General features: G+C 37.1%; 2 protein-coding genes and 3 pseudogenes across 18 annotated transcripts; 3 read left to right on the forward strand and 2 right to left on the reverse strand.

Moving 5' to 3' along the window:
• Window positions 1-14,747: 14,747 nt before the first annotated feature.
• On the reverse strand, window positions 14,748-272,860 carry Pdlim5 (PDZ and LIM domain 5). Of its 17 annotated transcripts, XM_087215829.1 has the most exons (16): window positions 272,703-272,859; window positions 269,273-269,410; window positions 195,334-195,485; window positions 119,432-119,474; window positions 114,448-114,464; window positions 110,954-110,968; window positions 108,811-108,828; window positions 108,372-108,544; window positions 107,997-108,033; window positions 87,458-87,601; window positions 74,163-74,350; window positions 45,871-46,045; window positions 23,442-23,622; window positions 21,575-21,695; window positions 18,841-18,956; window positions 14,748-17,379 (listed from the first exon to the last, which is right to left on the reverse strand). In XM_087215829.1, the coding sequence occupies exons 2-16, from the start codon at window positions 269,366-269,368 to the stop codon at window positions 17,290-17,292; spliced, it is 1,566 nt and encodes a 521-aa protein (XP_087071955.1). In that variant the 5' UTR covers window positions 269,369-269,410; window positions 272,703-272,859; the 3' UTR covers window positions 14,748-17,289. The 17 variants fall into 17 exon arrangements, with proteins under 17 accessions (XP_087071955.1, XP_087071953.1, XP_087071951.1 ...); XM_087215827.1 differs by lacking the exons at window positions 110,954-110,968; window positions 114,448-114,464 and adding an exon at window positions 117,352-117,443; XM_087215825.1 differs by lacking the exons at window positions 110,954-110,968; window positions 114,448-114,464 and adding an exon at window positions 117,352-117,770 and having other exon boundaries at window positions 87,458-87,523.
• A 23,852-nt stretch (window positions 272,861-296,712) lies between these two features.
• LOC101707465 (microtubule-associated protein RP/EB family member 1 pseudogene) lies at window positions 296,713-297,904 on the reverse strand (annotated as a pseudogene).
• Window positions 297,905-299,288: 1,384 nt separating this feature from the next.
• Window positions 299,289-406,951, forward strand: LOC101706361 (DNA endonuclease RBBP8-like; annotated as a pseudogene).
• Window positions 406,952-437,941: 30,990 nt separating this feature from the next.
• Window positions 437,942-482,970, forward strand: Hpgds (hematopoietic prostaglandin D synthase). Its single transcript, XM_004848085.4, has 6 exons — window positions 437,942-438,020; window positions 457,902-458,043; window positions 467,712-467,804; window positions 469,797-469,906; window positions 476,527-476,625; window positions 482,616-482,970. The coding sequence occupies exons 2-6, from the start codon at window positions 457,911-457,913 to the stop codon at window positions 482,778-482,780; spliced, it is 600 nt and encodes a 199-aa protein (XP_004848142.1). The 5' UTR covers window positions 437,942-438,020; window positions 457,902-457,910; the 3' UTR covers window positions 482,781-482,970.
• LOC101707099 (protein CDV3 pseudogene) lies at window positions 443,390-447,062 on the forward strand (annotated as a pseudogene).
• Window positions 482,971-492,732: the final 9,762 nt, after the last annotated feature.

Here is a 492,732-nt window from a genome sequence, read left to right on the forward strand (position 1 = left end):
AAGGTTTTGGGACTGAACTCAGAAATGGCAGAGATTAGACTATAAATAGCAAAACTCAATTTCTGCTATCAGAGAAATCTGCTGTAAGAATGGCTTTTGTAGCCTCTTGCAGATTTGGTGAAATTTGGCAGATGGTTTGATGTGAAAACAAAGCAATAATCAACATTCAATCATAGCGACAATAAAAATATTCCAGTTTGTATGGGGGGGCTGTTTAGATCAAATGTTCTCAAATGCTAGGCTGTGTTAAGATGTCAAATCAGCAACAAATCAGTAACACTTACGTATGTAAAACCAAATGTTTATATGCCACGCTATATAGCCAAAAGTCTTTCCACAAAAAAGTTCAGTTATTCTGCAATTATATCCCTTCAATTGCATCGATGTTCTTTTTTATGTAATGATTTCTATAGTAGTCATAAAATGATTTGACAGTTGTCAGTTTGTACAAAGGTTAAAAATTGTCAACTTCTGAAATTTTTCCTGAAAATGTTAATCCCACATGATATCTAAAAACCTCAGGACCAAAAGTTGACTGTAGGTCCCATTTTCCAAGCTCTGATTTGCCCCCATCTACCAGTCTGACAAGAGAAGGACAGGGCATGGGTGGGGAGGCAGGACCCTGGACATGTTCTCAGACACATTCTCCATGCAAACACACAGGTTTTCATGGAGAGCTATAAGCCACCACATCAAAGCTCACTGAGAAGTGTTACACAATTATTTTCCACTGAAGAGTCATGAAAAAGAGAAAGAAAACAAAAGAATAAAGAATTAGGCCTGTTGTGCAATATTCAGCTTCATTAGGACATTCACTCAAAACCTTCCTGGTACCATGCATTATTTGTTGTCATCACAATGCTGCTTTCAACACGTACTCAACACAACAGCGAACACTTCTGAGGCCATGCACACTTGGATAAAATTGCTTTTCCTAGATGGGTTTTCTGTTTTCAGCTGTAAAACAAGTGTTGGACTTATTCACCAAAGAACCTCCCAACACTAACATTACACACTTATTGGCTGCATAGCTTACAAGCAATAGTCTGTTCCCTAGAATAGCTTGCTAAGTGGGAAGATTTGAATGGAAGTCAGTGAACATTAAGGATTGCTAGCAATCGCATAAAGTGCCATTTGCATTGCATTTAAGATCTATTTGCATATATTGCATTGCCCTTTTTCTTCTTAACATTCTTCTTTCATACTGTTCTTTACCTACTGAAAGTGCCCCTGTCCACAGCTTTTTGGAACTGAATGGGGCCTCACACCTCTGGCCAGGTAAACTGACTTGCTCCTGCCAAGAAAGGGCACAGTGCACCCAGCCTGACCCCAAGGGGCTAGCCACTCTCTCCTCTGTGACAAGCTAAAAATCTGACCGTTTGGATGTGTAATCTTTATAATTTTAGTAGTTGGCACATGTGTTTAACATTTTTTCATGTAGTGGCCACATACAGATTACAATGTGCCATGAGTGATGAGGCAAGCCTATAATTCCAGCATGCTGGGAGACTGAGGCAGGATGGTCACAAACTCAAACCCAGCTCAGGAAACTTTATAGCTTAGCAAGACCCTGTCTCAAAATAAAAAAATAAAAACAGGGGTTGGGGATGTAGCTCAGTGTGAAGACCCTGGGTACTATACATGTACACAACACACAGAGATTACAATAGGCTAGCATGTGCCTGTAATTCCAGCACCTGGGAGGTGGAGGCAGGAAGACTGTGAGCTCAAGGCCGGTCTGGATTATATAGTGAGAACTTGTATAAAAAAAATCACAATGTGTAGGTGGACTAGCTGCTTGTTTGCAGTTTCTGAAAAAAGCCTTTAAATTTCTGAGAATCAAGGTTCTATCATATAGCTCTGACTTATTTGGGGTCACAAAATACAGATTCTTTTCATTGCCTCCTTGGGACCAGAAACTAAGTTGAACACTCTCAATTTCCAAAGACAGACCAGATCTCGACATAGGTTCCAATTCTGCCAGTTGCTAACTCTGGAAGATATCTAACTATTTTGAACTTTTATTTCCCCAGCTTTAAAATAAAGTGAATAGTTCTTGCTCACTGTGTTGGGAGATGGTTCTCTCTTCTTTTCCCAGGCTTTTTTCCATGCTGGAAGGACCTTTGGGTCCATATTTGTTCTCCACCTTCCGGCCACTCACATCCCATCCAGGCATGGCCCATTCAACCAGCCCAGTCAGGAATGACCTCTCTGCCCTATCTGCCAGTAGCATTTGTTTTTGCCACCACCAAAAGTCTTTCTTTTGGAATGTCATTCCTTTGCGTTGTTCTGGATTTCAAAGAACACATTGAAAATGATCACTCCCCATTGTCAAAAAATCTGACCTGAGTTAGGAGTGAAATTAGTTGAAAAGAGTGCACACTCAGATGTTGTCTAGGTTTCAAATTTGTATTGGTCCAAGCATCATTCCATATATAAAAGCATACACCCTCCCTGCAGTGATATATAAATTCCCTGTAGGATAATTCAGAGGCTCGAGAAAGTATGTTTTCATGGGCTCATTTCAATACCAATAGGGCCAATTTCAGTATATCTGCAACCAGGAATCTCTTCCGTTCTGATGAAACATTAGCAGCAGCAGTATCAATAATGAAGAATAACTAGCATGTAATATCATAACTGCTTCCTCTCACCCCACACTGCGGTCCCAGTCCTAAGCTGCTAATAAGATCTGCTCTCATTTTGCTCTGGGCTATGTCCAGACTGAAGGGAGAAATGCTTTGGACTCACTAAGGTACACAGAAGCCCCAGGAGTGTTTCTTGTCAAACCTTGGTTCAGTGATAAACCCTGCACTCTGAAGAGATAATAACGCTGTCCCACAGCCATCCATTTCAATATCTGTCCAGCGTGGGTTTCTTTGGAGATTTATTTGCACTAAGTTCCCATGATGTCACCTAAAGGTGGTGATCTGGAAGCAGAATTGGGCGGAAGTGTTCGGGGGAATTATCCTGATAAATGATGGTCCGGGAGAGTAGACAATGTGGACAGAACACTGTGCAGCTGTCCTACCTGGGCTACATGATCAACCACCAATTGTTAGAACCTTTCAGAGCTCATAAAATACAGCCATACAAAGGGGCAGATGTACACTATGTACCTGGAGTCCAAAAGGAACAAATATTATCTTAAGTATAAAACAGGCTATGTATGCTTGGAGGGAACTGTCTGTGAAGCTTTGAAAACTTTGTTATGTGCCCAGAAAGTAGTTTGAAGAACAACATGAATGTTTTCTGTCTAGAAGACATCGCTAGAAGACAAGGGAAGGACAGCATGGGGAGGGAAGCCAGGGAGCCACTTCGTCAGTGCTGTCAAACAAGGTCTGAAGGTCATGGGTGTGTCATCAGTTCACACTCATCTTCGCAGTCTTCACTATCTCCACTCTATTCTGTAAACACATTCTTAGTGTGTCTAGGGGAGGCTCTGTAACCTTTAAACTGTTCTGACCATTGTTATTTTTCCAGGGTAAAAATGGTGTGGGTAGAATTACAATGTGCAGATCTCTGGAACAGGTGAGAATTGCTTTACAATGAACAACCAAACAAACAGTACACAAGAGTTTCAAATCCTTAACTTCAAGTCCCATGACACCTTTCTTGGGGGGCAGCGCGTGGAGGAAGGGACACTCCCTCCCCTGGCCCATGGTGCCAGCCCATCTGCCGCACCTCCTGTCCTCTCCTCCAGGGCTGAGGTCTTTCCCAACCTGTCCTTGCCCCTTTCTGCAGCCCAGCAGTGGATCTGATTGCAGACAGCTGAAGACCCATCTCATGGCACTGCCCACCTGGGAGAAGAAGCTCCCTCTGGACACAGAAACAACAAAAACAAGAAAAGGAAAATTGAAGACTACCAAATCTTGTATAATGGAAATCACAGGGCGTTGGGACTTGTGAAATTTCATCAAGATGAGAACTACATAATTTTTCTTACAAGCCAAAAATAGAGTGTTCAGGAAGCCCTGCCCTGTGAGCAAGTCACAGGAAAAGTCAAAGATGGTTAGTAATGGCACAGACACATGCAGGCCTTCATTCATTCAGACACTGGAATGTGGTCTCCAGTTGCCAAAGATCTGCCCCTGAAATAAGGAGACAGACAGAGAGACAGAGAAGGAATTACACACACCAACCTAAAGGACTCAGTAACTATTCACCATTACAGTCAAAGCTAAAGTCCTTAATGGCCCACCCACCAGGACCTAGCTGCTGAGGAGCCCCTCTCGCCCCAGTCTGCTTCAGCCACTCCAGGTCTTTGCTGTTCTTTAACAAGCCAAGCTTTTCATTGCCTGGGGCAGACTTCTTCCAGAGGTCCATGCAGCTCCCTCATATTCTGTTCCTCACCTTTATTTATTGGGTGCTTCATTTACCCCCAGTAGTCTTTACATTCAGTTGTCAATTTTGGTTTTTGTGTCTCTAACTAAAATGAAAGCTTTAGGAGGGTAGAGACTCCTGCTTTGTTGACTGCTAGATCCCTAGTAACTAAAATTGTATGTGGTAAAGTTAGGCACTTGGAGCCATCTTGGTTTGATAAATGGACACAGGCAAGGGTAGATAAGGCACCAACATGTGTGGATCTTATTCTTCCCATCCCCTTATGGAAATCATCTTGGGATGGAGTTAATACTTTGCACTTAGGAGGAACTGATGGCTTTATACAAACAAACGTCTTTCCTACCCAAGCCAAATTTGAAAGTATGGGACGTTTTGTTACCGAACAGCTCTTGTGTAAGTTTGGACCTAATACATTCCTTCAAGAATCCAGGGCCTGGAGATTTCCCTAGAGTAAAGCTTATTTGCATTTCTTTAAACTGACCCTGCAGAACACATAACGCTTTTCTCTTGGCCACCAGGAAAATAATACCTCTGTAGTCACTAAGTCATGGAAAGTGTGTGTGTGTGTGTGTGTGTGTGTGTGTGCACGAGTGGAGTACAAACACAGGAAGCAGTTCTGATTAATGGTACCAGTGCCCTTGCACTTGCTAGTTATACATTATGCTGGTGCTGCAGTGTACATGTATCCTCTACCTCTTTAACACGTTGGACAGAATTAGAACTAATACATTTTACTGTCTCCTAGGAGACCTCCTACTCCTTAAAATTGCTTCAAACTCCTCAGAGGTGGAGGAAACTAAAAATAGGATCAGATATCATTGTATTCGAAAAAAGCAAATGGAGAGTCATCTCCCAGGGCCTGGGCAGAAAGAGGAGAGGTGGGAAATTAAAAGAGAAGAATGACCATGGAAGAGAAGAAATACTGCACTCAAAACCAACTGCACGGCATCCTGGAATCTCCATTACTCGGTTGAGTGCAGCATTCACATTGGCCTCCGTCCAAGCAGGTTTAGTGGGAAAAGTATTAACGCCTGCAAGGTGGTCCCATAGCAAGGTCCCCGAGGACAGAGTTTCCAGTATAGCTGGGGAAAGTAGGAGGAACAGACCAACTTCAGCCCCTTGGAGCCTGCTGCTAAGTGACAAGGCACTATATCATATAACGAGCTGCAGCTTTAGCATGGGAGATGCTGGAGGGATGACCGAAACCCATAGGTCCCCCAGATGGATGTGGAATGAGCGCGCAGGGCTGTTCTCAGAGAACATGATCCACACACCAGAACAGGCATGGGTTTGTTTAGGTCTAAGTCATGGCAACAGATTTGAGCTTTGCAGCTCTCAGAACAGCTGTGCTGCAGGGGCCTTGGGCAAGGTGGGCCTTGGGCAAGGTGGGCCTTAGGGTTCCTGTACTCCCTACTCCAGGCTCTGTCTTATTAGACTTTCAAACAGCATTGAAGTGTTAAACCTTCAGTTCATTTGCACAGAGAAGCTAAGAAAACAAAGCAACAGACCTTCTGAGTGGCTGTGGACAACCTTTTTTCTTACCTCCTCTTCTCAGACTGCAACAGTTTTCAGTAGTTTGTAAAAAATATTTTTTAAAAAATCAGCTTTTTAATTAAGGGGAAGGCACCAAAGAAACAAAACAAAGCAGAAAATAACTATTCTTCAGGAGAAGCCAGAGTCCCTGGGGGAACTTGAATGGACGTGTATTGAACAGTGCAGGTCCACCATCCTCCGGCGGTTTCATGTTAGACTGGAAGGAATTCTAGCTAAGTGAATTACAGATATTGTTCCTGAGTTCCTCCGGGTTTTTGTGCATTAAATGTACTTTCTGCTGAAAAACAAAGTTAGAGTACCCAATGTGTACCTCCAGCCTGTCTCAAGTGTTGGGGTCCAAAGTGGATGTTTTTAAAGGAGAGTAACTACTGCAACTTGTGAAAACCACTGACCTAGTTAATTTTTTTATGGAGAAGGACGCTTTGGTCAGAATTGATTAACTGCCCATTCCAGTTTCAGAGAAATAATTAGTGGTCCAAAGAATCCATTACTCCTGGTTCAGCTCTTCTCGTTAGAAATGTAAATATATTTTGGGCCACAATGTTTATCGTTAAAGGTTAGGGAAATCAACACTCCTAATCTGGATTGATGAAAATAATTTGCTGTTTGAGATTTAACCTAACTCCAGACTCAACTGCAAAATTCCAAGTGGCCACTGGCATTTAGTACTCTGGCTCGATCACCAGCTGGTGCAGGGTCTGGTGGGTCTGCTCTGCTCTCTACTGGTGCTGTAAAAGTCCTGAAAGAAGACATGGTGGAAAAGTCTTACAAAATCCCCAGAGTAGATCAGATGTTCTGTGAGTCTAACTTCCAGAAATCTAAGTGTTGATATTAAACAAGAGGGAGAGAAAACATCAGTCTCTACCTGCAAGCTCAGAAGTTCCCTTGCTGTTTTATTTCATGACATCTCTGCCAGACAATCTGCCCTGAGCTGTGAATCCAGCACATCAGCATCACCTGCCAGCTTGTTAGAACTGCACACACACCATTCTGGGTCAGTCAGTCTCTGGAGGTGGGGCCTGAGCCCCTTAGGAGCAAAGGCATTTGTTTGCATAACAAGGTAAGGAGCACTGGTCTAGATAGAGCCAAAGTGTTTCCCAAGACTGGGTCTAGGATCAGCTGGGCACCATCAACTCCTGGGAATCTGTCAAAGACACAGATTTGCGTCTTGCCCGGGCCTGCTACATCAGAACCTGGGGTGGGGCCCGGCACGATTTAGTGTCAAGCAATCTAGTGTTAAGAAGCCCTCCAGAATATTCTGATGCCCTGTAGAGTTTGAGAAGCATTGATCTAAAATGTGAAGACTGGCATGACTCAGGACATTCACCCCCAACCAAAAGAGAGAAAGGATAGCATGTGTTCCCAAATTTTATCATGCAGAATAGATGTGATTTCAGTAAAGCGGTTCAGGGTTGAATATATTTGGGAAGTACTATTTTTATTTTTCACAGCAAGACTTCTCATCTTAAATGTGCATTATGAATCTGAGATAGTTGATCATTCTCAAATTTATGTTGGCTCTCTTAAGATTTAAGCTACAGAAATCCATCCACATATTCTATATCTCATTTCCTGAATAGGGGATTAGCCATCTGAATTTGTTTTATGAGAATTTTGTCTTCTAGAAGAGAGGGCTGGGAAGGTTGTTTGGTGCACTGATAGGTACACTATCTCATTTAGGTGTCATCACAATTCTCCAAGATATTGGTGATCTGTCCTTGAAGAGGGCCAAAGAGCACACTTGTGAAGAAACGCAGGCTCAACCAAGTTCCATAGCTTTTACAAGGTCAGCAGTTTTCTAAATGGGGAACTCTCATTAAGGAAGCTGACCTATTGGGCAATTACCCAGGGCAGCAGTCCATGGGCAGCTCTACCACATCACTGCAAACGCTAGCGGGTGAAAATAATTACACTACAGTGATTCTTGGGGAAGGAACTCCATAGGGTTGGAGGAAGACTTTGATAAACACTTTAGAGTCAGAGATGGAGACTCCTGAGGGAGACTGGGTAAACCAGGCAACTCCTGGGTGAGGGCCACTCTGCTGAGGGGGAAAGTAAAGGGATCAAGGCATCTCAAGAGGCCTGTTTCTGCTTCCAGTTTTCTGCCACCTCTTTCTTCCTTTCCCAAAAGTGCTCAGTCTTCCTGCACATGGATGTTGAGTAATAATTTTTGAAAGCAACACCCTTGATTTGGAGGTGATTCCAATTGTAAGCCAGCCTGTGGCACTCCTATGTGTAAAGTTCAAGCCGGGTGTAACGAGGGTTTGTACTCATGGTGCCTCTCCAATGCCAGTGGTTATGTTCTTCCTAAATACTAAAGTCTTCCTTTAAGGCCCTCGCCTCATCTATTTACATGAACTGCTTTCCTCAGCTACTTCTGGTTAATGATTCTACTCTGACAATAGCTTAAGTTAGTCTTGAGAGAAACAGAACTGTAGTTCTGGATCATATTCCACTGGCCCCTCATCATATTGATGTGAGAATAAGTTTATTACTATGAGGATACATTTTATAACAATACTTTCAGAGATTCTTCAGTGATGTCTTTTTTCATTTTAAAAGTTTTGGGTAACAAAACATTTTCAGAACTCTTTGAAACAGCTTAGGAGTGAAGTAAGCACCCTGAAACCAAGTCACAGATCTCAAATGAGAGTTGCACATGTTTCTGAAGTATAATAGATGTAATAGAGGTCTAAAACACTCAATCCCATCAGTGTTATTTTAGTTTAAACCAGTTGAAAGCCTAAACACTTAAGATTTAAGTCATAGCAGCCTATTCACATATTTTATAATATTTCTCATTTTCTGAACAAAGGATTAACAACTTGAATGTAAGAAGCAGGTGTGAGCACTCTGCATAGGTCAAATCCTTAACACCACCCAGACAAGTCTATAATTTCTGGGCAGAGTACATGGCATGCGTGAATTTTGTTTCAATATGTTTTCCATAGAGATAGCTTAGAAGGTCACACAGCCATATCCTACCCAGACTTCCATTCCTGGTGGCAGAAGTACTTGCTGATGACTGAAAGGTCATGCAGAACAGATGTCAGGGCAGCTCGGTTTTCTAGCTTTGCTTCAGTTAACTTAGCAGTGGTGCCTGCCATTACCAAATAGTGGCGAGGTTTTAATTCTATTAAATGAAACCAAGCATCTTATGCAACTTTGATAGTATAATTGCACATACACTGTGGTTCCTCAGTCCTCTCAATGAGATTTCACCTTTCCCATCTCTCATTCTTCAGACTCATGGCTGGGAACTAAATTCATCATCCTGAAAAGGCAACATTACTAGGTGTCAACCATTCTGACATGTTTTCCAACATCTTATAAATAGACATTATGGGCCTCTGAGTGTAGAAGTGATTTTAACTGCATTTTCTAGTTTTTTAATTAGTTTAATAATTACTGTCTTAGTTACTTTTCTCATTGCTGAGATAAAAATACCCAACGCACACAAGTTAAGGGAGGAAAGGTTTATTAGCTCAGTTTGAAGAGGTTTCAGTCCATAATTTGCTGGCTTCAAGGCAGGGTGGCACGGCAGACAGGCATCACAGAGGAGAAAGAGTTCATGGTAGGCAGAAGGTAGTAAAGCAAGCAAGGGACATGACAAGCCTCTTTCTGTCCCTTACATTGTATCCAGGCTGCCAGGATTAGGGAAGCACCAAATCAAACAGTGGACTGCTTTAGTAATCACACACCTTTAATCCTAGCACCCTTAATCCTAGGATTGCACCATGAATCAATTTCAGCATCACACACTCTAGATTCGACCACCTCTGAAAAAGCACCCCATGACTGCATGAAGCTTTAGGGGGACATCTAGACAGAAGTCATAACCCTGACATTTGGTGTTACCTACTTCAAACCATTTTTTTTCATTAGTCCTGTGGGTTTTTTGTTCTATTCCCACAGTGCTTGGACTGTGAAGTGTTGTAAAAACATAAAGAACAGCAAATGGCACATTGCAGAGAGGACCATCACATTACAAATACCCTTGAAGAACAGATGGTCCAACTGCAAACCCCCAAAGACTGACATCTGTGTGGCAGGCAACTGCACAAGTCAGATAGCAGCAGCTTTGCAGTTTTCCATATTCTATCAAAAGGAAGTAATTCCTAACACTGTCCTTTGCTAGCTGAATACTGTATATGGGAGTTGGCCCCGACCACTAGAGGGACTCAAAGGGAATGTGGATAAAATACATTTTCCCCTAGTCCATTAGAAAGTTTCAAGTCTAAAATTTGCCAGGTAATAGCCAGATGTTTTAAGAAAATAGTTTTTATCTTCTCACCTCTAAAATGTGGATTAAAAATACTTCATTATCAGCTTCTCTCCAATCATTAGAATTTTACCAGTGTACTGGTGTACCCTAGGGTAACAGATAATACCACATAAATTACAAAGGCTATCCAATAAATGCAAGTTATTATCAAAGATCCAGTGGGCTTGATCCTTTCCTATTTTCTGCAAAGAAGATATTGTTTATCTCCTTGCTTTCTACTACTGAATATGAAAATAATTGATTAATTTTCCTATAGGGTTGAGGTTTATACACAATAACTGCTATATACTGAAATCCCAATTAACTAACATAAGCCTTCAATTAAGAATGTTTTATTCAACTGTAGGAAAAGCATTATAGTAGAAGAAAATAAATTCCTTTAAAAAAGTTCCTTTAGGTATATCCCTGTACAGATCAAACTAAATCTCTTTAAATCTTCAGAGCTATTCAGTTATACTGGACATTTAAAGGGCAAACCTTGAAAAACATAGTTACTGTTAACATTATATATTAAAAGACATTAATTTATCAAAGGATTTTTGACAGTAAAGAACACAGCATTTGTTTGACTAATTCACTAGGAAATATTCTTCATAATGGAGATTTCAATTCGGTTGAAGTTTTTATGTTGTATCCAAGGGTGTCCATTTCTTACTGCTTTTCATTTCCAACCTGCCCCTTCCCCCTCAGTACCTCTCTGTGGTATGAGACCAGACTTTAGGTGGTTCTCCTTGCTTGTGATTATGGTTGTTAAACTTTGCAGAAGGAACGTTTTGGGTTGCCATTGTCTGCTTTTCGGTGTGGTCCATCATGCACGTGTTGAGACAAGTGCCATTGCCTTCCCCACGTGCTTATCGGAAGCGCTCATCCCTCAGAGATGCCATGTCCCCCACCTGGGTGTGGCCACCACCTTGCTGTGGCCACCACCTTGCTGCGGCCCTTGCTATGGGCCACAGACACTATGTATTCCAGGCCTGTGCCAAGCAACACCCAACTCCTTTTGTGTGCCACCCACCCAGAGAACTGTTTCCTTGTGCTTGGCAGCTGCAGGTAGCTCTGCCCTGGGCCACCCTGAGTATGCCTCTGCCCACTCAAGCTGAAACCACCTTCTCTCGCAGCTCGGAGCCTAAGCCATGGAGGGCTTTCTGCCTAAGCTTGTCTTTCATGGGTCCTGTCAGCTTTTGCTTACCCTTTGGAGTTCTCTTTCATTTTCATCATTAACTTTGCTATCTTCTGACTGGTTAAGAAATCTTTATACAGAAATTTTCCTAAGTCCCTGTGTGATTTCTGTCCTGAATGGACCAAGACTGATAAAATAAACCATATTTTTCTATTCCTAATTTATATCATCTATTATAATCTGTTCACATTGCTAAAGAGCACTTCAAACCTTTCTATGTAGGCATGAACTATTAACAGATTCACAAGGATTTATATCTTTTCTCAGGGCAGAAGTACAGTATTGAGTTCTCTTCAGTGCCACTCAGCTTACTTGTTAATTCATTTTTAGTCAGTGTTCATAATGGTACCAGAAAAACTATGCAGCATATTAATTTAGTCGAGCACAATGAATGTTAAGTTTTAGGTGAAGTCAAAGTTTAACTCACATTTCATACTTGACAAAGTTTAACTCAAAGTTCATACTTGACAAGCTCCATGGATTCTTCTGCTGTTTTATTCAGAGAGACCTAAATAATGCCAGGTTTCTCAAGCATCAGGGACAGAGAAAGCTTCAGGGTCAGATGACATCAACATAGGGTTACACCTAAGCAGACTTTTATTTATGCAAAAGCTAACATTGGTATGATGTTACTGGAGTCCACTTACTTTTACACCTACCAAGAGGAGAAGTGGGTCCAGTAGTGTTAGACCAGGGTCAAAAAAGAGAGAAAAAGATACACCTGGAGATAATTACAATCTACTAAAATGAGTTAAAGAATCCACGAGATTTTAAAGTTCAAATAGCACCAGCTGTGTGAGCTTTACAAGCAGAACAAAAAAGGAAAAAGAAAAAAGTTAGATTTGCACTAGGGAGCAAATGTGATAGTTTAGAATATAAAAAACTAATTTTGAAACCAATTAGGAAAGCTTGGACAGAAATACAGAAACTTTGTCCTTTGAAACATGGATGCGCAACAGACAGTGTCAATCAACTCATGGACTGGCACAGAACTGGTTTTCCTCGGGAACTATATTTGCCATAATTGAGATATTGAAAAATTATACTCCCTGAATTTTAAATTGTTTTTTCTCCCTGAGGTCAGTGTTCAGTGGTTTTCTGACATGGAAATGTTCTAATGTCCTAAACAATCGCTCCAGCTTTATTGTGTATGATTACATGTAGTTACAGACAGGGAAAAATTGCTTTCTCAGCAAGATTTCATTCGGCAGATTTCTTCCATTGCTCAGGCATTTGGGCCAATTAGCAAACACCTTGGTTTTCTCCAGCTCCATGTCCAAGAAGCAGAAGGCACACCCTTCTAATTCATTAATTCAGGGAATCTTGCTATCTACTCACAGTAGCTTATAAATCATGGGACCAAGTCATGTCCCATAAACCAAATGGTTTATTCTAAATTCTTTTTATAATGTGAAGTTTGAGAACCAGACACATGCCACATTAAAAACAGTATGCATAGCTCCTTAGTGTGACAAACATATAGGCTTTTGGGCTTGGTGCTGAATTAAATCTTCTCCCTCAAGTAGCCTAAAACATGATCGGCCTGAGATTTGTTAGGTAGCCATGTGTCCAGCCCCTTTCCTCTGTTAAATTTTAAATACTGCACAGGAACCATTTTCCCAATGAGGTTCCCACACTTGGGATGAAACCTTCTCCGTGGAATTTTGGCACCCTATTAATTAGTGGTTATGAGTGGGAGCTGCTCTCGCTCAGCAACTCCTATTCTGCCATCAGTCAAGTGTGATTCTGTAATAAACTTCCGCGAGGCAAACTATTTCTGGTAATTCTCCCTAATTAACACCAGGCCTGCTAATAATACATCAGTACCTATGTGTTTCTGATATAACCAAGATTTTGTCTTAGAGTACTCAAAAAAGGAAACCTCCAACCTAAATTAAGCTTTTGCTGGCAAAAGGATTTTATATGTCGTTCTGTAAGAAAGCCTTTGATAATCTTATATTGGGGATATTTTGACCAGAAAACACTGAACGACAGGGAGGCCTGCTCTGGTTTGAGTACTGAATGGGGATTTATTGTGAGCGCACAGTTGAGACTTAAGCCTATAAATCTTGTACCGGATTACTGTTTCTTAACGAAGGAATGACAGATCTCTTATTTTGTCGGTGCATTTTAATGTGCAATGACGTGATTGATAGAAACCAAACAGCATCTATTAAAATGTCAGATGCAGACTTGATGCCCTTAAAAGGCTGGCTTCTGGAGTTTAATATACTGTGAGCAAATAGACTTGAATTTCTCTCTTATTCCCAATATACCGCCTGCAACAGAAACATTCTTCTTACCAGCTGGAAAAAAATCTTACTCGAGTCAATAAACAAACAAGAGTGTGCCTACCTAGTTATGAAGAGTCAGCTAATGAGACTGGGATGAGTTACGCATGAAGTAATGTACCCTGGCTAATGCAAAATGTGAAAATGTAGATGATAATTTATGTTGTTTATGATCTATGAGATAGTACAATGTTTGATATGACAAGCTATTCCAATAATAATTTCAGCAACACTTTTTAAAAGACAGAATGTATCTATTAATTCACAAACACTGAGTACATTCTATTCACAGAGAAGAACAATGTATAAAAGCAGAATAAATGTAATACTATTTTCAAATGTTCTGTTTCTGGGAATTCTGATGGGCCAATAGATTCTTCAAGGAATTATTACATCTTATCCTATCCTGTGAATATGACACCCCCCCCACAATTTAATGGAAACTACTTTCTGCCCCAAAAGAAAAACAGGAGAGCTTATCTACACCACTGCAGTCATTTATTTATTGAATATGTGCACATTAAAGTATCATTCTACTGATTATATTTCTCATGTGATTTTTCATTAGAAAAGATAACCAAAAGCAAAAGAGCAGACATATACAAACTTAAAACTTAAACAGAAGACAGATTAACAGATGAAGCAAATTATACATTAAGAATCCAATTCAAACACTGGGGACGAGGAGGACAAACCGAAGCCAGGTTAGAATAGCGTGAAACCCTTCCGTGTGTTTCTGGATAATTAATGCCAAATGCCGCAAAAATTCAAGGGCTGGATTCGCACTTGAATAGGAGGAAAGAAAGGAATTATTTTCTATAAAATGCTAATACAGTATTCCTTGAAAACTGCACATTTTTATTGTGGATAATTTTAAACATAAGGCTATACTAACATTTTGAAGATTTTAACTGTTATTTCTATGTTTTATGTAACCAAATGATTAGGTTTCAGTTTTAAACTCTAATCAATTAATCAACAGAAAACATGTATGTTACTATAAATGAGCAGAAGGGATAATTTTTAATTTGCTACCTCAGTGGGCAACACGTAAGTCTAGACCACAGAAATAATGCACATCTGAAGCCATCACTAAAGTTTCTGAAAATGATAAATCCAAGTAGGGGAGATTTTATTCATGTACTGTAGTGTTTATCTCTGTCTTACCAAGTACAGCATCCCAAAATATACATCCAGAGAGACTAAAACTCAGTGCTCTACAGTGAAAAATAATAAAAATGCTACTGACAGGATATTTATTATCAGAAAAATAAATACTCAGGAAGCCCACCAGAAGAATAAAGTGCTCTGCCAGTTATTAAAAGATTAATGCTGGTGAATTAAATATGGCACTCCCTACTGGTAAATACAGAGACTCTTCTGGAATAAGGTCGATATTTATTTCACAGGATTAACTGTGTTAGGAACAGATATAAAGCCTTGCCCCAGAAGAAATGGACAAAGCACAAAGAAAAGTGATAAATTAGGAAGCAACCCTTTTAGGGATTAAAATGTGTAGAAATGCTCCATGAATAACATGTAGGATAAAAGGTCTAATAAAAATGATATCCTTATAGAAAGATTACTTTACAGAAATCAGATCAAATAAAATTCTTGCAAGAAAATAGTCAAATGCCATTAACTTATCAAATATTATCATGGCACAACTAAACAACAAAAAGCTATCATATCAAAACAAAACCACCAATATTTTGTATTGTATAAAGTAAAAGACTGACATTAAAGTATGTAAAGATGCACATAAGCCAGCAAGTCATCTATAGGTGGTTTCAGCAGCAGTGAGATTTAATGCACAATTCAGTTCCAGCACTTTATTTTAAAAGAAATTTCCTGCCTCCCCACATAATGCAGGGTGAGGAGGTACTCAGGGTTGCTACTGGAGAAGCATTCAGTTTGCTACTTTGTGTCACCCCTTCCTATTCCTTTATCCCCAGTTAATTATTATCTGCATATAAAATAAACCTGTTAGACCCTAAATTAACAGCTTTCAGGACAGATGTCTTGTAAGTTCTCAGGGAGGTTAAACAAATATTGTAGCCTAAAGCCTCCTCTATAGCAAACATGCACACAATGGAAGTAAAGTTCTTGGTGAGCGATGGGGCAGGAAGGACTGACTTGGGGACTCTGTCTTGACTTTAAAAACACCTTGCCCCAAACAAGATTTAACTATAACTCAGTGGGATCATAGGCTTTCATCCATTCTAGAAAACAAAGAGGAAAACTACCAAATGCTGTACACAACCTGTTCTCTAACTGGGCAAATATCAACAGTACCCACAGTTTTAGTAGAGCTGTTTCTATGTCCATGTGGTATTTATACAATTCTTTGCACAAAAGAGGAAAACAAATTAGAGGCCAGTCTGAGTAATCAATCACATTTCCGTCCTATATGACCAAACCTCTGTGAATAAAAGGTTTCCAGACTTCATGATCAAATTTGGAAGTGGTTCACTCATCATTGAGAGAACTACCAAAAAAAAGTCTAGATTTAATCATAAACTCTCAGCCAATTCTAATGTAGAATGAGGGAAAAAAAGATTCTGCAGAATAAGCTCTCTGATCTTTGGTCAGTGGTCCAAATCTAAAAATGATCTGATTTATAATCTGGAAAGGAGGAAATGTATTTTTTGTTTGTACTTTTAAGGTACAATCCTCTCATTTACCATAATTTATAACCATGTTCTTTTTTATTTATTCATTTTAAAAAGAGAAAACTGTTAAGAGTCCAAAATATTTCATTAGCTCTGTTTCACTATGGGGAAAGGGAAAAACTGAAGTTTGACTAATACAGGTGATAAAGCCTACACCATGATTAAAGTAGTCCCATTTTAATAAAGGCAAACATTTGGGATTGATAAACTATACAGCAACTACCGAGAGGGGGTAAGATGAAGGAGAGTGTAACATCTCTTCCAGACATGACACGTTCTGACCAAAAATCTCCCTGGCATTTCTTACTGAAATGATCAACGATAATACAAAAAAAGAAAAAAAGTATACCCATTTGTTTAAAATCTGACACTTCCTACTGATAAAATTCTGTTTAAACTCCTACTTGCTATTTTAAAGATAACCAGCTTTTTAAAAAAAACAATGATTCTCTTATTTATAAAGTTTAAGGCATTTTCATTGCCCTTTGCAGATTTACTCCTAACAAGGAAAGAAAATGTAATTACTTCAGCATAGAGGCTGGGATATTTTTCCTAAAATTTAATTCTTTGCTAATTTATTCTATGATGAATTTAATAGTCAACCAGGAAAATGATTTTTATAAAGGTTATTTTATAGGCAGAAAATATAGGAAAAAGTAATAAAAAATGCCAAACTGTCTCTTTCCTTTACAAAGCCAAATATTTCATCACAGACTTGGTTTTTTGTTTGTTTGTTTTTGGTACCGGGGATTGAACTCCCATCCTTGCTCTTGCGGGGCAGGCAGCGGAACCACTGAGCTAAATCCCAGGCCCTAGACTTGGTTTTTAATGTTGGAATTTATTCCTTCAGGGCCACTATTATTTTCAAAACTCTATATAAATATTATATCTAAAAATTAATTGGTAATTTAAATTTTCCTCTTTTTTTCTTCAAATTTATTCTCTTTCCCTAACTGTTGACTTTCAAAAATTCACAGAATGAGCATGCTTCTTGCACAGTGGTTTGTCTTTCTTGGAGAAGAATGTCTGTCCTTCCAAACTTTCACAACATACCTGAAAAAGAAGTGTTAAGAGAACGTTATTATTTGAATCAAGTATACTAGCAAAGGGGGAAGTGACTTTTTCCCCTCAATGGATACTATGACAAAAGCACTCTAGATGGTTGTGTTTATACCTTGACATTTCAAGATTATATCTTTTAAAAGCAATGAAGAACAACTTTTTTTCTGGAATGTATTCTAATTTATTTAAATCACAGATTAATCAATTACTTTTTTTTATTGGGAGGGAATACAATGAAAAAAATAATACATAAAGAATTCACATTAAATGTACTTTCTCTCTCCAAATTCTAATCAGTGCTTTAAATCTGTTTCCTATTGTAGAAAACTAAGGCATTCAAAAGGGAAACAATTGCTTTGACAAACATTCTCAGCCCCATTTTAGCCTGCTCCCAAACAGGCAAGCACAGAATACTTGAGATTTATTTTTAATTCATTTGTTTAATTTCTTTAATGAAATTATTAATTCATAAAAAATATTAATGAATTTCTTTAATTCACTTGTTTCTTACAATGAAAAACCTGGTCAGTGTCGGGCTGTGGGGACATGTCCTCGATTATCCACACTTACACTTTATTTTTCCTACTTCCTTTGTCATCAATGCTCATGAGGAGCTCTACAAATTTTAGCAGATTTGCTAAAAGTCATTGCTTTTTATAGATTTTTATGAAGTTTAGAAGACAGATGAGGTAAACAGGACAGGGTTTAAAGGTATTGTTTAGAGAAATCATTTAACTTTAATTAACATTACTTTTCCCCCTTCATACAATGGGCATTGAACACCGTTAGATATATTAAATCTAAATGAAAAATGAAGTATTTCCACAGAGCATCTTTACTGGATATTAAAAAACTGCAAAATAGCCAGGGATTTAGCTCAGTGGTTTCGCCGCCTGCTGCACAAGGACAAGGACCCAAGTTCGATCCCCGGTACCAAAAAACAAACAAAACCCAAAATATTAAAATATCAAATTAAAATAGGTATTTTATTACATGTTTATTATAGTCTCACAAAAGAAAAGAATACCCATAGGCTACTGATATGGAAATAAATCAACATATAATTTATTTCTAGTGTTAGTTCAATAATCGTGTTTTACAACTGTTTATTTGTATTTTAAGATGTATCTAATGTTTTCAAAAACTACTAAAATATATCCAATGGAGTTTGAGAGAAAAAAAAAAGAGACTCTTACTATTCTAAGAAATATATAACTTCTCTTTATAGAGAAAAATGTATTAAAAATGCTATTTTCTCTTAGGGGTAAAGATTTTATTATGTGCCACATGATTTCAAAAGGTGCCAACACTTTTATAAACAACTTTTAAATTATTTTTTTCTCTTTTGGATTGAAGGCCCTAAGACTCTACTGCTGTTATTTTCATTCAGTATTTAGGTTAGAACTGGCCATACTGCACTACTTTAGCTAGGGAATTTCAGAGTTTACTTACTGAGCACACAAAGCACGTGTCATGCCAGGTGTAGCCTAGAGCTTCCAGAAACATGTCTCCAGCTTCTATGGGGAATTCACATCCACGGCAGATAGTGCCAAAAAGGGCATAATAATCTGTATTGGGAGAGCGAGGAGAGATGTAATTTAAATGTGATGAAACCTTAGAATGACACTTTATAGAAAATAGAAACAAAGCTGGGATTAAATGAGATGCTGAAGACAATAGTATAAATCAGAAAAAGTTTCAAGAAATAGCATAAAATTTGGCTTGTTTAGGATGTTTCAGGTTTCTCCTGGTAAACAGTATTTACACAATTCAACGTTCTTTATTACATTTTTTCATTTTATACTTCTTCTCTCCAATTATCTTATGGACGGATAAAGAATATTATTCCAATAAAAATATTTAATAATTAACAATGATAAAATTAACTAAATGAGAACAAATATCTGACATTAGCAAATTTCACAGGGTGTCTGACCTGGTAAGGAAGACAAACCTAGGAAACTTTCATGAATAAGCATCATGGCTGAGTTTCTAAGCCAGACCATATCACCACAATATTCGCCACGGTTTCTTTTAGTTTATTTTCCTTTTAATTATTACTAAATTAGAAATGTTATCAGCATTTTTATTTTCTTTTATACAGCTACTCTCACTACTGCGGTGACTCAAGGTTGACCTGGGCTGAGGGCAAGCAGGCTGTAAACTACTCGATGCACCCTTCTCAGCAGTCTTCAATAACCTGAGTACCATGTGTTCAAGATATGCTGGGTCCTGTTTGCCAGGCATCAGTCTAGGAATTCAGAGGTACAGTGGTGGAGAAGACAACCGGATGCTTTCCTCATGGGGCTTATATTCTCACTGGGAAGGATGTCATCATTTATTGAATATTAAAGATAAGTGGAAAGAAGCAATTACAGATTGTGATAAGTACCATGAAGGAAATAAAATTGTATTATGATACAGAATAATTTGGGCATGTGTGTGCATACTTTGTAGGAAGGTTAGGATAGGATGGGCTTTTCTGGGGAGATAACAGGTATCATGGGGGTAACGGGCTGAGCTGGAGTGTGATCTTCCTACCTCAGTTTCCCAGAGTGCTGGGATTACAGGCATGCACCACCACAATCTGATTCACATTTTAAAAAACATTACTATAGTGTCTCTGTAGCTGCTTTTTAGGAGATGAGGAATATATAGTTTAACTGATGATTACAATGCCCAGGCAAAGGATAAGAGCAATTTGGATTTCGTGACAGTTGAGATGGAGGAAAATAAATAAATCCTCATTATGTTGGGGGTAGAGCTGCCAGGATTTACTTTTTAGGTTGGGACATGAGAAGAACAAGGGAAAGGGCAGAATCCAAAGTGCTCTCTAGGTTTTTGGATAACAAACAGTAGGGAAGGCTCAGTTAAGAACTGGTATGAGAGGTTAAAGAAAAAGAAAACAAAAATAGACCACGCTGGTTAGAAGCAACATTTACAGCAATCTTAAAATATTTTTCCAATTCTGTAAGAAATTCTTTGTGTATTTAAAATGTGATTTCTTAGAACACATTAAATATGATATGAAGGCTAGATAACTTTCCATGTTTTGGCTAGAGAGGGATTATTTGCCAGTTAGTCAAAATGTCCTGAAAAGCTTCTAAAACAAGCAAACCAACCATCTAACCAAACAACCACCATCATGAAAAACATGTCCTTTTTCAGAAAGATTAAGTGGAATTATAAAATGTGAAATATTCTGGTTGAATAGGGCAGGCAACTTGTAGTCAAGTCTATAGCAACATGGCCCAAGGAGTATTTTACTGCCATTTCTGGGGCTTTCTAGTGGACAAGCCAGAGTATATCCAAGCTATTCTCATTTAAGGAGCCCAGGGAAGGTGAAAAGAAGAGTCTACTGAGTGGGTGAAGAAAGGTCAAGTCGCACGGACCCAGGTTCAGAATAGAAACCGACCACTTCTGGAACCTGATAGCTCTGGAATACTCCCTTCTTCTAGCACCACACTTTTGAATTTAAGGTAAAGTAAAAGTAAAACTCAATAGTAGGAAGATAATAGTAGTAAGTGGAGATATGATAGAGGAAAGAATTTCATATTTTAAAATATGTATTATGCTAGTAATATCTAAGTAAAAGAATTATTAATAAATAAGTGTTATAATAGGTTCATTTACAGATGTTAGAAAGGAAAAGGAAATGTTCAGAGTTCAGGTAATAAGACAAATGGAGTTGGTATATCCTTAGAATTTAATTTATTAAAAAGTTTTACCAAGGGAGCAATCCAAGCTAGGACTGCCCTCCCATTCACAGCAAAAGTAAGAAGAGATTTTCAAAGCAGTTGTGTTAAACAGCAAACCAGTAATATATTCCAGAGTTGAACATTTCTCATGTTTGTAACAACTCAAAATCCACTATTAGACCATAAGAGGTACTTTTAAGTATATGATTTGGCAGGATTTACATCCATAAACTTTTGGATATTTATACAAACTGTTTTTCCTACTAAGCAATACTTACAGTTCTTAATTCTCACAATGAAATTGAGAATATCTGTTTTGATGAAGTCAACAAAAAGTTTTTTGTCATATATTTAGAGTAATATTTAAATACTTTCAAAACAATTAGGAAATCTACTTGGCCTAACATTTGTTTCAAGTTTACAGCAATATACGGGTTAATGTTTGGCCTTTATTCAAAACTCAAATAACTAATGGCTCATGATCTTACCAGTCTCACAGTAGGGTTCACCATCCTCCAAGTGGAAAACATTATTACGAATGGGTTTTCCACAGGCCACACACACAAAACAGGAAACATGCCAAGTTTGCTTCAAAGCATTGATGACTTCCTGTTACAAAAAGGTAATTGGATTTAAAGATGACAATAAATACACACATGCTTATTCTAACAGCTGTACCATACAACCCAGTAGAGATAACACAAACTAGGCACACATGGTTCACCTTTGCCGTGAGCTTTTCGTCACAGTAACAGGAGATATTTAAGGACAGACATACATCATCAAAATCTGCACTGTTAAGTGTTTTTCACAAACATAAATCAATAAACTTATTTAAAGAATGGTTACTGCTATTTAAATCTTATACATAATGGTGAATAAAGGAAGTATTTCTTAAGAGCTTGCACAAAAACATTTTGCTTTCTTACAGAGGATGCCAGGAAACATTAACTGATAAAAGTTTCATAGCACATATTATCTCAAAACTATCATGGAGGAGGGAAGCATCTAAAAACTAAAATCTATTCTTTGAAGCATTATAGAAGCAATAATGTAATCAGTATGATCCAATCAGTTTAGCTTGTGTTTAGGCTTTTGGAAATCAGCTGTGGCTGCACTATGCCCTTACACAAATGAGTGTCAAAAATTTGAACCATAAAGTATAGATTCTAGTCTGTTATGGCCCGATAGCCAAATGTACCAAGAATCAAAGACTTGGGCCAGAGTTTAATTAGTAAAAGAGGTTTGGGGGAATTAGTTTTGCAAGGATTATTTTTTTGATTGTGAAAAAGAGACAGGGGTATTAAAAGCTTATTTGCTTCTAACAGTTTTACTTGACTTTAGTAATTAATCTTGAATCCATGAAACACATTTTATACAGTAAAATAGTATTAATGCATATCTTACTAATTATTTGTCATCATTTAGGAAGGTACAGGATGAACTGTTCTCCTTTGTTCCCAACATGTATGTATTGATACAGAAATATCTCTGGTGGCATATTTATAAAGTGTTCTCAAAGTTTTAGACCCACTTAAAGATACACTCAAAACCTCATACTAACTTTGCACACTGAGAATATCAGTTAGGGCTCAGCAAAGCCACTTCCAACTTTTATATGAGGTTAGGAGCCTTTGCTCCTTCTAAAACCAAATTCCAGCCTCTAGTCACCCATAAGAAATGCCTGACCCTTACTCTAATTGGAATGTAGATTTTGAGGACAGGACTTTGATTTATTCATAATTATTTATTATGGATCTGATTCTTAAAGTACTTTTTGCAAAAAAACCCATGTGGTTTGAAATTATTTTTCTATCACAGGTATACACTCATAAAATTGAAGTTACGTTTTTAAATGCTATATGCATTTGAGAAAAATATATCAATTATAAGCCTCACATTTTATATATTTTTTTGAGGTCAGTGTCCTGTGCTTGAACTCTGATAAGTGGGGGAATGCTGCTCTTATAAAAGCTATGGAATTTAATTTAAAACAGTGAAGGTGTCAGTTCTGAGAACTCTGATGTGTGTGGTCCAGTGTGACCTCTTCATTCCTGAGCAAACAGAGTCCTGTTGAGGTAGCACACCCACAGTAAATTATTTTTCCCCTGCAGTGGCTAGACTTTCACCAGACAAGCCAACACTCAGTAAGACAAAACCAAAGACAACCTAACCCCATGAGTCCGATATACTCCTACAGAGGCCTATTTAGTTTGCTTTACAATAATAAATAGTGCTGAAAGGTGAGAGTGTGGATAAAGCAAGAAGAAAATAAAAAGATGGAAGAGTTTCACAACAAAAAATATTTTGTTTTAAAACTCACTAAGAATAGAAAAAGCAATTTCAAATACTTACTCCAAGGATCTTCCTTTGGCATCGACCACATTCAGGAGCGAAGAATTTCTCATAGCACAGCTCACAATACAGTGCCCCCTTTTCCTCTACAAATCCAATGTAGGCCATTGTATTTTTGCAGTGAGCACAGTTAAATTCTTCTGGGTGCCACGATTTCCCCAGTGCCACTAGAAATGGTCCCCTGGCAGATGAAAACATCAATTTGGTTTAAGAATTAAAAGTATCTACAGTCTGGATGGGACTCATGCAAAGTCCAATCAAACACAGTACTTGCTTAACTTTCCTTCTCACGGACTGCACATACAGTCTGCATTTATGTGAAGAGAAGAGGAGAGAGGTGTAAGAGCCCTCCACGGTTAAGAAAGGTCATCCCCCACTTTCTGTCTAGGGGACTTGGTGGTACGTTTTACTGAGCATCAATGTGTCAATCTGTGTACAGCATCATTACGGTTGAGAATGAGGATGTTAACTGGGACAAAAGTCTAAGAGCCCCAAACAACAATATAAGCTTTAAGCAGAGATGAGAGTCTGACATTTCTAGGAAATAAATAAAAGCAAAATCTTGGTTTGACAATGTCAGAGTCTTAAAATAGTAATAGAAAATATTTTACTAAATTTCTCTTCCCCATACACTGTGTCATATGCTCATTTCTTAACTTTATTAAACACATCAAATGTCTATCCTCCAAAATGACTACAGAAACTATAAACTACATGTAAACTCAAGCTATTTGGAAAAGCTTTAATTCAAATAGTTGACTGATTTTTAAATTTTCCATTCTATTGTGGTAAGAACATTTAACATGAGACCCACTCAGCAGATCTGTAAAAGTATGCAAGACAGTACTGTCACCCACTGGCCCAACATCACACAGCAGATCTCAGCACTTCTCATCTTACACAACTCAGATTTCATACCCATTGCGTAACAACTCTCCTTGCCTCTTCTGTAAACACCACTGGCTTTTGTATCAAGGTAACATGTTCCTAGGGGGCTTTTTTCTTCACTGAGTTCTATACAGTGATGAACTGATGAAAGGGGCTTGGTTCATTTGCGAGGAATCCATTATGAAGCCTTCTCTAGTCTTGAAACCACTGAGATGAGCCATTCTAGCCACTGCAGCATGCATTTCAGTAGCTACCTCACACTGATTTTATGCATAGTGGCTTTACCTTTATCTAATTTTTCATGCAACATTCCTGTGAGATAGACCAAGGCAGTTATTACAAACTCAGCTTAACAGATGGGATATAGAGATGTGATATAGAATGTTCAAAAGATATGACAAATACTAGAAAATCACTGACTAAGCCAAGGACAGAAGCCAAATTTCCAGATTTCTATCATACCACTCTAGTCAACTAACATTTGGCCTTCAATCTCACTACCATCAACCACAATAATGAAACGACTATAAGGTAACTGTTAGCATCAGATACAGGACTTCTGGACAGATTATAAACAGAAAAAGTCATAGCAACGAGCACCACACAGAGCATTTAAAAACATCTAACAATAACATAAACATTGCTATTCTCTATCGATCTCCAATTGATTAATTCTTTGCAAACAGATTAATGTTTACTCAGAACTGGCACTCAATTCTGCAAGTCAGGAAAGTAGAAAGTTTCTTGATGGATGAATGAAATTTTTTTCAAGTGGGACATAACCATATTTTTAGCCCTACTTCTTGTTAACTTTTTTTTTTTTTACTTTTTATTTTTGGTTTTTCTTAAGAAGGGGTCTCGCTCTGTAATTCAGGCTGGCCTTGAACTTACTATGTAGCCTAGGCTGGCCTCAAACTCTGGGTGATCTTCCTACTTCAGCCTCCCAAGTGCTGGAATTATAGGCGTGCACCATCATGCGCTGGTTGCTAACTTGTTTCTTATTAACATGCCTCGCAAAGGCAGGTCCTGAGTTCAATCCCCAGTACAAACAAACAAACAAAACCCAAAAGCCAAACCAATGTTATTTTGTCTCTCTTACATTTAACATAGTTCATTATTATTATTTTTCAAACTTTAGGATTCTATAGCTTTGTTATGACTACTAAGAAATGCCCCAGTTAACTAATTTCTGCCAGAGAAGGAAAGGCTACAGATTACCTACTACTTTCTGTGGATTCTCTCTGCATTTCTAAATGGCTTACGGTCTTAACATTTCCTCTACTTAGTCTTCTCGGTGTAGATTTGGCAAGTAGTTTACCTTCAAAGATAAATCAGGAAGTCACTCTACTCAAAGCTGGACAAAGTTTTACAAGTATTCTGAGCTTTTCCACCAGGTAGCTATCTGGTTATATACACTATACACATAGGCTAAATTTATGTGACCATAAACAGAGTATGACAGAAGTTTGGGGTTTTATATTATAATTTGTATGGATATTAAAAGAGATTCAAAATAATTTATAGGACTGGGCTGAACTTTTTATTAAGGCACATCTTCAACTCACCTGCAAGGCCCGGTTCCCTTTGAGGCCAGTAAGCTGATCAGACTTCCCAGCTGTCAAAGGGAATCAGTCCAGCCTCACACTCTGCCTTCTACTAAAGTATAAGTGCTGCCACATACCTGCAACAGAAATACTGTAAAACTGTTCCTGAAGCATGTCTATCAGAGCTATCAGATACTATCTGATGAAGTTGATGTAAGAAAAACAGATAACACTTATTTATGAATAACTGCCTAATGAACTCTATTTTCTAGATACTCTGAAATATGTGTTGAGACCACATCAGACAGAGAGAACTGGGTTCTATGAATCACATGATTAGGGCATGGGCCACACCACAGGATTATTTCTTTTATGAACAGTACTTGGGAAACAGCTCTATGAAATTCACTTCTGCTCTTCCTCCAGGCTGCTGTTGAAGAGTGTCCTCAGATCACACACATGGACTCCTTGGAAAAATTCCTACCAGATTTTTGCAATAGGAACAGTTTTGCTTCTCTTGAGCAACTATTTTATTTTATTGTGCAGCAGACTGCAAAATGACCTTTCTTTTTCAGTTGATCCCTAGAAGGCTTAAAGCCAAAGTTGCAGCCTAACCATGGGGAACTGGGTAGGTCGGTTGTTGTTGAAGGTACTGTCCAGTCTTCACACTAGCAGCATTTTTAATAGCCTCACTCACGCTCTTCATTTGTTTGATCCTTTTTTAATTTGGAGGGTTATTTATATTTCATATTCTTAAAAGTCTCTACAAGACATTATGGCATAAATTTTACTATTAATAAATACTGTAAAAGTATATTCAGTTAAATGAATAAGGAATTTCATTTCCTCTGTACCTTTAAAACATGAGTTGAAAATGATCCTTATTTGAGCCAGATATCCCACTTCACACAAGCATGCTCAGGGCAAACACAGGCCTAACATGCTACTACTTCTTTTGGCACTGAAAGAGCATTGTTCCTACCAATGCCCTTGGTGTTCTGTATAAACAATAAAAGCTCTTGCATATAACAAAATGCTCTCTTCTCTGTGCCCACAAAGACTAATTTAACAAATTCATTAACATGGGATTAACACTAAATGGGTGCTTCTTGTTCCAGGTAGGATTGGGTTTCCATTTGTGAACTGGAACAACAGGCTTAGATATTGCAAGGTGGAATTAAATATTCAGCTACCCTTTACCGTACTCCACACCCTGAGCCCTTAATAAATACATGTTGACTGAAAAAGGAAAGGATGGGAGAGAGTTAAACCATTTGATTGGTTGAAAGAGAAGAGCTATGGCATGAAATATTTTACCCTGCTTGATCTTCTGTGTCTTGAGCTGAAAAAGGAAAAATAGAAGGGGTGGGGGAGGCAGGAAGAAGGATGCCAAGGAAGAGTTCAAAGAGAAAGAAAAGCTTACAAACAGGAAGGTGAAAGAAACTGCAAATTTCAACAGGCACAATCTAGTAGGAACTGAGCTTCTAACTCAAATGCTTATTTCTTGCTTCATTATTTAATTCTCACAACAGTCCCAGTGATAGAAATGAATTCCATCATATAGATGAAGAAAACATCAGAGAAGTTAGCAAATTTTCCTAAGATCATATGCATGATGAACTATAAAGCTAGACTCTTCCAAAGCCTGGTCATGGAAATTAAAATTTTTGTTTGATCAAAGTTGTTGCATGGAATGAAATAAAAACAAAAGTCCACAAAGGTCACATTAAGAAACAAAAAACCTTAAAGTGCTAAGAATCAAAATGGAATGTGATATTCCACCTAATAAAATATATAAATATATATTTATATTTATAAATAATACAAATACATAAACTAGCTTTAAATATATATATACATAATAGAAATGCACAAATAATACTGAACTAGTTTAAAATTTTTATATTGTCCAAACTTTAGGAAGGGCCTAGCATGAGCAAAGACACAAGAATAACATGATCAGAGGAATAGACTGAAAATAGGAAAGATAACTGGGAGAAACTGTATAAACACACACCAGTAATACACAAAGACATACCTAGGAAGACAGTGAAAGAGAATCAAATACACAGTAACTACTATCTTTTAAGTCTTATAATACTTAAAATTAGAAATAATAACAATTTTCCCCAAATTTTGGAAAGTGTGTATTTGACACTTTTTTTATTGTTATTGTTTTTGTGGTACTAGGGATGAACCCAGGGATAGTCTACCACTGAGCTACATCCCCGGCCCTCCCTTGTCCTTTGAATTTATTCTGAGACAAGGTCTAGTCAAGTAGCCCAGGCTGGCACTGAACTCACCATCTTCCTGCCTACCTCAGCAGTAGGTGATTACAGATGTGCTCCACCACACTGGTTTGTCACTCAGTTTTTCATTTCCAGGGGGCTGTGTCTGAACTTTCCAGTTTAAAATATTACAAAAATACAGTTTTATTTTCATTGAAGGTCATCTTTAATTTGCAGCCTTTTAAAATACTGCATAAAGCTGTGCACGGTGGTATACACCTTAATCCCAGCATTTAGGATGCTGAGGCAGCCAGATTACAAATTCAAGCTCAGCCTGGGCAATTTAGCAAGTCTTTATCTCAAAATAAAAAATAAAAAGGTTTACGGATACAGCTCAGTGCAAAAGTCCTAGGTTCAATCCCCAGTATTATAAAAACAACAATAACAACAAAAGAAAAATCAAAATCAAACATACAAAACACCAAAACCAACCAACCAAACAAAAATCTTGCACTTAAAATGCTGTGACCAGCTACAGTTTGTATTCTAAAGGCACAGACAACTAGCTCCTCTAGAATGAATGCATGGATAAACAAGAGAACAAATTGTAAAGAAGGTAATATTTTTGATTTTGTTTTATGGTTTTTGGTGACAGGGTCTCTCTATGTAGTTCAGGCGGGCCTCAAACTCCCTACGTAGCCCAGCGTGGCTTCAAATTTACCATCCTCTTGCCTCAGTCTCTGGAGTACTAAGATTATAGACATGTACCACAATGCCTAGGCTATTGACAATTTTTGGAAAGTATTTTGGAGATAATTATAGTCAATTCTTTATGTTGAGATTATTATAAAATCAGAAAAGCACGAGCAATGTGACTTTCTAAGTGGGATAAAATTTCAGTTTAACATAAACATATATCCTACCAATTTTCTAAAAAAGGTCATTCATCAACTGAACAAAACTTAGAAATGCAATATGCACTAGGCTTTGTTTTAGGAACTGAGAGAATGGTAGGGAGCAGGTTGGAGAAAGCCCTGCTTACATGAAACGTACCTCCATTCTAATGTGGGAGAGGCAGTAAATGAAGTAAGTGAAATATTTGGCTTTATTTAATGATTTAAGAAGTGTAGCCTTAAAAAAAAAAAGTATGGCCTTTAAATATGATAATATATGGCCCCTACCATTAGATCACTTTTTATGAGAAAAAGGGTTATGCACATATAATTTCATTCCCTAATCAGTTGATATGACTCAATCAAAAGATACACTATCCTTGACAGGCAAAACCTACTCCAGTGAGCTCTTTAAAGAAGTAAAAAGCAGGCAGGCATACTGGTGTACTCTTGTAATCTCAGCTACTCAGGAGGCTAAGGCAGAAAAATTACAAATTCAAGGTCAATCAGGGTAACTCCTGAGAAAATGTCATTCTTTCATAAACAAACAAAGCTAGGGATGCGGCTCAGTGGTAGTGAGGAAGGAAATGAGGAAATGGCATGGCAGGCTGGCTGGGAAAGTGAGTGTGTCCTGTTAATTGCAAAGTTCCAGGACCCATGCACAGAACAGCTCCCAAAGCACTGTATGTGAACTTCTTACGAGAACTTGAGCAGTTTTGGATAGGATGGCCTAGACCTGACTGAAGCCTGAGGATTGGGAGATAGAAAGACAGTCACCATTGAGCTTGGGACTACTGTTTGTTTGTTTTTAACAGTAGTCTGCTCTCATGCTGAGGAGTGTACTTCTTTTTTCTACTTTTACTTGGTCCAAACTTGCTATTGCAGAGCACGTTTCTTTTCCTAGCTTTAATAAATGAAAAAACCTTGGTACCTTTTGCACCTGTCTTGAAAACTTCTTTGCTCTGTACACAAAGAACCTAAAAACCACCTCTAAAAGAAGACTCCAGTACCCTCAAACCCAGTAACATACTTGGAGTGCTAGCCAGGACCTAAGGCCCCTTTGGGAATGCTTTTTAGTTTCTCTAAAATCCACAGCTGAGAAAGTTTTTTATTTCTTTTTCTCCCCCCCACCTTAGGCTGGGGACTCAGGAAGCTTTCTTATGGTGGTAGGAACAGTTTCCTAGTATGCCCTACCATGTGTGTGTGGGGGTGGGGTGGGGGCGCGTGGCCTCTGTGTTTTATCCAGCCAGTAAGATGCCCACAGGTCCTTCTTAAGTTTATTTCCCCTTTTCCTCTTCTCTTTCCCATTTTCAGTCACTCATTGCAGGTATGAGTCAATTAAAAGCTGCCAGAGTAACTGTCATTAACGTAGTCGCAGAACAGACTGTTCAGGTTCCCTGTGTACAACCTACAGTTTAGTATGCCTTTTTGTCCTCATGTTTGTTTTCCACAATAGTTCAGCTTCCTTGCTCTTTTGGGAAGAACAGCTATTGGTACGTTAGTCTCCTGCTTGAGTAGCCACATACCCCAGTTTATTCCTTTTTTGCACTCCAAGTCTTATCTGTGCTTTTCCCCAGATGGTCTTTATCTCTGGGTATCCTTAGAGAGTCATTTTCTCAGGGTCTTGTTTCATCCCAGTCCACTTTTCCACCATGTTTGTTTTAGTTCACCGTGTGGGTTGGCCCATAGATTTGGCCATGTCTGTTGGCCATTTTATTGGTCTTGTGATTTGGTAACATGGTTCTACCATGATTGTTTGCAATTTTCTTTTTTCAACTAGCCTCATGGTCACTAGGAAATCTCATCCTTGTAGACAGCAGTTAATCCTTTGATTTTGGGGAAGGTATGGCCCTCCTTTCCTCTTTTCTTTTTGAATCAGTTTACATCCTCTCCTAACAGAAATTCAGGTAATCTAGAAATATGCCGACGGCTTAAGTAGAACAAAGGAATAGCCTGTATAGCTCAATTCAAAAGGCTCTGAGTATGCAAAAGTAGAGCCATCCTTGTTAGAACTCTTTAAAGTTTTGAGTGGATGGCAGTTTAAATTACAATATTATTTTTCACTTAGATCACTTCTACAGAAGGCAAGGAAGATGGTGTGCAATCCCTTATGGTCAGAGTTTTATGGCTCTTTATCTCTGGAAAGGCTCTAAAAAAAAGTGGCCTGGGAAGAAGAAGGGAGGGACATCTTTGATGATCCTGTCCTTGGATAGTCACCTGTCTCTCCCCTGAGAGATATGGGATATGGGTCTCTCCCATCTATTTAATGAGGACAACCACCCTGGGCAGTCTCCTCAACTTGCTCTTTATAATCTGCAGGCCATTAATTAAGTCCCAACCCCTTCAAATGACTCAGAAACTCCACCAGAGCCAAGTGCCCCACAGGAACCCAGTATTCCTCAGCCCCCTCATCATGTTCCTTAGACAGCTGTAAAGCCCAAAGGATACACCTGGAGTAGCATTTCTTACTATTTTAATTCACAACTTGTCTTGCCCCTGAGAGAGGTCCCAGGTTCAGGTGAACTACTCGAGTCCAGGTCCCTTTTTCAGTTTCAGATGCCCAACAATGTAAAGAATGGCTAGGCCAACTTTCAGAGGATCCTAGTAGGTTTGTAAATGTGTTTCAAAATTTGACCCTTGCTTTTGACCTATTGTGATGAGATGTCCAATTCATCTTGACCACCAGGTGAAAAACAAAGAATCTTGGAAGAGGCTAGGGAATACGAAGAGAAACAATAAGCTTTAAGAAGTGAAGGAAACCACTTTGGAGAGGTTGTTATCCTCTGAGAGAATCCAACTGGAACCATAATATTAGCAATGGGCTAAAAATGACATCTGACATGATAGCTGCCCTTTATCATGGTAATGAAAAGGTGCATTAAGAAATCTGTTAATTATGATAAGGTGAGTGGGGTCTTATAGGGCAAAGAGGAAAATCCAGCTGTCCTCTATAGCCAATTACAAAGCTCTTGTAAATATACAAATCTAGGTCTATCTTCCAGGGAGGGATAGGCACTGGTCGGACATGATTTCATTTGTCAGTCAGCCCCAGATATTCGGCATAAATTACAAAAACTTCAGAAAGGTCTCTAGATGCCTATGATCCAGTTGCTGAACACAGCCTTTTCTGCGTTCAACAGTCAGGATTCAGATGAGGGTGAAAAGGGCTAGAATTATAGCTGTCACAATTGGCAATGCCTTAAGCCCATTCAAGTTGTCCAAGAGAAAACCCAGGGCCAATCAAGGCCTGCAAGAAGACTGGGCACTAGGACTGTATCAAGGCACAGAGGACTGTATCAAGCCACTGCCCAGTCCCTGCTCTGAGTGTCAGGCAGCTGATGTGTCTGACTCATGGCACTAGAGGAGTGTCCTCACTCCCAGAGAGGGGCTAAGGCAACCAAAACCCTCACCTCTTGCTAAGACTGAAGGGGCCTGGGGCAATCTGCAATGCTCTGTCAAAAGATATCTCCATCTCCTCCAAGAGACCTTGGATGTCATGGGTAAGCAAATTCAATTCCTTATAGATCTATATTAACTTCCTTCTCTACAAAACCCTTCTGTAGATCTACAGCCATAACTGGGGTCGAGGAGAGCCCCAGTCAGAGATTCATTACTCCTGCTCTGACATATCACTTTGAAGGTCAAATGTTCAACCATGAGTTTTTAATTGTCCCACAGTGTCTTACTCCCTTACTAGTAAGAGATTTACTAGTAAAATTGAGGGCAATTCTCCAGTTCTGGAAAAGGTCAAAGTGGATTTTACCCACTGGGACCATGCCAGGCCATGATTCTTAAGACACCCCTACGGTTACCACAAAGACGTGTACTACACTTAATCTTGCCTCTTTGATGCCTACAGGCTCAGAGGTTGGCCACTCTTGTGAACAGGTGATTTCCTGGACCTATGCAAGCTGATAGAACATCAGGGACCTGCCCCTCCAAGACCCTGAGGAAGTGTGGTTTACTGACTGGAAGCAGCTTTGTCCTAGGACATCAAAAGGCAGGTTATGCAGTTGTGACTTCACAACAGGTCACTGAAACCTCAGGGAGCTTTGCTCAAAAGTCAGAGCTCATAGCCCTTTCCCAGGTATTGATATGCCTTTCTGGTGCTACATGCCCATGCAGCAATCTGGAAAAAAAAAAAGCTGGCTAACTAATAAGCAATCATCTAAAAAACCTCCTATCTTCCTAACCAAATTGCTGTCATTCATTGCAAGGGACCCCAAAGAGACATATCTACAGTCTCCTTGGGAAGTCAAAAGGCTGGTAGAGAGGCAACAAGGGCAGCCTTAGAATCCCTCAAGACCCTAGCCTTATTCCTTCTTTCTGAGGAACCATTCAAACTGGTCCTTCAAGTAATGCAGTGAAAGCTGTAAAATCTTACAAGGGAAATGGTCACATTCCTAGAATTTTCACAGGACTAGGAAGAAAGCTATTCCTGTGAACTTCTGGAAGACCTAAGGCTCCTCTTCAAAAAATAAGACTCTAATACTGTTCTAGGTGCAGACAAGTAGAGACACTAATGGCCCTAATTCATGACAGTTTAAATGGGCTGTATTGAAGCTCTTGTTCTTAATTAAATCTATAATGTATATAATTTCACTAAGGATGTAGCTCTCAGGCTCTTGATAATTTATCTAACATCTCTCTTTGCCATACTTCCTCCTCCACAGGAAATGTGCTCCTTCTCATATTGGGGCTCTACATCCCCAACCTAATAGTAAAATTACCCTCCTGACATCACCAAGCTTTCTCCCATCAAACAGGCAGTTCAACAGTCATCAACTCTTTTCTCATTGTCTTCTGACTGTATTTTTTTCCTTCAACCCAGTTGGTGAGCAACAGCACCCCAAGGTAGGTGGAGAGCACATAATCCCCAATAGGTAGAGCCTATAGTCCCTTTCAGCAGGAAGTAGCTATGTGAAGATGATGACCTCCACTCCCTTAGCACCTCATAAAGGATTATGGGGATATGAGTTTCTCAGGGGGAAATTAGCGAGCAGATTAGGGATGGCAGGTTGGCTGGGAAAGTGGGCATGACCTGTTAATTGCAAAGTTCTGGGACCAGCAGAACCTTTCCAAAAGTCCTATATGTGGACTTCTGAGAACTCCAGCAGTTTTGGATAGGATGGCCTAGACCTGATGTCAGCCTGAGGAGTGGGAGACACAAAAAGACAGGTGCTACTCAGTTCAGGACACTGTTCTTTCACAGTAGTCTGCTCTCACGCTATACAGAGTACTTCCTTTCTTACTTTTACTTGGCCCAAACTCACTCCATAGAGCACATTTCTTTTCCTACCCTTAATATAAAACCTTGTTGCCTTCTGTGCTTGTCTTGACTAATTTTTTGTTCAGGTCAGAAAGAACCAAGAAGCTACCTCTAGAAGGAGATTCCAGCACCCCAAATCCCAATCATAGTAGTGCTTGTCTGGCATGCTCAAGACCCTGTGTTCAATCCCCAGCACATAATCTTTCTCCAAGGAAAGGAAAAGGAAAAGAAAAAGGAAAAGGAAAAGGAAAAGGAAAAGGAAAAGGGCAAAGCAATGCTGTCCTGGCCCCAAGGGAGAAAGCACATTGTAATGTTGTGAACTGCCTAAGTAGGGAGTGGTCTCTAGTAGCTGAGGAAATCAACCTTAGAGGTACAAGAAACTAAAGTTTGCTATCAACCCAATTCCACAGGAGCTTGAGGAAGATCCTGCTCTCCAGATGGTAACTGTAGCTCTGCTGAGATGTTGATCTCTGCATGGTAGGACTTTGAACAGAGGACTCAAGTTAACCCATGCCCTCACTCATGAGTCACAGAAAGTGTGAGGACACATGTGGGCTATTTCTGGTACTCTTAACTTCTTGTTTCTCACTATTTTAACCAAGATTTGTTAATTCTGCTGATTTTTTTTTCAAAAAATCAAATTTGCTTTCATTGCTTTTCTCCATTTGTTTTAATTCTCTATTTCATTTCTGCTGCAATCTGTTATTTGTATCCTTTTGCTTGCTTTGAGTTTAGTCTGCTCTTCTTTGTCTAATGCCTTAGGTTAGAAGGTGATGTTAACTGATTTGAGAACTTTTAAAACAGAGACATTTGAGGGTATATATTTCCATCCAAGTACTGCTTTAGTGGCGCTCATTAAGTTTTGGTATATTATCCTTTCATTTTCATTGATTTCAAATTATTTCCTAATTTCTCTTGTGATTTCTTCTCTTAACCACTAGTTGTTTAGAAGTATGCTTTTATTTCAATATATTTATGACTTAAGGAGAAGCTGAGCAGGTCCCAGCACCCAGAAGGAAGCTCCCCCACGGCCACCCCATGCTCCTAGGGCAAAGAAGTTGAGCCGGTCTCAGCACCTGGAAGGAAGCTCCCCCACCACCATCCCAAGTTCCCAGGGCAGAGAAGGTGAGCTGGTCCCAGCACACAGAAGGAAGCTCCCCCACCACCATCCCAAGCTCCTAGGGCAGAGAAGGTGAGCCTCTCGGGCACCAGAAGCACCCCGCCCCCCACCCCGTGGAAATGAGAAGACACATAAACAAGCCTCAAAAACAGACTTCTGGAGCAACTGCAGCAACCTCAAAGGGAAACAAGATGGAACAATCTGATACTCAACCACCTGCACTCTCTGAACTGGCAACAAAAGAGGATCTGGGAAAAATGAAATCAGAAATAATTACTTAGATAACAGCAAAGATTGTGCTCATGGTGCAAGACATGATTAATAAATCTAGAGAGGACACAGATAAAAAAATAGAGGATCTGAGGAACATGATGGAATCTCAACATAGGAAACAAATGGAATCCATAAAACAGATGCAAACAGATTTCCAAGAGATTAAAAACTCCATCGAAAGTCTGCACAGCAGAATGAACCAATGTGAAGATAGAATTTCAGATGTAGAAGAAAAGATTGCAATTACTGACCAGGAAAAGAAAAATTGCTTTAAAATTGTAAAGGAACATGAGAAATCAATCCAGCAGCTGCTAGACAATGCAAAGAAGGATAACATAAGACTGACTGGAGTCAATGAAGAAACAGGAGAGAGTGTAGATGACATAAAAAAACTGTTCACAGAAGTGATGGCAGAAAACTTCCCAAGGAGGGGAAAGAACCTGACATACAGATAAGTGAGGCATAAAGGACTCCAGCTAGCCTTAATCAAAAAAAAATCTACACATAGGCATATAATAGTTAGGATTCCAGAAATCCAACAGAAGAACAAAATTCTATAAGCAGTTAGAGCAAAGAAACAAATCATATGCAAAGGAAGGCCCATCAGAATCACAGCAGACTTCTCAACACAAGCCCTCAAGGCAAGAAGAGCTTAGAGTGATGTATTTCATGCCCTAAAGGAAAACAGCCTCCAACCCAGATTGATGTACTCTGCAAAACTATCTTTCAAAATTGATGGAGAAATAAGATACTTTCATGATAAAGAGCACCTCAGGAACTTCATGAATATCAAACCGGCACTCTGCAAAATTTTAGACAATACCTTAGGAAAAGACAATGGGGATCACAACCCCAGAAAACCCAGCAGAATGAATCCATTGGGCATGACAAATTAAACACAAAGGGGGAGAATCCAACAAAAAGAAAAAGTCATGACAAGGCTTTTAAAACTTTTAACTTCATCTTCCTAATGAGTGTATAATTCAATCTTATTATTTTACTGATTAGTATTTTTCTGATTCTAGAGTTGCACACCTTTCCTTGTGCTGTACTGCTTATCATCTTATGTCTACTTTTTAATTGGTGGTCTATTAATGAGCTCTAAGAATTCTTTATATATTCTGCTCATAGGTTATATGCATTGTAAATATGGTCTGTTTAAGGACTACTTTTCATTTTAACAATGTCATTTAAAGTTCTAAATTTTGATGGAATCTCATTTATCAATTTTTTTCTTTCATACATCATGTCTTTTGTATCCTAGGTAGTTCTTGCCTACTCTGAATTCATAAACATTTTCCCTTATAATTTCTTCTTAAAGTTTTATACTTTTAGGCTTTCATATTTAGGTTCATAGATCCCTTCCAGTTATTTTCATGTATGGAAATAAAGGGTTGAGTTCATTTTTTATATATGGATACCAGGTGTCCTAGTGCCATTTGCTGAAAACACTATCTCTTCCTCGGCTCTTGAACTGAGTTTATATTCTATAAAATGCTAATGTTAAATAATCTTTCAAAACTCAGTGGACCATATATGTGTGGTTCTATTTGTAGATTCTCTGTTTTATTCCAATGATCTATATGTCTTTCCTTACACCAACACTGCCTTGATTACTGTAGCTTTAGAAGAAGTCTTAAAATTAGGTACTAAACGTCTTCCAACACTGTTTTTGCTTTTTTTTTTTTACTTTTCTAGGTCCTTTGTACTCCTACATAACTTTTAAATTTCAATATCCAGTTCTTCATTTATAGCAAGTATACACAGACCTGAATTTTTATATATAACTTGTGTTTTCTAATCCTGCTAAATTCAAGTACAAGTTCTAGGGGCTCCTAGAGATTTCTTAGTATTTTCTCTGTAGATGATCATTTCATCTACGTATAAAGATTTTGCTTCTACCTTGCCAATCCTATCCTAATTGTGTCATTTTATATTGCCAGACTATTTTGGTGGGGCCTAGGTTTCAAAGTTTAATGGACAGATAAAGAGTAAGCATATCGAGTCGGGGATTTAGCTCAGTGGTTCCGCCACCTGCTGCGCAAACGCAAGGGCCTGAGTTCAATCCCCGGTGCCAAAACAAAACAAAACAAAAAAAGAGTAAGCATATCTGCCCTTGTTCCCTACCTCAAGGAGAAAGCATTGTATCTTCTCCATTCATATAAGGCATTCTTGCTGGAAGTATGGAGTACATGTCTTTAATCTGTTGAGAAGATTCTGTTCTACTTCTAGTCTCCTGATAGCTTTTACCATGAACAGCTGTAGAATTTAGTCCAATACTTTTTCTCCAACTACTGACAGGATCATATGGCTTTTTCCTTTCCTCTGTTAAAATGATGACTTTTAGGGGTGGATCTTTCAATGCAGAACCAACACTGCCATCCCTATAATAAAACCACTTCCTACATACTGCCAGATCTGACTTCTAAGAGTTTGTTTTGTTAAACAAATTTCTATGTTCATACTTTTTCCTTCTATTATCTTTATCCAATTTTAGGATTGGCACAATGTTGAGTTCCTAAAATGAGGTGAGAAGTGTTCCTTCTTTTTTCTGCTTTAATTGTTTGATATAATTTATCAGTTAAAATGTATATGAGCCTGCTGTTGTCATATAGGTAGGTTTTCAAGCTAGGCATATACTTTCTTTAATAGGTGCTATTCAAATTTTATATTTCCTCCAGAGTTAGTTTCATTAATTTGTCTTCCAAGGTACTTCTTAGAAGTTGTCAAATGTATTTCAAAAAAGATTTTTGTAATATGCTTTCTATATCCTTTTAAATTCTGTAAAATCTATGGTAATGTCTCCTAGATCTTGATATTGTAATTCAAAAAATGTATAATTGATATTGTGTAACAGGAAGAAAAGGTCTAAAGGAGCAGGAGAAGTGGGAGGGGTAGGGGAAAGGAAAAAAGAGAAAAGAAAAAATGGGAAAAGGAAAAAAATGAAAACAAAGTCTTTGCAAATAGGGAAGGGTGGAGGGCGTGAAAGGAGGGCAAGGGAAGGGGAAATAAAATAAGAACCAAGATACTCATGTAATGGTACAAGATCCCAATGATGAATGTAACTGTATTTTATACCTAAAATGTACCAATAAACTTAATCAGAAAAAAAATATATTTATGACTTTAAAAAATTCTGTTATTGATGTGTTCTTTCATTCCATTCTCATCAGGCAATATACTTTGTATGCTTTCAATTGTTTAAGATTTATTAGTATCTGTTTTATGTCTTAACATATGGTCTATCCTGGAGAATGTTACATCTGCACTTGAGATGAAAATACATTCTGCTGATTCTGCTATTGTTGGAGAGAATGTTCTATAGGTATCTGCTACAATCTACTTGTATAATGCTTTTCAAGTTTTCTAATTCTTGTTGATCTTCTGAACATTACTGAAAGTGGGGTATTGAAGTTTCCAATATTATTATTATTGACATGTCTATGCTCCTTCTCCTGTCTGTATTTCTATTTTGCTTCAGTTATTTCAAGATTTTGTTGTTAGGTGAATATGCTATCCTTTATTGACTAAACTTTTTAAAATTACAAAACATACTTCTTTGTTTCTAGTAACAATTTTTGTTTTAATGCCTATCTTATATGGTATTAGTAGAGTCAGTCCACCTCACTTTTGGTTACTGTTTGCATGATATATCTTTTTCTACACTTACTTATAACCTGTTTGTGTCTTTAAACTGTCTTTTGCAGACAGCATCTATTTAGAGTGTGATTTTCACCTACCCTGACACATTCTATATTTTAATTAGTGTTCAATCTATTTACATTTGTGAAGTTACTGATAAAGAAGCATTTATGAGTGGCACTCTGTTATTTGTTTTCTCCATGTTGAATGTCTTTTTGTTCCTTTTTCTACGTAAGACAGTGAAAGATGAATCAAGGTCATCAGCTAACAAGGATGGGAAGGGAGATAGTTGAAGTTGGTTAGTGAGATCTCTTAAAGTACAGGATGCCAAAGAACTGAGAGACCAGGAAATTAGAAGAATCACATGTAATACGGAAATCACCAAAATGGTTTCCCACAAAGAATATATTTTCTCTCAGGTAAGATTAATTTTTCAACTTCACAACTATGACAATTAAAAACCACATAGATATCTCATGACCTTCACTAAATACCATGATTCAGAATCTATTATGGTGAGGAGGGGGAGGGGAAGAGAGAGAGAACAAGAACTATCTGTCTGGAACTACTGTAAGGGTACTATGTACCTTTCATGACATTTACATTATTACATTATTATCATTTGTGCCAGACTCTTAGCTTCTCTATTGGATGATGAAATACATGAGGACAGGGTTGCCTCTTTATATACTATGGTACAACCTGCACAAAAACTTACCAATGGACATTTTTTTATACAAAAGTATTGATTTGGTAAGTAGTCTATTGGTTGTTATTGCTTGACATTCTTTTCACACAGAAGAAATTGGTTTGTTGAAACTAGGTAATCCTTACTTCTCTTCACACATATACAATCTTAGATGTATCTCTACTAGACCTAACACATTCATCTGGTTGTTGATTTGCTTGTACTTTTAATAGGTGTAACTCTGTTCAGTAGGGCTGTTGTAACAAAGTACTGTACACTGAGTGGCTTAAATAACAAGAATTTATTTTCTAGTGATTATGGAGGCTAGAAATCCAAGATCAAGAGATTGGCCGGGTTGGTTCCTTCTAAGATCTCTGTCCTTGGTGTGCAGATGACCTCTTCTATGTGTCTTCACATGGTCATCGCTACGAGTCAGTGCCTTAACCACTTCTTACAATGAAGCTAGTCATACTGGACTACCTTAATGATGTAATTTTGCCTCTTTATAGACCAAATGCCCTGCCAAATATAGTCAGATTCTGAGGTGCTGAGAATTAGGAATTCAACATGAATTTGAGGAGACACAATTTAGTTCATAAAAATAATCCTCTGCAGGGAAGGGAGTATGTCTTCCATTTCTGTATCAGTGTAACATAAAGGGGAGCACTGCTTATAGAATGGTATAATCGTTTATTAGGTGAGAAACTGGAAAAGTGAGTCTTGGTGACCACTATGAGGCTAAGAAGCCTTTGTAAGTGACAGAAAATAGAGGAGAGGCAAGAATGCTTAATTCTTCAACACATTATTATCTATTCCTTCTCATAACATTACGAACAAAGTAAACACTCAAGTTATGGCAACTTTGTTGAAAACTGTTTTTACCTGAGTCAATACAGCAACATATGATTCTATGTGTGTAACACTTATAACACACACATGTAGAAATTCAGAAAGTTCAGAAAGTGAAAAGAAAATAGACATATCAAATCAACTTATGTAGAGATTACAACCATTAATTTTGGAGTATAGTTCCTTTTTTTTTTTTCCAGTACTAGGAATCAAACTCAAGACCTTGTGTTTGCTAGGCAGGCGCAGTGCCACTGAGCTACATCCCCAGCTCCAGCTTTTTAACTTTTTCTAAAGCAAAGTGGCTGTATGTGATGTTTATTACAATACTCTTGGGATAAAACTGCTCCTGGTACCTATTATGACTCTAAATAAATATTAATGAGTTATGCCGCCTGTCTGGCAAGCACAAGGTCCCAAGTTTGATCCTGGGTACCAAAAAAATATATATTAATGAGTTAATTACTGTCTTTTAGAATAAAAAAATATGTGGGTTCTGGTCCTGGCTCCACCACTTAGTCAACTTTGTGACTTTGGACAGATTAACCTAAGCTCTAGTTTTTCTATCTAAAGAATGCTCCTAAGAATAATATGAACCTCATGGAATTATTGTGAGGATCAAGTAGAATAACACAAATCAAGTTCTTGGCATGATACCAATATTATTCAATAAATAATAGCTTTATTATCATGCTTGATACGTATTTTCTTTACACAAAATTGGAATCATACCATTTCTTTTTGCCATCTTAATGCAATACTATAAAAAATTTCCTATGTAGTGATAGTTAAAAAGGAATAAAAGTTAGATCTAGATTCGAGTTCAAGTACTGACTATGCAACTTCTGACAAATATGTAACTTCTCTGTGCCTTAAATTTCTTTTCTTTTTTTTTTTTTGGTACCAGGGATCGAACTCAGGATCTTGAGCTTGTGAGGCAGGCGCCGGAACCACTGAGCTAAATCCCTGGCCCTGTGCCTTAAATTTCTTATCAGTGAAATGGAGTAAAAGCAAGAACTGTCTTTAGGATTGTTATGAATATTTAGGTAAATTTTTTAGCATATTTGAAATACGCTAAGAACACATCAAACATTGATTATTATCCAAAAACAGGCTCTTTTTTCTTTCTTTTTTTTTTTTTACTTTATAAAGTAATTCTCTATACACTGATGAGTTCTGTGAGTGGTATGTTTCATTTATAGCCATAAAATTTTAGGAGTCAGTTGACTGATGAAGTCTGCAAAATCAGATTGTTGAGAAGACAATTTAAAATGCATACATTTCATGTATCTCAAAGCAAAAACAGGATCTTAATGGCACCACAGTATCACATCATATAGGTGTTAAATATTTATGTTCTTATCAGTTGTTCACTATAGTAAATTTTTGGTCAATGTCTTTAGTTGTTTCCTTAAATTCTGGGGCTAAACTCATTAAGCTAGGGAACACTTTTTTTTCAAATAATATCTTTTTTTTTTTTTTTTTTTGGTACCGGGGATTGAACTCAGGACTTTGCGCTTGCGAGGCAGGCGGCAGCACCACTGAGCTAAATCCCCCGCCCTTCAAATAATATCTTAACCAGAAGGAACAATAAATAAGACCTATAAATAAGAGGGTGCTCAGAGACTGAACTGGGTGGAGAAAGAGGTAAGAAGCTACGCTAGCTTCTCCTTGGGTAAGTGACATGGCTCTCCTTACAGGAAAAACTGGACAATCACTGAGCAAAAAAACATCAATATTTTACTGGAATAAACAATGTGAGCGTGAATCTCTTTTCACAAAGATACTCAGAAGCTAAACATAAACAGTTCAGTTAGCTCAGTGTAATACAGATGACCAACAGATTTTAACGTCATAGCTGTAGTACTCAAGAAATAAGCCAGAATGTACATGAGCCCATTCCACAGGAAATGAAAACTTAGCTGTCATTATGTTTGCTTGATTTTCTATGCTTCCTTATTATACCAGCACTCCAAAAGTTAATCTATTCACAAGTGTAAGAGTTGAAGAAATGGCACTTCTATCGTAATTGGATTGGAAATGTTCCACACCAAATTTAAAGCTTCAGCAAAAGTTCCCAAAATGTAACCTCCATCCATGTGTAACTAGTTAAAGTAATGCCTCCATAATATCATTTATGTGAAATATCCACGAACTTTTCAATATTCAAATAAACCACAAAATCTTTAAACATTAGAGCTAAATAAAATTATGAATTTTTTTATTGAATATGTTCTATAACCAGATAGATAACCAGTTCAATAATAACATTCAGATTTGTAATGTTTTCTAAAAACAATCAAGTCTGCTAAACCCAAAACCTCAATAAAACAAAAAATTTGCCTTAGTTTTTGCCTTTCTAAAAATGTTTTTTGAAATTTTGAAGTATTTAAAACATATGAATTACAAACATAAATAATATGGTAGAAAAATAACGATGTAAAGTATAAAATATATCCTACACTTCTCAGACTCTATCAGGGTATAATATTCTGTGTTGAAAGTATTAAGTTTGCAACTGCAGCTCACTTCTAAACAGGTGTCCAGGAGAATGTCACTTGATCTAATGCCTCTTTGCTTTGGTGAGCAAGACTGACACCGAAGCTAGGACCTGGAATTATACTGTGACTAGGGCTCCGCACTGACCACAATTTATTCAAGCTGCCTAAATATTTGAAGCACCAGGCAAATACGTTGTGTTAATTATTGTTACATAATCTTGACATGAACTAATCCTCATTTCTATTAACTTCCTTAGTAAATGAATCTTTAATGTGCAAACAACAGTGTTGGATATTACAGATCAATATAAAATTTAACAGATGAAGGAGCAGTAACAGACAGTCACTTGTAAATATATAGAGCATAATATACACTTATTTCATAAGGCAAGATGTCTGTGCATTAAAATTTCATCCTGGACTAGCATTGAAATTAGAACCAAGTCATGCAGAAGTGGTGAATAATCTTCATATTTTCTCCATACTTTCAGAAGTGCTGGTAGTGCTGATTGTAATATGTCACAGAATTTGATAATCAGCATCAATCAGCAGGTGATAAAGTGTGACATTTTGTTAAATCATCCAGTAATTATTTGCTTACAAAAACACACAAATAAAAGCAGTGACTTCTCTTTCCAGGAAAAGTGTTTTGATTCAGAATATAATATCTGTAAACACCAGTGTAGGTAGCCAAAGCACTATAACTTATAGAAACCATCTAAAAGTCAGAGTTTATTGGGATAAGGCAGCACCATACTACGTTTCGTATCAGTTTATTTCTGTAAGATAGGAACCACAGAGGTTCACTTAGAAAAGTGATGAACTAAACTGCCTGAGCTATGACTAGGCTTTGAGACATAGTCTGTTTGGTTAGACATTTATATTGAGCGTTCTGTGCTGGATAGTATGCTAGACTTTGGAAAGACTTTGTCCCTTCTCATGACCACTGTTGTGACTACCATTGCTACTGGCTTATTCTTATTAAGCAGGTATTCACTCTGAAAAATACAATTTCAAAATTGTATAAGGGTGAAAAATAAATTTGTAAGATATCATAATTCCATTTATGTAAAATAATATCCATCCTGTTTATGTATATGTTTCAAAAGTCTGAACTAAAACACTAATAATGGTTATTCTGGGAGGTGAGATTATGCATAATTTTTTTTTGCTTTTTGTTTTTCTCTATTATTAAAATGTTACAGTGAACACCACCTTAATGCTAAGAACTATTCTGTTTTTAATCTTGTACTGTATGGTATCTTCTTGATATGTTGTTTATTAGGTTAGGAAGGGGAATATTAGTTATATTCTTAAAGCATGAGGCTTCATGGATTCTGTTTTAAAGTACTACAGAGAAATATTATGCTAAGCAATATTTACATAATAGAGGAAAAAAAATGTACATCTTAACCTTATTCAACTTTAAAGAAGCCATTGCTTCAACTGTTTCAAAATAGGATAAAGTGAAAACAGTACAGCATGTCAGCAATCATTTCAAACATTTATTGTTACTACCAACAAGGCAACTCATGAAGAGGCAACAAGGTCCTTCTGTAGCAATACCTGCAGTTAGCATTCATACTACACCTCATAACATTTTAAAAGTCAATTACCAAAAATGTTTGGAGATTTAATAGGTTTCAGCATAGTAAACTCAAGATCTATCTGTATTTTTTTTCCTTCTTGGGAGTTTAAGATACAATAAATAGATCTGGACAAAAATATTTTAAAGAAGCAGATTATGACCTAATTTTCTTTCTCTGTCTCTCTATCTCTGTCTCTCAGTCTGGGTTTTGGGAGCTGAACCCGGCCGGGGCCTTTGTACTGAGCTGTAGCCCCAGTCTTTTTAATTTTTTGATACAGGGTCTTGGCTAAATCACCAGGGTGGGCTTGAACTTGCAATTCTTCTGCTTCAGCCTTCTACAGTCTAATCTAAAATTTTAAGTATTTATGAATAGATCTGAAGGTAATTAATAGTTTTCAATGATTAGGTATTTGAAAAACCAACTTTCTTTTCTTGGGAGCTCAAAGCTCTTTATCTTATATTGCTATTTTTATTTTTTATTTTTACTTATTTATTTATTTTTCGTACTGGGGATCGAACTCGGGTCCTTGCGCTTGTGCAGCAGGTGGCGAAACCATTGAGCTAAATCCCCAGCCCTATATTGCTATTTTTAAAAAATCTAAATGTAAGTTCTCATTTTTATAATTTGTAAAATAATGAAGTGGACAGGAATAATCTTTAGGGTCCCTTTAAGTCTTAAGATTGTACTATTCTCTGAAGGGCCACATTAATCACTATTTTTCTTTAGTTCTAAAAGGAATTAATAATGCCTGTAATGGCTGTTTTTAGTTTTATTTTCATAGAGCCCATAATTACTTTTCATTAAAACAGATTCTAAATATATTTATCCACTGCAGTACAATTCCATAGAATTATGATAAGAATATTTTCCCAATAAAGTTGCAAATGTTATAGAATATTTAAAAAACCTAACATCGGTATTAAGTATTTCAAAAAATAAATAACTGACCTGATGACCTGGTTACAGTGGGCACACATTGGAGTTCGTTTTCCTGCTGGGATGTGCTCCGCTCTTTGCACCAAACTATCCTGGTCACTTGGCTGGGGCTGGCCTACAACCGAGCTCACTGGTGCCCCTGCTCCCGAGGAAGTTGCACTGTTTGACATTTGCCCAGTAGAAGGTGCTGGAATTTAAACCCAGAAAAAGCACAGGGAGAATAAGTCAAGTAGATGATTTAAAAATAACCTATCTATTTACTCATTTGTTCATGTGTATGGTAAAGTTATGACCCAAACAATAAACTGTCATTACACAGAAGAACAGAAGAGAATATCAAAGACTACAATACAGTGCAAGAGTTATGACAGGTATATGCATTGGATGCTTCCTCCACTTCCAAGAAAAAACAAGGTTAATGAATACCAATGGTGATGCTTTTTAGTTATCTAGACATCTCTGCCAACTATTTATTAGATTTAATTCCAAATACATCAGAGACACATTAAAAATCTCAATGTGTGGGAGATAAAAACAAATTCCTTATATTCTATCTTTCAATTTGTATTCTCTAAAATTGTGCAGACTGCTATCCAGGCATATAAAGTACCAATCTAGAATCATCCTTGTTCCTTCCCCTCTCTTATCTTTGATAATAACACACTGTGCTGACTTCAGATCATGGATGGTTCTTGATTTTGTCCCTCTCCTCCATTCCCACAATACTGTCCCAGTTTATGTGTCCTGTGCCTTCCACCAGGACTAGCTGCCAAAATGTCTTATTTTCTTTAAATTCATCCTTCCAACTGCCACCTAAGGCTGATGTCTCACCCAACCACAACTCTGAGTGAAGTCTTTCAAGGGACTCCGTGTCCTGTGATTAGCCAGTGCTGTTCATGCCTCCAAGGGACTGCACACCAGCCCATCCAGAGGTCCCTTCCTGCTCCCCAGCCTCATCTTTCAGCACTCTGCCTTTCACTTGATGTTACAGTAACATCCAAGTGTCACACGTTTTCTTGAGAATGGGTCCATCTTTGTACAGGCTGCCTTTGCTCTCAGTTATCTAATTTTTCCACCCTTCTACCTCTTTACACAGTATTCACTATTTAAGGTTTAGCTCAGAAGTCAACAGTTTCAAAATCTCTCCTATAGCTACCTCTACCCATGGCCCTTCCACATAATCCAGATCATATGTCTCTAACCCATGTCTCCATAGGAGAGTGTTAATCCTGACATGTCCATGTCGCTGGTGTAAGAAATGCTCAGCAGATTAGTGAAGCATGTTCCTGGGTGTGTCTGGGTGGGTCATGGGAGCATGGCCTTGGGTGCTATACACATGGCCCTTGCCTATTCCTCCCTGGCACTGTCCCCTGCTCTGCTTTCCAGCCACCAGGAACTAAGCAGTTCTGCTCCACCATATCCTTCCACCCGGAGGTCTCTGCTTTGGAGCCTGTTGATCATTACTGACTCCTAAGTTATGGGTGCTGGCACTGTGCCTCAGTGATGGGAAAGCTGGCTAATATATCACACTTTTGGAATGTCTTTATTACTGATTCTATTACACACTTTTGTCTTTTCCTCCCCAGCTAGTGAGTATGCTCCCAAGAATTATGTCTTATTCATCACCCTCACAATTAATACAGTGTCTGAAAAGAATGAATGGGCTAAAAGCAACAAATAACTGAGCACAAAAACCACAAGACTGGAACCAACAAAAGACCTTCTTACCCACAGGAAATTAAAATCTAATTGAAGAGAAAAAGCACACATTAAAATGGTCTAAAAGGAACAACTTATGAAAATCAAATAATAACAGTGTGTACATATAAGTCGCAACTCTACATACAAACATATGTTGACAGTATCTATATTAAAGGCATGGATAGAACTGGATAAAATTAATTAAGACAACCTTAATGACAATTCTTTACCATAAGAATAAAGCCTGTCTGCATGATGTGAACTGTGGATCCAGAACCCTGCATTTAGAGACACTTAGCACATCTCTTACTATGCTATGTCTGGCACTTGATCTGTGAAATGGCCTTTGCTGGTCAGGGAGCTCTACTACTGCCCATGTTTCAAGTTGAATCCTCCAGACTAGGAACATGTTTCCCTTCTCTTAGATTCACACTTTCTCTTACAGAAATGGAAAGAAAATTACTGTAGATTTCAGTTTGCACAGCTTCTTCCGTATTATTTTGTTCACTCTTACAGTACCACCTTCCTCTCTGCTTCTGCATCTCCTGGCCCCAGCTTGTATCTCTTAGAGCACCAGACAAGCATTTTCAAGAACATTTTCAACACCAAATCCAGTTATCATTTTTACACACAAGACAAGTGAAGTGGATTTCTCCTTGTGGTGCACACTGCCAGCTCTTCTGAAGAACTCCCATTACTTTGAATCCTTTACCTCAGGCAGGCATGGCATTCTGCTTCTTGTGTCCCTGTGTGCCCGATGCTCCACACCAGACCCTAGCAACATTTTCACAGTGAATACTTTCAAACTGGTCCTTCCTAGTACAAACCCACATTCTATCATTTGAGTTCTGATCCTGGGTTCCTCAGGTCTGGACTCCTACAAATTCCTAGCTACTCTCTCTGGTGCCAGGGTCTTTTCCACCTACAATTCTACAGATTACTTTTTCAAAATCATGACTGTGATAGGATGCTCCTGCTTACAAAGCTTCTGTAACTCCTCAGCGCATGCTGTAAGCGTCCTGACCATCCAGCCCAGCAGAGGCTGCTCCAATGCTTCCCTACATATCTGCACCATCATCATGCTCACTTTGCTTATTTGCTATTTAACTTATACAATCACTATTTGAAGGCACTATTCTCAAATTCCTACAACAGCACTATAACTTTGGTATGATTAAGAGCACTTTTTTACTTTGTGAGAAATTGGGGTTAAGAAAGATTAAGAAACCTGCCAAGGTCACAAAGCAAGAAAAAGGCAGTCCTGAACCTGGGTAGTCTGGCTTCTGAGTCTGTGTTTTAGATACCACCCTGTATTTTACTCATTGTCTCTTGAGTGTGCCAGGCCAGACCCTGCTTCTATGACCTCAGCAAAGGAAATGTTCCTTTCTCCACCGCCAGCCACCAATTTCCAGTTCTGCAAGGCTCACAGAAGTTCCATTTTCATCTCCAAACCCTTCTCTGATCATCAGAGTCAGAAGTGTTTTCTTGCTCCCTTCACCTCTATTAACGTCCTATGCCAGCTAGCTATGCCTACTTGTGACCAAGAGCTGGTAAGGACCCCCTGGGCATGCCCACCAGCTGCCTGAGGAGCCGCGCTGGCGCCTACAACAACAGAGCCCCACACCCGCCCACTGCCGCCTTCAGCCTCTTGGCTGTTCAGCTACCTGGTTGTACACTACAGAGGCACAGGGGGTCATGAAGGCCATTGTCCTGAGCTACAGACGTGAACAACACAGAGAGGGCCTCTCTCAGGCTCCCTGATGATAACTGAAGACCACTGGAAAAGTGAAGAGAATCTCTGCAATAAAGGCACACCAGACCACCATACTTGGTAAGTTAGAGGGATCATCACCTCCCATCGGAACCTGGACTATCTTCAGGGGAAAGGCAGCTGGAAGCTGCAATAGAAACTTGCACAGTTCAACCATGCAGGAGGACAGGGAGCTCAACTTGGGTCTTGCAGCCAGAAATCTGCCTGAATCTCACAGGTCTGTGACTGGCTTACTGAGACTCATTGACTTATACCTGAACACTGCTGCCCACATTGTCTATTTTGACAGAAGAGACATATACCCTGAAGGAATCCCTTCAATTTTATCTTTTATTTGTTATTTTTAAAATTACCATTATTTTTTTTTGCTCTTATTTTTAATTTTTTTCCTTCTTTTTCTACTCTTTTAAAATTTTTTTCTCTTTTTTCTTTCTTTATTCTTTTCTTTCTCTCTCTCTCCCTTGCTGTCCAACATTGTTCTTCATATCCCTTTGTGTTCCTGTTCTGGCCCTAATTCGGATTTCTTCTTTACTTTTCTTTTCTTCTCTTTCCTTCTCTCATCTGTACCCTCTGGCCTCACTGTTAACCTTCCCCTATCTTTCTACCTACCTATCCCTCCCTTCCCAACTCCTTCTAACTCCCCATCCCAAAGGGTAAAGTTGCTATATTGAAGAGTTTATTCACTATAAACATATGTTGGGGTTGGTCCTTGATATTGATTTAATTCACACAGTTAAAGGTGACAGATTAACAACTACCACAAACTGTCATTTTCTAAGAGGTATTTGATGCTATTGTGTTGCTAACTGTATCACTTGGGCTAAGGTGTTGTGATCGATCTAATCAGTTCTTCTTCCTGGTATAATGAAAATGAGATAGCCACAGAGCCATTAGAGACTCAAAACCTAAGGAACAGCTACATCTGGAAAACACCTCTGAGAAGCAATCATTCCATAAGGGTTCTAAATACATCAACAAAGATACTTACAATAAACAACTTCAAAGTATCAACCCAGGAACTAAACCGAGGACAGGGCCAAAAACAAAAGTGAGAAGACATTTAAGCAAGGCACAAACTCAGACTTCCACACCACAAAAGGCAAATTCTGGGGAAAATGAGGTGCAAAAGTCTGATAATCAACCACCAAGACACCCTGAACTGATAGCACAGGAAGTAACAAAACAGATGAATGAGGTTCTAGAAAAATTCAAAGCAAAAATAATCTCCCAGATAACTATAGAGATGGTGAGCAGAGTGAAAGACATGATTACAGGCTCTAGAACAGAAACTGATAAAAAAAAATAGATGAGATCAGAAACATGCTGGAAGCCATGAATGCCCAACATAAGAAAGAAATGGAAACCATGATCGCCCAACATAAAAAAGAAATGGAATCCATGAAACAGATTCAAACAGATATTCAGGAGATTAAAAACTCCACTGAAAGCATGCAGAGCAGATTAAGGGAATCTGAAGACAGAATATCAGATATAGAAGACAGGATTGTGGTGAAGGACCATGAAAACAGAGATTTCTTAAAAATAGTAAGGGACCATGAGAAATCAATCCAGCAGCTGCTGGATGATGCAAAGAAGAACATAAGACTGATAGGAGTCCATGAAAAAACAGGAGAAAGTACAAATGACATAAAAAAACTATTCACAGAAGCAATAGTAGAAAACTTCCCAGACAGAGGTGGAGAATTGGACATACAGACAAGTGAGGGATATAGAACTCCAACGAGCCACGGTCAAAAAAAAAATCTGCACCTAGACATATGATAGTCAAGATCCCAGAAACCCAACAGAAGGACAAAATCCTACAGGCAGTTAGAGAAAAGAAACAAATCACCTACAAAGGAAAGCCCATCAGAATCACAGCAGACTTCTCAACACAAACCCTCAAATCAAGGAGAGCCTGAAGTGAAGCATTTCAAGCCCTAAAAGAAAATAACTTCCAACCTAGACTGTTGTATCCTGCAAAAATATCTTTCAAAATCGATGGGGAAATTAGATACTTCCACAACAAAGAACACCTGAGAAATTTCATGAACAACAAAGCAGCACCCCCCAAAATTCTAAGCAATATCCTAGAAAAAGACAATGAAGGTCACAACTCCATGAAGCCCAACAGAGGGAAGCCACTAGGCAAGATAAGACACTAAAGGCAAAGGGGGAAAAAAATAAGAAATAAAAGAGCCAACACCAGCAAAACATCATGACAAGGATGAGTCAGTATCTATCAATTATAACTATTAATGTTAATGGCCTTAATTCACCAATCAAAAGAAATAGACTGACAGAATGGATTAAGCAAAATCCAGCAATATGCTGTATACAAGAAACACTCCTAATGCAAAAGGAAATTCATAGACTGAAAATAAAAGGATGGAAAACAGTACTCCACGTGACAGGAACCCGGATAACAGCACTGGTAGCAATCTTATTTGCAGACAAAGTAGATTTCAAACCAAAACTAATTAAGAGAGACAAAGATGGTCACTACATACTTGTGAAGAGAACAATTCAAGACGAAGAGATGACAATCCTAAATATATATGCACCAAATACAAATGCCTCCAACTATACAAAACAAATATTAATGGACATGAAAACCCAAATAAGCACTAATACAATTGTAGTGGGGGACCTCAATACCCCACTGTCACAAATACACAGATCATCTAGACAAAAAATTAACAAAGAAATTCTAGAACTGAACCAAGCTACTGAACAAATGGACTTAATAGATGTTTACAGAGTGTTCCACCCCACAAAATCAGAATATACATTCTTCTCGGCTGCATATGGGTCATTCTCCAAAAGAGACCACATGCTAGCTCATAAGACATGTCCAAGTAAATGTAAAAACACTGAAGTTATCCCCTGTATATTATCAGACCATAGTGCAATAAAATTGGAGGTCAATAACATAAGAAACCGCAAAACTCTCACAAACACATGGAAATTGAATAACAGCCTCCTGAACAACCAATGGGCCACAGAGGAAATTAAAGAAGAAATGAGACAGTTTCTACAAGTAAATAATAATGCCAGTACAACATACAGGAATCTATGGGACACAATGAAAGCAGTTCTACACGGGAAATTCCTAGCACTGAATGCCCATATTAGGAAAATGGAGAGAACTCAGTTAAATAACCTAATGCTGAACCTCAAGCTCCTAGAAAAAGAAGAGCACAACAAACCCAAAGCTCATACAAGAAAGGAAATTATAAAGATCAGAGCAGAAATCAAAGCAAGGGAGACTAAGAGAATGATAAAAAAATTAATGAATCAAAGAGTTGTTTTTTTGAAAGAATAAATAAAATCAATAAACCTTTAGCCAACCTTATCAAAAAAAGGGAAAAGGCTAAAATCCATGCAACTAAGAACAAAAAAGGTGAAGTCACAACAGACCCAGCAGAAATCCAGAGGATCATCAATGCCTACACTTTGAGAACCTGCACTCTAATAAAATGGAAAACACAGAAGAAATGGACAGATTCCTAGATATATATAAATTCCTAAAGTTAAAGGAAGAAGATATAGAAATTCTAAACACCCCCATTATGATGAGTGAAACTGAAAATGTAATAAAAATTTACCAACAAAGAAAAGCCCAGGTCCTGATGGCTTCACTGCCAAATTCTATAAGACATTTAGAGAAGAACTACCACCATTACTCTTTAAACTCATCAAGGAAGTTGAAAGGGAAGAAAGGCTTCCAAATTCGTTCCTGGAAGCAAGCGTTACTTTGATTCCCAAACCAGGGAAAGACCCAACCCAAAAAGAGAACTACAGGCCAATCTCCCTAGTGAACATAGATGCAAAAATCCTCAACAAGATACTGGCAAACAGAATACAGAGGGTCATCAAGATGATCATACACGCCGACAAAGTCAGATTTATCCCAGGGATGCAAGAATGGTTCAACATTCATAAATCAATAAATGTAATACACTATGTTAACTGAGTCAAGGACAAAAGCCATATGATCATCTCAATAGATGCAGAAAAGGCATTTGACAAAATCCAACACCCATTCATGATAAAAACCCTACAGAAAATTGGAATAGAAGGTCTTTATCTCAACCTGATTAAGGCTATCTATGAAAAATCAACAGACAACATCATACTAAATGGTCAAAAACTGAAAACTTTCACACTAAAATCAGGAACAAGACAAGAATGCCCACTATCACCACTCCTGTTCAATATAGTTCTGGAAACATTAGCTACAGCAATTAGAAAAGAGAAAGAAATAAAAGGAATAAAGATAGGAAAGAAAGAAGTGAAACTGTCATTATTTCCTGATGATATGATACTTTACACAGAAGACCCAAAAAACTTGCCCAAAAGACTTCTAGACCTAATTGACAGATTCAGTAGAGTAGCTGGATATAAGGTCAATGCTCAAAAAACAATAGCCTTCTTATACACAAATAGACTCACTGAGAGAGAAATTCGGGAAACAATTCCTTTTACAATAGCATCCAAAAAAATGAAGTATCTAGGAATCAACCTAACAAAGGAAGCAAAAGACCTCTACACTGAAAACTACAGCACTTTGAAAAAGGAGATCGAGGAGGATATAAGAAAATGGAAAGACATCCCTTGCTCCTGGGTAGGAAGAACCAATATAGTGAAAATGGCCATACCTCCAAAACTACGATATAGATTTAATGCAATGCCAATTGAAATTCCAACAATATACTTCAAAGAACCAGAGAAAACAATCCAAAAATTCATTTGGAACAAGAAGAGACCTAGAATAGCAAAAGCAATTCTAGGGAAAAGAGACATGGCTGGGGGTATCACAATCTCCAACTTGAAACTATACTACAAAGCTATTCTGATAAAAACAGCATGGTACTGGCCAAGAAACAGACTAGAGGACTAGTGGAACAGATTAGAAGATGTAGAAACAACTCCAGACACACTCAGCCACCTTATCTTTGATAAAGGAGCCAACCACCCTCATTGGAGGAAAGATAGCCTATTTAATAAATGGTGTTGGAAAAACTGGATTTCAACCTGACAAAAATTAAAACTAGTCCCGTACTTATCACCATGCACTAAACTAAGATCTAAGTGGATTAAAGATCTAAATATTAAAACAGAAACACTAAACTTGCTGGAAGATAAGTTAGGCAGAACTCTTGAAGACACTGGCATAGGAAAAGAATTTATGAACAAAACCTCAGTAGCACATGAACTAGCACAAAGAATCAACAACTGGGACCTCATCTTATTAAGCTTCTGCTCTATAAGAGAAACCACCAACAGAGCTAAGAGACAACCTACAATGCGGGGAAAAATTTTTAACAGCTGTACCTGACAAAAGTCTACTATCTAGCATATATAAGAATTGAAAAAAATCAAAACCCCCCAAATTCAAAGACTCAGTTCAACAATGGGGATCTGAAATGAACAGACATTTCTCAGACGAATTAAAAGTAGCAAATAAATATATGAAAAAATGTTCAACATCACTGGTCATTCGAGAGATGCAGATGAAAACAACACTGAGATTTCACCTCACCCCAGAAAGAATGGCTGCTATCATGAAATCAACAAATAACAAATGGTGGCAGGGGTATGGAGAGAAAGGAACCCTTCTCTACTGTTGGTGGGAGTGGAGACTGGTGCAACCACTGTGGAAATCAGTAGGGAGATATCTCAAAGAACTAGGGCTAGTGTTCCCATTTGACCCAGCTATTCCCCTGCTGGGTATCTTCTCCAAAGAATTAAAAGAATCATACCACAGCGATATATGTGCACCCATGTTTATAGCAGCACAGTTTGTAACAGCTAAAGCTTGGAAACAGCCCAAGTGCCCATCAACTGGAAACTGGATAAAGAAGATGTGGGTTTAATAAAATGGAGTACTACTTAGCCATAAAGAATGAGAAATTAGAGACATTTATAGCTACATGGATGCATATTGAGGCCATACTCTTAAGTGAAATAAATAGGACACATGTGTAAATACCGAATAATTTCTCTAGTGTGAGAAACTGAAGGTGTAAATAAGGATTAAAATTATTAAAACGAATAACTGATAATTTAAAATAGGAAAAGGCCCAAAGGTGTAGGGGTGGTGGGAGGGGAAGGGGAAAGCGAAGAAGGGAAAGGAAAAATTATGAGAAAAAAAAATGGAAATGAAATCTATGTAAATAGGGAAGGGTGGAGGGGGTGAAGGGCGCACAGGTAACGGGGAAAAAATAAGAACCAAGATACATCATGTACAGGTAGAAGCACCCAATGATAAATGTAAATGTATTGTATACCTAAAATGTACCAATAAAAGAATTTAAAGAAAAACATCCTATTTGTATAATTCATCTATTTATCAATATGATATTAATATCTTTTCTTCTCTAAGTCAATTATTAACTCTTAAAAATGGGTACAAACTGTATAATTGTATTTACTACCAGAAAACTACCTTACAAATAGGTGAAAAATTAATATTTAATTGAATGGGAAAGATAAGATTCTTTTTTTTCCTTTTTCTTTTCCTTTTAAAAGAAGATCACAGAAGCCAAGCAGGATGGTGCACACCCATAATCTCAGCACCTTGGGAGGCTGAGGCAGGAGGACCGCAAATTTGAGTTCAGCGAGGCAACTTAGCAAGAACTTGCCTCAAAATAAAAAATAATAAGGGCTGGTAATCTCAGTGCAAAGGCCCTGGTTCAATCCTCAGTACCAAAACCCAGAAACAAAAACAGAACACAAAACTATAGAGATAGCTATCTTAATAAATGTGAATTAGGTTCAGGATTTTAAATTATCAGAATGCTCCATTTAGAAAATATGAAAAATTGGACCACAAAGAAAAGTCAAATACTTTCATCTACCATATGCCTTTATTTCATCACATTATCTATGCATAAGCCCTGAAGTACTGAGTCACTGGGATATTTTTAGCAATAAAGGAGTATAGTAATTCTTCTTCAGTCAAGTAAAATGGAACATAATCCATCTGGCCATGTGTCAAGAAGATGTATGGGGAACTAACTGATTTAACACGAGAAGCCATTCTTGAGCATGAAACATGTCCTAAGCACATGTAGAAGGCTCTAAGCTCCACTGCTGTTCCTTTCTTGGGAAGAAGAACCTTGCTTTCTGTATGACTCCATTTTAGCCACTTTGGTTAAGAGGGAAACTCTCACACCTCCGTTTGTTGCTGTGTTGCTAGCACACTGGCCCACACACAGAGCTACACCAGCCCTGTTAATTACTGAGTCCTGAACATGTCCAAAGCACAGTTATTTCTCATATAAATAAAGTATGTTTTGTTTCTTCAGACTGAATTTCTCACTTTTCCTGTACAGGAATGGGCAACCTTTGAGCCCTGGCCTTGGCTCACTTGGTTTCCTGGGGAAAGTGAGGTGTAAAAAGGGGAGGTCCTAGGAGAGGGGAACACCACAAAATGAGCCTGGCTTCTGTTGTAATTGTGTGGACCACTATATTACACAAAGAAAACCAGTCTTCTGGAAGCACAGCAACCAAAATGCTTCAAATCTATGGAACCCACTGTGAAAATCTACTTTATACAGAAAAGTCTGTTTAGAGATAGCTTAGAGATGACAATCTCATTTGTAATAAAAGGTACATATTTCTTTTAAGCTCTAGTAAGACTACTGAATTAGTTCCACTTCACAATTTAGGAACTGAAGTCTCAGAAAAGTGTGACTGAGCCAGACTGAATGAGTCAGTGAAGTGTCACAATGAGGACACTGGCAGGAAGTGGATTTTTGACTCTTGATTTCTTTTTCAACCTTAACTTTGAGCAACTTTCATTAAATTTGGCTTCTTTTGTGGGTAATTGTTACCTCACAGGGACCTAGTTTAAAATTTTTTTTCTTTTGAACTATATACATTTCAGCATCACAAAACGCATCTAGAAATTCAAAAAGACCTGCTACTCTCCAATCCAATAGTGTTGGTGATACTCTCTCTTCATTAACTTAAAAATTGTTATTTATGCATCTTCCAAAGGAAGAGAACTAGGCTTTCAGAATTATGACCTCGTAAGTAATCATACCTCCTGTAGATCCCACTCATTCCTCTGCCATCTCTGAACTGTTTTGAAGCAAATTCAAGATACATAATTTAATCCGTAATATTCACTCTGACCTCTAAGATATTTAATCATTCACCAAGTGTATACTGAAAGTTTATAATGTATCAGGCAGTATACTATGCATGAATACACAGTAGAGAATGGAGCATGCACAGTCTTTTCCTTCATCTAGTAGAGCTCTTTTTCTATTCAGAAGTGCCTGGGACTCATCTCAGTACAATCTATTGGATATGTGGGCTCAGGAGAAATATCTGAACTAGAGAACTGATTGAAGAGTCATCAGCATATTGTTGACATTTGAGTTGTGTCAGTGAATGAGATTGTTCAGAGGAAATATACCATGGAAATAGAAGAGCTCCTGAGGCAGAAAGCAAATAATATGAACACTTAACGAACAATCAGAGAAGTAAGAGAAAAACTAAGAGAGTATATCAGGGAAGAAATGAAAGAAGAGAGTAGAGAATTTGGGACCCCATGTCTATCCTACACCAAAGCCAATCTCTATGCAATCATTCATGAAAAAAAATTTTATTATGTACCAACGGTGTGCCAAGCTGTGCCAGTGACTGTCTTGATAGATTATAACATGAAGTTGGGTCCTTGCAAATGGGACCTAAACCTGGAAGTACTAAACAATTCAAGGCAGGGCTTGTGATAACTGAGATTAGTTTCTACTATTTTAATTTCTTTACTGGGGCTACTAGGATAAAGTTAGTAATAACTTATAACTATAGCATTTTTAAACTTTTTCCTTTTAAAATTTTGCCTTTTTTTGGATGTCATGTCTTTATTTCTACCCTAAAGCATTGTGATTAAGAAATTTCAGGATCTTGGCCTCACTGCATATTTTCTATGCTTTAGTACCTTTTAAAATTAATTTTATTCATACATTTCAGACATACACAATAGCATTCATTATAGGGAATTTGTACCTGTACATGACATATCTTGATTTTTCATTTTTCCCCATCCCCTCCCCTCCCTTCAACCCCTCTTCCCCTTATTTACAAAAACTTTGTTTCTACTGTCTTTTTTTCTTTTCCCTTCTTTCCTTTCTCCCTCCCCCCTCTCTTGTTCCCTTTCCCATTTGAACATTTTCTTCCCATTTCCCAAAATCTCTTATACATTTTGGTCCTTATTTGCCCTTTCAATTTCTCAAGCCAGAGAAACAATGTGCTATTTAAACATGTAAATTTTCTTTCATGGCATTCCTAACAGCTTATACTACCACCTTTAAGCCCTTCATGTATTCTGTAAAAGATTAGTTTTTTACAGAGATAGTTCTTTCCATAAACTTAGTTGCCTATACTTTTAAGCAATTATAATAACAGGATACAAAGTACCTGAAAACATATGGATATAAAGCTGAATACTTCATGTTACATAAGAGAAACATAATTTTAGCTCTAATGTTTTACAAAAGCCAAACAGGCTTAAAGCACTAAATCTGTTTTGTTGAACAAATTCCACTGGCTATAAATAATTCAACCACTACATTTGGTTTAAGATAAAACAATATAAAAAATTAAGTGAGTAAATCTAGAGGTAACAATAAAATAGTTTTAAAATCATATGATATTTCATCCTCATTGTCAGAATTTGTAAGGTTGATATTGAAAATGAGTGAATCTGGTGTTGCAGCATACACCTCGCTCAGCACTCTGTGTAGCTAGGGCAGGAAGATTCAAAGTTTGAAGCCGGCCAGTGTATCTTAGTGACTTAGCAAGATCCTATCTCAAAATAAAAAATAGAAAATTGGCTGGGGATGTAGCACACTGTGAAGACCCTGAGTATAATCCCCAGTAACGGGAGAAAATTAATGAATAGGAATGTCTTCCCCTTTCCCAATAAAATACAAATATTTACAGCTCCAAAAAGCACAAGTCATTTGTGAGTTTATGGCGTGAATAACAACTGGCTCAGCTGCAAGGGGTATTCCTGTTAAAAACACTACTGCTAACACTGTATTTGTATAAATAACTGGGCTACATCAAAGTGACATTCTGGCACTCCTGGGGTGACAAAGTATTGTAATTCAACATCTCAGAATATATTCTCAAAGGTATGGCAGAAATGTTACACATACTAAATAGGGCAGCAGTGAGGTTAACACTCTTGCATATTATTGTGTGTGGAGCAAGTGCTTTCTTCTCTGCCCTTTCCCAAACATCTCAAACAGATGGTGGCCAACAGAAGCACGAGATCTGTGTATTTTGCCTGTCAAACTCCTTATGCTGAAAGCATAAACAACAGTCTACTTTTTATAATCCAGGCATGAAATCATATCCAACAGAAATGGAAGAAGTTAAGCCAAGATCTAAGATCAGAGAACATTCTGAAGAGGTTTGTGCAATTTTTATTAAATGGAATAAAGGATTTTTAACTCAATGATTAAAAGCAAAATTGGACAGATTAAGTTATTATCATTTCTCTAAGTAGCAGAGAATGCTGGTATGTATGCCATAAAGAATTGGAACAGGTGCATCCAAGGCTATTAAGTGTTTCCGCAACTTCAAGAGGTTAGTTTCTTCCATTAGCAATCGGCCTTTTAACTTTAAGAACTCAGATTAAACTGGATCTACAATGCCTTAATTAAAGTGACTATGGGGATTTGGATTAGGGTCAGCTCTCTTTTTAATTTCATACAGCACACATCATCAAAATTTGGTACCTGTGGACTTGTTTTTTTCTTCTTACTAACAGAACACATGTAGAGAACTTCCACTTGGTTAGAGTTACAAGTAAAAGAAACAGGATATACCCTGCAGATAAAGATATGAAATGATAACACATCTGGTTTTGCCACTGTTCAATGAAAGGCAACAGATGACTTTACTTAAAATAATACATACAGGATTTTCTGAATAATCTCAATATCACTGTTCAATTTGTAATTTTTTAACTGAACAACAACTCCACACATTAAACGTTGGAGGCCAATGTGATACAAGTTTTTTAAAAAAGGACTCATAAAATATTTTTAAAAAGGAGGAGCAGAGCCCCCGCAGCACTGAGGAGGTAGCCGCTTGGGTGTCAGCAGCACTCAATGCAATGGAGACTAAGAGAATGATACAAAAAACCAATGAAGCCAAAAGTTGGTTCTTCGAAAGAATAAACAAAATTGACAAACCCTTAGCCAACCTTATCAAAAAGAGGAAAGAAAAGGCCCAAATCCATGCAATCAGGAATGAAAAGGGTAAAATTACAACAGACCCAGCAGAAATCCTGAGGATCATCAATACCTACTTTGAGAACCTATATGCCAATAAGATGGAAAACACAGAAGAAATGGACAGACTCCTAAACACGTATGAATTACCAAAGTTGAACGAAGAAGACCTAAAAATTCAAAACAACCCAGTATCAATCAATGAAAGTGAAAACGTAATTAAAAACATACCTACTAAGAAAAGCCTGGGTTCTGATGGCTTCGCTGCCGAATTCTACAAGAAAGACAGAGAGGAACTACTGCCCCTACTGCCCCTACTGTTTAAACTCTTCAATGAAATTGAAAGGGAAGCAATACTCCTGAACTCATTCCTAGAAGCAAGCATCACCTTGCTCCCCAAAGTAGAGAAAGAACCAACCAAAATAGAGAACTATACACCAATATCACTAATGAACATAGATGCAAAAATCCTTAATAAGGTACTTGCAAAATAGAATGCAGAAGATCATCAAGATTATACACCCTGCCCAAGTGGGATTTATCCCAGTGATGTAGTGATGGTTCAACATATGCTAATCAATAAATGTAATACAGTATATTAATAGAGCCAAAAGGACAAAAACCATATGATCATCTCAATAGATGCAGAAAAAGGATTTGGCAAAATCCAACACATAATGATAAAAACCCTACAAAAAATTGGCATAGATGGTCTCTACCTAAATCTGATAAAAGCCATCTATGAAAAACCAACAGCCAATATCATATTAAATGGTCAAAAACTGAAATCCTTCACACTAAAATCAGGAACAAGATAAGGACGTCCACTATAACCACACCTGTTTAATATAGTTTTGGAAACATTAGCCACAGCAATTAGACAAGAGAAAGAAATAAAAGGAATAAAGATGGGAAATGAAAAAGTCAAACTGTCATTATCTGCAGATGACATGATACTCTATATGGAAGAACCCAAGAACTACACCAGAAGTCTTCTAGACTTAATAGCCAAATTCAGTAAAGTAGCTGGATACAAGGTCAACACACAAAAATCAGTAGCTTTCCTGTACATGAACAACAGACTCACTGAGAGAGAAATGGGAAAAAATGCCTTTCACAAGAGCATCCATAAAAGGAAATACCTAGGAATCAACCTAACAAAAGAAATCAAAGACTTCTTCTCTGAAAACTATAGCATGCTGAAAAGAGAGATTGAAGGGGATATCAGAAAATGGAGAGACATCCCCTGCTCCTGGGTAGGAAGAATCAACATAGTGAAAATGGTCACACTTCCAAAACTCCTATATAGATTCAATGCAATCCCAATTGAAATTCCAACAGCATACTTCACAAACCTTGAGAAAACAGTCCAAAAATTTATTTGGAACATGAAGAGACCTAGAATAGCAAAAGCAATTCTAGGCAACAGAGACATGGCAGAGGGTATCACAACCCCCAACTTGAAACTATACTACAAAGCTACTGTGAAAAAACAGCATGGTACTGGCAAAGAAACAGACTAGAGGACCAGTGGAACAGATTAGAAGATGCAGAAACAACTCCAGACACACTCAGCCACCTCATCTTCAACAGAGGAGCCAAAACCCTCATTGGAGGAAAGATAGCCTCTTTAATAAATGGTGCTGGAAAAACTGAGTTTCAACTTGCCAAAGATTAAAACTATTATTAGAACTATATCTCTCATCAAGTGCTAAATTAAAATCAAAATGGATTAAAGATCTAAATATTAAAACAGAAATGCTGAACCGGCTGGAACAGAGGTTAGGTAGAACTCTTGAAGACACTGGTGTAGGAAATGATTTTATGAACAAAACCTCAGTTGCCCGTGAACTAGCACAAATAATCAACAGATGAGATCTCTTCTTATTAAAAAGCTTCTGCACAGCAAGAGAAACCACCAACAGTGTGAAGAGACAAACCACAATGTGGGAAAAAATTTTCAACCACTGTTCCTCAGACAAAGGTCTACTATCTAGAATCTATAAAGAACTTAAAAAAAAATCAGACCTCTCAAATTTAAAGACCCAATACAAAAATGGGCATCTGAAATGAACAGACATTTCTCAGACAAAGAAGCAGAAATAGCAAATAAACATGAAAAAATGTTCAACATCACTGGTCATTCAAGAGATGCAAATTGCTGCAATTTCACCTCACCCCAGGAAGAACTGGCTGCTATCATGAAATCAACGAATAACAAATGCTGGTGGGGCTGTGGGGAAAGAGCAACCCTGCTCCACTGCTGGTGGGAGTTTATACCGGTGCAACCACTGTGGAAATCAGTATGGAGATACATCAAACAGCTAGGACTGGAAATCCCATCTGACCCCACTATTCCTCTGCTGGGTGTCTTCCCCAAAGAATTAAAAGAATCATACCACAGTGATATATGTGCACCCATGTTCATAGCAGCACAGTTTGTAATAGCTAAAACTTGGAAGCAGCCCAACTGCCCATCAATTTCAGACTGGATAAAGAAAATGTGGTCTTTTTACAAAATGGAGTACTACTCAGCCATAAAAAATGAGAAATTAGAGACATTTATAGCTAAATAGATTCACATTGAGGCGATACTCTTTAGTGAAATAAATAGGACACAAGTGTAAATACTGAGTAGTTTCTCTAGTGTGAGAAACTGAAAGCGTAAATAAGGACTAAAAGGTATAATAGATAACGTAAAATAGGAAGAAAAGGGGCAAAGGGGAAGGGGAAGTGGGAGGGGTAGGGGAAAGAAAAGAAAGGAATGGATTTAATATGAGAAAATGAAAATACTGGAAACAAAGTCTTCGTAAATAAGGAGGGATGGAGGGGTTGAAGAGAGGGCAGAGGAATGGGGAAAAAATAAGAACCAAGAAAGATTATGTAAAGGTGCAAATTTTCAATGATGAATGTCATTATATGTATACCTAAAATGTACCAATAAAATGAATTTAAAAAACATTTTAAAAAAACAAAACTGAAGCATAATTCATAACTGCAGGAATGAATTGTACAAATTCTATAAGGTAAGAATTTAAACTATTAAATTTGTAGAATTTTGATCATATTTGGATAAGAATACTTATATAAACATACATTAAAAGTATTTCATATTCACATTAGCATGCTCCCTGGAAGTTTGTATCACTAGTGGTAGAAGTTGTGCAGTCATGCATGGGACAGTCACTTATGTTCCATCAGTGGTTCAAGCTGCCCAGCAGTGAGACATATGAATTACAGCCCCATCATGAATGTGATAAATCTAGAGTCTTGACATGTTATTTCTTAAGTAGCAGGAAACCAAAATGGGTTTGGCTTTTACCACTTTCCCATTAATTTTCATCTACTTATATAAATCAAAGAGAAGTTTTATTTCAGAGATAAAGGAAGAAGGCATCTATGGTTTGAATTATTTAGATAAGTAGAATCCCCATCACATATGCAAAAAATTGAAGCAGAAAGGAAAGAAAATTTAAGATTTTCCCATGTCACAAACAATAGCCACAAGTCTCCAATGATGAATATAAGTTTCTGTAAGAAATTTTAAATTAGTATCCTCCTTACATTTCTATCTTTCTTTTTCTTTTGTTGTTGTTGTTAAAAAGACAATAGCTTGCTATGTTGTCTAGGCTAGCTTCAAACTCATGATCTTCCTGCCTCAGCCTCCTGAGTAGCTGGGATTACAAGCAGGTTCTATTGTGCCCAGCTCTTACATTTCTATCACTCCCACTAACTTTTTAAAATATCTTTCATATTGAAGTCATTAGATCTTTGAAATAAAACCTTATTACCATTATCAAAGTTATGTCTATTTCATATCTTTTAAAAGCATAGATCACTGCTCAGCTGTTTAATGTTGCAGGAAGCAATATATGCAGCATGACATAATGTTAAACACTTGGGATTGTAGTTCTATTTTTAAGCTGTGACATTGGAAATGTCATTATTCTGGGTCTTTGTCTTCTCATCTATAAAACAGCAACACCTACCTCAAAATTTAAAGAGATAAAATGAGGCAGTAAACATTTACAGTTTCTTGAATGTATAAATGATTCATAAATGCCAGTTATTATTACACCTTGACAGAAGACCTTACATGGTTAACATTAATAAAACACCCACTCATTTAACAACTACTCAGAGAACACATACAATGTTCAATTCTACGAATTCTGGTATAAAAGATACATCCAAGAAAAAGATACTTGCTTCCAAACAGTCTGTCTTTTGGAGGGTGACACAGATAAGCAGAAGGGAAATCAGTATGTCAGGGTTAGTGACTCACAGTGTCTACTCTGCACAATAACTAAGCAGTAAAATATTTTCATATTCTTATGGTTCAAACTTAAGAGTTAAACTGTTTTGTTTTTTAGTACTGGGGATTGAACCCAGGGCCTTCTTGCTGAACTACATTCTCAGCCCCTTTTTACTTTGAGACAGAACCCTGCTAAGTCACTACACTGCCCTGGCTGGCCTAGGATGTGCAATCCTATTGCCTCTGCCTCCCAGAATGTTGGGTTTATAACTTTTAGACTCTTTTCCAACTATGCACCTCTACCATGGAAGCACAGAAGTAAGCATAAACCATAGGTGAAGCAATGAGCATGGTTGTGCTTCAATAAAGCTTTATTTGCAAAAATAGGTGGTGGGCCAGATATAACCAAGGATCATATTTTTGCCAATACCTGATTTAAACTACGCTCATTAATTAGTAAAATGCAATAATCCTTGATGAAAAGCATTTATGAACAAATATATATATTTTCATTATAAAAGGGTTAGTATGTTAAATGTCAGGATGGAAGGGACTGGGGAGAAAGAAGAGCTTTGAAAGATTTGCACTTGTATCAACACCAAAGAGCTCCAAAATAGAAATAAATTAAAATAAAAGAATATTTAAAAAAGAAAGCAGGCTGTTAATGACTGTTACTTTTGTTTCTTTCCTATCTGGGAATCATGATTTTAAACAAAAATCTCCTTACTGTGTAGGGAGATAGAGCACGTTTATTTATGTGCTTCACACCCCAGTTTTGACGATGGGCAGCTCCACTCAGGACCTTATGGCAAGTGGACTGTTTAGTTTAATAATGTCAAAATGCAGGGAGCAGATGGCAATAAAACATTATTAGAAGAGATGACATACATGCAACTGGTAGCAGTTTACTTATTCATATAAAAATTTAAAAATGGGACCAATAAATCTATCCATCTCAGCTCAGCAAATCTAGTTATCTCAGTTTATTAGTGTAGCACAAAGCCTACAATGAAATTTGGGATGGTTGTAGAAACAGTAATCTCCTTTCTCACCCCTATCTCCTTTAGGCTTCAAATAAAAGATAGAATTTATATCCACTTACAACTGAGATGCACATCATTCAGTCTTTTATCTAATCAAATCTTGCAAATATATCTAAGTCTTCCTCAAGGGAAAAAAAAAAGGAAAAGGGAAAAAGAAAAAAACAAAAAACATATCAGATCTCTCTAAAAGCTCTGTCCATAATGAAATAAACAAGCTTTTCTTTATTGTTAAAATGTAGCACACACCAGAGGATCTAATTAACTAGAATCTTAACTAAGTCATTTGAATTTAAAAAATAAAGTTTAGATGCAACAGATCTTTGCAGCTGCCAGGTACTTAGTTTACCCTTTCCAAGGCAAACACCCTTTCTATCCCATCCCTATGATATTTAGTTACCCTTAAATATATTCCCTGATGTTACCCTTGTGGCACATGAAAACATCCACGATTTGGAGTCAAAATAACTGGATTCATCTCATTATAGGACTCTGGACAAGTCCTTTCCCTTCTAAGATTCTGTTACCTCACTGGTAAGATGAGGCCCATTTAATTACAATAACACTACTTAATGTGAACTCTGAAGAAAGGTAATTTTTAAAATTGAAAATGCTATAAAAACAATTATGACCACCAGCCAATGGTACCCTCCAGTTTACTGTTTCATGAGGTGATCTGTTTCCTTCTAGGCTGCCAGCCACACTCAGGAGTTCCAATTTCCCAAATGGGGATAGGGAGTACTTTCCAATACAGGATGCAAAAGGAGCTTAAAGACAACTACATATTTTGAAAAGCAAGTTTGTTGTACTGGGGGCTAAGCCCCGGGTGTCTTCACTGAACCACATCCCAGTCTCCCCACTTTGCAGACAGGCTCTTATTAAGTTGCTCAGGCTGGGCCTGAAATTTAATACTTCTGGCCTCAGCCTCCCAGAGAGATGGGATTACAGATGTGCACCACCATGCCTGGCTCCTCTTTTTTATTTTATCAAAAGAAATTTAGAAATTTATTCTCTAAAAGACCTCTAATTGATTGCAGTTTTGTTCATGCTTTTTCAAAACAACTTATATTTCTTTAAAAAGCACCAATCTTTACATTTTTACACTGTCAATTAAGAAGCCTTGCCTTTATTACATATCATATCTTTTTTGTCCATAAAGAAAACAATTTCACCAATAAAGAGCTTATGAACAAATCACCTGATTCATATGAAGAGAACGATGTCTTGAGAATTTAGAAAAATTGATATTTGTTCAGTACAGTCAGAGGTCAAGAATTTTGAATATTAAATGATATAATGCTATGGTATATAGACTATGTCACCATAATGTCAACTACACGCCTTTAGAATGCCTGCCTTCATGGACACATTTAATATTAAATGGAAAGAAATCAATTTTTTGCCAACATCAGGAGATATGTGACCTTACAAGGCTTAACGGGAAATGGCTGTCTGTATAAGCAGTGAAAAGCATGGGGTGGCATTCCAACATGCTGTGAGGACTGCTAATGAAAACAGCAAACAAAACTTTCAGCACAGCCAGACAATACTTCTGTGCAAGAACACATAGAGCATTTTATTTTAAATAGCTCCATGAAACATAGTAATGCTGTTTTCTACAGAAAATGGCAATTTGAAGTTAGCTAATATATAGTTTAATGATTTTCTGGGCAAGAAATCATGTTATTGATTGAAGATATATCATAGTGGGCTGGGGATTTAGCTCAGTGGTTCCAGCATCTGCCTCGCAAGTGCAAGGTCCCATGTTCGATCCCCGGTACCAAAAAAAAAAAAAATATATATATATATATATATATATCATAGTGTTAATGTATTTATTACCAATACAGATCCTCTCAAATAGTTTCAGAGAAAGAAGAAAATACTTAAGATAAAATAAGTGCAAATACATGAGGAAAAGCTGCAAAAAGAACATAGTTATGTTATAAAAGTAAACAACTTATTTCTCAATTGCAGTACAAAATGAAATCAATACAGATTTATATGTTGCAATTTGACATGGTCCTTAAAAAGAAAAAAGCTAGTATATATTTCACTAATTTCTTTGCCATGGACTGGAGTGCTCAGAATCCAGTACAGTCACCCTTGGCACTCATGAGTGATGGGAGCCCTGTGTATAAAATCTGCTGATGCTCGAGACCTTATAGAAAAAGGCACTGGATTTGCACATAACCTGAACACATCCTCCTGTGCATTTTAAATCCTCTCTAGATACTTTAATGAATACAGTCTAAATGCTATGCAAGTAGTTGCTATAAAAAAGCCTGTTTGTATTCAGTATAGATGCAATTTCTCCCCAGTATTTTCCTATGAGGCTGACTGAATCCTTGGAAGCAGATCCCTGAACATGGGGGCTAGCTGTATGGTTTCTCTGAGCTAAATGCAGTCCTCTACCAGTGTAAAGAGGAGAGTGATTTCCACAAGAAATCAAGCTCCTTGGGAAAGCAGTGGTTAAAACTTGCTTTGCAGTCAGGTTATAAGGTAAGTACCCTGCAGTTCTCTTCACCATAGAACTCTACCCATTCCCACTGCCACGGCCCAGGGTAATTAACACCGTCTCTATTCTGGATTAGCTCAACAACTTCTTATATGATATCCAGGACTCCAGCCTTAATCTCCATAGTGAAATCAAAATGATCTCTTAAACACATTAGAACTATACTGATCTTTTAATTATGCAAATCTGATTTTGCCACTACCTAGCTTACAAAACTCTTAATCCACTCTCATGTTCAAAACCTTTCCTGACCTGGCCTTCCCATTAACCTGTCTAACATTCTCTTGCTACTAGACCATCCTGCATTATACATCTTTCCTTCAAGAAGCCAGACTCTCAAGAGCTGTGTACATATTGCTCTGTCTCCAACTTGGCTTCTTCCTAAGAATGTTCAGGTGACTAACTACATGTGATTTTGTCTTAGGCACAGGCATTAAAATCTTATTCCTCAATAAGACTTCAGTACACACAAATACATATTCTACCTCAAAACTGTATCCTTGGAACTTTATCCTCTTTTCATTAATCAGACCTCCATGCCTCTGACGTGGGCCTTGTAAACTTATTTAATATTGCTTTACATATTTATTTATTTATTTATTTTACTGATTTCTACATTATACACTGATGCTTTACATCTAAACTAATTTGTCCACAATGATAAAACAAGTGAGCCTGTATTTCCAACATTCCCTCTGCATGCCTGGTTCCTTAAATGCCATATTTTTTGAGGAAAAAAATATTACCAAAAGGCATTCAGTTATTAATCTTTTAAATTAGTGAATATAAATAATATAGTACTAACTATAATGCTGCATATGTTCAGAGCCTTAGCTGTTATGGTGCTCAATGCTGCATGAGACAGTCCCCTTACCCTTTGCAATTTGTTATTTTAATAGCTGCCTTTGCCAACAGTGCTTCCACTGGCTGTTGGAATTTCAACTCTGAGAGGAGGACAGAATATCTTGGCAATTGAGTGTTGTGGCCCCCAAATCACAGGAAGTTTCCAAAATAAAAGAAACTGATCTACCTACCCTCTCAGCTACTCACTGACATTTACAATGATAAAAGACACACACATAAATAATTAAAATGAACACGATGAATGCTGTGATAAAGCTATCACCAAAGGTTTGTAGGACAGGATGGTAGCAATACATGTATCAATGCTACCAGGAAAGGAATAAAAGGTAGAAACTTAATGTTTCTTGAGTATTCTCTATGCACCAGGCACTTTCATAGGTTATATCACTTCGTCTTCACAATGATGCTAGCGTGGACTCTTTTCAGATCCTTACTTAGATGAGAAAACCACATACTCAAAAATGCTAGCCTTCTAAAATCCATACCCCACAGGGCACACATTCCTACTCTTCAGGGCCACACTAATCAAAAAATGAGTAGATCTGGCAAAGCACTACTCTCCAGTAAATTAATCATTTTCATTTTGAGTATGATTCAACTAAAATCAGGAAATAAAAAATGCCAAAATATAGTGGCTGTTTGTGATGTTAAGCCTGGGTTTGTGAAAAATATCTGACTGTGTTTGGTGTTGAGAAAAATACTTGACTATATTTGGTAAGAGAAAAATGCTTTATACATATATTTTCATCTAATGAGCTAAATTTACCTAATCAGCTATCCATAACTTACAAAAAATCTAGGAAACACGTAACACAGCAAATAGGTCACTTAGATAAACATGGGGATATATTTTTAAACTTATACCAATAAACAAAGGTTTCAAAATACTTATCTAACCACTTAATTATATGTAATACAAAGGTTTCTGGCATAAAATTTTAATAAAAACCAAATACAGTAAATTCAAATATAAGTTGAAAGAAATACAACTCTTTGATTCTGAAAAGTAACAAGAAAAATCTCACCTTTTATATATTTTTCTAGATTCAAGTCAATATTTCTAAAGCAACTATACACCTTATTCATAGAAGTAGTGTTACAAAAGACAGAGGACAAGTAGATAGTAGTATTGCTAGTTTGCAGAAAACTAAAGCTTGGACTTTTACTTCTTTCGTACCTTAATAGTTCTGTTGAGACTATGAACTTCTGACTATTTGCATCCTAAAATATTTCCCTTTTTGAGAGTGGCTCCAAGCTTGTGTGTGTTGAGTATGTTAAACTATAGGCCTGAGAAAAAGATGATGATGCAATCTCAGCTTTAATGCCATTATGTATACACCTACTCTATTTATCAACTGGTGTAGCATTACTGTGTTCTTGAAAGATTTCTGGGTAACACAGGATATGTAACACCACAAGTGAAATGATCTGAGATTTAAAGTCAGAACTCCAATGGATGCAATAGGAACCCGAAACAGGCTCAAAATACACTAGTATGTCTTAAAATTTCAATCAACTCTTTCAATGCAGTCTTCCTTCCACCCATTATTTCAAAAACACTTTAGTTACCACTTGATAAACAGAAGTATGAATAAAATTTTTTTGAATCAGTGATTCTCAGACTATTTTTAAACTGTATAATAGTAAGAAATGTTTTACCCTAAACATATCTGCATGTGCTTGCATATGTTACAGAAGTCTACTAAAATTCATAAAATTTTCATAAAATGATACCTATTCAATATTGTATGTCAAAATACTATATTTTCTATTCCATTCCATAAAAAATTTTTTTGACTACACAAGAGCATAAAATTCTTAATGTATAAAAATAACGTTTGAAGAGACGGAAGTGCTTATTACCTTGATTTAACCATTACACATGATATACATGCACTGCATTAACCCAATGTACCCAGAATGATACACAAATATTATATCTCAAAAATAAAAATTAAATGCTGCCTAAAATCCATCAAAATGACTTCAGAATCAACTAAGTGGATCCCTGACTTCAACTTAGTGATTTTGATCCCCTCCCTCCCACCCAACTATAGAAATTATCTTAAAACAATTTACTGCTCATTGTGACTTTCTGGAGATCTGTCAGTGAAGGGACAGTGGGAGAAGTCAAATCTAATTTCTTTCCCCCTTCCCCAGTGACACTAGAGCTCATATGAATTTTCAAGAAAAAGCTGGAAGCTCTCACTGTGACAGAAGCAACTTCACGTGCTGTGATGCTTTAACTGAGCCCACCTGAGCCTGATCACTCAGCTGTTTAGCTTTTAGACAGTGCTGGCAATGTCATTTTCCCAAGTGAATTGTGAAGTCCACCAGAACTCGCAAGAAGACAGTTGTCACCTCCAAAAGAACCTGTAAGTTTGTAGTAGAAAGCCCTTAAGTTTATCAGAAACGAAGAGTAAATTCTGAATTTTTAAAAAAATGATATATCTTGGGGTAGGGAAGAAAAGAATTTAAGAGGCTGGGAATTTTGTGTTTATTTTTAAATTTTACAAAAAAATGCAAAGTAAGTAAATTTCATAATATAACTTTCTAAATGCCTATTTCCAGCATCTAGAACAAAATAAACAGCAGGAGCTCAGGAAATATTTTCTGATTTCAGTTAAGGATTCTGATGTAATTCAACTATGACTTCACATGGGAAACGTACTTTCTTTTTATAGTATTGTTTTATAATGTAATATATAATGTTTTAAATTGTTATACTTTTGTCTTATTAAATTGACATACATTCTGAAAAAAATGTTTTAAATATTAACCATGTAAATCATGATTATTATAGTTGCTGTGATTTGTCTTTTATTTCAATGACTCAGAGAAGAAAGGATTCTGTTGCCCTCTTGTGGTAATTTTATTCTGCTGAATTCTCCAGGAATTCAGTACCAACCTGAATTCTTTCTATTTCAAGGGTCAGAGCAGTTACTTTAATCATAAATTTCTGAACTTTCAAAAGCAGGACATACACTTTTGTCCCCTGCTGCATATATTTTCTGCCTTCCTTTCAGTTTATAACTCAGACATTTAGTTCTTCCTATTTTACAAAACATTTTGTTAGTTTCCAATTGCCATACTAAAGGAATTTTTCTGAAAGTTATTTTCTGTATTACACAGATATAGCAAATAAGTACAGGGAATCTCCATCATCATATATAGGCGTTGGTAGGTGGAAATAACTCAAAATGGCTGAGCATTGTCAGCAATTTCCCTCAAGAGAACAGAAGTCAATAGTCTAGACATTCCTGAGGTCAATGACACTAGTCTGAATATTTTAACTTTTTAAAAGTAATGAAACAGTCTTTCCTTTAAAACAGTCTAGATCATATGCAATAGCTTATACTTTTTCTCCTACAGCACAAATAGTCCGGCCTCTGTATCTGCAGTTTCCATATTGGGGGATGCAACCAACGGCAAATTGAAAATATCAGGGAAAAAAATAACTGTGTCCGTAGTGAACATGTATTGATATATTCTTGTCAATATTCCCTAAACAATACAGTGTAATGACTATTTACATATCATTTACACTGTATCAGGTATTACAAATAATCTAGAGATGATTTAAAGTACATAGGTGGCTGCGTGTAGGATATATACAAATACTAAATATTTTTAAATAAAGAACTTGAGATTTGTAGATTCTGCTATCTTTAGGGAGTCCTGGCAGCAATCTTTTGTGGATACCAAGGGATAACTTGGATACTGAAATATCCACTATTTTACTTTGTAAAATGAGCAACATATAACATGCCACCATGAAATAAACTGTGTAGATAATACTACCATGAGGGATTGAATTCAGGCAATGGCTCTGATGACAGAGGAGAGAAGAAATTTGAGAATGTGCTATTAGTTATTGCTAGAATGTAAACTTTAGACCCCATCATCTAGATGGGGCCTACATTTAGACCCCAACATTTAGCAGCTGAGTGGGTGTGCCATCCAGAGGTAGGAAATGATATTTTCAAACACAATGCATTTGTGGTGCCTCCAGGAGACAGCAAATAGTTCAATGGGTTTGAGGATGTGGAGCTCAGCAGAGAGAGGATTATAAATTATTGACGGCTAGGCAGCAAAATGAACCTGGATGAGAATCATCCAGATGGCATTCAAAGCATGAAAAAACATCAAAGTAAGCTCAGGCCTGGCATCATTTAAGTTCACCCCCACCCCCACCCCACCCCTTAATAGAGGAACTCTGTATGCTTATAAACTTTGTTCATGTTGGGAGAAACTGAAAATGAGTTTAAATTCTATTTTGTGGACCAGAAAACTGAGGGTCAAAGAGGTTAAGTGACTTTATTTAACTGTGCAGAGTTGTTCCATCCTATCATTCAAGTATTCTTTTTCTCTTTCTAATACTATTATCTTTCTAACACTACTTCTGCATTGTAATTCTTCAGAGAACAGGAAGCAAAAGATTTTTCAACAACTGTTCGGTGGCAATAGATGTTTTTGTACATATTATAAAAACCAACATGTTCTATTTCCAGGAATAATCTTCCAAATATATAGTTTGTTATGAAATAAGACTCCAAATTTACAATTCAAAACATGGTTCTTGTGGCCAACTCTATAATTATAAATAGCAAGTGACAATTGCATCAAACATGAGAATGTTTATGACTTCAAACAGCAAAATGGCTATAGTTATAGTTTTTTCTAAATCTTCAATGGTTGAGAATGGGTTTCACTAGAGAATTCTACCATATATTCCATAACACTTTTTTTTTTTTTTTGGTACTGGGGATCGAACTCAGTCCTTACACTTGCGAGGCAGGTGGCAGAACCACTGAGCTAAATCCCCGGCCCCCATAACACATTTTTGTAACTGCCCAGTGAAGACAAGCATCAGTAAGAGGCTTCTCTGCCCTACCTGCTTGGTCTGGCCGCTGCCAGCCTGGAGACTTGATTGCGCTGGTGGAGCTCACGGGCTTGAATGCTGCAGCCGCCGTGAGGCTGGTTGCCCCTGGTCTGCTGGGGCCTGCGCTCTCTGAGCTCTCAGGCCCGCTCCGAGTTAGAGCTGCAGGTGGAGCCAACTGTTGAGAAGCCTCCTGAATATTACTGTAAAGGAAATAAAGAAAACAAAATTTAAATAGAAAAAAAAATAAAGGCAATGAAAAGAGGCAACACTTGTTCTATACCTTGGGAATTCTATTTAAAAGGTGTGCCATGAGAAAGTGGGCTGCTGAAAAATTTAAATAAGCAATCCCTTTAAGCAATAAACTAATTTCTTTTCCCCATCCTATCTTAATACTTCAGAAGAGCCAAATGGATTAAAACAATAAATTATTGGTGAATCCCTGAAAATCTCTGAAATGGGACTGATGCTTTCTTCTTTTGCCATTTTTCATTTTATAAACTAAGTTTCTCTGGCACCCCATCAGATATATTTTTTTCACTTGCACACTCAACTCAGTAAATATGTAAACACCTACTAGAGGCCAGATATTGTGCCACATGGTGATAAAGAAGAGACAAGGTCCCCTGCTTAAAAGAATGTCTAGAGACTAGACTACCATGATCTTCTTTCAACCAGTTATCAGCTTAATGGGAGGCCTCACCTGCACCAGTTTAGTTTAAAAATCATATGGCCTATATTACCAAGTCACTTGTTATTTACAATTATAGGGATAACAGAAAGCAACAATTTGAGGTGGCTCAAATGATATGATATAATACACGCTTTGGAAAGCTACAATAAGGAAGTTATTTTTTCAAAAGTGAATAGTAATAATTTCCCAAGTGCCTCTTGAATCTCACGTAACACCTAACACAGGAGGTATGTGATCGTCTATCCTTAACAAAGGTCAGCTTGCAGGCTGACCCTCGAATGGCATGTAGGAATTTGACTGATAAACTGTCCCCTGAAGTGACATAAAACTTTCTCTGAGTGTTAAGAGTTGCTCATGGTGCCCAAACTGTATAGACAGCATAGTTTATAATGAATACTACTTTCCTTCTGACAGTCTGGAATTTGGGTACAAACAGGGCACAGGGTGTCCATGTAACAAGTCCCCCCCAAAACTTGGGTCCTCGGTCTCCAATGAACTTCTCTCATAAACAGCACTTTGCATACTTTACCACAACTCCTTGCTGGAGGAATTGAGCATGCCCATGTGACTCCTGAGAGAGGACTCTTAGAAACTTGAGCGTCACTTTTTCTAGGCTTGGCCCTATGCACCTTTTTACTTTGTTGATCCTACTTTGTATTCTTAGCTGTAATAAACTGTAATCACGAGTATTACTATTTGCTGAGTCGTATAGATTAGTCTAGTGAAACACAAAACTTGAGGATAGACCTGGGGCACTTTGGCACTGAACAATTTTGAGAAATGAACTATAAATGCTTTAACTTTCATGAAATACTGCTTCTTATTCTTGTCCTTTCAAGTTCAAGTGAAACAGAGCCATCTTTTATTATTTCTGATCAGTTTTGTGAGAAACAAAACCTTGCTTGATGTTGAAAAATACAATGAAATGTGTAACACTTCAAAAACGTTTATCACAAACATAATTGCTTACTTAATGGGAATACTGAAAACAACTGTCACTAAAAGCAACACAAAAAAAAGCATTAATAGAAAAAGAGTTCAAACACTATTAGATAGTGGCTAGATGAGCACTTTAATATCTCTGTATGAAAATTATTTTCCTTCTCCAAGTCTCAGCCACCTAAATTTTAGATGAAGATAATAGTTCACTGGTAAGATTTCCATGATTAAATAGGATGATTATGTATAAAGTACTTAGCCTACTCTAAGGCACAGAATATAAGCTTAACATATGAAAAGGATAATTAATGTATTTGAATAATAAAACTTATTTCCAATAGTTTTGTTCATCAGAAATAATTCTGAAATACTTATATACAAGTGATTTTTGTTCTAAGATTAAATTCCTAATGACAATTTGTTAAAAATAACCAATAATCTACATAGTCATTTTTCTAAGGAGAACACTATAACCAAGCAATATTATAAGTTATAAATGAAACAAAAATATAATTTAGAAGTAACAAATAACCTATCATCATTTAATGTTTAGTAATCTAAAGGAATTAAAACTTAATTCCAGGGGAGTTGCCAAACAAACTTACTTAGGAGAGTAATTCAATAGGAGCCCAATGAAGTCTGGATGTGGGAACTGGTAATATTAGGCCAGGCCAGGGTATGAAAACACCCAAGGGAAGCACAGATCAACCCTCACACATCTGACATAGGGATTCCCTCCAGGAGGCTACTCTGGGTCTAATGCCAGTGAAACAAATCTTCAGATCTGGTGCAGGAAAAGGAGGCACTTCCTAACAGGAAAACGTGTCCAAAGGAAAAACTTGGTTCCTTGTAATGCTTTTCATGAAAGCTTTGGCACCAGAAGGTACTTAACTCTATACAAAGGATGGAAAAGCTACAGAATGGATGGAACCATTAAGAGGTGAAGGGAGAAGGTACAGTCTAGCGTGGCATTCAAAGCCTTCTAAGATAAACGTACAACCTACCTGCCTGACCATATCATCTCTCACTATGTCACAGGAACTCCATTCTGGCCATTCCTCAAAATTACATGTCTTTCAGGCTTTACACACTACATACCCCTCCCTCTCTCTGCAACTATCGAAATTCTACTCACAATTAACAGAAATGACAATATCCATCTCGCACTGTGTTCCATGCTAAGCAAGTAACAAATATTACTTCATTTAACTACTCAAGTTTCGAGACGTAGAGACACTCCTTTTAACTCATGGTACTTATTAATAGAATTAAATATACTTTTACACTGACTTGTAAAATACATCTTTAAATTATTAACAGAAACTTTCTTATGTATCTCATTTCCTCTAATACATTATAAACTACCTAAAGTTGGGGACTTTACTGTGACTTTGGGTATATAACATAAAACAGGTAAGTATCCTCATTTGTAAAATGGTGTAAAAATGTTGCCTTTATACCAAGGTTATTTTAAGAATGAAATTAAGCTCTATAGAGTACCTAGCACCCTGGCCTGACCAGCACACAGTAGAGGTGAAAGCAGTGAGAAGGACTGTATTCTTGTTTCTAAATCCCACAATATCTAGCTCAGTTGATAAGTACTTTTACTCAATAAACACTCACGACAATTATGCTACTAAATGTAGTTTGTGGGTAGTTTTGAGTCTAGGATTTTTCTAAAAATTAATTTTACTGGTACATTTTAGGTATACAATATGACATTGATCATTGGAAATTTGCACCTTTACATAATCTCTCTTGGTTCTTATTTTAACCCTCTTCCTCTACCCTCCCTTCAACCCCTCCATCCTTCCCTATTTACAAAGACTGTTTCCATTTTTGCATTTTCTTATATTAACTCCATTCCCTTCTTTCTTTTCCCCTACCCCTCCCACTTCCCCTTCCCCTTTGCCCCTTTATTTCCTATTTCACATTATCCTATTATACCTTTTAGTGCTTATTTACACTTTCAGTTTCTCACACTAGAGAAACTATTCAGTATTTACACTTGTGTCATATTTATTCACTTAAGAGTATCACCTCAATGTGCATCCATTTAGCTGTAAAGGTCTCTAATTTCTTATTTTTTATGGTTGAGTAATATTCTATTTTATAAAAAGACCACAATTTCTTTATCCAGTCTGAAGTTGATGGGCAATTGGGCTGGTTCCAAGTTTTAGCTATTACAAACTGTGCTATTGTGAACATGGGTGCACATGTATCACTGTGATATGATTCTTTTAATTCTTTGGGGAAGATACTCAGTAGGGGAATGGCTGGGTCAAATGGGATTTCCAGTCCTAGTTGTTCGATGTATCTCCATACCGATTTCCACAGTGGTCACACCACTCTACACTCCCACCAGGAGGGGAGCAGTGTTCCTCTTTCCCCATAGCCACACCAGCATTTCTTATTCATTGATTTCATGATAGCAGCCATTCTTTCTGGGGTGAGGTGGAATCTCAGCTTTGTTTTTATTTGCATCTCTTGAATGACCAGTGATGTTGAACATTTTTTCATATGTTTATTTGCTATTTCTACTTCTTTGTCTCAGAAATGTCTGTTCATGTCAGATGTCCATTTTTGGATTGGGTCTTTAAATTTGGGAGGTCTGATTTTTTTAAGTTCTTTATAGATTCTAGATAGTAGACCTTTGTCTAAGGAACAGTGGTTGAAAATTTTTTCCCACATTGTGGTTTGTTTCTTCACACTGTTGGTGGTTTCTCTTGCTGGGCATAAGCTTTTTAATAGGAAGAGATCCCATCTGTTGATTACTTGTGCTACTTCACGGGCAACTGAGGTTTTGTTCATACTTTTCCTACACCAATGTCTTCAAGAATTCTACCTAACCTCTGTTTCAGCCAGTTCAGTGTTTCTGTTTTAATATTTAGATCTTTAATCCATTTTGATTTTAGTTTAGCACTTGATGAGAGATACAGCTCTAGTTTTAATCTTTGGCAAGTTAAAACCCAGTATTTCCAGCACCATTTATTAGAGGCTAGCTTTCCTCCAGTGAGGGTGCATGGCTCCTTTGTTGAAGATGAGGTGGCTGAGTGTGTCTGGAGTTGTTTCTGCATCTTCTAATCTTTTCCACTGGCCCTCAGGTCTGTTTCTTTGCCAGTATCATGCAGTTTTTACCACAGTAGCTTTGTAGTATAGTTTCAAGTTGGGGGTTGTGACACCCTCTGCCATGTCTCTGTTGCCTAGAATTGCTTTTGCTATTCTAGGTCTCTTCATGTTCCAAATGAACTTTTGGATTGTTTTCTTGAGGTCCATGAGGTATGCTCCTCACATTTCAATTGGAATTGCACTGAATTTATATAGCAGTTTTGGAAGTATGGCCGTTTTCACTATGTTGATTCTTCCTATCCAGGAGCAAGGGATGTCTTTCCATTTTCTGATATCCTCTTCAATCTCTCTTTTCAGAGTGCTATAGTTTTCAGAGAAGAGGACTTTGATTTCTTTTGTTAGGTTGATTCCTAGGTATTTCCTTTTATGGATGCTATTGTGACAGGCATTTTTTTCCCATTTCTCTCTCAGTGAGTCTGTTGTTTGTGTACAGGAAAGCTACTGATTTTTGTGTGTTGACCTTGTATCCAGCTACTTTACTGAATTTGGTTATTAAGGCTAGAAGACTTCTGGTGGAGTTCTTAGGGGTCTTCTATAAAGAGTATCATGTCATCTGCAGATAATGACTTCTTCATTTCCTATATTTATTTCTTTTATAACTTTCTCTTGTCTAATTTTTCTGGCTAACGTTTCCAAAACTATATTGAACAGGTGTGGTGATAGTGGACATCCTTCCTTATCTTGTTCCTGATTTTAGTGTGAAGGATTTCAGTTTTCGACCATTTAGTATGATATTGACTGTTGGTTTTTCATAGATGGCTTTTGTCAGATTAAAGTAGAGAAAAGACCGTCTATTCCAATTTTTTGTAGGGTTTTTATCATGAATGCGTGTTGGATTTTGTCAAATGCTTTTTCTACCTCTATTGAGATGATCATATGGTTTTTGTCCTTTTGGCTCTATTGATATAGTGTATTACATTTACTGATTTGTGTATGTTGAACCATCCCTGCATCCCTGGGATGAATCCCACTTGATCTGGGTGTATGATCTTCTTGATGATCTTCTGCATTCTATTTGCAAGTATCCTACTAAGGATTTTTGCATCTATTTTCATTAGTGAGATTGGCGTATAGTTCTCTTTTTCGGTTGGGTCTTTCTCTGCTTTGGGGATCAAGGTGATGCTTGCTTCCAGGCATGAATTCAGGAGTATTATTTCCCTTTCAATTTCACTGAAGAGTTTAAACAGTAGTGGCAGTAGTTCCTCTCTAAATGTCTTGTAGAATTCAGCAGTGAAGCCATCAGGACCCAGGCTTTTCTAAGTTGGTAAGTTTTTTATTACATTTTCAATTTTATTGATTGATATTGCATTGTTTAGAATTTTCAGGTCTTCTTTGTTCAACTTTGGTAATTCATATGTATGTATTGACGAATCTGTCCATTTCTTCTGTGTTTTCCATCTTATTGGTGTATAGGTTCTCAAAGTAGGTATTGATGATCATCTGGATTTCTGCTGGGTCCATGGTAATTTCGCCATTTTCAGTCCTAATTGCATGGATTTGGGCTTTTCTTTCCTTTTTTTGATAAGGTTGGCTAAGGGTTTGTCAATTTTATTTATTCTTTCGAAGAACCAACTCTTGACTTCCTTGACTTTTTGGATCGTTCTTAGTCTCCATTCCATTAATTTGTGCTCTGATCTTTATAATTTCCTCCCTTGTGTGAGCTTTGGGTTTGTCCAGCTCTTCTTTTTCTAGAAGCTTGAGGTTCAGCATCAGGTTGTTTAATTGGGCTCATTCTGTTTTCCTAATATGAGTATTCATTCTATGAATTTCCCTCGTAAGACTGCTTTCATTGTGTCCCATAGATTGTGATATGTTGTATTGTCATTGTCATTTAATTGTAGGAACTGTCTGATTTCTTAATTTCTTCTGTGACCCATTGGTTATTAAGAAGTGTGTTGTTCACTCTTTTTTTTTTTGGTACCAGGGATCGAACTCGGGTCCTTGCGCTTGCACAGCAGGTGGTGAAACCACTGAGTGTGTGTTGTTTAATTTACATGTGTTTCTGAAATTCTTGAGGTTTCTTTTGCTATTGATCTCCAATTTCATCGAACTATGGTCTGATAATATACAGGGGATAGGTTCAATTCCTTTGCTCTTACTTAAACATGTTCTATGAACAAGTATGTTGTCTATTTTAGAGAAGGAACCGTGTGCAGCTGAAAAGAAAGCATATTCTGATTTGTGGGGTGGAACACTCTGTAAACATCTATTGAGTTCATTTGTTCAAGAGTTTGATTGAGTTCTAGTATTTCATTGCTTATTTTTTGTCTAATTCATCTATGTATTTGTGACAGTGGGGTATTGAGGTCCCCCACTACTACTGTATTAGTGCTTATCTGATTTTTCATGTCCATTAGTATTTATTTTATATAGTTGGGCATACCAGTGTTTGGTGCATATATGTTTATGATTATCATCTCTTCTCTTTGGATTGTTCTCTTTATAAGGATGTAGTATCCTTGTTTGTCTCTCTTATTCAGTGTTGGTTTGAAATCCATTTGATCTGCAAAGAAGATACCTACTCCTACTTTTTTTTCAGGTTCCTGTCACATGGAGTATTGTTTTCTACCCTTTAACTTTCAGTCTATGAGTTTCTTTCTAAATTGTGTTTCTTGTATGCAGCATATTGTTGGATCTTCCTTCTTGACCCATTCTGCCAGTCTCTTTCTTTTGATTAGTGAATTGAAACCATTAACATTGATGGTTATAACTGATACATATTGACTTACCATTGTCATGACTTTTTCTTTCTGTTGGATTCTACCCCTTCGCGTTTAACTTATTGTCATGCCCAATGGATTCATTCTGCTGGGCTTGCTGGGGTTGTGGTCATTGTTGTCTTTTCCTAGGATATTGTCTAAAACATTTTGGAGTGCTGGCTTGGTATTCATCAAGTTGCTAAGATAATCTTTGTCATGAAAGTATCTGATTTCTCCATCAATTTTGAAAGATAGTTTTGCAGGATACACCAATCTGGGTTGGAGGCTGTTTTCCTTTAGGGTTTGAAATACGTCAATCCAAGCTCTTCTTGCCTTGATGGTTTGTCTTGAGAAGTCTGCTGTGATTCTGATGGGCTTTCCTTTCTATGTGATTTGTTTCTTTTCTCTCACTCCTTGTAGAATTTTGTTCTTCTGTTGGGTTTCTAGAATCCTAACTATTATATGCCTATGTGTAGATTTTTTTTGATCAAGGCTAGTTGGAGTCCTATATGCCTCACTTATCTGTATGTCAAGTTCTTTTCCCCTCCTTGGGAAGTTTTCTGCCATCACTTCTGTGAACAGTTTTTTTGTCATCTGCACTCTCTCCTCTTTCCTCATTGACTCTTATCAGTCTTATGTCATTCTTCTTTGCATCATCTAGCAGCTGCGGATTGATTTCTCATGGTCCCTTACAATTTTAAAGCAATTTTTCTTTTCCTGGCCACTAGTTGCAATCTTGTCTTCTATATCTGAAACTCTGTCCTCACATGCACTCATTCTGCTGTGTAAACTTTCAATGGAGTTTTTAATCTACTGGAAATGTTTGCATCTGTTTTATGGATTCCATTTGTTTCCTATGTTGGGATTCCTTCATGTTACTCAGCTCCTCTATTTTTTTATCTGTGTCCTCTCTAGAGTTATTAATCATGTCTTGCACTATGGGCACCATCTCTGCTGTTATTTGGGAAATTATTTCTGAATTCATTTTTTCGAGATCCTCTTTTGTTGCCAATTCAGGGAGTCCAGGTGGTCGAGTATGAGATTGTTTCATCTTGTTTCCCTTTGCGGTTGCTTTAGGTGATCTGAAAGTCTGGTTTTGAGACTTGTTTACATTTCTTCTCATTTCAATGGGGGCAGGGGGGAATCTGTGCTGCTGGTGCCTGGGCGGCTCACCTACTTGGCCCTGGGGGTGGTGCTACAACATCCCAGAAAGTTCACCTCCTCTGTGCTGGGGGCAGTTCTGGTCCTCAGCGATGGGGTTGGTGTTATGGCAGCCTGGAAGGTTCACCTCCTGTGCGCTGGGAGTGGTGGTAAGGCAGCCCAGAAGGTTCACCTCCCCTGTGCTGGGGGTAGTTCTGTGGGGCAGTGGTCTTGAGTCTAGGATCTTAATGCCAGATATAATCTTGCTTCTCAACTCAATTTTAAATCACATAATTTTTCTTAGATTCCCATGCAATGAGCATCATACATGCTTAAAAAATTTAGGTGTCTTAGTTACTTTTCCATCACTGAGATAAAATACCCAGCACCCACAACTTAGGCTCACAGAAGTATTCTGTGGTTGATAATCTTAGGCAAAAACAGGATGGCAGAGGGGCACTGTGGAGGAGGTGCTCAGCCCAGGGCAGCCTAAAAGCAGAGTAAAGGGAAGAGCAGGAAGGGAGAAATCCCTTCTAGGCCAGGCCCCCAGTGGCCCACTTATCCAGACTAGGCCCCACCTCCTAGACTCACTTTCAGCTCTGAACTGATGAGTGCAATATCCCCAGGATCCAAAAGCCCTACCTCTGAACACACAAGCCTTTTGGGAGGCACTATAGACCAGTGATGGTGAACATTTTAGAGCTTTCAGTGATACAAACAGCCCACTGTAGCACACATGTCATAGGTTCATCACCACTGTTTTAGATCTAAGCCACAACAACTAGCTTGTACGCATTCTCTCCACTAAAGCAAGATGCTTAAATCTTTTTTAGATATAAAATGCCTGAAGCAGATTATAAAATATTATAAAACTAAGTTACAAGCAAGAAAATTGTTCCATTTTTATGCTTAAATTCAGGATTGATCATCAGTTCAATTTTCTCTGAGGAAATAAGAATCTCATTTATTTAAAACATTTAATGTAGTAATGAGTGAATATTAATCTAGATAAACATATCTAAATATATGATATCCAGGTTTCTAAAAATCTTAGCATGTCTTTTTTCTAATTATTAACTGTTGACTACTATTTAAAGAAAACATATAAATATTAGGTACAATGTACTAAAGGCAAAAGGATTACTAAGGACATTAGCCACAGTATTTTACATTTGGAAATACAATGTTATCGGTAATCACTAGCAGCAAAATATTCTAAAATTAGCAACTAATTTGTTAGTATAGTAGCATGGTTACTTCTTAGACTGCTATGTTATTTCTGAACTCATTATTCAAATATATTTTTCAAAATGTGCTTAACGTATACCAAACTTCTAAACAAAATTAAAGTTCTTTCTAAAGGATTCTAATAAGGATATCAATATATATCTACAAAGACCTACTGCTAATACCACAGATACTGAAAATAAAATATGGTCATTTTCAGAAGACTGCCAAATAAACACTGAAATAAAATAATAAATTAATATTACTTGGAACTAAAACACACATCACAGTTTTTGTTTCATGTTTCAAAACCTGAAAACGGAGAAAATATACTAGAAGAGTACAGAGTTCTTTTCAAAATTAAGCTAATATGGAAAAAAGACAAAAGGAACAAAAGTTAACTTTCAGTGTCAGTAACCTGGTTATCTTGAGTTGGCATTCTTTTCCCATATTTGTTTAACTATTACAACAAATAAAGTTCAGCTACAGATTGGGAACACCTGGGAATTTTAATCATATTATCAAAGGGAAAACTGCTTAAAAAGTAATCTTGAGAGTAACTTTTATTCCAATTACATGTTTAAATAAGAAAAAATCTATCAGTATATCAACAGGTTTAACTATCAATGCCTAAGCTAAATAGTTTTTAGCTAAAGTCTCACCAAAAATATATTACTATTCAGGTGCTGAAATGGCAGGCAAGTAACATTTTTGGGAGGGCACTAACTACAAGAAACATTGTATTTTACAGAATTCTTCCCTGAGAACTCTACAAAAGGACCTGGATGTATAGGGGTTCATGAGTGTCCTTCCTTTCCAGGAATCTGTGTTTATAAGAAAATTTTTATATTTTACTAAGCATAATTCCTGACAGTTTTTACACCAAGGCTCACAATACTAAATATACTGTAATGCAAAGAAACAGGTTTGGTGTTATACTGTAATTACAATTTTAAAGGTGGTTGTCAAAAAAAAAGCAAAACTCAAGAGATAAAACATCTCTGACACTATGTAATCTCCCCTTTTGGGAAACCCTTTAGGTTAATAAGGGTTTTTTAGGAACCCACATTCTTGCTTCCCAGAATGCCAACTAGCTTACCTTGTCAAGAACCATTTCCTTTCTCAACATCAAATATATTTTTTCTGTACTCTATTGCTATTAATAAAAAGCAAAGACAATGGCTACTAACCCTTGCTTTAGAAATAGGTCACCAGTCCTTAACCGCATACATAGCTCTAGCTCTATGTACTGGCACCCTTCTGGAGAGAAGATCTATGTATGAGCATAGGCACTTTTCTGGAGAGAAGATCTATAGCAGTGGTGGCAAACCAACGGCTCACATGAGACAACAGGCTGTCTGTATCACTGAAAGTTCTAAAAGGTTTGCCATCACATTCCATCAGGTTCTCAAAGTGTGGAAATGTGGTCAGTAACCTAGCTCTCTACAACCTTAGCCCTGACAAGGGAAGACTGCTAGTCATTTAACTCTCACAATTCTGCAACATAAAATAATTATGGGTATTTTTTTCTTAAAGGATGATTATTTCTCTTCCTGTTTAAACACCTTTAAAAGTAATCCTAAAGTTAAAATCAAACACCTTTAAAACCTCTATAACACTGGGAAGAACACAAGCATGTAACAAGACAGCCTAGTTACATCAAGTTATTACTGTTGACAGTCATAGTTATACACTCTGCCACTGATTTTCTGTTGTCAAAAATGATTTTATATAAATTTTTGAAAAATAAATAATTTTATACAGTCGAGGTGACACACTTAGAGAATACTTGGGGTGTTTCTATTTTTTACATTATGAGTAATAATTCTGGCCTAATCACTAGGTCAAGAGAAACACTAACTGTCGTGTTTTACACGGCTGTGATTTGGCTCTGGAGTATCCCCTAAGGATCCTGTGGTAGGCTTGATGCCCAACCCGGGGCATGACTGGGAAGCAGTGGGACTAGCACAAGGAGAGGTGCACTGCAGAAAGTTAGGTCATGGGGTGGGCGCACCCTTGGAGGGGTACTGGGCCCCACCCCCCTCTCCCTTGGTGCTCCTTGTCCCTTGTAACTCACCACACACTCACCACGATGATGGTCTGTCTTGCCATAAGTCCAAAAGCAGCACAGACATCTGACTACAGACTGAAACCCCTGAGACAAAACAAACTTTTCCTTCTTATACATTGCTTACTTCAGGTGTTCTGTCACAACGATGGAAATCTTACCAACACAAATATTTCCTAGAAATGGTAAAAAGCAAGTTGATTTTTCAAGCAAAACCCTCATGTTTAAGAACTGTTATGATAGTAGCCAAAGAAAATCAATTATTAGTATTTTTCATTTTTTAAAAAGATATGTCTTACTAAGATACGTCCATGCAATATAAGGCAGAATGCTACTACAATTTAAATACTGGCACAGCTACTCATAACAAGCATCAAGTGTGTTAATGAAAAAAATCACAAAGAATTAAAAGGTGAGCTAATAGTTTTTAAAACTCACAAAATAATGGGCCTGTGGATGAAGACTGCATTGAAATTATAGTTAACTAGAAACCAGGTAACAATCAGCTCTAGGATTGCTCATTGGCCTGTTACTATGGCGATGAGTGTTAAGAGTAGGCAGCATCCTTACAGCAGGCCACCACCTACCATGTCCACTTCCCTCAGTACCTTGCTTTCTTAATAGGCACAGAGCCAGTTGATTTCAGGGGGGACTGGAAATAAAGGAAAGCTACAAGCTTGGACATAGGGCGGATGCACAGAGCACCCAGGAGGAAGCAATACGGTTCAGGACTGGAGAGCCTGGTGAGCATTTAGAAGGAGTTTTAAATTAAAAAGAAAAAAACACATACTACCAGTAGTAGAAAGTAGTCTGAAGTCTATGATTTGAAACACTTCCTTTGAGAGTGAGAGGGAGGGAAGTGCGAGGCAGTGAGGGCATGAGAAAAGAAGGACTGTGAGTTTATTATTCTACTCATATACAAAATGGACTAGATTTTCACCAAAAGTGGGCAAGGTAATCTTTTAGAAAGCATTTAAACAGAAATTATATAAATACAAAACAAACCCCTACCAAACAATTTCTCTTTTTTTAGTGGGAGAAAGGGGTGTTTCAGTACTTAGGCTGTAGGAGAAGATATCAACGGAAACTTAATTTCTACTTGATTCTGTTTCAAATATAAAAACTGAAAATTATAACACTCCTAAAAAGTCAGTAACTGTATGACATGTAATAATCCACACAAGTAAGAAATGCACATAAATGATATCAATGGGAAGAGGTCAAAGGATGATTTTTTAAAACAATAGCAACAAATACTGTGGGGTCTACCCATGGTTTATAGAATGGAGCTACTACACACTGAAGAGGTCACGGTGGAGCATTGAGTCTTTCAAACATTTTATTTGAAGTGACTGTCAGACGTTGAGAATTCTGGGGACACATCAGACAGACACTGCACATGTACTCAGTTCACCTGGTTCTTGCAGCAATGACAGCAGACACTGTAGCAGCTGCACTGCTCAGAACTGCAGCACTGTATCTAGCAGGAGGAGAGAAGGTAGAAAAGTTTCGAAAACCATCCAAAGAACCTTCTACATTTCTCGTGGAGCTGCTTAAACTGATAAGTAGGAAAAGAAAGGAAAGGAATATAAAAGTAAGAAAAAGTAGCATAATAAATACAAGATAGCAATCTTTCTATACTAATATTTAGATATTATAAAGGTGTACAATATCTGAGATGTAATAGGAGTTCAATTATTTAATGCTGGTGTGATTTTTGTAAGAAATTAAAATTCGATGTACAATTCTATATAAAACTAATTTTTACATATAAACATTCTTAAATGTTCAAGTTCTCTAGTTCTATTTAAAATTAAGTGAAAAATCATATAACATGCATTTGAAGACTGATTTGCCAACAATTAAGTAAGAAATAAATCTACATATAAAGCTGAATTTCTACAACCACAGAAAGAAAGGTTAAGTGGATTTTTCCAAAAGATCCCTACATCAATGTTACCACAGAGATGATATATACCAATAATGTGACATTTTAATGAGACCTATATTTCCAGGAGAAAGACGTACAACTGCCTGCTTGTTCAGAAGCAGCAGTATGTATTAATATGAACAAGAAATAACTGTTTAAAATGTTGAGAGCAGAGCTCTTTGGAAAGAGCAGGCACTTTTGCAAAAAATAAACAGTATTTTATAGTGCATGCGACCAAAACATTGCCTTCTTTGCAGAGTTCCGTATTTCTATTTTAACTTAGCTCTGCAAGGATTCTGAAATGCTGAGATTAAATTTCATCTTCAGAACTCTTATTACTTAATAATAATTATTTTCCCTTGGTCTTTTAGAAAAGGTTAAATACCTAGTATTAGGACTGCAATAGTATTAAAATTGGTTATCAAACTGCAATTAAGAATTAATCTTTAGCTGGGGATTTAGCTCAGTGGCACCAGCGTCTGCCTTCCAAGTGCAAGGTCCTGAGTTCAGTACCCAGTACTGAAAAAAGAAAATTAATCTTTATTAAGTAAAACAGTCTCAAATACATTGTGTGAAATTTGTCTCTCTTCTTTATTTATAGGTGTAAGTTATTGATCAAGCCCATCACTATGGTCTAACCACTGTTTTCAGAAGTTTGTAGCAATGACTACCTTCTACACAAAGTAATTATTTGCCAAACTTAACAATGGTGAGAGCTCAGATGTCTAAAACTGTTGAGAGTGAGCATAAATCCTCTCTCTCTGTCAAAAGAATCTGATATGTTATTAAACCCAGTTTTATATTATATAGCTATACAAACCACTGGAAGGAATTAAAGAAACAGTAGTCAATTTCAAAAAACTATAAAGCATTGTTAACGCTGTATAATTTTGTGCACATCTATCCAGTAAATTGAACTGTACTGTTATGTTTTAACAACAGTTGTGAATGATTACTAAAGGAAAAAAGAAAGGGAGCTGGAGAGAGAAAAGAAAGATGTTACCGATGGCAGAGCAAGGTGCTAAGTGTTAAGGTAAAGAATGACATTACCAAGTAATTGACTTTTGAGTTTCTTAAAAATTGCATCTCTGAGGAAACAGTTACTATTTAGGAGGAAATAATGACAAATAATAAGAACTAGAAATTTAAGTTATAAAAACATCAGTTAAAAAATCAGCTAAATTATCTTTCCCAGTAAGAAAAGGAAACTAATGATTTTCTCCTATCATATTATATCACAAATAATAATATAAGAGGACTTACATCAGCAGAGTTGCAATTTTATATAAGTGGCCTTATTTATCTGAATGCACTTAGAATATGTATAGGCACTGGGGAGCATATTACAACCTTTTCTCTCTTTTAAGAGTTAAAAGCTCTTAATTCAGAAGACCAGACTTATGAGAAACTCAGAAAGGTGACTTTGCAAATCACAGAGTGAAAATAAGACATGGATTTCCTAATTCTATATTAGGGTTAAAAACCCAACCCCAGCATACACAGAATACAAAAGCAGTGTGAAGCGGTGCTCTGCCGCCAGCCAGTGCCAAGCACTTCTGCCTACATGTTAGTATGTCAGTTCTGTAACTGATGGTCACTTTTTCTTTTTTAATCAAACAGTTTTAGTATTTAGGTTCACTACCAGCATTGAAATTGAGACACATGGATAAGGAAAAACTCCACCTAGAATAAGTAGTTGCTACTTTAGAAAGTGTGGCTACTTGGCTACCAATATTTAACACTTAAGGAACTGCAGGGAGGTGAGGTCCACTCTTAAGTAGGTCTTCCAGAGAACTGTCAAACCTAAGTTTTCAGAAGTAAAATAAACAAGACAGAGGAGATAATAATTAAAAGTACAAAAGGCATTTAATCATTCATACCACCTTTTAAAATGCACATTAATTCAATTCTGGGAATATTGCCAGGTGGTTGTTTAAAACAAGAGGTTAAAACCAGAACCAACACCCTTAAACACCACAAAATATAAGCTGTTCTTCCCCCACATCCTTTAACATGGCTACTTCCATGTGACAAAGGGTTATGCATACAGGGGGAAAGATGGATAGGAATTCTCAGTCACTGAACATGTACTGTGAATGCGCTAAGAAAATTTTGACTCTGAGAAATAAGGTGTTCAATACCATAGATGTAAAGGTATAAAGGTCAGATGGAATTTGGGCCAGGTCTACCTGTACTATTCCCATTACATAATGCTCTCCAGCACTTCTTGGTGCAGTTGCTCAAATAATAAATGACAAGAAAGCAACCAGAAATTCCCTTTCAAGTCAGAATGCTGCATCTGTGGATATGAAATTGTGTGGATGTTGCTTAACTTTATGTAAACCAAGTACTGTATCAAGTTACATGGTATGCAGTTACATGCAACTGTGGTGCTGAGTGTATTTCACTTGGCTTTTCTGATAACTATACCCTTTTTCCCCCCTCTTCAGAATAACAATTAATTTTAGAACTATTATCAAGTAAAGAAAAAAGGAAAAATGTTGGTTTCAAAGAAGAAAGCAACAAATACAACACTTGGGGAGAAATTAAACAGGAAAAATATAAATTTACCTATTATTTTCTTTAAAAGCCTCTGGATTAAAAAAAAAAAAAAAAAAAAGAAGGGAAGCCGGGGATTTGGCTCAGTGGTCTGTTGTTTGGCTTGCAAGCGCAAGGTCCCAAGTTCGATTGCCAGTACCAAAACAAACAAACAAAAAAAAATAGAAGGACAATTCATGTTACATTGATTTTTAAACGGAAAATATCATACTATGATGAAGAAACAGAAAAGGAGAGCCTACTATATTCCCATTTTTCATTTAGAAATTATCACTTTAAATGTACAGAGTTTAAGAGAAGTATCATGGTAGAACTATACTATCACTTAAGAAGTAGAGAAAAAGAGTTAAAATAAGAAATATTCTGCAACATGAGTCAGCAAATCATGGACCAAAGACCGAATATGACCTGCTATCTGTCTTTGTACATCCTAAGAGCTAAGAATGGTTTTCATATTTTAAATTTTTTTAATTAAAAGAATTATTTCATGTAACTTCACATGTAAAAAAACACAGGAAATTCTAATTTCAGCATTCATAACTGAAGTTACATCTGAACAGCTCTAAAGTCATTCACTTACATATCTATGACTACTTTCACAATCTACAGAGAGGTGAGTAATTATGACACAATATACAGCCCACAAAATTTGAGGTATTTTAATACCTGGACCTTTGGAGAAAAAAAGCTGCTGAACCTTGTCCTTTAGAAAAACCTCCCCAAACAGCTCAGAGTAAACTGTCAAATGTCCAGGTCTTCTGACTGTTGTTAGAACTGCTCACACTGCTCTGAGGCAGCTGTGGTCTCAGGCTATCTGTCCTTCAGTTGTCTCCCAAAGCTTTTCTCTCTATCATACTCGCTCCAGTGCACCCGGCCTTCCACCTCTTCTTGGAACAGATTCTGCTGCTTCCCACCACAAGACTCCAGAAAGCCTCCTACCTCTAGTTTTCTAAACTCCTGTCCTTCCACACCTCCACTGGGCTGACTCCTCAGCAGCCCTCTGAGCTCAGTTTAAATGTCACCTCCTCCTGAGGCTTTCAGTTCCCCAGGGCACCGGGGTTATTACACACTTTCACATACTTCATCTTTTTTGGTTAGAAGCAGCTCTGATTAATAATATGTCAACAGCAGCCTAAACTGGTTCTTTGTTGCTTAAATGAGTTTTTGTTTCTCACCAGAGAGAGATATAAAGACTTTCTCCTTCCCAGACATGTTTGCAGAATTGGGCCTGCAGCATGTTAACCCATGTTTCCTAAAAATGAACAAAGAGCTATTGTGTCTTTCTCTGCACCGTGTCTACACTTTCAAGATGGATCCACGTTAACAATCTGTCCAGGCAAATCAGGCATGATGTTGTCTTAATAACTTACCATTTCCACCATCCTCTGGGACCATGTGAGAGGAATTTTTTTCCATCCCCTAATCCTGACCATTGCAAATAATATTCTTATGCTATGTACTCTATCTCCTCCCTTTTCTTGAAGGGTGTCAATTGACTTATCCCTCTTTCTTACACTGGATAGTCTGTATCCTCATTTGAAAATGCTATAGATTCTCTTATAAAAAAACTATATTTACCTGTTATTTTCCTGTTCCCCTTAAGAGCCAAACTCTGAACTAACAGTGTATCACCAACCTGTCATACTTCAATCATCCCAACTGTGCTCCACACTCCAACACTCCATAAAGTCATATTCAAGGTCACTAATGACCTCTTTGTCGATAAATCTGACTGAAAATGGGTATTCATCATTTTTATTGTGGTAAAAAACCCCCACATATCAAAGAATTTACTATCTTAATCATTTTAAGTGTACTGTCCAGTTAAGTGTACCTACATATTCATGTTATTGTGAACTAGAACTCCAAAACCATTTCATCTTGCACTCTTCTCATTAAATAACTCCCTTTTCCCCTTCCCTCAGCCTCTGGTAACCACCTGTCTATTTTCTGTTCATATAAACTCGGCTAATTTAGATATCTCATATACTGTAATCATCCAGCATTTGTCTTTCTGTGAACATTCCTCATTTCCCTGAGTCTCATCGGAACCAAATGACCACTCTTCCTCTTGTCTTCTGCACCATGACCCCATACACTTGTCTTTCTGCCCTGGACCCTATTTGTTAGTATTCTACTATCATTAGTAGAGCGACATACTGCTCCTTCATAGCTTTAAATATCTTCTGCATATTAAGTGTCCCAGATTTATAATTTGCACTCAGCTCTCTCCTATGAGCAGCAGCCAGTATTCTGAATGATCTTTGAATATTTTAATAGCTGTATCACAGCATAAGTGAATTAACTTTTCTCAAATGAACTCTTAAGACCTTTCCCAAAATATGTTCTTCTAATTGACGCACTTCCTCTTACCTGTTTAAAAAACAAAAAACAGGGGCCAGAGGTTTAGCTCAGTGGTTCTGCCTCCTGCCTCGCAAGCCAAGGACCCGAGTTTGATCCCCAGCACCAAGAAAACAAAAACAAAACAAAAAAACCTTTTATTTCTCCCTCACCACCTCCAGTCATCCATCACCATACCCCAATTAACCTACCTGAAATCCAATCTTGAATCTACCCTGCTATTCTCTATGGCCACCTCCCTTTCTCATCCAGACTGTTATAAACACTACCTTATACCAGTGGTTTAGGAATTATCTAACTGTTCTCTCGTCCCCTCAATCCTGCCACATATAAGCCCCTGCATTGTCTGCCATGACCTAGTGTAGTCCAAAGTGCCTTAAGAAAAACAAAATGGAACAAAACATTTCACCGTAATCATTTAACCTTACAATGGATTCCCACAGCAGTTAGTGTAATATCCAAAATCCTCAACATGTTCTACACATTCCTGAATGGCCTGTCATTGGCCTGGCATGATGTACCTCTCAAGTATCTTCCCACACCAATTTTCCCTTTATTCATGTACCTCCATTCACAACAGATTATTTTTCCAATAGCTTGAACAAAATCCTTCCATAATTCAGGCCATTATTAATTATAATGTAATACTGATTTTAGTTTAATATTTAACTTACATGTTATATTTTGATAATTAAAGTGTTTTCTCATTAAGAAAGCATCTAAAATCTTTCTAATAAATTTACAATGTATTAAAATTATCCTCAGCAATCTGCTAACGTGACTAACTTACTATATGGTAGAGCCACTATACTACCAACTAGTTGAATGGAGAGAACAAACACGGGGCTGCAGGGTGTTAAAGTTCTCTTATCAGTAATAATATTTCTATATGTTAATTTGCCTCATTCAGATTCTGATGGAATTTAATGCAAATTAAGAAGGATTGAACTCTCAACAAATGTAAAGTTTTAAACATCTGAGAAATCTGGGCATGGTGGCACACGCCTGTAATTCCAGCACTCGGAAGGCTGAGGCAGGAGGATTGCTCCAAGTTTGAGGCCAGCCTGGGTTGTTACATAGTGAGTTCAAGGCTAGCCTGAACTATAAAGTGAGACCCTGTCTTAAAAAACAAAACAAAACAAAAAACATCTGAGAAAGAATGCAGAAACTTCCTTCAGCAGCAAAAAAACTTTCAAGCCCACCATGGTAACACACATCTATAATCCCAGCATTCTGGGAGGCTGAAATAGGAGGATCATAAGTTTGAGCACAGCCTGAGCAACTTAGAGAGATCCTGTCTCAAAACTAAAAAGTTAATAAAGGGTAGGAATGTAGCTTAGTGGAAAGGCCCTGAGTTTAATCCCCAGTATGAAAAAATGAAACAAAACAAACCTTGTAGTCTCCAATTAAAAGCCACTATTTTCCATATAAATATGATAAAAATATTAGAATGACATATCTCTACTTGAGAAATTTTCAATACAAGAAAAAGCTCACAGATGTTAAAATACATATTTTATAGCATATAAAGGTAGAAAATAAATTGTCCTTGGTATTTTCACTCTTTCATAAAGCAAACTTTCATGCAATAAAATTGCTAAAGCAGAAACTGGAAATGTATCAGGGTTATAGCTGGATTCTGCCTTTTAGGGGTCCAATGACATAGCAAAGCTATTTATTTTAGCCAAGGAAACTGCTAGTCATCTGGAAAAATGAGTATCTTTTCCTGGCTTCCTCACAATAAATATGGTGTGGTCACTTATAATTGTGATCTCCCTTCTGGAAAATTAAATCAACTAAAACTCAGGTGTAAAGTTCTGGTACTCTGAATCACAGCTAAATTTATTAACTGATTTCAGTCATCTTTGTGCTCTACATGTGGCAGGGGGAGGATTATGTGTTAGAGACTAAACAAAGGTTATGAAGTAAATTAGCAAATATAAAATACCATCCAAAACCACATACTTTTTAAGAGCAAAAAAAGACCCAAAGAATTCTCTCCCTCTCTCCCTGTGCTGAGGATGGAGCCCAGCCCCATGCATGGTAGGTAAGCACTCTACCACTGAACTACATCCCCCGTCCAAAGAATTACTTTTCTAGGAGTTTCACACTTACTGAACCAAGGAAAAGGTAGGAAAGCAAAAAGGGATATTGCTGAAGGAACTGGAACTATTTGCTGCTATATACTAAACTTGTTTCCCACCCTGAGGTTCATGTGTTGAAATCCTGAAGCCCCATGTGATGATATTAGGAAGTGGGTGACTAGGTCATCAGGTCAGAGTCCTCACGAATGGGAATGGAATTAGTGCTTTTTGTTGATGTTGTTATTTGGGGTTTTTTTTAGTACTGGGGATTGAATCTAAGACCTTGAGCATACTACATACGTGCTCCACCACCTAATTCCCCAGACCAGATTAGGACTCATAAAGGACACCTCAGAGAACTGCTTCTTTTGCCATGTAAGGACACAGGAAGACAGCATTTTGTGAACCAGTAAGTAGATCCAACAAGACACTGAATTTACTAGAGCCTTGACCTTAGACTTCTTAGCCTCCAAAACCATGAAAAATAAATGTGTGATATTTAAGCCACTCGCTTTGGTAACTTTTTTGGATAACTTTTGATATAGCAGACTGAATTAAGACTGCTATAAGGTGGGGAAGACTTTTCTCTTGGTTGACATACTCCACTTTCTCTTCCCTTAAAGACACTGTTTTACTTCCTTTCTTTGTCTGTTGTCTTTCCCTAAAGTAGTTTGTCATTATTAAGTGTCCAGTCTTAATATTTTATGAACTCTTAGAAGTATCTTGATTATTCCTTGATCTCTATAGAGAAAAAGTTCTATGCAGTCTAAAGACAAAACTGGTAAAGATGAATATATATTATATGTATAAAATATAATGTGCAGATTTCAACATATAATAGCAACTTAAAAACCATTTGCAACAGTACCCTGATAAAGGCCCAACTCTTCCTTAGCTGCGAGGCACTTAAATTCACCTTGGCCCCTCTGCATCATCAGTTTCTTCTCTGATCATTTCTAGCAATGATTTCAGAGACTTATTAGTCAGAAACAGCTTTGCCCTGTGGGCAAAAATGTCCTGTTTTTTTGTATTAAAATAGTATTATAAAAATTTATATATGACTCAGGATAAACAATATATTTGGTGGTGTTGAGTCAATCTGTCATCTATCTGAAAATGTGAGTGAATTTGTCTGAATGCCTCACATTGAGATGTCCTCAGAGAGACCAAGGCAGCATCATAGGCTCCAGTGAATGTCCTGCCAGCATTAGAGAACAACAGCCATGTGGCCACACTCTCTAGCTCTAGCTAGACAAAACAAACAATAATTAACAACAACAACAAAAAAATCAACAACATTCAACAATAAAAGATAATTACCTGGATTCCTACTTCTGTGTCAGGTACCTTCACATAATTCTGAGCCCACTTTAATTCCCTCCCCTTATGGAGCTTACATTCTAGTGCCCAATTTCTTCTAACAGACCCTGAAGATCAACTCCATCTTCTTGTCATCTCTGTTCACCTACTACCTCTTGAGGTGCAAATTCCTTCAGTCATCCCTTATATCCTGGACTCTCGGATCTTTACTGCTCTGTGCATTTCCTCATCTAATCAGTTCCTGTCCCTCTTGGCTCTTACAAACTCTCATTCTATCTCCTTTTACCATTCTATGCCTTCTGTGCCATCTCCTCAAACAGGAGCAGTCTTTTCTTCATGCACCATTCTGACAATGAGCAGCACTGTCCTCATCACTGTTTCCAATGCCCTCAAGTCATCACCATCCTCACAAGCCTCACTGCTGAGGCTCATGTCTGTTCACACCATCACTACCAGCCCGCCTCACTGTCTTGTCTCTGCTTCATTCACCATTTGCTCTAGGCCCTGGTTCACTGCCTTTCTCCTTACCTCATTTCTATAATCTCCCTTACTGACTTCAATGCCATCATGTTGAATCACTGAATAATCAACTTGAAGAGTAAATTCTTTGATTACTTTTCTTTAGTGATGTATTTTCTGAAGGCTAACTGTTACACCAGCAACACTTCAGCCATACACTCCAAAATTACCTTTACCTTTTCCTCCAACAAGTAAAATAAATCTATAACCTGGACGTTAAGCACCTGTTTTTCTCATTCCTCTCTCCCTCTCTTGACTCTATTACTTTTATTCAACTGAACTGACCCTTACCGACTGAACTAATTTCTACCAAATTCAATGACATCAATTTTCCAATCTCCAATATTTTCTACAATCCTGCCAGCTCTTCCTCTAAAATACAAATCCATTCAATTCTCTTCATTTCCACTGGCTTAAGACACTGTCATCTCTTGCCTAAACTATGGGAATACTTATTCAGAACAGTCTCCTACTTCCATTATTTCCTCCTTATAATTTTCCATAATATTCAGACTGATATTTTAGAAACATACATCAGATGTTACTGCTATGATTATAATCCTGTAGTGCACTTCTCATTTAATTGGGAAAAAAAATCTAAATTCCATAACACAACCTTCAAGGCAATAAAGGATCTGGTCCCTAGCTACTTCTCTCTCTCTCTCTCTCTCTCTCTCTCATTTACTAGGCTCCATTCATAATCCCCTTAAGTTCCTTAAACACCCCAAGCTGATGCCTATCTCAGATGTCAAGCTATTCCCTGGGCCTAGCTAGAGAGCATCTCTCCACATCTGCATGACTGACTTGTTCAGATCATTCATGTTTTAGCACAAATATCTTTTTCCCTAATTAGTATCTAATGATCTTACTTTTCCCATCCCCTCAATATAATCATTATATCACTCTATTTCTTTATAAAATATATCAGAATCTAAAACTGTATTTCCCTTTTTATTGTACATCTGGCCCTCCAGACTAAATCCATGACAGCACTCTGACTCACCTATAAACTAGCACTCAGGCTGGTGCGGTAGCACACGCCTTATCCTCCCTAATCCAGGTGTTGCAGAGGAGCAAAATGTTTTCATTCAAATTACACATAATGATACTGTATTAAATTTCATTTTTCTTTTTTACTAGATTTGGTCCAGTTTCCTAAATTCCCAATAGATTTTTGAAGGATGATCTGGTAAGAGAATATGTATGCTATGTCTTCCTGCTTCATATTTCCTGTAAATACAGGCAGCAGGTTATAAAGGTCTTCTGTCACCAGTTGATTCTTTAAACAGAATCTTTTGGTTAAATTCCTTCAACCTGTTTTGAATCCAAACACTTGACGATCGTTGACCTCATTTCATCATTCAATTCAAAAAGATCTCAGGAGCTTTTCTTTGATGACCTGTCAAAATTATTATTTCCCTCAATCACCCAAAATCTGTTAAATTTTTTGGTACCGGGGATCGAACTCAGGACCTTGAACTTGTGAGGTGGGAGGAGGAGGAACCACTGAGCTAAATCCCCGGCCCCTAAAATATTTTTTAAGAGAGGGGAAGTGGTAGATGTATACTTTCTGAACCTCAAGTGATGCTGATCCAACATCCCTGCTAAGTGTGTCACTTATTTTAACAAAAAAATATTTGATTCCACTGATATAATCTGAGGGTGAATTTTATTCCACCAAGTTTGTTTAAAACTTGTTGTTGTTGCTTCTCTGTATTAAAACCTCAAATTCACCAATTGTCTGACCAATGATATCTAACTACATGAAGCCATTAAAATCTTTCAGAAATTCTCAATTTTTTCTTATGAATTACTAGAATATGAAAATAAAGTATGTGAGAAAAGTAAGTGTGTAGCACCAACTCCACACATTTTATCCTAAATTTTTACCACATTCTTTTTTCAAAAATGTGAATTTAGACTCTTTAGGAGTAATTAGGTGCATCTGCAAGATGAACACCTATTATAAAGTCAGACATAGAAGTAGCACTCAAGAAATACCTTTTAATAAATACAAAAAATAGAGAAATGGGAAAGAGAATACATACATGGAACAATTGAGACTGATTTTAAGATAAATGTGACCCAAATACATAGTTCTTTAACTAAGAAAAGGAAAATTAATGTTCATATCTGTACTGGCCAATTGCTTTACATTATATCATGTAATACATTAGTTCAATTTTTTATAAAACATTATATAATAAGCAAACCTTCAGATGAAAAAAAATAAAACTTGGTCTTCTGAAACGTCAATGTGACTAAGGTATATAAAAGATAGAAAATTAAAATTTCCATCATGGTGAAGACTGGTTATTACCAATGCACCTAATTAATTTTTCAAGTTGTGATTTCTTTAGAAATCAGGAGATGAAACTGCAGGCATTTTCTTTCATACTGAGTTTTAGTACACATAAAGTCCTTTTATTTTCTTGTTTAATTCAATAAAACAATTTTATTGTATAATTTCATTCTCTAAAGATGAAAATGGAAAAAACCCAACAGCATCATGAAAAAAGTTATTAGTGTGATAAAATTCTGCTTCTAAAGGACTTGGTGCATATTCTGGATTATGAAAATCAGTTTTACAAACACTAGTTTGTGTAAATACAAGGTCTCTGTAAGTGGCAACAATCCAATTCTAATTTGGTAAAAGCATACAAGAAATTCAAGAATTAAAAGAAAGTTATAAAATGTGAGTGTGAAAACAAAGAATAGTTAGGAATTTATGTCCTTACCTCATAATTTTCACGTATTAGTCTAGCAAGCAACTGAAGTGTTGTAATCGCTTATGTTCAGTAGGTGGCGATGTTTACACTATAGTTACAAACCAGTATTTGAATAAGTCAGAAAGATCCAGTAGCAGAAAATGAAATCAGATCAAGTAGAAATATTCTGTATTTTACAATGGACAGAAATGACATCCTATACCCAATTTTTGGACCTGTGATCTTTTTCCCAGTTGGAAATTTTTGTGGAAATATACATGATGTCAGCTAAAAGATTCTCTGATGTTTTAACGAAAATAATTTTAAAAAATTAAGACTATGCTGAGGAGGTTATTGGTGTTCTGTCTTTTGGGGAAAGTATGACTTTTAATTATTGTCTCATAAAAATATATGAATGTCAGACGAGGGTAAAATCACCACTTTCTCAGTAGTTTATGAGGAATAGTTCTGGGCATATGTCTTAATAAAGTTATTTAATGAAGGACTAGTATGTCTGTAGTACACAATAATAATCAAGAAATGGGATCATTCAGCAAACTGTTTCTTCATTAGTCTCTTATAGGGTCATGGAGTCTGTGAACAATCTAAAATTTTAAAAAACTTATGGAAGTGTTTATCTTGGAAATATTTATGTAGATTCTCCTTTTTAAGTTGTCAGTACAAAAGAAAAAAAGCTTCTGTGCCTGTAGTAACTTAAGATCTATTCTTTCAGTCCCAAAGGCCCACTCTGACAACATAAGCTAGAAGTCATGTGGACATTAGTGCTTTAGGGTAGCCTACAAGAGGGTATTTTCCCCATAACCACTTTTGTTTCATGAAATATAATTGGTGACCTAAGTTTGAATTGTTTTGCTACTCAAGAGTCATTCTTCGCTTGGTAAGTACAATACTGTTTTTATACTTTGAAAACTGGGAAGGCATAATCATATATATATGAGAAATACATATGATATAATATATATCAATAATATGGGATATATGATATGAGAAAAATCAAAATACATCATTCCTTAAGCAAAGGAGATGAAAGACTGATAAAAGTATTTTTTGACACTACTAATTTTAGAGAAATTTTTGCAGAAACTAAAATGCTATTTTATTCTTATATAAACCATACAAATATTTTTAAAATTTAGCTGGGCATGATGGTGCATGCCTGTAACCCCAGCAGTCTGAGAGGCTGAGGGAAGAGAACTACAAGCTCATGGCCAGCCTGGGCCAACTTAGCAAGACCCTGTCTGGGAGGGAGGGTATAGAGAAGTAAACAGAATTAAGATGTGTTATGTACATGTACCAACTCTCCATGATAAAGGCAATTTTTATGTGCTCCAAACATATACTAATAACAAACAACAACAACAAAAAGGAATGGGGATGTAGCTCCATACAAAGGCCCTGGATTCAATCCCAGTACTACAAGCAAATAAATAAATTGTACTGTTTGGCAAATTAATATATTTTAGGTATACATTTATTAAGACAATTACTTTTAAATGAAATTTCCTATGGCCTCCCATAATTTCTTATGCCAGTAGGCCACATATTATTATTTCTACTAATAAATGTTACTAGTAACATAGCTTGCTTGCTTTATTTACTTAATTTGTATTTACGGTGCTGGGGATCAAACACAGGGCCTTGCGCATGCTATACACATACCCTACCACTGAGCTACATCTCCAGCCTTACTGCTTTTCTAAAATCAATACTGTATATTCTTAAACTTCAAACATTTCCTTAGTAATGACTAATTACTTTTGTTGGTTTTTCCAAGTAGAGCACTAAGCATTTTATATACCTGTTTCTAAGATTAGCTCTTTTCTCTTCCCAGGATTCACCTTGCTATTCATGCTAAAGCACTCCGAAAACCCAAAGGAAGAAGTGTTAGGAAACAAATGGTCATTTAATGAAAAAACTCTTCCCCAACTATTTAACAGATAGTAACAGGGAAAAGTGTTAACTTTTGGTAACTAGATTAATCAAGGTATAATTATTCTCCTTTCAAGCAACTGAGGGATGGTTCCACTTTACTTTCACTATCAGTCTTAATGTCCTATATTTGTATGAAAGTTTGACCTTATGTTGAACCTATAATTGGAATATTGTATACCATACTATAGCCAATTTTCCTAAAACTCAACATTTAGAGAACTGAAGAAAACAGCAACTATATACAGTTAATAACTCATGCCAAATATGGCAGGACATACTAAAATGCTTTCATAGGACACAGAGACCAACATCCGGAGCAGAAAAAGAAGCACCACAATATTGTTACAAGAGGAAAACACTAGTGCTTCCAGTTGGTTCCAATGCAGAATAACTTTCTCAAATGCTAATCTGTCAGACGAGTGCAAGTACAGAGGCAACTGGTGCACGTTATGGACTGAACTGTGTCACCACCCACCCTAAAATTCATACTCTGAAGTCCTAGTCCTCAGTGTACTGAATACAGGTTCTCTGAAGTGGTAATAAGTGTTAAAAGAGGTCATAACAGTAGGACCCCAATTCAGCATGACTAAGTGTCCTTACGAGAGGAGGAGAAAAGGAAAATGAAGATTAAGATGGCAAGAATACCCTTTGCAGTGGCCTGTATTACACCACCCTTTCCCTAAGAGCTTACACAGTGAGTGGTGGCCATCTGCAAGCAGGAACAGACTTGGTGGGAAACCAACTTCAGTGGTGGCACCCTGACCTAGGACTCGCAGCGTTCAGAACTAGGAGGAAAAACCATTGTCTATTGTTTAAGCTACCCAGTCTGTGTATCCTGTGACAGAGCTGCCTAGTACAGTATTTTCCTAGTTTAAGAAGTAGATTAACAGAGCTGAGTTGTGCAATCGTAACACTCACCTTCAAGATGAGTCATTTCATTTCACACATAAGCCTTTACTTACACAGCTACAGCTGCATCCAGGAAAAATACAGTACTGAGCCAATTATATAGCCTTTTCTTTCTTCACAGAGTTCATACTACTAACATGTAGACAAATACCGATAATACAAATTACAAAAGGAGACATAACAAGAGAGGTAAAAACTGTGTAGTAGTCTGTTAGTTCCAAACTGAGAAGACCATGAATGGTTGGTGGTGGTGGTGGAGAGGGTGCACTGCTGGTAAGAAATGTGTGGTTGGAGTTATGAGAAGGAATAAAAACCCTTGCAAGAAGGGTGTGTGACTCAGCCCAGTCACTTTCAGTGGCATACCACAGGCACTGTGGATGGGATGAGTCTTCCTTCTGTGGGATTAACTGAGTGCATTCTCAGATATTCGGTATCCTCAGCCCCTCATCAGCACCCTCCTGACATATAAAGCTACATTATCACCTAACACATTTCCCAAGGCTACTCAGCAGCAGCATCTCTTCCAGCAGAGAATTTTTTTTTTTTTTTAGTACTGGGGACTGAACTCAGGGCTTTCACAGAGCTTTGTCCCCAGTCACCTCCCAATCTTGTTTTTACTGTGAGACAGGGCCTCACTGAGTTACCAGGTGCTCAGGCTGGACTTGTGATCCTCCTGCCTCAGCCTCCCAGAGTTCTGGGATTACAAGTGTGTGCTACCATGCTCAGTTCAGAAGGAAAACTTTTAAGAATGTAAAGAAAACAGCAGATAGGTTAAAAGAAAATTTATTAAGTGGCAGATTAAACAGCTAAGACATATTGAAATGCTGCAAATGGAAAATTATAACATGTAAATTATATTTTGCATGCTGAGATTAAGTGTTCATTACTACATTTCCTCAGTCCTCATTCTCCCTTTGTAGATTCTCATTTCATTGCTTCATTGATACAGCTTTCACTATATTTGATTTCTACATCAAATATACCTACCTATACCTTTACCTACTCATTTCTCCTCAGTGGCCTCAGATGTGATCAACAAAGAAACATTCTTCACTCAAGGCTAAGAAAAGCAAATGCATCTTTGTTTGATTTTCCTGTACCCTTAGCTGATCTTTTGCTTTAGACTTCCCTAAATAGTGTGGTTATAGTTTGGGTTAAAGATTTAAGGAGAAGGGATAGAAAACAACAGAGAAAAAAAAATGATGAGATGAATAAAAGGACCACAGAGATCCTGTGTAACTGTGGTCCAAATTAGTATCTAAAATATGATGATCCTATTGCAGGTCAGATTCTCCAGAAGACAGACCCAGTAGTTTCACATGGAGGCTGCTTATCAAGAAGTACTTCCAGGACCAAGAGACTCAAAACAGACTGTGTGGGTGGTAGGAGTGGGTGGACATTGAGTTGCCTACCATTCAGGACTTAGGACAGCCTCAGCTGAGCCACTGCAGCTCAGGAGCTAGAACAGGCCTTCCCCAGGGTGCCTCATTGGGCTGCAATGGCCCGGCTTTACAGCCCACCCTGACCTTCCCCAGCACCAGTTCAGCAGCTCACTGATAGGGCAGCAGAGGTGATCTGCGAAGGCAGTCCGCCCCACACTTCTGGCAGTAGTGCATCATGCCCTCGCTGCGATGGCTGGGTGGATAGCAGTGTCTACCACAGAGCTCACCGCACATTTTAAAGAAGGAGAAACACAGGAAAGAATGATCAAGGAAAAATTTAATTTACTTGGTTAAAAAAATTTCGTGAATGGTATAAATTTCATCACAGTGCATTATATAGGAAAATTTCAGACACCCAAGTTTTGTTTTTGCATGACATTATATGTACTCTATAGTGTTTGTGCTTTTGTTTTATATATATATATATATATATATATATATATATATATAGCATTTTTATGCCTCCCTTTTCTGGGTCTTCTTGAATCTCAATAGGAGAAACACTGAATTGATAGTAATCAGGGCCAGCATTAATAGGTATGCACTTTATTTAGAAAGCTGGCAAACCTCTCCCATTCTTAGTTTTCTAATTTTCCTTGAGAGTGGTTAGATATGATAATTTCCCACTATGAATGTTGTGGAAGTTCTTTTCCTACATCTTATGAATCACGTTTCTACACTGTGCTTCCCCTCCTACACACTTCAGGGACACTGCTGAGCCGTGTACTAGCCACACTCCTCACACCTGCTTCCTCTGCTTGAACACTGCCCGCCTCATCACACAGCTGACTTCTTTTCATCTCCCAAGTGCTGGCGTTAAGGTCATCGCCTCCCAAGCCCACATAATCTAAACTAATCCTGCTTGATAAGCCACATTCCTCTCACATCAACCTATTTTATTACCTTGGTAACAAAATTACCTCAGATCATCTTGTTTATATATTTATCTGTTATTCACTACTGGATCCTTAGACATTTAAGTATTCAGTAATTACTCACTCTGAAGAATTAATATAGATAAAGAATGGATATTTATGATTCATATGACATTGAATAAATGTCAGAAAAACAATAATTTAAAAATTATTTATATAGGTAAAACCATTTTATTCTTTATTTATTTTTTGGATAATTCTGAATAACAGAAGGGGCCGCAAGTCTGTATCCTAATATAACATATTAAATAAGCTCTAAGATGACTATCTGAGCCTTCATAAACAGCATAATGATATACAAAATAAGTATGTTGTTTCCTCAAGTAATGTGTTTTTTGAGGTAGGAAAAATACATTTGACTGTGTATGAAACACACTCTATCTTTTGACTGGTAAAACATTACAAAAAATGTTAACATTTCTTAAGGGTAACTTTCCGATTTCATGTAATAAGCCTATGATAAAGTCTGTATAAGAGAGATAAAAACAAGTCATAAATTAAGTCACTAGACTTAATAATATTTGTGCATGAAGCTCTTACAATTTTTGGCTAGCTTTTTAGAAAGAATAAGAATATAAGATAGCTCAAAAGATTCACTGAGCTCAGGGATTCAACTTCTGGCAGGGTCAATGGAATGTCCTTTGTGATCCTGGCTGAATAGTTACCCTTACGCTAAACATGGTTCACTTCAAGTCCACACTTTCCACAACACATTAAATACTTTAATTATGAAAAGTATGAAATTCTTATTTTCAAATGGATCTATTTCAAGTTACAAAGTTCTATACATGTTCTCTTATCTATATTAAGGAAAATGCTTTTATTTACCTAAGGCTCTAGTTCTTTCAGCTCTGTAGTAATTTTAGACACTTTGTTCTTGGTGGAAAATACCATGTTTACCACATCATCTATTTTTGTGAGGCTTTAATTTGATTTTCTTTCAGACATTATCTTTTAAGATCAAGAAAGAAATATTAGGCCTAGGAAATCCTGGTCTAATTTTCTGACAGAGGCCAGAGACACAGTAATAACTGGGATGGATGTCAGGATCCTAAAAGCACAGGTAGGCAAGACCTCTTAGCATCTGAAGATCTGGTGCAATAAAGAAAGACATATATCATGAAGTATAGTACATTTTAGATAAATTTTAGAATTATTTTAAAATATATATGGCAGGCCAATGTTTAAATAGCAATGAATCACCAAGTGAAATTAATATTAGTTTCTCCAAGTTATGAGACAGTTCTTGTCTATGGTGACATTAAAGTAGAACGCCTGGAAAAATCAAAATGAATCCTTGAATACCAGCAAGAAACTTCACACGAAGAAGTTTCATGGCACACCACAGTCTAACTGGTCCTTATTTATACGCTAATCTCATAGGATGTTATCTTAAATAATGTAACAATTCAGGAGAAGAAAAAAACAATTATGGACCTTTGCCATGTTTTATACACATATTTCAGTAATCAAATCAAATTTAAAATGTTGTCCAAGTGAAATGTCAGGATAATTATTTTTCCTAAGTGATACACCATAACGAGTCTTGAATGGTACAGTTACTAGCCTCAAGGAAACAGAACAAATATAAAGCTAAGGTAAAGGCAACTTTATTACAATACTTTTCCAAACTTCAAAATGCATTTATTACTAAATTTAGGTCTAATATATAGTACATTATATTATACGTCAGAAAGCATTTCTGGTCAGATATTTAGCTTCCATGGACTGCCCAAAAAACAGCTTCCTAGGAATAGCAGCAACACACAGTATTTTATAACACTAAGTAAAATTTTTTTCTGGTATCTCAAAATCATTCATAATATAATTTATTTTATGTTATTTTCCTCTGACATAAAAACCAAGCATAGCTATCTTTCCGTATCTAACTAATTAACACCTGAAAATTTACTATACCATAAAAACATTCAACAGCTTAGGTATAGCTCCTTTAGTAGAAAACAGGATTTTGAATCTAACCAAACCAAAAGAATACTGTTATATTCTCATTGCAAACAGCAGAGTTCTCTTTTTTCCTTTAGGAGCTATATCTTGGCCTCCTGCTCTTCTTCACATAGTCATCCTGAACAGAACCTGCTTTAAAAGATACCTAAATCTACAATGAATTTTACTAAGAAAAATCTCTTTAGCCTTATCTCCTTGTATTTCCTTTCATAAAATAATTTACAATAAATTCAAAACAATCCATAATAATGAACTTAAAAATGATCTTGGGAAATGTAATAACGTAAAGGACATATTTTTCAAATTAGACAAGGATATTATTTGTTCATATACCTTTGCTTCAACCAACCAAAAAAATCCAACTTACAAAAATTTTTTCCAAGGTTACTACCACAATAACAATGGAAATGTGTACATTCACTGAATAGATCTAGTCCCTTCATTTCCTTTCTATGGTTTCATATTTCTGAGCTACCAGCTAGAACAAAACATGTTTATTTTCCTCAGTTTCACAACAATAGGACATTGTTAGAAAAGTATAGACTAGAAAAGGCTCTATTTTTCCACAAGGCAAATTAATACAGATTTCTCTATGAAGCTGAAAAAGAAAAAGTGAATGAAAAGATGTGTGCTGGCTGCTTGGGGGGCAAGGCTCATAAATCACTGTACATTAAGAGCACGAGCTGAAACTTCATGGTGCCAGTCACGTAATTTTGTGTATTTGGGACTAAAGACGTGAAGGGGTATCTTTTCCCTGTGGAAATAAAAAAAAAGAGTGACAGAAGAGTCATAAGAAAGAGAAAGAGAGAAAGACCATACACCAACTCCACCATGCAGAAAACATGCCTTATAAAAGCTTAATTGTACGTAGCTGTTTTGTTAAATAGCAAAGATTTTAAAGGTAGAACAGTTTTAGAAATTCAGAAATTAATCTAAAGAGCCCTTCTGGAAACATCCAAATAAAGTGACTGCAAGACAACACAGCTCATTCACAGAGAGATTTACAGTTAGCAAAGCACCCTCCAGGCCCTCTGCCCATTTCTTATTTCAATATGAAGGAGGATAAAACAGACACTAAATCTAAACAATATTTACTAACTTGGAAATCTATAAATTGTACATTTAGGTCATAGTAATGGCACTATGGTTAAATGTTTAGCTTCTATTTGTAAAGACAAACGCCAAACCATTACACTTGAAAATTTGACAAACCAAACTGAGACCATTCATGAAAGGAAAGTACTCAATTTACAAAAAAGAGAACTTACTTTGCCTTTTTTGTATTATCAGTTTCAGATTCTTTCACTGAAATACAATAATATCCAGGATTAGGTTATTTTAACTTCAAAATCATTTTAACAATTATATACATCAATCATTATCAAATGTTCAAGGTTCAGAGAGTGACTAAGAAAAATTTCATGCCATGTGGTTTTGGCTGTACACCATAGTCAGGATTCTTCCCCTGCCGAACGTAATTCTCCTGGACTGATGATACCTTATTTACAGTACCCATGTTATGCACAGCCTAATTTAAAAGTGCACTGTCCTAGGTTTGTTTTGCAAGAACTGCCCGTATGTCTCAATGCTACTCTCTGGGCCACAGAATATTCATCCATGAGGATCCCCAGAAGCTCACTTACAATGTTCAGTCCCAGTGATCTGGGCGAGGATGCGGAAAGAGCGGGACTGAGTTGTTCCAGTCCTTGGACGCCAGTCTTCAGTGTCCTCCATCAGCCTCTTCTTGCTGGCATCACTGTGAGTGGGTATGTGGTAAAACTCCGTATTGCGCTCCACAATGTGTTTCCTTGGTGGGCTAGGGATAAGAAGAAAAAAAAAAAAAAGGAATTAAAAAATCTTAAATTTTATTAAAAGGATAAAATATCCTTTGGTAAATTATTTATATTTTATACATTTAAGCCTCAAACATCAAAATTTAAATTGCTTGCATATGCATATCCAGCCTCATTTTTGTTTGAAAAACACCTTTCTAAATAGGTTGTTGTTTTTATTTAGTAAAAAATAAATTTACAATGTTAATATAAACTACCATTATAAGGATGCATTCAATAGGAAGATTACCGTTTAGGTGGGAATTTCCTTTTAATTGAGAGAAGAAGGCAGCAGAAGAAAGATTTCCAACATGAAGAAAAGGAAAGGAAAAGAGTAAGAAAAAAGAAAACTAGAAAATGAAAAATCTACAGTAGTCAAAATCAATTTAAAATTACTTGTATCACTCTTATTCCACATAAAACAAAGATATGGAGTATGATTTAACCACAATTAAGTATTATATCAATACGCTACTACAAAAGTAGTGTTCACAAAAGTAAATAAATAACTGCATTGTTCACTAGCCTCAGGGACCAAGAATGGTCAGGTTATAGGCTAAACTAGTGATTCTAAGCACAATTTTGAAAAGGGTCAGAATTCTTGTTTTCTACAGTTTTCTCACTCATGCGTAAAGATATGCTTGTCCTAAATAGAGCTGTTACACAGAATCAGCCCTTGAAGGCCGGTGGAATATTAGAAAATACTGATACATTTATCAGAAGACTAGGACTGAAATCTTGGCTCTATCACTTTTTTGATGTGTGATTTCAGACAAGTCAATTACACTAAGCCTCAGTTTTTTTCATTTATAAAGCAAGAATATCACATAAAAAGTGTGTTCTTCTGAGGATTAAATGCCATATTATATGTCAAAGAAATGTGTATACTACAGAGTTCAAGAACTTTGACTTTGCTAAAAACATTTAATAAAAACATTTCTATTAATAAAGCATAAACATTAAGTAATTTACAACATACATTATTTTAATACCTCAAGATCTACTGAACATAATCAACATTCCTCTCAAAATAGCACAAATGCAAACTGGTGGAGAATGGCCATGAGTTTAATTTCAGAAGAGAAAAAGGAAAGCAACTAGCAGACTACTGGCATGAGATGTGAGTAGAGAAACTGCTATAAATATAAATGTAATGTAAATGTAAATTAGATGTGATTGTCAGGAACTCCTAACACTTCCTCACTGTCTCTAAACCACCGGTAACACATGCATCACAGTCTCATTGGGCAGCTTGTACCACCTGATGGGACAGTGGGGCATGTACCACTGGTGGTGCAGAGCCACCCAGGAGTGAGACAAATTACAGCCCCATCATGAACATGTTAGCTTGCACCTTAAAAAAAATCAGTGCTACCAGCATGCCACATGACTGTTGTCATTTTAATAATTACTGCATGAAAATTGCCTCAGTACCCTAAAGATTTTTCCCAATGAAGAACATGATAGAATTAAAGTTAGTAACAGTTTCAAACACTGCATCTTCCACTCAATGTGTATTTAATATAAGTTACTTTTCCAAGTCTCAGTTTTCCCATCTGAGCAATGGAACTGCATCTTAAAGGTTGTTCTCAGGGATAAATATGATAATGTATGTGAAATGCTTTCCACAGTTTCCAACCTATAATTTCTTTTACGATGACTAGAAAAAAACCTGCAACACCATCTTATAAAGCTATAGCTTATCAGCATATACAAAAACAGAATCAGTTATGACTGCACAAAATAGTAAGACATAATAATTTACAGTAATATTTCATTATTCCTGAAGTGAATTATTTAAATGGCCTTTACTAATACTAAAATCTAGTCCTTTTAAAAATAGACAAAATTTTTAAAAACTAGAAAACAGGCTGAGATTATTTCATAAACATGTCTTTGACACAAGAGAAACAGCTCTTTACCACCTATAAGTACTTGAAAAAACTTATATTCAGGTATGGACCATATTATAGTTTTCAATTTTTCTGCAATTAGTGAGTGCAATTTACTAGTATGTAAAAATATAAAACAACAGTGGAAAAATAAAGACAATAAGGACACTAATTTTTTTAAAAATGATTTTTAAAAAAGGAGCCCCAAACTATGTCTTTAACTCCAATGTGCAAAATCCATAATTTTTGCCTATTCCTCTGAAGTTGGCTTACTAAATTTTTCCACTGCAGAAGTGTGGGTATTCCAAACGTACCCACTGACTCATATGAAGTTCTGTAGCATGAAAAACATGTTTCTCATGATCCTTAACATTTCTGAGAATTCCTGTAATGAGACAATACTAATGACATTTGCTGGTGGTTGTAAGTTAAAAGCAAGATGAAAACTTACAGAGAATCAAAGATGAAAATTACAAAACAAACCATTAGTTAAGTACTTACACAGTGCCAGGGTTACTGAAGAAGGAATAATATACACAAGAAAGATGTGAGAGAGAAGACATTAACGTTCCCCAGGATGATGGAAAATAAGAGATGAAAAAAAAAAAAAGAAAATAATGAAATAGCAAAATTCAAAGCAATGAACTTAAGTGAAGATGTTACACAAACACCATGCTTCAAAATAATCATATAAATAAACACAGACAAATAAAAACGAACAAATGTTAGTCAAAGTTCTGTTACATTATTAGGACAATAGTTTTACCTGTTTATTATCTTGAAAATTATTTTATGCATTAATGCTAGTTCAAGTCTCAAGTTACTGAATACCAAGAGAAGATCTACCAGTTTTTTACAAATTGTAAGTTTTTATAAAATTCATTTTATGAGTCCAAATTTTTATTATATTCCTAACAAAAGGTAGAGTAATGTATTTTGATGTAATACATAGAAATGGATCAGTTTAGAATCATTTTGAAAATAAAAACAAAACATTTCTAGTCTCACATGATAAAAATATATTAACAGGACATGTAATCTCTGTAACATAAATTATCCTGATCATATAAGGGAATGTTATATAAAATTATTTTTTCTTAAAATGTAGTATGCTGTAGTATGATGAAAATGTAAAAGGCACAGAGGATCATTATAATGGGCTACCTCCCAATTTTCATACCTCTCCATGTCTCTCACTACTATCATTCATAAACTATTCCCAGTGACTTTAGAACCAGGATGCAGGACTCCATAGTTCTGTTTTGCAGATGACATAATTATTGGCCAGAAAGGTGTACCTGATTTGATATGGGAAAGGAACTTCAAAACAAAATGCCTTCACATAGCCTAATAAGGGTAGAATTATGCAAAACAAATGCATTTCTTTTCCATTATGTATAGAAAAAAGTACAGTTTGCCAAAGAATATGTGTAGGGCTCTCCAATTCTACAAATAACTTTATTCAGAGTAAATAACAATTCATTATAAACACAGTAAGAAAACTGCTTTCTGATTTAATGTAAGGACTGGTGAGTATTGCTGTATTTGCATATATCAAAGTTAGTTTCATAAACTCAACAGAGGGCAGAGTTTCACAGAACGAGAGTGAGACCTGCTCTCAATAGTCCCTGTGTTATTCTTCTCTATTCACAATGGAAAGCACTCTCCCTATGCCTTGCTATTTTAAGTAGCAGGAAAATAATTGTGCAAAATAATCTTTCCTGATCAGTTAAACATTTTGAAGCTGAGGGAAAATGTTTTATGTTAATATGAATTTGGGGCAAAAATACAGTGTGGTGAAAGGCATTAAGTGGATTGGTTTCAACATAAAGATGCCATAAAGATTTGAATGTCAAACATGAGAAAATGAAAAAATGGAAACAAAGTCTTTGTAAATAGAGAGGGGTGGTGGGGTTGAAGGGAGGGCAGGGGAAAAAATAAGAATCAAGCTATATTATGTAATGGTACAAATCTCCAATGATGAATGTCATTGTATTGTATACCTAAAATGTACCAATAAAATCAATTTTAAAAAAGATTTGAATGTCAAATGGGGTGCTCAAATGGAACACCCCATCATGCATATTAGCAGCAAATACACCAATGTGATAGCCAGATGTCTGGGTCCCGGTTATGCGGCCCACTGCCCTGTGCCCTGCACAAGCTGCAATCTGTATAAGCCTCATTTTCCGCAAAGGTGAAATGGACTGAAATTTTTCTGCTTCCGACTTTTGTTTGTTTTGATATTTGGGTTGTTTTTGGGGGTTTTTTTTGCTTCAGACTTCTTTCTATAAGGGCTTATGTTGAATACATTTGAGGGGACTTTGAAAATTATACAAATATTGTTTTGTTGTGGAGACAGAACCCCCAACTACTCAAAAAAAAAGTGCTTTCTATGGCAACTGTAGCTTATGCAGATCAATTCAGTCATATAGTTTCTGTTAAATTCTAGTCATTAAAAACAAAGACTAGAGCCAGGGATTTAGCTCAGTGGTTCTGCTGCCTGCCTTGCAAGCACAAGGTCCTGAGTTTGATCCCCGGTACCAAAAAACCCCAAAAAACAAAAAACAAAGACTAAGTCAAAGTAATAGAAATATGCAGGTGATAGGAGAATGCACACCAAAAATTGATTTCAAAAGGCCTAGGTTCAAATCTTAGCTCTATACTTAGAAGATGCATGACTTGAGAAAATTACATAATCTTTCAGCATTCAGATTAAATGAGCATTAGACCAAATAATGTACTAATAAACATAGCACAATGCAAAGCAATAGCTAATACCAACATAACACATCCTATTACCTAATACATTAATGAATCTGATTCTTGAGCTTAAAAATATTTAATATAAATGCTTAAATTTATTTCTTCAAATCCCACTTCGTCTTTTTTTCAAATCAGATTGATTATTGCACTGGAATCTAGTAACCGGTCAAAGTTTTTATGTATAAGAAGTTAACTTTAGGGCCGGGGATTTAGCTCAGTGGTTCTGGCGCCTGCCTCACAAGCACAAGGTCCCAAGTTCCACCCTGGTACCAAAAAAAAAAAAAAAAAAAGGAAGAAAACTTTAAACAGATAATAAATCAAAGTTTGAGGATGTTTTTACTAATACATGGGTGTGCAGTACATATATATATTATATATATATGTATATTATAAACTATACAATCAATGAGACCATTGCCAATCAGAAAAAGATTACTAATTCAACAGTCAATTCTTTTGGATGTATCCCAAGATAGATATTCCATATTTCCAATTCTACTTTATATTGTGATGGTAAACATACTTCAGAACATGTTCAAAATAATCACAACTTTACAAGATTATTTTAAGTTCTCATGTAATGTGATTTTTATCTAGTTTTAAAGCTAGCAGTCACTAGTCAGTTTAATACCAATTTGAACAGAATACAAAAATTAAGGTTAGAAAGTTACACCACAGTGATTTTCAATGCCTACACCAACTGTTAATAAGTTGGTGATTATTTCACTTAACTAATTTCAAAGTGCAAGGACTTTCTATCACATACATACACAACTATACATACAGAAGTGTAAACCTGCCAGCACTGGAAAATTAAAACTCTCCAGAAAAATTAAAAAGGTCCTTAGAGAACTTTACGAAACACTGGTTTCTGATTAATTTATAATTTTATAAATTTTAAAATTTTATCAATGCAAATGTTAATGCTTGCCTTGTATCTGTAACTTTATTTTATAATAGTCATGATTGACATAAATTACATTCCCCAAGCACTGTTTCTTTTCAACCATTACACAGCAAACCCCACACATATTTTATGACAAAACTTAAATATTACTATTACTATAAAGCAAATCACCACAACACAGCAATGCAAACCAAACTTATTGTGTTCATTCTAAAGTATAACTCATTTGCAAAATTAATTTAATTTTGCGAAAAGTGGGCATTCATGCTGTTTACTCATATATAAATCACCATATTTCCTCTCCAGTAATGTGGATACTAACTTTGTCACGGGTGTTTTCTGTAAAGAAAAAAGCATTTTAAAATATTACTGCTACACCATTCATTTTTTCGTCTTCCACAACCAGGTTTTTCAACACAGGAACTATCAGAAGAACTGCAGTCCAAAACAACTGAAATACAGAACACTAAAAAGACTTACCTCTTGAAAGCAGTGGCACATTACAATGCAAAGACATAAGGAAAGGAAAAAAAGATAATAAGCTAAACTACTTGATGTAAAACAGCTTCCCTTCCAGCCTGGAATATAAAGTTCCCTCTGCTCTTCACGGAGTAAGGAGAGTACAGAAAACAGCATGCCAAAATCACTAATTTGTACATGTAGAAGAAAGATTTAAATTTCTTAAAGTGCCTTATTCATTATTATTTATCAGGAATAAGACAGTTTACACAGTATTAAATATCCTGAAACTATCAATATAACTTCTACATTTCATACTATTAGATGAGATGAATAGCTAATTATTTCTTAGTAATGATGTTCAGTAAGTTCTTGTGTCTTATGTTTATTAATTCTATACAAATTTAGGTGAGATAACTATCAAATTGGCAGCTAGCCACTTAAAATCTATTAAAAACTAAGTCTTCTGGGTACTTTGAGGAAAAAGACAACTCACGCATTCAACTTACTCTTGTTCTGAACAAGATTATTTTTAAAATAAAAAGTAACTAATGAAAAGCAACAATTCTCAACTTTCAAGAGCTTTGCTTTTGGCAACCTTATAAAACCCAGGGAAATAGAATGGTAAAAAGTCTGACAGAAAAGCAGTTTGATAACTGATGCAAAAAAAGCACTCATCAATACCAGAAAATGCCTACTCTTCCAGGTGACAAATCTCCCAATGAGTTAGGTGTAGGATTTATTCTGATTTTTATAATCTAAAGGTAGTGAGAGAGCATTTCAAATTTGTCTTTGAATTTCTCTACACTGTTTTCGGAGTAGTAAAGTTTTCATTGTCCTAACATCTGGAAAACATCTGAAATCAAGCTATTTTTAAAGACTTCTTTCCAAATGCAAAGCAGTAACTTGCTTTTTAATGATGCAAAACATGTAATAATCCCTTTTCTCCTAAATTTTGCACAGTGCCGAACATCAGGCATGTGCTTAATAGACACTTGCTGATTAAGAAGCTACATAAAGGACCTGCAACTACAGCAGTACCTAGTTTCAGCTTGAAAATAATAAACTTTAAATCACTTGAAGTTTAATCACCAAAGTTGTACTTATAAAACACAAAGCTGAAGCTCATTTAAAAACTACTACTTTTCCATAACCTCAACCTGTTTTTACCTGTACAGTTTTCCATTGAGAAAATGTGTCTTACAAAATTTTAAGAGGTATTAGGAGAAAAGATTTAAGTTAAACATTGACTACCTTCAGTGGATTTTTTTCCTACTGAGCCTGAAATTTAATAAATATAGTAAACTTATTTTTCAGCTTTAGGTGGGGCTAGTGTTTGACAGGCAGGCTCTTTCTTTTCAAGTTACCTATTTTGATTATTCTAAAATCTATTATCTTAAAATAGAAACACGGGATACAATTACAACCAAACACACCTCAACACTACATACTGCTTCTCTTCCTCACATGGAAGAAGTAATACTCTTTGAATTACACTAGTTTTCCTTCACATACACATCTAAACTTTAAAAAGCCACCCACACCCATGAAGCCATATATATATATAGCCCAGTAGCTGTTCTTCCAGAGCTACTTGCACTCCCAGCCGCAGCCTGGAACCCTGCCACCTTCTCTTTCAAAGCCTCAAAGTTGCCATGACAGCACTGCTACAAAGAGCACAGCCTCTTCATTACGTGAATTAGTATTCAGAAGGGATTATGTCTCATAGAAAGAACCTATCCACACAATTATTTTAATTACCTTTTCCTGGGAACTGGCATTGAAGAAAACCATCACATGTGCAGATTATTTCCTTTTATTTTTCTTTTAAGGTACAATTCGTCTCAAAGCTAATCAAAACAATGTTATGTAAATGACTTTGCTTGTTAAAGTACCTTCACTGAATTTCAAAAACAATAAAATGAGCATCTATAAATGAAGGTTGCTGAAAATTAATATACAATAATTGCAGGGTTCAACACGTTTTTAAATGTATCCCCCAAAAGGGAAAATAAGTGAATTTTCAAAAATTTCTACTAAGATTTTATGTCGAATGTCCACTCATTTTAGAAAAATCTCTATAGTGCTTCTGGTGCTATAAACATCTGTTGTTTTCATTACTACCATGTGCTTTTGTTTTTTTGGTTTTTTTTGGTACCGGGGATTGAACTGGGGTCCTTGTGCTTGGGCAGCAGGTTGCAAAACCACTGAGCTAAATCCCTGGCCCCCTACCGTGTGCTTAAAAAAAAAAAATCCTAGCCTAAATTTATCTGAAAAGAATGTTATCTGCTTTAAGCTAACGCTTTGCCCAGACATGAGTCAAAAACTGATTTGTTTTCTAGACTACTTCCCAGAGGAAAAAACCTTACAAATTCTTACTTTCCTTTCTCCTTAGGTTGACATATGTAAGCTAAGAAACATGTATCACACTATTTAAACTTCTGGTGGCCAATAGAAGAATGGGAATTTTGAGGAAGAAAAATCTAAGATTTGCTTTGCATTGTAAGTGCCAGCTGCTCAATACTGCCAAGAGCTGAAAGAGAAGAGTTACAGAGTGTGCTACTGGTTCATAATACATAAAAATGTATAATTAGGTTCTGACTGCTTTGGAGAAAGCATTGTGTGTATATAATATAAAGATCACATGTTAATGAAGCAAATATAACTTCTTCCTGCAAGGAACAAATGATTAGAGGGGATGTACTTTTCTGGAAATAATCTGAAAGAAAAGTTCTGAGAAGAGCAGAAAGCACCCTTGGCCACCTACCCATTTTGCTGTTTACTGTCACCCTGGGATCCTCTTCTCTGTCCCTCTGCTAGCTCCTGAGCAGTCTCGGAACACACGCTGGTGACTGTGGGCTGCCGTGGGACATTAACTGCAGCTTTACCAGCGCTCAGTGCAGGTGAACACCGGTCAGCACTAAGACTGGCACTAACATGCAGTCCAGACGCAGAGGATGGGGGAGGAGTGACAGCAGCCACAGGTGGAGGGGAAGCATGTGATGAGGTGGTTGCATGGGCTGGGGTGAAGGCGGACGATGGTGATGGGATGGATGTGATTTTTGGTGAAGACACAGAACCAAAGGGCCGTGGTGCTTTATTGTAGGCCATGTTGGTGGTGAAAGTGACTTTGGACACAGCAGGAGATGTAATGGGCACAGGTTTAACTACTTCTTTAGGTTCTCCCTATGTGAAATAAAAATAAACATACACAAAAACACACCAAATACATGCAAAATATATCCACTGAAAAGAGCACACAGCTGACTTTTAAAAAGACAAACATAATCATGTTAGCAGCTCAAATGTCACATGTTTAGAGTAATACAGGGTAACATGCATGCTAACTGGTCCCGACATGCATAACACAGTACATATAATCATATTTTTATTTATAAAAATGAAGAGTTTCAAAATATTTGGGAAACAGCAGGAAAACCATCAAACAGCCTACAGGCCATCGTAAGTATTAATTCAGATATATTGCTCAAAGTTGAAGTTCTAAAATACTCCACAATAAAATAAAACATTGCTAAATAAAATGTTTTTATTTTAAACTATCCATGGCCTCAATTATAATTCCATTTTTCAAACATGTTTAATTTCCCTACACAGTGCAATTATATGATTCATGCAGAAGTACTAGCACATTTTAAACTCTTCAATTGAAAAAAAAAAACATGGGGAATAAGATAATTTTCATCTAACTCAAAAATGTGTACATTCTGATTATCTAGAGTCAAGAATCTGAAAAGAAAAAATTTACAGAAACCAAACAAAAATCAATCCTTTCTTTTACCTATAACCCATTCCTGTTTCTCTCTGAATGTTTTAAGATACGATTGACAGAATAAAATTCTTTCCCTTTTCAAAAATAAATATTTAGGGCTGGGGATTTAACTCAATGGCACCGCACCTGCCTTGTAAGTGCAAGGCACTGAGTTCGATCCCTGGTACCACAAAAATAAACAAACAAACAAACAAATAACAGTTTCATGAGAGAAAAAATGCTCTTAGTTCCATATTGCCAGAAACAGAAGAAAATTTAACTAGTATGATTACTTCCTCTTTAAATTACTAGAATTGTGGTAAATTGTTTTTGTAAATCCTTTTCAGGAAAAAAAAATTAGAGTAAGCCTTTATGATATTCAAAATAAGACCCTATTCATTCTATCATCCCAGAAGAAAAATAGTCAACTTTTAAAGAAAACTTACATGAGTAACTCAATGTTTAATTTTTTAAAAAAGTAATACACATTAATGTTTTAGAAATAAGAAACTGAGGAAAAATAAGTAACTTAAAATGTTAAATACATCAATATAATAAATAACTCAATAAAAAATGAAAGACAAGATATATATATGAGAAAAAAAGGACAACGGCCAATAACCTAAATCCAAGAATACCATGAAATGTAATTTCTAGATGTTGTTAAAGACTTACTGTGTATTCATGTTAGTAACCTAAATCCAAGAATACCATGAAATGTAATTCCAAGATGTTGTTAAAGACTTACTGTGTATTCATTTTAGGTAAGCACTTAAATATATTTTTAATACATGAATAAAGACAGAAAATAGAGACAAATATAAAGGAAGAAAACTGGGCATAAATTACTGATAATCTATGGCTGTAGAAATGTTTTATAACAGGTATAACTACAATGGTAATTCTGTATGTGTTGATTTCTATTCTCCTCTTCATCTTTTATGGAAAAGAACTATGAGAAAAACTGCACTGAGACTTTAAATAAGTACTCCTATGGCCTGAGAGAGAAACAGAAACTACAGGTGGCTCAGGAAAGACCGTCAAATGGTAACTTGGTGATGCTACATTAGAAACTCACCTTTTGAACAGAAATTGGCTCAGGCTTGGATGTGGCAGATGCTCTAGGAGGAAAAAAGAAGAAAAAAAATCATGAATTTCTGGAAACTGACAGGCTTAATAGAATTTTTATGTTATACCTCAATATGCTAAATCAGAATTTGTTTGATAATTCATACTTTGAAATGTTCGCAATCATCACAATCTTCTAATTAACTCAATTTAAACCAAATGCTGCAAAACCCAACATGTTTATACACTAAATATTTACTACCAGTCTCTGGTTCCCCAAACTCAAGTAAAGAAAGACAAACACCAATCCTATTTGCTAAAATATTCACTTTAATCTTTAAGGCTGTTCTCTACCTTAAAGAGCAAAGTATAATAAACATTGTTTTCTGATCCCTGAGAGTGTCCTCAATTATACAACCCAGTTCTCAATCTCTGCTAACCTTTGCCTTTTCTCCTAATATCTATGATCACATCCATGGTACTAGGTTTCTTTGTGAAGAAAGTACATACAAGTATATCTTATATAAACACTTGCTTATTCTGGTTGAACTGAGTCCTTGAGAGTATTTTGTATTTATATTCTTAAGTGTGTACGCACATTAATGTATTTGGTATGCAAAAAATTAAATTAAGTTCTTCCAGTAGGCCAGTGATGCTAAACCTGTTAGAGCTTTCAATGATAACAAATAGCTGAGGTAAGCGTGCCATAGGTTCGACACCTCTACCCTTAGGCTACACTTTCAGTAAAGGTAATGATTACTGTCCTATTAGTATCTTTATCTTAGCAAAGTTCCTGACATTTAAGAGGTCATATGTAATGAACATGAAAGGGAGAGAAAGAGGAAGGATAGACAAAAATCCATGCATACAATTTGACTATTTACAATTTCAAATGAATTTTAATACATGCATTTTGTTTTGCACTCTGTGCCTTTTGATTAACATTGACTAAACTGTAACAGTAATTGGTTTGGAGGATTTAGCCCATATAATCATGATAATAATAAAAGTAAAAAGTTCAAATGAGGATCTTCAAAGTTCAAGTAAATTGCTTAGGATGGAGCTGAGGCCTCCTGTTGTTACATATGATAAGATACTAACAAAATAATAGGGAAAGCCTAGGATGCTTTAAACACTACTTGCTCAATAATATTGTGCATGTTATTTTCAATATGCCAGATGCAGTGTGACTCCTTTAGTATCACTCCAGCCCGAGGATTGGACATCAAGTGCAGAATCCAAGACATAAGCATAGCAGGTAGATAGTGAGTAATACTAATTTTATTCTACAAACCATGAGATTGTTTTATTTATAAAGATAACCACACACAAATAGAAGACATTGACATAGGATTTTGGGTCTCCAGGAGCATAACCTAATAATGAAATCTGATCAACATTTTAGCAGCAACTGAATTTTCCAGTAACAGCTAATTTGGTTAGCAATGGCAGGCAATGACAAAAAAACTGGCTGGCATAATGAAAGGCCACAATGGATGCTAATATTTGGCTATTGCGATACAGGTTAAACCCTGTAGAGTTGCAAAACTTTCCATGTGTATTTTCAAACAGACAATTTCTTTTAGCTTACAATATTATTAAACAAGCAAAGGAAACAAGTTCAGTGGAAACAAGAACAGTGAAATCTTCCTTTTATTGAAATTTTACAGTAAGATGTAATCACTAAGGATCTATTTATTAAAACCACCCAAGACATTATTTAAAGTTTGCCAAAATAGAGAAGCCAATTTTCTTTTGCACCTGGATACTTTAAGGTACATGCAACAATTATAGTTAACAGGAAAATAAGTCATAAAAAAGGACATGGTATTTGACAGTCATTGGGTTTTCAAACTTAAGATAAAATGTATATATTCTATGTCTATGAGAACAAGTCCTTCCGTTTTTTATAGCTGTTGGTTCTAATATGAAGTGTTAGCAGCAACAACAAAGCCATATAGAATGGTTAGTTTTTCCAAGAATAACACCTAGAATAAATAACAATGAACCTCAACAAACTTTATTAAACGTTCTATAAAAAATGTTTGAAATTTTTAATTCCCACAAAAAATTTAAATGTGAAATTTGAATATGTTTATCTTCTAATAAAAGCTCTAAACTGCAATGACATGAATTAAGTAATCAGGGAAAAGAGAGGCAACATGGCCTCAAAATTCCAGGATTGAATCCATTATACAAACAGCCTTGGGGGTGGGGGGGGGAATCGACTGGTTTATAGTTAAATGTCAAATAATATGGTTAAGACTCGATGCAATAAAATTAGTTCTCTTACTTTAAATGCTAACCACCTAATGAGTCACAGAATCATTAAACCTTGAAAAAAAGGTTCCTTACTTTATTATATGCCAATTGGGTTGTCTGGCTTCTGCTTGAGTATTAATATAAATTCATAATTTTAGCAAAAATTTGAACTCTTGTTAAATGGTCATTTTAGTGCTTTACTTTGTTATTTGGAGTAAACAAATCTAGCCATTCACATTAAAATATTTTGAAAAACATTTTAATATACAGTAGATTACATAAAATCTATAACATCTATTGGTTACATTTTAAATCAGATTACCAAAATCCAATAATAAATGAAATTATATATGTATTCTTTGGTAGCACTGGAGATTAAACTCAGAACCTCTGCACTGAGCTACATCTCCAGCACTTTTATTTTTTATTGTTAGACAAAGTCTCACTAAGTTCCCCATGCTAGGTTAGAACTTGCAATCCTCCTTCAGCCTCCCAGAGTTCTGGGATTACAGGTGTGTTCCACCAAGCTACCAATTACACAGTCTTACAATACTAAAACTATTCTGGTTCAGGAAACTTAGAATACATAACAAGTGAAATCTACAAAACAGATGAATAAAAAAAGTACTGATTTTTAAAGCAGTGACTGTTGCCAGGCATGGTGGCGCTCGCCTGTAATTCCAGCACTCAGGAGGCTGACACAGGATTGTCATGAGTTCAAGGTCAGCCTGGGCTACACAGGAAGTTCAAGGCCAACCTGAACCAGATCGTGAGACTGTCTCAAAAAAACAAAACTTAAAATATAAATAAATAAAAAGCAAATGTTACTAATTATGAAAGAGCAGAATGAAAATATATACCAGTTTTTCTGTAATTATACAAAGATTTTTTTAAGGGTCAGGGATTTAGCTCAGTGGTTTCGCCCGCCACCTGCTGCACAAGCACAAGGACCCGAGTTCAATCCCCGGTACCAAAAAAACCCCTAACAAACAAAGATTTTTTTTTTTGGTTAAATTCTTTTATTGGTACATTTTAGGTATACAACACAATGACATTTCTCATTGGGAATTGTACCTTTATATAATGCATCTTGGTTCTTATTTTTTCCCCATTCCTAGCCCTCCCTTCACCCCCTCCACCCTTCCCTATTTACAAAGACTTTATTTCCATTTTTTCCATTTCTCAGCATTTTTCCTTTCCCTTCTTTCCTTTCCCCTGTGCCTCCCACTACCCCTACCCCTTTGGAGCTTTTCTTCCTATTTTGCATTATTGATTATTCATTCTAATCATTAATACATTTTAGGTATACAATATAATGACATTCATCATTGGAAATTTGCACCTTTACATAGTCTCTCTTGGTTCTAATGTTTCACCCTTGCCCAGCCCTCCCTTCAACTGCTCCATTCCTCCCTATTTACAAAGATTTTGTTCCTATTTTTCGATTTTCTCATATTAATCCCATTCCCTTCTATCCTTTCCCCTAGCCTTCCCACTTCCTTCCCTTTTGCCCCTTTTCTTCCTATTTCACATTACCTATTATACATTTTAGTCCTTATTTACACTTTCAGTTTCTCACACCAGAGAAACTATTTGGTATTTATACATGTGTGTCCTATGTATTTCACTTAAGAGTATCACCTCAATGTGCATCCACTTAGCTAAAAATGCTTTGCCAGGGATTTACCTCAGTGATTCTGCTGCCTGCCTGACAAGCACAAGGTCCCGAGTTCGATCCCCAGTACAAAAAATAGCAATAATAATAATGCTTTTTAAAAATGCTAAGTTGTGTTGCCAGGAGATCTATGTATTAGTACAGTTCTTCTGGAAACACTAAGTATTAAAAGCCTTAAAGAAAGCTCATGTTCTCTGACATACTCAACTTTTGAGAATCTATCATAAGGAAATAAAGTATGAAATAAGTATGCATAAAAAATAAGTATGTGCTAGTGCAAAACTGGAAATAATCTAATATGCAATGAGCAAATGGTTAATTGTAATATAACCACAAGACAAAACACTGTGCAACAATTAAAATCATTCTTAGAATTCTGCATTGCATGATAAAATGCTTCCTGTATGATACCAAGCATACAGAGCATGACCAGTCTATGGAAAAAAAAGTGGATGGAAACACATCAACATTTTAGGGGAGGTTCGCTCTAAATGCCATTTTTCTCTTTTGTGTGTTTTCCACACTTTATACAATGTATTACTACTTTTTAGAATAAAGAAAACTATTTCTTGGGCCAGCGATTTAGCTCAGTGGTGCGGCCACCTGCCTTGCAAGCGCAAGGTCCTGAGTTCAATGCCTGGTACTAGAAAAAAAAAAAAGAAAACTATTTCTCAAAGCCTATTTCATGGAAAACTACTTTTCAAAAAACAAAACACAAAAAAAATCCTCTGTTATCAAAGATATCCAAAAAATATGGAGTTAAGAGTTATACAGTATCAGTTTCAGGACTTCTTAGAGGCTTTAAATGCATAAAGCAGAAAATACTATGGGGATTGTTACCCTTACACATTTGAAGGAGAACTCACTATTTAGGAAACATTTCTCAAGTTTGGTGTTGAGGAAAGAGGGGTAAGCCTGGGAAATAATATTTTAGTTTAGGAGGTTTTTTTTTGTTTGGTTGGTTTTTTTTTGGTACCGGGGATCAAACTCGGGTTCTTGTGCTTGCAGGGAAAGCGACGGAACCACTGAGCTAAATCCCCAGCTCTGGGAAATAATATTTTAAAAAAATAAAGAAAAAGAAAATCTTTCTTAAGTCTGAAATCTTTACTTAAATCTCCCACAAGTAGCTAAAATTATGAGACTGTAACATTTTGGTGCTTAAAATTCTCAAAACCTTTTGTTATATAAATTATCTTTCTTATCAAACTAGTATTTTTAAAAAAAATTTATGTCTTATAAGATACTCAAAAACTGTGAATATAATTTAACCAATGTTTAAAGTAGAAAATTCCATTTCCTTCATCACATTGGAATAAGTCTATTCTCAATATTTTCCAAGAGAAAAAAAACTCTAACATATGAATAAGGAAACACAAAATTAAACCCGGTATAATTATCATTCTTTTATTTAAACCAATATTATATTGAGCATTGCATGAAAAAGAATAAATTTTAAAAGATCAGTAAGTGAATAAAAACTGAGGTACAGTTTAAAAAAACCTATTCCTACATTTTTCTCTTCAAATCACAATAGGATAATCTACTTCCCTTGGAACTACAGCAATCATTACACATCACTTGTGCAGTGTGTGAGCTGCAAACTAGACAAGATCCTGGCAATGGCTTGGTGCCATGGGCTCGACAATTCGCTTATTGTTCTCTCTCTCTTCATGTGAAGCCACTATACAGGAGGAAGCCATGCTGGTGAGATACTGGTGCCTAGGCTCAGGACCATCCACAGCTTGTGGGACTTAAAGACAAAGCAATCAATGTGGCTGAAACAGTGTATTTGAAAGCTGACTAGTTTTTATAAAAGTAGTAATGAAATCAAAGATCCCTGATGCATTGCCACCAATTTCAGAACTTCTAACTAAACAACTGAAAGTAGTTCTAACAAAGTTATGAAAAACTAGAACTGTGATATCCTAGTCAGAATAAATAGAAAAAGGCCTTACTTAAATTAGTAACAGTTCTAACATAAATTAAACTACAAGGAATCAAGCAAAACTGGTTTTTTGAACATCCAATGAATGGGTGTTAACTATCATTAAATTATGCTTTTAACTAATTGATGCATTTTTCTAACACTAACAAAGTAACTTTATTTTTTGGTCAATAAAGTAGCCAACAAATTACATGTTAATGTTTAAGAATGAGAAATTAGGAAACAGAATGAGGCTCATAAATATACTGTAATTCACATTACTCATTCTGTCTCAGTGACTCCTTCAACCACATCTAACACATTTAACAACCATGCAGAAAAGAGAAAGGTTTTTGGTTCAACTTCTATGATAACAATTCTGTGTAAGTTTCTCACAACCTGGCCATCTTTGGGCCCACTGACCCTAGGACCCATAAACACTAGGGCACATCATTAGTCACTTTAATTGCAAAGTTGTCAATCTGCAAAAACAAACAACTCCAGGGGAATAAGAGTGAGCACTCAAGACTGCAGAGGATTATCTCTTTAAACTGTTTCCGCATGTTTCACTGTACTTTCAGTAGTGCCCCCAACTCCAACATTTAGATTACTTATGACAACCTCCACAGTTTTTAATAAATGATTTGAGAACACGTAAGTATTTTATTTACTCTGTACTTGTTTTGGCTTTAAATCTACTTTGTCTTGTGTATATTGAGCGTACACAGTGACCAACTGGTAATTGCTTCTTTATGACAGGGTGAGTGCTTTTGTTGTCATAATCCTTTTTAGGTGGCCACAGTTACTGAATGAGGTATAAAAAGAACTACTCATTAATCAGTCATAATTAAGCTACAGAGCTGATGGATGGATAAAAGGAAGGGAGGGAGGGAGGAGAAATTAGTTCTACTAGGTTCCCTGACCCAAATGGTTACACCATTTTCAAGGGGGAAGAGTGGAGCATTAGGCTAAATTTTAAAGTTTAAATAAGTATTTGCCACTATTATAAATAACAAGAACATCAAATCAGCATTATACCCACCATTTATTGGGGTCTTAGGTTTCAGAAAAAAAGCCTGAGAGTGTTAAAATAACTTGGACTGCTAATAAGTTTAATACCAATGTCCATATTCTCTCTTCTTTAATAAAATCTCAAGCCAAACACGTGCTAGTTCCTTAATATTTCTTTATTTTATAGTATACTGCTTTATTTTCTATGACTGAAATTCAATTCAATGCTATGTTTGGAAATGCAACCTACATATTGATCAGCTTAAATAACTAGCTTTGGTGACAGTTTTATATATCCTTTAACATCCCTCATTTGATATCACCTTTTTATCAATCTATTTATCAAATAATTATTGAGCTTCAGGTACTGTTCCATGGTTTGAAAATACTGTACAGTGGTAAACAAGTCAAAGGAGGTCCTTGCCTCACATCTACATTCTAATAAAGGAATCAGATAGTCGACAAGTCAATAAATAAGACAGTTGAACACAGTATATGCACTATGAAAACAATGATAGTACTATGAGAGTGTGAGTGATATCACCCCAATTTGTTACTTTAATCAGTTAATATCTAAACATCTAAAAATCTCTAAGAAAGAAAATAGTTTTCAAAGTAGCAAATCAAACAAATTTAAATAGTGTAAGAGGAACTACAGATTAAAAATGAGCTACCTTAAATTTATTATAACAATTTGATTCATTACAATCCCATGATATAAGATAATGCTTTCATTTTACAGATGAGAAACTGGAACCCAGATGGGCAAAATGGCTTTCCCAAGTCATCCATCTGGTTAGGAGTGGGAGACGAGTTACCATCCAGACATCTCCACAAAGATTTTGCTCTTCAGCACAAAACAAATTGCTTCCATTTCTAAAATCAGAATCAACCCAAGCAAAAAGACTTTCCAGAAATATTCTCTCTTCTAATCCCTCACTGTGGGTGTGGTTATTTTGTAGGAGAAGCACATCATGGATATGGGTAGAGACCATCTCCAAAGGTAATCAATACCCCCAAAATAGGAAATAGTGTCAAGGAAGAAGAATGAACTTAAATGCCATTATACTCAAAGGGAGGGGGGTTTAAAACAAAATTAGCTGGGGCACGCCCCGAATCAATTTGGTGCTATTTCATGTACACTGGTGAAAGCTGAACTCTCCAGAGTATTCTAACAAAGGTGCAATACTTTGTTGTCCTTAAGTACATTTATATAAGAAAACTACTATATATCATTTTAAGAATTGTAAGTGTTTTTCTATATTCTGTAATTTCTGTACACCTTTCTCAACAAAAGTATTTTCAAATATGTATGAAATTTCACAAGATTATGCTTGATTTCAGAGGGAGGATATTTATTTTTTTACTCTACATTTATTTCAAAATAATATTTCATGAGGGGAAAAAATCTATCCTTTATGTCACATATCCACACTCAAAAAAACTTTAGAATAAGTTAAGGGGGGAAAAACTGCATTTTTCTAACTAGTAGTATTCATGAAGTTGTTACATCAAAGAAGATTGAAAAGACTGTGTATTATCTTAGATGTACTCAAGTTCAAAATAATTCAGTTTTACTGTGAATAAAATTTCATTATAGCAAAAATATCATTTCAATAAAGGATTTATAGCATATGTGCTGCCGAAGTGAGCACAAAAAAGGAATTATATAAAGAATATAATAAGCTCTAGTAAATATTTTAGGCTTTGTGGCCATGTGGCTCTTTCATACTTGGCTGTGGCCCTACAGGAAGAAAGAAGACATAGACAAAGCCTAAATGAGTAGGACGGTTGTGTTTCACAAAAACTTTATTCATAAAAACAGGTGGTGGGCTGGATTTGACCTGTAAGCCATAGTTTGCCAACCTCTGGTTTAGATCATTTTTTGGGGTTTTTTTTTTTGGTACCGGGGATTGAACTCAGTTTAGATCATTTTTATAGTTTGATTACAACAAACTTTCTAGGAAGTAATCCTAGATGACCATAGCTATTTTGATCTCCAAGCCTCAGAATCTACTACGTTTATGTCTGACTCTGGGTGCACAGTAAGTAATAATTTGATTGAGAAATGCACAGGATATTAGGAAAGCATGCTCCTTTTAAGTCTGTTAAGCTTCTTCTAGAGATACTGGCATGTGGAACAGCAAACTGAGGCAAGAGACCCACTCTAAATGTAAGTAGCATAATCCAATAGGGTGGGGACCTAAATGGAACAAAAACAGGAGCAGGAAGTGGGACATCACAGGCTCTTTCTCTCCCTGCTTCCTAGCTGCCAAGTGAGCAGCTTTCCTTTACCATGTCCTTCTGTTGTGATGTTTTGGCCACACCACAGGCCTAAAAAACAACTGAGATAGTTGACCATGTACTGAAACCATGAACCAAAACATACCTTTTCTGTTTTAATTTGTTATTATCTGGTATTTTATCACAGCAATGGAAAGCTGACTAACTTCCACTTAATATATCTTTTGGTTTTAATCAGGTAGAGAAAAAAAATTTAATCCACAAAATACTTCATTACCATTTGAAAATAAAAGGACTTGTAAACCAAATATTCTGCCTATGGAAAGAGTCCTATTTATATTTCTCCTAACTGGTTCAATTGTGATGCAACAATGTCTTTAAAATAGTATGGTTCATAGGTAGAGAGTAAGCATCAATAACAAAACCATATTCATAATTACATTTTCAAGCAATGTATACTGTAAAAAATTAACTGCTTCAAGAAAACCATGATAAGAATCCAGTACTAAGGTACGGGATACGCAGAATAAAAATGGTATAGATAGGAACAATTCATAATCTGAAGTCTACTTATTTTTTTCCCTTCTTTTAGGAAAAATATAAAGCCCTAAGGAGGTGGAGATACCTCACTTTTCATATCCAGGCCATGTTACTGAGCTCTTCATTGATTAACTCTTTGAGAAACAGGGCAAATAGTGAAGCGAAGGTTGTAAGTCTAAGTTACTAACAAAAGAAGTTGGACAATCTACAGTATCTTTGTTGGCATAATGAGGCTAATACTACCTCTCCTTCAGAACTGTTGTGAGGATAGAATGAGGTCATATATTCAATACAACTAGCAGAATGCATGGCACAAAGTAAGCAGGGGCAGATGTTTCTTTTTCCCTAAGACTGGTCCTTGGAGTACTGGAAATTATTCTGTATCTGATTATATACTGCTACAATCAAATTATCTATTAGCATAAATTTCAAGAGAAATAACATGAAAAACAGAGATGAGCAAGAAAATATCATTTGTTAGTACTACCAAATGCCAATTTCAATTAGCTCATTATATAAATTGTCTTATTTTCTTCCCGAGGAAGTAGTACTGTTCTCACTACAGAGAGCAGAAGCTCAAATTAGCTAAGCAACTGATCACAACTTAGAATCTGAAAGTAACAAAACCAGAATTTGAACCCAAGTCCTCTAGTTGTCTTTATACAACTCAATATTCTGCCTTCTAGGAATAATACCACACAGAGTGAAAGTCACAAAAGTAACTTAGGTAAAGAACTTCACAGAGTAATGATTTCAAATAATGAATACCTACTAACTTTTTATTAACTAACAACTATTCATTTTCAATCACATGCCATTTAGAGAATGCCATCTTTGCTTTAATTTATATAAACTCAGAAGGTACTCACTGTATGTGACACATACATATATGTCTATATGCAGTTAATATAGAGAGACATATCTCTCCAGTGCACACTTTACAAACTGCATTGGATCTGAGAGGATATAAAAGTCAGCGGCCACTGACTGCCGCTACTGCAATCTTGCTGTCTTGCTGTCCTCCTGTTTCGGTAGGGACCTGTCCTGCTTGTGGACCATCTCTTTTGTTCTCTTTTCTTCACGTTTTCCTTTAGTTTCTTTCATCCTTTCCTTTTCTTCTTTTACTTTGAAAAAGGCTGTGTTCACCTAATTCTCCAGGCAGGACAAAGCCTGAAGAGCTGTAATCTTCCAGCTCAAAAGAGCCTGGAATCCCTAAACACTGCCCAGACGTCCGACAGCCGGGGGTGCATAATGAGCATGTAAGATCACAGAAATAACCATGGTGGCTCCTTCACAATTTGATTTTGACTAAATATGTATATAATAAATATATATATAATTATTTAGCAATCATATATACATATATATTTTATAGTGTGCAATTCTATCTCAACCTGTACTTTTATTAACACCCTCATGTTATGGTCAGAATCTAGCTATTACGATTAGTATGGCTTTCTATATTTCCATACTTATTCAAACCATTCCCAACTGATATTTATTTTACCTTGGGTCATTTCAAGTTGAAAGGGAACATAACACCAGTGCAGTGTTATGTCTTTTCTTAAAATTAATTTCACTAACTTATTAATTCATTCTACAAATATTTATTGAACCTCTCTAGAGTACTCTATTATAGGAGACGGGGAACAGTAGTAACGAAAACAGACTAAATCACATCTTGAAAGTCCTTATATCTACTTGGGAGAGGGACACTTAAGAACAAGTTAAATATGTCACACTGTGGGCTAGAGATGTAGCACAGTGGTAAAGAGCTTACCTAGCATGCACAAGGCCCTGCACTGAATCTATAGCACCACAAAAAAAGAAGAGAAAAAGAAAAAAGTGTCATGCAGCAATGAGTGCTACAAAGCATGTTATGGGTGTGGATTTTAAATGTCCCCCAGGTTCATTTTCATTCCCCACCTGATGGTGCTACTAGGAGGTGGTATAACCTGCAGGTGAGGCCTAGAGGAAGGATGTGAGGTCATGGAGTGTGCATTTGAAGGGGGCACTGGGACTGTCTTTTCTGGTTACTGAGAAACTATTCTTGACACTCACAACTTAAAAGAGGAAAGGTTTATTTAGCTCATGGCTACAGTCCCTGGTTAGCTGACTCCAAGTCAAGAATGGCATGGTGGAAGCATCTGGTGGAGGAAAGGAGCTTATGTCATGGTGAACAAAGAGCCAGGGAGGAAAACACACTCTTCCAGGTCATACTCTGTGACCTGCCCTTTCTGGCCAGGCCCTGCCTCCTGACATCATATTTGGCTGTAGAGTCCTCATGATCCAATCATTTCCCAAAAGCCCTGCCTCTGAGCACATGAGAGTTTGGGGATCATAACTGATCTAAACCATAACAGGTATCGTGGCCCTTCTTCTTTCTCTTTTGGCTTCCTGGCCATCATAAGGTAACCCACTCCCTGGCATAATCTTTGTCTCCCCACAGACCCAAAAGCAATAGAGCCAGATGACCGCTGACTTGAAAGGTCTGAAACCATAATCCAAAATAAAGTTTTCCTCCTTCTAAGTTGTTTATCTCAGGCATTGTGTTACAGCAACAGAAGACTAAAACACAGTATCACAAAAGACAGAGGAAGGGATGCTTTGTTTTATATAAAGAAGTCAGAGGAGGCCTTTATAATGAGGTGGAAATCTGAAAAGAAACCTGAAGTAGAGAATTCAAGGCAGATCAAATGGCAAATGTAAAGTCCCTGAGGCAGGAACATACCAGTGGAGCTGCAAAGGTTCCACGAACAGCTGGAGACAATTAGAGCTTAGAAAACTCAAGGTGCACAGGCCACACAAGGACCCACCTGTCTTTCACTCTGAGTAATATTAAGAAAGTTCTCTAGGGACAGTACTTTACCATAAGAAAGTTAAATCTAAATCTTGGTGTTGAGCAACAAATTAACCTGTACACGTGTTTGCACTATATAAGCCTACTTATTAACTACAGGAAGGAAGAAGCATTAGAAATGGCCCCAAATCTTAAGTATATCATGATGAACAAAATACAAATAGAAAACATCAAAATATCTAATCTGCTCTCCATCCTTCCAAAGTAGGAGACATGCTCTTGGAGGTTCACATTTACTTGCACCTTGCCCTGTGCTAATACTGGAGGCAATTTTACCACTAACTTCTTTTGGGCATGTCTCTTTTTTCTAGGCATATCTCTTTTTTCTATTCTTGCTTATGCTAACCACATTAAATTGAGAGCTAGGGGAGGATAAAGAGGGTATCTTTAAGTATTTCAATAAAATGTGAAAGGATAAACATTCCAATATCCAACACAGCCTTATTAGGAATACAAAATCAGTATATTATCTTTTGTGAAGAACATATGAAATTAATACTTTTCATTCCTTATAATCTTAACTTAGTTTTCCTATTTATTTAGCATTTTAAAAATAATTTTGTGTCAGTTTGGTGTTTCTTTTTTTAATTCTAAAGGCAGTTACTGGGGACAACAAACTGAAAGATGAATGACAAGAGTGGCTATTTTAACCACTTTTTAAAGATAGACAGGCTATCTTTGTTTAATAACTTTAAGATGAACCCTTAATTTCACATTCATAAGAAGTAGTATCTGGTTCAACACTCTCATTATAGAATCTTAAATCAGTTCAATGTATTCAAAGTGATTATATTTCAATCTAGTAAAAGAAAATTTAAAGTCAGCAAAATTTTCAAACACTTATTTTTAAAGTTTTTATATTACATAATTCACATTCACATCATCACAGAAAAAAGAAATGAAACTTATTCAACTGTTTGTTTATAAAGAAACTTATTTACAGAAACTGGATAAAAGAAGACAGCACTGCTTATATTTCACTGACAATTTAATGGATTTTGTTATAAAATTTAGAATAATATAAGATTCCAAAGCTTTTCAGTATTAACAAAGTAGCAATATCTTTTCTTTTTTAATCAAGAAACCATATAAAGCATATATTACATTGACCATTCTAATATCTTTTCCATATTACAGATAAAAAATTTGAAACTATAGCCAATTAACAACACATGATGCCTAACTCAACAAATGTTGGATTATCCTAGAGAACTAATGTACCTTCTCCTCACCAGTGTTTGAGTCTAATGTATTAGAAAGTGAGCTAAAATAGTGCTTACCAGTAAACCACTCACAACATGTGTGACTCACCATGGAATCTCAAAACCCAAACTGGTCTACACCTGTTCAATGGACAAATCCTCTGATCAAAAGCTGGAAAGCTGTGGCCATGTCAAACTGCAGCAAAAGTTTCTAAATGCTTATTCTTAACTTTAGAATTAACCAAGACCTGACTAAGAACAAATAGATCACACTGGCACCAGAGCAGGCCCACACACTGAGTAGCACCACCCTAGACAACTATTTTCAAACTTGTAAAAATCACATATACAGTCAGAAATACACCTTATATCATGATCTACCTAAACAAGTATGAACCAATATATAGTATTGTGTGCAGACCACTAAAATGTATTCTGCTCTTGTCCATTTCATTTAAAGACAAGCAAGTGGGTAGGAACGCTGAAAATACTAATGTGGACCAAAAGGCAAAAAACTCCAAAACTGGAGATTTGATAGGTAGATCACTTAATCAACAGGGAGATGGCTAACAGTGATCAGTGAATGCTCACTGAATTATACTCATACAGGCCACTTATAAAACAACTGTAAATTAGCTTTAACTGTTGAAAAGTACTACATGCAATAATATCCTCAAAGGCACACACACAAAAAAAACAGGTGTAATGACAACAATTAACAGAACTCTGGCTAGGACATGTTTGTAAAGCTCACCAAATTTGCTTTTGACATAATTATAATAAAAAAGAACAGAAATGCTGACTACAGATTACTACATGTGTTGCTTCAACAATGACAATCTCTTCCAAGTACTTATAAAATTGAACTGGACAATGGAGATTCCCTGTTGTCCATGTGTGAAAAGGTACAGAAGCCAACAATTAATGGCAACTCTTAAAAATCAGTCATCCAAAATATATTCGATTCATCCATAGGAGAAAAACACACCTTCTAATCTGACATTTTCCTAACATGGATGGGCTCTAGTGATCCCCTACAAGATCTCAAAGAGGTCTGGAATAGGAGATTCCTGTCAAAATAATTTCCTTTCTTTATGAAATTGATGGAAGGACCTGGGACCTCACAAAGGATAACCAGTGCACAGAAAAAACACAATATGGCCTAGTGCTTTAAATTTTTAAAAACCATATACAACAAATGAATGTGTTTATGTAACCTGTGTCATCAAAAATTCTTACTCCATGGGCCGGGGACTTAGCTCAGTGGTTTCGCCGCCTGCTGTGCAAGTGCAAGGACCCGAGTTTGATCCCCGGTACAAAAAAAAAAAACAATTCTTACTCCTCTCAAGATAATGATTCTTTCCAGACTGTTTGGATTTTTAACTCTTTGAGCTGATTTTCTAAACTAGTCTTACTGAATACAACAGTGAGCTTTTAATTCAAAGAACTTTATATCAGTTAAATGGAATGTCTGTCTAGGGGCCACACCTGCAGGAGCTGCATCTCTAGAGTTTCAAGATTCTCGCATAGGAGAAGAAGAAGACTAGATTAATTGCCTCACAAAATCTCCTCAAGCTAATATGAACTTGAGTTCCTCAAGCTCACAGGAACATGAGTACCTCTACCACACACACTGCATCGTTCACTATCCTTTTTTCATTCTGAAAATCTGTTTATATTAGCTAATTATATTCATGACAAAGTGGGAAGATCCAGAACAGACCAGGAAATAATCCTGACACTAACACTGGCTTCAAAGACAAGCACCTAAGTTTTACTCTGGTTGATTTGGCAAGCAGTTAACATAGTCCCTAAAATGTCCAGCATTCCCCTACTAGGATAAGAGCAGGTTAGCCAATGTTTGCAATGTAAACACTATCAAGAGTGTCAGCTATGAAATTTGTCACCTTCCATGATTTGAAAAAAGTGAACATAAAAGGCAGTTTAATTTTCTTTTGTGATCTAAGCTTTTTACCAGGGAAGAGTCTAACACTAAACACAATGTAGTTTTGTAAAAGCTACCTCTCTAGTCTTTTTTTTTTTCTCACAAAATACTGTATCAGTCCTTGGCTGTCATAAAAATGAGGGAAGTATAGGAGTAATGGGAAATGGGATAACTCAGTCTCACATCACCTGTAATAAATAGAATCGCCCTTTAACCTCCAGAGAGAAACTGAAGCTCACAAGTCCTCTAAAGTGTTTTAATCTAGCAACAACCTAGGGCTTGGCGGTGGCTACACTGATTTCTTAAAGTTAAGATGAAGAAGAAAGCAGTTACATGTCAAATCACCACAATCAATTCAGTGACTCTTCTTTTCTGCATTCCCCTCAGAACCTTCCCTGGACCCCAGGTATGAGTACACCAGGCTCACCATGCAATTAGGTGCACTGGCCCTCACAGGTCAGAGGACAGTGGAGGCCTAGGCTACCTTTGAAACCAAGACGACAGAGTTCACACAGATAAGAAACAATCTCACACTGGACAGAAAACAAACTATCCTCCCCATTCCCATGAAGACATTTACCACATAAAAGTTTTCTCCAAAAGTGTTTTCAACTTTTAAAGTTCTGTTAACAAAAAGTTAGGATAATACAAAGACCAAAACCAAAAACGTTTATGTTGCTGTGTATCCAATATGTCCTCTTTCATTTGCATCAGCACTTATAACCTTGAAGCCCAGTCATATGTGGCAATAAAATTTAGTAATCAGAGATCAAAGTAGCAGCTGTGTTCATGGACCACACCCAAGGCTATGGGTGAGCTGTATACCTCAATTAATGATGGTATTAATGTTTAAAAAAATTGAATTTGGATTATAATCTTTGTTCCCATTTTGACATGCACTACATCTAAAAGTTTAGCTGCTTTCATCCATGGCTGCCTTTTCAGCTGTTTGTCACATAAAATTGCAATTTAGCAACTCACTGAGATCTCCTGTTTTCTAGGGAAAACTATTCTAAGGCAAACACTGGCATCTGCTCATGCTTTGGTGTTTCTATGAAAACAAGATGCAGCATTTGAGTCACTGCTGCTGTTGAATTGTGTGCCTTATGTGAGCTCTGATGAAAGAAAGCAGCAGTTAAATGTGGTAGGATATCGGTAAGTATGGCCAGAAGGAACATCTGAGCCAGGAGTGGTGGCGAGTTCCTGTAATCCCAGCACTCTGGAGGCTGAGGTAGGAGGATGGCCTTGAGCTTGAGGTCAGCCTGGGGTACACAGTGAGTTCAAGGCCAGCCTGAACTACATAGTGAGACCTTGTTTCAAACAAAACGAAATGGAGGGGCAGGGGAAAGGAAAGAAGGGAAAAGAAAAATGATGAGAAATGGAAATAAAGTCTTTGTAAATAGGGAAGGGTGGAGGGGATGAAGGGAGGGCTAGGAATGGGGAAAAAATAAGAATCAAGATGCATCATGTAAAGGTACAAGCTCCCAATGAGAAATGTAAATGTGTTGTATACCTAAAATGTACCAATAAAAAAATTAAGTAAAAAAAAGAAAGAAACAAAAGAAAACAAAACAAAGAACATTTGTAGGGGCAGGGGATTTAGCTCAGTAGTTCCAGCGCCTGCCTTGCAAGTGCATGGTCCAAAGTTCGATCCCTAGTACTCAAAAAAAACCCAAAAAACATTTGTAGAAGAACAGCAACATGGTCTGCTTTAGTCTATGTTTGATAAAGTTAGGTACTAAGAAAACCAGGCCAGTTTCTGAAATTTGGCAAAATCTTCACTAATGGTTTTACAAATAAAGACCCATGTACACCTTGACAGGTCATCTGGAATAACTTTACACTGTCTCAAAATCAAAGTAATAATAAATCTTTTTTAGCTTTTTAGGTTTCACACTAGAAAACAGTAAGTTGGTCTGTATCAAAATTTTCCTATTAATCATAATTTTCCTATTAATCTAAAATCCTCATCCTATAATATAAATTAAATTTCTTTGGTTTACCAAAAATAATAAGCAGGAAAATTTGTACAGAAAGAAACTTCAAAAAAAAAAAAAACTGCATCGTAAGCAGTTGCAAAGATGATACAATACATAGATTTATTGATACCCAAGACCATCATTCACCTGCAAAACTAATTAAATTTTTACTGCCCCAAATGACAGCTCATGAGGAGATCCAGCATATTAAATACAGTACAGAACTGATTTAGGGTCTCATCTAGAATAAAGATAAAGCAGAAAAGCAAATCTAAAGTCCAAATTTTTATTCCCCAGTTAGGTTAGTATTATCATTCTTGGTTATACTTGAAATATTTTAAGGTCTAACAAATAAAATAAGTAAAAGCACAGCTTATTGGGTTGATGTAGAAGGATAGACAGAAATTCAGAATGTACTTCACTGGCTTCCTGGTACACCACCTAAGCATATTTCAGGACACAGTCTGATATAATTGAATCCCATTATACACAGACAGGAAAACTGAAATCATAAAGAATAGTCTGAGTGCTATTTTACTGCCATTTCCACAACACTTGAATGCTAGACTTTTCTGTGCCCTTATTTCTCATTTGAGAAATGAGTATAATTTCTACTCATCTACCCTTATCATACAAAGAAACTGATGTCAAGAAAGTAGAATTATTAATTTTATGTGGAGCTAAGCAAGACATAGGTCTGAATATTATCTTCACACCAGTAAATTAATCCATGTTAATTCCTGAATTTCCTCATCTATAAGAGGTTAATACCACCTACTTTACCAGATTATTTGAGGATTAAATGATATAATACACATAAATTATCTTAGACTACACTGACAGCTCATGGGTGATTAGTAAAATAAGCTAGTTTGCTTATCATTTCCATATATTTATAAAATGAGTCTATTTAACATTATAATCACTATATTGAACTTTCATGAGCAAATTATTAAGTCTATCTTATTGCTTTAGTTCGTCAGTAGTAGCTAAAGATTTCAAACAAAAAATCTTGTAACAGTAAAATTACAAGCAAAATAATTTCTCACATATTCAATTCAATTAGATCACAGTTATATAATAAGATAACATTTGATAAACTTACATACATCAGGGAATTTTTTCTTTCCATATATATGTGCACAGGTTGAGTATACATACATAACTCTGCTTAGAACCAAAAGCTTACCATATGCTTGCCAAATTTATCCATCTGCCAATGTTAACTCTACATAGGCTCTCTGGAGAGCTGAATTTCTTTATACTTGTAAGAACTGGATTTCAAACATGCATATACAAAACACAACACATAGAATGCTCTATATTCTGGTGAAAAGGGACAGGCTGGAGTCACTAAATCCACACAGAGTGTAGCTCACACACTTCTTTAGAGTTTCAGAAAATGCTTAAATCCAAACTAAAAACAAAACAAAAAACACTTCACTAACATAGAGATCAATGCAGCAAAAAATAGGAGTGTGGATTCCTGTGGATTCTCTTCAATTTTAATACACTGAATTCTGTCAATTTGGCTCTCCACTAAATACTGACATTGCCACAAGAATGAAAAGTTTTGGTTGCTGCTGCTTTCTGCCTTCTGCCTGCCATACACACCCTGAGCTGTTTCTCCTCTGTGATGCCAGTCTGCGATGCCACCCTGTCTCGTAGCCAGCTGACCATAGACTGAAACATCTACAAACTGCACTGAAATAACTTTCCTCCTTTTACTTCCAGTTCAGCAAAGGCAAATGCAGGGGGCAACAAGATGGAACAATCCGAAAGTCAACCATCTCAACGCCCTGAACTGATAACAAGGGAAATAACAAAATAGACGAAAGAGGCTCTAGAAAACATGAAATCAGAAATAATTTTTCAGATAACAATAGACATGGTGACCATAATAAAAGACATGATTAATAACTCTAGAGTAGACACAGATTTAAAAAAAAAATAGAAGCATTCAGGAACATGATGGAAACCACGGACGCCCAGCATAGAAAAGAAATGGATTCCATGAAACAGATTCAAACAGGTATCCAGTGGGTTAAAAACTCCATTGAAAGTATACTCAGCAGAATGAGCCAATGTGAGGATGGAATATCAGATACAGAAGACAGGACTGTGGTTAGTGACCATAAAAAGAGATTTAAAAATAGCAAGGGATCATGAGAAATCAATCTAGCAGCTTCTAGGCAATGCAAAGAATAACATAAGACTGATCAGAGTCAATGAAAAAGCAACAGATAGTGCAAATGACTTAAAAAAAAAAAACTGTTCACAGAAGTGATGACAGAAAGCTTCCCAAGCAGGGAAAAAGAATGTGACATATAGATGAGTGAGGCTTATAGGACTCTACCTGTAATAAAAAAAAAATAAATCTATATCTAGCCATATAATAGTCAAGATTACAGAAACCCAACAGAAGAACAAAGTATTAAAAGCAGTTAGAAGAGAAAAAAACAAAAACACAAATCACATGCAAAAGAAGGCCCATTAGAATCACAGCAGACTTCTCAAAACAAACCCTCAAGTCAAGAACAGCCTGGAATGAAGTATTCCAATCCATAAAGGAAAGCAAACTCTAACCCAGATTGATGTACCATGCAAAACTATCTTTCAAAATTCAATAGAGAAATAAGACACTTTCATTACAAAGAACACTGGAGGAACTTCATGAATACCAAATCAGCACTCCCAAAATGTCTAAACAATATCCTAGAAAAAGACAATGACCCAGAGGTCTGAGGATGTGAGCCTCTCGGGCCACCTTACCACTGCCCCAGAACACCAAGGAGGTGAGCTGCATGGGCGCCAGCACCCTCCCACCCGGCTGTGCTGAACCATTACGTGGATACACACCGCAGACTTGCTGGGGTCATAAAGGACATTGTTCTGAGCTTGAGATGATAGAGTAGAAGTGAACAACAGAAAGAGGGCCTGAGGCCCCTTGAAGAAAATTAGAGCCCACTGAAAAAGTGAAGAAAATATCTGCAATAAAGGCACACCAGACCACCTTACTTGGGGGAGCAGCAGTGTGGACCAGAACAGCAGAGCTGCAAGCAGATTTCAGCCAGGGCTCTGCCCTGGCCCTAAAGGCTGGGGCACACCAGCCCAAGCCAAGGATCTGCCTGGAAAAGAGCTGAACAGGCACACAAACAACAGCCAGAGGTTTGCCCCAATACCATCAGTAAGTACACGAAACCCTAGCTAGAAGCGTGCTCACACAACAGAAACTGGGGTGCACAGCCCCGAGACCCTCCCAAACAACAGCTACATAGGGATCCTAGCCAGTGGCACACCTAGATATCATCCCAAGTGTGCACAGGCCAAAGCCAGAAGCCAACCCAGACAACAGGTCAGGTCAGGGATCCAGAAGGCCACATTTCTGAACCCAAAAATTAGGGCACTGGTGAGCAGCAGAAAAAAGGCAGCTCTGTTGCTTCCTCAGAATTGAAGACCACTGGGTGACCAAAAAGTTGCCTCAACAAAGGCACAACAGGCTGCACGTGTTGAAATGAGAAGACACAGAAACAAGCCTAAATATCAGATTTCCAGATCACCTAAGGCAACCCCAAAGGGAAACAAGATGGAACACTCTGATACTTAACCACTCGGACTCTCGAAACTGGCAACAAAAGAGGATCTGGAAAAAATGAAATCAGAAATAATTTCTCAGATAAGAACAGAGGTTGTGCCCATAGTGCAAGACATTATTAATAAATTTAGAGAGGACACAGACAAAAAAATACGGGAACTGAGGAAGATGATGGAATCCCAACATAGGAAAAAAATGGAATCCATAAAACAGATGCAAACAGATTTTCAGGAGATTAAAACTCCACTGGAAGTCTACATGGCAGAATGAGCGCGTGTGAGGACAGAATTTCAGATATAAAAGATAAGACTGCAATTAGTGACCAGGAAAAGAAAAACTGCTTTAAAATTCTAAGGGATCACAAGAAATCAATCCAGGGCCGGGGATTTAGCTCACTGCCTGCTTCTCAAGTGCAAGGTCCTGAGTTTGATCCCTGGTACCAAAAAAAAAAAAAAAAAAGAAATCAATCCAGCAGCTGCTAGACGATGCAAAAATGAATAACGTAAGACTGATCAGAGTCAATGAAGAAAAAAGACAGAGTGCAGATGACATAAAAAAACTGTTCACAGAAGTGATGGCAGAAAACTTCCCAAGCAGGGGAAAAGAACTTGACATACAGACAAGTGAGGCATACGGGAATTCAACTAGCCATGACCAAAAAAAATCTGCACGTAGGCATATAATTAAGATTCCAGAAACCCAACAGAAGAAAAAAATTCTACAAGCAGTTAGAGCAAAGAAACAAATCACATACAAAGGAAAGCCCATCAGAATCACAGCAGAATTCTCAATGCAAACCCTCAGGGAACAAGAGCTTGGTGCAACGTATTCCAAGCCCTAAAGGAAAACAGCCTCCAACCCAGATTGATGTGCCCTGCAAAACTATCTTTCAAAACTAATGGAGAAATAAGATACTTTCATCAGAAAGAGCACCTTAGGAACTTCATGAATACCAAACCAGCACTCCAAAAAAGTTTTAGACAATACCCTAGAAAAAGACAACAAGGATCACAACTCCAGGAAGCCCAGCAAAATGAATCCATCACCCACGAAAAGAAATTAAACACAAAGGGGGAGAATCCAACAGAAAGAAAAAGTCACAGCAACGTTAAGTCAATATGTATCAGTTATAACCATCAATGTTAACGGTCTCAATTCACCAATCAAAAGAAATAGACTGGGGCCGGGGATTTAGCTCAGTGGTTTCACCGCCTGCTGCACAAGCGCAAGGATCCAAGTTCGATCTCTGGTACCAAAATAAAAGAAAAAAGAAATAAGACTGGCAGAATACTTCAAGAAGCAAGATCCAACAATATGCTGCATTCAAGAAACACACTTAACTCAGAAAGAAACTGACAGACTGAAAGTTGAACTGTGGAAAACAATACTCCATGTGACAGGAAGCTGGAAAAAAGCAGGAGTAGCTATCCTCTTTGCAGGCCAAGTAGATTTCAAAATCTGAAACACATTTGGTCCCGAGAATTTCAGATAAGGGACAGTCAACCGGTATGTACAAATCTATTGTGAACATGTGTTTTCATTTCTCTTAAGTAAAAACTTAAGAACAGAACTGTTGGTTAACAGTAATAAAGAAATTTCTATATTTTTTCAAAAACGGTTTTATCACTTTACATTCACATTAGCAGTACTAGAAAGTTCTAACTGGTTCACATCTAAGCCGACATTTGTTTTTTTTAAAACCTTTAACTTAATCTCCCTAATGATTGTATAATACAATCTTGTTATTGTACTGATGAGTATTTCTCTGATTCTAGTGTTGCACACCTTTTCTTGGGCTGTACTGGCTATTTATCATCTTCTTGTGTCTAATTTTAATTGTGTTTTCTATTCATGAGCTGTAAGAGTTCTTTATATGTATTATAAATATGTTCTGGTTAAGGACTACTTTTCATTTTCTTAACAATGTCTTTTAAGGTTCTAAATTTTTTTTTTCTTAAATTCTTTTATTGGTACATTTTAGGTATACAACACAATGACATTTCTCATTGGGAACTTGTACCTTTACATGAAGCATCTTGGTTCTTATTTTTTCCCCATTCTTAGCTCTCCCTTCACCCCCTCCACCCTTCCCTATTTACAAAGACTTGCTTTCCATTTTCTCCATTTCTCAGCATTTTTCCTTTCCCTTCTTTCCTATCAATTGCCCCTCCCACTACCCCTACCCCTTTGGAGCTTTTCTTCCTATTTTACATTATTGATTATTCATTCTAATCATTGGTACATTTTGGAAGTTTGCATCCTTTACATAATCTCTCTTGGTTCTTATTTTTCACTCTTGCCCAGCCCTCCCTTCAAGCACTCCATTCCTTCCTACTTACAAAGATTTTGTTCCTATTTTTCCATTTTCTCATGTTAATTCCATTCCCTTCTTTCCTTTCCCCTACAAATCTCACATCCTTTCCCTTTGCCCCTTTTCTTACTATTTCACATTACCTATTATACATTTTAGTCCTTATTTGCACTTTCAGTTTCTCACACTAGAGAAATTATTTGGTATTTATACATGTGTGTCCTCTTTATTTCATTTAAGAGTATCACCTCAATGTGCATTCACTTAGCTATAAATGTCTCTAATTTCTCATTTTTCATGGCTGAGTAGTACTCCATTTTATTAAAACACCACGTTTTTTATCCAGTCTCCAGTTGGTGGGCATTTGGGTTGTTTCAAAGTTTTAGCTACCAACAAACTGTGCTGCTATGAACATGGGTGCACATATATCACTGTGGTATGATTCTTTTAATTCTTTGGGGAAGATCCTCAGCAGGGGAATAGTTGGGTCAAATGGGACTTCCAGTCCTAGTTCTTTGAGTTATCTCCATACTGATTTCCACAGTGCTTGCACCAGTCTACACACCCAGCAGCAGTGGAGCAGGGTTCCTCTTTCCCCACAGCGCCGCCAGCATTTGTTATTGGTTGATTTCATGATAGCAGCCATTCTTTCTGGACTGAGGTGGAATCTCAGCGTTGTTTTCATTGGCATCTCTCCAATGACCAGTGATGTTGAACATTTTTTCATGTATTTATTTGCTATTTCTACTTCTTTGTCTGAGAAATGTCTGTTCATTGCAGATGCCCATTTTCAGATTAGGTCTTTAAATCTGGGAGGTCTTTTTAAGTTCTTTATAGATTCGAGATAGTAGACCTTTGTCTGAGGAAAAGCAGGTGAAGACTTTTTCCCACATTGTGGGTTGTCTCTTCACACTGCTGGTGGTTTCTCTTGCTTTGCAGAAGCTTTTTAATAAGAAGAGATCCCATTTGTTGATTGTTTGTGCTAGTTCATGGGCAACTGAGGTTCTGTTCATAAAATCTTTTCCTACACCAGTGTCTTCAAGAGTTCTACCTAACTTTTGTTCCAACTGGTTCAGAGTTTCTATTTTAATACTTAGATCTTTAATCCATTTTGATTTTATTTTAGTGCATGGCAAGAGATACAGGTCTAGTTTTAATCTTTGGCAAGTTGAAGCCCAATTTTTCCAGCACCATTTATTAAAGAGGCTATCTTTCCTCCAGTGAGGGTGTCTGGTTCCTTTGTCGAAGATGAGATGGCTGAGTGTGTCTGGCGTTGTTTCTGCATCTTCTAATCTGTTCCACTGGTCCTCAAGTCTGTTTCTTTGCCATTACTACGCTGTTTTTATCATAGTAGCTTTGTAGTAGAGTTGCAGGTTGGGGATTGTGATACCCCCTGCCATGTCTCCGTTACCTAGAATTGCTTTTGCTATTCTGGGTCTCTTCTTGTTCCAAACAAATTTTTGGATTGTTTTCTCAAGGTCCGTGAAGTATGCTGTTGGGATCTCAATTGGAATTCCACTGAATCTGTATGGCAGTTTTGGAAGTATGGCCATTTTCACTATATTAATCCTTCCTACCCAGGAGCAGGGGATGTCTCTCCATTTTCTGATATCATCTTCAATCTCTCTTTTCAGAGTGCTATAGTTTTCAGAGAAGACATCTTTGATTACTTTCCTTAGGTTGATTCCTAGGTATTTCAGTTTTTTGGATGCTACTCTGAAAGGAATCATTTGCCCTATTTCTCTTTCAGTGAGTCTGTCATTCGTGTAGAAGAAAGCTATTGATTTTTCTGTGTTGACCTTGTATCCAGGTACTTTACTGAATTTGGTTATTAAGTCAAGAAGACTTTTGTGGAGTTCTTGGGGTCTTCTATACACAGATTCATGTCATCTGCAAATAATGACAATTTGACTTCTTCATTTCCTATTTTATTCCTTTCTTTCTCTTGTCTAATTGCCGTGGCTACTGTTTCCAAAACTATATTGAACAAGAGTAGTGAGAGTGGACATCCTTGTCTTGATCCTGATTTTAGTATGAAGGATTTCATTTTTTGACCATTTACTATGATATTGGCTGTTGGTTTTTCATAGATGGCTTTTATCAGTTTGAGGCAGAGAACATCTATTGCAAATTTTTGCAGGGTTTTTATCATCAATGCATGTTGGATTTTGTCAAATGCTTTTTCTGCGTCTACAGAGATAATCATATGGTTTTTGTCCTTGGCTCTATTGATATAGTGTATTACACTGATGGATTTGCATATTTTGAACCGTTCCTGCATCCCTGGGATGAATCCCACTTGATCTGGGTGTATGATCTTGATGATCTTCTGCATTCTATTTGCCAGTATCTTATTAAGGATTTCTGCATCTATGTTCATTAGTGAGATTGGCCTATAGTTCTCCTTTTGGTTGGGTTTTTCTCTGCTTTGGGGATCAAGGTGATGCTTCTTTCCAGGATTGAATTTGGGAGTATCACTTCCCTTTCAATTTCATTGAAGAGTTTAAACAGTAGTGGCAGTGGTTCCTCTCTAAATGTCTTGTAGAGTTCAGCAGTGAAACCATCAGGGCCCGGGCTTTTCTTAGTTGATAAGTTTTTAGTTACGTTTTCAATTTCATTGGTTGATATTAGGTTGTTTATAATTTTTAGGTCTTCTTCGTTCAAGTTTGGTCATTGATATGTATCTAGTAATCTGTCCATTTCATCTGTGTTTTCCATCTTATTGGCATATGGTTTCTGGAAGTAGGTATTGACGATTTTCTGGATTTCTGCTGGGTCTGCTGTAATTTCAACCTTTTCATTCCTAATTGCATGGATTTGGGCCTTTTCTTTCCTTTTTCTGATAAGGATGGCTAAAGGATTGTCAATTTTGTTGATTCTTTCAAAGAATAATAATCTCCCAGATAAATACAGACATGGTGAGCAGAGTGAAAGACATGATTAGAGGCTCTAGAGCAGAAACAGATAAGAAAATAGATGAGATCAGAAACATGCTGGAAGCCATGAATACCCAGCATAAGAAAGAAATGGAAAACATGATCGTCCAACATAAGAAAGAAATGGAATCATGCAACAGTTTCAAACAGATATTCAGGAGACTAAAAACTCCATTGAAAGCATGCAGAGCAGACTAAGAGAATCTGAAGACAGAATATCAGACATACAAGACAGGATTGCAGTTAAGGACCATGAAAACAGAGATTTCTTAAAGATGCTAAGGGATCCTGAGAAATCAATCCAACAGCTGCTAGATGATGCAAGGAAGAATAACATAAGACTCAGAGGAGTCCATGAAAAAACAGGAGAAAGCACAACTGACATAAAAAAAATGTTCACAGAAGTAATAGTAGAAAACTTCCCAGACAGAGGTGGAGAATTGGACATACAGAGAAGTGAGGCATATAGAACTCCAAATAGCCATGACCAAAAAAAATCTACACCTAGACATATAATAGACAAGATCCCAGAAAACCAACGAAAGAACAAAATCCTACAGGCAGTTAGAGAAAAGAAACAAATCACCTACAAAGGAAAGCCCATCAGAATCATGGTAGATTTCTCAACACAAACCCTCAAATCAAGGAGAGCCTGGAGTGAAGTATTTCAAGCTCTAAAAGAAAATAACTTCCAACCTAGACTGTCGTACCCGGCAAAATTATCTTTCAAAATCGATGGAGAAATTAGATACTTTCACGACAAAGAACACTGAGAAATTTCATGAACACCAAACCAGCACTCAAAACAATTTTAAGCAATATCCTGGAAAAAGACAATGAAGGTCACAACACCATGAGGCCCAACAGAGAGAAGGCACCAACACAAGGAAGATACTAAAGGGAAAGGGGGGAAAATAAGAAATAAAAGAGCCAACAGCAGTAAAACATCATGACAAGGATGAGCCAATATCTCTCAATTGTAACTATGAATGTTAATGGCCTCAATTCACCAATCAAAAGAAATAGACTGACAGAATGGATTAAGAAGCAAAACCCAGCAATATGCTGTACACAAGAAACACACCTAACTCAAAAGGAAATCCATAGACTTAAAGTAAAAGAATGGAGAACAGTTCTCCACGTGACAGGAATCCAGAAAAAAGCAGGCATAGCAATCTTATTTGCAGACAAAGTAGATTTCAAACCAAAACTAATTAAGAGAAACAAAGATGATCACTACATACTTGTGAAGGGAACAATCCAAGAGGAAGAGATGACAAGCCTAAATATATATGCACCAAATACGAATGCCCGCAACTATACAAAACAAATATTAATGGACATGAAAAACCAAATAAGCACTAATACAATTGTAGTGGGGGACCTCAACACACCTCTATCACAAATAGACAGATCAACTAGAAAAAAAATTAACAAAGAAATTCTAGAACTGAACCAAGCTATTGAACAAATGGACTTAATAGATGTTTACAGTGTTCCACCCCACAAAATCAGAATACACATTCTTCTCAGCTGCACACGGGTCATTCTCCAAAATAGATCACATGCTAGCTCACAGGACATATCTAAGTAAATGTAAAAGAAATGAAGTTACCCCCTGTATATTATCAGACCATCTTGCAATACAATTGGAGATCATTAACATAAGAAACAGCAAAACTCCCACAAACACATGGAAATTGAATAACACCCTCCTGAACAACCAATGGGTGACAGAGGAAATTAAAAAAGAAATTAGACAATTTCTGCAAGTAAATGATAATGCCAGTACAACATACAGGAATCTGTGGGACACAATGAAAGCAGTTCTACCTGGGAAATTCATAGCAGTGAATGCCCATATTAGGACAACAGAGAGAACTCAGATAAATAACCTAATGCAGAACCTCAAGCTCCTAGAAAAAGAAGAGCATAAGAAACTCAAAGCTCGTACAAGAAAGGAAATTATAGAGATCCAAGCAGAAATCAATGCAATGGAGACTAAGAGAACAATACAAAAAAATCAATGAATAAAAGAGTTGGTTTTTTGAAAGAATAAATAAAATCGATAAACCTTTAGCCAACCTTATCAAAAAAACGAAAGAGAAGGCTCAAATCCATGCAATTAAGAATGAAAAAGGTGAAGTCACAACAGACACAGCAGAAATCCAGAGGATCATCAATACCTACTTCAAGAACCTGTACTCTAATAAAAGGGAAAACACAGAAGAAATGGACAGATTCCTAGACACATACGATTTGCAAAAATTAAATGAAGAAGATACAGAAATTCAAAACACCCCAATAACAATGAGTAAAATTGAAAAGGTAATAAAAACCTTACCAACAAAGAAAAGCCCAGGTCTGGATGGCTTCACTGCTGAATTCTACAAGACATTTAAAGAAGAACTATTGCCATTACTCTTTAAACTCATCAAGGAATTGAAAGGGAAGAAAGGCTTCCAAATTCGTTCCTGGAAGCAAGCGTTACTTTGATTCCCAAACCAGGGAAAGACCCAACCCAAAAGAGAACTACAGGCCAATCTCCCTAATGAACATAGATGCAAAAATCCTCAACAAGATACCGGCAAACAGAATACAGAGGGTCGTCAAGAAGATCATACACCCTGATCAACTCAGATTTATCCCAGGGATGAAAGGATGGTTCAACATCCGTAAATCAATAAATGTAATACACTCTATTAACAGAGTCAAGGACAAAACCCACATAATCATCTCAATAGATGCAGAAAAAGCATTTGACAAAATCCAACACCCATTCTTGATAAAAATCCTACAGAAAATTGGAATAGAAGGTCTTTATCTCAACCTGATTAAGGCTATCTATGAAAAACCAACAGACAACATCGTACTAAAAGGTCAAAAACTGAAAACTTTCACACTAAAATCAGGAACAAGAAAAGGATGCCCATGATCACCACTCCCGTTCACTATTGTTCTGGAAACATCAGCTACAGCAATTAGAAAAGAGAAAGAAATAAAAGGAATAAAGAAAGGAAAGGAAGAAGTGAAACTGTCATTATTTGCTGATGATATGATACTTTACATAGAAGATACAAAAAACTCAGTCAAAAGTATTCTAGACCTAATTGACAGATTCAGTAGAGTAGCTGGATACAAGGTCAACACTCAAAAAACAATAGCCTTCTTATATGCAAATAGCAGACTCATTGAGAGAGAAATTTGGGAAATAATTCCTTCTACAATAGCATTTAAAAAAGTGAAATACCTAGGAATCAACCTAACAAAGGAAGCAAAAGACCTCTACACTGAAAACTACAGCATTCTGAAGGAGATCGAAGAGGATATAAGAAAGTGGAAAGATATCCCTTGTTACTGGGTAGGAAGAACCAATATAGTGAAAATGGTCATACTTCCAAAACTACTATATAGATTTAATGCAATACCAATTGAAATTCCAATATACTTCACAGAACTAGAGAAAACAATCCAAAAATTCATTTGGAACCAGAAGAGACCCAGAATAGCAAAAGCAATTCTAGGCAACAGAGACATGGCTGGGGTTATCACAATCCCCAACTTGAAACTGTACTGCAAAGCTACTGTGATAAGAACAGCATGGTAGTGGCAAAGGAACAGACCTGAAAATCAGTGGAATAGATTAGAAGATGCAGAAACAACCCCAGACATACTCAGCCACCTCATCTTTGAAAAAGGAGCCAACCACCCTCATTGGAGGAAAGATAGCCTATTTAATAAATGTTGTTGGAAAGACTGGATTTCAACCTGCCCAAGATTAAAACTAGACCCATACCTATCACTGCCCACTAAACTAAGATTGAAGTGGATTACAGATCTAAATATTAAGACAGAAACACTAAACTTGCTGGAAGATAAGTTAGGTAGAACTCTTGGCATAGGAAAAGACTTTATGAACAAATCTTCAGTAGCATGGGAGCTAGGACAAAGAATCAACAACTGGGATCTCATTGTATTAAAAAGCTTCTGCACTGCAAGAGAAACTACCAACAGAGCTAAGAGACAACCAACAAGGTGGGAAGAAATTTTTAGCAGCTGTACATCAGACAAAGGTCTACTATCAAGAATATATAAAGAACTGAAAAAAATCGGATCCTCCAAATTCAAAGACCCAATTCAAAAATGGGCATCTGAAATGAATAGACATTTCTCAGACAAAGAAGTAAAAACAACAAAAAAATATATGAAAAAATGTTCAACATCACTGGTCATTCAAGAGATGCAGATGAAAACAACACTGAGATTCCACCTCACCCCACAAAGAATGGCTGCTATCAAGAAATCAACCAATAACACATGTTGGTGGGGGTATGGAGAGAAAGGAACCCTTCTCCATTGTTGGTGGGAGTGAAGACTGGTGCAACCACTGTGGAAATCAGTAGGGAGATATCTCAAAGAACTAGGACTACAGGTCCCATTTGACCCAACTATTCCCCTACTGGGAATCTTCCCCAAAGAATTAAAAGAATCATACCACAGCGATATATGTGCACCTATGTTTATAGCGGCACAGTCTGTAATAGCTAAAGCTTGGAAACAGCCCAAGTGCCCATCGACTGGAAACAGGATAAAGAAGATGTGGTTTTTTAATAACATGGAGTACTACTCAGCCATAAAGAATGAGAAACTAGAGACCTTTATAGCTAAATGGATCCATATTGAGGCCATACTCTTAAGTGAAATAAATAGGAGACACATGTGTAAATACCGGATAGTATCTCTCGTGTGAGAAACTGAAAGTGTAAATAAGGATGAAAATGATTAAAATGAATAACTGATAATTTGAAATATGAAAAGGTCCAAGGGTTTGGGGGTGGAGGGAGGGGAAGGGGAAAAGGAAGAAGGGAAAGGAAAAATTATGAAAAAGAAAAAAAAATGGAATCAAAGTCTGTGTAAATAGGGAAGAGTGGAGGGGGTGAAGGGTGCATAGGTAATGGGAGAAAGAATAATAACTAAGATACATCATGTTCAGGTACAAACACCCAATGATAAATGTAAATGTATTGTATACCTAAAATGTACCAATAAATATATAAATTAAAAAATTTCAAAATTAAAAAAAAATTCAGTGGACCATATATGTGTGGTTCTATTTCTAGATTCTCCGTTTTAATCCATTGATCTATATGTCTTTCCTTATGCCAACATCGCCTTGATTACTGTAGCGTTAGAAGTCTTAAAATTAGGTAATAAATGTCTACCAACACTGTTTTTCTCTTTTTTACTTTTCCAGGTCCTTTGTACTCCTACATAACTTTTAAATTTCAATATCCAATTCTTCATTTATAGTAAGTATACACAGATCTGAATTTTTATATATGCCTTGTGTTTTCTAATACTGCTAAATTCAAATATAAGTTCTAGGGGCTCCTAGAGATTTATTATTATTTTCTCTGTCGATGATAATTTCATCTACATATAAAGATTTTACTTCTACCTTGCCAATCCTATGCTAATTTTTTCTTTTATTGCCACACTATTTTAGTTTGGGCCTATGTGTCAAAGTTTAATGGACAGATGAAGAGTAGGCATATCTGCCCTTGTTCCCCACCTTAGGGAGAAAGCATTGTATGTTTTCCATTCGTATAAGGCATTTTTGCTGGAAGTATGGAGTACATGTCTTATCTGTTGAGAAGGTCCTGCTTTACTTCTAGTCTCCTGATAGCTTTGACCATGAAGAGCTGTAGAGTTTAGTACAATACTTTTTCTCCAACTAGTGACAGGATCATATGGCTTTTTCCTTTCCTTTGTTAAAATGATGACTTATAGGGGTCTTATAGGGATCTTCCAATGCTGAACCAACACTGCTATCCCTGTAATAAAACCACCTTACTACATACAGCCAGACCTGACTACTTAATAGTTTTTTTTGTTAAACGAATTTTTATTTATGTTCATAGTTTTCTATTACCTTTATCCAGTTTTAGTATTAGTACAATGTTGATTTCCTAAAATGAGGGGAGACATGTTAAATGTTTGATATAATTTATTAGTTAAAATGTATATGAGCCTGTTGTTGTCACATACATAGGTTTTCAAGCTAGGAATATACTTTCTTTAATAGGTGCTATTCAAATTTTATATTGCTTCCGCAGTCAGTTTCATAAATTTGTCTTCCAAGGTATTTCATAGAAGTTGTCAAATTTATTTCAAAAAAGATTTTTGTAATATGATTTCTATATCCTTTTAAATTCTGCAAAATCTGTGGCAATGTCCTCTAAATCTTGATATTGTAATTTTTAAAAAATGCATAATTGGTATTGTGTAATAGGAAGAAAAGCTCTAAAGGATTAAGGGAAGTAGGAGGGGTAGGGGAAAGGAAAATAGGGAAAAGAAAAAATATGAGAAAAGGAGAAAAATCGAAAAAAAATCTTTGTAAATTGGGAAGGGTGGACTGGGTGAGTGGAGGGCAGAGGAATGGGGAAAAAATAAGAACCAAGATACATCATGTAAAGGTACAAGATCCCAATGATGAATGTAACTGTGTTTTATACCTAAAATGTACCAATAAACTTAATGGAAAAAAGAAAAAAAAGACAATGAAGGTCACAACACCATGAAGACTAACAAAATGAAGCCATCAGGCAAGGCAAGAAATTAAATGGAAAAGGGGAAAATTAAAAAACAAAAAATAAAAGCACCAAAGACAGGAAAATATGACAAAGATAATCAATATATATCAATTATAACCATCAATGAAAATGGCCTCAATTCACAAAACAAAAGAAACAGACTGCCAGAATGGATAAAAAAGCAAGACCCAACAACATGCTGTATACAAGAAACACTTAATTCAAAAAGAAATTCAAAGACTGAAAGTCAAAGTATGGAAAACAATAGTCCATGGTACAGGAACCCCCAAAAAAGCAGGGGTAGCTATCCTACTTGCAGACAGAGTGGATTTTAAAACCAAAACTAATTAAGAGACAAGGCCACTACATCTTTGTAAAGGGAATGATCCAAGAAGAAGAAATGACAATCATAGATGTATATGCACAAAATTCTACTGCACATAACCACATAAAACAAATATTAACGGACATGAAAAATCAAATAAGCACTAATACAATACTAGTGGAGGATCTCAATACTCCACTGTCACAAACAGATCAACAAGACAAAAAATCAACAATGAAAGACTAGAATTGAACCAAACTTTTGAACAAATGGACTTAAGAGATGTGTACAGTGTTCTACCCCACAAAATCAGAATACACATTCTTCTCAGCTGCATATGGGTTATTCTCCAAAATAGAGCACATGCTAGGTCACAGAATATGATTAAGTAAATGCAAAGGAATTGAAGTTATCCCCTGTGTATTGTCAGACCATAGCACAATGAAATTGGAGATCAAAAGCAAAAGAAACCACAAGAACATCACAAACACTTAGAAATTAAATAACACTCTCCTGAATAATCAATGGGTCACAGAAGAAATTAGACAGTTTCTACAATTAATACCAATACAACATACTGGAATTTATGGAATACAATGAAAGCAGTCCTGTGAGGGAAATTCATAGCAGTGAATGCCCTAATAGGAAAACAGAGCAAGCTCAAATAAATAACCTAATGCTGAACCTCAAGCTCCCCAAAAAAGAAAGAACAAGACAAACCGAAAGCTCACACAAGGGAGGAAATTATAAAGATTAGAGCAAAAATCAATGTAATGGAAACTAAGAAAACGACAAAAACATCAAGGAATCGAAGAGTTGGTTCTTTGAAAGAATAAGTAAAATTGGCAAACTCTTATAAAAAAAAAAGGAAAAAGAAGGCTCACATCCATACAATTAGGAATAAAAACGGTGAGAGCATAACAGATCCAACAGAAATACAGAGGATCATCCATACCTACTTTGAGAACTTGTACTCCAATAAGCTGGAAAACACAGAGGAAACGGACAGGTTCCTAGATACATATGAATTCCCAAAGTTGAATCAAGAAGATATAAAAATTTCAAACAACCCAGTATCAATCAATGAAATAGAAAATGTAATTGAAAACTTACCAACAAAGAAAAGCCCACGTCTTCATGGCTTCACTGCTGAATTCTACAAGAAATTTAGGGAATAGCTAATGCTACTAATGAAACTGAAAAAGAAGCAATACTCCCAAACTCATTCCTGGAAGCAAGCATTACCTTGATTCGAAAAGCAGAGAAAGACTCAACCCAAAATGAGAACCACAAGCCAATCTCCCTAATGAAGACAGATACAAAAAATCCTCAATAAGATACTGGCAAACAGAATCCAGAAGATCATCAAGATCATACACCCTGACCAAGTGGGATTGAGCCTTGGGGTGCAGGGATGGTTCAACATACATAAATCAATAAATATAATATACTATATTAACAGAGTCAAGGACAAAAACCATATGATCATCTAAGAGATGCTGAAAAAGCATCTGATAAAATCCAAACTCATTCATGATAAAAACTCTACAGAAAATTGGTATAGATGGTCTTTATCTCAACCTGATAAAAGCCATCCATAAAAGACTAACAGCCAACATCATACTAAATGGTCAAAAACTGCAATCTTTCATGCTAAAATCAGGAACAAGACAAGGATGTCCACTATCACCATTCCTGTTCAATATAGTACTCGAAAAATTAGCCACAGCAATTAAACAAGAGAAAGAAATACAAGCAATAAAGATAGGAAAGGAAGAAGTTAAACTGTCATTATTTGCTGACATGATACTCTACATAAAAGACCCAAAAACTCCTCCAAAAGATTTTTAAACTTAATTGCCAGATTCAGTAGAGTAGCTGGATATAAGGTCTACACTCAAAACTCAATAGCTTTCTTGGATATGAATAACAGACTCATTGAGAGAGGAACTGGGGAAACAGTTCCTTTCACAATAGTATCCAAAAAATAAAATATCTGGGAATCAATCCCACAAAGGAAGTAAATGACCTCCACTTTGAAAACTATAGCACTGAAAAAAGAGATCAAAGAGGACATCAGCAAATGGAAAGGTGTCCTTTCTTCTTGGGTAGGAAGAACCAATACAGTGAAAATGGCCATACTTCCAAAACTAATATAGATCCAATGCAATCCCAACTGATATTCCAACAGCATATTTCACAGAATGAGAGAAAACAACCCAAAAATTCATTTGGAATCAGAAGAGACCTAGAATAGCAAAAGCAATTCTAGGTAACAAAGACAAGGCAGGATGTATCACAATCCTCAACTTCAAACACTACTACAAAGCTATTCTGATAAAAACAGCATGGTACTGGCAAAGAAAGAGACCCCAGGATCAATGGAACAGATTAGAAGATCCAGAAACAACTCCAGACATACTCAGCCACCTCATCTTTAACAAAGGAGCCTTACTGGAACAAAGACAGCCTCTTTAATAAATGGTGCTGGAAAAACTGGGTTTCAACTTGCCAAAGATTAAAACTAGAACCATATCTTTCACCATGCACTAACCTAAAATCGAAATGGATTAAAGATCTAAATATTAAAACAGAAAACACTAAACCTGCTGGAAGATAGGTTAGATAGAACTCTTGAAGAAACTGGCGCAGGAAAAGACTTTGTGAACAAAACCTCAGTTGCATAGGAACTAGCAAAAAGAATCAACAACTGGGATCTCATCTTATTAAAAAGCTTTTGCACAGCAAGAGAAACCACCAACAGAGAGAAGAGACCACCCTATAGCGTGAAAGAAAAAAATTTACTAGCTGTTCCTCAGACAAAGGACTACTATCTAGAATATATAAAAAAACTTTAAAAAATTAGATCTCTCAAATTTAAAGACTCAATCCAAAAATGGGCACCTGAAATGAGGAGACATTTCTCAGCCAAAAAAGTGGAAGCAGCAAATAAAACACATGGAAGAATGTTCAGCATCACTAGTCATTCGTGAGATGCAGAGGAAAACAACACTGAGATTCCACCTCTCTCCAGAAAGAATGGCTACTGTTAAGAAATCAATAACAAACGCTGGAGGGGTTGTAGGGAAAAAGGAGCCCTTTTTCCACTGTTGGTGTGAGTGTAGCCTGGTGCAACCACTGTGGAAATCAATGTGGAGATTCCTAAAAAACTAAGATTAGAGGTCCTATATGACCCAGCTATTCCCCTTCTGGGATATTCTCAAAAGAATTAAAAGCATCATACCATAGCAATATATGCACACCTATGTCTATAGCAGCACAGTTTGCAACAGCTAAATCTTGGAAACAGCCCAAACGCCCATCAACTGGTGATTGCATAAATAAAATATGGGGTTTTTTAATAAAATGGCATACTACTCAGCCATAAAAAGGTTAACTAGAGACATTTATAGATAAATGGATGCACTCTGAGGCCATACTCAAGTGAAATAAATAGGACACACGTGTAAATACCGAATTGTTACTCTGGTGTTAGAAACTGAAAGTGCAAATGAGGACCTAAATGCGTAACAGATATTGTGAAATAGGAAGAAAATATTCACAGGGTAAGGGGAAGTGGGACAGATAGGGGAAAGAAGAGAAAGAAAAATTAAAAAGGAAAAAACAGAAACAAAGTTTATACAAATAGAGAAGGGTAGAGGGGCTGAAGGAAGGACAGGGGAATGGAAAAAAAATAAAAACCAAGATATATCATGTACAGGTAACAAAGTCCCAAAGATGAATGTGAACCTAATGTATATCTAAAATGTATCGATAAACTCAATGAATAAATAAATACATGGAAAAGGATTTCTCACATAACCAATTTTACTAGATCACAATTATATAATGAGATAATATTTGATGAATTTACACACATCAGGCATTTTTTTCATCATCAGGGATTAATAATAGAGATTATTATTTGGAAATACTAAGGTAAATACTAGGAATAACCACTGGTTGCCTCTGTTAAAAGAGACCAGATATAATTGCTGTATAATTGTTGGTTGTTTTTTTTTTATCCAGTCAACACTATTTAATTTTTTTTCTATTTGCACAAAACATTTTGATAAATATAAACTTAGTTTTATGTTATATAGTAGATATTTCAAAATATGAAATAAAATACTAACAGTGATAAATACTGTGTATGAAAATTAAGTGTTTAAATTTTTAAAAATTATTACAGAAAAATTTATTACACTGCCATTAATCCCCCTCAAAATACTTCTCTTTGTTTTGAACACACTTATTCCATGTTCTTGGCACCTTCTAAAGCATTTCTGGAATTTCTTTTTCATGTTTTTAGTTGTGCTGTGCTTGCTGCCTGGATATTCTGACTTGATTCAAAACATTTATTTTCCATGGTCATTTGAGTTTGGGGAGGAGCCACAAGTCACAGGGTGCCAGATCCCATAAATAAGGTGGATGAGGAAATATCATAATTTTTTTATGGGCCTGCTTTTCTGCTGAATTGCACATGGCAGCAACATTCAACATATGTTTTGTTTTGTTTTTGGTACCGGGGATTGAACTCGGGTCCTTGCGCTCGCTCAGCAGGCAGCAAAACCACTGAGCTAAATCCCCGGCCTTCATTCAACATATTTTTGATCACACCTCCTAAAGACACAAAAGAAGATGTCCACAACTGCTTCAGAAAGTGTTAAGAGCAATAGAGTGTGTTGAAAGTGAGAAGTATTTTGAGGAGGATTAGAGGCAGTATCTTTTACTGTAATAATTTTTAAAAATCTAAACATTCGCCATATTGTATGCCTATCAAGAAATAATTTATGGCTACTATCAAATATCACTAGAAAAATGTGGTAATTTTTCTATTTACAAAAACACAAAATAGCCAACATCACCTTCACTACATTTTCAAGCTATTATCCTCCTGTTTTGGAAGAACTAAACAGACTAAAACACTTTCAAATCTTGGCTTGACTATTCGCACATCACATGTGTCTGATGTTACCCAGATGTGCCCTTTTCTACTGCCACCATATAAACTAGGTAAGTATTTTTTTAGCCGATTTTAAATACCACTATTTTATGAGGAAAAGTCTAAAAAAAAAAAAAAAAGCACCTTTTCCTTCTCTGTGACTTTACTTTCTTTTTTTAAAAAAATTAATTTATTGGTACTTTTGATACATATAACGATCATATTCATCTTTGGGAATTTGTACCTGTACATGACATCTTTCTTCTTTTTCTCCCCATTCCCGTCCCTTCAACCCTTCTTCCCATCCTCATTTACAAAAGCTTTGTTTCCATTTTTCCTTTTATTCTCCTTTTTCTCCTTTACTTTCTTATATTTTTCCTTCCCCCACCCCCTGCATTCGAGGGAACTCAGCCTCACCCTGGTTGGCAAGTGCTTTACACTGAGCTACAGCCACAGCCCAGTTTTACATTTTTTCTTATGGAAAATTTCATATTGTGGCTTCATTTCCATGCTGAAAAACCATAAATTAAATGCAATCTTTATCTGTTGCACATTTTGCTATATTTAAGAGATTTTGTGTATTTATTTTCATTCAACAGGTAAACAAATGCTCATCAGAGGCCATATAGCACATAATTAGAAGTTAATTTTAATATTATTTCTTCAGGACCCTTTAAATACATAATGTTTATAGAGCTAGAATTCAGTCTGTTCACTTTTATTTCAAAAAGACCAAATCTCATGTATTATCCATTTCATAGTAAAACAGCTTTTAAACAATACTTTCATTTCCCCCTTTTTTCAACCACAAGAATGTTTCTCATATTTCTTTAAACAAATCTCTCAGCCACTGAACATGACAACTTGAGGATATTTTAAAATTATACAAGAGTATATATTACACTGTCAAGAAACAGTTGTCATTAAACGAGATATTCTAGATTAAGCTCCCCAGACTGAAACAGTTAGCTTTAACCAGACATAAAAAATAGTCATCAAAGTGTCTGTTTTATGACTGGTAGTAAAAACATGTACATATCCACAGGTCATCTCAGTTACAGAATCACTGTTAGGCACTAGATAGCTACTGAGCAATGAATAAACTTTAAAATGTTTAGGCACAATAAAAAAATCCTACCTTTCTGTAAACAAACTTTACTAAGCAATCACTTTGCCTATTTAACATAAAGAAATATCCAGAAAAAAAGTCAATCAGCCTTTTTGTAAAGAATGAGTAACACATTTCCTAAAGTGGGGGTGTGTGTGGGGGTGTTCTCCATTTCCTCCTACAGAGCAATTCAGGCTCAACAACAGAACAGAAAGACTTTTCTTTCTGAGCTGACCTCAATTTTTATCACTTTTTCCTTTACCTGTCATACATCAGACACAGGGGCAGATTACACAATCATTATTACCATGATTTAATTCCTCAAGTTTATGCGTATTGTATCATCACCTGTGTCAAGACTCTGTTGTGGGTATTATAAGAGGTGCCACATAGCTGAATAAGAAATGAATCATTTCAAAGATCTTAACACTTATTTGGGGAGATGAAATGAACCCACAGGATAGGACTGGGTTAAGTATATGGGCTGTGACTCCAGGATCACAAACTCTAGGCGTGGAACTCAGTAACCTGCTTCAAGCATTTAAGCTCTAAGCTCAGTAAGGTTTCAGGGCCCTGATATCATTTAGAGAAAGTTAAGAGATGCTTTTGATTTGCTGTGCATTTACAAATTTATTAGGGTGCAACTTTAGCACAAGTAATTTAAGTGGCATGTGGAGTGGGGAGGCTCTGCCAACAGAATTAATCTACCAGTCCTCAGATTAACTGTCCTATCTTTAGCACTTGGCAGCATTATTGACATACAACAGGTATACAATGAGCTCACTAAATATTAATAAATGAAATAACTTGACTTCAAAAAAAGAAAACAAACTGTAGATTTAACTGAGCTAGAGCCAGACTAGCTAGAAAATTCTTGACATGGGAACGATCTTTTCTAGCAGAAGCATTAAATGATTATATAGACACAGATCACTGATTTCACACTGTCCTTAGCTTTATATTTTGATTATATGATAGAGTTCTTCAAACATTTCTAAACTTGAGTTTTGTTCTTTGATATGAATTTTTAAATTGGCAAATTAAAAATCAAGCCTGTGACCTCGCTGCAGACAGGCAGGTCTGCCCACACCCTACCGAGGTCCCCAGTCTCCTGAAACACACGCCGAATCAGCCCTCCCCAGACAGGCAGGTCTGTGCACGCCCTACCGAGGTCCTGAGTCCCGTGGAAGATTGCTAATCACCCCGCTGCAGACAGGCAGGTCTGCCCATGCCATACCTAGGTCCTGAGTTGCACAGAACACGCCGAAACAGCCCCATGCAGACAGGCAGGTCTGCTCACACCCTACCGAGGTCCCCAGTCACACGGAACACACGCCGAATCACCCCACTGCAGGCAGGCAGGTCTGCCCATGCCCTACCGAGGTCCTGAGTCACGCAGAAGACACCAAATCACCCCGCTGCAGACAGGCAGCCACCTGATTCCACACTACAAAGACGCAGAGGACACCACACCACCAGACAAAGGTACTGAGTCCCACTGTTCCCGGCCCAGAGGCAGGGGATTCTGAGCCGTCGTCCCACTGCTCCTGGTCCAGAGGAAGGGGTTTTCCGGCCACCATCCTTCTGGCTGCTCCCAGCCCACAGGAAAGAGCTTTTGGGTCACCATCCCTACCGCTGCTCCTGGCCCCTGTCCCACTTCACCCAGCTCAGAGGAGATAATCTGTGCAGGCGCGAACAGCCCCCCGCCCCAGTCGAAATGAGAAAACACGTAAATAAATCTCAAAACCAGACTTCCAGATCACCTACAGCAGCCCCAAAGGGAAATGAGATGGAACACTCTGATGCTCAAACACCTGGACCCAATGAACTGGCAACAAAAGAGGATCTGGAAAAAATGAAATCAGAAATAATTTCTCAGATAACAGGAGAAATTGTGCCCCTAGTGCAAGACATGATTAATAAATCTAGAGAGGAGCTCAGGAACATGATGGAATCCCAACATAAGAAACAAATGGAATCCATAAAACAGATGCAAATAGATTTCCAGGACATGAAAAACTCCATTGAGCAGAATGAGCCAATGTGAGGACAGAATTTCAGATATAGAAGATAAGATTGCAATTAGTGACCAGGAAAAGAAAAATTGCTTCAAAATCATAAGGGAACATGAGAAATCAATCCAGCAGCTGCTAGATGATGCAAAAAAGAATAACATAAGACTGATTGGGCTCAATGAAGAAACAGGAGAGAGTGCAGATGACATAAAAAAATCTCTTCACAGAAATAATGGCAGAAAACTTCCAAAGCAGGGGAAAAGAGCTTGACATGCAGATAAATGAGGCATACAGGGCTCCAATAGCCTTGATCAAAAAAAATCTACACATAGGCATATAATTGTTAAGATTCCAGAAACACAACAGAAGAACAAAGTTCTCCAAGCAGTCAGAGAAAAGAAACAAATCACATACAAAGGAAAGCCCATCAGAATCACAGCAGACTTCTCAACACAAACCATCAAGGCAAGAAGAGCTTGGAGTGACATATTCCAAGCCCTAAAAGAAAACAGCCTCCAACCCAGATTGATGTACGCTGCAAAATTATCTTTCAAAATTCATGGAGAATTAAGATACTTTCATGACAAAGAGCACCTTAGGAACTTTGTGAATACCAAACCAGCACTCCAAAGAATTTTACATAATAGCCTAGGAAGAGACATTGAGGATCACAACCCCAGGAAGCAAAGAAGAATGAACCCATCTGGCATGACAAGGAATTAAATGTAAAGGGGGAGAACCCAACAAAAAGAAAAAGTCATGGCAATGACAAGTCAATACGTTTCAGTTATAACCATCAATATTAATGGTCTCAATTCACCAATCAAAAGAAATAGACTGGCAGAATGGGTCAAGAAGCAAAATCCAACAATATGCTGCATACAAGAAACACACTTCATTCAAAAGGAAACTCATAGACTGAAAGTTAAAGGGTGGAAAACAATACTGCATGTAACAGGAACCCCAAAAAAAGGAGTAGCTATCCTCTTGGCAGATCAAGTAGATTTCAAACCAACACTGATTAAGAGAGATGAAGAAGGACACTACATCCTTGTAAAGGGAAGAATCCAAGAGGAAGTGATGACAATCATAAATATCTATGCACCAAACACTAATGCACCCAACTATATAAAACAAATACTAACAGACATGAAAAGTCATATATGCACTAATACAATTGTAGTGGGGGACCTCAACACCCCACTGTCACAAATAGATAGATCAACTACACTAAAAATAAGTAATGAAATACTAGAACTCAACTGAACTCTTGAACAAATGAACTTAACAGATGTTTACAGAGTCTTCCACCCCACAAAATCAGAATACACATTCTTCTCAGCTGCACATGGGTCATTCTCCAAAATAGACCACATACTCACACATAGAACATGTTTAAGTAAGTGCAAAGGAATTGAAGTTATCCCCTGTATATTATCAGACCATAGTGCGATGAAATTGGAGATCCATAGCAAAAGAAACTGGAAAAATTTCATAAACACATGGAAATTGAACAACACACTTCTGAATAAACAATGGGTCACAGAGGAAATTAAAGAAGAAATCAGACAGTTCCTTCAATTAAATGACAATGACAATACAACATATCAGAATCTATGGGACACAATGAAAGCAGTCTTACAAGGGAAATTCATAGCAATGAATATGCATATTAGGAAAACAGAACGAGCCCAATTAAACAACCTGATGCTGAAACTCAAGCTTCTAGAAAAAGAAGAGCAAGACAAACCCAAAGCTCATACAAGGGAGGAAATTATAAAGATCAGAGGAGAAATCAATGCAATGGAGACTAAGAGAACGATACAAAAAAATCAATGAAGCCAAGAGTTGGTTCTTTGAAAGAATCAACAAAATTGACAAACCTTTAGCCAACCTTGTCAGAAAAAGGAAAGAAAAGGCCCAAATCCATGCAATTAGGAATGAAAAGGGTGAAATTACAACAGACCCAGCAGAAATCCAGAGGATCATCAATACCTACTTCCAGAACCTATACGCCAATAAGATGGACAACACAGAAGAAATGGACAGATTCCTAGATACATATGAATTACCAAAGTTGAACTAAGAAGACCTAAAAATTCTGAACAACCCAATATCAACCAATGAAATCGAAAACATAATTAAAAACTTATCAACTAAGAAAAGCCTGGGCCCTGAGGGCTTCACTGCTGAATTCTACAAGACATTTAGAGAGGAACTGCTGCCACTACTGTTGAAACTCTTCAATGAAATTGAAAGGGAAGCAATACTCCCAAATTCATGCCTGGAAGCAAGCATCACCTTGATCCCCAAAGCAGAGAAAGACCCAACCGAAAAGGAGAACTATAGGCCAATCTCACTAATGAACATAGATGCAGAAATCCTTAATAAGATACTGGCAAACAGAATGCAGAAGATCATCAAGAAGATCATACACCCTGATCAAGTGGGATTCATCCCAGGGATACAGGGATGGTTTAATATATGAAAATCAATCAATGTAATACACTATATCAATAGAGCCAAGGACAAAATCCATATGATTATCTCCATAGACACAGAAAAAGCATTTGACAAAATCCAACATGCATTTATGATAAAAACCCTACAAAACACTGGAATAGATGGTCTCTACCTCAAACTGATAAAAGTCATCTATGAAAAACCAACAGCCAATATCATACTAAATGGTCAAAAAATGAAATTCCCTCACACTAAAATCAGGAACAAGACAAGGATGTCCACTATCACCACTCTTGTTCAATATAGTTCTGGAAACATTAGCCATGGCAATTAGACAAGAGAAAGAAATAAAAGGAATAAAGATAGGAAATGAAGAAGTCAAACTGTCATTATTTGCAGATGACATGATACTCTATATAGAAGACCCCAAGAACTACACCAAAAGTCTTCTAGACTTAATAACCAAATTCAGTCAAGTAGCTGCTTGCAAGGTTAACACACAAAAAGCAATAGCTTTCCTCTACATGAATGACAGACTCACTGAGAGAGAAATAGGGCAAATAATTCCTTTCACAATAGCATCCAAAAAACTGAAATACCTAGGAATCAACCTAATGAAAGAAATCAAAGACCTCTTCTCTGAAAACTATGGCACTCTGAAAAGAGAGATTGAAGATGATATTAGAAAATGGAGAGACATCCCCTGCTCCTAGGTAGGAAGGATTAATATAGTGAAAATGGCCATACTTCCAAAACTGCTATATAGATTTAATGCAATTCCAATTGAGATCCCAGCAGCATACTTCATAGACCTTGAGAAAACAATCCAAAAATTCATTTGGAACAAGAAGAGACCCAGAATAGCAAAACCAATTCTAGGTAACAGAGACATGGCAGGGGGGTATCACAATCCCCAACCTGCAACTCTACTACAAAGCTACTGTGATAAAAACAGCATGGTACTGGCAAAGAAACAGATTTGAGGACCAGTGGTACAGATTAGAACATGCAGAAACAATGCCAGACACACTCAGCCATCTCATCTTCGACAAAGGAGCCAAACACCCTCACTGGAGGAAAGATAGCCTCTTTAATAAATGGTGCTGGAAAAAGTGGGCTTCAACTTGTCAAAGATTAAAACTAGACCTATATCTCTCACCATGCACTAAAATAAAATCAAAATGGATTAAAGATGTAAACATTAAAATATAAACTCTGAACCAGTTGGAACAGAGGTTAGGTAGAACCCTTGAAGACATCGGTATAGGAAAAGATCTTACGAACAAAACCTCAGTTGCCCGTGAGCTAGCACAAACAATCAACAAGTGGGATCTCTTCTTATTAAAAGGCTTCTGCACAGCAAGAGAAACCACCAGCAGTGTGAAGAGACAACCCACAATGTGGGAAAAAATCTTCATCTGCTCTTCCTCAGACAAAGATCTACTATCTCGAATCTATAAAGAACTTCAAAAGATCAGACCTCCCAAATTTAAAGATCCAATCCAAAAATGGGCATCTGAAATGAACAGACATTTCTCAGACAAAGAAGGAGAAATAGCAAATAAATACATGAAAAAATATTCAACATCACTGGTCATTTGAGAGATGCAAATGAAAACAACACTGAGATTCCACTTCACTCCGGAAAGAATGGCTGCTATCATAAAATCCACCAATAACAAATGCTGGTGGGGCTGTGGGGAAAATGGAATCCTGCTCCACTGCTGGTGGGAGTGTAGACTGGTGCAAGCACTGTGGAAATCAGTATGGAGATACCTCAAAGAACTAGGACTGGAAGTCCCATTTGACCCTGCTATTCCACTGCTGGGGATCTTCCCCAAAGAATTAAAAGAATCATACCACAGTGATATATGTGCACCCATGTTCATACCAGCACAGTTTGTAATAGCTAAAACTTGGAAACAGCCCAAATGCCCATCAACTGGAGACTGGATAAAGAAAATGTGGCTTTTTTATAAAATGGAGTACTACTCAGCCATAAAAATGAGAAATTAGAGACATTTGTAGCTAAGTGGATGCACATTGAGGCAATACTCCTAAGTGAAATAAATAGGTCACACATGTGTAAATTCCAAATAGTTTCTCTGGTGTGAGAAACTGAAAGTGTAAATAAGGGCTAAATGTATAATAGGTAATGTGAAATAGGAAGAAAAGGGGCAAAGGGGAAGGAGATGAGAGGGCTAGGGGAAAGGATAGAAGGGAATGGGATTAATATGAGAAAATGGAAAAATAGGAACAAAATCTTTGTAAATAGAGAGGACTGGAGGGGTTGAAGGGCGGGTTGGGCAAGGGTGAAAAATAAGAACCAAGAAAGACTATGTAAAGGTGCAAATTTCCAATGACGAATGTCATTATATTGTATACCTAAAATGTACCAATTATTAGAATGAATAATCGATAATGTAATCTAGGAAGAAAAGGTCCAAAGGGGTAGGGGTAGTGGGAGGCACAGGGGAAAGGAAAGAAGGGGAAGGAAAAAATGATGAGAAATGGAAAAAGTGGAAATAAAGTCTTTGTACATAGGGAAGGGTGGAGGGGGTGAAGGGAGGGCTAGGAATAGAGGAAAAATAAGAACCAAGATGCATTATGTAAAGGTACAATTCTCAATGAGAAATGTAATTGTGTTGTATACCCACAATGTACCAATAAAAGAATTTAATACCAAAAAAAAATCAAGCCTTCTTTCTGTTTGTTCATTATTTCCTGTTCTTTTAGTTCTATACCTATCTAATTTTATTCTCATAAGGACTTAATCTCAGTCCAAATAGGATATATTTTCCCAAAAAGTTGCATACAATTTTCATGAATTTCCCACTGGTAATCCTTGTGCAAAAAGGATGTCAAAATACTCTGGTGGATAATTCTGAATAACAGAAATAAAACCATCATCATTTACAAATGTCAAAACTATTCTCTTTTGCACCTCAAGTACAGACAGTTTTTAGGACACTGTAGAATTTCAAAATAAGAGTTCTAGAATTCCAAATTCTCAGAGTTCCAAAATTAGACATTGCTATGGAACTGCAAATCATCAAAGCTTATGTCAATCTGTGGTGTCTCTGATGGATACTTTGAATTGTGCCAGTGAAGTTAAAATGCCACTAGAGATAATACTGTACACAAAAGTTATTCTGAGAAAGGAAGATAAGCTGCAGCCAAAGCCACATTGTTTCCTTGTATCTTTCAGTGTGTGATAACTGCCAGAGCTTAAAATAATCTTACAAAAAAATAGTACGTATTAAATGCTTGCTTTAATTAAGTCTTTCAGATTTCTCATCTGTGATTCATTTAATTTTTATATACTAGAAAGTAATTTAAAAGTTTCTACTACTAGGTAATGCATCAATCTTTCTGAAATGCCCTAACTTTGGGTTTTTGAGAAAAAAATGTATTTTAAAAAGAAAAATAATCCACAAGTAATCACAGATTAGGGTAAGAATATTTAAAATTAGAGAGTTGCCTTGAACTAAACCTTAAAAATAAGCAAAGAAAATGTATTCGGATAAAAATTCTACTGAATCATTATATATTACACCATTATACAATTCCCATAAAACTGTGAATGCTGGTTACTACTACTGACTTCAGCAAGGAAGCACAACAAAAGAAGCTTTATAGTCTATAAATCATTATACAAGTACTTGGTACTAGTATAATTTTACTAAAAATTTACAAAAGGCACAAGAACTTTAGAATTTTAATGTGCATAAGACATCACTAGAGGGTCAGGGATGTAGCTCAGCAGCACAGCTCCTGCCTAGCAAGCACGAGGTCCTGAGTTTGATCCCTGGTACCAAAAGAAAAAAAAAAAAAAAGACATCACTGAACTCCAAGCTTTCTGATCATGGTACAATTTTCCAATCTCGATTTTCCTAGCAGTCGTAAAGTAGCTGGCCTAGGAACACTTAATAAATGCTTAAGAAGGAAAAAGTAGCTAGGGGAAAAAAATCCCTCTAACAGCAATAAAGAAGTTACCTGTGACAACAAGAGCAAATAAATGCAGCTGAGAAAAGTGACTTCCAATTCTAGCGAGAAGGGTATGCTAATGGGTTTACTGCCACTACATAATACTAATAAGTAACAGGTGATACAATGAAAAAGATTATTAAAAGAAGCAAAATAATACTGGAGGGTAATAAGCCCTATTAGCAGTAACAAAAGAAGAAAAAGAGAAACAACAACTAAACACCTGATTCAACTGAGGAGCACTCAAATGTGTATCTACAAATGTAAATAGTATGCACACTGACTTACAGCTTGCTTTTTAAGATAACTTTTAAAATTTCAAGTCAGGCGTGGTGGCACATACCTGTAATGATATCACTCAGGAGCCTAAGACAGGAGGATGGCCACAAGTTTAAGGTCAGCCTGGGCTATGGCTATATAGTGAGTTCAAGGAAATCCTGAACTACACAGGGAGACCCTATCTCAAGAAACAAAAAAATCAGCTTACCTTGGGGATATTTCTATAACTATAATAAAAACGTCCTCATTTTAAACAGATACATATTGTTCCATTATATGAGTGAGCCAAAATACACTGACTTTGACTCCTATTGATGAACATTTATTTGCTCTTAATGATTTACTTTAAACATGCTTCATTCCATACATGTGTTGAGTACAGAATAAATTTCTAGCTATGGAATTGGTAGGTGAGAGGGTAAATCCATTTTTCATCTTTGGAAGGGTACAGATCTGAGAGACAAGTCCATCAAAAGCCTTTTTTGGAGGGCTGGGGATTTAGCTCAGTGGTTTCGTCGCCTGCTGCACAAGCGCAAGGACCCGAGTTCAATCCCCAGTACCAAAAAAAAGCCTTTTTTGGGAACACATATAAATAGCCAATCTAATATGGCCACTTTGACAATATTGGTTCTGCCTATCCAAGAATAGGGTGTATCTTTCCATTTCTGGTGTCCTCTTCAATTTCTCTTTTCAAGATAAAGTACTACAGTTTTCATAACAGAAGTCTTTCATTTCCATAGTTAATTTCCATAGTTAATTCTCCAGTATTTAATTTTCTTGAAGCTACTATGTATGACATCATTTTCCTAATTTTTTTTCTCCATGGGTTCAATGTTGGTGTATAGGAACACTACTGATTTTTATGTGTTAATCACTTATCCTGCTACCAGGCTCAATTTGTTTATTATTTCTAGAAGTCTTCTGGTGGAATTTTTTTGGACTTCTATGTAAGACCGTGTTCTCTGCAAATAAGGTCAGTTTGGCTTCTTCCTTTCCTATATGTATTCCTTTTATTTTCTTTTGTTGTCTTGACTGCTCTGGGTAAAGTTCTAAGTACTACACAGAATAGGAGAAGTGCAAGTGGACATCCTTGTCTTCTTTCTGATTTATAAAACAAAAGCTTTCCATTTTTCTCTATTTAGTATAATGTTGTCAGAGAGTTTGTCATAAATGGCTTTTATCAGTTTGGCAATATAACAGGAAAATGAAAATGCATGTACTAACGCAGAGATAAAAGAGTATGGAAGTCATTTAGCAACTAACCCCGTACTCTGCATAGACCCTACTCAGTACATACAAGAAAACAAAGCTTGCAGGCATTATGTTGCCCCATAGGGCTGGCATGCAGAAGAAAGCCAATTAACTCTGCACACTTCATACAGTGTCCTAAACCTTAGGGCCAAGAGTAAATATGCACAAAGCTGATGCCTTACTGCAACCAAAAGTGTAGGAAACTAAGACAAATAACCAAGAAAAGCAAGACATGAAATAAAGGACAAGATGACCACAGTTATGTAGCTACTTAGCGCTCTGAATAGCTTTTTCAACTCAAAGAAACACTGCCAAGGCAACAGAAAGTTCAGGTTTAGGTAACATTTGCTAGTTGGGTACTTATTCGCATAAGGAAGAAACTGAGACCAAATAGGAAGAGTTTGGCCAGTCACCCACCATTAAATTACCATCCGCAAGGTGTGGTAATATACACAGCAAAAGTGGTGCACTGCAAATGACCAATTTATCTGTGAACTGTACAGAGTAGGATTAGAGAAAAGTGGGTATGCCATGAAGATGATAACATGAATTCCTAATGTGTTTTTAAAGCAGAATCATGTGAGGTATTTACAAGGAGTAAAGAGGCCCTTTATATTTGATATCTTTTGGTTCATCCTGTTATTTCCTCCTTTATCTTTACTTAGGAAAATATCATGCAAACAAATTCCTTATCACTTTCTAAATTAAAACTTAGATATATATGAGTTATTTCTACTGAATCTACTAGGTAATATCCCTCCAGTTTCCTAGAATGGACCTCTACATGGATAAGGTAAAGTAAAAATATTATTCCTATCATCCTGCTAGTAAATAATATCAAATCAATGATTTTTCTTCTAGTTACAAAGACCTCCTTATAAAAATGTCATGATGAACAGATTTTTTTTCACTTTTTACCAATTGAAAAGTATACAAATAGTTTTTAAAAATATAAGATAAACATAAAAACAGATTAAACAGAAAATTATGCAGAGACACTAGTTAGCACTGATTCAACAAAACATGCTGAAACTATATTAATTTGACACTATTCAATTTGTACTTCAAAGTAATCAAGGATCACAGTGATCATATATAATGATATAAAAGGCAGTTCTCTAATAAAAAGTAATAGTTCTTAATATGTATTTCACTAAACAAAGCACCCAACTACCTACAGCAAAAACATGAAACTGAAGGGGAAATCATAGATTCACAGACATTACTGAAAACAGGTTCTGGAATGAACGCTGAATGGCAATTCAGCTTTAAGGTAAGGGCTCTCCTGGGTTCAAACCCTCAATGAGCTACTAATGAATAATATTGTACAATGTTCCCCAAACTTTCATTTCTTCATCTTAAAAAAAACTGTTCTTGCACACAAGGAAAAAAACATGAAGGTACAAAGGACGCAGGGAGCAGCAAGAAAACCAGGGCAAAACTAGAATCTTATAAAGATAAGAAGTGTCCAAACACTGCCACCCTCAATGACCAGGAATTAGACACATCAGCTGTGACCATGGTGAGAGAAGTAATGATAAGTGAGGAACAGAACATACCTTGTTCCTTGTTTTGGTAACAGAGCAAACAACTGAGAAATTATATGACATCACTGTACTTCCCAGGAGAAGGGATGTAAAACTCTGACCTTTCCCTAACAGTAGCCCTTAATGACTCTGATGCAGAAAATCTCTGAGAGAAATGCAGTCACCTACATAAAGTACTAGCAAGCCACATAGGCAAACTAACCTACTTGAGGGGAATTAGAAGGAACTCTGAATTTCCCTCTGGCCAATAGTGACAGAGAAGACATCAGCTGAACCTCCTATCTCTTGTAATCTATGTAATTACAGTCAATTCCATATGCAGAAGGCAAAGAGTGAGCCAAGTACAGTCACTTGTAATCCCACTACTCTAGGAGGCTGAGGCAGGAGGAATGCAAGTTAAAGCCCAGCCTCGGCAATTTAGGGACTTAATGAGACTCTCAAAAATTAAAAAAAAAAAAAAAAGACTGGAGCTATAGCTCAGTGTGAAGTCCTGGATCCAATCCCGAGTCTGTCTGTCTGTCTGTCTCTCCACCACCACCACATATACACATACACACACAGAAGCACGCATATACACATGCAAAGTGGCAGACAGAATAATGGCCTCCCAAAGACATCCTTGTCCTAATTCCCATAATTTATGAATACGTTACATGCAAAAGAGAATTAGGCTACCAGAAGGAATTAAAGCTGCTAATCAAATGAACTAAGGTTACGGAGATTGTCCTTGGATTTTCAAGTAGGCCTACTGTAATTATGGTTTTTAAATCCTAGCACTCAAGAAACTGAGGCAGAGGCAGAACTGCCATGAGTTCAAGGCCAGCCTGGGCTACATAGTGAATTCAAGGCTAGCCTGGAATACAAAATGAGATCCTGTCTCAAAAAAGCAAAAAATAAATAATACATGGAAATGGGAGAGAGAAGAGTCAGGGTTAGAATGATGCAACATGAGAAACTTCACCACTGCCACCTCTGAAAATGGAAAGTGCACACAGTGCCTAAAATGGAATGCACACAGTGGTGTATCTAGAAAGTGAAAGGGCGAAAGAATAGATTCTCCCCTAGAACTTCTTGAAAGGAAGATAGCTCTGCCAACCCCTTAATTTTAGTTCAATGAAATCATTTCAGATCTTGGCCTCCAAACCTGTAAAATAATAAATCTGGGGGAATGATTTTAGCCATTAAGTTTGTGGTAGTTTGTTACTGCAACAGAAAACTAATACACAAAAAAATTATTTTTGGAAAATCTTTATGAAAATGTTATAGTAAACATTTTTTTAAATAGAGGAATTTGGTATCAATTTATTCAACAAATTAATTTATTGAGAATTATCCATTCCCGAAGTTTCTGGAATACCTGAAGTTTTCTCACCAACTTGAGAAAAATGTTTTCTCCTCTTAAGTTCCAAGATCACTAATAACTAAATGCAAAATCTAGATGTTACAATGCTAATTTATATAAAACTACAATATAACTCACATGCACTTTAAATCCATTAAATGTATAGGAAGAGTAACTAGGGTTGAATATATTAAGTAAAAATATTAATATATAAACTAAAACATTAAAGTTTAAAAATTTAACATCCCTGATGTTTTTTGTATCTCTTCCCATAGATTAAACTTAGCTTTGTATTTTAAAAATCATTTCAAATTATAGATGGGACATTGTATGAAAATCAAGAATTCCTGTATGTTTTTAAATACCCTCTATCAATGATAGTAAACTTATTTATACTTAATAGGAGATAAGCAAATCACATTAATACAATTCCCTTACGGGTACAGCATAAGGAAAGAGAATCTGGAATCTCTTTCAATAAATTCCAAATATTGTCAAGTAGCCTCTGTTTGATAAGTTTCAAAAATCAATGTAAGGAAAGAAAAAACCACCTACATACTAGGTCACATTTATATTCTTTTTCTACACTGATACTTCCAATTTGAAACTATTCTGCTTGGAACAGAAGTGTGGCTCTGAGTACACAGATGGTGGAAGGAATGATGTATGAATGGTCTGTGGTAAGATATAAAACATTTTCTACTCCAGAAGGAGTAGAGCTAACAGCAGACACAATACTGGCAATGAAATATCACTCGGGTCATAATAATCCATCACTGCATGCAGCTCTATCAAAATATATTCTTCCTGAAGCAAGAATCACAAATACCAATGGTCAAAACAAATCCTGTACCCATCATTTTATCACCTGCACAAAAGTAGAATACTTAAACACTTTTCAAATGAGCTTACAATGTCACAGGATTTTATGTTATATAATCAATAGTTCTATTTAAGACAGATTACATTAAAACTACAGTTTAAGGGTTGTCATAAAATGCTAAGAAATAAGACATTTTTTAAAAACACCGTTTCCTAAGAAATACATTCTTGAAAACTGCTCTGTTGTCAGCAATTTAGTAGGACAAGATAATACAATTTTTTCATAAGAAAATAGATAGGAAATGTATCTGACAACCATGACCTTATCAAATAGGCTTACAAAACTGTGAGGAAAAAAGAAAAGTGTTAACAACTAGATGAGGGCACTTTGTCTAATCCAGCACCCGGCATTCTCAGAAAGTACATACTAAATATGACAATAAAAAATGAAAGATGGGTGTGTTTCCTGTCTGGGAAACATCATTCAAACTTGGAACACAGTGTTCTTAAAAAGAAACCATGACCTCCAACCTTAGGAAGGAGCTATCTTCCTAAAAAGGACCTATCACTCACAAATACCAAAAGTTCAATAACCCAGTGATACGATCTGAGTGACATTCTCCTTGTAATTTTTCCCTTTTTGGTATGTATGTCAGGCACTGCGTAGAAAGAATGGCTTTTTCCCCCCTTAAGTAAAAACATACAAACAATAAAACCAAGTCAAGCACTGGGTAAGAGGAATGGCTTTTTTTTTCCCTTGAGGAAAAACATACACAAACAATAAAACCAATGTGTGTTGAGTGAGATACCACAAATAGTCAAAGAAAATATTATGTCGGCTGCTAAAAAGATACTATATATGTACATGGTTAAGGAAAGATGATGATGTTATTAAAATTTAAAAATAACAGAGCAAGCGTCATCATTTGTAAAAAACTGTTTGAAAAGTGTAGAATGTATTACTAAGTTAGAAGCATAAGTCAGATGAAATTCACAGACGTTAGAATTTTCGTCCTCCAAGTATTTATATGCTTAATTTAGGGAAACTACTTATCATATGCTCACACTTTATTAGCTAAAACTACAAATAGGAATTCCTAATTTATGAGTTAGTAAACCAAAGTTCTAAGAATTGTCAGAACTTACTCCTAGTAAGCAATGACTTCAGGATTAGAAATATGATGTTTCTGATTATTCTCAATAAGCCAGAAAACCAAGCACATGCTGTTACCCAGGTAGTGAGCTGCCTTTTCTTTTGTTAGTGTCAAGCATGGAAGGTAACACCTGCCTTTACATCGAGAGATTATTAATAAATCATATGTATTTCCCAAAACAAAGGCCACACAACCAGCAACAAAAACTATGCTGCTATTCATTCATACTTAATCTGAAAACTAGATAATGTCCCACAATAGAACATCTCCAGATAGAGTAGAATATGTCAGCACAGCATCACAGTGGGATAGGGGAGAGATACAGTGCCCCATAATAATGTCTGGCCAGTGCCAGATTCACCATGTACTCAGTGTCTCGCTATAAATGGGGACAGTAAGAGGATGCACCTGTATTGAATGGTAGTCCTCCAAAAGATATGCCCTTGTTCTAATACCCAGAGCCTGTAATTGTTAACTATGTAGAAAAGGGTCTTTCCAGGTGTAATGAAGTTAAAGCTCCTTAGGTGAGATCTTCCCAGATTACCCAAGTAGGTCCAAATCCAATGATAAATGTCCATAGAAGAGACAAAAGAGAAGACACAGACATGTGAAGTGAAAGAGGCAAAGTGACCACAGAAGCACAAACTGGAATGATGCAACCACAAGGAATGCCAACATAGTAAGTGATGGTGAGAATGCAGAGAAAAAGGACCGATACATCCTGCTAGTGGGAATGTAAATTAGCATAGCCATCAGGGAAACTGTAGGGAACTTCCTCAAAAGATAAAAAATAGAACTACTAGTTAACACAATAATATCTCTACTACTAGTAATATATCCAAAGAAAATTCAATCATTATGTGGAAGCAATATCTGAACTCCCACATTCACTGCAGTATCAGTCACAATAAACAAGAAAACAATTCATCTAAGCATCCATAAATAGATGAAAGAATAAAGAAAAGGTGGTACAAAATCATCAAGGATATTGTGTGTGTGTGTGTGAGAGTGTGTGTGTACACTCAAGATTGAACCTAGGGGCCTTGAGCATAGTAAGCATGTGTTCTACCACTGAACTGCCTTAAAAAAAAAAAAAAAGAAAAGAAAATCTTCCCATTTATAAGAACAAAAATGAACCTAAGGAACATTATTTTAAGCAAGAAAAGCCAGACACAGAAAGACAGCACGTATTTTCATGTGTGGAATCTAAAAACGCTGAACTCATAGAAGTAAAGCATAGAACGGTATTTACCAGGGGAGTGGGTTTGGGAGACACTTGTCAGAGGATATGAAATTTCAGTTAGGTGGAATAAGTTCAGGATCTACTGTACAACAGTGATTATAGTTAATAACATATCATATTTTCCAAAATCACCAAAAGTATAGATCTGTTCTACAGCATGGTGATTATACTTAATAACAATGTGTTGTAATTTTGAAAATTACTAAGTGGATTTTAAATGTTCTCACCACAAAAATGGTAAGTATGTGAGTTAACGTATATGTTAATTAGCTTGATCCAAGCATACCATAATGTATACATATTTTAAAATATCATGTCATACATAATACATATAATTTTTATTTGTCAATTCAAAAACTTAAAAATAACCTTTAAAAAAAAAAGGAATGCTAACAGCCGCCCAAACATGGAAGAGGCAAGAAAAGATTCTTCCACAGGGAATGCAGCTCTGTCAGCAGCTTGATTTCAAACTTCTGACCTTTATAGCAGAATAAATTTCTGTTTTCAGTCTCTCCATTTGTGGTAATTCATATGGCAGTCACAAGAAAGCTGACATTTTAAAAATAGGGTGGATGGCTTAATAAAGAAGGGAGAGTCAGTCATTTCTCAACAAGTGAAACACTGCTTCAGTGTGACAATACATTAAAGCACAATGGTTCTTCTATCGTAGAGACACATGTGCCACTCAAGCAGTCCATGAGGTCTCCTGAGCAGTCAGGGCCCCAAACTTTCTCACCAAGAAGGTCAGTTGTATCATGAAGCCACCTTCTCTACAGGGCTATGGCTACCAAACAGCAGCAGGCAAATGAGATACAAATGCAACCCTTCAGTAAATTCAAGCCCCCAGATGGCTCCAAATGCAGGGCTTCTGGTTTATGTTGGAGCGTAGAAAGGCCTCTTGTTTTAAATTCCCATTCCCCTGACTTCACACACTTAGCTAAACAGTATGTAAAAAAAAGAACAGGCAGGGAATGAGAACAGCAGACCTAATCCCCTGCCCAAGGGTACCTATAACACCTGAGAGCAGAAAAAGTGGAACTTGGAGACTGACTCTATTAACACTGTTCACTCTACTCAACCTGCTGGTGAGTGTGGTAAGTGTGACCCACAATGATATCATAGTGGCGACAACTGGTCACTTGTGCTCTCTAGGAAGGAACTCATCTGCATAACAGAAGCCATATTTTCCACTGCTAGTAAGAACAAGGAACTGGGTTGATAACCAAGATCTACAAATGAGGACATATAAATTATGCTCTAGGGCCGGGGATCTAGCTAAGTGGTTCCGGTGCCTGCCTTGCAAGCGCAAGGTCCCGAGTTTGATCCCCAGTACCAAATAAAAAATAAATAAATAAATAAATAAATAAATAAAAATAAATTATGCTCTCCAGGGAGGGATAAATCATGTGAGACTGACCCATAATTAAGTTGTTCTTGTTGTAAGCTAAGTGTCTCAGTCACTCTCTTGCTAGCACTCAATAGCCAACATCAACAAATTAGAGGAGAGGTTTATTTTGGCTCACGTTTTTTAGAGGTTTCAGCCCATAGCTGGCAGGCTCCAAGGCAGAAGAGTCATAGGGCAAGGGCCTGGGCAGAGGAAAGCTGCTCACCTCATGACAGTAGGGAAACAGACAGAGAAGGGAGGCTGGGGAGGGAGACACTCCCTGCCAGGTCATACCCTAGTGACGAGCCTCTTGCTACCAGGCCCCACATCTCCTAAGCTGATATTCACCTATAGTGCCCCAAAATCCAATCACCTTTCACAAGGCCCAACTGTGAGTGTATGAGGCTCTCCAAGGACATCTAGATATAAACCACAGCACTGGGTGTGGCAGTGCACTTCTGTAATCCCAGCACTCTGAGAGCTGAGGTAGGAGGACCACAAATTGGAGCCCAATCTGAACAACCTAGAAATTTAGTTATCTCAAAGTGGGGAGGGGGTGCTGAGGATGTAGCTCAGCACGAAGGCCCTGGGTTCAATCCCTAGCACACAAAAACCAAACTGAAACAAACAAAAATAGTAACAACAACAAAAAACTGTTCTTGTTAATGGCTGACTACATGTCAGTGTTTTGTCTAACATCAAACTTGTATACTTCAGCCTCACTTATTTCTGCACATTGATTTTTTTTTTAATTGAAGCACTTTTAGAAAACTTCCACCCTTACATACAACATACAACTCAACAAATATTTTAGCATACAGCGCATGGTAAATTTGCAGCAAGTGTCAATAATACTACTGAAAACAAGATAGGAATGAATGGCCTTGGGCCTTAGATAACATAACTTACGTGGCAAATATGAATTAGGTTTTATGTGGATGAGATTTTTGCCCAAGGTCAAGATGTTGGGAAACTGGAAGCATTCTACACCGTAAAGAGAATATTAATGACACTAAGAGAAGCCATATGCTGACCTTCTCCCCTAAATTCCAGATAAATTTGTCTCAAATATTTTTCAAAATACAAAGGGAAGAGGATGTATCCAAATGACACAGGGCTCATCCAGAAGGTTGTACCACTCTGATGGCCCCTCTTTCACTGACTTGTGTACAGGTTTGACACTTATCCTACCTGTCATACACTGTCAGACACTCCTGAAAAGCAAGGGCCCTTTGTTTCTTTCTGTAACTACACAACAATCAAAGTAGATCGTATGAATAAAATTCTGGCAAATACTTGTTAAGAGAATAAGTAAGTGTTACTAATGGGAGGCAAGAAGAGAAAAAAATAAACAAAAGGTACACAAGAGAGTTTTAAATGGGAGCTAAGCAACAGAAATGAGGCACCCAGACAGGAATCAGGACAGCTGCTGACAAAGAGCTACACAACCAGTTTGGGGACTCTGATCAGTCCTCCACATGAGAACTCTCACTCCTCCAACCCAACCTTCTCCTGGAGCAGGGCTTCAGAAGGTCCCACCTATACTTGTGAAACAGGCTCCCAACCAGTCTCTTCTGCCCCCACCCTGCTCCTATCACACAGAATGCTTGTATTCTTAATCCTGCCTGGGAGACCACAGGCAAACTACCTAGGTACAATTCTCCTCCCTTTCCTCATCTTCAATAAAAAATAATATTAGCATCATATTTCCTGTTGTTCATGAAAAGATTAAATGAATTATACATAAAGCAGTTAGAAAAATCTTGGTTAGTATCAATTATTATTATCCTTATTAAATCATTATTCCATTACCAAAAACCTATTCAGTAGTTTCCCACTGAGAGACAAAAGTAACCTTTTATTTATGGAGGTGAGTATCTTTTATATTACAAAGTCTTCCACCTCTCTAACCATCGCTCTCTCTCCCCATCCCATGAAAAATTACATTTCACCCCCACACAATGACAGTACTGAAAAATTCTCAGAACTGAGATGGCTTTGCTTAGGCTATCTTCTCTGTGAAGCCTCTTTCCCTCTTTCCTGCTACCTCCTGGGACATCTTTGACTCCTTCAGACTCCTTCCTCTATGCTCCAGCTGCTACTTGTAGAGATACCTACGTTCTGAAAATCATTGACCTGTATTATTAAAATTGTCAGTTTACAAATCTGTCTCTTAATATTTTGACGGCTTGAATGAAGAGATGCTTGCAGAAAACAGGGAGAAATATTCTCCAAGTATCACAGACTCTGACCCAGTCTCTCCCTACATTCTTCCATTTCACCATAAGTACTTTTGAGTTGACAAGTAAAATCAGCACACACACCATTTTCTATACTACAAAGGAATTTGAGAGTATGAACTGTATGCTACATACACACAAAGTAAACCACAGAGAACTCAGTCTGTCTTGTCGCTCATTCACATGTTGCCAAAGTTTTTTTAAAATACTGTCCTACTTTCAAGGTTCTTTACCTAACTTATGCTTGATTTCAACTTCCAGCCCTCCAGCTCCAGTTGATTTCAACTTCCAGCTCTCTCCCCCTCTCCCCCCCTCCTCTTGATACCTGCAAAAACAAGAGTATTTTTGTACCAGCTTATATTTTGCCTTGTATTTTAATCACAGAATTTCTCTGAACTACGATCTGTCTTCTATAGAATCCCAGCAAACTTTCTCATTGTCCAGTCTAAAAAAATTCTTCCTTTTCAGAACATCAGGTGTCTTAGTCACTTTCTTGTCAAGGGACAAAATACCCAATATCCAGAAGTTAAATCAGGAGAGGTTTATTTTGGCTTAGTTTCATGGAGTCAGTCCATATTCAGCTGGCTCCAAAACAGAAACAACATGGTAGAAGGGTAAGGCAGAGGAAAACTACACATCATGGGGGCCAGGGAGCAGAGAGAGGAGGGATGAGCCAGGGACAAGAATTGGACACCCATCTAGGCCACACTCCCAGCAACCTACCTTCAACCAGGACCCATCTCCTAACAGATACCTCAGCTGCTCATTAGTAGAGGAATCCATTGATGAGTATAGCACCCTCATGATCCAATTACCTTCCAAAAGCCCCACCTCTCAGCACATGAGAGTTTGGGAGGTCATTTAAGGTTTAAACCACAACATCGCATGACTAAACAATACTATTCTGCCCTTTCTTGACATCATCATTCATGCCAATACATATGAGAGGGATAGTACTTCAGTATTTTTAAGGTTTCTATTTCCACTGAAAGTTATATAAACATGTTTTCCTATTTCAGCAGTTCAATTACATGTGTTTACTGAAATTCCAGATATATATAGATGGGGGAAGCCATTTTGACACCTCAGAGTCAAGTGGGAGACTTGGAGGATCCAAAGAAAGAAATACAGGAAAATAAAGGATTTTTAAAAGTGTAAGGAAATGTTCAAGAAAATGAGAACTATGCTGATTTCTTTAATAGTTATGGTATTTCTAAAAACCAATTTACTAGTAAATTTAGAATGTCCCACTCTTACCATAAAGATACTGATAAAGCATAAAGATAATAAAAGAACACTGTACTGAGACCACAAAATAGATGTAAGAAGCAACATGGCAAGGCCAACAGGCAGGCAGGTGGGAAGGTAGGCTAATGCCTACATGCCCTTCCCTTCCTCCTCCACTGCGTAGCAACAGTTCTAGGGTCACAGAGCTGTCACAGGTCAAAATATAAATACATATATTTTCAAATATAAAGGTATTGTTTTTAATATATACATACATATTTAAATATATTTCAGAGTATACCCTTTCAGATATATGCATTTTTCAAAATATAAATTTATATGTATATTTTTTTCAAAATATAAACTGAGACAAATGGAGTTGGTAGATTAGGGCTCTACTGGCTGATAGCTGAGGTTCTGTAAAGTTTTAAATGCTATGAATCTATAAGGTTTGTTCTTTATGCTTACTGGTGCTTTTATTTTAATTCAACTGAAAAACTTTCACAGATGAAGAGAGTATTACAGACGTTTTAACTTATTCAGAAAATACATGTATCAGAGCTGCTGGGAAAATGAATAAGATAATATTGCCACTGGAATATTCTGTAAATAAAGCAAAATTTTCCAAAGAGACTCCTTGCTAGTACTGTCCATAGAAAGGAAAATACTGTAATATCAAACAAATGTCTCCACAACTGCCTCTTTCTCTTTCTAATGAAACACATCTAATGGCAAAATTCCTTACTGTGATGTGAAAGAGCAAAATGAACTTTTAGACTTGGAAGCATTTATAATATCTCTGCAATAAAAAAATACTCTTTAACTTCTATATTTAAGGAGATAGTGTGATAATATAGAAAAACTACTACATTAGAAAAAGAAACAGAGCTGAGATTGAATTCTGGCTTATTTACTTATAAGTTATGTGACTCTGGAATACTTAACTCCTTGTAAAGTAGGATAATACAATCAGCCATAATAAATTGCTTAATAGCAATAGATTAAATGATGGGATGCACACACATTTCCTAGCTCAGTAACTTGTTAGAGTAAGAATTTAAAGTACAAGTTTTACTTACTTTACTTTGCTTACTTACTAAATTCCTATGGTGTACTAGAAACAACACTGCAACTGCTTCAATAATGACTTTTAACCCTTTTCCTCTTGTGTCTCAAAACAAAACCTATTATGTAACAAAGTTCTTAAAAGCAATATTAAGGTTCTTTAAATAAATAAAAAAGGAAAACTTTTCAACATAATACTAAAATAATTTCAACTGTAAACATTATATAGCAAGAGAAATCACACACAAAAATAAAAACACCACAGCAAAGTTCCACTATAGGAAGACTTCACCTTTGATTTCTCAGAGATGACTCTGACACCCTACAGTGAACTAGCTTTTCATTAGAAAGTGAAATCTACACAAACATTATAGAATCTCTGACATGGGGGAAAAAATTGTTTCATATTTTAGTATGTCAAAGAGATTCAAATTTTACTCTAAAAGAGGTAGTCAGTTGGCTCATCTTTCAAGAATAAAAAATACCCTCACATTGGGGCTGGGGATTTAGCTCAGTGGTTTCGCCACCTGTTGCGCAAGCACAAGGACTGGAGTTTGAACCCCGGTACCAATAAAAAAAATGCCCTCACAATCACAAAAACACTTGGGACTAATAAGCAATTCATTATTTTAAAGCCTTGTCTACATAATTCCAGTAAAAAAAACAAATCTGGAAAGTCCCTCACATTCATTATAACAAAATAAATTACAAAGGAAAACTGCTATAAACCAGCAAAAACAGCCATGATAAAGGCAGACTTAATTCAAGATCATCAGCTATGGATTTTTACTGTAATGTGGAAATGGACCCTTACTGTATAACCCAAGAAATTAAAATTCAAACACACACAAGAAAGATTTTTCACTTATATTTGAATTCTAGAGAAAGATTTAACAGGGATCATAGCAGATAAAAAAATTATTAGGAAGGACTGGTGACATTTGTAAGTCTATTTATAAAAGATGACTTTTGGTGAAAATAGTGGTTTTAAAATGCATTAAGAAAAAAATCTGACAGTAGCCAGACCCAGTCACACATGCCTAAAATCCCAGCAACTCAGAAGACTGAGGCAGAAGAACCACAAATTCAAGGCCAGCCTGGGCAATTTAGTGAAACCCTGTCTCAAAAAATAAAAAGGAGTGGGCCTTATGCCCACTCCTGAGTTCAATCCCCAGAATGGGTGGGGTGGGCAGTGTCTGACAGTATAAATATTCTGTCATGCACATGTTTTACAAAGTCACTCCCATTTACTTTTCAACTCATATAAAGCATAAGCTATTTCAGTCTTTGAGACCATAAGAGCAACAGGAGCCACCGGAAAACAGTTGGGAATGACTTGAAATTTCAGTCCTTTCAAAAGCTCTTTAAGCTATGAACAAAATGCTTTACTCTGAATTCTAAGGAGGCCGCTGCCATTAGATACTGACAAAAGGCCAGTTTGCTGTTCTTTATCTCACTAATAAAATTCTCATGAGTGATTTCTAAACAGGCAAAAGTACAAAAATTAATGTATTTTAAAACACAGCATTCTATATAACCCAAGCAATAAATATGTACTCAGCAAATAAATATGCTATGCTTAAGCCATGTTGGTGGGCATGGGAGAATACAATAAATATGCATGATATCTTCTCTTAAAGAGATGAGTGTGACTTTGCTACCACTTATCAATGAGCATGCTTTTCCTTTCATACATGGAAGTGCTATTTTCACACAAAAAAGTTATTTCTCACGTTAATAAGATTCTCTTCACTTGCAAATGATAAAAATGAAGTTAATTTGGAGGAATCCAGTGTTACAGAGTCCTCCTCTTTTTAATCTGCTTACAAGTAGATGTTGCAAGAGAATCCTTTCGTGTTACTCTACTCCTTCCACTGTCCTGTGATCTGTGTTTCTCTGTCTGCAGTTTCCTGTTGCCTTCATACTGTACTCGCCTGTTTCCCTGTCTCTCTACATTCAAATGGCTTCAGATATTTTTGGCCAGTGGTTCCCGACCTAAACTACACTTGAGGCATACAACTAACTGGCATAGAGTTTTGTTTTCACAAGTGATCTATGAATGAAGTCTGCCTAAAGCCGGCTTTGGATTTTAAAATAAATGTATGTATGTAAATGTACGTATTATAAATTATATATATAAATAATAGAAAATTCTCTATTTAAATGGAAATACAATATTTATAAAATCTGCAATTACTAAAAATACAATTATTATCTTACTGTGGTGGGGGAAGACTTGCCCAAAAAAAAGAAAGACCCCATGGCCAGGGATTTAGCTCAGTCGTTCCACTGCCTGCCTTGAAAGCTCAAGGACCTGAGTTCGATCACCCGTACCAAAAAAAAAAAAGAAAGAAATAAAGACCCTAGTCTGAGGCTGTAGCTCAGTCACACAGCATGTCACGCTAATTATTCTACAGTACTAGGGGATAATCTGTTTGACAGGGTTGGGGATTTAGCTCAGTGGCACCACACCTGCCTCACAGCAAAAGGTTGAGAGTTCAATCCCTGATACAAAAATAAAAAACAAAAAAAACTAATGACCAAGTGGTTAGAGATGGTTGGTTATACATGCATATAGGAGGTTCACACAGGAATGAGTCTTTGTGATCTAGATAACAGGGTGGCTGATGGAGCCACTGACCAAGACAAAAGCAGGAGCAGGAGATAGAAATTCGTGAGACATGGTGTAGAGCTCAGTTTGGGGTATACTGTACTGAAGCAATCCAGGAGTCATCCCATTGAGAAGCAGTTTCAGTGACATGATGAAGCAGAAACCAGACAGTACAGTGTGCAGAAGACCAAGGGGAAGGCAAAAGAGCAAACATCTAGCCTGGGCCCATGCCCAAGCAGTGTAAAAATCAGAGCTAGATTGGACTACTTTCTTTAATTCTCCCTATCCAGGCCATGATTGTGGCTTTCAGAGATTATAGTTCACAAGTTCTACTTTCTCTCATTTTTCCTTTGCTTTCTATTCCAAGCCTTGCTTAGCCAGGTTACTACAATCCTTGCCTGACTAGTCTCCCTGCTTCTGGTCACTCTCCACCTTCTTCCAAGTTGTCTCACTGAACAGCATCTTAAAACTGTCATGTTTTGGCTGATTAGAACTTTCAATAACACCCCAGTGTCTAAGACCCTGCAAAGCAATCTTCTAATCACGCCTTCCTTTCATCCTTCCTCTATTTCCAGTCTCCAGCCTACCTTAGGGCGTTTCCTCTATCCGAGACATTCTCCTTATCCTTCAAAGCCCAGCCCACTTTAGCACCTCTAGGAAGCCTTTTCATTTGAACAGTTTCATGCCTTACCTGAACACTGCAGCACATTTTCTGTCTTACCCCAGTAAAGAGATTACAAATTCCTTGAAGCCAAAGATTCTAAATCTCTTTATATTTCCCCTTTACACTGCTAGTCATAAGGTAAATCTGCAAGAAAAGTCCAAATTTTTATTTGATGAATATAAGATTTTTGAACTAAACCTCAATAATTACAGTGTACATGAAAGGTTTTAACAAAAATCCATCTAAAAGTATCAGAAAAACAGTCCAAGAGTTTGAAATTTTATTTGATTTTAATATGTTGTTCAGAAAATTATTTTAAAGGAAACACACACGAATTTGAATGGGAAAGTGAAAGAAAAACAACCTACTTTTTGGTTTGTTTGTCCTCTGACTTAATCCACAGGAAAAGATAACTGCATCTGTATTGTTCCTCTAATAAGAACAAGAGAAGTTAGCAGAATAAACAAGACTAGGTGTATACTAGTTTCTCTTTCTGAGGCTATTTATCCTGCCAGATGGGCTATACATTTTTGGTTATGACAATAATTTTGAACCAAAGCAGTAGTTACCAGTAAGCATAATGTTTATATCCATTACACTATTTGAAAAAGCTTTTATTATAAGACGAAAATGCACTTATTTGGCTAAAGAATCTTTTCCCAAGTAACTACCTACCTGACTTCTCTCTCATTTTCTCCCTATTTCTCTCCAGTCACATCCATTTTTCTTGCTAAGAAACACAACAAATAGGTTCTTTTAGAAATAATTTTATAATGGATACTATATTAATACTCATCAATTGGGGAGAAGAAAGGAAAGAAAATTTATTTGTATTGTCTTAGATTCTTTACATAATGCTATTTCATTTAACTTTTACAATATCTCTAAAGGCAAGTATAACTATGCTCATTTATAGAAGAACTGAAACTTAGTTATATAACTTACCTAAGGGTACTTAGCTAGGATGTGAAAGAAGCAGGATTTGCACTAAATTAGCCTAATTTCAAAACCAATATTATTGCCATTCTCCTTTTTTTTTAAATCTCTATTTCATGGCCTTCTTTAGAAATTCTGAACATACAAAGAATTCTACATATTAAAATTTTCTTCCACAAGGACTATTTTAGGTATGACTCAAAAGAATTATAATACTTAAACAGGCTTTAAACATACTATTTCTTAGAATACTTGTCTCTATTCCTACTGAAGAAAAAGATATATAACATAAACACTTTTCTGTCTAGTTGATTGGTTCTTGACACACTCTCTTTTCCAGTGAGTGTCATACTGAGCAAACAGTTCTCAAAAACAATTTTTTTAAAAGGCTTGAGTTGCTAATCATAGAATACATACAAAGAAGCCTACTAAAGAACTAAGTCTTCAACAGCCTTATAAAACTTGAGAGAGAAAAATAAGTATCATTCTGATTTAGAATGTGCAACCACATATACAACTCAATAATCAAATGACTATCCTAACCAGTGACTCACACTTATTTAGCCTTTTTTCCCTTTTCCTTTCATTCTAATATAAAGGATCTTTTAAAAGCACCAAGTAATTTAGTTATAATCTGCTACAGAATACTAGCAGGTGAGAATAAAAATAAAGAGTATTGTATTTTTTCCTCTGTGGTACTACATCTGAAACCCAGGGGTGCTCCATCACTGAGTTACATTCTCAGCCCTTCTTGAAATTTGTTTTAATTTCAATACAGGGTCTTTCAAAATTGAGGTCCTCCTGCTTCACCCTGGGATTACTATATTTATTGGCTCATCTGAAAAGTGAGTATGTTAACTCTTTCCTCAATGAGTATAAGGATTAAATGATGTATACAAAAAGGCACCCACAAAAGAGATGTCAGTAAATGCTTGTCTAACTTAAATGATTGGGAGGGCAGGGATATAATGAGATTTGGTCCTTTTGAAAGACAGTCACACTCCAACCTAAGAATTAAAAACCAAAACCAAATTACAAAACAGACATCCAAAATACCAAAGAGAAAACAGTAACCTGTATAGGATAATGATTTTAAAAAAAGATAATCCAACTAAATGTGTTTTAGTTCACATTAACTGAAATATCCCAATAAAAAAACTGAAAATTTTGATTTAAAAAAAAGCTTTCTAGGGCCAGGGATTTAGCTCAGTGGTTCCGCCGTCTGCCTTGCACGCGTAAGGTCCTGAGTTCTATCATCCCCGGTACCAAAAGCTTTCTAAAATGCTCTCTCAATGCTACCAGTGAAAGTAAAGCAGAGTTGGACTCATAAAGCTAAGAGTAACAGGTTATTAAGCAATCCCTTAAAATGACAATAGATGGCTAATAGTTTCAGTCTGGTACAAAAACAGCTACTTTTTCTTTTTTCTTGTAATTCAATGTTCCTTTTAAATTTTTCCAATTTGTCATTCATTAGTAGTAGTTACTGGGCCTCTGGTAATTTTTTTGTTGTTTAAAGGATAAAGAAGCTGAAGCAGAAAGTGGGTACATCAGTATTTTTCAAAACTCAACCCTTCTAGACCTTTCATTTTCAGTCATACCAAGTTATACACTAAATGAAGTTAGAGAACAAAATAAAAAAAAAAGAATCCACAGACATGCCTCTACTAATAATGTAAAACAAAAACAAAAACAAGGAAGATTAGAAAAGCTTTGATCCCAAAGGACACATATAAAAATACAAAATAAGAATATAAAAGCACATAGTGTTTTTCTAATGATTAAATGCCATTTTCATATCTCTCTGACCTTTCACCTTAAAGTCAGCCGAGCAATACAAGTCCCTCTGCTAACTAGTACAGTCTAAGATCGCTCCTATGAAGACAGTCAAGTTTCCTGATTCTCTCAGCCAAAACAAGTGAACTAAATTAGTCTGATCTATGGCAAGCTCTAAGAAACTTATCCATTTATAGTTGAAAAACCAAAACAAGAACCAGAATCTTTATTGCAAAAAGGGATTTTATAAATCACCCATGAGTTCATTTTTATAACCAAGAAAACTAAGTCCCAGAAGTTTAGTGACTTGCTTCAAATCATATAGTAAATTAGTAGCAAGTTTATCTGTGTTCCATGCAGAGAATCACTGAAATAAATGCTTTCAAAATCTTACTCACAGAATCCAACTCTAATACAGTCAATCATTATTAGACATAAAAGCTCTTGATTGTAATTTTCTTCTTTTATTACGTGAAACAATGTAATTTAAAAGATCACGCACTTTGTCTTGGATGGAAATCATAACTAGCTAGTGTGCTGGTACACACCTGTAATCCCACCTACTCAGGAGGCAGAGGTAAGAGGCCTTGAAAATTCAAGGCCACCCTGAGCAATTTACGAACATCCTGTCTCAAAAAAAAAAAATAAAATAGGGGCCAGGGATTTAGCTCAGTGGCACCGCACCTGCCTCGCAAGCGTAAGGTCCTGAGTTCGATCCTGAGGGCCAAAATAAAATAAAATAAACAAGGGCAAGGGAAGTAGTTCCATGGTAGAGTGCTTGCCTAGCATGTGTGTGAGGCCTTGGGTTCAATCCCCAGTACCAACTAATTGAAAGATAGATAAGCAAGCTGAGGGCACAGCTCAGTGTTCCCTAGGTTTAATCCCTAGTAACCACAAAATGAATGAATGAGCAAAAAAAAATTTTGAAATCACGGACAAAAATCACAGACAAATACAATATAGAAAAATAAGCATACCACTATTTACCTGATTTTGAGTTAAGAGATTAATTAGGACAAGGCAAGTTGGCTGAACAAGTGGGCGTGACCTTACAATCACAGAGACCCAGGGCAGAACACAACTTACCCAAACCCTGCAGCTGGGACAATCAGACAAGTGCCATTTCCCATTTTTCTTTCACATCTGGAATAAAACCAAGTGAACCTCTGATATGAGAATCTGGCCTAGAGGGTTTCTAACACTGTCCCAAATGCCTTGTTCAGATGGGAGAGGTGAGATCTAAGACTGAGAGGCAGGAACGAGCGCTGCAGTTAGCCTTATGGCTGCTGCTAATCTGCTCACAATGCGGCTCTCACTGGGCAGAGCATACTTCTTCACCCTTAACAAATTTAAATCTTTGCTATCTTTTCCTCATGTCTTGTCCAATTCTTTGTTCAAGACACCAAGAACATGGAAGAAATTCTTCTGGGACCCTAGAAGCTGGAAACAATCTCAAGACGAAAAATAATTTTAAATAGGATTTTTAGTCCAGTTATGGTAGTCCTAGAACTAGTTCCAGTTACAGAAGAAAAAAACAAAAAGTCAATCCTTTTCAAGGGTAAAATACAAATTAAAATCTCCCACAGCTCTATGTTCATTAGATACCTAGAGTATACTAAATAAACCTTAGTTTTTAGGCTATTCCAGGACAATATGCCTTATTACATGCCTCCTAATTGGACCAGATAGAAATACCAGTTATAAACAACCTTAAGCAAATATCTTTGTCTCATTTTTTCTTATCTAAATCCCATTTTAGTTTACTGACTTTGAACCTAACAACGAAAAACAAATTTTCAAAACAACACACTATTTTAAAAAACTAATGGATACATAAAATAATATTTAATGCAAAAAAAAAAATCACAAGATTGCCGATAACTTTTATTTTTTTAAAAATAGGTTTTCTCTCCTACATTCCCCCTGGGGGGAGGATTCTTGGGCAGAGGTGAGTAGCATCTGGCAGCAGTGGTAATCATCAGGCTTTTCCACAGTGCTAGACAGAAAAGGCAGTGCCGGCACTAGTAGTCTGTTCTTCCTCTGGCATCCCCTTTCAATAATGGAGTCATTCCTCTCCCAAACCCTGCTCTATATATGGCCAAGCAGCTTTAACTCAGCAAACCTTTCTCACAATTACCTTCGTAGGCCTAGGAAAATTTTTAATTAGAAAAATTCCAAGGACTCACCTACCTCTATGACCTCAACTCCTACCAGTCAGCCTTCACCCATAGTGCCCCAGTGGGACCATGCACTAGTGCATCCCTATGCTGGGACACTCTAGCCCACAACCTCTCTGTGGCTCTCCTCACCACTCCATTTTATTTTATTTTATTTCTTCCCCATTAAGATAGTTGGTACATTTTAGGTATAAAATACAGTTACATTCATCATTGGGATCTCCTACCTTTACATGATATATCTTAGTTCTTTCTTTCCCATTCCCTTTCCCTCCCTTCACCCCCTCCACCCTTCCCTATTTGCAAAGACTTTGTTTCCATTTTTTTCCTTTTCTCATATTTTTTCTTTTCCCTTCTTCCCTTTCCCCTACCCCTGCCACTTCCCCTGCTCCTTTAGACCTTTTCTTCCGATTATACAATTATCAATTATACATTTTGAAAATTACAATATCAAGATCTAGGAGACGTTACCACAGATTTTACAGAATTTAAAAGGATATAGAAAGCATATAATCAATTTTAAAATAAATTTGACAACTTCTAAGAAGTACCTTGGAAGACAAATTAATGAAACTAACTCTGGAGGAAATATAAAATTTGAATAGCACCTATTAAAGAAAGTATATTCCTAGCTTGAAAACCTACCTATATGACAAAAACAGGCTCGTATACATTTTAACTGATAAATTATATCAAACATTTAAAGCAGAAAAAAAAGGAACACTTCTTCCCTCATTTTAGGAACTCAACATTGTGCTAATCCTAAAACTGGATAAAGATAATAGAAGAAAAAAGTATGAACACAGATAGAAATTTGTTTAACAAAACAAACTATCAGAAGTCAGATCTGGCAGGATGTAGAAAGTGGTTTTATTATAGGGATGGCAGTGTTGGTTCAGCATTGGAAGATCCACCCCCATAAGTCATCATTTCAACAGAGGAAAGGAAAAAGCCATATGATCCTGTCACTAGTTGGAGAAAAAATATCAGAATAAATTCTACAGCTGTTCATGGTAAAAGCTATCAGGAGACCAGAAGTAGAACAGAACCTTCTCAACAGATTAAAGACATGTACTCCATACTTCCAGCAAGAACGCCTTATATGAATGGAGAAGATACAATGCTTTCTCCCTAAGGTGGGGAACAAGGGCACATAAGCCTAGTCTTCACCTGTCCATTAAACTTTGAAACATAGGCCTAAAGCAAAATAGTCTGGCAGTAAAATGATACACTTAGGATAGGATTGGCAAGGTAGAAGCAAAATCTTTATATGAAGATGAAATGATCATCTACAGAGAAAATACTAAGAAATCTCTAGGAGCCCCTAGAACTTGTATTTGAATTTAGCAGGATTAGAAAACACAAGGTATATATAAAAATTCAGGTATATGTATACTTCCTATAAATGAAGAATTGGATATTGAAATTTAAAAGTTATGTAGGAGTACAAAGGACCTAGAAAGGTAAGAGTAAAAGAAAAAAAAAGTGTTAGAAGACATTTAGTACCTAATTTTAAGACTTCTTCTAAAGCTACAATAACCAAGGCAGTGTTGGTGTAAGGAAAGACATATAGATCACTGGAATAAAACAGAGAATCTAGAAATAGAACCATATATATGTATGGTCCACTGAGTTTTGAAAGATTATTTAACATTAACATTTTATAGAGTATAAATTCAAGAGCCAAGGAAAACATAGTGTTTTCAGCAAATGGGACTAGAACACCTGGTATCCATATATAAAAAATTAACCTCAACAATTTATTTCCATACATAAAAATAAATTGAAAAGATCTATGAACCTAAATATGAAAGACTAAAACTATAAAACTTTAAGAAGAAATTATAAGGGAAAATGTTTATGAATTTAGGGTAGGGAATAACTTCCTAGGACACAAAAAACATGATGTGTAAAAGAAAAAAATTGATAAATGAGATTCCATCAAAATTTAGAACTTTAAATGACATCGTTAAAATGAAAAGTAGTCCTTAAACAGGCCTTATTTGCAATGCATATAACCTATGATCAGAATAAAGAACTCTTACAGCTTATTAATGGACAACCTAATTAAAAAGTAGACACAAGAAGATGATAAATAGCCAGTACAGCACAAGGAAAGGTGTGCAACACTAAAATCAGAAAAGTACTAACCAGTACTATAACAAGACTGAATTATAAACTCATTAGGGAGATGAAGTTAAAAGTTTTAAAAGCCTTGTCATAACTTTTCTTTCTGTTGGATTCTCCCCCTTTGCATTGAATTTGTCATGCACAATGGATTCATTCTGCTGGGCTTCCTGGGGTTGTGATCCTCATTGTCTTTTCCCAGGATATTGTCTAAAATTTTCTGGAGTGTTGGTTTGGTATTCATGAAGTTCCTAAAGTTCTCTTTATCAAGAAAGAATCTTATTTCTCCATCAATTTTGAAAGATAGTTTTGCAGGGTACATCAATCTGGGTTGAAGGCTGTTTTCCTTTAGAGCTTGAAATACAACACTCCAAGCTCTTCTTGCCTTGAGGGTTTGCATTGAGAAGTCTGCTGTGATGGGCTTTCCTTTCTATGTGATTTGTTTCATTTCTGTCACTGCTTGTAGAATTTTGTTCTTCTGTTGGGTTTCTGGAATCCTAACTATTATATGCCTATGTATAGATGTTTTTGATCAATGCTAGCTGGAGTCCTATATGCTTCACTTATCTTTATGTCAATTTGTTTTCCCCTGCTTGGGAAGTTTTCTGCCATCACTTATGTGAAGAGTTTTTTAATGTCATCTGCACTCTCTCCTCTTTCTTCCTTGACTCCAATCAGTCTTATGTTATTCTTCTTTGCATCATCTAAGAGCTGCTGGATTGCTTTCTCGTGGTCCCTTACAATTCTAAAGTAATTTTTCTTTTCCTCCTCACTAATTGCAATCTTATCTTCTATATCTGAAATTCTGTCCTCACATGCGCTCATTCTGCTGTGTACACTTTCAATGGAGTTTTTAATCTCCTGGAAATCTGTTTACATCTGTTTTATGGATTCCATTTGTTTCCTATGTTGGGATTCCATCATGTTCCTCAGCTCCTCTTTTTTCATCTGTGTCCTCTCTAGATTTATTAATCATGTCTTGCACTATGGGCACAATCTTTGCTCTTATCTGAGAAATTATTTCTGATTTCCTTTTTTTCCAGATCTTTTGTTACCAGCTCAGGGAGTCCAGGTAGTTAAGTATCAGATTGTTCCATCTCATTTTCCTTTGGGGTTGCTGTAGGTGATCTGGAAGTCTGTTTTTGAGGCTTGTTTACATGTCTTCTCATTTCCATGGTTGGGCGGTGTGCTGCTGGCACCCGCGCGGCTCACCTCTTCTGCCCTAGGAGTGGTGGAATGGTGGCGGGGGAGCCTCCTTCTGGGCACTGAGATTGGCTCACCTCCTCTGCCCTAGGCGCGGTAGAATGGCAGTGGGGGAGCCTCCTCCTGGACACTGGGATTGGCTCACCTCTGCCTTAGGATCAGTGGAATGGCAGCGGGGGAGCCTCCTCCTGGATGGTGGGATTGGCTTAGCTCCTCTGCCCTTGGTATGGTGGAATCACCACTCCATTTTAAATTGCAATTCCCTACCTCTGCATTCCCTAGTATCTCTTACATGATTTATTTTTCCTCATAATGTCAATTGCCACATGATACACTATGCATTCTGCTTTCCTGTTTATTGTTTGGCCACTGAAATGCCAGTACTATGAGGGCAGGGATTTTTGTCTGTTGCTCACTTTTATGTTCTCATTATGTATAACAATGCCTGACACATAGTAAAAGTTCCATAAACACTTATGAAATAAACACATGATTCCTGTTTGGGGTAAATAATGTTGGTATGTCCATCTCTGATTCCCCTGTTTCCTCACCATGCTTTGCTCTCTTACAAGTAACATTTGAAAGGAGATCTTGTATGTCTCACTTGCAGAAGAACCACCATCTTAGGTTCTGCTTTTAGGGAAAGGACTAAGACAAGTCTGTAATGAAGATTATGTATTCGTGAAGAAAACTACATGTTTATGAAGAAAGAGTTGCAGAGAGAAATTGTACGTAATTCAGTTTGGAATCAGAACAACTGGTTAGTGAGGGATAAAGAAGTGAATGAAGGCCAATTAAGGATGTTGCTCAAAAGGAGAAAATGGCCCTGGTATAGGAACAACTCAAACATAACTCTTCAATATCTTTTCCTTAAAAAGCCAAAGTTTTTCTTCAACAACTCTGTCAATGTTCTACCATTGAGTTTCCTTAAATATATACACTGTCAAAACCAGTGACATTTTCTAACATGAGAAATTTTCAGAAACATAAAGTGAATTACAATTAATAATAACAGGACTGTAAAATTCTCTCTCCTCAGGTCCCTGAACATCTACATTCAAAAACAAGAAGATAAGATTAAGTAAAACCTCCAAATAGTTATAAAACATTGGTTTTGTAAGTTGGTTTGTTAGATTTTTGTGCTTTAGAAATTTAAAAGAATCTTTAGTAGAGTCAGTAGCAGACTGCTTAAGCTGGAAATGCATCCAAACAGAGTAACATCTGGTTTTCATCTATTCTTATGAGGCCCCGAGTGTTTTCAATAGAAAATAAGACACTAGGCCCTTAGATATAAGAAGCACACAATGTGAAAACAAGCAGACTAGTATGGAAAAAAAATGATAACTTAGCCCAGGGAAAGCATTTATACCATTGTATAAACTCTCAATTTTTGAACATGAAAAACAGTGCATTATAGCATTTAAATTTGTTTGCTTTCTAGATATCTTAGATAAGCTAAACTTCTTATGCTCTTGGTTCCCTTTCAAAATTCAGACTTGGCAAAAATGCCTGTAAATAAAAATGAACACCTTCAGTTAATTAGTAACAACTTTTATGTTACGTATCTCAATATACGGAACACAAGGATATTACTGAAACAGAATGATTTTAGCAATAGATTATTTTTTTCTCTGACTACTTTTCTATGTATTAAAATATATAGCTAATAGCTGTTAAAATGTAAATATATGTAACAATTGATTCAGCACACCTACTGAAGGAAAGTTCTCCCACTAAATAGACTCCAAAGAGCATTAGAAATTTATGATACATCAAAGTGGATCTACAAGTCTAAGTAAGTCTCGAAACAATTTTTTTCCTGTTCAATTTTAAATTGATACTCATCCAGACAAGCAAGTATAATTTATCCTATATGAGTCCTTTAAATAACAATCCCAAGAAGAGCAGTAACAAAGAACAAAGAAGCTTTTCCAACATGCTTTCCACAGAACACTGTGGAAAGAACACCCAGGAGAGGATAGAAGAAACATAGTCAAATATGTGTGGAAGGTGCCATATATTTAATTGCCCCTTGAAAGGGTCACAATATGTGTGGAAATTTATAGAAGACTGTAAGATGCTTTGGGGGTAGGTAGTGTTTTCTAAATTTGATAGAACACTTTCTATAAGCATCAAAAATAAGACTGTATAAAATCATCCATAACTACGTGGTAAATGATCATGTCTCCCTTGTAAACCTAAAGGTTCAGAGGCATCATTCAATCATCCTGTCTCCATTCCCTCATCTTTCTCCCTTAAACTAAGCCTGAGATACTATAGTGTTTCCAACTTTATAATTCATTATAATCAGGTAACTTAACCAAATATGTTCTTGATTCTTACTTTCAGAAATTCTAATTCAGCATAATGTCTTTATTTTTAACATATGCTGTAGGTAATTTCAGTTCAGGTCAAATGCTGGGATGCTCAAAAAAATACAGAAAAAACAGTATTATGAACAATAAGATGATTATTTTATGACTGAAGCCAGAGTAACTTTAAAAGAGACAATAATTTTTTTTTAAAACTCAACCTTTAAATGACTGTGTTCTATTCAGAATAAAAAATGAAAAAGGTAAACTGAGAAAGTCAAACTTCATTCTAAAACAGTATCCTATAATATACTGCTCAAAATATTATGGACAAGAATTTTGCCCTACAGTAAGAATTTTTATCCTGAGCTTCACTAAGAAATGCTAGGAATTCTTGAATTCTCTGAAACTAATTTTTATGAGTATATGAATTTATGCCTTTATATGGCAAAATAATCCATAACTTTCAGCAATATTCAACTGTTTAATATTCAACTGAAAAGTCATTATATTTTTTTATTTATCTACTTGAAAAAAATGGTAGAACTGCTTCTTAGTTAACACCATGAATCAGACACACAAAAACATTCTTTCATGTACTTTTCTCTCTCAGAGCCAAACAAAAACCAATTTACCTTTGTAGAGTCATATTCAAGGAGCTCGTACAACCTTTAATCTTGTTCTGGGCTTCCAGATGAGTCATTCCACTTGCACTTATTCCATCAATGCTGAGAACCACATCTCCTATTTTTACATTTGCCTGAGATGCCTTGCCACCATCTTTTAGCTGCAATAAATACATTTCATCAGTTGTGTCATTTTTTAAAAATAAAGATGAATTAATGCAGATAAAAATCACACTTCTGCTTACACTAAAGGAAAAGCATATACTGTACTATGTTAATATAGTATTACTTGCTTAATATGTGAACTTAAAATTCAAATTATTTTCTCAAATTCTTACTGTATTAAAAACAATTTTATGAGAAATGTTTTCTGATAATTTCTCCATTTCTTTATTATGCAGCAATAGTATGTGATCGTTATGAATGTGGAAAGGAAGTAGTAAAGGAAACTTTACATTTTAGCAGAAGAAAAAGAATGTAATTTCAATGGGGTTTTTCCCCCAATGGAGTTTTTATAGTCTTTGAAATAATTTTTGAAAACTCTTTCAACAGCTGCATTTTTGAGAACAAAAAGTCACATACAGGGAGGAAGTCTTTCCTGTTGAGTCCAGTTCATATCCAGTGTTTATGGACTGAATTCTTTTAGATCAAATATCTTTAATATTGGGTGTACTTCCTGCTCTAAGCATTAACCAGAGGGGAAGGAAACTCCTTATATCTGAGACTGCCAGACTTTTTTGTATATCACAGTCCTTAAGCCCTAGTCTTTCTTCCCTTATTCAATAAAAATGTGTATTATTTACCTTAATCTCCTTCAAACTTAATGCATATATACTTCATTACTCCAAAAGAAGCAAATATAAAAGTACAATAAAAGGAAAAATGATACAATTTTCATAGATACCTAGACACATGAAAAATATACAATCAAAAGAAACTGTTCTGGGCCGGGGATTTAGCCCAGTGGTGCCACTACTTGCCTCACAAGTGCAAAGTCCTGAGTTCGGTCCCTGGTACCAAAAAAATAGAAAAGAAACTATTCTAATTCAAATGATAATCTCAGTGTTCAATAAATACACACAGATTATACTAAATATTGGATTAGTAAAAGATGGGAGAGACCAGTCTCCCCACAAAAAAGAAAATAACCAGGAACTCTCTAGTATCTGAAACTAAAGATACAAAGAATTTCTGTTGGAGATGATGAAAAAGTTCTATAAATAGACAGTACAGTGCTGATGGTAGCACAACATTTTGAGGACATTCAGTTAATGCAACTGAACTGTATGCTTAAAATTTTCAAAACAATTAACCTTATGTTATATATACATATATATTTACCCCAGCTTTTTAAAAACCTAATGATTTTAAAGAACAATTTAGTAAAATGACTTTCTGATAAAAACAAAAACACTACAGAACAAACAAAAACACCCTCAGTTTAATGAACAAGAGTTTAGTTGGATTTCATAATTTGAAGGCAAAACAATAAATATAATGAATATTATATTTAGCTAGATTTTATTACTATCCGTTGTCACATGCCTTCTTTAAAAAATAATGATTAAGGCAGACAAATCTCAGATACAAAACAAGCATCTAGATCTGAAAAATAAAAAAATAATATTGACTGCTAGAACCTGAGAAAGAAACCATATCTGTTTCCTCACCACATTACAGACCTTCACCAAAATATATGCATTTTACAAGATAACATATATGATTTTACTAGATTAAATAATGTCTGGGCTGTTGGAATTAGTATCTTATTAATTAACTATTAAAGGAAATATTTGTTGATAGAAAATACTAACTGTTTTTCTCTCATATAGAACTAAACTATTTAAGGTACATTTATTAAGGAAACAGTTCCTACAGCCAGGTATCCCATCATTTTCTATGCAACTACGGGAAAATCACTTATGTCATAGGACTATTATGAGTGTAAGGGATGGACAATAGTTGAATAAGATGTTAGCTATTATTCCCTTGACTTCAGATTACTACTCCAAGAAATGTAGGGACTATGCTAGATAATCTCAAAGCCTTCTAAGATACTGCCAGTTTTAGCAATCTATTATGTGAGCTACAGGTACAAAGTTAGAAGTCTAATCCTAAAATAAGAGTTAAGTCTGGAAAATTTTGCTAATGGGACAAAGGGACATTTATTCGCTATTAAAATAAGCAAATCAATTAAATTTTGGAGTCCTGATAATGACAGAAAATATAAACATAATAATAGTTTCTCTTAGATTCTATTGGGGCCAAGGGCAAATATAGGAAAAATTAACAAGAAATAGAACTGCAAATAAATTACTTATTCTCATATGAAGCAGCCTTAAAAACACAAACACTGAAACTAAAAGGCATTTGCTCTGAATATACCCAAGAGAAGCAATTCAAACACTCACAGTCCAGCAGTAATATACAGGCAACAAACAATATAGAAAGGAAATAAGCACGTGAGAGACAATGTCATAATCAGATAAACTTTCCTTATTCCTTTGTGACAGTGCCTAGGAAACCCTATTTTCTCAAGTTGTTCAAACTTACTTCTCAGAATTAACTATCTTTGTATTCTTTCACCTTTATTTTCAAATGATAGAGCACAAAAACCCCACACAGCTCCATAAATTCTGCCTCTTTCTTGGATACCACAGGTAGGAAAATTACTGTTTTATCAATGCTTCCATTCCTCTCCCTTGATAGACCACACCCTGATCGTCTTTCACATTGATTTTGCCTACTGCCTACTTGCCTAATTGAGAAGTTTTCCTTTTCCTTTTTTCTTTTTTCACTGTGTGTGTGTGTGATGAAGACTGAACCCAGGGCACTGCATATGCTAGGCAAGTACTCTACCAGTGAGGTATATCCCTAGTCCCCATAAGTCTCCCCACCTTCAAACTACACAGTACTCCCACTTTCCTCCATCTTCACATTTCCAGAATGGTAGACGCTAGAGTCTGGATATAGTTTAGTGTGTCCCCCAAGTGTTCATGTGTTGAAATTTAAAAGCCATTGTGAGGTGTTAAGAGTAAAACTTAACCTGACTATGGTGTTTAGAGGTGAAGCCTTCGGAAAGTGACTGAGGTAGGGTAAAATCACTGAGATAGAGTCCCCATGATGAAATCTCGGTGGCTATATAAGGGAGATAGACCAGAGGAATCAATTTCTCTCTCTTTCCCTTTCTCCCCTTTCTTTTTCTCTCTCTTTCCCTCCCCAACCACCATCTTACCCTGTGTCTTCCCATGTTATGCCCTCCTTTGTACCACTTTAGCCTCTGCCAGAAAGAGGGTCCCCACCAGGTGTGACCCTTTGGCCTTGGACTTCTGCAATGGTGAGCCAAAGTAAATCTCTTTTTTTTTATAACTTACCCAGTCCATGGTACTATATTATTGGCAACAGAAAACAGACTAATACAGTGGCCCCACTGACAATAACACTATAGGGTTCTATTTATATCAATATTATCTTCATAAAATAAGGGTAGAAAAACTGAAAATGTCTTCTGCTTCCTAGCATGTAGAATAAAGTTGAAGCCTGAAATACAAGGCAGATGTACTTTGTCACTGATGTGTTTCCAACTTCAAAATAAGCTCATAAATTCAGGGATCATATTTTAGTTAACTTTTTTCCTGGAGACTTAAACAATACAGGTTTTAGACAGTGTTTTATTAGATTCTATTAAAATTAAAGTAAAAAAACAGCCAGGCATGGTAATGCACACCTTCAGTCCCTTCAACTCAAGAGGCTGAGGCAAGAGGACTGATTGTGCCCAGGAGTTCAAAGCCAACCTAAGGAATATGGCAAGATCCTGCCTTTTAGAAAAAAAAAAGTCAATAAATAAGTGCATCAGTTTACTATATTAAATTATGATACAAATATTCTTAATTCACCAAAGAGAAAAATAGGTTCTAAGCTGAAAAGCAGAATCTCCATTTATTAGGGTAAGCTGACCTAAGGTCAAAAGTCAAACCTTATTTCCAGTAGCACAAAGTAAATCTAGTTTAGATAGTTAAAAATACAGACTTTCTAGGACTTCTAAAAAAGATGTCACAATTTCCTTGGTAACTTACATACCAATGTTCAACTTAAACAATTAGCAGAAATGGAAGCAAATGCCCATCACCACCTGAACAATCTTTCACAAGAAATTTTTATTTTTTTTAACTAAGAAATGTTTTAGTTTTCTTGCAAGTACCTTTGTTAACTGCACCAACTCATGTTTTGAACTTAATAGTGTTCCATTTTTGCTAAACACAATCCTATTCTGAAAGATAAATGTCTATTGAAAACAAAGGATAAGTAAAAATTCACAACCTTAATCACCTAGAAGTTCAGGCAACTGGCTGAGAAGGATTTTCACATGTAAGCTAGTGATGTGCAGCCACCTCTCTGTAAAAGCTTTTATGAATCAAGAGACTGCCACTGTCCCATGCAGGCGGAGGTGGCTCTGCAGCAAGAACAGCGAGCAGTGGCCTGCAGGTAAAGACAGCTGCCCGGTTCCCCTGGCTGCTGCAAGCCTGGGCTGAGTCTGAAGTCCTTGCTTCCCACAGTGGGAGCTTTGTCCTCACCAGCCTTAGAGTTTGAATTTGCATTCTAGCCCTTGGGAAGGTGGTCCTGAGAGCACCCCTGGCTAGCAAAGATTGGGGGCGGCTCCCTTCTGTTTCCATTACAGTCTTCACCTGGCTCTGGAGAGCCACTCTGAGCTGGCCCACCTGCTTCAGCCTGCCCTGCACTGGCCACCTGCATGCCCCACCTCACTTCACTCTCCTCCCATGGAGACAAATATGTCTATCCCATCTTTCATGCAGACCCAGCCTCGCCAGTGATGAGCATTTCTTGAGCTCAGATCCTGACATCCTGATAGAGAATGAATGTCTTTATTCTAGCTAGCATCATGGTCTTTGGTCCTGCCAAGCCCAGGGTCTGCTGGGAGGGAAAAACTGGGCCTGATGTAACCTGAGCTAACTGACCCTCAAAGGTGAAGCTGGGACAGTCTCAAGGGCCTAGCATTTCTCCTTGTACAGGGAACCAGGAGTACCTTAAAATGTCACATGAGAACAAGACGTAACCCATGGGATGTCAGCTTTTTCTCCCTCTCTTGGGGTGGGTTTTCACAGATTTAAATTTTCACATCAACTCCTTCTTTACAGTTTTCCATAATATGAATCATATTAAGCTTTCAACATTGACAGCTTTTATAAATCTCTATCTTCCTTACTCTCTACCCAGGCTTCCTACTTGCATGAATAAAATTTAAGGGCATGAAGAGCCTGAACTAATGCTGTATGTATGTAGTGAGAAATGCTGGATAGAAACAAACTTAACGTTTGTGAGAAGGTAGCACCCACCCCACTGACTACACCCTATAAGTTCCTTTTATCCCCACAGCCACTCCCAAGCCATTTACTCATCTGAAAGACAAGTGTTTCTTTTCTTTTAATTGGCTGGTATGCAGCATTATTATGAATTGTGAGCGGCCAAGGAAAGACTTATTTGTATAGCTCATCTTTTACTACTTTTGCAAGTTTGAATAGCTTTCATTTATTTGAAGCACTAATAACTTTCTGTCATCAGTCTATCTTGTATATGTTACAACCAGAAGTGTGTGTATTTCATAAATGTATAATGTGTAGGAAGGAAGCAGTCATAAGCGACGGCTGGGTCAAGCGCAGTATAAATCACACTAATCACAAGCAAATGCTTCCCCTTTGATCTTCAAATACTTTTTTCAGTACTGCTGTCAAATTTTCCATCAACTTAATTGCAGCCGTGTGCCTCTTTAAAAAACATTACTTTCTGGGCCGGGGATTTAGCTCAGTGGTTCTGCTGCGTGCTTCGAAAGCTCAAGGTCCCAAGTTCGATCCCCGGTACAAAAAAACCAAAAAACATTACTTGTTGATCTCATTGAAGTTGCAAACAAATACAGCTGCACACGCTGGAACCACCTCTAAATTCAACTCCTGGTTAGTGATGCTGACATGAAGGTACTCCAAGACAACTACAAGGTCTTCAAGAAACTGGTATCTTTCCGGAGCCTCCCCATCATCTGTGTGTGGCATGGAGAAAGATGTAAGGGAAGGAAAAAGGGATTGGTGCCTTGGGCTACCCTAACTTGTATATTCAGTAGGAAACACTCAAAAGTAAATTTTCTCCTAGAACTTTAGGAAGAAGACCTTCTCACATGTCATTTACTGTCCTGAGAAAGAAAGAACTCAGGAAAAGTGGCAGTACTATTTGCTGAGCATCAACAGTAAGTCAGGGACTGTAAAGGCGCTTAAAATTCCTCATTACTGTTGTTTTAGGCTATTTTAAAGATGAGAAAACAAAGCTTCAAATTGGTTAAGTGACTTGCTACATTCATACACCAAGTAAGAACACATTACTGAGCAAGACTTTGAAGTTAGGCAATCTTGAGTTCATATTTATGTTCTTCTATTTGCTACTTGTATGAACTGCAGTAACTTGGCCTCTGCAAACCCCAGCTATCTCTCTTGCAAATAGGGACTATAATTTCACATGTCTCACAGAACTGCCAAACTGATTAAATAAAACACTAGCACAGCACATACCACAAAATGTACAGCAAATGCTCACTATTATTTGTTTATCATTATACTAAGCCACAAAATTTACATGGGCTAGAAGCCTACTTCAAGGACCTATAGGGCAGAGAAGTCAGCTTTTCAAACTGACCAGTCAATCCTGCTTTTCTTAAAGAAAGGCCAAATATCTTCCTTCATTCTCTTCCCTCTGCTTTCCTAAGCCTAAACTTTCCTTCATTCAACAACAGAGATGGACTTCCCATTGATTCGGAAGCCTAATTCATCTTCCTTCACTGCTTACTACTATCTGAGTCTGGGCTTTGCAAACTCCATTCAGCCAGAAGGGTGATCTTACTTGCCACTTCTCAAAAGAATTAGGTGTTGCCAAAAGCTGGGAGTCAAGGATAGGAAGGAAAGAAAACCAGAAAATACACAAGAAAACAAAGGGGGGTATCAGTATGAATCATAGAGGAGAGAACCAAGACCAGGAGAGAAGAAAGAATTGTGAGAGACCTCAAGTGCTGGAAAACCAGATCCAAGCCTTGTCTTGGGTATGTTGTACATCCACACACATAATAATATATAAACTGAAAACAATATCAAAATAATCACTGTAGAAAAGATTTTACACTTTTTTGCATTGGTAAAATAACAATAAGTAGTTAAGTATTATCTAGAGAAAATTCTCCTACAGTAACCCTTAGGTGCATCCTCCAAGATATCATTATTATTCTCAAATAAAAATAAAACTACAATTCCTCAAAATGCTTAATCTCCATATAAATATGTAGTTTGAAAACTGTTCAACAAAGAAAAAAGGTAGCCCTACTGTTTACAAAACTGCACTGAAAATAAAATGTTAATATCTTACATGGTAGACCATTAAGACAAATATCCCAAAAATATAAATAGAAAACAATCTTATCCACAAAGAAGTATGCTAGTTAGAACTTATGAGGTGTTAGATATCCCTGCTATACTAACCCCTCCCTATAGCTTTTATCTCTTAGAAGAACCTCAATCACAAACAAAGCAACAAAACTTTCACTTTAAAAAATAATAACCATATACGGCAAATACTATTTTAAATAAGTCCAATTTTTAAGATTCCTATTGAAAATGATTATTTGATACAGTTGGTATATTTACACTAAGCTTTTCCATAAAAAAGCCAAAATGTTTAGCTATAACAGTAATTTTAATAATGTCTTAGAATTCTCTAATGCAATTTATTAAACCTTCAAAATTACAAGAAGTTTTCAATAGGCACACAGGAACCTCGCTTTGCCTTTTCCTATGAAACTCAGAAAGTAGGTGTCAGCAACAGAAATGATTGACTGAAAATATGCGAGCCCAAAGCCTATTACCAAAATCAGTTTTTAAATATACATAGTATCATTTTAATTGTTAGATATTTACTAAACAGAACAATTCAGGCTAATTCAAAAGACAGACACTTGGGTAATTATCCCTTAATGTACTATGGGTAACAAGCAGGAGACATGGCACCTATATCATGAGTCACTACCAAAGTACAAGTGTTCAACCTTCAGCATATTTTCACCAAGTATGGAATGCTTGGAAACACATGACCCTAACACCATGGGTATGGCTGGAATGCCAGAAGACTAAGTAAATGTAAAAAAAAGAACAATAAATATGATAGCTATAGAAACACTGAAATTTCCCACGTCAAAAAACCATGGGAACCAAGCATAGGAAAATAAAAGCTATTGTTTTTCTAACTGTGCTGTTACCAAAATTTGAAGAAATCTGCTAATAAAATTGTATTAATTTGATGAACAGGATTTCCTTGAGGCAGAGAAAGCACTGAGAAAAGTTATTTTTTGTAATCTAATAAGCAACCTTTAATTTTGTTTTGCCACGTATTTTCCAGTGTTAGTTCTAGAATAAAATATTTGAATTCAGGCAAATGAGCCCATGTGGTTGAAAGTTTCTAGGCACTGCATCTACCTCCCACACAGTTTCTAGGGTACCATAAATGTGACTGGTTGTGTCACTGCCCACCCACCAAACACCTAAGAATCTATAGGTACTGTATTATGCTTATACTAAAGAACTTACACTGAACTTGTTTTCCTGCCAGTGACAGGTACTATTGAACCACCATAAAATATCACGAATAAATAAAATCTCAGAGGAGTTTCTACTAGCAACTGGGGCAGAAGTAAAGAAAATTCATGAAGTGATGTTTTTCTAGAAATGCATAAAGGCTTTTTGTCATATCTCAATTTGTTTGCCATTTCTCCAATGCTTATTAATCTACAATCTACCTACATGTCATTCTGTCTTACATTATAGTGTTGTTACAGTGCTGGCACTTCAACCAACCAGTCTACAGATGCTACTCAAATACAATTAAATGGATGTTGCTATGAATGTAGACTGTTCCCAAAGGCTCCTCTACTGGAAAGCATGATCCTCAGGATGGCAATATTAGGAGGTGGTGAAACCTTTAAGAGATCAAGTTAGGAGGCAGTTGATTAAGTCACTGGGTGCATGACCCTCGGACAGGATTAATGTAGCTACTGTGAGATCCCAGTTAGTTTCCACAAGGATGAGAAGTTATAAAAGAGCCAGCTTGGCCGGCCCCTATACACTGGCTTCCTGTCTCACAATGTGATCTTTCCCTCTGGCACACACTCATACCATAATGCCATCTACTCTATGGTGACCTGCCTGAAGATGGTTCTTCACCTCCTCCCTACTCCCTTCCTCCTCCACAGATTTGACTAATACTCTAGACCTTGGATGGCAAAGCCCCAGGAGACAGTTATATTATTATTATGTATCCTTCCCTGTTCCCTTCCTGCACATGCCCCCATCACAAAACAATCACGCTAACGTTCCACCTAGGCCATGTACGCCATGTAGCACTATTTGCTCCACCTTCTCTTCCTATTTGCCTTCCACTATAAATAAGGAGCACATGGGGCTCCAGGAAGCCATTAACGCCCAACAAGCTATGGTTCCACCTGGTTCCAACTTCCAAGAGTAGTCTTTGTTTCTTCGATTTTTCTTCATCTCCCACTGCTCTCCCCAGCTTCCGACCCTACACGGTGCGGGTCACAGCAGTGACTCAACCAAGAGGGTCCTCATCAGATGTGGACCCCAGGGACTGCCTGATCTTGAACTTTCAGTCTCTAAAATTATGAGTGAAATCAATCTCTTTTATGAAAGACTCAACTTCAGGTATGTTGTTATAGCAACAGAAAACAGACAAATATAGATGTGTAATGTGAATATGCTCCTTGAAAATTTAACATTTTCTCTGTCAAATAAAATGATTTGGCCTTTTGTAGGTTAGAAGAGTAGGGAGACAAAACAAGTAATCACTGACATTTTCTGTGAATATATGTATAAAATTCTGACTCATATCAGCACTTTAACTATGAGTTCTATTTTTCTGGTTTATGAGTCAATCTGTATTCACTTTCACCCAAAAGTTAGAGAACATACCTTATATGGCAGCAATGGGGAGAATACCTCAAAGTATGTATCACTATGCCTTAGAAAACCAAACAGAAGTAAGGAAGGTGACTGTGGTTCTTTCCTTATAGAGTCAGTGATTTACCTACCTCAAATACAGCGCTTGTACTAATACTATTTTCATAGACTAACTGTATTTCCTATCACTTACTGAAACAGCATTTTATTCTACTTCAAGTCTAATATAATATAAACATGTATTTTTAAACTGTGATTCACTACTGAGATAACACATTATCACTTTCATTTATAGCTAACCCATGTATCCACATACAAAGATTTAATGTGCTTTGCAGTGCATATGTGAATATTGCCCTACCAGAAATGCTAAAAATGTTGTTTATAAAAAGGTATCTACAAACATCTCAAAATCAATAAATTTGTTACATACAGAGAAATGAGTGATTCTATGCATTGCACTCTGAAAACAAAAGGAAGTGGTAAAAAAAACCCATACATAATTAAAAAGGTTAAAAGCAAATTAGTCAACTCTAGCTTACCAGGGAACAGATTAACACTGATAACTATGTGTAAGATACCAATCGTCCCTCTCTATCAGGTTCTGTTCAAAGATGAGGTGACTCTTCTGAAACTGTATGTACTTATGTATATATTATCCATTGAGTGGGACTATAACTTGACCCAAATTCTCAGAGACATTTATAACCAAAAAAAAACAAGTCTCAAGACCTTATGAGTTAATGAAACCTTAGAACAAAGTTTCTCAAAGTGTGGTTCCTGACCACCAGCATACTTCTACAACAGGAGGGAAAAATCCAGACCCTTCAAACCACACATTATAGATGTTTCAAAACAAAAACTCTATTATCATCAAGAAAATTTAAGACCTTTTAAAGAAGAATGAATATTTAAAGAGATGCAAAAATCATAGCTTTAAAAAGGAGGGATTCCTGGCCAGGGATTTAGCTCAGTGGTTCACCGCCTACTGCGCAAGCGTAAGGACCTGAGTTCAATCCCTGGTACTAAAAAAAATAAAATAAAATAAAAAGGAGGGATTCCATTTTTAAAAGCTTTATACATAAACTTAATAGGATAAATCCACACTTAATAAGGGACTATTCCAATAAGGGACTAACTTCAACCAGAACAAAAGGTATAAAAGAACAGGCATGGCCCTTTCCCTCACTATTTTATATTGTTTCACTTTCCCATGAATACAATTCTCCATAAAGCAACATTCCCCACACTATCTGAGATAAAGATGAGTTTTCCCCCCAATCTCTCATGAGGCAATTCTTCTGAAAACTGTAAGTTACTCAACAAAGAAAAACTTGACTCATACAAAATATTTGTCTACATTTTTAAATTATAAGATCCAACAGACATAAAATTACTCTGTAAAACTACTGTAAAAGTTTCTATATATTTTCAATTTTTACTATTTCATCTCAAAGCGTATCTCACAGTGTTACTGGCCTGCAAACCACACTCTGAGCACACTCTTTCTAGACAATGACTTTATTTTATATTTCACATTAGGTTTATCATACATGGACTTATACAATAAACATCTGATAAGTTACTACACTGCAAATCAAAAATATTTCATAAATAAATTATTGTTTAGTAATTTAAATCATTTCCCATTTACTTTCTTCTCTTATATTAAACATAAAGTGATGGATAATATTGTATATTTATTTTGGCAATTTACCTGACTTTCCTCTAGAAGTTTTTTCTTAAAAGGTATGCAACATTTAAATTTTTGCTCTTTAACATTAATGTGCCATCCAGAGTATTTGTGGACATTTATAATTCGACAAACTGCGTTGAAAGTATATAATACCCACATCCTTTTAACCCTCAGTATTACAAAGAAAACCTGAAGGAGATTCTAGCTGAGCCACTAACAAGTCCTGTGACTCTGGGCAAGTCGTTTACTGTACATCACTGGTGTCATTCTGCTTAGTTGTATGAGATGATTGAATCAAGTATTTCACAGATCCCATTCAACTCTAATATTTATATACTTTAGAAGTTTTTTCAAGGTCCCGAATTTGATCCCCAGTACCCCCCCCCAAAAAAAGAAAACTGTGAGCCAGAAGTTTTTGTTTATCTAAAAGTCATTATCACTAGTATCCATTTTTCCTTGGTCACTCAAATAAATTATCTTATTTTCTAATTGCTTCATATATATTATTCACATTTCCCTATGAATTGGTATAAAACCAGTTCTGGGTTTAAGATGGAAAAGACAAGATGATTGTGAAACTGATTAAAACAGAAGCAGAATTAAGACTATGGACAAATGAGAATCAAGACTAACTTGAACACCTGGATATCAAAATGGAAGTTACTAAAAGATCTGGAGTTTGGTATCATATGCAAGAAATATAAACAGCACAGTACACAAAGCTTCAGAAATCACCAAGAATGCCAAAATTGAGGAATCATTACAAACATATGACAAAACACCCCAAAAAACGTCTAGGATGTTCTTAATAAGTAATTTTCAAAAACAATGTACATATATTTAAATAGATCTTACAAATCATTTCCTCTTGTCTCTTCTGTTAAACATGAATGCGTATCAAAAACCTAAGCCACAGGAGAGAAGCTCTGCTGGTCCTAGCACCTGGAAGGAAGCTCCCCCGCTCCATTCCAGGCTCCTAGGGCAAAGAAGCTCAGCAGGTCCCAGCACCCAGAAGGAAGCTCCCCACCTCCATCCCAGGCTCCTAAGGCAGAGAAGCTCAGCCTGTCCCAGCACCTGGAAGGAAGCTCCCCCACCACCATCCCAAGCTCCTAGGGCAGAGAAGGTGAGCCGCTCAGGTGCCAGAAGCACACCCCCCACCCCGTGGAAATGAGAAGACACATAAACAAGCCTCAAAAACAGACTTCTGGATCACCTACAGCAACCCCAAAGGGAAACGAGTTGGAACAATCTGATACTCAACCACCTGGACTCTCTGAACTGGCAACAAAAGAGGATCTGGGAAAAGTGAAATCAGAAATAATTACTCAGATAACAGCAAACATTTTGCTCATGGTGCAAGACATGATCAATAAATCTAGAGAGGACACAGATAAAAAAATAGAGGATCTGAGGAACATGATGGAATCCCAACATAGGAAACAAGTGGAATCCATAAAACAGATGCAAATAGATTTCCAAGAGATTAAAAACTCCATCGAAAGTCTGCACAGCAGAATGAACCAATGTGAGGATAGAATCTCACATATAGAAGATAAGATTGCAATTAGTGACCAGGAAAAGAAAAAATTGCTTTAAAAGTGTAAGGGAACATGAGAAATTAATCCAGCAGCTGCTAGACAATGCAAAGAAGAATAACATAAGACTGATTGGAGTCAATGAGGAAAGAGGAGAGAGTGCAGATGACATTAAAAAACTCTTCACATAAGTGATGGCAGAAAACTTCCCAAGCAGGGGAAAACAACTTGACATACAGATAAGTGAGGCATATAGGACTCCAGCTAGCCTTAATCAAACAAAATCTACACATAGGCATATAATAGTTAGGATTCCAGAAATCCAACAGAAGAACAAAATTCTACAAGCAGTGAGAGAAAAGAAACAAATCACATACAAAGGAAAGCCCATCAGAATCACAGCAGACTTCTCAATGCAAACCCTCAAGGCAAGAAGAGCTTGGAGTGATGTATTTCAAGCCCTGAAGGAAAACAGCCTCCAATCCAGATTGATGTACCCTGCAAAACTATCTTTCAAAATTGATGGAGAAATAAGATACTTTCATGATAAAGACCACTTCAGGAACTTCATGAATACCAAACTGGCACTCCGCAAAATTTTAGACAATACCCTAGGAAAAAACGATGAGGATCACAACCCCAGGAAACCCAGCTGAATGAATCCACTGGGCATGACAAATTAAACGCAAAGGGGGAGAATCCAACAAAAAGAAAAAGTCATGACAAGGCTTTTAAAACTTTTAACTTCATCTCCCTAATGAGTGTATAATTCAATCTTATTATTGTACTGATTACTATTTTTCTGATTCTAGAGTTGCACACCATTCCTTGTCTACTTTTTAATTGGTGGTCTATTAATGAGCTCTAAGAATTCTTTATATATTCTGGTCATAAGTTATATGCTTTGTAAATATGGTCTGTTTAAGGACTACTTTTCATTTTAATGATGTCATTTAAAGTTCTAAATTTTGATGGAATCTCATTTATCAATATTTTTCTTTTATACATCATGTCTTTTGGATCCTAGGTAATTCTTGCCTACCCTGAATTCATAAATATTTTCCCTTATAATTTCTTCTTAAAGTTTCATACTTTTAGGCTTTCTTATTTAGGTTCATAGATCCCTTCAAGTTATTTTCATGTATGGAATAAAAGGGTTGAGGTTAAATTTTTATATACGGATACCAGGTGTTCTAGTGCTGTTTGCTGAAAACACTATCTCTTCCTCAGCTCTTGAATTGAGTTTATTTTCTATAAAATGCTAATGTTAAATAATCTTTCAAAATTCAGTGGATCATATATGTGTGGTTCTATTTCTAGATTCTCTGTTTTATTTAAATGATCTATATGTCTTTCCTTACACCAACACTGCCTTGATTACTGTAGCTTTAGAAGAAGTCTTAAAATTGGGTACTAAATGTCTTCCAACAATGTTTTTGTTTTTGTTTTTAACTTTTCTAGGTCCTTTGTACTCCTACATAACTTTTAAATTTCAATATCCAATTCTTCATTTATAGCAAGTATACACAGACCTGAATTTTTATAGATACCTTGCGTTTTCTAATCCTGCTAAATTCAAATACAAGTTCTAGGGGCTCCTAGAGATTTCCTAGTATTTTCTCTGTAGATGATCATTTCATCTACATATAAAGATTTTGTTTCTGCCATCCCAATCCTATCCTAGTTGTGTCATTTTATTGCCAGACTATTTTGGTGGGGACTAGGTTTCAAAGTTTAATGGACAGATAAAGAGTAAGCATATCTGCCCTTGTTCCCCACCTTAAGGAGAAAGCATTGTATCTTCTCCATTCATATAAGGTGTTCTCACTGGAAGTATGGAGTACATGTCTTTAATGTGTTGAGAAGTTTCTGTTCTACTCCTAGTCTCCTGATAGCTTTTACCATGAACAGCTGTGGAATTTAGTCCAATACTTTTTCTCCAACTACTGACAGGATCATATGGTTTTTTCCTTTCCTCTGTTAAAATGATGACTTTTGGGGGTGGATCTTCCAATGCTGAACCAACACTGCCATCCCTATAATAAAACCACTTTCTACATACTGCCAGATCTGACTTCTAAGAGTTTGTTTTGTTAAACAAATTTCTATGTTCATAATTTTTTCTTCTATTATCTTTATCCAGTTTTAGGATTAGCACAATGTTGAGTTCCTAAAATGAGGGGAGAAGTGTTCCTTCCTTTTTCTGCTTTGTTTGATATAATTTATCAGTTAAAATGTTTATGAGCCTGCTGTTGTCATATAGGTAGGTTTTCAAGCTAGGAATACACTTTCTTTAATAGGTGCTATTCAAATTTTATATTTCCTCCAGAGTTAGTTTCATTAATTTGTCTTCTAAGTTACTTCTTAGAAGTTGTCAAATGTATTTCAAAACAGATTTTTGTAATATGCTTTCTATATCCTTTTAAATTCTGTAAAATCTGTGGTAATGTCTCCTAGATCTTAATATTGTAATTTTAAAAATGTATAACTGATGTTGTGTAACAGGAAGAAAAGGTCTAAAAGAGTAGGGGAATTGGGAGGGGTATGGGAAGGGAAAAAAGGGAAAGGAAAAAATATGAGAAGAGGAAAAAAATGGAAACAAAGTCTTTGCAAATAGGGAAGTGTGGAGGGGGTGAAGGGAGGGCAAGGGAAGGGGAAAAAAAAAATAAGAACCAAGAAACTCATGTAATGGTACAACATCCCAATGATGAATGTAACTGTATTTTATACCTAAAATGTACCAATAGAGTTAATGGGGGAAAAAAAGAAAAGAAATATTTTCCAAGTAAAAATATAACTATATATTAAAAAAAACCTAAACCACAGCAACATTAAAAACCCAAACAGCTGGTGTTTTACTTGGATAGTATTTACCTTTTCCATCTTTTCAGACCTCCAATGATTTTTTTTCCTTAAAATGACTTTATCTGAAAATCAAGAATCTCATTTCCTTGGGTAGCAGCTGAGTCAATTGGCCTTTAATAATTTATTATACATTCATTCATTTACCATATATTTCCTGAGTGATTCCATGAGGAACACCTGCCAATGACTGTAAGAATGAATTATTGTGGGGGAGCAAAAAAAATTATTCCTTCTATCATATAAATAGATGGCTATGATGTGTCAGGTTGTTCTAGGCAGGTGACACCAACAGTGAACAAAATTAAGTCCTTGCCCTCGGGGAACTTTTAAATTCAGTCAGAAGGGAAGACAAAAACAAAGAACAAAGTAAAAGTTAGAGCCACGCAGATATCTATAGGGAAAGCATTCCTGGTAGAGAGATAAGCAAAGAAAAAAGAATACTCCAGGTTTCTACAGAATAATGAAGAAATAAAGCATATAAAAGTTATCCTTAATACAAGGACTGGAAATTCTACTATAGTGGAATGAAGAAGGTTTCAAAAGACAGTAATTGCTGTAAGTACTGAAATATCAATTGGAATTTGCCAAAACAAAAAAAGAAGATACTGTAATCAAGTATTCTAGGCAAAAACAAAAACTGTGAAAGGATACGTAAGGACTAACATTTCCAAGGAATAGTATGCAGTGTCTACAGCATAGGGAAACTGGGAGCCAAGAGTAACAAGGCTGCCCAAAGTCATACAATGAAGGGCACGGTATGTGACAAGAAATAACTTTTGAAGGATTTAAGTATATAAGCCACTTCTATATTAACTGGTGTGATTTCATTCCTTATAACAGATTGCTTATATTATACAACTACCACTCCTGGGTGCCATATTCTTTCCAAGAAATCCATGTTGCCAACTCCTGGTTTTTTCCAATACCTTTTCTACTATGCATGTTTTTATATTGCTTAGAGAAGATGGGGAAGTCTTCACACTATTGCAACCCCGAGAAGTATGGCACCCGATTCTTCATACAGCTGTATGAAGATAAAAATGCTCATCAGCATCTGACCTAAGGACCCAAGCTTTTTATTGCCTTGGGATCTTTTTCATTCCAGCTCTATTTAGGTCAAAACTGCCACTACTATGCCTTATGGGTGCCCTGTGCCTCTTCTTACAGTCCCAACTCCCTCTCCCTCCCCCAGTAAATGTGCTTGCACAGTTAGCTTTTACCAAGATAACACCAAATGTTGGAAGATGCCTTCTCCCACTTTGGTCTCTCATTACAAAGCACTGATTTACTCTATATTTCACTCTGTACAGACATCAACTGCACAATCACAAACTCCAGCAAGGAATGGAGAGAAGCATTCTTATGTCAATGCCACTCTAATTATTTTTTTTTTTACTTTTTTAAAGTAAGATAAAATAATTTGGAGCAACACTGAATAATTCTTGTTCTGATGCTATGGTACACTGTGTGTTATTTTGCTCAGGGTAAGAATGGACTTGGCAGGGAGCAGGGTGCTGACAGCAGTTTGGGAAAGCCTATTAAGAAATGTCACTGCTCCCATATTCCAAGCCCTAAAAGAAAACAGCCTCCAACCCAGATTGATGTACCCTGAAAAATTATCTTTCAAAATTCATGGAGAAATAAGATACTTTCATGACAAAGGGCACCTTAGGAACTTCGTGAATACCAAACCAGCACTCCAAAGAATTTTACACAATAGCCTAGGAACAGACACTGAGGATCACAACCCCAGGAGGCAAAGCAGAATGAACCCATCTGGCATGACAAGAAATTAAATGTAAAGGGGAAGAACCCAACAAAAAGAAAAAGTCATGGCAATGACAAGTCAATACGTTTCAGTTATAACCATCAATATTAATGGTCTCAATTCACCAATCAAAAGAAACAGACTGGCAGAATGGGTCAAGAAGCAAAATCCAACAATATGCTGCATACAAGAAACACACTTCATTCAAAAGGAAACTCATAGACTGAAAGTTAAAGGGTGGAAAACAATACTGCATGCAACAGGAACCCGAAAAAAAGCAAGAGTAGCTATCCTCTTGGCAGATCAAGTAGATTTCAAACCAACACTAATTAAGAGAGATGAAGAAGGACACTAAATCCTTGTAAAGGGAAGAATCCAAGAGGAAGTGATGACAATCATAAATATCTATGCACTAAACACTAGTGCACCCAACTATAAAAAACAAATACTAACGGACATGAAAAGCCATATATGCACTAATACAATTGTAGTGGGGGACCTCAACACCCCACTGTCACAAATAGATAGATCAACTAGACTAAAAATAAGTACTGAAATACTAGAACTCAATTGAACTCTTGAACAAATGAACTTAACCGATGTTTACAGTCTTCCACCCCACAAAATCAGAATACACATTCTTCTCAGCTGCACATGGGTCATTCTCCAAAGTAGACCACATACTCACACATAGAACATGTTTAAGTAAGTGCAAAGGAACTGAAGTTATCCCCTGTATATTATCAGGCCATAGTGCGATGAAATTGGAGATCCATAGCAAAAGAAACTCAAAAAATTTCATAAGCACATGGAAATTGAACAACACACTTCTGAATAACCAATGGGTCACAGAGGAAATTAAAGAAGAAATCAGACAGTTCCTTCAATTAAATGACAATGACAATACAACATATCGGAATCTATGGGACACAATGAAAGCAGTCTTATGAGGGAAATTCATAGCAGTGAATACTCATATTAGGAAAACAGAACGAGCCCAATTAAACAACCTGATGCTGAACCTCAAGCTTCTAGAAAAAGAAGAGCAAGACAAACCCAAGGCTCATACAAGGGAAGAAATTATAAAGATCAGAGGAGAAATCAATGCAATGGAGACTAAAAGAATGATACAAAAAATGAATGAAGCCAAGAGTTGGTTCTTTGAAAGAATCAACAAAATTGATAAACCTTTAGTCAACCTTGTCAGAAAAAGGAAAGAAAAGGCCCAAATCCATGCAATTAGGAATGAAAAGGGTGAAACTACAACAGACCCAGCAGAAATCCAGAGAATCATCAATACCTACTTCCAGAACCTATACGCCAATAAGATGGACAACACAGAAGAAATGGACAGATTCCTAGATACATACGAATTACCAAAGTTGGATGAAGAAGACCTAAAAATTCTGAACAACCCAATATCAACCAATGAAATTGAAAACGTAATTAAAAACTTATCACCTAAGAAAAGCCTGGGCCCTGATGGCTTCACTGATGAATTCTACAAGACATTTAGAGAGGAACTACTGCCACTACTGTTGAAACTCTTCAATGAAATTGAAAGGGAAGCAACACTCCCAAATTCATGCCTGGAAGCAAGCATCACCTTGATCCCCAAAGCAGAGAAAGACCCAACCGAAAAGGAGAACTATAGGCCAGTCTCACTAATGAACATAGATGCAAAAATCCTTAATAAGATACTGGCAAACAGAATGCAGAAGATCATCAAGAGGATCATACACCCTGATCAAGTGGGATTCATCCCAGGGATGCAGGGATGGTTTAATATATGAAAATCAATCAATGTAATACACTATATCAACAGAGCCAAGGACAAAAACCATATGATTATCTCCATAGACGCAGAACAAGCATTTGACAAAATCCAACATGCATTTATGATAAAAACCCTACAAAATATTGGAATAGATGGTCTCTACCTCAAACTGATGGAAGCCATCTATGAAAAACCAACAGCCAATATCATACTAAATGGTCAAAAACTGAAATCTTTCACACTAAAATCAGGAATAAGAGAAGGATGTTCACTATTACCACTCTTGTTCAATATAGTTCTGGAAACATTAGCCATGGCAATTAGACAAGAGAAAGAAATAAAAGGAATAAAGATAGGAAATGAAGAAGTCAAATTGTCATTATTTGCAGATGACATGATACTCTATATAGAAGACCCCAAGAACTACACCAAAAGTCTTCTAGACTTAATAACCAAATTCAGTCAAGTAGCTGGTTACAAGGTCAACACACAAAAATCAGTAGCTTTCCTCTACATGAATGACAGACTCACTGAGAGAGAAATAGGGCAAATAATTCCTTTCACAAAAGCATCCAAAAAACTGAAATACCTAGGAATCATCCTAACGAAAGAAATCAAAGACCTCTTCTCTGAAAACTATGGCACTCTGAAAAGAGAGATTGAAGATGATATCAGAAAATGGACAGACATCCCCTGCTCCTGGGTAGGAAGGATTAATATAGTGAAAATGGCCATACTTCCAAAACTGCTATATAGATTTAATGCAATTCCAATTGAGATCCCAGCAGCATACTTCATAGACCTTGAGAAAACAATCCAAAAATTCATTTGGAATAAGAAGAGACCCAGAATAGCAAAAGCAATTCTAGGTAACAGAGACATGGCAGGGGGTATCACAATCCCCAACCTGCAACTCTACTACAAAGCTACTGTGATAAAAACAGCATGGTACTGGCAAAGAAACAGGCTTGAGGACCAGTGGAACAGATTAGAAGATGCAGAACCAACTCCAGACACACTCAGCCATCTCATCTTCGACAAAGGAGCCAAACACCCTCACTGGAGGAAAGATAGCCTCTTTAATAAATGGTGCTGGAAAAATTGGGCTTCAACTTGCCAAAGATTAAAACTAGACCTGTATCTCTCACCATGCACTAAACTAAAATCAAAATGGATTAAAGATCTAAATATTAAAATATAAACTCTGAACCAGTTGGAACAGAGGTTAGGTAGAACCCTTGAAGACATCGGTATAGGAAAAGATCTTACGAACAAAACCTCAGTTGCCCGTGAACTAGCACAAACAATCAACAAATGGGATCTCTTACTAAAAGCCTTCTGCACAGCAAGAGAAACCACCAGCAGTGCGAAGAGACAACCCACAATGTGGGAAAAAAATCTTCACCTGCTCTTCCTCAGACAAAGGTCTACTATCTCGAATCTATAAAGAACTTAAAAAGATCAGACCTCCCAAATTTAAAGACCCAATCCGAAAATGGGCATCTGAAATGAACAGACATTTCTCAGACAAAGAAGGAGAAATAGCAAATAAATAGATGAAAAAATGTTCAACGTCACTGGTCATTCGAGAGATGCAAATGAAAACAACACTGAGATTCCACTTCACTCCAGAAAGAATGGCTGCTATCATGAAATCAACCAATAACAAATGCTGGCGGGGCTGTGGGGAAAGAGGAACCCTGCTCCACTGCTGGTGGGAATGTAGACTGGTGCAAGCACTGTGGAAATCAGTATGGAGATACCTCAAAGAACTAGGACTGGAAACCCCATTTGACCCCGCTATTTCACTGCTGGGGATCTTCCCCAAAGAATTAAAAGAATCATACCACAGTGATATATGTGTGCCCATGCTCATAGTAGCACAGTTTGTAATAGCTAAAACTTGGAAACAGCCCAAATGCCCATCAACTGGAGACTGGATAAAGAAAATGTGGTTTTTATATAAAATGGAGTACTACTCAGCCATAAAAAATGAGAAATTAGAGACATTTATAGCTAAGTGGATGCACATTGAGGCAATACTCTTAAGTGAAATAAATAGGACACACATGTGTAAATACCAAATAGTTTCTCTGGTGTGAGAAACTGAAAGTGTAAATAAGGGCTAAATGTATAATAGGTAATGTGAAATAGGAAGAAAGGGGGCAAAGGGGAAGGAAGTGGGAGGGCTAAGGGAAAGGATAGAAGGGAATGGGATTAATATGAGAAAATGGAAAAATAGGAACAAAATCTTTGTAAACAGGGAGGGCTGGAGGGGTTGAAGGGAGGGCTGGGCAAAGGTGAAAAACAAGAACCAAGAGAGACTATGTAAAGGTGCAAATTTCCAATGATGAATGTCATTATATTGTATACCTAAAATGTACCAATTATTGGAACGAATAATCGATAATGTAAAATAGGAAGAAAAGGTCCAAAGGGGTAGGGGTAGTGGGAGGCACAGGGGAAAGGAAAGAAGGGAAAGGAAAAAAAATGATGAGAAATGGAAAAAATGGAAATAAAGTCTTCGTAAATAGGGAAGGGTGGAGGACATGAAGGGAGGGCTAGGAATGGGGAAAAAATAAGAACCAAGATGCATTATATAAAGGTACAATTCCCAGTGAGAAATGTAATTGTGTTGTATACCTACAATGTACCAATAAAAGAATTTAATACAAAAAAAAAAAAAAGAAAGAAATGTCACTGCTCCATTTGTGCAGTCTCCTCAGGGGTGAGTGCAAACGAATGGAAAGGGCTAAGATTTGGGGTTGCCTGGTAAGGGATGCGAATGCACTGTGTATTCTTTCATCCTACTTCCCACTCATTACATCAGTTAATCAAATCACCTTTGCCCCGCAGAGTAACAGTCAAGAGTCACTCAAACATAAGGGTACGATGCAGGCAAATTTACTATCTATACTGAGTTTTCTTTCTATATATAAAAAAAATCCCTTCTGCCCCCAGTTGATCATTATTGATTACATGGAGACTAACCTTTTACTATAATCTTAAAAGGCTGAGATAGGTTATGCTTGTTTGGAATGGAGTTCCATTATTTCAGCAGATGGTACACATGCCAGCACACAAGGTATCAGATATACAGTGTATGTTTGCAGAAGGACAGGGGTAAGTAACATAGTTTTGTTTTTAACTGTTAAAAGTATGCATAACCAACAGATACCTACCGTTGTAGGTATATCAATGGCATGCACCTACCACTGACTGAACGACCATTTCCCTATCAGCACTATGCTAGACACTCTTCTATATTCTTTCTATCTTCCATTTCTACCCATAACATAGCAAGGACAATATAGCAAGAAAAAATGGACAGATTTTTAGAAAGGTTATTTGCCCTTCTATATCACAAGTTAACATTTTGTGTGAATTTTTTTCAACATGTACAAACATCTATCAAAAAAGCTAAACATTTGGACTATAACTCCAGGAAAATCCACCCAGCAACCCCGTTTACCTTAGTTATTATTCTCTGCTGGGAATTTTTATAAGCCATTTCCTCAACTTCCAAGCAATATGAAAAAGAACACCCAATATCAAAATATTATCTGAGTTAGAAAACTCTCGCTCCAGGAGCAAAACTTAACTATCCCATGAGTTCTCCAACTACAATGTGCACTATTACAGATCTAAAATAGATTCTAATGTGCTGACATATGATGTCCAACAGCTCAGAAGTACTCAGATGGAAAATGTATTCTTTGCAAGATGTTTTTTAATCACTGGCACAATTCATGGACTAAAAATGGTTCTGGCATAAAACCACCGGAATAGTAACATAACTTTTCTCTAAGTACTGTCCAAGGAGGTACAGAAAGTTTTAAAGAGTAACAATTTTTTTCAAATAAACTGTTTCTGTTGTGTTGTGTTTTATTTTAATTGAAAGAGTCAAAGGAGGTAGGAGATATATTAGCCATCTTACCCTACAACAAAGTCATCTGCAAACCAAAACATTTTCTCCTTGAAGTGATTGTAAAAGCAAAACAACAAAAACAGGCAAACACAACCCAACTTTAATTCAAATGGATTTTAATGTTTATTTTCTTTATTTAAAAGTCTAGAATTACATTTAGCTATCTAATAAAACATATGAAATTTGCTTTCCCAATTCTCACATTAAAAACACAATGAGGACTGGGAATATAGTTCAGTTGGCAAAGCTGTGGCCTAGGATGTGGGGGGTCCTGGGTTTGATCCCCAGCACCAAAAAATCCACACCCATAAGAAACTAATAACACAAACTCTATTTCTTGGAGCTGATTAAATATGTGTTTCTACCACACTTTTACAGGCTTAGGAGGCATGCATATCATGCTGTAGACATAAGGAAATATTTTTGGGTAAAGAGGGTAGAAAAGAGAAAATGCTGGACTGTAGAAGAAAGACTCAAACATTCTTCATGGACTTGAAGATAATACAAAGTATACAGGGACAAATTTATAGCACAGTAGATTCTAAACTGAACAAAATCAAAGAGAAATTCAAATGCAATAGAATTTGAAGTCTGACAAGAAGTCCACAAAAATAAAATCAGGGAAGGTTTGGAAGGCTATAAGTCAATGGTGGGACAACTTTATTTTAAAGCCAGTTATATATCCTTGGGCTATATTTTGGAAACAAAAGCACTATTCATACAAGGGAAAGTGTTACTCCTGCTTTATTGTACATCAAATACATTCTGAATGTTCACATGTTGAGATCTAACCCTCAAGGTACTATTTAGGGCTGAGGCTTTTAAGGTGATTACTTCATGAGGGCTCCACCCTTATATTAGTGCCCTTATGAGACTCCAGACAACTATCTTGTCCTGCCATGTGAGGACACAGCAGCAAACTACCATTCATGATAAATGGATTCTCACAAACACTGAACCTAGTGGTACCTTAACGCAGGACTTCTCACCCTTCAGGACTGTGAGCCTTAAATTTGTTGTTTATGTTACCAGGTTATGGTGTTTTGTTATACTAGCAGAATGGAAGGTAAAAACCATCAAAAAGTGGGATGCTGCAACAACAAATAAGTGAAAATGTGGAAGAAGCTTGGGAACTGGAAGAATCTGGAGGTACATGCTAGAAGAAGCCTACATTACTTTGAACGGAGTGCTATGGATAATTTTGATGAGGGCTCAGAAGAGCACTGCTATAGAGAAAGGCTCAACCTTTTAAAGATTATGGTTCAAATGGTTGTGAACAGAATGTTGGCAGAAATAGGGAATCATAGTAGCCTCTCCCCCTTATCTACAGGGGATAGGTTCCAAGAGTCTCCACTACAGCAATGCTTTGTGGAATCACAAGGGTAGGGCCACAGAACTGTTAGCACCAGAGGCATGTGACTCCAGCCTGGGAGAGCTGCAGGCACCTGTCTCCAACACGTGACAGCTATAGTGTGGGCCCAATCCAAATTTAGCTCGTTATGTCCAGAACGTAGGACACTGAATCAGAAAAGTTTCAAGCCTTAAGATTTAATGTTGTTGGATTTCAGACTTTTTTGAGACCAGTTATCCCCTTCTTTCTTCTTATTTCTCCCTGTTGGGATGGGAATGTCCATTATATGTATGTCTCAATACTATATTTTGGAAACACATACCTTTTGTTTGACTTCACAGGTTCACAGCTGTAGAACAACTTGCCTCGGGGTAAATCATACCTTGAATGTCATTCATATTGTATTTCAATGACAATTAGATAAGACTCTGGACTTCAAACTTTTGAAGTAATACTGGAATAATCTAAGACTTTGGGGGCTATTGGACTATAATGAATGTATTTTGCATGTGAGAAGGACATGGATTTTAAGGGCCAGTGTAGCAAGCTATGGTCTGAACATTTCTGCCCACCCCACACTCACCATTCTTATATTGAAACATAATCTCCAAAGTAGTTTTAAAACAAGGGGGGTCTTTAGGAGGTTATCAGATCCTGAGGGCTCTACCCTCATGAATGGATTAATGGCTTTTTTTGTAAGAACGCTGAGGGAGCTTGTTAGTTCCTCTGCCCTTCCTAAATGTGGACACAGCTAAAAGCCACTCTGAAGCAGAGTAAACTTTCCCCAGACATTGAATTAGCTGCCATCTTAGACTTCTTAGAACTTCTAGAACTGTGAGAAAAATTTGTTTATATATTATCCAGCCTAAGGTATTTTGTCAGCTGTTTGGCTGAGACATCAAGGTAATTTGGTATCAGAGAAAAAGTCACAATGTGAACAGTGAAAAATCCAGAAATTATATCATACCAGGAATTACTTTTAAAATAGATGGTGTTAAAATGAATGGTTCAATATAATGATAGACTAGAATTACTGTATTTTATACCATTTTAGAAAGCAGTGATCTCCACACTTGGCTGATCAAACTGTGGTATTTATATATACATATGATCTTTTTCCCTGGCTTCTGGCATGCTCCTGAAACCCTTGGACTCTGTGGAGTAGTAAGAATGCCCTCTATATGCTAATGAGATGACTAGTAACTCAGGGCTTTAGATGGGGGCCAGTCAATGGAAAGACCAAGGCATGACTGAGGATTCAGACTTTCAGCTCTGTCCTGAACACACAGGGAAAGGAAGAAGGGATGAAGTTTCAGTTGATCACCAATGGCAAAATATGTAACCTATCTTTCCTATATAACAAAGCCTCCATGAAAAGCCCAAAGACAGGTTTGGAGAGCTTCCAGAAAGCTGAGTATCTGGAGCTGCCTAGAGAGCATCATGCCCAGAGAGGGCACAATAACTCTGGGCATCTTTTCCATCTAGCTATTCATCCATATCCTTTGTAATATCTTGTATGATAAATGCATAAATGTAAGTAAAGTGTTTCCCTGAGTTCTGTGAACTACTCTAGTAAATCAATCCAACCCAAGGTGGATACTGTGGGAACTCACAATTTACAGCTGATCAGTTAAAGATTAGGTGGCAAGCGATAGCTATAAACTTCTGGGACTAAACTTTCATCCTGTAGGATCCGATGCTATCTCTAGATACGCAGCATCAGAACTGAGGCGAAGTGGAGGACATCCAGCCAGTATTCTCTGGAGAACAGATTGCTTGGTGTGTAGTGAGTAAATGCACACATATGGTATCAGAAGTGTTTGGTTGAGTGATGTGAGAGTAGGAAAAACATTTTGATTCTGAATTTTTCCCCACTATCTTTTAAAATGTCTCGAGCTTTTTGTTAAATACAAACTATAGAGACTTGTCATAAGAGGGTTTTAAATTTTTTAATTACTGTTTAATTTTTGTTACAGGTTTGCAGTACATAATGGTTACATTCCTTATGGGGAGCCGGTACGAGTACGTAACACATCTCAAGTCTCTTTTCATCCCCTTCCCCTCCCCACTCCCTCTCCCTTTCCCTTCTTGGACCATCTCTTGGCCCCTTCTCATTTCCAAAGGATCTGTCTCCCTGTTTCCTGTTATCTTCTATTTTGTTCTTTATTTATATTTTGGGTTTCACATGTAAGAGAAACCATGCAATACTTAAGCTTGTGTCTGCTTTATTTTACATAACATTAATGGTTTATAAGAAGTTTTAAAAATCTGAGGGAGAACCCATGGGTATAAATGGAAAAACTTTAATTCTGAGCACAGTTAAAGGTTGGAGACATTCAGAACATTCCAGAAATAAAATATACTTCTTTGCAAAGTAAGATGATTTCTATTATGGGCTCATAATAGAGCCCATATGAGAATATGGACTTCTCAAGAGAAGGCAGACAATGACATGTTATCCACATTGAACAGGGTATATATAAACATGTACTTGTATTAGTCACTTTTTTCACTGCTGAGACAAAATATCTGACCCCTACAACTTAATAGCAAAGTTTATTTGGTTCATAGTTTCAGAGGGTTCAGTCCTTGGGTGGCTGGCTCACAGGCAGAAACAGCATAGCAGAGGGCCTGAGGGAGGAAAGCTGCTCAACTCCTGGCAGGCAGGAAGAAGAGTAGGAAGCGCCAGTGAGACAGGCTAATTGACAAATGAGTGTAGGCACCCCATGATCCAATCACATTCTGAAATCGTCACCTCTGACTTCAGGAGACTTTTAGGGGACAGTTTAAATCTAAACCATAATAGTACCCAGTAAGTTACTGGTCCATAAATGACCAATATAAGAACACCATTAAACAATTTTAGTTACATATTGCAAATGGTGCTTCTCCCTGAAAACAATACAACCATCAAGTTGTGATTCTTATTATACACCAGTCACTTGTCAGACTGCAAAGATTTTTGTTTTTTGTAATAAATGCTATAAAATGAAATGTAAGTTTCAAATCTAGCTAGAGTTTGGAGTATCTAAATAAATTGTTAAAAATAAACATAGCCCTTGCTCAGTGGTTTTGCTGCCTGCTGCACAAGCACAAGGACCCGAGTTCGATCCCTGGTACCAAAAAATAAAAAAAATAAAATAAACATAGCCTTAAAAGAAAAAATTAAAATAACTTTTTATTAGATTAGCAAATTAAAGAAACAAAACTATAGGAGATCTCTTAAGCTAGACAGAGTTCTGATTTTTCAGGATATGATAAATTATTTACATATAAGATTTTTAAATTGTTTCATAAAGATGTAATAGCAAACGATTCCAAAGAAGAAGTTTTAAAAATGTGATAACTAAACAATTCTACATGTAACAAATACAAACTTTCATGTTAATTAAGTTGCTGTTAGCCAAAATCACAACTGCTATTCAGGAGCTAAGAGAAACAAGCAGAACAGTGTGGAACATCAAAGGGGCAGAACTTTGAATGGTCTAGAGTTAGATGCTCAAATGATCTTTCTTCCTTGTTTGATAAAGTTTGAGATACACAAACTTGCACAGGTAATCAGATGTTCTACTTCAAAACAGGAAATCATTAGAGACTGAGTGGTTTCATTGGTAATTAAAAAAAAACAAACAACTATCTGATAGCCAAGTGACACAAACATGTAGGAGGAGACATGTGGTAGATCTCTAATATACATTTACATATGACCTGGACAATATCACTGCTGTTTTTGGCCTACTATGAACAAAAACATCTTCATCCTACGTGATGAAAGACTATAGTATTACAAAACAATATTGTTTGAAATGAAGTCAATGAAAAATACCCAAATTGCTCAATTAAAAATTCTACTTGCTATCTAGAAGGCAGAGGCAGGAGGACTACAAGTTCAAGTCCAGCCCGGTCAACTCAGCAACTTAGAAAGACCCTGTCTCGAAATTTTTAAAGAAGAGACCAGGAGATAAAGCATAACTCAGGGCTAAGGCCTTGGGCTTAATCCCCAGCATCAAAAAAAAAAAAAAAAAAAATTATATTAGCTTCAGATAGGTTAAAGAATCATCTTGTAATAATTTAAATGCTGAATTAACATTTCAAAAAAAAGTTACTTTCAAAACTGAGTACAAACTCTTCTGACCTGAACTTGCTCAGGAATTTAGCCAAAAAGCTAAAGGAAGGAAGGCATTTTACACTATATGTCTTGCCACCCTAGTAATGTACCTTTCTATGTGTGCTTTGTGTCTAGCAGTTCCATGAGAACATAAGAAATAATTTAATATCCAATATCTCCTAATTTCTTTAAAAGTGAAAACAAAAAGACAATTATTAAAAATATTGTTGATTTAAAATAGCAAAATCTGCAAAATGATAAATTAAAAAGAAAGAAACCTGGGCCGGGGATTTAGCTCAGTGGTTTTGCCGCCTGCTGCTCAAGCTCATGGACCCAAGTTGGATACCCGGTACCAAAAAAAAAAAAAAAGAAAGAAACCTCATCACATGCCCACCCTGAAAAATAGCAAGTACCTTCACCAGAAGCAACAATCACATTGATACCTATTTCAACACATCACTTGGTATGGGCTTGATGTTAACAATGGGCAGGGAGGGGGAACGCCAGAGAGTTAGATGTTTTACATGTATTAACTCATTTAACCTCAGAAAAACTATGATGTAGGCACTATTATTCCCAATTTATAATTGGGGAAATAAGAGCGAGAAAGTTTAAATTACTAATCTAAGATTACAAAGCTAAAAGGTCCCAGGGCTGGAGCTGGAACCCAGCCACTGTGATTATAAAGCACATTTCAAGGCCACCACACTGAACTGCTCCCAACCCCCATCATCCACCACTCTGCCTCTTGAGATAACACATTTCACACTCCATAGTCAAATGCACGCTTTATTGACAAGCAGTTTACTCCCTAAATTCTGTCAATCTGTTCCTCCTTAAAGTAGGCTGCTGGATAAATCAGGAGGGAAATCTTTCCTCCCTAAAGTTTAACTTACTACTTTTATCAACTCTGAGTATCATCTAACTTTCAACAGGAACAAGATATTTCCAAACATCATATAAATTTCAAAAAAGGTTCCTAAGTAAAAATTTCTAACTATCCAGATCAAAAGGGAAGAGATGGAGGAAACAGAGCATGGGGAGTGGGGGTGTTTAAGGAAGAAGTGAAGGAAGACAGAAAAGGGGCAGAAGAGAACAGAGCCCGCAAAGTCTCCTTCCTTCATTTTAAATCTCTGCAGTTCTCCCAAATCTCACTCCATAATCCCAACAGAGAGGCTCCCCGGGGGAGGAGAGAAGTCCGCCTGCCAGTGTCTGCCTTCCAAGTCAGGGTATGACTCATTTCCTCCCAATATTTTATTCTGGTTGGCAGATCTTCCCGGCATGCCCTCATGAATGATGATGGAAGCCTGAGGTGGCAGGGTGAGGGACGGGGAGGCACTCCGCTATCACAGACTGATGAAGTAACAGAAAGCCCAGCTTCTCTACAGATCTGTGAAGATCCAGGCTTTCACAGCCCCAATCTGTTTCAGATCAATATTTTAGAAAGATACAACAAAAAGAAACTGTCAAAAAACATAAACTTTTAAAAAATGTAAAATACAAGTCCTAAATTTTTATTAGATTCAACATACACAAAATTACTGTCATATTACTATTAAGTTTTCTATAAAAGGAAAAAAATTCTTAACTCTCAATTTCTGAATTTAGGTTATCATAAACTGACAAATCTATGAAGAGCATTACCAGATTTGTACATCAAAGATGATTTTTTTTTGTCCCTCAACTATCAGCAAATTTGAAAAAATCAAAAAAATTAGGTATTTAGAAAAAATAATTTTTCTAAGTGCCAACAGGAATTACCCAGAAAGCATAGATAAGATTATGAGCAACTTTTAAAATGTCTTTATACTTTGTATTTTAAAAATTACAAGTAAATAAAATAGTCAAAAGTAAAACTTTAAAAAATAAATTCTATTTTAGTTTCTAAGTTATTTTTCCATACACCTTTTCCGTTCCTTTTAAATCTGTGTTGTTCTTCCCCTCTTTACTCAACTTTCAATTCCTTAGTGTAAAAAAGAATGACTTAGTCAATATTTCCTGAGGCTGGATACTATAAATACTACACCTAAGTTCTGGAAGATCTATTAAAATGCTAATAGTGTACACCTATGTCCCTTTGGCTGAAAATTAATGAAAGAATTCATGGACATTAATAAATAAAGTTCACAGCTCTTCAGTCATCTTACAAGGTTTCAGGTGTTCTAAAAAGAGCTGCTTTTGCCCAGAAGCACAGTAATTTATCCAGGAAAAAAATTATATTTTGAGTGATTAAGGTACAAATTGACATCACTTTCAAAGTAATATTACTTCTAGGTTCGTTACCATGTACAAACTTCTTATATTAAGAGTTCTTTCTATAAAAAGATTCACAGTTCCTAACACATAGTTTGGCAACATACCATACATTAAAATTATACATTTAAAAAAAAAAAAGAATAGAGACTTTTATCATTCCAGGGATGCAAAAGTCCTGGAATCAATCATTCTGGGAAGGAATTTTAGAGATGCCCTGTGGCTGTGCCCATTTGACTGTGCACTGTCCCCTCCTCCTGGGTGCAGCCTCCACCTGTGGCCAGGTCTACAGTCCTGGACCAAGGCCTCCTGATCTTCTGCCCTGAGAACCTGGAGTCAGAACTATCATTAAGGTACAGAAAAAATTGCAGAGGAATTCCAAAAGGAATGATTCTGATGGCTGCATCTTTCCATCAATATTTATCATCTTTGGAACTTCTGGAGGCTTATAGCAGCTTTAAAAAACACATCAGCTGCTAGCTGTCCAACACATTGAGTTCTTGTTCTCTAAAATTGAAGAATGAATTTTAGGAACAATGGATGTTAAGAGTAGGTCAAATTTAATAAGAGAAAGAGAACTTCTGTCTAAGAGAGACAGAAGGGGGCCCTGGAAAGTGGGTTGCCCCACAAATTTAAATATATGCTCTCTGACGTGGCAATTTTATCTCTGGAAATTTATAGGTCTACTTTCATTATGGATGAAATCATTTACAGTTCTGCTGATGCAACATTTGCATTCTGAAAAATCAATGTACTGTGCTAAAATGTACAATAAAAAAAAGTCACAGGATTAGAGTCACAACACTGGAGCTTCACCTTTAGAAAAGACCAGAAGTTTGTTTATGGAAGTGGGTTGCAGTTTGTGACATGGCAGGAGGAGACTTATCTAAAATCAGATGGAAAGTTATAACATCAAATGTGGATAGAGGTGGCACATAATACATATGGTGAACTGAATTTATATTTAAGGTATGTGTTTTGTGTATTCCTTTATGGTTCAGTTCGGCTGAGAAGTTTTTCACATTTATCTAGTGTTTCTTTCAGACTAAATCATATATAAGCAAATGCAAAATTCACATTATGCTCTAACTGTTCAATCGTTTTGGAAAAAAATTTACATTTTAAAAACAAACATGACTAAACTTCACTGTTGTCACATTATCTGTAATAGTTGATAATATATGTATGTAACATTTAAACAGTAAAATTACTTGCAACTGTAAAATAATAAAAAAACTATTAAATGATGATATGGGAGACCCAGTGTTAAATTTTTAAAAAGCAAGACAAAATAATATGCACAATACGCTTCCATTTATACAATGGCAGGGAGAAATAAATTCACTGTCTCTATATGCATAAAATTATTTTTCTAAAATATGCATAAATTTTTTTTCTCAAAATATCATTTAGCTACAGTTACAGATTTGGAGATTGAGCATATAGGAGACAGAGATAAGAAGTTGTTTATTTTGAGTTGACCAGATGAGGACAAAGATAGCAGAGATATGATTTACCACATGTTAGTTACAGTTTCTTTAATTAGGACCTTATAAACATACTACTTATTCAATAAATATATACAATTTATGCTTACATCCAACTAAACGGGAGAGAAGATAGGAATAATTGTTTTCCCCTCCATTTTGTACTTTTCTATTTCCTATAATTGAATAAAGATCTGTGGTAAATGCAATAAAAGATAACATACATATCTCTTTACTACAAGAAATGTCATTTTTAGAGATGACTTAACTTTTTTTGGAAACACCTTATAACATAAAGTATATATGGTAACCATGTGGCCTAGTCTTATCTCAAATTATTTTTAAGGTGTTCAAGCTCTCATTCATAGGAGTAGAATTTCACCAAAAGTAGACTATAATGGAATAATAAGGAATTCCATGAAATAATTTGCAACTGCTGTAAACAATTAACAGTTTTTAAGCACAGTTTGAACTCTCTGCTAAATGAGAATAAAATATCAGAAAGTTATAATTATGAAGTCACCTAATGTAATGAAAGTAACTTTGATCAAAAACTTAATCGTTCTGTGAAGAGCCACACACTAGGAATTACAGAACCTATTTCCAAAACACAGATATGTAAGAGGAAAAGACACCTCAAAACATTACATATTTTTTAGAGACCTTTCCTCCCACTTCAATTTCCCCTTCCTTATCTCGCAATGGATGAGGGCCTGTATTCATCCATTCTACACATGCCCATGAAACACTCAAAAGGCAACTGGAAATGGTGTCTGAGTCACTTCCCTTCTTCACTGGGACAAAAATACCCTGACATCTACAACTTAGAGAAGGAGTTTATTTTAGCGCACATTTTAGAAATTGCAGTCCTCGCACGGCCAGTGGCATGGTAGAAGGGCATTGGGGGATGTGAGGGGCTGCTCACAAAGGTGCCCAGAAAGCTGAGAGCAAAGGGAGGAGCCAGGGACAAGAATACACCTTTCCAGGTCATGCCCCTAGTGACCAGCCTCTTCTGGCCAGACACAACCTAACAGCAAGGCAGCCATAGCATCCCCATAATCTAATCTTCTTCCAAAACCCCCACCTATGAGCACATGAAGCTCTTGGGAGATATCTAGATATAAACCATAAGAAGTGTTCAAAAAAAGAGAAGAAAAATGCAGCTTCTGCCTTTATACAGTATAGAAAGGAAACTTAGTATTTACAATTCTCATATGAATGTTTTCTTTTTTAATGTAAACTATCTAATAATATGATCTAGGAGTCAACTAGAAAGTCGAAGTGTCAAGCAAAAATAGAATTTCAAAAAGAAGATCTATTTGTGTGAAGGTCCTCAGTTAGGAACATTATTACAATAGAAAAAAATATTTTTAATCAATTAAATATATGAAATCATATACATGATTGTATCTCTTATTATAAGAGATTGTATCTCTTATATTTGTATATGTTATATATTAGTATATATATATTAGTATATGTTATATATTATATAATTATATTTGTATATAACTGTATCTCTCATTATAAGTAATTGTATAAGTAATTGTATCTCTTACTAATTTTTTATATTTTAGCTATGGGCAGGAGACTTCTAAAATATTTTTAATCAATAAAATATATGAAATCATATAAGTATCTCATTAATTTTTTATATTTTAGCTATGGGCAGGAGACTTCTGAGATCATCCCTGGAGGCACCCAAATTATAAATTTAGCCACCAAATTTGAGTAAAGAATAAACATTATTTATTCACCGCAGATATAATCCACTTGAGCCTGCTTTCTAAACCACACACATGTCCTCATTTGGATTACTGGATGAACATCCAGGTTTCACTAAACAGTGGTAAATAACTCTCTGAATTCTACAGAAAGGATTTTCCAGAAATAAATATAACAACATACTTTTGCCTCTCTTAGCCATGAAGCAAGTTAAACACCCCCCCCCAGCAGGTGCTAGAGCCATTAGTTTTAAAGAGAAAAATGCTGGCAGTTAACAGTAGCCCACAATCTTCTCATTTGAACTGCAAGATGGCCACCTAGACAGACATTGTTCTCTGATGCAATAACATACATATATGGTTAATACAAAACAGACTTCCACAGTATATGAAGCTGTATAATAAATGTTTTTTAATGATACATAAACAGGACAAGCTACACTACAAACAGGCTTTAAGCCTGAACTTTAGAACAATTCACTCAGATGTTTTTCCCATTTATCTAGCAGTAGTGACGTCAAAGATATCCCAAAACTATATCTTAACAAATGAGCATAGTCCCTTTGCCTTTCCAAAATCAATCTTGTATTATAAAATTTATAACCATATTTCTATAATGCTTTACACAATTCAATGGGTGTTAAGTCCTTCCTCTACTTTTTTAAATCTCTATTAAGATGCTGATATAGTAGGTGTCCGAATTTTTATTTTTACTTTTTTAAATGAAAGGTAATCATGACAAGCAGGATAAAAAAATCAATGATCTTCTAAACTTTAAAATATTGAGCAGAAAGATTTTATTGAGTTAATATATTTTTGTTAATGCACCCCCTTATAATACTAAGCAACATCACTAGGTACACAAAAACATTGAGAAAACATGTTATTTCAATTAAATCCACTTAATTGCCTTCATTTGAGTTAAATAATACAAGAAAATTGTATGTGAAGTTGCCTTAAAAAAACAAACAAACCTGCACCCAAGATTTTAAGTAATTTTAAGCAAGGCTTAAATCACAACTGACTCATTTGGTATGAGCTTCATAATGTCATTATCTGCTTGCCGTAAATCTGAAATCAGAAGGATTCAAGGTTTAGTGCCTTTTTATTTAATGCCATGAACAAAAATTTACAGAGCTACTATATGATTGAAATAATTTTTGATAAATCTGATTTTTCTGAAACTTAATTTGTAGGCTTTTTATGATCTCCTTTTTATAATTAAGTTAAATGGACTCCAAAATTGGCAGTGAACTGTCAGCTGGTTTCTGCTTCTTTATGTCAAAAGCACACCCAGGAAGCTATGAACCCAGTCATTTTCTGGACATCAGTCTCCTGGGCAAAGTACCCTCAAAATAATTCACCTTGCTTCACTACAGTGCTTTTGAAGCAGCAAGAACCCTGACTTGGAAAAAAAAGCTTGTAGTGATCCTCTCACATGTTCATCAGTTTAATAAAGTCTTCCACAAGAATTCAAGTCCTGGCAACATAACAGTCATTTTTATCTTTACACTCAAAACAACACATTCATTTAATTTGTTTGTCTTCAAGAAACCCTGACATGTTAAAACTTCATAGACAACTGGTTATATGGAAAGTGTCTCTTTTTATTACTTGATGAACAAACTGGTAAGCTTAGGGAGAACTGACAGACAACTAAATCCTAAACTTCTCTCTCTCTCTTTTTAAGTAAGCTCTATTTTAATTTTTGTCACACTACCTAACCAGAAATGTTAAGACCAACTTATAACATAACCATAACTGAACCAGACTTTCAGAATATTGCTACTTACTAAGAAGTCTTTACAAAAATATTAAAGCTAAAGTTTAAGAAAATCCTTTTATAATTTTAAACAATAAGTGAGACCATGCTTAAACAGTTGTGTCATTTCAGATCATAAAATGCTGAAACAAAAAAATTTTTACTATGTATGTTGATTTCACTTATGTTCAAAAGCACAAGTCAGGCCTTTAATATAATCCCAGAAGATATAAGCATATTAATAAGTCTTTCAAGTTGAAAACAGTATTAATATGAAAGATATACTATAGAATATAACATTCACAGGAAAACTAATTTGATCCAAGTATAATTTAACTAGCAAGTACTGAGAAGAACCACTGTTGTATGCCTTGCATGATGGAGAATTCTGGAATTCAATGAAGAATATATAAAATGTATCACATACACAGGAAAAATCTGTACTCTGGGGTTGAAACTAAGATTTCATTAAGAAGGGCCACACTGACTTGAGACTTAAAAGATACATAAGAAAGTTAAAGTATACATAGAAAGAATACATACAAAGAAATACACAAAGTATAGCTATCAAAGCCGTAACAATGCATGAAGAACATGTATTAGATGAAAAGAAAAATTACACCAGACAGAAGATATGAAAGCACACAGAAAATAGTCAAGAGTCAAGAAAAGTACATACCAAGACTGAGATATACAATGAAAAGGCAGATTACAAAATTCTACAATTAATGTATGCTTCTAAAAGTTTTTCCACCCATCTCAAATGATCCTACTGTTAAGAGTACAATCTCTCCTGAAGGCAATGTGGCAAATTATACAAAAGCTTAAAATATATAAAATTTGGCTCCAGAAATTATTCCTCTAGGTATTGCCTTAAAGAAATGAACAAGAGTAGAGGATATCTAGAAGAGCAATTTTTATAACTGAAAATGGTCATCTGTATGGTACAGAGTAGGCATGTTCAACCCAAAGACCGCACATAGCCCTTGACAGCTAGAAATACAGCCTCACAGGGTTATGAACTTTTAACATTATAATGTAATTTTTAGGAATATTTTTCATGACTCAATTTCACTGCATTTGAATGCAGACTGCTATGTGTGGCAGGCACAGTGAAACACTAACTCTGACTCCTTTGCCTGTCAGACAGTCTACTAGAAAACCTCCTGAGCACATTACATGCATTTATATGACTACGGAGGCAAAATGCAATGATTACCAGTAACAGTGTCTTAGTTACTTTTCTCACTGCTGAGCCAAAATACCCGATGCCTAAAGTTAAAGCTCACAGTTCATAGTGGTTCCAGGTCACAATCAGCTGGCTCCAAGGCAGGGTGGCACAGAAGACAAGCAGAGCACAGGAGAAACAGTTCATGGTGGGCAGAAGGTAGCAAAGCAAGCAAAAGACAAGACAGGCTTCTTCCTGATATTGTATCCAGGCTACCGGGATTAGGGTGGTGCCAAACCAATCAGTGGACTGATTTAGTACTCACAAACCCTTAATTCTAGCACCCTTGATCTTAGCAGTGCACTATGAATAAATCACACACTCTAGATTCAGCCACCTCTGAAAAAGCCCCACCTATGACTACATGAGGCTTTGGGGGGACATCTAGTCACAAACCATTACAACCAGTGTTTGACCTATTTACACATATATGTACCTATAAAGACAGGCATCTATTGCTATTAAGCAGACATGTAGGTTGTCTTATTCAGTTACTAAATTTGGGCAGCCACTTCCATCAAACCAGACACTGATGTGACAGTTTCACAAAATTAAGCCCACTAGATTTATCTGTATGTTGTCCTCTTTTAATGTTAAAATTTTAAAATAATAAAAAAGGTTTGCTACTTACGTACATTAACTATATTATATATTTTATATGGAGCCCAAGACAATTCCCCTTCACTCAGTGTAGCTACATAAGCCAAAAGGTTGGACATCAATGGTATAGCTTTTAAAATCACAAAACATTCAATAAATTAAACATTTTTCAGTGATTAAAAGGGTTATGGAGCCAGTCATGGAGGTGCATCCCTATGATCCCAGCACTTAAGAGGCTGAGGCAGGAGGATTTCTACAAGTTCGAGGCCAGGCTAAGCTACATAGTGACTTCAAGCCCTGCCTGAACTACATATAAGATCCTATCTTAGGCCAGGGATTTAGCTCAGTGGTTTCGCCACCTGCTGTGCAAGCCCAAGGACCCGAGTTCCGGTACCAAAAGAAAAAAAAAAGATCCTATCTCAAAAACACCAGGAAAAAGAAAGAAATTAAACAAAATGGGTACAGAATTAGATCTTTTTCTATGTCAGTAAGTATAAGATCTATGTATTTAAATTTTAGTACACTATTAAATGAAAAGCAGAGAACTCACATTACTAAAGAAAATTCACAAAAGCCAAATAAGCAAATGAAATGATGTTCAACATCATTAATCATTAAAAAAACATAAAACTGCAATCTAGGTGTAATGGCACACACCTATATAGTCCAAGTTACTCAGAAAGATGATGCAGGAGGATCACATGACCCCAAGTTCTGGGCCAGCCTGACCACATCTCATAATAAAATAAAAAATAACAACATTTCAACTGTCTCACTACAAAAAATAATAAGCAAGTTGGTAGAATGTTAATTAGATTGAATTAATCACTCCATGCTTTCAGATGTATCAAAATAACACATTGTATCCCACAAGTGTATACAATTATAATTCATCAATTCAAGGTAATATTGATAAATAAATACAATGAGGATATTTTTTAAGTAGGTTAAAGATTTCTTATTATAAAAGTGATACTGCTTCCTCTGATTCTGGCATACATAAGAACCTTCAATTTCAATTACATAAAGATGATAAACTGAACTGGGGATTTAGCTCAGTGGTTCCACTGCCTGCCTCGCAACCACAAGGTCCCAAGTTTGATCCCCAGCAACAAAAAAAAAGATGATAAATTGACATTCATCTTACCACTGCTATAAAAAAATTGAAGCACAATTGACACTTCTCAGGTGTAAAGATTTTAAATCTTAGTTGTTAATGAAAACTTCCAAGCCATGAAGGAACAGCAATCTATAAGGTGCGCTTTATTCAGCAAATTAACCAGGCCCTGAAGATACACTCCAAAGAGATTAGTCAATATCCACTTGTTTTTAGTCCAAAATGAAAAGCAAGCTATTCTAAGATTTAAATACAAACTGAACATAGTAAAAGGTTCTGTAATATGATAATGTTAACTCTAAAATATGTTAAGAGGCTAATCCATGTCAGAGTTAAATTCTTCAAGGAAATGACTTAGTCAAATGACCTGAATACTTCAGGAACTTGGAACGGTCTTAAGTTTCTTGTCTCAAGTATAAATACTTGACTGCCAGCTAAATCAAGCGCCTCCACAGTCAGAATCAGTGGCTATGTTCTGAATGTGGTGATAGTCACTACACTGTTTCCACACTGCAACAGTAATCACAGCCCTAAATCAGCATAAGGATCTCTGACAGTGAACAAGCAAGGTGGACAGTAGTGTATAAAACCTCCCACTAAGTTTCTTTATGATGGAGGTGGAACATAAAGAGCTTCTGACAGAGTTATACAAAAAAAACAGTGGAATACAGTCATTTATGTTAGAATATAAAATTCACACACATATAACAGGATAAAAAGTCAGTTATAGGGTATAAAAAACTGAATGGAAAGTATATTCACTGGTATCAAGGGCTTTAATATTTAAAATGCGAACTAAAATCATTAGAATACTATTTTACACATAATCATGTATACAGAAAAACATTAATAAGTAGAGTTTACCATATTTTAGCTAGTGCTGACAAAAATGTTTAGGTCACTTAAATTTTTATTTATTTTTTTATTTTTTATTTTTTTTGGTACCAGGGATTGAACTCGGGTCCTTGCTCTTGAACAGCAGGCAGCGAAACCACTGAGCTAAATCCCCGGCCCCTAAATTTTTATAATTTTAACTGAAATTTGCATATAAGTTATACTCACTAATAAGATTTACATTCTTTATATTTGTTTTATTTATAACCCCATACATTGGGAGAAAAACAAGGATTTAAAAACTCTGGATACAGGGCCGGGGATTTAGCTCAGTGGTTTCGCTGCCTGCCCTGCAAGCGCAAAGACCCAAGTTCGATCCCTGGTACCAAAAAAAAAAAAAAGAAAAACTCTGGACACAAATAATTATAATATCGATACAAATTTGGATGCATATATTATGTTCATCAATATGATAGATGTTTATATGTGCTGGCTTATAAATATAACCGAGATTTTTTTTTAAAAAAAGAAAGCTGCAGAGCAACATATATTTGTAGGGAATGGTGGTGCACATTAGGGCATAGAAATGAAAAGTAAAATACTGGTAAGATTACATCTAGAAGGCAGGAAGCTAAAAGAGGCTGAGAGAATTTTACTTTACACTTAAATACTTCTATATTTTATATTGTGGGAATGCATACATACACATTTTAAAAGAGATATTACAAGATACTACCCGATAGTCTAGATATTATGTAGCTAATAAGGAAGGATCCCATTAAGATCAAAACCATAAACTAACAAATTTAAACTGAGAGTCAAGATCTAGAATGGCTTCATCATTTACATGCTCCCCGGCATTCATATGTAAATGTGTGGCCCAAGTGTATATCACAGACATGCAGAAATCTTCATAGAACTTCAGGTTGTGTAACCTAAGATGATCAGACATTCCTTGGGCCAGACCAGGGACAGAGCGTCCCACACTGATTTACACTGATTTACAGAGCATCCCACACTGGTTTACATTTGCTAGGATAGCTACCATTCTATTCCCCCTTGACTAAAGACAGCCCACATGCCCAAGAGGGAAAGACTGCAAATCTTCTAAGGCTACTAATATTTCATCAACAGAAAAAAATATACCTTTATGGCTATAATAAAAATGATAGCTTCTGAAATGCCTGACTCTTACGTGACAGTGACTCTTCCTGCAAAAACTTTCCATAAAAGGAGATGAGCTGTGCTATGTACTTCACTCCCTTCACAATCTTTTACTTCCCCTTACTCATGGAAAAGCAATTGCCCTTAAGGCAGATCCTTTTATAGCATTTGCTTTAGTAAAGAGTAAAGCATTTTATGACGAATAAAATAGCCCAATAAACAAAGAGGGTGGTATGGAAGAATGCAAACCACATGCTCAGTAAGAACCCTCAAAAACACCAACCAGCTAGACTGTGATTATATAATGATGTTTGCTTATGTATTTTATTTGCAAGCCGAAGTTTTGCATTAGAAAAAGATGTTTGTTTTATAGCTACTAATGGTAAAAAGGCAAAGACATGGTGTGCATGTGACACTACTATCAATACTAATCAAAACTAAATCAGATGTAAAACTAACCCAAGTAGAATCAAATTATTGTAAGAATGACATACTTCTCTAATTTCCATTTTATAAATGACTAAAAAATTAATTCCTATAAATGGAAAAAGAAGACTTTTTCCAATAAAATGAAGCTAATAAATTCTGAATGTGAACCTGGCAAGTCAGACAAACATCATTAAAGGAAAAACTATTTCCTAATCATTTGTAGGAAACCAGATTGTTTCCATTCAAAAAATAGTACCAGTTACTCCACTAACAAGTACTTTCCTCAAATATAAGCACTCAATAATCTAAAAATTAATTTCACACACAGAACCACCACTCAGCAAGACAGGACAGACCAAAATCAACACCAAAAAGGTCACACTCACCAAAAGGAACATGTTGATTCAGCACTACAATGTAAACACATGACTTAAGAAACCTGTGTTGGAGGTTGAGGACCTAGAAAGGCTCAAAAAAACAGTATTTCTCAAACTGTCCCTAAATCGGGCACTGCTTGTTAGATATACAGATTCCCACTTCCTACCTACATATGCTAATTTAGTAAACCCTGAGTTAGGCACAGATATCTGTATTTTTATTAAGCATTGTAGGTACTCCTAACACAGGTAACCCAAGCTCCAGATTCACTCACACCCTCCCAAGTTTCTTAACAAACAGATTGCTGCTGGGTGTGGTGGTACATGCCTGTAGTCCCAGCACTCAGGAGACTGAGACAGGAGATTGCTGGGAGCTTGAGGCTAGCCTGAGCTACATAGTGAGTTCAAGGCCAGCCTGAACTACATCCAAGACCTTGTCTCAAATAAATAAATAAATAAATAAACAGATTGTTATGGTTTATATCTAGATGTCCCCCAAAGCCTCCTGCACTCAGAGCCTGGCGTTTCTGGAAGGTGACTGGATTAAGGAGGCTACAGCTAGCTTGGTGTTGGGAGGTGGCAGCAGCTGGAAGAGGTGGGTCCCTGGAGAAGTGACCCAGGAGGGTATATCTCCCTCCCTGGCCTCCCCTGTCACTTTCTGCTGTCTGGCTACCATGATGTGAGCAGCTTTCCTCTGACAGACCCTTCCACCACGCCTTCCTACCTTAGATCCAGCCAACTATGGATTCAAAGCTTGAACCTCTCCTCTTTAAATTGTAGGTGTTGGTTACTGTGTCTCTGCAACAAGAAAATGACCAAGACAAGAGCACTCATAGGAAAGCCTGAAGATTCCCATCACAAAACTCCATGTTATTCTACAAAGAAACTCCTGGATATTTGAAGCATGTGACCAAAAACACAATGGAGTCTCTACTCCAAATGAATATTTTAAAGGAAGCAGAGGCAGGCTAACATCTGAAAGGACAAAACAGTGATTTTTGGGGGCCATACATGCAATATGCCATCCATCTCAGTACCTGTCATCTTGTAAAGAACGGCCACACTGCAAGAGGCATACAAGCTGCAAACAGCACACACAAACCAAACGTCAAGACCACATCTGGATCCAAGGTTTTCTTCAATTTACAGTTTAGGAGGATAGTGGTCTTGAATAACTTAATTCTTGATGATAAATGATGTTCAAATTACACTGAAATTTTGTTTCTTACAATTTGGGTGGAAGGGTGAGGACTGAATCCAGAGTATCTGTGCTGAGCCTACATCCCAAGCCCTTTTTTTTTTTTTTTTTTTCGTGCCGGGGATCAAACTCGGGTCATTGCACTTGCGCAGCAGGCGGCAAAACCACTGAGCTAAATTCCTGGCCATCCCAAGCCCTTTTCATTTTTTATTTTGAGGCAAGGCCTCACCAAATTGACTAGCTGACCTCAAAGTTGCCATCTGAACTGCCTCTACTCCAGAGTAGTGGGGATTCCAGGCTTATACCATCACACCCAGCCTTCCTTTGTTTTTTAAGTTTGTATTACCAATGACTGTGATCTTTTCAGGGAAATGAAATAGATTTTAATCATTTTTGTATCCCCAATCTCTATGAGATGTCACTGAATGGTTAAAATGTATAATTAATTTCTCAATTTTATTCTTTTTGTGAATTATTTATTGGTACATATTTGCAGTATATATTTACAGTCCTTGTGGGGAGTTGGTACATGTAGATAACACATCTTATTCTTTTTTTCATTCCCTTTCCTTCTCCCATCCCCCTCCATCTGTTGATCCTCTTCCCACTAGAGAAAGATATATCTCTCTTCTTCCTATCATCTATCTTTTATTTTGCACTTTATTTATAATTTGGGTTTCGCATATAATAGAAACCATGCAATATTTAACCTGATGTATCTGATTTATAGAAAAGAGGACATCTCGAATACTAAACTGTGTTAGAAAACATCAGAATGGGCTAGTGATGCTGTGCCTGCTTGGCAATCACAAGGTCCTGAGTTCAACTGTCCACACCAAAAAAAAAAAAAGAAAGAAAACATAAGAATGCCTTTCAATCATTGTTTAGGCCTCTATGAAAACTTTTTCAAAGATAATGAATTTTTATTTCAAATACTAAAGTTATATTACTATGGTTAACAAAGTGACATTAACATGAACTCAGAAATTATTTTATAAACTTTAAAATTTTTCATTTATTTAACTCTCAAGAAAGTTCTGTATCAAATTATCCCAATATACAATGACAATGATTGAAACTTAGTGATTTGAAATAAATTATCCAAACTTGTATAATTTAGCTAGGAAAACAGCACTAAGTCCAGCACACCTCACTTCATATCCACTGCCCTTTTATTATGGTAGATCTATCTCTATGTGGCTCCCAGGATCTCTCTTGACTAGCTATGTGTCTCTGCAGAAGTCACACAATTTCTCTGGGCATCCACCAGCTTCCTAGTTTATAAAATGAAGATAATTATTCCTTACAGAATAACATGAGGGGTTTTGTAAGTTATTTGTGTTTATTCTGACAGATAAATGATAATCCATATATACATACATATATATCAGTTAAATACACTAATCTATACAAAATAAATTAACAAATTCTATTTCCCTCCACATTTCATATTTTCAAACAAATTAATTGTAATGCTTTCCTCACAAATATTTTAAAAGCAGGCTTTTAAAAAAACATTGCTGTTTTAAATTTCATTATTTTCAAATTTAACTTTCCCTAAAATCTAAACAGAAATTTAGTTTAAACAAATATTACAACAGAAAGATATTTCAACCATCATTAATTTCATTCATCAATAATAAACTTAAGATTTCAATGACAACCCAGAAGCAGGGTCCTGTTTTGATTTCCACCTCTGTAAAATAACACAAAATGGAATTTGAACCTGAAAGATAAAGATGCTGAGCTGGCCTGACCACAACCTCAGACTGGTAACACATCGTCCTGGCAGTCGGTATGTGAGTAAAACCATACTTTGCATAGAATGTACCTTGTTTCTGGAGACATGTAGGAGGTGTGTCTAATGTTTCAAACTGGTCCCTCCTGGGCTAACTGATTAGATATCAACACAGGAGGTAAGTAGAGGGAATAAGGAGAAAAAGCATTAATATTAAAGCATTATTTCCTAACAAGTAGTATTCAGGATGATTTTAGATGTTGTACAGAGTTTTAGCTTCATAGCTTAAGGTAAACACATCAAATCCATGAGTCTGCAAATGTAGATGATTACAATGATTATATAAATATATAAATTTTTCTTTTAAATCATGAAAGTAGCAAGCAAAGAACAAATCTGGGATATGGCAATAATAATGAGCATAGTAAACAAATGACAATTGTGAAACACTGATGTTGAGCAATCTCTGTTTTTCTATAATAAAGTTATCCCTGAAAAATGTTTTAAGAAATTTATAAACTAATCCCAAAGTATGGACCATATATGAATACAGATTCAAACAGTTAAAACAGTATGTACACACACACACACACACACACACACACACGTAAAGACTTATAAATGACAGACAGGGAAGGAAGAACACTGATACTGGAAAAACACTGTTAATTTTTTCAGGTGTGCTAATGATGCTGTGATTATGTTTTTTTAGAGTTCTTTACTTTTTTGAGATACATACTGAAATATTTGGATAAAATGATGTAACAGCTAGAATTTGCCTCAAAAGAATCTGGAAGTGGAGGAATCAATAAGAGAAAAGAAAAAATAAAACTGACCATGTACTGTTAAGCACCAGAGATGGGTATATTAACACACTAAAAATAGAATTCTTTTATATATGTTGAAAGTTTCCACTTTAAAATAGAATTTAAAATTTTGGACATAAAAGGATTAATAACAAATATCTTTGAAACTAAACATGAAAGACAAGATTTTCTGATAATTCTTTTTTTGTTGTTGTTAAATTCTTTTATTGGTACATTGTAGGTATACAACACAATTACATTTCTCATTGGGAGTTGTACCTTTACATAATGCATCTTGGTTCTTATTTTTACCCCATTCCTAGCTCTCCCTTCACCCCGTCCACCTTTCCCTATTTACAAAGACTTTATTTCCATTTTTTCCATTTCTCAGCATTTTTCCTTTCCCTTCTTTCCTTTCTCCTCCCCCTCCCACTACCCCTACCCCTTTGGACCTTTTCTTCCTATTTTACATTATCGATTATTCATTCTAATCATTGGTACACTTCAGGTATACAATATAATGACATTCATCATTGGAAATTTGCACCTTTACATAATCTCTCTTGGTTCTTATTTTTCACCATTGCCTAGCCCTCCCTTCAACCCCTCCATTCCTCCCTATTTACAAAGATTTTGTACCTATTTTTCCATTTTCTCATATTAATACCATTCCCTTCTATCCTTTCCCTTAGCCCTCCCACTTCCTTCCCCTTTGCCCCTGTTCTTCCAATTTCATATTACCTATTATACATTTTAGTTCTTATTTACACTTTCAGTTTCTCATACCATTTATTAAAGAGGCTATTTTTCCTCCAGTGAGGGGTTTTGGCTCCTTTATCTGAGATGGCTGAGTGTGTCTGGCATTGTTTCTGCATCTTCTAATCTGTTCCACTGGTCCTGAAGTCTGTTTCTTTGCCAGTACCATGCTGTTTTTAATCACAGCAGCTTTGTAGTAGAGTTGCAGGTTGGGGATTGTGATAGCCCTGGCCATATCTCTGTTACCTAGAATTGCTTTTGCTAGTCTGGGTCTCTTCTTGTTCCAAATGAATTTTTGGATTGTTTTCTCAAGGTCCATGAAGTATGCTGCTGGGATCTCAATTGGAATTGCATTGAATCTATACAGCAGTTTTGGAAGTATGGCCATTTTCACTATATTAATCCTTCCTACCCAGGAGCAGGGGATGTCTGTCCATTTTCTGATATCATCTTCAATCTCTCTTTTCAGAGTGCCATAGTTTTCAGAGAAGAGGTCTTTGATTTCTTTCGTTAGGTTGATTCCTAGGTATTTCAGTTTTCTGGATGCTATTGTGAAAGGAATTATTTGCCCTATTTCTCTCTCAGTGAGTCTGTCATTCATGTAGAGGAAAGCTACTGATTTTTGTGTGTTGACCTTGCAACCAGCTACTTGACTGAATTTGGTTATTAAGTCTAGAAGACTTTTGGTGGAGTTCTTGGGGTCTTCTATATAGAGTATCATGTCATCTGCAAATAATGACAATTTGACTTCTTCATTTCCTATCTTTATTCCTTTTATTTCTTTCTCTTGTCTAAATGCCATGGCTAATGTTTCCAGAACTATATTGAACAAGAGTGGTAATAGTGAACATCCTTCTCTTATTCCTGATTTTAGTGTGAAAGATTTCAGTTTTTGACCATTTAGTATGATATTGGCTGTTGGTTTTTCATAGATGGCTTCCATCAGTTTGAGGTAGAGACCATCTATTCCAATATTTTGTAGGGTTTTTATCATAAATGCATGTTGGATTTTGTCAAATGCTTGTTCTGCGTCTATGGAGATAATCATATGGTTTTTGTCCTTGGCTCTATTGATATAGTGTATTACATTGATTGATTTTCATATATTAAACCATCCCTGCATCCCTGGGATGAATCCCACTTGATCAGGGTGTATGATCCTCTTGATGATCTTCTGCATTCTGTTTGCCAGTATCTTATTAAGGATTTTTGCATCTATGTTCATTAGTGAGACTGGCCTATAGTTCTCCTTTTCGGTTGGGTCTTTCTCTGCTTTGGGGATCAAGGTGATGCTTGCTTCCATGAATGAATGCAGGAGTATTGCTTCCCTTTCAATTTCATTGAAGAGTTTCAACAGTAGTGGCAGCAGTTCCTCTCTAAATGTCTTGTAGAATTCAGCAGTGAAGCCATCAGGGCCCAGGCTTTTCTTAGGTGATAAGTTTTTAATTATGTTTTCGATTTCATTGGTTGATATTGGATTGTTCAGAAGTTTTAGGTCTGCTTTGTTCAACTTTGGTAATTCATGTGTATCTAGGAATCTGTCCATTTCTTCTGTGTTGTCCATCTTACTGGCGTATAGGTTCTGGAAGTAGGTATCGATGATCATCTGGATTTCTGCTGGGTCTGTTGTAATTTCATGCTTTTCATTCCTAATTGCATGGATTTAGGTCTTTTCTTTCCTTTTTCTGACAAGGTTGGCTAAGGGTTTGTCAATTTTGTTGATTCTTTCAAAGAACCAAGTCGGCTTCATTGATTTTTTGTATCGTTCTCTTAGTTTCCACTGCATTGATTTCTCCTCTGATCTTTATAATTTCCTCCCTTGTATGAGCTTTGGGGGTGTCCTGCTCTTCTTTTTCTAGAAGCTTGAGTTTCAGCATCAGGTTGTTTAATTGGGCTCGTTCTGTTTTCCTAATATGCGTATTCACTGCTATGAATTTCCCTCGTAAGACTGCTTTCATTGTGTCCCATAGATTCCGATATGTTGTACTGTCATTGTCATTTAATTGAAGGAACTGTCTGATTTCTTCAATTTCCTCTGTGGCCACTGGTTATTCAGAAGTGTGTTGTTCAATTTCCACGTGTTTATGAAATTTTTCGAGTTTCTTTTGCTATTGATCTCCAATTTCATCGCACTATGGTTTGATAATATACAGATAACTTCAATTCCTTTGCACTTGCTTACACATGTTCTATGTGTGAGTATGTGGTGTATTTTGGAGAATGACCCATGTGCAGCTGAGAAGAATGTGTATTCTGATTTTGTGGGGTGGAACACTCTGTAAACATCTGTTAAGTTCATTTGTTCAAGAGTTTGACTGAGTTCTAGTATTTTATTACTTATTTTTTATCTAGTTGATCTATCTATTTGTGACAGTGGTGTGTTGAGGTCCCCCACTACAACTGTATTAGTGCATATATTAGTATTTGTTTTATATAGATGGGTGCACTTGTGTTTGGTGCATAGATATTTATGATTGTCATCTCTTCCTCTTGGATTCTTCCCTTTACAAGGATGTAGTGTCCTTCATCTCTCTTAATCAGTGTTGATTTGAAATCTACTCGATCTGCAAAGAAGATAGCTACTCCTGCTTTTTTTATGGTTCGCATCACGTGGAGTATTGTTTTCCACCCTTTAACTTTCAGTCTATGACTTTCCTTTTGAATGAAGTGTGTTTCTTGTATGTAGCATATGGTTGGATTTTGCTTCTTGAACCATTCTGCCAGTCTATTTCTTTTGATTGGTGAATTGAGACCATTAATGTTGATGGTTATAACTGAAACATATTGACTTGTCATTGCCATGACTTTTTCTTTTTGTTGGGTTCTCCCCCTTTACATTTAATTTCTTGTCATGCCAGATGGGTTCATTCTGCTTTGCTTCCTGGGGTTGTGATCCTCAACGTCTGTTCCTAGGTTATTGTGTAAAATTCTTTGGAGTGCTGGTTTGGTATTCACGAAGTTCCTAAGGTGCTCTTTGTCATGAAAGTATCTTAATTCTCCATGAATTTTGAAAGATAGTTTTGCAGGGTACATCAATCTGGGTTAGGGGCTGTTTTCTTTTAGGGCTTGGAATATGTCATTCCAAGCTCTTCTTGCCTTGATGGTTTGTGTTGAGAAGTCTGCTGTGATTCTGATGGGCTTTCCTTTGTATGTGATTTGTTTCTTTTCTCTGACTGCTTGGAGAACTTTGTTCTTCTGTTGTGTTTCTGGAATCTTAACAATTATATGCCTATGTGTAGATTTTTTTTGATCAAGGCTATTTGGAGTCCTATATGCCTCACTTATCTGTATGTCAAGCTCTTTTCCCCTGCTTGGGAAGTTTTCTGCCATTATTTCTGTGAAGAGGTTTTTTTATGTCATCTGCACTCTCTCCTGTTTCTTCATTGAGCCCAATCAGTCTTATGTTATTCTTTTTTGCATCATCTAGCAGCTGCTGGATTGATTGCTCATGTTCCCTTATAATTTTGAAGCAATTTTTCTTTTCATCACTAATAGCAATCTTATCTTCTATATCTGAAATTCTGTCCTCACATTGGCTCATTCTGCTGTGTAGACTTTCAATGGGAGTTTTTCATGCCCTGGAAATCTATTTGCATCTGTTTTATGGATTTCTTTTGTTTCTTATGTTGGGATTCCATCATGTTCCTCAGCTCCTCTCTAGATTTATTAATCATGTCTTGCACTAAGGGCACAATTTCTCCTGTTATCTGAGAAATTATTTCTGATTTCATTTTTTCCAGATCCTCTTTTGTTGCCAGTTCATTGGGTCCAGGTGGTTGAGTATCAGAGTGTTCCATCTCATTTCCCTTTGGGGCTGCTGTAGGTGATCTGGAAGTCTGGTTTTGAGACTTATTTATGTGTTTTCTCATTTCGACTGGGGCGGGAGGCTGTTCGCGCCTGCACAGATTACCTCCTCTGAGCTGGATGAGGTGGGACAGGGGCCAGGAGCAGCGGTAGAGATGGTGACCCAAAAGCCCTTTCCTGTGGGCTGGGAGCAGCCAGAGGGATGGTGGCCAGGAAACCCCTTCCTCTGGACCAGGAGCAGTGGGATGGTGGCTCAGAAGCCCCTCCCTCTGGGCCGGGAGTGGTGGGAGGGATGGTGGCCCGGAAGCCCCTTCCTCTGGGCCAGGACCAGTGGGACGACGGCTCAGAAGCCCCTACCTCTGGGCTGGGAACAGTGGGACTCAGTACCTTGGTCTGGTGGTCTGGTGTCCTCTGTGTCTTTGTAGTGTGGAATCAGGTGGCTGCCTGTCTGCAGCGGGGTGATTCCGTGTCTTCCGTGCGACTCAGGACCTTGGTAGGGCATGCACAGGCCTGTCTGTCTGCAGCGGGCTGATTCGGCGTGTGTTCCGTTTGACTGGGGACCTTGGCAGGGTGTGGGCAGACCTGCCTATCTGCAGTGGGGTGATTCGGAATCTTCCGCACAACTCAGGACCTCGGTAGGGCGTGCACAGACCTGCCTGTCTGCAGCGGGCTGATTTGGCGTGTTCTGTGTGACTCAGGACCTAAATAGGGCATGGGCAGACCTGCCTATCTGCAGCGGGGAGATTCAGCGTATTCTGCTCGACTCAGGACCTCATTAGGGCGTGCACAGACCTGCCTGTCTGCAGCGGCCTGATTCAGCGTGTTCTGTGCTACTCAGGACCTCGGTAGGGCATGGGCAGACCTGTCTGTCTGCAGGGGGGTGATAAGGCATCTTCCGTAGGACTCAGGACCTTGGTAGGGCGTGCACAGACCTGCCTGTCTGCAGCAGGCCGACTCGGTGTGTTCTGTGTGACTCAGGACCTAGGTAGGGCATGGGCAGACCTGCCTGTCTGCAGCAGGGTGGCTTGGCGTCTTCCATGAGACTCAGGACCTCGGTAGGGCGTGCACAGACCTGCCTGTCTGCAGCAGGCTGATTCGGCGTGTGTTCCGCGCGACTGGGGACCTCAGGAGGGTATCAACTGTGTAGACTTTCAATGTAGCTTTTCATCTCCTGGAAATCTATTTGCATCTGTTTTATGGATTCCATTTGTTTCCTATGTTGGGATTCCATCATGTTCCTCAGCTCCTCTCTAGATGTATTAATCATGTCTTGCACTAGGAGCACAATTTCTCCTGTTATCTGAGAAATTACTTCTGATTTCATCTTTTCCAGATCCCCTTTTGTTGCCAGTGCAGTGGGTCCAGGAGGTTGAGTATCAGAGTGTTCCATCTCATTTCCCTTTGGGGTTGCTGTAGGTGATCTGGAAGTTTGGTTTTGAGACTTATTTACGTGTTTTCTCATTTCGACTGGGGTGGGGGGCTGTTAGCGCCTGCGTGGATTACCTCCTCTCAGCTAGGAGAGGTGGAACAGGGGCCAGGAGCAGCGGTAGGCATGGTGGCCAAAAAGCCCTTTCCTCTTGGCTGGGAGTAGCGGGAGGGATGGTGGCCGGGACGACCCTTCCTCTGGACCAGGAGCAGTGGGATGGCGGCTCAGAAGCCCCCACCTCTGGGCTGGGAGCGGCTGGAGGGATGGTGGCCTGGAAGCCCCTTCCTCTGGGCCAGGAGCAGTAAGACAGAAGGTGGCCCAAAAGCCCTTTCCTCTGGGCTGGGAGCAGCGGGAGGGATGGTGGCCAGGAAGCACGTTCCCTCTGGACCAGGAGCAGTGGGAGGGTGGCTCAGAGGCCCCTACCTCTGGGCCGGGAGTGGCGGGACTCAGTACCGCGGTCTGGTGGTCCAGTGTCCTCTGCTTCTTTGTAGTGTGGAACCAGGTGGCTGTGGGGGGGGGGGGGTCCAGTGGATTATTGCCGGGGCACGGGCTGATAATTCACTTTTAAACAAACCCTCTCCTTGTCCTCTCTCCTTACAAATTAAACTTTTTTAAAACTACACTGATTCTGTCACAATAATATACTATGTGTTAGAAAGAAAGAAAATTAAAAGTGATGCCCTCTCTGTTTAGATACTATCAAAGTTCCCAACATGCACAAACAAATCAATAAATTCATTAAGGAAAAAGATATGGAGTTAATAAATAAATAATTATTCTTCCTTTACTTTATTTATTTATTTATTATTATTTTTTTTTTTTTTGTTACCGGAGATTGAATTCAGGACCTTCCACTTGCGAGGCAGGCGGCGGAACCACTCAGCTAGATCTCCGGCCTCTTCCTTTCTTTTAACACCTTGGCTTGTACTTTACTCTCCACTAAATTTAGACAGTGCTCCATACCACAAATACCAGAATAATCCTGATTAAAGCTACTGATTTTAAGAGGCCAAATCCAAAACTCAATACTCGTTAGCCAAACCAAGTCAGTTTACTCTTCTCTAAGACTAAAGTAAATAAAAAAATAAAAATCATGGCAGATCTTTGCAGATCTATATATAAAAAATAATTAACAGAAATGCACACACCAATACTGAACTTGCTGCTATTTGTTAGTTAATATCAAAAACCAAAATCACAACATAACATCCTTTTACTTTTTAAAAAGGAAATATAATGGCTTTAGACAGCTGTCAAAGACAATTAAAAATAGAAGTAGCTTTATAGTCAATATTTGTTTATAGTCAAGACTTTAAAAAACCAAAATAAGTGATTTTAAACAGCATTAAAATAAGGCAACAACCCACACCAAAATTAACTTCAGATGAATCAGAATTTTAAAACACGAGAACCTAGAAAAAGATAGTAAATTTCTCAATGGAAACTACTTCCTAGTCTTGGAAGGAATACTTTTTTAAAAAGAAAAATATGTCAACAAATGAAAATTAAACTTTTATGTAGCTAAAAATACATGAACAATAAAATACAGAGAGTAGTAGAAATATATACTATTAAAAACAAAGGACTGATGAAAACTGAGACCAAGTAGATCATAATTATTTTCTTCTCATAGAAGGAATCCTGAAGCACTAATAGTATCAGATTCTTGGGTATGGTGGGTAAGGGAGGAATCAGCATTTATTGTATTTTCTGGGCTAGTCATTTGCCTCTTTGCTCTCACATCCAGTTCCTGTCTTCACTCTTTCAGAGGTCTGAAGGGTAGGAGGTGAGAAGCACTTCAGTTTTTCCCCTCCTTTCTGAATCTTCCCGATGGTTCCTCCCCTCATCGGTCAGGCCCTGGCTCCATGGTCCCCTACTCTGGTCCCAGGCCTTCCTTACAGTTTTCATTCCTGCCAGGTTGCCCAGCATCTCGGTCCTGGTAATATCACATCTTCTCATCTCTTCTGGTCCTAAGAATGTCAGTGTTGCTCAACTCTAGATTACCACAACAATTATGTCCTGTCTGGCTTCTCTGCTCCACCAAAACCTATTTTACCAATCCCTTGTATTAAGACTTTCTGTTTCAAACACCTAGAGTGCCTAGCACAGTGGCACAACCCTGTAATCCTGGCTATTCAGGAGATGAGGCAGGATGATCACAAGTTGGAGGCCAGCCAGGCCAACCTAGTAAGACTCTACTAAAAATAAAATATAAAAAGGGATAGTAATGTAGCTTAGTGCTGTTTGGGTTCAATTCTCAAAACAAAAAACACACAAAAAACAAGAATGTTTCCATTTTCCTAATCGGACACTGACTCCTTTAGTTCTCAAAGCAAGACCTTAATGACGGGTTTCAAGAAAAGATGTAGAATATGTGGCACATACTTATTTAAAAAGAACATAAGGGGGCCAGGGATTTAGCTCAGTGGTTCCGCCGCCTGCTGCACAAGCGGAAGGACCCAAGTTCGAGCCCCAGTAACAAAAATAAATAAATAAAAAGAACATAAGGAGTAGAAAAAATACAGTCTAACACATTTTTTAAAAATATGATTGCATGTCTTAGTGGCCCTCTATTAAGTGAACATTAGGTCTAGCCTCTTCTAAAGTCCTTAATTTTTTCTTTTTCCCTAATATTTTCCTACAAGCAAAATAAAAAGCTAGAGAACAGGCAGGATATTGCTCAAGCAGAGTACCTACCACATATGCCCATGGCCCTAAATTGAATCTCTAGCACCAGACACCCAAAGAAATTATATATACATATATAAATACAGAAGCTTGAAAATTACACCAACTTTGTCAGTATCTAAGATTAAAAAAGTCAAAATCAAAGCAAAGACAAATCCATAACACTATGAGTTAAAATAAACAGGTTGAATGTAAAAATTAAAAGACAGACTTTGATCTATACTTATATCTCACCTGTATCTCCATATAAAATAATCCAAGAATAGTTTTATCTTATCATTTTATTTTTCCTGAAAACAATCCAACATACAAAGATCTCCTTGTAAAACTCCCTCAATGAGCCATTTTAACTACTCAAAAATAGGAAAGATAATAAATAAGGAAAATGTAAAAAAATTGATTTTTAAGATATTCATGAAAGACCATACTAAAACAAGTTTATACTGTGTTAGCTTTCCTTTACTGTAACAAATGCTTGCGATAGTCAATTTATGAAGAGAAAAGGTTTATTTTGGCTCACAGTTTTGGAAGTTTCACTCCATGATCAGCTAACCTGCTGCTTTTGAGCCTGTGGCAGGGGGTACAGAGGAGCAAAACCGTTCATCTCATGGCCATAGAAGCAAATAGAGAGAAAAGGGGCTGGGGTCCCATTATCCCCCTTAAAGACACATCCCCAATTGCCTAAGACCTCCTGCTAGGCCACCTCTTAAAGGCTCCACCATCTTCCAGCAGTGCCACAGGCTAGGGAAAAGGCCTTTAACACAAGGACCCTTGGGGACATATATCCAAACCATAACACTCATGAAAAACTAATATTTTATAAATATATAATCACAGGCCAAATTTTCTTAAACTTTTTTATTTCATTACATTTTACCTATTCCTCACCATTTTTTAAAGCCACTTTAAAATGAAAAACTAGAACCAAGATTTGTGGCACATTCCTGTAATCCCAGCACTCTGAGACCTGGGACAGGAGGATTACAAGTTGCAGCTCTTCAACTTTGTGAAACTTGTTTCAAAGTAAAAAGGGTTTGGGGATATAGCACAGTGCAAAGGCCCTGAGTTCAATCCCCAGTGCCCAAAAATTTAAAAAATCTTAAAAAGCTGACCAAAAGGGCCAATAAAAGAATTTGTACCTCTCAGGACACAAGCCACTTTTAATGCTTTAAAAATACTTACACATATAAATCAACAATGTCCTGTGAAGTTACAGAGCACATCTCCATTGCTGGACTCTATTCCAAACTCACATTACCTTAAACTGTCTTTTACTGGCCCTGTGCTAAAAATCTATGAAACTATCCCCATAGTCCAGGACAGAGAAGGGTTGGCTCTATAACTTAGAACAGCTACATCAGGCCACCCGAGATAAGCCAGAGGCAATATGGCCAGAAATGCCTGGATAACTGCCAACAGTAACTCTTTCAGATTTCTGAAAACAAAACCTGCTTTCTCTGGTCCTCTTCTCGCCCCCTCTCCATCCAACCGCCATAAAACAGTAACATGAAAACACTTTTAAAGCGATGGAGAACTGGGAAAGGATGATGTATGGATTCCTGGACTAATACCTAAAATCATTTGCAATATACCTCTATCATAAAACCTTAACAACTATGTCATCCTTTTTTTTTTTTTTACATTTTTGTTTTTTGGATGCTGGCAATCAAACTCAGAATCTTGTGCATACTAGGAAAGTGCTTTGCCACTAAGCTATACCCCAGCCCAACTATGCCATCCATAAGAACAATAAAAACAGTCTACATTTATATTGGATATACTCTTCGCCAGGTAATGGTTCAAGTGCTTAGAAAATGTGAACTAAATCCTCACAGAAAGCCTATAAAACAAGTATCCTGTTAATTACTCCACTCTATAGGTGAAGGAACACTTACCCAGGGAAGTTTTGTAACTTATTCACAGTCACTCACCAAGAAACTATCAATAATAATGGGATTTCAACCAACAATGGCTGGCTCCAGAGTCCACGGTCTTATGAAATGATGTAATATTCTGCCTATTTCCGTGTTTTTTACATTTCTTCTAAACTATTCACAAATAAAAAAATTTCAGTATAGGACCAACACTGTAGAGTAAGATACAACCAAAACAGGGATAAAGGTCTTCATCTAGTCAATGGAGAAAGGCCTAAGATGTATCATTATACAAAGAATGGCATTAAAATGTCTGTATTTGAAAATATTCATGAAAATGTACATAGTACTTTTCTTAGAAGTTGGATACATTTACCATTTTTATTATTGTTTTCTCTGTGGTTCAACTGTAATATATGTGTATTTTTTGTAATCAAAAGTAAATTAAAATATTTCTTTTTGGAAATAGTTCCTTAAAAATTAAGTCACAAGTTATTATTTACCTATCACGGGGCAAAAGCAGGCATGCAAGGGAGAAAGAAAAACCCTTAATATATTAAAAAATTTTCAATTTCGAGATGTCTGAAATTTTTGCAGTTTTTTTTGCTATTGATCTCCAATTTCATTGCACTATGGTTTGATAATATACAGGGGATAACTTCAATTCCTTTGTACTTAAACATGTTCTGTGAGTGAGTATGTGGTCTATTTTGGAGAATGACTCCTGTGCAGCTGAAATAAATGTGTATTCTGATCTGTGAGGGTGAAACACTGTGTAAACATCTGTTAAGTTCATTTGTTGAAGAGTTTGACTGAGTTCTAGTATATCGTTGCATGTTTTTTGTCTAGTTGATCTGTCTGTTTGTGACAGTGGGGTATTAAGGTCCGCCACTACTATTGAATTACTGCATATATGACTTTTCATGTACACTAGTATTTGTTTTATACAGTTGGGCGCACCAGTGTTTGCTGCACAGATATTTATGATTATCATCTCTTCCCCTTGGATTGTTTGCTTTACAAGAATGTAGTGTCCTTCTTTGTTTCTCTTAATGAGGGTGGGTTTGAAATCCACTTGATCTGCAAAGAGGATAGCTACTCCTGCTTTTTTCCATGTTCCTATTGCATGGAGTATTGTTTTCTACCCTTTAACTTTCATTCTATGTGTTCCTTTTTTAATTAAGTGTGTTTCTTGGATGCATTATATTGTTGGATCTAGCGTCTTGACCTATTCTGCCATCTATTTCTTTTGACTAGTGAATTGAGACCATTAACATTGATGGTTATTACTGATACATATCAACTTATCATTGTCATGACTTTTTCTTTTTGTTGGATTCTACCCCTTTGAGTTTAATTTCTTTTCATGCCTGATGGAGTCATTCTGCTGGGATTCCTGGGATTATGATCCTCATTGTCTTTTCCTAGGATATTGTCTAAAATTTTTTGGAGTGCTGGTTTGGGATTCATGAAGTTCCTAAGGTGCTCTTCATCATAAAAATATCTTAATCCTTCATCAATTTTGAAAGATAGTTTTGCAGAGTACATCAATCTGGGTTGGAGGCTGTTTTGCTCTAGGGTGTGGAATTCCTCACTCCAAACTCTTCTTGCCCTGAGAGTTTGCATTAGAAGTCTGCTATGATTCTGATGGGCTTTCCTTTGTATGTGATTTGTTTCTTTGCTCTCACTGCTTGTAGAATTTTGTTCTTCTGTTGAGTTTCTGCAATCTTAACTATTATATGCCTAAGTGTAGATTTTTTTGATCAAGGCTGGTTGGAGTCCTATATGTCTCACTTATCTGTGTGTCAAGTTCTTTTCCCCTGCTTGGGAAGTTTTCTGCCATCACTTCTGTGAACAGTATTTTTATGTCATCTGCATTCTCTCCTATTTCTTCATTGACTCCAATCAGTCTTATGTTATTCATCTTTGCACTGCCCGGCAGCTGCTGGATTGATTTCTCATGATCCCTTACTATTTTAAAGAAATTTTTCTTTTCTTGGTCACTAATTGCAATCTTATCTCCTATATCTGAAATTCTGTCCTCACATTGTCTCCTTCTGCTGCATAAACTTTCAATAGAGTTTTTAATCTCCTAGAAATCTGTTTGCATCTGTTTTATGGATTCCATGTTTCCTATGTTGGGATTCCATCATGTTCCTCAGATCTTCTATTTTTTTAATCTCTGTCCTGTCTAGATTCATGAATCATGTCTTGCACTATGGACACAATCTCTGCTGTTATCTGGGAAATTATTTCTGATTTCCTTTTTTCCAGATCCTCTTTTGTTGCCAGTTCAGGGAGTCCAGGCGGTTGAGTATCAGATTGTTCCATCATGTTTCCCTTTGGGGTTGCTTTATGTGATCTGGGAGTCTGGTTTTGAGACTTGTTTATGTGTCTTCACATTTCAACAGGGGGTTTGGGGGTTGCTGCTGGCACCCGGGGTGCTCACCTACTCTGTGCTGGGAAAGGTGGCACATCAATCCAGAAGCCTCCTCCTCTTCGCCCAGAGTAGTGACACACTGACCTGGAAGCTTCCTCCTCTTAGCACGGAGTGGTGGTATGTTGACCCAGAGTCCTCCTCCTCTGGGCTGGGAATGGTGGCATGTCAACTGGGAAGCCTCCTCCTCTTCAGGGTTGGTGCTGATCTCATAGAAATCTAGAGTGAAAAGATCTACAATTCTAGTTCCACCCTCTTGGTCTTTCCTGCACCGAAGAAAGACTCACTCCTCTAGGCCCTGATGTCTACAAGAGACTCAATGTTGTGGTCAGTCTGCCGAACTCCCACTGTCATCTAGCAGGGAGATGCAGCCAAAGAAACTGAAATAATTTCACAGACACATGGAAAGTGAACAACACACTTCTGAATAAACAATGGGTCACAGAGGAAATTACAGAAGAAATTAAACAGCTCCTAAAATTAAATGACAATAACAATACAACATATCAGAATCTACAGGACATAATAAAAGGAGTCTTATGAGGGAAATTCATACCAGTGAATAAGCATATTAGGAAAATAGAGCGAGCCCAATTAAACAACATGATGCTGAACCTCAAGTTTCTAGTAAAAGGAGAACAGGACAAACCCGAAGCTCATACAAGGGAAGAAATTATAAAGATCAGAGTAGAAATCAATGCAATGGAGACTAAGAGAATGACACAAAAAAAATCAATGAAGCCAAGAGTTGGTTCTTCGAAAGAATAAACAAAATTGAAAAACTCTTAGCCAACATTATGAGAAAAAGGAAAGAAAAGATCCCAATCCATGCAATTAGGAATGAAAAGGATGACATTACAACAGACCAGGCAGAAATCCAGAAGATCATCAATACCTACTTCGAGAACCTATATTCCAGTAAGATGGAAAACCCAGAAGAAATGGACAGATTCCTAGATATGTATGAATTACCAAAATTGAACAAAGAAGACCTGAAAATTCTAAACAACCCAATATCAATCAATGAAATTGAAAACAAAATTAAAAACTTACCAACTAAGAAAAGCCCAGGTCCTGATGACTTTACTGATGAATTCTAAGACATTCAGAGAGGAACTACTGCCACTACTGTTTAAACTCTTCAATAAATTGAAAGGGTAGCAATACTCCCAAATTCATTCCTGAAAGCAAGCATCACCTTGATTACCAAAGCAGAGAAAGAGCCAACCGAAAAAGAGAACTATAGGCCAATCTCACTAATGAACATAGATGCAAAAATCCGTAATAAGAAACTGGAAAAGAGAATGCAGAAGACAATCAGGAAGACCATACATCCTGACCAAGTAGGATTCATCCCAGCGATGCAGGGATGGTTCAACATACGCAAATTGATCGATGTAATAGACTACATCAATAGAGCCAAGGAAAACACCATATGATCATCTCAAAAGATGCAGAAAAAGCATTTGACAAAATCCAACATGGATTTATAATAAAAACCCTACAAAAAATTGAAATAGTCGGTCTCTAACTCAATCTGATAAAAGCCATCTATGAAAAACGAAAGCCAACATCATACTACATGCTCAAAAAATGAAATCCTTCACACTAAAATCAGGAACAAGACAAGGATGTCCACCATTACCAGACCTGTTCAATACAGTTTTTGGAAACATTAGCCACGGCAATTAGACAAGAGAAAGAAATAAAAGAAATAAAGATAGGAAAAAAAGAAGTCAAATTGTCATTGTCTGCAGATGAAATGATACTTTATATAGAAGACACCAACAATTCCACCAAAAGTGTTCTAGACTTAATAACCAAATTCAGTAAAGTAGCTGGATACAAGGTCAACACACAAAAATCAATAGCTTTCCTGTACACAAATAACAGACTCACTGAGAGAGAAATAGGGCAAACAATTCCTTTCACAATAGCATCCAAAAAAATGAAATACCTAGGAATCAACCTAACAAAAGAAATCAAAGACCTCTTCTCTGAAAACTACAGCACTCTGAAAAGAGAGATTGAAGATGATATCAGAAAATGGAAAGACATCCCTTGCTCTTGGGTAGGAAGAATCAACATAGTGAAAATGGCGTTACTTCCAAAACTGCTATATAGATTCAATGCAATCCCAATTGAAATCCCACCAGCATACTTCACAGACCTTAAGAAAACAATCTAAAAATTCATTTGGAACAAGAAGAGACCCAGAATAGCAAAAGTAATTCTAGGCAACAGAGATATGGCACGGGGTATCAAAATCCCCAACCTGCAACTCTACTACAAAGCTACTGTGATAAAAACAGCGTGGTACTGGTAAAGAAACAGACTTGAGGACCAGTGCAACAGATTAGAAGATGCAGAAACAACTCCAGACACACTCAGCCACCTCATCTTTGAAGAAGGAGCCAAACACCCTCACTGGAGGAAAGATAGCCTCTTTCATAAATGGTGCTGGGAAAATTGGGCTTCAACTTGCCAAAGATTAAAACTAGACCTGTATCTCTCACCATGCACTAAACTAAAATCAAAATGTATTAAAGATCTAAATACTAAAACAAACGCTGAACCAGCTGGAACAGAGGTTAGGTAGAACTCTTGAAGACACTGGTGTAGGAAAAGATTTTATGAACAAAACCTCAGTTGCCCATGAACTAGCACAAACGATCAACAAGTGGGATCTCTTCTTACTAAAAAGCTTCTACACAGCAAGAGAAGCTACCAACAGTGTGAAGAGACAACCCACAATGTGGGAAAAAATTTTCACCTGCTCTTCCTCAGACAAAGGTCTACTATCTAGAATCTATAAAGAACTTAAAAAATCAGACCTCCCAAATTTAAAGACCCAATCCAAAAATGGGCATATGAAATGAACAGACATTTCTCAGACAAAGAAGTAGAAACAGCAAATAAACATATGAAAAAAATGTTCAACATCACTGATCATTCAAGAGATGCAAATGAAAACAACACTGAGATTCCAGAAAGAATGGCTGCTATCATGAAATCAACCAATAACAAATCCTGGCAGGGCTGTGAGGAAAGAGGAACCCTGCTCCACTGCTGGTGGGAGTGTAGACTGGTGCAAGCACTGTGGAAATCAGTATGGAGATACCCCAAAGAACTAGGACTGGAAGTCCCATTTGACCCAGCTATTCCCCTGCTGGGGATCTTCCCCAAAGAATTAAAAGAATCATACCACAGTGATACATGTGTGCCCATGTTCATAGCAGCACAATTTGCAATAGTCAAAACTTGGAAGCAGCCCAATTGCCCATCAACTGGAGACTGGATAAAAAAATGTGGGTTTTTATAAAATGGTGTACTACTCAGCCATAAAGAATGAGAAATTAGAGACATTTACAGGTAAATGGATGCACATTGAGGCGATACTCTTAAGTGAAATAAATAGGACACACATGTGTAAATACCAAATAGTTTCTCTGGTGTGAGAAACTGAAAGCGTAAATAAGGACCAAAAGGTATAATAGGTAATGTGAAATAGGAAGAAATGGGGCAAAGGGCAAGGGGAAGTGAGTAGGGGTAGGCGAAAGAAAAGAAGGGAATGGAATTAATATGAGGAAATGAAAAAATGAAAACAATGTCCTTGTAAATAGGGAGGGATGGAGGGGTTGAAGGGAGGGCAGGGGAATGGGGAAAAAATAAGAACCAAGAGTGAGAATATAAAGGTGCAAATTTCCAATGATGAATGTCATTATATTGTGTACCTAAAATATACCAATAAAATTAATAAGCAAAATAAATGCAAACCAAAATAACACTGAGATTCCACCTCATTCCAGAAAAAAATGGCTATCTTCAAAGAAACAAACAACATCAAACGCTGGAGAGGCTGTGAGGAAAAAGGAACCCTTCTTCCTTATTGGTGGGAGTGTACACTGTTGCATCTGCTGTGGAAATCAGTACAGAGATTTTTAAAAAAACTAAAAATAGAAATTAGATTTGACACAGATATTCCCCCTTCTACCTATCTTTCCAAAAGAGTTAAAGACATAGTGTTAAAGTGATACATGTAGACTCATGTTTATAGCAGCAGTGCAATTCATAATAGCTAAATCTTGGAAGCATTCTATATGTCATTCAGCAAATGAATGGATAAAGCAAATGTGGTATTTACATACAATGGAGTACTACTCTCCCATGAAGGATAAACTTGAGTCATTTGTAGGAAAAAGGGTATACCCCTGAGACCACAATGTTGTTACGTGAAGTAAATTACACAAACAAGCCTAAGTATCTCTTATATGAGAAATCCAGTATATAAATAAAGTACAAAATAAAGACTGTCAATAAAAAAAGAGAAAAATTATTGAATTCCAGCATAGCCAATGTATCTAAAAGTGTACCTTGATTTAACATAATTGTTTATGAGTTTTATATGATTTTTGTCCCATTAGTTTGGCTGCTTATCTGTATTTGTGACAATTAACTTGATAAAGACTTATAAAATAAATTTGATGTTGGCAAAAAATAAAGAAAAAATATTTTTAAAACAGGTGGAAGGGAAGGGGAAAAAAAGTACATGTACCAATTTCCCACAATGAATATAATCCTTATGTACTGTAAACACATATTAATAAAAATTTTTTAAATAAAAATAAACAGAGCCGGGGATTTAGCTCAGTGGTGCCACTGCTTGCCTTGCAAGCGCAAGGTTCCAAGTTCAATCCCCAGTACCAAAAATAAATAAATAAATAAATACAAAGGTCTGTAAAAGTTAAGAAGTGAAAAAATTCATTAAATCTCATACAGATTAGAAATAATAAATGGATCACACAACGAAACTCTTGGCACTGAGTGTATTAACTGGGTACATTAACCATCCAAGAGACCAAAATATTTTTTCAATAGACAATTTTAAAATCTTTTTCAGTTCAAAAGATCTGACCTAGGATCAACACCTTAACGCTCACTGTCTTTGAAGCAGATGCTAACATATGTGCTACCAGTGCACGCTGTAAACAACTCCTGAATGTGTATGCAACATTTATTATAGTAGAAAAGGTCGTAACATCACAAGGAAATGAAAACAGAAGCCATCTGGGAAACAATCTGCTTCTTACAACAAAAACTTGAACACAAATGTAATCAGTGTGCACATAACAATGAAACATAATAATTTTTCTAAACAAACATATATTAAGGTGAGTGTTTTACTTACATATATTAAGGTGAGTGTTTTACTTCCAAATTGTCACTTTGGAAGGCTATATACAGTTATTCCTTTGCTCAAAAAAGCTTTTGGAATTCTTCCCCTGGAATTTCTATCAAGAGCAGTTTACAAAACACACCAGCCTGTAGATGTGGTAAGGTCACAGCAACAGTAACCTACTTTCTCCAGCTCAGCTCTAATCCACTGGAATCAAAATCTATGTCAAATCCCCCAAGTTATCCTCCTCTCACCCCCAACATTATCCTTGCTGCCATGAGCTTCTTTCTCTCTAATTCTGGCACTAGACATACCTCACCCCTCTCATCTCATCCCCTTTCCTTTGTGCTTCACTATGATCCCACCACACTGGCCTCCTTTTTACTTCCTGATCACATTAAGCTACTTCCTACCCGAAGGCACTGCACAGTACTTGCTGCTCTCTATGCCTGCAATGAGGTTCCTTTGTTTCTTCCCATGACTGGTTCTTTTTCTTTAGTCAATGTCGCTCCTCAGTTGGACTAGCCAGGCTAAAGTAAAGCCTGTACCCCCAACATTCTTCTCCCCTTCCACCAAATACTGTCTAGCACATTACCCTACTAATTACATTGCTTATTTATCGATGCACTTTTGAAGTATCAATCTCTTCTAGAATATAGAGATTCAAAATCTTATTTTACCTATCTCTGTATTTTCATTACCCAGCTATGGTCAGCACTCAACAAAAATACTGAATAAATGGTTCCATCCACAGGTGCAAGTATACAGTATAGCAAATTCTACATGCCACTGTTACTTCTGTGTGTCCTCCACGGGTTCTGTAAGTCGTAGTTTAGACTCCTCCACTACCTTGATACAGGCTGTAGGATTAACATGTATTTTCCTTCTAGGTCTGATTACTCTTACAGTCATCCCTAGGTATCCACAGGGCACTGGTTCTACGATCTCTCATGGATTAAAAAAAAAAAAAAAAAGCCAGCAAATGCTCAAGTCCCTTATGTAAAATGGCAAAGTATTTGCATATAACCTACACATATTCTCCTATACACTTTAAATCATCTCTAGATTGCTTATATCTAATACAATATAAATGACACAAAAATACTGTATCATAATGACTAAAAAATATTTGTACATGTTCAATACAGGTATATTTCTTTTTCCAGTTGGTTGAATCCATAGATGCAGAACATGCAGATATGGAGAACCAACTGTACATTCTCTCCTACTTCCAAGCTCCTTCCCATATTCCATTTCATGTTCCACATGCTCTTATATCAATAAATGAAAAGCCACCCTCAGGCTGGAGGTGTAGCTTACTGGTAGAGCACTTGGTCAGCATGTTCAAGGCCTTGGGTTTGATTGGAAGGAAGAAAGGAGGGGGGCAGCTTATCCTCTATACCCAAGACCTGGTACATAATAAAAGATAAGCATGTGTTGACTAATACCTTTTCCTCTTAGAACTCTTGACATGAGTCATTAAAGAGAAGGGCAGCACCAGAAAACCATACCAAAGGGACATACTCTGCTATACCAAGAATTTTCCCACCTCTCCTACAATACAATAAGTGATAATAATGTCCAGGAACTAAGCTTGAATATACTTCAAATATCTTTAGTTACTATTAGTTATTATTATTACTTAATATAAAAAAGAAAGGAGACCAAAGTGAGCTACAATAGTCAACATTTCACAAAGCACCTGATAGATGTGCCTTGAAGAACAGATAGAGCTGTACGATGACAAGAAAAAAAAGGAATAATGTGCAGAAATAATGATGACACTAAAGACTTCAGAGTTCAAAGTTGGCAATTTAGATCATAAATTCAGTCATTTTAAATGGGCCCATTTATATACAATGTGGATACCATGCAGAGAGGTTAAGCAATAATTTAACTGATAACGAGAACACAATTCTTAAACAAGCCAGTAAGGTATTAAATGTAGTACTTTAAAATTTGTGTCTGGGCAAGGTGCCACCCTGAGGATAAGGAACTGACCTAAAGAAGGGATAAGCCATTCATGAATTTTGGAAATACCTTCTGTTAAAATATCAAAGTATTATTCTCAGAACTCAATACCAAATAACTACAATTTTCTGACATGAACAGAGGTACATATAAAGAATAAAAATGCCTACTATAAAAAAAGATTAAAAAAAACACTTATGGGATACCTTAAAATCAGGAGCATAGACACAGTTCAAGGGGATAGCCAAAGTTACATGTGTAACACTGCTTGTATTTATATATAAACATTTTTCTCCAGAATATCTCTAATGGATCTCATGTAAAAGATAAAACATGTGTTTTTTAAAGCATATTTATCCTTCTCCAATATCTTTTCTCAAGAACAAAAATACTTTAAAAACATCTACAATCTCTGCTGGCTAAATTTCTTGATTTGTGACCTCTGAAAGTTAGCATCTCACAAATCATTTGAAAAATACTGGGCTATTAATCAGATCCTGCTACAGTTTGGATCTTAAATGTCTCAAAGGCCTATGCCTTAAAGGTTAGCACTGGAAGGATGCTGGAAACTTTAAGAGGGAGCCCAGCGAGAAGTCTTCCAATCACTGAAATGTGACTGGGAACACAGCCTCTTCTCTACCTCTCTTTTGTATCCAGCTCATGAAGTAAACAGTTTTATCATACCATGCACTAAGCACTAGCCCCTAACCAGAGGCCTAAAAGCAACAGATCCACTCAATCATGGACTAAAGCCTCTGAAAACAGCCAAAGTAAAATTTTCTCTATAAGTTAATTATGCAAAGTATTTGCCACAGTAACTGAATACTGACTGACAGATCCCCACTGGAGCTCAATCACAATAAATTCCTGGATCCAGTCAATGGTAAATGTGGTTCAATCATTAAATATCATTTAAATAACTACTTCTTCTTTTGGCAAATCAAAATTTACCTGGGATAATTATCATGAAGTATAGTGGCTATTGTTAAATCAATTTTCAGATGTTGGGGAAAAAGGCATTTAATAATTCACTGATATGATCTAAATTCTTACCTAGTTTGAAACTCTTCTTACCACATTTAGAAACTTAAAGCAACACATTAAAAGGAAATTCCTCCTTCACCACATTGAAACACAGAGAATCCTTAGCAGAATACTTACAATTAAGTCCTATATAGGAGAGAAAGCCAGGCATGGTGGTGCACACCTGTAATGCTAGCACTGTAGGGGTGCTGAGGGAGGATCACAAGTTATAGTCCAGCCCCGGCAACTTAGCAAGAGAGGGGAGGGGAGGGGAGGGGCAAAGAGGAAAAGTAAAGAAAAAAAAGGAAAGACAGGTAGACAGACAGACAGACACACAGCAAGGGAGAGAGAGAAAAGCAAAGCAAAGCAAAGCAGAAACAAACATATAGAAACTGGCTCAACTGAAAAGATCAAAGTCTGCTGAAACTCACGCTAGTACAGGTAATATGAGGGAAAAGGTATTCTCATATTGCAGGTAGGAGTGTCTCTGTAAAGATATTTGGCAATATCTATCAAAATTACAAATGTATGCAATGCTTTGACTCAGCAATTCCATTTCCAGGAATTTACCTGACAAAAATACTTTGTGTGTATGTGTGCGCATGTGTGTGCAAATATTACACTGCAATGTCAGCAAGAGTAGAAAAAACTGTAATGTTCATCAATAGGAACCGATTAAACAAACTATGACAAATCCAAACACAATGTAGCTATTTTTAAAAAGTAAAGATATATTTACGATGCTAAGAGTTTAAAAAGCAAAATGCCAACAAGTTTGTTTTTTTTTTCTTTTTAAGGATATTGCTTGTAATGAGAGTCACATGAGAAGAATCTATACCTATATCCTTGTATTTGTATAATTATTTCTGGAAGTATACACAAGAAACTGCTGAAACTTGATACTCAGGAAAAAAATGAACAACAAGGAAACAGGAGACTCTTCCCTTTATTATTCTACCTTTTGGATTTTGAACCATATGAGTATCTTACCTAACAAAGAAATTAAAGAAACATTAAAGCAGGGTGTGGTGAAAGATTAAGCAAGATTTCTTAAATGCCAGATTTGACTCAATAAATAACTGTTTTTGTCATGGCTTTTTAAAACTTGCCCCTTGCTTTCCTCCTGACAGCTAATTTTCCTTTTTCATTCTCTCCTGTTAACTTCCCCAGTTCATCCTCCACTCAGGTCTACCAGGAACATTTGATACATCTGCTCAGCCCTCTCAGTACTGCTGTAAATGCCAACAAGGCTGGTGAACTTCGTTCCAATAATTATCACACAAAATGGATGAGGATGATGAAACATGAGCTACAAAAGAAATCTGAGCACTTAAGAAAGGGTGAATAATTCCACTTATTCAATAGGAAAGAAAGTGAGGAAGATTTGAAAAATTCAGTTAGAAAAAATTCCTCCAAACATAACTTCAAATACTCACACAATATTAACTATTTTGTCAATTCATCATTTATCACCTAAAGAAATAATCTGATTTTCTCTGTCAATTAAAAACCAAACCTGGGAAAAAACAACAACAACAAAAACCTGTCTTCTCACTGGGGCTATGCAGTGGCTCTGCACCCAAAATACCCAAAGAATCCCTGGATACCACAGTCAGAGGCTTTAGTAACTGGAGCTAATGCCTTCTCTTCTCATTCCATTACATCATTTCTTTGAAAATGTACACATACCAGTATATTGATATTTCACATGCTAGTGTCTCATTCTATCAAGCTCTGTAATGCATACTCAATTATTTTTGCACCTCAAAACTAAAATAAATGCCTGGAATCCCACCTGCCAAAGCTGAAACATAGTAACCACTTATAAAATGCCAAAGGTACAAGTCCTTTTTTTTTTTAATCCAGAGTAATATTTGCTTCTAGACTAACTAAATAATATCAGATTTCCCCTCTATGTAATGGTAATTGGGGCAAAAGGATATGATTGGTCCTGAGGATATGGGAGTCTGGGTAAGAACTTCTGCAAACAGGATGTCATGGAGAAAGACAACCAGCTGCCTATTCACAGGCATCAGATCCACACCCCCCACAAAAGTAATCTCTTTTCTCAAAAGTAACAGAAAATAAGTCTACTGGCTTTAATTAATAGTCTCAGTTTAAGTAGGTGATAGTATCTTTAACTCATGAGTAGGTAAGCAGGTTATATGACAACCTTCTTTATTTAGGTCTAAACTGCTATTCTTACTTTACTCAACCCCTACTGTTCTGTTTCTTCCATCAAATATGAAACTCCTGCCTACCAGTAAAATTCCTCTAAAACACAACTTCCCCAAATGACATTTATTAAAACTTAAGCCTTTTCCTAAAACTTTTAATTTTCAATAAAACATACTGAAAAGGTTTTTATTTATCAGTAAAAGTACCTTCAGAATTATCTTGAGGTTCTTGACACGTGACCACTAGTGATGGAAAATTACCACATAGGAAAAGATAAGTCTCTGAGCCACATACAAAAGCCAATTAATGTTTTAAAAGTGGAAAGTGAACATATAAGTGAAATACACATTTATGTAGTTACATAAACTAAATTAGCTTTCCAACTTGGCATACTGACAGGGTAATTGGGAGGGAATGTAAAAGAAAATACTCATAGCTTAAAATTAACAATAGGCCCATTTATTCAAGGTAGGATAGTTCTTCCATTTCAGCTTGAAAGGACTGAAAGTCTTTCTGTCCTCCTCCAGGAGGGAAACTGCAGCTGGCATGTCTGGAGAATCACTCAACTATATTCACAGCTTTACTAAGATTCAAGTAATGGCAGGCAGTCTACACCCTTACAATATACTGAAAACAGAAAAATGTTGATGTGCAGGTGTTCAAATTCCCTCTTTCAAGGACCATTTCAATCAATTTCTTCTGAAGCCAATCCTTACACAAAAGATTTATAACCACTAAAATGAGAAATATTTATCAGTATCTTTGTCATTTCATTAGACAGCCTTGTGATGGGTCTTAAGACACTGATTTGCACTGTAGCACTGCACTTATTTCTTTACTACCAACCTTTAGTGGCTTCTATGAAGTATTTCTAGTACTGACTGAATAAATAAATTCATAGCAAAGTGTTTCACAATTTTATCTTACTCTACTCTGAATTATATTCCCAAACAGGGCTCCATACTACAAGAAATGAAAAATTTCTTCTGCTTTTCAAATTCAACTAAAATATTTTCATTATCTGTAACAATTTATCCTCCCTTAACTTTTTTTTTTGGTAAGGGAGATTGAACTCAGGACCTTACATCTGAGAAGCAGGTGGTGGCACCACTGAGCTAAATCCCCGGCCCCCCCCCCCCTTAACTCTTGAGAATCAAAGTCTGGCCTCATTCTATTCTGCTAAAAAAACATACAAAATGTGTTTATGGAGAATTCAGAGATTATCTTCTGTAAATCCAAATACTGACAATGAAGAAAAAAGCTTTAATGCTATATATACACCAGACTATAACATACAGCCAATGATTTCAGTTCTAGGATGTTGAACTTAGAAGATGTTACTCACAAATATATAATTTTCCTTGTAATTTCATCATGAGGAACACCAGCTTGCCAAAATATAGCCTTGAATTGTGCAACAAGTCTCCTATTTCTTCTTATAAAATATACTGGCAAAGACCAACAAACCCACATTGCTACAATGAAACCCATCCCGGCATTCCATGGCTTTAGGGCAATGCCCATAAATGCAGGGTCATAAAAAGAAAGCCTGCAAACTCCTGTAGTCAGGACTACATTTTAAAGACAGCAAATTAAAGGAAAGGACATGTGATCTGAGGGCCTCCAAAAACAGGAAGAACTGCCAATCAGATGATCTCAGAAATCCACACACAAAATATTATATAAAATTCATACAATCTAGATTAAAAAATCTGAGTGGCATGTTAAAATTTTATAGCTTACATTCTTTACAAAGCAAGTCCTATTCAGCATTTTCATATACTGGTACAACAAAAACCTCAAGAAAACAGAATGTTCAAGTCCTTACCAGTAGCTTTTTTATCTCAAAACACAACTTGATGCCCCAGAGTTTCAATGTTACAAAAGAATGTAAATAGTCCTTTGGAGTTCACAAAATATCTGACCAAAGGAAAAATAATATACTTCTGAACTCTAAAAACAAAAATGCAGATTCCCAGTTCAGCATAAACATCTGACATATTTTTCCTTTTACAATTTCAGCAAACTAGAAATTTTTCAAAATGCCATGTTTCCTACAACTGTGGAGAACTTAATGTTTCAAATCTCTCAATAATTTTCTTTTTAACTTAGTGCTGTTTAAAAAGGTAGCAAATGAAAGAATGCTGTGTGCCAAACCTTGCTAAGAATTTCACATGCATCTTTAAAATAAAAGAATCATTAAATTACATGTTTTAAGGCATGCTTTTAGGTTTTAATCGCTTCTTGATACTATTAATTAAAGAAAATGGTGACCACTGAAAAATATCCTAGTAATTTTACATAATAAAGCAGAGTAAGTATAATGAGAAGACTAATTAAGATGAAAGTTTAAAATGTATAACATTAATAATCTTACCACAATATAAATTAGTTATCAGGCACAAATTGTCATTAAGCAATGTTACTAGGCATGTTTAAACTAAACCACACAAGGGGTTAAAAATAACCATACTGAAAGGCCAACAGCCTAGCAGCCCAGTTGAACCAACATTCCCTTCTCCTCCCCCTCCTCTTCAGTCCAGAATGAATTGCATGCCCCACTGCACAAAGCCCAAAAAGGTCACAGCACATGGCAGAGACTTTTGTAAGAGAACAGAAATAACTCAGCAGCTTTATTACCATAGTCTCTTTTAGTAGGTTCAAAATCCTTTAATTAGCACTCTGTCTACACAAGGAAAGCATTTTGCTTTGCCAGGGGAGGGCACATATGTATGTACACAGTGTTCTGTTGTATCAGCATCACAACATGGAGCTAGCACCTCAAATTTTCTGCCAGGGAAGATCAAGATAGGTAACTATTTGAAAATCCACAACCAAAAAATAATGAAAACTTCTCTAGTTAAAAGGGTATTTGCAGTATTTTAATGGGGATATATGCCAGGTGATACAAACATAGTTTTAATCCTTCCAAATCAAGTTAAAGATGTATATACAGACAAGAGGAAGCATGTAAGATGCACAGTATGTATATACACATATTTATACATCTATACATGTACATATACCTATAATTAAACAAAATTAGAGCCTTCTAAATATCTGATTAGAGAAATAATCTAACTAAATTTAAGATAAAGTGAATTATTAGAGGCAGCATAGCATAACTGCTTGAAAGTCAGCATTTCAAGACAAGCCATGAGCTCACAGCACTTCTGTACAATGAGAATACTCCTATTTCATATTGTTATGAAAATTAGATGATACATTTACAACAGTTGGCAAAAAAATCCCAAGGAGTCTTGGTAAGACTGGGACTGGAGCAAAAGGAACATGGAATAGATATTTTCAGGCATAACATAAATGTGTAAACTGACACAATTTATCAAAATGATTTATATATTCTTATATGTATGTATGAATTATATGATATCTACTACAGCATTATTGATAACAGCAATGTTGGGAATAAAAAAGTCATTCAGTAGTGGATTAAATAAATGATACTTCCATAAAAAGAGGTTCCTTATTTATTAGCAGGGAAAGTTCTCCATGGTAACTTGTTGAGAAAAATAGCAAAGTACAGAATTGTATATAATATGCTATTATTTGATTAAAAGAAGAGTAGAAATTCACAATTCTTTTCAGAAGAAAAGATTGTTAGTTTTCACCATCATGAAATGATAAATGTCTAAGGAGATAACTGTTTTACCTTGATTTAAACATTATGAAATGTATACATGTTATCAGAATATCATATGGTACCCCATTAATATGTATGATTTAATGTTTTTATGTACATTAAAAATTTAAAACAAGAAATCCATATTTATCTGAATACACAAAACCTCTGAAGACTCGGACAATTAATAGTATAAATAGTTAATAATTACCTACTGATGATGAAACAGTACAGTGTCTGACACACAATCAAGCCGCAATAAGTAGAAGCAATAATTATTCCCTTCATCAGTAACATCGTGAAAACCCATTGTTAAGGTATATCACAGAATACATTCAACTAAATCCATAAACAAATAAAAGGCCAAATCACAATTACTCATAGGCTATCTAGTTGGAGATCATTTTCTTTCAAAGTTAAGAAGCTTTTGACCATTGTACTGCTGATTATCACAGAAAAGTGAGCCAAGGAAATAACACCAAAATTGGGTATTTTATTTGATTTTTATCAATAATTCTTAATAAAACAGCTTTGAAGCTAAAAAGAACATAAGAAACCCAAAGTATAAATAAGGAGCCAAAAAAAAAAAAAGTGTTAAAAAGTAGGAAGATCTTTTTCAAATCGGAAGGGGAACAAGAGATGGAGAAGGTTAGGGAAGGAAAGAAAAAAATTTTTTTAAAAAAGTTAAAAAATGGAAATAGAGATTTTGCAAATGGGGAGGGAAAGAAGAGTTGGTGGGAGCAGGGAGGGTCTGGAGGGAAAGGGAACAAAAAAAAATTAAGATGTGTTACGTACACAAATAAACTCCCCACAATAAATGTAATCATTATGCACTGCAAACACATACTAATAAAAAAGAAAAAAAATCTCATAATGCAATCTCATGAAATTACATATGAAAAAAACAAGGCTCAAAGAATTCCCCAAATTAGGAGCAGTTCAAAATTTTAGACTCTGCTCCCTAGATAAATGCCTTTCCATTTTATTTTTGCTGATATGGGGAAGGCTGAAAATAAGCTAAATTTAAATAATTATCTTTGCTAATTCCTTTCCTTCATCCTTTATTAGAGAACTAAATTTCCCAAGAAAACATCCCACAAACAACTGTAATAAATATAGTATGAGTCAACAGAGAAATCAACAACTCAACCCTGAGGTTTCCAGGACTGAGCACTGAATGAACATATGTAATAAAATTTGTAAAGTTTGCTTACACTAGAGATTGTCAGAGGCATGTTGAAATCCTTGCCACCTTGCAGCCGGAAGCCCCATGGAGCTGGGCCAACCAAGGACACACTGTAGTTGCTCATGGCTCCAATGGCTCAAAGTCAAATGCCAGGATATGAAGGAAACTGAAAGAAAATTAGATAGCAAAAATTTACCTGAAACCCTATTCTACATCAAAATGTATTTAATACAAAGCCAACTAAACTACGTTCAGTATTGGGGAGGGTTAAGGGATATAAAGAATAAGTCTACTAAGTTCTTCATCAATTTTAGTCAAGAAGAGTCTATTATCTAATATAAAACTTTTACACTCATATGAATTTTAATCTAAAAATTACCTATCAGAATCTTTCATCACTTTTACAAGTTGCTACAATCCAATTTTGTGGTTTCTTGAATACAAACTTCAATTCAATGTACTTTACAACACTGTTAAGTATTGTATGGGGAGGGAGGCAGGACAAGAGTGCTGGGGGTTGAACCCAGGGCCTTGCATATGCTGGGCATGCACCAAGGTATTCCTCCACTTCAAAAACAAGATTTTATTTCAGACTTGCTTCAAAATGATTTTCCCTTTTCCTCTATCTCACACTACACGCAGTTGGCAAGAGTCCTTCAAGTTCACTTAAATTGTAACACACAAAAGCAACTAAAAATCAGTAGATCCCCATTCAGGTTTTCTAAATACTTAATTCCTTAAAATGAGAAATTGGTTTTTAACGCACAAAACCATTGCCTCCAATTATGAACTACAACTCATTTCCCTATTATAGGGACAAGGTGTTTTCTACACTCAGTTACTTGCTCTTCCTTCAGATAGGCAATGATTGGCAACCGTTTAGATATTTTAGTCAGAACCTGCTTTTTGTTGTACACACATACCTCATTAGACAAAGTAGAGAATAAGCATTTACCACCCAGTGAACCAGACTATGACTAAAAATGGCAGAGGTACAAGGCTAACAGATGAAATTGAATTGGAGGTTTAGAAAAGAACCAGTGCCTCAGCGTTTTCTTTTTTTCTGTTCTGCCATAAATGTGCTCACAAAGACTCTATGACAATACTTTTAATTTTTTTTTTAAGTCTGACTTGGAATTCCCAATTGATAGTTACAGCAATAGGAGACAATGGGAGGAATGAAGTTTTTAATATAATACTAAGAGACATAATAGCTCCTTTTAAAAAAAATTAAAACTACAACAGGTGTTTGAAATTGTAATTTTAAGACACTTTAACACAAAGCTGTTGAAACTTTCTTAGAAAGTCTGAGCACTTAAAAATCACTATCTTATACTATTACTCATCTTAAAATATTTTCTTCATTTTCTAAAGCCATTCAAAATTTCTATCCCATCATACCAAATTCATAGTGGGAGATGTGGATATTCAAACCACCGGGTATACATAAAGCAAACAGATTCCTTCATCTCAAAAAGGGAAAATGAAGTAATAATTTAAAACAAGCCTTAGTTCAAGAAAAATTAATTTATGAACAATGTGAACTGTATCCACCTAGAAAGTAAGTGGGTTTTTCCAATGACAAAGTGACACTTAACTCCTAGGCAAAAACACAGTACTGACGCAGCAGGCAGACCACTTATAGAAGAGCCAAAGCCCACACCAGAAGTCAAATTGTTAACACACAGAGAAAACCAAAAATCTGAAAGTTTTTTCCTGCTATAAAAACAGATTTTCACGAAACTAGTAAAGAGAGTTTTAGTATTGGCATACAATACAAATCAGAAGTGTGTAAAAGCCAAGTGATATTTTGCTGGCTACTGTTCTCCTTTTTTAATTTTTAACTTGTGACAAAGGAAGGAATGTAAAAGGCGCAAATTCCTCTGATTCCATTTTTCCCTACATGAAAATGTATATATACCACATACAAGTAACTTTACTTGGGGAGCCCCTTCCGGATATGTCCCATTTGCTATCAAAATTGCTACCACTGGGAAGGTCACAGCCACACTATAAAGCCGGTGTCGTTTCTTTTCTAGATTCTCCTTCTGAAAGCTTCACTGGGAATTCATTCATCTTAAAATATTCTGATCCCTAAGCAATGGCAATATTTTTATTGGTCTTTCCTGGTTGTCCTTCATCTGGTTATTAGTGCCCCAAACTGTCCTTAAACACCAAGCAGGCAGGAAATGGCAGTCTATATTCTTCTTTCAAACACACAGAACACGCTGGAATTTCTGTACAGTTGCCGATCTTATTTTACGTCGTCTGAATGTCTTTGCTCTAGAACTGGAGAGAAGCCTGGTGTTTCCCACATTTGTATCCTAGCTTCTCTGGTGGGTGAGAGGAGAAAGAACTCGGATGAGCTAACTGCAGTGACAAGAAGGGCCAGAAATCAAGGAGAAATATCTAGTGATGCTTTTTCCCTATGCAGAAAGAATGGAGGCAGAGCGGAAGATCTTAAAGCCACAGGCAAGAAAGGAGGCAGCCAGGGCGCTTTTTCCAGCAGCGCCTCACTCCTCCACTCACTGGCCAAATATGGGTGCGGAGCGGGGTGGGAAGGTGGGCTCAGGAGGGACCTGGGGTGACACCACGGACCTGCCTGAGGAATCTGGGGTCACACACACCCCGGACTTGCCCTGAGAGCCCGCTGGGCTTGGAGCGGGGGAGGGGGTTAGGGTCATACCCCAGACCTGCTGAGGGACCTGGGGTTACACGCACCCCGGACCTGCTCTGAGGGATCTGGGGTCACACGCACCCCGGACCTGCTCTGAGGGACCTGGGGCCACACACACACCCCGGACTTGCTCTGAGGGACCTGGGATCACATGCACCCCGGACCTGCTCTGAGGGATCTGGGGTCACACGCAACCCAGACCTGCTCTGAGGGACCTGGGATCACATCCCCCGGACTTGCTCTGCGGGATCTGGGTTCGCACGCACCCCGGACCTGCTCTGAGGGATCTAGGGTCACACACAGCCAGACCTGCTCTGCCCCGCCGGCCACGCATCTGCTCTCGATCTCGGCCGTCCGCATGCCCTTCCTTTCCCTCTTCCACAGATCGTCAGGCGTCCGAAGGCGCCGTCTCACACACGCTCCAAGCCCGGCGTACCCCTGAATCTGGGGCTCTGACAGACTTGTGAAGAGAGCTTATTTCTGCGCGCACGGAAAGTTTTCCTCAAACAGGTTCCACCGCTGGGAGAAGGAGGAGGAAGAGAAATGCTTCTCGGAAGCCTGGTAGCGCGCGAACACAAACGAACACGCCTTTCCAGTCGGCGCGCAGGACGCGGGACCCGGCGACGCCCTGGTCGCGCTCCCTCCGGGTTCCGCGCCGCCGCCGCACCTGAGCCGCCTCCGAGCGCCCCTCCTCCGCCTCCTCGCTAGCGGCGCCCGGCACCGCGCTCCCTCCTCCCTGCCTGGCCGGGAACCCGAGACTCCCCACCCCGGCGGCGCTCACCTCTGGACGCGAGGGGCGCTGCCTCCGCCTCAAACGAGCGCTGACAAGTGACTCGCGAGTCGCGCGCCGTCCGGAGGCCCGCGGGAACTTCCGCCTCCTCGCCCCGGCCCCGCCCCGGGACGGCCACGCCCCTCCCCGCCCCGGGACGGCCACGCCCCTGGGCTGGCGAGGGTGCGGGGAGGGCTGTAGGAGCCTCGGAAAACAATCGTTCGGTGGAGTTTCGGTAGGAGTAGTCACGGGGTTTTCTCGCCTTACCAGGCAAAGGTTTGGCCTTCTGAGTATCTCTTTTGTCGCTGGGTGCGTTCTCTCTCCAGAAACTTGATGGCAAGCAGTGGCCTTAGCTAAAAATAGAAAGGGCCTTTGGCTAAATCCCTCTCTGCAAGTTCAGCGGCTCCTGGCTGATTCTTGGAGAGGCCATTATACTCTGAGAAGCGCAAACTCTGAAGTTTGCTTGTCAGGAAGGTGAAAATCGCTAACCCTAAATAGAGGTTAAATAAATCTGTCCTCACTCCGGAAGGCCGTGATAGCAGTGACCAAAAGTGATCCAACCACTCTATCCTCGGCTTGTTTCTCTGAAGTCCAAATCAAGAAACCACTTTCCTGCTTCTATAAAGTTGCCTGATGTAGCCTAATTCACAAGCAAACGTGAATGTTCCGTGGACACATGAAAAGAAGCTTGTAGACTTTCACATTGTGAATTGGCTTTTAAAATGTGAAACCAGCAATTACTAGCCAAGGGACATATAAAGCGAAAGTGAACTTCATGAGATCCTAGAAGTGCAAGCAAAATTTAAGAAAAGACTCAAACCTTCCCTGTCCAAAACAGTAGCCCCTACCCACATGTGGCTATCAAAAAGTTGAAATATGGCTACTGGGACTGAGACACTAAATTTTTTTGTTTTATATAAATTTCATTAACTTTAAAAACAAGTAGGATAACATTTACATTAAACACAACTTTGGGTAGGACTACAATTCACTTATTGAAATTTTAGTACTCAAGTTGAGATATGTTGGAAGTATAATGACATGCTGCAATTCTTTTTTATATTTGGTTAAGTAAAATTTATTATTAAAGTTCAATTCATCTTTTAAAAATGTGGACTCTACAAAATTTAATATTATATGTGTGGCTTATGTTATATTTTTATAGTGCTGGTCCATAGCTTTCATTACATTTTCCAAAAAAATAATCTGCAAAAAAATAATCTGGGAAGTTTTTCCTAGCCTGAGAGCTGGTTCAGAGTGCCTGACATCTCACTCAATAATTAATTTAAAACTAACTACCATTTATATATTTAACCATGTGCTAGGCAGAGTGTTAAGTCTTACAGTCATTTTATAAAACAAGTGTCATCTTCATTTATAGATAAGAAAATCAAGGTTGCAAGAGATTACAATTCATAACAGTTTCACAAGGCCTGGCAGTTGCTGTGTAAGAGCAGCCTGTCAGCACCTCCTCATCTGCTTACTGCTAAAAGTTAAACGGATCAAAGAAGGTTCATTCAAGACAACAAAAAGATTCCTGCTGGGAATCTTTGGAGGTGTCACCTGAGAATTATCATCTTGAGATGAGGAGGAAGAGTTGATGGTGAGCAGAGTGTTACTATCTAAATTAAATTTTAGTTCTCCTTGCAAACCTGCCTTCAAACTTCTCCTATAGATCAAGACCTAGGGCAGTGGTGGCAAACCTATGGCATGAGTGCCATAGGTTTGTATCATTGGAAGATCTGAAAGTTCACCATCATTGGCCTAGGGGCACAGAGAAAATGAACCAAATTGAAGAATTTTGCATAAACTGCATTCAAATGATTTGGACAGTTTGTCAAAGTTGTATTTTTCTTGGTCCTATCCAAACCTAGAATCCTTGGATATAGGCCGCAGAATCTGCCTTTAACAAAAACTCTCTATCCTACTTCTTGGTAATTATTAAACTATAATGCTTAAAAACTACTTCCTTTGGAAATATCCCTATATCTTCAAAATACTGTGTACAGTGGTTAAGTGAGAACAGCACATTCCAGAAAACAGCAATTTATCTTGGTTTCCTCAGCTTAAAATAAATTATAGTTATAAATAACCTTGTGGGACTTTTATGAGGAATGGAGATAATACCACAGTTGTCCCTCAGTATCTATAGGGAATTAGTTCTAGGACTGTCCTCAGAAAACAAAATCCTTGAATCTTCAAGCCCCTTATATAAAATGGTGCAATGTTTCCATATAACCTACACCCATCCTTCTGTGTACTTTAAATCATTTCCTACCTAGTATGATGTAAAAGCTATGTAAATAGTTGCTACACTGTATTGTAGAGAAAATGACAAAAAAAAAACCTCTGTGCAAGTTCTGTATAGCTATAGTTTTTCCTTGATATTTTTCATCCATATTTGATTAAATCATCTTATGCAGAATCCTTAGATATGGAGAGCCAAATATATAATACACACACACACACACACACACACACATGCACAACATGCTTGGCATCAAATGAGTGTTAAATGGTAGCCATGTGAAACTCAGCTGACTGATTTAACTTATGTGTCTTAAAAGACAAGTAGAGAACTTTAACATTTAACATGATGTATGGGCTATGTTCTTACTATTTTATGTACAACCATCTTATTTCATTCCTATAACCTTATAAAGTAGGTGTCTTTTCAGAGAAAGAAACAGGAATTGGGAGATTAAGGAAAATACCAATTTAAAATTAATCACAACTGGCCAGATGTGGTGGTGCACCCCTGTAATCCCAGCACTCAGGAGGCTGAGCAGGAAGATCACCACGAGTTCAAGGCCATCTTAGACTACATAGTGGGTTCAAGGCCAGCCTGAAGTACACAGCAAGACCCTCAAAAATAAAATAATATTAAAAAATCGCAACTAACTAGTGATAGAAATAGAGCGTAAACCATTCTCTTTTCATCACAACACATTACTCTTAGCAAATTCAGTAAGCTATATAGCTTAAAAACAGAAAAAGTATGGATGAATGTTTAGGTAAAACATGAGATTCTGGGCTGGGGTTGTAGTTTAGTGTCACAGCACCTGCCTGGCAAGCTCGAGGCCCTGAGTTCGATTTCCAGTACCAAAAAAACACACAAAAGCTGAGATTCTTCAAATAAATAGATTTTCTTGTCTCCCTAAGCCCCTGGTTGTATTATTCACTTTTTTTTTTTAGCTTTCAAAAGACATTAGCAAACAAATTTGATAAGCACCACCATAAGACAGGGCTGGGGAATAAACCCACCCTTGGACTATGAAGCCCCTAAAAATAAATAGAAACAAACTAAAACTACTACAAAGCATTACTATAATCATCAGCAAAATACCTGCTTAGGCCTTTTAAATTACTCTTTCATATCTAGGTAAGATCACACTGTGTAGTGTTGTCTAAGTGAGAGTATCAGTTGAGCACAAGAGCTCTGCTTTATAAAGGATCTGTGCCATTTCCATCTGCCCTGCTTCCCTGGTCCATCCCCTCTCACAAAACCAAGTACACAGCCGGTCTGTCTGCTTAGATTGACAATCACTGCAGCATTTTGCCCTGCTACAATTGAATTAAATGTGAGCATGTGACCTAAGCTGCTCCGTCTCTGGATTCATTCACTCATTCATGTTAATATAGAAAACCTAAAAGACAGTCATCCTCTACCTTCTAAAAGACAAGCATTTTCTTCCTTTGGGGTTGCACCTGCAAGGGCATGAGAACTTGGCCACAATGGTCACCCCAATAGATGGATTATACCATCCTCACAAAATAAGCCAATTAATCCTTTTGCACTTAGGTTTATTTGAGTTATTTTCTGACCTGCTACTGAAAGAACATTGAATAATAATTGAAATATCCTAGAAAGCTGTGGAAAATAAACATTATACTGTGGCAGGACCCTTCCACAGAGTAGTGTGGCCGGCCCTGCCGAAGGAGTGCAGTGGAGGGGGAGCCTTCTCGTAATCAAGAAAGACAACAGGGCTCATGGTTCCTAGATACACAGGTGTAGTTCTAGCACTGCTCTGTGACATAGACTGTACCCAATCAAGCTGTAGTATGTTAGAGTGTTACCATTTATGGGACACAAAGATACAAAAATTGTATGTTTGGGGCTCAGCCTTTGGATATTAACCCACTGGGCCCCATGCTGGCACAAATAAATGCTATTTCCTGGAAAAAAAAGTCTCAGTGTCCCATCTCCCTCTGCAAGAATTCTGTGACATGTACTTTGTATTCAATATGTACTCAAAACATGTACAGGTACTTGCAAACACAGATGTTGAAATACCGGTAGATCCAGAGGGGATGATCAAAGTCTAGTATGTAGAAAGATCTTGTCTAACAACCATAAAAAGTGAGATCACCCTTATTCAGAATTTATCGTAAATAGTTAAGGACTTGAGTTAAATTATGAATGTCTTTTAATAAGTGTAATCCTGTCTGCAGGGGAATATAGCAGAAAAATCATGAGTTTGGGATCTCTGGTCCTGAGTAGACCTCTTTCACTTCTACAGAGGATCCCCAACATAAAAGCATTCAAATTACAATGGTGGGTTTCAGGTAATATTCATTCAGTGAAACTGTAACTCAGATTTTGAATTCTGACCTTTTGTCAAGGTAATTCTATTAAGATGCTGGGGAGGAGCTGGGAACCACAGTTCCCTGAAAGCCACAAAATCACCAGGCTAAACAACCTCTGCACAGTGTAATGTGTTGCTAAGCTGTTGCAGTTAGTAGGTTAAATGTGTTAAGTACATTTTCCACTTGTGATATTTTTAACTTACAATGGGTTTACCAAGTCATAGCCCTATGGTAAGTCCAGGAATAAAAGCAAGTCAGTTAGAATGAGGGGAGCAAGACTGTAGGAGAATGCGGAGAATGGGAAAAAGGGGAATTTGGGGGGACAGAAGAGTACAATTTGCAGCAAACTATAAAAATAAAAAAGAATGCTTAGTTATTTGTATAAGAGGGAGGATAAAACTCTTGAACCCCTTCCCATGTGGCACATGCCTTGCCTCGTTTTATATTGAATTGCTTCTGAGCTTGTTTTATAATGAATTCTGGCTTCCTTCTCCATCCCCCTCATTAATGAAATGGGTGGCCATGGATGGAAGGACAGTTTGTGACTTCAGACTAGCACGAAGATAGGAAGATAGCTCAGCCATTGGGAAATCAAACCGCTATCCTTGGCCTTCACTCTTCAAAGCTAAACAATGATACACTGACCACCAAAAAAAAAAACCATATTAAAACTTGACTTCATCAAAACCAGTACATGAAAAGCTAGAGTAGGAAAAAGAGAGAGAAGGTTAAAAGATTAACTGATTTGGCAGGAAGGGTTTTTAGAATATTCCACCTAAACACAGTATTTACCTAAGTGTATTTAAATGTTTGCTTTAACATTTTATTATCCAATCTATGACTCAGAACCTCTTGCAGTACTTCAAAAATAACAGAAACTTTTAATTACAAGATGGAATGGCCATGACGACTTTTTACAGTTGTATTCAATAAACTATATGCTGTCAGTCTTTAATAAGTTCATACTTTACTCCAATTTATCTTTTAAGTCTGGCTCCTAAAAAGTAAATAAACCACTCATATAGCTAAATATTGAATGTTTAAAGTGTAGAACAGGGAGGAAGCCTTAAGGTTCTAATACTTAACCATTTGGCAGTCTAGGGAAAAACACAGAAAAGGCACAGTGCCATTTTAAAACTCCTAAGGAATCCTAGGCAAAAAACAGAACAAAAGCATGGAGAGACAGAAAAAGATGAAAAGGATGAGAGTGACTGTCAAAGAAGGCAAAATTTAAATTAGGTTTGAGGATGAAAATCTTGGCTTTCAATAATAACTGCTATTCAAGGAGAAGGAGCAAGTTTTGAAGGGACTATGCATTTCACTGAGAGTTTCTAGTAAGCAAAAAAATCCAGTTGGTAAGTGGAGTGTTGATAAGAAAGGTGGATAGGAGAACACTGAGAAAAGTGCTAGAGATTCCAGAAGGAAAATAGTCTTGTGATGGTCAGGGCTTAGCCTGTCTGATGTTTTATTCAGCTCAAGGGAATTCATGGAGGAATCTGGTGGGATGGAGAACATGTGAATGATTCTGGAGGTGGCATGTTGGTCAATAATTGCAAAGGCTTATCATGTGATGACATTACTTGAAGAGATGGGCCTAAGCAGAAATTTCCCAATTTGTTGCCTGGGCCAAGAAATTAGTCTTCTCAACCTGAGAGTGAGAGGCAGACCAGAATAATTTTGTCTAGTTTTCAAACTTACAGTGATGGAAAGAATGAAGAAACACCAGGTTAGGAAATGAAAAAGATGATTGTCAAGACTGTTGGCTTTTCATGTACTCTTCATAATGCTGTGTACATTTCTACTAATAAGTTAAAGAAAAAATGAAAAAGAAGACTTAGAATGCTCACCGTGAGAGTGCTCACCTATCAAGACCACGTGTACAAAGTGCAGATCATTTTTGGAGATGACACCCTGCCCGTACCACTATACACCATATCTTATTAAGCAATTTTTCAGTTAAGCCCTTTTGAGTGTACTATATCCTCCCCATGATTGAACAATCTGAGTGATTTTTTTACGATCAACACTTTGGCATACAGCACTACAATGTTGTGTCTTCTTATTTATTGAGCAGCTTCCATGTCCCCACATTCTATGGATAGAAGTGATTTTTAACAGAAAATTTTTTGAAAAATATTGAAATTTTTGGATTCATGAAATTTAAAATTGATGATTTTTTAAGTTATGCATTTTAGGGTATTTAAAAGCTTTTCCCTTGTATTAAAGTGGTATGGGCACTAGACTTGTTGGTCCATGCCTATAATCCCAGGACTCAGGAGGCTGAGGCAGGAACACCTTGAGTTTCAGGCCAGCATGGCTACATAGAAAGTTTGAGGGGAACCTGTACTACATAGTGAGACTGTGTCACAAAAAAAAGAAGACAGAAAGAAAGAAGAAAGAAAGAAAGAAAGAAAGAAAGAAAGAAAGAAAGAAAGAAAGAAAGAAAAAGAAAGGGAGGAGGGAGGGAGAGGGAAGGAAAAGAGGGAAGGAGGGAAATAGAGGAAGGTGTGACATAATCCATCACCTAGAATTCAGAAATAAATGTCTGGTTTTTTGAAAGAAAGATAGCCTCTTTAATAAATAAATGGTGCTAGGAAAACTGGCTTTCCATATACTAAAGTTTGAAGCTAGACCCATATCTCTCACCATGCACTAAACTAAAATTGAACATGTAAATATAAAAACAGAAACTTAATCTACTGGAAGATAGAATAGTTAAAACTCTTGAAAACACAGATGTAAGCAAAGACTTTATGAACAAAACCCTGATTGCACAGGAAATACCACAAAAAAGCAACAATTGGGATCACATCAAATTAAAAAGCTTTTGCACAGCAGAAGAAATCACCAAAACAGTTGAGAGACAACCCATAGAATGGAAAAAAACATTTTACCAGCTATTCCTCAGACAAAGAACTAATATCTAGACTATAAAAGAACTCAAAAAAGTCAGATCCCCCAAATTTAAAGACCCAGTCCAAAAATGGGATCAGAAATGAATAGACACTTCTTAGATGAAGAAGTACAAAAAGCAAATAAATATATGAAAAAATGTTCAACATCACTGGTCATTTGAGAGATGGAAATTAAAATAACTGAAATAACAGATTCCATCTCTCTCCAGAAAGAATGGCTTTTATCAAGAAATCAACCAATAAAAAATCCTACTGATGCTGTGGGGGAAAAGGAACCCTTCTCCATTGTTGATGGGAGTGTAAATTGGTACAACCACTATGCAAATTAGTATGGCGATACCTCAAAACACTAAAACTACAGGTTCCATTTGACCCAGCTATTCCCCTTCTAGGTATCTTCCCAAAAGAATTAAAAGCATCATACCACAGTGATATATGCAAACACATGTTTATAGTAGCACAACTTGTAATAAATAAATCTTGGAAATAGCCCAGATGCCCATAAACAGATGAATGGATAAAGAAAATATGGTATTCATACAATGAAGTACTACTCTGCCACAAAGAACGATAAACGAGTCATTTTTAGGTAAATGGATGCACCTGAAGACCATAATTTTAAGTGAAATAAATCAGACACACAAGTTTAAATATCACATTGTTTCTCTTGTGTGAGAAACTCAAAGGGTAAATAAGAAGCAAAACAGAAGATAGATATTGTGAAGTAGAAAGAACATGTTCAAATGGGAAGGGTCATGAGGGAGGTTTGAGGAGGAATGGAGGGAAGGGGAAAGGGATTAAAAAAGAGAATGGAAGGAAAAAATAGAAACAAAGCTTTTGTAAATGAGGAGGAAAGAAGGGTTGAAGGGAAAGGAGGGAAATGGGAAAAAAGGACGAGTTAAGACATATTATGTACAGGTACAAATTCCCATGATGAACGTGATCAATATGTATGACAAATATGTACTAATAAAAACATTTAAAAGAATAAATGTCTTTTTAAAATTTTTTTAAATATCTTTTTTAAATGATTAACTTTCTAACTAATAGAAGAGCAAGTAACAGATATTATTCTGGATCACAAATGAAACACTTCTTATTCTAGATCTTATCTGTGGATTTATATGTGTGTACACAGTCGATATCTTGGAGATGAGATTTTAAGGGTACTAATTTTTTAACTTTATAATTTTTTATATTTTATATTTTAGAGGATATAAATATATTATATGAAAATACAACAATGGAGATTATTAAACTTCATTAATTGACTAAATTCATTATAATAGATTTTATTAGCCACAAATTAATTTTAAATTAATTGGTTTTTGAATCTTAAATTCTTTAAGTGTGATTTTTTTCCCCAAATTACTTATTTAAGCTTTACTGATTCATGAGATAGTTTTTCTTCGGTAGACAAAGGCAGTCTGGGTTTAAAGTTTCTCATGCTTTTCCATGCCTCTCTTCATCAAAGGTGGAGCTATGAGAACATAATTATCAAGGCTAATGTACATTAAAGTGTTAAACAATGGTATTTTGGTTTGAAGACATCCTGGGAAATCTAATCATAGCTTGCTTTATTTACGGTAAACTGTGTGTCCAAAAGATTTACTTCTAGTTGGTATTTTAAAATGCATTTACATTCTCTGAGAAAAGCAAGGAAACTAATATTTTTGTTGGAAGGTTCTCACAGTGTAGTCACAGTGGAATGCATGAAGGCATGTCATTCCTGGCCATGTATAAAGGTTGTGGTGCTGAGTTATGAATCAACTCAGCAAAAGTATGATTAAAGAATAGATGTGTTTTTAAGATAGGAATAATGTGAAGAAACAAAATGGATCAATAATACATACCCACACTAGAATTCATTGCACTGCCAATATCTAATTTACATATCATATCAAGGCTGAGTAATGTGCCCACACTTATTGGCATTTAAGTCCTAAAAATTACAGCCCAGGCTGGCCTTCAATTCTTGGCTATCCTCCTGCCTCAGTCTCTGGAGTGCTGGGATTACAGCATGCTCCACCATGCCGCAATTTTATCCTACTTCTATTTGCTTTCTATTCCTTTCAATTTGTCTATGAAAATAGCTTTTGCAATAAACTGAAAATTAATGTTAAAGACACATGCATTTTTTCATTTACTTTATTGATACATTTTAGGTGTACAATATTGATGACATTCATCATTAGAGATTTGTAACTTTACATGATATATCTTGGTTCTTATTTTTTCCCCATTCCCCTGTCCTCACTTCAACCCTTCTACCCCTCTCTATTTACAAAGACTTTGTTTCCATTTTTTCTTTTTCTCATATTTTTTCCTTTCCCTTCTTTCCTTTCCCCTACTCCTCCCACTTCCCTTTCCCCTTTAGACCTTTTCTTCCTGTTTCACATTATCTATTACACATGTTGATTCTTATTTACACTTTCAGTTTCTCACAACAGAAAAACTATTCAGTATTGACACATGTGTGTCCTATTTATTTCACTTAAGAGTATGGCCTCGATGTGCATCCATTTAGCTATAAATTATTCTAGTTTTTCATTCTTTATGGCTGAGTAGTACTCCATTTTATAAAAAAAAAACACCAAAAAACCAACATATCTATTTTATCCAGTCTCCAGTTGATGGGCAATTGAGACATTTCCAAGTTTTAGCTATTACAAACTGTGCTGCTATAAACATGGGTGCAAATATATCGCTGTGGTATGATTCTTTTAATTCTTTGGGGAAGATGCCCAGCAGGGAAATAGCTGGGTCAAATGGGACCTCTAGTCCTAGTTCTTTGAGATATCTCCATATTGATTTCCACAGTGGTTGCACCAGTCTACACTCCCACCAGCAATGGAGAAGGGTTCCTTTTTCTCCACACCCCCACCAGCATTTGTTATTAGTTGATTTCTTGATAGCAGCCATTCTTTCTGGAGTCAAATGGAAACTCAGTGTTGTTTTCATCTGTATCTCTCAAATGACCAGTGATGTTGAACATTTTTTCATAAGTTTATTTGCTGCTTTTACTTCTTTGTCTGAGAAATAAGACATATACATTTTATATAAGTTGGCACATAAACATGAGATATTTTAGAACAATTGACATTTTGAAAAATAATCACGTAAATACTGAATGGCTAGGTTCTCTTCTGAATCCTTCTTGTTGATTTATTTCATCCTCACAGCTGCCCTATGAGCTGTTTTCAAATAAGGAAGGCACAGGGCAATGTAACTTGCTTCAGGTTGTAAAATGGCTCATGTAGGGATGGCCAGGTTTAGGTGACCTGACTATATGAAGATGTACTTAAATAAATATGTGGCTGCTTTTACCAAGTGTATATTATAGAAATGTGTATCTCTGAAATTTTCATGTGAATTTCATTCAGTCCAATGTGATTGTAATTCAGGATGATAAAATTCTTTAATACTATTTATGGTTTTGCATAAATGACATGGGAGATTAGGTGAGTTGCAATAAGGTAAAAAGATTGATCATAAGTTATTTCAGGATTGAGAGAGAAATTTCTAAATATGGTTGTCAAAATTTTTCTTCAAATATTTTTGCCTGAAATCATTATATATATTAGGATTTATAGCATTCCCTGTAGAAACAGCTCTTTGATAATAACAACTTATTTTTCAGGATGAGAAAAGGAGTGAAAAAATAAAATTGAAATCTCTTATACAATGTTTGGTTTTCTTTGTAAATTTCTTCTAGAAAAGAAAATATGGGAACATACACAGTATATGGTTGTTCTATCAGCACTTTCAAACAGCCAAACTAAATCTGAAAAATAAAATATTCACAAATTGGGTCTAGGGAAAACCAAGCTTTTAGATATTTGATAGATGAAATTTTGTCTAATTTTTAAAATTTAACCAATGTACTTGTCATAGACACACCTAAATCACTCCTAAACAGTTTTAATTAGAAGTATATTAAATACTAAAGGACAATTTTTATAATCTTAAGCAAACACCTGAACATACCACTTAATGGAATACCAAACAAATATATTCCCTCAGTATCTAAGGAAGATTGGTTTCAGGCTCCCCCATGCATACCAAAATCTGAAGCTGCTCAAGGGCCTTTTATAAAATGGTGTAGTATTTGCACATGACCTACACATCCTCCTGTGTACTTGAAAATCATCTCCAGTTTACTGGGTTACCTAATGCTATATGTGAACTGCTTATCTGCTTTACCATATTATTTAGGGAATTGTTTATGATAACACCTATATGTGTTCAGTGTAGATACACGTTTTAAAATAATACTTTCAAACTGTTATCAGTTGATTCCCTTAGATATAGAAACTGAAGATATAAAGGGTTGACTATGCTGTGGTATACATAGGCAAAATACCACATTTTCCAAATTAACATCAACTGAATATCTCCTTCACTGAAATGTATGAGACTGTTAAATCTCTCTCTGTAGGATTTCATCTTTAGGGGAAAAGGACTAATCATATTTTTTAAAAAGAATTTCTGATTTTATTTTATTTTCCCCCCATTAAGTTTATTGGTATATTTTAGGTATAAAATACATTTACATACATCATTGGGATCTTGTACCATTACATGAGTATCTTGGTTCTTATTTTTTTCCCCTTCCCCTGCCCTCCATTCACCCCCTCCACACTTCCCTATTTGCAAAGATTTTGTTTCCATTTTTTTCCTTTTCTCATATTTTTTCTTTTCCCTTCTTTCCTTTTGTCTACCCTTCCCACTTCCCCTGCTCCTTTAGACCTTTACTTCCTATTACACAATATCAGTTATACATTTTTAAAATTAAAATATCAAGATCTAGGAGACATTACTACAGATTTGACAGAATTTCAAAGGATATAGAAAGCATATTACAAAAATCTGTTTTGAAATAAATTTGACAACTTCTAAGAAGTACCTTGGAAGACAAATTAATGAAACTGACTCTGGAGGAAATATAAAATTTGAATAGCACCTATTAAAGAAAGTATATTCCTAGCTTGAAAACCTACCTATATGACAAAAACAGGCTTGTATACATTTTAACTGACAAATTATATCAAACATTTAAAGCAGAAAAAAAAAGGAACACTTCTCCCTTCATTTTAGGAACTCAACATTGTGCTAATCCTAAAACTGGATAAAGATAATAGAAGAAAAAAGTATGAACATAGATAGAAATTTGTTTAACAAAACAAACTATTGGAAGTCAGATCTGGCAGTATGTAGAAAGTGGTTTTATTATAGGGATGGCAGTGTTGGTTCACCATTGGAAGATCCACACCCCAAAATCATTATTTTAACAGAGGAAAGGAAAAAGCCTTATGATCCTGTTGCTAGTTGGAGAAAAAGTATTGGACTAAATTCCACAGCTGTTCATGGTAAAAGCTATCAGGAGACCAGAAGTAGAACAGAACCTTCTCAACAGATTAAAGACATGTACTCCATACTTCCAGCAAGAATACCTTATATGAATGGAGAAGATACAATGCTTTCTCCTTGAGGTGGGAAACAAGGGCAGATATGCTTACTCTACATCTGTCCATTAAACTTTGAAACATAGGCCAAACCAAAATAGCCTGGCAATAAAATGACACACTTAGGATAGGATTGGCAAGGTAGAAGCAAAATCTTTATATGTAGATGAAATGATCATCTACAGAGAAAATACTAGGAAATCTCTAGGAGCCCCTAGAACTTGTATTTGAATTTAGCAGGATTAGAAAACACAAGGTATATATAAAAATTCAGATCTATGTATACTTGCTATAAATGAAGAATTGGATATTGAAATTTAAAAGTTATGTAGGAGTACAAAGGACCTAGAAAAGTTAAAAAAAAAAGTGTTGGAAGACATTTAGTACCTAATTTTAAGACTTCCTCTAAAGCTACAGTAATCAAGGCAGTGTTGGTGTAAGGAAGGACATATTGATCACTGGAATAAAAGAGAGAATCTACAAATAGAACCACACATATATGGTTCACTGAGTTTTGAAAGATTACTTAACATTAACATTTTTTCTTTTTCTTTTTTTTTTTTTTTGGTACTGGGGATCAAACTCAGGACCTTGTGCTTTCGAGGCAGATAGCGGAACCACTGAGCTAAATCACTGGCCCTAACATTAACATTTTATAGAATATAAACTCAGTTCAAGAGCTGAGGAAAAGATAGTGTTTTCAGCCAATGGCACTAGAACACCTGGTATCTGTATATAAAAAATTAACCTCAACCCTTTATTTCCATACATAAAAATAACTTGAAAGGATCTATGAAGCTAAATATGAAAGCCTAAAATTATAAAACTTTAAGAAGAAATTATAAGGGAAAATGTTTATGAATTTAGGGTAGGCAAGAACTTCCTAGGATATAAAAAACATGATGTATAAAAGAAAAAAATTGATAAATGAGATTCCATAAATCTAAAATGAAAAGTAATCCTTAAACAGACCATATTTACAATGCATATAACCTATGACCAGAATACATAAAGAACTCTTACAGCTCATTAATAGACAACCCAATTAAAAAGTAGACACAAGAAGATGGTAAATAGCCAGTACAGCACAAGGAAAGGTGTGCAACACTAGAATCAGAAAAATACAAATCATGAACAATAACAAGATTGAATTATATACCCATTAAGGAGATGAAGTTGAAAATTTTAAAAGCCTATTTGTGACTTTTTCTTTTTGTTGGATTCTCCCCCTTTGTGTTTAATTTGTCACGCCCAATGGATTCATTCTGCTGGGGTTCCTGGGGTTGTGATCCTTATTGTCTTTTCCCAGGATATTGTCTAAAATGTTTTGGAAGGCTGGTTTGGTATTCATGAAGTTTCTAAGGTGCTCTTTAACATGAAAGTATCTTATTTCTCCATCAATTTTGAAAGATAGTTTTGTGGGGAACATTAATCTGGGTAGGAGGCTGTTTTCCTTTAGGGCTTGAAATACATCACTTTAAGCTCTTCTTGCCTTGAGGGTTTGCATTGAGAAGTCTGCTGTGATTCTGATGGGTTTTCCTTTGTATGTGATTTGTTTCTTTTCTCTCACTGCTTGTAGAATTTTGTTCTTCTGTTGGGTTTCTGGAATCCTAACTATTATATGTCTGTGTGTAGAGTTTTTTTTTATCAAGGCTATTTGGAGTCCTATATACCTCACTTATCTGTATGTCAAGTTGTTTTCCCCTGCTTGGGAAGTTTTCTGCCATCACTTCTGTGAACAGCTTTTTTATGTCATCTGCACTCTCTCCTGTTTCTTCATTTACTCCAATCAGTCTTATGTTATTCTTCTTTGCATCATCTAGCAGCTGCTGGATTAATTTCTCATGTTCCCTTACAATTTTGAAGCAATTTTTCTTTTTCTGGTCACTAATTGCAATCTTATCTTCTATTTCTGAAATTCTATCTTCACATTGGTTCATTCTGCTGCACAGACTTTTGATGGAATTTTTAATCTCCTGGAAATCCATTTGCATTTGTTTTATGGATTCCATTTGTTTCCTATGTTGGGATTTCATCATGTTTCTCAGATCCTTTATTTTTTTTGTCTGTGTCCTCTCTAGATTTATTATTCATGTCTTGCACTATGGGCACAATCTTTGCTGTTATCTGAGAAATTATTTCTGATTTCATTTTTTCCAGATCCTCTTTTGTTGCCATTTCAGGGAGTCCAGTTGTTTGAGTATCAGATTGTTCCATCTCATTTCCCTTTGGGGTTGCTGTAGGTGATCTGGAAGTCTGTTCTTTAGGCTTGTTTACATGTCTTCTCATTTCCATGGGGTGGGGGGCAGGTGGTACTTCTGGCACCCATGTGGCTCACCTTCTCTGCCCTAGGAGTGTGGAATGGCAGCTAAACTAATCATATTTGTAACTGTCTTTATATCTACCTGGTCAGATTCCTTGGCAAATTCTTATATTCTTATATTCTTATATTCTCTCTCTCTCTCTCTCTCTCTCTCTCTCTCTCTACATATATATATATATATATATGTGTGTGTGTGTGTGTGTGTGTGTGTGTGTGTGTTATTATTTCAGAACTTGGACTGCATACCCTAAAGTGTTTCTTGTCCAAAGACAAGATGTGAAGTTTTGAACAAGAAATCCTCTTAGCAAACAAAGAGAAAGACCTCTATACACATCAGGAAAACTATTTTTTATTTTCAAGAGGACAGAAACAACTACTAGAAAAATGGAAGTCTTTTTTTTTTTCTCCCATTGCTATTTCAATAGGATCAGCAAGGGCAAACATGTATCAATCCCTTTTAGAAAAGTAACAAGTTGGTTCATTACTGCTGGAGCCAAAGTATCAACTGTTACACACAGGTCCAAATATAGCCCTTCTGGCACAGCAGCAGCCCAGAGCAGGAGGCAGAGCAGGGACACCTGACAGCAGGGCCAAGTAACTAGTGCTTCAGTTCTGCTTGTTTTGGAGACAAATGCACTGAAAATCTGGGCAGAGAACAAATCACATTACCTTGATTTTAGAAAGTGCTTTGAAGATGGCTTTTCAATCTTCTGGTATATCTTTGTTTTACAATTTGACTTTGTTTTATGGAAGTGTCAAATATACACAAAAGAGAATAACAGAATGAAGCCCCCCACACACTGTGTTCATTATGCAGCTGTAATTAATTACAATCAGTGATATAGTCTAAAATAAAGTTTTGTATATTGTTTTAAACAAAATTAAGAGCTATCCACGACAAAATTTCACAAACTATTTTTCAAGTGAAATAAAAGAATATGTGTTTTTTGTTCATTCATGTTGTAGAGTTGATAAAGAGGGTGCTTGAATCCCGGGTCCGGTAACTTAGTGACTTTGCGAGACCCTGTCTCAAAATAAGAAAGAAAGAAGAGAAAAGAAAAGAACAAAGTAAAACAGGTGGGGATGTAGCTCAATGAAAAGGCCCTGAGTTCAAGCCCTAGTACTACTAGGGGAAAAAATGCTTGACACGATGTCTTTCAGATTTATGAGTTCTCCATCAGGTAAGACTGAGTATTTACTTTTATTACTTCAACTATGTGGTGGAAAGATTCTTTGGGACTCATTCATGCTAATGAGAAAGCTTATTAGAAACCTAGGAATTTAGTTTGTTAATATGAACTAAAAGGACACTTGTGATGCAATCTGGGATGTCAATGTTCCTAGTTCTTTTTATGACTAAAACACTTTGTGACAAAGTGTTACACTCTGAGAGACATTTAAATTAATAGCTTCTATTTTGAGGGAAGCTATCAGAACTCTTGCTAAACTTTAGGAAGAAACCTGCTCAGCAACTATTTTTTTTGTTTTGTTTTACTAGTACATATTTAGCAATATATAATGATTACATTCCTTGAGGGAAGTTGGTACATGTATATAACACATCTTTTTTTCAATCCCCTCCCCCTCCCTCTATCTCTTGGTCCCCTTCCCTTTTGCAAAAGATGTATCCTTTTTTATTATTATCTATCTTTCATTTTGCACTTCATTTACATTTTGTGTTTCTCATATAAGAGAATCCATGTGATATTTAAGTTCCTATGTCTGATTTACTTCTTTTAACATTATGATCTCAAGATACATTCATTTTTCTACAAATGACTCAAGTTTATCCTTTTTATGGCAGATTAGTACTCCATTGTGTATGTGTATATATATATATACACACACACACATATATGTGTATATATACACACACACACACACACACACATATATATATATATACATTTCCATTGTAGGTAAATACCACATTTTCTTTGTGCAATCACCTGTTGATGGGCATAGAGGCTGCTTCCAAGATTTAGCTATTATGAATGGTGCTGCTCTAAACATGGGTGTGGATGACTACTGTAATATGATGTCTTTAACTCTTTCCTAGAATGGGAATAGCTGAATCAAATGGAATTTCTAGTTTAAATTTTTGAGGAATTTCCATATTGATTCCCATAGTGGTTGCACTGGTTTACACTCCCACCAACAGTGTAGAAGTCCCCCAACCCACCCAGTGCTACCTACGATACATTCCACATCATTTAGATGTGAATATTGGCAAAACACAAATGCAGATTTTTCCAGTTCTCCAGATTTCAGAGAAAAGACTCTAGGGTTTTTGCAAGCTTGGTGACTCTATCAATATTTGTTTCTCAATATGATGAATAAAAGACATTTTTCCTTTGCACATGGGTATGCTATTAATTTATTATTACTGTATTGCCTTTTTATTAAGAAGTTGAAAATCAAAACAATTTCAGGAGTTCTCATATAAACAGTACTTTTCAGTAGCACTTTCATACTACATGAATTGAAGAGTCAGTGAGAAGCATTCAACAGAGCCAGAAGTTTTCATCCATTGCTCTAATTGGCTTCCTTTCCAACTGAACCCTAGCAGATCCATAAATGTTTAATGTAAGCAATTGTTTTGTTTTAGGGAAGACAAGGTTGTTTTTCTCACATGTTGTTAGGGTGATGGCTGAGGCGCTGATAACAAAAGACAGATTAGCAAAAAAAAAAAAGCACACAAATTTAAGTTTTGTATGACATAGCCTTCAGAAATAAAGAGCCAAGAAACAAGGAAACCTGTGTGTTTTTTATGCTGTTTAATGATAAAATGGAGAGTCACAGAGAAATCTAATGAGACAAAAGGAATAGGACGTATTTGTAAGCAGCTGGGAGGAATTCAGCAAGGCCTGGCTCTGTGTCCCGTGTCTTCTGAGATAAGAACATTTCTTTCCTCTTGTTTTCCAGAAGTACAGCTCACAGCACAGTCTTATGACCCTCCATAGGAAGGTTGGAGAATTTTTTTTATCACAGGCCTCCATTGGAAAAGGTAGGAGGTCAGAAAGATCTTCCTGCTTCTGTTGTTTTCTCAAATGCTAAGGTGACACACTTGGGGGTTGCGGTCCTGTTTCAAGTCCAAAATCAATTCCAACTCAAAGGATAATATTGGAAGGCAGTTAATTATACCCTTATTGGTTGCCAGAACATTTTGATGCTAGTGTTTGTAGTTTTCTGTTCTGCCAGTCTGTTTCATGATGCTTGGCTGGAGGATTGTAGCATTTACACATTAGTGGCATGTGAAATAATGATGTGGTTATCTTATAAACAAATATGATTTTGTAAAAAAAATAATTTCACTGAACATAATTCATTTTTTTAAAATTTAAGCTTAAAAAAAGCCCAGCTTAACTCCACAAATTTAATGTTTTTTCCAGATCTATTTACCTGTTTTTCTATTCTACCTAGTTAAAACAATTTCTTTGAAGTATCCACCTACAAAATGACAAATAAAATATCAAGCAATACCAGAGGATGATACATTTAGCTCAGAGTGTCCTAGACATTGAATATAAACAGTGCTTATCATTCTTCATACTTCTTACCTTAAAAAATTGTAAATCCCAACATTTGAATGGGAATACTGTGGTCTTGCAAATGGAAACTTTGTCAGTAATAGGGAATGTGAGGAGTGACCTTTGACTCTTATTTGTTGGCTAATTTGCTATTCTACTACATTGTTATAACAACTGATTATAATTCTTGAGGCTTTTATTATGACACATTTTTGCTTTGGCTGTTTATTCAGAGGTTTAAATAATGATCATTGCAGATGAAACAACTGAAAGAGGAGAGTAGAATGAGTATGGAAAGAGTAGCACAAAAAGAAGACAAAGAAAACAAAGGACAATAATCAAGGAAATAAATAAAAAGAATGGGATGAGAGAAGGCAGATAGTTGCTTAGGAAAAACAGCGAGATGGAGAAAATGAAATTCTAAGAACATGAGGAACAGATTGGTTGGCTCACATACCAGTGTGATTATTTCTGGCAACAGCACTCCAAGCACAACTGAGACTATAAAAGGCTCTCATATAACCTGAGGTGGTAAATAAATACAGTACTCAATTTCCATCCTCCTTCCTTTCTCTCAACTCTGGCTCCTATTAAGCAGTACATTATTATCATTAATAGTTACCAGTCTTTTCTTTCTCTCTCTTTCCTCAATCTTAGGGTAATAAGACAAAAAACAACAAAAGTTTTGTTAGGCTGAAAAAGAAGAGTAAGGAGGTGTTTAGGTGAAAAAAGAATGTTTTGAGGAACCCTCTGACTCCAATCCATACTGTTAATCTCCTGAGGTCACAGTCCTCCTCCATTAAGCTTCTGTGACCCATGTAGGCAATATCCCTTTTTCTAAAATGGTCCCTTGCAAGCCATTAACAGTCAGAAATAGGACTCAGACCTCCTGACGTCAGGTTGAATGTTCTTTCCACTTCACAACGATGCCTAAAAATACAAACAAATGGAAAACTCTCCATAGCAAATAAGACATTATCCATGTTTTTCATGTAAGTACATCATAAAAACCTCCTCTTTAGTAAGGATAATTTTTTAAATTCTAGGTTTTTAAACATGCAACACCTGAATATCTAGCAAATCAGTCCATTTTAATTTATTCCACTCAATACAATGTTTTTAATTTTTATATTAAGTCTAACAACCTACAGCAATAGTTTCAAAGTGTAAGCATACTTAGTAAGTTTTCTTTTTTTGACTTTTAATAAAAAGGAATTCATCTGGAATGAAATCTTTTGTGTGGCTTCATACATTTGAGTTACCTACAATTCTGTCTTTTTGACCTGAGATCTCAGCTAAAGTATCACTCTGCTGTTGCACCCTTCTCAGACTCCTCAGAAAAAATTACTCTCTTCCACATACAATAGTACCATTTTTATAGCATCTGTGGTTTTCCTTCATACCCCTAGTCATGATAGTAATTATGCAGTAATTTGAGTAATTACTGTCTAATACCACTCTTGCCTTCTAGACCATAACTACCATGCATACAGAATTTGTTCCATTCACTAATATATCTTAGCAAGTGATAGGCACATAATTGGTATTCATTATATTTATTTAATAAGCAAACGTGGTTTTCAGTGTAACTATGTCAGTTTTTGCAAATTTGGCTTAAGAAAAATAACAAAAATAATCACCTTTTCATTGTGTACCTACCACATTCAGTATAATAGGCTAATTGTTTTATATACATATTCTCACAATAACCCTATGAAATAATTACAATTTTTATTTTCATAGTTATAGATGAGAACACTGAAGTTTAGAAAAATTAAGATGTTTGTCCAAGGTTACCTGACTAGTGGCTGGAGTTTGACTGATACAGGAATCCAGGAAATGTTTTAAATTCAAGGAAAATACCATGCTATTTTTAAAAAAGAGTAATCTTTCCATCTGTCTTTTCAGGCTAGGGAAGAGGTGGGAAAGGGGAACCAACTCTTTTCTTAATAATCATTCAGTATCAGATTCTTTCACATAGATGCTGTGCAAGGGATCCTAACTGTGGTACTTTGACTTTTGTGACTATGGATTAAAAGCCAAGGATTCTCAGACTTCTCATTCTCATTTCCATATATCTCTTACCTATCATTTAAATAAACGGTGTCCGAATTTGTATTGAGTTCAAAAAGATAAATGACATTTCTGTTTTTCCTCCTGAAAGTGCATAGAAAAACAGGAAAGGAAGCAGTAGTAGGAAATGAAGTGTTACAAAGAGCCAAGAAGGCATTTAGGCATCAAGGAGGGCAGTGTGCTTTTTAATAATAATACACCAAAAATACCAGTATCTGTAATTTCTTCCTTCACTTTAGAATATCAATATTCTCCCCTACGATGATGATTTATATTATGTGAAAGGGGTTCTGGGTATTGAGCACAGTGCCTTGCACATGCTAGATATGAACTGTACCGCTAAGCTGAAGTCCCAGCCCCCTTCTGCAAAATAGTTTGTGTCAACTTTTTATGTTTGTGTTTATTTTGAAATCAGTTTAGTAAAAATCCAGGGATCTTCCATAAGTATTTTATAAAGAAGCCCATACTTTATTAATTGTAAAGTTACTTTCTTGCTAATAATCTATTTCACAGAGGAGTTGTCTCACATTCTTGGTCCTTGATTATCGCTTTCTTTCAAGACAAAAACCTGCAGTTTTTATATCATTCAGCTCTTCTTGTTTCTCAAATATGTTTTGAGAGGATGACTGCTATGCAGGGTCTTGGGCCATTAAATCAATTATAATTTGCTGTATCTCCACATTTCTAGGAATCTCAATCCTATACTTTAGAGACTGTTATAATGCAAACTTGTGTGCTGAGATTCCTACAGAAATTCTTTAGGAAGTTGAGTAACAAGGCCTTTGTGAGTGAGGCTCAATATCTTAACTTTCTCATTGCTGAGGCACAATATCTGACGCCCACAACTTAAAGGAGGAAAGGTTTGTTTCAGCTCATGATCAGCTGGCTCTCAAGACAAAACAATGTGGCAGAGGGGCATCATGAAGGAGACTGCTCATGTCATGCAGGCCAGGAGGCAGAGAGAGAGAAGAGGAGCTGGGGAAGGAAACACCCTTCCAAGTCATGCCCGAAACCTCCTCCCTCAACCAGGTCCAATAGTATCCTCCATGGTCCAATCCTCTATCCAAAAGCTCCACCTATAAGCATAGGAGGCTCTTGGGGGACATGTAGATAGAAGCCACAATATTCCACCCCGACCCCCAAAAGACTCATTTGCATCATCTTTATGCAGAATGCCAAAGTCTTAAAACTTCTAGCATTGCTGAAAGTCCAAGTCCAAAGCCTCCTCTGAGACTTAAAACACACTCTTAGTTATAAAAATAAAAACGAAAGTTTAACACTGCTAACTTACAGCAGCACAGAATAAACTTTCTCATTCCAAATGGGAAGAACAGGGGAGGGCAATTAATGGGACCAAAGAGAGACCAAAATACAGCAGGGCAAAGGCTGTGGCTCCATGTCTAGCACTCAGGGCAAAGATGTGAACTCCAAATGGCCTGGGCAGGCCCGCCCCACAGCGTTGCTGGTGGCAGCTCTCGAGGCCTCTCTAAGTTTTCCTCAGTAGATTACCCACATTCCTAGAATCTCGAACTTCCCAGGATCCCCACTGCATTGTTGGTCTCACCCTTAAAGCTTCAGGCCCTCTTGGGGGCACACTGTGTCCTCCCAGGCCCGCTTCTGAAATCCGGATAAAAGCCCTCCTGACCCCAGAACTCTTATATTCTGCAAGTGCCTAAAATCAGCACCATGGGACAAGACCAAGGTCTGCCATCAGCTCCCCCGGAGTTTGCTGTGGTGGAAGTGTTGATGACTAGAATACTGAACATGAGGGTTATCCTTTTAGACTTTTATTTTATTTTATTTTATTTTCTCTTGAAATACAGAATTTTATTTAGAAACCGTTTAAAGTAGAAAAAAACCCTGTCAAGAAAGACCAGGTGGAAAATGGTTTCCCAATAAAATGGAATTTTAGGGCAACAAAAGTCTAAAAGGCCACAAAAGTCTAAAAGGCCACAAAAGAGAAATAGCACCACTGTTATTTGAACAATGGCTAGTTACTTGCGTTTTTTGGCATTGTTAATCACTGAATCTAGTTTTTCCTCTGAATTCCACACAGAGCATGCACTACACAATTATTTTATCATAAAATACCTGTTTTCTACACACATTTTAGGACAAGCTACCACCAGAAACAAATCAATACAAACACATCAGGGGCTCAACAATCTCAGTAGTGGGTAAGATACATTTTGCAGGATTCTGCCAAACAAAGGGACTGAATAGTCCATGGGCAAAAAGCAAATGAGGGAGAATTAAGGAATGAAATATTTTAAATATTAATAATTAATTCAGACATGGTACTGTATTTTCTGCAAAAGAAAAGTAACATTTAGTAACACACTAGTGAATTTTATCTCCAAAGAGATTAGTGCACTGGCAAAGTATTCCGGTAACAGTGGAGAGCTGTGGCCAGCAGATACCGAAAACACCCCAGCCTTGTAGATCCCAAGGTAACAATGGCCTTCACTGATCACTCCCTTTGCCAGAGGTCCAGCAAGAATTTGCAGCAAGATCACCTGGCACCTGTACTTTCAACACTAAGCAGCAAACTTAGGAGCCAAAGAGGAGTCCCAGGGGGCAAGGGAAGCAGAGAAAAGGAACATGTTAACGGTAAACTTAAAGACAATACAACAGGACACACTCCCGTCCAAATCCCAGAGATGTGGCAAGTCCCCAGTAGTTGTTAAAATTATAAAACTGAACACACCTCATTTCCCAAAAAACATAATAAACAGAAATTTCAGGGGTAACTAAAAAAATCATCAGATAAATGCTCAATAAAAATCGAGCTCTTCACCTCAAACACCTCAGGGCTGAATACCCTCTATTCATCTAAGCAACCATGCCGCTTGCATTTAGCAGGGATGCAATTGGTCAATGACACCAAATGGCTTTACAAAGCAACTTCTTAAACTTTCCTTTTGGGCCAAAGCCTTGTCCTGTGAGGATTCACATAGCCCTGCAAGGCCTGTAACAGTAGGTTCTGAAGGTTTCATGGTCTGGCCCTTCCTTCCCAGGCACAACAGACACGTAAAATCTTCTGTCTTGTTACATTTTATATTTTAACATATGGACGCATATTTTAAATACTCTTAAGGCATTCATTTATTAACACGTTCTTTGCCAAGATTTCACATTGGGTTAAAATTCAATTCAGTCTTTACATTTCTCTACTGAGGTTGGCACCTCAGTGCATTACAGAAAAACACCTTCTCCAGCAACCAGTGTGACCAGCATCCCCATGGTAAGCCCCACAGTCAGCCTCTTTGTTCCTCAAATGAACCACCTAGATGTTAATACTGCTCTGCTACAAGGTAAAAGCTCCTAACTCAAATTTATTGGAAAAGGAGTGAAACTTCTGCAAAGTTTAAAAAGAGGTACTTTTTGCTTATGAAAAGAAACCAGTGAATCTTCTAAGAATAATAAAAGGGAGTATTTTACAGTTAAGCACATGATTTGGAGTGAAGAATTCTGACATTGCTCTGCTGGTCCAGGGTGTTAATACTCTTCTTGTTCCTCCTGTGGGGCCCCTTCATCAGGTATCACAAAGCCTTCATCTGTGGCATAGAGAATGTCTACAATCCTCTGCAATACAGGGTCATTTTCCCCCTCATTCTCCTGACAAATCAATTCAATGTTCCTTAGCTTTCCGAAATAGAAATCTCTTTCTTTCTCCAAGTCTTCAACAGTAAGTTTCAATACATTGACCTGCTGCATCAGTTCAGCTGCTTCATCATCCCTGTTGCCCAGACTAGGATTCTTCTGCACCACCCCGGGGCCAGCCTTAGGAGTCACAGTAGTTCTCTGTGTTGAAATGGGTCTCTGTGGAGCTGCACTGCTAGAGCTGAGAGGTTTCTTCGGTTTATTCAGAGCCGGAACAACAAGGGAAGGAGCCACTGCAGTTTCCTGACCTTGTCTGGCAGCTACAGGGTCATACTCTTTTCCATCGTAGTTTGCATCAAAAAACTTCTTGAACCACTGAACGAATTCAAAATTGTCCTGAAACTTTCCTTTTACTAATTTATCCACAGGAATTATTATCCTTTTAAAACCTGCTTGCAGTATTTTGAAGTTCTGGATATATTCATGTTCTAGCTTAGCTTGGAATTTCACTTTCTTCAAGGCAATGGAGCCAGGGAAAAGCATGTCCATAAACTGACAATAGGCAGCCCCTGAGCACAACTGCTCGATCTTTGTATTCAACTGCAGAGACTTATTGATCCAGGCCAGCATGTCATGTCGACTTAGATTATCACTAGTGACTGACGTCGAGTATACATTCACTGCCATCTTCGGCTCTCAAGAGAACCGCGTCCACAGCCCGTGCCCAGCTCCGGTTCCATCTTCCTAGACTTTTAAATACATAATAAAGTATACAGTTCATTCTACTATACAGTGCATAGCACATTCTAATCTTTATAATGAAAACTTTATACAATTTAAATAACTATTTCCTTCTCCCTCATATTTTTTAACTCACAGTGGTGATTAGCTTATACAATTACTATATAGTGCAAGTGCATTTATTCACATAGAGAGAAAAGCCAGTTTCATAATTTTCTATAGATCCTTTAATGGAAAAAAATAGTCATGGATCAATAAAACCAAATTTTCTTTTCTCTTCAGATTAATTCCTCCCTTCGGAACCTTGCAAAGAATTTCACTGCTTGACCGCTATAAATTGTGAGAGCCCTTGAGATAAGAACAACAGAATCTTAAAGAACAATACAATCTTACTGAAAAAGAAAGTAGCTATTTATTTAGCTGTTTTATTATACAATTACTGCTTTTCAAAATAAGATTGCCAGGAATCTTCACAGTAACTTTATCACTCCACAACTCACTGAGTAATTTTTTCTTCTTATTCCCTTTGACAGTTATAAACAAGTTCCTAATGAAGGCTATGTACAGAGTCCCCTGGACTTAAAATCATCCCATCATAAGTTGAAAATATCTTAAATGAAAAATGTGTTGAACCTGGGCGTGGTGGTGCACGCATGTAATTCCAGCTACTCATGAGGTTGAGGGAGGAGGATCACAAATTCACAAGTGCAGGCTGTGTCCAGGGAATCTAGGGAGACCCTATGGGGTGGGGGGAGATTGGGGATGTAGCTCAATGGTAGAGGGCTTGTCTAGAATATGTTAATCTCTGGGTTCAATCCCCAGTATTGCCAAAAAGAAATTCATTTACTGCACCCAAGCTGTGAACATAGTTAGTGCCCTAGACTGAAGTATACCAGTTGTTTACCCTTGTGATTGTGTGGGGCTGGGAACTGTGACTCCCTTCTGCTGCCCAGTATTGTGAGAGTATCCTATCACATATAGCTAGCCAAGGAGAAGATCAACACTCAAAATTCAAAGTACAGTGTCTATTAAATTCTTGTCACTTTTGTACCAAGCTTTTCTTATATGCTCTGTTCATTTTTGGCACTTTCCATCACATACAAGACAGTATGATATAAGATCCAAACTCAAATGCAAGCATTTCAGAAATAAGACAACATAACACATAAAGAAAAAGAAAATGGGGTTTATGGAGGGTCTGTTGTGCACCTAGATCAGAGGACATTTGCCAGTTTAAGGAACAGAGTGCATAAAATAGTACAGTTAGAGACAGGGAAGCTGAGGGAGCCACTCCCTTCCCTTCATTCAGCTATAAACACAACACCACCCTAATTATCCATGTTTAAACTCAGGAGGTCACGATGCCCAAGGTGGCAGATCTTGGACGCCAGTTAGAGATGAATGGGAGGCACCGGGAGTTAGAGGTGTCTCATCCTTTAAATACTGGAAGCCTGAATTATCCAGGGTCCTCTTCCTCTTCCTTTTTCTCTTTGCTCTTCTGCCTGTTCCTGCTGCTACCAGCCCATGATCGTCAATAAACATAGCTACTTACTACTTACTATGGGGTGTATGTTTGGCATGTCTTTCTTTATTGTGAATAAGAACCTGGACTATTATTGGCCCACTCAACTGTAACATTTGGTGAGTCAAGCCAGGAAGACATTACCAAACCTCAGGAGACCTCACTGGACGATGAGCCAAAGGACTTTATTGCGCAGCAGCCCAGAGACCCCACCAGATATCGGAGGCATCAGCAGCCCAGAGACCTTTGAAGACCTGGGAGGAGAGATGGGCCAATTGCTACATTGAAAAGACTCAATTGTGAGACAAAAGGCTTCTCTGTCCTTGTGAGGGACAGCAGGGCCCTCCAATCAGTTGGGCTTATATAGTTGTTGACCCACACAATGTGGAAAGTCCATATCGGAGGCCGTGGCATGTGCCCAGCAGAGCAGGAGAAAAGGCTGCCTAGACAAATCCTTTGGTGTGGCCGCCCACTGCAAGGGACCAGGAACAGTTCAGGTGGGCCTGGTTGAAGGCCCACCTGAACTGTTACTTTTTTCTGTGGAGCACTTTGGTAACTTGCCCACAACTTGGCAGCTCTTTGTTTAGCACCAGGGTGTTTTTGCCTTCCTGTGGGTCATGCTCTCATGTGGAGTGCTTCCTTTCCACAAGTTTTAGGGTTTTTCCTTCTCCTTTTCTGATCTTCTCTCCCCATAGGCTTTTGGCTATCAGTGTTCCATTTGTTTAGGTATTGGTTTCGGATAAACACAAAGAACAGAGTTAAGAGGTACAGTGTCTCCCTGCATGGGAAGAGAGGAATTGGTCTGTTTAATAAACCATCTGCCACCCTCCGCTTCCGCATGTTCCATGTGGCAGGTGGGAGAACCACACAGATTAGCTGGCTCATCTGGTCTGGGTCCTAGGACCCCACTTAAAGCTGTTGCTTCCTGGGGTAGTTTGCTGATGTTGATTTGCTAAACTTTTTACTTAGTTTTGCTTTTGTTGTGATAACTGAGGCCTTAACTTTACTTTGCTGTCTGAAAGGATGTGTAACCTGTATTTGCTGACTGAATTTACATAGTGCCTGATTTTTATTTTGAGATTTTTGTCACCAGATATGCATGCTTTGTGGCTTGCCCTAGCAAGATGAGTTTTCTCTAGTAATGAGTCTTGTTCCCTTTTAATTGGCTCAGGGGTGTCCAGCCAGTAAGGCGTCCCACTTCTGGGCTCTTCAACCAGAAGATGAGTCATGTTTACAGAGGAATCCAAAAGGACTAAAGCAAACATCAAAGCTGGCCTCACAAGCAAATAGGACTGAATAAGTACAACCCAGCTTAACTGCATAAGTCCTGTTATTACACTCATTTTGGATCAATTGACATCTCCAAGTATAGTGATATCCAGAAATAGTCTGACATTTTAAAATTGACTTTTAAGCCTATTATGAGTAAACTCCATGGATTCTCAGGAGCATCGCATCACCTTTGCTTCCCTCCTGTAGCACTGCCATCATCAATTTAGACAGATTTCATTGTGATTTAAATTCAAGACAAAGAGTTTACAGTTCAGATTGAGCACATTCATTCTTGCTGCCCTACCCCTTCGTGGATACGGCTTCAAGATATTAGGCTTTATATGTGAAGATATGATTCCTAAGTTAAATAATTAGCATATTTGAGCTAGATATTGTGTTGCACACCTGTAATCCCAGCTATTTAGGAAGCTGAGGCAGGAGGATTGAAAATTCAAGGTCAGCCTGGGCAACCTAACAGAACTTATCTCAAAATTTTTTTTAAAATGAACAAACAAAACAGGCTGGGGATATATGTAGTTTAATGGTACAGTGCTTGCTTAGCATACATGAAGCCCTGTGTTTAGTACCCAGTACTGCAAAAACAATGGAAAAAACCCCCAAATTATTAGCATATTTCAGGTATATTGCTTTCTCTGTGAGCTGAGGACCATTTGAGTGTATAAAACTTGCAAACAGCACCAAAATAAAGTCTTAAAAATATTTTTGACTAAATCTCTAAATTTTTTCTATTTATTCATTTATTATTTTGATACTGGGGATTAAACCCAGGGCCTTCACACTGATCTATACCCCCAGCCTTTTTTTACTTTTTATTTTGAGTCAGGTTCTCACTAAGTCACTGTACTCAAATTTAGGATCTTCCTGTCTCAGCCTCCCAGAGTGTTGGGAATAAGTGTAAGTCACCATACCCAGTTCTAAATTCTTTTAAAATTGTCTGTATTTCACTGGAAACTGTGAACAGAGAAAAAAATTTGCCTTACTAAGTTGTCTTGCTTGTTTAGTAAGTATCATCTTGCCAAATAAATAATGAGAGCAAAGTATGTACTGGATTCAATTGTTACATATGCTGAAAGAGGGTTAGGATATCTTTGGGTGCTTTTGAATCTCAAATCTCATTTGCTTAAATTGAAGAATATTAAAAAGTGGTTAAAGGGCCGGGGATTTAGCTCAGTGGTTCCGGCGCCTGCCTCACAAGTACAAGGTCCCGAGTTTGATCCCCGGTACCAAAGAAAACCAAATAAAATTTAAAAAAATTAAAAGTGGTTAAAATTTACCTTCCTTAGTTATGTGGTGTGTTCATGTAGATGTGAAGAGACTACAACCGTCTTTTAGCAATGTTGACTAAAGTTTAGAAAAGGTCATCATCTACATCATGAAGAACACAAATAAACTCTAAGAGAGCACAGTGCCACCCCACAATTTCAAAAGGCCTTTGAAGATGTGCATAGCTTTGGCAGTGTTCCAGAACCAGCTGGATTGCAGTGACTCAGCTTAATATGGAACACTGAAGCCCTGAAGATGTGTGAAACCTGGGGGATTCTCTACAGCAAGTGAGTCTGAAGTTAATGCAAATGGACCCAACTTCCCTCTGGAAGACACCAGGAATAAGACTGTGCATCTAAGAATAGATGGAATGGTCTCCAAAGTACAATGAATTTAATGTTTTCTTTACCCACTTTGAGACAAAGTTTTCAAAACATAAGTAACCACCCATGCTAGTATGTTAGATTGTTGGCAATATTTTAAAAACCAATATTAGAGTTGATTTAGTTATTTTTGATTAGTACTTTCTTTACTCCTCTAATGAAAGGAAAACAATGCATATCTCCAATTGATCTGTGCTTGGTAAACAGATTAAGGCCTTGTAGGAACATAGTAAGTCAATGGTAGGAAACCCTGCATTAAATTCTCTAAATAAAGACACCAAAGGTTTGTTCATTCCTTCAAAAAAAATTATTGAGCATCTGCTCTGTGACAGATGCTGTTTCAGGGATGCAACTATACCTTTTTCAGTGTCTTGCAGGCTATAAAATACACATACATTATTTTCAAGCTGCAAAAACTGCAATAAAGATTGATAAAGCAGGGTAAGAGGTCGGGGAATAATTGTGTGAAGGGACAGGATGATAATGTAGTGTGAGAGCTTTTTGAGGAGGTGGCATTTAAGCAGACTATAGAGTGAGCTACTCAAATGCCTGAGAAAGAGTCTTTCAGATATTACAAAGAGCAATACATAAGCAAGAAGCAAAAACATATTTCAAGAAAGAATTGCATTGGCTTTGTTGTAGCATAGTGAGAAGGCAAGTTTTGTGTGGGTAAAACTAACTAGTGGGAGAAAAGTTGGAGTTGATGATGAAGTTGACAAGGGTCAATTGATGTTTGGCCTTATGGGACAATAAAAAGTCTTTGAATTTCAATAGTGTTATAGGAAATCATTGGAGGGCTTTTAGCAGGGGGAGGATGTAATTTCATAGACTTTTTAAAAATTGTTATTGATACGTGTTTGCAGTGCATAATGGTTGTGTTCTTAGTTGGGAGTTGGTACATGGACAGAACACATCTTAGCTATTTTCTTATCCCCTTCCTCTCCCCTCCCTCCATCTCTTGGTCCCCTTCCTTTTTGCAAAAGATCTTTCTCCCTTTTGCCTATTACCTCTCTTTTATTGTGTTCTTTATTTATATTTTGGGTTTCTCATATAAGAGAAATCATGTGATAGTTAAGCTTGTGTGTCTGATTATTTTCATTTAACACTGTGGTCTCCAGGTGCGTCCATTTTTTTAAACAATTGATTCAAGTTTATCTTTATGGCAGAGTAGTACACCACTGTGTATAAATACCACATTTTCTTTATCCATTCATCTGTTAATAGACATATAGGTCACTTTCAAGATGTAGCTTTTGTGAACTGCACTGTTATAAACATGGTTTTAGCTCTTTTGAGAAGATACTCACAGGAGGAATAGCTAGATAGAATGAAATTTCTAGTTTTAGTTTTTGAGTAATCTCTATACTAATTTCCAAAATGGTTGTACTAGTTTACATTCCCACCAACAGTGCAGAAAGGTTCCTCACCAGCACTTGTTGTTATTTGGTTTCTTGATAGCCATTTTTTCTGGAGTAAGATGGAATCTTGGTGTTATTTTAATTTGCATTACTCTAACGGTGAGAGGTGTTGAATATTTTTCATGTACTTATTGGCCATTTGTACTTCTGAGAAGTGACAGATATAGACTTTAAAAGGTAAAAGTAAAATCAGGGAAATTAGTTAGGAGAGGCATGCAGTTTGAATCCAGGTAGGGTAATAGTAGATGCAGTAAGAAGTTGTTAAACATTATAAATATTTTAGTAATAGATCTGAAAAAATTTGCTGATAACTTATATATGGAGTGTAACTGTATTTTTATTTTCTTTTGATCTAAACATTTTTTCCTGATTCGATGAATCAATGGAGATGCTGTTTATTGAGATGTGTGGAGCAGTCAAGACAAATGGAACAGCAGAAGTGTTTAAGAGAAAACCAAGTGATGCCTGAAAACATTAGTTTTACTTAAAATGTTTAATATGCCAATAACATGGTAATAAGAATTAAGTAGTTAAATGAGAGATTGTAATTAGCAGACAGAATGATTCACTGCATTTACAGCTTAATCTATTCACCCTCTTAACCCTTCAGCGACCTTTAGAAGCAGACAGGTGTATTTCTTCAGCTCCTTCTAACTTTATGTTTGGCAGTAACTTAAATTTGTTCCTTAGTTTAAGGTTTGCTTTCTTTTCCCAGCTATGCCTTATACTGCTCCACGTGTAGGGTGATACATTCTGCCTCTGGGTCTAAAATGGCTTTCACACATCTATTCAAAAGTATTTGTCATCTGTCCCTAATCCAGTTCCTGCTTAAGAGCAAAACCAGTTGGCCTCGGTTAGCTACACAGGCCTGTTTGTTTGCTCTTTAGAGCTAGGGAACAAATACAACGGTATTCCAACTTGCCATATTACCTGATGCCTTTAATATGAAGTCAGGGAGCATACAAGTTGTAATGAAGTCATTCTTTCTGTTTAGATTACTGAGTACCCAAGGCTCTCAGGGCCACTTTAATAGACTCCTATAGGGAGAGGATTAGGGTTCCTATTAATATACTTAGTCCAGAAATTCCTGGAACATGGGACTATTCTATTTCCCCCCTAACATTCTTCCAATGAGTTATCTTACTACACACATCCAGGTCTTATTTCAAAAGTGTTTACCAGCTCACTTATAATGTCAACTTGCTATTTTTAAAGAAATGATTGTCAAATCATTCATTCATTATAATGGTAGCTTTATTGATTTTTATTGAGTTTTAAATGTATAATTTAGTGAGCCTTGATAAATATATAGCTCTGTATAACCATTATCACAACGAAGATGAAGAGTAGTTCCATCATCCACAAAAGTTCCTTCTTTGTTCCTTATAGTCAATCTTCTCCCTGCACATATCCCTGCCTCCTGGCACGCAGTTACTGGAAACTACTGATTGTCTTTCTTTTGCTATAGTTTCTACTTTTTTAGAATGTTATATAAACATTTATGTAGTGTTTTTTGTAGATATCTTATTTGTTTTAGCATTACATTTTTGAAATTCATCCATGTTTTATGTATATAAATTTTGATCCTTTTTATTGCTGTATACTATTTCATTACTTGGATATTATCACAATTTGCTCATCCATTTAGGAGTCAGTGGATTTTTTGAGTTGTTTATTGTTTATGTAAATTTACTTACTTACAAGTTTCTCTATAGGCTTCATTTCATTTGATTAAATATCACTAAGTAGGATAGTTAGGTTGGGTTTAAATCTATTATCTATTATAGATCTCACTTTATTTTTCTTCTATCATGGATGTGTTAGTCAGCATTCCATTACTGTAACAAAATACCTAAGATAATCACTTAAAAGGAAGAAAGACTGGCAGCTCCCAGCACAGAGGAGGCTTCTGGGTCAACGTGCCACAGCTCCCAGTGCAGAGGAGGTTTCCAGGTCAATGTGTCACTGCTCCCAGCATGGAGAAGGCTTCCAGGTTGGTGTGCTACAGCTCCCAATGCAGAGTGGGCTTCTTGGTTGGCATGCCACAGCTCCCAGTGCAAGGGAGATTTCCGGTTCAATGAGCCACAGCTCCCAGAACAAAGGACAATTTTGGATCAATGTGCCACAGCTCCCAGTGCAGAGTATGAGGCTTCTGGGCCAACCTACCACTGCTCCAGCACAGAGGAGGCTTCTTGGCTAATGTGCTACAGCTCCCAGCACAGAGGAGGTTTCTGGGTCAAAGTGCCACAGCTCCCAGTGCAGAGTAGAAGTCTTCCAGGTCAAAATGCCATGGCTGCCAGTGCAGAGTAGGAGGCTTCCATGCCAATCTAACTCCGCTCCCAGCACATAGGAGGTGAGCCGTGCCTGCACCAGCAGAACCCCCCCCCCCACCCCGTCGAAATGAGAAGACAAGTAAACAAGCCTCAGAACCAGACTTCCAGATCAACTACAGCAACCTAAAGGGGAAATGAGAAGGAACAATCTGACACAACCACCTGGACTCCCTGAACTAGCAACAAAAGAGGATCTGGAAAAAAGGAAATCAGAAATAATTTCTCAGATAACAGCAGAGAATGTACCCATAGTGCAAGACATGATTAATAAATCTAGAGAGGACACATAAAAAAATAGAGGAGCTGAGGAACATGATGGTAATCACAACATAGGAACCAAATAAAATCCGTAAAACAGATGGAAACAGATTTCCAGGAGATTAAATCTCCATTGAAAGTAAATGCAGCAGAATGAGCCAATGTGAGGACAGAATTTCAGATATAGAAGATAAGACTGCAATTAGTGACCAGGAAAAGAAAAATTTCTTTAAAATAGTAAGGGACCACAAGAAATCAATCTGCAGCTGCTGGACGATGCACAGATGAATAACATAAGACTGATTGGAGTCAATGAAGAAACAGGAGAGAGTGCAGATGACATAAAAAAACTGTTCACAGAAGTGATGGCAGAAAACTTCCCAAGCAGGGGAAAAGAATTTGACATACAGTTAAGTGAAGCATAGAGGACTCCAAATAGCCTTGATAAAAAAAAAATCAACGCATAGGCATATAATTCTTCTGATTCCAGAAACCCAACAGAAGAACAAAGTTCTACAAGCAGTTAGGGCAAAGAAACAAATCACATACAAAGGAAAAGCCCATCAGAATCACAGCAGACTACTGAATGCAAACCCTCAAGGCAAGAAGAGCTTGGAGTGACCCATTTGAAACCTTAAAGGAGAACAGCCTCCAACACGGATTGATGTACCCCACAAAACTATCATTTAAAATTGATGGTGAAATAAGATACTTTCATGACAAAGAATACCTTACGATTTTTGTGAATACCAAACCAGCACTCCAAAAAATTTTAGACAAATTCTTAGGAAAAGACAATGAGGATCACAACTCCAGGAAGCCCAGCGGAATGAATCTACCAGGCACAACAAGAAATTAACAGCAAAGAGAATCCAACAAAAAGAAAAAGTCATGACAATGATAAGTGAATACAGATCAGTTATAACCATCAATGTTAATGGTTTCAACTCACCAATCAAAAGATATAGACTGGTAGAATGGGTCAAGAAGCAAGATCCAACAATATGCTGTATACAAGAAACACACTTCATTCAAAAGAAACTCAGACTGAAAGTTAAAGGGTAGAAAACAATACTCCATGCAACAGGAACATGAAAAATGCAGGAGTAGCTATCCTCTTTGCAGATCAAGTGGATTTAAAACCCACCCTGATTAAGAGAGACAAAGAAAGACACTACATCCTGGTAAAGGGAACAATACAACAGAAAGAGATGACAATCATAAATATCTATGCACCAAACACTAGTGCACCCGACTATATAAAACAAATACTAACGGACCTGAAAAATCATATAAACACTAATGCAATAGTAGGGGGGGAACCTCAATAGCCCATTGGAACAAATTGATAGCTCAACTAGGCAAAAAACAAGAAACAAAATACTAGAAATCAATCGAACTCTTGAACAAATGAACTTAACAGATGTTTATAGAGTGTTCCACCCCACAAAATCAGAATGCACACTCTTTTCAGCTGCACATGGGTTGTTCTACAAAATAGACCACATACTTGCTCCTAGGACATATTGAGGTATCACTTCTTGGCCTTTTGGATAAGATCAAGTGTAGAACATATTTAGGTAAGTGCAAAGGAATTGAAGTTATCCCCGGTATATTATCAGACCATAGTGAGATGAAATTGGAGATCAATAGCAAAAGAAACCGCAAGAATTTCGTAAACACATGGAAATTGAACAACACACTTCTGAATAACCAATGGGTCACACAGAAAATTAAAGAAGAAATCATATGGTTCCTACAATTAAATGACAATGCCAATACAACATATTGGAATCTATGGGACACAATGAAAGCAGTCTTACAAGGGAAATACATAGCAGTGAATACTCATATTAGGAAAACAGAGCAAGCCCAATTAAACAACCTGATGCTGAACCTCAAGCTTCTAGAAAAAGAAGAGCAGGACAAACCCAAAGCCCATAGAAGGGAGGAAATTATAAAGATCAGGGCAGAAATCAATGCAATGGAGACTAAGAGAACAATACAGAAAAATCAATGAAGCCAAGAGTTGGTTCTTCAAAAGAATCAACAAAATTGACAAACCCTTAGCCAAGCTTATCAGAAAAAGGAAAGAAAAGACCTAAATCCATGCAATTAGGAATGAAAAGAGTGAAATTACAACAGACCCAGCAGAAATCCAGAGGATCATCAATACCTTCTTCCAGAACCTATACGCCAATAAGATGGACAACACAGAAGAAATGGACAGATTCCTAGATACATATGAATTACCAAAGTTGAACGAAGATGACCTAAAAATTCTAAACAACCCAATATCAATCAATGAAATTGAAAACATAATCAAAAACTTACCAACTAAGAAAAGCCCAGGTCCTGATGGCTTCACTGCTGAATTCTACAAGACATTTAGAGAGGAACTGCTGCAACTACTGTTTAAACTCTTCAATGAAATTGAAAGGGAAGCAATACTCCCAAATTCATGCCTGGAAGCAAGCATCACCTTGATCCCCAAAGCAGAGAAAGACCCAACTGAAAAAGAGAACTATAGGCCAATCTCACTAATGAACATAGATGCAAAAATCCTTAATAAGATACTGGCAAACAGAATGCAGAAGATCATCAAGAAGATCATACACCCTGATCAAGTGGGATTCATCCCAGGGATGCAGGGATGGTTCAATATATGAAAATCAATCAATGTAATACACTATATCAATAGAGCCAAGGACAAAAACCATATGATTTTCTCCATAGACGCAGAAAAAGCATTTGACAAAATCCAACATGCATTTATGATAAAAACCCTACAAAAAATTGGAATAGATGGTCTCTACCTCAAACTGATAGAACCATCTATGAAAAACCAACAGCCAATATCATACTAAATGGTCAAAAACTGACACACTTCACACTAAAATCAGGAACAAGACAAGCATGTCCACTATCACCACTCTTGTTCAATATAGTTCTGGAAACATTAGCCATGGCAATTAGACAAGAGAAAGAAATAAAAGGAATAAAGATAGGTAATTAAGAAGTCATATTGTCATTTTTTGCAGATGACATGATACTCTATATAGAAGACCCCAAGAACTCCACCAAAAGTCTTCTAGACTTAATAACCAAATTCAGTCAAGTAGCTGGTTACAAGGTCAACACACAAAAATCAATAGCTTTCCTCTACACCAATGACAGACTCACTGAGAGAGAAATAGGGCAAATAATTCCTTTCACTATAGCATCCAAAAAACTGAAATACCTAGGAATCATCCTAATGAAAGAAATCAAAGACCTCTTCTCTGAAAACTATGGCACTCTGAGAAGAGAGATTGAAGATGATATCAGAAAATGGACAGACATCCCCTGCTCCTGCATAGGAAAGATTAATATAGTGAAAATGGCCATACTTCCAAAACTGCTATATAGATTCAATGCAATTCCAATTGAGATCCCAGCAGCATACTTCATGGACCTTGAGAAAACAATCCAAAAATTCATTTGGAATAAGAAGAGACCCAGAATAGCAAAAGCAATTCTAGGTAACAGAGACATGGCAGGGGTATCACAATCCCCAACCTGCAACTCTACTACAAAGCTACTGTGATAAAAACAGCATGGTACTGGCAAAGAAACAGGCTTGAGGACCAGTGAAACAGATTAGAAGATGCAGAACCAACTCCAGACACACTCAGCCACCTCATCTTCGACAAAGGAGCCAAACACCCTCACTGGAGGAAAGATAGCCTCTTTCATAAATGGTGCTGGGAAAATTGGGCTTCAACTTGCCAAAGATTAAAACTAGACCTGTATCTCTCACCATGCACTAAACTAAAATCAAAATGTATTAAAGATCTAAATATTAAAATAGAAACTCTGAACCAGTTGGAACAGAGGTTAGGTAGAACCCTTGAAGACATCGGTGTAGGAAAAGATTTTATGAACAAAACCTCAGTTGCCTGTGAACTAGCACAAACAATCAACAAATGGGATGTCTTCTTATTAAAAAGCTTCTGCACAGCAAGAGAAACCACCAGCAGTGTGAAGAGACAACCCACAATGTGGGAAAAAATCTTCACCTGCTCTTCCTCAGACAAAGGTCTACTATCTGGAATCTATAAAGAACTTAAAAAGATCAGACCTCCCAAATTTAAAGACCCAATCCAAAAATGGGCATCTGAAATGAACAGACATTTCTCAGATAAAGAAGTAGAAATAGCAAATAAATACATGAAAAAATGTTCAACATCACTGGTCATTCAAGAGATGCAAATGAAAACAATGCTGAGATTCCACTTCACTCCAGAAAGAATGGCAGCTATCATGAAATCAACCAATAACAAATGCTGGCGGGGCTGTGAGGAAAGAGGAACACTGCTCCACTGCTGGTGGGAGTGTAGACTGATGCAACCACTGTGGAAATCAGTATGGAGATACCTCAAAGAACTAGGACTGGAAATCCCATTTGACCCCGCTATTCCACTGCTGGGGATCTTCCCCAAAGAATCACAAGAATCATACCACAGTGATATATGTGCACCCATGTTCGTAGCAGCACAGTTTGTAATAGCTAAAACTTGGAAACAGCCCAAATGCCCATCAACTGGAGACTGGATAAAGAAAATGTGGTTTTTTAATAAAATGGAGTACTACTCAGCCATAAAAAATGAGAAATTAGAGACATTTATAGCTAAGTGGATGCACATTGAGGCGATACTCTTAAGTGAAGCACATAGGACACACATGTATAAATACTGAATAGTTTCTCTGGTGTGAGAAACTGAAAGTGTAAATAAGGACTAAATGTATAATAGGTAATGTGAAATAGGAAGAAAAGGGGCAAAGGGGAAGGAAGTGGGAGGGCTAGGGGAAAGGATAGAATGGAATGGGATTACTATGAGAAAATGGAAAAATAGGAACAAAATCTTTGTAAATAGGGAGGACTGGAGGGGTTGAAGGGAGGGCTGGGCAAGGGTGAAAAATAAGAACCAAGAAAGACTATGTAAAGGTGCAAATTTCCAATGATGAATGTCATTTTATTGTATACCTAAAATGTACCAATTATTAGAATGAATAATTGATAATGTAAAATAGGAAGAAAAGGTCCAACAGGGTAGGGGTAGTGGGAGGGGCAGGGGAAAAGAAAGAAGGGAAAGAAAAAATGCTGAGAAATGGAAAAAATGGAAATAAAGTCTGTGTAAATAGGAAAGGGTGGAGGGCGTGAAGGGAGGGCTAGGAATGGGGAAAAAATAAGAACCAAGATGCATTATATAAAGGTACAATTCCCAATGAGAAATGTAATTGTGTTGTATACCTACAATGTCCCAATAAAAGAATTTAATACAAAAAATATTTGATTAGCACATAATAATTGTACATAAAAAATAGTTTTATAAGGAACTAAATGACAGGTTGTTGAAATTGGAGATACTATTTCAACATAACCTTATACAGTTGATCAATTACTCACACGAATGCACACCTCCCAACTGTAAGATTTCTAAGTTGAAAATCAACTACAAAATCTCAAGTGACAATCAAACCTACAAATAAAAACTACAAAGTATGTGGGAATAGTTGAGACTTGCTTAAGAAGAAAAACAGAGCGCAGTATTTTCATTTGAGACTAAAAGCAGACTCAAGTTATAGACAAAAACATTAAGTATTTTAGAGGAAAAACACAATAGTGAAAAAGAGAGTCCTGTCTCTTATAGTGGACTACTATTAAACTGATGGCTAAAGAGCCTAAATCATGTCCACATTTTAATAGACTTACACAGGCCACAACAGATCAATACTCATGTTGCATTTCTACAGTGTTGGTTACATGACTATGTTGAGACATGAATACTAATTCCTGAGGTCCCAGACATTTATATTGATCACTAGAAAATTAAAGTTCAAAGTCATTTTTTTCCTGAACATCTAAGAACTGCAACTCAGGATAGTACGTTGTAGTGTAAGGTAATATAAATGATGTCTTAAAGGGGATAATGTAGGAGTCTGCTCATTCTCCTCATAAGAAAATCCAAAGATCTCAAAAAGTAACCTCCATTCCTCATAGTATGTATAGGTGAAGTATTGTATTTATCAGCATGTTCCAGAGAAACAGAGCCACTAGGGTATTTGTGAACACAGAAAGACATGTATCATAAGGAGCTGACTCACCAGAGTCAGCTGACAAGTCCCAAGAGCCCTACAGTGCAAAATGGGAAACTGGAGGCCAGGAAAGTTGATGGTGTCACTCCAGGTTGAGTCAGAAGTCTGAGGACCCAGAAAGAGGACGATGTAATTCCAATCCAGAGGCTGGCTGGGTTAAATCCCAGGAAGAAATGGTATTTCAGTGTGAACAGTCAGGCGAAAGGAATTCTTCTACTAGAGGGAGTGTCACTCTTTTGTTCTTTTCAGGCCTTCAAAGATTGGATGAGACCAACACACATTAAAGAAAGCAAGCTGCTTTACTCAGTCTACCAACTTGAATGGTTCTCTCATCCAAACACCCTCACAAAAACACTCAGATTAAAGTTTGCTTAAATATTTGGGCCCCCCATGGCCCAGGTAGGTGAACACACAAAATTAACGATTACATGTCTGATGGCTGGAGTTGCTGGTCATGCTTTCTCCACTGGGGTGTGCTTTGTACTGAAGCAGTAGCATAGGGGGAAGGTAAAACAAGGCTAAGGTGCCAAGCTTCCTGTGTTTGACTCTTATCTCCAAAGCTTATTGTCTGGGTGACCTTGGGCAAATTATTGCTTTGTGCTCTTGATTTTTCTTTCTCTTTTCAATTTCTATGGTTTTAAGTATGAGTAAAATGCACAAGAGCTGTCTGTTCATTTTCCATCTATTAATTTTCCTCACTATGAAGCATAGCATTGGGATTGGTGACTGATGGCCCCCAGGCTGTGCTTTCACTGTGGCTTTGTGGTTGTTGGAGGAAACACTGCGCACAATCTCCATGTGGAAAGATTGGCTGCACACCAGCAGCACTTCTGGCTCCTGACTGTGGACCAGGAACTTCTGGAGGACACTGGTGAGCATATGCTTTGCTTTCTTGTTGCTTCCATGACCAGTGCTGGGCATTATGATGTGGTCCTCGAAACTTCTCCACACTCTGTTGTCAATATATCTGGGTACAACATTTATGCTTAATTTTGATCTATCAGTATGACTGGTGCTGGATGGACTTCTTGGTTCCCTTTTGATGATCTTGGGCTTCACTAGAAGTCTGAGAGCAGCTATGATGCAGGGGGTTGGAGTAATGGGGCCAGGATGGCAACCACAGAAATGTGGATCATCACTGATTAAAACTCAGTTCTAATTCTTGAGTAGGAAATTAGGGATAATAACAGTTCCTATCTCATACTGGTGTAAATATTATAAAAAAATAAATGTGACATCACATGTAAAGCAGTAGAGGAATAACTAGCACGTGGTACAGATTCCCCAATAACATATATTACACAAAAATCCATTGAAACAAAATTACTTTTAAAAATCACTTCATATATTCTCTTGTCCTTCACACTTGATTTAAGTTCCATAATAAGCTCATAATTATTTAGTTTCTCCTACAGTTTTTTTCCTCCTAAGTATTCAGTAGCACATATAACAAACATTCACCATACAAGTATATCTTATATGTGCATTGATTGTCAGCATTTTAGTGGCTACTATATGGTAAACAGTGATGACCCAGGAAAGAACAGCCAGCCTGAATTGGGGTTCAGGCAGGACCTCTTGCAGTACCTCCAAAGGAGAGTCAGAGTCCAGTTTATTCAGCTGGATCTTTTATGGAGAGGGTAGGGGGATTAGTGAGATGGGCTGAGGTGGGGTATCATGAAGAGGGGTGTGAGATTGGGGGAGCAAGAATGGCTGAGTACCCAGCTATAGCAACAAGTACTATGACCTAGCAGGTGGAGTGGGTGTGTCATGTCCAAGCAGAGTAGGCATTGTTCCCAGGCTCAGGCAAGGAACCCAGGCACAGGACGTAGGAAAGGGCTCTGATTACTTTGGAGCTCAGGAAATTGGGTGGCTGGAGGGGAGCAGACAGGGAGGGGTCAGACCTATCACTACATGTCTTTCACGAAAAAATACAAATGGATGTAGAGAAGAGTAAGACATTCCTATTTGTACAAAAATTTTCAGCCCAGTTGAGGAAACAAATTAATATACATGCCTTGAAAATATTAGAAAACAGTTCAAGATGTTATTGTAATGGGGAAAGAATCTCCATGTGCTGTAGGGGAACTAGGTGACCCAGGCTTCTCTCCTCTCCGTGTGAGAAGAACTATGTATTTTCAAAACTGGATTTTGGATTTGCTTATACAGACTGGGAGAATGGAGAAAGCAAACGGAAAACTCAAACAAAACAAAATCAAACAAATGGAAAAAAACAAAAGTGAGAAAAAGGCCAGAGAAGTTGGTAGATCAACATAAAGAGGAGAGAGAAAAAGGAAGAAGGAAATGAGGGAAAAACAAAGTTCTTTGAGCCAATTTTTGGGGTGTGTGTGTGTGTGTGTGTGTGTAGTGAAACAAAGCCCTCTAGAAGAACTAGAGCAGGGCTGTTCTTAGGGGTAGGCTAGCCTGTTATTTCACACTTCTCCATCTGCTACACTATCTCCTTCCATTCTGTGTCTCACCACCTGCTCTCTGCCACCTCCTTGTTTTTGGTTTTGCAGAAGCTGGGCTCAAGCTTTCATGCCTATTTCTACTTGCATTTTCCCCTCACTTCTCAGGGAAGACTTAGAACAAATTCCCACTTGACTCAACATAGTTGCTGATCTGTGTCATTGAGTGAATCACCTCTGGTGTGACCCTGGAGATGAATTTCACGTTGTCACTGGACAGGGTCAAAGGAGGTTTTCAAAGTAGGCTCATGAATCCCCTGTGGAAAAGAATTATCAGGACACAACAGTAAGATGAATAGAGATTTATTATGCAGAAATTTTAAAATACACATTCACAGAAATAGAGTGTGGACCCCAAGAAAGACTCACTATATTTGTAGCTGGGTGTATTTATGGTGTCTTGGAGGAGTCTTTAAGATGGGTGACCTAGGATGTATGTTCCTGCCGTTTGTCAGGTTACTCATTAGCAGGGTATGTTAGAATGGAAACTATTCACATGTGTTTGAAATTGAGATACATTGCCCACTGATACTGCTGCTTCCTTGAGGACTGAGTCTGTGGGAGAAGCACAATTTTACAGGTGAAATACATAGGCCCAGAGCCCAATTTATAAGCTTATTTTGTCTTTCAGAACCTTAGGAATTTTTTTTTTGAGTGAGTTTCCTGGAAGGGACAAAGTCTTGATTAACTTTTGGGTCCTGAAGCTGCAGTTTTTCTTAAAAGTACAATTATAAAATTCTGATTTTCCTTGTCCCCTTTCTACCTGTCTTTATTTCTTCTATCCTACCTCCATGTGACCTGTCTCACAAGCCAGCAGCCTGAGCTGGGAGCTGAGGACCGAGACCTCCCCTTCCGAGCCCTGGCCTAGATTGTTGGGTGTCAAGGAATAAGAACAAAGCTTAGTTGATGTTAATTACTTAGTAAAATTGTACAATAATGATACCTTATGTTTATTGTCAACTGTGGCTTACAGTCATGATTTTCTTATATAAGACAAAGAGCAATTAGTGAGATTAAAGGGGAAAGAAGCTGAAGGGCAAAAGATTGTAAAAGTCAAGTGGTAAATTATAAATACTTGTAAAAGGGACTGCTCTGCTGGTGCGTGTGGAGAGAGATGCCTATAAAGAAGACTGCAGCAGGTTCTGGAACCACAGAGGAGGGAAAGTACAGACAGGAAGAGCCAACAGTGACTTTGAGATTTGATAACTGGCAGTGGTAGGGCAGTGGTGTAACTGTCAAAGGTGGTGGTGGAGAGTGGTACATTGGGTAGAGACAAAAAGTGCTGCAGAAAGGTTTGTGCTTTCCATAGGCAGTTCACCCTGGTCACCGAAGCATCTTGCAGAATTGGGAGTATGTTGGAGATGGGAAATAAGACAAGTAGGTTGGTTTGAAAATATTTCCACACATTCCCTGAAGCTACATGGTGAGAATGACTCCCTCAGTAGACTTTTTTTGGGCAGTACTGGGGATTGAACCCTGGGTCATCACACTGTGGTACGTCCCCTGTCCTATTTTTAATTTTTAAATTTGAGACAGGGTCTTGCTGAGTCACTAAGTTGCCCAGGCTGGGCTTGAACTTGTGATACCCTGCTTCAGTTTCCCAGAGTTGTGGGATTACCGGTGTGTACCACACTTGTCTTATTCCCTCTTTAATTATCCAATTGCTTCAGAGCTGTGCATCTGCAGCAATATCCAAACATTTCCTAATTTATGGAGAACTATGCGAAGTCTTTTTTAAAGAGACAAGATGGTCTCTAAAATTCTCACAAAGGGAAGAAAGTAAAACTAACTAGTTGACCTTTTGGAGGTAGAATCATTTATAGATGTTTCCTGGGATTCTTTGTTGAAAGCAGTTTATTTCTATAATGGAAATGATGATGGGTTAATACCTACTGTGTTAATGAAAGTTGTTTTTTTTTGGGGGGGGGTAGCGGAAATCGAACTCAGGATCTGTGCTTGCCAGCCAGGTGCATGTCACTGAGCTAAATACTGGGCCCTGAAAGTTTATTTTTAAATTCAGACTTCAGAAACAAACTTTTGTTCATGTTTAATAATGTCTTCCACAAAACTCAATAAACAAGGTGAAGAGAAGGATTGATTCCTGATTTCTGCCTAATCAAGGCCAACTCTTCTCAAATGTTGATACGGATTCTGTAGATTCAGGACGGTGTGTTAAGGTAAAAATCTTAAAGAATTTGAAGCTCTCTCTCAGGCTCTAGCATGCTCTGATGGTAACAGTGTTAATGGAGAGCCAAGCTACTGCGTTCAGCTTTGGGTTATTTCTTTTCTTGACCTGTGAAATTCATAAAGGGATATCTTTTAAAAGATTTTCAAAATGACATTTATTGCATGTCCCTGTGGGCAAGATTGTATGTTGGGTACATTTGCTAAGGGGTAAAGGTTTTGTAAATACTATTCTTCCATTCTTTTACAGAGTAAACAGGAAAGATTTTGAGTGGGTGGATTAGTCAGAGGGCATAACAGAGGAAGGGAAAGCACTTAGGGCTGGAGACTTATTGTGGAAGTACAAGTGAAAGAAATGACTTGGCTCTACTCCCAGTATTGTTTGCTGGGCACACTTTACATGTAAAACAAGCTTCATTGTTGACACCTGATAGTACAATTTTCTAATCAACTTGTAGTACATTTAAGTTTATGTATGACTATGTTTTGGAAATTAGAATTCTAAAAGTCTTTATTAATTTTAATACACTGTACTTGCCGAAGGCAAACGTAAAGCACATAAGCAACAATAAGAACCTCATTATTTTTCTGATTCAAAAAATGAATATACTTTGCCAAGAGCAAAGCAGCAACTTTTTCTTATTGTTTTGAAACTAAACATATCAAAAGGTTAAATTATCAAATGTATCTCACAATAATTGGTGGTGAGTCATGAAACAGCCATCTGAAATGGCCTAATTTTTCATGTCCCTATACCTCAATCTTATTAGTGAAATTGTAGAAGAAATGAGGAAAACAAATTGTATCCATTTGTGGTCATTGTATGCACCTTTACATATAACCTTGCAGATGTTTAGGTAGCTCAGAAGTGGCAGGGAACATGGTATGAAAATCATTGCAAACTTATGTTTACATTGAAATTCTCAGTAAGAATTTAGAACCTCAGTAACTGAGGAAAACAAGGAAAGGGGGTGGTGTTGACATTTAACCTCTTGTGGCTTTCAGTGGCAGAGAGCCAGAAGAAATGCCATTGGTCCTTTATTGAAAGAATTCTGAAGAGGGTGTTACATTAAAACTGAATGTATTTACCAAAATTGTGAGCTAAGATTACCTCTTCTGAAGTAACTAGTGAAGATTTGTGAGAATAGAGGCTAAAGAGAAGTATATTAATGAGGATAAGTACCTATACTTTAAGACAAGGGAGAATATTGTCCATGTCTAAAGAAAATACAAATGAGATAGATTCCAAAATAAAGAAGACTGGAAAGATGATTAAAGTATATCCCTGATCCTGCTTCTTGACTATGGTCCTATTCCTTCCTGTCCTCTGCTGCATTCTCTAAATGGGGCGTAAATCAAGAGCTAAAGTGACTCTCCCGAACTTGGCAGAGGAAGGAGTGGAAACATGGAAGACTTAGATTTAAGAAGCTGTTCAGTTTTTAGATTTACAACTAGTGAAGTAATTGTCCTGTCAATTGGTATTACAAATAAATAAATCATCATCATTCTTAATAAGTTGAAAGACACCATGAATCAGATCATCATTCTGATTCTGCCAATTAGTACCTGAGTTTTCTGTTAGCTCTCTATCACAAACAAATTGAGAAGGCAGTCAGAGACAGGCTGCAAATCCTCCACATCTTTTGGATTGCTACTCAGAAGAGGGGGGCTTTCTTCTCCAGCTGGGACTCAGTACCATATTCTTTATATGAACTTGGGCAAGGTGCTCTTCAGAAAGCTGTGCTCCATGGTATTGTGCCAGCTCGCCATTGGCTATTCTCAAGGGAAAAAATTATGAAATTCACAAACCTGAGTTAGGATGAGAGTGTACAGCTGCCAAGTCACAGTTCATGGTTGAGTGCCAAGTGCTAACACCTGAGGAAGCTTCTGTCAGGATAAAGGACATCTTATTGGAACAGATTTCTAGGGTCAGGTGATGTTTCCCCTTCTAATCTCTCACACCCACATAGATTGTCTTTCCTTACAAAGAAATTGACTTTTAGACAGAAATGATTTAATGTTCAGAAAGAGAAGTTTCCAGAATAAGATTTTTAAAATCCAAACTCAGGAACAGCAGCAACAAAAATACACATTTAAATCTATAATGAATGAAAATAAAATTTGAGATGAAGAAAGACATAGGATGTTAAAATGGAGAAAGAAAGAGTGATAAATTTACAAAAATACAAATATGGCAAATAGAATATAATTCTACAAATGTACATGTTAATATAATCCAGTTTCTTATTTTTGCCTTTTAAAGTACAAAACTTGAAATATTTCTACACTTGATCTTAGCCAAAAGGCCGAGAAGCGATTTTTTTTTCAAATTTTTTTTTTTTTGGTACCAGGGATCGAACTCAGGTCCTTGCGCTTGCGCAGCAGGCGGCAAAACCACTGAGCTAAATCCCAGGCCCAACTTGAAATATTTCTAACGATGGTCAGTTTAATATTTTCACTGGCAACTTAAGCTCTTGGCCAAACTTCCTACAGCTATTTATGGACATTTTCCTTTCCCTGGCTATAAAAATACATCACTGGAATATTTTTAATAGCAAAGTCTACATGAGACAGCGTACTTTCTTGACCTGTCAGATGCTTGTGGTTGTTTCTAAGTATCCTTATTTGCAAACCTTTATGGCATTTCTTTTTCCCCCAAATGGCATTATTTTCATTTTTTAAAGTGGCATTGCATTCATTAAGAATATCCTGAGGGCTGGGGATTTAGCTCAGTGCTTCTGCAGCCTGCCTTGAAAGTGAAAGGTCCTGAGTTCGATCCCTGGTATATACATATAAAAAAAGAATATACTACATATGACTAAAACTCTATTTTGTAACATTCTATGTCACCATAGACATCTTTGTTACTTCTGGTAATAATTTTTAGACCTAAGTGATACTAACAGAAGAATCTGGTGTCTCTGATAATATTGAAGGTACCGTCATATTCTTCTTCAAATTTTAGCACAAATTAGAAAACAAACAATAACAACAAAAGAAATATAATTATATATAAAACGAGAGATGGGGTGTTTTGAGAGGTTGTTAAATATTAGTCTACACCTCCAAACAGGAATATATTCACATTATATAAATCAGAAATGAAAATTTTCATTGCATATGCTGATTGCGTCTCATTGATAAACTGTCTATATGAATATACAGAGAAGGGGTCAGAAGTCTAGTTCAGACTTAAAAAGAAAAAATGCTGTGATTTTAGATGTGCTGGAGTTTTTAAAAAAAATGTTAACAATTTGAAGGAATTATGCTCAGACCAGACAGGAGGAAATAGTCTCATTGGCAAACAACACAGAGGTGTCTATTGCTACCTACTAAATAGTATGCTTTTGGAAGATCTCTAAGACACTTGGAAGGGTTCTTCTATTAGTCATTCATAGTTTAGTGGTAATTATATGGTCTAACTTCTTGGTGAGATCAGTTGAACTATGAGAATGAAATGGTATTTCATTATGGGAGAAGAAGAGAGGGCCAAACTATAAGCAGGAGACCAGGAAAGCCTTCCTACAATGTAAACTTTTGAGAGATTTTGGCTCTTCAGGTTGCCAATGTCTTATCTAGGTCACCAATGAATATATCACACAGAATCAGGCCTTAGTTTGACACCTGCTAAACATTATTTATGTCTTAAGACCAACATCAAACCATTTGTAACCTTCTATTTATAAGTTTCCTGAATACCCTTCAGAGATTCCAGATATAAAGTGTGGTAGTGTTCTCAGCACTTAGCTGGTAAATGTGCCTGAACATACAGTCCTCAGAATAACCAGAAGAATTTGCTTTCAGTGATTCTATGTACTTACTTTAATCTGTAATTTTGAGGTATTGGAAATTGTATGAGACAAGCCTTGAAGATACTTTTAGTTCAGTTCTCTTACAGCGCTGTATTTCAGCTGATCCAAGTTAATTATGTAATTTTGTATAAATTTCTTACTTTCTCTGGATCTCAGAAGTGAAGGTTAGCTTAAATCAGCATTTCCCAACCAATGGGCCCCAAATTCCAGAGAATTCTGTGTAATATCCAGGGCCCACAAATGCACATACAACCTAGAATTATCTGACTCTTGTTTTTTGGTACCGGAGATTGAATTCCTGACCTTGAGCTTGCGAGGCAGGCGAGGTGCCACTGAGCTAAATGCCCAGCCCTAGAATTATCTGACTCATACCCTTACCATGTGAGAGGTTGTGGAGCTATGAAGTTCAAAAGGACTTTGTATTTTAAAAGGGTGGGCAATGCCAGCATAACCTACAGACAAGCTAGCCTGTGACCCACAGACCTATCTTTCATATTTCAGGAACAATATTTGGCAAGAGAGAGAATAATCACTTCTCTTTTACAGTAAAATAACTTTGAGGAATAGAAAAATATAATCAATTATTCCCCCCCCATATTATGTGATAGCTTCTTAATTGATGTTGGAATTGAATGCTGTCTTTTGAGAAGTTTGTTTTCTTCAGGTTAGTACTACATATGGTCTTTATTGTATTTCAAACATTACCATGATAAAAGCATGGAGGCATGATTATTTTAGCTACTAAAAATTTGTCCTTTGGTTGATAAATTCCAATGAGAAATAGAAGCGGAGCATACACAAAGTTACTTTGTAACTTACTTGTATTTTTCTAAAGACGCAGTTTGCCTTTTCCCATAATCACTGGTGGAGTTTCACGGTCGGCTAACACAAGCCATGGAATCTTGGCTCTCTTCAGAGCTACTTGATGCCAGATACTCTTTAACAGTGCCAGGAGATATTTCGTCTATGATGTCAAAACCTGCAGGAAATTTGAGCTAAGCATGCACATTACATACTTAGTAGGACACCAAAGAAAGACGTTCAAGTCATACAAACTGTATTTGGAATTGACGTCTTTGAGAGATCAAACTTCCATTGATATTTAAAAACGTTAACCTTAGTAAATTTTCACAGGAAGATCATGTGTAGACAGCTACACACACACATTTCAGGTATGCTACTTGATGAATGCCAGGAACTGTATACTTTCTTAATTGTATGCAGAAAGATGCTTATTTGTTCACTTCTGAGAGTTGGTGAGGTTTTAAAAAGGAACTAATCAGAAAATAAGATATTTCCATCTTGAAAGTGGAGGTTTGGTGGCATAATACATAATTCAATAATTCCCTCTTTGTAGACCCCAGAACTTGTTCTGTAGGTAAAGGTCAGATAATGGGCTTATATCAAGGTCTCATGAACCTGCTTAGGCAGTGAGCCTTATTATTGACTAAGCAATATATTTTGTGTATTTGTACTACTTCAATATATACCAGTGTGACTAATACAACAGTAAATCATTAAAAGGTGTTTCCAAAGTGATAGTATTTTGAGATAGAATCTTTTTGATGAGAGAGAGAGAGAGAAAGAGAGAGAGAGATCCTAAGACTTTAAGATTCATCATACAGTGATCTGTGAGGTTATGACTGTAAAAGGCCTTCAGCTTCAGCCTGGCAAGGCTGGGAACCACCATCCTAATGGATTCCAGGTGGACTGACAGGCTGGTGGAGATCTATTCTGGGCAAAGGTTCTCGTTGCAGCTGCTTCCTTGCTGGGATAAAGGGCAAAGTGTGCCTTGAGAAGAGGCAATCTATAATGTTTGCCAGGCATAGGCTTAATTTTATTTGTAAGCATAGAACCTAGTGTGAGAAGTGATTTTGTTCCCAAATCCCAAGCGTTACCTTATTCCTAAGACATTTGATTAGAATGCAATCAATTCTAAATGTTCTATCAAGTTCTCACTTTCAGGAATGTCACCACTAAGTTAGGGGGATTTCAAAGTTAATAAAACTAAGTAACAGATTACTTTCAGTAGGAGGAAAAAATAATTGAATATTAACTGGAAGAAATATTAAACAGCTATAGGTATAGGAAGTTATACTTAAGTGATACTAGTTATGGCACGTGAAGGGGCCACTGCCCTCTAGTGGTGCCCTCTCTATTTTAACTGTGCTTTAAATATGTCTCTGAGAAGTTTCCTCTTTTATTTAGACTATCAGTTTTTATAAAAAGAAGTTTGTTATCTATTGTCAGTCTCCTCATCACAAATGGTTTTAATCTCATTTATGGAAAGACACATACGTTCACTGTATGTTTCCATAGAGACACTCCTTGACTTACAAGGAGGTTGTGTCCCAATAAACCATCAAAACTGCATTCAATACACCCAACCGGCTGAACACTGTGGCTTAGCAGCACATAACATTGCGGAGACTATCAGTTGTTCACACTCAGGATTGTGGCACTGACTGGCAGCCGCGTCTGGCTGTTGCTAAGAATGATATGGAGAGGGTTTTACAGGGTCTATTGCTAGCCCTGGAGAAGATCGAAACACAGTTTCCACTGACTTAAGTGTTGCTTTCACATTATCCAGGTGAAAAACTGTAAATCAAACTACCATAAGTTAAGAACTCTTTGCATTATGGATTTTGTTTGCTGCTATTATTGATTTTTTTTTACATTTAATAAAATATAAATGGTGAAAGATAATTTTTACTCCTGAACAAGCTTTTAGTACAGGTGATGAGTTGTAGAAACATGAAATTTATTTTAAATTCTTTTTTGTCATAAAGGCCATAATGTGAATCTATTTTATTTACTAGAACAACAGTTCTTTGATCTTATATGCCCATTGAGATGAGGTGATTTTCAGTATTTAGCAAGTTATTCCAAAGAAAATTATAATTCTACGGAAATTATAAAGTGAAGTAAAACTTGCATAGGTGTGCATTGAGGGAGGAAGGAGATGGGAAAGGAGAAGCTCTTGTTCCTCATTTACACCTGTTCTGCAACTTTCACACAGATGCATTGCCTTGTTTGTAAGATGAAAGCTGGTAAGCCCGCACTGACAGTTTGCATTCATATTTTATGTGATTAAAGGGCCACTACAGGACTAATTATCACTTGTGCTGAATACTGCACTTGATTGTACATCCATACACTACAGGAATGCATAAAGGCAGCTTGATAATGCTAAAAAAAAAAAGGATCATTCTTACAGAGCTAAAAATTTCCCCAATGATTTAAAAATTTTTCCCATGTCTAGTAAGTCCCTGAAACTTCAATAGGCTTAAATTTTAAAATTGTAACATTCTTAGAGCATTTCCTGTACAAATATTTGAAGGTAAATTGATTTGGAAGATAGCCTGACTTTGTAAAATTATTGAGGAATTTAGTTAGTTTTATAGAATAAATATAAACTGATCGTGTAAAGTCACAGGAAAAAGAAACAAATACAGACATTGTCCTCATTAATATAAATTCATATTCAGAGTACTCTTGTACTTTACCTCAGTGAGATTTAATGAGATTGACAAGCCACAGAGTATTCAGAGGCAGGAAATGTGGGGCATTTAATGACAATGTAGGCAGTCACTTCTAAAATACCACAGATGTAGGGATACTTCAGCTCTGGGAATTGGGGAGGAAACAGGTACTAAATTTCAAAATTCTAATATTTACTATATAAAATGTATCAAATTTTTTCATTCTCCTTGGTTTCATTTAATATATTTCCTATATTTGCACCAGTTTCTCTATTCTCAACAGTAGTTCTTTATCTAGATTATTATCATAAATATATATCTGGTTTTAACTTCTCACCCCTGCCCTCATTCATCTGTAATTACATTACTCAACGATTCTTCCTAAAATATTGTAGCTGTCTTGGAGCTATAACAATTTAAAGTGTTCCTGACCTTTAAATGCCCAGATTTATAATTTATGATGATTTTGCCTTTTTAATCTTATTTTCTAGTATTCCCAATGGCCATATATCCTACTTAGGTTTATTCCTTCACTAGTCTATACATATGTCATCTTCTCTGTCTTGCTATGGCTTTTTTTACAGTTATATTGCTCATTTACAGTCCTAACCTTCTGGCCATAGATTCATTTCTGTGCATGTAATGTGCATGTAATTTCTGTCCATTCTGAGACACATTACATGCTGTTCTTTCCTTGAGGTTCTTTTTAAACTAGTATAGCCATACTAATTTTGTCTCATAATTCTTGCAGCCTATTTTTGACTATACCCTATCTTTTAGTACCTAAGACTAGGTTTAAATAAGACTTGGTTACAAAATAATACTTATTCTATGACATTACTTGTAGATTATTGCAGTAAGGGCCTCAATTTGTTCATGCTTCCTTGTGCCTGGTTCATGCCCTTGGACATACCTTCCCATAATGACTTTCGACCTGGCCATTTGACAAAATTAGGACAAAGCAACAATAAGCAAATGTGATGCAAATAGACTTGAAAAATGTTGCAGAGAGAATTGAAAAGGCCTTGGGGCTTGTATCCTCCTGCTATTTGTGAGAACTCTGAGACACATATGTGAAAATTTCAGTCTATCCAGATGGAGCCATGTGCCCATTCACCCCTGTTCCCTGATCAGGGTTAGCACCAACCAACAGTCAGCACCAATGTGGCTGTCCTAGACATACAGCCCCCCAGCCATCCAACCAACAATTGCAGCTGCATGGTGGGTAGAGGCAAACCTAACAGAAAACCACCAGCTGACACTGCAAAGTCACAAAACTGCTAGCTAAAAAAGTCACTGCAGCCAGATGCGGTGGTGCAGCCTGTGATCCCAGCACACAAGGGGTGGGTGGTGGATGGGTGTGTATATGAGGCAGAAGGATTGCAAATTAGAGCTCTGCCTGGGAAACTTAGTGACTTAGCAAGATCTTGTCTCAAAATACAAAAAAAAATAATAATAATTTTAAGTAACAGTTGAGAATGTAGCTTATTGTGAAGGCCATGAGTTCAATCCCTGGTACCCCCCCAATTGTGATCTTAAGTTGGTAAGTTTAGAGGTGGCATATTTTGTAGCAAAAACTAATTGATGATGATAAAATTATATAATTATCCAGTTGTTACTTGGGTCTTAGATTTGCTTCAGCATCTTACAGTGAGTTACTTGAGCATGATATCTCTGCTAAAATCTTCAGGATTTTAGATAGTGCTAGGTATATAATTGGGATTGCATGGAAAATTTTGATTAAATTCTATCCCTAATAATTTCCGTATTGTTTTGTTGGTACCACTCTTAGGCAGGTAGTTAGACATTAGTAAGCCTGAGGGACAAAGAGGGTTCAAAATAACATGCTTGGGCCTGGGATTTAGCTTACTGGTTCTGGTGCCTGCCTTGCAAGCACAAGGACCCAAGTTCAATCCCCAGTAACAAAATAAACAAAACAAAAACACAAAATAGCATGCTTTCCAGTTACAGTTAAGTGAAGAAACAAAGACCTCCGTGTACAATACATTTATAATCATTTTTTAGTTCTCAGATAAAAAATGACTCCAAGGAGAACAATGACATGTTAGAGTTACATGTTCTGCACATACATTTCCATCTGTCTATTTCCAAAGCAAGGCACACAGCATTCCTGGTCATGATGGCCAGTGACCCAGTGAAATCAGAAAGGGGACATTCTCTGAAGACTCTCCCACCTTGAGCTGAGATCTGATTTAGATTAGAAATTTGTCTTTTGTGAATTTCTTTCATAAGTTTCTTACATGGTTAAGGTCCCTGTGGTAACAAGGAAGACATTTTGCACTTCCAAAATAACCTCTAAAGAATGTCAATGTCATAATCACCATTGTTCTCTGAACCTTTGGGTGCATAAAAAGATATTGAAACTTGCATTCTGTGCAGATACTTACTTGTCACTGCCAGACTGTTCACTTGAAGGCTTAAATTTCTCTGTATCTGCTTTACAATAAAGTCTCCCTATCAGAGAATACAGTGGGTTGCCTTGGCGCATGCCAAGAAGAAAAACCCAAAAACAGAATTAAAGAGACAGAGAAATGAAGAGCTAGGATAGCCAATGGTGAGCGAGCAGCAAAATACTTTGGCCAATCCCTATAACAAAACCACTTTCTACACACTGCCAGATCTGACTTCTAAGAGTTTGTTTTGTTAAACAAATTTCTATCTATGTTCATACTTTTTTCTTCTATTATCTTTATCCAGTTTTAGATTAGCACAATGTTGAGTTCCTAAAATGAGGGGAGAAGTGTTCCTTCTTTTTTCTGCTTTAATTATTTGATATAATTTATCAGTTAAAATGTTTATGAGCCTGCTGTTGTCATATAGGTAGGTTTTCAAGCTAGGAATATACTTTCTTTAATAGGTGCTATTCAAATTTTATATTTCCTCTAGAGTTAGTTTCATTAATTTGTCTTCTAAGTTACTTCTTAGAAGTTGTCAAATGTATTTCAAAAAAGATTTTTATAATATGCTTTCTATATCCTTTTAAATTCTGTAAAATCTGTGGTAATGTCTCCTAGATCTTAATATTGTAATTTAAAAAATGTATAACTGATATTGTGTAACAGGAAGAAAAGGTCTAAAAGAGCAGGGGAGTTGGGAGGGGTATGGGAAGGGAAAAAAGGGAAAGGAAAAAATATGAGAAGAGGAAAAAAATGGATACAAGGTCTTTGCAAATAGGGAAGTGTGGAGGGGGTGAAGGGAGGGCAAGGGAAGGGGACAAAAAGAAATAAGAACCAGGAGACTCATGTAATGGTACAAGATCCCAATGATGAATGTAACTGTATTTTATATCTAAAATGTACCAATAAAGTTAATGGGGAAAAAAAAAGACTTTGGCCAGGCAAAGCTGCTGATATTTATTGGTGACATCATAGTTAGATAGAGGTAAAGGGGCTACGTGGAGTTGCTATGGATATGTGGCTGATGCAGGCAAGGTTTGTAAAGGAAAAGACAAAGCATTCTTGTATTAGGAACAGAAGAGATAAAATAAAGGTTGGGGTTAATAACCTTGTCGTTTTAGTAAAGAAGATTTTATTTTATTTTATTTTATTTCTTTTGCTTAAATTCTTTTATTGGTACATTTAAGGTATGCAATACGTTTACATTTATCATTGGGTGCTTGTACCTGTAATGATGTATCTTGGTTCTTATTTTTTTCCCATTACCTGTGCTCCCTTCACCCCTCCACCCTTCCCTATTTACATACTTCATTTCCATTTTTTTCTTTTCTCATAACTTTTCCTTTTCATTCTTCCCTTTCCCCATCTCTTCCCACCATCCCTACCCCTTTGGACCTTTTCCTATTTCAAAGTATCAGTTATTAGTTATTAATCCTTTTAATCCTTATTTACACTTTCAGTTTCTCACACTAGAGAAACTATTCAGTATTTACACATGTGTGTCTTATTTATTTCACTTAAGAGTATGTTCTCAATATGCATTCATTTAGCTATAAATGCCTCTAGTTTCTCGTTCTTTATGTCTGAGTAGTACTCCATTTTATAAAAAAACAAATCTTCTTTATCCAGTTTCCAGTTGATGGGCACTTGGGCTGTTGTAAAAGTTTTGACTTGGGGAATGGAATTTGAATAAGAGTCACTCTGACTGCCACTCACTTCTATAAACAAGCCAACTGTAGGGTGAACTCTTTACAGACTGCACCGCTCATATCCTGCTTTGGGTATAATCAATGGGGTGATCCCCCAAATCTACCTAGACTTATGCATCATTGCCTATGTGTCTTGACTAAATTCATAGAGAAGTGCAAACTAAAACAACACTGAAATACAGAAAGAATGACTGTCATCAATAAATCAAATAATAACGAGTGCTGAGGAGGAGCTTTCCCAGTCTCCATACCACTGGCCACAGCACCAAGAAGATGAGCCACCTGGGTGCCAGCAGCACCCTCCCACCCCCTGTTGAAATGAGAAGACACATAAACAAGCCTCAAAACCAGACTCTCACATCACATAAAGCAACCCCAAAGGGAAACAAGATGGAAAAATCTGTTACTCAACCACCTGGACTCCTGGAACTGGCAACGAAAGAGGATCTGGAAAAAAGGAAATCAGAAATAATTTCCCAGATAACAGCAGAGATTGTGTCCATAGTGCAAGACGTGATTCATGAATCTAGAGAGGACACAGATTAAAAAAAAAACAGAGGAGCTGAGGAACATGATGAAATCCCAACATAGGAAACAAATGGAATCCACAAAACAGATACAAACAGATTTCCAGGAGATTAAAAACTCCATTGAAAATTTACGCAGCAGAATGAGCCAATGTGAGAACAGAATTTCAGATATAGAAGAGAAGATAAGATTGCAATTAGTGACCAAGAAAAGAAAAATTTCTTTAAAATAGTAAGGGATCATGAGAAATTAATCCAGCAGCTGCTAGACAATGCAAAGATGAATAACATAAGAATGAACAGAGTCAATGAAGAAAGAGGAGAGGGTGCAGACAACATAAAAAAACTTCACAGAAGAGATGGCAGAAAACTGCCCAAGCAGGGCAAAGGAACTTGACATACAGATACGTGAGACATATAGGACTCCAACTAGCCTTGATCAAAAAAAATCTACACATAGGCATATAATTCTTCAGATTCCAGAAACCAACAGAAGAACAAAATTCTACAAGCAGTGAGAGAAGAGAAACAAATCGCATACAAAGGAAAGCCCATCAGACCCACAGCAGACTTCTCAATGCAAACCCTCAAGGCAAGAAGAGCTTGGAGTGATGAATTCCAAGCCCTAAAGGAAAACAGCCTTCAACCCAGATTGATGTACCCTGCAAAACTATCTTTCAAAATTGATGGAGAAATAAGATATTTTCATGACAAACAGCACCTTAGGAACTTTGTGAATACCAAACCAGCACTCCAAAAAATTTTACAAAATATCCAGGAAAAGACAATGACGATCACTCACAATCCGAGGAAGCACAGCAGAATGAATCCATCAGGCATGACAAGAAATTAAATGTGAAAGGGGAGAATCCAACAAAAAGAAAAAGTCATGACAATGATAAGTCAATACGTATCAATTACAACCATCAATGTTAATGGTCTCAATTCACCAATTAAAAGAAATACACTGGCAGAATAGGTCAAGAAGCAAGATCCAACAATATGATGCATACAAGAAACACACTTAATTCCAAAAAGAACACGTAGACTGAAAATTAGAGGGTAGAAAACAATACTCCATGCAACAGGAACATGACAAAAAGCAGGAGTAGCTATCCTCTTTAGTGGATTTCAAACCAATACTGAAAAGAGAGACAAAGAAGGACACTATATCCTTGTAAAGGGAACAATCCAACAGGAAGAGATGACAATCATAAATATCTATGCAGCAAACACTAGTGTGCCCAACTATATAAAACAAATACTAATGTACATGAAAAGTCATATATGCAGTAATTCAATAGTAGTGGGAGACCACAATACCCCGCTGTCACAAACAGAGAGATCAACTAGACAAAAAACAAGCAATGAAATACTAGAACTTAATCAAAGTCTTGAACAAATGAACTTAACAGAAGCTTATAGTGTTCCACCCCACAAAATCAGAATACACATTCTTTTCAGCTACACATAGGTCTTTCTCTAAAATAGACCAAATACTTGCTCATAGAACATGTTTAAGTAAGTGCAAAGGAATTGAAGTTATCCCCTTTATATTATCAGACCATAGTGTGATGAAATTGGAGATTAATAGCAAAAGAAACCACAAGAATTTCAGAAACATATGGAAACTGAACAACACACTTCTGAATAACCAATGGTTCACACAGAAAATTAAAGAAGAAATCATATGGTTCCTACAATTAAATGACAATACAACATATTGGAATCTATGGGACACACTGAAAGCAGTCTTACAAGGGAAATTCATTGCAGTGAATATTCATATTAGGAAAACAGAGTAAGCTCAATTAAAAAACCTGATGCTGAACCTCAAGCTTCTAGAAAAAGAAGAGCAGGACAACCCCAAAGCTTATACAGGGGAGAAAATTATAAAGATCAGAGCTGAAATCAAGGCAATGGACACTAAGAGAATGATACAAAAAAATCAATGAAGCCAAGAGTTGGTTCTTTGAAAGAATCAACAAAATTGACAAACCCTTAGCCAATCTTATCAGAAAAAGGAAAGAAAAGGTCTAAATCCATGCAATTAGGAATGAAAGGGATGAAATTACAACAGACTCAGCAGAAATCCAGAGGATCATCAATATCTACTTTGAGAAACTCTATGCCAATAAGATGGAAAACAGAAGAAATGGACAAATTTGTAGATATGTATGAATTATCAAAGTTGAACAAAGATGACCTAAAAATTCTAAAGAACCCAATATCAATCAATGGAATTGAAAACATAATAAAAATCTTACCAACTAAGAAAAGCCTGGGTTCTGATGGCTTCACTGCTGAATTCTAGAAGACATTTAGAGAAGAACTACTGCCACTACTGTTTAAACTCTTCAATGAAATTGAAAGGGAAGCAATACTCCCAAATTCATTCCTGAAAGCAAGTGTCACCTTGATCCCCAAAGCAGAGAAAGACCCAACCAAAAAACAACTACAGGCCAATCTCACTAATGAACATAGATGCAAAAATCCTTAATGAGATACTGGCACATAGAATGCAGAAGATCATCAAGCAGATCATACACTCTGACCAAGTGGGATTTATCCCAGGGATGCAGGAATGGTTCAACATATGCAAATCAATCAATGTAATACATTATATCAATAGAGCCAAGGACAAAAACCACATGATCATCTCAATAGATGCAGAAAAAGCATTTGACAAAATCCAACACACATTTGTGATAAAAACCCTTCAAAAATTTGGAATAGATGTTCTCTACCTCAAACTGATAGAAGCCATCTATGAAAAGCCAACAGCCAATATCATACTAAATGGTCAAAACCTGAAATCCTTCTCACTAAAATCCGGAAGAAGACAAGGATGTCCACTATCACCACTCCTGTTCAATATAGTTTTGGAAACATTAGTCATGGCAATTAGACAAGAGAAAGAAATAAAAGGAATAATGATAGAAAATGAAGAAGTCAAATTGTCATTATTTGCAGATGACATGATACTCTATATAGAAGACCCCAAGAACTACACCAAAAGTCTTCTAGACTTAATAACCAAATTCAGTAAAGTAGCTGGATACAAGGTCAACACACAAAAATCAATAGCTTTCCCCTACACGAACAACAGACTCACTGAGAGAGAAATAGGGCAAACAATGCCTTTCACAATAGCATCCAAAAACCAGAAATACCTAGGAATCAACCTGACAAAAGAAATCAAAGACCTCTTTGAAAACTGTAGCACTCTGAAAAGAGATTGAAGATGACATCAGAAAATGGACAGATATCCCTTGCTCCTGGGTAGGAAGGATCAACATAGTGAAAATGGCCATACTTCTAAAACTGCTATATAGATTCAGTGCAATCCCAATTGAACTTCCAGCAGCATACTTCACGGACCTTGAGCAAACAATCTAAAAATTCATTTGAAACTAGAAAAGACCTAGGATAACAAAAGCAGTTCTAGGAAACAGAGACATGTCATGGGGTATCATGACCCCCAACTTGTAACTATACTACAAAATTATTCTGATAAAAACAGCATGGTACTGGCAAAGAAACAGACCTGAAGACCAGTGGAATAGATTAGAAGTTGCAGAAACAACACCAGACATACTCAGCCACCTCATCTTCAACAAAGGAGCCAACCATCCTCACTGGAGGAAAGATAGCCTCTTTAATAAATGGTGCTGGAAAAAATTGGCCAAAGATTAAATCTAGAGCTATATCTCTCACCATGCACTGAACTAAAATCAAAATGGAATAAAGATCTTAATATTGAAACAGAAATGCTGATCTGGCTGGAACAGAGATTAGGTAGAACTCTTGAAGACATTGGTGTAGGAAAAGATTTTATGAACAAAATCTCATGAACTACCACATACAATCAACAGGTGGAATCTCTTCTTATTGAAAAGCTTCTGCACAGCAAGAGAAACCACCAACAGTGTGAAGAGACAACTCACAATGTGGGAAAAAATCTTCACCTGCTGTTCATCAGACAAAGGTCTACTATCTAGAATCTATAAAGAACTTAAAAAAATCGACCTCCTAAATTTGAAGACCCAATCCAAAAATGGACATCTCAAATGACCAGACATTTCTCAGACAACGAAGTAGAAATAGCAAATAAACATGAAAAAATATTCAACATCACTGGTCATTTGAGAGGTGCAAATGAAAACAATGCTGAGATTCTACCTCAGCCCAGAAAGAATGGCTGCTATTATGAAATCAACCAATAACAAATGCTGGTGGGGCTGTGGGGAAAGAGGAACACTGCTCCACTGTTGGTGGGAGTGTAGACTGGTGCAACCACTGTGGAAATCAGTATGGAGCTACCTCAAAGAACTAGGACTGGAAGTCCCATTTGACCTAGCTATTTCCTTTCTGAGTATCTTCCCCAAAGAATTAAAAGAATCATGTCATGGTGATGTATGTGCACCCATGTTCATAGCAGCACAATTTGTAATAGCCACAACTTGGAAGCAGCCCAATTGCCCATCAACTGGAGACTGGATAAAGAAAATGTTGTTTTTTAAATAAAATGGAGTACTACTCAGCCATAAAAAATGTGAAATTAGAGACATTTGTGGCTAAATGGATGCACATTGGAGTGATACTCTTAAGTGAAATATATAGGACACACATGTGTAAATATGGAATAGTTTCTCTAGTGTGAGAAACTGAAAGTGTAAATAAGGGCTAAAAGGTGTAATAGATAATGTGAGATAGGAAGAAAAGGGTCAAAGGGGAAGCAGAAGTAGGAGCAGTAGGGGAAAGCAAAGTAGGGAATGGAATTAATATGAGAAAATGGAAAACTGGAAACAAAGTCTTTGTAAATAGGGAGAGGTGGAGGGGTTGAGTGGAGGGCAGGGGAAGGGGGAAAAATAAGAACCAAGAGAGATTATGTAAAGGTGCAAATTTCCAATGATGAATGTCATTATATTTTATACCTAAAATGTTCCAATAAAATTAATTTAAAAACAGAAATCAAGTAATAACAAATGCCAGAGATGTTGAGGGGAAAAGGAACCCTTCTACACTGTTGGTGGGAATATAATCTAGTACAACCACTATAGAAAACAATATGGAGATGCCTTGAAAAAGTAAAAATAGAAAATCCATTTAACTCAGTTATTTCCCTTCTAGATATCTTCCCAAAAGAGTTAAAGACATCATATTACAGTAATACATGCATACCAATGTTTATAGTAGCACAATTCATTATAGCTAAATCTTAGAAGCAGCCCATATGTTCATCAATAGATGAATTAATAAAGAAAATGTGGTAGTTACACACAATGGAGTACTATTTTGCCATAAAGAAAGATAAACCTGAGTCATTCATAGGAAAATGTGTGATAGCTAACCTGACTCCATCTTGAGCCTCAACACCAGTGTATATCTGTGTTTGGACAAAGCGTTTGTGCTTGGACAAAGCACCCAAAATCCACATCCTGCTTGGCAGAAAACTTGCTGCAGTTGCAGGATGTTTTGTAGGTCACCTAGTGTGTGTGAAACTTCCTTGTACCCCCCACTAACCTGGCATAGTTCTGCTTCTGTAATATTTCACTTGCTCCCCAGTGAGCCCTCCATAACTGAAAGCATGATTTAAAAGGAGAAATCAAACTGCTTCCTGTTGTCAAGAGAACTCTCCAGGCAGCAGCTCCCTTCAGCTGCTGGCTTAATAAACAGACTCAATCTGGCACAGAGTGTGGCACATCTCTTTTGTTCTAACTCACTTGTCCATAACAAATGGATGCACCTTGAGCCTATAATGTTAAGTGAAGTAAATCCGACACACAAGCTTAAATATCATATTGATATATGGGGAAAAGATGTAACTCCCAAACCTACTAGATATCCGAAATGTGAGTTTATGTTCTCTAAAATCAAAGAATGAATTCTAGGAACAACAGAGGTTAAGAGTAGAAAAATTTATGGGAGAAAGAAAGCTTCTGCCTAAGAGAGACAGAAGGGGGACTGGAAAGTGGGTTGCCTGGTTGCCTGCTCATCCCACTTTTCAAAGGTGTTTTATACAGCAAAGCCATGTGGTGAGGTGGGTACAAAGTGGGACAAAACTATAAGACCCAATGGAAATTTACAAGGTGGGCATAAGGTGGGACAAAACCATGACCAACCAATAAGATTACAAGTACAGTCACCCAGGTAATATTGACTAAATGGGGATCAAATGGGAAGACAAATCACATACAAGGAATTTCCCATTTAGGATATCAATCCCTGCCATCTATCTCTTGGTGAAGTAGTGCCTCTTCTTTTTATAATGCTAACCAGTGAATGTGCCTCAATTGTTCTCCCTGTTGGTTCCTTGCTGTGTTGGCTCCTGGAGGGCTGGTCCTATCTAAATGCACACAAGATATCTGATTAACTTACCTATCTGCAATAATATGGTTTCTTTTAGATGAGAAACCCAGAGTAAAAATAAAGAGCAAAATAAAATATAGATAACAAGAAGCAGGAGATAGATCAGCCTCAAAGGGTAGAGGGGTCAAGAGATAGAGGGAGGAAGATAGAGGTGGGAGTACGGGGTAAGGGATGAAAAAAGAAATCAAAATGTGTAATGTACATGCACCAACTCCACACAAGGAACACAAACATTATGTATTGCAAACATGACCAAAAAAAGAAGAAAAAAAGAGGCCTCAAGAGATGAGGGTGGGGAGAGAAATGAGATGAAAACAGGAATTGAGATGTGTTCTGTACAGGTATCAACTTCCCACAACTAATGCAAACATTACATACTACACACATGTGCTAATAAACTAAAATTTAAAAAGTTTTAAAAGGCACAAAGAACCAAGAAGTGAGGGCTGGTTACTTGCAGTGTCAGGACCCAGCTGCCTGGTGACAGGATGAGAATGAGATTTTACATATAGTGACATCATTACACTTAAACATTTTCAGTAGGATCAACATTTTTTCTTTAGAAAGATAAAGAATTCATGATATGTGTATGCTAGATTGGAGCTTAGATATTTTAAAAATCCCTATAAAGAACCATCCTGAGATGACTGCCAACATCTGAATTTAAGCTATATACACTCACACACACATCTGGGGGTGGCGGAAGAGATAACTGTTATATGAAATGCTAAGAACTTAGTGACTCTCAGGTGAAAACTAAAATAGGACTCGTTTCTTCTTCAGTCCACTGCAGAGGGTTAGAGAGGGAAACACAGAGGAAGCAATTAATAAATACTACCAGATTGAGTGGCCAGAATTGAACTTGGAACTCTGGGTTTACCAGCTCTTCCAACACACAGTTTACAAGTAGATATGGAGAACCCGTGACTTCCAACATTAGTCTTAGAGGTTGAAAGGAGTTGAGATGCTATTCTACTTGAAGAGGGCATCTTAACTGCAGGGAAGAGCTATTTACTTTGTGAGTAATTAGTAATAAAGAAGGAAGAGATTGTGCTGCAGTTTTGTTATTTGGGCAGGACCCAGAGTTTAAACTGAAAACTGGGCAGTGACCTCTTAGAGGTTCACAGCACTTATCTCTGACACTGGGCTATGGGATCCTCAGGAATTCAGCACAGTGACCCCAGTTAAAATTTTTCTGACATTCCCTGACTTTGTTACTATTGTATTTGTGTACAAATAAGGAAAACCATTTTCTGGAAAACCTCTGGAATGCTACAGACTAATGAGACATTTACTATTTTAGGAAAATATGTTTACAGGAATTTTATTCTATAAGGCTTTGAAAGATACCATTTTATTAAAATATATAACAACTAAAATAAACAAAATAATCTGAAATTAAACTCTAAATGCTTAGCTCCAAATTCTGTAAGAGGATGAATCATTATGTTGGGTATTTTAGGCATCAATTTAGACATTTTTTTCCCAAAGTATTGGTTTTGATAAGACATACAGCTTTAAAAAGGTGAACTAATTTTGTGTATATAATAGAGATTTAATTCAGTTAAAAATAATAGCCCCTTTCCTAAATATTCTTAAACAAAAGCATTGAATTTAAAAGTAAGTTTCATTATAACTGGCACAATTTAAGAGGAAAAGATAAACACATTGATAAAATTACTGGTTAAATAGAGGTTAAAGAGAAAATTCTGGTTAAAATAGAACTGTCTTTAATTGTATGTTTTCAATTGCTGATGGAAAATATGGCACAGATAAAATATAAGCCTTCTTCTTCCTTCTCTATGCAGTGTGCTAAGCTCAAAGACAAACTGCTTTGAAAGCGCTGACTCCTCAACATCAGTTAACAAAATCATAATCAGAACATACTTGCATGAGAACTCTTAACATAGTCATTTCCAACGTGTATTTTATAATAAAAAAGATCTATGATCAAATAGACAAACTTTATCCTTCTCTTAAAGAAAAATAAAGCTTTTTGTTTAATTAGAAAATATTTACCCTGTAACTTGAACTGAGGTAGGAAGGGCAAAATGTTTCTTCTGAAATGCTAAAACAATCTAATTTCTGATGTTTTTGCAATTTTCTTCCCTTGTCTATAGGAGATCATTGGATGGTAAGCTTGTTATTTTAAATATGGGTCACCCTTTCCCCACGCTGGGCTGCCTGCACTTCACAGTCCTGGGTCAGCCCACTCCTCCGCACTGTCACTGACTGGAAGCGATGCCCATATCCTGACTTCACCCTATTTATAGAACACAGGTGCCGACCAGGTCTGGCAGATAGGGCTTATGTTAGTTAGGCCGTAAGGGAAAGTCTTCAGCTCTAGGTTTGTGTGTAAACTGAAAGAGTGAGGAGGGGGCTTTTTCATGGACCCTTCTGCTTTGCCAAGCAATTTCTATTTATCAACTATGTATCTACGTAGAATCGGCAAAGGCAAAATATTTTCTCATACTTACTAAATAAAAACATCTTAATAATTGCAAACCTCTAAGTAAATGAGGTCTTATAGTTACTCAAGGAGATTCCCTCCCCAGAAATCTTGACTTATTAATTGTTAAATTTCAATATTTTATAATTACAAAGAAGAAAGAGGCAATATATTACCCTGTCTAAATGTATTCACAGTTTGCCAAGCTTAGAATATCATCTTAAAAGCAGAGAATTTGGGTTCTATTTATCTCAACTGATAATAAATTTTTAAAGATGCAGAAACAACTCCAGACACACTCAGCCACCTCATCTTTCACAAAGGAGCCAAGCGCCATCACTGGATGAAAGATAGCTTCTTTAATAAATTGTGCTGGAAAAACTGGGTTCCAACTTGCCAAAGAATAAAACTAGACCAATATCTCTCACCATGCATTAAACTAAAATCAAAATGGAATAAAGATCTTAATATTGAAACAAATGCTGATCCAGCTGGAACAGAGGTTAGGTGGAACTCTTGAAGACATTGGCGTAGGAAAAGATTTTATGAACAAAACCTCAGTTGCCCGTGAACTAGCACAAACAATCAACAAGTGGAATCTCTTCTTATTGAAAAGCTTCTGCACAGCAAGAGAAACCACCAACAGTGTGAAGAGACAACTCATAATGTGGGAAAAAATCTTCACCTGCTGTTCATCAGACAAAGGTCTACTATCTAGAATCTATAAAGAACTTAAAAAAATCAGACCCCCCAAATTTGAAGACCCAATCCAAAAATGGGCATCTCAAATGACCAGACATTTCTCAGACAACGAAGTAGAAATAGCAAATAAACATGAAAAAATATTCAACATCACTGGTCATTTGAGAGGTGCAAATGAAAACAATGCTGAGATTCTACCTCAGCCCAGAAAGAATGGCTGCTATTATGAAATCAACCAATAACAAATGCTGGTGGGGCTGTGGGGAAAGAGGAACACTGCTCCACTGTTGGTGGGAGTGTAGACTGGTGCAACCACTGTGGAAATCAGTATGGAGCTACCTCAAAGAACTAGGACTGGAAGTCCCATTTGGCCTAGCTATTTCCTTTCTGGGTATCTTCCCCAAAGAATTAAAAGAATCATGTCATGGTGATGTATGTGCACCCATGTTCATAGCAGCACAATTTGCAATAGCCATAACTTGGAAGCAGCCCAATTGCCCATCAGCTGGAGACTGGATAAAGAAAATGTTGTTTTTTAAATAAAATGGAGTACTACTCAGCCATAAAAAATGTGAAATTAGAGACATTTGTGGCTAAATGGATGCACATTGGAGTGATACTCTTAAGTGAAATATATAGGACACACATGTGTAAATATGGAATAGTTTCTCTAGTGTGAGAAACTGAAAGTGTAAATAAGGGCTAAAAGGTGTAATAGATAATGTGAGATAGGAAGAAAAGGGTCAAAGGGGAAGGGGAAGTAGGAGGAGTAGGGGAAAGGAAAGAAGGGAATGAAATCAATATAAGAAAATGGAAAACTGGAAACAAAGTCTTTGTAAATAGGGAGAGGTGGAGACATTGAAGGGAGGGGAGGGAAAGGGGGAAAAAATAAGAACCAAGAGAGATTATGTAAAGGTGCAAATTTCCAATGATGAATGTCATTATATTGTATACCTGAAATGTACCAATAAAATAATATTACAAAAAAAATGAGTCATGATTTTTGGGTGTTGTTTGATGATGACATTGTAGAAAAAATAGATGCACAAGCTTTTGAAGAATTCTATGGGTTGACATCAGATATTTCAAAGAACTCTGAGTATGGTTACATCCTTTTCTATCAGTCTCAGGACTGAGGAGAACCATGATGAAGAAATACTTTCTGTCTCATTTCTTCTATGGTTATTTTGGAAAGGATCGAGCACTGATTTTTCAAGAAAAGAGAAATGCAGAAAGCTCAGGGGGCAGTAGCATACTTTGCACACAATAAAGCAAAGACTATGGTTTAATAAGCCCTTCCTATCATGGTGTTGATTTATTTGCTCAGTTATCATGCTCTTTGTGCAGTTCCATACAACAAGGACATGAAATCAGAGACACCAGCTCCTCTTGTAAAACAGCCTTCCAGTCATCGAAACACATTTTCTTTTTATAAATTGTACCAATAATAATTTGAATTCCTTGGGGGTGCAGTAGGAAGAATTGGAATATGTCCTGGTTTTGTATTGATAATGTAAGGAAATGATTCTGTGTGGTTTTTTTTTTTTTTTTTGGTACCAGGGATCAAACTTGGGACTTTGGGCTTTCAAGGCAGGTGCTGGAACCACTGAGCTAAATCCCTAGCCCAGGAAATGATTCTGAATACACTGCACAAATGCTCCGGGTTAGTATGTGTAGAAGCATATTCAGTGTCTTTTCAAGCATAAACCAGAAATGCTTTGGGGCCCAACACTTGCAGTTGCTTTCCTGATGTACAAACCCAACACAGTAGAATCCAGTGTCAGGAAGACAAATATGTTTTACTTCTCTGAAGAAGCTTATAATAATATACTGTGTATGTATATGCAGGCAACAATTGGTCAGAAGTGGCTTTTTGTTTCCCCAAGGGGAAAGACTGGCTTTGTAATTATAATTTTTTCCTTATTTATTTTACTTAAAACTGGTAGTGTCTTAATTATTGTATGAAGTGCCCATGATTTTAGCCTATTTTTTAAATTAGTTTTGTCAGTTTAAATACTCTTTTTGTTTATTTCTGTTTTTAAGGGGAATTTTAAATGCTATCTGAAATCACTAAGAGATCTTGAGACAAATTGCAATGAGAGGAGGTAAATACTCCTTTTCAGGAGGAACTGATATCTCTGGTTCGATATTTGTTCTTTTGTCATAGTTTATAAGTCAGTTTTTCATTCAGCTTTAATTTTAGTAAAATAAAAATTTTAAAATTCCCTAGAGTTGCTGGAATGATTAAAAGAAATTCTGGGGCAGCAGTGATGTACTGGTCTTTAGAATTCTTAAATATTCTGATGTTTGGAATTGAGCTTTGCTTGGAAAATTCGTGTCATCAAAGTTATTTTCAAATGTTTTTTGTTTTTTTAACTTTGGTTAAAAAGTAATATATTCATCATAACCCTAGCAGCCTGGATTGTGGCCAAAAACACCTTCTGAAGATTACGTTTTGATTAGATAGGCCAGTAATTTAAAAAAAGGGGGGGACATTTTCCCCCCCGTGACTTTACAGATTCATTGGAAGAACGTTCAGAAATTAAAATTTATGAGTCTGGCTTGCTCCGCCCACTTGTGACCAGGAGACCTAACCAGTGAGGACCCCCTGGGCATGCCCACCAGCCTGTAGCTTGGCCGGGCACATGGGCAGAGCAGGCATGGGCTGAGTGCACCCTGCTTACTCCGGCTCGCTCCACCCACTTGCGACCAGGAGACCGAACGGCTACTTGGATCCACACTACAGAGGCATAGCGGGGCATAAAGGCCATTGTCCTGAGCTGCAGAAGTGAAAAACAGAGAGGATCTCTCTCAGGCTCCCTGATGAGAACTGAAGCCCTCTGGAAAAGTGAAGAGAATCTCTGCAATAAAGGCACGCCAGACCACTGTGCTTGGTAAGTTGGAGGGATCATCACCTCCCATCAGAACCTGGACTATCTTCAGGGGAAAGGCAGCTAGAACCCGCAGTACAACCTTGCAGAGTTCAACCCTGCAGGAGTACAGGGAGCTCAACTTGGGACTTGCAGGCAGAAATCTGCCTGAATCTCAAGAGTCTGTGACTGGCTTACTGCATTGACTTATAACTGCACACTGCTGCCCACGTTGTCTATTGTGACAGCAGACACATACCCTGAAGGAGGCCCTTCATTTTTATCTTTTGTTATTTTCAAAATTACCACTACTCTTTTTGGTCTTATTTTAAATTTTTTTCTTCTATGCTACTCTTTTAAAATTTTTACTTTTCTCTTTTTTCTTTCTTTTCTCTTTTCTTTCTCTCTCTCACTGCCTCACTCCCTTGCTGTCCCACATTGTTCTTCATATCCCTTTGTGTTCCTGCTCTGGCCCTAATTCGGATTTCTTCTTTTTCTTCTCTTTCCTTCTCTTGCCCATGCCCTCTAGCCTCACTGATAACTGTCCCCTAGCCTTCTACTTACCTATTCCTCCCTCCCCAACTCCTTCTAACTCCCCATCCTAAAGGGTAAAGTTGCTATATTGAAGAGTTTATTCACTATAAACATATGTTGGGTTGGTCCTTGATTTTGATTGAATTCGTACAGTTAAAGGTGATAGATTAATAACTACCACAAATTGTCACTTTCTAAGAGGTACTTGATGCTATTGTGTTGCTGATTGTATCACTTGGGCTAAGGTGTTGTGATTGATCTAATCAGTTGTCAGTCCTGGTATAACGAAAATGAGATAGCATCAGAGTCATTAGAGACTCAAAACCTTAAGAACAGCTATATCTGGAAGATACCTCTGAGAAGCAACCATTCCATAAGTGTTCTAAATACATCAGCAAAGATATATACAATAAGCAACTTCAAAGTATCAATCCAGGAATTAAATCAAGGAGAGTACCAAAAACAAAAATGAGAACACATTTAAGTAAGGCACAAACTCAGACTTCCACCCCACCAAAGGCAAATTCTGGGGGCAACAAGGTGGAAAAGTCTGATAATCAACCACATGGACACCCTGAACTGATAGCACAGGAAGTAACAAAACAGTTGAATGAGGCTCTAGAAAAATTCAAAACATAAATAATTTCCCAGATAACTACAGAGATGGTGAGCAGAGTGAAAGACATGATTAGAGGCTCTAGAACAGAAACAGATGAAAATTAGATGAGCTCAGAAACATGCTGGAAGCCATGAATACCCAGCATAAGAAAGAAATGGAAACCATGATCACCCAACATAAAAAAGAAATGGAATCCATGAAATAGATTCAAACAGATATTCAGGAGATTAAAAACTCCATTGAAAGCAAGCAGAGCAGATTAAGGGAATCTGAAAATAGAATATCAGGTATAGAAGACAGGATTGCGGTTAAGGACCATGAGAATAGAGATCTCTTCAAAATAGTAAGGGACCATGAGAAATCAATCCAGCAGCTGCTAGTTAATGCAAAGAAGAATAACTTAAGACTGATTGGAGTCCATGAAAAGCAGGAGAAAGTAAAATTGACATAAAAAAACTGTTCACAGCAGTAATAGTAGAAAACTTCCCACACAGAGGTGGAGAATTGGACATACAAATAAGTGAGGCATATAGAACTCCACCCAGCCATGATTAAAAAAAAAAAATCAACACCTAGACATATAATAGTCAAGATCCCAGAAACCCAACAGAAGAACAAAATCCTACAGGCAGTTAGAGAAAAGAAACAAATCACCTATGAAGGAAAGCCCATCAGAATCACAGCAGATGTCTCAACACAAACCTTCAAATCAAGGAGAGCCTGGAGGGAAGTGTTTCAAGCCCTAAAAGAAAATAACTTCCAACCTAGACTGTTGTATCCTGCAAAATTATCTTTCAAAATCAATGGGGAAATTGGATACTTCCACAACAAAGAACACCTGAGAAATTTCATGAAGACCAAACCAGCACTCCAAACAATAGTAAGTAATATCCTAGAAAAAGACAGTGAAGGTCACAACTCCATGAGGCCCAATAGAGGGAAGCCACAAGGCAAGGTAAGACACTAAAGGGAAAGGGGAAAAAATAAGAAATAAAAGAGCCAACAACAGCAAAACATCAGGACAAGGATGAGTCAATAGCTATCAATTATAACTCTCAATGTTAATGGCCTCAATTCACCAATCAAAAGAAATAGACTGACAGAATGGATTAAAAGCAAAATCCAGCAATATGCTGTATACAAGAAACACACCTAACTCAAAAGGAAATTCATAGACTGAAAGTAAAAGGATGGAAAACAGTTCTCCACATGACAGGAACCCAGAAAAAAGCAGGCATAGCAATCTTATTTGCAGACAAAGTACATTTCAAACCAAAACTAATTAAGATAAAGATAGTCACCACATCCTTGTGAAGGGAACAATCCAAGAGGAAGAGATGACAATCCTAAATATATATGCACCAAATACAAATGCCCCCAACTATACAAAACAAATATTAATGGACATGAAAAATCAAATAACCACTAATATAATTTTAGTGGGGGACTTCAATACCCAACTATCACAAATAGATCATCTAGACAAAAAATTAACAACAAAATTTTAGAAGTGAACCAAGCTATTGAACAAATGGACTTAATAGATGTTTACAGAGTGTTCCACCCAATAAAATCAGTATACACATTTTTTTCGGCTGCACATGGGTCATTCTCCAAAATAGACCACATGCTAGCTCATAGGAAATGTCTAAGTAAATGTAAAAGAAGTGAAGTTTCCCCTTGTATATTATCAGACCATAGTGCAATACAATTGGAGATCAATAACATAAGAAACTGCAAAACTCCCACAAACACATGGAAATTGAACAACACCCTCCTGAACAACCAATGGCTTACAGAGGAAATTAAAGAAAAAATTAGACAGTTTCTACAAGTATATGATAATGCCAGTGCAACATACAGGATTCTATGGGACACAATGAAAGCAGTTCTACATGGGAAATTCATAGCAGTGAATGCCCATAGTAGGAAAACAGAGAGAACTCAGATAAATAACCTAATGCAGAACGTCAAGCTCCTAGAAAAAGAAGAGAATAACAAATCCAAAGCTCATACAAGAAAGGAAATTATAAATATCTGAGTAGAAATCAATGCAATGGAGACTAAGAGAACAATACAAAAAATTAATGAATCAAAGAGTTGGTTTTCCAAAAGAATATATAAAATTGATAAACTTTTAGCCAACCTTATCAAAAAAAGGAAAGAAAAGACTCAAATCCATGCAATTAAGAATGAAAAATGTGAAGTCACAACAGACCCAGCAAATAAGAATTTAAATGATTAAAATGTTTGATCATTTGAAATTGGAAGAAAAGGTCCAAACATTTAGGGGTGGTGGGAGAGGAAGGAGAAAGGAAAGGAGGGAAAGGAAGGATTATGACCATTGCAATCATTGCAGTTGATATTTTTCCATGCATCAGTAAGTTGTCTGACAGTTGCAGAATGTAACTTGCAGAGAATAATTGAAAATTACTTTCAAAATAATAACATTTAGGCATTGGATGTTTCTTTTCAAAAGGAGTAATTTTTAAAATTTTCTAAAGTTATTTTACTAAGACTATTGATAACAACAAAAAAAGATGTTTCTTGTGCTACTATTAACATTTATTATCTATGTCTTTTAGCTCAGGAAATGACTTCACCTATTTGTCCCATAAACAGATCGTTAACAGGGTTACTTAGCTAATCGGGCTGCTTAGATATGGTGAGAGAAAATTATGATATTTGGTACTTTTACTAAATATCAAAAAATATTTTGAAAAATTCATTTTTAGGATACAGCTTCTCTTAGCCTAGCTGAGAAAAGAATCAAATCAGATACAAAGGAAAGCCCATCAGAATCACAGCACACTTCTCAACACAAACCATCAAGGCAAGAAGAGCTTGGAGTGACATATGCCAAGCCCTAAAAGAAAACAGCCTCCAACCCAGATTGATGTACCCTGCAAAACTATCTTTCAAAATTGATGGAGAAATAAGATACTTTCATGACAAAGAGCACCTTAGGAACTTCATGAATACCAAACCAGCACTCCAAAGAATTTTACCCAATAGCCTAGGAACAGACATTGAGGATCACAACCCCAGGAAGCAAAGAAGAATGAACCCATCTGGCAAGACAAGAAATTAAATGTAAAGGGGGAGAACCCAACAAAAAGAAAAAGTCATGGCAATGACAAGTCAATATGTTTCAGTTATAACCATCAATGTTAATGGTCTCAATTCACCAATCAAAAGAAACAGGCTGGCAGAATGGGTCAAGAAGCAAAATCCAACAATATGCTGCATACAAGAAACACACTTCATTCAAAAGAAAACTCATAGACTGAAAGTTAAAGGGTGGAAAACAATACTCCATGCAACGGGAACCCGAAAAAAAGCAGGAGTAGCTATCCTCTTGGCAGATCAAGTAGATTTCAAACCAACACTAATTAAGAGAGACGAAGAAGGACACTACATCCTTGTAAAGGGAAGAATCCAAGAGGAAGAGATGACAATCATAAATATCTATGCACCAAACACTAGTGCACCCAACTATATAAAACAAATACTAACGGACATGAAAAGTCATACATGCACTAATACAATTGTAGTGGGGGACCTCAACACCCCACTGTCACAAATAGATAGATCAACTAGACTAAAAATAAGTACTGAAATACTAGAACTCAATTGAACTCTTGAACAAATGAACTTAACAGATGTTTACAGAGTCTTCCACCCCACAAAATCAGAACACATTCTTCTCAGCTGCACATGGGTCATTCTCCAAAATAGACCACATACTCACACATAGAACATGTTTAAGTAAGTGCAAAGGAATTGAAGTTATCCTCTGTATATTATCAGACCATAGTGCGATGAAATTGGAGATCCATAGCAAAAGAAACTCGAAAAATTTCATAAACACATGGAAATTGAACAACACACTTCTGAATAACCAATGGGTCACAGAGGAAATTAAAGAAGAAATCAGACAGTTCCTTCAATTAAATGACAATGACAGTACAACATATCGGAATCTATGGGACACAATGAAAGTAGTCTTAGGAGGGAAATTCATAGCAGTGAATACGCATATTAGGAAAACAGAACGAGCCCAATTAAACAACCTGATGCCGCACCTCAAGCTTCTAGAAAAAGAAGAGCAGGACAACCCCAAAACTCATACAAGGGAGGAAATTATAAAGATCAGAGGAGATTTGACCCCGCTATTCCACTGCTGGGGGTCTTCCCCAAAGAATTAAAAGAATCATACCACAGTGATATATGTGCGCCCATGTTCATAGCAGCACAGTTTGTAATAGCTAAAACTTGGAAACAGCCCAAATGCCCATCAACTGGAGACTGGATAAAGAAAATGTGGTTTTTTAATAAAATGGAGTACTACTCAGCCATAAAAAATGAGAAATTAGAGACATTTATAGCTAAGTGGATGCACATTGAGGCAATACTCTTAGGTGAAATAAATAGGACACACATGTATAAATACTGAATAGTTTCTCTGGTGTGAGAAACTGAAAGTGTAAATAAGGACTAAATATATAATAGGTAATGTGAAATAGGAAGAAAAGGGGCAAAGGGGAAGGAAGTGGGAGGGCTAGGGGAAAGGATAGAAGGGAATGGGATTAATATGAGAAAATGGAAAAATAGGAACCAAATCTTTGTAAATAGGGAGGAATGGAGGGGTTGAATGGAGGGCTGGGCAAAGGTGAAAAACAAGAACCAAGAGAGACTATGTAAAGGTGCAAATTTCCAATGATGAATGTCATTATATTGTATACCTAAAATATACTGATGATTAGAATGAATAATCGATAATGTAAAATAGGAAGAAAAGGTCCAAAGGTGTGGGGTAGTGGGAGGGGTAGGGGAAAGGAAAGAAGGGAAAGGAAAAATGCTGAGAAATGGAAAAAATGGAAATAAAGTCTTTGTAAATAGGGAAGGGTGGAGGGCATGAAGGGAGGGCTAGGAATGAGGAAAAAATAAGAACCAAGATGCATTATGTAATGGTACAATTCCCAAAGAGAAATGTAATTGTGTTGTATACCTACAATGTACCAATAAAAGAATTTAATACAAAAAAAAATAAATAACATTTGTTTTGCATTTTACCTATTTATTTAGAAATGGATATATAAAATTTTCTTTACGTATACATTGACATATTTATCTATAAGTGTATTCACACATACTTTGATCCACATGTATTTATCTAAATGTATATGTGCATATTGAAATACATTGGTTTGAAAGATATGTAGACATGTTTAAATATTATTATATACTCATGTGACATTTGTCAAGACTAAAATCCTAACTAAGCATCTTCATCAGGAAGCATAAATGGAGAAAATTACAAAATATCCTTTTGCTTACATAGTACACATGTAACTGTTTGATTAGGAGTTTGTATCTAATTCAATCACCTGGTGATTATTAGTGCTGTAAATGGAATCCGCAGTTGGATTTCAAAGGCACATTTGTGTATCACCAATCTTACAGTTCCAAAAGCTGAGAGGTTTAAGTGCTTTGAATTTAAACAAAGCTGAGCCTTGAAGTCTTGCCTCAAATTAACTTGTCAGTTAGCTACATGACTGTAAGGTAATTTGTAAACTTATGTAACATCTTCAAGTTCGGTTGTATCATCATAAAATGGGGATAATAATATCTCCCGCCTTTTAGGTGGTTGTATTAAATCTGAGGTGTTAAATAGTGATTCCCATGTCTGACTCATAGTAAAATTTCCCAGAACATCAGCTATCATTTCAATTTAGGATATTCAACCATTAAAATTTCAATGTCTTTCATAGGCCTTCTTCAAAATAAATTTTTATAAAATACAGAGGAAAGCAGTTTAAATTTTACTTCTTTCCTGCTTTGAATATCCACTAAAAATAACTTAGGTTATTTTATCTCCTTCTCTTCATGTCCTTCTCTATCTGTGTTCTTTGCCTAATTCTTGGTATGTCTCCTTTATTTTTTGCTTCAGCTCACATTCTTATTCTCTTATGGACTTGTATTTATCATTCACCCAATCCAATTTTGTTTGCTACCCAGGAACCAGGAATATAAATTATCATGGAACTGTTGAAGTGTGGATATCATTGATTGTAGGTGTGCTGTCATTTTGACTCCACCATCTTTGCTCTACCTTGTGTTTTTATTTTATGAAATCTGTAAGTGTGAATTCACATGAAACTATCATTAGTTTCTACTGAATTATGTGACCTTAACTTAAAGCATACATGACAACAGCTACAGACTAAATAAGCTAATGACTATAAGAAAAAAGTAATTTGTTAATGAACCAGGCACATGATTCATGAAATCATGTATTTAAGAAACAATGGCCCCTTTGTATATATGTTTAGGAAAGAATGCATAAACTTTTATAAATCTCTTATCTTTATTACAAGTCTAATTACAGTGAATAGAACATATTAACTGAAAGAGTTCTTGTGTGTAAATGTAATACTTGTTTAATGGACATATACATAAAAATTAAAACACATTATTCCATTCTGAGTGACATTAGAGAACTTTAGATAATGATTTTACTTTATGCTATCAATATTAAGAATATTCTTATCAATGAATGTGTAAAAATTAAACAGTACAGCATGATTTGTTGTGATTAAAGAGTTTGTTTGCCTACCACTTTTTGTTTTAACTCATCATATGACTTGATTTAGATTGTTAGAATTAATAAAGTTAATTTGATCATTTCTTTAAGAAAAATAAAAAAAATAAAAAAATAAAGTGTCCTAGAAAAAGGCACAAATCTGCTGACAAAAAGTCAGATATTTAGGCTTCATAGTGAAACAAAGAAAACACCAACTGGATATTAAATGAAAAAAAGGTGTCTGTGCTGTCCCAATCCCAACCTCTCAACACCAAATAAAAAAGTTTTCAGGGACAACAGGATTCTGCCATATTTGGATCCCAAATTTTTCACTTACGGCTAAGCCCCTATATAATGCTACCAAAGTGGGGAAAAAGGGCTGCTTCTATAAAAAATTGACCAAGAAAGAACACTTAAACAAATCAAAAGGCCCTGACTCAGCCCCCTGCCTTATGGCTGTCAGATATAACCAAGTCTTTCTTCTTGTAGGTCCACAAACAGAAAAAATGGCCATCGCCTGGCCACATACTTGTTAATATAATTAGACTCTGTGGCCCTGGGATGGTCTCCATGTTTTAGGCCACTTGCTACCATTGCTTTGCTGATGCAGGAGGCTGATAAGCTGACTTTGGAACAACAATTGACTATTCAGGTTCCACACTCAGTTATAATTTTAATGAACCAGAAAGGGCACCATTGGTTATCAAACCTGAAAATGACTTGGTATCTGGGGCTCCTAAGTGAAAACCCCCACATAGCTCTAAAGACAGTAGAGAGTAAAGATCAAAGCTACTTTGATCCCAGTCGAACTGAGAGCACCCCCTTCATAACTGTAAAAACCATGGAGGAAGCATTCTTGAGCTGAGGGCACCTCACTGATCACTCCCTTGGAGACCCAGATGTTAAATAGTTCACAGATAGAAGCAGTTCTATACTAGAAAGGGTCCAACAGGCAGGATATGCAGTGGCAACATTTGACTCTGTGGTAGAGGCTCAGCCTCTGACTAGCAGAACTTCATCCCAGAAGGCAGAGCTAATAGCCTTGACAAGGACTCTTTTCCTAGCAAAAGACAAAAAGGCCACCATCTACACAAATTCCAAGTATGTCTTTGATATGCTACATGTACATGGGGCTATATATAAAGAGAAGGGTCTCTAATGGCTGGGAGAAAAGAGATAAAATACAAGGAAGAGATTTTACAACTACTACATGCTATATGGGTTCCGAAAAAAGTAGCTGTTACACACTGCAGGGAATATCAATGGACCAGAATGTTAAAATCCAGAAAAAACAAAACAAACCAAAACAAAGCAGAGAAGCTAAACAGGTAGCTATGGCAACTCCACAACTTAAAAGAGAGACCCTAGCCATGTCCCTCATCCCAGAGCCTTCTTTCTTGAAGACCCCCCTGCCAAAACAGGTTAGATGATAATGATGTTGATGATGATGATGCTCTATTAAATCTTGTTATCAAAAGCATCAGAGTGGGGAATAAAGCAGGACTTAAAGGAAAAAAAACAAGGTCTTCCCAGTGTTGGGCAATTCCCCTCCCCCCTTCCTGGTCAACTCCCCTATCCCTATAACTGTAACTCTTTGTTCTAGTACAGATAAAATTAGTAACTATGTCCTGTAAACAAAGTTTATGGCATCTTGTTCTCTTAAGATTCACAAGACTCAGTCTTCTTTCAAGGCTAAGTTACAAGACTATCACTGCATGATTAATTGCTTTTGTCTGCTTTTGTCTAGCTTCTGTAACCTTGGTTGCCCCTTCCCCCGTTTCACACCACTAGAAAGACTACTCCTCAGCCGCATGCATAAAACCTGGGGCCTTTTCTTTGTTCAGGGAAATAGTCTGCTGAGTCAGTGTACACCTAACAGAATAAACACTCCTGTATCACCTGTTGGTCTCTCCTGTTTCTTAAAATCCTGCAACAATGTGAAATAGAAAAATATGAATATTGTTTGGCTAAAACATTGTTACTTATATGTGAGTGTATATGTATGTCTATAGGTATACATATATACATACATATGACAAGTCATGGGTTGTACAACCAATAAAAATAGCACAAAAGGCTACAATATATCCAAAGATACAATTGTATACCTCATATTTTTCCAGTAATATTTGAAAACTAAACTTTAACAGTTTCTGTTTTTATAGTTTCTTCTAACTTGAGACTATTTAAGAAAGAAAAATTGTAGGTTTTAAGTGATGTTAAATACTATTGTAAAGCCAAAATCTTTACTGTTTTAATATAAAAACACTTTATTCAAAGCATAAAATCAAATAATATTTTGGAAAAGCGAATAAGTGTATTTACTGTTCAAAATATCACTGTTTAGTATATTTTCCAGACTAAAACTTAATAAGCATATAGGTAATATTTGGATATTTAGACAACTTAAAGGGTTGAAAATATTTTTAATATAGGTTTTATTAGTTTATGTTTCAGTATATGTTTACATTCCTTGTATTTAGTTGGTTGATATCCTGTTTTCAATTCCCTTTCCCTCCTTTCCCTCCCCCTTCACCCATCTTTTTTTTTTTTTTTTGGTACTGGGGATTGAACTCAGGTCCTTGTGCTTGCGCATCAGGCAGAAAAACCACTGAGCTAAATCCCTGGTGCTTCACCCATCTTTTGATCCCCTTCCCATGTGAGAAAGATCCATCTCCCTTCTTTCTATTATCTATATTTTATTTTGCTCTCTATTTATAATTTAAGTTTTTCATATAAGAGAAGTCATGAGATATTTAAGCTTCTGTGTCTTATTTATTTCACTTAAGACAATTTTTTAAAACCTAAATTTAGCCAGGCACATTGGCACATGTGTGTAATCCCAGTACTTGGGAAGATGAGGCAAGAGGTTTGCTGTGAGTTCAAGGTCAGCCTGAGCTACATAGTGAGTTCAAGGCCAGGCTGAACTACATAGCAAGACTCTCAAAAAACCAAAACAAGAAAATCTCTATGCTTAAAAATGTAAGTTTTTGATTGCTCACAATGAAGCATAACTTGGAACCAGTAACATTAAATAAAATTTGTATGATGTTAAGCATCACAGCATAATCCTAACAGCTTCAATTGAAAGTGTATGATAAATATTAATTTATATTTATTTTGCCACCAATGATATAACTAACATAATTTACGAAATAAAAGCATTCTTATAGGCCCCATGCAGCTGCATGGTTATAATATGCTTTCTTTGTATATACACAAAAATATGTGTGCATTTGTTAGTCAGTATAGCAAATTACAAATGATTGGAGTTTTTAAATAATAACTGTTCCACAAATATTTATCAAATGAATAAAAAGTTCTATGTATGTATAAACACAAGGGAGGAAGGAAGGCTTAGCGAGACAACTGAAACAATTGGCAGTAGTTTGTGTACACATATATTCTTCTTACTTGAATCCTTTTTTATTTGATTTTTTATTTTACTAATTACTTAGTGGATTATTAAATTTAGGTTGCTGTCCTTTCTGGGCTTTTGTGAATAACGCTGATATGAACATACATGTAGAAGTCTGTGTTAAAGTTTCATTTTAAACTTCATATTTCATCTTTTTCTACAAGAGAAATAGAGTTTAATGTTCCAAACACAAATATTTAAAAAAGTTTATTCCCATTCTTCTTCCTCCAAATGCCTCCTCTTTATGTTCTATGTTAGTTTGAAAATTATTTTTTGCTCTTTGATTTTACAATTTTATTATACAAGAAGGTGATATAAGTTCCATTTTATAGTAAATGGAGATAATAAAAAATGTTAGTGGCCTATTTAATCTTATATAACTAGAGATTAATTTTCATTAGAATCAGGGTCTTCTGACACTCAATTATTTTCTAATAAAAACATAAGGCAATATTTCTATATATTCCTATTTCTAAGCATCTATAAATGAGCATATTATAGACAAAGAATGATATAAAAAATGAAGCTATACACTCTGAAAAAAAGAGATTGAAGAGGATATAAGAAAATGGAAAGACATCCCTTGTTCCTGGGTAGGAAGAACCAATATAGTGAAAATGGCCATACTTCCAAAACTGCTATATAGATTCAATGCAATCCTAATTGAAATCCCAGCAGTATACTTCACAGACCTTGAGAAAACAATCCAAAAATTTATTTGGAAATAAAAGAGACCTAGAATAGCAAAATAAATTCTAGGCAACAAGAGACATGACAGGAAGTATCACAATCCCCAACTTGAAACTATACTACAAAACTACTGTGATAAAATCAGCATGGTACTGGATAAAAAACAGACCTGAGGATCAGTGGAATAGATTAGAAGATGCAGAAACAACCACAGACATACTCAGCCACCTCATCTTTGACAAAGGAGCCAACCACTCTCACTGGAGGAAATATAGCCTCTTTAATAAACCGTGTTGGAAAAACTGGATTTCAACCTGCCAAAGATTAAAACTAGAGCCATATCTATCATCATGTACCAAACTAAAATTGAAGTGGATTAAATATCTAAATATTAAAACAGAAACACTAAGTTTGCTGGAAGATAAGTTAGGTAGAACTCTTGAAGACATTTGCATAGGAAAAGAGTTTATGAACAAAACCTCAGTAGCACATGAACTAGCACAAAGAATCAACAACTGTGATCTCATCTTATTAAAAAGCTTCGGCACTTTAAGAGAAACCACCAATAGAGCTAAGAGACAACCTACAATGTGGGAAAAAATGTTTATCAGCTGCTCCTTAGACAAAAGACTACTATTTAGAATATATAAAGAACTTTAAAAAGTCAGACTCCCCAAATTCAAAGACCCAATTCAAAAATGGGCATCTGAAATGAACAGACATTTCTCAGACAAAGAAGTAAAGGGAGCAAATAAACATATGAAAAAATGGTCAACATCACTGGCCAGTAGACAGATGGAGATGAAAACAACACTGAGATTCCACCTCACCCCACAAAGAATGGCTGCTATCAAGAAATCAACCAATAACAAATGCTGGCAGGGCTGTGGGGAGAAAGGAACACTTCTCCATTGTTGGTAGGAGTACAGACCGGTGCAACTACTGTGGAAATCAGTATGGAGATACCTCAAAGAACTAGGGCTAGAGGTCCCATTTGACCCAGCTATTTCTCTGCTGGGTATCTGCCCAAAAGAATTAAAAGAATCATACCACAGTGATATATGTGCACCCATGTTTATAGCAGCACAGTTTGTAATAGCTAAAGGTTGGAAACAGCCCAAGTGCCCATCAATTGGAGACTGGATAAAGAAGATGTGGAGTTTTTTTATAAAATGGAGTAAAGAATGAGAAATTAGACATTTATAGCTAAATGGATGCATATTGAGGCTATACTCTTAAGTGAAATAAAAAAGACACACTTGTGTAAATACTGAATAGTTTCTCTGGTGTGAGAAACTGAAAGTGTAAATAAGGCTTAAAATGAATAATTGATAATGTGAAATAGGAAGAAAAAGGTCCAAAGGGGTAGGGGAGGAGGGAGGAGTAGGGAAAAGAAAAGAAGGGAAAGGAATAAATATGAGAAAAGGCAAAAATGGAAACAAAGTCTTTGTAAATAGGGACGGATGGAGGGAATGAAGGGAGGGCAGGGGAATGGGGAAAAAATAATAACCAAGATGCATCATGTAAAGGTACAAGTTCCCAATGATGAATGTAAATGTATTTTACACCTAAAATGTACCAATAAAAGAATTTAAGAATAAAATAAATGAAACTATAGATGTTCAAAGAAATCCTTTTTGTTGGAATGATCAAAGTTTCATGGAAGATTTGAACTAACTCTTAGAGTTTTAGCAGTCAATATAATAGAGCTTCACCCTATAGTACTTTTCTAGTAAATTCATTTGTAATTTAATTTTATCTTTCTCAAAATAAAGATTTGGAACATGTGGAGACTAAATACACAGAAGGATTTATGATCTCATAGTGTTATTGACAGTAATAATGAGTATGACCCAAGAATTGCTAAGTTTTGAAGTTCAGTGGTTACATTTGAAAATTTTTATGTCTACAGCAGTTAGCTTTTGTAAAACTTGAGTAGAATAGCTAAACAGACGAAAAGAAAGAAAATGTATAGAAGAACCAAAGCTTATAAAAAGGTTCTCAGATACTTTTAATGAAATAGTGTCATAATAAAAGCAAGATATCAACATAAGGATAATTTGTTAAACAATGTATTATTATAAACCAAAAAGTACCTTATTACACTATGCACTGTTTCCTATAAACTATTGATCTATATTTTACATTTACTTTAGGAATAGTCTGATTGATTTGGGTAACTCTCTATCCTGGAGTAACTAATAAAAAAAATTTGGACTATTTCCATTATTCTGAAATATTCCCTGACCTCATTAACAGATCTAGATGCAAGTTGAAGTTCTATCCAATACATTTTTGCCTTTTATAAAATTTCATATAAATGGAATCACATAGCATGTACTTCTTCTGGCTTGGATTCTCCCTCTTAGCATAAAGTTTTTCAAATTAATTCAAATTATTATGTGTATCAATAGTTCATTCCTTTCTCTTAGAGGGTAGTATTTCATTGCATAGATATAATTTGCTATTCATTTCCCAGTAGATGCGTAAATTAGGTCGTCTCCTCCACTTTTTGGCCATTATGAATAATGCTGCAATGTGCATTCATATAGAAGTCTTTGTGTGAACCTGCTCTTATTTCTCTTGGGTAGATGCCTAGGTATGGCAACTTTGAAATAACCTGTTAAACTGTTTCCCAAATTGACTTTACAATTTTATATTTTTATCAGTACTGGATGAGGATTCCAGTTGTTCTTTCTCTTGCCAAAATTTAATAGTTTTTTAAAAGGTTGGCCATTGTAGTGGGTATGTAGTGGAACTTCACTGTTGTCTAAATTTGCAGTTCTCAGATAAAAGTCATGGCAGTAGGATAAGAGTGGCTCACCTGCACCTGTAAGAAACCACGGCCATAGAGGAGGCAGCCCTGCATCCTTGAGACCCTGAAATTCACCAGAGCTACGTTTGCCCGTGCCTAACTCACACCTGTGGAATCTGAACCTCATGGCTGCAAGCCAAATCCAAGCCTGCCCTGTGTTTTGTTTACCCCAGGCATAGAGCAGCAGAGGTGCTGACTGACCTACTGATCTTATTGTGGACAACACCAATGCCCAGGGAGAGAAGGTAAACTTGGAGGGTTGGCAGCTCTATGGAGAAACAGTGGACTGGGCCAATAGCCCTAGCCCAAGAAAAGTCCATGGCTATTATAAACTTCAAAAACAACACGGGGTTTTACTTCAAAATTGACTCCTCTATGTGGCAAGCTACAGTCAGAAAAGAAATACAGTGCAGCACCTGCCATATTTGAGAGGGTTTAATCAGGTACCATTTTGGTAAGAGGTTGATTGTTTAAGATTGAGCCACAGAACAACTTCACTTCAGGGTTTCCAGTGTTACTTTACTACAGTCCTGGGTGAGAGACAGACACAAGAGACAGTCACAAAGAGGGTGTTGGCAAGACATAGACCCCTTTCAAAGTTTAAGCACAGGCAGGGAAGGACACAGGACCCCACCCTCCATGGTGAGAAGCCAGAGGTGGCTGGATCTGGAAATACTGGCATCAGGTTCAGTGGTTTGCTTGAACCCCTGGGGACTCTGGTGCCTATATCCAGCACGAAGAGTATATTCTGATTGCTTTCCCTATATACCAATGTGAGCAAGCACACACCTTGGCTTGGATGGTTGCCACAGCCTAGGGTATATGAATAGAGGAGCCCAAAGAGTGGGGGGTGGGCACCCAAGAAACCCTCAGGCTATAAAGCTAAGTGGAGGAAACTAATTTGCTCAATCCCAAGAGTGCAGACCCAAGAGAAAAACAAGTCATTCAAAAATGCAGAGGAATTTTTTTTTGACTCATTATCTTTTTTTCATTGATTTTTGGGGAGTCTGGAGATTTTTTTTTCTTTTTAAAATTTTTGTTACTTTTTTTTTCCATATTTTGCATTTTTCTTTTTTATGTTCCTTTCTGTTACTTTTATCTAATTCTATTAATTTCCTTTTCCTCTTTAATAGTATCCTTTATCTCACTTTTTTCTCTTCATTTTCATCTTTCATTGCTTAGTTTTTCAAATTTTGTTTCTTTCATAGTTTCATTAATCTTTAGTTAACTTTATGCTATTACTATTGAATTCTTTTTTATTGTTAATGGAGGTGTAGTTGTTGAATTTAGTAGATATTCACTGTATATCAGTATTTTGTTTGTCTAAGTGTTTATACTATAATTATAGATTTCTATGGCTAAGGGTGGTATATTATTAGTACTTATAGTATGTTAATATCCAGTTTGTCTTTGATACTCTAATTGTTGCTGACTTAGTTGTTATTGTCACGGTGGCATAGTTGTTGGTATCAATTGTTTTCCTCTGTATGTCAATATCTGGATTTCCCTTGGGTCATTAACAATATTGTGGTCTATTTCTGGAGAACTGGGTGTTGGGTTCATTACACTGAATCCTCCCCTCCCAAATCAACAGAGGCGGCTGGATCTTGGGACAAAGGCAAAGGCCTGTAGTTAGCCATGCCCAGAGTTCATCACTGAAAAGCAGACACAAAAGAAGTCTCCATACTAGAAACAATCTTTCCATGATAATTGACCTGTAAAGCTCAGCACACACACAAAAATAGAAACATGAGAAGACAAGGCAATAAAATGCCTCCAAAAGCTCCCATCTTCCCAAAAGCTGATTCCTGAGGTACCTAAGGGGGAGAAAATCAAAAGCCACAGAGGAGGCATCACAATCCCAGACTTCAAGATATATCATAAAGCTACAGTGACAAAAAAACATGTTTTTGACAAACAGACATGTGGACCAATGCAACAGAACAGAGGATGCAGGGACAACTCTAGGAATAGTGAGCTACCTGATCTTTGAAAAGAGAGCTAAAATTTTATGCTAGAGGAAAAATAGCCTCTTTGACAAATGATGCGGTGAATACTGGCTATCCACATGGTGAAGATTGAACCTAGACCCATACACTTAATCTGCTGGAAGAAAAAATATGGAAAACTCTTGAAGATGTATAGGAATAGACAAGGACTCTGAGCAGAATTCCAGTTGCATGCAAAATCAAGAACCAACAAATGGGATCATATCAAATTAAAAAGCTCTGCACAGCAAAGGAAACAACCAATAGAGTGAAGAGATGACCTATGGAAGGAAAAAAAATTTTCCAGCTATTTCTTAAACAGAGGACTCATATCTAGAATATATAAAGAAGTAAAAAAAAAGACAAAACAAAAAATGGGCAACTGAAGTGAATAGACAAGTCTCAGAAGAATGGCCATTTTTCCATTAAAAAAGTTCAACATTGATGGCTATTAGAGAAATGCAAATTAAAATAACACTAAGATTCCATCTCCAGAAAGAATGGCTATTTTTAAGAAATCAAATAATAAATTCTAGAGAGGCTATGGGGGAAAAGGAATGCTTCTTCTTTGTTTGTGGAAATATGAACTGGTATAACCACTATAAAAATCAGTGTGGAGATTCCTCAAAACACTAAAAATAAATTCCATTTGACCAAGCTATTTCCTTTCTAGGTAACTTCCCAAAAGAGTTAAAGACATCCTATTACAGTGATACAAGAATTCCTATGTTTATAACAGCACAGTTCATAATAACCAAATCTTGAAAGAGGCCTATAGTCTATTAATAGATGAATGGATAAAAAGAATGTGGTATTTATACACAAAGGAGTACTACTTTGCTATAAAGAAAGATATACATGAGTCATTTGTGTGAAAATGGATGCACCTTGAGATCATAATGTTAAGTGAAATAAATCAGATACTCAAGGTTAATATCACATGGTTGCTCTTATATGAGAAAACCAAAATAGAAATAAAGAGCAAAATATAACATTGACAATAGAAAAAAGTCAACAAATCATTTGCATATTGGAAGAGGACCAAGAGATGAAGGGAGTGGGGAGGGAGTAGAAGAAAATGAGATAAAAGAAAAAAATGTAATTGTGATGTGTTGTGTACCTATATCAAGTTCCTATGAAGAATGTGATCACTGGGTACTACAAATGTGTACAGAAGAAAGAAAGAAAAAAGAAAGAAAGGATCCAAAAGATTGATGGAGGAGGAAGAGAGGGTAAGGGGATGAAAAATTAACATATGTTGTATACAACTCTCCATGATGAATGTAGTGATTATGTAACACAGTACAAACAATAATGAAATAAAAGAATAAGAAAGAAATTTTGTCATTGTGGTAGAATGGATGGAATTTAAAGATATCATAAGTATAATAAACCAGACACAAAGACAAATACCAGGTGTTCTCTCTAGGTGGCAGCTACTAAAATTAATTTCAAATTAGAAAAGAATACAACAGGAGTTACTTAAGGCCTGGAAAGGAAGGGGAAGAGAAGAGAGAGAAAGAGGTTGGATAACAGCTACTATAACACAGATAGGAGGAATAAATTCTAGTGAATACAGCACAGTAGGGATAGTTCACAATAGCTTAGTAAATATTTTATGAAGAATGAGAAGAGAGGTGACTAAAATAATCAAAAAATAAGGAGATGGAAATAGTAATTATCCTGATTTGATCATTACCTATCATGTATGCATCTATTGAAATATCAAATAATACTTCATATATATGTACAATATCATGTTAGTATAAAAGGAAAATAAAATTGTTGAGTTGTCTTACTATTAAGTTATAAAGTCTTTTAATCCTTGGAGTAAGAGATTCTGGTTGGATCTGTATTTTATAAATGTCTGTAGTTTGCCTTTTCATTTTCTGAACTGTCTTTCAAAAGTAACCAAAAGTATTTAAATTTTATAAAACACTGTTTTCTACTGCCCCCAGCACCAAAGAGCAGAGCTTCCTCCAGCACAGAGGAGGTGAACCTTCTGGGCTGCTGTACCACCATCCCCAGCCCTGAGGAGGTGAGCCAACCAGGTGCCAGCAGAACACATCCCTCACTTGCCACCCCATTAAAATGAGGAGACACTTAAACAAGTCTCAAAACCAGACTTCTAGGTCATATAAGCAACCCCAAAGGGAAATGAGATGGAACAATCTGACACACAGCCACCTGGACTCCCAGAACTGGCAACAACAAGGGATCTGGAAAAAAGGAAATCAGAAATAATTTCTCAGATAACACCAGAGATTGTACCTATAGTGCAAGACATGATTAATAAATCTAGAGGACATAGATTAAAAAAAATAGAGGAGCTGAGGAACATGATGGAATCCCAACATAGGAAACAAATGGAATCCACAAAACAGATGCAAACAGATTTCCAGGAGATTAAAAACTCCATTGAAAGTTTATGCAGCAGAAGGAGACAATGTGAGGACAGAATTTCAGATATAGACGATAAAACTGCAATTAGTGACCAGGAAAAGAAAAATTTCTTTAAAATAGTAAAGGACCACAAGAAATTGATCTAGCAGCTGCTAGATGATGCAAAGATGAATAACATAAGACTGATTAGAGTCAATGAAGAAACAGGAGAGAGTGCAGATGACATAAAAAAAAAACTCTTCACAGAAGTGATGGCAGAAAACTTCCCAAGCAGGGGAAAGGAACTTGATATAAAGATAAGTGAGGCACATAGGACTCCAACTAGCCTTGATAAAAAAAAAAAAATCTACATATAGGCATATAATTCTTCAGATTCCAGAAACCCAACAGAAGAACAAAATTCTACAAGCAGTTAGGGCAAAGAAACAAATCACACACAAAGGAAAGCTCATCAGAATCACAGCAGACTTCTCAATGCAAACCGTCAAGGCAAGAAGAGCTTGGAGTGACCCATTTCAAGCCTTAAAGGAAAACATCCTCCAACCCAGATTGATGTACCCTGCAAAACTATCTTTCAAAATTGATGGAGAAATAAGATACTTTCATGACAAAGAACACCTGAGGAACTTCAAGAATATGAAACCAACATTCCAAAAAACTTTCGACAATATCCTAGAAAAAGACAATGAGGATCACAACTCCAGGAAGCACAGCAGAATGAATCCATTGGGCATGACAAGAAATTAAATGCGAAGGGGGAGAGCCCAACAAAAAGAAAGTCATGACAATGGTAAGTCATTATGTATCAGTTATAACCATCAATATTAATGGTCTCAATTCACCAATCAGAAAAAATAGGGTGGGAGAATGGGTCAAGAAGCAAGATCCAACAATATGCTGGATACAAGAAACACACTTAATTCAAAAAGAAACTCACAGACTGAAAGTTAAAGGGTGGAAAACAGTACTCCATGTGACAGGAACCCCCAAAAAAGCAGGAGTAGTTATCCTCTTTGCAGATCAAGTGGATTTCTTTTTTTTAAATTTATATATTAATTGGTACATTTTAGGTATACAATACATTTACATTTATCATTGGGTGTTTGTACTTGAACATAATGTATCTTAGTTCTTATTTTTTTCCCCATTACCTATGTGCCCTTCACCACCATCACCTTTCCCTATTTACATAGATTTTGTTTCCTTCTTTTTTTCTTTCTCATAATTTTTCCTTTCCTTTCTTCTCTTTCCCCTTCCCCTCCCGCCACCCCTCCACCTTTGGACCTTTCCCTATTTCAAATTATCAATTATTCATTTTAATTATTTTCATCCTTATTTACACTTTCAGTTTCTCACACGAGAGATACTATTTGGTATTTACACAAGTGTGTCCTATTTATTTCACTTACGAGTATGGCCTCAATATGCATCCATTTAGCTATGAATGTCTCTAGTTTCTCATTCTTTATGGCTGCATAGTACTCCATTTTATAAAAAAAAACACATCTTCTTTATCCAGTTTCCAGTTGATGGGCACTTGGGCTGTTTCCAAACCTTAGCTATTACAAACTGTGCCACTATAAACATAGGTGCACCTATATTGCTGTGGTATGATTCTTTTAATTCTTTGGGGAAGATACCCAGTAGGGGAATAGCTGGGTCAAATGGGAACTCTAGTCCTAGTTCTTTGAGGTATCTCCACACTGATTTCCACAGTGGTTGCACCAGTCTGCACTCCCACCAACAATGGAGAAGGGTGTCTTTCTCTCTACACCCTCGCCAGCATTTGTTATTTGTTGATTTCTTGATAGCAGCCATTCTTTGTGGGGTGAGGTGGAATCTCACTGTTGTTTTCATCTGCATCTCTCGAATGACCAGTGATGTTGAACATTTTTTCATAACTTATTTGCTGTTTTTACTTCTTTGTCTGAGAAATGTCTGTTCATTTCTGATGCCCATTTTTGAAATGGGTCTTTGAATTTGGGAGGGGTCTGATTTTTTTCATTTCTTTATATATTCTAGATAGTAGACCTTTGTCTGAGGTACAGCTGCTAAAAATTTCTTCCCATACTGTAGGCTGTCTCTTAGCTCTGCTGGTAGTTTCTCTTGCAGTACAGAAGCTTTTTAATAAGATGAAGTCCCAGTTATTGATTCTTTGTGCTAGTTCCCGTGCTACTGAAGTTTTGTTTATAAAGTCTTTTCCTATGCCAATGTCATTGAGAGTTCTACCTAACTTATCTTCCAGCAAGTTTAGTGTTTCTGTTTTAATATTTAGCTCTTTAATCCACTTTGATCTTAGTTTAGTGCGTGGTGATAGGTATGAGTCTAGTTTTAATCTTTGACAGGTTGAAATCCAGTTTTTCCAACACCATTTATTGAACAGGCTATCTTTTCTCCAATGAGGGCGATTGGCTCCTTTGTTAAAGATGAGGTGGGTGAGTATGTCTGGGGTTGTTTCTGCATCTTCTAATCTATTCCACTGATCCTCAGGTCTGTTTCTTTGCCAGTACCATGCGGTTTTTATCACACTAGCTTTGTAGTATAGTTTCAAGTTGGGGATTGTGATACACCAGCCATGTCTCTGTTGCCCAGAATTGCTTTTGCTATTCTAGGTTTCTTTTGCTTCCGAATGAATTTTTGGGTTGTTTTCTCTAGTTCTGTGAAGTATTTTGTTGGAATTTCAATTGGTATTGCATTAAATCTGTATAGTAGTTTTGGAAGTATGGCCATTTTCACTGTATTGATTCTTCCTAACCAGGAACAAGGGATATCTTTCCATTTTCTTATATCCTCATTGATCTCTTTTTTCAAAGTGCTGTAGTTTTCAGTGTAGAGGTCTTTTGCTTCCTTTGTTAGGTTGATTCCTAGATATTTCATTTTTTTAGATGCTATTGTAAAAAGAATTATTTCCCGAATTTCTCTCTCAATGGGGCTGCTATTTGCATATAAGAAGGCTATTGTCTTTTGAGTGTTGACCTTATATCCAGCTACTCTACTGAATCTGTCAATTAGGTCTAGAATGCTTTTGACTGAATTTTTTCAGTCTTCCATGTAAAGTATCATATCATCAGCAAATAATGACAGTTTCACCTCTTCCTTTCCTGTCTTTAATCTTTTTATTCCTTTCTCTTTTCTAATTGCCATGGCTAATATTTCCAGAACAATATTGAACAGGAGTGGTGATAGTGGGCATCCTTGTCTTGTTTCTGATTTTAGCATGAAAGTTTTCAGTTTTTGACCATTTAGTATGATGTTGTCTGTTGGTTTTTCATAGGTAGCCTTAATCAGGTTGAGATAAAGACCTTCTATTCCAATTTTCTGTAGCATTTTTTTCATGAATGGGTGCTGGATTTTGTCAAATGCCTTTTCTGCATCTATTGAGATGATCATATGGTTTTTGTCCTTGACTCTGTTAATATAGTGTATTACATTTATTGATCTACAAATGTTGAACCACCCTTGCATCCCTGGGATAAATCCAACGTGGTCAGGGTGCATGATCTTCTTGATGACCCTCTGTATTCTGTTTGCCAGTATCTTGTTGAGGATTTTTGCATCTATGTTCAGTAGGGAGATTGGTCTGTAATTCTCTTTTTGGGTTGGTTCTTTCCCTGGTTTGGGAATCAAAGTAACACTTTCTTCCAGGAAAGAATTTAGAAGCCTTGCTTCCCTTTCAATTTCCTTGATGAGTTTAAAGAGTAATGGAGATAGTTCTTCTTTAAATGTCTTTTAGAATTCAGCAGTGAAGCCATCAGGACCTGGGCTTTTCTTTGTTGGTAAATTTTTTATTACATTTTCAATTTCACTCATAGTTATTGGGGTGTTTAGAATTTCTATATCTTCTTCATTTAACTTTGGCAATTTGTATTTACCTAGGAATCTGTTCATTTCTTCTGTGTTTTCCATTTTATTAGAGTACAGGTTCTGAAAGTAGGTATTGATGATCCTCTGAATTTCTGCTGGGTCTGTTATGATGTCACCTTTTTCATTCTTAATTGCATGGATTTGAGCCTTTTCTTTCCTTCTTTTGATAAGGTTGGCTAAAGGTTTATCTGTTTTATTTATTCTTTCAAAAACAGCTCTTTTATTCATTGATTTTTTTTATTGTTCTCTTAGTCTCCATTGCATTGATTTCTACTCGCATCTTTATAATTTCCTTTCTTGTACGAGCTTTGGGTTTGTTATGCTCTTCTTTTTCTAGAAGGTTGAGGTTCTGCATTAGGTTATTTAACTGAGTTCTCTCTGTTGTCCTAATATGGGTATCACTACTATGAATTTCCCACGTTGAACTTCTTTCATTGTGTCCCACAGATTCCTGTATGTTGTACTGGCATTATCATTTACTTGTAGAAACTGTCTAATTTCTTCTTTAATTTCCTCTGTGACCCATTGGTTGTTCAGGAGAGTGCTATTCAATTTTTATGTGTTTGTGGGTGTTCTGTGGTTTCTTATGTTATTGATCTCCAATTGTATTGCACTATGGTCTGATAATATACGGGGGATAACTTCAATTCTTTTACATTTACTTAGACATTTCCTATGAGCTAGCATGTGGTCTATTTTGGAGAATGACCCATGTGCAGCTGAAAAGAAAGTGTATTCTGATTTTGTGGGGTGGAACACTCTGTAAACATCTACTAAGTCCATTTGTTCAATAGCTTGGTTCAGTTCTAGAATTTCATTGTTAATTTTTTGTCTAGATGATCTGTCTATTTGTGATAGTGGGGTATTGAGGTCCCCACTACAATTGTATTTGTCCTTATTTGGTTTTTTATGTCCATTAATATTTGTTTTGTGTAGTTCAGGGCATTCATATTTGGTGCATATATATTTAGGATTGTCATCTCTTCCTCTTGGACTGTTCCCTTGACAAGGATGTAGTGACCATCTTTGTCTCTCTTAATTTTTGTTTGAAATATACTTTGTCTGCAAATAAGATTGCTACCCCTGCTTTCTTCTGGGTTCCTGTGGCATGGAGAACTGTTTTCCATCATTTTACTTTCAGTCTATGAATTTCCTTTTGAGATAGGTGTGTTTCTTGTATACAGCATATTGCTGGGTTTTGCTTCTTAATCCATTCTGTCAGTCGGTTTCTTTTGATTGGTGAATTGAGGCCATTAACATTGATAGTTATAATTGAGAGATTGTGAATCATTCTTGCCATGATGTTTTATTATTGTTGGCTCTTTTCTTATTTTCCCCCCTTTTCCTTTAGTGCCTTACCTTGCATGGTGTCTTCTCTCTGTTGGCCCTCATGGTGTTGTGACCTTCATTGTCTTTTTCTAGGATATTGGCATAAAATTATTTGGAGTGCTGGTTTGGTGTTCGTGAAATTTCTCAGGTGATTTTTGTTGTGAAAGTATCTAATTTTCCCATCAACTTTGAAAGATAATTTTGCCGGATACAACAGTCTAGGTTGGAAATTATTTTCTTTTAGGGCTTGAAATACTTCACTCCAGGTTCTCCTTGACTTGAGGGTTTGTGTTGAGAAATCTGTCGTGATTCTGATGGGGTTTCCTTTGTAGGTGATTTGTTTCTTTTCTCTAACTGCCTGTAGAATTTTGTTCTTCTGTTGAGTTTCTGGGATCTTGACTATTATATGTCTAGGTGTAGATTTTTTTAATCATGGCTGGGTGGAGTTCTATATGCCTCACTTATCTGTGTGTCCAATTCTCCACCTCTGTGTGGGAAGTTTTCTACTATTACTTCTGTGAACAGTTTTTTTAATGTCAATTGTACTTTCTCCTGTTTTTTCGTGGACTCCTCTGAGTCTTATGTTATTCTTCTTTGCATCATCTAGCAGCTGTTGGATTGATTTCTCTTAGTCCCTTACTATCTTTAAGAAATCTCTATTTTCATAGTCCTTAACTGTGATCCTGTCTTCTATATCTGATAGTCTGTCTTCAGATTCTTAGTCTGCTCTGCATGCTTTCAATGGAGTTTTTAATCTCCTGAATATCTGTTTGAATCTGTTTCATGGTTTCCATTTCTTCCTTATGCTGGGCATTCATAGCATCCAGAATGTTTCTGATCTCATCTATTTTCTTGTCTGTTTCTGCTCTAGAGCCTCTAATCATGTCTTTCACTCTACTCACCATCTCTGTATTTATCTGAGAGATTATTTCTGCTTTGAATTTTTCTAGAGCCTCATGTATCTGCTTTGTTACTTCCAGTGCTATCAGTTTAGGGTGTCCAGGTGGTTGATTACCCTACTTTTCTACCTCATTTCCCCAAGAATTTCCTTTTTGTGGTGTGGAAGCCTGCATTTATGCCTTGCTTAAATGTCTTCTCATTTTTGTTTTTGGTACTGTCCTTGGTTTAATTCCTGGGTTGATATTTCAAAATTGCTTAATGCAGATATCTTTGTTGCTTGTGTTTAAAAACCCTTGTGGAATGTTTGCTTTTCAGGGGTGTCTTCCAGATATGGCTTGTGTTTGGGTTTGGAGGCTCTAATGACTATGAGGCTATTTTCTTTTCCTTATACCAGGAAAGAAAACTGATTAGATCAATCACAACATGTTAGGCCAAATGTTACAATAGCATCAAGCACAGCTTAGAAAATGACAATTTGTGGTAGTTATTAATCAATCGCATTTAACTATGTGAAGTATAATCCCCTGTGCCTCTGTAGTGAGGGACCAGGTAGCAGAAGAGCCATAAGGCGGGGGGGGGGGGGGTTGTGAGATGGAATTGGGCCTTGCAGGGCCCCGAGCAGCTAAGCAGAGCACCGGATGAAGGCAGGGCTCCAAGTCACTCCTGGGACCTCACCGTGCCATGGACAGGAACTGGAACACAGCTGAGGAGCCTCAGGTGGCTTGGCCGACCCACGGAGAAAAGCTCTGGATCAAGTGGATTTCAAACTCACCCTGATTAAGAGAGACAAAGTACGCTACATCCTTGTAAAGGGAACAATCAAAAGGGAAGACATGACATTTATAAACATCTATGCACCAAACACTAGTGTGGCCAACTATATAAAACAAATACTAATGGACATGAAAAATCAAATAAGGACTAATACAATAGGAGTGGGGAACCTCAATACCCCACTGTCACAAATAGATAGATCAACTACACAAAAAATGAGTAATGAAATACTAGAACTCCATCAAACTCTTGAACAAATGAATTTAACAATGTTTACAGAGTGTTCCACCCCACAAAATCAGAATACATATTCTTTTCAGGTTGACATGAGTAATTCTCCAAAATAGACAACATACTTGCTCATAGAATATGTTTAAGTAAGTGCAAAGGAATTGAAGTTATCCCTTGTGTATTATCAGACCATGGTGTGATGATATTAGAGATAAATAGCAAAAGAAACTGCAAAAATTTCACAAACACATGGAAATTGAACAACACACTTCTGAATAACCAATGGGTCACAGAGAAAATTAAAGAAGAAATCAGTTCCTTCAATTAAATGACAATGACAGTACAACATATTGGAATCTATGGGACACAATGAAAGCAGTCTTATGAGGGAAATTCAAACCAGTGAATACTCATATTAGGAAAACAGAGCCAGCTCAATTAAACAACCTGATGCTGAACCTCAAGCTTCTAAAAAAGAAGAGCAGGACCAAACCAAAGCTCATACAAGGGAGGAAATTATAATGATCAGAGCAGAAATCAATGCAATGGAGACTAAGAGAATGATATAAAAAATCAGTGAAGCCAAGAGTTGGTTCTTTGAAACAATAAACAAAAATGACAAACCCTTAGTCAACCTTATCAGAAAAAGGAAAGAAAAAGGCCCTAATCCATGCTGTTAGGAATGAAAAGGATGAAATTACAATGGACCAAGCAGAAATCCAGAGGATCAGCAATACCTACTTTGAGTGTAGAAATAGCAAATACATACATAAAAAAATGTTCAACATCACTGGTCATACGAGAGATGGAAATGAAAACCCACTGAGATTCCACCTCACTCCAGAAAGAATGGCTGCTATCATGAAATCAACCAATAACAAATGCTGGTGGGGCTGTGGGGAAAGAGGAACCCTGCTCCACTGCTGGTGGGAGTGTAGACTGATGCAACCACTGTGGAAATCAGTATGGAGATACCTCAGAGAACTAGGACTGGAAGTCCCATTTGACCCCACTATACCACTGCTGGGTATCTTCCCCAAAGAATTAAAAGAATCATACCACAGTGATATATGTGCACCCGTGTTCATAGAAGCACAATTTGTAATAGCTAAAACTTGGAAACAGCCCAAATGCCCATCAACTGGAGACTGGATAAAGAAAATGTTGTTTTTTAATAAAATGGAGTAGTACTCAGCCATAAAAAGTGAGAAATTAGAGACATTTATAGCTAAATGGATGCACATTGAGGCAATACTCTTAAGTGAAATAAATAGGACACACATCTATAAATACCGAATAGTTTCTCTAGTGTGAGAAACTGAAAGTGTAAATAAGGACTAAAACATATAATAGATAATGTGAAATACAAAGAAAAGGGGCAAAGGGGAAGGGGAAGTGGGAGGGGTAGGGGAAAGAAAGAAGGGAATGGAATTAATATGAGAAAATGGAAAAATGGAAACAAAATCTTTGTAAATAGGGAGGGATGGAAGAGTTGAAGGGAGGGCTGGGCAAAGGTGAAAAATAAGAACCAAGAGAGATTATGTAACGGTGCAAATTTCCAATGATGAATGTCATTATATTGTATACCTAAAATGTACCAATGATTAGAATGAATAATTGACAATGCAAAATAGGAAGAAAAGGTCCAAAGGGGCAGGGGAAGTGGGAGGTGAAAGGGAAAGGAAAAATGGTGAGAAATGGAAAAAATGGAAAGTAAGTCTTTGTAAATAGGGAAGGGTGGAGGGGGTGAGGGGAGGGCTAGGAATGGGGAAAAAATAAAGACCAAGATGCATCATGTAAAGGTGCAAGTTCCCAATGAGAAATGTAAATGTGTTGTATACCTAAAATGTACCAATTAAAGAATATAAGTAATTAAAAAATTTAAAAATACCTACTTTGAGAAACTACACACCAATAAGATGGAAAACACAGAAGAAAAGGACAAATTCCTAGATATGTATGAATTACCAAAGTTGAACAAAGAAGACCTAAAAATTCTAAACAACCCAATATCAATCAATGAAACTGAAAGTGCAATCAAAAACTTACCAACTAAGAAAAGCCTGGGTCCTGATGGCTTCACTACTGAATTCTAGAAAACATTTAGAAAGGAAATACTGCCACTACTGTTTAAACTCTTCAATGAAATTGAAAGGGAAGCAATACTCCCAAATTCATGCCTGGAAGCAAGCATCACCTTGATCCCCAAAGCAGAGAAATACTCAACTAAAAAAGAGAACTATAGGCCAATATCACTAATGAACATAGATGCAAAAATCCTTAATAAGATACTGGCAAACAGAATAGAGAAGATTATCAAGAAGATAATAAACCCTGACCAAGTGGGATTCATCCCAAGGATGCAGGGATGGTTCAACATACACAAATCAATCAATGCAATACACTATATCAATAGAGCCAAAGACAAAAACCACATGATCATCTCAATAGATACAGAAAAAGCATTTGACAAAATCCAACATGCATTTGTGATAAAAACCCTATAAAAATTTGGAATATATGGTCTCCACCTCAGTATGATAAAAGCCATCTATGAAAAACCAACAGCCAATATCATACTAAATGGTCAAAAACTGAAACCCTACACACTAAAATTAGGAACAAGACGAGGATGTCCACTATCACCACTCCTGTTCAATATAGTTTTGGAAACATTAGCCATGGCAATTAGACAAGAGAAACAAACAAAAGAATAAAAATAGGAAATGAAGAAGTCAAGTTGTCATTATTTGCAGATGACATGATACTCTATATAGAAGACCCCAAGAACTACACCAAAAGTCTTCTAGACTTAATAACCAAATTCAGTCAAGTAGATGGTTACAAGGTCAACACACAAAAATCAGTAGCTTTCCTCTACAGGAACAACAGACTCACTGAGAGAGAAAAAGGGCAAACAATTCCTTTCACAATAGCATCCAAAACCCAGAAATACCTTGGAATCAACCTAAGGAAAGAAATCAAAGACCTCGTCTCTGAAAACTATAGCACTCTGAAAAGAGAGATTAATCCTTGCACCTGGGTAGGAAGGAACAACATAGTGAAAATGGCCATACTTTCAAAACTGCTATATAGATTCAGTTCAATCCCAACTGAAATACCAGCAGCATACTTCACGGATCTTGAAAAAACAATCCAAAAATTCATTTGGAACAAGAAGAGACCCAGAATAGCAAAAGCAATTCTAGGCAACAGAGACATGGCAGGGAGTATCACAACCCCCAACTTGAAACTATATTACAAAGCTACTGTGATAAAAACAGCATGGTACTGGCAAAGAAAAAGACCTGAGGACCAGTAGGAAAGATTAGAAGATACAGAAACAACACCAAACACACTCAGCCACCTCATCTTTGAGAAAGGAGCCAAACACCCTCACTGGTGGAAAGATAGCCTGTTCAATAAATGGTGCTGGAAAAATTGGGTTATAACTTGCCAAAGCTTAAAACTAGACCTATATCTCTCACCATGCACAAAAGCAAAATGGATTAAAGATCTAAATATTAAAACAGAAACACTGAACCAGCTGGAACAGAGGTTAGGCAGAACTCTTGAAGACATTGTTGTAGGAAAAGATTTTATGAACAAAACCTCAGTTGCTTGTGAACTAGCACAATCTTCTTATTAAACAGCTTCTGCACAGGAAGAGAAACCACCAACAGTGTGAAGAGACAACCCACAGTTTGGGGAAAATATTTTTACCTGCTGTTCTTCAAAGGTCTACTATCTAGAATCTATAAAGAACTTAAAAAAATCAGACCCCCCAAATTTGAAGACCCAGTCCAAAAATGGGCATCTCAAATGACCAGACATTTCTCAGACAACGAAGGAGAAATAGCAAATAAACATATGCAAAAATATTCAACAACATCACTGGTCATTCGAAAGATGCAAATGAAAACAACACTGAGGTTCCACCTCACCCCAGAAAGAATGGCTGAAAATCAACCAAAAACAAATGGTGGAAGGGCTGTGGGGAAAGAAGAACCCTGCTCCAATGTTGGTGGTAGTGTAGACTGGTCCAACCACTGTGGAAATCAGTATGGAGGTACCTCAAAAAACTAGGACTGCAAGTCCCATTTGAGCCAGCTATTCCCCTCCTTGGCATCTTCCCCAAAGAATTAAAAGAATCATACTGCAGTGATATATGTGAACTCACGTTCATAGCAGCACAGTTTGTGACAGCTAAAACTTGGAAGCAGCCCAAGTGCCCATCAACTGGAGACTGGATAAAGAAAATGTGGTTTTTTAATAAAATGGAGTACTACTCAGCCATAAAAAATGAGACATTAGAGACATTTATAGCTAAATGGATGCACACTGAGGCAATACTCTTAAGTGAAATAAATAGGACACACATGTGGAAATACACAATAGTTTCTCTAGTGTGAGAAATTGAAAGTGTAAATATAGACTAAAGGGTATAATAGATAATATGAAATAGGAAGAAAAGGGGCAAAGGGAAAGGGGAAGTGGGAGGGGTAGGTGAAAGGAAAGAAGGGAATGGAATCATTATGAGAAAATGAAAAATTTTAAATAAAGTCTTTGTAAATAATAGGGAGGGATGGAGGGGTTGAAGGGAGGGCAGGGGAATGGGAAAAAATTAAGAACCAAGAGAGATTATGTAAAGGTGCAAATTTCCAATGATGAATGTCATTATATTGTATACCTAAAATGTACCAGTAAAATTAATAATAAAAAAAGAAAAAAATACTGTTTTCTTTTTGGTGATTATTTGTGTGTGTTCTTTGTGACTAATCTTTGCCTAACCTAACCTCCAAAAATTTTTGTGGTTCTTTAAACCCTATTTTAAATTAATGTTTATAGAATAGTAGGCAGATTGCGGTTTATTTTTTCCATGCTGACCTTCACTATTTTTAATACTTAGTCTTTTCCCATTGAAATGGCTTTGCATGTCACTGAAAATTACTATGTGCTTTCTTATTTTCAAATGCTATTTTGGCTATTTATATACTTGGCTTTCTATATAAATTTTAGAATTACTTTGTAAATTTATCTAATAATTTCTACTGAGACTTTGATTGGAAGGGTTGAAACTACAGGTCAATTTTGGGAAAACATTTCTTAGTTTTAAATGACAATGAATTTTTTGAAATTCAAGTTATATTTAAGAAACTGTCTAACTTGCTGTGCTGTGGATTTTTCTTGATTTCATTCTCTCCCTCCTCATTGTTTCCTTGACTTTTTTATTTCTCAGAGCTGAAGAGTTATCTTGATAGAAAAGCTAAAACCCATTTAGTCAGAATTGGAAAATGTCAATCTAAAACATGAAAATGTTTGGAGCCAGTGGCTTGATTTATATTTATATATTCTCATATAAATAAACATTTAAATATTCTCATATAAATAAAAACATTCTTACAAAGTGTACAAAAGTTTTATTTTATGGCAATTACTGTTGGGGTCTTGTTGAGGATATTAACTATATGAGAATCACATTTAATTAGCTTCCATGGAGATATTTTAACTCCCAGTGTTAAGAAAAGTGGTACTTAGCCTAACTAACCAAAAAAATTTAATTTTGTGGACATTGAATTTTATATTAATCATATTTATTTTTAGCAAGAAAAGACTTGGTAGCTTAACTATAGTACTTGTATAAGAACTTAGGATTTCCAGTATATCAACTTTACCTTTGCCTTCATCTTATTTCTTGTCCTGATCATAATATTTTTTCTATTTATTTTACATTCCATTGTGTGCATATCCATTGTCAATTATTTTAATGATGGTTTATGTAACCATGTACACATATAATTAAATTGCCTTTCCTTATTACAAATCCATAAGATAATACTTATGGCCATTATGAACTGTCTTAGTTACTTTTCTCATTGCTGAGACACAATACCCAACTCCCAAAGTTAAAGGAGGAAAGGTTTATTTCAGCTCACAGTCTGTAGAGGTTTCAGTCCTTAGTTGGCTGGCTCTAAGGCAGGGTGTCATAGCAGAGGGGCATCATAGAGAAGAAGCAGTTCATGGTGTGGCAGGCAGAAGGCAGCAAGCAGCAGTAGCAGCAGCAGTAAGTCTGCCTTCTTTCTGTCCCTTTATATTTCAACCAGGCTCTAAGCCCATTGATTGGTGCCACCCATACCCATAGTGGGGCTCCCATTATCCACACCCAGAACTATGCTAAACCATTTAATTATCACACCATAATCCCAGTATCACATGACCTAGATCCAGCCAGCTCTGAAAAGCCCCCCCATGAGTGCATGAAGCTTTGTGGGGACATTTAGATACAAGCCATAACACAAACTAGTTTTTTGAGAGCAATTCTTATTTCAGAAACCAACTTGTTTCAGTAATGGTAAATATTTAATAAAAACAGCCTCAATTTAGAGCTTCATTTTGGAAAACATTCTTCAGCAAATATGAAGGCAGGAATCTGAAGACTGTTGATGGTAAACCCTTCGGCCTCCTTTCCATCTTCACCTTCCACCTCTCCAGGTGTAGATCCCTGGTACTACTTCTCCATCATTAGCACACCTCCTCTTCTCTAAGCATCCCTTCCCCCTGCCTTATTGCAGCTCTGGTGCTATATAGCAGCCCAATGTAATGGTGGATCTGATTCTTTCAAAACTCACCCTTTACTATCTGAAATAGCAAAGATGATTCCAGACTGCAATCCTTTGTGCTCCTCATTACATCTCCCAGATCATTTTCTGCCCTATAGAGAGAGTACATGGAAAGGAATCATACTTCTTAGAGGCTGATACTCTTTGGCCTCTGTGACCTGGTAATTTTCTTTCTTATAATCATCTATTACTTGAACATTCTCTATAATTCATCAAAAATATTGGTACCTGTCTCATTCTTCTCCCTGCCCAATTCCTGCCATTATTATAGGTGTTTTCAATAGCCACAAGTTTGTTTCAGGTTCTTGCCTCTCATCCTTACCCAGCCCATTTCTTAGGGCCTCTACTACTCTCAAGTTACCTCTTCTCACAATTATACAGTGGATTCTCGAGTTGTGACTGACCTCACATAAAAACAACTTGGGTTATGACCAGAATTTTAGTTTTAATTTATGACCAAATTATTGAGTTACAATTTGAATGGTGGTCTTTCCTGTGTAGGGTTAATTGAAAAATCCTGGGGCTATGTCTCTCTAACAACACTGAGACCTGCCTGGAAGAAAGTGTGGCCTAAAATTATACAGGAGAGAGACTTCGAAGACTATGTAGAGGAGCCTGAGCCTTCAATTCATCCTGTGGTTGATGACACTCTCACTGTAACAGAGTCCATAGGCTTGCAGGTAGACAGTGGTGATGTTGAGGAACTGGTGGAGTAACACTCAGAGGAATTGTCTACAGAGGAACTTCAGCAACTTCTGGTTGAGCAACAGAGAATGGCAGCTGAGGAACTTTCTGAAGAGGAGGGGGATCTTGGCCTGCTTTGAGTCACCCTGTTAGAACTGTCAGGAAACTGGAACCAAAAAATGCCATCTCTGGCTATTGCTGTTGTTGTAAAGAATAAAATGTCTTTCATCTCTAACTCAGGAATCTGTCTTCCACCAGCATCCTTGAAATTATGCAGGCCCATTCATTTATTGTTTACCAATATCCTTTGCAGTTTGTGCCAGTTAACTCCTCCATTAGTTTCATCTTCAATCTCATACTGATACCCTGTACCATATAGATTCATTTATAAAGTTAACCACTACCAGCTATGTTGTATAAAATGATAAAAGAAAGGAAGATATAAAAATTAATTAGCTATATAGAGATATACATGATAATCAAGATGAGATATGGATAACTATTACAATCTTCCTTTCTGCAACTGATTAAAGGCCAAAATTTACATCTATATTTTTTTCTGCAATATCCATTTAATATCCCCCTTGCTCTTGTTCTTCTGAGTCCTTTGTTTACCTAATGTGACAACTCAATAATACATTATAGTATGTTACACACGCTAGAATACAAGTCACAGAATGGATGAAAAATCACAAATATAAGGGTTAATGATAAAGTAAGTCACGGAATGGTGCACATAGTAATGTCATTTACACTAAAACTAAGAAGTAGACTACATTTAGGGATGCTGAAAACTATACTGACAAGACTATATGACTATAATGACAAGAAAAGGAATGAAGAGAGTAAGAACTGTATTACCCCTGTGAAAAAAAGAAACTCTGTTCATGTAGCCTTCAAAATTAAATGATATTCTTTTTGTTGGAGTGGATGACGTGCACAAATATATTAATGTTTTATGCTATATGCATATGTTAGACACAGAAGTGATTCTTTCCCCTAGCTACAGAAAATCAGTATAAAACAATAGTTCTTTTTACTTCTCCTTTTAACTTTTTGGCTATATTAATTTAAAGCAAAAAATCTTCTCATTATAGATCCAAAGGTCATTTGAAATCTCTTGGAAAGAACTGATTATTTATTTTAGAGTTTTATTTATTCCTTCTTGGAGATCATCTTCTCTTCTGGATAGAAACAGTTTTTCTGTAGTAAATATTAAGTCTACACACAATAAATAATAGTGATCAGGAGTTGGGTCCAAATTTTAGATTATATTTCACAAACTGTATTTTTAATTTTAATTTTAATTTTTGACACAGAGCTCCTTCTGGCAAGGGTGTTCTTTAACACTGAAAACATTTCAGAATATAATTGAGTTCAAGTGCACAGGAAAGTAGCGCTGAGGACATTGGCCATCAAATTGTGCAGATTTTACCCGTAATAGAACTGTTAATGACACTGAACATGTTAATGTTTAAGTGTGCCATGTACTTGAGGAATAAGATATTTTTAGGGAACTTTCTTAAAGACAAAAGTGAAATGTTTCTCAGGAATCCTCATTAAGATCAAACAGGTTGAGATTTAGCAGGGAGGAGGGAGAATCCATTCTGTAAGTTTCTCAAAAGGCAAGACTAGGATTTCTCAGCACAAACAAAGAAGGGAACTTTTCTCAGACACACCATGGGAGAATGAGAAGAGATAAGTGAGATATGGGATAGTACTGGGGGGTTGATTTTATCAGGGCTGACATGGAAAATGAGACAGCAGTCTAAGGCTTAAAGTACTCTAGAAAAATATCAGCTAGTTAAGTAACAAAGGAAGTTGCCTAGGAAAACACATTAGCATTTATGACCACAGTGAAAGCCCAGTTAAAGTTGGTGATCAAAAATTTCCAGTGGACCTGATATGCCTTGTCTTGGGATTTTTCTCCAAAATTGTTCTGTTGCCAGATAAAGATATAGAAAAACTAAAGATTTGGTGTTAGTTTAATGCATTTGTTTTCACCGGACAAATGGCATGGACATAATTATACTTAGAATTATGAACCATAGAATATACAATGAATGATAAGAAAACTAAACATGGGGAAAGGCATAGAAATGAGGACAGAGGACAAAAGAGTGTCAAGATGTGAGAAGTCAAAGAAGCAAACCAGAAAGAAGAGATGGCAGTGAGAGAGCTCAATGTCTTAGTCACTGATGTACAGCACTGATCATTTTGTTGATTTTGTTCATTAAAATATCCAGAGTACGGTGGACCCTTGACTTATGAACTCAATTCATTCATGAGGGTTGGCTGTAACTCAAGTTAGTTGTAAGTCAAGACTATTTTCCCCTAAGAAATAATGAAAATACCCATAATCTTTTCTGAACCTCCCAAAACACCCCATAACTGACCTTTTCATAATGAAAAAAGGATTGTATAGTGTGCATAATTTATCAGAAACACCAATAATTTTCCTAGTGTATTCACCAAAAAGTTATAAAATGTGCCTAGTTTACCAGAAACAACAATTTCATGAAATGGAAGGTGGTTATTTTTGGAACGTGAGTCCCCTTCCAAAGAACATTAGGAATCTCGCTCTCTGGTGTCCTTTCGCTCCCTGGGAGAGTGTGTAACCCACTAAGACCTGCTTCTGACTCACTAGGTCTCAACCTTTTCAGAACTAAAAACTGGTCTAATGTTGTCCATTTCTGTCTTTTATTTAACACTGTTCTGTAGTATGACACAGCATTGTTATTAAGCAAGTGAATGCAATCGTTGGTCTTTTCTCTTTCTGGGTCTTCTCTACAAATGTTTGTATCTCTGTCCATTTTTTCAGGATTTCCTTTATTTCAGAAGAAGAACTTAGTTCTTGAACATGCAGAGGATGGAGTTACAGGAAAGGAACCCTGTACTGAGGGAGCATTAAGTGTTCATGGTGAGCAGGAAGTGCAGGTGCCATTTGCTCCAGAAGACACATGGTCTCTATCTTCCATGACTATTCTTTATATAAAAATTCTTGGAAAGAATAGACATCAGAGATTAGACACACATGCTAAATTCTGACCCTTACCATTGGCATATGATGGAGGAGTTTTATGGATTATTACCCCCAGGTACTTGGCTAGGGAATGTATTTCCAGAAACAAAGATTTGTAGGGAAACTTGTGCTCATAGGGCCTCAGATCTAGTTCTGACTTCCCCAATTACTAACCGTGAGGGCAAATTGCTAGATTTATTAGGGATACATTTTATAAAATAGCAACATTAAATTCTCAAAGTCATCAATAGGGTAGTACACATAGAAAGATCTTATAGCCAATGTTAAACATGACATTTTTGCATAGGCCAAAAAAGTCCACAGTTACACCACAAACTATATGAAAACTCATTTATAGAAATAGTAAAAGGGACGGGGATTAAACTCAGTGGTGCTGCACCTGCCTGGCAAGCACAAGGTCCTGAGTTCGATCCCAATACCAGAAAAAAAGCGAAAGAAACAGTAAATCAATAGCCAATATAATTGTCTTTTCAGAAAATTTAGAATCAGACATTATATGTTTTAAGTTTTCACGTGCATGAACAATAAGCCTCAGGCTTCCCTTCCCTACTCAGATAAGAAAAGCATATAGCTAAATGCTTATACTCATAGACATAGGTTTTATTGTGTCTTGTTTCAGGGAAAAATACTTAAATATGGTGAAAATGCTGTTTCTTGGGCTGGGTGTCAGTCTCACACCTCAGTTTCATTGGCAGTTGAAATATTTTTGCCCTATGAAAATACAATGGTCCAGATCTTCTAGAAATAGAGATATAGCTACAAGGTGACAAAATATTGGGAAAAAAACTGTCAGAATATTCTGAATGATATATACAGCAATATTTAACGATATCTAAAAGTCCCACAAAGCTGAACTATTTTTAGAGCTCAATAAAAATGAACCACATGTATTTTTAAATGAAGTAGGGGTGTTAAGATATAACCTTCCATAGAAAAAAATGTATCAGTGTAAGTACAATTCTCATAAAACATCACTTCATACAGAAACAGCCATGGAGATCTACTTGGGTGGAAATACTCTAACCGACTGTATTGACTCATAAAGACAGAATCTTGAGTGACGGTCTATCCGCCCCACCCCCGGCCCGCCTTTGCAGCTCTGCAACTCTCTAGTACACTCAAGGGCTGGCAGATGGTAAAGCACTTTATGTTCTTAAGAGATAACCAGGGAAGGAGATGCTATAATGCCTCCCAGAAATTTGCTCAGTATTTTACAACCCCTGATGTCAGGAAACTCTTCGTATTTAATGTAACTCCCACAAGCCAAAGTTTAGACCTATTTCCTTGGTTCTATCCTCAGTGGAGATGGAGAACAGCTGGTCACCATCTGTGAAATATTCCTTCATATATTAGAAGGCTTAAGTCATCTCCCTGACTTCTCGCCTACTGAATAATGATCTCATTCATTTAGCTTGTCTTCGTGTCACTTATTTTCAAACTCTTAATCATTTTAATTCATGCCTGTGAATTCTAGGTTTTTCATGTTTCTCATATATTGTGTACAAGACACTTTAATATTTGTACCATAGCTTTTCCCTGCTGGAGTTATGTCCATGGGATCCTCCTTTCCTATCCACCTTTAAACAATATTATGCATTTCTAACACATCATTATCTGTGTTATTTGCAATTACTATATTTATCTTTGCTAAGCCACACATTCTTAAGTTTTTCTACTTTTGTGCTTGGGTCATTTTATCAACATGAATCTTATTGCCAAGTTGAATTAAACTGAATTCTTATTTTTGTGACTATGACCCAAACCCACTGTTTGGTGGTGAATATCTTGTCCTTCTATTTGAAATTACTCATGATTTTAATTTTATGGTTTATATTCTATTAGTGTGATCATCAAATAAAACAGGAAAAAACCCAACTATATTCAACATAAACTCTACAATTATTTGGCTTTCGTGTCAGTGCTATCTTTGATGACTTTTCAGGTTTTTCCTAGGAAACTATTTCCTCTGAACAGCACTAGCTAGGCAGCCTTTAGGGGCAACATATATATTTTCTGTTTTGATGTTCCTTGTTGCTACACTGAGCTTATTGGTAACACATTGTTTTCTTTGACTTTGTAGACAGACCAGAAAGCTCACTGTTAGCTTGTGCCTTTGGGCTTCAGTGTACACTGGCTTTCCCACAGCATAGTTTTGCAGAAGTATCTCGCAGTTGCTTTTGTGTGCCATCAAATTGTGGCGATGAGCTGTCTCTAACACAGAAAGTGATATGTGCAGAAAGCGTACTTATAGTCTGACCAGGCACTGACTGAAAGAAGGGCTGACACAGTCTGGCAGATTGTACTTCTCTAGGGTCATGATTTCCACCCCTACAGTGATCCTGTTCAAGTCAGGATGAATTATACCTATTCTAACCAGATCCATCATTTTGGTGTGTAGAAAGTTCCATTGGTCTCACAGGATTTTTTTTTTTCACAAAGCCACGTAACTTATTGTTCTCGTCTTTCTAAAATGTTTGCCAACTGGTTTCCTAATGATTACATTTAGCTATTTGGAAGGAAGAGAAGTTGAGCTTTTAAATCTACAAATTCTAAAAAGCAGATGGAAGGAATAGATTTTAAACTGTTTATAATTTCTAAAGAGTCTCTTTTTTTAAAAAGACAAGCACAGTATTGGGCCTTCTCTGATAGAATTTACAGTTAATGAAGAAACACTAGATAAAGATTGGCATTTTAAAAGCCAAGGAAATAAATAAATTCTTGAGTTTGTCTTTTAAAAAATATATAAAACCATATAATATGGAACTTTCCAGTGTGGTTCTCCAGGCTCTACCAAAATGGATGTACAGAAAATGTCCTATTTCCAGCTGGTTCTAAATTAGATACTACTCCTCATTGCTCTGAATCAAAATAGCCTATATCTTTTAGTGTTTATTCAGAAAATATTTCAGAGAGTGACTTAAAACATTTTCCAGATCAAATATCATTGAATTAAAAATTAAAACCCTAATTATGAGTTGGTTTTCATTTATACATTTCTCATTTGAACTTACACTTAGCTTATGAAATTGGAAATCATTTGTATCAGTGGTTTTCAAATTTGTTGGCTTGCTTATCTCCTAAAATATCTTCCATTCACAAATTTGATGAAGATTTATGTGCTTTCCATGAAAAGGTGCTATGTCTGTCAGACAATTCAAGAAACAAACTTTACAGTGCAGTGAGAGGAAAGAGATATATTAGTAAATTTAATAGATGTTAGAAAGTGATACATGCTATGAAAAAATAATAAAAAGGAACTTAGGTATGCAAAGATGAAGGGAGAAGATTGTATGGTTTGCAGAATTAAAATTATGAGCAATGCCTTAAGAAAGAAGAGAAGATGGGCCAAGTGAGGAGAAGTATTCCAGACAAAAGGAAGAGCCAGTGTAAAGGCCCTAATGTGGGTGCTTCCCTTGCATGTCCATGGTGTCAGAGTATCTGGAGTGTGGTAAAGGCTGAAATGAGCATAGGTCAAAGAGGTATGAGGGGCTGGATTTTGTGGGGCCTAATGGGCTACTGTAAAGACTTTACTTTTAACTCGGTGAAATGGAGTTTTGCAGTGCTAGACTAGGTGCAAACTAGGGCGCCAAGCACGCAAAGCAAGTGCTCTATCACTGAGCTGTGTCCTCAGCCCCGATACTGGAGGATTTTAAACACTGGAATAATGTAATCTGAACTCCATTCTAAAAGATCATTATAGTTGTTTTGTCGAGAATAGACTGTAAAGGAGGCAAGAGTGAAAGTAGGGAGGCCTCTGTGGAGGCTACTGAATTGAAAGGAGAAAACAATGTATCACAGAACAGGCTGGTGAGAAGTGATCTGATTATGGATCTGTCTTGATTCTGATAAATGCATTTGATGAGTAAAATGAGGTAAAGAAAGGACAATGGATGATTCAGGGCATTGGATGTAGATATATCTATATCTATAGATTGAGCCTGAAGCACACGAGGATGCACTGTGCTAGGCAAATACACTTGACATTCATTGGTCTATAGACTGTTATTTAACCCAAAGAGGTTGAATAAGATCAATAGGAAATGAGAGTTGAGGAGAAGAGGGTCAAAGACTGAACCACATAGTGGGTCAACATTTTAAGGTTGATGTGAAAAGAAGAAAAAAACAAAGAGAGCTGAGAAAGACCAGTGAGGGATGAAGAAAACTAAGAGAGTAGCCAAGTGGAAAATTTATCTCAAGGAGGAAGGATTAATCAACAATATTAAATCCTACTGATAGGTCAAGTAAGATGAAGAGAATAGGAGAAGAACTGGAGAAAGCAACTGGAGACGATTCTTTTGAGGAATTTTGTTAGAAATGAGAGCAAAAAGGGATGTAGTTCTCAGAAGTGAGGTTAAAGCAGGATATCTTTAAAGATATAAAACATAGTGGCGTGTGTGGATACTGCTATGGTCTGGATAAGTATCCTCCAAAGGTCCAGGTGGTGCTACTGGAAGGAGCTGGGATCATTTGAAGGTGGGGATGGGAGGGAGGTGCCCAGGGCATACTTGCAAAGGGCATTGTGAAACCCTGGTCCCTTTCCCCTACCTTGTTGCTTCCTGGCTAATGAGGGGAATGATTTTGCTCTACCACACACACCTGCTATGAGGTGCTGCCTCACCACAGGCCCAAAGCATTGGGCCCAATAATCAGGGACTAGAACTTCCAAAGCTGTGAGCTGAGATAAACCTCTTCTCTTTATAAGTCAATTCCTGAGAAGGAATTGCTTTATAGTGAGAACACTGACTAATGCAGATATTGAGAGAAAACAAACAGTAGAAATCCAAAGTATAAATAAAAAGCAAAATAAAATATAAAAGATAGTTAATAAGAAACAGTGAGATAGATCTTTTGCAGAAGGGAGGAGGACCAAGAGATGGTGGGAAGAAGTGACGGAGAGAAGGGAAAGGGGATGAAAAAAAGCATTAAGGTGTGTTATGTACATGCACCAACTCCCCATGATGGACGTAGTCATTATGGACTGCAAAGGTGTACTGATAAAAAAGAATATAAAAATAGAACTTACACTAATAAAAAAGAAAACAAATAAGAGGAGAAAAATTGATGATGGAGGAAAGGAGAGGTATTGCTATTCTCACTTTATGAGAAGAGAAAAGATGAGATCTATTCCTAAGTGGAGGAATTGATTTTTGATCATAGCATGGTCATAACAAGTGGGAAAACAAAATATATCCCTACATTTAATGGGGGGCAGGTACATGTTGTGGTGGGAGACTATGTAGGTATCACACTTATTAAAAATAACAAGTTCTAGTCTATGATCCTGGAAGCTACTGACTGAGACAGGGTGAAGCAAAGGATCACAGAAGGACAGGAGTTCAAAAACTAAATTGCTGACTGGATGATGGAAGGTATCTCACCCTAAGTATACATTTCTGCTGCCTTCTATGCTTTGTTTTCATTGCACCTCCCTTAGATGACATACTTTTTGCCTATAATTAGGAGGAGAAAAGAAGCAATCATTGAAAAAGTCATCACTAGTGCTAGTCTTTCTCTACCATATATCCAAATTCAGAACATTCCACTAGGAGGAAAAACACCCTGCACAGAAACAAGAATAAGAGAGGGAAATACATAAAATCCTACCGTGAATTTAGGTTTACATTTAATGAGGCTGCACTGACAGCAATAATTCTGTTTCTCTTATATTTGGCACTCCTAGGTATTTTCACACCCTGGCACAATGTACACACTAAGCACAGACTGGCTGAGCTTTCACCTCATTACTGTGCAGCGATAGGAGAGGTGGAGGAGGAAATTGGCCTGGCTCCTTGAGTAGTCATATTCCCAGGCAAAACAGTTTCAAAGAAGCATACATATAAAAGTCAAGAATAGGCAAACTGATTCCCTTTAAACTTTCCATATTCGCATGGAAAAGTCTTTGTATGCCCCAGTTTGCAGACTACTGATACAAATAGCCGAAAATTTAAAACGATCTGGTTTATTAACATCCTGTCTGGAAAAAAAACCTGTAGCTCAAAATATTAAAAATGAATATTTACTTCAGTTAATACAGAGGACAAATGAAAGCAAAAGCAGCTCATAACTCTTCAGAAAGAAAGGGACATTCTTTATTCCAAATGAAGAAATGTATTATCACCTAGAGAACATTTCCATTTGGTGCCCATTCCTGTAGTTTAATGATATGGTGTAGCATTTGACTGCTGAAACGGTAATCTAGGAATTATGGTTTAGATCTAGGATGTCCCCCAGCAGAGTCATGTGTTCAGAGGTGGGCTTTCAGAAGGTAACTGGATCATTAGTGTATACCTTCATTGGTGGATTAATCCATTTACAAGTTTACACTGCATGTACTGTCAGGAGGTGGGGCCTGGTCCGCAGATCAGGGAGCATGATCCAGAAGGGGAAATCTTCATCCTCGCTTTGCTTTCTGCTCCTTGGTTGCCATGGGTTGAGCACCTTTTCCTCAGCCACTCCCCTCGCTGTTCTGTTTCTGCCTTGGAGCCAGCTGACCATAGACTGAAACCCTGAGCCAAAATAAACTTCTCCTCCTCTAAAGTGTGGATGTTGGGTATTTTGTCCCAGTGACAGGAAAATGACTAAGATACTAAGGATAGAAATAAATCTACCCACCAAAGTAGGATAGAACTCAAAGAAATCTATTCCAAACATAGAAGTTGATGACACAGATTTAACCTTGCAGAAAAGCCTGATAGGTAAGGGTTTCAACAGTTTGCAAACATAATTTAAGCAAACCCAACAAGGGCATCAGGGAAAACTGAAGTACTTGGATATTCCAGCAGGTTGGTGGAGCCTAGGACAAGGATTAAGGAAAGCCTGTTGGTACGGCTTGTGTCTACATGTCTCCCCAAAGCCTCATGCACTCATAGGTGGGGGTTTCTGGAGGTGGCTGGTTCTCGAGTGTGGTACTGGGATTAAGGTGTGTGGTACTGGGTTAAACCACTAATTGGATTAGTATAGTTCTGGGTGTGGCTGAATGTATTAACTGAAGACAGAAGCCCCACCTTGGGTGTGGAAGGCACCAATAAATAGGCTCCTAACCTGGATAGGATATAAAGGGCAAGAAGAAAGGCAGAATTACTACTGCACTGCCTTCCTGCTTGCCTTGCCATGGACTCTTTTTCCTCTGCCAGGTCCCTCTGCCATGCTGCCCTATCTAGGAGTCAGCTGACTATGGCTCCTCTACACACCTCTGCAAACTGTGGTCCAAAATAAATCTCTCCTCCTTTAGCTTGTGTTTGTTGGGTATATTCTCCAAGCAATGAGAAAATAACTAGGACAGCTGTTTATTTATTTATTTATTTATTTTTGTACTGGGGATTGAACTTGGGTCCTTGCGCTTGTGCAGCAGGTGGAGAAACCACTGAGCTAACCCCCCGGCCCAGGACAGCTGTTTATAATTTGAATCATGCAGATAATGGAAGTCAAAGAAGCTTACCCATAGGTAGCAAAGGCTCGAGTCAACAAAACCAAGAACTTGTAACTAAGCTCAGAACTTAGCTTTTCAGATGTTACCAAGATACTTGGGAGATAGAAAGAAAGGATGACAACTCTCATTGTAAATTGAGACCATCTAAAGGAGACTATTGGCTTCAATTAAAATAAGATTTCTTTACTTCCTACAACACCTCTGTTCAGAGCTAGACTGACTCCTCTTCCAGTTGTGCTTTGGTAATGGGTATAATGCACATTTGTCTTAGTCTTAGTCTATAGCTGCTGCTGGAACAAAATACCTTTGGGTAATTTTTAAAAATAGAAATTTATTTCTCATAGTTCTGGAATCTGGAAGATCTCAGGTCAAGGCACCGACAGGTTTAGTGTCTGATGAGGGCTTTTCTTCTGCGTCCACGTGGTGCTCTCTTGCGGCTCCCTCACATGGCTGCAGAGATGGAGAGACCAGGCTGCTTTCTGAAGCCTCTTTGATAAGCATTTATTTTTTTAAAATTAGCATGAATCTCATTCATGAAGGTAGAGCCTTTATGATTTCACCACTTCCCCAAATCCCAACCTTTTAATACCATCACATTGAGGATTAAGTTTCAAGATGAATTTTGTACAGACATATAATTTAAACTATAATGTCATTGTACTTGAAAGTAACTGGTGGGAGTCAGCAATGCTTTGGCATTTCACTACTTTTAAGAGCACCCATAGAAATCTAAGAACTGTTCATATGCACATATATAAAATACATATGTATACAAGTCATTTTATTTATTCTGAATAAATTGTATATGAAATGTGTATGAAACATGATTATAGAAACATATGGTGAAGGAAGCATACCATAAATGTTTAAATTAAAAGAAACTCATTACAATAAAAACACTTTGCCATTAACCCCTCCTTGCTTCGAACACACTTATCCCATCATTCTTGCCCTTTTCTGCAGCAGTTCTGGAAGTCCTCTTTCATGTTTCTAGTTGTGCTGTCATGGCTGCCTTAGTGTCATGATTTGATTCAAACTGTTTACTTTTCATGGTCATTTTGATTATAGGGAAGATCCAGAGCTCGCACAGTGCCAGATCCAGTGAGCAAGGTGGATGGGAATGTGCTCTGTGATGCTTTTGTGAGCCCGCCTTTCTATTGGATGGTGCTTGGTGGCAGCATTTATCATATTTTTGGTCAAACCTTGTAAAAACATGAAAGAGGACTTCCAGAACTGCCTCAGAAAGTGGTAAGAATAATGGGATAAGTGTGCTTGAAGCAAGGGGGAGCATTTTGGGGAGGGGGATAATCACAATGTATCTTTTACTTTAATAAATTTTTTTTTAAATTACCATTCATTGTATATTTTGGTCATATCTCATCTATAGACTCTTAGCTTTAAGACTCCTTACAGTCAGGGACTAGAGATTGAAAATCACTTTTCTAATCTAATTCCTTCTCTCCTTCTTGTATTATCTTGAGTCACAAAAACCCCATCCCTCACTGGTCACTCTTGAAGTATCTATGTTCATGAGTCTGAGGTTGGAACTCTTGGGAGGATTCCCAGGAATCCATCTCTACAGATCCTGATGTACGGTAGTGAGCACAGGGGAGCTTTTGAAACCTGGTCATTCTCAGAGCTGTGTGGAAAAACTTTTCTTCTAAAATTTTCATTTTGGGAAGAGACAGTATGAAATTTATGAAAATATAATTTTTTGAAATGTTTAAGGATCTGTGTGAGATCCAAATAAAATATAAAGATTTTTCTGACATTGAGACACTTAAAAAGTCAGAATATAAATTGGTTTGAATGGCATAATACAGAAGAATAGGCATTTCTTTAAGCTATAGTTTCAACAAAATGTCTTCTTTTGTAAGAAAGAGCAAAGGTTATAAATAAAATACTGAGGAGAAAAGTGATTACCAGCATTTTCTTGTCTTAAATGAAGTCACCACCAGAGAGCTATAAAAAGTTCCTTTTGTGCTTTCCCAAGCATTAGTAAGAATGTTTATGATTGGAAAAATCCATTTCCCAATACTTTTATGTATCTGCTTTGCCATATGTTTGAAACTGAGCTTCTAACTGTCTCCCTGGACACATACGTGAGCTTACAACAGTGCTTATTTCCAAAGGAATGTTGGACAAATACAAGAAAAATAACATCAAATGAAAAAAAAATACATGTGTGGTTTTTAAGGGTAGACAAATTTAATAGGAATGTAATTGTTTGGTTAACTTTCCCCTACTTAAAACCTTAAGAATAATTTTAATTATAAAGTTCGATAGAAAATACCTGCGTGAACAGTCCACATCCTTTAACCTACACTAGCAGAGCACACTGGTGCTGAGCCTGGGAAGTCTCAAGCTTCCTTCAGCTGTTGATCTCTAGACCTCTCTCTCCTCCCTGCACCCGCTCCTACCCTATTCTAGCCCCAGTCTTCATACCCATCTCTGGGCAGTGCTGCAGTGCCCAGTCTCTGGAGCTGGTGGAAGGCAAGGCAAGAAGGGCAACCAGTCCTCTGGCAGCTCCTCTCACCCTCCTCTCCGTTCCACTCTTGGACTTGTCTTGCCTGCAGGGTTTCAGTGCCAGGGTGCCATCTCTTATCTCACCCAGAGCCTCCGTCCTACCCTGCTTCATAACCTCAAATTCACTCGGATGGTGAAATGCTCAGAATGTCTTCCTTTTTCAGAAAGGAAATGACTGAGGATGACTTTTGCATTTTCCTTTGGAATACAAATGCTCTTACTTCAAACCATTATATCATCACTAAAATAGTCTTGTATTTTCTCACAGTCTAAGTAAAATAAAATAAGAGAGAAACAAGTGTTCCCTACCAAAAGGGAGGGCACAACTATAATAATTAAGAGTTGTAGGTAAAGTAAGGAATGGTTATATTTACAGGTCTCTCTCGCGCTTCCCTTCTGCCCCCTCCTCACTCCCTCTCTCAGGATTGAATCCAGGATTTCATACATGCTAAGCACAGAGTCTACCACTGAGTTACATCCCCAGCCCCTCTCTCTCTCTCTGCCTCTTCCTCCACTGCCTCTTTCTTTTTCTTTCTCCCTTCCTTCCTTTTTCTTTCTTTCTTCCTTTCTTTTTCTTTCTCTCTCTTTCTTTCTTTCTTTCTTTTTCTTTCCTTCCCTCCTCCTCCTCTTCTTCCTCTTCTTCTCTTTCTTTCTTTCTTTCTTTCTCTCTTTCTTTTCTCTTTACAAATATTTACAAGTTATACTATACCAGGTACTGAGCAGTGTTAGGTTTATAGACTTAAACAGGGAAGAATCATACTACACAAGTCAGGACACAGTTTCCAATAGCTTTTAACACTACAAGGCTTTGTTTCTTGCATATGTCAAAGCTGGCTGTTATGAACGTCTCCTTCAGAGTTCCTCGTTTCCTTGGAGTCTGATCTTGGATACTTGTATTTAGCAGTTTCATAAGCAAAAAGAGCACTTGAGAAACAGCACAGAAGTTTTATGGCCAGAGTGCAAGTAGTGTGCATGATTTGTACTATTCCACTAGCCAAAGTCTAGTGTGTAGCCCAACTGTGATTTTAAGGGAGACAAGAAAATGTAATATAAACAGAAATAGGAAATGGAGTTAGTGAGATTAGTGGTTATCTAGCCAGTTTCTGTCACATATGCCCTCAGAGAATGTGCAATTATGTAGATAATGCAAAGAACAATTTATGGCACTGAGTAGGCTTTCTGTAACTACTTATTGGATAGAAAAGCGAATTCAGAGAGTGACTGCAGGAAAGAGTGCCTTGGGGTGAAACAGAAAAGTAGTGGGAGTAGGACAAGAAAAAGCTGACTGGCAATGCTTTTCAAGGGGGGACTTACTTAGAATTTTTGGTAGGACAGTTCTTCATGTCTTAACTCCCCTTTTGTTACAAGACATTAGTTCCAGGGTGTTATAATAGATACCCTCACATTGCACTTTCTATGTGACAAGCAGTGTTACGAATGCTTTCTATACAATTAATTCATGTAATCTTCGCAACAGTCTTATCAGATAAATATTATTATTACCACCACATTAATAAGAGAATTGAAGGAGACATAAATGTCACCAGTCACACTCTGGGATCACTTAAGGACCGAGTACTAACTTGGGTGACAACATCCAGGTATCACTCACTATCATATGACATCCATTATTATAACTGAGAAACCAATTGATCTGTATTTTAAGCTGATTTATATTTCATTTCTGGTTAATTTTAAGATTCCCCCTGGATATTTTGAAATTTCTCTATCATATGAGGAGTATATATTTTTTATTTTATGCTTCCTTAAATTCAGTGGTCTTCTGAATCTAAGTATTGATTTTTTTCATTAATTCTGGAAAAAATTTAGCCATTATCTCTTCACATTTCCTTTTCCATTCTCTTTATAGAACTTCAATTATGTTACGTGTCTTTATGATCTTCTCCCTCCTGCCCTCTATGTCCCTGATCTTGTTTTTCATATTTTCTATATCAGTGTAACTGTAAGTTGCATTTATTATAATTTCCCTTGCTCTACTGTCTGCCAACTTACTAATTCTCATTTCAGCCATTTCCAATCTACTGGGTTTTTGATTTGTTTTGTTTTGTTTTTTGTTTTTGGTACCGGAGATCAAACTTGGGACCTTGCACTTTCGAGGCAGGCAGTGGAACCACTGAGCTAGATCTCTGGCCCCAATCTGCTGTTTAACAAACACAATATTTGGTTAATAACAATTACTGTATTTTTTATTTTTTGAAATTCATTTTGGTACTTTCCAAAAATTTTCTTTTAATAGTAATTGTCCTTTTACTGTACTTTCAATGGATTATTTTATATCTTTAAACAAAGTTATTTAATATTTTCCTTTGTTGTCAACTCTAATATTTGTAATTGAAAGATATCAATACAATTTGTTGTCTCCATTGGCTTTCACTCTAGTGTCTAATTTTCGTGTGCAGTTAGTAATTTTTTTTATTGTGAACAAGCTTTCCTTATACTTTTATCAAAGAATTTTTTGGCAACTAAGTTTAATGTGCCTTTTTTCAGAGAGTACTAAAACCTGGACTTACTTTAAATTTTAGGGGTGTGTACATGCATGTGTGCATGTACATTCTTTGCACGTGAGTGTGTGTGAGTGTGTGTGTGTTAGAGACAAAAACAATGTAAACTTAGGTAACCAACCCCTGTGAGTGTAGCCTTGGGGTCAGAATTTTACATAGAAAGTTTATTTTCTTTTTTTCAGTCTTCCTAGAATGGGGCAGTTATCCCTTTTTATAAGGATAGTTAATTTTCTCTATTTCATCAAATAAAGATATTGTTCTTTTAGTGTTCTGACTTAGGCCTGGGTCTCTGTTCTAGATTTTGGTCCTGGTTAGGAGCCAGATTTGTCTCTTTACCACATAAGGACGTACTTAAAAACCCAGAACTCTCTTTCTACTTTCTTGTTTCTAGCCCCTGAAGAGTTTCCTAATTCTGTGCCACTAGCATTAATCAATAATTTCTTGTGCTTCTGGGGATCAAACCCAGAGCCTCATATATGCTAAGTAAGGGCTCTACCACTGACCTGGACCCCCACCCAATTAGCCTTTCTGAAAAATATTTTATACAACATTGTTAGTTGTCTCCACTAGGGAGAATTTCTTTGAACTCCAGGCAGCCATAATTGACAAAAACAGAGGTCAAGTTTGGATATCTTACCAGGACTTTATGTATTTGTGTTCTGTGTACTCTATGCCTGCTTTCATGAGTTGATGGATTAGATGAAATATTTTAAACAATTATAGAAGGATAATCTATAAAAAAATTCCCTGCAAAGGAATCATAAATAGAAAATACAGACATGTATACACAGACAGACAAGCTTACAATGCTGTTTTATTCCATCCCTCTCTGATGGCTATGTTAGGAGGTAAAAAGCAAATGATATCAGAATCAGATATGAGAAGAGATAGTCTGAAAAACTTAGTCAATCAAAAAGGATATTTGAAAAATTGATTTAAACCATCATTTTTAGCAATAAATTCTGTGCTAATAGATGATCATACTTTACTATATTAGATAATTATAATGATATACCATTTTATACATAGCAAACGCATATTTACATGCTTAATTTTTTTACTGTATAAGAGTAGCTGATTTTTTTTTTCATACCAGGTATTGAACTTGGGACCTTGCATTTGTGAGGCAGGTGGCAGCACCACTGAGCTAACCCTTGAGCCCAGGAGTAGCTGATTTTTTTTTTTAAAGTTTGAAGATCACTGGATTACATTTTGTAGGCACTAAAGAGCTATTGAAAGTTTTGAGATAAAAAGTGATACTTTTGCTATTTAGAAAGATTAATTGCATTAAAAGATTCAAGATGACTGTGAAAGAGTAAGACTGGTGGCAGGAAGGCCAGTCTCTAATGACCTAGCTAAATATTCAGGACAGCTTCCTCTTTCTGTGCCCTCAAATATAGCTTGATATCAGTCCCTATTGAAAGTGAGAAGTCTAGTTGGCAGTTAAATTGGAATTATCATCAGTTATAGTATGCTAATGAACTGGTTTCCTTATCCATATTTTATAAATTGTGACCTAAAACAATTTATATTAAAAAAGTAACTGTACTTCATAATCATAACCCCAAACAATTAATCAATGTTTAAATATAACCTTTAAAAAATGTTTACCAGCAGGCCTGGAACACTGTACGTCTTTATTAATTGAAATTAATTTCTTTTTAAGAACTTCATTGCTGAAGCCTGGCGACTCTGATCCAGTCTAAAAAAGTAAAACTTTTATCAAGAAATCTAGAATGTTTTTGGCTTGTTTCTGTGTAATATGTTCCATATTCATTCACAAATTTTACTATTTCTATTCATTTTTTAGATTAGAGTCAAGGGATTAGGACAAATTTTCCACACTTATCCTCATAGCATTATCATTAGGTAAACAAATATAGGTTCAACATCAGAATCCTGGAACTACCTCTATAGTACGGAGGTATGCAATTTTCATGAGAGAAGTCCACAAGAAAGCTCAGCTTGTGTTTGTTTTTGTCACCAGCAGTCCTGGGACTCTGAGTATGATGCTCAGGTTCTCAATCTTTCTCTGAAATAAAAGGTACAATTGACAGAAGCCTTAGATTTGGAGTGATAAGAGAAACTAAAAATGCTAAGAGGAAATGAGCCTAGAATTGATCTTTTTGGAAAAAGATAAATGATAAAGAGGCTAGTAAAAGTACTTGGCAAAGCCTGTTTAACAAGATAACCACGGTTAACATGGACGTGCTCACATTCCTGATTAGTCATTAAACATTCCAGAAGGCTAAAAATCAACAAAAGCAAACACAACCAAGAAAATCATGCAGATATTTCACTCCCAGGCACAGAAGGAAGTCAATGATTCTCAATCAATTAAATAAATCCAAATTAAAGTTGTGTGTTTGTTTTGCAAGAGAATGAAGCTCTCCTGTAAAACCCTGAACTATACACAATTCAACTATAAAAGTTAAGGAAAACATCCAAGGTTTTCATGATGGTCCCTACTTAGGAAACCAAACTAAATTATTATATTATCTAAGGATAGTAATGCAAATACATGATTTTTTTTTCAATGTCACCCGGTAAGATTTATGCCATTTTGGTGTTTTCTGAGTATACATTCTTTATTGGGAACCTGAAGTGAATGTTTTAATCTTATTTCCTTCTGACATATAAGCATAAATCATACCTCATATGTGTTTTTATTTCTAGAGCTTAGCATGATTCCTAAAAAACAGTAGTAAATACTTGATGATTTTCTTTTAATGGATTATAACTTTCCCCATTATAGTATTTATCTCAGCCAAAATAATTACTTAATAAATATATTAATAATTCTTTTTTAGTATATGAGCTGCTGAAGTGAGCATTACTAACCAATTCTCTATAAAAAAAATGAGATATGTTTTTATGGAGTTTTTCTTATTAGAGATATACTTTAAGGTATCTATTTAAACCTGAGAAGAATAAGGATCTTAAAAAATTCTGGCAGTTCACATGTATAAAAGGAGAAAGTCTGATGTGTCCATTGAGTCAAAATAATACTTTGAAGTACTAACAAAATAAAGCTGAACATTAATGAACAACCAGGGATGGAAATTTTGCACTATGTTCTCTCTCCTCTTGCTGCTTATTCTTATATTTCTAAAAGAAGATAAAGGATCTGAAGTAAATGTGCATACCTAAATTTTAGTTTAGCCATTTTCTAGCTGCTGGTGACCTTTAACAAGGTATTTTTCTGTTCTTTGATTCTCTCATTTGTAAAACAGAGAGTATAGTGGTGCCAATGACATAGGGTTATCAGAAGGTGTAAATGAGAAAATCTGAAATACTTAGAAAATTATCTGGCATATGGACTTAGATAAATTTAAAATAAGCACATTATTCATCAGGTTTACCATGGTTTAGATCTAGATTGTCTCCCAAAAGTCTCGTGTATTCAGAAGTGCAGCTTTTCAAAGGAGATTGGATGATGGGGGTGCCATACTCATCAGTGGATTAATCCACCAACTGCTGGTCAGAGGTGGGGCAGAGTTGGAAGAGGTGTTATTAGAGGCATGCTTTTGAAGGTCTTATCTCCTTTCCTAGCTCCTCCCTTTGCTACCTGCTTCCTGGATGCCATGAGATAAGCAACTTTCCTCCACCATGCCTTTCCATTGTGATGTTTCTGCCTTAGAGCCACCCTACCATGGACTGAATCCCCAAACTGTGAGCCAAATTAAATCTCTCCTCCTTTAAGCTGTGGGTGTGAGGTATGTTGTCCCACAAATAGGAAAGCTGACCAACACAAAAAGTGATAACAGAGAAGTAGGATCATTGCTATGACTGTGACTGACCATGTTGCATAGAAGCCTTTGGAACTGGTGTGGGAGGACTTTGGAAAGGTGTGGAGATGCAGACTAAAGAAGGCCTAGAATGCTATACACAGAGACTGATGGGCAATTCTACTCAGAATTCAGAGGACCAAGATGCTGATAGGAATGTGCATAGTAAATGCCAGGGTCATGAAGTTGCAGTTGGAACAAGGACTCCATTGGCAGTTGAATCAGAAGACGTGTTACACTCTGGAATAAAATTTACCGACATTTTGCCCATGTCTTGAGACTTTGTAGGAGACTGAGATTGAGGACAGTGGACTAATTAACCTAGAAGAAACAGCCCAAATTCAGCTGTGCTGGTTTTAGCCAGATCTACAGTGAGAAGCAGAAGGAAAGGCAAAACAAAAAAAATTGAAAAACTTAAATTTTAGTCCAGAAGGAATCACATTTAAATTTGGGGTGAAAAGAGGCATGGTTGCTGAAAAGGTTAAAAGAATGAAAGGAACCAAGTACTTTGCATAAGGACAAGAGCTTGCCTTGCAGGCATCTCAGGCTCTATTCATCCCAGGGTCAAGGGTATAAAAGTCTAAACTCCTTTGAAACTTTGCTTTTAGAAGAGAGCCCCAAAGAACCCTGCTCATTCCAGGCCCCCTACAGTATGATTCCCCTGAGGTTAGCCATTCCAGCACTCAGAGACCTCTGCATCATTGGTCCAAGGGGACCAGGCTGCTATTTAAGCTGGTCTCAAATCTTAGTGTCACCCATGTGGTCCTAGTTATTCAGAAATACAAAATGCAAGAGTTGTGGCATCATGAAGACTCCCACCCAGATTTCAAAGAAAGGTCTGGGAAGCCAAGCAGTGTGCTCTCAGAGGACAATGGATGAAGTTTTGAGATTAAAGCCAGAGGTTCAGTGGAGACCATATGAAATCAGAGATGCCAGGAATGTGGACATCTGCTGAGGAAAGTTGAAGGCCATGAGTGGAGCCAGCCCAAGAGAGAGACTGCAATGGGTAATGCCATAGAAGCAGGGCTGCCCAAGACCTTTGGTGTCCATATCTGGCTATAACTTTCCCTAATTGTTGGACATGGAGCTACAACATTTAAAATTTGCCATGCCAGGTTTTGGTCTTGCCTTCATCCAATTCCTTTCTATTCTCTTATTCTTCCCTTTTGGAATAGAAATGTTTACTATGTGCCATTGTATGTTGAAAGTGTTTAAATTTCTTTTTTATTTTTACAGGGGCTTGTAGGTAAGAGTTTGCCTTGAGTCTCAGGGAAGACTTTAGACTTGGACTTTCAGTAGTGATGAAACTGTTAAAACTTTGATGACTCTTGGAGATGGACTAAACACATTTTTACATAATGAGATAGACATATGCCTTTTGAGGTCCAGGAATAGAATTTTATAGTTTATATTTGGAATACCCCCACCCTAAAATCTCTCATGTTCAGAAGTGGAGATTGTGGAACATGCTGGGATCATTTTTGCAATACACTCATCAATGGATCAGTGAATCCATTGTTGAGTTCATAGCTAAATGTGCTGTTAGGGGTGGGGAATAGTTGGAAGAAGTCTGTCACCTGGGGCATGCCTTTGGAGGGAATATTCCCCTTCCTGGTTCCTCCCTTTGCTATCTGCTTCCTGGATGCCTTGAGGTGAGCAGTTTCCCCCCACTATGACCTTCCACCGTGATTTTTTTTTGACTTAGAGCCATCCTACCATGGACTGAATCCCCTAAAGTGTGGGACAAATTAAATCTCTCCTCCTTTAAATTCTGGGTGCCAGGTATCTTGTCCCAGTGAGAGGAAAGCTGATGAATACAAGAGCCAAATGTTGGTGGAATGTCTAAGCAAGTTAGCAATTCACCATTTATAGAAATTATTTTTTCAAGGACTGAGAATATAATTTTCGAGGCCTGCATAAAATTATCTTTCTCAAAGATAGCCATGCTCTGTGTGGGGAACAGGGAAAATAGATATTACCAGGACCCCTGAAGTAGGTCTTGGTCTCCTGTGAGCCATGACAGCACAAGGAAAGTTAAAGAATAAAGACAGGAAACAAGAATTAGAGAAGAAGCTGGGTTCTGGGCCTGAGCAATACTCCTCTTGGCAGGAGAGATGAAGGCACTCTGAGCTTGTCACTATTTATTGGATTCACAGGGAGTAACAGATGACTTGGAGGGTGGCAATAATCTTAGATTGATGAGGATCTTATAATCAGAGGAAGTATTGGATGTCTCAGAAGGTGACCATGAAGATCTTCTATTGATGAGGATCTTAGGTCAATGAGGAGTTTAACTTGATTAGGATGGTAAAGATGAGCAAAGACATTCTTACACTAGTAGGTGGGATGAGTTAAGTTGATAAGGAATTTGTCCCTCTCCAGGTGAAACCTTTCTCTTACTACTCAGTTCTCAAGGAACCAAGATGTCTTCAGCTCATGTAATCTTGCTCTTGAGTGTTACAGCATCATGGGACTATTGAGGTCTCTGCTGTGACCACAGGCAAAAATAGAGTTATGTTTCAGCATGTCATGACCGGCCTGTAGACAAGAAGAGTAGGCCTAATCATAATTTAACTGCGAAATGATTTTCCCCCAAAATTATGTAGAATGGCTCCTGACAGCTCTGGACCCAATGTGTCACGGAATCTTTCCTTGGATTCTTTCCTCACCTTAACCCTTTATTTGTTCTTAACCTCTCCCATAAACTGTAAGCAAACAAGGATGGAATCTGAGCTGATTCACCTCTGAATTTCTGAAGGGTGTTACAGAATCTAGCAAATTGCAAATACTCACTGGGCATTTTTTAATGAATAATTGATAATCATCACATTTTTATCTCTCCTTTGAATATGGCTGTGAGGACCAGATATACAGAACCGTATACTGAGTATCCCCACTTGGATGTTTTGCAATACCCTTCCCAGTGAAACTCTAGGCTCTTCATTCTGCATTTTTCACTTGATTTCATGCAATAGATACCTAAGACATGTGTTTTCATGTCACTATTTTCTCACTGTGTCTATAATTTACTCTTTTTACACATTGCACTATGAGGGTTTCCACTCATTTCTTTGTATCCTGCCTTTAGTCTGTATAGCCCTCTCTCCTCATTCTGAAGTCCAACACATTCTGTTTCTGGAACATTCTTTCTAAAATATGAATCTAATCACAACACTGGTTTGCAAAAAATTCTTCAATGTCATCCTAAAAAGTTTGGTTAAAATTCTAACTCCTTAATAGACATCTTCTTTTTTTCTTCAGCCTCCTCCTTCCCACTATCTACCTTACTTAGACATGCTGTCCTCCACTGTGAAGTTATTTACTTTTTTAAAAATTAATTTTATTAGTACATTTTAGGTATACAATTCGTTTACATTTATCATTGGGTGTTTGTACCTGTACATGATATATCTTGGTTCTTATTTTTTTCCCCATTACCTATGCGCCCTTCACCCCCTCCACCCTTCCCTATTTACATAGATTTCATTTCCATTATTTTTTCTTTTCTCATAGTTTTTCCTTTCCCTCTTTTCCTTTCCCCTTCCCCTCCCTTCACTCCATTGCCTTTGGACCTTTTTTCCTATTTCAAATTATCAATTATTCATTTTAATCATTTTAACTCTTGTTTACACTATCAGTTTCTCACGCTAGAGAAACTATTCAGTATTTACACATGTGTGTCCTATTTATTTCACTTAAGAGTATGGCCTCAATATGCATCCATTTAGCTATAAATGACTAATTTTTCATTCTTTATAGCTGAGTCGTACTCCATGTTATAAAAAACCCACATTTTCTTTATCCAGTTTCCAGTTGATGGGCACTTGGGCTGCTTCCAAGCTTTAGCTATTACTAACTGTGCTGCTATGAACATGGGTACACATATATCACTGTGGTATGATTCTTTTAATTCTTTTGGGAAGATACCCAGTAGGGGAATAGCTGGGTCAAATGGGACCTCTAGTCCTAGTTCTTTGAGGTATCTCCATACTGACTTCCACAGTGGTTGCACCAGTCTGCACTCCCACCAACAATGGAGAAGGGTTCCTTTCTCCCCACAACCCCGCCAGCATTTGTTGTTTGTTGATTTCTTGATAGCAGCCATTCTTTCTGGGGTGAGGTGGAATCTCAGCATTGTTTTCATCTGCATCTCTCGAATGATGAGTGATGTTGAACATTTTTTCATATATTTGTTTGCTGCTTTTACTTCTTTGTCTGAGAAATGTCATTATTTGCTGATGGTATGATACTTTACATAGAAGACCCAAAAAACTCTGCCAGAAGACTTCTAGACTTAATTGACAGATTCAGTAGAGCAGCTAGATACAAGGTCAACACTCAAAAAACAATAGCCTTCTTGTACACAAACAACAGACTCACTGAGAGAGAAATTAGGGAAACAATTCCTTTTACAATAGCATCCAAAAAAATGAAATATCTAGGAATCAACCTAACAAAGGAAGCAAAAGACCTCTACACTGAAAACTACAGCACTCTAAAAGAAGAGATCAAAGAGGATACAAGAAAATGGAAAGAAATCCCTTGCTCCTGGGTAGTAAGAACCAATATAGTGAAAATGGCCATACTTCTGAAACTACTATATAGATTCAATGCAATGCCAATTGAAATTCCAACAATATGCTTCACAGAACTAGAGAAAACAATCCAAAAATTCATTTGGAACCAGAAGAGACCTAGAATAGCTAAAGCAATTCTAAGCAACAGAGACATGGCTGGGGGTATCATAATCCCCAACTTGAAGTTATACTACAAAGCTACTGTGATAAAATCAGCATGTTACTGGCAAAGGAACAGACCTGAGGATCAGTGGAATAGATTAGAAGATCCAGAAACAACTCCAGACATGCTCAGCCACCTCATCTTTGACAAAGGAGCCAACCACCATCACTGAAGGAAAGATAGCCTATTTAATAAATGGTGTTGGAAAAACTGGATTTCAACCTGCCAAAGATTAAAACTAGACCCATACCTATCACCATGCACTAAACTAAGATTGAAGTGGATTAAAGATCTAAATATTAAGACAGAAACACTAAACTTGCTGGAAGATAAGTTAGGTAGAACTCTTGAAGACATTGGCATAGGAAAAGACTTCATGAAAAAACCCTCAGCAGCACGGGAACTAGCAGAAAGAATCATCAACTGGGATATCATCTTTTTAAAAATCTTCTGCACCACAAAAGAAACCACCAACAGAGCTAACAGACAACCTACAATATGGGAAAAAAATTTTAGCAGCTGTACCTCAGACAAAGGACTGCTATCTAGAATATACAAAGAATTGAAAAAAATCAGACCCCCCCAAATTCAAAGACCCAATCCAAAAATGGGCTTCTGAAAAGAGTTATTTACTTTTAAAGTACTGCATGCTGCTTTCATTACATGGAGAATTCTCTTCTTTACTAGTCACCTCTAAAGTTTGTTATCATCTCCTTTGGAAACATTTTTTAATCTCTCCATTTGGATGCCTTTTCCATTCTATGCTTACCTCTACCACTTTGAAGGTTTTTTTTTCAAAGGTCTACGTACTGGAAACTTGGTCTTCAGTGTGGCAGGGTTGAGGTGGTGGACCCACTGAAAAGTGAAGTCTATGGAAGGCAGTGAGGTCATGGAATACCACTCTTGGAAGGGATTAAAACTGGTCTTATTGGCCCAGATTAGCTTCCATAAGAAAAAGCTGAATTAAGGGAGTCTGGTATCTCTCTGAGCCCCTCTTCCACATGTTTTCTCACCAGATCTTTGACATGAGGTCCTCACCAGAGCCAAGCAGATGCTAGTGCCACGCATGCTCTTCAATATCCAGAACTGTGAGTTAAATAGACCTCCTTAGTTTATAAATTATCCAGTTTGGGCATTTTGTTATTATAACACAAACTTGACCAACAGAACCACATTCTCAGTTTTATAACTATCTTTTCATCTCCTTTCACCTAGAATTAGACTATTAGTTTTTGAGGTTTGAGTGGAACAAACATTTAATTGTGGAGTCATGAGATGTAGCCTCTACTTTCATCATTGCCACTGACATTTCCACCACAGACAAATTTTGAATGATTCTGAACTGTGGCTTGTCTTTTACTTATTGCACTGTCTTAGTTACTTTTCTCATGGTTGGGAAACAATACCCAACACCCACAACTTAAAAGAGGAAAGCTTTATTTTGACTCGCAATTTATAGAGGCTTCAGTCCATGATTGGCTGGCTCTGAGTCAGGGTAGCATGGTAGAGGGGCATTGGAGAGAAAAAGTTGTTCATGGCATGGTGCCTGGGAATCAGAGAGTCAAAGGAGTACCTGGAGAGGGAGATATAACAGGGAAGCAACAGTGATCTGCCTCTTCCAACTAGGTTCTACCTTTTAACAGTGAGTCAGTTACAGTGCTCCTATAATGCAATCACCTTCCTAAGCTCCCACCTGTGACCATATGAAGCTTTAGGGGAATATCTAAGATATAAACCATAACATAGTACCTACTCAGATTATCTTTATATTGGATCTAAGTAATTCCATAGGAAACAACTCAAAAGTCTATATGATATCTTTTATTCTACTGCATTTCTGAAAATGCTGATTTCTATTTGGAAAAGTCATTTTACCAATTCTTATTGGTTACTAGTCATAACTGACACAGAGTCCAAGACCCAGCATCCCACAGTAAAGCAATTGAATCAGGAATCTACCATACAACTTTCACTAGAGGCGCAAAACAAAACACATAGTTAACAGTCAAAGCCCTGGTAATATATGAGCATAAGGTGCTAAGAGGCAAATGGCAAGAGAGGAAGCTGGGTACAGGTTGGAAATCTATTAGAATTAGAAACATTTTTAAAGATAGATTGCCTGAGTTCAAGGCCAGACTCTTCCAGTTATTAGCTAAAAAATGTGGGAAGGTTCTGAATCTCTATTTCCTTACTTTTTAAATAGGGATAATAGTAATAATAATACATACAACACACATAATACCCCATAGTGTAATTGTGAGAATTAAATATATTAATTCACACAAAATGTTTTGAACAATGCCTAGTACCACTGTTATGTTAGCTATATGTACTGTTAAGTAGAAATAAAAGACAATAACTTAAACCATAGAATGAGGCCACACAAAAGAAAAAGTCAAACATGGCATTCTGAAGAACTTATCTATTTGATCTGAGATCATTCAGTAGAAATTGGCTGAAATATTACTACAATCATCATCCATAGTGCAGCCATGTAGTATTTACTAGTGGAGTTGTGCCATAAGCTGCACTGGCAAATAATATGGAATTTTTCTTTGAAAAAACAAAACCAAAAGCAAAACTCTTTAAGATGAGCATCGCTGACCTAGACTTGAGATAATATTTCTTGCAACAAACCTTTGGAATTTAGTTGGATAATAATTACTTTGTGAAAGTCAGAATTATACACATTTAAATTAATAAAAATACCTATAACTTGCTGAAATTATATTAAATTATTTATAACAATGTTGTTTAAGGAAAATTTCAACCAATAAAACAAAAAAATCAGTAATTATACCTACTTTTACTGCAGAATAGCTTATTTCTTATTTAAAAGAGAGAGAGAAGCATGGAAAACATTCTGAGGCTAGTTCAGTTTTACATTAAAAACACACAGATATTTGGCTTACAAATGCTATGAGATATTTGATAACAATCTCCTGATCATGGAACCATAAGCTCTGTATTGAACATTGACCCCAGTGGAGAAGAACTGAACATGATCTCTGCATGTATCTTGGCCTGAGGATGGACATTAAACATTAACCAACTTTCCATACAAATGCTGCTTGATGGTTTGAACATCAATTAAAGCAGTTTAACATGTGCAAATTAAAAGCAGCCATATGGCATCTCTGGGGGAATAATTGGCAAATACAAATAAATGTATGTACTGAACACATGTGCTGGAAAAGCAATAGGCATTTTCTTGGAGCTCATGGTATGACATTGAGCTTAATCTGGACAATTTTTTTACTTATTTTAATAAATCAGTAAGGACGTGAGTTGTATTTTTTCTATCCAATAAATATCATCCTTCAAAACCAAGCCAAATATTTTCAAAAAGATTTGGCAGCAAGGTAGAAACCACTACTGGTAGTCACCTCAAGGCTTGGACCAAACAATATATGTTGAAAGTTAAAACTTGGTTTGGAGACTATTTTAAGTTTTGGTATTATTTAGGACAAATAGTTTCTTCAAGTATATTTATTGTGGGAAAATATACATACCATAAGATTTACTGTTTTAGCTATTTTTAAATGCACAGTTCAGTGGCACTAGCTACACTCACACTGTGTGCAACCATCATCCCTATTCACCTTTAGAGTTTTATCTTCCCCCAAAATGAGCAGTTTTAGAATATATATATATATATATATATATATATATATATATATATATATATCTTTTTCTTTAACAAGAACCTATCCAATGATGAGTTTTGGTTTTGCCTCCTTTTGAGGATTTCATGGAAATGTGACATTGCATTGTCCTTAAACAGATCATTGTTTGTATTGCTACAGCGTTATTTGGGCAATACTTTTCTATAAAATTTTGCACTGTTTCCCACATTTTACACATTTCTTGAATCTCATTTGAATCGAAGGATTCCTCTGCCTTTTTCTCTTCCTTCTCCTCTACAGACAAGATCTCCTCCATAACCTCTTGCTGTTGGGAGAAAATCACCCACAATCACAAGCAAGTGTAGGGGGGAACCACTGCCTCAGTTGTGATAATGTGACATTCTGTATCATGTACTACTTGTATTGAAAGACAACATTCATTTATCAAGTTAGAATTTATTAGAAATATTTGCTCACCTTACAGAACACAAGATTTTACTGTACTAAATTGGAACACTGTGTACAAATGAATTAAGAAAAGTTTCAACTCATTGACAATATAGCACTAATGAAAAGGAAATTCTAGTGGCTGACACTTGTGTTCAAATTGAAGCTTCAGTGGCTAAAACGCATGGAGCAAGCAATTATTCCACTAAGTCAGTTACAGTTGTTACAGTAAGTCACAGTTGTTGCTGAAATGCTTGGACTTGGTGTTCAAGAGGAATCTGAATCTCAAGGTCCCATGAGCCAGCCCTATTGGTGAGGAGCTCTATCCACTGCTTGGATGAGATCACCAAAAAACAGCCTTGGAGGAATCCACAAGAAATACTGAGGACAGTTTATTATTTTTAGGTTCTACTTCATAGAGTCCTCAAGAATAATTGACTACTTGGGTGTTATCTCTGTATTTGGAGCTACCTCTAGTGTGAAAAGGTTTGAGGTTGAATGAAAATTTGTCCCTATCGCTTTTAGACACATTTTTAAAAAGCCATTTGAACACATCCCTTTTTAACAACAGTTTTGTTTCTAGATTGGAGAAACTAGGTCAAAGATAGTACCCTTTTCACACATCATAGTCTTGGGTCTGAAGTGAACAAGGTCATTAGCCAACTATCTTCTGGTAAGCAGATCCTTAAAAGTACAAGTGAATCTATACATGAACAGGAAAGTACTGATCACTAAGATAATATTACTTTCTGAAGATAAAATAAATGTGTAATCTTTAAAAAAGAAAAGATACTATTACTTATATACATATAGTGACCCTGAAATCATAGACAGGCAGAATATCCAAAAGGAAGAAAGCTGAAGATGAAAGTGAACATGAGTAAGCTGTGCCCAACCTTATTTTGATAAAGGAAATGCTCTTCCTTTTTTAATGGACAGTCAGTTTTCCATGAGTGGGGACCATGCTATAAATAATCTCTGGATCTATCTGCTCAGTTTTCAGCTATTGATTGTCAAGAGAGAAGTGAAGAAAATGAGACCTCTAAAAACAGATTTAAGCAAGTGACTCTTTATGAAGCTTCTCCATTCTACAGGGCTCTTCCTCAAGCCATAAGGCCTTGGATGGGAGCTGCATGGTACCTAAAGATTCCCCAGAGGAGTCCTGTTTACAGGAGTGCATCCTACAGTCTTTGAGTAAATCCTTTCCAGACAATAAAACATCATTACTTATACAGTAAGTCCTCCACTTATGAGCGAGTTCTGTTTGGGGAGAATGTTCATAAGTCAATTTATTCATAAGTCTGACAAAGTCTTACATAGCTTTGACACCAATATATGGTGTAAAGCATACAAAAACTTTACATGTTCCATGATCTTATCCTTGTTCTTTAGAATTGTGCTAAGGTTTGAATGATTCGTGTCCACCATCTTTTTGCCTCAGTCCAATCTCTCAATTTGTTTCCATGATTATTGCTTTGCACTTCCAAGCATTCCCCTCCACATCACCACTGCTTTTCCCCTTGCTCCTGGACATCCTGGGCTCTGATTGAGTGCTGCACTACTGAACACTACCACTGTACAGTAAGCACACAGCAGCACAACTGTGACAATGTCTGGCAGACACACAAGCTACTTCTGCAATTTGTTCACATATTCCTAATGTGAGGTCATTTTGCACCCGTAAAACTTCAAAGCTTGAATGTTGGGAACTTACTGTAAAAGAAGAGAATCTTGTTTTCAAAATCCCTCTATGTTTACAGGAAAGTTTGGAGACAGAAAACTTTTTTGATAATATGAATGGTGCTGATTCTCATGAACCAATGAAAATAAAAAACAGGTCAATCCATGGAGGATATGAAATTGCATTATCTCTTCAGTTTAATCCTTGCGGAATTGCTAAAGCAAAGCCAAACAAAGCCAAGATGCATTCTTTGAAAATACCCAGTGGAGTACAGATTCAGGAGCAGACATCTCTCAGCATGGAGTAAGTATAACTATAATAGATACAAAGCATGGCAGGAGGAGAGACAGTAGACATGCACTGTGTGTTGGTCACTGAAAGTGCCCTTTAGAAAGTAAAGAAGCAAGAGGAAAAAAGGAGAAAAAAGTCCAAATAGAGAAAGAAAAATGAATGATAGCTTGGAAAAATGAATGATAGCTTCCATAGCTTGGAAGATATGTTTGACTGAACAACACATGAAAATGAGTCCCATTTGGCAACTAGTTTTCCCCAGGTGGTAAATGAATTATTGGAGGAATTATATGCTGCTACACACACACACACACACACACACACACACACACACAGAGAGAAATGCATAGATTTTAGTAAAACCTTAGATTATGAGTAACTTGTTCTGCAAGTATTCTGCAAGATGAGCAAATATTACTAAGAAATTTTAACTTGATAAATGAGTGATGTCTTGCAATACTAGTGTAGATGATGCTGAATATCACATGATCACAACTGAGGCAATGATTCTTCTCTCTCACTTTCTATGTCTCTCTCTCTCTGTCTCTCTCTCTCTCACGAGCTTGCTCACTGCGGTATTGTGAGTGATTGTCTCCCAACAGCAAGACTTTATGGAGGAGAGCTCATCTGTAGAGGTGAAGGAGAAAAAAGCAGAGGAATCCCTCACTTCAAATGAGATTAGGAAAATGGGGGAAACAGTGCAAAATTTGGTAGAAAAGCACCACCCAAATAAAGCTGTAGCAGTGCAAATGATGAATCTGTTCAACAACAATGCAATGTCACATTTCTGCAAAATCCTCAAAAGGAGGTAAAAGCAAGTATCACTGGGTAGGTACCTTGTTGAAGTTGCAGAAAAAGAAAAGGATTCCATTGAGCCAATAGACAGCAGTGATTCCATTAATTATCTTTATAGGTTGTCCTATAGGGTAATCATCTTCTCTCTTGTCTCCCTCACACCAGCCACGAAGGTTTGCAGAACTAAGTGCAGGTTAATTTGTTTATTTTTATTTGTATTTGGTATTTTCTTTATTATTTTGTATTATATTACAATATTATAATCATTTTATATAAATATTTTGGGGCTGTGGAATAAATTATCTGAATTTCCATTATTCCTTATGGAGAAATTCACTTTGATGTACAAGTGCTTTGGAGTACAAGCATAATTCCAAAACAAAACATGTTCACAAACCAAGGTTTTACTGTAATGATAAACAAGTTAAAGTCAAACAGAAGGCATTTGCAGAGCTTATGTTAAAGATGATGAGGGAGAGACTAGCTTACAAATTTTCCTCATATTGAGGTAGTTCAGAAAAAAAGAAGAGAGAAGAGAATTGCTTGGGCACACATATAAGAAACGTGAAATTTATTATGCAAATCTGCTACCAGAAGAAGGAGAAAAGAAGTTGGCTTCCTGCTCAAGACCCTGATTTTGCCATCTTCCACCCAGCACAGCAGAGAATTTCTGGAAGCTGGTTTTTCTTCCACTTAGAACTACATGGAAAGAGTTTTACATGAAGGGAAACTTTTGCTCTCCTCCAAAGAGACAGTAGCCTTGCAAAGCAGTGTTTTCACCAAAAGGCAAGGAACAGAAGATACAGAGGCCAAAGCAAAAACAGGACAGAGAGCAGTTTTTTTTCCCATTTAGTTACTTAAAGTTGGCTTTAAACATTGATTTGTAATCTTTTGTAAATTGATTTATAAGTCAATCTTCCATCAAAAATGTTTTAAAATGACATTTACCTACCACACAAATGAATTTAAAGGGTGTATATGTGTATACTTTCTTGTTTTGGCACCTTTAAAACAATAAGTTACTTTGACTTTGTATGCTAACTTGAGAGTTGTTTACTTTTTTTGATAATTACAGATTTGAAAAGAAAACACAGTTGGCCTCCACAGATACATGCAGAGAGGAATTAATAGAGTTAATATAGCTCCAGAATGAAAGGATATTCCCCACCTCTGCCACGTCTCCTCACATACACACATACCACTTGTTTCCACCAACATGAGATCATTAACATTAATTGCCCACCTTTAACAGGCTCAGTGCCTCTACTCTCTGAATGGTGATTATTAGCCTTTCTCCCCTAAAATCTGCAGTTTTTTGCAGACATCCCCAGTGTGTGTCTCACATGTGTATAGGAACAAATCTGGCCTGATCTCCTGACTGGGCTTCCTTGTTGTGGTTGCCTGTTACCTATAAGCAACTGGAGGGAGCGTCCCCTCATTAGCATTGCCTGATTAAACCTTGTGAGAGTGTTGCTCCTCTTGATAAGAGTACCTGCTCAGATACTACCATGTTTGAAAAATCTTAGTGTGGCAAATGGCATAGTGCATATTGCAGATGGTGGAACTTTCATCCCAACTCAGTGTTACAGTTTGACATCAGAGATCCAAATCAGCACTCACAAAGATATTTATGAAAAGATCCAGGAAGCTAAGATAGAGAAGGAAGAGGAAGGCCCATATCCTAATATCACTTCCAAGAACACCCCCAGTAACCTAACTTCTTTCCCCAGGCTCCACCTCCCAAAGGTTCTACCACTTCCAACAGCACCACAGATAGGGACAGAGCCTTAAATACATGGTGGGCCTTTGGCTACATTTATTACAATACAGTGGCACCTCGGTTCATGAACTTAATTCCTTCCATGATTCTGGGGAAAATGGCCACGTTCATGTTCTTGCAGGGAAGATGGTCCCAGTCAAGTTTGTCACCTGATATGGAGTTCATGAAAGAAAGAAAAATTTTGAGAACAATTTGGTTCACAAACAGAAACATTCATGAACTGAGATATTACTATACATTAAAGTCTGTAATGGGAAGCACCTCACACAGTGCTGGGGGCCTTTAGAGTCAGCATTAAAGATTTATATAAATCCTTACATCATCAGAAAACTGAATCCATTTCCCTGCCACATTGAGCATCTGTTATTTTCTGGCTAGTTTCTCCCTTCCCTTTATGGAAATAACACTATGAAACCACAACCCAATTCCCAGCCAAGTGGTTGGAGTAGGATTGACCTTTGGCTGTAGGGTGAGCCTTGATTAATTTTCTCTAATCATCATATTCCAGCACTCTAGCCTCAGCAATTCTTTCAAAGATGAGCACATAATCAATCCAATCAGCCTGGACCATGTTAGGACATAAGGGGGCTCCTGGCTGTTTTTGTCTTTGTGGACCACTTCCTCCAAAAATAAGCTAAAAATTAGGGTTTACTTATTTATTATTATAAATATGTATATGATAATATCTATAAACCAACTTCTTAGAACTAAAAGTTTGGGTTTTTTTCATCTTATTTTAAAAGAAATGAAAACATCTTCAAGGGCCCTGAAAATACTGTGGGCTCTGGGCACTAGACCTTACTGTGCCGATGCATTGGCTCTGCAGTTAGGCAGTGTGACTCTATCTGCCAGTCTTCTGGGAATAGAAGTCCTCCACTGTGCTAGGTTCCATGCAAAATACCTCTGGCTAGGTAACCTGGGAGCAGCTGGAACTCACCATGAGCTGAAAGTAGTGCTAAGCTAAAGGAAGCTGAGCTGGGGATAGGACTGATGGTGTCCTGCACCAATGCCTCATTTTGTAGGGTGTAAAGTCCCTATTATCTCCATCAGGTTTGTTAGACCCTGTAAGGCTCATAACAGGCTCCCATCTTATATTTACATATTACACATGTTCTTCACTCTTCCTTCACTGGAATTTTCCTTGTGACTGACATTTTTTTTCTTTATTGCACCTTCCCTTCAAGTTTTAGCTTAAGAATTGTGCAGTTGCTGCTCAATACAGGTTTATCCAATTAGATTATGTCTAAAGTTTAAAAGAGAGACTCCAAAGAGTCTCTTCTTGGTGGGTGCTTCCTTCCTGCTCCACTCTGTGGCTATTCAGATGTGGCTGAATAGGCGGGGTTGGGAGACTGCCGGTACCCACTGTGTGGAGCGTCCTGGGGCTAGGCCTTTCTGGCATGATATTAAAGGTTTTCAAGGTGTGATAAAAAAATATGGTAGAAGCACTTAGGTGGGGTGCCAGAGAGAGGTACCCAGTCACTGGGAGCCACGCCCTATCCAGCCCGTGCCAAGCACACTGTTGGGGACCAGCCAGAATGGGTCAAGAAGCAAGATCCAACAATATGCTGCATACAAGAAACACACTTAATTAAAGAAGAAACTCACAGCTCCATCCCAGGATCCTAGGGCAGAGAAGGTGAGCCAGTCCCAGCACCCGGAAGGAAGCTCCCCACCTCTATCCCAGGCTCCTAGGGCAGAGAAGCTGAGCCGGTCCCAGAACCTGGAAGGAAGCTCCCCCACTGCCACCCCAAGCTCCTAGGGCAGAGAAAGTGAGCCACATGGGTGCCAGAAGCAGCACCCCCCCCCCCCGTGGAAGTGAGAAGACACATAAACAAGCCTCAAAAACAGACTTCTAGATCACCTATAGCAATCCCAAGGGGAAACGAGATGGAACAATCTGATACTCAACAACCTGGACTCTCTGAATTGGCAACAAAAGAGGATCTGGGAAAAGTGAAATCAGAAATAATTATTCAGATAACAGCAAAGATTTTGCTCATGGTGCAAGACATGATTAATAAATCTAGAGAGGACACAGATAAAAAAATAGAGGATCTGAGGAACATGATGGAATCCCAACATAGGAAACAAATGGAATCCATAAAACAGATACAAACAGATTTCCAAGAGATTAAAAACTCCATCGAAAGTCTGCACAGTAGAATGAACCAGTGTGAGGATAGAATTTCACATATAGAAGATAAGATTGCAATTAGTGAGGAGGAAAAGAAAAATTGCTTTAAAATTGTAAGGGAACATGAGAAATCAATCCAGCAGCTGCTAGACAATGCAAAGAAGAATAACATAAGACTGATTGGAGTCAATGAAGAAAGAGGAGAGAGTGCAGATGACATTAAAAAACTCTTCACATAAGTGATGGCAGAAAACTTCCCAAGCAGGGGAAAAGAACTTGACATACAGATAAGTGAGGCATATAGGACTCCAGCTAGCCTTAATAAAAAAAAAAAATCTACACATAGGCGTATAATAGTTAGGATTCCAGAAATTCAACAGAAGAACAAAATTCTACAAGCAGTGAGAGAAAAGAAACAAATCACATACAAAGGAAAGCCCATCAGAATCACAGCAGACTTCTCAATGCAAACCCTCAAGGCAAGAAGAGCTTGGAGTGATGTATTTCAAGCCCTAAAGGAAAACAGCCTCCAACCCAGACTGATGTACACTGCAAAACTATCTTTCAAAATTGATGGAGAAATAAGACACTTTCATGATAAAGACCACTTCAGGAACTTCATGAATACCAAACTGGCACTCCGAAAAATTTTAGACAATACCCTAGGAAAAGACAATGAGGATCACAACCCCAGGAAACCCAGCAGAATGAATCCACTGGGCATGACAAATTAAACGCAAAGGGGGAGAATCCAACAAAAAGAAAAAGTCATGACAAGGCTTTTAAAACTTTTAACTTCATCTCCCTAATGAGTGTATAATTCAATCTTATTATTGTACTGATTACTATTTTTCTGATTCTAGAGTTGTACACCATTACTTGTGCAATACTGGCTATTTATCATTGTCTTATGTCTACATTTTAATTGGGTTGTCTATTAATGAGCTCTAAGAATTCTTTATATATTCTCCTTATAGGTTATATGCATTGTAAATATGGTCTGTTTAAGGACTACTTTTCATTTTAATGATGTCATTTAAAGTTCTAAATTTTGATGGAATCACATTTATCAATTTTTTTTTATACATCATGTTTTTTGTATCCTAGCTAGTTCTTGCCTACCCTGAATTCATAAATATTTTCCCTTATAATTTCTTCTTAGGGTTTTGTATTTTTAGGCTTCCTTATTTAGGTTCATAGATCACTTCAAGTTATTTTCATGTATGGAAAAAAAGGGTTGGGGTTCATTTTTTATATTTGGATACCAGGTGTTCTAGTGCCGTTTGCTAAAAACACTATCTCTTCCTTGGCTCTTGAATCGAGTTTATATTCTATAAAATGCTAATGTTAAATAAACTTTCAAAACTCAGTGGACCATATATGTGTGGTTCCATTTCTAGATTCTCTGTTTTATTCAAATGATCTATATGTCTTTCCTTACAACAACACTGCCTTGATTACTGTAGCTTTAGAAGAAGTCTTAAAATTAGGTACTAAATGTCTTCCAACACTGTTTTTGTTTTTGTTTTTGTTTTTAACTTTTCTAGGTCCTTTGTACTCCTACATAACTTTTAAATTTCAATATCCAATTCTTCATTTATAGCAAGTATACACAGACCTGAATTTTTATATATACCTTGTGTTCCCTAATCCTGCTAAATTCAAGTACAAGTTCTAGGGGCTTGTAGAGATTTCTCAGTATTTTCTCTGTAGATGATCATTTCATCTACATATAAAGATTTTGCTTCTGCCATGCCAATCCTATCCTAGTTGTGTCATTTTATTGCCAGACTATTTTGGTGGGGACTAGGTTTCAAAGTTTAACGGACAGATAAAGAGTAAGCATATCTTCCCTTGTTCCCCACCTTAAGGAGAAAGCATTGTATCTTCTCCATTCATATATGGCGTTCTCGCTGGAAGTATGGAGTACATGTCTTCAATCTGTCGAGAAGGTTCTCTTCTACTTGTAGTCTCCTGATAGTGTTTATGATGAACAGCTGTGGAATTTAGTCCGATACTTTTTCTCCAACTACTGACAGGATCATATGACTTTTTCCTTTCTTCTGTTAAAATGATGACTTTTGGGGTGGATCTTCCAATGCTGAACCAACACTGCCATACCTATAATAAAACCACTTTCTACATACTGTCAGATCTGACTTGTAAGAGTTTGTTTTGTTAAACAAATTTCTATCTATGTTCATACTTTTTTCTTCTATTATCTTTATCCAGTTTTAGGATTAGCACAATGTTGAGTTCCTAAAATGAGGGGAGAAGTGTTCCTTCTTTTTTCTGCTTTAATTGTTTGATATAATTTATCAGTTAAAAATGTTTATGAGCCTGCTGTTGTCATATAGGTAGGTTTTCAAGCTAGGAATATACTTTTTTTAATAGGTGCTATTCAAATTTTATATTTCCTCCAGTGTTAGTTTCATTAATTTGTCTTCCAAGTTACTTCTTAGAAGTTGTCAAATGTATTTCAAAAAAGATTTTTGTAATATGCTTTCTATATCCTTTTACATTCTGTAAAATCTGTGGTAATGTCTCCTAGATCTTAATATTGTAATTTAAAAAATGTATAACTGATATTGTGTAACAGGAAGACAAGGTCTAAAAGAGCAGGGGAATTGAGAGGGGTAGGGGAAGGGAAAAAAGAGAAAGGAAAAAATATGAGAAAAGGAGAAAAATAGAAACAAGGTCTTTGCAAATAGGGAAGTGTGGAGGGGGTGAAGGGAGGGCAAGGGAAGGGGAAAAAAAATAAGAACCAAGAGACTCTTGTAATTGTACAAGATCCCAATGATGAATGTAACTATATTTTATACCTAAAATGTACCAATAAAGTTAATGGGGGGGGGAAGAAACTCACAAACTGAAAGTTAAAGGGTGGAAAACCATACTTCATGTGACAGGAACCCCCCAAAAAGCAGGAGTAGATATTTTCTTTGCAGATCAAGTGGATTTCAAACCAAAATCTGAAACACTTCTGGTCCCAAGAATTTCAGATAAGGGATAGTTAACTTGTATGTACAAATCTATTGTGAACATGTGTTTTCATTCCTCTTAAGTAAAAACTTCAGACAGAACTGTTGGCTCTTAACAGTAATACAAGAAACTTCTATATTGTTTTCCAAAATGGTTTTATCATTTTACAGTCACATTTGCAGTATTAGACAGTTCTAACTGGTTCACACCTAAGCTGACATCTTTTCTTTTAAAACTTTTAATTTCATCTCCCTAATGAGTGTATAATATGATCTTGTTATTGTAGCAATTAGTATTTTTCTGATTCTAGTGTTGCACAACTTTCCTTGTGCTGTACTGGCTATATATCATCCTCTTGTGCCTACTTTTTAATTGGGTCGTCTATTAATGAGTTGTAAGAGTTCTTTATATACTCTGGCCATAGGTTATATGTATTATAAATATGGTCTGTTTAAGGACTGCTTTTCATTTTCTTAATGATGTCATTTAAAGTTTTAAATTTTGATGGAATCTCATTTATCAATTTTTTTCTTTTATACATCATTTTTTTTGTATCCTAGGAAATTCTTGCCTACCCTAAATTCATGAACATTTTCCCTTATAATTTCTTCTTAAAGTTTTATAGTTTTAGTCTTTCATATTTAGGTTCATTGATCCTTTCAAGTTATCTTTATGTATGGAAATAAAGGATTGAGGTTCATTTTTTACATACAGATACCAGGTGTTCTAGTACCATTTGCTGAAAACACTATCTTTTCCTCTGCTCTTGAGTTGAGTTTATGTTTTATAAAATGTTAATGTTAAATAATCTTTCAAAACTCAGTGGACCATATATGTGTGGTTCTATTTCCAGATTTTCTGTTTTATTCCAATGATCTATATGTCTTTCCTTATGCCAACACTGTCTTGATTACTGTAGCTTTAGAGGAAGTCTTAAAATTAGATAATAAGGGGCCAGGGATTTAGTTCAGTGGTTCCGCTGGCTGCCTCACAAGCACAATGTCCTGAGTTTGACCCCCGGTACCAAAAAAATTTAGGTAATAAATGTCTTCCAACACTGTTTTTCTTTTTCTGTTTTCTTTTTTAGGTCCTTTGTACTCCTACATAAATTTTAAATTTCAACATCCAATTCTTCATTTATAGCAAGTATACACAGGCCTGAATTTTTATATATACCTTGTGTTTTCTAATCCTGCTAAATTCAAATACAAGTTCTAGGGGCTCCTAGAGATATCTTAGTATTTTCTCCATAGCTGATCATTTCATCTACATATAAAGATTTTACTTCTAACTTGCCAATCCTATGCTGTTTCTTTTTATTGCCAGACTATTTTGGTTTAGGCCTATGTTTCAAAGTTTAATGGACAGTTGAACAGTAGACATATCTGCCCTTGTTCCCCACCTTAGCCAGAAAACATTGTATCTTTTCCATTCATACAAGGTGTTTTTGCTGGAAGTATGGAGTACATGGCTTTAATCTGTTGAGAAGGTTCAGTTCTAATTCTAGTCTCTGTAGAATTTAGTCCAATACTTTTTCTGCAACTACTGATAGGATCATATGGCTCTTTCCTTTCCTCTGTTAAAATGGTAACTTATGGGTGTGGATCTTTCAATACTGAACCAACACTGCCATCCCTATAATAAAACCACTTTCTACATCCTGCCAGATCTGACTTCTAATAGTTTGTTTTCTTAAACAAATTTTTATCTATGTTCATCCTTTTTTCTTCTAGTATCCTTATCCAGTTTTAGTATTAGCAAAATGTTGATTTCCTAAAATGAGGGGAGAAATGTTCCTTCCTTTTTCTGCTTTAAATGTTTGATATAATTCATCAGTTAAAATGTACATGAGCCTGTTGTTGTCATACGGGTAGGTTTTCAAGCTAGGAATATACTTTCTTTAATAGGTGCTATTCTAATTTTATATTTCCTCCAGAGTCAGTTTCATTAATTTGGCTTCCAAGGTACCTCTTAGAAGTTGTCAAATTTATTTCAAAACGGATTTTTGTAATATGCTTTCTATATCCTTTTAAATTCTGTAAAATCTGTGGCAATGTCCTCTAAATTTTGATATTGTAGTTTAAAAGATGTATATTTGATATTGTGTAATAGGAAGAAAAGGTCTAAAGGAGTAGGGAAAATGGGAGGGGTAGGGGAAAGGAAAGAAGGGAAAAGAAAAAATATGAGAAAAGGAAAAAATGGAAATAAAGTCTTTGCAAATAGAGAAGGGTGGAGAGGGTGAAGGGAGGGCAGGGAAAGGGGAAAAAAATAAGAAGCAAGATACATCATGTAAAGGTACAAGATCCCAATGATGAATGTAACTGTATTTTATATCTAAAATGTGTCAATAAACTTAAAGAAAAAAAAAAGAGTCTCTTCTTTGCTCTTGATGACTGCTAATGTACTACTATTGCTTGTTCCCATGATTGTGCTTAAATAAAAAATTAAGAGTTAGTTTTATATATATATATATATAGAAATAGTGGGCAGAGCATGAGCAATTGACTAGTTCTCTAGGTGGAAAGTTTACCTGTATTGTCTACAGGCTCGTGGCTTTTCTTTCTGGTGAGCCATGGAACACCCCTTATGATTTGGTCTCTGCCTGCACTTCCAGCTCATCCATTCACAATCATCTCTAGAATTCTGACCCTCAAAGACATAAAGATGTTTTTCCATTCTTGACAGCCAGTCCTCATTCTCTCTGTTATCCTTTCACTTTTATCTAACTCCTACTATTGTAGAGACTACATCAAATTAGAAAAATAAGTAGCAAAATTGAGCCTGTGGTGAGACATACACTTCTCAAATCCAAAACTTAATTCAATGATTCTGAGTTTCTTCAGGGTGGTGTAGTACACAGGTGTCCTCCTTGTACAAAAAGTTCTCAGTTATACTATTAGTTTCTCTTTCTTGCCTTAGCACATGTAAATATTGCATTTTACTGAAACCCACTTCCTTCTTACTGTCTTTTCTCTTTGCTCCAATTTTCTTTTCATTTTCACCTTTAATATTCTCCCAAAGCTTTCATTATTACCTTCATTTTAAATATGAATACAGCTTATTTTGTATTCATTTAGGTAAAAAATACAAATTTCCTCTCATTTCCTAGTGGACTGTCTTTTGCCCCTTACTTTTGGGAACATTGTTCCAAGAGACTCTGACTGTTATTAAGCTAACATCTCCCAGTTGCAAACCCACACTTCTGTGCTAGGGCTTTGGCAGCTATGTTTCTTCTTGGCCAGCTAATTGTCTGGTAGGCCTTATAAGTAGACATAGCTAGGAGCATCATAAGGGTGCAGGAGGAAGAGGGAATTGTTCTTTCCTGGTTGCTTGTTGTATCTCCCAGTGTCAGCTGTCATCCTGGCAACACTTCTGCAGTGGCAGTTCATTCCAGTATTAGTGTTTGACTCCAGGTCTCAGTATTTCCTATACTCATAGGACCTGCCTCACTGAGCCCTCTCAGGGACACTAACGTCAGCGGGCTGGTGCCCCTACTCCAATGTCTGTGTCTTGGCCTCTTAGGCCTCTCCTTGGGAGTTTCAATTTCAGCAACATAAAACATCTCCTTCAAGCTCCTAAGTTAAACAATTTCAACAACTTTCCCTTTGTTCTTCTAGGCCAGAGGTGATGATTGGTTCCCTGCATATCCTGCCTGTATGATATTTTAAGAATTTTTGGCTTTTCAGTCCTTTAATACCTAAGTATTATTTCTTTTTCATAAGTTGTCTTTGTTAAAATAAATTGTGTGGTGGTGGCCTCTGTATTTGACTCAGATTAATCTAATCTACCTCCATAGCTTTATAGATATTGTTGATGACTTTTATACCCCAATTTTAGGCTACATACCCTAGTTATATTGGATTTATGTTGTTTAGCCTTATGGTCAATATTAATCTCAAGATGACTTTGATGGTTAATTTTATGTATCAATATGGGTGGGCCATGGAGTGTCCAAATGCTTGGTCAAACATTATTCTGGGCATATCTATAAGGTTAACTTTGAATGAGACTGACATTTAAATGGATGGACTTTGAGGAAAGGAGATTGCCTTCTGCAAAATGTCCTATTCAGTTGAAGGCCTGATTATAACAAAAAGACCAGCCTCTCCTGGGCAAGATGGAATTTTCCAGCAGATTACCCTAAGACACTGCACACAACACTGGGTCTTTCTGGTTCTACAGTAAATGGCTTTGAACTGGAAATACATCACTGATGTCACAGTTCATAAGGTGCAAAAGATGAAAGATTACTCAGAGTCAGTGTCCAACTCGATATCCAGGAAGGCCCAGAGGAACTTCCTTTAACCAAGACCCCTCAGCATGAGAGAGTCTCATAAATATAGCTCCAAACAGAAGCTTCTGTGGCATTTTATTGATAGAACCAGGAAGCAAGGATAAAGAACAAAGGAAGGGCGTTGGCACAAGAAGTCATGTAGGGGACAGGGAAAAGGCAGGAGAAGGACAGAGGAAGGACAGGTTGGTCTGTTACATGACAGGCCTTAGGGGAAATCTCAGTAATAAATCAGAGAATGGAAAGGATGAAGGCCAGAGCATTCATTCCTTAAGGTAATGTGTTTTGATCCTACTTGGACTTGTAACCCTGTAGGCTGTCTTTTAATCTCTAACCATGCATTCCAGGAGGTTTTGGGCATGCGGCACCAAAAGTCCCTTATCTCTGCATAGCCATCTCATACACACTTTTGGCCAATGCCTCCACACATTGGCTCTCCTGGATCTCCAGGAGACCAGGAAGACTGGACTTGCAGTCTCGATAGTCGTGTATGCCAATTTAAAAAAAAATCTGTCTCTGTTTGTCTCCCTGTGTCTCCCTGTGTGTCCTTGTGTGTCTCTATGCCTCTCTCTGTCTCTCTGTCTGTTGTCTTTCTGTCTGTCTGTCTGTCTCTCATTCTCTCTCTCACACACACAATGTTGTTTTTTTCTGAATGACCCTGGCCTAATTCAATGGCTTTTAGATATTTTCTGAAGAATTGATTGTTCTAAGTTTGCCTCTTAGTGCACTCTGCAACAGTGACTGGTATGATAGAAGTTGCTACTTCTCTTGGAAAATATTAGCAACTGTTTATGAGCAAAGTGTTCCTAATGATACAGTAGATGAAATTGTACCTCCAAATGATATAAGAGAAATATTATAGTTCCCAACCTGTTAGCTGTCTGATACACCTAATTTGTGTTCTCTAAAAAGCAAAGAATGAATTCTAGGAACAACAGAGATTAAGAAATAGTGAGAGAATATTTATTGAAAATAAATGGAAATATTTATGAAAAATATTTATTGAGAGAATAGCTCCTGAGAGGCAGAAGGGGATCCAAATAAGTATCCCAGGACCCCACTTTACTGGGAAGTTTTATAGAGCAAAACTCACGTGGATACAATGTGTGAAACAGCTATGATTAATCTATAAGGTTACAAGTATAGTCAGGTAATATTGATCCAATGGGGAAGCAAGTCACATAGCAAGAGTATATGCTATGAAGAACAAAGATCTTCTTAGTTAGGTGATGGATCTGGGGGTCTTAGTCATCCACTGAGGCAACTGATGCCTATCTAGACTTTCCAGACGAGGTGTTATCACTTATCTCATCCCTTGGGGAAGTATGTAAGCCTGGTCCTTTTGTTGTTGTCTCAAGGCTTGGCCCCCAACTGATGTGTATTTTTACCTTCTGTCTTGACTCTCTCAAGGGCTGACTTGTCTGTCTATTATATTTCTGTTTAATTTAGCTGTCTATAATATTAATACTATTCTTTTCTAGAAAAACAGCAGAATATTTTATATATGTTATTTTCCTTTCTTCCTTCCTCGTTCTTTCCTTCCTTCCTCCATTCCTCCATCTCTCTTTCCCTTCCTTCAAGAATTAACCAATATGGACAAATTAATATTTAGAGGAAGACCCAATCACACTATATTGTGGCTATAATGCTGCCATTATGTTGTATAACAAATCCTTGTGTCTTATATAATACAATCATCATGTACTGATTGAGGAGCCTATGGGTAAGCTAGAGTAGCTTTTTGTGGGCATGTTCTTATGGCAGATCACAGGAGAACAAAAGAGAAATTCAAACTGTGTGAGCACAGTTATAGATTCTTGTTGTAGTCACATCTAGCATTACATTAAGCACAGCAAGTCTCATGGCCAAATCCTATAAGTCAAATGGTTAGAAAGGACACTCTGCTTACTGTGAATATATAGTGAGAATGAGGAAGGTGTTCTAGTCATTTTCTATTGGAGGACAATCAATCCTCTGATCTGCCTAGAAAAGGAGGTGGTTAGGGGTAAAGAAAAGACAATAAAGACAATGTGTAATTTCACAATACATAGGGGGCTGGGAGGTCAGTGACTCAGGGTGAGCAAAGACAAAGACATTCCAAGCTAGCCACTATTTATTGGGTGCACACAATAATCAGAGGGTGTATTGGATGACTTAGAGAGTGGTGGTAATCCTATGTTAATGAGGATCTTAGGTTGATGAGGACACTGAGATGGCCAAAGCATTCTTACAATAGTAGGTGGGATGAGATAGCAGGCTAATAAGAAATATGTCCTTCCCGTAGATGAAGGCTTTCTCTCTTTTTTTTTTAACTACTCAGTTCTCAAAGAACCAAGATGTCATCAGCTGATGTAATCTTCCCCTTGAGCATCACAGTATCTCAGGACCATTGAGGCCCTTGTGACCAGAGGTAAAATGCAGTTGTTTCCGCATGCCATAGCCATAGCCAGCTCATGGGCAAGAAAACATTGGGCCTTAGACAGTGCTAATCATAATTTAATTATGAAATTATTTTCCCCAAATTTTATAGAATGGGTCTCAACAACTTTCCTGTCACTGAGGCAAAAATACTGCATACCTGCAACTTTAAGGATGAAAGGTTTATTTGACTCACAGTTTTTAGAAGATTCAGTTCATGGTTGGCTGGCTCCAAGGTAAAAATGGGATGGTGGAAAGGCACTGTGGAAGAAAGATGTTCATCCCATGGAAACCAGGAATCAGATGACTAAAAGAGGAACTGAGGATAAAAATACACCCTTCCAGGTTTTACCTCCAATGATATACCTCCTCTGACCAAGACCTACCTCACAATAGCACATTAAACTAAGAAATCATCAGTGAATTAATCTACTGGTGAGTATAGTGCCCCGATGATTCCATCAATTTATAAGAACCCCACCTCTGAACACAAAAGATTTGGGGTACATTCTGCAAATGAACCATAATATTCTGTCTCTGGCTTCTAAAAGGCTCATGTCCATCTCATTATGCAAAATGCATTTAGTTCATCTATAATTCACCAAATACTTAACAGTTCCAGAATTACTGAAAAGTCCAAGCCCAAAAACTCTTCTGAGACTCAAGTCAAACTCTTAGCTGTCAGCCTCTGTAAAATTTTTTTTAAAAAGTTAAATATTTCCAACATATGATAACACAGAGTAAACATTGCTATTATAAAAGGGAGGAATAGGGGAATAGAAAGAAACTGGACAAAATCAAGAAAAAAACATTAAGTCTTGTAGCTCCTGATCCAGCACCTATGGAAGTTGTGGCCAGGTATGAAATCCATAGGGCTATAGCAGCTCTGCAGTTGCTACGTAAATGACCTCTCTTGGGCTGGCTTTGCTCACTGCCTTTAGTTTTCCCCTGCAGATGTACCACATTCCTGGAATCTCTGACTTCCTGGAATCTCTGCTGCATTTTCAGCTTTTCTCTGACACCTTTATGCACTATCCTCTCAGAGGCACACTGAGTCCTAGGCCTTCCTTTTAAATATGGGTGAAAGCTTACATGAAGCCAAAAATTTTATATTCTGTATGTGTAGAAAACCAGCATCATATGAATGATAAAAATATCTGCCACCAACTTGAGTAGTAACGTGGTCCCCTTGGGGCATTGCTGCAATGACTTCTGAGTGACTGGATGGCTGAACTTAAGGAAACAATTCTCTAGGCAGCCCAAAATGAGCAGAGTGGCCTGGGTCTCTCCTCAAAACAAAGTATTTCAGCCTGAGTTGCACAGAACATGCCAAATCAGCCCGCTGCAGACAGGCAGGTCTGCCCATACCCTACCGAGGTCCCCAGTCACGCAGAAGACACTGAACCACCCCCCTGCAGACAGGCAGCCACCTGGTTCCACACTACAAAGACACAGAGGACACTAGACCACCAGATCAAGGTACTGAGTCCTGCTGTTCCCAGCCCAGAGGTAGGGTCTTCTGAGCCGCCATCCCACTGCTCCTGGTCCAGAGGAAGGGGCTTCCCGGTCACCATCCCTCACACTGCTCCCAGCCCACAGGAAAGGGCTTTTGGATCACCAATCCTACTGCTGCTCCAAGCCCCTGTCCCACCTCATCCAGCTCAGAGGAGGTAATCTGTGCAGGTGCTAACAGTCCCCCACCCCAGTCGAAATGAGAAAACACATAAATAAGTCTCAAAACCAGACTTCCAGATCACCTACAGCAACCCCAAAGGGAAATGAGATGGAACACTCTGATACTCAACCACCTGGACCCACTGAACTGGCAACAAAAGGGGATCTGGAAAAAATGAAATCAGAAATAATTTCTCAGATAACAGGAGAAATTGTGCCCCTAGTGCAAGACATGATTAATAAATCTAGAGAGGAACTCAGGAACATGATGGAATCCCAACATAAAAAACAAATGGAATCCGTAAAACAGATGCAAATAGATTTCCAGGACATGAAAAACTCCATTGAAAGTCTACACAGCAGAATGAGCCAATGTGAGGACAGAATTTCAGATATAGAAGATAAGATTGCAATTAGTGACTAGGAAAAGAAAAATTGCTTCAAAATTATAAGGGAACATGAGCAATCAATCCAGCAGCTGCTAGATGATGCAAAAAAGAATAACATAAGACTGATTGGGCTCAATGAAGAAACAGGAGAGAGTGCAGATGACATAAAAAAACCTCTTCACAGAAATAATGGCAGAAAACTTCCCAAGCAGGGGAAAAGAGCTTGACATACAGATAAGTGAGGCATATAGGACTCCAAATAGCCTTGATCAAAAAAAATATACACATAGGCATATAATTGTTAAAATTCCAGAAACACAACAGAAGAACAAAGTTCTCCAAGCAGTCAGAGAAAAGAAACAAATCACATACAAAGGAAGGCCCATCAGAATCACAGCAGACTTCTCAACACAAACCATCAAGGCAAGAAGAGCTTGGAGTGACATATTCCAAGCCCTAAAAGAAAACAGCCTCCAACCCAGATTGATGTACCCTGCAAAACTATCTTTCAAAACTGATGGAGAAATAAGATACTTGCATGACAAAGAACACCTTAGGAACTTCGTGAATACCAAACCAGCACTCCAAAGAATTTTACACAATATCCTAAGAACAGACATTGAGGATCACAACCCCAGGAAGCAAAGCAGAATGAGCCCATCTGGCATGACAAGAAATTAAATGTAAAGGGGGAGAACCCAACAAAAAGAAAAAGTCATGGCAATGATAAGTAAATATGTTTCACTTATAACCATCAATGTTAATGGTCTCAATTCACCAATCAAAAGAAATAGACTGGCAGAATGGGTCAAGAAGCAAAATCCAACAATATGCTGCATACAAGAAACACACTTCATTCAAAAGGAAACTCATAGACTGAAAGTTAAAGGGTGGAAAACTATACTCCATGCAACAGGAACCTGAAAAAAAGCAGGAGTAGCTATCCTCTTTGCAGATCAAGTAGATTTCAAACCAACACTGATTAAGAGAGATGAAGAGGGACACTACATCCTTGTAAAGGGAAGAATCCAAGAGGAAGAGATGACAATCATAAATATCTATGCACCAAACACAAGTGCACCCATCTATATAAAACAAATACTAACAGACATGAAAAGTCATATATGCACTAATACAATTGTAGTGGGGGACCTCAACACCCCACTGTCACAAATAGATAGATCAACTACACTAAAAATAAGTAATGAAATACTAGAACTCAATTGAACTCTTGAACAAATGATCTTAACAGATGTTTACAGAGTCTTCCACCCCACAAAATCAGAACACACATTCCTCTCAGCTGCACATGGGTCATTCTCCAAAATAGACCACATACTCACACATAGAACATGTTTAAGTAAGTGCAAAGGAATTGAAGTTATCCCCTGTATATTATCAGACTATAGTGAGATGAAATTGGAGATCCATAGCAAAAGAAACTCGAAAAATTTCATAAACACATGGAAATTGAGCAACACACTTCTGAATAACCAATGGGTCACAGAGGAAATTAAAGAAGAAATCAGACAGTTCCTTCAATTAAATGACAACGACAATACAACATATCAGAATCTATGGGACACAATGAAAGCAGTCTTACGAGGGAAATTCATAGCAGTGAATATGCATATTAGGAAAACAGAACGAGCCCAATTAAACAACCTGATGCTGACCCTCAAGCTTCTAGAAAAAGAAGATCAGGACAACCCCAAAGCTCATACAAGGGAGGAAATTATAAGATCAGAGGAGAAATCAATGCAATGGAGACTAAGAGAACGATACAAAAAATCAATGAAGCCAAGAGTTGGTTCTTCAAAAGAATCAACAAAATCGACAAACCTGTCTCCAACCTTGTCAGAAAAAGGAAAGAAAAGGCCCAAATCCATGCAATTAGGAATGAAAAGGGTGAAATGACAACAGACCCAGCAGAAATCCAGAGGATCATCAATACCTACTTCCAGAACCTATACACCAATAAGATGGACAACACAGAAGAAGTGGACAGATTTCTAGATACATATGAATTACCAAAGTTGAACGAAGAAGACCTAAAAATTCTGAACAACCCAATATCAACCAATGAAATTGAAGATGTAATTAAAAACTTATCAACTGAGTAAAGCCCGGGCCCTGATGGCTTCACTGCTGAATTCTACAAGACATTTAGAGAGGAACTGCTGCAACTACTGTTTAAACTCTTCAATGAAATTGAAAGGGAAGCAATACTCCCAAATTCATGCCTGGAAGCAAGCATCACCTTGATCCCCAAAGCAGAGAAAGACCCAACTGAAAAAGAGACCTATAGGCCAATCTCACTAATGAACATAGATGCAAAAATCCTTAATAAGATACTGGCAAACAGAATGCAGAAGATCATCAAGAAGATCATACACCCTGATCAAGTGGGATTCATCCCAGGGATGCAGGGATGGTTCAATATATGAAAATCAATCAATGTAATACACTATATCAATAGAGCCAAGGACAAAAACCATATGATTTTCTCCATAGACACAGAAAAAGCATTTGACAAAATCCAACATGCATTTATGATAAAAACCCTACAAAAAATTGGAATAGATGGTCTCCACCTCAAACTGATAGAAGCCATCTATGAAAAACCAACAGTCAATATCATACTAAATGGGCAAAAACTGAAATCCTTTACACTAAAATTAGGAACAAGACAAGGATGTCCACTATCACCACTCTCGTTCAATATAGTTCTGGAAACATTAGCCACGGCAATTAGACAAGAGAAAGAAATAAAAGGAATAAAGATAGGAAATGAAGAAGTCAAATTGTCATTATTTGCAGATGACATGATACTCTATATATAAGACCCCAAGAACTCCACCAAAAGTCTTCTAGACTTAATAACCAAATTCAGTCAAGTAGCTGGTTACAAGGTCAACACACAAAAATCAGTAGCTTTCCTCTACACCAATGACAGACTCACTGAGAGAGAAATAGGCCAAATAATTCCTTTCACTATAGCATCCAAAAAACTGAAATACCTAGGAATCATCCTAATGAAAGAAATCAAAGACCTCTTCTCTGAAAACTATGGCACTCTGAAAAGAGAGATTGAAGATGATATCAGAAAATGGACAGACATCCCCTGCTCCTGGGTAGGAAGGATTAATATAGTGAAAATGGCCATACTTTCAAAACTGATGCATAGATTCATTGCAACTCCAATTGAAATCCCAGCAGCATACTTCATAGACCTTGAGAAAACAATCCAAAAATTCATTTGGAACAAGAAGAGACCCAGACTAGCAAAAACAATTCTAGGTAACAGAGACATGGCAGGGGGTATCACAATCCCCAACCTGCAGCTCTACTACAAAGCTACTGTGATAAAACCAGCATGGTACTGGCAAAGAAACAGATCTGAGGACCAGTGGAACAGATTAGAAGATGCAGAACCAACGCCAGACACACTCAGCCACCTCATCTTCGACAAAGGAGCCAAACACCCTCACTGGAGGAAAGATAGCCTCTTTAATAAATGGTGCTGGAAAAACTGGGCTTCAACTTGCCAAAGATTAAAACTAGACCTGTATCTCTCACCATGCACTAAACTAAAATCAAAATGGATTAAAGATCTAAATATTAAAATAGAAACTCTGAACCAGTTGGAACAGAGGTTAGGTAGAACTCTTGAAGACATCGTGTAGGAAAAGATTATATGAACAAAACCTCAGTTGCCCATGAACTAGCACAAACAATCAACAAATGGGATCTCTACTTATTAAAAGGCTTCTGCAGAGCAAGAGAAACCACCAACAATGTGAAGAGACAACCCACAATGTGGGAAAAATCTTCACCTGCTCTTCCTCAGACAAAGGTCTACTATCTCGAATCTATAAAGAACTTAAAAAGATCAGACCTCCCAAATTTAAAGACCCAATCCAAAAATGGGCATCTGAACTGAACAGACATTTCTCAGACAAAGAAGTAGAAATAGCAAATAAATACATGAAAAAATGTTCAACATCACTGGTCATTTGAGAGATGCAAATGAAAACAATGCTGAGCTTCCACTTCACTCCAGAAAGAATGGCTGCTATCACGAAATCAACCAATAACCAATGCTGGTGGGGCTGTGGGGAAAGAGGAACCCTGCTCCATTGCTAGTGGGAGTGTAGACTGGTGCAAGCACTGTGGAAATCAGTATGGAGATACCTCAAAGAACTAGGACTGGAAATCCCATTTGACCCTGCTGTTCCTCTGCTGGGTATCTTCCCCAAAGAATTAAAAGAATCATACCACAGTGATATATGTGTGCCCATGTTCATAGCAGCGCAGTTTGTAATAGCTAAAACATGGAAACAGCCCAAATACCCATCAACTGGAGACTGGATAAAGAAAATGTGGTTTTTTAATAAAATGGAGTAGTACTCAGCCATAAAAAATGAGAAATTACAGACATTTATAGCTAAGTGGATGCACATTGAGGTGATACTCTTAAGTGAAATAAATAGGACACACATGTGTAAATACTGAATAGTTTCTCTAGTGTGAGAAACTGAAAGTGTAAATAAGGACTAAATGTATAATAGGTAATGTGAAATAGGAAGAAAAGGGGCAAAGGGGAAGGAAGTGGGAGGGCTAGGGGAAAGGATTGAAGGGAATGAGATTAATATGAGAAAATGGAAAAATAGGAACAAAATCTTTGTAAATAGGGAGGACTGGAGGGGTTGAAGGGAGGACTGGGCAAGGGTGAAAAATAAGAACCAAGAGAAATTATGTAAAGGTGCAAATTTCCAACGATGAATGTCATTATATTGTATACCTGAAGTGTACCAATGATTAGAATGAATAATGCAAATAGGAAGATAATGTAAAATAGGAAGAAAAGGTCCAAAGGGATAGGGGTAGTGGGAGGGGCAGGGGAAAGGAAAGAAGGGAAAGGAAAAATGATGAGAACTGGAAAAAAATGGAAATAAAGTCTTTGTAAATAGGGAAGGGTGAAGGGCATGAAGGGAGGGCTAGGAATGGGGAAAAAATAAGAACCAAGATGCATTATGTAAAGGTACAATTCCCAATGAGAAATGTAATTGTGTTTTATACCTACAATGTACCAATAAAAGAATTTAATACAAAATAAAAAAATTTGTGTTCAATGGTACTTATTAGAAGTTGTCAAATTTCATTCAAAAAAGATTTACGTAATATGCTTTTTATAGCCTTTTAAATTCTGTAAAATCTATTGTAATGTCCTCTAAATTTTGATACTGTAATTAAAAATGTATAATTGATATTGTGTAATAGGAAAAAAGGTCTAAAGGAGTAGGAGAAGAGGGAGGGGTAGGGGAAAGGAAAGAAGGGAAAAGAAAAAATATGAGAAAAGGAAAAAACATGGAAACAAAGCCTTTGCAAATAGGAAAGGGTGGAGGGGTGGAGGGAGGGCAGGGGAAGGGGAAAAAATAAGAAGAAAGTACATCATGTAAAGGTACAAGATCCCAATGATGAATGTAGCTGTATTTTTTTTACTTAAAATGTACCAATAAACTCAATGGGGAAAAAGTATTTGGACAAAAACAAAAAAAAATATGACATTCTCAATAGATGCAGAAAAAGCATTCAACAAAATCTATCATGCATTTATGATAAAAACCCTACAAAAAAGTGAAATAGATGGTCTTTACCTCAATCTGATAAAAAGCATCTATGAAAAATCAACAGCCCATATCATACTAAATGGTCAAAAACTGAAATCCTTCACACTAAAATGAGGAACAAGACAAGGATACTCACTATCACCACGCCTGCTCAACATAGTTTTGGAAAGTTTAGCCATGGCAATTGGACAAGAGAAAGAAATAAAAGGAATACAGATAGGAAATGAAGTCAAATTGTCATTATTTGCAGATGACATGATACTCTATATAGAAGACCCCAAGAACTACACCAAAAGTCTTCTAGACTTAATAACCAAATTCAGTCAAGTAGCTGGTTACAAGGTCAACAAACAAAAATCAAGAGCTTTCCTCTACACTAACAAAAGACTCACTGAGACAGAAATAGGGCAAACACAATAGCATCCAAAAAACTGAAATACCTAGGAATCAACCTAATGAAAGAAATCAAAGAACTCTTCTCTGAAAACTATAGCACTCTGAAAAGAGAGTTTGAAGATGATATCAGAAAATGGAAAGACATCCTTTGCTCCTCGGCAGGAAGGATCAACATAGTGAAAATGGCCATACTTCCAAAACTGATGCATAGATTCATTGCAACTCCGATTGAAATCCCAGCAGCATACTTCAAGGACCTTGAGAAAACAATCCAAAAATTCATTTGGAACAAGAAGAGACCTAGAATAGCAAAAGCAATTCTAGGTAACAGAGACATGGCTGGGCATATCTCAACCCCCAACTTGAAACTGTACTACAAAGGTACTGTGATAAAAACAGCATGGTACTGGCAAAGAAACAGATCTGAGGACCAGTGGAACAGATTAGAAGATGCAGAAACAACGCCAGACACACTCAGCCATCTCATCTTCGACAAAGGAGCCAAACACTCTCACTGGAGGAAAGTTAGCCTCTTTAATAAGTGGTGCTGGAAAAATTGGGCTTCAACTTGCCAAAGATTAAAACTAGAACTGTATCTCTTGCCATGCGCTAAACTAAAATCAAAATGGATTAAAGATCTAAATATTAAAATAGAAATGCTGAACCGGTTGGAAGAGAGGTTAGGTAGAAGAACTCTTGAAGACATGGGTGTAGGAAATTATTTTATGAACAAAACCTCAGTTGCCCATGAACTAGCACAAACAATCAACAAGTGGGATCTCTTCTTACTAATAGCTTCTGCACAGCAAGAGAAACCACCAACAATGTGAAGAGACAACCCACAATGTGGGAAAAATCTTCACCTGCTCTTCCTCAGACAAAGGTCTACTATCTCGAATCTATAAAGAACTTAAAAAAATCAGACCTCCCAAATTTAAAGACCCAATCCAAAAATGAGCATCTGAAATGAGCAGATATTTCTCAGACAAAGAAGTAGAAATAGCAAATAAACATATGAAAAAATGTTCAATATCACTAGTCCTTCAAGAGATGCAAATGAAAACAATGCTGAGATTCCACCTCACCCCAGAAAGAATGGCTGCTATCATGAAATCAACCAATAACCAATGCTGGCGGGGCTGTGGGGAAAGAGGAACCCTGCTCCACTGCTGGTGGGAGTGTAGACTGGTGCAAGCACTGTGGAAATCAGTATGGAGATACCTCAAAGAACTAGGACTGGAAATCCCATTTGACCCTGCTGTTCCTCTGCTGGGTATCTTTCCCAAAGAATTAAAAGAATCATACCACAGTGATATATGTGCACCTATGTTCATAGCAGCACAATTTGTAATAGCTAAAACTTGGAAGCAGCCCAATTGCCCAACAACTGGAGACTGGATAGAGAAAATGTGGGTTTTTTTTTTAATAAAATGGAGTACTACTCATCCATAAAAAATGAGAAATTAGAGATATTTGTAGCTAAATGGATGCACATTGAGGTGATACACTTAAGTGAAATAAACATGGCATACATGTGTAAATACCGAACAGTTTCTCTAGTGTAAGAAACTGAAAGTGTAAATAAGGACTAAAAGGTGTAATAGATAATGTGAAATAGGATGAAAAGGGGCAAAAGGGAAGTGGAGGTGGTAGGGGAAAGGAAAGAAGGGAATGGAATTAATATGAGAAAATGAAAAAATGGGAACAAAGTCTTTGTAAATAGGAAGGTACAGAGAGGTTGATGGGAGAGCACTGGAGTGGGGAAAAAATAAGAACCAAGAGAGATTATGTAAAGGTGCAAATTTCCAATGATGAATGTCATTATATCATATACCTAAAATGTACCAGTAAAATTGAATTTTTTAAGAATTCACATGATAAGAAAAATCTTTATAGGGAACAACTTGTAGTGTTGGTGCCAGAATTTAATACACTTTCCTGCATTGATGTTAGTTGCATGGTAATCTCACATTAATTACATATGCACCTATATACTTTCCTCTCTTCACTGGACAATAGTATTTTATTGAAGAGGTCACTGTCTTTAAAAAGACATAGGACTTTTTTTTTTTTTGGTACCGGGGATTGAACTCGGGTCCTTGCACTTGCACAGCAGGCGGCGAAACCACTGAGCTAAATCCCTGGCCCAAAAAGACATTGGACTTTGAGAGGAAACAAATGAATTTTGTGGGTGAAGGAAGGAGCCAAATGGTGAAATCCACCCTAGCTGGTATTTTGTAGTTCTGACTCAGGCTTATGAAGAACCAAAGTACTCAAGCAGAAATTGTCTATTAGAGACCAGAAAAAAATATTTTTAGTATAACTTTTTTCTTTGTTTTCTGTGTCTTTATGTTTCTTTGATATGAATGAAAATTTTTTCTCCTTTGAAAAAGCTGCATATCTTTTATATTTCTGTATTGGTGCACTAAGGATTGAAGCTTCATCTACTCTCTTAAAATTCTCTTGTTACTGTAGAATTTTTCTTTTCCATAGCCACAGCACAGCAGATGTTAGTTGTGTCAACAGAAACCAAGATATCTTGATTTCCTTTGTTCTAAGTAGTTTCCTGTCTTTGTATCACAGGCCAATCTACAAAAACCAGCAAACGATACCAGCCTGATTCTTTTCCTTCGCTCCAGTGATACATATTCTTGAGAAGCAAATTAAACTAATGATTGAATATCAGGTACATGAGCTCAGTTATCAATGTTGACTTGAATTAAGTTCAGTAGAGTCCTGGAAATTTTCTACTATCTTATTTTCCAAAATCTTCTTTCCTCCTGAAGAGAAAAACATGCCTTGTGAAACTAGTTTATTTTCAAAACATGTAAAAAAATCCAAACATACAAGGTGTTATAATAGGTGTCATTGATTGGCTACTCGATAACTTCTAGGAAGACTCTTGAATCTCTCCAAAAAAGTCTTCTTTAAACTTTTGTCTTCCTTATTGTAGGGCCTCTAAATAGTAAATTCATCTGGGATTATCAAAGTGACTGACTTTCTTTTGGTTTGAGTTCTTGGTTCTGTTGCTAGATTTGGGGAAAAGGTGACATGTGAACCCACCCTCTCAGCCCACAACTCTGTGCCCCTTTGGACTTAGTTTTCACTCAAATCACATAGAACACAGAAATGTCTTTGGAAGAGTGTCTTTTAATGATATAGCAGGATGTAACTTCAGATGTCACTAGGCCAGTTTTTTTTATTTTCTAAAATTAAAGTTTGGAGAAGACCTGTAACTCTTTTGGGGGCCCAGGACAGAGTAAAGGCAGAGGTGGGACTTATTGCATAGTCCTTCTTTCCACAGTACAAGATGTAATGGTGCAGAAGCAACATTAACTGGTTCTGGAAAAGTCTTGGAAAACCAGTTTAATGTTTATTTTCTCCCATCCTTGACATAGGAATAAACATGAAATCTCCTGAACTTGACCCAAATGTTTGAGGAATGTTGTATCTATAAACCTTTACATGACATAGTCTAGTCTCCTGTGTAACCACACTAAAGGAAATGCACACCATTGTGATGTTGTTCTATGGGCATTAAATGAGATAATGTAAGGCAAACACTTTGTTCGATGTCTGCCCTACAGGAAGCCTTAACAAATTTTAACTAACATATTGTATTTTCTTACACCCAAGAATCACCTTTTCAAAAAAATTCCTCTGTTAGTCAAAAAGGGTAAGGAATGAAGCATTTAGACAGTTATAGAAACATGTTATTCTTCACAGCATCTGAAGAGGCAGGTAATAAAACATTATTATTAGCATTATCATTGAAATCTGGGAGAATGTAGACATTAAAAAATTTGCCAGCACATTTTAGTCACCAAGGTAGGTGAGAAGCAGAAAGAAATAGGTTCTTCATTCCCTGCTTTCTCAAACCCAGGCTTAAATATTTTTATTTTACATGATTTTATTTTTCTAAATAACTCATTATGGCAAGGAAACTAAGTAAAAATATACAGAATATTACTCTAAGGGCCAAGTAACAAAGCTCCATGGCTTGTGCTGGAGACATCCTTCCTTCCCCAACAGCAGAGTGGCTAAAAAAGGAGAAATGGGTTTGAACACTTCCCTTTTGCCAAAATAAATATAGAGGAACTAATGCATGTACTGCTACTTTTCCATTATAGAAGAAATATGTGGTGACCGCTGAGATGTACAAAGCAGTTATACTTGCTAAGCAGTACGTGGAATGGTTTATATGGATTGACTCACTCACAGCTCTGGGACATAAGGATGATGCGTGTGTGTGTGTGTGTGTGTGTGTGTGTGTGTAACTAGAAATTAAACCCAGGGCCTTCACACTGAGCTACATCCCCAGCCATATTTTTTTTCCTAATTTTGAGACAAGGTCTCCCTGAATTGCCCAGGGAGGGCTTGATCTTGCAGTCTTCCTGCCTCAGTCTCCCAGAGCGCTGGGATTACAAGTGTGCATTACCATGCCTGGTAAGTGAGGATGAGTTTTATTCTTCCCAGTTTACAAGTGAGGAAATGGAAGCAGAGAGACGTCAGGACCTGGTGTGAAGCTTCACAGCTTGCTAATGATGTTGCTGAGATCCACCTAACGGGCCGTGACTCCAGGCTGAAACTCTTACTCACGACCTTGTCTATGGCAGCAAACTGCACAGGTTAAAAATAAGGAGGACAGGCAAAACTGGACTCTGATTTAATGTTGGATTTTCTGTAGCATAAGAGATTTGTTGTAATGCCAACCACAGAAAAGAAATCTTGAGCCTAGGTAGACTCTGGGAGGGGAACTGATTCTCCTTTCAGGTGAATTGCTATTAAGATTGACCACTTCCTTCACACATGGATCCCTAACTATGCATTTGGCACTGCTCAGAACACCTATCTATGTACTCAGTCAGCCTTCGAAATATCTTACTCGGACTTATTCCTAATATTGTTAGAATGTGCCACGAAGATTTGTTTTGTTGTTGTGTACTACTTTATCACTAGTGTCCATAACAGTACCTGACAAAGATTAAGTACAAATCAATATTTATTGTGAAATAAATCCCATCTGCAGGAACTGAGGCACAGAGCTGAAGCAACCTGACCAAAATCCCATGGCTGGTCTTAGATGAGGGAATCTCAGAGAATTTCTATGTGGGCTAGGACAGAAAAATGATAGCAAGGAAAACCCTGGTTCCAGAGAGCAGAGAGGACTGAGACCGTTTTGTGTGGCTGGGAAGTTGGGAGGACCACAGGGGAAACACAGCTGTGCTGATTATCGGGCGAAGGAGATCTCAGGTAGAATCATAAGTAATGAAACTGCTGCATTTGGGAAAGAAAGTGGCAGAATGAGGCTCTGCAGAGGCATCAGAGGGCTACTGTCACAAAGGCCTGGCCCACACAGACAACACATTGATCCATGACCAATGATTAAATGTCACCTTTACCCCAGTCACTGATTTCCTCCAGCCAGCAGAATGGGTATAAAGCACAAAATTGATATAGAAAATGAGGAAGGAGAATATTATTTAGATATTTATTGCATATCTGAGTTTAGTTTCTTAAGCTGAAGCCATCTGTCATCAGAGGGCCTGTCCTCACATCTTATTTGTTCCATCAAAAATTTCTGGGCAATTTACATAATTTCCCTTCATCTCAGTCTTCTAATCCATATAATAGGTATTAAAATTGTTACAGGGAACAGTACTGGAGATGAAATGTGAAATATATCTCCCAACCTGTTAGCTGTATGATTTGCCAAGTTCTTGTTTTCTAAAAATCAAAGAATAAATTCTAAGAATGAAGGAGGTTAAGAGTAGGAAGATATTTATTGATAGAAAAGCTCCTGAGGGGCAGGAGGGATTCCAAGTGGGTAGCCAGTGACCCTACTTTACAGAGGAATTTTATAGGCTGAAATCCACATGGGTACAATGTAGGGCACAGCCATGATCACCCAATAAGGTTGTGAGTGTAGTTACTTAGATAATAGTGGTCCAAGTCATGTAACAAGCATAGGTGGAAAGAACAAAGATTTTCCGAGGAAGTGGTGGGTCTAGAGGTCTCTGGTCACCCACCAGGGTGGTTGATGTCTATCTAGACTTCATTAGGTCCAGTGTTTGTTCTTTGTGGAAGTATGCAGGTCTGGGTTATCTTGTCTTTATCCTGAGGCCTGATTTCCAACTGATGTGTGTCCAGTTGCAGCTGTAGTGTTTCACCTTTGTCCTGATCCTCTCGAGCACTTAGCCCTTTCTGGCTGCCTATAATATTTCTATCTAACTCATCTGTCTATAATAAAATTACTGAGGTGAGAGCAAAGACCCTGAGCTCACTCCCTAGGACTGCACTGCAAAACACAAAACAAAACTCAGTGAGAGATAACGCAATGCATTAGTTTTGTATAACTCCCAAGCCTGTTCCACTTGCACCTATTTGAACTTATATATTTTCAGGAGGTGGGCAGGGGGCTACACTTGTGTCTTCTTAATTAAAACTTTTACAAAGTAATTTTTATATTTATTTCTTATGTGTGTGATAAATGGAATAAATATTTTTCAAAGTTGAAAGCACTTTAGAAATAAGGAATATTGTATGGCTGATAGGCTGGGACTACTGCATATGGGTGTGTTGCTCTGGAGGCCAAAAGTCACCTTATCATTAAAATGTTTCTTCGATAATCTGCAGGCTCAGTAATTCACAGGTAGGTTCCTTATTGGGTCTTTTCACTGATCTGTTCTAAGACAATAGCTGGAATTAGTTCCTGTATTGGGGAATGAAAAAAATAAATGTCTAAAGCAGGCACATATGTGTTACTATATCGGTGGACACCCGAGAGCAGTCCTGGGTTGCAGAGAACCCACCCCATCCAGCTTGCACCCTTGGCAGCGATCCATTTAGCCATGCCCCACTCCCCCTCCCCCCTCCTCTGGCCTCTTGGCTGTACCGCCACCTGGCTCCACACTACAAAGACACAGGGGACACCAGACCACCAGACCACCGTACTGGGTAAGTTGGAGGGATCATCACCTCCCATCAGAACTTGGACTCTCTTCAGGGGAAGAGCAGCTGGAACCTGCAGTAGAGCTTTGCAGAGTTCAAACTTACAGGCAGACAGGGAGCTCAACTTGGGACTTGCAGCCAGAAATCTGCCTGAATCTCATGGGTCTGTGACTGGCTTACTGAGACTCATTGACTAATATCTGCACACTGCTGCCCACGTTGTCTATTGTGACAGCAGAGACACACCCTGAAGGAGGCCCTACATTTTCATTTTTATTTTTTATTTCAAAAATTAGTATTATTGGTTTGTTTTTTCTCTTATTTTTAATTTTTTCCTACTCTTTGCAAATTTTTGTTTTTCTCCTTTTTTTCCCTTCTTTCTTTTCTCTTTCCATTCCCTCTCTCTCACACTCACTCTCTTGCTATCCCACATTGTTCTTCATCTCCCTTTTTGTTCCTGTTCTGGCCCTAATTTGGATTTCTTCTTTTTCTTTTCTTCTTTTTTTCCTTCTCTCACCCTTGTCCTCTGGCCTCACTGCTAACCTTTCCCTATCCTTCTACCTATCCCTCCCTCCCCAACTCCTTCTAACTCTCCATCCCAAAGGGTAAAGTTGCTATATTGAAGAGTTTATTCACTATAAACATATGTTGGGTTGGTCCTCAGTTTTGATTTAATTCACACAGTTAAAGGTGATAGATTAATAATTACCAAAAAATGTCATTTTCTAAGATGTATGTGATGCTATGGTGTTGCTTATTGTATCACTTGGGCTAATGTGTTGTTATTGATCTAGTCAGTGGTCCTTCCTGGTATAATGAAAATGAGACAGCCTCAGAACCATTAGAGACTCAAAACCTAAAGAACAGCTATATCTGGAAGACACCTCTGAGAAGCAACCGTTTCATAACGGTTCTAATTACAAGCAACAAAGATACAATAAGCAATTTTGAAGTATCAACCCAGGAAATAAACCAAGGGCAGTACCAAAAACAAAAATGAGAAGACATTCAAGCAAGGCACAAACTCAGACTTCCACCCCACCAAGGGTAAACTTTGAGGGAAATGAGATGGAAAAGTCCGATAATCAACCACCTGGACACCCTGAACTGATAGCACAGGAAGTAACAAAACAGATGAATGAGGCTCTAGAAAACTTCAAAACATAAATAATCTCCCAGATAACTACAGAGATGGTGAGCAGAGTGAAAGATATGATTAGAGGCTCTAGAAGAGAAACAGATAAAAAAATAGATGAGCTCAGAAACATGCTGGAAGCCATGAATGTCCAGCATAAGAAAGAAATGGAAACCATGATTGCCCAACATAAGAAAGAAATAGAATCCATGAAACAGATTCAAACAGATATTCAGGAGATTAAAAACTCCAGTGAAAGTATCCACAGCAGATTAAAGGAATCTGAAGATAGAGTATCAGATATAGAAGACAGGATTGTGGTGAAGGACCATGAAAACAGAGATTTCTTAAAAATAGTAAGAGGCCACGAGAAATCAATCCAGCAGCTGCTAGACGATGCAAAGAAGAATAACAGGAGAAAAAAACCAGGAGAAAGTACAGGAGAAAAAAACAGGAGAAAGTACAATTGACATAAAAAACTGTTCACAGAAGTAATAATGGAAAACTTCCCAGAAAGAGGTGGAGAATTGGACATACAGATAAGTGAGGCATATAGAACTCCAACTAGCCATGATCAAAAAAAAAAATCTATATCTAGACATATAATAGTCAAGATCCCAGAAACCCAACAGAAGAACAAAATCCTACAAGCAGAGAAAAGAAACAAATCACCTACAAATGAAAGCCCATTAGAATCACAGCAGACTTCTCAGCACAAACCCTCAAGTCAAGGAGAACCTGGAGTGAAGTATTTCAAGCCCTAAAAGAAAATAACTTCCAACCTAGACTGTTATATCCTGCAAAATTATCTTTCAAAATTGATGGGGAAATTAGATACTTCCACAACAAAGAACACCTGAGAAATTTCATGAACACCAAACCAGCACTACAAGCAACTTTAAACAATATCCTACAAAAGAACAATGAAGGTCACTGCCAAGGGAGCCGGTAGATCACCAAACACTGACAAATGACAAAGTTAAAACTGAAAGGAGTTAATTCACGTGCGTGGACTCCACCCTCTAGTAGAGTGAAGCGCTGAGTCTGGGAATAGCACAGCTTTTATAGGTTGTTATTTAAAGAAGTTCAAAGGGGGGGTCAACATGGTGCAAAATATTTTTCACAACTCAGCTATCTTGCTGTCTTGTCAGGTTAGGACATTTTGTGGTTAGAGGGAGGCACCAGGCACCAACCTTTTCTGAGAAGTGATGAGGTTTACAGAAGCAGAACGAGCAGTTACAAAAACATCTTTAGGAGAATTTTCATACTTTATAAGGGGAGGGGTATGAGGGGAGTTCATCTACAGGCCAAGATGGCCTTTCTTGGTTCATCTTGGTCTCACAGTCACAACTCCATGAGGCCCAACAGAGGAAAGCCACCAGGCAAGGTAAGAAACTAAAGAGAAAGGGGTAAAAATAAATAAAAGAGCCAACAAAAGTAAAACATCATGAGAAGGATGAATCAATATCTATCACTTATAACCATCAATGTTAACGGCCTCAATTCACCAAATCAAAAGAAAAAGACTGGCAGAATGGATTAAGAAGTAAAATCCAAGTACGTGTTACTAATTTTTCTAACAGTATAAACTTATATATGGATCATCACAGCCTGGCATGCTGGAATCTTCCACTCCAGGTTTACCCTGGACAAGATGGCTCTTCTGAGAAATGAGAGTAAACAAAATATCCAGTGGCAATGCAAATTTCAAAAGTCCCTATGAAAATGTGACTTGTGAAGGAATGCAAACTAGGATCATTCAGTCACCAAATGTATATTGGTGCCTGTGGCATGCCTCGTGCACCTCTCGTACCGAGAGATAACAGTAAAGAAAACAACCCAGTGTCAGAGCTTCTGGAGTAACAGACAAATAAAATACATCATATCAAACATGATGATAAGGAGCTGTAACAGGTAAAGGATGGAACTAAAGTGGGTTCCATTGGACAAGGGGCAGCAAGGGTATCTTGGAGGAGGTTGTGAAGAAAGGAGCAAGCCACGTGCAGATCAGTAAAGGAAGTGTAAGTGGATTCGCATCTTCTCCTGCTCCAGAAGCCTCTGGTACAAAGATTAAGAATAAACGATCATGTCGTAATAGACATGCTTGACTTTATCCTGTATGCAAATCAATATGTAGGGTTATTTATATGCAGAGGCCTTAGAAAATGCCAAGAAAAGCAAGAGTCCTTGGCAGCCTTGGACTGCTGAGCAGGCATATTTCAGCTAAGATAGGAAGGAAGACATTTAGGTGGAAGTGAGCTGCCACTTCTCTCTTGGCTCGTGACCAGCTCTTACTCATTATATAAACCCTGGGTGCAGTGACAAACCCAGGCAGAGCAGACTCCACTCCACAGAGACAAGGAACAAGTAAGTGATATTGTTGGACAATACATTGATAAGAAGTGACATATTCTTCATTCTTGAGGGTTTTATTTTTATTGCTGTCATATCCTGCTTGTGATCATCTTGTGACCTATTTTCACCATTTATTGTTTTGTCTCACCTGGAGCCTCCCTGTGTTCAGGACCATGTGGAAATTGGATGGTAATTTCTAAGAGAAACATAGGCCTGGGAGATTTCAAACAATTCCTTCGAGTTGATTTTAACAGGGAAAGTATAGTCATTATTGGAGGAAAAGATTCTGTCCTACCTAGAGTTTGTGACTCTTCCACAATTCTCTCCAGTGGGTTTTCAATGGGGGAAAGCAGTAGAGAATATTATTTCATGGTTCACTGCATTCCTTTTTTATTTTTAAGTTCAGGGATTTTATTTGTAATAAGTGTTATTATTTTAAGACCCATTTTGTTGAAGTGTCTCCATGTTTTGCCAAGAAGTATATTCAGTCTTTATTTGGTTTCAGAGATGGTGTAAGAGATTTATTTCCCTTAGGCCCAAAACTTGAACTCACAGCTCCCAAAGAGTATTTCAGTTATTCCTCTTACACCAGCTCTGATGTGAGGCAAGCATTGAAAATGGTATTTACTTGGTACTTCATAGAAAAATACAGGCTCCAGCTTGCTTATTCAAAATTAAGCATTCACTGTTTGATTGAGATCAATAACTTAGTTAAAAAATTCTTCCACTTTTCTCTTGCTCTACAGTTTAGTTCCAACCTGGACTCTTTTCCAGAACTAAATCAGAAATGCCCAGAGACACTGGGAAGTGGGGGAGTCATCATTCTTTACCATCAGCTATCAGCTAAGAAATTGCTACTCTGTGTCAATATGTGCAAGAAGTTCTCTTATGGGCAACAACACCTTGCTATTTTGCATTACAAAATATCAGCATCTATGCAAATTGCTGTAAACATTATGCTCTGTTACTACATTTCATATGGCTCTATTAAAAAATAAAAAGGCTTAATTAAACCTCTAACACAGTAATATTAACGTGTAGTAAGGAAGCACTGTTAGCAAATTCACAAGTAATTGTTCTTTTTATTCTTCATATTCATAGATTGTCACACCATTATTAAGTAGGAAAAAACTGTGTCTATAATTCCCAAAAACGTTTGAACTCTTGATGTTTTATATTTTAGACTCCAGGTAAGTGAATATTTTGAACTGAGTTATAAAACGGTTAATATTTAGTTCATTTGTAAGTTTTCTATCAAAATCATTCCAATAGGTCTATCCCCTTTTTTGGTTATCTCCTGAAATCTTTATTAAGATGTTTAACATGATACTTGAATATGAGCCTCCTTTGCCAGAAAATTCAGTTTGAATTTTTATCTTTCTGACACAGAGACTAGAATTTTAAGACTATTATTTACTGCACTCTTGCAACAATACACAAAATAGAATATTGATTTAGTAAAATTTAACATCATCTTAGTCAAAATTAAATGGCTTTATCTTGATAATTTATATTTATCAATACACATGTTAAAATTGCCTCTAGAATAGAATGCTCATTTTGTTGTTGTTGTTGTAATCAGCTAAAGAAAAATAATGACATTATATAAAGTAAAAAAGGCTACAAACCTTAGAGGAAGAACAAAAGTACTCAAGATAGAACTTTTCAAAACTGCTGTCATTTCCCATGAAAAATATTTAATTTCCAAAATGTTTATTTGTTTTTGCTTTTGCTTTTATTTTTTGAGATACTGATGATTGAACCCAGAGCCTATCCACTAGCTACATCCCTGTCTATTTTTTATTTTATAACAGGATCAGTAAGTTGTCCAGGCTGGGCTCAAACTTGCTATCCTCAGCCTTCCAGAGTGCTGGAATTCCAGGAGTGTGCAGGAGTGTGCCATTGTCCCCAACTCCTAACAACTTTAACATATATTAACGTTAACACTCTGGTATTTGATGGCTACATCTATGTGAGTTTAGATGCACAAATTTCTATCCTGGGAAGATATTAGTCATCCTTTCATGTGTTCTTGAGAAATTGTATATGTTGTTATTCAAATAATTTTAAATAGGCTTTTTATTGGCATGCTGAATCAGGAAATTTACATGGTTTTCTTTGGAAAGTAAGAAAGCCAGGAATTCATTTTTAGTGTAAAAGAAATCTTTAAGCACAATCAACTTCTCTACTTCATGTATCTGTATTGTTTCAGGGAGTATATAAGGTTTTCCCTACATGGTATCCTTAACAGAATGATGGTGGACAGGTTCAGAAATGAAGCCAACAGGAAGTAAGAGATTAGCATGAAATGGACATTCTTCTAGGCTATTCAAATCATACTTAGTTAAATCATAGCCAAATAACCTGGACATTATTTCCATGGATGAGGTGCAGTTAGAGTCTAACTATGGCTATTTTGGTTCTCAGCTTTCTATCTGAAATTTAGAACTAGGTTTATTGGTAGATTCTCTTACATTTTGAATAGAAATGACCATCTTAAATATAAACAAGAACAATTTTTCCTTTTGCTTCTTCCATGTTATTTATTGTGAATGGTAAAAAGACCACCTTATCTATGAAATTGAGAAATATCTATGTTATATTTCTCAAAATTTTTCCATTAAATGTTCAGATTTAGCACATGAAGTTATTTGTAATGTAAGCTTATGATTTTAAAGTATCTATTTTACCTGCTATTATGACCCCTTTTGTTGGTAATATTATTTGTGACTTTTCATATTTTTTCTCTTATCAGTTTTCCTTGAGGTTTGCAAATTTGACCTTATTTTTATTTTATAGAAGGAGTGTTGAGTTCTAACAAACCACCCCTTTAGTGCCTTTCCTGTGTGGGAGACTTTGATCTCCTTCTCTCTGAAGGGGCGAATCCCCCCCGCCCCCATCTCCAAACTGAGGGTCTCGCTCACTGCGTTGGGTTTCTGTTACTTTTGGGTGAAACTATGTTTGTCTTGCTTTTAAATCTTTATAATTTTTATACACTAGGAGCAGGATGAGTTCATCAAATAACATGATCTCAAGGAGCTGAGAAAATTAAATTACCCAAAACTGGACAACAGCCCCCACTATAGAAAGAATCATTCCTCTCCATTCCCTTCCCTCTTGTCTTGTTTTTCTCCCTTTCTCTTCCTTCTTTTCCTTTTGAACACATATTATGTGTCAGGCAGTGTGTGGGTACCTTACAAACAACATTTTCGTTACCGGTTTCAGGTGAGGCTCTAACTTTAGAACAGGAGAATGACCCAAGGCCATAGATATGAGTGGTGGGGCGACTGTTCCACATATTCCTTCCCATCATCTCCCCTGGCCCTTGAACTTCCTCCCTACCACACCTGGTGGGGATGTGTTTTACCTTCATCCTTTTTTTATTTTGGTACTGGGGATCAAACTCAGGTCCTTGCACTTGCGGGGCAGGCAATGGAACCACTGAGCTAAATCCCTGGCCCTACCTTCATCCTTTTAGTTCATTGTCTTGGTGAAATAAATGCTTTAACAAAGAGAGATTATTGTAACAAAGGTACAAGGGGTGATATAAATATACAGTGAGTGTTAAAATTTTTTAAAAATTATTACCATAAAAGACACATTGCTATTAGTCTCCCTCAAAATACTTCCCTACTTCAAAAACACTTCTCATGGTTTTTGCCACTCTCTGAAGCAGTTCTAATGTCTTCTTTCATGAGCTTCTTTATGATGTATGATTAAAAGTATAGTGAATGCTGCTACCAGGTGCCATCCAACGGAATGGCAGGCTCATAAAACAACTCAGTGTGTCTTCATCCACTTTGTTCAGCAGATTTGGCACCATATGACTTTTGGCTCTTCCCAAAGTCCAAACGACCATAAAAGGCAAATCTTTTGACTCAATTCAGTACATTGAGGTGGTCACAACAGTGCAACTAAAGACATGAAGGAGGACTTCCAGCCCTGCTTCAGAAAGTGGCATGAATGATGGAATATGTGTGTTCAAAGCAATGGGGGAAGGAATTTTGAGGGGGATTGATTGCAATTGTGTCTTTTATTGTAATAAATTTTTGAAATTTTAAATATTTGCCATTTTTAAGGCACACCTCACCTATTGCTAAGTGCAGCAAGATGAGAAGAAATAGTCTTCTAGACAGCATCCTATACATTTTTCATTGGATTTATTGTGAACCTTCCTATCAGTTTTCATTGGTCATATAAATATTTACTTGAGATTCCTTCTGGTTAGTTTGTTTGTTTTGTGGCACTGGGTATTGAACCCATGGCCTCTACACTGAGGTACATCCCAGCCCTTTAAAAAAATATTTTTAAAATTTTAAAAGAGAATCTCACTACATTGCCCAAGCTGGGGCTTGACCTTGTGATCCTCCTGCCTCAGCCTCCTGAGCCCCTGGGATTGTGCCTGCTCTCCTGTTATTTTTTTATGCAAAAACCTTATAAAATGTAGAAAAGATCTTAAAATCCATAAATATTTCCAGCTGAGTTCATCTTTACTTATTTTTCATGTTATAAAAATGTGCAGATATAACTTGAAAATATTATTATATTTTCCACTGAGAAAAAAGTCTGGTTTCTTGATTTCTACAGTTATAAAATTTTAAACTTGAAATTAAGAAGACTTTTTGCTGAGTGGAAAATATAACTTTGCTGAGTAGAAAATATCCAACTATAACTATAACTATAGAAAATATAACTAAAATATAACAATACAAGTAACTACAGGAATGTGCTACACAAGTAATACAGCTTCACTAATGGGTTATAACTGTTGAATGTTCTAGAGGAAAAGATAAGCATTTATCAGATGTTCTTGAGCCTCTGCCATATCTTTAGATTTAAAGATATGTTTTCAGAGAAATATAGATAACCACCAGCCCATGCCAAGAAGTCTTAAATATCTTCTTTACTTGAGTGAAATACAATGTAAAATAGCATAACTTGACAAATTAAAAACAACCTCTTTGTTTCTGTGCAGAATTCAAGAGATGGACACTAATGTTTATGTGCTATATGATTGAATGAGAAAAAGCTATGCTTATTAATGCTGATCATGACAGACATATGCATCATTTTTGTTTATCATTTTTATGCTCTCATATCTCTCTCACTATTCCTAAATCTAAATTCAACATTTCTAAGTAGCTGGGCAACATCCCAGTGATCTGATGGACAGTTTGTATAGTCATCCCTACATGAATTCCTTTATATATAGTTTTTTCTCCCCCAAAAGAAGGTGGGGCAAGGGCCGGGAGTGTAGCTCAGTGGCACCGTGCCTGCCTGGCAAGTGCAAGGTCCTGAGTTCGATCCCCGGTACGCACCCCCCCCCCCCCACCCAAAGTTGAGGCTGTAAATCTTGGAATTTTCCTTAGTTTAGTCTGACCATTTCCCCATATGTGTGCTGTGTGCCCATTTCACTGGCTGGAGACTGAACTGGTGGGACACGAGATGATCGAGGGGTTCTTGGTTTCAAACAAGTGGCAAAAGCTCCTTCCAGCACGTGCTGCCCCTAGCTGAGCACTCTTGCTGGAGCCTCTGACCCTAGCGTTCCTTTTCCTCTCCCCGCCCCACCCTCACAGTAGCCCCAGTGGACTCAGGCGGGGGAGCCAGGGGAAGGGCCATACCACCGTTCGGCTGCAGGGGGGACATCCTGCAGCTCACACCTCGGCCCCCCGGGCTGAGGTATCACCTCACCCGGCTGCGTGAGTGGAAAAGTGGCTTCGACCCGAGCCCCACGGGCCCCACCCGTTTGGGCAGAGAAGGCCATGGCCATGGCCAAGACCAAGGAGCGGAACCTGGACAACTTCTTTGCCAAGAGGGACAAGAAGAAGAAGAAGAAGAAGAAGGAGCCGAGCAGCGGCGCCGCCAACACCGTGGGCTGGCGACAGCGCTGGCACGGGGACCAGGCCTGGCCACGGTGGGGCCGCAAGCGCGGGGACCGCCGGCCTCAAGGCAGCCACGAAGGCCGTGTCGAAGAATGAAGATGAGTGGAAAGAATTTGAGCAAAAAGAGGTTAATTACAGCAGACTCAGAATGCTAGCCATGCAAGTAAGTGAAAAGGAAGAAGTTGATCATGAAGAAAAGAGAAGATCCAGGAGATAACTGGGAAGAAGGTGGTGGTGGTGGCGATATAGAGAAATCTTCAGCTCCTTAGAACAAAACAGCTCAGGTACAAGCGCCTCCTGTCCAGTAATTGTTACAGAAACCCGGGAACCGGCAATGACTAGTGATGTGTATAGGTCTCCTTGGGCCAGGCTAACCACAGCAAGAAAAATGCCACAAGGACGACCTGCAATATACAGTGATACACAGTTACCATCCTTGCAGTCCTCTGCCAAGCATGTAGAAAGCTGTAAGGATAAAGAAATGGAGAAGAGCTTTGAAGTAGTAAGACACAAAAAGAGAGGTAGGGATGAGGTTTCAAAAGACCAGGCCCTTGAACTTCAGCTAGACAACCAGTATGCTGTGCTTGAAAACCAGAAATGCAGCCACATGCAGTACAATTAAGGAGTAGTCTTTGCTAACCCTTCTGAGGTGACTAGACCACAGCTAACCACCATGAACAGCCATTTATCATCTGATCTCTGTTGGATCTACAGCAACTGATGCAGACCATGCAAGTGACCAGCCTATTGCACTAGGGAAGTTTAAAGTGTCCCAACTGCTCTTTATGTATATTGGATTTAGGGGAATTTTCACTGTTACATGTGTGAACTAGATTCAACACTTTTTTCCTAATCACTTTGCAAATACAAAAAACCCAAAACCTTCAGTCAGTGGTCATTTGGAAAACTTTTTATGTTCCGATACTGAGCCTTTGTAAGAGTTGACTACCTCAGATTTGCTGCATTCCTTGTGGACTTCATGTGGATCACATCTTCTGGATAAAAAGGTTACAGCTATTAAAAGTGTGGATGTGAACCTTGAAACCAGCCCTACTGGATTCCTGTCAGAAATCCTGCAGAAAGTCAGCCATCTGGGTTCTGATCTGCTGTAAAAGATGAAGATTTAAGTTACCTTAATGAACCTGTCCTGTGCCCTACCCTAAGGAGTACTCTGTAGCAAGCTGTGACTGTATTAGATTTTTGGAACATGCCACTTTCAAAAGAACTGATGTGTTCAGATCATCTGAGTAGGGCTATGATTTATGATTTCAATGTTTAGTTATAGTCTGAGGTAACTACAGATTAAACTCTATCAAACATGGGTCCACCAAGTGGGAAACGAGGTGTGAGCTGGGGGAATAACTAGTTTCCTTTAGTAGTTTTTTTTTGTATTTGGATAGTGCATTTTCTGTGTTCCACATTAAGGCCTTTTTTGCTTTGACTTGGAATAAGTTCTTTGACAGAGCATATTGCTTGGTTAAGTAACATGAAATATGCATTCAAATTGTGATGTCTCATGAATTTGCCAATTCCTAGAGTGGAACCAAATAGCCTTTGATGTAAAGGGCAGTGGATGCTGGAGGCTCTACTTCAGGTACTGCTATAGCCTCCTGTAACCAGGACTAAATTGTATAGTAAACTGCTGTGGAAAGAGTATGGTTCCTGCTCAGGCTAAGGCAGTGGTGGTGAACCTATAGCATGTGTACCACAGCAGGCTATTTATCATTGAAAGCTCTAAAAGTTTTGCCATCACTAGGCTAAGGGATTCACTGACATGTCCTGTAGATTCAAAGCCACACAAGCTAAACCTCACCTAGCACCTACTTCAGTTTCATGGATCTTGCATGATCTTTGAGAATTCCATATATGCTTGTGCCCAGATTTTTAAGGTATTGGCCATTCTGTAGATGCAGCGATTGTCCCAACTAGCTGTTACCAACCCTTGGTGTCTTCATAGTGTTCATTTGGAAAGGCAGGCTAAAGATATGGATGTAGCACTTCTGCTTTTAATAACTGCAGATTACAGACTATCCAGTAGTATATAGTAATTCTTACAAGGGACTTGAGGATGGTTCTCTGGATTACTGAACTTTTTTCCATCTAATGAGATAGTCTAGCAGTTTTTCCCTAGTCTGGTATGTTTGGTTCAGTAGAAGTATTTCATAGTGGTATTGACCACTTGATGTAGAGTCTGGGTTTCTCTATAATAAATCCCTTTGCCAAACACAGGAGTTGCAGACATGCTACTGGCAAGAGTAAAGCAAGTGGGTGAGTAAAACTATCCTGGTGTTGGGCGCATTTTCTTATAAGATTTCAGTCTTAATGAACATGCTGGTGTAGTAATCAGACTCCTAGGAGGGCCACACACAGTGCCTCCTCACAGCCCCTGCTCACCACTGTGGGCAGTAATATTGACATTATTTGAGGTGGCCAGCATAGTGCCTGCCTTCTGGTGTATTTGGGTGAGTAGCTGAGCCAGCCAGGGGAGTTTGGATGATTAAGTGAAAAATAAGAGATTCTTGGTTAAGCTGAAGACTTCATTTGGGAACCAAAAACAAGTAATCTCTTGGACCTTGAGTCACGTATTTTCCTTGAAAAGTATGGATTGTCCCACAAAATTTTGTTGGGGGTTATATTATTGAGAGGTGGAGTGAGTTGAATATGAGGTTTTATTTAATGGTACACTGTACTGGAAATCTGAAGACCTATAGCAGATTTAAATTCCAGCTCTTGTTATAATTTTTCAAGATTGTGAAATTACAAAAATGCTCATGAATCAAGTTTTAATATACTGTATGATGGATGAGGCAGTCCATTGTACCATTTCTTTCTTTGGATTCTCAGGCATGGTTTGGCAGTGCAAGAACTCTGTAACATTAACAAATTCAATAAAAAGTAAATAATATGGGAAAAAAAGAGGCAAAAGCTGGCTCCTGGCACCTGGACATGGAGAAGCAGGGGTCAGAGACATGGACCTGCTAGGAATTGCATCATGGCTTTCCCTGCACCCCGAGAGGGTCTGGATAGGCAGCCAGCCAGTCAGATACAAACTCCTTCCCCTGTAGTCGACAGCAGTGGACGGACTTGGGTTAGAATTGGGCAATCTAGACTCTTATGGTTTGTGTTTGACATTTATGTGAGATGCATTTCCATATAGAGCTTTGTTTTAAAGCATGAGCCCAACTTTTGATTATATCAAATTTTCTATTAATATCTTTCAGAAACTTCCTTAGTGGAGAATATGCTATTTTAACTTATCATTTTAAATAATTGTCATATGTTTTTAATCATTTAATTACAGCAATTGTTATATTAGTGTATTGTATTCTTAGTGTTTATTAACTGTATTATGAGTTCAAAGATATTAACAATGCTAATATATTAAGTGTTTAGCTTTGTGTTAAGTATTTTATATGTATCACCCATCTCCAAATGTACATCTGTCTCTCTGTTTTTAAAAGTGGGCTTTGAAATTCAGAGGGCTTCTGTAAATTCACCCAAAGACACACAGAAACTAATTATAAGAATTAAATTTAAGATGAAAATGTTTCTTTCTCAGTTACTTGATCATTGTAAAATTGTACACATCCCACTATCAGTGCTGAAAATCACTGTTTATAAATAGTGGAAAGGAGATGTAGAAATCACAGGAGACTCATAAAATTATAATGACCTACATTTAGCCAATGCTGTAGAGCTATGATGGGGACCTTGCAGAAAGGGAAGAGTTTGCCTTCTTTCTGCACAGAAGAGTGGAGGAACATGGTCACCTCTGCCCCACACCAATAGGTCCTGGGAGGGGGTGTGTTTATATGGTTCAAGCAACTGCTGTGTCCAGCAGTGTGGTGCAGTAGGAGAACAGAGAGGAAGGGATGGCGAGTGGGCATGGCATTCACACTCCTCATGTGGATCCTGCCCTCACAGGTACAGTGGAACCCTGACTTATGAACTCAATGTGTTTGTGAGGGCTGGGTGTAACTCAAGTTGGTTGTAAGTCAAGACTATTTCTCCCCTAAGAAATAATGGAAATACCCATAATGCATTCCAAACCTCTCAAAGCACCCCTTAACTAAACTTTTCGTAATAAAAAAGTGTTGTATAATGTGCATATTTACCAGAAACACCAATAATTTTCCTAGTGTATGCACCAAAAAGTTATAAAATGTGCCTAGTTTACCAGAAACAATAATTTCATACTGTTCTCACCATTCAAGTTGGCATCTTTGGCTTGCAGGAAGGGAGGATGAAATGGAAGGTGGTTATTGTTTGGAAGGAGGGTCACTTTCCACAAGAATATCAGGAATCTGGCTCTCTGGTGTCCTTTCTCTCCTTGGGAGAGTCTGTAGTCCACTAAGACTGGCTTCTGGCTCACTAGGTCTCAACCTTTTCAGAACTAAAAAGTGATCTAAGTTTGTCTATTTCTGTCTTTTCTTTAAAACTGTTCTGTAGTGCGACATGACATTGTCATTAAGCAAATGAATGGAATACTTGTCTTTTTCTCTGAGTAGGTCTTTTTTACAAATGTTTTTAACTCTGTCCATTTCTTCAGGATTTCCTTTATTCAGAAGAAGAACTTGGTGCACTGATTGTTGATACTCCCCCTCCTCCTCAGAAAGCTTCTCAGCTGCCTTTCTCTATTGCTCAGCCAGAAGTTGCTGAAGTTCCTCTGTAAACAGTTCCTCTGAAAAGGTCTAAAAGAGCAGGGGAATTGGGAGGGGTAGAGGAAGGGAAAAAAGGGAAAGGAAAAAATATGAGAAGAGGAAAAAAATGGAAACAAGGTCTTTGCAAATAGGGAAGGGAGGGCAAGGGAAGGGGAAAAAAATAAGAACCAAGAGACTCATGTAATGGTACAAGATCCCAATGATGAATGTAACTATTTTATACCTAAAATGTACCAATTAAGTTAATGGGGAGAAAAAAGAAAAATAAAAAATAAAATAAACAATTCCTCTGAGTGTTTCGCCACCAGTTCCTCAACATCACTACTGTCTACCAGCAAGCCTATGGACTCTGCTGCAGTGAGAGTGTCATCAACCACAGGGTCAATTTAAGGATCAGGCTCCTCTACACAGCCTTCCAAGTCTCTTTCCTATATAATTTTAGGCCATACTTTCTTCCTCAGTTTCCTTAGAGACATATTAGCTCATGATTTCTCAATTAACCCCACACAAGAAAGGAAGTTGTAATGTTCATTCCAAAATTCTTTAAGGGTTAAATCTGTATCTGAGACTACCTGGAAGCACTTCAGGAACAGTTCCTTGGTGTGTAGCTTCTTAACGTTAGCTCTATCCTGCTGGTCCATAGGCTGCAGTACGGGAGTTGTATTATGTGGGAGGAACTCGACTGAGAGCCATGGGAATTCTTCAGCCAATTCTTCTTCCAAATCTCATAGGTGAGCAGGAGCATTGTCTATGATGAGTAGAGCCTTGGTAAACCTTTATCCTCTAGATATTTCTTAACAGTAGGGCAAAAAGCCTCCCTGACCCACTCAAGAAAAAGTATTCTTGTTATCTTGCATTAGATCTCCACATGAATCCTAGCCTATTCTTTGTGACTTTATGTTTTCCGAACACTCTAGGGGTCTCAGAGTGATAAACCAAGAGAGACTTTATCTTTTTTTCCCCTTAAATTCTTTTATTGGTACATTTTAGGTAAACAATACATTTACATTTATCATTGGGTGCTTGTACCTGAACATGGTGTATCTTGGTTCTTATTTTTTCCCCATTACCTGTGTGCCCTTCACCCCCTCCACCCTTCACTATTTACATAGACTTTGTTTCTATTTTTTTTCTTTTCTCATAATCTTTCCTTTCCTTCCTTTCTTTTCCCCTTCCCCTCCCACCACCCCTAAATGTTTGGACCTTTTCTTCCAATTTCAAATGATCAAATATTTTAATCATTTAAATTCTTATTTACACTTTCAGTTTCTCACACTAGAGAAACTACTTGGTATTTACACATGTGTGTCCTACTTATTTCACTTGTGAGTATGGCCTCAATATGCATCCATTTAGCTATAAATGTCTCTAGTTTCTCATTCTTTATGGCTGAGTACAATATTAAACAGGAGTGGTGATAATGGGCATCCTAGTCTTGTTCCTGATTTTAGTGTGAAAGTTTTCCATTTTTGACCATTTAGCATGATGTTGGCTGTTGGTTTTTCATAGATAGCCTTAATCAGATTGAGATAAAGACCTTCTATTCCAATTTTCTGGAGGGTTTTTTTTTTATCATGAATAGGTGTTAGATTTTGTTGAATGCCTTTTCTGCATCTATTGAGATGATCATATGGTTTTTGTCCTTGACTCTGTTAATATAGTGTATGACATTTATTGATCTACAAATGTTGAACCACCCTTGCATCCCTGGGATAAATCCAACGTGGTCAGGGTGCATGATCTTCTTGATGACCCTCTGTATTCTGTTTGCCAGTATCTTGTTGAGGATTTTTGCATCTACGTTCATTAGGGAGATTGGCCTGTAGATCTCTTTTTGGTGGGGACTTTCCCTGGTTTTGGAATCAAAGTAACACTTGTTTCCAGGAATGAATTTGGAAGTCTTGCTTCCTTTTCAATTTCCTTGATGAGTATAAAGAGTAATGGTGATAGTTCTTCTCTAAATGTCTTGTAGAATTCAGTAGTGAAGCCATCAGGACCTGGGCTTTTCTTTGTTGGTAAATTTTTTATTACATTTTGAGTTTCACTCATTGTAATTGGGGTGTTAGAATTTATAGAAATATCTTCTTCATTTAACTTTGGCAATTCATATGTACTAGGAATCTGTTCATTTCTTCTGTGTTTTCCATTTTATTAGAGTACAGGTTCTTGAAGTAGGTATTGATGATGCTCTGGATTTCTGCTGGGTCTGTTATGATGTCACCTTTTTCATTCTTAATTGCATGGATTTGAGCCTTTTCTTTCCTTTTTTTGATGAGATTGGCTAAAGGTTTATCAATTTTATTTATTCTTTTGAAAAACCAACTCTTTGATTCATTAACTTTTTGTATCATTCTCTTAGTCTCCATTGCATTGATTTCTGCTTTGATCCTTAAAATCTCCTCTCTTATATGAGCTTTGGGTTTGTTGTGCTTTTCTTTTTCTAGGAGCTTGAGGTTCTGCATTAGGTTATTTAACTGAGTTCCCTCTTTTTTCCTAATATGGGCATTCACTGCTATGAATTTCCCACATAGAACTGCTTTCATTGTGTCCCATAGATTCCTGTATGTTGTACTGGCATTATCATTTACTTGTAGAAACTGTCTAATTTCTTCTTTAATTTCCTCTGTAAGCCATTGGTTGTTCAGGAGGGTGTTATTCAATTTCCATGTGTTTGTGGGAGTTTTGCAGTTTCTTATATTATTGATCTCCAATTTTATTGCACTGTGGTCTGATAATATACAGGGGATAACTTCAATTCTTTTACATTTACTTAGACATGTCTTATGAGCTAGCATGTGGTCTGTTTTGGAGAATGACCCATGTGCAGCTGAAAAGAAAGTGTATTCTGATTTTGTGGGGTGGAACACTCTGTAAACATCTACTAAGTCCATTTGTTCAATAGCTTGGTTCAGTTCTAGAATTTCATTGTTAATTTTTTTGTCTAGATGATCTGTCTATTTGTCATAGTGGGGTATTGAGGTCCCCACTACAATTGTGTTAGTCCTTATTTGGTTTTTCATGTCCATTAATATTTGTTTTGTATAGTTGGGGGCATTCATATTTGGTGCATATATTTAGGATTGTCATCTCTTCCTCTGGACTGTTCCCTTCACAAGGATGTAGTGACCATCTTTGTCTCTCTTAATTAGTTTTGGTTTGAAATCTACTTTGTCTGAAAATAAGATTGCTACCCCTGCTTTCTTCTGGGTTCCTGTGGCATGGAGAACTGTTTTCCATCATTTTACTTTCAGTCTATGAATTTCCTTTTGAGTTAGGTGTGTTTCTTATATACAGCATATTGCTGGATTTTTCTTCTTAATCCATTCTGTCAGTCTATTTCTTTTGATTGGTGAATTGAGGCCACCAACATTGATAGTTATAATTGATAGCTATTGACTCATCCTTGAGATGATGTTTTGCTGTTGTTGGCTCTTTTATTTCATATTTTTTCCCTTTCCCCTTAGTATTTTACCTTGCCTTGTGGCTTCCCTCTATTGGGCCTCATGTAGTTGTGACCTTCATTGTCTTTTCCTAGGATATTGCTTAGAATTGTTTGGAATGCTGCTTTGGTGTTCATGAAATTTCTCAGGTGTTCTTTGTCATGGAAGTATCTAATTTCCCCATTGATTTTGAAAGATAACTTTGCAGGATACAACAGTGTAGTTGGAAGTTATTTTCTTTTTTTCTTTCTTTTTTTTTTTTTTTTTTGGTACTGGGGATCAAACTTGGGTCCTTGTGCTTGAGCAGCAGGTGGCAAAACTACTGAGCTAAATCCCCAGCCCTGGAAGTTATTTTCTTTTAGGGCTTGAAATACTTCACTCCGGGCTGTCCTTGATTTGAGGATTTGTATTGAGAAGTCTGCCATGATTCTGATGGGCTTTCCTTTGTAGGTGATTTGTTTCTTTTCTCTAACTACCTGTAGGATTTTGTTCTTCTGTTGGGTTTCTGGGATCTTGGCTATTATGTGTCTAGGTGTAGATTTTTTTTGATCATGGCTGGTTGGAGTTCTATATGCCTCACTTATCTGTATGTCCAATTCTCCACCTCTGTCTGGGAAGTTTTCCATTATTACTTCTGTGAACAGTTTTTTATGTCAATTGTACTTTCTCCTGTTTTTTCATGGACTCCTATCAATTTTATGTTATTCTTCTTTGCATCGTCTAGCAGCTGCTGGATTGATTTCTCGTGGCCCCTTACTATTTTTAAGAAATCTCTGTTCTCATGGTCCTTCACCACAATCCTGTCTTCTATATCTGATATTCTATCTTCAGATTCCTTTAATCTACTCTGCATGCTTTCAATTGAGTTTTTAATCTCCTAAATGTCTGTTTGAATCTGTTTCATTTCTTTCCTTTTCTTTCTTATGTTGGGCAATCATGTTTCCATTTCTTTCTTATGCTAGGTATTCATGGCTTCCAGCATATTTCTGAGCTCATCTAATTTTTTTTAATCTGTTTCTGTTCTAGAGGCTCTAATCATGTCTTTCACTCTGCTCACCATCTCTGTAGTTATCTGGGAGATTATTTATGTTTTGAATTTTTCTAGAGCCTCATTCATCTGTTTTGTTACTTCCTGTGCTATCAGTTCAGGGTGTCCAGGTGATTGATCATCAGACTTTCCCACCTTGTTTGCCCCAGAATTTGCCTTTGGTTGGGTGGAAGTCTGAGTTTGTGCCTTACTTAAATGTCTTCTCAGTTTTGTTTTTGATTCTGTCCTTGGTTTAGTTCCTGGGTTGATACTGTGAAGTTGCTTTGTTGATGTATTTAGAACCCTTATGGAATGATTGCTTCTCAGAGGTATCTTCCAGATATGGTTAGTCTTTAGGTTTTGAGTCTCTAATGACTCTGAGGCTATCTCATTTGCATAATACCAGAAAGGAGAACTGATTAAATCAATCACAACACCTTAGCCCAAGTGATACAATCAGCAACACAGTAGCATCAAGTACCTCTCAGAAAATGACAATTTGTGGCAGTTATTAATCTATCACCATTAACTGTGTGAATTAGATCAAAATCGAGGACCAACCCAACATATGTTTATAGTGAATAAACTCTTCAATATAGCAACTTTACCCTTCGGAATGGGGAGTTAGAAGGAGTTGGGGAGGGAGGGATAGGTAGGTAGAAGGATAGGGGAAGGTTAACAGTGAGGACTGAGGACACAGGTGACAAAAGGAAAGAGAAGAAAAAAAAATAAAGAACAAATATGAATTAGGGCCAGTACAGGAACAGAAAGGTAGATGAAAAACAATGTGGGATAGCAAGGGAGCAAGTCAGAGAGAGAGAGTGAAAGAAAAGAGAAAAGAAAGAAAAAAGAGAAAAAAAAATTTTAAGAGTAGAAAAAGAAGAAAAAAAATTAAAATAAGAGCAAAAAAAATAGTGGTAATTTTGAAAATAACAAATAAAAAATAAAAGTGAAGGGACTCCTTCAGGATATGTCTCTGCTGTCACAATAGACAACATGGTCAGCAGTGTGCAGTTGTAAGTTATTGAGTCTCAGTAAGCCAGTCACAGACTCATAAGATTCAGGCAGATTTATGGCTGCAAGTCTCAAGCTGAGCTCCCTGTTCTCCTGCAGGGTTGAACTGTGCAGGGTTCTGTTGCAGATTCTAGCTGCCTTTCCCCTGAAGATAGTCCAGGTTCTGATGGGAGGTGATGATCCCTCCAACTTATCAAGCACGGTAGTCTGGTGTACCTTTATTGCAGAGATTCTCTTCACTTTTCCAGAGGGCTTCAGTTTTCTTCAGGGAGCCTGAGAGAGGCCCTCTCTCTGTTGTTCACTTCTGCAGCTCAAGACAATGGCCTTTATGTTCTCCTGTGCCTCTGTAGTGTGGAACCAGGTAGCTGCATAGCCAAGAGGCCAGAGGCAGGGGGCCCTCTGTTGTTGAAGGTGCCTGTGTGGCTCCATGGTTGGCTGGCGGGCATGCCCGGGGTGGGGTGGGGGGTGTCCTCACCAGCTCTTGGTCACAAGTGGGTATGGCTGGCTCCTGGTCACAAGTGGGCGTATCCTGCTGGACAGAGCTGGGCTCAGTCAGCCCAGGGTGCTCTGCCTGTGCAGCTCCATGGGTGGCTGATGAGCATGCCCAGGGGTCCTCACTGGCTCCTGGTCACAAGTGGGCATGGCTGGCTCCTGGTTGCAAGTGCAAGAGAGGCTTTATCTTGAGGTCACTACTCACAGTGGCACACAGCAATAAGTTTAGCCTATTCTTCATGGGTTTGTGGCCTGGAATTTTCTTCTGTTCCTGAGTAATGTATGTCCTTCTGTTTCATCATGGTTGAAAACATAATGAGAGCAAAAGCCATTTCTCTATTTCATCATTTGGAAGTGATGTGTGTAATTTTCAGCAGCCCTTTTATCAGTGCTGGCTGCTTCACCATGCCTAGTTAGGCTATAAACCTCAGTTCTTGCTTTAAAATGATGAAACTACCCCTTACTGGCATGAAGTCTTTCACCATTATCACACACTGATGGATTATCCTTTATGAAATCTGAATTTATGGGCCTAGCTCTTTCACAAATTATAGACTCAGATAGGCTATAACCTGCCATCTGCTTTTTGTTTCTCCACATTAATAATAGCCTTTCTACCTTGTCGAACACTGTTGATCATGACTTACTAATTTAAGTAACACTTTTAGCAACACTAGCTTCCTTATACAAATCTTTTCTCTGTAAGATCTTCAAGATGGTGGATGTGGAGATGCTGTACATATTAGTGAGATTGGTCACATAATCACCACTCTCATATTTCTCCACAATTTGCTTCTTCTTTTTGATTGTGATTGCTTCATTTACCTTCCATCCCTTCCTTAGCTTCTTTTCTAGGTTTTGGGGGGCCATTTTGATAGCAGTAATTGTAGCAATTATATAAAGCACTGACCGAAATCACATCCATAACACTAGACTGATGCTTTTCTTACACTTACATATGCTTTTCTGGCATTGCAAGTCTTTGTTTACAACCATACAAATGGCTGACATTCAGGTCATAACACAAGACTTTGGTCATAAGTTAAAACTAATATTCTGGTAGACCCAGAATAGCAAAAGCAATTCTAGGTAACAGAGACATGGCAGGGGGTATCACAATCCCAAACTTGAAACTATACTACAAAGCTACTGTGATAAAAACAGCATGGCACTGACAAAGAAGCAGACCTGAGGATCAGTGGAACAGATTAGAAGATGCAGAAACAACGCCAGACACACTCAGCCACCTCATCTTCGACAAAGGAGCCAAACACCTTCACTGGAGGAAAGTTAGCCTCTTTAATAAATGGTGCTGGAAAAACTGGGCTTCAACTTGCCAAAGATTAAAACTAGACCTGTATCTCTCACCATGCACTAAACTAAAATCAAAATGGATTAAAGATCTAAATATTAAAATAGAAATGCTGAACCAGCTGGAACAGAGGTTAGGTAGAACTCTTGAAGACATCGTTGTAGGAAAATATTTTATGAACAAAACTTTAGTTGCCCATGAACTAGCACAAACAATCAACAAGTGGGATCTCTTCTTATTAAAAAGCTTCTACACAGCAAGAGAAACCACCAACAGTGTGAAGGGACAGCCCACAATGTTGGAAAAAATCTTCACCTGCTCTTCCTCAGACAAAGGTCTACTATCTACAATCTATAAAGAATTTAAAAAGATCAGACTTCCCAAATTTAAAGACCCAATCCAAAAATGGACATCTGACATGAACAGACATTTCTCCCACAAAGAAGTAGAAATAGCAAATAAATACATGAAAAAATGTTCAACATCGGTGGTCATTATTCAAGGATGCAAATGAAAACAATGCTGAGATTCCACCTCACCCCGGAAAGAATGGCTGCTATCATGAAATCAACCAATAACAAATGCTGGCAGGGCTGTGGGGAAAGAGGAACCCTGCTCCACTGCTGGTGGGAGTGTAGACTGGTGCAACCACTGTGGAAATCAGTATGGAGATACCTCAAAGAACTAGGACTGGAAATCCCATTTGACCCAGCTATTCCCCTATTGGGTATCTTCCCCAAAGAATTAAAAGAATCCTACCACAGTGATATATTGCATTCGTGTTCATAGCAGCACAATTTGTAATATCTAAAACTTGGAAGCAACCCAAATACCCATCAACTGGAGACTGGATAAAGAAAATGTGGGGTTTTTAAAAAATAAAATGGAGTACTACTCAGCCATAAAAAATGATAAATTAGAGACATTTATAGCTAAATGGAAGGTCATTGAGGCGATACTCTTAAGCAAGATAAATAGGACACACATCTATAAATACTGAATAGTTTCTCTAGTGTGAGAAACTGAAAGTGTAAATAAGGACTAAAATGTACAATAGATAATGTGAAATAGGAAGAAAAAGGGCAAAGGGAAAGGGGAAGTGGGAGGGATAGGGGAAAGGAAAGAAAGGAATGGAATTAATATGAGAAAATGGAAAAATGGAAACAAAGTCTTCGTAAATAGGGAGAGATGGAGGGGTCGAAGGGAGGGCAGGGCAAGGGTGAAAAATAAGAACCAAGAGAGACTATGTAAAGGTGCAAATTTCCAATGATAAATGTCATTATATTGTATACCTAAAATGTACCAATGATTAGAATGAATAATCAATAATGCAAAATAGGAAGAGAAGGTTCAAAGGGGTAGGGGTGGTGGGAGGGGCAGGGGAAAGGAAAGAAGGGAAAAGAGAAATGGGAAAAATGAAAACAAAGTCTTTGTAAATAGGGAAGGGTGGAGGGGGTGAAGGGAGGGCTAGGAATGGGGAAAAAAGAAGAACAAAGATGCATCACGTAAAGGTACAAGTTCCCAATGAGAAATGTAGATGTGATGTATACCTAAAATGTACCAATAAAAGAATTTGAAAAACCAAAAACTAATGTCCTGGTTATAACCCACACTGTTCATATATGAGGCTGGTTGTTACTTGAGGGTCCACTGTATTGTTACCCAGCTGTCCTAACAACTGAGCACTGTCACTGAGCATGCACTCTGCCAAAAGGGCAAAAATATCTTAAAATGGAAAGATTTTCACTCCACTCTCTGAGATACCCTCCTTCTCTGAATATGTTTATAAATAAAATTTGAATTGCATTGTTTCACTGGAATATTTCAATCAATGTGGGGATGTGGAGGGTGGGGTGGGGGAAGGAGAAGAGAATGAAAAAGGGAGGATCTTATTTTGATAAAATTTTCTCACATTATTAGATAATCATTTATAATTTTGGTTTTGAAATATCTTCTGATATCTCTGGTTGTTTCAAAAGATGCCATAAATCTTAATCCCCCCAAGTACTGGTGCATCTCTAGGGGGCTGTTAAAACACCCTCTTTCTCTCATTTTCTCTTTTCAGAATAGCATCATGCCAAACTACAAACTGATTTATTTTAATATGAGAGGAAGAGCAGAAATTATTCGTTACATATTTGCTTATTTGGACATAAAGTATGAAGATCACAGGATAGAACAAGCTGACTGGCCGGAAATCAAATCAAGTAAGTAGCATAAATTCTATTTCATGAATATGTAGGGAAAAATAACCTTTCAGGGCTGGGGATTTAGCTCAGTGGTTCCACTGCCTGCCTTGCAAGTGCAAAGACCCAAGTTCGATCCCTGGTACCAAAAAACAAAAACAAAAACAAAAACAAAAAAACAAACCTTTCAGAGCTGTTTGCCTTTCCTGAGGGAAATGAAAAAGAAAAATAAAGGTTTTTCAGCCTTAGATCGGTTTTCCAGTCTTATATAGCTTTAGACTGAAAAGCAGCAGTTTAGGCAAACTAAATAAGTGCTATGTGACTCAGCAGATTTTCTCTTACAGGTGAAAACACAAACCTCACAGAAAAATAATATAAAAATAAAGCACTATAGACTTTTTCAGAAGAGCTGAAATAGACATGGAACATACTATTGTTTCTATTTTACAATTGGGATAAAATCCACAAGGTTTAGGTCATTTTCCAAGTTGCACAACTGTGGCAAGTAGAATTGAATTTCAAACCAAATCTATTTAATTCCATGACCCAAATGATTGACACTAGACAATGCTAGCAGCATTAATACTGTATATGATAACTGGCATATTGACAATAAATTGCGAAATGCCTTTTGGAAATGTTGAGTTCCTTATATGTCATTTGTACTCTCTCTTGTTTCTTCATTGACTCCAATCAGTCCTATGTTAGTTTTTGCATCATTTTGCACCTGCTGGATTGATTTCTCATGGTCCCTTACTATTTTTAAGAAATTTTTCTTTCCTGGTCACTAATTGCAATCTTGTCTTCTATATGTGATATTCTGACCTCACGTTGGTTCATTTTGCTGCATAAACTTTCAGTGGAGTTTTTAATCTCCGGGATATCTGCTTGTACCTGTTTCCATTTGTTTACTATGCTGGGATTCCATCATTTTTTTTAATCTGTGTCTGCACTGGAGTTATTAATCATGTCTTGCGCTATGGGCACAATCTCTGTTGTTATCTGAGAAATTATTTCTGATTTCATTTTTCCCAGATCCTCTTTCATTGCCAGTTCAGAGAGTCCAGGTGGTTGAGTATCAGATTGTTCCATCTTGTTGCCCTTTGGGGTTGCCTTAGTGATCTGGAAGTCTGGTTTTGAGACTTGTTTACGTGTCTTCTCATTTCAACAGATGCAGCCTGTTGTGCCTTTTTTGAGGTGACTTTTTGCTCACCCAGTGGTCTTCTATTCTCAACAAGCCACCAAGTGGCCTTTCTCAGGTGGTCACCACTACACCAATTCCTAGGTTCAGAATGGTGGCCTTCTGGATCCCTGCATTGCCCTGTTGTCTGGGTGGGGTTCTGGGTGGGACCTGTGCACACTTGGGATGGTATCTGGGTGGGCCTCTGGCTGTTGCTTGTGCATCTGTGAAGCTCTTTTCTAGGAGGGGCTTTGGCTGGGGACTGTGAGCCCAAGGTGCTGGAGTCTGGGCATGGCCCTGGCTGGGACCTCGTGAGTTCCTTATAAATCATTGTCCCTATAATCACTTTTCTTAGCAGAAATCTCTCCTCTGGAGGAAAACATGATCTTATTTCCTATTCTCAGACTACCACTGACAGGCAAATGTTTCTTCTGATATCAGAGTTCACACATGAGATGTTAGGATGGTGGGCACATAATATCAAACATTCGTTTTTATCCACTCATTAGACCAAATGGATAGCAAGTTGCAAGGATATTATATACAACAAATTTTTCCTTTCAGTTTTTAAATTCGGTGTATATAATTTTAGCTTTTCTTTGATGCCTTGGACCATATTTTACCTTGATTTTTCATTATTATTGAAAAATTAAATGTCTGCATTTTCTTAATACTTCAGAGATTCTTAGAGTTGAAAGGGATCTTATCTTTCAAAATGGTTAAGATAATTTTAAATGCTTTAATAAGCAGATCCTCAACATAAAACTGTCTTAAAGATGTTAGCAATTTCTGTGACATAAAACCCCTGCTATTAATGACTTTGCTCCATGAAGTTGTCAAAGTTTAGGCTGCTTTTTTCTTTTTGATCTGCCACCCTTCTTTGTCTTATTTATTCAGGGAGAGACAGTGCTCCTTCTACATTCTAGTTCATAGGAATTGTGAAAGGGGGAGGGGCACAAACCTTTTCTTTTTTTATGAAGACCAGAAAGCTGTATATATCACTTTTGATTCATATTACTTTGGTATAATCTTAGTCATATACTCCATATTACTGCAAGGACAGCTGGGACTTCATTGTGGATAACTATTTGCTCAGATAAAAATTCAGAGTTTTGGGCTGGGGATTTAGCTCAGTGGTGCTGCCACCTGCCTCACAAACACAAGGTCCCAAGTTGATCCCCAGTACCAAAAAAAAAAAAAAAAATTCAGGGTTTTCTTACTTTGAAAAGCTTTTTCTATTACAAATATTATTTGGTATTATCTATCTCCCTTCCAATTTAGCTGTGCTCACTAGTATTCAAATCCCTCTAGGTCTAGGATATTCCCTTTGCTAGGACCCAGAGCTAAATCCCAAGTCAACACATTTTATCTTTGAGTGTTTCTATTAAACAGTTCTTCATGGCTAAACCTTGTATATTGTGCACATGTATTTATATTTTCTCCTTTAATAACATTCAAGTACTTTTTTATTGAAAGGCAAAGCCCCACAAGGGCAAAGAAACCAAACTAACATAAAACTGTGGAAGCTAGAAAGCAAGTCAAAGAAAGGTAAGATGACACAGCAGGCCTATTGTGATGGTTGATTGTGTCAATCTAAGTAAGAGAAGCTCAACTAAATTGGCTCAGCAATTCCACACCCGAGGGTGTGGAAGACCCACCCTAGGGAAGCTGGTCACTTGGATAGTATAAAGGGGAAATGAAGAAGAATGAATCTGCTTCTGTTTCTTTGGAGGAGCTCCAGTCTTTCTTTTCACCATGAGCATCATCTCCTGGTTTCCAGCACAGATTCTTCAGCTGCTAGTGCAGATCCTTCAGCCTTCCAGCATAGACCCATCAGCCTCCTGATACAGACTTGCATGGAACAATGCAATGAGCTCCAGACTTTTGACTGGATCCTTCAGATCTCCAGTGTGCAGACAGATCTTCTGCACTCTTCTACATTGAACTCTGTGGGTGGTCACTGTAAGCCAATCTTATAGATTCTATATACTTGTATATCTTGTATTGTATTTGTTTCCCTATCACACCCATCAATCTCAAACATAAGCTTGGAGGAGAAAATGCAAGCTGAATCTTTCCAGTGAGGCTTGAAAAGGCTCAGGAATTAGGATCAAAGGTATCTCTGAATGCTGAGCTGAGAGGAATCGACTGTAGGAAGAATATGAAGAAGCAATGTGACCACCAGATCTTATCCCCTTCCTGGATGAAGAATGGAGAGGATGGATCAAAATATTCTGGGACAACTGGCATGGTGGAGGACAAATGCTGTAATACAGATGGGATTCAGTGGGCTGAAGATGTATCTCAGTGATTGAGCACTTGCCTAGCATATGTGAGGCTGTGGGTTCCATTTCCAGCACCGCAAAAATAAAATAAAATAGAAATGGGATTTAGTGGAAGTCTACAAAGTGGTGAGATCCATACTGCCTTTCCCTCATTCTAAAACTATTATGTTGTAAACAGGATAGTATCCCTCAGGCAAAAACTGAAGGAATTCTCTCTGGAGAACCTGACCAGCCCAAGAGAAATGCCCAGAAGATACTGAATCAGTGGAGGAGGGTGTCTCTCAATGAAATAGCCCATTTCTCTGTTGATAAACCTCTCCTGCTTACATTGAACATCCAAGTAAGCATTTATTTCTTTGCCTTTTAAGCAAGAATGTCAAGACAAAACCATTATATATTTAAGGATAGTTTCCAATATGAAATAAAAAAACAGGAAAAAAAGCACTTCTGGAGAAACTAAGATGATTTAATGAAAAAAATCTTAGAAAATATTGTAAAATTCTCAGAGAGAAAAGAAGATATTCTATCCCTGAAACAAGAGCAGGATTCTATAAAAATGAATGTATGCAAGCACATTTTTTTAAAAAAATTAAAAGTATGATACAAATAAAATGATAAGTATAATAGTGAAAATAAGGAAATTCCCCCAGAAAGTACAAAGGAAATAGAAAAATAAAAGAAGAAAGATAATTAAAATCAAGAATCAATCAGTTTAAGAGGTCCAATTTCCAAATCAAAGTCTGGGAATAGAAAACACAAAATGGAAGAGAGACAAACTTTTAAAGGAATTTTTCTCATACAACATTGAAATCTGGGGCTAAGGATGTAGTTTAGTGGTAGAGTGCTTGCCTACCATGCACAAAGCACTGAGTTTGATCGGCAGCATTGGAAAAAAAGTTAAATCTACCATCTTATGGCTTTCATATATTGCTTTTAGATGTATCATTTCAATTAATGGAGAATAGATTATTCCTTCTTTTCCATCTAAATATCTGAGGAAATGCAATTCCTTACAGACATCATAGGAGAAAAGACACTGCAGAGTGGTCAGTTCAATAAAAACATTCTGAATGAAAATGAAGATCTTTGGCAGAATTCTGAATTGGATGTCCAGATAGCTTATGCATCTGTACTTCTACTTAGATAACAGCTTTTGGAACTTCCTGTTTTGATCATGATTGTGAATTTCAGTCCAACCTTCCCACACTGATTCTACTTCACGATTTAGGTACTGTGTCTCATGGACTATCTGAGATCTACAATCACATCCAGAGGAAAGGGACAACTCTCCTTTCTCAAGAGTTCCATTTATATCCCCTGGTTTGCTCTTCTTAGTGTCCAAAGAGGTGTTCTCTGAAGAAGCTCCTGCTGCCTTAAGTCTGCCACATAGTTAGTTTGTGGTGCCTGTCAGAAAGTATAATGTTTCATGCACAAGGACAGCACAGAGTGGAACAGGACCATTACCCCACTGCTAATAGTTGGGATTCTCTATGGGAACAGAACCAATAGAATGTATATATGAGGGGATTTACTAGACTGATTTACATGATCAGATGCTGGGGCCACAATGGCTGTCTGTAAGCTGAAGCACCAGGGAAACCAGCAGCCATTCAGTCAAAGAAGCTGGCAGCCTCAGAATATGAGAGAACAAGTATGCAGCCCCAGTTGCAGGCTGAAGGCCTGAACACCCCTTGGAGAGTCACTGGTGGGAGTCCACATCTAACACTGAAGAATCAGGAGTTTGACATTCTTAGGTAATGGTAGCACAAAAAAACACATTGGCTCAAGAAGAACCAAGCTTGTGTGAATTTGTGTGCTTCTCCCTTCTTCCACTGTTCATATGGTCCAGATCCCCAGGCTTTGGGTGGTGCCACCCACACTCAGGGCAGGTAGTCTTTCTTCCCTCGGCTGCCCTACCTGCCATCCAGTTCTAGAAACACCCTCAAAACACATCCAGAACTTTGCCTTACCAGCCTACTAGCCTCTCTTGATCCAGTCACGTTAATGATTTGGTTTAACAATCACAACCCCTATGGCAAGTCTAGACATTCTTCCAAGATATTATACCAGGACCACACCAGTTATTTTGAATCTGTGACCTCAGATTCAGTGTCACTGAATTGCTTGAAGCTTTCTGACAGATGCTCTTGTTAGGTTACACCTCCAAACACATTGGAACTGTTATCATTTTTTTTTTCTGGAAACAAATGAGGAATTTAGAATTTGTCTTCTTCAATTTCTTCTTGTTGAGTGCAGATGATGTTTCATCTATTGGCAATTAACTCAGTGTTGAGCCAAACCTTTCCCTGGCTGAGAGCTTACCATCTCATAAGAAAATACATTCCACCCTTATAATTTCTTCTTAAAGTTTTATAGTTTTAGTCTTTCATATTTAGGTTCATAGATCCTTTCAAGTTATTTTTATTTATGGAAATAAAAGGTCGAGGTTAATTTTTTATATAGAGATACCAGGCGTTCTAGTGCCATTTGCTGAAAACAGCATCTTTCCCTTGGCTCTTGAATTGAGTTTATATTCTATAAAATGTTAATGTTAAATAATCTTTCAAAATTCAATGGACCATATATGTGTGGTTCTATTTCTAGATTCTCTGTTTTATTCCAATGATCTATATGTCTGTCCTTACGCCAAAACTGCCTTGATTACTGTAGCTTTAGAGGAAGTCTTAAAATTAAGTACTAAACGTCTTCCAACACTTTTTTTTCCTTTTTCTTTTTACTTCTCTAGGTCCTTTGTACTCCTACATAACTTTTAAATTTCAATATCCAATTCTTCATTTATAGCAAGTATACATAGACCTGAATTTTTATATATACCTTGTGTTTTCTAATCCTGCTAAATTCAAATACAAGTTCTAGGGGCTCCTAGAGATTTCTTAGTATTTTCTCTGTAGATGATCATTTCATCTACATATGAAGATTTTGCTTCTACTTTGCCAATCCTATCCAAGTTGTGTCATTTTATTGCCAGACTATTTTGGTTTAGGCCTATGTTTCAAAGTTTAATAGACATCTGCCCTTGTTCCCCACCTTAGGGAGAAAGCATTGTATCTTCTCCATTCATATAAGGCATTTTTGCTGAAAGTACCGAGTACATATCTTTAATCTGTTGAGAAGGTTCTGCTCTACTTCTAGTCTCCTGATAGCTTTTACCATGAATAGCTGTAGAATTTAGTTCGATACTTTTTCTCCAACTACTGACAGGATCACATGGCTTTTTCCTTTCCTCTGTTGAAATGGTGACTTTTGGGGGTGGATCTTCCAATGCTGAACCAACATTGCCATCCCTGTAATAAAACCACTTTCTACATACTGCCAAATCTGACTTCTAATAGTTTGTTTTCTTAAACAAATTTCTATTTATGTTCATACTTTTTTCTATTATCTTTATCCAGTTTTAGGACTAGCACAATGTTGATTTCCTAAAATGAGGGGAGAAGTGTTCCTTTTTTTCCTGCTTTAAATGTTTGATATAATTTATCAGTTAAAATGTATACTAGCTGGTTGTTGTCATATAGGTAGGTTTTCAAGCTAGGAATATACTTTTGTTTGTTTTTTTTTTTTTGGTACTGGGGATCAAACTCAGGACCTTGCACTTGTGAGGTAGGCGCCTGAACCACTGAGCTCAATCCCGGCCCATAGGAATATACTTTCTTTAATAGGTGCTATTCTAATTTTACATTTCCTCCAGAGTCAGTTTCATTAATTTGGCTTCCAAGGTACTTCTTAGAAGTTGTCAAATTTATTTCAAAACAGATTTTTGTAGTATGCTTTCTGTATCCTTTTAAATTCTGTAAAACCTGTGGTAATGTCTCCTAGATCTTGATATTTTAATTTTAAAAATGTATAATTGATATTGTGTAATAGGAAGTAAAGGTCTAAAGGAGCAGGGGAAGTGGGAGGGGTAGGAGAAAGGAAAGAAGGGAAAAGAAAAAATATGAGAAAAGGAAAAAAATGGAAACAAAGTTTTGCAAATAGGGAAGGGCGGAGGGGGTGAAGGGAGGGCAGGAGAAGGGGAAAAAATAAGAACCAAGATACTCATGTAATGGTACAAGATCCAGTGATGTATGTAAATGTATTTTATACCTAAAATGTACCAATAAACTTAATGAGGAAAAAAATAGAAAACACATTCCATGGTCAATAGTTCTAATATTAACAAATTTAGTCTTCACTGTGAGTTAAAAATCTGCATTTTCCCCTATTACTTTTTTTTTCCTGTTCTGAATTTTAGATCTAGTAAGAATAAGTGAAATTTGTCTTCCATTTAATGGCTCTGCCATATTTGAAGATGGATATTAACTTTCACTTAGTTTCTTTTGTCTCCTGCAGGTGAAATGAGTCAAGGTTCTCCAACTAATTCTCATAAAATGTGGTTTCCAAACCCCTCTCTAATTTGGATACTATTCGCTAGGCTTGATTTTTAATATTCTTCTCAATATATGGCTCTCAGATCTATTAAAATAACCAAGTATGTGTTCCAGCCAACCTTGGTTTGAATCTTACCTCTACCAGGTGTAAGACCTTGGCAATTTACATAAAGTCTCTTAACATTATTTTCTCATTTATAAAATGTGAAAATTAATGGTTAATACCTACCTTATGTGACTGCATTAAAAAAAACTAATAAGCATATTAAATATTTAGTACCATCCCTAGAACAAAGGAAGCCCTCCCCCACCCCTCCAAAGAGAAGCATACTAATGCCCTCTTGTTCAAATAAGGCATCCCAGTTTCTGTCAGCTTTATTTGGGACTCTTCATTAGTCCCTATGGTATTTCAGCCATCTATAATTGTAGTTGACACACTCATTAGGTAAATAGTCAAAGATGCTTTTAGTCATGTGTGGTGATATACCTGTGATCCTAGCTACTTGGGAGGCTGAGGCCGGAGGACTGAAAGTTCAAGGCCAGCCTGGATAATTTCATGACTTAGTGAGACCTTATTTCAAAATATAACACAAAAAATGCTGTGGTTGTAGCTCAGTGGCAGAGTATCTGCAGAGCATGTATAAAGCCTTTGGTTCAGTTCTAAGTATTGTCAAAAAATTGTTTTTTATTCCTGATATAAACTATCATTCATCTTATATTTACTCAATATACAAATGAAAGACTTAAATGCCACATGCAAAATTGATTCCAGCACTTGTGTGTGGGTCCTGAATGGCACTTTATTCCTTTCCTTCTTTCCTAAATAATTTCTGGTTGGGAAAATTGTGATCAATACACACAGCAAAATTCCAGTCATTAAAATGGTAGTGTTTCATTGATTTAAAAAGGTTTTTTTTTTGGTACCAGGGATCGAACTCAGGACCTTGCACTTGTGAGACAGGCATTGGAACCACTGAGTTAAATCCCCGGCCCTTAGAAAGATTTTTAAAAGGGACTGTTAAGTGAGAAAAGGTAGTTTACAAAATATATACATTATGATATATTTTTTAATATATATCAAAAAATCTGTTTCAATAGTTAAAACTATGCAGTAAAATTATTTTCAATTTATACTTTTTCTTTTCTTTTTTTTTTTTTTTGTGGTCCTGGGGATCGAACTCGGGTCCTTGCGCTTGCAAAGCAGGGGGCAAAACCACTGAGCTAAATCCCCAGGCCTATACTTTTTCTATAATAAATGTAGACTGTTTTGTGACAAAAAATATAATAGGCTTGGATAAGGAAATAAAGTGAGATTTGTTGAGAAACTATGAATATGGTATATGCTATGAGTCTGTCTTATAGACAAAATGCTTGCTGTTTTACTATATATTTCAAATAGTCCTTTATCAAAATAAGACTTTGCTAAATTTTATTTTACCATAACTCATACACAAATCAAACACATAATAATTAGTGTTATGCTTTTGAGGGCACAAAATTAATGAATATTTAAAAGGTATGTTTTTTAAAAAAGTTAAATAATAAGTCTGAGACAATATATAGTGTCATATATAGTATTACTATAAACCTGGATGTTAGAACCAGTATTGTCATTGACTTTTTATCCAGTTTTCCAAATCTTTTTAAACTTATAAAATGTAATGATTTCACTTGAGGCTGTCAAATGTCCCTTTGAAGAATACATGGTTAAGAATTTCATAATTTTTAAATCCATGCTTTGTAACCATGAATGTTTCCACAATTATCTGTAAAAATGGACATATCATAACTCTTGGTTCTGGTAGGAGGTTGATTCTCTGCTCATTTTATTTGAAGCTCTTCCATTTGGCAAAATTCCCATTTTGGAAGTCGATGGACTTAAGCTTCACCAGAGCCTGGCGATAGCAAGATACCTGACCAAAACCACAGGTAATGTGTTTATTATGGTTAAGATTTGTGATAACTGAAAAAAAATCATGGATACATGTTCAATATTCATTAAATAACTATTATTGAATATGGTAGCACACATAAGAATGGAATTAAATGCTACAGCCTTGTATTTACCAACTTTCCTGTTAATGAGACACAATACTCAGAACTTAAAAGGAGAAAGGTTCAATTTAGGTCATGGTTTCAGGAGAGTCAGTACATGGTTGGCAGGCTCCAACAGAAACATCATGGTGGAAGGACATGGTAGAACAAAACTGCATAGCTCATGGTGGTCAGGAAGTAGATCAGGGGAGCAATGCCAGAGAGGAATGAGCGAGGGACCAGATATAAGGAGTCACCCAGAAACACCCAGGAGTGTGCTTTACTAATATGCTAGGTACTTCTTAATCCAATGAATTTGACACATTGGGATTAATGGTCTCAAGCAATATAAATGTATTATCTGTATCATTGTAACTTTCCGTGTGTTTCTAGAACAACTAGACAATTACATTTTATATTACACCCCACTCTCCCTACCCCATACCTCCTTGCCTCCTATCTATTTTGAGTCAGGATCTCATTTCTAAATTTCCCAGGCAGGGCTTAAACTTGTGGTCTTCCTGCCCCAGCCTTCCAGAGTTCAGGGATTACAGGTATGTGCTGCCACACCTGGGGTGATTTTCATTCTTGTGGCACCATGAATTACTACTGCTTCTCTTCTTCCTGTTTTGCTTTGTTTTTTTCAACTTACCTTAACTTGAAATTTGCTCTTTCTTGTCTTGCCTTCTCTAGTCAACCATGTGTGTCTTTTATTCAGGGCTATAGCAGCTCTTGGGGCTGACTCACAGTTGAAGCCTATAAGTATTTGTTGGATGAAAAGGAAGAGGTAGGGTGCTGAGGTAGGGTGTGGTAACTCCATTTGGAGATTTGCTGAAGAAGACTGAGAAACCCAAACAATACTCAGAGACATGTGCAAGGGCAGACTGAGAACATAGGCCTGTGGTTTAGGGCTAAAAATACCAAATGAGGAGTCATCTGTGTAACTTTGATAACTGAAGCCTTCAGCATGGAAGTCGAAGTAGGAATGAAAAGGAGTGAGAAGAACTTACAGAATCTGAGGGGATTCCAGGTCAGAAAGAAGAATCAATCTTTGAATATTTCACACAAAAAAATAGTGTACAGATAAACTCTTAAGTGACTAAAGCATTTTCTTTCACTTTTAATAACTTTGAGGTATAATTTACACACAGGTTGCCCATTGTCTTTATTCTTTGATTTTCAATAAATTATTCCTTGATTTTCAATAAATTTAACAGTTGTACAAAAAGCAATCCAGTTTAGAATGTTTCCATACTGAATCATTTTAAATTGACAGCAGTGAGAAAATATTTAGGAAGACTAATGATTTATTATTGAATCAATGATTAACAAATGGCAGGAAAGAAAGAAGTTTTTTATTATTTTAAATTTTTAGCCTCCAAGCAGAAAACAAATGTTCCTGATGAAAACTGACTGCAAAGATAAACATTATTTTTACAAAATAAATTATAGTGTACATACAATTTTTTTATGGTAGCATTGCTTATATTAGCAAAAGATTGGAAACATCTCTGTAAATTGAGACTAGATAAATAAATTGTGACAAAACTACCTTAAAAAAGAACCATGTAGCTGAACAAAGATGTTCTTTAGGTACTTGTAAGAAAAGATCTCCAGCATATATAAGGTAAAGTGGCACATCTAGTGGAATATGTAATCTTTTGCTTGTGTTTTCATAAAGAAACAATAGAAGAATACACAAGAGTGTATTAGTTGATAAGAGCGATTAATTGATAAAATAGGTAGGTGAAGGAGTAAATGAGGTAGATGGGGATGGGTGGAAAGGTATGTTTTGAATTTGCAGTCCCATGAATGTCTCACCTATTTAATGCAGGAAGTTAAACTGAGCTGTTCGGTAAGTGTAAATGGCCTCTCTCTTTTCCACAGATTTGGCTGGAAAGACAGCAACAGAACAATGGCAAGTTGATGCCATGGTGGACACACTGGATGATTTCATGTCACGTTTTCCTTGGGCAGAGAAAAAGCAAGAAGTAAAAGTAATGTGACCAGTTTGCTATCACTATTGTTAATCACATACCACTTGCCAGAAATTAAGTGCTTTGTAAAACACTTTTTAATATAAGTAATATGTATGTCTAGTTTTTGATCATCAAATTATGTTGAAAGTTTAAAGCAAGGTACAACTCTCTGTCCTACTTCTCCACATTAAGCCCTCTCTCCCCAGATGCATCCCTCTTTTTATTCTTTTTAGCTGTTTCCTTAGAATTCCCACATGTCCATATTTCCATAGCATCTTTCTTTGGTTCATCAATCCTAGACAGTTTCTATGAATTTCTTACATCAGCGATTAAGAATTTACCTCTTAGTCACCCTCTCTGCTTCCCTTGTTCTCAAGCTCCCAGTGTAGTGTCTTAAATTTTTCTGATTGAATCAGTACTCCTGGATTAATTTTAGTGTGCCTATGCAAATAATACACAGGACTCTGCACTGTAGTATACTTTAATATTTCCTTTTTTTATTTTTCCTTGTCAAAGTTAATAACTGCCTTTTTTCTTTTATTTAATAATTTCTACTTTTATTATTGGATCTTTCCAGACCACCCAATAATCTGCCAGTAGGATTGTACTCAAGGTGACTGATGTCAAGTCACCAGCTGTGCCCAGTGTTTCCTTGGAGCCATCCAGCCTGGAGCTGTGTGGCCTCCAGTGATGTGATGCTCACTAGCTTTTCTGCCCAGCTCCCATCACTGCCACCTTACAAATGCCATTGTCTGAAATTGAAATCCCATTTCTTTCATATAGTGGCTGCTCTACTCTTTCTTCCTCTCTCTGTTGTCTGTGGGGCACATCTTATACCACACAAAAGTGACCACCAAAGTTTGATGCCAGGAGGTGTGACCATAACAGAGGCATGGACCCATCTGTCTTGGGAGTCCCACCTGTCAATCTGGTTTGGTTGCTGGGTACTTTGTGCACAGTTGTCATTCTGGTGCCCTTATTACCATTCTAGATGTTTCTTTGGTTCTTTCCTGGGCTCATCCTTCTGTTTTCTCCTTGTTTTTGTGGAACAATTCTTCAATAGCTTATTGGTCATAGAAAAACATGGGGCCTCTTTTGTCTTCACTTGTTTTATTTGATTGTCATACTTATTTCATAGTTTGGCTGTGAGAATTCTATGTTGAAAGTGACTTTTCATTAGTACTTGGCAGACATTAATTATTCAAAGTCTTTTTGCTCTTGAGAAGTCTGAATTCAATCTAAATACTGGCCTTTTGTGTGGAACCTATTTCTTTTTCTCCTGCTCTGAAAGATTGTAGAACACTTGCCTTTAGAATTCCGCCATTTTACAAAGATGAGTCTTTGTTCTAACCTGTATTCAACCATTGTGCAGTTTCCTTGTTGAGCCTGTTCAATCTAGGATTTGTATCTTGGAAATTCAAGGAAATTTCCTTTAATTATTTCACTGATGATCGATGCCCCCTTCCTTTTGTGGTTGTTGTTCATTATACTAGAATTCCTTTTACTCAGATGTTGGATCTTTCCTCTGTCTCCCGTTGTTTTGTTTTGCATTACTTTCAGGAAGAATTCCTCAACTTTAAATCAACTCCTCTCTAAATTCTAAATTTCTCATACTATGTTTTAAAATTTATTAAGATTCTTTTTATGGTATTTTGCACTTTAAAAAACTATTATCTTATGTTTTTTAATGTCATCTCCTTGCCCACTGTATGTCTGTACAAAGTTGCTTTTTCCCCTCTTTGTTTTCATCTCTTTCCTCTGGAGCCAGACTGTTCTGTATAACCCATGATAAACAGTAGGAGATTCAAAAGTTCACTCACAGCTCTAAGCACGTGGATGGGAGTTGTTGGTTTTGAGTGTCACTAGGCTATTTTGGGGGGTGCTTCCTAATATCATGGTCTTCAGGTATCTTCTCACATACTGGAAAGAGCCCCTGGCAAGGATTTAGGTCTCCTGCCCAAGACAGAGGCCTGGCTGCTCTGTTCTGGAGACGCACAGTAAGAAGGCTGGGAGCCTCAGGATTTAGGGTTTGGGGCACATCTGTTCATTTGATCCTCCTATTTTTAATATGTTATGTGTGATAGCCTCTGCCCTGGAAACCATCTATTTTACCCTCTCCAGACTCCTGCAAAGAGTGGGGGAGCAGCACTTGTCTAGCAACATGAATTGAAGGAGGAAATCACATGCTAAAATTGCTTCTTGGACAGTTTTCCACCCGCTCCCCTCTCCTCCTCCTTAACGCCAGTCCTAGACACAGCCTAACAGCTGGGGGTGTTTGTGTGTTCTTGTGGTTGGTGATCTATGGAATTTGAGAATCTATAGAAAGTACTGTAAATCTATGGAGACTCAGGCTATAGGTGAAAGGAAATGGCCTATTTTACATTTGAAAGTCAAGGGATGGCTCAATTTATTGTATCTTTAAGACTCTGGAATTTTTTTTTTAGTTTCCTGGAAGAGAAAACAGATATTATAACCTTCAGTAACTTTGATTGTGCCCTGAATATGTAGCTTTCCTAAAAGTACATATTATGACTTTTGTTTTCTTCTTTCTACCTATCATTATTTCTTCTCTCCTACTTCATACAGCACTATAGATTTTGATTGTAAACAAAATTATATGTGTGCTGAATCTGCCACCTTTATCCAGAGTCCTACACAGGCCTCCTCTGTTATTCTCTATGGCAGCCCTCTAATGGTTTCCTGTAGGACATCTGGCACAATTTGAATTTTAAAATGCATTAACCTGTTTGTCCTCCACAGCTCCAGTAGGCAGTGTCCCATTGGCAGGAATCCTGTCTGTAGTTTTCAATTGATGCCCGTCCCCCCCATCTACCATGGTGACTTTTCCACTGCAGCCCTTAAATGCTCAGGGAGTGTGTGATCACAGTGCTGCATTTACCAGACACTCACTGGGGCGGCTCTTGCTTCCTGAATTCGTTTCATCACTATGCTCTCTTCTGAGAAGAAGGAATAAACAGAGAGTGGCTAAGGAGGTGCTCAGGTCACACAAGTGACAGAACTGTGATCTCAGCACAGATGGTGTGGCTCCAGACCCCATGGCTTCACCAGCTTTGGACAAATCTGTTTAAACAAGTGAATAATCCCCAGAGCATCCCTTTAAGGGTGAAGCTGGTGCTATTCCCTTTACCCAGATGAGGACCCTGAGATTTAGTACCGTGAAGAACTTGGCTAGCATTGTTTTGCTAGTAAGTGGTACACAAGGAATTCCAGCCCCATCACTCTCTGATCCCCCTAATGTCACAGTGCCAGCAGCTGCTCAAAACAGCTGTGCATAAATATTTATTACAACCGGAAACTAAGGACTGTCCAAGAGCCACAGCCCAGAGCAACAGATGGCCATCTTAGCAATCTATGCAAGCACGTTTACCCTAAATACTAATCCATTCTATTTATTTATTTAGGACCTTCTGGTTTAAATATAGATATTTGGACATAAAAGCACTTGCATTTACTGACTCTGAAATAAATGTAAGGCAGGTGGAGGGGACACACACACACACACACACACACACAGAGGCACACAAACTTATGCACAACCAAGAAAAGGTGAATGAAAGCTCAGCTTTGATAACAGAATGTAACACGACTTTGTCATAAACACATTTGTGCTCTGGAGTCAGACTGCCAGGTTTGAGTCCTGGCTTACTTATTAGCTGCCATTTAATTCCCTATTTATAGTTCAAGTTCTTTATAAAGTGGAGGCTATAAAATTCTGTTAAAGTGTGTTGGAAAGTTAAACGGTAATGTGTATACATATGGCTAGGTGGAAAGTATTCAATAAATATTAGCTATTGTAACTATGCAGTTTTATCATATAGCTCAGAGTTCATTTTTCCTTATATTTGTCAGAAACGACATCTCTCATATATCCTTATAAACACTGATACAAATAAACACATACCTCCAATTCATGAATAAAGCTTTTTGTTGCACGTGCCAAAGACCCCACTAATAAGCAGCCTGTCAGTTCATGAGTTCATTTTGCTCTACTTCTCAATTTTTGCCCTTCTAAGGCTGAGGTTCCATACCTGAAGACACCTTCCAGGGGGAAATATTTAAGATGACAGTAACACTTCACCTTTGTTACAAATCTAGCGCCTACCTCACAAACCCATTTCACAGAACACAACAATCCAAGTTCATGAATAAATCATATGATGGAGCAACATGTTTCAGAAACATTGCGAATAGCTACAGACTATGGAATTAACCAAAAGAACCTGACCAGTACACAATGAAAAAAGGCACAGTTCTGTTTCCCCTCAATTTCTCTGTAGTGGATCAATTGCTGCCACCTTGTGGTCAGAAAAGATGATGCATTTACGTATTGAATATATATATATGTAGGCAGTGACAATATTCTTGTTACCCTATGTGCTTTTAAAAATTCACCAAATGCACACAAAAATGACAAATGTTCCACTATTTGTTGCAAAGAACTCCATTTCAGATTTTTTAAAAGTTAAAGGCAAAATATATCTCCAGAAATTCTCATGATCCACTTCCACCAATACATGGTAATGGAGTGGATTTAAAATTAGTGCTTTGGAGAAATACACAAATCTCCCTATATGACCTGGAAGTCATTTGTGAGAGTATCATAGCAATGACCTCTCAGAGTGAAAAACCTACCCCTCAACTTTCTGGGAGAGGAGGCAGGAATTTTCTGAGTCCACCAGGTGTCATAGTGGCTATCTAGGATGTATCAGTGAGCACATTTTTCAAATATACATGTGGAAAAATAATATATCATCTTATCTTTTACATTATTTTGGTGATTGTTCTTCAAAATGAATGTTATGGGATCACGAGTATGCTGCTGATTACTTACATTTCGTTAGACTGAGATAATTCCCCAAGCTTGTGCAGAGTCCCTGGATAAAGAGCGGTCTCTCACAGATATTATAATGTTGTTACTTGGCGTTGCGCACCCACAAGCACTGGAGAACCCCGAGTTGTGTGCAGGTGCTGGAAGTCCCCAGGCCGGATCTTCGGAAGAGGAGTGCAGGTCTGTCCCCTCCCCTCCTCCTCCCCTCCCTCCGTTTCTAGCTGTCCTAGGAGACCCCACGGGCCAGCGCCTATCCCAGGGATGCGGGCTGAGCGTGGCTGTGGGAAGTGCTGTGGGACTTCTGGGCCCATCACTCCCAATCTCACAAACTCTGTGTAGGCAGCAGGAGGATTCACTCTTGTGTTTTATTTAAAACTGCCAACGTTTTCACCACAGGGCACCTCATGTCAGAGGAGGAACAGCACAGGGGAAAGAACATAAATCAGTATGATGACAAGCTTTGCAGGCTTCAGTTTTTAAATCACTAGTTGGGTAATGTGTGTAAATATGTAATAATGTTTTGCAAACTAAAAGGCATTATGTTCTAGTAACCTGTGTTAATCTTGCTAAATCATAGTATGAAATTAACCAGCAAATTGATGAGAGAGTTATCCACCATCTCACTTGCCTTAGTAAAGGCTGGTTGTTTAGGAATATTAATAAATAATAGGAATGCACAGCATTTCGATCTTTTGAATTTGACTCTTTTTTCATATCCAGCTTTTTTTGAGGGGGCAATTGGATATCCAACTCAGGTCTTTTTCACTGAGCTATAAGATCTTTCTACTTTTCAATTTTGAGACATGGTCTCACTATGCTGCTAAATTACCCAGGCTGGACCCAAACTTGCGATCCTCTTTCCTCAGCCTCCCAGAGTGCTGGGATCACAAGCATGGACTATCACCCCTGGCCAGCCAAAACTTTCATACATAAAGAACAAAAAGTAGATAGAAAGAAAGAAAGAGAACTTTAGAAACTTGAGTAAAATCCTAAAGATATGGCCGGGGGTTTAGCTCAGTGGTTCTGGTGCCTGCCTTGCAAGCGTAAGGTCCAGAGTTCAATCCCCAGTACCAAGAAAAAAAAAAAAAAACCCTAAGTACAATTTAAAGAGAATGAATACACCTCTTTTTACTTAAATGTTTCACATGTATTTTCCTTTCTAAGGCTCTCTGGTTTACTATGTAAATATTACCTTAATAATATATCAGAGAGGGCTATCTGGATGATAGATTTTGTAGATGATATTTGAGGCAGATAAATGTCATACTAGGAACCATGGTGCCAAAGAGAGAAAATTCATAAAGGCCCAAGAGCAAAATGGCTCGTTATGACTTATATCCATTAAGTGCAACAGCAAGGTGGCCTATCTGTAGCTCGGCCTGATGAAAGAAAGTGAATTGCCTTTCCTTCAGTTATAGTGAAGTTTAAGGATGCTAAGTGAAGAAACAATTCTAGAAATTAAAAACACAGTGGAATAATTTTTATTAAATAAAACTTTGAATGAAAACTATAAAAAGATCTAAAGGGTGAACTATTTAGTCATTATGTACAAAGAGAGTATAAAATTGATGACAAAGTATTTCTGTCAAAATCCTGAGTAATGGAGAAAGATCTATAATCGGACCTGAATCTCCATGCTGTCATGAATATGAAGGAATGAAACAAAACAGGCTGCTACTTCTACTCCTTTCTGAACTCACGTGGAAGAAGAAAGATGAGAAATCTTCCTCTTCTAATTATATCAGTTTATTTTCTTCTATTTGTAAATGATATTTTCTCTTTCTTGTAGAATCAAATTTTTAACGAGCTGCTCACATGTGAGGCCCCCCACCTTCTGCAAGACTTGGAGACATATTTAGGGGACAAAGAGTGGTTTATTGGTGACTCTGTGAGTATGACTGATATCTTTAAAAATATCAGCACATGTATTTACATAAAAGGATAAACCAAAAATTCATCCAAAGAAAATGTTACTCATGGAGAGGGAATGGGTTACACAGCAGAGATGAAAGCTAAATTCCTTCATATTAAAATTTTTAAAATCATGCAATAGTTTATGTCATTCTACAACGACAAGTTTCAAAAAACTATCTTAAAACCAAAAACAAAGTGAACAAATGAACTTATGTCAAGTAGACGCATAGACTGTGTACAGAATATGTATTATATTCTATTACTGAAAAATGAGTGAAGAAATATGATTTTGTAAAACAGTAATTTGATTATACATCTAAAGAAAGTTATTCCCTCAGAACAAAAAGTAGAAATCATACACCATATTGAGCAATGTTTTGGTGGTACTAGACACTGGTAGTAGTGAGTATTGTTTTACTGATAAGAATTTATGTTGATATTATTGAGAACTGGGATCTTCAATGTGGAAGAAAGAGACAGACATGTAAACATCAGTGAGACCAAGTGAACATCTTATTTCTGCATTTGACATACAGGTAACAATATAAGGTTATGGTGTTCTTAGGATTTAAAAACATGTTTTTTGGGAAATAACGGACAAGCCCGGCAGTCCCAAGCACCTCATCCCCAGAGTCTGGTTTTGCATGTACTAAAAGGAACCAGAGCCTCTTGGAGAAATGGCTTTGTTTTTAATTTTGTAGAGAAAACATAAAAAATGAGTTGGGAATTCCTTGTCATATCAGAAGCAAATAATTTAACCAAAGACAACTGGACTTCTGACAAAAAAACTTTGAAGTGAACGTGAGGGCTTTCTGTCAGCCAAAGATGGGAAACTTCCAGCTTCCACAATTCTATTAGCAATGAAAAAATTGAATTGAACAAATACAGACGTTTACGAAAACCACTAACACCACGGCAACCACGCACACAGACACACAGACACACAGACACTAACACACAGACACAAAACCGTAAATCAAACCTTCGCTGCTTAATTTTAGAAGCTGTGATAGAGCAATTGCTGTGAAAATGATTACAAACAAACAAAAATGCAGAAAGTTGTAAATAGAGCACTTGTTCTGCCTTCCTATGTGAATGTACTCAAGGTAACAAGAGTCACTGGACAAAGTTCCCAGGACTTCAGCTAGGAGACAGCACGGAGAGGCTTTCTTGGGGCACTGGTGACCTCTGGTCACGGTCTGCCTGCTTTAGGCCTTTGGGTGACACAGAAGCAAAAGTCCACAGCTTTATTCTCAACTCCCAGCCACCTTTCACACTTCCTCACTTTCCCCATCCACTGTCCTCAGCTTTCCCTAAAATGTTCCTCTTCCCACACTATGTACTGAAGATTTCCAAGGATTTAACTTTATAACTAAAATTCCTTCATGTACTGTTTCCTGACCCATCTCGAGGCACAGTTCCTTCCCTGCAGCTCCAAGCACAGGGGCAAGCGCTCCTTGCACACGTGCCACACACGCACCTCAGAGCCTGCACATGCTGGGCTCTCTCTGCACACAGCACTTCATCCCCAGATCACTGCACATCTGCATCCTCTTCTATCGTGCAAGACCCTTTCTGTCTCCTCTGAAAGGGTTACCCTGCCTGCCTGACAGTCCCTGCACTTTTTCTTCCTCACTATTGTCTTACTCTAACATTCAAGCCACATTGCAGAAGGAGCTAGCATCATATCTTGCTTGTCTGTCAATGCCCAGCACCCAGACCTGGCCTTGGCATGCAGTAGGTGCTCAATAAATCATCTCACATTTGACTCTGAATCGTCCAATAACATCTCTTGGCCCACAGATGCTTAGTGAGCAAGTTTATGAAACACTAGCAACCAGCTTCTTAAATCCCACACACAAAGCTAAGAATTGTCCACATTTAAGGTTCATTCCTAAAAAAAAAAAAAGGTTCATTCCTGACTAATAGTTACATGAAAGCAAAGTAACATGCAAATTACTCTCTAGTCACACAGGCAAAATGCCCAGGTGTACAAGGGTAGGGCCAGATGGTACTCACCTGATCTCAGGCCAATCCTAGCATTCTATATTTATTTATTTATTTTTTTGTTAAATTCTTTTATTGGTACATTTTAGGTATACAACACAATTACATTTCTCATTGGGAATTGTACCTTTACATACTGCATTTTGGTTCTTATTTTTTCCCCATTCCTAGCCCTCCCTTCACCCCATCCTCCCTTCCCTATTTACAAAGACTTTATTTCCATTTTTTCCATTTCTCATCATTTTTTCTTTCCCTTCTTTCCTTTCCCCTGCCCCTCCCACTACCCTTACCCATTTGGACCTTTTCTTCCTATTTTGCATTATCGATTATTCATTCTAGACATTGGTACATTTTAGGTACAATATAATGACACTCATCATTGGAAATTTGCACCTTTACATAATCTCTCTTGGTTATTATTTTTCACCCTTGCCCAGCCCTCCCTTCAACCCCTCCAGTCCTCCCTATTTACAAAGATTTTGTTCCTATTTTTCCATTTTCTCATATTAATCCCATTCCCTTCTATCCTTTCCCCTAGCCCTCCCACTTCCTTCCCCTTTGCCCCTTTTCTGCCTATTTCACATTACCTATTATACATTTTAGTCCTTATTTACACTTTCAGTTTCTCACACCAGAGAAACTATTCAGTATTTATACATGTATGTCCTATGTATTTCACTTACGAGTATCTCCTCAATGTACATCCACTTAGCTATAAATGTCTCTAATTTCTCATTTTTTATGGCTGAGTGGTGCTCCATTTTATAAAAAAGCCACATTTTCTTTATCCAGTCTCCAGTTGATGGGTATTTGGGCTGTTTCCAAGTTTTAGCTACCACAAACTGTGCTGGTATGAACATGGTTGCACATATATCACTGTGGTATGATTCTTTTAATTCTTTGGGGAAGATACCCACTAGTGGAATAGCAGGGTCAAATGGGACTTCCAGTTCTAGTTCTTTGAGGTATCTCCATACTGATTTCTACAGTGGTTGCACCAGTCTACACTCCCACCAGCAGTGGAGCAGGGTTCCTCTTTCTCCACAGCCCCGCCAGCATTTGTTACTGGTTGATTTCATGATAGCGACTCTTTCTGGAGTGAGGTGGAATCTCAGCATTGTTTTCATTTGCATCTCTGAAATGACCAGTGATGTTGAACATTTTTTCATGTATTTATTTGCTGTTTCTACTTCTTTGTGTGAGAAATGTCTGTTCATTTCAGATGCCCATTTTTGGATTGGGTCTTTAAATTTGGGAGGTCTGATCTTTTTAAGTTCTTTATAGATTTGAGATAGCAGACCTTTTTCTGAGGAACAGCAGGTGAAGATTTTTTCCCACATTGTGGATTGCCTCTTCACACTGTTGGTGATTTCTCTTGCTCTTCAGAAGCTTTTTAATAAGAAGAGATCCCACTTGTTGATTGTTTGTGCTAGTTCGCAGGCAACTGAGGTTTTGTTCATAAAATCTTTTCCTACAACGATGTCTTCAAGAGTTCTACCTAACCTCTGTTCCAGCTGGTTCAGAGTTTCTATTTTAATATTTAGATCTTTAATCCATTTTGATTTTAGTTTAGTGCATGGCAAAAGATATAGGCCTAGTTTTAATCTTTGGCAAGTTGAAGCCCAGTTATTCCAGCACCATTTATTAAAGAGGCTATCTTTCCTCCAGTGAGGGTGTTTGGCTCCTTTATCAAAGATGAGATGGCTGAGTGTGTCTGGAGTTGTTTCTGCATCTTCTAATTTGTTCCACTGGTCCTCAGGTCTGTTTCTTCACCAGTACTATGCTGTTTTTATCACAGTAGCTTTGTAGTATATAGTTTCAAGTTTGGGATTGTGATACCCCCTGACATGTCTCTGTTACCTAGAATTGCTTTTGCTATTCTGGGTCTCTTCTTGTTCCAAATGAATTTTTGGATTGTTTTCTCAAGGTCCATGCAGTATGCTGGTGGGATCTCATTTGGAATTGCATTGAATCTATATAGCAGTTTTGGAAGTATGGCCATTTTCACTATATTAATCTTTCCTATGCAGGAGCAGGGGATGTCTTTCCATTTTCTGATACCATCTTCAATCTCTCTTTTCAGAGCGCCATAGTTTTCAGAGAAGAGGTCTTTGATTTCTTTCTTTTGGTTGATTCCTAGGTATTTCAGTTTTTTGGATGCTATTGTGAAAGGAATTATTTGGCCTATTTCTCTCTCAGTGAGTCTGTCATTGGTGTAGCAGAAAGCTGTTGATTTTTGTTTGTTCACTTTGTAACCAGCTACTTGACTGAATTTGGTTATTAAGTCTAGAAGACTTTTGGTGTAGTTCTTGGGGTCTTCTATATAGAGTATCATGTCATCTGCAAATAATGACAATTTGACTTCTTCATTTCCTATCTTTATTCCTTTTATTTCTTTCTCTTGTCTAATTGCCATGGCTAATGTTTCCAGAACTTATATTGATGAACAAGAGTGGTGATAGTGGACATCCTTGTCTTGTTCCTGATTTTAGTGTAAAGGATTTCAGTTTTTGACCATTTAGTATGATATTAGTTGTTGGTTTTTCATAGATGGCTTCTATCAGTTTGAGGTAGAGACCATCTATTCCAATTTTTTGCAGAGTTTTTATCATAAATGCATGTTGGATTTTTGTCAAATGCTTTTTCTGTGACTATGGAGATAATCATATGGTTTTTGTCCTTGGCTCTATTGATATAGTGTATTACTTTGATTGATTTTTGTATATTGAACCATCCCTGCATCCCTGGGATGAATCCCACTTGATCAGGGTGTATGATCTTCTTGATGATCTTCTACATTCTGTTTGCCAGTATCTTATTAAGGATTTCTGCATCTATGTTCATTAGTGAGATTGGTCTATAGTTCTCCTTTTCGGTTGGGTCTTTCTCTGCTTTGGGGGTCAAGGTGATGCTTGCTTCCAGGAATGAATTTGCGACTATTGCTTCCCTTTCAATTTCATTGAAGAGTTTCAACAGCAGTGGCAGCAGTTCCTCTCTAAATGTCTTGTAGAATTCAGCAGTGAAGCCATCAGGGCCTGGGCTTTTCTTAGTTGATAAGTTTTTAATGACATTTTCAATTTCATTGGTTGATATTGGGTTGTTTAGAATTTTTAGGTCTTCTTCATTCAACTTTGCTAATTCATATGTATCTCAATCCTAGCATTCTAGTAATGAGGAAACATCTATATGTTATTTCTCCAGACCTGAAACAGGATAATGTATTTTAACCACAAATATTTCACTGGAAAGTATAGAGCAGTGGTGACGAACCCATGGCATGTGTGCTGCAGTGGGCTGTTTGTATCACTGAAAGCTCTAAAAGGTTCACCATCACTGGTACAGTGTCTCCAGGGGTAATTTACACACTGTTTGTTTATACTTTGAAATACGAAGCCACAAGATAAACAGCAAGATGAAATCAGCACAGATCTCAACATAGGGATTCTGTAGGGTGAGTGTGGAATGGTCAATCATTTGGTGGTGTGAGAGAAGGGTACAGTTCAGAATTACAAGAGCTGAGGGGCATAAGCAGATCAGACACATAGATCTGGAATGGATCCTGCTTTGTCCCATAAAGCACAATTTTGTAATAGATGGGAAAAGTGTGAATTAAGTATTAGATAAAATGAGAATGTCAGAGAGGTGGAGATTGGACCAGGTTACACAATAGCATGGACTGCAGGGTTGCGTGTTAATTAAACTGCATCTATTTACCCATCTTCATGGAAAAGGCCTAATGGGGAGCCTCTGCTAGTTGGGTGTTGACAGTAAGGTCGTGCCCTTCATCCGTCATTTTCCAAGTTTCTATTAGGTACACATTTGGTATCCACAATGACAAAATCTATTTTGGATTTTACTGTGATCTCTTAGATTAAGAAACTAAGTTTAATTTTGAAATGATGAAGTTGTGCCTTTTATGTTTTATGGAAAACAATATTTTTTCTGTTGTTTAACCAGGTGACTTGGGCAGATTTCTACTGGGACATCTGCAGCACCACACTTCTGGTCTTTAAACCTGGCTTGCTGAACAACTGCCCCAGGTTGCAGACTTTGCGCAAGAAAGTCCAAGCCATCCCTGCCATCGCTGACTGGTTACAGCGGAGGCCCCAGACCAAACTCTAGGAAACATGTGTACCTCAGCTTCGCTGTTCACAGTCTTCCCTTCCTCCAAACACTCCAGCTGCCCCCATGATCCTCCACACACTCTCCACCCACCTCCACCAGGACTTCCACTTTTGCCATATTCTGGGTTAACAAAAAGTATTTGGTCTCCATTCCTCTTTATTTCTAAAGAATAGTTTTTCACCATTTACATTTGGTTGTTGTTGTCTGAGACTGTATCTTGCTATACACTACAGACTGGCCTCAAACTCACTTTTAGCTCAGGTTGCCCTTCAATTCACAAAGATATTCCTTCTTCAGCCACCCCTGTGTTGGGATTACAGGCATCCATCTGCCATTACACCTGGAAAATTTCACACCACTTATAACTGAGGAAAAATAGTTTACATGTGGACTTTACTTGCACCACTTCCAAATGCACAAATGCTTTGTTCAGTAACATCAGTTTCCTCCTCAAAATGGTGTAGATTTCAGTTACCACAGCATAGCAACTAAGAGTAATCAGGTGATGTATAAACTTTGCAGCTAGCTCCTTAATCCACAATTCTCTACATTAAGAACATGCACATAATGAACAATGTTCAATCATATCAGTAATCTGCACAGACAGCATAGGGTGCTTTTGTATGCTTTGCTTGTAACCAAGTGGTAAGTCCACTGGATATTTTACAAAAATGAACAAAAAGGGATCATGCTGGAGTGGATTCAAATTAACCATTAGTGGAGGTATGGGCAAAGGGCTACATGTGGGAATATGGCACTGCTACCCTTCAATAGGCTCTATACAGGAACTGAGTGCAGGTAATGCAGAAATAAACCGGGGTGGGGGGGGTAATAGAGACTGAACCCAGGCTTTGGCACTGAGCTACATCTCCAGTGTTATTTTTTTTTTTTTAGTCTTGAGACAGGGTCTCTCAAAGCTGCTAGTTCACCCACACTGGGCTTCAATCTATAATCCTCCTGCCTCAGCCTCTCAGAGTGCTGGGATTCCAGATGTGCTCCACTATGCCCATCTAGGAAAGTGGTTGTTGACAAAAAAAGTTTTACAAGTCCCAAAGAATGACACTGGCAAAAAACCAAAAACAAAACAAAACAACTTCACATTAAAAGAACAGAGATCAAGAGAATGAGAAGATAAGCCACAGACTTGGAAAAAATCCTTGCAAAGTATGTATCTGATACAGAACTGTTACTGAAAATATACAAAGAATTGGGAATACTCAAGGATAAGAAAATGAATAACCTGATTAAATCTCAGCAAAGGACTTGAACAGATAGATATTTTACCAAAAAGATAGACTGATGGCAATAAGCATATGAAGAGGTGGCCAACATAATTGTATTAGGAAGTTGCAGATTAGGATGAAATACTTGCACATACCCATTAGAATGTTGAAAAATCCAAAAGACATGAAACTCTACTGAAAATGTGGAGCCACAGGAGCTCTAGTTCATTACTGATAAGAATACCCTCTCTGTCTGTACACCCTGGGCTGTGGCAACCACCCCAGCCAAAGTGTGTCCTTGTCACTTTGGTAGGTAGGGAAAGCAATCAGACCATTGTGTGTTGGAAATAGGCAGTGGGTCGGATGTTGAAGCAGACCACTAGCCCTATGGCCAGGACTTTCAGATCCAGCTGCCTCTGAAAGCCAAACACGCTGGACCTGGCTTCTCACCATGGAGGCCATGGCCAGTGTATTTTCCAGCCTGAGCAGAAACTTCTCAGGGGTCTATGTGTGGCTTGCTCCCTTTCCATGACTCTCTTATGGCTGTCTCTGACCCAGTCACTGTGATACCGTGACACCAGAAACCCTGAAACCAAGCTGTTCTGTGGCTCAGTTTTAAACAGTTAACTACTTCCCCAAATACCGCCCTTTTAAACCTCCAATATCCCAGGCACTGCACAGGATTTCTTCTCCAACTTTTATCAGAGGTGGATTTCTTCTGATTGTCTAGAAAGGGGGACATCATAAAGGGCTAAAGAAAAAAAGACAATCGAGACTTGCTCAATTTCAAAGTATATGGGGAGCCAGGAGGTCAGTGCCTCAGAGTGGGCAAAGACAAAGACTCTGAGCTAGCCACTATTTACTGGGTACATAATAATTGGGGGGAGTATTAGGTGACTTAGGGTGTGGTAGTGATCTTATATCTGATTCTGTACCAATTTCATGCTGATGAGGGCAGAAAGGAGAGCATTCCCACACAGTTGGTGGGATGAGTTGAGCTGATAAGGAACTCTTCCCTCCTCAGGTGAAACCTTTTTCTTACGTATTACTACTGGGTTCTCAAGGAACCAGGATGTCTTCAGCTGATGCAATCTTTTGAGCGCCACAGCATCACAGACCACTGAGGCCTCAGCTGTGACCGCAGGCAAAATGGAGTTATGTTTCTGCATGCCTTAGCCAGCTCATGGGCAAGGCAACATTGGACTTTAGACAGCTATAGTCATATTTTAATTATGAAATGATTTTTCCCCAAAATTTATGTAGAAATGCTCCCGAAAAACTCTATCCTGCCTTATGGAAGGAATCACTTTCAATGTAACTGAAAAACTACACACTGGTTTTGCAGTTTACAATAGCTGTGGGCTCTTCTTGGGGCTAGTGCTGCTGGTTCCATCTATTGTTTCCCCCTGAAGCTGCTGCACCTCCAGGCTTACAAACTCTCCCTGGGCATTGTCTTGTCCCTGACAGGCTGGTTGGTCTCCTGATACCACTACTGCCCAGTGCTGAGGGGAAACAAAGTGCAGAGTGGACTTATTGTATTTTGTGTTTCACCTTAAAGTTATGTATTTTTCCATAGTATAGATGTTAGAAATGAATATTTTTTCCTTCCTGCCTGCCTGCCTTATTTCCTTCCTTCCTACTTTCCTTCTTCCTATTTGTTTCTTTTTTCTGTTTCATGGTAAAACACATACTGGATGGTGTGCCTTGGCCACACTGTTTATCACTTGGTCTGCAAATAAATTTTGGGGACCACATCTCTCTGTGGAAGATCTTAGCAACCTACATAGGAACTACAACTTTTGGGCAATGTGAAACGTAGACTTAATCCTGTCACGGGGAAGGTGGCCTCTGTGCGCACACTTCTGACACTGCTGGCGGATGTATGAATTTCACTCCACTGTCTTGGTTAGGTATGGGTTTTCTTTCTTGGGTGCTTCATTTCCATCTGTTGCTTTGTATTCATGGCCACATTAATGAAAACCCTAAGTCTGGGTTACCTGTGGAGCTACTTCTGTGTTCTGCATTTGGGATCTTTAGTTTCTGTTTCCTGGTCATTTTGGGCTGAAAATTCAACCAATGAGATCTTCTTTGCCAGGAGACTTAACTTTTTTGCAAAGTCTAAGCAGAGCACCTTGATGGACCTGAGGCTGGTGTATTTTTGTCTGCTCAGATCCCAGGCCATAATGATTCTGCAATCTCAAAAGCTCATGGGCTTGAGGCTCACTTCTGTGATAGGGCTAGAAGTACAAATCATGTCTCCCTAGCGGAGACTGTTAAATATTGGCTCAGAACTCTTAGAGGCTTCAAGAAGTTGCCTCTAAAGGGCCAGGGATTTAGCTCAGTGGCACTGCGCCTGCCTTGCAAGCACAAGGTTCTGAGTTTTACCCCTAGTACCAGAAAAAAAATTAAAAAAAAAAAAGAAGTTACCTCTAGCAGAATGTTTCTGTTCAGTTTTTTTGAGTGTTGCCCTAGACCTGTGCAGTTTGGCTGTGAATACCAGGAGAGGAAGGGCCACACTTGCTGGATTGATTTTGGTGCTGGTCTCACTGGTGCTCCAGGATTTTGGTTCCTCAAGGCTTTGCTGCTATATTTAACACCATTAGAGAGCCCTTCACACACCTGCTTCCTGTGTTTTAAATACTTTCATGGTTATTCTTGGGAGGCTAATTTGTTTGGAACAGCTAGTCCACCACAGAGAGAGACAGAGACAGAGACAGAGAGACAGAGAGAAAGGGAGGGAAGGAGGGAGCGGGTGGGGGAAGGGAGAGAGAGGTCCTTCAGGGATAATTTGAGTTTTAAAACTGAAAACCAGGTTATTTATACACAATGGAGAACTACACCACCATAAAGAAAGGTAAACCTGAGTCATTTGAAGAATAGATGCACCTGGAGACCTGATGCTAAGTGAAATAAATGAGACACACAAGCTTGAATATCATATGGTTTTCTTTCTGTGAGAAACTGAAAAAATAAAAAAAAGGAAAAGGAAAGACAAGTAATAGGAAGTAGGGAGACAGATGGTTCTCAGAGGGAGAGGGGATGAAGAGATGGAGGGAGTAGGGGAGGGAAAGGGAATGGAGAAGGAATGAAGATGTCCTGTGAGTGTGAAACTTTTGGTTGCCGAGGGGCGATGGCATTGTCAGTCTGGTCCCCCCCCCCACCCAGTGTACCTGTTCATGATCTTTACAGTGTTTTTCTGCAAAGTAATTTCTAGTTTTGTAAAAGGTCAGGTGGCTTTTTCTTTCATTTTCTTGCATGTTGTCTGCTCTCACAAGATCTCTACTTCCGCTGGTGCAGGCCGGGGGAGGGCCTAGACGGCAGTGGGCGTGGCCAGGTGGGTGGGGGCGGGGTCTGGTGGGGGTTGGCAGGTGCAGAGGACACTGCTTCCCAAGTGGACCAGAAGCAGCAAAAGGAGGGATGAGAGCCATGAGGAGGGAAACGGTAGGGAGGGGAGAGCCCATTGTGGGGGTCTTCCTGGGGCACAGAGATGGCCTGGCCCAGGTGGCCCAGCCGTTGGGGGATGCGATGGGGGCAGGGCAGGAGAGGCAGATGGGAGGGCGGAGCCAGGGAGGGCGTAACTCCCTCCATTGCCCAGGCCAGGGAGGCTGGAAAGGCAGAGGGTCAGTGCAGGCAGGGAAGGGAGGCACAGCCAGGTTCTGGTCCTGCACAGGGAGCAGTGGTCAGTCCAGGCTCTGTCCCTATCAGGGCGGGAACCTAGGGTCTCGTCCTTGGTGATCATCTGGCTGTGTACATCTCTGCACACACGCATGCACTGTTCTCAGTTGAACATTTCCATCTTTGGTTTTCTGCCATGTGTGTATTGCATTCATGCAGTGAATTGTTCTGAAATCTGGCTGTGGAGAACATCTTGCTCTGAATGCCGACAGACTTCTCATTGGGGACATCAGATGCCGCTGGACCACAGAACAGGCAGAGGAGTCTTTCAAGAGTTAAGGTGGCCCCACCTGGTCTGGGATTTTTCAGTGCTTTCCCAGATTTCTGGAAGTCATTTGGACCCTGGGGAAGTTATTCTCTTTGGCCCGCTCTAGGACAGGCTTGATATCACTGTCCATTGTCTCTGATCAAGCACAAGCACTACCCTCTCCTATGAAACAGAATGTTGCCTCTTATTTTCTGAGACAGGGTCTCCCCTCTGCAGCTCAAGCTGGATGGAAACTTTTGATCCTCCTGCCTCAGCCTCCTAGTGCTGGGATGAGGGTTAGGGTGAGGGTTCAGGCCCTCTCATCAGGTTCTGGTCTTTACTCAACATCTATTTACATTCTTACCCACCTTGAGGAGGTCGTCTGTTATGGACACTGTGCACTGTCAGTTTGGAGCATAATGGGAAAGAGAACAGGCCCCTGTCCCACCTCTCCCAGCTCAGAGGAGGTAATCTGTGCAGGCGCTAACAGCCCCCCACCCCAGTCGAAATGAGAAAACACGTAAATAAGTCTCAAAACCAGACGTCCAGATCACCTACAGCAACCACAAAGGGAAATGAGATGGAACGCTCTGATACTCAACCACCTGGACCCACTGAACTGGCAACAAAAGGGGATCTGGAAAAAATAAAATCAGAAATAATTTCTCAGATAACAGGAGAAATTGTGCCCCTAGTGCAAGACATGATTAATAAATCTAGAAAGGAGCTCAGGAACATGATGGAATCCCAACATAAGAAACAAATGGAATCCATAAAACAGATGTAAATAGATTTCCAGGACATGAAAAACTCCACTGAAAGTCTACACAGCAGAATGAGCCAATGTGAGGACAGAATTTCAGATATAGAAGATAAGATTGCAATTAGTGACCAGGAAAAGAAAAATTGCTTCAAAATGATAAGGGAACATGAGAAATCAACCCAGCAGCTATCCAGAAGAATAACATAAGACTGATTGGAGTCAATGAAGAAACAGGAGAGAGTGGAGATGACATAAAAAAATCTCTTCAGAGAAATAATGGCAGAAAACTTCCCAAGCAGGGGAAAAGAGCTTGACATACAGATAAGTGAGGCATATAGGACTTCAAATAGCCTTGATCAAAAAAAATCGACACATAGGCATATAATTGTTAAGATTCCAGAAACACAACAGAAGAACAAAGTTCTCCAAGCAGTCAGAGAAAAGAAACAAATCACATACAAAGGAAAGCCCATCAGAATCACAGCACACTTCTCAACACAAACCATCAAGGCAAGAAGATCTTGGAGTGACATATTCCAAGCCCTAAAAGAAAACAGCCTCCAACCCAGATTGATGTACCCTGCAAAACTATCTTTCAAAACTGATGGAGAAATAAGATACTTGCATGACAAAGAACACCTTAGGAACTTCGTGAATACCAAATGAGCACTCCAAAGAATTTTACACAATATCCTAGGAACAGATATTGAGGATCACAACCCCAGGAAGCAAAGCAGAATGAACCCATCTGGCATGACAAGAAATTAAATGTAAAGGGGGAGAACCAAACAAAGAGAAAAAGTCATGGCAATGACAAGTCAATACGTTTCAGTTATAACCATCAATGTTAATGGTCTCAATTCATCAATCAAAAGAAATATAAGACTGGCAGAATGGGTCAAGAAGCAAAATCCAACAATATGCTGCATACAAGAAACACACTTCATTCAAAAGGAAACTCATAGACTGAAAGTTAAAGGGTGGAAAACAATACTCCATGCAACAGGAACCTGAAAAAAAGCAGGAGTAGCTATCCTCTTGGCAGATCAAGTAGATTTCAAACCAACACTGATTAAGAGAGACGAAGAAGGACACTACATGCTTGTGAAGGGAACAATCCAATAGGAAGAGATGACAATCATAAATAACTATGCACCAAACACTAGTGCACCCAACTATATAAAACAAATACTAACAGACATGAAAAGTCATATATGCACTAATACAATTGTAGTGGGGGACCTCAACACCCCACTGTCACAAATAGATTAACTAGACTAAAAAGTAATGAAATACTAGAACTCAATTGAACTCTTGAACAAATAATCTTAACAGATGTTTACAGAGTCTTCCACCCCACAAAGTCAGAATACACATTCTTCTCAGCTGCACATGGGTCATTCTCCAAAATAGACCACATACTCACACATAGAACATGTTTAAGTAAGTGCAAAGGAATTGAAGTTATCCCCTGTATATTATCAGACCATAGTGCGATGAAATTGGAGATCCATACCAAAAGAAACTCAAAAAATTTCATTAACACATGGAAATTGAACAACACACTTCTGAATAACCAATGGGTCACAGAGGAAATTAAAGAAGAAATCAGACAGTTCCTTCAATTAAATGACAATGACAATACAACATATCAGAATCTATGGGACACAATGAAAGCAGTCTTACGAGAGAAGTTCATAGCAGTGAATATGCATATTAGGAAAACAGAATGAGCCCAATTAAACAACCTCATGTTGAACCTCAAGCTTCTAGAAAAAGAAGAGCAGGACAACCCCAAAGCTCATACAAGGAAGGAAATTATAAAGATCAGAGGAGAAATCAATGCAATGGAGACTAAGAGAACGATACAAAAAATCAATGAAGCCAAGAGTTGGTTCTTCAAAAGAATCAAAATCGACAAACCTGTAGCCAACCTTGTCAGAAAAAGGAAAGAAAAGGCCCAAATCCATGCAATTAGCTATGAAAAGGGTGAAATTACAACAGACCCAGCAGAAATACAGAGGATCATCAATACCTACTTCCAGAACCTATATGCCAATAAGATGGACAAGACAGAAGAAATGGACAGATTCCTAGATACATATGAATTACCAAAGTTGAACGAAGAAGACCTGAAATCTCTGAACAACCCAATATCAACCAATGAAATTGAAAATGTCATTAAAAACTTATCAACTAAGAAAAGCCCAGGCCCTGATGGCTTCACTGCTGAATTCTACAAGACATTTAGAGAGGAACTGCTGCCACTACTGTTTAAACTCTTCAATGAAATTGAAAGGGAAGCAATACTCCCACATTCATTCCTGGAAGCAAGCATCACCCTGATCCCCAAAGCAGAGAAAGACCCAACCAAAAAGGAGAACTATAGGCCAATCTCACTAATGAACATAGATGCAGAAATCCTTAATAAGATACTGGCAAACAGAATGCAGAAGATCATCAAGAAGATCATACACCCTGATCAAGTGAGATTCATCCCAGGGATGCATGGATGGTTCAATATACGAAAATCAATCAATGTAATACACTGTATCAATAGAATCAAGGACAAAAACCATATGATTATCTCCTTAGATGCAGAAAAAGCATTTGACAAAATCCAACATGCATTTATGATAAAAACTCTGCAAAAAATTGGAATAGATGGTCTCTACCTCAAACTGATAGAAGCCATCTATGAAAAACTAACAGCCAATATCATAATAAATGGTAAAAAACTGAAATCCTTCACACTAAAATCAGGAACAAGACAAGGATGTCCACTATCACCACTCTTGTTCAATATAGTTCTGGAAACATTAGCCATGGCAATTAGACAAGAGAAAGAAATAAAAGGAATAAAGATAGGTAATGAAGAAGTCAAATTGTCATTATTTGCAGATGACATGATACTCTATATAGAAGACCCCAAGAACTCCACCAAAAGTCTTCTAGACTTAATAACCAAATTCAGTCAAGTAGCAGGTTACAAGGTTAACACACAAAAATCAATAGCTTTCCTCTACACGAATGACAGACTCACTGAGAGAGAAATAGGGCAAATAATTCCTTTCACAATAGCATCCAAAAAACTGAAATACCTAGGAATTATCCTAATGAAAGAAATCAAAGACCTCTTCTCTGAAAACTATGGCACTCTGAAAAGAGAGACTGAAGATGATATCAGAAAATGGAAAGATATCCCCTGCTCCTGAGTAGGAAGGATTAATATAGTGAAAATGGCCATACTTTCAAAACTGATGCATAGATTTAATGCAATTCCAATTGAGATCCCAGCAGTATACTTCATGGACGTTAAGAACACAATCCAAAAATTCATTTGGAACAAGAAGAGACCCAGAATAGCAAAAGCAATTCTAGGTAACAAAGACATGTCAGGGGGTATCACAATCCCCAACCTGCAACTCTACTACAAAGTTACTGTGATAAAAACAGCACGGTACTGGCAAAGAAAGACGACGACCAGTGGAACAGATTAGAAGATGCAGAAACAATGCCAAACACACTCAGCCATCTCATCTTCGATAAAGGAGCCAAACACCCTCACTGGAGGAAAGATAGCCTCTTTAATAAATGGTGCTGGAAAAATTGGGCTTCAACTTGTCAAAGATTAAAACTAGACCTGTATCTCTCACCATGCACTAAACTAAAATCAAAATGGATTAAAGATCTAAATATTAAAATAGAAACTCTGAACCAGTTGGAACAGAGGTTAGGTAGAACCCTTGAAGACATCGGTGTAGGAAAAGATTTTATGAACAAAACCTCAGTTGCCTGTGAACTAGCACAAACAATCAACAAATGGGATCTCTTCTTATTAAAAGGCTTCTGCACAGCAAGAGAAACCACCAGCAGTGTGAAGAGACAACCCACACTGTGGGAAAAAATCTTCACCTGCTCTTCCTCAGACAAAGGTCTACTATCTCGAATCTATAAAGAACTTAAAAAGATCAGACCTCCCAAATTTAAAGACCCAATCCAAAAATGGGCATCTGAAATGAACAGACATTTCTCACACAA

The sequence above is a fragment of the Heterocephalus glaber genome, unplaced genomic scaffold (assembly GCF_053883595.1).
Source record: "Heterocephalus glaber isolate CG9 unplaced genomic scaffold, H.glaber_assembly_v1.0 deba00001454, whole genome shotgun sequence".
Lineage (NCBI taxonomy): Eukaryota > Metazoa > Chordata > Mammalia > Rodentia > Bathyergidae > Heterocephalus > Heterocephalus glaber.

Bases quoted from the DNA above. Each gene is read 5' to 3' on its own strand.
- Pdlim5 (XM_087215822.1), bottom strand. From the start codon at position 269,368: ATGAGCAACTACAGTGTGTCCTTGGTTGGCCCAGCTCCATGGGGCTTC. The intron at 117,771-119,431 runs GTGAGTTTCTAA...TATTTCACATAG, and splicing joins AGCCAATTTCTGTTCAAAAG to GGAGAACCTAAAGAAGTAGT. The intron at 18,957-21,574 runs GTAAGATCATGA...CTCCCAATACAG, and splicing joins TGAACCCTACTGTGAGACTG to ATTATTATGCCCTTTTTGGC.
- Hpgds (XM_004848085.4), top strand. From the start codon at position 457,911: ATGCCAAACTACAAACTGATTTATTTTAATATGAGAGGAAGAGCAGAA. The intron at 458,044-467,711 runs GTAAGTAGCATA...TTTTATTTGAAG, and splicing joins CTGGCCGGAAATCAAATCAA to CTCTTCCATTTGGCAAAATT. The intron at 476,626-482,615 runs GTGAGTATGACT...TTGTTTAACCAG, and splicing joins AGTGGTTTATTGGTGACTCT to GTGACTTGGGCAGATTTCTA.